Genomic DNA, 545,278 nt, shown 5'->3' on the forward strand with positions numbered 1-545,278 from the left:
TACGGGGTTGGGACAGGGGCACAGAGTATAACTCCCAAACAAGGAGACGTGGGGGTCAGCCTCCAGAGCCTCTGAGTGTGTCCCGGGAGGGTCCCCCAGCCGTGGCAGGGAGGCCCCGCCGCTGACCCGGGCAGTCCGGTGTGACAGGTGTGACAGGTATGACAGGTGTGACGGGTGTGATGGGTGTGACGGGAGGGGTGCTCTGCCGCCTGGCTCCAGGGCAGCCACAGCAGGTCCCAACAGGTCCCCAAGCACACCCTGCTGGCGGCGGCCTGGCCACCCCGGCCTCCCGCTCAGCGCCTCTGCACCCCAGAGCCGGGCGACAGGCGGAGGCCACGATGAGCGGGGGCAGAGGGGGCGAGCCTCAGGAGCCCGTCCTGCCCCTGCTCGGCGCCAGCAGGGCAGGGGCTGACTGGGCCGTGGGGAGGAGCCAGCCAGGCCGGGGTCCCTCAATCCTGCTTGTCCCCTCTCTGCCTCCAGGGGTAGATGAGCTCTCCGAAGAACAGCTTGCGGCACAGAGAGCCCCAGGAGTGCCTGGGGTGGCAGCCACAGCTGGGCAGGCGGTAGGTGTGCACCACGCGGCCGTAGGGCAGGGGGTTGATCTGCAAGCACGAGGGCAGCCGTCAGCCAGGACATGGCCTGCAATCCCTGGGGCTCAGGTCCCCCGGTCCTGGCGGCCCCCCGGCTGCCAGCTGTGGGCAGCTCCAGCTCTGTCCCCCCAGGGGCACCCAGGGGCAGGTGAGCAGCCCAGCGGGGAGCCCTCAGGTCGAGGTCAGCACACTCTCCTCCGGGCGGACGGCAGGGAAGTGAGCCGGGCCAGGCTGCAGGGTGCGGAGCCCGCTGTGCTGCAGGACGGACCTCCCAGAACACGGGCCTGGGAACGTACTGCACCCCTGAGGAAACCGCACGGGCCCCCCGGCCTCAGCGGCCAGCCTGTGTCAGAGACACCGCCCTTGGGTCGACCCCACCAGCACTCAGCGAGTTGCCCGGCAAGGCACCCAGAGGGACAGCTTCAGAGAGAAGAGCCCAAGAGGGAAGGCCTGCATGTCGGGGGAGGGCCAGGAGCCCGGGGTGGGCAGGTGAGGATCTGCCCGTGGGCAGTGGGGTGACAAGGTGCACGATGCCTCACCTGCATCAAGAGGCGGAGGGGCCCGCCGGCCTCGTGCTCCAGAACCCGGAACTTCACACCAGCTGCAAGCAGAGGGAGGTGCCTGTGAGGCACCCGGGGCCGCAGACGGCCTGCAAGGGCCCCAGCCCGCGCGCCAGCCGAGGCGGGCCCCCTCCTCTGCGAGCGGCACTCGGAAGGCTCACTGCCCCCTGGCCCCCATCCGTCTGCCTCTGTGCTGGCTGCTTGGCCTGCATCAAAGCCTCTGCACAGCTTCACTGAAGGAGCTGCAGGTCCAGGAGGCAGGGAAGTCAGCTGGGCATTGGGGGCGCAGGCTGTGCTGCTTCCCACACGGGATGTGGGTTTTCCCACGGGGTGCACAGGGTGGGGTGTGACTGCCCTGCTGGCAACTAAATGTCTTCCAAATGCGTGCGTGGCCAACTCGGGAACCCACCACGCCCCTGACCTATAGTTTGGGCTCCCAAGCCTGGGAATTTCCAAGGCAGAAAGTTCTTGAAAAGAGAAGCGGGAGCTAATTATCAATTGATGAAGAGGCCCCAAGGCAAAGTCAGTGAAAAAGAAAAAAAACGCAGCATCTGTGGACTTTACTGTGAAGTTAACACAGCTCTGCTCTGTGAGCTGTGGGCTGGGGAGGGGGAGATGCTGTGGCGGGGAGACGCTGTGGGGGGGGAAGCGGTGGGCTGGGGAGGGGGAGATGCTGTGGGGGGGAAGCGGTGGGCTGAGGAGGGGGAGATGCCGCAGGGGGGATGTAGTGGGGTGGGGAGGGGGAGATGTGGGGGGATGCTGCGGGGGGCGGGGAGATGCTGGGCCTCGGGCTCCTCACCCGCCCAGCCCTGGCATGTGGACAAGTGGACAGAGGCGGGGGCCGCTGGCGTGGGGCCTGCAGGAGCGAGGGCATCCAGTAGGCAGACGAGGACCAAAGCCCAGGGACGCGCAGGTTCCCTCTGGCTTTCAAGGCCCTGGAGGAGGGGCCTGCCGCCCACTGGGGGGGCTGTACCCAGAGTGCCCCGTGTTCCCCACGTGCTCACAAGCCCTGGGTGGGGACAGGACTACCCACAGGGCCGTGAGCAGCAGGTCACCTAGGCCTGCCGTGGGGATGGCTGCTCCCAGGGGCGCCTGGCCAACCCAGTGACCGGTACCAGCTGCAGACAGGGACGGCGGGGGCAGCCAGGATGCTGGGGGCTGTTCCGGCAGGCAGGGGGCTGTGGGGAGGGGCCAGGAGCAGCTCCTGCCACCCAGATCTGGGCAGCACAGTATCTTTGTCACTGCCCTGTCCCCTCCAGGGCTGAGGGGCACCGCGGGCACCACGGTTTCACACAAGCACACAGGGCCACTTCTCCGAGCCACGGCTGGCACCCCCTGCCCTACTGCACACAGGCCTCGGGGCAAATGTCCACCCTTGTGCCAAAGAGGGTGAGAAAGACGTAGGGCTACATGCACCCTCTGCACCTGAGGGCCGGGGCGCCCTCCTCCCCCCAGCTCAATGCAGGCAGCTGGCGCTGTGGACACCCAGGGGTCCCTGCCCTCCCGCCACCCAGTGCCCTGCACGCCACAGCTCCCAGGCAAGAGGGGCCCCAGGGCAGCTGGAGCCTCTGCAGCACACACCTACCCGCGAGCCTGTAGGGCCGGCACAGCCGGAGGCCGAGCGAGTACAGCGGCAGGGAGTTGACGAGGTCCATGAGCAGATGGATCAGGCCCTGCACGGTGACCACCAGGAGCCGGAGCTGCAGCGACACACGGCGCTCAGAGTCACCTCGCACGGCCCACAGGGTCCCGGGCCACGATGGGGAGTGAGCGGGGGCTCCAGACCCCTGGAGCGGGGGCTCCTCCAGACCCCTCCAGACCCCACCCCCTGGGGAGGACGTGGATCCCATCCTAAGGGGGGCACAGCTGCCACCCTGACCCCGAGGCCTGGCTGTGGGGAGGCAGGGGGCAGAGAAACAGGCTGCTGGCTCCCCAGCCGGGCCCAGCAGGGTGCCAGTACCCCAGGGCCATCCTCTGTGCACCCAGCTGCATGCCCCAGAGCAGTGAGTGGCATCCCCCAGGCCAGGACCCTAGCCCTGCCCGCTGCAGGGCCCAGCACACGGCACCCAGAGTCGGGGTAGCCACACCCTCCACGGGGTAAGGGCAGATGGACTGCCCAGGGCTGCCTGGCTGCAAGTAGTGATCACCCCCAAGCACTGCAGGCCAGGCCCGTTGGCCAGGTCGCCTCGTGCCACACTCAGTCAGCGCCCCTGGGCCGTGCACTCTCAGCTCACCAGGGTGAACACCAGGTAGTACAGGGCGGTGGTGGGCAGTAGGAAGACCAGGATGGTGAAGAGCAAAGTCCCGATGAACAGCTACAAGGACAAAGGACACCGGGGCATCAGCAAGAGCCCTACGCCGGGGACAGCCCCGCGGCATGGGACACACCTCCGCTGCCCATCCCCACCCATCCCTCCCTGTCACCAAGCACAGATGGGTGCCGCCAACAGGGCCCCCGGGCTTCCCGAGACAGCTCTGGGAGCCACATTGACACATGGGGACAGAGAAGCCGCTGCACCGAGTGGGCACATACAGCAGGGGCGGGAGGGCTGTGAATTCAGGTGGGAGAAGCTGCCCTGCAGGCTGCACACGGATCTGAGCACGCTGCGGGGAAAGCCAGAGCCAGGTCCTGCGCGCAGGTCGCCCGCATGCCCTGCCATCCAGGAGCTCTGGGAGAGGGTCTACCTCCCTCCTGGGGCACCGTCCCGCACGGTCTGAGGGCTCCACGTGCCCCTTGCTGCCTCCCCACGGTCCCCGGGGACCATGTTGACCTGCTGGCAGGTGAGCTACACAGGAGTGTGGCCACCCCGTCACGGTGCTGGGCAGCCACACAGACCAGGCTCACATAGAGGGACCACGTGGATGGGAGCTCGGAGGCGATCACCTGTGGGTCCCACTGGCCCCCGGAGCTGGGGTGCCCCCTTCCCTGCAGTCCTGCCCAGTACCTGGTCCAGGTCATAGGAGCAGGAGTCCACCCGCTGGCGCAGAACATTCCACTTCTTTCCCCGGAACAGACGCCACAGTGAGGACAGGCCACAGATCTTCAGGCAGTACAGCCTGCAGGGCATGAGCACCATGGCCAGGCCGCTGTGCCACCCTGGAGGCCACCAGGCCCTAGGAGTGTCCACACACCCAGGGCTTGGAAGGCAGCCCGGGGCCAGCCGGCAAGGATGGGGGCGCATACCCACCTGGCACCGTAAACGTAGAAGCAGTAGATGTGGAAGGTGAGAAGAGCAATGATGTCAGACAGGATGGACAGGGCGACCGTGAGGCCCAGGCAGGCTGAGAGGCCCACATGCCACAGGATGCGCTCGATGAAGGGGGACATGAGGTGGATGTAGCCTGGTGGGAAGGGGGTTCGCCCTGAGGGGGGCCCCAGGAAGGTCTTGGCCCTCCCCAATTCCTCACTAAAGGGGCTCCTGAGGCTTCTGGAAACTGCGAGCAACAGAATTCACTGCTGGCCATAGCCTGGCCGAACATCCAGCCCGGCAGAGCAGGGCTACACACGCACTTGCATGGGGCGCCAAGGGGGCAGAAAGCAGGCACCAAGGGGACGGGGCAGCCTGGCCTCAGCTTCCCGGCTCAGCCAGGGCTCCGTGACCCGGGGGCACAGGCTCCAGGACTCGTGGGGCTCAGTGGGGCCGGTGCAGCGGGCACTCACTGATCCACAGGTGCAGGTGGTACAAGAAGAAGCGGCCCAGCACCTGATCCAGCGCCCGGTTCATCTTCAGCCCAGCGGGAGCACCCATCAGCCACTGCAGCAGATGCTGGAGCTCCTCGGCCACATGCTGTAGACACACAGGGGGCAGGGGTCCAACCCACTGGGCGGGGAAAGGGCAGTCTGGGTGCCCCCTCCAGGTGGCTCCTAGCGCGAGGGGCACTCAAGGTTCCCTGCGTGTCTGGCCAAGGAGCCCCTCTTCACGGCCTGCAAGGCTGACAGGGCTGCAGGGGCCCTGATGGGCACCAGCCGGCCTCGGCCTCACTCCTCTGGCCCCATATGCCCACATGTAGGGCAGACCCCAGCCAGCCAGGAACCTCGGGGGAGCTGATGGGCCTACCCAGCCCCCTCTGCTGAGGATCCCACCCTCCACGTGCCAGGGTACCCCAGAGGCCTGTGTCTGCGTGGGTGACCTCAGGTGACCCTGAGAGTGTCCAGCCCAGCAGGGGCCTGGGGGGCCGGTGGGAAGGCCACGGGTTCCCTAGAGGTCAGGAATGTCCGGTGAGGCCCAGTGATGGCACCAGGACTCTCACCAGCAAGCAGGGAAGCTGAGCGGCGTCCTGGCTGCCCAGAGAGGAAAGCCTGTGTCCACGCCCTGAGCACGGCCCCGGGACCCTCTGCCGCGTCAGCAGTGCGGAGGCCACGGCCGAGGCAGCCCTGCCTCATGATCAGAGGCTGTCGCTCCCCCTACTGCCTACCGTGCGGGCCTGGGAAGCCTCAGCCGATCCGGGGCAGTGAGAAAAAGAACAGAGCATTCTTTATAAATAGAGCTTATCTAATATTTAAAGGATAAGAGCTGGGCGGCAGGAAGAGGCTTTCATTTTTCAATTAAATATTTATATTCCTGTGCAGTTCTGCAGAGGGGATGTCGAAGAGGGAGCTGGCCAAAACCAGAGTGTGGGCGAGTGAGGTGCCACGGCACAGCCCCCGTCCTGACCGCCGGGTGCCCCTTCCCCTCCTCTCGATGGAGCCTCCCAAGAGGCCCCGGGGGCTCCTGTCCACACGCAGGCCCAGGCACATGTGAAGGCCACCCAGCCGGAGCCAGGAGGCCACTGGCAGAGGCCTAGGGGAGCCCAAGGAGCCAGAGGGACCACCCCACACAGGACGACCAGCTCCCAGCAGGGCCTCTGGCTCTGGGGAAGGCGTGGACAGCGGGGGAGGCCATAGTGGGGGAGCACAGAGCCGCGCGGGAGGGGCCAGAGCGCCACAGGCGTGAGGCCCGGGCTGACGGCACGCACGCGGCCCTGGACACATGGAAGGTCTCTGGGGTGCCTACTGCACAGATGGCCTGAAGGGCCAGGAGCCAGGGACATGGGGCTCCCGGTCAGAGCCCCAACCACAAGGTGGACCTGGACATGAGCGCCTTCGGGAAAGGGAAGTAGAGGCCAGGAGCTACGACGTGCCGCGGGGGCAGGTCAGCTGCAGTCTGCAGCCCTGGGGACTCTGTGACATAGTGGCTCCTAGGGGACCTGTCTGGGGTCACAGACGGGGCTGCTCTACTGCCCAACAGAAGGAAAGGGCAGGGCTGCTCGGCCGCCCCCAGAGAGGGGCCCCCCCCGCCCGTCCCCGGGACACAGATGCTCCAGGACCACCAGGCTCCCCGACCAACTCACGTCAGCCACAGGGACGAGGGCCTCGGCCAGCTGCCCGATGCAGTCCTTCCCATGAAGCCAGGACAGCAGCGCGAGGCCAAGGGTCACATCGAGAAGCACGGAGACCAGCACATTGGCCTTCCTGCGAGGGGATCCAATGGGCAGGGGCGGTCAGTGGGGGTGGGCTTGGTGCCCAGAGGGGTGCCGTCGCGAGGGAGACCCAGGCAGGCCCTGCACCTCATGAGCTGGGCGGGGGTCTCGGCCTTCTGGGTGCTGAAGATGAGCGTGAGCTGCTCTAGCCGGTGTCTGAGCTGCTCACACACAGAGAGCTTGCTGCAGATGAAGGACAGAGGCCACAGCTGGAACAGCCTGTGGGGAGAGGTGGACGCTCAGGCCCTGCCAGCTTCTGCTGCCTGCCCAGGAGCAAAGGCCCCCCCAGCTGGCGGCGACACCCTCCCCAGGCTCACCTCAGGCCGGGAGGCCCCGACCTCAGCTGGACAGGGACACCCCGGGGGGGCACGCGCAGGCAGCCCGGCGGGGTCCCGGGGCACCCAGGGCTGCTAATGGGGAGCCCAACGTCCACACAGAGCAGGGACTCGTGCATCTCGCCACCCGGCGCCTTGCCCTGGTGAACGTCAAGGGTGTCCAGGCCCCCCGGGCTGCCCAGTGACACCAACCTCTCACAAGGCAAAGCAAGCGCCTAGAGGAAGCTGCAAGGTGGGTGAGTGCAGAGCCACCAGCTGGCCACGCAGGGACCCTCAGCACTGGAGAGGCACCTCCCCAGGCTCCCCCAGGCGCAGACCGTCCCTGGGCCGCCCCGCAGGAGAGGGGGCTTCTCCCCTGCCCAGTGACTGTTGGTGCACTCCGACCAGAGCCCAGCCCGACAGACTGAGCACGACTTGGGGCACACAAGCAGTTGCTGACTTTCCTCAAGCCCTCAGGGAGGCGATAAAAGCTAAGGACCATGTCTCCCCGTGCGGCACCTTGGGCGACACACTTCCCTGTCATTCATTCCCGGGAACTGTGAGGGTCCAAACCCCCTCTTTCCGTCAGACGCCCTGCGGCCCTCGGCCTGAGGCGTGTCCGCACGGCTGCCAGGGCTCTCTGCCAACCCGGCCGCAGCGCCATGCAGCCCTGGGCGAGCAGGGAGGCCAGCCCCGCCCGACAGCCGCAGGCCTCCAGTCACCCAGCCAGGGCACCCGGTGCCACCCCAATCCCTCGGCTGGGCGTACAGCCTGGGGCGTCCAGGTGACCGTGCAGAAGTGCCACAGCGGGGGACCACCACCCTGCCCCCACGTCCTTCAGTGAGTGGACGCTGCCCCCAGGGCTAGGGAGGTCGGTGGGACCCGATGCCTTCAGGAGAACAACTCACTCGCGCCGGGCCCTCGACGGCAACAGCCTGCCGTCCAAGCTGAGCCACGGGAAGCGCACCCTGAACCACCACCCAGCGGGTCCCACACAACCGCCGAGGCTGCCGAGGGAGCCCGCTCTGCCCAGGGAGCATGACAGCAGGCGGCAACCACCGCCAGGCACCCTGAGCTGCCGGGGGAGGGGGCAGCGGGGGCCTCCGGGCCCCAGACGCTGGGGGGTGGGCCTCGGGCACAGGGCCCTGACCTCCTCCCACCCCGGCCCCAGGGGCACCTACCGGCAGGCGCTGGTGGCCGACACAAGGGACAGCAGGCAGGCCAGCAGCGCGCAGACGGGCCCCGAGGCCCGCTTCGCCAGCTCTGCGAGGATGCTGGCCTCCACGCCCTCCGACTGCCAGTGGCTCAGCCGCACGGGGCCATCGTCGAAGCGGTCACTCCGGAAGAGTGCCTCGCTGCGAGCCACCGTGTCGAAGACGACAGCCAAGCCCTCAGCACCGGCCATGCCATCGCCCGCCTGGTGGTCAGGCAGGGCTGCAGCCGGGTGCAGCTGGGACAGCAGCACCTTGCGCTGGTCGTAGAAGACAAGCATGACCTGGTCCTCGTCCGGGGCGGCAGGGCGAGGGGGCCCCTGGCGGCAGGTGGCCTTGCAGCTCCAGAGCTTGCCGCCCCTCTCCCGGGAGAGCTGGAGCCAGGGCTTGTGGGAGAAGATGGCACCCAGGCCTTCCAGGAAGTGGCCCAGGCCCTCCTCAGCGTCCTGGCGGCGGTGGCACCACGTGCCCAGTACGGTCAGCCCCACCCGGCTGGCCTGATGCACCTGCGCCAGGAGCTCCTTCACCTGCACGGGGATGAAGGGAAAGTGCACCACGGCCAGGACCACAGCGCTGCTCTGCTCCGGGACCCACCGTCCAACCAGCAGGCCGCTGTCGGCCGACATGCAGCACGTGGGGAAGAAGGCCTTGAGCACCATGCCTGCCGGGCACGCTGGAAGAGAGGGCACAGGCTCAATGCAGGCCCTGGCCCGCAGGCCACAGGGCCCGTTGTGGGGCGCCTGGGCCTTGGGCATGGTCCCGGAGGTTTGGGTGACAAGCGAGGCCCTACAGGGCGGGGGCACGACCCCCTGCACCACTCACGAGGGTTGCAGGGCTGACCACGGCGGCTTCGGCTTTGTTTTCAAGGAAACTGAGGAGAGTCTCCTTCACGCGGCACAGGGGAAAACGTACACTCGTTAACAATAAAAGTCACTCGCGTTGAATCTAACGAACCTTGATTTACTGACTAACCTGCAGAGAATAAAGATGAAAATTTAAATGCGTTCCTGCTGGTGGCTGCGGGCCCTGGCGCAGGGGCCACGCTCCAAGCCCACCTCCTCCGGGGAGCCCCCAGAGAAGCCTCGGGGCGTTCGTGGCGCCGTGGCCGCTATGCCGAGCCTCTGGCCCGAGGCTGCGCCCACCCACCGATTCGGGGCCGTCCCCAGGTGGGGGCTATCTTCTCCTGCTGCAGCTGAGCTTGCCAGCGGTCTCAACACAGGGACCTGGAGGACGGCCAGCTCCCCACGGCCTGGTCTCAGGATGAGGGGCACGTGCCCTCCCGGCCCCTCACGCCTCTCCCGGGGCCTCTGGGTGGCAAGACTGGCCCCAAGTGCCTCAACCCTGAGTCTTGACCCCAATCCTCGCCCAGGGCTGAGCTCACGGGGATGCAGGCTTCTTGGCAAGCACTGCCTTCCCCCGCGGAGCCCTGAGGGCTTCACCTTGGAGCTCGCTCTTTCTCAGATGCTGAGGGTCCCCACAAAGCACAGAACAGCCACCCTGGGGTGAGACCCCCTGAGCTGGAGCCCACACCTGGGAGAGGGACGCAGGCCTGGATGGAGCACGGGCCCCGGGGGACCTACGTGTTGGGAGAGCAGGACGTCTTTCCGGAGAGGCCTTATGGGGACACAAACGCCCAGGGCCTGCGAGGTCTGGTGGGCCGCTTTCCTTCCCTGCGGGGACCCTGGGCGGGCGGGAAGGCAGAGGCCTCTCCCAGCAACCCACCCCCCCTGCGGCCCCCGCTGAGCAGCCCACACAGCCCTTCTCACCCAGCCAGTGCCTGCCCGCTGCATCCCCCATCCCAGGGCCGCTTCCTGCCTCTCCTGACAACGCCAGGCTGAGACGGTCCTGACGGTCGGGCTTGCTGGCCATCACAGGGCGGGCATCACCGCCAGGGCCTCTCGTGGAGACACAGGGGCGGCCCCCCCACAGCCGATCACACCCCCTGGGTTCTCCTCTGCAGGAAGTAGGGAAAACCACCCTCGGCTACTGTCGGAGAAGAAAAACAATTGGCCTGACAGTGAACAGATGCTCTGGGGGAAGCCGCATCTGTCGGAGCCACGGTGTTTTTACTCCGGGAGAATTCGGGGAGTTGCACCCGCGCGGTTTGTGCGTTTTCTTTGTGCGTGTTGTGTTTCATCTACAAAGTTTGCCTAAAAACAGAAGAAGAAAGAGCAGCAGCAGCAGCCCCAGCAGCAGCAGCCTCTTCTATGTGGGGAGGAAGCGCAGAGGGCAGAAGCGGATGCTCTCATCTGTGGGGAGCGGGGGGCGACCCAGGGTGCACCTGCGCACCCGCGCCTGGTCGCGGGCCCCGCGGGGCCGGCTCGGATCAGACCGCGGGCGGGCGGGGGCGGGGCCAGGCGAGCGCCGGGGCCTGGGGGGCGGGGCGAGCGCGGGGGCGGGGCCAGACGGGCGCGGGGGCGGGGCCGCCGCCCTTGGGGTGACGCCGACTCCCCGTGCGGCGACCAGCCGTTCCTCCCCGAAGCTACCATTCTATTTGGGTTTTTCTGTTCTGTTTGTTCTGAAGTCACCGGCCCGGCGCCCCCGAGGCCGGGGGGAGGCTGGGGGACCCCGCAGAGCCCCCACCCTACGGGGGACCGGACTCGGGGCCCCGCCCGCCGCCTCGCCTGCGCCCTGGGGGGGGCGCCCCGCGGATGCTCACCGGCTGCTCCCCGGGGCCGCGCCATCGGCTGCGGGGTCGAGATGGGCTGGCGGACGGCGTCGGGCGGCCCGGGCGGACGGCACTCGGCACCCCCAGCCCCGCCGCGGGACACGAGCCCCATTTCCGCCCGCTCCCCGCGTTGCCGCGCGACGGTCCGGTCCCCAAAGGCGCCCGGGCTGCCCGCCGACCCCGCCCGAGCGTTCCGGGCCCAGAACGTTCCTGTGCCCAGAGTCGGCGGCGAGTCGTCCCCATCCCCGTCCCCGTCCCCGTCCCGCCTTCCCACTGTCTCCATCCCCATCCCCCGTCCTTGTTCCCCCGCCGTCCTCGTCCCCCACCCCGTCCCCCATCCCCCACAGTCCTTGTCCTGCCCCATCCCCCACCATCCCCATCCCCCACCATCCCTGTCTTCCCCTGTCCCTGTCCCTCCACCGTCCTCAGCCTCCCCATGCCCCATGGTCCTCGTCCCCCCCCAGTCCCCATCCCCCCCAGAATCCTCGTCCCCACACCATCCCCCCACGGGCCTCGCCCCCCCAGTCCACCTGCAGCGTCACCTACCCCCATCCCCCACCCCCAGTCCCCACCTTCTCACAGCCGCCAAACCTCCCCCACCCCATGTGGTCACCTGAAGGACCCAGTGGACCTGGCTTGAGGGCCGCCATCCTCCCAGGATGAAAGGACCCCCAGCCCTGGGTGGGGTTCTAGGAGGAGCCACCTCCCCAGCTCCGGACTGGCCCCTCCAACCCCAGGCTATGCAAAGGGGCGCATCTGGGTTCCCCCAGGGCCGTGGGCTGGGACATCAGAGGTGTCCCCAGCCCCTCCGCACAGGGCAAGCGTGTCCCCAACACCAGTAGCAACAAGTCACGTTTACTGAGCACGTGTGTCCTCACGCGGACCTCGTCGCCCTGCACCCACAGGGTTGCTGCATGTGACGCGGACCCCATCGGGGGCAAAGTCCCGGTGACAGACTGCACCAGGCCCTGTCCCCTCCACGGAGCCCCTCACTGGGACTTGGGGACCGGCTGCACCCCGCACGCAGCGTCCCACCCTCGTGTCCCCCACTCCCGGGCCTGTTTGGCTACTGCTCTCAGTAACAGAAGTCCTCCTGGGAAGCTCCTGGCGTGACCGCCGCCTGGAACCTTCCAGCATGCCCCACCGTGAGCTTGGAGCCATTTGCTCCTGGTTTGCAGAGGAGAAAATACAGGTTCAGCCTGGGGGAGAGCCCCACATGGGAGAAGCGGAAGGGCAAGACCCCCCCCCCCCCCCCCCCCCGTGCCCCAGGGCCGTCCGCCTTTGTTCCCTTACCTCAGTGAGGCCCAGAGAAGCTGCAAGAGGCTTGGGGCATGGGGGCCTCTGCAGATGGGGACAGGGAAGGTGGCACCCCTGCCCCACCCCGCCCCGCCTGCCCGCCACGCCGCCCTGCCTCCTGCTCTGGCCTGATTAGGAGCTGGGCTGGGGCCCCAGCCCGGCAGCGCCCCTGCCCCCGCCCCCCCCCCCCCCAGCCCAGCCCCGGAGCTCAGGCCGCCGAACCCCGCAGAGCCGGGCCGAGCAGACGCAGGGCCATGAGCATGAGGCTGGGTCAGCTTCGGAGGCTGGGCCCCTGGACCACCTACACAGGAGGCAGCTGGGCCTGGCGCCACCCCACAATGCCCACGGCGGGCTGCCCCGCCCACGCAAGGCTCAGGCCAGCTGGGACCGGTACTCGTACAGCTTGATGGAGCCGTCCCCAGCATCGGCCACCATGAGCTGGCCCTGAGGGGCGCAGACCACCCCTAGGGGCCACCTCAGGCCCTCAGACACCAGGCAGATGGGCGCTCCGGCCCGAGGAAACAGTGTCACGTGGCGCCGGTGCTCGTTGGCCACGATCACGCTGCCCTCGGCGTCAGTGCACAGGCTCGCCGGGGTGCCGAAAGCATGCCGGGTCAGCGCCCCGAGGGAGCCCAGGGGCTGGCAGGCGCTGCCGAACAGCCACACATCCCCAGGCTCCCCGCTCAGGGCCAGGCCTCCATCGGCCCAGGGCCCACCCAGCAGGCGCCGTCCACAGCCTGCAGGCGCGCGGCGCACGGCTCCAGGGCAGGGCCCAGTGCGAGGCAGTGTACGGCCCTGGGCACATGTAGTCTGTCACCAGGAGGCTGCCGGCCGCATCCACAGCCAGCCCCCGCTCAGAAGGGGCCCCCACTGTGGGCTCAGAAGGCGCCCACAGTGACCCAGCGGCCCTGGGGGATGGCAGCAGTGTGCCAAAGCACGCGGACAGCCCCGTGGATGAGGTCGCTGACCACCACGAGCTTGGCAGCAATCACGGCCACATCCTCGGGCACGAAGGCCCCGGCCCCCGGCAGGCGGCAGGACACGCGGCAGACATGTCGGCCCTCGAGGTCCAGCACGTGGACGCAGGACACAGCCCCCGCTGTCAGGAAGAGCAGGCTGTCCGGGGAGCAATGCAGGCCCCGGGGGTCCCCCTCTCGCCCCCGCGGGCACCGGAATCCGCCCAAGCAGCCGGGGCGCCAAGGGCCAGTGAGGGGCTCACACCCTCCCAGAAGGAGGACGCCCAGCAGGGTCTCCGGGTGGGTCCAGCGTGAAGGGCAGACCCTGGGGGGCAGCCTGCCAGCTGGTCAGGGGGCCCGGAGGCCAGGGGACACACGGCCGGGTGGCGACAGATCCCAGTCCCAGGTCCCCTGGGCGAGGTCCTGTGGCCCGACCCGGCGTGCGACTGCAAGAGAAATTATGGGCACTTTGGGGGGAGCACTGGCCCCCTCACCCCCTGGCCCCCCCCCCGGCCTGCTCCCACCCGACGGTGCTCCTGTCCTCTGGCTTCACCAGGAGGCCTCGGTCATGGGGGGGGGGGGGCCTGAGGGCGGGCCCAGCCTGCAAGCCCAGCAAGTAGGGGTGGGGGGCTAGGCCCCATTTCCCAGGCGCGGTCCTGGGAACATTCCTGGGACGTGTAGAGCTGGCTGTGGGTCCCGCTGTGAGGCCTGTGTGGGCTCGGGCCTTGGGAGGTCCCGAGGTGAAGGGTCCAGGGCGGGGCTGGGGGGCCCGGTGACACATGGGCCGCCTTTCTCAGGTTCACCTGCCCAGGGAGCCCTTCCTTCTTCCAGGCAAGGAAATGAGCCTTCCTGGGGGGCAGCCCCAGGCTCCGCCCTTTGCAACTTCCAGCCCCTGAGGGGTTGCATGGGGGGGTTCCTAGGCCCCCTGCCCCCCCCACTCAGAGGCAGGGGGCTGGGGTCTCCTACCTGGGGCTGGCCTCTGCGCTCCAGCAGCTGCAGCCTCTGTTGTTAGAAACCAGAGCCTGGGGGGAGGGGCCGGGACCCGGTGGGAGGGGCGGGTGGCCGGGGACCCTCAGCTGCCCTCCCCGGGGCTGCCCCAGCGCTGCCGCATTCCCGCCTGGGGCCTTTGCACTGGCCTCTGGGACGTGATTCCCATGGCTCCCGCGAGGCCCCCACACCCTCCCAGACCCCAAAGCCCACCCCCAGCGAAGTAACTCCCACGCTGGTGGCCTGATCCCGCAGCTGTGCAACTGGGCCTGGTAGGGGTGCCGCAGAGGCGAGAAGCCGGTCCCTGGGGCCCCACCCCCACCCCCACCCCCAGCACCCCAGTCAGCTGCTGCCCAGCCCCCGCTCGCCCCACCCCAGGGACTTGGCCTGTCACTGCCCCGCGGTGGGGAGCCGCCCGGTGCGATTAATGGGGCGGCCGTGGGTCCTGCTCTGACTGGCCTGGCCCGGCTGCTCCAGGGCGGGGAGCCGCATGCAGGCAGGAGCCGCCTTCCCCGGGGCCACTCCTGGTGGGCACAGAGGTCTGGCCAGCTCCCGGCGACAGACGCGATTAGCAGCAGCACCCCTCCCCATGTGCCCCCGCCTGCGGGGAGGGACGCAGTGAGCTGTGAAGGCCGCCGATGCCTATCGTGGCCGCAGGGGCTGGCGGGGGGCCAGCGAAGGGCACGCTGGGCCCCATCGCAGCAGAGGGAGCCGCCTCCGTGGGGGCACAGGGGGCCGCCCTGGGGTCCCCGTCCACCCCCAGTTCCCCGACCCACACGCCTGCCCGCCCAGCTCTGGCTGCTGCGCTCCCCATTCTGTTCTCAGATCCCGGCCCTCCGGAGGGCCCAGTCCGCACAAGGTGGGGCCCGGTCTGAAGGAGGACGCCCAGCAGGGTAGCCGGGGACACTGCCCATGTCCAGGGCCGTTTCCACGGTGGGGAGCGTCCCAGGGCTGATGCAGGCCCGGCCAGCGAAGAAGGAGGCCCAGATAGGGTGTGTGAACACTGTTTCTATTTTTTTTTTTTTTTCACTGTTTCTATTTTAATGTCCACAACTGTGATCAATAAGTAGCTGGGACCCTCTGTGTCCCTTGTGGCCCAGAGAGAGGCCACACCACGGCGCGGAGGTCCATCCATGGGCATGCTGGACAGGCTCTGGGCCGCGCCCCCGGGGCTGGGGCAGGTGGGGGCCAGGCAGCGGACACGGGCTTAGAGGACCCCGCCGTGTGAGGGCGGATGAGCCAGCAAAGCTGTGTGAGCTCAGACCTTGGCACCAGGGGGGCTCGGGAGGCCAGGGAGTGCATCGGGGGGCCAGGAGCTATGGGCACCCCAGCTGCTGCCAGGAATGATAGGGTCCTCAGGGGCCTGAAGGGACAGCCCTGGGGGCGGGACGCTGGAGTCAGCCTCGCACTTGGTGGTGTGGCCAGGGAAAGGCTCAGCGGCTGTGGGACCCAGCAAGCTGGGGGGCTCAGGGGTCCCTGGGGCCCGCGCAGGGCCCAGCTCCAGCGGCCCCCAGCCCCCCCCAGGCCCCTTGGTGGGCACCCGCTTCACAGAGAGGTCGAGGGGTGCGTCCAGGGGCCGCACAGCCCGCTCCAGTGCCTGGTGGATGGTGAGCAGCTCCTGGCGGATCTTGCCCAGCTGCTCCCGCAGAGGCCGAGGGGCCAGGCCCCCGACGGGCATCAGCTGCCCCAGGCGCCGCTCCACCCTGGCATAGTCGCCCAGGGCCTGGGTCAGGTCCTCACCCACCTGCCCGGGGCCGCCCAGCATCAGGCCCAGGGGCTGCTGGGGCAGGGGTGCCGCGGGGCCCGGGGTCTCAGGGTGGCCTTGCTCCTTGTCCTCGGGCCACAGCATCACGGCCGGGCCGGGCCGCAGGCTGGGGGGCAGAAGCTGGTCAAAAGGCTGCACTGTCCCCCCCACCCCCCAGGCCCCCGCTTTCCCCTCTGCAGCCCGAAGAAGGGGGGCCTGGCCGCCCTGGCCAGCTCGCCTCCCAGCACCCCCCACGCCCCTGGCCGGGACCCCGACACCCACCTGCTCTGGGAGCTGAGCTTCAGTGTGCCGCAGGGGGCCTTCAGGGGCTCCGACCGGCTGCCAGGGGGCAGCTTCCTGTCCAGCTCCCCCTCCTGCCCCGGGGCTCTGGGGGCGCCGCGGGGCCAGGGCCTGCCCAGCCCGGGAACAGGCGTCTTCAGGAGCCCGGGGGCCAGCGTCCTGGGGGGCGCCTTCGGGGGGGCCAGGGGCTTGGCCAGGGCGGCCTTGCCCGTGGGGAGCCCCAGGGCGTGCTCCAGGAGCAGGGGGTAGTAGAGGCGGGGCAGCAGGGCCGGGCGGTCGGGGCTCTGCGGGGACGGGAAGGCAGAAGCGGGGGGCAGCAGAGGGCTGGCCGAGGCCAGGAGGGGCACGTGGGCCGCGGCGGCCAGGGAGGGCCCCAGGTAGGAGAAGAGGCCGGGCCCCAGTGGGCAGTTGACGCCCAGCAGGGACAGGTGGAGGCCCTGGGCCTCGGGCAGCTCCGCAGGGGCGGGCGGCGGGTAGCAGGGGACGCCGCTGTCCGGGGGGCCCGGCTTCCAGGGCTTGGCCCACAGCCCCCCATGGCCCCCGTCCTTCTGGGCTTCCCGGGCCACAGGGGAGGGTGCCCCCGGGGACCCCTCAGCCCCCAGCTTGGGGCCCCCAGCGAGGCGGCGCGGGGCCAGGACGGCGGAGGCCGGGTCAGCTGTGGGGGCCCAGGTCTGGCTGCCTGCAGCGTCAGAGGGGCCAGGGGGCCGGTTGGGGGAGGGCGCGCGGGCCCGGGGTGCGGGGGGGGCGCGGCGGCAGGCCCAGTCAGGGGAGTCGAGCAACAGCGACAGGGAGTCCTTGCAGAGGCTGTACTTCATGTGGTTGTACAGGTGCGACTTCTCCAGGCAGGTGAACGGGCACTGGAAGCACTTGTAGTTGTAGGGCTTGCCCCACGGCCGGGGGATGTAGTGCGGCTTCTTGGGCTTCCGCGCCCGCGCCCGCGCCCCGGGGCCCAGGCGGCAGGAGCCCGTCTCTCGGGACATGGCTGGTGGCTAGCAGGCCCGGCCTGGCCCCATGGCCACCTGCACACAGGGGGCCGGGGTCAGCGCTGCCCCCCGACAGCCTCTGCGCCCCCTCCCCCGGCTCCGGGGGCGCTGGGGCCCGGGCTGAGTCTTGGGCGCCCGGCTGTGCCCCGGGTCCACCCCCCCCCCCCCCCCCCCCGCCGCCCCGGTGCTGCACCAGGCTCAGCCCAGGAAGGTAAGACACGGGCACGTTGTAGCCACTGCTGGGGACCCCAGCAAAGCCTGCTCTTCCGCTGACATCTAAGGTTTCCCCGGCGTCCTGTGCCCTGTGTGGGGCCCCGTGTGTGCCCAGCACGCCCGGCCCCTAGCCCCCAGCAGGCCCGTTCCCTGTCCCCGCGGTGGGCATCTGGGCGGCGACCCCACGCCGGCCACCCTCCGCCGCTTGCCTCCCCTCAGAGCCTGCGCGGTGCCCAGAAACCAGCTCTGTGTCTCTCGGACGCGCGCCTGCGTGTTCTTGCGCAGCGGGGCGCTGGGTGGGCACTGGAGGTCTCGGCGGGGGTCAGCCTCACACGGGGCCAGGCCAGGCTGGGGGGCGTGCATATCACAGCTCGGCCCCCCAGCACAGCCACCTGCTCAGCCTGGCTCCATCTGGGTGGCTCCAGGCAGGTCAGCGGCCGAGCCTGCAGCGGCCGAGCTCAGCCAAGACCCTCCTCTCCCCACACCCCACACGCTCGCTCGGAAGCCTCTCCACACTCCATCTGGGCCGCCACCTGGGCCTCCACCGCCCCAGTGTGCGCCTGAGTGGGGCGCGCCGTCAGCATGTGCACACCGGCTGCGGGTGCGTGCACACCGGCTGCGGGTGCGTGCACACCCACGTTACGAGGCTCCAGATGAGCCCCTACCTGCCCCGGTGCTGCAGGGGCGGCCTCTGCGTGGCTGGGCCGACTCGGTGGGGCTCAGCGCACACACACACACTCACACTCGTACACCACACAGTGGACACACCGGCTCTGCATGTGAAAGCACTCAGCACGGCCGGGGGTGTGGGTAGGCACCTGGGCACCATTGGGGCAGTGTGTACACACACGGGTGGACGCACCTGGAACCTACGTGGTAAAGGGGGGCGCAGGTGGGGTGCACACATGCTTGCCTGTTCCCTGGGGCTCAGGAGTGGCCGGCGGGCTGAGCAAAGCAGGGCTGGGGCAGCTGCCCCACCACGGGCACACGCTGTGCTCCCCATCGGCCTTTGGGCTCTGCCCACGGCCGGCACTCGTGTCTGCTCCCCCAGACACTGGGTGGGCACCCAGCGGGGCCTGTCAGGGGGGCTCAGCAGGGCAAGCACGGGGCCGGAGGCTGCAGCAGAGCATGCAGGGGCTGGCCGGCTTGTGGGTACCCGTGCCTTGGAGGGGACGTGCTGGGAGAAGGCTGCAGGGGCTGGGAGGAGGCGGGGGCCCTGGGGCTCCCCAAGGGGCAGCAGACCCCCTTGGACTCAGTGGTGGGAGCAGAGGTGGGTCCCATCCCTGTCTCCCGAACCCTCCCCGAGATGCAGATGACAAATGGGCATGTGCGCCTGGGAGACGGAGGCGGCTGTACTGGGGCCATCGATCACCCAGCCCTGGGAGCCACGCAGCTGTGCCGCCTGGTGCCACCACCCATCCCACCTCCCAGTCATGCCCCTGGACTCAGGAGCTGGCTGGCTTGTCCTGCACTCACTCTTCAGATCCATCACCTGGGGGCTTGTTCAGGAGTCGACCCTGTGGGGACCCGGAGAACGCCTGGCTCCCCCCCCCCCCCGCTAGCTTGTGCACAAGCAGAAGACACCCCCAGACACCAGCATGCACCCATCGCCCCCCCAAAGCACATTTATTTGCACATGTGTCCCAACGCGCGACTGGGTGCCTGCTGCGGGGCAGCCTGCCCTCCGGTGTGCGGGGCCAGACCCCGGAGCCTGCTCCCCTGTCCCCGCAGAGGCGCTGCTGTCAGGGCGGTAGAGGGAGGCCCCTCCCCACGGTGGGAGAGGGGCCCCCAGCTTGGGCCCAGCACTAGCAGGGGGTGGGCGAGTAGCTCACCCCCCACCCCTGAGACCTGGCCAGCTCCCACGGCTCCGGGAGAGCGGGGTGGGGGGGCCACGGCTTCTCCTTGCCGGTGGAGACCGCAAGTGCCTCCCCCTGCAAGGCCTGCAAGGACCTCACTGCTGCACCCGGGCCCTGCGCAGATGCGGGTGGTGGGGGCTGGGCACGCTGGACACTCCCTGGGCCCCCACTTCCCAGCCCCCTCCCCATGCCCCAAGCCTGGGCACCCCGGCCCCCACTCCCCACCACCCCTCCCCGCCCCACCGCCCCCAGCCCGGACACCCCAGGCAGCCCCTACTCCCCGGCCCCCCCTCCTCGCGCCCCAGCCCAGCCGCCATGGTCCCCACTCCCCACCCCTGGTCCCCGTGCCCCCAGCCCGGCTGCCCCGGCCCCCCTCTCCGCCCTGCCACCCGCCCGCTGGAGCCCAGCCCGCGGCGCCCGCAAAGTCTGCGCGCAAACTTCCCGCTGCAGCCGCGCCCGGTGCCAGCCGCCACCGGGGCCCCGCGGGACAGCGACATGGAGCCCCGCAGGGGAAACTGAGGCCCAGCGCCGGGCGTGCCCCGCCCCCGCACCCCACAGTCACTCACTTGGCTGGAGTCTCCCGGAGCCGCCGCCGCCGCCTGCGGTCCCCCCGACGCCGACTCGCACCTACCGAAGTTGGCAGCCTGACTGCCGCGCGTGCGCCGGGTGGGGGCTGGGGGTGCGGCGACCTCCGACCCGGTCCGGGGGAGGGGCGGGCAGTGGGTGGCGGTGTCCCAGTCCCCCGTCCCTCATCCCCACTCTCCCGTCCCCCGTCTCCCGGCTCCCCGCCCCCGCCCGCCGCCCTCCTCCCCGCGCACTCACCTGTGCGCCCGCACCGCTCGCTCAGCCCTGTTGGCAGTGCCGGCCGCTCTGGGGACACGGTGGCTGGGGACACCGTGGCAGCGCCAAGCCGGCAGGGAGGCCGCCCAGTGCGGGCGCAGGTGTGCGGCCGGAGTGGGGAGCCGGCACCATCCCCGCCCCCGTCGCCTGCAGGCTGCCGCGGGGGTGCACACGGCCGGCCAGGTCTCCCGGGGTCCCCGCAGCGGTGTGACGGGCGTCAGCGGCCGGGGGCGCGGGGACAGGCGCCGTCAGCACTCATCCGTCAGGGCAGGGCTCTGGCCCCTGACAGCCGCGCTCCCGAGCCAAGGCCTGGGGCTGCGCCCTGGGACCAGGAGCTGCGGGTGCCCCGCCAGCTCGGCGGGGGTGCAGTGGGACCACCCCCCGCGGAGCCCGGACCGGGAGGGGGGCCACAGCCTGGGGCACGGGCGGGGGAGCAAGTCTCCTGGCTGTGCCCGCCCTCCCAGCCGAGCCTGGGCTCCTTCCCGAGCCGGTTCCTCTCTGGTGAACAGGAGGCTGCGGGGATCTGCGCACCCTGGGGCCCTGCCCACGGGGGGCCGGGCGCACGGGACTGGGGCTCAGCACCGGCTCACCGCCCCCTTTCCGCCCTGATGGGTGCCCAGGCCCCGCGGCCAAGTACCCGCTATTTGCAGATGGGCCGGGCCATGGCCTCCTGGGGAGGAGCGGGGGGGGGGGTAGCGGGGGGGGGGGGGGGGGTCGCAGGGTCCAGGACCCTCCCTGGAGCACCCTGCAGGCCACCCCCCAGTTCTGCCCAGCTGCACGCTGCCCCCCAAACCTGTGCTGGGATTTGCAGCCACTGCAGGCAGACGCGGTGACGGGGCGCTGCCGCACAGCCAGCCCTGCCCAGGGACAGGCCGGCTGGGGGGGGGGGGCGGCATGGCTGGCCACGGGAGGATGTCCTGGAGCCTCCCCGCAGCCTCAGGTCCGGGCTTATGGGGTACTCTCCTGCAAAGGCCGGGGAGCGCAGGAGCTGGGGGAAGGAGGGAGTGTCCTCTGGGGGCCAGGACTAGTGCTTGCCCCTGGTGGGGCGGCCAGAGGAGGGCACCGCGCCTGCCAGAGCCTCCCTACCCCGAGCCTGGCCTGGGCTTCCCCTGGTGGGCGGGAGGGTGGCGGACGACAGCTCAGAGTGTGGCCGGGCCTCCAGAGGCTCAGGTCACCCCCCGGGGCTCTGGGTACGCCCAGCACACACGCTGCTCTGAGGGCGCCTCCTGTCCGCCCCGCTGGGGCCTCCCCCCGACACGACCTGAGTGCATCCACGTCTCCCTGGCAGGTGCACAGGGTAGGGCCGGGGGCCACGGTGGGGTGGCACGGCCGCCAGCCTCCCCCCTCCGCCAGCCTGGCCTGGCCCAGCTGACCAGCTGACCATGCAGGCTGCCCTAGGCCGGGAGACAGCTTGGGCGGCCGTCACGCCAGCAGCCCTGTGGAGAGTGGAGGCCAGGAGGCCTGTGCCTTCTGCACACGGACCCCTGGACGTGCTTGGCCGTGAGGGGTCCGCGCCGCAGGCCCTGTCCTCAGGGGGGCAAGGGGCGCGGGTCACCTGGAGGCAGTGTGGGTCCCGGGAGTCCTGGTCCCCTGGGCCGGGTGAGCCTGCCCGCACCTCACTGGCTGAGCCCTCAGGGGGCCCGGGAGTGGCTGCGGCTGCCAGCACAGGGTCTGGGCCGCGGGGGGCCGCTCCAGTCCTGCAGAGGAAGGGAGGTCACGGCCGTGGAAGTTCCCACCGCAGGGAGCCCTGCGTCCCGGCACAGGGGAAGCCCAGTGACCAAGGAGCCCAGAGAGGGGGGATGAGGCCAGGACAGCAAGGAGAGCCCCGGGCCCACGCAGGGGAAGCCCAGTGACCAAGGAGCCCAGAGAGGGGGGATGAGGCCAGGACAGCAAGGAGAGCCCCGGGCCCGTGCGCCTGAGCGCTGCCCACAGAGGACACCCCACGCGTGGGCCCTTCCAGAACTTAGAGAAGGACTCCAGGTGGCAGCACCTGCAGGGGGACTCAGCGCTGAGGGACGGGACGTTTATGCGTTTCTGAGCTTCCAGGGGTGTCTGTGCCCGGGGGTGGGGGACTGAGAGCCCAACCAGGCAGCTGCAGCCCAGTGGCCTCTGCGCAGGGGTGTGAGCGAGGCCAGCCCACCAGGTGCACAGCCCCTTGCACCCCACGCTCTCTGCCCCCCCCAGCTGGCACATCTTTGTGTCCGGGGCTCATCCCGCTTTCCACACAGGAGTGGGGTGTGCAGGGGGGTCATGACTCTCCCACTACTGGACCTACTGCATCCACTTGGGCCTGGAGAGGTGGCCCCTGTCCTCCGAAGCAGGGACAGGTATCCCCATGACTTGAGGCTGGGGCACCCACGTGGCTCTGAGCCCTGAGACCCCTGCCTCATTCCCCTCATTGGCAGAGGGGGTGGAGGAGACTCGGCACTGGTGGGGTCCTGGGAGCAGGGACTGTCCCCTGTCCCGGTGCAGGGGGCATGGGGAGCTGTGCTGCCTCCCTCTGCCCCTGCCACAGCCTCGTGTTGGCCTTTAACCTCTGCCACCTGGCTGGCCCACGGCTGTCCGCCTGTCACCTCCATTAGCGCTGGTACCTGCACGCAGGGGCGAGTGCTCAGGACGGATGCAAGGCCAGGGGAGGCAGGAGGCAGGGGGGCAGCGCCCGCAGCAGCCTGTCTCCCTCCCTCAGCGTCCCACACGGGCCTCAGCAGGACAGGTGCAGGGCCAGGGACCCAGAGGACAGGTGTGGGGCCGGGCACCCTCGCCCAGAGGAGAGGTGCAAGGTTGGGTCCCCAGAGGACAGGTGTGGGGCTGGGCACCCAGAGGACAGGTGCGGGGCTGGGCAACCTCGCCCAAAGGACAGGTACGGGGCCAGGGACCCAGAGGACAGGTGCAGGGCCAGGGACCCAGAGGACAGGTGCGGGGCCGGGGACCCTTTCCCAGAGGAGAGGTGCAAGGTTGGGTGCCCAGAGGACAAGTGTGGGGCTGGGCGCCCAGAGGACAGGTGCGGGGCCGGGCGCCCAGAGGACAGGTGCGGGGCTGGGCACCCAGAGGACAGGTGCGGGGCCGGGCGCCCAGAGGACAGGTGCGGGGCCGGGCACACACCAGGAGGGTCTAGGAGCCCCTTGGGCCAGAACGAGCGACATCGTCGGTACTTCTTCCTGTTGCCGACTCTGACGTGGCCTTGGGACTCGTGGCTGGAAGGGGTGCGCTCAGGGCTTGGCCAGCGGGGGCAGGGTCACCCGGGCGTCTGGATGCCAGCCACAGGCTGCTGACCCTGGGAGCAGTGCTGGGGCCCAGGACAGTGATGGAGGGCGTGGGGGGGCGGCAGGGCTGGCCGGAGTGTGGCCCGCGGCCAGGGGCATGTGCACAGCCTGGGGAGCCCTGGGGGGGTTGCGAGGGGACCCGGGAGTGGCCCTGGTGCTGCAGCTCCCCTGGGGTGACGCCTCAGTCCCACTGTCCGCTGCCCCACCACCACCACGCGCGGTCCAACCCGACCTGGGAGGTCATCCCCCGGGGGAGGGAAGGGGTGGGGAGGAGGATTCGGGATGCTCCGCGGGGGCAGGGGCAGCAGGGGGGAGCCCCTGTCACCAAGGCCGGTGGGCGGGGTGAGCGGCCCCCTGTGCCCCCCCCGCGCCCCCTCGCCCGTGGCCGACAGCAGCCATATGCTGGGCGAGGAGCTGCGCGCCCGCCGCGGCCCTGGGGGCCCGGCCTTCCTGGGCCTGTCACAGCCTATTTTCCCTGCCTGAGTGGCAGGCGGCTGCGGCCGCTGCGGGGGTGCAGAGGGGGCGCCCGCCCTGGGTCCCCCCATGGCGTGGGCCGCGGACCCGGGGGAGCTGTGGGCGCTGACCCGTGCCGGCCGCACCCCTGCGCCCCCCCCCCCCACCGCCCCGTCAAGGTCGAGCGGGTGGGAAGCTCGGCGCGTGGGCGGGCGGGGAGCCCCGGAGCCTTGGCCCTGTCTGCCCGGCGCCCGCAGCGCGGAGGGAGGCGAGGCCGCGGCTAATTTGTACACTAAGTGCTTCTGACAGGCCGCCTCCCGGTGCCACACACCAGCGCCGTGCACCGCGTGGCTCCCGACACCGGGACGGGCCTGCCATCGGCCGCTTGGGCAGCAGCCAGGCACTGGGCTTGGCTGGTGTGTCCCTGCCCCGGCCACGGCCCTGGTCCCTAACCCGACCCCAAACACCTGGCCCCGGCCCTTGGCCCCACCCCTGTCCTTCTCCACGCTGCTCCCCAGCCCCTGTGCCCTGCCCCTGTCCCTGTCCCCTGCCACACTGCTCCCCATCCGCCTACCGGGGCCTCCTGACCAGGCCAAGCCCCCACCTCAGCCCCACGAGCATCTCCCGTAAGCCCCCCAGTCATAACAGCACTGGGACGAGGAGCCCCCCTGACTCCTCCGTGAACACCGGGCCCCTTTCCACTACACTCTCCCCGCTCCCCACTGGAACCCCCCGACACCCCTGCTGGCTGGACACAAGGACCTGGGGCACCCGCGGTCCCCCTCTCCCTTCCTGGGCCAGGCCACCGGGACACCCTGGGGGGACAGGGCCAGGTGTGTGCCAACCCCATGCGGCCCCCCCCCCCCCCCCCCCCCCCGGGACAGAGCCCGCGTGGCCAACGCAGCCGCGGAGGTGCAGCGCGCTCGGGAGATGTGCTGTGGCAGCTGCCCCGCTGCCCGAGGCCCGCCCGGAGCGAACACTGCTGGTGTCTTTAATTGGTTTCACATTCGGTAGGCTGGCCTGTGACAGGCCTCTTCCACAGCGCCGGCCCCGCAACCCACCTGCAGCCTCCGTGGGCGGCTGCTGGGGAGCCCGCCACCCAGGACGTGGGGCTGGGGCCTCGTGGGGTGCACGGGAGGGCACGGAGAGGGCACGGGGCGGCTGGCACCTGGGCCTGACACTGCTCCACTGCCCCCCCCCCAACTGGCAGATGCGGACAGGCCCCCCCAACAGCAGATGTCCCATGGGGAAAAGCTACACACGCGGGGACAAGGCTGCCGACCGCCGCAGGGTCTGGCGCAAGCCTCTGCCCTGCCCGGACACTCAGTCCTTCAGAGGTGCCAGCGACAGGATGCCCCTGAGCACCCCCTCCCCGTGGACAGCAGGGTGGCAGCGGGGGGCCCGGGACAGGCAGCACACAGACCGGGAGGCACTCTTAGAAAACAAAACATTTTTATTTGGTCCATTGGAGCCTGAGTGTGGAAACCCCCGTGAAGAACCATCCTACAGGGACGGGGACTGCAAGTGATAAAATAGTCTCTGTTGGAAGAGCTGGCCGTATATACAGGGTTAAAAATATTCACAGCTCAGAGTAAAAGGAAGGGCTATAAAGGAGGCCCCAGGGAGGGCCGTGCTGCCCCAAGTGTCTCCTGGTGTAGGAGGGCCCGGGGCTTCCCACGGCTCACGGGGCCGGGCACCGAGACCAGGGGCCCAGGAAACTGGCCTCAGAGGTCCCTGGCAGACGCTGGACACCGGCCTGACGGCGCTGCGGGGGAGAACGGCGGGGGGCCATGGGCCACTCTGGGGTCTGAGGTGGGGGAGGAGCCGGAGGGGCTGCCGGCCCTGGTCCTCCCGGCAGAGGTCAGGCGGCGCTGCGCGCACCACCTTGCCACGCAGCAGGGCTGGGCCTGGTGGGACCCTGACCCGCAGCCCCTGGGACATGGCTTCTTGGGTCCTGGCAGGGGCTCCAGGAATTGCATAGTGTCGCCAGAGGGGCCACGGGCCCTTCCCCATCCCGGTCCCGAGCCCACGGTCGCCAGGCACCCGCCTCCTGGGACACGCAGCTGGGAGTCCAGGGGCCCCGCTTGCCCTGCGGGGGCCAGGGGCAGGCAATGTGCTCTGGGGGCAAGCTGGGGACAGACGGCTCTTGGTCTCAGGGCCCACAGACAGGGTGGTCCCTGCTCGCCCTGGGGTCCCAGCCTCTGATCTGTCATAGAGGAGATGATCGCTCTTCACCCTGGGTCCCAACCCGACCCCTACAAGGGAGGGACCCCTGCTCTTGCTCTGGGGTCGTGGCCTCCCACCTGCCCCGATGGTTCTAGAAGCAGGGCTTTTGGCTGCCTCGGGGAACGGGAAGCCTCATCGAAGCCTGGCGGTTGAAGCCGGCCTTGAGGCGGCTGGGCAGAGGGTCTGGTGTCCAGGCCCCGCTGCAGGCGGGTTCGAGGTATTGTGCTGGGAGCCCTGGGCAGGAGGGAGAGCAGGGGCAAGGCCGAGGGGAAGCTACTGCAGCTAGTGGCTCCCTGGGCAGGGTCCTGAGATTCTGGTTCAAGCGTCCTCTGTTGGGGTCTCCCTCGTAAAGTGCGCATGGGGGCTGGGAAGGTGGGGTGGTCACAGAGGCCGGGGGCCGTGCAGGCCGGCGACTTCGGGTGTGAGCGGGGGGCTATGGGTGCCCCTGGAGGCTGTCCAGTCACTGAGGAAGGCCTGGGCAGCCTTCCGGTGCGCCAGGCGGTGTGTGATGGAGAAGCCCGCGTTGCCCTCCAGCTGGGACAGGATCACCAGGACCTGCCTGGGGTAGGGGGCCAGTGAGGGCCTGTGGCAGCCTGTGCAGGCTGGGGCCAGGGGGTGTGGGGGCGGGGCGGGGCGCACCTGTGCAGGGGGGGCACGCTGTCCTGGGTGCGCAGGCTGCCCCGGGTGGACACCACGTTGAAGCTGTCGGAGCAGTCGCACTGCACGTGCAGGTAGGACTTGGGATGCCGGTTCTCCACCACCACGATGAGCCCCGCCCAGCCGTGCGTCAGGTAGTAGCAGGTCATGCCCTCGCGGCCCTGGCCAAGGACGGGGCGTCGGTGGGCGGGGGTTCCGGGCGGGGTTCCCGGGCCGCGCCCTCCCGCCCCCCTGCCCAGCCCCCTGCCCACCCGGCCGGCCCACCTCGTGGCGCTCGCCCCGGCTCTCGGTGAGCAGGATGATGGCGTCGGCCAGCGTGGTCGGCTGGGCCTCCACGGGCTCCACCATGACCAGCCTGGAGCTGTACACGGCCAGCACGTGGCCCAGCGGCTGCAGGGAGCAGCGCGGGGCCCCCGCCGAGGGGCTGGAGGCTGCAGGGGGGCGGGAGGGCAAGTGAGCGGGGCTCAGGGGGTGGGGGACCAGGGTCAGGGGGATGGGGGCGGGGCGCGTACCCTGAGCGCTGGCCGGGGGTCCGGGCGCCGCGGGGCTCCAGTGGTTGAAGGCACAGCACACCACGGCGTACTCGCCGGGCTCCAGCATCACGTCGCAGTTGACGAACTTCTTGACCGCACGCTTGCTGTGGGCCAGCAGGCGGCCCAGGCTCAGGCGGCCCCCGCTGCCGAAGGACGCGCGGAACACCAGGACGCACAGGTCCAGGAGGTGGCTGTCCACCGAGTCCGCGCGCCTGTGGCCACCGACCCCGCCGTCAGCGGGCCCACCGCCCCGCGCCCGCGCCGCCCCACCCACAGCACGGGTCGCCCCCACCCCAGCCGCTCCATCCCAGCACATAGCCCCGCCCCCAGCTCGGGGCCCCGCCCACCTGCTGCCCTCCTGGAAGAGCGCGAACTCCAGGGACGCGCGCTCCAGCACTGTGAGAGCAGTCACCCCCACGGGGCCGCTGGCAGAGCTGGGAAAGCAGCCCTGCACACGCGCCTCCTGCCAGTCCGAGTGCACCTTGCAGATGTCCACGGAGTCGAAGTACCTAGACGCGAGGGCAGCCCCACCCAGCAGCTTTCACCCGGGCTCAGGCACAGGAACTTCCCGCCCCCCTCCACCCTCTGCCAAGGGCACCCTTGGCGTCTCCAGGAAGCAGGGTCTGGGAAGCCTGTGGACACCAGCAGGGGGCGCCGGGGAGGGCTGCAGCCCGAGCTGCCCGGCACTCTAGCATTGCCCAGGGCCTGAGATGTTGGGCGGGACACATGGGTGACACAGGAGGTGAGCCCAGGGGAAGGCAGCTGGAGCCTGGGGACTGCCACAGGGGAGGCACGGTCCAGGTACCTGATGAAGTCGCTGTACTCCATCCAGAAGACACCCTCGCTGCTGCCGTGTGGCATGAGCTCGCCACGCAGGTGCCCCGGCCAGTGCGGCCACTCATCTGACCAACTGCCATTCCAGGAGAAGCGGCCCCACGGGTTCCGGAGGCGCAGGAGCCTGTGGACCACAGGGCTGAGGGCCAGGACCACGCCTGCCACTTGCTTCCACCACACATCCACCCGGCCCCTACCTGCAGCCCTGGACGTCGCGGACATCCAGGACGGAGTAGGCATGGCGGGGACGCAGACCCAGGCTCTCATAGGCAGCGTCGTCCACCTTCATGTTGCCCCCCCCACAGGAGGCACCCATGAGGAACCTGTGTGGGCAGAGCAGCCTCAATGACCGGGAGCCCCTTTGTTCCCAGGGGCCTCTGCTGGCCCTGCCCCTGAGCAGGGAGGTGCTGCACAGGGGCAGGGGGATGGGTGGTGAGCACCGGAGGGTGGGGGGGTTCCTTCCTGTCTGTGGGGGCCCAGGGAGCCACAGGAAGCGCCGGCCCAGCCCCCTCCAGTGTTTCCAGAGCTCGGAGGCCTTGGGCTAGGGATTGGGTGGGCCCGGTCCTGCCAGCGCAGGGCTGCGGCTCTCCGATGGTGGCGATACTGCCCCGTACCAGCTGAAAGCACAAGGTCTTGGTACGAGGGAGCCACCTCTCCCAGGCTAAAGGTTCTGGGCCCTTCCCACAGACACGCCGGCCAGCATGTGCCAGCTCTTAGAAGGCAAACCCCGCTCCCACCAGCTGCCTCTGCGGGGCTCCCTCCACGCGGCTCCAAGCAGGTACTGACGGTCATCACAGGCCCAGGTCAGAATGAGGCCTTCCAGGTACAGGCCAGCAGGCAGCATCCTGCCTGCTCCCCACACCAGCCAGGCAGTGGGGGATGTTGGCAACGCTGGAGATGCAGGCTGTGGGTCAGAGGGCACTTGCCCTGCTCATCCCACCGCTCCAGGCCCCGGCCTGGCTGTCCCCTCGTCTCGCCTCTCCTCCCAACGCTGCTGACCACCACAGCGCCCGCCCCTCTTACCCAGCCTCCTTAGAACTCAGCATTTTGGCCCAGATGAGGTCAGTGTCAACGGGCTCCTCTCGGGGGTTAGTGGAGCTGACCTGCAGCGCCAGGCTCTCACAAGGGGCACCGGTGAGCGTGGCCAGGCCTTCGATGGCGCGCCCTGCCTGGAGGGCAAAGTAGGAGCCGTGCAGCTTGGCCAGCGCCTTCTCGATGAGGGCCACCCACAGCTGCTTCCGCTGAGCCTATGGGGAGGAGCTGGAGTCGCGAGGCCTGACGCCTGCCAACACCCGCGACGTCCCTCCCGTGCCCACCCACCCCGCCACCTGGGAGAAGAGGAGGAAGCCGGCCTCGTCACAGGGCAGCATGTCGTCCACAAGCACCGTTGTCCACGTGCCGTCCTTGCAGAGCCGCACCTGGTACGCGCCCTCGGCGCACAGGCTGCGTGTGACCATCACCCGCTCAACCAGGTCAGGCCGCTCGGCCAGCACGGCCAGCGCGCTCAGGAACCTGCACAGAGCCGGGGCCTCACCACGAGCACTGCCACACTGTCCGATGCCCAGCCCCTCTGTGGGCGCCCAGCTCACCAGCAGTTCCCCAGCAGCCCCTGCAGGATGTCCGAGGGCCGGAGAGTGTGGAACACAGACCACGAGGTGCTGTGGTCCCTGGAGACGGAGCAGTTGATCTCGTGGGGCCGCAACCACTGCCGCACGCGCTGCTGGACGCTGTCACCCGCGGGGAAGCCCACAGACTCGGGCCCCGGGGGGAAGCTGTCATCCACGAAGTTCACACTGTTCTGTAGGGGCATGGCCTCACACTCAGACTCCACCTGGTTGAGGCCCACCACCCGGAACACCCTGAAAATGCTCCAGAAGGAAAAGGGTGTGTGTGTGGCCACCCTGACTGATGTGGAGGGTTAGGCCAGGGCTTGAGTGAGCCACACCACCCAGTGTGGGCACGGGGGACTGCAGCCCACCGGGACACTGCACACCCCTGGGGGCTCCAGCCCCCACCCTAGAGGCCACAGGGTGCAGGGAACCTGGGAGGCTCCCCTGCCATGCCGAAGGCCCCAATAAGAGACGTGGGAGCTTGGCTGGGACGTGGAAGCCAGGACACACGCCCCCAGACAGGCTGTCAGGATAGGCGGCTGGCAGTGATGGGGTGGCAACCCGAGGGGAGACAGACAGCCCCTCCCAGTGACTCTGGGGGTCGTGCTGCACTGGCTTCAGGCTTCCCACACCTCCAAGGGCAGAAGAGCACGAGGGAGAGTCCCAATCCTGTTCCAGTAGGGTCTCCACGGCCAGGGGAAGCACGGGGCCCGCCTGCTGGCACAAAGCCTCCCCCTGCATCCCCCCCTCCTGGTGGCTTCACCATGTACGGGAAATCACAACTGAGGAGGGCCAGGAGCACAGGCCATGGAATCACGGACCCTCGTGGGTATAGGGGAAGAAGGGGCACGATGCGGGGACAGGGAGTGGGGTGGAGCTCAGAGCTCGCGGGAGGGGGTGCTGCCAGAGAACAGACAGCAGGGAAGCACAGAGGAGCAATGGCCTTGATCGGGGGTGGGGGAGAGCCAGCCGTCCGAGGGCGCTCACCTCCCGGCAGAAGGCCACGATGTTTTCCCAGAGGGCCTTGGCCTCACCCTCGTCTGTCTGCCGCCGCTTCTCCACGTGCATGCTCTCCCTGCGCCTCAGGGGCGTGACGCCCCGGCGCTGGGCCACCAGGAGCTGGGGCGTGTGACAGGCGGCACAGTGCTTGGCCCGGGGCGCGTTGAGCAGAGTGCAGGCAGGGCAGGCCCACTGGTTCGGGCGCTCGGGCAGCGCCACGGGGAATGGGCAGCTGGCTTTGTGGGCTGAGCAGGGCCCAGGCCTGTCGGCGCCACAGTCTGGGCAGCGGGTGGGGGGCTCACCGTGCTCCTGGAAGCCATGCAGCTTGGAGCAGCCACAGGCCGTACACCGGGGGGCCGCCGTGGGGTTCTTGAGCGTGCACTTGGCGCACGACCAGGTGGTGAAGTCGGGGCTGGAGGGGCTGGCTGGCTTATAGCGCACAGTGTCTCCAGCCAGGTCGATGACATCGCTGCCTGGCGCGGCACCGCAGGCCTCACAGCGTGCAGGGCTCGAGGGCCCGGGCGTGGAGCAGGAGCCGCAGCGGTGCGGTGCCGGGCTGCCCTCAGCCTCCTCCTCCAGCATGCCCAGTCGCTTGCTCGACAACAGCTCTGCCAGGCGGGACGCCCCGGCTGCAGTCCGCCCCGGGCCCTGAGAGGGCCCCTTGGAGCTGGCAGAGGGTGAAGGCTGGGAAGCCTCAGGCACCAGTGGCTGCACCTGCGGGGGCACCTCGCGGCGGCTGCGAGGCACAGGGTTGTTCTGCAGGGTGGGCGAGAAGGGGCTGAAGGATGGCGCCCGGGGCGGCTCCTGGTCGGTGGCAGGGGGAGGGTCAGCCTCGGTGCCTTCCCCGGGCTGGGGTGGGGCTGGAATGATGTGGAAGCCAGCAGGGGCAACGACCTCAGGGACTACCAGGGCCTCGGGGGGTATTCTGGGCAGCGAGAGTTTCCGGGGGCCCCCGCAGGCAGAGCAGGAGCTGGCCACCGGCGTGTTGTGCAGCGTGCAGCGCTGGCAGGCCCAGCCACTCCTGGGCTCCGCCGCCCTTTGCTGCTCCTCCTCCACGGCCTCCTCCTCCTCCTCCTCATCGGGCCGCCCACGAGGTGGCTCTGCAGGCACCAGCCCCCCCGTCCGCACGGGACCCGTGTCCTCCTTGCCCCTGGGCTCTGCCAGGACTCCATTGATGACCGGCAGCAGGGAGGCGCCAGGCACGGGCTCTGGGGCAAAGCCACACACCTCACAAGTCTCCTTGCCCAGGAAGTTTCGGAAGGTGCAGCGGGCGCAGGGCCATTTCTGCTCCTCAACGCTGAGCCTGAGGATGTGGTCGAGGTCGGGCTTGTGCCGGGGGGCCTCGCAGATGGAGCACTGGCGCTGGCCAGCCGGGTTCAGGAAGGTGCAGCGCGCACAGGACCACTCCCCGACCGTGGCCATGGACCCAGGCGAGTGCGTGTGGCTGTAAGGGAAGGTCCCGATCAGTGCAGGCCCAGGGCAACAGTGTCCGCCGGGACAAAGGGGTCAAGCCACAACGGTAGGCCCCAGAGCGCAGCCCATGTGGAGCTCCAGGACTCTGAGGGCTCAGTAGGCCCCAAGGGACCTCACCGGTGTGTCCCGAGATCCCTCTGGAGGGGCGGGCCTGGGGAGATGCCAGGACGGGGCAGAGCCACACCACCCTGGAGGCCACGGAACCTGCTGGGGAGGGCAACTTCGATCAGTTCCAGGAGCGTACAAATGAGCTTCCTCGACAGGCTAGATAGAGGGCCTCCTCAAAAGCAGGCACAAGGCGCACATCCCAGCGGTGACATGCTGCGGGCTGTCCCCCTGAGACCCGGGGCTCAGCACCGTACTGCAGTCCCAACCAGAGCAACGAGGCAGCCAAAGAGCTAAGAGGCATCCAAGTGGGGAGGAAGAGGTAAAGCCACCTGTGCTTACAGAGGGCACGATCCTACACATAGAAACCCCAAGAATCCACCAAAACCACCACTAGGGCTAACGGATGAACCCAGCAACACTGGAGGGCACGAGACTGACACACAGCCATAAGCCATGTTGCTGTGCCAGCCAGAACAGAAGGGAAGGTGGAAGAATGGTCTTATCTAGAATTACACCAACACCTAGGGACACATCTTAAGAAAAAGAACCCTTGTACTCTGAGCACTACAATGCTCTACTGGAAGAAACCACAGAAGACACCAACGAGCAGACACTCACCCTGGGCTCAGAGCGAAGACCATACAGCTGACGTGACGGTCACACCCAAAGTGACCTACAGATTCACAGGCGGAATGCGATCCCCACCAACTTCCCAGTGGCCACCCCCACCCAGGAACGGAAAAAGTAGATTTTGAAATTCATGTCAAACTGCAAGGACTCCCCCAAGGAGCCAAAGCAATCCTCAAAGAGGGAGTATCAGGACGGGCGGCACTACCACAGGGACACACCGCAAGTCCCCACACGGTCCGTGCGGCCAGGACGGCAGGGCTGAAGGACCCGGAGACATGCCCTCGCACGTCTGGTCAAGTCATTCCTTATTTTTCTTTTCTTTTCAGTGGGTACCATGCCCAATGTGGGGCCTGAACTCACAGCCTCGAGATTAAGATTATGAGGCCCTACTGAGCCAACCGGCCGCTTTGGATGAAATCATGTTAGGCAGTGGTGCCGAGACCACTCCGTGGGGAAAGGGCAGTTTTCAACGAATGGTGCTGGGAGGGCAGGATCTAAGCACTAAGGAAGGAAGATGGGCCCTTTCTTCACACCATATTCAAAAATTAACTCAAAATGGATCAATAATTGAAATGTAGGAGTGAAAGTCACAAAATTTGTAGAAAAAAAACCTAAGTAATTTCTGACCTCGAAGGGCAAGTTGCTGGGTCCTTTGGGCTCTGGGCTCAGCAGGGAGTCTGCTTGAGGCTCTCTGCCCCGCCGCTCCTCCCCTGCTCGCACGTGCGCTCTCTCAAAATACATAAAATCTTAAAAATTTTTTTGTGATCTTGATTTTCACAATGGATTATTACACGTGGCACAAAAAGCACAAGCAAATAAAGGAAAAAAATTATACTTCAGGAAGATGAGTAACTTCCGTGCTTCAAAGAGCACAGCCAAGAGAGCGATGAGAACTCATAAAATGAGAGAAAATATTTGCAAATCGTGTCTGAAAAGGGTCTTGTATCCAGGAAACAAAGAGCTCTTACAACTGAACAACAGACAATAAAAACTCTTCAGAAACAGGCCTGGAACCGTCATTTCTCCAGAGGACACACGAGTGGCCACGGCGTGCGTGGAGAGATGCTCACATCACCTGCCTCAGGAAAGAGCAAAGCAAACCCCGGAGATGGTTCAGGGCTCCCGGGGCGTGCAGGGTGGGGACGGCCCAGCGCCCCCGCGGCCTCTGCGACTTGGCACCGGCCCCGCGCGCACTCCCCCGGGCACTGAGGAGCGGAACCCTAGCAAACCCACGGGCAGATCCACTCAAAACAGTCGGGCGGTGGAAACAAACCCCGTCAGGGAACGGAGGACACGTTCGTGTGGTACAGGCTACGACGCGCACGTGCCCGACCAGACGCCGGCGGGGGAAGCCGGACACAAAGGCGACAGGCTGTGGAGTCGTTTGCACCAAAGCTTTGGGCAGGAGATGCAAAGGCGGCCGGAAGCCGGCGGGGGGGGGGGGGGGGGCCTGGGGGGGGGGGAATGGTGACGCTGGGTACCAGTGGGTCACGGCCTCTGAAATGCTTAATGTAAATTTCATCTCAAAAAAAAAAAAAAAAAGAGCTGGGGGGTCAGGGCACGAGTGGGTGATGACCACCCCGACTAGGGCAGCTGCCTCCGGTCTTCCTGGGCCCCTGGGCACGCACCTGACCGTGAGGCCATCCCGCAGCGCTGAGGCCCGCCTGCCAGCACACGGCTGAGCCCGGGCACGCGTGGCTCACGGGAGGGACAGGCCGTAGCCCGAGGGGCAGGCCCGTCCACTCCCCAGCCCACTGCCAACCCAGGCCGCCGCTCGCGCACCCTGCCCAGTCCCGCTGGCACCCAGCAGCCCTGTGGGGCGGTAGCGGAGTGCCGCCCAGCCCCGTGAAGTCACCAGGCAGGTGGGGCACAAGGTGCCCAAGGTCAAAGCGGGACAAACGGAGGAGCCTGTGTGTAGCAGCTGCTCTAGCAGCCTGTCCCCAAGTGCCTCCTCCCCTGGCTGCAGCCCCCGTCCCAGGTCACACCTATGGCTCAGGGGCAAGGCCGAGGCTCGGGCCCCGGCCCCGGAGGAGGGGCCGCAGGGACAGCCAGGCACCCCATGAGGCTGGGCGTGGGCAGTGCCTGGCACAGCCGAGGGCAATGCATGTGGGACGTTCGGGTGCTTTGGCGGGAGCTGGGTCAATGTCCGGGGGCGCGGCTGGCCCCTCGACCTGCTTCTTGAGAGCTAGTCTGGGTGTGAGGGGCATCTACACAGCTTGACCCGGTCCCTACGCTGACTGCAGATGCTCTGCCCGGGAGAAAAATCAATTGTTCTGTTCAAGGCACGAAGCCTAGGCTTCTGACGCTGTGTTTCTGCCAAACCCTTTTGGTTCAGGAAGAAAGAAAACTTGCTTCTTCAAAAAATCGAAAAACCTCCCTGAGCAACAGGATGGTTTCCCAGGGCCTGGGGCCAACTGAGAGGCCACCTTCCAGCCTGCATGCTGTGGCTCACGGGCTCCCACGGCCTTGCAAGGCGGGGCCGTAGGGCAAGCGGGTGCGGCGGTGCCAGGCTGGGCTCAACACAGGGCCCTCGGCACCAGCAGAGCGGGGCAGCTCAGCTTCGCCCTGGCTTCTGTGCTACGAAAGCCTTGGAAACCTTCCTGGAGACCGCCGGGGCCCCCATGCCACTCCCAACTCAGGGAAGGGCCTGCAGTCCAGGTGTGGGTCACAGCTTGTGCCCACGGACACACATACATGTGTTCAGCCCTGGGCCGCCTGCACCCCAGTTCCAGGCTCAGGGGCCGGCCTCTCACCCTGCACCTCACCTGGCTTGGTCCCGGGGGCCAGCAGAGCTAGTCTGACACTTTGCAGACCCTCTGCCCCAGAAGGGGTCTCCAGAGAGAAGACTCAGCCCCTGTCCCCATGTGGGAGCCCCATGCAGGAGGTGGATGAGCCCTGCTAGGACACCTGCCCTCAGCCCCAGGGCTCAGAGAGGTCCCAGATGCAAGGTGAGGACAGCCTGGGAACGGAGGGGGCTCAACTCCTGCTGACCCTCCTAACCCGCTAGCTGGCCAGTCCGTAACCCGGGCCCAGCTGACCACAAGGCCTGGTGTCCGCTGGTCCTGGCCAGCGCCAGGTGGGACACGGCAGGTTTCACAGCCATGGTGGTGGATAAAGCACGTCACAAAGACTGTATCTGGGGTTCAGAGAGCTTTAAATGGAGACAGTGCTTAAAACTTAAGTTTAGCCCTGGGGACCCAGAGGATAAGCAGTGGCACAGGGGCCCCCGCACAGCTGGCGGGGACAGCACTCTGCTCCCTCTCTGACCCCCACGCCCACATCTTGGTGTCACTGGGCAGGCTGAGGCTAAGTGGTTCCGGGGTCAGCGGCTGGGTGCCTGGAGGAGCCCGTGATCGGGCCCCTGCCTTCATGTCCCTGGGCCCCCCTCCTCTGACGCCCCAACCCTGAGATCACCCCAACCTGATGCGGGGCCTGGGCAGGAGCCGAGGGCTCAGGAGACACTGAGAGGCCAGGGCACCCAACCAGGCCGGGAGGAAGCCCGCCATAAGGAGCCCGGATCCACGGCAGACTCCACGGCATCATGTACTCCAGGGCATGGACTGGGTCATGTCTGGGGGGCACCAGCTGCCTTGGAAAGAAAGGCCAAGTCAACTGGAAATTGAGGCAACTGTCCAGAGAACCCCCACCCCAAGTACCTGTGGTGCCCTCCGAATCTGGGGACTGCCAGCACCACATTCCTATCCAAGAGGGGGGAGTGGGGCTGTGCTGGGGCACACAGCAAAGTCCCCCAGTTGGCAGGACACACGTCAGCAGGACGTGGACGCTCCCGGTCCCCACTGGGGGATGCCTCTCCCCCCCAGACACGGCGGCTGACACGTGGCATCCCCACACACAAGGCAACAGCTGTGGCTGCCTGACCTCTGACCCCGAGGCTTGGAGGCGTGCCCGGGCGCCTTCCTCTGGGGTCACCCTCCTGCTCTGCGTCTCCCTGGCGGTAGAGACAGGGACAAGCCCGCACTTGGCTCTCCCGGCCGTAGCAGGGCAATCGGGTGGCTCCGGCCCAGGAGGTAGCGGGCCCAGGCGTTGCAGGTGTTCTGGTTTCCTCAGGGCCCCTTAGTCCCCTGGGGCAGGCCGCGCCTCCACCCGGTGGCAGAGCAGCACACGTGTGCATCCGTGTGTCCACGTGTACAGGGATGTTGGGGGCAGGGCGCCTGTCGGGGTGGTTGTGTGGCCATCTGCCTGCCCCTGCTCCCCAAGCCAGGGCGTCTGTGACTCCCTCGAGGCGGCCCACGGCATTTCCTCCTGCCTGGCCTGCTGCTCCCAGGGGTGCACAGTGACTGCCCTGGGTCTGGCTGGCTATGGTGGGCGGTGGGAAAGAGCCACTGTGCCCCCGGGGGGAGGAGGCCGGCAGGAGGCCAGGGGAACGAGAAGGTTCGACTTGGTGCGGCAGCAGCGCCAGGATCCAAAGTGATGCAGACGCGTGCCCCTCTGCACGCTCAGGCACGGCGCGAGGCTGCTGCCTGGCCAGCCCCACAGGGTCTACCCGGCCTGCTGCTCGTGGGGCCGGCCCTCCAGACCCAGGAATCCTACTCCCAGCAGTTTAGCCTAAGGAAGTAAATGGGAATTTCTAAGAAGCATGTGGACAGATGAAGGGAAGATGCCCCGCGTCCTCAGTCAGGGAGATGCCGATCAAACCATGTGGGGACGGCGCCCCACACCCACCAGCATGTCTAGAACCAGATGGTCACAAGCGTAGGCCAGGCTGGGCCAGAGGGGAACCAGCACCCTCCCCTACACCGCTGGTGGCAAACAGCCTGGTAGTTTCTTAGAGTTAAGCCGAGTCCAGTAACCGTCAGCCGTCACATCCAGGGTCCCCACCCAAGGGAGAACGTGTCGGCGTGGGAGCTGGCACGTGGATGCTCACAGCGGCACGGTTCATAAAAACCAAGTGGAAATACCCAAATGTTCGTTAACTGCAGGCTGGCTACAACGGGATGGGGTCCATCCGTACAATGGGGTATTCATTATTCGGCCAGAAGGAACAAAGCTCTGGCACCTGCTACCATGTGGCCAGACCCCTAGGGTGTCACACTTGGTGAAAAAACCAGGCACAAAAGATATAGGATTCCACTTGTAGAACATCTCCAGAAAAGGCACGTCCATGGGCAGGAGACAGGGTGGCCAAGGGCGGGGTGCCCGGGGGCCATGTGGGTGAGCAACTCCAAACCCTGCAGCCGCACCTTGTGGGTGTGAGGTTAGAGGGCAAGAAGGCTGCCGCAGAAAGACACACGCGTCCGTGAGCGCGTCCCCTATACCGTAACACCCGCACAGCAAGCTCCCGACGATCCGACACTGGCTCTGGTCACCTGAGGGCTGTGCCAGCTGCCCCTCTGGTGGGGGCATGGGCCTCCAGTCTAACAGCACCCCAGAAGGGACACCCATCAGGACGCTGCCTGTCCCACCGACCCCAGCGAGCTGCATCCACGGATGTGATGGCCAAGGCGGCAGGGCAGGCGCCCAAGAGGGAGAGCGCCTTACCACGGCCTCCGCCCGAAGCCGGAGGAGCCTGAGCACCTGCCGAGCAGCGGGTGCCCCTGTCCAGTGGGGCCACGGGGTGGGCTAAAGGCAGGAGGGGGACGTCGGGGCCCAGCAGCCCCAGACCCGAGCAGTGGGCAGTGCCCGTCACCCCAGAACCTCGGAGCCAGGCGCCCCGGGGGGCCGAGGCAGCGTAGGCTGGACCCCGGGTGGAGCGGGGCCGCGGCTACAGGCGGCCCACACGGGAAGGTGTGCAGCACAGCGGCACCGCACGCACGCACCCAGGCCTCCCCTGCACCCCACCCCGAGCAACAGGCTCCCGAGTGGCTTCGGCAGGAGCAGCTGACTGAGCAGCCAGAGCCCCGCGGGCAGGCCACCCCGTCCCTGTCACAGGTGCAGCAGCCAGCCAGGCCCAGAGCCACGCTGCCCAGAGCCCCGGGCTTCCCCTGCAGCTCCGTCTGGGGCCCCATCCCTGCAAACCCTGTCCTCGGGCCACCCGTCCCCACCTTCTTACCTTCGGGCCCGGGGCCTCGGGGGCTGGTGCTGCCGGGTGACCAGGGCACCGCCCCAGACGGGGCCCCCTGGGCCGCTCCTACACCAGCCGGCTGCTGCAGGGGGCCCAGGGTACGGCGCCCCGGGGAAGCCGTGGTCCGACTCGGTCTCGGTGGCCAGCGAGGAGGCAGAGCTCCCCATGGCCCCTGCGGTGGCGGCCGCGCCGAGACCTGGGCCTGGTCACACGCGGCCGGCAGGGGGCGAGATGGAGCATGGAGGGAGGCCGACGCCCACGCGGCAGACAGGGCCCGGCTGCTTGGTCACACAACACAGATACACAGAGAGAATAAAGAGAAACAGGAGAAACAGCATGACTCACAGGAAAGAAGCCCCCCAAAGCCCGGGGCGCCCCAGCACACGAGGGCCTTGGGCACTCGGCCCCACACGGGAACCCCGCGGGGCTGAGGCCCGCCAGCCAGCAGTGCCCTGCTCCACTGGAGCCCACCCCCAACCCCATAGCCGCCCGGGGCGCCCGCATCCATCCGCTCGCTGGTCTTTAAAGGGAGCCTCCCCCTCGTGAGAAACAGACCCCACGGTCACACTTCATCATAGAAAAGAGGATTGAGGGGCATTTGGCCAAGGGAAAAGGAAGACCGAGCAAGTGTGCAAGGCGGGGCGGGGCAGAGGCCCCAAGCGCCCGAGCAGCCGGCGGGGCCTCTGGCAGGGACGGCCTGTACCGGGGACACCGTCCGAGCCCCACAGCTGAGCGCAAGGCCTCGGGGCTTAATCTGAACAAGGCCCGTTGCTGCGAGGCTTGGGGCCCAGGAGGGCGTGCGCTTGGCTCCGGCTGCACAGCACCCGGCAGCCCGGCTTGCCCCCTCCCCAGCCCCCACAGCCCCCCAGGTGCTCGGACAGGGTAGGTGGGCAGGGGGCCAGGCGACACACGGAGGAGCTCTGGGCCCCCAACCCGTTCGAGCTCCAGCCAGACCGGCCGAATCCTCTGTGCAGCAAGAGAATTTGTCAGGTGGCCTTTCCTCGGAGGCACAGGGTGGACAGCAGCGGCCACCCTCACTGCCCGGTGGCCTTGCAAGTCTCCTGGCCCCGAGGCCCCCTCCGGGCTGCCCAGAGGAGGCGAGGCCCCCGGGCCTGCAAAACCCACACCATCCCACCCCCTCTGTGCAGGAACATCCGCTGCGGCCGACCCATGGGAGCCCCAGATGCCCTGTCCAGTCATCCAGCAGCTACGTGAAGGTCAGACAGACAGACAGGAATCTGGAAAACGCCTTACGTAACCCGCACATCCAAGCTATCTCGGTATCAGCATGAAATCTAGGTACAAGCACGCGTGAGCTACAGGACGCTATTCTCAGCCAGGACCCCTGGGTGCTCCTGCAGTCACACTCCCCCCGAGTCAGCAGCCGTGCGTGCCGGGGGCTTGCACATGGGCAGCGCCCAGATCCCCATCTGCCAGGGTCACCGCAGACACCTGCATCTCCCATGGTTATACCAGACCCCACAGCCCCTGGAACCCCTGGGCTCCATCCACGCGGGAGCCTCTCCTACAAAGAGCCTGAGCCTCTCTCATGCTCCTTTCGTAGCAAAATCCTGGGCAGATAGAGGGTGCAGAGGGTGCGGAGGGCCGAGGAGGCCTGAGGTGCAGCCATGCCCGCTGGGGGTGCTTGGCTGCAGGGCTGGGTGGCCCTGACAAGGAGCTCTGCCCGTGTGCCCCGTGAGGGCGGAGGGCAGGGTGGGGCGGCCGGCGCCCAGGGGAAGCAGCCCTGAGGCCGAGTGACGATGCGGCCCAGGCTGCCCAGGGGTCCGGCTCTGCCGGAGGACACAGCACCAAGGTCCTGCCCAGGCTGGGCTGCCCGACGCGCACCAACGGCGCTGATGTGCGGGGTCTGCAGTGGCAGGGAGCGCTCCGCCCGCCACAGAGCCGCCCCTGAGCCCCTCAGCGGCTGCAGCAGCTGCACCGGCTTCCTGGCACCCCCAGTGACCCCTGACCCTGCAGGCCCCGCGGGCAGGTGGGCGGCCTCCAAGGTGGGCTACAGGCTGGCAGCCCGGGTCCATCTCCCTGACGGCTGGAAGGGCTCTCCCCAAGAGCCACTGGCTCAGGAGGGACTGTCTCCGGGTCTTCAGGGATGACGGCGCCCCGACGTCTGGGGGTGGGGAGAGGACCTGGGAGTAGGAGCCCCTGGTGGAGCACCCTGGCTGACCAGCCCCACGCCAGTCCCTGGCTCTCATCTCGTCTCCATGTCGCCGTAATGTGGCACTGGGGGCGTTCACACAGCCTGCTCCCCAGGCCTCAAAACCTGAGACGAAGCTCAGGCGAGGACCTCCCCAAGGGCAGAGGAAACCCCGATTCCAGGTGACAAGTGTCCCACTGCCCTTCCCCCACGGGGCCTGCTGGGCAGGCAAAGCAGCCCGCACCGCCTCCCTCTCCGGGCGGGGGCACGGGCGTGGGCCAGGCCGGCAGGTGCTGGGCGCAGCACCCATCCCCTGCACATCTCCGCCCGCCTGGGAAACAGCCCGGCGTCCAGCGCGCACCAGGTGACCAATGACGTTTGCAGGCTGCCCCTCAGGGTGCCCGTCCGGCTGCTGTGCCTTGAAGGATGAAGCGGAGCGTGTCTCTCTGGGCAGAAGCCGGAGCGCACGCCGCGGAGACGCCAGCCTCCCGCATGCTGCATCATGCGGATGGGCGGGTGCTCCGCGACAGGGCGCCGCACTGGTCCTCCCTGCTCTCGTTCAGGAGTCCCTGCCCTACATTTAAACAGGGCAGTGGCCTAGATCTGGCCTCAGGCAGCCATGGAGGTGGGGCCGCCGTCCTGCCCCCCGCCCTGGGGTGGGGCACGTGCCTAGCACAGCACCCCAAAAGGACAACCCCTCTTTACGACCCCGCGCGGGGAGCACCTGCTTCGGTCACGGCAGAACCTGCCACCCGAGCCCACCTGCTCCCCCCTGCCCCTGCGGGCCCCAGCACGGGGTGGGGGGGGGAGTAGGGGCGGGGTGCCGCGGTGCAGGGACGCAGGCGAGCTGCTTCTGCCCAGCGAGACTTTGCCAGGGCAAGGACCGGGGCAAAGCGATGGCCAGCAGGAATCAGCAGCCTGCGAGCAAGTAAGGCCGTAGAGGGGACCAGGGGCCGAGCAGGGGTGTTTATGTCCCGCTCTTCCCATGCCCTGGGGCCCCAGAGTTCAATGGTCCGAGCTCTGCACCGATGCGTGCTGCTTAGTGATGCCTCTTCCGGGCGACCCCCACAACCACATCCCAGTGCATGCACTCCCCACACCGTGCTATGGCTCCTGGGGGAGGCAATGAACATGGTGTCCCAAGTCCGCGACTTGGGGCCCAGGACAAGCCTCCTTAAATCTCCCCGTCCTCACGAACTGCAGCAACCCCCAGGTCAGCCCCAGGGCAGGGGCACGGGGGAGGGATGGCGGACAGCGGCCTGCTGGGGGGCACCCCAGAACACGGCTGCTCCCTGCACCTGGCGGCCACCCCCCAGAAGGCCAGCCACGAGCCCGAGGACAGGCGGGGCCGGCCAGAGTGAAGCCAGGCTGACCCAGTCTGGGGAGGGCCAGACTTCGACCTCCCTGCCTCCCCCAGCCCCACTTGCCCCCCAGACAGGCAGGGTGCGACGGGGATGGGCCATCAGGCCTGCGCGGGTGCTTCGGGGGAAGAAACACCAAAGGCGCGGCAGACGCACCTGCTCCGCAGCCCGTCCCGCACAGACAGGACCGCAGGCTCGGGCCCCACACTCAAGGGGGCCCGAGGGCACCAGCCGTTGTCGGGGATGCCCACGCTGCGCTCGAGCCCTGCCACCCCACGAGCGGCCTGGTCACACCGCAGCACTTGGGAAGGGGCCCTCCCCTGGCAGAAGGCGACTCGGCGACAGCAGCTTAGCCAAGGGCACACCCACCGGGAGGGCACTCCCCTGCCCAGAAGATTCTGGACTCTGGCCCTGCAGACCCACCCTCAGGCTTATCAGCACGAGCCCAGGGTCCACCGGAGCGTGCTAACCAGGCACTCTAACCACCAGGCACTCGGTCTGGGCTCTGCCTCCACCCCCAGCCCAGGGCCACATGGGTCAACCCACCTCCGGACACGTGGGCCTGGACAAGGGACGACCCTCGGGCACCTGGGAGTGTCCCCGTGGCAGGTGGCCCTTCAGAAGCTGCATCTGTGCCTTACCCAGAGGAGGCTGGTGGCTTCGGAGAAGCCGGGAGGCTGAGCCAGCACCTCGCTGCCTAGTTTGGAACCCCAACCTCCCCAGCCGGGCTGCCGCACAGCAGGGGACTGTTGATGATCTGGGGCCCAGGGGCCGGGGCCTCCGCCAGCCCAGCTCTGCCCACCTTCCCCAGAGGTACCAAGTGGGCCAGGCTCCAGGCAAGCAGCCAGGCTGCTAGTGAGTCACCTGGACTCAGATCCAGGCGTCACTGGCCGCTCCCCTCAAGGAGGCACCGCTGCCCCCAGCCCCACAGCTTTGTCCTCAGCGCACCAGCACCTGGAGGGCACGGGCCCTACGCTCCTTCGGCTCAGAACAGGGCCCTGGGCTCCGCGGCGCAGGGACCGCCTCAACCGGCTCACCGGGGACCTCAGGCAACACCGAGGCCAAAGGCCCCAGCCGCGCGCCCGGAGCCAGCCAGGCCTGGGAGCAAAGCTGCGGGCGCAGACGGGTCACTAGCTCCTCCTGGGAGGAGCTGTGCTCCGTCCACACCCCCGCCCTCCTGATCAGGAGCCGCTGCCCGAGCGCACTGCGGGTGCTGGCCACTCTTCTCAGTATTTCTGGACTCTCCCCCGTGCCAGGGACCGACGTCCTCACAGGTCCGGGCAGCCAGTGCCAGGACAGCAGTTGGGGCTCCTCGCTGTGCAGCTGGGCACCTGGGGGCGCCTCCGGACACCTCCTGATGCAGCTGGGAAACAACCAGCAGGGGATGGGCAGGGTCTGCGGTACATCCCGAGGCACCTGCTTCCCGGGGCGGGGGGGCGGGGGGGGGTACGAGCCCCTGAACCGGATGCACACTAGGGGCCCAGGCTGCCCACATGGAAGGGGGCCGGGTCGCTGCGTGTCCTTAAGTGTCTGCAGAGTCATGTGTCACTTTGTGCACCACACAGAAAATTAATATTCTTCAAAACAGCATTTGAGGAGGAACAGGGACATTCTCTGGATTTCGGTTTCTGACTTCACGAATTTGATACTGTTTAATGTCACATAATATCTTCTACGGAGAAACAATAGGTGCCGGATGCGTTCTCACGTCGAGCACTTCTGTGTTTGCCGGTGGCAGATGCAACCTTGGCCCGGGCAGCCTGGCAACCTCCGGCCTCAGCAGCAGTACAGCCTCAGGGGGGCAGGGGCCTCCGAGCCTTCAGCTCACCCCAAGGGAGGAAGGCGGTGGCTGGGAAGCCGTGCGGCCCGGGCCCTGGGACTCAGGCCTCTGCAGCCACGTCTCCGGGATGGCAGGGCTGCAACACGCGCCACCCCTCCTGTTAAATGGACACAGGGCAGGCGGCCCTGGGCTTCCAAGATGAATCTGATTCCAAAGGGCGACTTGTAGGGGAAGCTGGGATGCCGGGGGCCGCCGGCGTGCGAGGAGGAAGTCCGGCCTCAGGTTTGGGCCACGGTGGCGTGGGAGCAGGAAGCTGCGGCCAACGCCTGGCACACACGCCTCGCAGACACACTCTCCTCCTGCCCTGCAGCGCCGTCCACGCCCGTCCCGTGGCCTGGCCGCCGGGAGGTGCGGACGAAGCCCACTCCATCGCAGGGGAGCTGCCCAAGTGTGACAGCGGGACCGGGACGCAGCACCTGCACGTCCACCCCGGTGCCCAGGCCAGGCCTTGCGGGAGGGATGGTGTCGCCGACGTCCCCGGGGACCCTCCTGGGCGTGTGCGTGGGCCAGGACACTGCTCTGCCCTCCTGCAGCCCCAGGCCCTGCCCCTGCCCCGTCGGCCCTGACCTGGCTGTCTGACCCTTCCCTGGGCTGCTGTCAGGGCGCACGGGCCAGGGTAGGGCCAGGGTAGGGCCGGGCAGGCCGGACCCAGCTGGAGGCAGCCCGGTCTCACCCCCGCGGCCTCCTCCCAGCTCGGTCAGGGGCTGGAAGCCAGCAGGCCCGTGCTCGGCCGACCGGGGCCCAGGCTGCTGGGGAGCCCGCTGGAGCCAGGGGCGCCTGCCGTGACCTGGGGCTCTGACCCGGGCCCTGAGCCTCGCGCGGGCGCCCCCAGGCCCCGCCGCAGCTGCAGCAGCGACCCCGCAGCCCGGGCTGCCCCTCCGCGCCTCTGCCCGCCAGGCGCCCTCCGTGGAGGCAGCAGGCGGCCCCCGTCCCCTCGTCCCCCGGTGCCCCAACGGCCGCAGAGCCGAGGCCCAGCCGGTCGGCGCGGAGGCCGCTCGGGGCTGCACACGCGGCGGGGACGGGGCCCGGGTCCGAGGGGGGGAGTCGGGAGCGCGGCACAGCGGCCGCGGGGCCTGCCGGGGGCTCGGGGCGCCCGGGGCCGGGGTGCCCGCAGCCCGCAGCGCCCCCGCGCAGCCCACCCGCCCAGACTCACCTCCGCGGCCTGGCGGCGCCGCCTCGTCCCCGCGGCCCGGCCCGCTCGCCTGCGCCGGCCCAGCAGCAACTTGTGCCGCCGACCTCCCGCGCCGAGTGGCGGAGCCGCCCCGCTCGCCCCGCCCGCCGCGCGCCCTGCGCCGCCTCCGTAGCGTAGCGCCCGGTCGCGGCCCCGCGGCTACGGCGCGCCCGGGGCGCACTGGGCGCTGTGAATCGCGCGCGCGGACTACCGCTCCCAGAGGGCCGCGCGGCGCCGCCAGGCCGGAAGCTCGGGGCGGTGCCCGGCGCGCGGTGCGAACCGGGAGTCGTAGTCCTCGGCGGCGGGCCGACGGGCGCCCGCCGACTTCTCGGGCCACCCCGCCCGCCAGCACCGCGGGACGTGACCGAGCTCCGCGCTCCGGACGGCACGGCGTGTCCAGTCCCTCTCGGACTGGCGGAAGGGAAGCTCCCGGAAGGGACTGGGACTACGACTCCCAGAATGCCGTGCGCGGGGAAGGGGCGGGGCTCCCGCACGGCCCCGCCCCTGCGCTTCCGGCTGCGCCTTGCCGGCGGCGGGCGGCTGCGGTCGCCTGCACGGGTACCCTCCCGGGTCGCCGACCCCCGCCTCCCCCCGCTAGCGCCCCGGGCTCGGGGGGCGACCTGGGCGGACACCCGGCCTCGGGCCTTGCTGCGTGACTCGGTCACGTGACCCCGTGGCCTCGGCTTCCCGGGAAGGGAGGGGCCGCGACGCGGGGGCGCAGGGGCGGAGCGTCGGCCGCGGCTCGGCGTGACGCCGGGGCCCGCCCCCCCGCCCCCGCCCCCGCCCCCGCCCCCGCCTGTACTCTCCTAGCTCAAATACTTAAGTGAATATTTAAAAGAAAAAAAAAGACACCGAGAGCCCTAGCTCTGTCTTTATTTAAAACATGCTTTTCAAAAAAAAAAAAAAAAAGCCTTTTTTCTTTTTTTAAAACACGAGCGCCGAGCCCGGGGCCCAGCGGGAGGCCACGCCCCGGGCAGCGGCCTTGCCGGGGTGTCTCCTCGCGGCGGCCCCGGAGCCCCCCCAGGCCCTCCAGGTCCGGCCAGTCCCGCCAAGCATCCTCGGGCGGCGCGGGGGCAGAGCCCAGGGCGGGGGAGCGGGGGAGCGGGGGAGCCGGGGCACTGGTCGTGCGGGAGCCCCTGTGCCTGCAGGCCGGGGGTGCCGGAGGTGGGACACGGGGCTGCGGCCGAGGGCCCAGGAAGGCCGCCGCCCGGAGCGCCCCTGGCTGCCTCCCCCTCCCCGCTGCCTGTGGCTGCGGCACCCCACGAGGGCACGGTCGAGGGCCTAACCGGGGGTGCTCAGGGACTGCACTCCCCTTCCCGACACTGGCTGGGGTGGCTGTGTGCACCGGCGCCCACGGGCACGTGGCCCCCCACAGAAGCTGCTGGCCCTGAACCAGGCCTCTCGCAGTGTTTCAGAGACGGGGAGCCCAGCCAGCACGGAGGCGGTCTCCGGCGAGCTGCTCCGCGACCCTGTCCGAGGCCGGGAGCTGGGGGCACAGCCGCGTGGCTGCTGGAAGCATCGGGCGAGTGCCCCTGTGCTAATCCTGTGGGTGCCTGTGCTGCTACAGGCGTTGGCACGCAACGGTGAGCGAGACACCCCAAGGGCCTCACGTAGTGGAGATTCTGGTGGCATCTGGGCACAGGGACCCTCCGCAGTGGGACACGCATGCTGAGCCACGGGAGGCCGGTGCAGGACACTGTGCTGAGGTGCGTGACCTGTTCTCGTGCCAGCTTTCAGGCGACCCCTCAGTGCCCACTCTGCAAAGCGCCCACGGCCAGTGACCAGGAAGGGCCCTTCCCGGGGCCTGCAGCTCCCGGCCTCTGAACTGCCAGCAGGTGGAGGGGCAGTGCTGGGGCAGCCAGGCTGGGAACACGCGAGGCGCCCTCCCTTCGGGGCGCCCTCCCTTCAGCACTAACGGACGGCTGGAGGACCCAGGACGTCAAACACCCACACGCCAAGAGCCAAGACCTGGAAGGTCAAGCGGTTCCCTACCAACAAGGGGTGATCTGAGACAGACCGGGGCACTTCAGGGTTAGGGTAGAGGGCGGGGGGCTTCCTGGCTGGTAGTGGGCACTGCTGTTTGCATTTCCGGTGGAGTTCCACCAAGTGTTCTGCGGCCCCACCCTGTCCCCGGGGTCCGGGGAGGCTGGGAAGCCCAGGGCAGGGGCCAGGCCTGGGCGGCCAGGAGGCCAGAGGCCAGACCGTGCACAGGCCCCTATGGGTTTAAGAGCATAAACAAAACACCTGATGGAGCCAGGCGTCCTCCCCGCTTCCAGCTTCTCCATCTGCGGGCTCCAGACGCACAGGGTAGGCAGAGGGCCGGGGTCACCCAAGGCGTCAGGCTGGGGACAGGGCTCTCCTGGACCCCCACCGACCTGATCCTGGGGTTGGGGCCTGCAGCCAAGGCCTCAACAGTGCCATCTGTCCCCAGCCCCCAGTTCTGCTGGGCCACCTGTGGGCACCAGGGCACAAGTCCCACTGACCGGCTTGGCAATGGGAGCCCATCGCACCGCCTGCATAGGGAACTGTCCGCTCTGGGCACTAGGACCACCGGTGGGACCTGCAGTAGCACTCACCCCAGACCCTGGAAAACTAGCAGGGAAGTGGCTCTGGGCAGGGTCTTGGCCTTGGACGTGTCCACACCCCAACAGCCCCCCAGGTTCCCCCTCACTGCCACCCCACAGAGCATCCAGGTCTCCCAGGCCTGACCTTGGGGACCCTCTGGAGTCCTGGGATCCCTGCTCACCGCCAGCCAGGCTGTGTCTATTCACCACTGCTCTCAGGTCGTTGACCAGCACACCTGGGCTCAAGCCCCTTCAGGGCCCTGCTGGGTTGGGGGTGGGGTCTTCGGCCTCCCCCAGGCCTCCGTTGGTCCATCTGTGTCCAACACACAGGTAGCTCAGCGTGAGCAAGGTGGTAAATGCACGCTGGCCGCTTCTGTGGATGCCTGGGCCTCGGGCTAACAACTCCCACTTCCAATCAGCCTTGCCTACTCACCCCCAGAACCTTCTCATCGTCTTCCCTATGATGACGGTGGTACCTGGGCTCACCTCCCCAGCCTGGCCGCCCAGCCTACCTTCCTGATCCTGGAGCCAAATCCTGTTGGGGTGCATGGTTCTGGTGGGGGTGATCTGCATGACCCACAGGCCCTGATCCCTGGTTACACGTCCCGGCCTGTGATGCGCCCCCACGGCCCCCACACCCCAGGAGGGCCCCTCAGCTGAGCTCTGCCGGTGTGCAGCCTGGAGGTGGCACCCTGGGGCTTCCAGGAGGGCTCTCCTGCAGCCAGAGCGCCTCACACCCCTCCCTGGGGGGCCATCGGACCTCTGTGCACAGGCAGCTCTAATCCTCAGGAGACTATCATGGCCTTGTCCCCGAGCACACAGACCACCACTGCTCTGCCTCAAGAGTCCTTCCCCCCGGGGAAGGAGACAGGGTCACTGTGCAAAGGGAGGCCGGGGCTTCTGTGCGGAACACCTCCCGGCAACTCTGCTTTACGGTTACGGTTACGGTTATGGTTACAGGGCCGCTGAGTGACGGACAGAAACAGACCGGCGTCGGCGTCAGCGGGACAGGGCTGGGCACGGAAAGCAGAGTTCCAGTATTTATTATCATACATATATATATTTTATGTGTATACACAGATAGTTTTCTCTCTTGGAAGTATTAAAAAATTGATCAACCTTCAATCTATAAAAAATACCTACTCTACATGATAGAAAAATCTCTCCTGCAAGTTTACACTGATTTACACCCAAGGCTTTCCCCAAAATGTACAATACGAGGCAACGTCTTAAATCTTAGTGTAGAATGTGGGCCACAGGGAGGATGGAGGATGCAGGGGGCACACACGCCCACACACACGCACACACACGCACACACACGCCTCACACACGCCCTCGCACACAGCATGGCCAGCCTGTGTGCAGGGTCTTGACCCACCCGGGAGCACTCAGGGGCTCTTGGCCCGCGCTCAGGCTCAGGGTGGGGGCAGGCCCAGCAGCCCCCACGGTGGGCAGAGCCTGGCAGGGGTGAACCAGGGCCAGGCAACAGCTTCCTCGAAGGAAGCCCCACGTTGCCGGGGGGCTATTCTCTGCTCCTGACAACTGGTACCGCCCGGCCTCCCACAGAACGTGGCTCGGGGAAGGATGGCCACATCAGTGGCTTCCAACTCCCAGAGGAAGCTGCTTCCAGACACTGGGCCTCTGGCCTGGGGATCGGGACCTCACCCGGGGTGGCCACGGCCACGGCCACGGGGGCGCCGTTTCTCACCAAGACACTCTCCACCCACACCACACCCCGTGTCCCGAGAGCACACTCCACATGGAGCGACTCCCAAGTCCTGACTCAGAGCGGAGGTTCCTGCCCCGGCCCCCAGGGGGGTTAGTGCAGCAGGGGTCTGGGCCGTGGGAACAGCTGCGTGGCCTGGAGGTCCCTGGGTCTGAAGCTGGACCACAGTGCCCCTGGCAGCTCGTGGCCTGAGCAGCTGACGGGTCCTGCGGCTCCTAGCGGACCCTGGTGCGCACTGCCTCACCCGCCTGTACTCCCCACAGCACTGCCTGTGGGGAGAGGGTCCTGGGGCCCCTGTGACGTCCAGGTGAGGCACAGGGCAGCGCACCGCGGGGACGTAGCCTTCCTCTCCTCCCTGATGGGCAGGGCGGCAGGGAGTCTCCACATGGGCGGGAGCTCGCAGAAGGGCTCGCCTGAGCCTGAGATGTGGTGTCTGCATCTCTGCGGACAGTAGGCCCATTCCCCCCCTCTCCTGCGTGGGCCCCGATCCCAGGGCTCCCACTGTTCTCTCTCTGCAGACCTGTCAATGCACCCCAGCCCAGCCGCTGGTCTCAGCTGTGCACACACTGTGGCCATCTCTTGGGTGCGGATGGGGTGCTGGGCCCACCGGCTGGGCCTTCCTGCCTCTATTTAACCTCCAGGATGGATGGGTTGGTCTCCATGATGGCCACGATGATGCGGTCAATGTAGTCCTGCAGGCGGAAGTTTATCTCCTCCTGCTTCTGAATTGCGTCCATGAGCTACGGGAAGAGCAGTGGTCAGTGCCGGGCCGGTGCACAGACTGTGGCGCGTCGGGGTGCTGAGCCTGCACGGGCCTTACCTCATCTCGGGAGACAGAGCTGATCTCCGCAGCCAGGGACTCCGAGAAGGACGTGGAGAAGAGGTTCTTGGCGCCCTGGATGCTCAGGTTGATGATCTGCCCGTTGAGCTCATCATTCTGCTCCTTCAGGTTCCGGTTGTCCTGGGTCAGGGACAGGACAGCAGCGTCATTCCTGGCTGAGCCCGCACAGCACTGGTCCCGGCAGCAGCTTGTGGCTCCAGACCCGCCCCCGCACGCCCCCGCCCCTCCTGCAGGGGTGCAGGGTGAGTCTGCCCACACCTGCTTCAGCCTGCGGACCTCCTGCTCCAGCTCACTCTCACGGGTGCGGCTGTTGTACTCCTGCAGGCCCACGCTGCTGCCCCGGCCCCTCCTCTGCTCGGCCTCCAGCTTGAAAAGCTGCAGGTGCTCCAGCTGCCTGCGTAGGTCCTCAATCAGCTGTGGACAACCACGGGGTGAGCAGGGCTCCCGGCACCCCGCCCTCGGCTTCCAGGCCAGTCCCAAGCAGATGACAAGCCCACCCTCCCTAAACACCTCACGCCCAGCACCCCTGCCCAGCACGACGCAGTTACCAGCCTCAGGTCTCAGGACATGGGCGCACCATGCTCACCTCCTGGGTGGCCTCCTTGTCCCTCTGGAACTGGTGCCTCTCGTGACTCAACCTGTCCCCCAGCTTCCTCCTGTTCTCTTGCTCATCACTGAGCCGCAGGGACAACTCTTCAATCTCATCCAGCAACTTCTGCTTCTCCTGTGAAAGTAGGGTACTGGCTGCCAACATGCCTGCCTGCTGCCCTGTCCACGGAGCTTTCCTGAGCGGGCTCAGGCCATGCAGGGTGCGTGCGAGCCACCCCAGCATGGCTGAGGTGCACACAGCAAGCACACAGGTGGGCCTGGGGAGCTCTTGGTGTAGGGTGGCTGCACAGGCCACAGGGGCAGCTTCTCAGGGGAGGCAGGGCAGGGACGACCCACGCAAGACCAGGATCTGACCCATGGTCACTGCGCAGAAACTGTGCATGTGAGCCAGAGCCCATGTGGTCTTGGATGTCCTGGCAGGGAGGGGAGGCTGGGGGAGCAAGGCCTCTCGAGTGAACACCTGCAGGACAGGGCACGAGGGTCCAGCTAAAGTCGGGCCCTCAAGGCCATCAGCCTGGAATCGGACTGCAGGTTCCTCTCAACTGAATCTCTGCACCCACGGGTCCCGTGTCCGTGGGAAAGATGGGACACCAAGCAGGGACCAACACCTTCCAGCAAAGTGATGGCCAGGCCCAGGCTGTGCCTGTCCCCGCCAGCATCATCAGCTTGCTCTACGGAGCAGCACATCCTCTGGGCCTGTGGTCATAGCCCTGGCTGGGGGGCTGCCCTGCAGCTGGCCCGGCTGACCTCAGGCCGCGTGCTGGGGGCTGGGCCCCATGTGCACAGTGCTCCCAGCTGACTGCTCACCTCCTCCAGGCGCTCGATGTTAGCCTTCAGGCAGGGCGTGCAGGACCTCAGCTCCCCGTTCTCCTCGTCCAGCTGCTGCAACCTGAGACACAACAGTGAGGCTGCGACCTCACACCCAAGAAACGTGTCTCCTTGAGGGTGGGAGCCCACGGTCTCGGCAGCCCTGCTGGGAGCCACTGGGAACACAGACAGGCTCCCCAACACGCCCCAGCCCTTATGCACCACTCGGGCACCCGAGGGCCCAGCTCTTCCGTAAGCCAGGACGGTGATTAAACATACTCTGGGCATGGGGATACTTCTGGGTTTATAAAACCGTAAACACAACCCCAGCCCCTTACAGCTTCCCACATGGCACGTGCTCATCGCCGCAGTGCCCTCGCCATAGCCCTCGGCCACCCCAGGACATACTAGTCACCACACCATAGTCTCCCTTTATTTCCCATCCCAGGGCCCCCCAGGGCCACACTGCCCTCAGCCGCCTGGTCTCCTGCGCCCCCTGGTCGCTGGCGGTCTGCAGGACTCCCCTGGCTTTTCAGGACCCTGACGGTTTGATCAGTTCTGGTCCCGTATTTGGTACGACGCCCCTCACCCCGGGCGTGTCTGGTGTGTCTCGTGACGGGACGGTCACAGAGGGGAGGTGCCCTTGTCACCAGATCGGGCGCCTGGGTCCACACCACTCCACGGGTGATGCCGAGCTGGGTCACCCGGTGAGGTGCGTCTGCAGGTGTCTCCTCCCGGCGGGTCACTGGGCCCAGCGTGCGCCTGGGTCATCATCTGGGATTCCTCTGTAGGGAGACCTTGTGCGCTCCCTCCGCTTCTTCCTCAGTCCTCACCTTTCCTTACACGTCGGGTTATGGTCCAACAGTATTATCATCAGTGTGATACTCCAAGTGTCCCGGCTTTGACCACCAGGAGCCCTGGGAGCAGCCCATCACCGTGTGGTTATGTTTGAGCACTTCCCCTATGTTCTGACGCTAGGACATGCTGCAGGCTCCGCTGGCTTCTCTCCTGCGGCAGCCACAGACTCGGCCTCTCTCCTTTCCAGTCCTCACCATCGTGGTGCCTCCTGCAGCCCCCTGTACTGACCACCGTGGGCTGAGGCCACACCGGAGCTGCCTCTGGGCTGGGCTGATCTCAGGGCCCTGATCTGCCCCCCTCCAGCCCCTAGGAAGTGCAGGAGGCTGACTGGACCCAGGCGCAGAGTAGGCGGCAGGACTGCTCTGAAGCAGTGACACAGAGTCCTGCCTGGTTCCCCCAGGGTGTCAGGACACCTGGTCTACGTCACACCTGGCAGGTGCTATCCTGTGCAGAGCCCCAGGGGAGGAACACTGAACCACACCGCTGAGGCCCAGGAACAAGGTCAGCCAGCTGCCCAGGCCTCGCTGGCCCCGAGCAGCACCCCACTCCGTCTGCACGCACGGAAGGCTGCACGGCTCCACGTGCAGCCCCTTCCACGGCCGCACTCTGCAAAATGCACCGAGCTCTTCTCTGGTAATGACAACGTGCCCCAGCCCCAGGAGCTGGAGAGGGCTGGAGCCACAAGACTTGGAGTCCTCTCACAAGTTCTGAAAGCGGCTCTGGCTCAGCGCACAAGCCCTATGAAATGCCCCCCCCCACCCTGAGGAGCTCTGGGGGGCTCTCAGGTGGGCTCTCAGGAGCCTCTTCACCTGTCTGCCAACACATGCAGGTTCTCTCTCAGCAACACTCTCAGAGCTCTGCTCGCTGGCCCCGCTGTACACAGGTGTCGTCCCTCCAGCCTGGACCCCGTGCGGGGGCTGCCCTTGCTCTCGAGCTTTAACTGATGTCGTGTGCAGGCCTGATGTCTGTGCAGGCCATGCATCCCCCTTCCTGACTTTTCAAAGGCTTAACTCCAGAGGAGCAGGAAGGCACTTCCGTCAAGTCCCAGAAAGGGCTGGTGCTCTGGCCAGGAGGACGGCAGCGCGGGGTCTGAGCACTCGCATCTGGAGTGGTGTGACAGCTTTCCTCAAGGGGCTTTCCCCTCCCCTTTCCCCTAACCCTGCTCCATCCCCCGCAGCCCTCAGCCAGGCCAGCCCCGGGAGAGGGGAGGGGGGAGCGCCCCACCTGGCCTGTAGGCTCTCCACCTCAATGCTCCGCTCCCGTTCCATCTTGCACACCAGTTCTCGGTGCCTCCGCGCCTCCTCGAGCGCCATCTCACAGGCTCGCAGCTCCTGCTCCTTCAGCTGCTCCTCAAGGGCATTGGCTCTGTGAAGGTGAAGGGGGGGTAAGAGGCCTTCTGCTCTGCCTGCCTGTGCCCACCTGGAGGCGGGGCGGCAGAGCCGGGGAGACTCCCACCCACAGCTGTGGTCGGGGATGTTCTGAAACAGAGCGTGTGCCCCCCAGACGGCCCCTGCTTCCCATACCCGCACCCAGGGCCTCAGAACCCTGGCAATGTCCCGACAGCGGGGACGGTCTCCATCGCTCTCAGGCAGTTCACCCCCGTCCCAGTGCGTGGACAGGAGCCCTCCCAGGTGCCCACCCCCGGTAGCACCTTGCACCGACACTGCAGGCTGAGCAGCCAGGTCACCACAGCAGAGGCGAGGGCAGGAGTTTGCAAGAACATGAGGACAGAGGAAATGTTCACACCGGGGCCCTGCCCCTGCCCACCACGCCCAGCTGTGGGACACAAGGGCTGACCATCCCGAAGACAAGGGCTCCAGGCCCTGCCCACGGAGCCCACGCCCTGGCCCCAAGCTGCGCGCGCACATAAGGCTTCCCAACCTCTTTTTGGTGCGTCACACCTGAGAGCGAATGGAGCTCCATGGGAAGCGTGTTGACGCAATGCAGCCAAAGCAAACACAGAGGAGGACCTCGTGGAGGAGAAAGGCCTTGCAATTCACAGCTCAGTGGATACCACTCCAGGCAACAGGAGCAGCACATCAGGAGGACATTTAGAAACTAATTCTTAGAAATTGACAATTTGAGAAGAAAAAAATTTTAAGTTCAGTAGGAGAGTTGAAGGAGAAAACAGAGGATATTATATTTTTAAAAAGAGAAACATGGGGTGCCTGGGCAGCTCCGGGATTCAGCGTCCGACTCTTGAGCTAAGCTCGGATTCTGAGATCAAGCTCCATGACCACCTTAAAGAACGGGGAAGTAATGAAAAGGAGAAGAAAGTCCCAGAAGGTCTAACACATTTGATGAACAAAAGTTCAGACAAATAAGGAAATAAAGCAAAATAAAGTATAGAGAAATCATTCTGAAAACCTTCCCCTGGGCGCCTGGGTGGCCCAGTGTTTGAGCATCTGCCATGGACTCAGGGCATGACCCGGGGTCCCAGGATCGAGTCCTGCATCCGTCCCCTGCACAGAGCCTGCTTCTCCCTCTGCCTGTGTCTCTGCCTCTCCCTGTGTGTCTCTCATGAATAAATAAATAAAACTTAAAATAGATTAACAAAAAATAAAAACCTTCCTGAAGCTGAGGGATATCTTTGAGATGAAAACATTGGAACCCACATGCCAGCACAGGAAACGAGATCCTCCGGCGTTCAGGGGGAGAACTCAGACCCCACAGAGGGCAGCAGAGCCCGGCTGCCAGGTTCCTGGGAGCCCTGCTTCCGGCTATAGTTCCAGACCCGGCCACACGATCACTGCACAACACACCCCAGGCACACAAGGCCTCAAGAGCCTGCTCCTGTGCACCCCCCAACCCCCCGCAACCATCCAGGATGTCCTCTGCAGACAACCAATGAGCACGAGAAGAAGAAAACATGGGATCCAGAAAGCAAGAAACCAAGCATGAGGGAAACCTGGGTGGCTCAGCTGGTTGTGTCCACCCTTAGTTTTGGCTCAGGTCATGATCCCAGCCAGGGTCATGAGATCAGGGCCCATAGTGGGCTCCCTGCTCTGCAAGGAGTCTGCTTGAGATTCTCTCTCTGCCCCCCCCAACTCACACATGTGTACACATGTTCTCTCTCTGAAATAAATTTTTAAAAAGATGTTATTTCTTTATTTGAAAGAGAGTGTGCACGCACGTGCAGAGGGGAGGGTCAAAGGGAAGGGGAGAAGCAGAGCAGGGAGCCTGACTTGCAGCTCAATCCCAGGACCTGGAGATCATGACCTGAGCTGAAGGCAGACACTTAACCTACTGAGCCATTGGGAGCCCCATAAGTAAATCTTAAAAAAAAAAAAAAGCCAAGCACGAGAGCCTGCATGGGATCTGGGGTGCGGGGAGAGGGGCAGCAGCCATGCAGCAGGCTGGCAACAATGTGAAAACCAGGAACTGTCAAGAAGCAGCAGAACCTGCTGTCCTTAGGAGAGCTCAGGACACAGCCTGAGCCGCGCACGCCCTGGGCCGGAGAGCGTGGACTTCCCAGTCCATACATGGATAACTGGTGTGTGCCATCAGACAGACGGTGCCTCCCCAGGCAGCGGGAGAAACGACAGGGCGGCCCATCCAGGTTTCCCTGGATGTGGACACAGAGGGAGAGCGAACGTCTCTGGAGATGTGGCATAGCCTAGGCGCAGCGCCACAGCCCAGCCACAGAGTAGCCAGCCGTGCTGTGAGAGCCCAGATGGGGGCAGCCGGCTGGCCCAGGATCCGGACGGCACAGAGGACCTGCTCCTACCGTGCAAGTGACACCCGGGTGGCACCTCATGACGACTTGTTCTACTCTGCATCCAGAGAGCAGCCTGCCTGCCCCACACTGGAGGCCGGGTCGGGAAGGTCAGTGGCACTCGGGATGCAAGCATCCCCTGCAGGAGCCATGCGAGGGCATCACGGCCTGTGTCCACCTGCCAAGTCAGCGCTGAGCGAGCGCACGGAGGCTGCGGGGGGGCGGGCCTTTCCCTGAGGTCACAGTGTCTGGCGGGGCCTCCTTCATGCCCCTGTGGGCGTCACCACCATCTTGGCCCCAGAAGACTGTCCCCCTGGCACCTAGGCCCCGCCGGGCCCGCCCAGAGAACACGCTCCTGAGCCAGGCTCATAGGCTGCATGGCACAACTGGTTACACAACACAAAGTGCCGGCAGGGGAGGTCACACCACTGCCTCCGTGATGCGCTGTCCACCTCAGTGCGTGCTGCCCCACTGGCCCACACGGTGTGTCCTCTCCGTCAGCGCTTCCCGGTCTCCTCACCTCCGCTAAGTACCTGCGAGAACCTGCCTGCTCCCAGGGGGGTCCAGCCCCCAGTTCACCTGGGCCTCGGTGCCCTCGCCTGCAAGCTGGGGGCAGCAGGGGCATCTGCCTCCCAGGACACATGGGAGGGGATGGGGATGATGCGGGTGACTCGAGCACAGCAGTCGTCCAGAGTAACAAGACTGCCTCCAGCACAGGGTCAGGAAGGCTTCTCAGAATCGGGGACACAAGCAGGCCTCCCCACGTGGCCTCTGCCTCCATCGAAGGCCAGCCTCTACCTGGCGCTTGGTGTGGGTGGCAGGGGTGCTGGCCCCACCGCTCCTGAGAGGGGAGGTAGTGCCTCCCCTCGCGCCTTCCTCCGGGGCCTGACAGGTGCCAGGAGAGAGTGCAACGTGCGGGAACCCTGCTCAGGAGGCCCCGGGCACTGGCCCCTGACCTGGCTCCCAGCAGCTGATGAGGAGACCACTCCAGAGCAGTGGCCGAGGCTGCGAGGTGGGGCCTCACCGACAGGCAACCAGGACCAGAGCCCCCCTCACCTGTGCACCAGCTGCAGGTTCTCCTGCCTCAGGCGGCTGTGCTGCTCCCCGTTGGCAGCTGTGTCCTTCTCCAGCTCCGACACCCGCTTCTCCAGGAACACAACCTTGGGAGTGACACAGGGGTGTCAAAACCAGGAGGCAAGACAGCCTGCATCCCCAGCCAACTGTTCAGGAGGCCGTGTCCACTGCGCTGGAGCAGGCCCATCTCAATCACGGAGGAGGAGCATGTGGGGGGACAGAGGGAAGGAGGAGGAGTGCTGGGGGGACAGGAGGGACGGGAGGGAGCACGTGGGGGGGATGGGAGGGATGGCAGGAGGAGCTTGTGCGGGGAACGAGAGGCAGGAGGAGCACGTGGTGGGGATGAGACGGATGGTAGGAGAAGCATGTGGGGGGAACGGGAGTCAAGAGGAGCATGTGGGGGGGATGAGAGGCAGGAGGAGCACGAGGGGGGGACGGGAGGGATGGGAGGAGGAGCACATGGGGGGACGGGAGGAGGTGGCTGTGTGCTGTCACACCCCTTCCACAGCAAGGCCGCCAGGGGAACCCAGCCCCACTGGCTCTGTGGTCAGCACCCTGAACCCAGAGCACCCTCACATCCTGCCTCCAGGGCCAGGGCACTGATGGGCCCACAGACGAATACGGGGTATGAGCGACCTCTCCCCTTGCACCCCCAGCCCCGGGGCCCTGAGGACACCTGCTGGATGACGTGAGGGCTGGTGAAGAATGTAATCAGCTCCTGGTGGCAGCACCACCCCCGTCAGCCCTGCAGCCAGCCCTGTCCCCCGTCCCCCAGGCCACAGCCCAGGCCCTACCTTGTCAGCAATGTCCTCCTCCATCCCCTCCACGGGGTCTGGGGCAGGGTCCTGCAGGGACTCCATGGTCAGGGCCCCCGAATGGTGCAAGTGCCTGTGGAGAAGACACAACAGGACAGTCCAGACGAGGCCCTTAAGCAGTACACAAAGGGGAAGGGTCAGGGGTTCTGTCAACATGAGCGTTTCCAGTTTGCAGGCTGATGTGAGAACCAGACCCGGGCAGCCCCGGGCCCCAGCCTCCACCAAACGGTCCCGGCAGGACACTGTGACCCAAGTGCCACAGAGAACCCCGCTGCTCTTTGGAACCTGACCCCCTGGACTCCTTCCCTGGCAGTTAATGGGTGAGGGTACTTTGTCCTTGGGTCATAAAACACGACGTCACTCCTTGCTCCGATGTGAAATTATCTCACCTTCCACCATGGGCCCCGGAAACAGGACTTCAGGACCATGACCTGCACACACAGCGTCCCCAAATGTGCTCTTGCTACTTCATTTGTGGCAGCCACAGGGAGGGAGTGGGGGTGTCCCCTGGGGTGGAGCTCGGGGAGCGGCAGAGACAGCACGCTCCCCTGTGGCAGCAGGCTCCAGGGGCAGCGCTGGGGGCCGGGCCAGGGGCTGTGCGGCCCAGGCACCCCGGGGGCCTGTGTGGACCCCCGCACCCTCAGAACTCCTGCCCTCGCTCCTCAGCCACCGGCACCCTGGCAGATGCTCAGCAAACACGTTTGCAGTCACTCTAAGGACAGTCCTGTTGGCTGCTGAGACAGTGTATCAGCTCTAATGTCCCTGCACGTAAACACCTCAGGGCGTTTGCAGAGTGCCTGCGGCGTGTCCCCTGTGCTGACCGGGCCCTGAACTCGGCAGCCTGATGTTCAGAGCTGCGTGGCCTTGAGAAAGCCACCGACCCTCCCTGAGCCTCACTCGCCTATGAAGTGGGGATCACAAGCCACGATGAGCTATAAGCGAGGATGTGTGTGAACAGCTCCCGTCAAGGTCGAAACGCAGGCTAAGAATTCAATGAGATGGGATCCCTGGGTGGCGCAACGGTTTGGCGCCTGCCTTTGGCCCAGGGCGCGATCCTGGAGACCCAGGATCGAATCCCACATCGGGCTCCCGGTGCATGGAGCCTGCTTCTCCCTCTGCCTGTGTCTCTGCCTCTCTCTCTTTCTCTCTGTATGACTATCATAAATAAATAAAATTAAAAAAAAAAAAAAAGAATTCAATGAGATGCTATTAGACGTTATACCGAACGTCTCCATGTTATCACCACACAAGTTCTCTCTCCTTTTCGGTGTTCACTGACGTTGTGTGTTTCGTAAGTTTTTCTGAGAATTGTTTGAAGGGCATCTTTGCCCCTGGGATCCCAAGTCCCCTGACATGTCCTGGGTGCGACAGAGCACCCTCCTGTGGATGTCCTCGGACTCCCTGAGGGACACAGAGCCCAAAGGTCATCCTGTTCTGTCCAGCACTGCTTTTCAACGCCTGTGACTTTGGCCCCAACAAGAGCTCCTGATGTCACTGCTGGGGCAGGAAACGGCCCAGCCCAGCCCCAGAGACCAGCCTGCAGAGAAGCCACAGCCTGGGGTCACCCGTCCTGAGGTCCCAGAAGGCAGATGGCAGCACGTTAGGCACATGCTGGGGAGGTGTTTGTGCAAATCCACCCTGATACACCCCAAGGGGGGCCTCCTGCGCTGTGCCCGGGCAGCTGCCCCGTGGAGGTCCTGCTGGCGCTTCCCTGTCCTGAGGCCGGCTCTGTGCTGGCACCTCCAGGTCCTCACGCGCACACTGACCCCAGAGCCACTTGCACCTGGGTCACGCCCCCAGCCCGGTCGCAGAGGCCAGAGCTGGTGGGTCCAAACCCCACGATGTGGCGACAGGGCTGCAGGCAAAGGTCTGAGACACTGAGCTGGAAGCACCAGCTGTTTTGAGTTTCCCTAGAACTCTAGTGCTGGTTTTAAGGACAAAGAGGCAGCAAACAACTGCGTGCAGAGTGCAGAACAGGCTGTTTGTGGACAGGGACTACAAACACCTGCGGACGGGGCTTTCCTACCAGGTGTCTGCGAAGGGAAGATCACGCTCTCAGAGGGGGTTTCAAAGGAGCGGGCAGGCAGAGCCCGAGCTGAGGCAGCGCAGGCCAGGGGGCGGCGGGAGAGCACTCCCTTCCTTGGTTTCAGCCCCTGTAGCCATCTGGGGTGGAACACGGCAGGCAGAGGGAGGACTGGTGATCTGTGTGTGGTTGAAACAAACGCCCTGTTCCTAGGAGTCTGGGAGCCCCGCTTTCTAGGGGAGGGCGAGGACAAGTGCACAGGGGGGCTGGTGGCCTTCACCTCTGCTTCTGCTGGCTCCTAAGCCCTAGGACTCTATACAGAAAGAGCAACACAGGAGGTCCACACGCCCGCAACAGAGAGGAGGCGTCGGGGAGGGGTGGCAGGGCTGTGGCTGACCCCTGCCTGGGACCACAGAGTGGCTGTGAAAAAGGCAGAGGTCTGGGGGGGGGGTGTATGGCTGGGGGTGACGGCAGGGAGGGATGGCTGGAGAGGGACACCTGGGGGGGACGGCGGAGGAGGGACAGCTGGAGGGGACAGCGGGGGAGGGACAGCTGGGGGAGGATGGCTGGTGGACAGGAGAACAGCAGGGGAGGGACGGCTGGTGGGGGATGGTGTGGGGAGGACGGGCAGTGGATGGGGGGATGGCAGGGGAGGGAAAGCCTGGGGGGGTGACGGCAAGGAGGGATGGCTGGGGGGGATAGCTGGTGGACAGGGGGGATGGCAGGGGAGAGCCAGCCGGGGGGGATGGCCGGCAAGCGGGGGCACAGCCAGGAGGGGAGGGATGGCTGGGGAAAGACAGCCAAGGAGGAACGGCCGGCAGGGGGATAGTTGGCGGGGGCAAGCAGCAGTACTGCAGCCATCTGACTCTAGAAGCGGAGGCCTGAGAAACGAGAGCGCACTGTGTGGCGTCCCATGGGGGGCACTGGCACCGCGGCCCGTGTGACCTGTGCTGAGCCAGCCAGGCAGGGGCAGGGAACGCGGCCATGCCGCCACCTCCCACCGCACGGACGGCCACCAAAGTGTGTCCTTCATGTCTCTGCCATCTTCTCCTTGCTGTGGTGCCGGTGGGGTGGGCAAGCCAGAACCCATATCCGGGCCTCGCCGAGACCCTCGCTCACGCTGCCATGGGCTCATCGACAGCCGCACATGGGGACGCTGCCGTGCCCTCCTGGACCTCGCAGCACAGGCCTGGTGAGCTGGGAGATTCCAGCACAAACCTCCCCGCACGAGGCACGGTCTGCCCACGGCAGCGGTCACTCTTGTCACAACCCACCCCCAAGAATTATTTTCAGTCCCAGAGCACGAGAAGTGACTTGCACAGGTTTACAACAATACCTTGGAGAAGAGTATTTTCCAAACATGTTTCTAAAAAGCTATGATCAGTGACCCGTTTCAGGAGAACGTCTCAAAGCAGCCAGGGGTCTCCTACCTTGCCACCTTCCTGCTGGAGAGCCGCTTCGCTGGACTGTGTAAAATCAAAATAAACAGGAAAATCGTGTCAGAACAGACAGGGAGAAACGGGAGGAAACAGGAAGCAGGCTGGAGAGATACGGGCTGGGGGCTCTCCCAGCAGGCCCAAGGTCGGCTGCGTGAGCTGAGCGCCAGCCCCGGGGCTCCCAGGGCCTTGGCCAGGCCTCTCCCACAGAAGCCCCAGATGGAGCCGCGACCGGATCGCAGCCTGGGCCCAGTGGCTGCCAGGGCCCAACGCCTCCCCGCCATGGCTGGCCATCAGATGCCCCACGGACCAGAGGTACAGGCCTGCTGGCGACGGGAGGTCTCGTCATCAGCCATAACGTAGGCACCGGACCAACAGGGTCCAGGACCCCGCCCCGGCCGTGACTCGGAAGCCCGTTCTGCGGCCACTTTGGCGCAATAAATACGGTCAATCTCATGTCATCCAGCTGATGGAAGCGTCAGGAATGGCAAGAAAGGCCAAACTTACCTTGATTTATTTCTGAACTCAACTGCTAAGCTACGGGCCTCGGCCCGAGAAGACACGAGCCCGTCCAGCACTGGAAGCCGGCCCCTCATGTCCCTTACCGCGACGGGCCTCCACTCCCCCGGCCCGAGCCCGGAGGGCTACCCCGGAGGAACGCGCTGCCTCAGTTACCCATTCAGGTCGCCCCACCTCCAGGCGCATCCCTCCTACTTGTTCCCTGGAATCGGATGTAGGCCCCCTCCCGATCTCGCTTGCGTGCTCTCTGGGTACAAGGGGGCCACAGGGACCCCGTGTCCACGGGCCCTCAGCTACATGTGGGCCCTCTCACTCCAGACCCTCTCCCTCTCCCGCCCCTGCCCAGCGGCAGCAGCGGCGCTCTCAGGGCTCTGCGAGCCTTGGGCTACGGGTGCCTCTGGGACACCCCTCCTGGGGGGCCTCCTGCAGCCAGAGAGCAGACTGCCTCAGGGTCTGGAGGGGAGGCGCCCACCAAGCCCCGCTGGTGGGGTGCCGAGGGGCGTCCGTGGCAGGCCTGCCCTGAGTGCCGGCGGTGGGCTGCTCCCTGAAGCTGCTGTTGTCGCGAGCTCCCTCCACTGAGCGGACCGCGCCTCATCGCTTGGTCCCCGGTTCAAACTGCTGTGTGCTCCCCTCTCCTGGCAGAACCCTGAGTGACACCACACCGTGCATCCTAGCATCCCGGGACTCCTGGCCCTACCAGGACAGGACAGACTCGGGGTGCACGTCGGCCCCGTGCGGACGGCCCGGCCAGGCCACCTCGGGGGCTTATAATTTGAAAACAGACCTATTACTCTTCATTTCTTAATAATCTTGTTAATTTATACAAAACAACTTGTATTCCTGGAGGCTCCCGGGTCCCTGGAAAGCAGGATCCCTACAGGCACGCTCTGAGGTTCACTGGGAGAAGATAGATTTAACATCAAAACTTCCAGATACAGGTGGGACTGAATCACCTTTTGCCATCCACAAATTATGACCCAATACATCTATTCTGTGGCAACTCCAGGGGAACCAACTAGCAAGACCTAGCGTCTGGGACAAATTTCCTGACAGCTGTGTCGTGATTACAGCAAGTGTTAACGGCACAGGAGCCCATGTCGACAGGGTCCTCCTTGGAGCACGGCTGGGGCTGGACTTCCAGCCACACTGAGCTGTGCCCCAGGCTCCCCTCAAAAGGCCCAGCAGAGGTGACTGAGGCCGTCCTGCAGCAGGCTGTCAACACAGCAAAAGATCACTTCTAAAGTGTCCAGGAATGAGGGACCCCTGGGGAGCTCAGCGGTGGAGCATCTGCCTTCAGCTCAGGGTGTGACCCCGGGGTCCTGGGATCGAGTCCCGCGTGGGGCTCCCTGCATGGAACCTGCTTCTCCCTCTGCCTGTGTCTCTGCCTCTCTCTGTGTCTCAGGAATACATAAATAATGAGAGATGAGATACGTGTCTCCGTGCTTACTGTCAAATACAGAGATGGCACTCCTGGCCTGGAACCCACGGAGGCAGGACAGCAGCCTCTGCACGGGGAGCACAGGTGACCCCCAGCCAGGTGGAGGGACCTTCCTGGAGCTCTGGGCACCAGCTACGCACACAGGATGAAAGGCTGGTTTTCCCTGTGACAGAGGCCAGCAGCTGTTGGAAGTCAGTAAAGGCCACATTTCCCCCCAGTCTCCCTAGAAGGCTAGGTTCTCGGCAGAACTGCAGGGACCTACCCCCAGACCCTGCTCTGAAGCGTCCGACTGGCCACAAAGATCCCTCTGCACTCGACCGGGCATTTGCTGGATTCCAGTCTGTGCGGTGGGTGCTGCACAGAACATAAGAAAACGGGTTGGGGGCGCCTGGGGGGCCCTGTCGGTGAAGTGCCTTCAGCTGGGGTCACAGTCTCAGAGTCACGATCAAGCCCCACTGGGCTCCTGCTCCCTCGACCTCTGCCCCCTCCCCTGTTCGTGCTCTTTTGCTTGCTCTCTTACCCTCAAATAAAATCTTAAAAAAAAAAAAAAAGTAAAAAGAGAAAGGTTGAAGATACTGAATGTGATGCGTTGGACCCAGAGGCAGGTGAGCAGTCCAACAGGGCTGCCAGCCATGGGGACCCACTGGGAGGGCCTGGCTTGGCCAGGCAGCAGTTTCTAGAGGACTACTCCTGCAAGCTTGCCGACCAGGATGGCTTCCTTCCCACCATGACTCACGTTACCTCCCAGCAGCAGCAGCCCGAGGCCCCTTCTTTCAAGAGCTCACTGCAGACAGCCGCCCTGGGGCCCACAGCACCCCTTCCCGCCCAGTCCACTGGGCGGGTGCTGCTGTGGGAAACCACCAACGGCCCCCAGGGGCTTACCTGCACTACAAGCTTCATTAACCACGTGCTCAGTGGACATGCCCATAGGCACAAGCTACTCAAGCACGTTTTCTTCAACTGTCAAGTCGTGGGGAGCCAGCAAAAGGGCTGTCTCCTCCCCGAGCTCTGGCCTGAGCAGGCTGGTGCAGGGGACGGAGAGGGAGGCAAACACGGACGCACACAGGAACCGAGGGACAGGACGGGGACCAAGGCCAGGGGTGGCAGGCACATGCTAGGCCCCAGGGTAGTAAAGGTGGGTATCGTGGTAACAGGGTCTGAAGCGGCCTCACAGAACTGGGTGCGGGGACACCTGGCCGGCTCAGTCGGTGGAGCACAGGACTCTTGATCTCGGGGTTATGGATCTGAGCCCCATGTTGGGGACAGAGGATACTTAGAAATAAAAAAAAAATCTTAAAAAAAAAAGGTCCAAGGGAAGGCTCACCTGATTTAAACAGACTCCTGGAAGCTCTTTACAAATGTGTGGGTTTTTTTTGTTTTTTGTTTTTGTTTTTTAGAGCAAGAGATCATGAGGAGGGGGTGTGGAGGGATCCCAAGCAGAGTCCACGCCAAGTGTGGAGCCTGACGTGGGGCTTGATCCCACAACCCTGAGGTTACGACCTGAACCAAAATCAGCAGTCAGAGGCCCAAGGGACAGAGCCACACAGATGCCCCTCCAGATCTGTTTTTAAAGACGAAGCTTACTTTACATTTCACAAAACCCTCTCATGTGACTCCTTTAGTAAAATGAGGAAGGCTGCTCTTTCTAGGCGCAGACTTTGCCTCACATGGACTTCCCCATGCAGGACCCACAGCGTGTGAAGGCTGTTTCCACCCGGGGTTGGCGGCAGTGGCTCAGACGGAGGCATGCACACAGCAGGGGCAGAGGGCACCCGACACAGGCTTGGCGCATGCGGGGCAGGGGGTGAGCGTCCCTCCCGCTGGACGAACAGCAAGGCCAGGCACTAGCCAGTTACCTATTCTTTTCAAGGTCATTCAGACGAGCGGAAAGATCCTCGAGGCGGTTGATTTGTTTGTGGCACTGGCTACAGTAAAACTCAAAAGCCTCATCAGTGAGGATGCTGTGCAGCTTTGCAGCAAGCGGGTCGGTGCTAGAGAGACGAGAAGCGTCAGTTCAGGAGACAGTGAGGACCCACCAGGTGATCTGCGACCCCGTGGATGGGCCCTGGCTACGGGAGACGCTGGCTCTTCCTCTGGACCACTGGGAGCCCACCTCCCTCAGCACCACCTCAGGACTGGCTGGAGCAGTGGGGGACGTGGCCACACACCTGTTCCTTCCTGCTCAGGTGCTCGGAGGAAACAGGTGCAGCCCATCGGCTCCATTCTAAAACAAAACCCCTTCCTTAGCAGGACGTGAGTGACTGGACACGCTGCTTTCCCCTTTGTTGAAAACACGTCAGTGTGGGACAGCAAAGCACTGGCAGGGTTCTACTTGCCGTACTGTAGCTCCGAAAGCCCACCCCTGCTGAACTAAGTGTGCACGAGGAGTCACCAAGAATTAGGCCATCTTGAAGGCCTTCGTTAAAAACTCAGGATTCAGGACACCCAGGTGGCTCAGTGGTTGAGCATCTTGTCTTCAGCTCAGCACCTGATCCTGGGGTCCTGGGATCGAGTCCCACGTCTGGTTCCCCGCATGGCGCCTGCTTCTCCCTCTGCCTCTCCGTGTGTGTCTCTCATGAATAAATAAATAAAATCTTAAAAAAACAAAACAAAACTCAGGATTCTCTTTGCCTCCCTGTGATCTAATCTCAGTGGACTTTCAGGGCACTGGTAGGGCACCTGCTGAGGGAAGATGAAGCAGAGAGGGAGCTGTATCCCTGGGGCATTGGGGCCTGCTGGCTTCTGGAAGCCTGCTTGGAAGTTCCACGTAAAGGTAGGTGGAAGGGAAACATGGGGGGGGGGGGGGGGAGGCATACACCTGAGAGAGGCTACGCAGACAAGAAAGGTTCCCAAGCTGGACAGACACGTATTTAGCAGCGCCCAGTCCTCACCTCGGCGTCAACACCACCACGAGTGTGCGTGAGGAGAGGAAAGCTGCTAAAAGCACCTGCACGCCTCACTCACACCAACTCCCAGGCACTTGCCACAGAGGCCCTTCCCCAGGCCGGTAGGTCCTCTGGGCCAGGGCAACAGCCTGGGCAACACAAGGGCCTTGCTGTTGCGGAGTCAGAGATATGTGGCTTCAGGTGTCAGCAAAGAGAGAGGGTCTCAAGAACTGGCCGTAGAGGGGAGAGGCGATGGACGCGGACCAGTTGTGGGGCCAGGCAGGTCCTCAGAGTGCCAGTCACCAGCCTAAGGCTGCCAGGTCCTCGTCTAGACACAAGTGAGGCCCTAAGAGGAAGGCGAGCCGGGGAGGACCCAGCTCCTGGAGTGAAGGTCCACTGTGTAGACCTAGCACTTCAGCTGACTGAGCAACAACTTCCCACACAGTTGGGGGATGTCTGATAATTATAAGGAAATGAATCCAGAGTCATCCCCGATGTTAAAGCCTCCCGCAGAGGTGGATCAAAGGGTTCAAACTTGCGACTACAAGAGGAATAAGGTCTGAGGACTGAATATAAAACATGGTAACGACACTACTACATAACTGAAATTGCTGAGAGCAGACCTTACATCCTCTCTCCCCCTCCCTGCCCTCTCTCTCTCTCTCTCTCTCACACACACACACACACACACACACACACACACGTCCCAGCAGAGCAGGGCCGTATTACCTGGGGGTAGGGAAAGCGGGATCTCCACAGCCATGCTCCCCACTGCAGAGGGTCTCCAGGGACAGCTCTGCCTCACTGCCCTCGCCATAGTCCTCAAAATGCTCCTCACCACCTATCACGGTGACAACGGACTGGCTGTGCAGGTGGGATCTGCAAAAGCAAAACCAAAGGGACTCGCTGTGACTCGTGGCCCTAGAACCAAAGGGGTGATGGCACCTTCCAGCACAACATGCCCGAGCCACATGTCTGAGTTCCAATGTCCTAGCAACCGTGTTAGAAAGGAGTAAATGAATCGGTGAAAGTGACTTTAACAATATATTTTAACTTATTCCAACGTTCCAAAATATCTTTTCAGAAGCAGTATTTTATATTCTTTATTTTGTAAAACGTCTTTGAGATCTGGGGTTTGCTGTGAACGTCCAGCACACCCCACTTCTCTCAGCAGCTCCACATCAGGCATTCAGCTGCGGACACAGGCCCACGTCTCCTGCAGACAGACCCCGGGCCTCTTCCAGGTGCTGCTGTCTTCATACGACCTCTGGCCAGCATGGGGGCAGACTTCTGCTACAACGTAAAATTCAGAGTAACAGACTCCAACGTGGGAAAATAAAGGGCTTGCTAGCACCTGTCCTCCTCCTAAGGAGAGCACTCCTCCACACCCACCCTCCAGAGTACAAGGTCATGGGGCCGGGTAGGTGCTTGGGCACACCTGGAGGCTGGCAGGGGCTGGGCCAATGCTCGGAAACCCAGGGCTTCACCACGGGCAGAGAACAGCTGTGGAGTCCTCAGAGCCTCCACCACAGCTGGATTTAGCTCATCGCCACTAATCCATGCAAAAACCTGAGAGCTGCCCCTTTCAGTAGAGGAAAGGGAGCCTCCAGGAGCCGTGACTGCCCTGCAGGCAGAGTGAGGGACAGAACTGGGTCCCTGTGCACGTGCCCCAGACCCACGCGGCTGCTCAACATTCAGAACTGGTTCCAACTTCCCACCCACAAATGCACACACCCCTGGAGCAGTCCTGAAGCCACGACAGACAAATCCCATGGTCTTACACCTGCTTTCAGTTACAATGAAATCCAAGTGAACTGAAATGGGGGTGATCTTAGCACTTCATACCATCCTCTGAAGCATATCTGTAAATATGATTACATACATATAAATGAGGGCACCTGGGCGATGGAGTTGGCTAAGTGTCTGACTCCTGGTCTCAGCTCAGGTCATGATCTCAGGGTCATGGGATCGAGTCCCGTGTGGAGCTCTGCGCTCAGTGTGGAGCCCGCTTGAGATTCTCTCTCCCCCTCTCCCCTCCTCCCCCACTCCCTCCCAAATAAATAAATAAATAAATAAATAAATAAATATATAAATAAATAAAACAAATACATGAAGCAAAAATCTTTGTTCAAACACTAGAACACCTGATATTATGAAGATGTTGATTCTCCCCAAATTAATCTGTATCAATACAACCCTAACCATAATCCCTGCAGATGCCTTTCTCCAGAAGCCAACAAGCTGACTCTAAAGCCCACAGTGGGGCAGCCCAGGTGGCTCAATGGGGACACCCCAGGTGGCTCAGTGGTTTAGCACCACCTTTAGCCCCGAGCGTGATTCTGGAGACCTGGGATCCCTGCATGGGGCCTGCTTCTCCCTCTGCCTGTGTCTCTGCCTCTTTCTCTGTGTCTCTCATGAATAAATAAATAAAATCTTAAAAAAAAAAAAAAGCCCACAGTGTGGGATGCCCGGGTGGGTCAGTGGTGGAGCATCTGCCTTTGGCTCAGGTCATGACCCTGAGGTCCCAGGATCGAGTCCCACATCGGGCTCCCTGCATGGAGCCTGCTTCTCCCTCTGCCTGGCCTCTGCCTCTCTCTGTGTCTCTCATGAATAAAAAAATCTTAAAAAATCATAAATATAATTAAAATAATTTAAAAATTAAAAAGCCCACAGGGAAAGGCAAAAGGCCAATGGCACCAACACAGCGTGTCAGGAACCAGGCTAGAGGACTGACAATTCAATCCACAACATGCTCGAGTACAAAGACTGTGCTGATCCGAGAATGGACAGAAAGCACAGCGTGCGTGCTCCCGACCCAGCCACACACACTCAGCCACAGGACCAAGGTGATACCAGACAGCGAAGAAAGGAGGAATCTTTTCAAAACTGAGGCTGAGTCGACTGGATAATCATTTGGGAAATGACCCCTACCTCACACCCCAACAAAAAAATCAGTCACAGAGAAATTGCAGATCTGAATATAGAAATGAAAAAATAAAGCTTTTAAAGGAAAACAAATGTGAACATCATAGTGACGTAAAGTAAGCAAAGATTTCTACAACTATACAAAGGTGATAACCAGAAAAGAAGAATGGCTAAACCAGGCCATAGGAGAATTAAAAGCATCTGTTCCTCAAAGACACCTGCAGGAAAGTGAAAAGGTGACCTATGGAGCAGGAAACACATCCCTGTAATTCACAACCCAGAGAGAAGACCCACATCCAAAATATATAAAAAGCTCCTACAAATCAGTAAGAAAAAGATAACCCAACAGATCAGGAAAAGTCCAATCCCACCGTGGCCTGTTTCTGTAAGGTCAGAGTGGGACACAGCCATGAGCCATACCACTTGCACTTCACCAGGAAAGCCTGCGTAGTAGCCACTGAGACCATACAGCCTGCAAGCCAGAGAAATACTTATTATCTGACATTTTGTAGAAGTCTGGAGACCCCAGCAATAAACAAATGGGTAAAAGACTTGAACACGCGCTTCACAAAAAAGAATCTCGAAATGGGCAATAAATGCAAAAAAAAAGGCACTCAGTCAGGAAATGCAAGTAAGAACCATCCCACAGCAACACCACACTCCACACCCTCCAGAAAAGGAGCTCGAGGGACCCCTGGGTGGCGCAGCAGTTTGGCGCCTGCCTTTGGCCCAGGGCGCGATCCTGGAGACCAGGGATCGAATCCCACGTCGGGCTCCCGGTGCATGGAGCCTGCTTCTCCCTCTGCCTGTATCTCTGCACCCCCCCCTCCGTGACTATCATAAATTTAAAAAAAAAATTTAAAAAAAAAAAGAAAGAAAAGGAACTCAAAAAAGTAGCATAGAGCAGGCGGTTGAGGAAAGGGAGTGACCAGAACCCCACCGGCAGCTGGCAGGTAAGCACCTGCGAGAAGCCGGCCTGTACCTTTCCCACAACCCAACAAGCATGCTGCAGACGCAGCACCACCCCCCTCCCAGGGACAGACAGGCCACCAAGACACGAGGTGCTTGCAGCAGCTTTGTGCAGAAAGCCAGAGTGAACCACCCAGATGGCCACCAGCAATGAATTAAAAAGCTGCAGCCTACCTCATACAACAGAATAATAGTAAAACAAATGATGGACAGCCATGCACAAATACTGGGACAGACCTCAACAGCCACGACATTAAGGGAAAGCAGCCGGGTGTAAAAAGGCTACACAGTGCAGGGGATCCCTGGGCGGCTCAGCGGTTTAGTACCTGCCTTTAGCCCAGGGCGTGATCCTGTTGTCCGGGATCGAGTCCCACGTCGGGCTCCTAGCATGGAGCCTGCTTCTCCCTCTGCCTGTGTCTCTGCCTCTCTCTCTCTCTCTCTCTCTGTCTCTCATGAATAAATAAATAAGATCTTAAAAAAAAACAAAAAACTGGTACACTTGAAATTCCCTAACTCATCAGTGAGGATTGCCTCTTAAGTGATTTATTTATTTTTTTAAAGATTTTATTTATTTATCCATAGACACACAGAGAGAGAGAGAGGCAGAGACACAGGCAGAGGGAGAAGCAGGTTCCACGCGGGGAGCCCGATGTGGGACTCGATCCCAGGTCTCCAGGATCACACCCCAAGCTGCAGGTGGCGCCAAACCGCTGCGCCACCGGGGCTGCCCTCTAAAGTGATTTATTAGGCAAATGCTCAGTGCTGTGTGGTCACTCCACCGGAGGCGCAACCCGGGCCGGGCAGCGCGGTCCTGAGGGGCCAGGGCGCCTGCGAGGCTGCGGGCCTGTCCCACACCGGCTGCACTCACGTGTCACCATGTGATACTGCCGTTAATGAGGAAAAAAACACAAAAACTCTGTGAGGGCCGAACAAGAAAGGAAATCAAATAAAATAAGCAAAACGAAATAAAATCAAACCACTTGCAGGGCTGTGAGGCATGACGGCTTCCCACACAGCACAAGGGAAACTGCCGGCTCTCATCCCAGGGCCACGCAGGCCACCCGGCACCTGTCGGACCCCGCCCTCTCCCTTCGCAGGTGTTCAAACACCCGGGGACCTGGGGAGCAGGGGCAGGAAGAAGACCTGGGGAGGGATGCGGTCCGGATAAGCAGGTTCCAAGATCCTGCTGGGAGACGTGCCCTGAATATGGTGTCCTGCCCTGGTTTCTAAGAACTTCAGTGAGAAACCCAGAACCCAGCTTCTCCCTATAGCCAAGGAAGCTGTGCCATGCGTACAAGCAGGGTATCTGTCGCCAGGAGGAGCACCTCCCAACACAGAGGTCCGCTGTGGCTGAAAGCAGGCTCGGGGCAGTGGGCGTGCGCTCATACCAGCACGACAGGCCACGCCGCAGGGCCTCCATCCTCCCTAGGTCCCCCAGGGACTCTGCACCACTGACTCCAAGCCCTCCACAAACCCAATGTGCCCACGGGACACATCCCCTCAGTGTCTTACGAACAATACCCGTGCCATGCCCACACCCAGCCTACAGACCTGCCCGGGAGCAGCAGCAGAGCACCGTGGCTGGGATCCTCCATGGTGTCCAAGCACTCAGGCTGCAGCTCAGGGTGCACCAGGGTGCTCGTGTCCTCGTCGGTGAAGGTCTCACACTCGCTGTAGGTGCTCTCAGACCCCATGTATGCACTGTCTGTCACCTCATTGGCCTAGGAGAAGAATGCTGAGAGTCAGCACCACGCTCTAAAGTGGCCAGGTGTCAGTAAGCCGCCATGCCCCACACCGTGCCCTACTGCAGGCACCTTAGAGACCACGTGGTGGGGCAGCCTAGGCAGGCTCCCAACCACACCTGGGAGCAGAAACATTAGCCTATAAAAGAATCCAATATGTTTAAATACTGAAACACAGGCACATGTTCCAAAGCAGAAAAGCTACGAGAGCAATTCTGAAAGTTGGTTACGTAGGTTTACCTAAAACAGAGAGAAGACCTGCAACAGCACATGATAAATCCCAGTGAGTCCGCCCATGTTGTCACCACCAGCACCGCAGTTAGTTCTCTCCAAAGACCAGGAGAAGAACATGCTCATTAAAAAGTCACCATCAATATGTGTTATGTATGCTCAGGCTACTGCTTGGAAACTTAATCACGGGGTCTCACCACAACACACTAGCTCATCGATTATTTAGCCAATGCATTTCGTTCACTGGTTAAAGGTCCACCTTCCACAAAACCGATCTTTGTTTTCACTCTCTGGATCCTGTGCCCAGCACAGGGCCAGGCACGCAGCACAGTGCAAATGGCTCAAACCCAAAGAATCAAGCCATTTTCAATTTATTGTCTCAGCTTTAATTACAATGCAGTTGCGCTAGTTATGGAAAGAGGCCAACAGTTCAGGCTCAAAAGTTTGAAGTTGGGATCCCTGGGTGGCTCAGTGGTTTAGCGCCGCCTTCAGCCCAGGGCGCGATCCTGGAGTCTCGGGATGGAGTCCCACGTTGGGCTCCCAGCATGGAGCCTGCTTCTCCCTCTGCCTGTGTCTCTGCCTCTCTCTCTCTCCCTCTCTTTCTCTCTCTGTCTCTCATGATTAAACAAATAAAATCTTAAAAAAAATAAAGTCTGAGGTTAACAACATGAAAACAGGTAAGAGGGACACCTGGGTAGCTCAGCGGTGGAATGTCTGCCTTCAGCCCAGGTCGTGACCCTGGGGTCCTGGATCGAGTCCTGCACCGGGCTCCCTGCATGGAGCCTGCTTCTCCCTCTGCCTGGGTCTCTGCCTCCCTCTGTGTCTCATGAATAAGTAAATAAAACCGAACACACACACAAAAACCCAGGTAAGATTCCAGAAAAGCAGCTGGAGAAGAGTGCATTGTGTCCTGTCATCCTGAGGTAACTGCTCCTCCCCTAACTCTGTGGGCCTCTCCCGGCTGCAGCCCCGTGGCTCCTCGCCTCACCAGGGGGCGTGAAGGCCCAGGCCAGGCTGGTGGGATCCTAGCGTGACAATGACAGCCCAGGGTCCATCCTCCATCCACTGCCAGCCCTGTGACCCCACACTGGGTCCCCACCGCTCCAAGCCCTGTTGCCTCATCTATAAAATGGGAGTGGGATCGAGAGACAGGGAGGTACGGAGAGAAACGTGGAAGACCGTGGGCTCACGGCCCCAGCTGTGTGCAGCCAGGATGAAATGAATGACGAGAGGCGGTGCAGATGTTCAGTGGTGTTACCTGTCTCCACGGGAAGACCCCGTCTTCCTTGGACTCTAAGGCAACTGAGGAACCCCTCAAAACCACTCACTTCAAAATCTGAAGCCAGGAAATCCCTTACAGAGCCTCAACATCACCGAGCAGGTGTCACCTGCTGCCAGGCAGTGTGAGGCAGGCACTGGGATGTCAGGGGCAGGGCCCACAGAAGCAGCACAACAGGACAGGAACTAAACCCCCCCGCCAGTCCCTGATATCTGCTGGGGACGGCTGCTGGTTCGCTGGGCACATCGGGTGCCGCCTTGAATCGCCCAAGGATGGAGAGGACGCCCACCCCACGGCCCACTGCCTGCAGGACAGCCCAGGGCAGCCCTCGCTCCTCAACTGCTCAGCCCCACACCCCCCAATCCTCACCCAGCAGGCCCATCAGGGACCCTGAGATGATTTCCTGGGGAAGAGAACTTAAGTCTTGAGGTCAGCCTCTGAAAGGCTCATCAACCAGTGCCTCGGAAGAGCACAATGCTCCCCCACCCGGCGGTGTGGACCCTGGGCCCGCGACCCGCAGCCCAGGGTGTGAGGCAGGTTAGGCCAACGCAGCCCAGAACCGAGGCCTGGCCCCGGGGCCTTCTGACCTCACGGCAAGGGGCGCACCTGCATCACACAGCTGGGGCCGGGCTGCAGTGCACGCCAGACAGCTCAGGTGCAGTAACTCTCTGCCGAAGGACCAGTGACACAGCCGCAGCACGCGTTCCCTTCTGGGCAACTCACTGGCCTTGGACAGCTGAGCGGGGTGGTGCTCCCCCGCCTCCTCACCCCTGAAGCAAAGCTGCTGCTGCACACAGAGGAGTAGATGAGTGCTGCTCCCGCCTCACCAAGGAGTCAGGTTTGCACTAACCCTTAGTTGGCCTCAAATTACAGAGCGGTCCCCCCCCACACCCCGCGCCACTGCTCCCACACCCGCCCCCCGGGGAGCTGAGCGGTGGGAGCCCGAGGGCGCAGGGTCCGGCTCGGGAGCCGCTGGCGGCACGAGTGCTGCCCCCCTGCCCGGCACTGCTCCACCGACACCGGGCCGCCCTGCACAAACGCCAGCAGCCAGGCAGTTTCGCAGAGCAGCTGGCTAACATCTGCCTTTCAAGAGTGGCCGAGGTGGCCTCGACACCCGGCCCGACGCACCAGCCCGCACCCGCCACCACACAGGACACGGCTCTGCCCTGAAGTCAGTCTGTGCTGTTAACTTTAAAATTATTTACAAATTACATACGTTAGGATGAACTCCCTGGAAAACCAAAGCACACACGGAACACTGCTGCCCCGCGTGAACGTGACCTTCCGGGCTTACCAAGGGCGTGCTGGTGGGCGAGGCGGCGGCCCGGGCCATGGCAGGAGCCCACCCGGCCGGGCCCTTGGGAAGCTCTGCTCCCTGCCCTCGGCGCTGCGCCCCACGCTCCGGCAACTGCTGGGCACGCCGTCCAGCCTGGCCACCAGCCACCACCAGCCACCAGCTTCTGCGGCCAGCCACGCGGCCTATCTGCCAGTTTGCTGGCATTTAGGCAAAACCAGCACGTTCACCTGAAGGCCCATCACAGCCTTGGAGAAAGTTTAACCTGCTCCCAGACACGCTCCATTAAACCTGCTGCACGGACGGGGCCGGGGGGGGGGGGGGGGGGCAAAGTTCAGGAAGTGTCCTCGTCAGCTCCAAAACAGACCTCAGAGCAGGGGCTTACGCTGTGACTGCCAAAGCTCTGCTGTGACAGTCTGCACACAAGACGCAGGCCCCGTCCCCAGGCCCCGTCCCTGCACCGAGGCGGCCCTTTGCTCTGGAGGCCTCGGGTGAGGAGGAGGAGGAGGAGGAGGAGGGGTCGAGAAGGCACAGCGGGACGGTGCTGATCGTCTCTGCCAGTACTATTCTCCGTGACCCTCCCGATGCCCATCAGCAACCCTGAGACGTGGGCTGGGCCCTGCACCTGTCAGTACCTCCCAGGAGGTGTCCCTCCAAGGAGCCACCAGGAAGCAGGAGGACCCAGGAGCCCCCAGCCGCAGAGGGCAAGGGTCCACTGACCCACACTGTTGTGTGTTCTCCCAGGGAGTCAATACGGGCTCACGTAGGTCTGAAGATCCCCGCCGCAGGGTCCCCAGATGGGAGACGTGGGTGTAACGCACATGCTCCCCACCCATATTTTTACTGAACTTTCAAGATAACATGATACGCAAACTTCTCTAAAGGATCCTCTCTCTCTGAGTTTCACAGTACCTGGTTCCAATCCCCTCAAAGTCACAGCTGAAGATCCTAAAAAGCATAAAAAGACAAGGAAGAGGACAGCCCGGGTGGCTCAGCGGTTTAGCGCCGCCTTCAGCCCAGGGCCTGATCCTGGAGACCCGGGATCAAGTCCTGCCATCAGGCTCCCTGCATGGAGCCTGCTTCTCCCTCTGCCTGTGTCCCTGCCTCTCTCTCTCTCTCTCTCTCTCTACCTCATGAATAAATAAATAAAATCTTAAAAAAAAAAAAAAAGACAAGGAAGAGCCTTCAGTGCACATGACAAAGCAACAGAAGCCAATCAGCAAAGGCCGCTCACAGGCTTCCGACTCTGCGACATTCTGGAAGAGGCAAAACTACAGCCAAAGACCAGCCACTGCAGGTGCTGGCAGTGAGGGAGGGATGAGCACAGGAGCAGGTGTCGAATGGAGGCTTCCCTGCGCGACACCACATGATGAACACGTGAGCTTGTACACTCGTTAAAGCCCACGGAATGCATGGGGCACCCAGGTGGCTCGGCCAGTGCAGTGTCCGCCCCCAGCTCCGGTCATGACCTTGGGGTCCTGGGATCGAGCCCCGCGTCAAGCCCCACGTGGGGGCCCTGCTCAGCGGGGAGTCTGCTTCGCCCTCTCCATCTGGCCCCTCCCACCTGTCTGTGTGTGTGCACACTCTTGCTAAAATACATAAAAAATAAAATATTTTTAAAAATTATAATAAAAACCCCCACAGAAAAAAAAAAAAAACCCACAGAATGCACAACACCAAGAGGGAGCCCTAATGTAAACTACAGGCTTGGGGGTCCCTGGATAGCTAGCACCGCCTTCAGCCCAGGTCGTGATCCCGGGGTCCTGGGATCGAGTCCCACGTCAGGCTCCCCGCATGGAGCCTGCTTCTCCCTCTGCCTGTGTCTCTGCCACTCTCCATGTCTCTCATGAATAAATAAATTAATTAAAAACTAAACTACAGGCTTTCGTTAACAACAATGTATCGATCCTGGATCAGCAGTTATAACTAATGCACCACACTAATTAATGCAAGACGCTCATGATGGAGAGAACCGTGATATGTGTGTCAGGGCAGCGAGGAGAGTGAGAACTCTCCATACTGTATGCTCCATTTTCTGAGAAGGTAAAACAGCTCAAATATAAAGTATTAATTATTTTTCAAAAGTAACAACAAAAACTTAGAAAATATTTTCTCCTTTCTGAAAAAGAATAGAAGTATCCCTTTTGCATTCTCTGAAACACTGACTTCCTAGTGTGCTTTCTGGAAGTGGCAGGTGACAAGATCAAGGTGGGAGCTGGCCCCTGGAGGGCACCAGAGGCGGGAGGGCCACAGCCTTGTGGCCTCAGGGCTCAGTCTGCACAGAGGACAGGAGGGGCTAGAGTCTGAATCTCCCTAAATCCGCTGCCCCAAGGTGACCCCAACAGTGGGGACAGTGTGTGCACCCAGGTCCACCCGGTTTCGAAGCCTCAGGGCCCCCATCCCCAGAGACAGTGTCTGGGTCAGGAACTCTGACTGGAGGTCCTGGCATCACACACGCACACACGAGGGCTCTGGAGACAACCCCGTGCCTGCCTCCTCTACGCACCTGCTCTCACACCTGCAGGTTGTTTCATCATCATCGTTAGTGAGTATTTACCGTACGTTTCCCGTGTGCAATGCCAGGGTTTACACGCCGGAGGAAATGGGGCCCGCGGCCAGCCTGGGCTGCTGCCAGGACGCCGCAACGGGGCGTGGGCACCCCTCCTTGCACTAGCACAGACGCTGGCCTGGGCGTCTGCTCCGGGTGTGCACACAGGACCCCCTTTGCCCAAGGCTGGCCACCAGAGCTCCAGGTGGCCGCAGGCATGGTTCCACCGAGGTGCACGCAGCTGCCCCTGCATGCAGGTGGCCGTCAGTGTCGCCGTGGAAGGGATAGGCCCCGAGTCAGTGTCCAGTGCTGCTGCAACGGGGGACGGCAGCTGGGGTTTACGACCATAGAGGTTTATCCTCTCAGAGCTGCTGAGGCCACGAGGCCGAGGCCACAGTGTCGGCAGACCCTTCCAGGGGCCCTCTCCTGCCTGGTGCGGCTGCTGGTGGCCCCGGGCAGCCCTCCGCTGCTCTGTCGCAGGGCTCCCGCGTGTCTCCTCCTCTCTCCTGTCATTGCATTCAGGGCCCAGACTCCTACCAGCATGATCTCGTCCTGACGTCCTTGATGACATTTGCAAGGACCCTTTCTTCAAGTAAGGTCATGTTCACAGGTTCCGAGGGATCCTATCTTTTGGGAGACTACCATTCAGCGACACCCACCTCCACATAACGTGTGAAAAACTGATACAATGCCCTAGCAGAAACCTGAGCAAGGGAGGGAGCGGAAGATGGTGCTGCAGATGCTCAGGCACGGCTCTGCGGGGAAGGGAGACAAAGGTCCAATGCTCACTAAACAAGTGTCTGCACGGAGTGTCTCGACCTCCCAGGTACTCCGATCAAGGAAAGGAGGATTCCCCTGACCTAACTTGCATTCCTGGAAAATGCAAGGTGTGTCACGCTGCACACACTTCCCCACCTTGCCCTCCTCTGCTCAGGGCGGCAGCCTCCCTCCATCAGGGTCTGGCAGTTCATCTCACAGGTGACACACCAGAGTCCTGCACACACCAGCCGCCATCCAGCCACACGTGCCCCGGTCAGCACCGTGCCTCCAACGCCAGGACAGGGCCTGGCACCCTCAGGTCACACACACACAATGAATACACCATCCTCGCTCAACAGGATGCCTTGGGGAGCTGAGGCCTGGCCTGTGCTTTGGGACAAAGCTGTGAGTGCTGAAGGCTCCCCAGCGGCCCCGACATCCGTGCCACCAGAAAGGACAGTCAGAAGGTGAATCCACGTTATCTGAGCTGACCGCTACGTGGAGCAGCCCCCTCAGTGGGGACACTAGACCCTAGAGGGAGGCAGTGAACGGCTGTGGACTTTGAGAAGCTGCTCTAGGCAACCCAACCCTTGTCCCTCCAAGGTGCTAAGGCTCACAGCCACTGTGCCAAGCCCAGCTCTGTTCCCTGGGCAACAGCTTCTGAGGTGCTCCGGAGTTTCTCATGTGTATTTTTTTTTAAGATTTTTATTTATTTATCTATGAGAGACAAACAGAGAGAAAGAGAGAGAGGCAGAGACACAGGAGGAGGGAAAAGCAGGCTCCATGCCGGAAGCCCAACGTGGGACTCCATCCTGGGACTCCAGGATCACGCCCTAGGCCAAAGGCAGGCACTAAACCGCTGAGCCACCCAGGGATCCCCTAATGTGTATTTTTAATAAGTAAAAATTCCAGGTCCACCCACATGGGCTATCTTGGCACCTGCCCACCCCTCCAACTGGTGGGACACAACGGTGTGGTCTGTCCTCATGGCTGTGCTCACAGACCTCCTCCTTGCCGTGCAGACAACAAAAAGCCCACAATTCTAGGTGACACCATGTAGTCATAGCAACTGTGGGGGCAGGTGGCAAAGAAGCATGAGGTGTTAGAAGTCCCTAAACTCAGAAAATGATTTGAAATTTGGTAAAACAAAAACTTCACAGCACGTCCCTAGCTCTGGCTTTGCTTGGCAGAGAAGGTGACAGCAACACCACTGGAGAGCCCTCAGACCCCCGCCCATCCCTGTGCTGACAAGAGGCCTCAGATGGGCAGCAGTGGAGCCCCCAGAGCTCCCAGTGGTATGCACGAGCTGCACAGGGAGCCCTGCCCTGCCCTCCCTGCCACTTCCTGCAGAAACGGCCGGGGCATGACTAAGCGGCCATACAGAAAGATAGTCCCGTCAAACTCCCTTTCGGCCCCTCGGTAAGTACCACTTGCCTCAAAGGTAACGAAGTCGTCGAACTCATCGGGGCAGGCGGGCGGCTCCTCGTCCTGGGCAGGTGCGACCCCGCACAGTTGGCCATCGGACTCTGCAGGAGAGAAGACCCGTACTGAGCAGGGAACCCAGAGCACCCCCAGAGGCCAAGGGGGGAGGCGCCGGGGTGGTAAACGCTAGCGGGGGCTCTGGCCGGCCCCCGAGAAGCCTGGAGGAGGCAGCGGCACAGTTAGGACAGGAGGGCAGGCCCCGCCTCCAGAGCAGGTGTACAGGCCCTATGGTAAAGTGTTTGTTTCTTTAAAAGCCCTGACAGCACTGGGGCGCCCGGGAGGCTCAGTCAGGTAAGCATCCGATGTGGTTTCAGCTCAGGTCATGATCCCAGGGTCCTGGAATCGAGCCCCGTGTCGGGCCCCACTCTCAGCGAGGAGTCTGCTTGGGAGGCTCTCTCCCTCTGCCCCTCCCCCCACCAATCTCTGTAAACTAAATAAATATTTTAAGTAATTAATTAAGTCCCCAACAGCATTGTAAAGAGAGGGAGCAGGATCTCAAATCTGTAACATGTTCATGGACTTTAAAAAGTATTAGGTACCCAGACTTAAATTTTTTAAAACTTTGTGTTTGGGGAGATGTGGGTATTAAACAAACCAACATAGCGTCTCGTCCTGGTGCTGGACTCGCTGGCAGCTTTTACATCCTTTGTTTTTGTTTAACTTTATTTTCTGCGATCAACATTTCATATAAGGAAAGCCCTTCACAACGGGCAGACTTCAAGTGTGACGTGAGCAACACACACATCAGTTCTCGGGCACGATCAGTCCTCAGAGCCGCAGGCCTGTAGGAGAAGCCACTTCCACCATGTTTGGTTGCTGTCCGGGCGCAGCCCGTGCCGGAGAGCAGGGGAGCAACAGACGCTGCCTGTTTCCCGATGTTGTGTCACGGGGCTGCCGCCCCAGGAGGAGAAGTGTTTTTGTGCTCCCTGTCCCGCCTCCTGGGAAGTTCCTGAGGGTCAGGGCTGCCAGGGAGCGGAACAAGCCCCTTGCCGCCTTACCTGGGTTCACACCAACCACGTGACTCTTGGAGCTTGTGGGGTGGTGGCCAGGGGATCCAACGTGGAATCAGAAGGCTGCACACCCCGCCCACCACCAGGGGCCTGGTCAACCACAGGGCCTGCACAGAAGCCCGATGTGCAGGAGTTTGTGAGCCTCTGGCGGGAACACATGGAGGTGCCGGGAGGGTGGTGCAACCTGAACTCCACAGGAGCAGAAGCCCCTGTGTTCCAGACACTTCCAGACCTCACCCAGTGAGACCTCCTCTGGCTATGCATCTGTAACCTTTGTGGGTTTTTTTGTTTGTTTTAATTTTATTTATTTATTAGAGATACAGAGAGAGAAAGAGGCAGAGACACAGGCAGAGGGAGAAGCAGGCTCCATGCAGGGAGCCCGACGTGGGACTCGATCCCAGGTCTCCAGGATCCTGCCCTGGACCAAAGGCGGCGCCAAACCGCTGAGCCACCCGGGCTGCCCTCATCTGTAACCTTTGAAACAAACTGCTAAAGGTAAGTAAAGTGTTTCCCTGAGTTCCATGAGCCATGACAGCAAATGATCAAGCCTAAGGAGGGGCCCTGGGAGCCCTGGATCCACTACCAAGTCGGACAGAAGTGTGGGTGGCCTCAGCACCTGAAGTGGGGTCTTCCCTAACCCCCCACAACTGGGGTCACAGCAGATTACATCATGGGACCCTAACTGGTGTCCCCAGAAAACTGGACAACTGCTTGGTGCTGAAAACCCACACACTGGGTGTCAGTGTTGGCAGCCGAACACAGGCCACGGAGCAACTGCTTTCTCAGAATACACCACTTACTTACCTAACGTACGTCATGTAGCCAACAGTCCCTTGCTTGACTCCTCCTAAGTACGCCCTGTGCCCGCCCCACATCAAGAGCTGCGCCCTGTCCTGACTGAGCCAGAAGACGTTCTTGTCTGGTGGCTGCAGCAGGTGGGAAAACACTGCTGACTGCCCTCAGGAGCCCCACCGGGGTCTCCAGGCACCAAGAGCCGGGAGACTGGGGGAGGGACCTTCGCCACCAAGCAGTGGCAGGACACATGGCTCCTCCGCCTGTTTCTAAAGGACTCAACTTGAACAGAGTACCAACCCTTTCCTTTGACGACTGTGTAAATCCAACCACTGACGTCCTCGGCAACTGTGAGATGCCTCAGCAGCTCCAAACCACGCTGCGGCAGTGACTACAGCCCTTATGCCAAACCCCGATGTGGCCTTTGCTCTAAGAACCACAGGTACTTGTCCCGGTGGAACCGTTCTCCCCAGGAACATGGCTAGGCGCCCGAGTGGGACCCACGCAGCAGGCGAGAAGCAGCCTGCAAGCTGGTGGGCCGCCGTCCCTGCGCCAGAGCTCGGGGCAAGGAGCTGGACCGCCGTCCCTGCGCCAGAGCACGGGGCGAGGAGCTGGAGAGCACCGACTGCGCCGGTGCAGTTCGAGATTGCACGCGTGGCTGCTAAGAAGACCGACAGTCTTTGGCCTATTTTTCCCTCTCGAATGTTAACGGTCTTCCTTGCCCTTCAAAAACCCGAGGCAGAGAATCAAAGGTCTCAAAACACAGCCGACCATGTTCGCCGCGCTGGACGTGTGCTCAGCCTCGAAGGGAACAAGGGGCCGAGGGGTCTTGTCCCACACCGTGAACAGGGGCACGTGGTCATCACAGCAGCTTTGCCCTCCCAGTGGGAACTGAACAGGATTCTCCTGTTAGCTTGCTCTATCTGAACGAAAACAATTCTTGGTGAAGCGGACATTTTTAATGTGCAAGTATCTTATTCTTCCAGAGTGTGGGGGTGGCCAGCTCGCTGGCCTATTTGTAGCAATCCTCCCCCACCAACTTATTCTATTCCTGAAATAAGGCCTGTGGTATGACAGCGAAAATCTCCCCGCGCTTCGCTGCCAACTGGGTCAACACGCCACGGCCCTTGCTGTGTCGCTCCTGGGTGTGGAGCAAGCGTGCCCGCACCGGAGGAGGACCCCAAGCGAGCTCCAGCGGAGCTCCAGTCTCCCAAATGCTATCAAACACCAATTTCAACATCACCATCTGACTTGCTCTTATTTTAGTTTTATTTCCACTCTCCTTTCCTGGCCAAAGTAAATGATGAAATCAAACTACAGAAAAAAAGAAAAACAAAGCCTGAAGCCCCGAGCCCACCTGGCAGCATGTCCAAGACCAGCGGGGAGGCCCCAGCAGCACGGCCTGCCCCACCTGGAGGCCCAGCCCCTCGTGCCCACTCCAGGCTATGGTCCTGAGCCCAGGGGCCACTCACCCACCCTGTGGAGAAACCCAAGTCTTCCCTCGCTGCCCACAGCCTGCTGTGACCCCAGTACCCTCACCTATACCTTCTGACCCCAGAGACCTAACCTGGACACAATGGCCTCCCTGCAGCCCCCAAACATGCCAGGGTGCACGCCCAGGCACCCCCACCGCTGCTTCACCCTCCTCCCAAGCTCCTGTCACCTCCTGTAGGGGGCCCTGCCTCATTGTCTGTGGGCTCTCCTCCACTAGAAAGCCAGCTGCTGAGGGCATGGGATGCCGTGCTGTGTCCCTGGAACACTCTGGCTCTGCAGTATCTGTGCCCACAGTCCTCACGGGCAACATCTGGGCCCTCCCTCTGCTGTGGCCCTCATCCACTCTGCTCCAAGCTCTCAGTACTGCAACCCCTGAGCCGAGCCACTGGACAGAGCCCCCCCTGTCATGCACCCCAGCAGCAGACTGTCACTCAGGGTCCAGGGCCTGCCACCCCACTTCAGGAGCAGGGGTCTGCCCCACACAGACTAAATTCAAGGGAGGGGACACCACCTGCAATGTGGCATCACGAGGAAACCAAACCTCACCCTCCAGGGACATGTCTATTCCAAAATGTTCTTGCCACAGAAAAAAACACAGCATTTCCATCTTGTCATTTTGTCCAGAGAAGAATAGATGAACAAGAAAACAGAGGCACTTGGGGGGCTCCGTGGCTGAGTGTCTGCCTTCGGCTCAGGGTATGATCTGGGGTCCCGGGATTAAGTTCCACCTTGGGCTCCCTGCATGGAGCCTGCTTCTCCCTCTGCCTGTGTCTCTGCCTCTCTGTGTCTCTCATGAATAAATACGTAAAATATTTTTAAAAAACAAACCTTAAAAAAAACAAACAAGAGAACAAAACACTAAAACAGCAAAAACGACTCCAGAGAAATATACACCAAACAAATCAGAAGAGATTATAAACTGGAAAAAAAGGAGAGAGAGAGAATATAACCAGACAGGAGAACAGAACAGAGCAATACACCAGATCCTGGGTGTACTTTTGGTCTATTTGTTACAAGAAACTAGATACCAAAACTGTAAAGAAAGGAAAACTTATATAGATACAAAAATAAAATTAAATAGGGGCACCTGGGGGGGGGATCAGCAGGTGAGCACCTGCCTTCGGCCCAGGGCGTGATCCTTGAGTCCCGGGATCGAGTCCCATATCAGGCTCCCTGCATGGAGCCTGCTTCTCCCTCTGCCTGTGTCTCTGCCTCTCTTTGTGCGTGTCAAGAATAAATAAATAGGGGCAGCCCCAGTGGCGCAGCGGTTTGGCGCCGCCTGCGGCCTGGGGTGTGATCCTGGAGACCCAGGATCGAGTCCCACATCAGGCTACTTGCATGGAGCCTGCTTCTCCCTCTGCCTGTGTCTCTGCTTCTCTCTCTGTGTCTATGAATGAATAAATAAAAAAATCTTAAAAATAAATAAAATCTTTAACAAAAAATAAATAAAATAATAAAATAAAGGGGAGAGCAGGCCAGAGCAAGCTCTGGATGGAGAGAAAGAGCCCTGGGAGCTCCTGTCAGGCACCGCCCAGGACCTCTTCCAGGGCCTTGCCTTGTGGCTCCCCTCTGCCAACCCCTGGAACGGACAGAAGGGGGAATGACCCACACAAGGCAAGGAGGAGGGAGGAGGAGTGGTGGGTGTAAATGGAGGTTGGGGGGGGGTGCCTGGGTGTGGCACCCTGGCAGGTTTGGGGGCTGCAGAGAGGCCCGTGAGTCTCAGTGAGTTAGGGTGAGATGAGGACTCAAGGAGACAGCCTGTCCTCTCACCAGACTGATGTTCCTTAAGTCACTCAACTTCAGGACACATGTGACCCACAAGACAGCCACGCAGAGTGACAGCCAGCAGCCCACAGATAAGAACCAGCCTCAGCAGGCATCCAAGGCCAGAGAGTGTCATACAGCAGCGGGCCCCAAGCCGTCCAGGAGCACCTGCAGACTCCCATGTCATGACCACCTGGGGACCCCACAGTTGAGCTTCAGTGTACATGAACTACGCTACTGTGGAACAGACTTGCCACCAGCCTGCCAATAGGACTGTGGACTTCGGGGGAGAAGGCCTCAGAGCCACATGATGGCACCAGCTGTCTAGCTGGCCACCACCCTGGGCTCTTTCCTGCCCACGCCCCCAGGACCAGCTGCCACTGCTGCTCCCAGCCATGACCCTTCAGAGGAATCTGGATTCCTCAACCCCCTCAACCCGGGGAAGCCCAGTCTCGCCCTCTGGCTCTGTGGTTTCAGACCCAGAGACACAGATGCTGCTGACCTACCGGTAATGCTGTGCACAAGCCACCTGCCTGACAGGCAAGGCCAGGGCTCTGTGGCCAGCAGGTCACTAGTTCTGTTTCTGTGGTCACCCAGGGAAATGGGTTCCTGTTGGTAATGAGCAGTCATGACAAACCCAGGGGGCACCCGTCATCCCTCCCGTAGCTGGAGAGTGAACCAGTGCTGACAGGCTGAGAGCAGCAAGAGGCAGTCCTCGCACCCTTAGCCAGTCGTCCTCGTCCTTCTAAGGACTGTTTCTAAGTAGTTCCCGTTAGTTTCTGGATTCTAGATTTTTCTACTGGCAACCTGGTATAGTACCTGAGATTTCAGCATACCCTTCCCCACTTTCCCTCCCCCAACCTTCCAAAATAGCTAAGTCTAATCTTTGGTTACATAAATATTCAATTTGTTTAATTATAATGCCTACATAAAATAGCACTCCTTACCAGCCACGGCGTATTCTAGAAGGACATTTTCCCTCTTTTTCAGCCTCTTGTTTCTCCTGGCAATAGTAATTGCTTTCTGGTATCTTAGGCTTGGCCTCTATGCATCTGTCACCTTCCCATCCCTAGCCTGTCAAGCAGAGCTGTGAAGGCTTCTCTGATGCCCCCCCCCCCCCAGTTCAGGGGGGTCTCCAGGTTCCATCACCATCGACCTAGAAGCCTCCACCCGGCTGGTCAGTCATGTGAGCATGAAGGTGAAATAAAGCTGTAGAAAAGTAATGATGCCATCGCCTTTGTGGAGACGTGTCTCCCCCGTGACTGAGGTCACACAGACAAATGTGGTGAGGCTCGAGGTGTGCACGTAAGAGCCCGTGTACCGGGGATCCCTGGGTGGCTCAGTGGTTTAGCGCCTGCCTTTGGCCCAGGGCGCAATCCTGGAGTCCCGGGATCGAGTCGGGCTCCTGGCATGGAGCCTGCTTCTCCCTCCTCCTGTGTCTCTGCCTCTCTCTCTCTATGTCTATCATAAATAATAAATAAATAAATATTAAAAGAAAAAAAGAGCCCGTGTACCTCCACTAGCGGGTAGGTAAGCACTGTTAGGCACGCTCACTGCACGTGTAAAATCTGGCCGTGCCGCAGACCACAAAACAAACTCAACAAACACCAGAGAATGAACACAGAGATTCCATTCTCTATCACACACAATGAGGCTTTAAATTAATGACAAAGCTTTAAAAAATATTTAGAAATTAAAAGAACTTGTGAACAACGGAAGAGTCAGAAATCACAATGGATTTTAAAACTAAGAGAAAACAGTGTATGCTGAGTTTCGCACACGTTAACTGACAGAAGTTGCTAGGGAACAAAGCCATCCCAAGGGTCCTGGGCACAGGTGCCATAGCCGAGGGAGGTCCTGAGGATGTGCTCCATTTAGGAAGCCACCAAAGGCACTGGAGATTGAGCAGAGGCCAAAACTTGCATGAAGCCGCCAGGGAAATCTTCTGCAAAAGCATGAAGGCTTAAATAACTTTATAACCTCCGAAAATCACCTAAAGATTACAACGTATCAGCCACAAGGATACAGACACAGGAATGGGACTCTAAGCCTCAAACCTCAGAGGTCATCCAAAGGCTCTCTTCCTCATCCCCATGCCCACATGGCATTACCCACATCACCCATCCCCTGCCAGTACCACCTCCCAGAGGGTCTCCTGCCCCACCCACTCTACAGGTCTCTCCCCAGGCCCCACCTGCCCAGCAGGTGGTGGCGCCCTCACCATAGCCTCTCCATCCTCAGGCTCAGCCATGCTCATCATGCTGGCCTCAGGACAGCTCCACCACTTGGACCAGACCTCAGTCCAGCCCGCCTCACAGGGGGCTCCTCCCTGGAGCTGGTCTACAGGGTTCTATGGCACAGCCCCCACCCGGCACACTGATAGTCCTTCCTTTGATGGGAGCTCTGCACCCACAGGTCCCTCAGGTCGCCGGGCTATGCTGGTACTCACATATGTGTGGGCCCACTGGGTGAAGAACAAAGGGTCACATGGGTCAGGAAACAGAGTGCACCTCAGGCACCTGGGCTCAGTGTTTTAGGAAACCCAGCCCCTCTGGGACACTGCTGGGCAACACAGCAGACAGACAGGGAACAGATGAAATAGGGACTCTACCAACAAGTGCTGATATGACTGCAGATCCAAGAGCATCCCTGACCCGGCCACTGCAGGTCCTGGCCAGGTCCTCCAGCTCTGACAAGGGCAGGAAGAAGGGAAGAGCGTGCAACCAGTGCCTTTCTGCCACTATCAGCCCCAACACCCCGGGCTGGAACTGGAGCATGAGGAAAAGGGGGCTCTCCAGAGCTCCAGAATTCGAAGTGAAGAGGCAGTGGACAGGCACCAGGGAGAGTGTAAGAGTGTAAGATACTAAGCTTACACTCACAAAACCAGCCATCCCAACCTGTGTACAGGCCCCAAAGATATGAAAACATGTGTCCACACAAAGACAGATGTCACCAGCTTTATTCGTAACAGCCCCAAACTGGAAACACATGAGCCCCCAAACAAGAGGCTACCCCCTGGGCAACAGATAAACAAAATGTGGTACAAACATACAATGGAACAGTGCTCTGCGTCAAAAAGCAGACTCTGGTCCATGCAACATGGATGAATCTCAAAAACACCACCCACAGGGAGAAGCTGCGTGTAAGAGCCCATACCAATGACGCCCTTTGTGTGAAAGAAGCCCACGAGAGGCAAAACTGATCTCGGGTGATGAAAATCAGCCAAGATGGTATAGAGTGAAGGGAGGGGCCACGTGAAGGCCGTGAGGGAATGGTCTGTGGTGATGCTGACACTTGGCAGGCATTTCCGTTACTAGGCACTAAGAATTTGACAAAATTCACAGAATGACTTACGATTTACTTAAGATTTGTGCATTTAACATACGTAAATTTTTACTCAAAGTAAAACCACAAATATTAAACTCTAGGTAATGACTGGCACACATGCTAAACCATTTATGGTAAAGTGTATGGGAGTTCATGATTTGAAATGCAAACCATTAAAACCATTAAACCATTAAAACCATTAAAAAAAAAAAGGTCACCTTCCCATCCCTAGCCTGTCAAGCAGAGCTTTGTTGTTCAGGCGGAGTGTGGACAGGTCTGCAAGAACGTAATGCAGCTGCATATGGCCTGCGGAACACCAACAGCAGTGCTCATGCAGGTGCTCATGTGTAACCCTTTCAGTACCCTGGCATGTCCGTCAAAGGGGCAGCAGCTTTCTAACATGGGCAACAGGCTGAGTTAGTTCTGGGAGATAGGGTGTGTGCTTTAGGGGCTTGGAGGTGAAGGGAAGACGTTAAGCCCAACCAAAGGAGCCTGAGGAGGAAGGGGCTTCCTAAGGGTGGCTGAGGGCACAGCGAGGCGAGGGCTCGAACAAAGGATGCCAGGAGAAGGAAGCACACGATGGCGGGACTGACCTCCGTTCCTGATGGCAGCGATCCCTCGGTAGAAGTCCTCAAAACTGATCACACCAAGCCCGCCGGGGTCCAAGTATTTTGTTAAGTCCTTCACCTGCAATTGTCAAGCAAGAATGTTATTCGAGCCTTAAAACATCAGAGGGGGGTGCACTCTGTACTTGACCCTCTTGCCACATCCAGGCGAGCAGCCCACTTGCAAGGTGTAATGCTGAGAATACGAGCCGCCAACAGCTCCAGCCAGACAGGAGGCCTCCCAGTAGAAAGCTGCCAACAGCACCCAGGACCATGAATGACGGAATAAGATCCTGCTCTCAAAGGTCAACGTCATACTTCCTGAGGAAGAAGATCAGAAGCGTGAAGTTTGAGGGATTATTCTAGCTAGTATCTGGACTATTATTAACACAGCATAGACCCGCTCATCCACTCCAACAGGCCTTCCTGGATGTGCAAAATCCTTAGTAAAAATAACTTAGGCAAGTAGACTCTGGATATCAAAAAAATCATAAAAAGTAAGATGATTCACACAAGGATGTTACACAGAATGAAATTCTTCAGAAAGAAGATACATTTATATTTTCAAGTCTAGACTAGGTTTCATCAAAATTTAACATTTTTGTACTTCAAAAGACACCATTAGTAAAAACCAAAAGACAAGATACAGTCTGGAAGAAGATATTCGCAAATCACATATCTCATAAAAGACTTGTATCCAGAATATATAAAGAACACTTATAATTCAACAAGATAAACACCACTATTTTTCTTTAACGGGCAAAACATTTATTTTTTTTTATTATTTTTTTTTAACGGGCAAAACATTTAAACAGACATTTTGCCAAATAAGATAGAAAGTAAGCACATGAAAAGATGCTTGAGATTATGAGTCGTTAGACAAATGCAAATTAAACCATGATATCACTCACTAGGAACAGCTGTATTCAAAACAATGACGACAATAACAAGAGTCGACGAGGATGTGGAGAAGCTAGAACCTCATACTTTGCCAGGAGGAATGTAAAATGGTCAGGCCAATGTGGAAAACCATTTGGCAGTTTCTTAAAAAGTTAAACATAAGCTCAGCAGACAACACAGCAACTCGGCTCTTAGGTACCCACCCCAAGAGGGAGGAGAGGGAGGAAAACACATGTCCAACAAAGGTGTGCATGCGAACGTTCACAGCACAACAGCAAGAGTGGAAGGAACCCAACTGTCCATCAAAGGAGGAATAGGTAGGTACACACAGTGTGGTCTATCCATATGGCAGACTATCCAGCCCTAAAAAGGAATGAAATACTGACACACACAACACAGATGGAACCTCAAACATTCCACTAAATAAAAAAGCCAGACACAAAAGACTACAAATCATATTCTTTCATATATAGAACATTTTCATAAAAGACAATTTACAGAGATGAAAAGTAGATCAGGGGTTGCCTGGAGCTGTGTGGTGCACAGGGACTGACTGCAGACCGTACAAGGGACCCTTCGAGGGGTGGAGATGTTGCATGACTACAACATGTGCAACACGACTGTGGTGGCTGCACAATTCTACAAACTTTTTTTTTTTAAGATTTTATTTATTCATGACAGACACACAGAAAGAGAGGCAGAGACACAGGCAGAGGGAGAAGCAGGCTCCACGCAGGGAGCCCAACGTGGGACTCGATCCTGGGACTCCAGGACCACACCCTGGGCCGAAGGCGGTGCCAAACGCTGAGCCACCCGGGCTGCCCAATTCTACAAACTTATTAAAATTCGTTGAACTGTATACTTACGATGAGTGACTTTTATGGCACATAAATTATACATCAACAAAGTTCTTAAAAATAAATGAATACAGAGGGGCACCTGGGTGGCTCCATTGGTGAAGTGTCTGCCTTCAGCTCAGGTCATGACCTCAGGGTCCTGGGATCGAGTCCCGAGTCGGGCTCCCTGCATGGAGCCTGCTTCTCCCTCTGCCTGTGTCGTTGCTTCTCTCTCTGTTTGTGTCTCTCATGAATAAATAAATAAAATCTTTAAAAACAACAAGTTTTCCATGCGTGTTGAAAAACTACAATGGATACTGAGTACCAACTCTCGACTCCAGAAGACCTATCCAGGACTTGCTCTGGTGAATTTCCTGGACTTTATTTATTTATTTACTTTTAAAGATTTTATTTATTCATGAGAGACAGAGAGAGAGAGAGGCAGAGACACAGGCAGAGGGAGAAGCAGGCTCCATGCAAGTAGCCCGACGTGGGACTCAATCCTTTCCTGGATTTTATTTTTTTTTTTATTTTTTATTTTTTTTTTTTTTATTCATTTATGATAGTCACAGAGAGAGAGAGAGAGGGGCAGAGACACAGGCGGAGGGAGAAGCAGGCTCCATGCACCGGGAGCCCGACGTGGGATTCGATCCCGGGTCTCCAGGATCGCGCCCTGGGCCAAAGGCAGGCGCCAAACCGCTGCGCCACCCAGGGATCCCTTTTCCTGGATTTTAAAAGAAAAAACCCTCTATGCAAACTTCAAGTGACTTTATAAGGGAAAATATGATGATCATTAAACTGTTGAGCAGTAAAACCAAGTAATAAGGAATGTTCGATTCCGTCGTCTGAAGTGTTGTTCAGGACAGGCGCCCTCATGCAATTGAAAAAGAAGAGAAAGATATCAGAGCGAAGGCATGAAGCAAACACGACATAATCCTGAATTTAAGTATCATTATGAGGCATCACTCATGATGTATTAAATAAAACAAAGACTGTCTAACGCTGTCCAACTAACTTAGCATCCAGGCTATGATACTGAAACCCCACTTCTCATGGAAAGAGACACGTGACGAAGTGTGCAAGCAGAGCCTGGACTCCCCTATCCCATCTGAAAGCAAAGACGCCGGCAAAGACTCACTGGGCCGCTCCCCATACCTCAGGAGCCAACATCGGAGGCCTCACAGCCCCACATGGTCACGTGGGCACTGATCAGACTAACTCAGGGACTGAAACACATCAAACATGTTTTAATCCATGAAGGTGTGATTATGGTAAAAAAAAAAAATAATAATAAGGGGATCCCTGGGTGGCTCAGCGGTTTAGCACCACCTGCAGCCCAGGGCATGATCCTGGAGTCCTGGGATCGAGTCCCACGTCAGGCTCCCGGGATGAAGCCTGCTTGTCCCTCCTTCTGTGTCTCTGCCTCTCTCTCTCTCTCTCTCTGTGTGTGTGTCTATCATAAATAAATAAATCTTAAAAAAAAAAAAAGAAAGAAAAATAAGTGGTCATCATTGGAGGACCCTAGGGAACCAGCTGATTCTTGTGAAACTAACAAATGAAGGGAAAGAGTCAAGGCGTTAGCCTGCCTTTCCTCTACAATCAGTCACGGAAGTGACAGCAGATGAAGGCAAGTCTCTCTTTATAGAGCATCCCAGCTAATGAATGGGGGTGCGGGGTGGGGGGCAAAGGTCCAAGTGCCCGGCCTGCAATCCTCCATGAAGTAACGGACAGAATCAACGACCCTCCGCACCTCCGGACGCCACAAAGACTACCAGACACCACGTGTGTCCTGAGGGAAGCTCACAGCACCAATCAAACCTCAATCTAACTACCAATTTAGAAGAAATATGGTGATCAAAGCAATATTTTTCAACAATATCACATGGATGTAACCAGTGAACCCACGGTGAACCCACTGAATGAGGACCCTGAGAGAGAGAAGCGAACTCCTGTTTTCAAGGGAAAAGATGGAGAGGAAGCCCTCGCTCAGAAACACAGAAGACGTACCCATCTGTGACCATGTAAGGGCTTTCTGGATCCTGATTCAAACAAACTTGTTTTAAATCATATTTATAAGATAATAAGAAACTTGAATATGGATCCTACATACTGAATACTATTTGATATTAAGACATCTAATTTTTGTAGGTGTGACAATGATATTTTAGTGATTCTTCAAAGGGCCTTCCTTCTTTGATATACTTATTGAAATATGTAGAGATACTTCAAACATCAGGGGATGAGGCACATACATGGTTACATACATGGAACCAATTGGCCATGACTGACAATTGCTGAGGCTGGGGATAGGGTGCTGGGGAGGCATCACACTACTCTATCTACTTTTATATAGGCTTGGACTTTTTCTTAAGATTTTATTTATTTATTTGAGAGAGAGAGAGAGCATGCACATAAGCAGGGGGAGCAGCAGGCAGAGGCAGAAGGAGCAGCAGACTCCTCGCTGAGCAGGGAGTCTGACATGGGGCTCAATCCCAGGACCACGACCTGAGCCAGAGGCAGACGCTTCACCGACAGAGCCACCCCAGGCATCCCTAGGCTTGGACTTTTCTATAATGAAAACTTTAAAGAGAGAGAGAAAACAAAACTGAGAGAAAAAAAAAAGAGCAAAGAAAGCAAGAGAGGATCGACGTTGGAGAAGGCAGTGAGGAAAAAAGGATGAGGCAGTGGGCCAGGAAGAGACCTCACCTCTGACTACAAAAGGGGGGCAGGGCCAGCCAGGAAGACCAGGGGATAGGAGGGTAGGGACATGTGAATACCTGGCATTGGGATGTAGACAAGGTATTTCAAAGGTAGACAACCAAGGCTAAGGCTGAGGCCAAAACCATTACTCTACACCACCCACAAAGGTTTCGCTGGGCCTCCCTGTGGTGGGCAGGCCGGCAGGCTGCCGTGTTCACCCTCTCCCCACTAGCGGGTAGCATAAAGCCAGACTAGACCAGCTCAAGCTGACTGACCCTAGAGGTCTAGGGCTCCCCGCCAGAGACCACGTCTCCCCCTTTTCCCTCCTCTACGGGGAGAAGGTGGTGGCCACCACCCCTCCATCCCTGGGCCCCGAGTGCTTCTGAGATACTGGGCTTGGAAGTCCATTCATCTGCTGACTTCTTTATTTTTTTTTTAAATTTATTTATTCATGAGAGAGAGAGAGAGAGAGAGGCACAGGAAGAGGGAGAAGCAGGCTCTATGCAGGGAGCCTGACGTGGGACTGGATCCCAGGACCCCAGGATCAGGCCTTGGACCGAAGGTGGCACTAAACCGCTGAGCCACCCGGGCTGCCCCCATCTGCTGACTTCTTGAGATAACTGAATCAGAATTACTTGTAAAACACCTCCTTCCTTATCTTACAAAAGCCTTCATTCCTAAAGCACATGATGTCTAGTGAGATACCTGCACGGCTATATAACCTGGAATCCATACTGGCCAATCTGTTCGTAAGATGTCTAAGAATTTTGAGGCACCCGTCTGGCTCAATCAGTAGAGCATGTGACTCTTGATGTCAGAGTCATGAGTTCAAGCCCCATGTTAGGCATATAGCTTACTTAAAAAAAAAAAAAAAAAAAAAAGAGGATTTCTAAGAATTTCAACAACAAAGCTACTAACCGAACACAAAGTACCAAGTTGTTCATTCTGAAACATTAACCCTATGCCTTTTAAACAAATCATTAACTAGGAGTAGGCCCTTTTACATGTTACCATGTTAGAAGATGAATCAAAGTATACACTTTTTTTTTTTTAATTTTTTTTTAATTTTATTTATTTATGATAGGCACACAGTGAGAGAGAGAGAAGCAGAGACACAGGCAGAGGGAGAAGCAGGCTCCATGCACCGGGAGCCCGACGTGGGATTCGATCCCGGGTCCCCAGGATCGCGCCCCGGGCCAAAGGCAGGCGCCAAACCGCTGCGCCACCCAGGGATCCCAAAGTATACACTTTTTAAAGTCCACTTTAATTACACTTTCTTTGCAGTTTGGAGAATACATCAATTTCCACGTAGCTGATGACTGGGCATGATATTTTAATTCTCTAAGCCCAAAGGACTCCATTTAAAGGTTTTTAGAAAAAACAAGGAGACTGTGAAAAATGAGAACCTGGCTCTTCTTCACAATCCAACAGAGCCAGAAGGACCAAGTCAAGGGACACACACTGGAATGTCAAAGCCAGCTAGTCCCCTCTCCCGGGTGCGGATCCCTTACGTTACAGAAACACCAAACTGCTAGCAGCTGCAGACGGACAGAGCTGGCTCATTTTACTAACAACTTATATTGTTTCTGCTACAGATATGGAGACATGATGTGGAAGAGAAGAAACAAGAGAAAGTTTGCTAACCGTATTTAAGGCCAATTGAAGACGCACTTCTAAAAACCAAGCTGAAAGCGCAGCTCTTCACAAGGAGAAACTAACCCCATTTTGCAATTCCTGTACCTGAACTGTAATATTTTCAGGGGTCATGGTGATACCATCAAGCACCTCAAACTCACATGTAAAGAACACCCCACCCTGGGGATCCCTGGGTGGCGCAGCGGTTTAGCGCCTGCCTTTGGCCCAGGGCGCGATCCTGGAGACCTGGGATCGAATCCCACGTCGGGCTCCTGGTGCATGGAGCCTGCTTCTCCCTCTGCCTGTGTCTCTGTCTCTCTGTGTGTGTGTGTGTGTGTGACTATCATAAATAAATAAATAAATAAATAAATAAATAAACAAATAAATATTCATTATTTAAAAAAAAAAAAAGAACACCCCACCCAACCGAAGTAGGGGACACATTCCTCTCAAGTTGCACACGTGCATTTACTAAGAGACCACATTCTGGATCAGAAAACAAGTTTGGATTCGAGTCAGTATCATCATTAGGGAAACACCAATTAAAGCTTCAACGAAGGGTGTATCTGTTTGAATGGCTGAAGTTAAAAAGCCTGGCCATACCATGTACCCCAGGGGTCTGGAGGGAGACAGGGAATGCAAACTCTCAGGCACTGTTGTTGCGAATGTAAACTTGCACAACCGCTCGGCAGGTTAACCACATACCCACCATATGATCCAGTCACTTCACTCCTACCTGTTTACCCCAAAGAAACGGAAGCATTTGTCCAAAGACTTGTGCTGAATGATCACAGAAGCTGTAACGGCCCAAAGAAATGTCAACCACCTAAACGCCCATCAACATACGAACGCGTGAACAAAGTGCGGTATTTCAGGGGTGGGAGCAGAAAAGAAGCCATGATGATAATAACCAAAATGTTTGGGGGATCCCTGTAGCTATTTACAAACTTCACGTCAGATGTGCAGGTGGGTGCGAGCGGGCAGGCAAAGAAGCAACTCTCAAAAGCCTGATTACAGATCATTTCTGCTGCTTGCCTACAGTATGGCATCTGCACTTCTTTCTACAAAGCATATATAAGTCGAGTTTTTCCTGCTGCTTTGCAGAAGTCCTCTGTCCTGAGATGCACCAGCTGGTGACCCCCCCCCCCAATGGCTGCCACTCAATGGCGCCCCCAAGGGAACGGCCAGTGCCGGAGGGAGGCATCCAGAGCTCATTGGCACAGATGCTTCCACTGGCCTCTGCAGCCAGAGGTGGACACCCCACCAGCACCAGCACTCAAGATGCCATTTCCAACTTTGCTTACTTTGATTTCACAGCTGAGCAAAAACTAAGTTGTTTTGATAAAGTTAGAAAACACTAAATGTCATATAATTTTCAAAGTTTATAAACAGGGAGACAGAAAGGATGTCTATGTTTTGCTTCTTTACTGACATCTCTGGAAATAAGCCTGGCATGTTTTATTTTTTTCAAAGACTTTACCTATTTATTCCATGCGAGGGATCCCTCCTGGCGTGTATAAATAAAGACAGAGCTTGGGATCCCTGGGTGGCTCAGCAGTTGGGCGTCTGCCTTTGGCCCAGGGCGTGATCCTGGAGACCCGGGATCGGGTCCCGCGTCGGGCTCCCTGCATGGAGCCTGCTTCTCCCTCTGTCTGTGTCTCTGCCTCTCTCTCTCATCGTGTCTCTCATGAACATGAGGATTCTCAGTATAAGTTTTTCTTACTTGAGCTAGAAGAGCACAAGCAGGAGGAGGGCAGAGGCAGAGGGAGAAGCAGGCTCCCTGCTGAGCAGGGACCCTGATGCAGGACTTGACTCCAGGACCCCGAGGTCACCACCCGAGCAGAAAGCCAACACTTCACCAGCTTCACCACCCAGGTGCCTCCTCTCAGTGTAAGTTTAAGGCTGTGGCTCTTCTGGGGAGAGAGAGGTGAGGATGGAAAAGAGGTGCACGAGGCTATGGCCACATCTGTAGTGTGCTACTTCTTTAAAAAAAAAAAAAAAAAAACAACGTCGTGAGGTGTTAGCATCTATTGCCTTTGGATGGTGCTGACAAAAGAGCTGGTAACATTAAGGAACTATTTTATATTAACTTTTTACTTTTTTAGGTAAACTCCACCCCCAACATGGGGCTTGAACGCAAGACTCAGATCAAGAGTTGCTTGCTCCACTAACTGAACCAGCCAGGCACCCCAAGGGATTAATTTTTTTTAAGATTTTATTTATTCATTCATTAGAGACAGAGAGAGAGACAGAGACACAGGCAGAGGGAGAAGCAGGCTCCATGCAGGAACCCCGACATGGGACTCGATCCCAGGACTCCAGGATCACGCCCTGGGCTGAAGACGGCGCTAAACCGCTGAGCCATCCGGGCTGCCCTTTCTAATAAATAAATCTTAATAGATACAGCCTTTCGATTATCCTAGAGTTCCAGATCTACGTTACTTTGAGGTCTCCTCTCCCTTCGTGTAAGTGTCAGCTTTTCAGCAGAGTTAAAACGTCATCCAAGGAGGGAAACCACCTCTGATGGGCATAAAAACCTTTTATTGGGCAGCACCGGTGGCCTAGCGGTTTAGCGCCGGCCTTCGGCCTGGGGTGTGATCCTGGAGACCTGGGATCGAGTCCCACATCAGGCTCCCTGCATGGAGTCTGCTTCTCCCTCTGCCTGTGTCTCTGCCTCTCTCTCTCTCTCTGTGCCTGTCATGAATAAATATCTAAAATTAATTAATTAATTAATTAATTAATTAATTCGGGGGGTGGGGCAGCAGTGATGATAGAACTCTGTTCCAGCCTCCAACCAACCCCCACCATCTTGCCAGACTCACCTCACCACGCACCCCGGGCCCTGAGAGAGGTCAGTCGTCAAACGGACGCACAGCACAGCCAGGCCTGGGATGGGCTCACCCCAGCCCTGCTTCCAGAGGCCTGCTGTCTGCCCTCCAGCTTTGGGTGGTTTGGGATGGACCACTACGTCCTGGCCTAACTCATGTGGTCCCGGTGCTGTTTCTGGCTTTTCCAACCTGCATCCTGCATGTGGGCCTCCTCGCGTGGGCCTCCTCGGGGGAAGTAGGCGAAGTGAGCGCTGCCGCTCCCCGCGGCGCCGAGGCCGTCCACAGCGCTTACGCACCAACTACACAACCACATGTAAACCACGGGAACACCTTTCTCACAGAAGTTTCTGGACTTAGCAATTCCCTTGCTTTCTGGCGCCTTTATTTTCTGTGTCCCTGCTGCTCCATGGAGCCCTCAGCAGGATGGCACACCCCCTTCACCACATGAGTCTGAGGCCCCCCCACGGTGGCCCCTCCTGCCTCTGCCGCCCCCACCCTGCATCCTTTCTCAGAGAAGCCAGAGTCCAATCCTGAGAGCCTTCCTGACTGAGACGCCCCCCTCCACGCTGCCCTGACAGGCCCGTCACACCCGTCCCGGAGCTCTGTGGGGCGTGCTCTCTGCCCGCTGCCTGTTTGCTGTGGGTACTCCCCTCACTGCTCCGAGCCCAGGAAGGGGCCTCTCCGCCAGAGACCCTGTGCTCAGGCTCTGCAGGTCTTCCTGAAAGAGCCTTCTACACCACCTCGGGCCCCTCCCTGACACATCCGTCAGGTGCTATGCCTCGCTAAACCTGTACTTGCCTTATCTTTGGTCTCCTAGTCTCGATCTTTTCCATAACTTTCTGGGGAGGAGCACCTGGCTGCTTCAGTCCAAAGAGCCTCTTGATCTTAGGGGTCATGAGTAGGAGCCCCAAGCTGGGGGTAGAGGTTACTTAAATAAATAAACTTTAAGGGGAAAAAAAAAAGAACTCTCTAGGATATATTCTTGACTTGATCTGTCACCCTTTCAACTGGACGCTTTTATTTTTTAACTTGTGAGGGTGCATTTCAGTTCTCTAAATCAAGTTTTATTTCCCAAGGTCTCTCCTGCTCTCTGCAATGACTCTGTGCCCTTCAGATGCCCTCTGCTTTCCTTTTTGTTTTTGGTTATGGTCTCTCCCTTTCTTCTTGGAGGCTTTCCTCAAAGATCTGAGGACCCTGACCGCCCTTCCTATTTAAAAGTGGTCAATATAAAGCTGATTAAAAGCTTAATCTGGTCTGCATGGTGGGCTCGTTGATGGAGGCCTTACCAGGTGATCCTGGCAGCACCCTGGCTCTGGTGTTGTCAGCTGCTCCAGGACTGGACACTCTGGGGGTAGGACCCTGACAGAGCTGTGTAGGCTGCTGGGGTGAGCCAATACTTTGTGCATACATCAGTTGTGGCAGACAGCTGGCCAAGAAGTGGGCGTGGTGGAGTGTGACAGGGCCAGGCACAGGTGGCTGGACCTGAGAGGGTCCACTAGGACTCAAGGGCTGTTGCCTGCCAACGAGCAGCAAGAAAACAGAGATCTCGGCCCCATGACCACAAGGAACGAATTCTGGCAACCACCCGGATGAGTGCGCTGGAGAACCTTAGCTCCAGGTAGAAAAGGGCCGGGAGACAGCCTGGGCACAAGAGGTGTGGGCCGTATCCCAGGCAGAGGGCACGGCCGGGGGGAAGGTGTGAGGAAGAGGGGTGCTGATGGTTTCCAGAGACCAACCCTCAAGGAGTCTGGCTGACTGGAGCAGAACGGGCGTGAGGTCAGCAGTGGGAGGGGGGTCAGAGCACCCCGGGAAAGCCCTGAGTGCAGACGCTCCGGGATTAGCCTTGACGCTGTTGCTCAGCTGCCTGCTAAGAAAAAGCTGGAGGGAGCGCTGGTGGCAGCGAGAGCCTGAGGAGAGAGCAGCCATTAGCAGGGGCTGATGGTGGTTCACATCACGAGTTTACAGGGCAGGCCTGAGAAGCAGAGGGATGCTGGGTGTGTTCTGAGGTAGGGCCAAGAACGGCCCAATGCGTCAGATGGCAGGTGAGAGGAAGAGGCCCTGTCATTGCCTCTGGAGGGCGGGGCCTCTGTTCACTGAGATGGGGAGCCGTGGCGCTCGAAGCCTCAGCCCTGTGAGCCCGGGGGTGGGGGGCAGGCTCTGAGCCTCTGCGACATCCCAGGGTGAGCCCAGAGTTGAGGAGCAGCCCCGGCTAGACGTGGGGAGTCGGGGGCCATGTGCACACAGGACATCTGTGAAGCAAGCCTGGGAGTGAGGACCCAGGACAGAACAGAAGACAAACCCAGGGCCAGTGGGGGACGATTCAGCAGGTCGCAAGCACCATGGTGACACTCCCAAGTTGGATGCACCAGGACAGGTGTGGTGACGGGGTAAAGCCTGCACAGGAGCGAGCCCGCAGCTCTGCACACATCTAAGCTAGAACTCGAGTTCTTCGTTGACAGATGCACTTTCTGAAGATTTTTAATGCCTTGAGCTACCTTATCTTCAGAAAGGCCAGGACAGTGTACCTTTAAGGTTTTGAACTGTGTGGGGCACCTGGCCGGCTCAGTCAGGACGTGGGACTCTTGATTTGGAGGTTCTGGGGTCAAGCCCCACACTGCGTGTACAGATTGCTTAAAAATAAAATCTGAAAAATGTTTTTAAAGTGTTTTAGTTGTGCTGAAAGGCGCATGGGGGGGACCCCTGCCCGTGTGTGGGTGCGTGGCTCAGGGGCATCAGCACCATCCCACTGGGTGGGAGCGGGACCGCCGTGGTCCACGGGGCTCCCCCACGGTCCCGACCTGGAGCTCTGCACCCCCCCGGATCCCCCCACGGCCCTCCTGTCTCCAGGGACCTGTCGGCTCCCAGTCAGGCTGCGCACGAGTCACTGCAGGACGGACTGCGCTTTGTCCTCCCCTACCAGGGGACACTGGGGCTGCTCCAGCTCCTGGCCGCGGGAGCGGCGCTGCTGGGAGCGCGGGGGGCGCTGGGTAAAAGGTATACTTTGACGGAAGAAAGCCACCTACAAGCAGCATGAGTATAACACAGTAGATCTCATCACCCGGCTTCTCAAAGGTGTCTCTGAGCAGTGACAGCGGCTCCCTCCCATCGCCAACCCTGCACACAGCCGGCGGCCCAGCCCTGACCCCGCGGCTCACTCTCCCTACCACAGTTGCAGTCCGGCCTGTAACAAACTATTGCCACCTTAGCAGCCGGAATCGCCAGAAACGTGCCCCCCAGAGCACCAAGGTCAGAGTGCGAAATGAGTCTTAGAGGCGAGAGTGGAGGAGTGGGCAGCACTGCTTCCTTCCACGGCTGCGGGGTCGGCCCAGCCCCCAGCTCCCCGTCCCGCCTGCCGGCACCCCCTCCACTTGCAGCAGGCATATCCCAGTCTCTGTTTCGGTCTCTACATCGCCACCTCCTCTTCTGCACTCAAATCGCCCTCTGCCTCCCTCTCAGAAGGACTACGATCACCGAGAAGGTCCATCAAGAAAACCCGTCTCAAGACCCTTAATTTAACGACACCAGCAAAGTCCCTTTTGTCATATAAGGTCACTCTCACCACTTCCAGGAATTAGAACCTGGATCTCTTTGGGGGGGCGACCATCAACGCACCACACCCATCTTACACTTTTCTTCAAATAACCATGTTTGGGTTTTTAAGATTTTATTTATTGGGACACCTGGGTGGCTCGGTTTAGCATCTCCCTTCACCCCAGGGCATGACCCCGAGCTCCCAGGATCGAGTCCCACGTCGTGCTCCCCACAGGGAGCCTGCTTCTCCTTCTGCCTGTGTCTCTGTCTCTCTCATGAATAGATAAGTAAAATCTTTTAAAAACATAAATAAGGGACGCCTGGGTGGCTCAGCGGTTGGGCGTCCGCCTGTGGCTCAGGGCGGAATTCTAGGATCTGGCATCGAGTGCCACGTTGGGCTCCCTTCATGGAGCCTGCTTCTCCCTCTGCCTGTGTCTCTGCCTCTATTTCTCATGAATAAATAAATAAATAAATTGTAAAAAAATAAAAAATAAAAACATAAATAAATAAATAGAAATGTATACTTTTTCCTGCAGCTAATCTTCACGTAAAGATTTTTTTTCTAGAATGTTTCTGAAAATATAATGGAATAAATGGGGGGAAATGTTCCTTTAGGAACGTATCTGTTGTGTCACTAAACACTTTTGCACTCTATGGATACACTGCATCTAAAACAATGAGGAGGGGATCCCCGGGTGGCTCAGCCATTTAGCACCTGCCTTTGGCCCAGGGCGTGATCCTGGAGTCCCGGAATCGAGTCCCACGTCGGGCTCCCTGCATGGAGCCTGCTTCTCCCTCTGCCTGTGTCTTTCCTCTCTCTCTCTCTTTTTCATAAATAAATAAATCTTTAAATAAATAAATAAATAAACAAATAAATAAATAAATAAATAAAACGAGGAAAATCCCAGGGTTCTGGTCTACTTTGTTCACAGCTGCACCCTAGGGCAAGAGCAGCAGTACCTGGCCTGGCCCACAACAGGTGCCCAATAAACATTCACTCAGGAAAAAGAGGAATCCATTACAGCAACGAGAAGCTGGAAGCAACAGGGGGAAGCTCATCATGGGATCGAGTCAGTTTATCGCCCCTGGAACTGACTGTGTCCAGTACAAAACATGCTCCATAGGAACATCCCTTCCGTCCTGGAGTGGGGGGCTGCCCAGAGTCGACCTTATATCTCCCTTGTATGGCAACAGACACTCACCTCCCCAAGGGAGAGCCCAATGCCACCCTGAGTCCCACGCTCTGCATTAAGGAAAGGCCTCTCTCTCCCTTGGAAGAACAGGAATCCCAGAGCCACCCTGCAGGGCAGCCTGCCTAAGAAAGACGCAAATCACAAAAGTCCGGACACATAACAGTACCTCCCTGGTGCAGAATGTGTGCAACAGGGCCTAACACGTCCCGACTGGTCCACTTACTTCCGAGTAGAAGTAAGCTCTTTTTTTTTCTTTTTAAAGATTTTATGTGGGATCCCTGGGTGGCGCAGCGGTTTGGCGCCTGCCTTTGGCCCAGGGCGCGATCCTGGAGACCCGGGATCGAATCCCACGTCGGGCTCCTGGTGCATGGAGCCTGCTTCTCCCTCTGCCTGTGTCTCTGCCTCTCTCTTTATCTCTCTGTGACTATCATAAATAAATAAAAATTAAAAAAAAAAAATTAGGGATCCCTGGGTGGCGCAGCGGTTCGGTGCCTGCCTTTGGCCCAGGGCGCGATCCTGGAGACCCGGGATCGAATCCCACATCGGGCTCCCGGTGCATGGAGCCTGCTTCTCCCTCTGCCTGTGTCTCTTCCTCTCTCTCTCTGTGACTATCATAAATAAATAATAATAAAAAAAAAATTTAAAAAAAAAATTTAAAAAAAAATTAAAAAAAAAAAAAGATTTTATGTGTTTGTTCATGAGAGACAGAGAGAGAGAGAGAGAGGCAGAGACACAGGCAGAGGGAGAAACAGGCTCCATGCAGGGAGCCTGACATGGGACTTGATCCCGGGACTCCAGGACCACACCCTGGGCCAAGGCAGGTGTCAAACCACTAAGCAACCCGGGCGTCCCGAAGTAAGCTCTTAAACGACTACAATCGGGACATAGTACAAATAATTGCTTTGTTTCCTAGGAAGGTACCTACAACCAGAGAAAAGAACTGGGACAACAGGCACACACCTCAGGGACCCCGGGCACACAGCACAGCCTGCAATGGGAGGATGCTTATTTTACTAGACAAGAACAGACACAGCTACAGGTCATCTGAAACAGGTAAAATCCCTATTTTAAGGCAGCCAACCACCCACAGCCTCAACACTGGCCCCTGTGTGTGTGGCAGGTGTTTACAACCCGAGGTGTCGACGGAAGTGGGTGAGTGCCTAGAAGACAGTCTTTCCCGGGGCTCCCTGGAGGGGCCCAGCACACGAGCCAACAGCTGCCTGGACTCAGGCCCCCACAGTCCAGCCACATGAGTGGGGACAGCACCCCTCAGCTCCCATTCCCAACACCAGACCAGATCAAAGTGATTCCTGTGTAGTTTATGGGTGGTTTCTGTTTTAGGTTTTTTGAGATTTGGTTTAAATCTCAAAGTGACAGTTCCTAGACTGGAATAGTATCTAGGATCCAATCTTGAAAAGAATAAAAAATCTGGGATCCCTGGGTGGCGCAGTGGTTTGGCACCTGCCTTTGGCCCAGGGCACGATCCTGGAGACCCGGGATCGAATCCCACGTCGGGCTCCCGGTGCATGGAGCCTGCTTCTCCCTCTGCCTATGTCTTTGCCTCTCTTTCTTTCTCTGTGTGACTATCATAAATAAATAAATAAAAATTTTAAAAAAAATCTCAGAGGCTCTAAATGCTGAGCGTGAACCCTGGAGTGTCAGACCACCACTGCCAAAGTTAACTGTAGAACAGACCCAACGCCTAGGAAAATGTTTTGTTGTTTATTTTTTTAATTACCAGGAGATACTCGACAGTGGGAAAAACGTTTAAGTGAGTACAAAATGAACGGTCTTTGGGTTCTCATACTGCTCAACATCATGCTGTTTTCCTCTGCCTTCAGCTTCTGCATGCTGCTCTATAAAAGCAAACTGTTAAACCAAAATAAAGTCAATATTTATTCCCTAATGACACAGATCAACGGCCTATTTCTGAAACTTATAAAAAAACAGTAACACAGTAGTAAGGAACTCTACAGAAACTTGTAGTATTTTTTAATTTTTCTCCCTAAGATTTTAGAGGGTGCCTGAGCTGACCCCCATATCACAGGTGAAGAAGTGAAGGCTGCAGGCCAGCCAACACCATACGATGACACAGAAGACACATGTGCACAGAAATACTTGTTCACTAACACTTTAGAGGAACATCAGTTCAAATACAGTCACAAGAGAAATGCAAATTAAAACACTGATACACCATTCCCCGTCATCAGGTTGGCAATACTTTCCTAAAGAGCAGTTTGGTCACAAAAGAAAGAAAACAACTTTTTAAAATCTGTTCCCCCAGCAATTCCATTTTTAAGACTTCAACCTAAGGAGATCATAAAAACTGTGCTAGAAGATTCATCTATGTGAAAGCTTATAATGTAGAAAAGTGAAAATTTAACATACCAAATTTAACAGAATTAATCAAATTCCAGCACATTTGATCATATGATGGAAAACTAGTCACTAAAATCATGTTGTAGATACACGGTTATTAAGAGATGCTGACCATATACTGATTTAGAGTAGGTTAAAACTGTAAGTTAATCAGGACTCTGGTTTCGTTCCTCTCTCATATAAATAATAATTTAAAGGGCGCCTGCGTGGCTCCGTCGGGGAAGCATTTGCCCTCAGCTCAGGTTGTGATCTCCGGATCCTGGGATCGAGCCCCACATCGAGCCCCACATCAGGTTCCCTGCTCAGCGGTGAGTCTGCTTGTCCCTCTCTGCCTGCCCCTCCCCACTGCTTGTACTCCCTTTCAAATAAGTGAATAAAATCTTTAAAAATAGTAATAACAATAACAATTTAGGAGTCTAGAAGTTTGAAGATTTAGTGTTAAGTGAGATTTGTTTTCTCACTTATTTGTATGTTTTTATTTAAATGAACATTATCTACCATATTTTTTCTTTTCAGGTTTCTTATTATTGCTTTAAAGGTAATACCGAGGGATCCCTGGGTGGCGCAGCGGTTTGGCGCCTGCCTTTGGCCCAGGGCGCGATCCTGGAGTCCCGGGATCGAATCCCACGTCAGGCTCCCAGTGCATGGAGCCTGCTTCTCCCTCTGCCTGTGTCTCTGCCTCTCTCTCTCTCTGACTATCATAAATAAATAAAAATTTAAAAAAAATAAATAAATAAAGGTAATACCGAACAGTGAGAACAGGTTCTTTTTTTTTTAAGGTTTTATTTATTTAAGTAATCTCTACACCCAACACAGGGCTCAAACTTAAAACCGTGAGATCAAGAGTTGTGTTCTCTTCCAACTGAGCCAGCGAGGAGCCCACAATGAGAACAACACAAATACTGAGATTCCTCCTACTACAAAGTTCTTTAGTAAAACAGAACGCCAAATGGTCTCTGGGTGTGTAAAGCCTCACTAACTGGTACGTCCTGTGAAATGCATAAGGCAGGCTCCTTGAAGGGGGTTTTTTAAAGTAAAATCACCACAAGTTAAGTGAAGGGTTTTTGTGTTTTTTTTTTTAAGAGTTCATTTATTTATTCTTGAGAGACACACAGAGAGAGAGAGGCAGAGACACAGGCAGAGGAGAAGCAGCCTCCATGCAGGAGCCCGATGCAGGACTCCATCCCGGGACCCCGGGATCACGCCCTGGGCCGAAGGTGGCGCGAAATCGCTGAGCCACCCAGGGATCCCCAGTGAAGCAGTTTTTTGTTATAGTTTTTAAGTTATTCATGAGAGACACAGAGGGTCCCGGGATGGAGTCCCACGTCGGGCTCCTGCACGGAGCCTGCTTCTCCCTCTGCCAAAGTCTCTGCCTCTCTCTGTGTCTGTCATGAATAAATAAAATATTTTTTAAAAATGAATAAATAATCTTTAAAAAAAAAAAAAGGAGGACGGTGAGAACAGGAGGGCACCCCCTTGCACTGCTCACTCTCAGAATCGCAGCCAACAAGACAGACCGTCCACCTGTCCCTTTGTCCAGAGAGCCACCCACCAAGGCAGCCGGGCGGAACCGGCTCTGGTCCATGGCGGGTCACTCACGGAGCTGCCCTTGAAACCCAAGCACAGGTGCAAAACACCTTCTGCCACTCACATGTCTGCTTTCCAGCAGCTCAGCAAAAAGGACTGCTCCAGAAGTAGAAACCACGACAGCATCCAAACACCTCGGGGTGCCAGAGCTGAGCAAAAGGATGGCAGCTCCCGGACACGGGCCAGCCTTGTGGACAATTATCAAAGGCAAAGCACGTGCACCCGCACCCACGCTGTCCCCTACTCCCCCGAGTATCCTTCACACTGACTTGGGCCCAGCGAGGCACCCTCCCCAGAGATGGGTCCAGGTTCAAATCCAGCCTGTCTCACCAACTCCCTCTGGCCTCCTCACAGCCGTCTGGCAAACAAGCCTCCCGGTCTGAGGCTGCAGTCCTCACCCGCGGAGCAGCATTCACCCAGACCCACGAACCAGCGGCACCCACCGTGCTCCAAGCTCAAGTGCTCCCACCTGCTTGGGAAGGACAGGTTGTCCTTCACAGCAAAGTAGTCAGGCTCACAGAGGGGAGGCTCTGAGCTCTCCTCCTGGCCTCGCCCCGAGGCAGCACGTCTGTGGCACAGCGGGACCTCTCAGTCTGTAGCATTGTGGCCACTCTGTGTGCAACAGACGTTGAGAACCTGGAAGTGGCCCAGCGGCACTGCCGGGGGTCCCACCCCACACAGGGCTAGCCGAGAAGGGACTGCTGGCCAGCCCCAGCCCTGGCTTCCACCAGCACTCCGGGGATGCAACGCCTCGGCAGCTCCAGGGCCTCCAATGCAGAGAGGGGCAGAGACCCCGGCCCGGGGGGCCCTGTGGGAGGAGACAGGGCACAGGGCTAAAGAAGCCACACACCTGGTTCACTTTATAACCTCCACTATCGTCCCCACACTGCCCCCCAAGGCACAGGCCGGCAGGAACATAAGCCCACGTCACACACAGAACCTCCGATTCAGACTCTGACCTGGAGCCTGGGTTCTTTCCTCCTTAGCACACAAGTCAAAACCATGTTGCCTGATCACCACACTCCCAGACGGTGTTGGCCATCACAGGAAGAGGGGGTGGGAAGAGGGGGTGGGGCCTGGGTGCAGGGAGACAAGGGCAGGGCATGTCTGCCCAGGGGCAGGGCACAGCGCTCCAGCCTGGCTCCAGCCTGGGTGACAGTCGCAACGACCCTGCACGTCCCAGCTCACATCACAGTTCACGTGTGTGAGATCAATTTGTAGTGGAAGCTACAGTGTCGGGAATAAGGGATTATTTTTATTACTACTACAGGATATTTCACACATGTAATTTATTCTGTCTCCTGTCTACATACGGGCCTTTAATCAGCAGCGCTTGACTGGGCGGTGGACATGTAGAGAGCTAGATCCGTCCCAAGGGAGAACACATCCTCGCTGCCCACTGAGACTGGGGAAGGCGTCCTGTCCTGCGATAAACATTTCTGGAACATTTGTTTTCTTAATAATGGACAAATAAATATGACGTTAGCTATGAGGAGTACTGACCCAAGATAATCTTTCTCTGTTCTAAAGGAGGTTGGGTGAGGAAGAGGCAACGGGTGTGGATAGAGTGCCTGCCTTGCCTTTCACCCTCCAGCTGTGCCACCAAGGAACCCAGGGAGCCTCCTCTCCCATCAACAGACGGCCTCTCCTGATGTGGCTGCTCTCAGGCCCTGACATCCCCAGATTCAGCACTCCACCTTTTTTCAGAAGACAGGCTTTCCTCCCCTAGAAGAAAAAAAAGGTCTCACTGTGTCTTCTGAAAGTCTTTACGAGGAAGGCTCACTTCCATCCCGAGAGACGACAGGCAGGATGCTGGAGGCAGAGCAAGATGCTCTCTTTCAGCAGAAAACATTCTCTGGAATAAAGAGATGGCTGGGCCTACAGAGAAGAGCCACATTATGTGGTCCTCGGGGAGGAAGAAGGGAGGAGGAGGGAGAAAGGAGGGAGGGAGGGAGGGAGGGAGGGAGGAAGGAAGGAAGGAAGGAAGGAAGGAAGGAGAAGGGAGAGAGGAAGGAAGGAGGAAGAGGGCAGAAGGAAGGAGGAGAGGTAGAAGGAAGGAAAGAGGAGGAGGTAGGGAGGAAGAGGGAAGAAGAAGGGAAGAGGAAGGGAGGAGAAGGAAGGGGGAGGTGGCGAAGGGAGGAGAAAGAAGAAGGGAAGGGGAGGACGGAGGGAAAAGGAGGAAGGAGGGAGGAAGGAGAAGGAAACTACAAGCTCACCGTGTCATGTAATATGTACGAGTAACGCAACATAATGATACAACACAACACAAAACAGAGCAAATGCACCATGTTTTACAGCTTGCCTATTTAGGCAATGAGAGGATAACACTGAAAATCCTACTCACACCTACAGAAACAGGTATACGAGATTCCTAGGAGGAAGAATAAATGTTTTTCACACAATAAAAATTAAATAGAAATCAACAAAAGGAAAATGGGGTCTGATCATTTCAGAGGGCCCAGCAGACACGGCAAAAACAAACACGCAGACAAGAAACTACAGACAAGAAACAGAGCCCCCACACACACTTTTAAAACTTAGAAGTTGGGCATCTGGTGGCTCAGCAGTTGAGCATCTGCCTTTAACTCAGGAAATAAATTAATTAATTAAGTCTTTTAAAAATAAAATCTTAAAATCTTAAAAAAAAAAATGCTGGGATCCCTGGGTGGCGCAGCGGTTTGGCGCCTGCCTTTGGTCCAGGGCGCGATCCTGGAGACCCGGGATCGAATCCCACGTCGGGCTCCCGGTGCATGGAGCCTGCTTCTCCCTCTGCCTGTGTCTCTGCCTCTCTCCCTCTCTCTCTGTGTGACTATCATAAATAAAGAAAAATTTAAAAATATATATTAAAAAAAATGTTAGAAAAAAAAAATGTTAGAAGTATTTACTACTCCTATCTCAATTCAAACAGCCTCTAAGCGGGATCCCTGGGTGGCGCAGCGGTTTGGCGCCTGCCTTTGGCCCGGGGCGCAATCCTGGAGACCCGGGATCGAATCCCACGTCGGGCTCCCGGTGCATGGAGCCTGCTTCTCCCTCTGCCTGTGTCTCTGCTTCTCTCTCTCTCACTGTGTGCCTATCATAAATAAATAAAATTAAAAAAAAAAAATTAAAAAAAAAAAACAGCCTCTAAGCCATTAACTCCTAGGAGGTAAGAAATCCATTTTCCTACTTTCTTTTGGCAACTCCCATAAAAAGCCAATGCAGAGCTTAGTACACAGTGGGCCACTGGCAGTACACACGGCTTCAGGTAACCCCACAACACCCTAGGGTCAAGTTCTTGAGTCATGAGCCACAAACATACATGCAGTTTATTCTAAAATTCCCCTCAGATGTCCCAAAGGGAATTAAAGTTCAAAGAACATGGTTTTGCACACTGAGGCCGCATTGACTTATCCTTTTTTTTTTTTTTAAGATTTTACTTTATTCAGGGGAATCCCTGCGTGGCTCAGCAGTTCGGCACCTGGCCTTTGGCTGGGGTGTGATCCTGGAGTCCCAGGATAGAGTTCTGCACTGGGCTCCTTGGGTGGAGCCTGCTTCTTCCTCTGCCTGTGTCTCTGCCTCTCTCTCTCTCTCTCTCTCATGAATAGATAAATCTTAAAAAAAAATTTTTTTTTTATTTTATTCACGAGAGATGCAGAGACACAGGCAGAGGGAGAATCAGGCTCTCTGCAGGAGCACGATGCAGGACTCGATCCCAGGACCCCGGGGTCACACCCTGAGCCCAGGGCAATCAACCACGGAGCCACCCAGGCATCCCATGCTGACTTATTCTTTAAAAAGCACCCCTGAAGGGGTGCCTGGCTGGCCCAGTCGGAAGAGTATAGGACTCTTTTTTTTGTTTCCATTTAATTCTTTTTTTAAAGAATTTTATTTATTTATTCATGAGAGACACAGAGAGAGAGAGAGAGAGAGAGAGAGAGAGGAAGAGACACAGGCAGAGGGAGAAGCAGGCTCCACGCAGGGAGCCCGACGTGGGACTTGATCACGGGATCCCAGGATCACGACCTGAGCTGAAGGCAGCGCCAAACCACTGAGCCACCCGGGCTGCCCCAAGTATAGGACTCCTGATCTTGGGGTTATGACTTCGAGCCCCATGTTGGGTGTAGAGATCTGTAGATATGTGTATGAATACAGTAAGTAAATGCACAGCACTCCCCAGATGTCAGCAAGAGTCTAAAGTGCTCTACCTGCCTGTTCATTGCTCAAAACCTCCTGGGAATTAGGTCTCATTTAGAGAGAGGCCTAGAGCAGCAGAGACCTGCCAGGGCCCTCGCCTACCTTAAAATAACTGGTACCCTCTGTCCCTCAGCCTCCCCCTCGTTCTCCTCCGCACATCCCGCACCTCCCACTGGACACTGTCACTGGTTTTCCCAAGGTCTCCACTGGTGTCCTGCATGGGCAGCACTGGTCACTGCGGGCTGGTTCCCGACACCACTCTCCACTTTTTCCTTGCCAGCAGACCTCAATCCTTCCTTTAATCGTTTAATTCAGCCGACCTCTAGGAGCGCTGCTCAGGCCCGGCCCGCTGGGCGCCTTCATGGCACATGGAAGGAATGGACACAACAGAGATGACAAATAAGAGAGTAAGTACAATACGGAATCTCCTACATGGTGTTAAGTGCTAAGAAAAACAGTAAAATCGAGAAAAGGGAACTGAGAGTGCTGGAATCGAGGGGAGGCTGGCGCAGGGAAGGGCGCCTGTCCTCACCCGCAGGCGAATGCTCATCCTAACAGCCCCTGGGCGATGTTGCTGCAGGTCCAAGGCTGAAGCACGCTCACCCCCGGCCCCCACGCACACACACGGAGGGACCTGCCTGGAGAGTCTCTGTGAACCAACACGGCTACTAATGGGCCTGGGAAACTACAGAGGGGTTTCTTCATCAGAGACACAGGGGAAAGGTCCTGTTTCTGCCTGGGGACACAGCTGCCACCGCCACGACCACGATGATAACGGGCAGCATGCTTAGTGGATCAGACGGGGCCAGACCTGAACGATGCTATCAGGAGCCAGCCCTGGAGCTCGTCCTGTGTGGGATAATACACGTCCTTCATTCCTGGAGCAGGGACTGTCAGCTTTCTGCTCCCTGTCACTGCTGAACTCAGACGGTACCCCGAGCCCCAGGCCCAGAAAGTACTGCCCTTCCCGTGGTCCAGAAACAGGGTTCACACCTGCCCACTGCCTCCTGTCCCCACACACCCCTCCCACACCCACAGACAGCCCAGGAGTCACCCCAGAGCTTGCATCCAAGCAGGGGCCCCTGCCCAAAGCCTGCGCTGGCCCCCGTGCTGGCCTCCTCCTCTCTCTCCCCCATCCGCTCCTGCCCACTCCAAGCTGAGCCTGCTTTCTAAACAACTGATCCTGTCACCTACCCCTCTCTACTTAACCCCTTTAATCCCTTCCAGAGACTCTGGGATTGCAGGCCTGTGCCCTCCAACGTGCCCTCCTTCTTCACTCCAGACTCTTCCCACTGCACCTCCACCTGCCTTCCCTCATCTCCCACCTTCTGCTTCACTAATTCTACTCAGCTTCAGAATGTCAGCCTAAAAGTTACCTTAAAAAAAAAAAAAGGTGACTTCCCCAAGGGAAACTTACTAACTAGGTCGGATTCTCCATTACACAACCTCAAATAATCTCTGCTTTTCTTGCACAGCATTTGCATCAGCTTGCAGTGCTGGCAATTACCTCTTTAATATCTTAAACGGGCAGGAAATGTGTCACTCTTGCTTATCATTCGTCCCCAGCACCTATGACACTGGCCAGTACGGGGAAGATACTCAATAAACGCCGCCACACACATTCGCCGTGGGAATAGAGGGACAAGTGCTGAGCCAGAAATGAAGGCCAGGCACGTCTGACTCCAAGGCTTCCCCTCGGCTGTTTCCTTGGACGTAGGCAGCATCCCGCTGAGGGGTGGCCACAGAGCCCCAACATGACTGACCACGAAGAGCACTGGTGACAGCTAACCCGGCCAGCATGCCCACAGCACCTTGCCCCTCAAAGAGCAGCACCACGCGTGGCCCCTGCAGGTCACAGGAGCAGGACATGCAGGGGGCCCTGCAGCCTCTCAAGTTACTGTCTCAGGAGCTCTATTCTACAGGAGGAGCAGGAAGCCTCTGCTCAAACAGGTGAGGGATCTCCAGAAGCACTGCCTTGTCCTTCTCTCTATTATCTACTTCAGATGCCAGAGAAAAGTTCCAAAATGCTAAGAAAGTCTGACTAAACCCCTTCCAGATACCTACAATTCCAAAGCCCAAGACAATAATCCCAATTTTCCCAGCACAAAAATGAAGTCTCATTTTAAGTCAGGTATGTGAAAAGTAATCTGTATGACTGGAGATGTAGTGGCACTACTCCGAGGAGAGAAAAACAAAAATAAATGCCTAGTCCATCAACATTATGGAATATTCTAGGGTCACAAAAACCTAATTTCATGTATGTGGACTTTGTGAAAATATGAAAACTTACACAGAATGCAAGATAGGGCAAGCTAAACCCAATTGTTTCCCACAGACAACATTCAGGGGAGAAGGGAAGGGGGCACCGGTCTGTGTCCCAGAACTGTCTCCAGCTGTGTGATGCCAACAAGTCCTGCTGTCCTCACAACACAGGACAATGGAGAGGCCAATGAGAGAAGCACTAGGTCTGTTCTGAAGGATGGCAGGCTGTGGAGGACAGAGAGGGGCTTAGCCAGAGTTCAACGGGCTGAAGACAGAAGCTTCTCCCCACACTCTCCTCCAAGTCCATTGGAAAAACACTGCTCTGCTCCAGGAGAGAGGCCCTGAGCTTCCAGAAGATGTACACAGGTGGTCATCTAAGTTCCCATTTAGAAGAACACAGTAATGGAACGGCCACAGACAGAATGCCAGATGATCAAGCAAAGCACAGGAAGTGAAAAGGGCATCAGGGGTCGTCCCTGAAAAGAAAAGCCTGGGTGAGTATCTGACATGGAACCTCATGTAGGAGGCCAAGTCAGGACAGCAGAGCAGAAGTGCTCCAAAAGCAGGACACCAGCCCGGCCGTGGGGAGGTGAGCCTCAGCGTGAGAACAGGGGCCAGGACACCACGGTGGAAGGCCAGGAGCTCATACTCAATGGTGAGATCCCCAGCAGACACCACAGAAGGCTGAACAAGTGAAAATGTATAGTGATTCTAGGAAAAGCCAGAGGTTGCATTAAAGAGGAAAGGTCATCACTGCATCCTCCACGGGTTTGCAATCAAGACAAACATAAAATGCCTACTTAACCCACATCAGGGTTAATTATACCGAAGAACAGAAGAGACGAAAGAAAATTATGTGGGTTTACTTTCCACAAGGGAAGGTCCGTAGAAACCATCTAAAACTGGAGAAAAGAACAGGACAAGGAAAGAGCCAGGGTGCCGGAGGGCCTGCAGACCTCCTGTTCTGCGGCGTGCAGTACACTACTTGACTGTTTCAACTACACACGTGATAAAAAGTTAAGATTAAGCTGAAATATAAAATTAAAATAAGTACCAAAAAACAGGGTAGCACGCTGAGGCTACAGAGTAGCAGGGATGTGTCGGGAGGAAGAGGCCACTGTACGCAGACCCCTCAGGCTGGGTCCTGGCTTCTGGGCTTCTCTACCAGACAACAGCAGTGAGGGCAGAGGGCAGCCCCCGAGGCCACCTGCGGGGCCAGCAGGGGGGCCCCAAGTAAGCCTGTGCGAAGTTAAGGTCAGCATAAATACAGCAGGGGGAGGGAGGGTGATGCAGAGACGTGAGATGCAAACATTTTCAAAACTCTCAAAGAATAGCAGCTCCTCGCCACGACCCCAAGACCAGGAACAGCAGCATCACCAGGAACCGGCTACAAACATACTTCTAAGCAGACCCCACTCAGACAACACACACCCTCTGGGGCGGGTCCCACAATCAGCCTTAGTTAGCAGGGTCTCAGTGACTCTCACGTGTGCAAGCAGCTGAGAGCAGTCAACAACCCAGTCCCCTCGGCAGGTAAGGTAGCTGTCCTCAACCAGTTTTGGTCAGGGGCGCCGGGGACCCTGATGCCCGGGTGCTCTGCGAGACCACGTGAGGTTCATGACGTTCCCAGGATCCTCTGCTTCCCTTCCTTTCACTCTCATGGATGCATGGTGGACTCTGCACAGGCTGCAGGACACCCGTAATAGATGGCTCACAGCGCAGATGTAAGAATCGTTTTCCTCCCTTAAGTCAGACACCTAAGAGACTTGCCTCTCTTCTGTTTCAGAAAGTAGTATTTTTCATTTAAAAATGTCATTAGGAAAAAAATAAATAAATAAAAATGTCATTAGGGATCCCTGGGTGGCGCAGCGGTTTGGCGCCTGCCTTTGGCCCAGGGCGCGATCCTGGGGACCTGGGATCGAATCCCACGTCAGGCTCCTGGTGCATGGAGCCTGCTTCTCCCTCTGCCTGTGTCTCTGCCTCTCTCTCTCTCTCTCTCTGTGTGACTATCATAAAAAAAAAAAAAAAATTAAAAAAAAAGCCTGTTAAAAATGTCATTAATGTCAACATGTAAGGGATTACTTTTTTTTTTTAAGATTTTATTTATTTATTCATAGAGACATAGAGAGGCAGAGGGAGAAGCAGGCTCCATGCAAGGAGCCCAACATGGGACTCGATCCGGGGTCTCCAGGATCACACCCTGGGCTTCAGGGGGCACTAAACCAATGCGCCACGGGGGTTGCCCAAAGGGATTACTTTTTAGTCAATAAAAACATGTTTCAGATTTTTTTAACTTCACTTTCTAAAAGAATCAAGATCGAGGGGATCCCTGGGTGGCGCAGTGGTTTGGCGCCTGCCTTTGGCCCAGGGCGCGATCCTGGAGACCCGGGATCGAATCCCACATCAGGCTCCCGGTGCATGGAGCCTGCTTCTCCCTCCGCCTGTGTCTCTGCCTCTCTCTCTCTCTCTGTGACTATCATAAATAAATAAAAAATTAAAAAAAAAAATTTTAAAAGAATCAAGATCGACAGATAGAACTAACATTAACACAAGCTCTTTATGTGTCCCAAGAACATTTAAGCATGGGTAGCGTCTAAGGCAGAGTTTACGAATCAGTAGTCTGGGGCTTCAACATGCTCAGCGGGGACTGACCTACCACCACTGGAGGGTCACAGTCCATATGTAACCATATGTAAATGCTTCCTACTTCAGTGGCAGTGAAAACAGGCCCAGTCACAGATAGGAAATTAATTTTTAGGCACCCTAAGTATTCCTAAGCTTTACATATTTATTCAACTATTTATCCGTTTGAATACACTCAATAGAGAAGGGAAAAGAGAGTTCTTTCTCAATTTCCTTTTGAGGGAATCTGTACACTGAACAAGACACTTGAATCCCTTGGGGGAGTACCACCCCCTGATAAATAAGATGGTTTCAGCATACAGCTATTCTTTTTTTTTTTTTTTAAGATTTTATTTATTTATTCATGAGAGACAGAGAGAGGCAGAAACACAGGCAGAGGGAGAAGCAGCCTCCACGCAAGGAGCCCGACGTGGGACTCGATCCCGGGTCTCCAGGCTCACACCCTGGGCTGAAAGCGGCACTAAACTGCTGAGCCATCCGGGCTGCCCCCATCTTAGAGCTATTCTTAACTTCACATTTCAACCCCTTTGTCAACAGGAAGGGTAGTTTCATACCCTGTGCAATCTATGAATCAACAAATGCTACCATGGGTGCTGAGATACTAACCAGCACCTGTGTCCATGTGTAACATTCCTTTTACTTAAGAACAAAGGGTTTGGGGTTTTTGTTGGTTATTTTTAAGACCCATAAAAGCCACACAATGTAACATTTAAGACAAAATATAGATTACCATCAATAAACTTCCCATATCATATTATTCCTTTTTATTCTGAAACATGTTAAATGCACTGTAAAGTTTAAATAATACAAAGAACACCTGATAACCCTCCTCTACATCCACCAATTACTAATGTCCTTCAACATTTGCTTCATATCTCTTCCAAATACCTGTACTTTTGTTGTGGAACTATTTAAGCTGCAGAGGGGTACCTGGCTGGCTCAGTCAGTAGAGCATGCAACACTCAATCTCCGGGTCATGAGTTCAAGCCCCACGCTGTGTATAGAGATCACTTAAAAATACAATCTTTAAAAAAAAGAAATCAGTAAGTTTTGGACATCATGATGCCTCCCTAAACTTCCAGCATATATTTATTTCCTAGGAACAAGGACCGTCCTACTACACAATACCATTATGACAACACTGATATCAAGTATTCCTCTGTATTCAATTTTTCCCAATCATCCCAATAATGGCCTTCACAGTTGTTTTGTTTCCTTTTAATCCAGTTTCAAACCCAGAACCAGGCCTTACTTGTCACAGTTCTTTCAGCTCTTCAGTCTGGAAGGGTGCCCAACCCTTTCTACAGCACCTATTTTCAAGTGTCCAGGCAACTGTAGAGTGCCCTACAGTCTAGGCTGTCTGGTTATTTCTCATTATTTCACTCAGGTTAAACATTTTTGGCAAGAATGTTAACCATCCCACGACATCCCATCAAGGGACACATCATCTCCATTGGTGGGAAGTCGGAGCTTTATCACCTATTCAAGGTGGAGTCGGACAGGTTTCTCCAATGTAAAGTTCTCTCTCTCCCTCCGGATCAACCATCTGTGGAATGACACTTCAGGACATGGGGCTCCTGCATCCTCTCCCTCTCAGATGTTTACACCATGGTTTGTTTCTTTTTTTTTTAATATATTTTATTTATTTATTCATGAGAGACACAGAGAGAGAGAGAGGCAGAGACATAGGCAGAGGGAGAAGCAGGCTCCATGTGGGGAGCCCGATGTGGGACTCGATCCCGGGACTCCAGGATCACACCCTGAGCCAAAGGCAGACACTCATCCGCTGAGCCAGCCAGGCATCCCTCATTTCTTTAAAGATTTTATTTATTTATTCATGAGAGACCCAGAGAGAAAGGCAGAGACACAGGCAGAGGGAGAAGCAGGCTCCATGCAGGGAGCCCAACGTGGGACTCGATCCCGGGACCCCAGGAGCACGCCCTGAGTTGAAGGCGGCGCTAAACCGCTCAGCCACATGGGCTGTCCTACACCATGGTTTTTGACAACCACTGATGACCTGACTTGAATCAATTATTACGTTGGTTGTCACAAAACACTGATTCACAAAAAAACGGTAACACAGGGATCTCTCAATCTGTCATTTCTACTTTGAAAGGCATCTGTCTATGAGGAACCCTGCACCTCCTTTGGGGTGTCACTAGGACTGGCTCTTACTCACTGTGTGCCACAGACTTTTTAAATTTAATATACCCTTTATCATCACTACTCTTTTTTGACACTCCAAATGCCCCGATTTGCCCACTGGGAACCCATTCAAGCTGCTCCATTTTTGACTTGTCCTCATCAATTTTTGAACACCTCTTTGCTTTCCAGTCCAAGATAATCCAGGCTCGCAGTGAATTTTCCCCACCTCAAGCCTGAAATAAGGCACTTCTCCAAGGATCCCTGGTTCCTTTACGGGAAATGTGGTTTCCAACCTCGATCTGGGGCCAGGTGTGCTCGCTACTCTTAGACTCTCTCCAAGGACACTGCAAGACATCATTTTTTAAGTCATGTCTTCATACTTCAGTTTGAGTCTCAAGACAACAGGGCTCTCCCTGACCTTCTACCATGGTTTCCTCTCCTTGCTCCCAGAGAAGCCTGGTTCCCAGCACCAGAATTCCCATTTGCTCTGCCCGACATACACCCCAAGTGATCTCAGACCTACCGCGTTGATCGACAACGAACCTACTCTATAGTGAGTTTCTTTGCAGCTCTATTTTTCTTTTGAATATAACCCACTAACGATATGGAGTACTGTATTTATGGTACTTGAATCAATCTCTCCTATGTAGTTATGTTATTAATTCCATACACTTCTAGGTTTATTCATTTCTATTTGAATTCAATTTGGTTTTCTATCATTGCTATTTTGTTTGTACTTATGTAGAATATCTGGATGGCTCAGAAGTCAAAGATATAAAGGCAGGCTCAGGGGATCCCTGGGTGACTCAGCAGTTTAGCGCCTGCCTTTGGCCCAGGGTGCAGTCCTGGAGTCCCGGGATCGAATCCCACATCGGGCTCCCGGCATGGAGCCTGCTTCTCCCTCCTCCTGTGTCTCCACCTCTGTCTATCATAAATAAATAAACAAACAAACAAACAAACAAACAAATAAATAAATAAATAAATAAATCTATCTTTAAAAATAAATAAAAGGCAGGCTCAGGCCACTTTCACTCCCACCCCTATACCTTACACCCTGTCCCCACCCACTTCAGTAAATCATTTTAGCTCCTTGTCTATCCTTCCTGTGTTTCTTTTTGCAAAAAGAGACAAATTATATACATATTATTTCCTCTCCTTTCTTGTTTTGCGTTCTTTCTTTCCTCTCCCAGTAACTCTCACCTCCTTACAGCAGGATCCTACTGGCCCCGGCCTGTTCTGGAGCCCGTGAATATAAAAACCCCAGATGGGCTGAGGATCCTCAATACCAAACCAGGACAAGTAAGGAGAAAAGGCCTGGTTTGGGGGTCATAAGGTGTGGTTTCTTTCTTTTCTTTTTTAAAGTTTATGTATTTTTAGTAATCTTTACATCCAACATGGGACTCAAACACGACCCAGAGATCAAGAGTTGCACACTCTTCTGAACGGAGCCAGCCAGTGTGGTTTCTACTATTTTTTTTTTTTTTTTTAGATTTACTTATTCATGAAACAGAAGCAGAGACATAAGCAGATGGAGAAGCAGGCTCCCCATGGGGAAGCAGGCTCCCCATGGGGAGCCTGATGTGGGACTTAATCCCAGGACCCCAGGATCACCACCTGAGCAGAAGGTAGACACTCAACCACTGAGCCACCCAGGCGCCCCAAGGTGTGGTTTCTTATTACTACCTGTCAATTCCTCTTCCTTTGTCTATCGTTTACGGCTCTGCACCTCACATCCCTCATCTTTTCTCCTCTTTAAAAAAAATTGTGATAAATTAAGAATACAACTGTAGGGGGCACTTGGGTGCTCCATCCTCCCCAACTCAAACTCTCCCCATTAAACACTACTCCCCTCCAGCCTTCCCCTTGCCTCCCTTCTCCTTCCTAACTCTATGGTGGGACTCCTGTAGGAGCCTCCCAGCAAAGGGATCACACAACACCCAGTCTTTCTTAACACAAACTTTACACACTATTTTGTACTTTCTTTCCACTTACTGCATCTTGGAAATCACTCCCCACCAGGGCATATGAATCTTCCGCCTTTATCTCTGATTTTAATTTGCATTTATCTTTCTCATCATGAGTGAGGGTGAGAATATTTTCACACAGTGGCCATTTGTGATCTTCCTGTGGGATGTCTTCCTTTTATCCATTTTTCTACTAGTCTTTTCTACATTATCTTTTTCCCTTTGATTTTTAAGAGTTTTTACATCAGTCTTTTATCTGTGACTTAAGGGTTTGTTTTTTTTTTTTTACAGATATTTATTTGAGAAAGAGAGATCGAGAAAGCATGAGCATGTGGAGGCACAGAGGGAGAGGGAGAAGCAGACTCCTCACTAAGCCAGGGAGCCCGACTCAGGGCTCGAACCCAGGACCCTGAGATCATGACCTGAGCCAAAGGCAGATGCATAACCGACTGAACCACCTGGGCACCCCTTATACGCTTTTTAAAAATCTTACTGAGGAGTGCCTGGGTGGCTCAGTTACGTGTCCAACTCTTGGTTTTGACTGGGGTCACGATCTCAGGGTAGAGAGATTAAGCCCTATGTCAAGCTCTACGCTCAGTGGAGTCTTCTTGAGATTTTCTCTCCCTCTACCTGCTGCTCCCCCTACTTATGCTCTTTTACCCTCAAATAAAATCTTTTAAGTAAATAAACAGTTCATTAGAAAACCTGAGTTTTGGGGATCCCTGGGTGGCTCAGCAGTTTGGTACCTGCCTTCGGTCCAGGATGTGATCCTAGAGTCCCGGGATCGAGTCCCATGTCAGGCTCCCCACATGGAGCCTGCTTTTCCCTCTTCCTGTGTCCCTGCCCGCCAACCACCCCGCCCGCCCCCCCCCCCCCCGCTTCTCAAGAATAAATAAAACCTAAAAAAAAAAAAAAAAAAAAAAAAAGATTTTATTTATTTGAGAGAGAGAGAGAGAGAGAGAGGCAGAGACACAGGCAGAGGGAGAAGCAGGCTCCATGCACCGGGAGCCCGATGTGGGATTCGATCCCGGGTCTCCAGGATCGCGCCCCAGGCCAAAGGCAGGCGCCAAACCGCTGCGCTACCCAGGGATCCCCCAGTATGATCTCAATTGTATACAAAACTGTGTGTATGTGTACAATAAAGTCTGGAAGAAGATGCACTAAAATGCTAATGGTGTTTTTCTCAGCATAGTGGGATTATTGTTTTGTTTTGTTTTTTAATATTTCTTTTATTCATTCATGAGAGACACAGGCAGAGGGAGAAGCAGGCTCCACGCAGGGAGCCTGACGTGGGACTCGATCCTCGGTCTCCAGGATCACGCCCCGGGCCAAAGGCAGCGCTAAACCACTGAGCCACCTGGGCTGCCCTGGTCAGATTTTGTTTTGTTTATATCACTCTGTATTTTCAAAATTTTTAATAAGCATGTGTTACTTTTATAATATGAATAAAGCACTTTTAAGACACTAACAAAGTTGCTTGTGATCCAAGCCCAGAAAGGAACTTCATTGGCCTTTCAGCGATTCACCCAACACAAACACCTAAAGGTGTGTGTGTAGACACCCCACACCAGCTCGCACATGCACCTGCTCACACAGCTGAGTTCATTCTCTCTCACACTCAAATTCAAGGTCAGGAAAGAAGACAGGGAGGACCCTGAAACAAATGAAAGGTGTAGCCACAGGGCTTCCAACTCCTCAGCAGAAGGGATCCCAGATGAGGAGCAGGGAGGCCTGAGCACCAACAGTTCCCTCAGCAGCCTCCTCACACAAGCACTTAAGAGGACAGTGCCTACAAGGTCACTGAAGAGCACTCAGTGTTTCAATGTGCAGGTTTTCTCTGGAAAGGAAACTCTTAAGTGTGTATAATCATAAAATGTGGAGATAATCTTGATAATTATAATGAAAGGCCAAAAAAAACCCAGTCTTTTCTTACAATACTCTTAGAATTTATTTTTGCAAATTCCATTTTAGGATGAGTTGGTAATGGTTACAAAAGCATCAGCCCTGGAGGGAAATGGGTGACGGGCACTGAGGCGGACACTTGACGGGATGAGCACTGGGTGTTTTTCTGTATGTTGGTAAATTGAACACCAATAAAAATTAATTAAAAAAAAAAAAAAGCATCAGCCCTCTCAGTATGAGGAGTCATGTTGATGAAGAATCTTCAGCAGTGGTCAAAGCCTTAAAAATAACCTATTCCAGGGGCAGCCCTGCTGGCTCAGCGGTTTAGTGCCGCCCTCAGCCCAGGGCCTGATCCTGGAGACCTGGGATCGAGTCCCAGGTCGGGCTCCCTGCATGGAGCCTGCTTCTCCCTCTGCCTGTGTCTCTGCCTCTCTCTGTGTGTCTCTCATAAATAAATAATATCTTCAAAATAAAAAAACAAACAAACAAACCTATTCCAACTTGACAAGTAGCACCTGGATGGACAGGACTATCAATTCCTGTTTCAATAATATACAAGCAGAAAACTCCACCGCAGTCCTTTTTCTCCTTCCCTTTGCTGACTGATTACTGCCAGCCCTGTGTTAGCTTACACCACACCTGATCTAGCACCAGATGATGTAAGGAGACCCAAACACACCATGACATTGCTAAAGAAAGAGGGACACAAAAGCCATCTGTATTATAAATAGGAGCTGTTTCCATGAAAAATTCAGATAATCAGCTTAAATAATTTAAAATGCTTCCTTCATAAACAGATTACTCAACATGCTACCTTTGACAACTTGACAATCATTAAGATAATCTAGTTGCTATCATCAAAGACAGCTATGGGACTAGCCTAAGAGTCTCATAAACTCAGTATTTTGAAATCTCAAGGTGGAAAGTACACAAACTTGTGGTCATTATCACTGTTATCTACCTTATCTCTTCCTAGGGCTTTTTAAAAATCACAAATGTTTAAAGAAGAATGCTTATCTTCTAGAGATACATACTGATACATATGATGAGAGGTTACCTCTGCATGCACTTCCTACACAGCATGAAAGGAGGATCTACAGGGCGCCTAGGGGGCTCCATGGGTAAAGCGGCTGCCTTTGGCTCAGGCCATCATCATCCCAGGGTCCTGTGCCTGGGGCTCCTGCTAAGTGAGGAGTCAGCTTCTGCCTTCCTGTGCTCCTCCCCCTCCAATCATGCTCTAGCTCTTGCCTTCTCCCTCTCAAATAAATAAAATATTGAAGAAAAAAAAAAAAAACAGTGGGGATCTACAGACAAACCAAGACTGCTGAAACTGAGCAGCAGTTTGGGAGGTCTCAATAAGCGATTCTCTCTACTTTTGTGTATGTTCGGACTTTTCATCTTAAAAGTTTAAAAATACTCATCATGGGGTGGAATTCCTTGGTTTTCTTTAGACTACTTCCCTATCAGGGTGCCTAGGTGGCTCAGCTGGTTAAGCCTCTAACTTTGGCTCAGGTCATGATCTCAGCAGTCCTGGGACTGAGCCCTGCAGGGAGCCTGTTTCTCCCTCTCCCTCTGCCACTACCCCCCTCGTTATGTTCTCATCTCTCTCTCTCTCAAATAAATAACTAAAATCTTTGAAAATAAACTACTTCACTATCAAAGTATTTTTTCTTTGTTCCTCTATAATGCATTCTGACATCAAACTTGGGAAAAAAACAATCCTGAATCACAATAAAGTCTAGCAAAGTTTATACGGACACAAGTATCAACCTTTCATTAGTCTGTAAATCATCCACTCCAATACAAGAGCTCTCCTCCACCATCCCAGGAAACTTGTCCAAGTCCAGGTACTAAGATGACCACACTCAGCACTGCTTCTTTCCAGTGCAGTCTCGGCCAGCAGACAGAAGGAGCAACGTCACAGTAGATATCACTACACTCGTCTATTCCACCAAACCCAAGTCATCTGGGCTTTGCCCCCAAACTTAAAATTCCATCAGGAGAGGGCACCTGGGTGGCTCAGTTGGTTGAGCATCCAACTCTTGGTTTTCTCTCGGGTCATGATCTCAGGGTCTCGGGATGGAGGGACATTGGGCTCTGCGCCCTCCCTCTGCTTCTCCCCCTCATCGTGTCCGTGCTTGCTCTTGTGCATGCTCTCTCTCTACAAAAAGTTAATAAATAATATCTTAAAATTCCATCAGGAGCTACCAAAGAATTTTTTTAATACTTTATGTATTTATTCATAGAAAGAGAGAGAGGCAGAGACACAGGCAGAGGGAGAAGCAGGCTCCATGCAGGGAGCCTGATGTGGGACTAGATTCTGGGACTCCAGGATCACGCCCTGGGCCAAAGGCAGGTGCTCAACTGCTGAGCCACCCAGGGATCCCCAAAGAATTTTTTTAGAAAAAAGATTTTATTCACTTGACAATGCACAAGTGCACAAGCAGGGGGAGCTGCAGGCAGACTGAGAGGGAGAAGCAGACTCCCCGCTGAGCAAGGAACCCTAAGCAGGGTTGGATCACAGAACCCTGAGATCATGACCTTAACTGAGGGCAGATGCTTCACTGATGGAGCCACCCAAGTGCCCCCAAAGCAAAGAATTTTGGCTCATTTCTACTTTGTGATTACAAGAAAGCTCTGCCCCAAATATCCAAAGTTTTTTCCACTATGATCCATAAGGACAGTTACCAAAGGTGTTTCCCAAGTGAAAAACATTTAATGGAAGTAATAAAATGTTATATTTGTAGAAATATTTTGAGCGACCAAATCTAGTAAGTTGAGAGCCCAAAGACTTGGTGCTCCCCCCTGCTCAAGCACCAACAACTCTGCAAGGTCTCGGGAAAGTTATTCAGCCTTCCCGGCCTTCCAGTTCCTTACCTGTAGAGTGAGAAGGAAAACACCTGCGCACCACTGCCTCAGAAAAAGATGGTCCAGTGAAAGCGTACAAGAGCCTCCCGGGAGGCAGAGCCAGGGCACGATACAGAACCCCCTCGCAGTGTTCCCCTCTGATGGGACCCAGGAAGGGCACGCAGGAGGGGAGACACACGGCATTCATAGAAAACAAGGCGCTCTCCAGCCCAGGGGCATGAAGGAAAAGCAGGAAAAATCGCATCCACACTGCCCACGTAGGACACGGTCAGTCACATATGTCTGTGTGCCTGTTAGACTAGGAGGGGAACCGGGCTGCAGCAGCGCCTTCCTACACTGCTCAGTAAGAGCAGCACGCGGACCCCGACCGTCAGGACAGCCGCAGAGACACCACACCTTCCCGAAAAGCTCCGCACGGGGAGCCCTGATTCAGGAGAACCCAGAGCTTTACATGGACGCTCCAGGGACACGGCGGGTCCTGCAGCCCTTACGAGGCTGTGGATAACCCATGTTATAACCCTAACCCACACCCTAAACAGCAAGGCATCGATTTTACCCCTTTTCTTAAAGGCCTCTAGGCTTAAACACACTGTGCACTTCAATACCCACCTAACAAATGTCTGCACATACCAGAAGCCCGTAAAATACAAAAACCAGGAATTCAGCGTGTTTCAGACTTCCTACCATTTGGTAAGAGGTTGGAGAGCGAACAGCAGGAGCCGGCTGGCCAGTGTCTCTGTCCAGATAAACTTGCCTGAGTGCCAGGTGCAAAGTCAGAAGCCCAGGACAGAGCCCGAGGTACCTTGCGCCGTCACCAGTCTGTCACCCGACTACGCGGAGTGGGCCCTGACAGAGCCCTCCCTCCCTCCGGGCTGCTGCACCACCAGCTCACAGTCTCCCAAACGGCCACACGACCCGAGGCAGAGTGCCCGCCAACCACACACGGAAAGTGCCCGGAACAGGTGTGAGCAGGGCCCTTGGGGGAAGGCCAGGCTGGACTGGCCCCGGGGAGGTGAGGGCCCACAGTGGGAGCGCACAGTGGGGGGTCTGCGGTACACCCCTCCAGGCCGGGAACACGGGAGGGCAGGAGGAAGGAGTCCGATGGACACCCCTCCAGGCCCGAGGGCACGGGGGGGGGGGGGGCGAGCAGTCCCCCGACATCCCTCCAGGCCGGGGACACCGGGGACGGGGGGTGCAGTCCCTGGACACCCCTCCAGGCGGGGACACGGGGCGGGGGACGCAGTCCCCGGACACCCCTCCAGGCCGGGACACGGGGCGGGGGATGCAGTCCCCGGACACCCCTCCAGGCCCGCGGGCTGGGACTCACCTGGTCCGCCCCGTACACCGTGGCGAACTGGACGAAATCCTCGATGCGGACCAAGCCGTCCCCGTCGCCGTCCAGGGCGTCGAACACCGCGCGGAGGCGGGGGCCATCCTCCGGGCACGCGGCGGTCTCGGTCGCGAGCGGGCAGGGGTCGCCGAAGTCCGGGGGCCGCCCCGGGGCCGCGGGGCCCACGTCCAGGGCCAGCTCGCCCCCCGCGGGCGCCGGGAAGCCGGGGAACAGGCCCACGTCGCCGCCCGCGAGCGGACCGTGACCGAGAGCCCGTCCGCGGAGAGGGGCGGCGTCGGGGCAAGGCGGGGGACAGACGCCGTCGGGCTCCGCGGCGCAGGGCGGGCCGGGGCCGGGGCCGGGGTCGGCGGCCCCGCGGGCGTCCGCGCAGGCTCCGGGCTCCGGGGCGCCGAGTGTCCGACGCTGGGCGGGCGCGGCTGCCGGCCGGTGGGGCCCGCCGGGTTCGGGCTCGGGCTCGGGGTCGGGGTCGGGGCCGGGGCGCGCGCCGCCCGCGGGGGAGGCCGGCCGGCCCGGCTCCATCTTCATGGGCGCGCCCCCGGCCGCGGCGCAGGCCCGCGAGGCCAGTGGTGCGGCGGGCGGCGCGGGCGGCAGACAAAGGCGCTCAGGGCGCGGCGGCGGGCGCGGGCATCCCCGCGGCGGCGCGGGCGGGTGCGCGCGGGGCGCCCGGGCTGGTCCGGCTGGCGCTCGGGCCCTGCTCCGCCCTCGCCCATCTTCGCGCGGCGCCTCAGCTGCCCTCGGCCCGGCGGCGCGGCGGGCGCGGGCCCATGGCGGCGGCGCGGCGGCGGCGGCGGCGGCGGCGGCGGCGGCGGCGGCGGCGGGCGGGGGGGCCCGCGGAAGCTCCCGACGGAGGAGGACGAGGGGGCCGCGGCGCGGGAGGCTGAGGAGCCCGCGGCTGCCGAGCCAGCGAACAACGCCGCCGCCGCCACCGCCGCGCGGGCCCCGCCTTCCGTCCTCCGTCGGGCCTGACGTCAGCGCGTCGTGGCGGCGCCGACCGCGCCCCCGCCCGCCCCAGCCAGGCCCCGCCCCCCGCCGGCCTTCCTTAAAAGGCGGGCGCCGCGGGCGCCGAGCGTGGGGGGTGGTCCGTCCGCGTGCGGGCAGCTCGGGCCCGGGAGTTGCGGCCGCTGCCGGGGGCGGGGTGAGCGGCGCCGAGGAGCGTGACATGCCGCTCCGGGACGCGGGTCGCGGAGGGCCGGCCGCCCTCCCGCGGGGACGCCGAGAAGTGCCCGCGCACCGAGGCCCCGGGGACGCGCCCGAGCCTCCCGCACCCGCACGACGGAGGAGAGCTGCTGTCGCCGGAGGGCCCGGCCTCCCCAGCCGTGTGTGCGACACCGACCGCTGGCCCTGCGGTCACCACCGTCACGGGGACACGTGGAGACGGGCTGGCGGGCAGGTGACGCGGGCCCGGGCCGGGTGCGAGATGCAGCGCACAGGGAAAGGGATGGGGGAAAGTCTCAACTGCTGTTCCTACAGGCCGTGGGCACCAGCAACAGATAGGTTTCATAAGCAGCTTTGGCAAGAACCGGGGGAACCTGAAGCTCTGTTTCCAAGTGTACAGTGAGGAGCAGTGTGGGAATTAACTGAGTCATCCGTGTGACAAAACCCCAGGGCGTTGGGAAGAGGGAGGCAAGGGATCCTCCTCCCCAAACCTGTCACTTCCTTATAGGAGCTGTATGCTTTCACGAGGAAGATCTTCTGTTCAAAGAGGAAAAAAAAAAAAAAAAACCTACAGTTTTGGCAAGAATCTGAAACGGAGTCGATGCATCTGGCCAGACGTGATTTTGAGAGGTACTTAGAGTGATGTGTCAACCCCGCTAAATAGGACTGTTCGTGTGGGCACAGTTAAGACAACAGGAGTCCAGAGGTAGCAGGAAAACTCCGCCTCCCCTGGGCGGCTGATGTAGCCAAATGGAACCCCGGCATGGAAAGCGCATCCCCTTCCTGCTTGGAGCCCTTCCAGACTCTGCTCGTGAGACGTTGAAAGTGACAAGTTCCCCGGGTGCCGGGGTGTCCCCCGTCCATAGAGCATCTGAGTCTTGATCTTGAGGACGCAAGTTGGAGCCCCGTGTTGTGTGCAGAGATTACTTAAATGCGCACACACACGCACACACACACAAAACTGGTGAGTCCCTGACCAGTCAGTCCAGTGTCTTCTAGCATCCCCTCTGTGGCCTGTGAACATTTTTGGTGAGTAGCATTCCAGATGAAATGAATTAGCTGGTTAGAAGCAGCCCCTGCTGCCACTTCCATGTGCTCCTCCACACCTACCCTATCCGTATTTTTTAAAGATTTATTTGCTTATCTGATGCGGGGGATGGGGGAGGAGGGGCAGAGGGAGAGAGAATCTTTAAGCAGACTCGGCACTGATCCTGGAGCCCCACACAGGACCCGATCTCACCACCCTGAGATCACAACCTGAGCCAAAGCCAAGAGCCAGATGCTTAACCAACTGCCACCCAGCTGCCTCACTTTACACATTTCAACTTGTTAACAGTTACACAAGAGGAAGGGAGGGTGGGGTTCAGCTCACATCTGTTGGATCTGGGGTCTGGGTGAATGTCTGTGAACACCTCCCCCTGACTCTCCTTTTCTTTCTTTTTTTAAGATTTTATTTATTTATTCATGATAGACATAGAGAAAGAGAGAGAGAGGCAGAGACAGAGGGAGAAGCAGGCTCCATGCCAGGAGCCCGATGCGGGACTCGATCCCAGGACTCCAGGATCACGACCTAGGCCAAAGGCAGGCGCTGAACCACTGAGCCACCCAGGGATCCCCTGACTCTCCTTTTCAAAAGTACTCGAATAACCACGTAACTTTGGAATTCTTCAAGCAGGTGGATTTCATTCACCTGTCTTCCCTGGTGACCTTTGGCTTGTAGGGAGAGATGTGAAGACAAAGACCAGCAAGGTGACTCAGCACAGCCCTGGCATGGCCCTGTTGCACCTGCCAGGGGAGCTGAGGGAAAGGGGTTAAGAAACCTCACGTGGAAGGTAAGCTTGTCTTTCCTGGGGTAAGGTTCCTCCATCATCTGGATGAGATCTGGCCGTTGACATCCAATGTTCAATTTGATCACAAATCTACTTAAAAAAAAAAAAAAAGATTTTATTAAGTAATCTCTACACCCAAAAGGGGGATCGAACTCATGACAAGAGTCACATACTCCTCTGACTGAATCACCTGGGCGCCCCACAAATCTACTTTTTTCATGCATGTTTTTAAAAAAACCTTGAGGAAATACACCAAAATCATAGTGGACAGTACATATGATTTCCCCTATCCATGCTAGTCCTTCGAATTTAAAATGGCATCTTGGATGCCTGGGTGGCTCTGTCAGTTAAGCATCCCACTCTTGATCTTGGCTCAGGTCATGACCTCCACTTAGGTAATGATCTCAGGGTGATGGGATCAAACTCCACATTGGGCTCCACATTCAGTGGCGAGTCTGTTGAGATTCTCTCTCTCCTCTCCCTCTGCTCCCCTACCTGCTCGTGTGCTCACTTGCTCTCTCTTAAATAAATGAATAAAATAGTGTCGTGTCTTGTTTGAATTTAACTGTCATGGCGGTAGAGTGAGGTTTTTTTTTTTTTTTAAGTGTACCTTTTTTTTTTTTTTTTTTAGATTTTAATTATTTATGATAGTCACACAGAGAGAGAGAGAGGCAGAGACATAGGCAGAGGGAGAAGCAGGCTCCATGCACCGGGAGCCCGACGTGGGACTTGATCCCGGGTCCCCAGGATCGCGCCCTGGGCCAAAGGCAGGCGCTAAACCGCTGCGCCACCCAGGGATCCCTAGAGTGAGGTTTTTTAAAGACCTGACTTATTTATTTGAGAGAGAGATAGAGCACAAGCACGGGGAGTGGCCGAGGGAGGGGGAGAAGCAGGCTCCCTAGAACCCTGGGATCATGACCTGAGCTGAAGGCAGATGCTCAACAGAGCCCCCATGTGCCCCTGGTTGAGGGTTTCTTGCTCTGTCTACTGACCAGCTGGGATCCCAAATATGTGAACTGTCCAGTCATAGCACTTGCTTATTTTTCCATTGGATTATCTGACTTGTTCTGTAGACAAAATTAGTTTTTGTTTTATTTTGTTTTGTTTTACAAAATTAGTTTTTAACATTGCAGATATCTTCTCCCCTGCCTGGGGGTGACGGCCTTAAATCAAGAATGGGCCGGGGGCACAGTTTACTCCATAGCAACTTGAAAGAAACACAACAGCTGTAACTGATGGGATTCATTTCCAGAAAACTCCCTAAAAAAACCAGAACAGGGAAGCCCGGTGGCTCAGTGCCTTAGCGCCACCTTCAGCCCAGAGTCTGATCCTGGAGACCTGGGATCGAGTCCCATGTAGGGCTCCCTGCATGGGGTCTGCTTCTCCCTCTGCCTGTGTCTCTGCCTCTCTCTCTCTCTCTCTCTCTGTGTGTGTGTGTGTGTGTGTGTCTCTCTCATGAATAAATAAATAAAATCTTAAAAAAAAAAAAGCCCTGCAACTCAGCTTGTCAGATTTAAAAAAACGACAAAAAAAAAAAAACAAAAAAAAAAACGGAAGAACAGAAACCTAGGAGGAAAGTGAGCAATGAGAGTAAGCGGTTCCAGAAGAAGAAACTCAAAGTAGCCCTATGCACGTACAAAAGATGCTCGGCCCCTTTGGTGATCAAGGGACTGAGTGAAGATACCATTTGACACCACTGGAGTCCATGTCAGGCATGAGGCCAGCAGGACGGGGACTCAGCAGACCACACAGACGGGCCCGCCGAGGCAGGGACGGGGTGTTTGGTGCAGCCCTGCCAGTGCAGGTCCCCGGAGGGACTGCGGAGCGGTGAGGCGCGGTCTCACTATGTGCGCAGCAGGTGCAGCAGAGGCCTGTGACCCCCGCTCGCAAAGGCTGGACACGCGGTCAGTGACCTATGTTGCTTCAACCCCATTCGTGTGTAGTGAAAACAACAAACGAGAGTGGGAATTACATCAAGGGACCAGAAGAGGGAGGGCGGCAGCGAAGCTTAGCTACAGCGCACCACGTGGGTCTCAGCGGGCCGTGCGGCCGAGCCCAGGCAGAGCAGTGTCAGCACCTGGCACGTGTAGGGCGGGCATACCTGCGTGTCTCTGGCTACTTTCCGGGCTTGCCCACGTGTTTTCAGAATTTCATGAACACTTTTAAAATTAAGGAAATAAGTCTTGTACCCAAGGTCTCAAAGATTTCTGCCTCTAGGGGCGGCTGGCCGGCCCAGCTGATAGAGCACGCACCTCCTGATCTCAGGATGACGACTCTGAGCCCTGTAATGGGTGTAGAGATTACTTTAAGGGCAGCCCGGGTGGCTAAAAAAAACAAACAAACAAAACAAAGACTTTTATTTTTTAAAGTCTTTAAAAGATCTTCTTTACTTATTTGAGAGAGAGAGAGAGAGCATGAGCAGAGCAGAGGAAGGGCCGAGGCAGAGGGAGAAGCAGACCCGCCGCGGAGCAGGGAGCCCGCCATTGTCGTGGGGCTCAATCCCAGGACCCTGAGATCACGACCTGAGCCAAAATCAAGAGTCAGATGCTTGGCCCACTGAGCCACCCAGGCGCCCCAGGCCAAACATTTTTAATCTACAATTTGGGAAACGAGATGAACATTCTGTATTTAGGAAGCATACTTAGAGGAAGTCAATTTTAAGGCAGGTCACACTCTCGCCAGCAGCCCCCAGCAGTCGAGAGCACACAGCCAGCCACACTCGTGTTTACTGATACTTTATTCAGTGGGGAAGGATTTTTTGTCACCTTCAAATTTAGTAAAGTACATTTCTTAAGAGTAAAAATAGAGCATGAGTTTGTAAAGCACAATGTAATTCCTGCTGACTCAGCTGAGGTTTGGATGAATTTATTGAAACATTTCACTCTGAGTTGCTGCTGTGTGGACAGGCCTCTCCAGCCCCCAGTGCCTGGAGCATTTTGTGGCCTACAGTCTGCACCCACCCCCGTCTCCCTCGAGGCCGAGATCCTGGCCAGGGAATGGGCGTGAGGAGCCAGCACGGAGAGGTTAGTACGGGATCCGGGATTCGTTGTATTTGTATTTTGGCCTCTGGTCGTGCTTTCCAAAAATGTAAACATCTGATTCCCCTCATGCTGTTCCCATTGCCTAAAAATTGTCCAAGTTATAAATTGTGGTGGAAGAGTTAATTCTGTGTGTTTCTGATGAACGTTTCTCAACCTTCAAAAGACACCTGTCAGGGGGCGTCTGGGTGGCTCAGCTGGTTGAGTCTCCATCTCTTGGTTTCCGCTTAGGTTGTGATCTCAGGGTTCTGGAATCAAGCCCAGTACATTAGGCTCCGCATTCAGTGGGGAGTCCGCTTATCCCTCTCCCTCTATCCCTCCCCTCACTCATGCGTGATCTCTCTCTCTCTCTCAAATAAATAAATAAAATCTTTAAAAAAACCACACACACAAAAGACACCTGTCAGGTCCTGTCTCCTTGAGATGCTCTGAAATAGGGATATGATGAGGTGCCCCTACAACCCCAAGTCAATAAAGTCATCGTCTGAGAGTTTCAGGTAGTGAGGTCCATACTGGTTACATTTGTTACTTGAAGAAATAACACTAGACATAATCAAAATAAGTGAATGAAGAGTTTATAGAATCCTCTCCCAATGGACAGGGTTACGTGGGCCTCCTCCCAGAGACCTGCACCAGAATTCAGGGACCAACATGAAATCCATCAATTCCCTGTGGGTGTAGGACTGTTTCACCAAAGGGCCAAGTCAGAATGAGCAAGAAAAGGGGAGTCCACAGACAGATTGAGTCTCCACCACAGTCCCCAGGACAGAGCCCTGGTCCTGAGATATGAGCGGGGAATGTAGACAGAGCATCAGATTAGGCAGCCTCTGCCATCTTCCAGCTGGCCTTTGGGTTTCACCAAAGAGGGGACCGAAGACTCAGCCGGTCACTGGAAAAGAGTACGTATACACACACACACACGTTACCAGCCTGGTGGGCTACACATTGGACTTTTGTGAGTTTGTTTGCTGTGAGTCGGGATCCACATGCGATGGTCTCCTAACACCCGCTTACTAGAAGCAACTCCTCCTCAAGGCCATGGCTGTAACGGGGGTTGTCATGTTCACAGGATGTGATCAACCCCTGGCCACGATTTACCAAATAAGAGCTGGACTCTGGATCCAGATGGAGTGGACGTGCACCTTTCCTCAGGACTTTGGATGTGAGCTCTGTGCACAGGTGCAGGCCACAGCTGTACACGAGTGGCTGGGACCTGGTCATATGGAGAGCTGCCGTGCAGCAAGGGGAAGGTGGGCTCCCAGGGACAGGGAGAGGTGAGAGAAGGAAGGAATGCTCGGTCCTGGGCCCTGGGCCCCCAAGCTCCAGTGCGCCCTGCCCCCGGCGCATCCTCGTGCATTCCCCACCTTCGGATCTGAACGGCGGGTTGGGTTCTGCTGTGTGCGTCCAACACAAACCGGCCTCGGTGTCCCGAGGGAGAAGCCTGAGGGGGCTGTGAGCCCCTCTGGGAGGCCCTGAGCCCGGCCAGCCCGTGTGCCCACGTGGACGGATGCCAAGGGGAAGACCGGAAGTTCAGGGGGCCGTTGTGCTCACACCTTGGGCCTTGGCCAGTGGCTCGCTGTCCACTTGGTGGTGGGACAGCGTCTGAGCGATGAGGTCGCCCTCGGCCTCTCACAACCTTTGTGCCCCAGGATGGAAAAGGGAGAGGAAGATGGGGGACGAGGCGAACGACCCAGGGCGACCAGAGGTGGACACGGGGAGAGCATGGGCACCCGGGCACCCGGTGAATGGCGCAGCTCGAGCCTGGCACGTGGGAAACCAGGGTTACCTGTGCTCGGGCCTGATGCAGGGGACCGAACGGGCACAGGCCAACCACGGTCCAAGTCTACAGGTTTCCATGGCAACAGGAGGAGTAAGCACAGACAAGCTCCCCCAAACTAGCACCTAAATTAGCACTCTTTATTCCAGACAACTGGGGGCTCCCTTTGCTCTCTGTCTGCAAGGGAAATGCCCGGATGTGCACCGCATCACAGCGACGGCCCAGGAGTGGCCCCGAGGCCCACTAGTGGGGTTCACTCCGCGTTCACTCCCCGGGACCCCGTGGGGATGGGGGTCCCCAGCCACCAGCTCCCCGGGCCCCCGTGGGGATGGGGGTACCCAGCTGCCTGCTCCCCGGGCCCCCGTGGGGATGGGGGTACCCAGCTGCCTGCTCCCTGGGCCCCCGTGGGGATGGGGAGCCCCAGCCGCCTGCCCGCGGCCTTCCGTGCCCGCAGCCCTCTGCTCTGGTGGTCGGACATCTCCCCGTGGCCTGGAAGGGCTGAGAGCAGAGCAGCCTCGGCCGTGGGAGGGGAGCCCAGGGTTGGGCTGCAGATCAGCCTCCACAGCTGGGGGTTCGCGGAACTGACAGGGGGTCACAGGTCGTCGGCCCTTCCAGGGACCCGGCGCTTCCTATGGGAACTCAGAGATGGTTACGGTGAAGGCACCTGATGCACTAGCCCGACCCGGGGCCCGTGAGCCCGTCCAGAGTCGGGGGCCCCCCACGTGCTGTCGCGGAGGAGCCCTCGACAGCTGCCCAGCCCCGAGTCACAGCCTGGGCGCCTCACAGCCCATGGCCCATCATGTGCAGCTGATCAACGACAGACGCCATGTGTCTGGGAGGGACTGGCACGTGACCTGCTAGACCGCGCAAAGGCCACCTGCCATTGCCAATGCGGGCGGCGGCATGGTGCCATCCACCCGGGGCCGCAGGGCAATGCAGGTGGAGGGGACTCTGCTTGGGCCACAGCCTCCCTCCTCTTGCCAGAGCACCCGTACTCACACGGCCACCGGCTTTCCCGGGTCCCCACTTGCCAACGGAGGTCATGGGACTTCTTAGCCTCCACGGTCCTGAGAGCCAGCCCCTATAACCTCCGGTGTCACTGTCTGTACCCCATTGCGGCCAGTTCTCGGGAGAACCGCAGTTGCAGTGACAGGCAACCGTTCCAGAGGCGTCCTGCCAGGTGGGACCCGAGCCCACTCACCACCCTACTGCTGGCCACCTCCAGGGCCTTCCTCAGGGAAAGACGGTGGCCCAGCCTGGTGGTGGCAGAGGGGCCCCAATGACTGCCTCAGCCCGGCTCGGCCAGCCTCCCCCGGAACCCTTCCCCCTGCTTGTTCTCCCACCCAGGAGCATGAGGAGCACCCACGTGTCTGCCTTGCTGCTGGACTCGAGGCCACCAAATCCTGGTCTCTGTGACAACAAGCACCTCTATCTTAATTTTTATTATTTTCAATAGGCTCCAAGCCTAGCACAGAGTCCACGCAGAACTTGAACTCATGACCCTGAGATCAAGACCTGAGCTGAGATCAAGAGTGGGACCCGTCAGTGGCTAAGCCGCCCAGGCGCCCCAAGGAGCACCCTGATATTCCATGTGGAGGGGGTCCCCCTGCCCGGTGGCCTCTCAGCTGGCGCGGCTCCTCCCCCGAACTCTTTTCACATGATGAAGGGACTGGGACACGGTCCCGTCAGGTGGCATCCGCGGCACAGGCTCAAGCTCCGTCCTGTAGCGGCGACCAGGACTGCCCGGGAGCAGGCCCGGGCCTTGCAGGGTAAGGAAGCTCCCTGGGGGCCTGGCTGCGGTGAGCCCCCCCACCCCAGGAAGTGCGCCACCTCCCCCTGCCTCAGGGTGGGCTCCACCTGCCTGAGGACGGCACTGGAGTATGAGGTGTGACACGGTTTCTCGACTCACAGAAAAGAAACAGGAAGGAAACATCCCCATCTCAGAATGACTGGGTCACTGGTGATTCTTTTCCAGTGTCTTCCTTTATCTTCTACAAACACTTGCAAGCTCTATTTTATAGTAAAAAGTGTTTTTTAGGAAAATGCATTTGTTGGCAAAATGATAGGATCCCTGCTTATGCCAACAGGCGGTACAGACAGGAGAGAGCCCGACAGCAGCTCAGGGGCCTCACCTGTAAGGGCAGCTCAGAGTTTCCAACAAACCACACAGAAAACAAGTCCAAGGATCTGAGTGGCTCCCTAGGTCCTGGCATGAATGTCAGGGGAACAGATGAGAGGCCTGTGGGATCGTGCTGGTGGCAGTGATGGCCAGAGGAGGGCCTAGAACGTCCAGCCGTGAGTGGCACAGGACCAAGTCCCCTGGGATGTCCCAGCAAAGGACGACTCCAGGGCAGGTGGGGACAACCCAGCCCATGTCAGCAAAGGCTGAGAGGGGATCCCATCTGTGGCCCAAGACCCTGGTGAGGAGACCCAGGACCCCAGGCCTGGGGGGCAGGGATCAAACACGCTTCTCTTGCCTCCCTGGCCTGGCTTCCCTTTGTGGAGGAAGATCCCCACGTAGGAGAGCAAGGACGGAAGACAGGGCCTGAGATGCCCCGGGGCTGCACTCAGGGACCCCAGGACCCAGCCGGGAAGGGAACCAAGGCCTCCTGGCTGGGCAGGCAGCGCAGGGGAGCAACAGCCGCACAGCCCAGGTCACCCCAGGTCAGCTTCCCAGGGAGCTCCAGAATGCCAAAGTGCCCCCGGCGGACATCCGTGCAGAGCGGGCAGCTGAGCAGGTGGAGATGGATCCGTGGGGAGCACACGTGGACGCGGCACCGTTGCTGGACCAGGCCCGCCTCTGGTTTCGATGCTGCGGACGAGGTGCAGCATGGTGGCGGGTCCTGGAGGAGCACCGCAGGAGGTGTCTGGGCCCTGCGAGCGCCGCCACTGCGTCAGCCATCCAGTGCCCGTCAGCGACGGCCAGATGCCGAGGGCGTGGGGAAGACCGCGGCACCCCAGCTTCGCCGCCCACGGCCTGGGCAGCACCCAAGAGTGGCCAGCCCAGGGTAGAAGCTGCAGGTGCACACCAGCGCCCTAGAGGGTGGCAGGCGGGGTGGGTGGGGCAGGCGGGGGCCGTCTCAGGGCTCCTCATCCCGGGCACTGGGGGCCAGCCTGGGGTGCACGGGCCATGGGTGCTGGGAACGTGTCACCCGAACCAAAGCCCAGAGCGCTTCTCGGCCTCATGGCATCCACCACAAGCCCAGCTTGGGGAGCAGGGGGTGCGGTGCAAGCCTGCCCCCCGAGTTTCCACAGCCCCCCCCCCGCCCAGGGCAGGACGGAGTCAGCAGTGGCCCTACAGTGAGGAGGCGCTCAGAGGGGAATCTGCTCAAGGAGGGTGAGCAGGCCTCCCAGGCCAGGGGCCTCGGGCACTAGGGGGACAGGGGAAGGCAGAGAGCAGTGGGGCTGTCCGTGACCCACACGGCCCCGCGGGCCCTCAGGCCTCCGGGGCGGGCGAGCACCCGGCGGAGCTCCCGGAGAGACGGCTTCCCGCCTGCTGCAGGCCTGACGTCTGTCCTGATCTGCAGGGAGGCGCTGAGGCTTGGCGGGGCCCCCTCCCAGCACCCCCCACCCGTTCAGAACACCCCTCTCAGCCTTGCCCGACGTGGCCTTTTGGGGTAGCCCAACCCCAAACGTACCCAAGAACATGTCTAGAAATACACCCAAGGGACTCGGGAAACTCATCAGGACCATATATGGTGACGTCAGCCCACGGGGCAGGGGTTTCAGGAAGGGGGCCACAGCCAGAGGTGACCCGCGGGAGGCAGGAGCGGCATCACCTAGAGCTTAGCAGAGGCGGCGAAATCTGCCAGCAGCTTGAGGTCATTAGGGAAGGTCAGCCATGCCCCGCCGTCAACCACCAGCACGGCGCCTGTCATATAGGATGCCAAGGGGCTGGCCAGGTATAGCGCGCCATGGGCTACCTCGGTCTTGTTGCCCAGCCTCTGCAGGGGGATGTCCAGAATCTTGGTGCTGACACTGGCCTGGCGGCCACCTGCAAAAACACAAGGCTCAGCCCCATGACGGAGGGGACCCAGGGCCCCCCGCCCCCCACCCTGGGCTTGGAGACGGCCTCTTCCTAGGAGCCCAAGGAACCGGTCCTTCTCCTGGGCGTGTCCCAGCCAGCTGGGAGGGGAACCCACGGAGGCACTGTGGGGCGCGGGGTCCCAAGGGCTTACCCAGCCGCCGGAACCCCTCCGTGCCACTGATAGGGCCAGGGGCGAGGCTATTGACGCGGATGTTCTGGGGACCCCACTCCACGGCCAAGTGCCGTGTCATCGCATCTGCACAGAGGAAGGCAGGCATGAGGGGAGGCAGGGCCCGGGCCGGGCCTCTCCACTGCTGGTTTCCAGGGACAGGCGGGAGAAGGACCCAACGGGAGCCCAGGCCGGCCGACCCGGGGGGTGCCCGTACCCACAGCCGCCTTGGCAGAGCCCGCATGCACTTGAAGCACCTGCCCCCGGGTACCCAGGGTCGCGGTGATGTTCACGATCACCCCTCCGTGGTCCTGTAACACATGGGGGAGGGCAGTGAGTGGGTGGCCGGAAGAGGCGATTCCCAGGAAGAAAGCACACGCACCCTGAAAAACTTTTCGTAGAGCACGCGAGACATGTTGAAGGTGCCCAAGCTGTCGATGTCCATCACAGTCTTAAAGGCGTTGAAGGACAGCGCACTGGCAGGGCACAGGAAGTTTCCCGCTGCACCTGCGAGAAAACCACAGCGTGCTGGAGCCCCGGCAACCAGGACACGGCCCTCGGGGTGCTCCAGGCGCCACAGGGCGGGGCCCGAGCACTTGGGGGCCCCTTTCTTCTTGGGAGACTGGGCAGGACAGATCTCATGGGCTGAATTACGTCCCTCAAAGAGATATGCTGAAGGGGAATCTGGGGCGCTCAGAGATCTTGATTTCAGCTCAGGTCATCATCTCAGGGTGGGGAGAGTGACCCCACATCCTCTGCACTCACTGTGGAGCCTGCTTAAGACTCTTTCTCTCCTGCTCCTCCCCCACATCTAAAAAAATAATAATAATAGGGGTCCCGGGGTGGCTCAGCTGGTTAAGCATCTGCCTTCAGCTCGCCTGCTGCAGGCCTGACATCTGTCCTGATCTGCAGGGAGGCACTGAAGTCCCGTGGGGACTCTGCTCAGCGGGGTCCTGAAGCTCCCTCTCCCTCAGCTCCTCCCCCTGCTGTGCACGCGCTCTCTCTAATAAATAAAATCTTTAAATAATAATAAAAATTTAAAATGTCCACCAAGGTTCTGGACATCCCCCTGCATTGGCTGGGCAACAAGACAGAGGTCGCCCACGGCACGCTGTACCTGGCCAGCCCCTTGGCATATGCTAAAGTCCTAATCCCTGGTATCAGTGAACGTGACCTTATTTGGAAACATAACCTTTGTGGATGCAATCAAGTTAAGCTGAGGTCACCCGGGGCTAGGCAGGCCCAGACCCAGGGACTGCTGTCCTCTGAAGAGGAGGAGAGACACGACACACGTGGGGGAGGCCACGGCCAGCCGGCGGAGACGCGCCGGGGAGCAGCCGGGATCGCCGGCCACCCCAGGGTGGGCAGAAAAGCCTGGAACAGAGCCTCCCTGGGCCTGCGGAGGGCGGCCTACCCACACCTTGGTTTTGGATTTGTGACCTCCACAAGTATGAGAGAACACATTTCTGCTGTTTTGGGCTATTCAGCCCGCGATACCTTGTTAGCTGCAGGAGATTGGGCATGCCATGTTTTTAAAAGGGAATTTCAGGGGATCCCTGGGTGGCGCAGCGGTTTAGCGCCTGCCTTTGGCCCAGGGCGCGATCCTGGAGACCCAGGATTGAATCCCATGTCGGGCTCCCGGTGCATGGAGCCTGCTTCTCCCTCTGCCTGTGTCTCTGCCTCTCTCTCTCTCTCTCTCTCTCTATCATAAATAAATAAAAAATTTTTTTAAAAAAAGGGAATTTCAGCAGAGTGAGTCTTGACGTACCGTGCAGACTCTGGTGAGCAGGACGGGTCATACGGGCTCACCAACTGTAGGAAACGCAGGATGTGAACACCAGGGCTGCAGTGGGTACGCGGGATTCTATCTACGAGCTGCTCAGTTAGTCTGTAAATCTAAACCTCTACTGAAAAAATTATGTCCTTTTTTTTTTTTTTTTAAAGGGAGAGTTTTGGGACATGAGAGTGCCCTGACTCTGTGTGTAGGCCGAGTTCTCAGGATGTCCACTTGAGCCTTGGCCAGGACAGGACCCCTGAGGCCCCTGAACCCACCAGAAGCCCCCGGCCTCACCCATCAGCCACTCACAGTTAACCAGAATGTCGATTTTCCCAAACTCCTTCAGTGCCTGGTCCACGGCAGCTGTGATGGCTGGAAAAGCTCGAACGTCCAGAGATAAGGGGAGGCACCGCTGGCCAGTGGCAGCAGCCAGCTTTCTGGCAGCCTAGGAGCCAGAAGGAAAGAGGTGGGCAGCAGCCCAGTGGCCTCGTGGGGGAGTCTGACGAGGGGGATGTGTCCAGGGGATGCTGGGAGGCTGCCGCTTGCTGCTGGACCCCACTCCCGGAGGCACAGCAGCCAGGCGGCCACTCCATGCAGCCACAACCCCCAGTGGACAGTTCTAAGATATCCCTCTCTCTCCCCGTCTCCCTAGGACCCTCCTTCGACATTGCCCTTCAGGCCACTGGCCACTGGTCATGGGTCAATGGCAGCCCCAGCTGACTTCTAGTTCCTGCCACAGAGACCAGCTGTGGCAGTGGTGACAGTCTCCTCCCAGGTGGATGCAACATGTGAACCACCCTCAAGATCCGAATGAGCTGAGATCTCTCTTGGGGCCACAGTACCACCCAACACGAGAGTCTCCTCAGAAGAGATGTTGTAAAAAACCAGGGGGTACCCTTGGGAGGCCACTCGTACTGAAGGTCCGTGTTTGGGAGAGAAGCAGGATTTGGTGTCGCCATCTTCTGGGCCTCAGGACCCTCCAGGCACAGGCTCTGGGCCCCCACAGCCACCCATGGGTGGGATGGACACAGGAAAGACCCCCTCACCTTAGACACTCTTGGAAAGCTTCTGCTGGCGATAACTGTGTGGCAGCCGTGCCTGCGAAGCCAGAGGGCAGGTGTGAGGGCAGCAAGGCACAGGGGACACACCAGGTGGCCTCCTGCCTGGTGCTCTAGGCACAGCTCCTCTTCCCCAAGGCTCTCTTGGGCTGAAGCACCAGCCCAGGGCCGAAGGCACAGCTTGCAGAAAACACAGGGGCCTGAGCAAAGCCGAGTGGCACCAAAGGTACCCGCCCTGGGGGCCCCAGACTGGGTCTCTCTGGCATGCGGTACACCAGCCACACAGAGATATGGGTTCTCCCCCAAACACCATGTACTCAGCAGTGACACAGCCGGGAGCCTCAGATGCACAGCCCGGCAGCTGCATGGGCCCTGCTGGGTGCCCTGGGCTTCTCCCTCCGAGGCTGGGGTGAAGGACACGGAGGGCCCACGCTGAGGCCAGGGTGCCTGCCCTGCCTCACCGCCTGAAACACTCAGCCTCACAGTAACAGTAATAGCTACACCTGCTAAGCAGCCCCACCTAATCCTCAAAATGACCCTCAGCACAGCTGGCCATGCTCTACTCAGAGAAGCAACATGCACAAGCTGCCAGCTTGGAAAATGGGATTCACCTGCAATGGATGAATCCCCAAATCTCATCCAGTGAGACCCATTCTCTATGAAAAGTGGAGGCTTGGAGAAAACCGGCGAGGGGTCCATAACATATCAACAGGCTTCCTCTTCCCCCCAACCCCAGCCTAACTCTGGCCCTTTCCTCTGGGGCTCACAAGTGGTCAGCCTGGGCCTAAGGTCACAGATCTTGTGTTCCAAGAGACACTGTGCTCCGCACACTGCTGGAGTCAACTCGGCTCACCAACCCTGGGTTGGCAAGGCCCCAGGGAGCTTGGCAGCAGAGTTAGCTCAACCTATTGCACCCTTCCTCTGGTACAAATGGGGGTGCTGGGGCCAGAGCCTTAGTCTCAATGAACCTCTAGGAGGAGACCATAGAGTCCTGCCTCCTCCAGGAAAGCACCTGACCCTTTCAGATGCCCTCTGATGGCTTGTTGTCTAGAGGGGTTCCTACCACCCACCAGCATCTTGCCCAGGGATACAGCAGGGTCCATGCAAGGTGGAGTGAGTTTCGGGGGTGGGAGGGAGTGCAAGAGTGCATAGAGCAGTGCTCACCGCATAAAAATCTCAGCAATCCGGAACCCGATGCCAGAACCACCACCGGTGATGAACGCCACTTTGTCCCTAAGAAAACAGGAGGCATTTTAAGAGATAGATCCCTAATCTTCTTTTCTTTTTTTTGAAGATTTTATTTATTTATTCATGAGAGACACACAGAGAGAGGCAGAGACACAGGCAGAGGGAGAAGTAGGCTCCATGCAGGGAGCCCGACGCAGGACTCGACCCCGGGTCTCCTGGATCACACTGTGGGCTGAAGGCAGGCACTAAACCGCTGAGCCACCCAGGGATCCCCTGATCCTTAGTTTTCTAACAGACCAAAATACAGCATCCAGTGTATCGCTCTGTTCTGCTCACCTGATTATATTCTCTTTCTTAAAAAAAAGCTGGTTTTTTGGTTTATGGTGTCTTCTGATTTGTTTAGTGTATAGTTCCCCGGGATCGTTGTTGCCATTTTAGTATTGTGTTCTCTCATTCATCTGTTCTCTGGACAGAATGGCAAGATGGAAAAACGCACCTCAGAAAAGAGAACAAGAGGCAGTACTGACCAGGGACCTAATCAGTATGGACATAAGTAAGATGTCGGAACTGGAGTTCAGAATAACAATTATAAAGATGCAGGTTGAACTTGGGGAGGAAAAACACATAGAAGACACCAGAAAATCTGTTTCTGGAGAAATAAAAGAACTAAAATCTAATCAAGTTGAAACCAAAAAGGCTATTAATGAGATGCAATAAAAAATGGAAGCTGTAACAGCTAGGATAAATGAGCAGAAGAGAGAATTAGTGATCTAGAAGACACAATAATGGAGACTAGAGAAACTGAGAAAAAGCGAGATAAACAGCTACTCACTGAATCACCAGGGGAGGATTCGAGAGAGAAGTGATGCCATACAGCAAAACAATATTAGAATAATTGGGATCCCAGAAGAAGAGGAAAGGGGGGAGGGACAGAAGGTATATTGGAGCAAACTATAGCTGAGAACTTCCCTAAATCTGGGGAAGGAAACAAGCATCCAAGTCCAGGAGGCGTAGAGAACCCCCCTCAAAATCAATAAAAATAGGCCAACACCCCGACATATAATAGTGAAACTTGCAAATCTCAGAGACAAAGAGAAAATCCTGAAAGCAGCTGGGAATAGGAGGTCTGTAACCTTCAAGGGTAGAAACATTCTCTAGCAGCAGACCTGTCCACAGAAGCCCGGCAGGCCAGAAAGGGCCGGCATGGTACGTTCAGGTGCTAAATGAGGAACGAGAGAGAGGTAGGAATTTAGCAAGGCTTGAGAAGAGATCAGAGACATGTTACAGATGAGCATCAAATCTCAAACTTCAAGAAACATGAGTGGGGCACCTGGGGGACTCAGTTGGTTAAGCATCTGCCTTTGGCTCATGTCACGATCTCAGGTCTTGTGATCAACCCCACATCAGGCTCCCTTGCTCCATGGGGAACCCACTTCTCCCTCTCCCTATGCTGCTGCTCCCCCTGCTTGTGCTCTCTTTCTGTCAAACACATGAGTTTTTTTTCTAAAGCAAGCCCCATCGATATGCTGCCTGCAAGAGACTCTTTATTTTTTTTTAAGATTTTATTTATTTATTCATAGAGAGAGAGAGAGAGAGAGAGAGGCAGAGACACAGGCAGAGGGAGAGGGAGAAGCAGGCTCCATGCAGGGAGCCCGACATGGGACTCGATCCCAGGTCTCCAGGATCACGTCCTGGACTGAAGGCAGCGCCAAACAAAGAAACACCTCAAAAGGTGAGCCACCTGGGCTGCCAAGAGACTCATTTTAGATCCAAAGATACCTCCAGCTCATGAAAAGAAAGCTGGGGTAAGGCAGCCAGGGTGGCTCAGCAGTTCACTTATTTTTTATTTATTTTATTTTTTATTTTTTATTTTTTTGGCTCAGCGGTTTAGCACCTCCTTCAGCCCAGAGTGTGATCCTGGAGACCTTGGATCGGGTCCCACGTCGGGCTCCCTGCATGGAGCCTGCTTCTCCCTATGCCTGTGTCTCTCTCTCTCTCTGTCTCTTATGAATAAATAAAATCTTTAAAAAAAAAAAAGAAAGAAAGAAAGCTGGGTAGTACTCCTTCATTAAACAAATTAAATCAAATTAAATTTTAAATCAAAGGCTGTCATAAGAGATGAGGAAGGACACTATATCATAATTAAACGGTCTATGCAACAAGAAGATCTAAGAATTATAAGTATTTATGGCTCTAACATGGGAGCAGCCAATTGTATAAACCAATCAATAACAAAATTACAGAAACACGTCGATAATACGGCAATAGGAGAGAACTACAGCACCGCTCTCACAGCTACGCACAGGTCATCTAAGCAGATGAACGAAGAAACAAGGGCTCTGAATGACACATGGGACCACACAGATGTCACAGATATATTCAGAGCATTCCACCCTAAAGCAACGGAATGCACCTTCCTCTCAAGTGCACAGGGAACATTCTCCAGAATAGATCACATACTGGGTCACAAATCAGGTCTCAGCTGGTACCAAGAGATCCGGATCACTCCCGGCACATTTTCAGAGCACAATGCTTGAAACTGGAACTCAGTCAGAAGAGGAAATTTGGAAAGAACTCAAATACATGGAGGCTGAAAAGCATCCTAGTACAGAATGAATGGGCCAACCAGGAAATTTTTTTTTTAATTTTTTTAATTTATTATTTATGATGGTCACACAGAGAGAGAGGGGGGAGGGCAGAGACATAGGCAGGCTCCATGCACCGGGAGCCTGATGTGGGATTCGATCCCGGGTCTCCAGGATCGCGCCCTGGGCCAAAGGCAAGCGCCAAACCGCTGCGCCACCCAGGGATCCCCCAACCAGGAAATTAAAGAACAACTAAAATAATTACAGAGGGGCACCTGGCTGGCTCAGTGGGTGGATCTCGGAGTCATGAGTTCAAGCCCCACACTGAGCACAGAGCCTACTTAAAAATAACAATAAAGTTATTAGGTGAGACATGTTTGCAAGACACAGGAGCCTTCCTCCACCCGCCCCTCAGCCCCACCCTCCCGGACCAGGACCCGCACCGGGACACACAGTCTGCTCCCAACAGGACAAAGGTTAGAACACCACCCGGACGAGGGTTAGAACACCACCCAGACCAGGATTAGAACAACACCCCGACGAGGGTTAGAACACCACCCGGACCAGGGTTAGAACACCACCCCGACGAGGGTTAGAACACCACCCGGACGAGGGTTAGAACACCACCCCGACGAGGGTTAGAACACCACCCGGACGAGGGTTAGAACACCACCCGGACCAGGGTTAGAACACCACCCCGACGAGGGTTAGAACACCACCCAGACCAGGGTTAGAAGACCACCCCGACGAGGGTTAGAACACCACCCCGACGAGGGTTAGAACACCACCCAGACCAGGGTTAGAAGACCACCCCGACGAGGGTTAGAACACCACCCGGACGAGGGTTGGAACACCACCCGGACGAGGATTGGAACACCACCCGGACATCTGGATCGCCGGCCGCCAGCACCCGGTCCTCTGCGGTCGCAGTAAAACCACCCGCCCCGAGCCAACTTCGCAGCGCTGCGCCCCGGGGGAGCCCCTGACTCCGCCCTCACCTGAGCAGGTCGGGGCAGAAGAGATGGCGGTACTCGGGGAGACACTCGTCCTCACTGACGTCGGGCGGTGGCTGGGCCATGGCGCGCGGGGCGGCCGGGGTCGCGAGGACGGCAGGGACCGGTCAGGGCGGGCAGCAGCGGGGCCCTCTCCGGGGATCAGCGCCCCGGCCCGGGGGTGCGGGAGCAGACGCAGCGTTGGCCTAACCCGGGCGCCGACCGCGCGCCAGCCCCGCCCACAGCGGCTCCCAGTTCCGCCCCAGACGCCCCGCCCCGGACTCCCCGCCCACGGCGCCGACCGCCGTGCTAGCCCCGCCCACAGCGGCTCCCGGTTCCGCCCAGGACGCCCCGCCCACGGCGCCGACCGCCGTGCTAGCCCCGCCCACAGCGCCGCCCCGCCCACAGCGACCCTCGCGCCTTCCAGGACTCGGTGCTCGGACCCCGCGGCTGCGCGGCCTGCTGGGCCTCGGGCGGTCAGACGCAGTGGGGCGGCGGGCACCGAGGGAGCTGGCTTCGTAACCGCCTCGGCCTTGATGACGGGAGCGGGCGTCAGCGCCCTGGCCCGCGCCAGGGGTCACCGCGGACACTAGGCTCCAGGTCAAGGGTCGCTGCCCCTCCGCGCCTTAACAACCTGTTTGGGGGGGCACTTAGCGTCTGACGGCCCGCCCCCCGAGCCCCTCCCTTCACTGCTGCGGTGGAGCCGCGAGAGCCCAGGACCGCCTCCCCCTCGCATGGGCAGCCCGAGCTGCCCGAGCTGCCCTCGTCCTCACAATGGCCGGTTCGGTGACTGCCTGGGAGAGGTTAGGGCACTGCATGCGAGCCCTGGGGGCGGGGCACGGCAGCCACCAGGGCTGTGGGCCGGGATCAGGGCGTCCTTTATAAAGAAGTCACAGCGCAAGCGAGGCCAAGGCGGCCACAGCAGGTGCGAGGACGTGCAAAGTCCGGTACCATGACAAGTGACCAGGGTCACAGCTGAGGACCAGAGCTGGTGTGATGTGTGCAGCGCCGACACGAGAACGGGGAGCCCTGGCCAGGCTCCGCAGAGGCCGGAACGGAGCTCTGCCCTGGGGGCTTCAGGGGCCCCTACACACCCTTCTCGCCACCCTCCTGCCCTGCCGGAGGCAGGCAGGCCCTGCTGAGCATGACCAGGTGGGGGTGCTGGGCCTAGGCGTGGATCCCCCTACATTTCAGGCTGCGGGCCTTTGCACCTCTGCCTGTCTGATCCAGTTAAAAATGACGGATCCCCGACCGGTGCGTGAGCTTAAGGTAAGCTTTATTTCTACTCTCAAACTCGAACAGCTTTGCATGAAGTCCTCACCCCTAATCTGAGAGATGGCAGGAAATGTACCAAATGACCCACGCCAGCCACAACACAGTGATGTCTCACCCCCCTTGGGGGAAGGGCGCTTACGCTACGTACTTTTGGAGACACCCCAAAGGTTGTCTGGCACTTTGGTATAGAAAGGATTTGGTCCAATTTCTTACTGGCTCAGGATAGTAAAAGGCACATAGAGTTGGTTGCTCAGCTCCTCGGGGTAGCGTGGAGCAGAAGGTAGATGGGGTCTGGGACAAAAGGGCAGACCGCCGGGGTGGGCTCGGGGTCTGCACGACAGAGGTAGTTGATCCTGGATGGCCGCAGGGTGGCTGAGGGCAGCCCGAGTGCTCAGGCTGCGTAGATGCTGCTCTGGTGGTTTTCGTCTGCCCAGTCCACCAGCTCACTGCTCTGAAACCATAGCTGGATCTCCCTCCGGGCCCCCTCCACGGAGTCGCTGGCATGAATGATGTTCCTGCGCCAACGAGAGGCAGCAAAGGTAAGGCACGGACTTCAGTGGGAACCTTGGAGGTCCCGGGAGGCATCTGCTAACCCCCTGCTGTCGAGAGGGGCAAGCCCGGTGCTGGGCGATGTTTCTCTGTTGCAAGAACAGAGCCGGAAAACTGGTTCCAGACTGACCTTGGCCTCTCCCCACAACCTCACGCCCAGCCCCGACCCTTTCTGGGAGCCTCGTGTTCCCACCAGCTGTCCCATGCCACCCCTCCGGGGTGGTAACACTCAGAGTCAGACAACACACAGTGAGTGCTTTATCATCTCCTATGTGCAAAGGGCTTCAAAAAACCTGTTCTGGCAAACATTAGGTGTGTGTGACATCCCAGCATCGAAAATCTCTGGCTTTCCTTTGGCCCCAGCAAGATGCCCAGTTCCCGTGGACCTGCCTTAGGAGCAGACTGCCAACCCACACTCAGGCCCTCCTCAACCCCTAACGAGCTGGCCCGTCACCTCCAGTGGCTTGAGTGTGTCAGAGGCCCCAGACCTGCTGATGTGGACACTGAAGTCCCCCCTGATGGTGCCGGGGGCAGCCTCAGCTGAGTCGGTGTGTCCTATCATGGTCCTCGAGGAGCAGACCACATTGGGGCCTTCCCAGACCTGCAGCACAGAGATAAAGGCGGGCGGGACGGGGTGGGGATCGCCAAGGACTCAGCAGCTCTGGGCTCCGCCCAGGGCCCTCCACCCCTCCCACCACCCCTGCCTGCCCTACCATGGCCACCACGGGGCCGGAGGTCATGTAGCTGATGAGTGCTGGGTAGAAGGGCTTCCTCTGCAGGTCATGGTAGTGCTCAGCAAGGACTCTCTCTGGTGCCTGGGCAGCATTGGGGCAAGGGTGAGGGGAGCCCCTGGGCACTGGGCCAGGGACCGTGGTATCCTGACCTCAGGCGCTTTGCAGATAACACCTACATGGGCTGGCACAGCAGCACGTACCTCCCCACCCCTCCCCTGCTACTGCCAACACCAGGATACTCCTCCTGACCCGGGGCTGAGGTAGCCCCCACCGGTCCCAAGGACACCCATGGGCCAAGGGCCCTGGTACCTGCAGCATCTTCATCCCCACCAGCTTGAAGCCCCTCCTCTCAAAGCGCCGGATCACGTCTCCCACAAGCCGCCGCTGCACCCCATCCGGCTTCACTGCAACCAGGGTCCGCTCTCGAGTCCAGGAGGACCCTCCTTTAGAAGAAGGGGAATCAGGTGCCTCACCCTTTCACATCTGCCTGAACCTGGGTTCTGCTGCCACAGCCCAAGTGTCACCTGGCCGTCAGAGTGCCTGCCTCTACCAGAGCAGCTCTGGACGGGAGAAGGGCAGGGCTCACAGCAACGGATGCCCAGCAGGACTCTGCCTTTCAGAGAGCAACAGGGGGTCCCCTGGTGCTTGCAGCCCGTCAGGAGGGGCTGTGGCTCTGCCCGTGCAGTGGCAGGGGCACCCATGATGGGATCCGGGCTCCCTGAGGAGGCATCTTCGAGAGGTGGGGGGGCAAATCCCAGCTCGGAGGCCACCCAGAGGCCCAGAGATGCCACATGGGAAAGAGGGCATGTTGTTGGCCTTGCTTTTGACTGCGGGGCTCCAGAGTGATGGCACGGTCACTGTCCGAACTCCCCAGCTGCCGCGTGAGGAAGGACCCAAAGCGCATCCTCTGGGTCTGAGGGGGAGGAGTGGCAGGGAACCAGGCAGTAGTGAAGTGTCCCTTCCCCACCAGGTGGGCCACGCACAGGGGACAAAGGGAGCTCGGGCCTGAGGAGGAGGGCAGGGGGCATCCTGTGCAGGGGGAGACTCCGGAGAGCTGTGGACCCGCTGCCCCACGGCCCCCAGCTCTGCGCGGCTGGAGGCTCTGAAGGCCGCCGCTGGGGGACCCAAGCACAGGACCGAGCCCGCCCCAGGGGTCTCTAGTGCTGTGTCACTGCAGCACACAGGGGGCATAGTCGCCCCTTACAAGCCCGGGCCCCAGACTCTCACTGACCCGCAGCCCCGGGTCCAGGCCCAAATGTGCTCCCGAGAGGAGCCTACACCCCGGCGGGGGGCGTCCGGGGAAGTCCTGCAGCCGGTGCCCCTAAGACCCCGCGTGGAGGGGCCCTCTGCGGGGCTGGCCTGCCGCCAGCCGGCCCGGCCCCCTGGGGGGCAGCTCGCTCCGGCGGCGTCGGGAGAGCCCGCGGGCCGCAGTGACCGGGAGAGGCCCAGCAGGCCTCGGGCTGCCCCGGGCTCCGGAGCCCTCGGGTCCCTGCGCCCGGGCGCGGGGAGGGGGTACGGAGGCGGGGAGACGCGCGGGCGCCCCGAGGGCTCGCGCGCCAACAAAGGCCCGGCGCGCCCCCTCCCTTCCCCTCCCCCCTCCCCCTCCGCGGGTCGCCGGCCACTCACCCGAGTTGGAGCGCGCGAGCAGGCAAGGCCCGGGGACCCGCGGGCCACGTAGCAGCCCCGGCAGCGTGGCGCGCCCCAAGACGCCGCCCATGACCCCGGCCCGCGGGCCGCTGGCGAGCACGGGGAGAGCGCGGGCGACGGAGCCCCGAGGGCGAGGGGGGAGGGGCGGAGGGAGAGGGAGGGGCGGAGGGAGAGGGAGGGGAGGGGTGGGCGAGGCCGGGGAGAGGGAAGGGGCGGGGCCACCACGGAGGGGATTGAGATGTGGCGGGGGGCGGGGCCACCGCGAGGGGGAGGGGGGAGGGGCGGGGTCACCGCGGAGGGGCGGGGCGGATGGAGGAGAGGGACCACCGGGGAGGGGAGGGGGAGAAGAGGTGACGGAGGAGGGAAGGAGAGGGCGGGGCAGGCAGGGAGGAGGGGCGGAGGGAGGGGGATGACCCACCGGGGAGGGGAGGGGAGAGGGGCGACCGAGAAGGGGAGGCCGGGGTCAGGAGAGGGCGGGGCGGAGGGAAGAGGAGGGGCCAGAGAGAAGGGGAGGGGAGGAGTGGGGAGGGCAGTGAGGAGGGAGGAAGGGGGAGCGGAGGGGAGGGCGGGGTGAAGAACCCCGTATTCTGTTGCAGTCCTGCTGTGGTGGGTAGGTCGGTGGCCAGCTACTGTTGGCAGGAGATCTAGCGGATCTTAACGGGTTTTTGAAAAATCAAATAAGCTTTTTGATGCTGCTGCGAGTGGAATTGTTTTCTTTAATTTCATTTTTGATTGTTCATTGAAAGTGTACAAATACAATTGACTTTTGTGCGTTGATCTTGCCTATCCTGCAGCTTTGCTGAACTCATTTATTCCAGTAGTTTTTTTAGTGGATTCCTTAGCATTCTCCAGGTATGAAATTATGTCATGTGGACACGGAGATCGATGTTTCTTCCTTCCCAGTGCGGATGTCTTTTATTTCATTTTCTTATTCAATTGTTCTGGCTACAATCTCCAGTAAAATATTGAATACAAGCGGCCTTCTTTTTCCACTGGCTTAATTAAGGTGAGGGGTTAGTTATTGCTGTGAGATTGCTTACCTTAAAAATAAAGTAGTCCTGTGGGGCCTAGGGGGCTCAGTGAGTTAGTGGGACTCTTGGTTTCAGCTCAGGTCATGATCTCAGTCAGGGTGGCGGTATCCAGCCCCTCACTCAGTGTGCAGTCTGCTAGAGTTTCTGTCTGTCACTCTGCCCCTCCTCCTGCATGCTCACGTGTGTTCTCTCTCTCTCAAATAAATAAATCTTTTTTTAAAAATGAAATAGTCCAAAAAAAATGAAATAGTCCATTAATTTATCAGAAAAAAATGGCTTTGTTCAAGAATAACATAGAATTGGGCCACCTGGCTGGCTTAGTTGGTGGAGCGGATGACTCCTGATCTCAGGTCATGAGTTTGAGCCCCACAGTGGGTGTAGAGATTCCTGGAAAAATAAATCAAAATCTGAAAAAGAAAAGAATAACAGAGAATTGGAGTTTGGGGTCTGCAAGGTAAGGCAAAGCCTTGGGCAAATCCAATGAACAGAGAACTTGATTTCATGGGGACAGAGGTGGACATTAGGAGCTGCTGTTTTGGGGTTTTTTTTTAAGATTTTTATTTATTTATTTATTCATGAGACACACAAAGGGAGGCAGAGACACAGGCAGAGGGAGAAGCAGGCTCCACGCAGGGAGCCCAATGTGGGACTCGATACCGGGACCCCGGGGTCACCCCTGGGCTGAAGGCAGGCGCTCAACCCCTGAGCCCCGGGGCGTCCCCGGTGATGGATTTCTTACAGGAGATTCCGCGTACATCTGTCCCTGTTGGGACTTGTGATTCATGACTGTTTGTTGTTGATTCTTCTGTTGAGGTCCGTAAATGACAGTCCTGTTGGCATCTGTAACTGACAACTCCTCCTGTACTTGATGATGAGTCATGGGCTCCCCCTCATTTAACCACCTGGCCCCACTTTAGTGAGGTTTCCCTTTATTAATTTTTTAAGGATTTGAGGGCAGTCCGGGTGGCTCAGCGGTTCAGCGTCTGCCTTTCGCCCAGGGCGTGGTGCTGGAGACCCGGGATCGAGTCCCATGTTGGGCTCCCTGCATGGAGCCTGCTTCTCCATTTGCCTGTGTCTCTGCCTCTCTCTCTCTCTCTCTGTGTGACTATCATAAATAAACAAAAATTAAAAACAAAACACACTAAGATCTTTAAAAAAAATGTTTTTTTTCTTAAAGATTTGAGAAAGAGAGGGAGGGGCAGAGAGAGAGAGATAGAGAGAGAAGCAGATTCCCCGCTGCACGCAGAGCCCCGGGAGAGCCCTGATATCAGGATCGGGGCTGAAACCAAGAATCAGACACTTAGACTGAGCTGCCCAGACACCGCTCCCTTTATTAATTTTTACGAGACTTCTTTTAATTTCTAGTATAAACATTTACAGTTATAAATTTCCCTGGGGGGATCCCTGGGTGGCGCAGCGGTTTGGCGCCTGCCTTTGGCCCAGGGCACGATCCTGGAGACCTGGGATCGAATCCCACGTCGGGCTCCCAGTGCATGGAGCCTGTTTCTCCCTCTGCCTGTGTCTCTGCCTCTCTCTCTCTCTCTGTATGACTATCATAAATAAATTAAAAAATGTTAGGGATCCCTGGGTGGCGCAGTGGTTTGGCGCTTGCCTTTGGCCCAGGGCGCAATCCTGGAGACCTGGGATCGAATCCCACATCAGGCTCCCGGTGCATGAAGCCTGTTTCTCCCTCTGCCTATGTCTCTGCCTCTCTCTCTGTCTCTCTGTGACTATCATAAAAAAAAAAAAAAAAAAAAAAAAAAATTAAATAAATAAATAAATAAATTTCCCTGGGGACAGCTGAGTGGCTCAGCGGTTGAGCGTCTGCCTTCAGCCGAGGGTGTCATCCTGGGATCCTGGGATCAAGTCCAGAGTCCTGCATCGGGCTCCCCTCATGGAGCCTGCTTCTCCCTCTGCCTGTGTCTCTGCCTCTCTCTGTGTCTCTCAGGAATAAATAAATAAAATCTTAAAAAAAAAGAAAGAAAAAAAAAAGAAAGAAAGAAAAGAAAAACCAAACATATGATCCAGCAATCATGCTCCTTGGTGCTTACTCAAATGAGTTGAAAATATATATATACACACAAATCTGCACATAGATATTTATAGCTGCTTTATTCATAATTGCCAAACTTGGAAGCAACCAAGACGTCCTTCAGCAGATTCATGGATAAATAATCTGTGGTGCATCCTTACAGGGGATATTATTCAGTAATTAAAAATATGAGCTATGAAACCACAAAAAAAAACATGGAGGAAAATTAAATGCATATTACTCATTGAAAAGAGCCTATCTGAAAAGGCTAAATGACATTCTGGAAAAGGCAAGGGTAAGGAGACAGTAAAAAAAAAAAAAATTCAGTGATTGTTAGGGGGTGGGGGGAGTAGGTGGGGTGTGAGCAGATTTTTAAGGTAGCAAAACTATTCTGTATGATACTACAATGGCAAATAGACATTGTTACACATTTGTCAAATCCAGAATGTGCAACACCAAGAGTGAACTCTAATGAAAACTGTGGACTTTGGCAAACAATACTGTCAGTGTAGCTTCACTGATTGTAACAAATGTAGCACATGATGCAGCAGCAGTGGGATGCGCATAGGGAATGAAGGCACGTTTGGGGGCAAAGGGTATGTGGGGACAACACACTCCTGCTCAGTTTCCCTGTGAACCTGAAACTCCTCTAAAAACTAAAATCTGTTCAAAAACACACACAAACCATGAAGAAAGAAAAAAGTCGTCACAGAATGGGAAAGAATGTTTCCAGCGCCCTAAACCCATCCATGGCGAGGGTCTTATTATCAGAAATCAATGAGTAGAAGACCGTAAGCCAGTGGCCCAGCAAATGCTTGCAGATTCTCTCCTCCAGAGCAAGTCCAAACAGCCAAGAAGCATACGCAGAAGCGCGCAGCTTCGGGAGTGATCGGGGGAATGCAAGTAAAGCCAGAGGAAAAATCTGAAACTCTGGGGCGCCTGGGTGGCTCAGTCCATGGAGCTTCTGACTCCTGATTTCCATCAGAGATGGAGCCCGCATCCGGCCCTGTGCTCAGCGGGGTCTGCTTGAGGTGCTCCCTCTCCCTCTGCCCCTTCCTCCACTCACGTGCCCTCTCTCTCTCTCTCTCTCTCTCTCTCTAAATAAAACCGTTTTAAAAATCTCAGAGTCGGGGATCCCTGGGTGGCTCAGTAGTTTGGTGCCTGCCTTTGGCCCAGGGCATGATCCTGGAGTCCTGGGATCGAGTATCAAGTCAGGCTCCTGGCATGGAGTCTTCTTCTCCCTCTGCCTGTATCTCTGCCTCTCTCTCTCTATGTCTATTGTGAATAAATAAATAAAATCTTTAAAAAATAAAATAAAAAATAAAAAAAAAAATAAAAAAATCTCAAAGTCTGGGCAGCCCGGGTGGCTCAGTGGTTTAGTGCTGCCTTCAGCCCAAGGGTGTGATCCTGGAGACCCGGGATCACATCCCACGTCGGGCTCCCTGCATGGAGCCTGCTTCTCCCTCTGCCTCAGCAGATGCATGGATAAATAATCTGTGGTGTCTCTGCCTCTCTCTGTGTCTCTCACGAATAAATAAATAAAATCTTAAGAAAAAATTAAAAAACTCAAAGTCTGAAAATTCCAAGTATTAGGAAGATCGTGGCCCATTGGAATTCACATACCGCTAGTTAGAACCTCAACTGACAAAACCCACTTTGGTCAGCAGTTTGGAATTATCAAGAGAGTGAAAAAACCTACAAAATGCGAGGAAATATTGGTCAATCATATACCTCAGAAGGGCCTTCTTTTTTTTTTTTTTTAAGATTTTATTTATTTAGGGCAGCACTTGTGGGGCAGCGCTTTAGCGCTGCCTGCAGCCCAGGGTGTGATCCTGGAGTCCTGGGATCGGGTCCCACGTCAGGCTCCCTGCATGGGGCCTGCTTCTCCCTCTGTCTGTGTCTCTGCCTCCCTCTCTCTCTGTGTGTGTGTCTCTATGAATAAATAAATAAAATATTTTTAAAAAATATTTTATTCATGAGAGAGAGAGAGCGAGCGCACCTGAGCCAGGGTGGGGGTGGGGGTGGGGCCCGCCGAGGGAGAGGCCGGCTCCCCACTGAGCAGGGAGCCCCACGTGGGGTGCAACTCCAGGACCGGGGATCATGACCTGGGCTGAAATCAAGAGTCGGATCCTCAACTGACTGAGCCCCCTGACACCCAGGGGTGTCACTTCCAAGGCCACTTGCAGAAAGCCCTGAACGAGGGCTTCTCCTGCCCTGCTTTGACCCACACTTTCCAGGTGGGCTCTTCTTTCCAGCTCATCTCTTGGCTGGATGAGAGCCTGAGGACAAAGTACCCCTGGTGGCCCCAAAGCCACCTGCCCCACCGTAAGGATGGCCTGGAGCCCGCAAGCCCGTGGGCACCCAGTGACTGACCTCAAGACGATGACTAGCCTGACCTCGCTGCCCCCGCTTGTGCACCCATCGTTGCCCCCGTGTGTCCGGATAACCTGGAAGTGGTTTCCATAGCCTGGACACGGTCTTGGACACGCCAGTCTGGTCCTCACCATGTCTGTGTCGTGGAAATAACTCTGTTCCTTGCTTCACTGCCTGTGGATCTTGTCAGCGGCCAGCGGCTGGGCCTGGGGTGTCTGGGATCCCCAAGTCGGGGACTCTCGTGGCCCACACCCTGGCCGAGGCCCAGCCATCCCGCCTCTCTTCTGTCCGCCAGCCGGGAGCGCTGCGCAGTCCTGCGTCCACGGCCCACGCCCCGGCCCACGGCCACGCGATGAGGAGCGCAGCGCATCCCCCCGAGTCGAGGCTGGAGGTGACTACAGCTGGGCGGACGCCGGGGGCCTCCCGAGCCTGACTCTCCAGTCGAGCCCCAGCCGGGCTCCCAACCCGCAGAAACTGCAAGGTCCCAGGTGCATGTTGCAGCAATAAACCAGTAGATCAAAGACCGAGGAGGGGGCGGTGTGGGTGGTCTCATCACCTGGGACTGGGACCCGGTGTCTAGGACACACGCCGCTATCCTGTCCCTTGGGGGCCAGGGCTGTGACCACCTGGGCCCACTCCCAGCCCTCTGCCCAGCACCTGCTGCCTCTCAAGGCCGGGCCCACGGGGTTCCAGTATTGGGGTGTCAGTGTGGGTGAGGCCCGGGCCCAGGATCGCAGTCGGGGCCAGCACAGCCTTGGATTTCTGGCACATTCCTGTGAATGTGCTGGTGGTCTTCGCCCAATGTACTTGGGGAGACCCGGCCCAACCCCCACGCCAGCCCTACCAGCTGCTTCCGTCAGCCCCGTTTCCCGGCACTACAACAGGCACTGCCCACACTGGAATCTCCCCACCATTCTTGGGGGTTTTGTTTGTTTGTTTGTTTTTTAGATTTTATTTATTTAAAATAAATAAACTTGCGGGTTTTAAACTTGCGCCTCCTTTGGATAAATGGGGACGTCCCTGTGCGTGTCCCTGCGGTGGGCCGGCCCGGAGCTGTCTGTCCCCGCAGTCCCCCAGTCAGCAGCCACAGCTCACTCTCCTCTAGACGCCACTGCCGCAGCTCCTGCTTCGGTCTGGGGCCGGGAGCCTCACTCTGCGCCACGTCCCTCTTCTGCGTTGGTCACACCGTGGGCCGGGCGCCCGGCTCCCTGCGGAACCCGCCAGAAGGTCTGGTCCACAGTCGGTGGACGCGGCCCGCAGCACGTAGGTGGCTCACAGCTGCTGGCAGTCGCTTTAGGATCCCTGTCCCCATTCCTCCATCTAGCAGGTTCCACCAACCGCCGGCAGGCCTCGGGTCTGTGCTGCGGGCAGGCCACCGCCAGTGCTCCCAGTGCGCCCCGTGGGGCCCCTCCCGGGGTGTGTACGCACATTTCTCCCCATGAACTCACCCTGCTGTTACTGTAAAATATTTGTGTTCATTGTGGTCAAACTCTTTCTTCTGAAGTCTACCGACCTGATAAACGTAGGCACGCCGGTTCCTCGTCGTCCATCCATCCGTCCACTGTCACCCGTCTGGGTCGTGTGGACAGTTGGGCTGAGCCACTTCTAGGGATAGTCCAGGCTTGCTTTATCTATCTTTTTAAAATTCAGTTGGAGGGCAACCCTGGTGGCTCAGCGGGTTTAGCGCCACCTCCAGCCCAGGGCCTGATCCCAGGGACTCGGGATCGAGTCCCACGTCGGGCTCCCTGTATGGAGCCTGCTTCTCCCTCTACCTGTGTCTCTGCCTCTCTCTCTGTGTGTGTCTCTGTGAATAAATAAATAAAACGTTTAAAAAAATAAAATAAAAAATAAAATTCAGTTGGACAGACTCTGACTTTTTAAGATGTACTTATTTATGAGAGCGAGCGAGCAGGCAGGTGGGGGAGAGGCAGGGGCTGGGAGAACCTCGAGGCCGGCTCCCCTCTGAGTGCGGAGCCCGACGCAGGGCTCGACCCCAGCACCCCGAGGTTGCCATCTGAGCCAACACAAGGGTCAGCCGGTCACCGACTGAGCCACCCGGGTGCCCCCTGCCTTTTTTTCTTATGTGAAGTATAACGAACACACCTGATAATCGTCTCAGGTGGACACATTGATGTGACAACTGGGTACAAGACACGGCGCTCACCACGACGGTGACGAGTATGGGCACCGTCTGTCCCCATCACTGCGGACGGCGTTACAACTACATCCCGGTGCTGCACTTCTCATTTCCGTGACCTATTTATTGTATGACTTGAAGCGTGTACCTCCTCGTGGCCTTGATCTACCTCACCTGTCGCCCTACTAAGCTGCCCTCTGGCCACTGCTGCTCGGTTCCCAGTACTTAAGAGTGTGCTATTTTGTTTCTTTTTTCTTTGTTCATTTGTTTTGTTTCCTAATTTCGTGGGAGTGGAGTCCTATTGCAGGTGTCTTTTCCTGGCTGATTATTTTCACTTAGCGTTTCATCCTCTCGGTCCATCCATATTGTCGTAAGCGCCAAGACTTCATTCTTTCTTATGGCTGAGAATATTCTGTTCTTTTCAAGAAGGTGTTACTTATTGGGATCCCTGGGTGGCGCAGCGGTTTGGCGCCTGCCTTTGGCCCAGGGCGTGATCCTGGAGGCCCCGGGATCGAATCCCACATCGGGCTCCTGGTGCATGGAGCCTGCTTCTCCCTCTGCCTGTGTCTCTACCCCTCTCTCTGTGTGTGTGTGTGACTATCATAAATAAATAAAAAAAAATTTTTTTTAAATGTTACTTATTGGGATCCCTGGGTGGTGCAGCGGTTTGGCACCTGCCTTTGGCCCAGGGCGTGATCCTGGAGACCCGGGATCGAATCCCACGTCGGGCTCCTGGTGCATGGAGCCTGCTTCTCCCTCTGCCTGTGTCTCTGCCTCTCTCTTTCTCTCTCTCTCTGTGAATATCATAAATAAATAAATAAATAATTTAAAAAAAGTTACTTATTTATCCACGAGAGACACAGAGAGAGGCGGAGACACAGGCAGAGGGAGCAGCAGGCTCCTGCGGGGAGACCTTGATCCCAGGACCCCCGGGGTCACCCCCGAGCTGGAGGCAGATGCTCAACTGCTGAGCCACACGGGCGTCCCAGATTTTGTCTATTCTTTTTTTTTTTTTCTGATTTTGTCTATTCTTAGAGGATGTTTTTGGCAGACATAGAATTGTGAGTTAACAGGAGTATTTTTTTCTAGCATTTTGAAGACAACATTCTGCTGTCTTCTGGCCTCCATTGTTTCTCACTTCTGAGACGTTATAAATCATTCAGACTGTTGTTCCCTTAAACGTCATTTTTCTCCAGCTGCTTTCAATATTTTCCGCTCAAGTTTCATTTCCAATAGTTGAACCTGGTGTGGTTTTCTTTGTATTGATTCTTCTTATGGTCACCGAGCTGTTTGAATCTGTAAATGTGTTTCACTAAATCTGAGAATTTTTGGCTATTAATTTCTCACCCATTCTTTTCTGCCTCCTCTCTTTCCAGTCCTCTTGGGACTCCAACTGTATTCTATTGTGTGGTCTTTATGTATGTATGTATGTATGTATTATGTATTTATTTATTTGAGAGGTAGGATGGGCAAAGGGAGAGGGAGAGGGAAACTCAGACTCTGCACTGAGCGTAGAGTCTGACACGGGGCTTGATCTCACAACCCTGAGGTCACAACCTGATCTGAAACCAAGAGTCAGATGCTAAGCCGACCGAGCCCCCAGGCGCCCGGATATCCGGATATCCGCCTTGAGACCTGTCAGACCTCTGTTTGTCCCTGCTCAGGTTGCTGCTGGTAGGAGCCAGGAAAAATGGGCTCCTTCTCCTAGGACGGCCCCCGAATAGCCTCACCAGCATGTGCTGGCCCAGGCACAGGGCGAGGGGTGCCAATGGGAGCCTCCAAACCAGAGAACAGCTCTCGGTCCTCCTGCCCTGCATGCGCCCCTCACCCACCACCCTCTTCACTTGCCCCTTAGAAAGGGACCAGGAATCTGGTCTGGTCACCATGCTCCAATGCATTTGGACCTCATCCCAGGCTCACTGCAGGCTGAGGGCCTGCAGGCACTGCTTGTACCCTTCACCCTCTCCTTCCCAAGTGCCCAGGACCTGGCACGGGAAGCATTCATTCACCCACATAAAGTCGGGATAGATAAGAACCTCACGCTGAACTTCATGGAAAAAAAAAAAAAGGTTAACTTTTATTTTATGCATAATTTTTTTTTTAAGATTTTATTTATTTATGACAGATAGAGAGAGAGGCAGACACAGGCAGAGGAAGAAGCAGGCTCCATGCAGGGAGCCCGATGCGGGACTGGATCCTGTGACTCTAGGATCACACCCTGAGCCAAAGGCAGGAGCTAAACAGCTGAGCCACCCAGGGATCCCTGGGTGAAGTATTCCTATGAAGCCCAAAGGTCTGGGGACCCCCAGTCCAGTTTATGGTGACAAGGTGGGGCCTAGGACAAGAGTAAGAAGGAGGTCTGCATTGCAGAACTCAGACCGCAGAGGTCATGACCCTGCTCCTTCCTACTGGAGCCTGCAGTGGGGTGTGCGACAGAGGCCCTGAGCACACAGGGTGAGCTCCTTCCCACCTGGGGTCTTCCTAGGGCCTCACACACAAGACACCCTGGGAGGAGGAGCCTGAGTGGATGAAGGAAGACAGGGAGGGTGACCAGGAGCAGCCAAGTTGTCCGAAGGCCTGGAGCCCTCTCAGTGGGTGCAGGCCTCTAGCTGGAATGGAAGCCATGGGGGCTGAGGCCAGATGTCAGCTGGGCCCAGGGTGGCAGCACCACCAGCCTGCAATAGCCAGGAAGGAGGGGAGGAAGGAGGGATGGAGGGGGTAGGGAAGGGAGGAGGAGAGGAAGGGAAGGGAGGGAGGAGGGGAAGGGAGAAGGGGAAGGGAGGGAGGAGGAAGAGGAAGAGGGGAGGGGAGGGGAGGGAGGAGAGGGGACTGGAGCTGCTGAGGGGCAGGTGAGACAGGGGAGGGTGGGGGTGCCGCCGCACCCCCTCCTGCACAGGGTGGGCTTGGAGGCCCTGGAGGTGCCTTGGATCCAGGTGCTGCAGAGACAGCGTCCTCGCAGTTCCCCAGGTGTGAGCATTGCCAGGGGGACCTTGAAATGCTGGAGGCCTGAGGGCACCGGGCTGCTCTGTGCGCCTCACATGGCTCCCAGCTCCCCGGCTCCCCTCGGCTCCCCTTGTTACTTGGCTGGAAACTGCTGCTCCCGGTGCCCCAGCCCAACAGGGGACCTGCACCTTCCCGCACCTTCTCTGGCAACGGCCTGTTTTTCTTCCAGGTTGTCCTGGTCTGGGGGGCAGGGGAGCATCCTTCCTCAGTCCCCCTCCTCTCTGGACTGGATGACCTTTGCCCTACCCTGTACTTTCATAGCTTTCCTACTTACACAACAGTTTTTTTAAAGGAATCTCCTCCCCCTCGCGGGCTTGAACTCGCGACCCCAGGAGTCCCCACCATTCCGCAGAGGGCCCCCCAGGCGCCCCTACTTACAAAGCACTTTTGAGAACAAGGTCAAGTGACCGCCATTGCCTCCGTGACTCCCTGGGTTCCTGGCCCTCTCACTTACTCCTGTACCTGCGGGGTGTGTTCTAAGTCGCCCTCTAACGTTTTAGTCATTTTGTTCTCAACAGTGGCCCAACCTCTCTCATTGGAACTTGCCCTTGTGGCACGTGATGGGGACAAGGGCCGCTGCCATCCCTGGGGGGAGGGGGCAGCCTCGGGGCTCCACTGGAGGCCCCCCAGGGGCGTCCTGGGCTTCTTCCCAGGGCGTGTGCAGTACTTAGCGTGGCCCCCCACCCAGCAGCCCAGGCCACCCGCCCTGGACATAGCCCGGGAGGAGGGGCCCAGGAGCTGCACACTGAGGCGACCCTCTGGAGCAGCAGAGGAGGAAGGTTGGTGGGGACCTGAGCCCAGCCCGGCGGGAGGGGGGGATAGGCTTCCAGTGCTCAGCACTGACCACAGCTGCTGTCCCAGCATCGCCCTGGCTCAGCCTCGCGCCCTAAAATTGCAGCTCAGCAAAATCACAGACATGACCTCTGTCCCTTTAAGTTGAGAATGGCCAGCTGGCCGGGGGTGAGGGGGGCCCAGCCAAGACCCGGGGAACAAAGGGTCTCTTTGCTGGCATCACACCTGGGCCCCCGTGCTCCACCCTTCTGCAATTTTCGGGCCCCTGGGCTGGCTGGGTCAGTGTCCCCCTCCCCCCTCCCTTCCTTCCCCTGCCTTCCCCTCTGTGAGCTCTCAGCCAACACTCCCTACACAATGCCCAAGACACACCCACAGGTAAAGCCGGCCTTCCATCCTGGCTGCCTGCCGGGTTCCCTCCCTCTCTGAGGGACTCTGAGGAACTCTATGAGTCCATCAGCATAACCTGTCCCCAGGTGCTTCCAGCGGGTCTGGGCCTTCCGTGCACGCAAGGTAAAAAAGAAAAAAATCCTACAGGGTGTTCTGGGGACTCCATTGGTGAAGCATCCATCTCTTGATTTTGGCTCAGGTCCTGATCTCAGGGTCGTGAGTCCAAGAGCCTCTTTCCTGCTTACGATTTTCCCTCTCCCTCTGCATCCCCCTAAAAAAAGAAAAGAAAAGAAAAAAAACTAGAAAAAAAAACTTCCTGCAAAATTTTGTAGGTAGCTTTTTGTATACACTGTTCTGCTGTTTGCTTTTCTGAGCCAAAGCGGCATCTGGTGCCGGTTCCCACTCAGTTCGTGCAGCTTGCGGGCTTCTCTTTGACAGCCGCTCTGTGTGGCTGCGTGAATCCCCGTGAACGCCCCTGGCCTAACGACCTCGATGGGGAGTGGGCCCGCCGCAGCACAGAGTGGCCTCTCCCCTCCTGAGCCTCCCTGGATAGGAGCAGAGCGGATCCCACAGCTTCTGGGAGCCCCAACCTCTGCTCCCTAACACCCTTCCAGCGGGATCGAACTTTTTGACCTTGGCAGATTTGTCAGGCAGAAGACAAGACATCTGTGCTTTTCAGCTTGCATTTCTCCAAGGAGGGGAGGTTGGGGTCTGTTCCCCTGCATTTGGGCGTCCGTCCCAGAGTCTCCTCAGGCTTTGCGGGCGAGTGGGCATTGTGCTCTTGATTGGCAGGGCTTCTCCATCCCAGGCTCTTCATTCTCAACTCACTCAGATCGGCCCTTCCCTGTAGGAGCCCTGAGCCTGGCCCGAGTGCAGCAGGTTCTCACCGACCAGAGGCAGCATGCTCCGCAGAGCCTGCATCTCCCCTGGTCAGTTTGTCTCTCCTCTAGACTTCTCAGTTAGGGTCATCTTTAGAAATGCCTTCGTTTCCCCAAGACTCTGAAAAAGTTCCCCCAAGTTTTTTTTTTTTTTTTTTAAGATTTTATTTATTTATTCATGAGAGACTGAGACAGGGAGAAGCAAGCTCCCCACAGCAGCCTGAGGTGGGACTCGATCCGGGACCAGGACCTGAACCAAGGGCAGACGCTCAACCATCCAGGCGGCCCAGTTTTTTTTCTTTAACCCCTAAATCCTTAACCTGTTTGGAATTCAACTCCACGTGAAAGGTGAGGGCAAATTCCACCCACTCAGGCAAATCGGCATCTTATAGAGGACAAGATTCCCACAAGTACATGGAGCTTTTTCATTTTCCCGTGGAAGTGCGTTCTTTACGCTCATGGCGGCTTCGGCTTCGTGGTGTGGAGGACCCGGAGGCCCTGCCTGGGGGGCCGCTGCCGGCCAAGCACTCGGTGGGGGCTCAGCGGATGCTGGGGCGCGGCTCCAGTCCGCCCCCCCCGCCCCAGGGCTCGGTACAGGGCGGCGTCCCGCCCACGGCTCTGGGACCCCGACACTCGCGACCCACGGACACCTGCGACTGCACCTGCACGAGGCACTCGGGACATTCCGCGCATCGCCTCCGCCTCAAACGCGGTGGATTCCACATTCGTGCCTCACCACCTTCCCCTCTGAACCCCTGGTTCCCGCGCCCTCTCGGTCCCACGTCCCCCGCGCGTGCCCCTGGGTCTCCCGCCAGCCCCCGACCCCCGGGGGCCCTCTCCGTCCCACGTGCCTCGTGTGCTCCACTGGGTCTACTGTTCTCAGTGACACCTGCTGTTCTCTCTTGCTCCAGCCCCGCCCCCCCCCCCCCCCCCGTCTCCCTCCGGCTCCCACGCCCCCGCTGGGTCTCGCCCCGCCCCCCGCCCCCTCCCACGCCCCCCGCGGGGTCTCGCCCCGCCCCCGGCCCACGTGCCCCGCGCGCACCGCGTGACCTCCATCCTGTCTCGCCCCGCGTTCCCCCGTTTGCGCGCTGTGTCGGGTCGGCACCCCTAGTCCACGACCTCCCCGTGACCCGTGCGCCTCCCGGTGCCCCAGGTCCGCTTGGCGCCGCCCCCGCGCCCCCTCCCGCCCCCGCCCGCGGGTCCCGCTCGGGCCCTGCCCGCGGCGGGGCGGGGCCCGGAAGGCGGAAGTGCCCGGGGCGCCGGCGGCGGGGACCTGCCGGACGATGGGAGCCCGGGGCAGAGGCGGCGGCGGGGGCCGTAGTGGCGGCGGCTGCCCGGGCGGCGGCGGGCGGCGGGGGACGCGGGCCGGGTAGCGCCGGGCGGAGCGCGGAGCCATGGGCCGGGCCAGGCCGGGGGCCGGGGGCGCGGCGGGGGCGGCGGCGGTGGCGGCGGTGGCGGGGCCGCTGCTGCTGCTGCTCGCTCGGGCCACCCCCGCGGCCGCCGGCGACGGCAGGAGGAGCGGTGAGCCGCGCGGCCCCGCGGGCGCCATGGGGTGCAGCCGGGGGGAGGGGATTGTGACTCGGCGGGGGCGCCTGTGCGCTCACCTGCGGCGGCGGCGGGGCAGGTGGGCTGGGAGGACGCCGGCGCCCCTACCTGCCGCCGCGGCCCACTTCGCCGACGCGCCCTGGAGCGCGCGGCCCCTCGCGGGTCCCTCCCCGGGCGCCCAGGTAGCGGCCGAACCGGCGCGCGGGGCGGTGGAGGGGCGTGGGGGGGGCGTGGAGGGGCGCAGGGCTGGGCTGGGGCAAAGGGCGGTGGAGGGGCATGGGGGGTGTGGGGGGGTGTGGGGCGTGGAGGGGCGCCGGGCTCAGCTGGGGCACAGGGCGGTGGGATTCCGGGCCCCTCTGACCTCAGAGGCGGGCAGAGGCAGGAGAAAGTTGTTGGCTCCCGGAGTGGGCCCCGCGGGCGTCCGTCCTCACCCTCCACAGGGTCACAGCCAAGCCCCGGGTGGTGACCCCCACAGCTGGCCTTGCTTTTTGGCCGCTGGCCTCCAGGTGGACCTGAGGAGAGGGGTATGTCTGGGCGGTTTTGCCCCGAGAGAGTCCCCTCCCTGGACTGAACCCCCAGGAAGTGGCTCCTCAGGGTCCTGCCTGGGAGAGAGACACTTGGGGGTGTCAAGCCCCCTGAGCGTTGCCTTGGTCTCCCGGGGCCCAGAGGCCCTGCGGCTGGCACAGCCTGGGGCGCTCCCCTCCACTCCTGGCTCCCTGCCCCCCCTTCTCTGAAACCCTCCGAGCTCCTGTGTCTTTGAGGGCTGGGCCTCCACTTGGCACAGCTCTACTTGAAAGGTGGTTTCCTGGGAGATTGGTTTCTGGTTCAGCTGCTCCGCTGGATGTTGCCACCTTTGTGTCCAGCCTCCTCTCCATCCTGAGGTCAGGGCTGGGTGAGGGCTCCCGGGAGGGGGGCGCAGGCCTGCAGACAGGGCAGGCCGCTGGTCCTGACATCTGTACCCGGGCAGTGTGTCCTTACCGGGTACCTGCCCTGCTCCGGAGGGTGTGGGAAGCATGCCCTCATGTGGGTTCCCAGTACAGGTTCACGGACTTTCTTCCGACTGATCCTGTGTTCTTTGAGGGGCCCACGGGGCAGGGTGGGGTGCAGGAGGCTGGTGCCCCCTGATACAGGTAATGGGCTTCTGTTCAGCAACATAACTGCGTGGTAGGAGGTTGGGCCGTAGGGCTGGGATGCTGGAGGGGACATGTCGCCCTGGTAAGGGGTTCCCTGGGTCTCAGGGCGACCTTGAGCAGGTCTCTTATCTCCTGTGCACCTGGGGAAATGTCACAGCTACCACCTGTGTTCCAGGTGTCCACAGGCTGGCGCTCCCGCGCTGGTGGCTGCCGGATGTCTTTGCCCCGTTCAGGCCAGGGTGCTGGGTGCCCCGCTGGTGGACGGCTCTAGGACTCAGCCCACAACCGGGGGAATGGGACCCGGTGGCCAGCAGCCACCTGGGAAGTTGGGACTCCGTCCCGCATAGAGCCTACCCCTGAGTTCTCTGCTTTGTGGGCTTCTCTGGACCTCAGACCGGCTGTGCAAGTGGGTTCCTATCATTTCTGCCGTTGCTCCAAGCGGGAGGGCCAGCTCCTTCCCTGCTCACCTGGCTTAACCTGGAGGGGCCCTGGCCTGCTATGGGGGTGATGGCAGGCAGCCTGTCTCCCAGTGGGGAGGAAGAGGCCACACCCTCCTGCGTCCACAGCAGGGTTTCTCCCCCGGAAGCACTTTAACATCCATTAACTTCAGAGGACAGGGTGCCTGAGGGGAGGTGCTGCCTGCCTCAGCCACCTCACGAGGAAGCTGGGACCCAGAGGAAGGAAGGAACACCCAAGGTCACAGGAGGCACAGGGCCTGAGCTAGTGCTGGGGCCAAACTGCCTGCCATCGAGCCCAGGCACCTCACGGCCCGCACCCCTGGCTAGCTGCCCCCGAGAACACAGAGAACATTTAGGGTGTTTCTGTTCTGTGGGAGCCCTGAGAGGGAGGGCTGTGGGTGGGCAGTGCTCGTGGGGCCAGACGCCTGCTCTGGTGTAGGCTGTGCTGGGCACACACTCCCAGGAGGGTCCTAATCGGGGGTGAGGCCTCAGGCCTCAGCTGAGCCCCCGATGACTCAGAGCTGGCCCTAGAAACGTTGGCAAGACAGGGTGAGCATCCGCTGCAAACTCTGAGAGCGGGGAGGGGAGGGGAGCCGGGGAGCTCTGCACACAGGTGGGGACCTGAGAGCTCTATGCCGGGGACGGAGGGGCGCTCCAGGCTGGGGCCGTGGGCACTTTGCTGCCAGGGGCCCCCACCGTGCCTCTGTGCAGTCTGCATGAGCATGAACCCACCAGAGTCCAGGAACCAGCTGGTCCTCTGTCATCACCGTGGGCCAGGCTTCCGGCTGGGGCCCGTCCCCCCAGGTCTCTGCTTGCCTCCCCCCCAGACTCTAGTCTGGCTGTGCCTCAGGTCATCGTGGGCCTGAGCAGGTGGCCGGTCTCCAGGCCTGAATTCCCTCACCCAAGTGGAACCCCAGCAGGGGACAGGGGAGGCTCAGAGGAGGGGGAGCAAGGGTTCAGGGGTCCCGTGCCCAGGGCCAAGGGGAGGTGGGCCGGAGCTCCCATGCGGCACACTTCCTGCGTCCCTCAGCCTCCGTCTCCTGGCCCCAGAGCTGCCCAGGCTACATGACCACGTGTGGGAGGGTGTGTGGGGACGTGCTTCGAAGGTCTCAGGCATTTGGGGTTCCCGACGTCGGGCCTCATTGCGGAAGCTGCCCGATGGGCGCGTTGTCGCTGGTCGGGGGAGAGCTGGCTTCAGGGTCCGAGGCTGTGCTGCCCGGGGATCAACGGTGTGGGGCGGGGGGTTGGAAGGATGCGGCCTGGCCTGGTGGGACAGCAGGCGGAGAAGTTGCCAGGGCGGGAGAGGACGGCGCTGCGTCGGGGTCAGCGAGCCAGGCGCTCGCCGGGGCTCCGCTCACGTCTCCATGGGACCGCGTGGGGAGGCGGGCACCGTGGGTGCCGCGGCCTGGCTCACAGCCCCTTTTACCTGCAGACGTCAGGCTGGTGTCCGAGCAGTTCTCGCAGTCCCCACAGAAGCTGTCTTTCTACAGCTGGTACGGCAGCGCCAGACTCTTCCACTTCCGTGTGCCCCCCGACGCCGTGCTGCTCCGCTGGCTGCTGCAGGTGTCCCGGGCTGGCGGCCCCACCTGCAGCCACGCCGAGGTCACTGTGTAGGTACCGCCGCCCGCTGCCGCTCGCCCCGCGCCCCGGGCCTGCGCCTGACCTGCCGCTCTCCGCCCGCAGGTACTTCCGCTACGGCGCGCCTCCTGTCATCAACCCCCTGGGCACCGACTTCCCCGCCAACACTTCCGTGCAGTCCCCCTTCTTCATCAAGATGCTGCAGAGCAATGCGTCCGTCAACGTCTCCCACCCAGCGCCCGGGGACTGGTTCGTGGCTGCCCACCTGCCCCCCTCATCCCAGAAGATTGAGGTGAAGGTAAAGGGACCGCTTTGAGGGGTGGGGGCAGGGCCCGCAGTGTGGGACCCCCCCTCCCTCCCTCCCCCCGTCATTTATGCCCTTGGGGCAGCTTTTGCTTTAGGATCCACTGCGCTGCTTCCCTGTGCGCTGCTGCAGCTCAGTAGTCAGCCCTGACCTCCTCCGCCACCGGCCTCATGGGCCCCCTGCTCCGGCCCTGACCGCCCCCCCTGCTCCAGCCCTGACCCCTGCCTGGCCTCCTGTTCTGGCCCTGGCCACCCCTCAGGCCCCCTGCTCCGGCCCTGACCCCCCCGCGGGTCCCCTGCTATGGCCCCGACCCCTACACTCCTCTCTCCTAGGGTTTTGTCCCTCCCAGTTGCGTGTACACTTTCCATCCTGACATGCTGGTCGTGCGGGCCGTCGAGGTCTCTATCTTGGAGCCTGATGTTCCCCTTCCACAGACTCTCCGCTCCCATCCCAGCTACCTCAAGTGAGTGGGACCTCGGGGAGGCCCTGCCTCTGGGTGTGGTGGACTGGGCGGTCCCCGTGCCCTCACCGTGGGTCCTGGGTCTCAGGACCCGGCGGCCCCCCCCTTCGGCCAGCACCTTGTGGGAATGATGCAGGAGGTGGTGCAAGTCAGGGAGCCTGAGCGAGAGCGTGTCCCCTTGGCCACAGAATCTTCATCCCCGAGTACACCCAGGAGCTGCGGCTGGAGCTGCAGGGCTGTGTGACCAATGGGAGCCTGGGCTGCCCCGTGCGCCTGACCGTGGGCTCAGCCACCCTGCCCAGAAACTTCCAGAAGGTGCTCACGTGCGTCAGCCTCACCTGGTCCTGCCGCCTGCTGCTGCCCTCACCACCCTGGGAGCGGTGGCTGCAAGTGACGGCTAAGAGCTTGGCAGGACCTCACGTGTTGGTGGCTTTCAGGGCTGTGGCTACCCTCACAGGTGGGCTGTGTGCAGAGGGTGGGTACGCGTGGCTCTGCCCCCGCTGGACCCCCAGCCCCCTGCAGCTGAGCTCCGTCCTCCGACAGCCTGCAGGCCGTGGACCATGAACTTGCAGCACCTCCTGCAGAGCAGCCCAAACCGCAGCTGTAACGCCTCCGCGGCTCTGCTGCCCCCCGGCGCGGGCTCCTGGGTCCCGGGCAGGAGCCGCGGGGTGGGCGGTGGCCCCTTCTGCCTAACGAGCTACCCGGTCATTCGGGAGGACACGGACGTACTGTCTGTGCGCTTCTGGCCCGCGGACCGGGTGTCGGTGCTGGTGCGGTCGGGCACCCCGTCAGTGATGCGGCTGTACCTGCACACGGGCGCGGACAGTGGGGGCTCCCTAGGCATCTCCCTGCAGGCCAACCAGGTACCTCCTGCATGCGTGTCTCGGGCCTGGCTCAGCGCGGGGCGCACCCGCCCCGCACCACGCTCGGCTCCTCCTGCGCTGACAGGCTCGGACACCGGGTCAGCCTTTGGGGGGACGGGGACCGCGCAGGCACCGGGGCGGGGGAGGGCTGTGTTCCTGGGGCCATGCCGAGGGAGATGGGCTGTGGCCGGGGTCAGGCCGGGGGGCCCCAGCCCTGGAGGGGCCACAGAGGACAGTGGCCAGCGCCCGGTAGAGCGGGAACGCAGGCCTGAGCTCAACGCAGCCTGTCCACCCTAGACAGCCGTGACCAACAGCACCAGGGTGGCCGTCTGCATGAACGCTGCCTCGCCCTTCCTCAGCTTCAATGCATCGCTCAACTGCACCACAGGTACGGGCGGGCGACACCGCCAGCTGCCCCCGCCGCCGCGCCCCTGCCGCCTCTGAGCAGGACCCCCACTTGCCCGCAGCCTTCTTCCAGGGCGTCCGCCTGTCTCTGAGCGCCGCGTCCCGCAAGGCTGACCTCGTCGTCCCCTACCCGGAGACGGACAACTGGTACCTCTCCCTGCAGCTGGTGTGCCCTGAGAGTCCCGAGTGAGTACACCTGGAGACCCGGGCACCACCGGGGGCAGGCGGCTGAACCCCGATGGCAGGACCTTGCACGGGGCTGCCCCGCTCGAGGTCTGGAGCCACCAAGCGTCCTGCAAGCCTCGCGCAGTCAGTTGCCTTCTGGGCAAGACGAGGCATTCGTCTCATGCACCTGGTCACCCTTGTTGCTGCAGCCCCAGGGGCAGTGCAGGGAGCCTGGGACCCAGGGCAGGCCGAGGGGAAGGGCACGTTGGCCTCGCAGAGCCTGTAGCTGCTGTCCTCCGACACGTCGAGCCTGGGGGCCTCAAGTGTGGTTCTGTGTGTCCAGGAGGCCGCTGGGAGCCCTGACGAGGGCCCGGCCAGCGCAGCTCAGCAGCTGGCCTTCCTGTGCCCCTTTCCCACAGGGAGTGTGAGCAGGCTTCGGTCCTCGTGGAGACCGCCTTGTACCTGGTACCCTGCCTGAACGACTGCGGACCCTACGGCCAGTGTCTCCTGTTGCGCAGACACAGCTATCTGTACGCAGGCTGCAGCTGCAAGGCTGGTGAGGGCCAGGCCTGGATGCTCCAGACGCTTTTTTGTTTTTTTTTCTTACATTTATGTATTTAAGCAGTCCTCACACCCAGTGTGGAGCTCGAACTCATGACTCCGGGAGCAAGCGTGGCAGGCCTCTCCGGCTGAGCCACAGAAGCCCCATCTCCAAACACTTCTGCCTTTGGCATCTCGGCCCTGTGCCTTCCTTGGAGAGCCCATCTCCGCTCTGTCAAGGCCAGAGTGCGACTCTGCAGAACAAGAGCAGATGCTTCCTCCCCATGCCTACCATGCACCCACAGTCCCCCACCCCTGCACCCCAGGCACAGATGCCACCCCCGGAGGCAGTACTGCTTGCTGACCTTGGCCTCCCCTGCCCCACACCTGCCCCACACCTGCTGGGCCTAATCCACACCTGCTGGGCCTAACCGACACCTGCCCCACACCTGCCCAGGCCTGCCCTACACTTGATCTTGACTTGCCCCACACCTGCCCCACATCTGGCCTATACCTGCCTGGGCTTAACCCACACTTGCCCCACACCTGCCTAGGTCTAACCCACACCTGCCCCACACCTGCCACTGACTAGCCCCACACCTGCCCTACACCTGCCTGGGCCTAACCCACACTTGCCCCACACCTGCCCGGGCCTGCCCCACACCTACCCCACACCTGCCTCACACCTGCCCAGGCCTAACCCACACCTGCCCCACACCTTCCCCGGCTTGTCCCAGTTGCTCCTGGGTGAGGAAGGGGCTTCCCTGCAGGGCTCTAGATGCGGGGTAGGCCCTGACGTTCAGGAGCACCCCGCGGGCCTCAGCCCCCTTACCGTCCCTTGGGCCCGCAGGCTGGCGTGGGTGGAGCTGCACAGACAACAGCACGGCGCAGACCGTGGCCCAGCAGAGGGTGGCCACACTCCTCCTCACCCTCAGTAACCTCGTGTTCCTGGCGCCCATCGCCGTCTCCGTGCACCGCGCGCTGCTGGTGGAGGCCTCGGTCTACGCCTACACCATGTTCTTCTCCACGGTAGGCTGGCCGCGCCTCCTGGGTGCAGGGCAGGGGCGGGCTGCGTGGGCCGCAGCCACTCTCACCACCCCGTGTGCAGTTCTATCACGCGTGTGACCAGCCCGGGGAGGCGGTGCTGTGCATCCTCAGCTATGACACGCTGCAGTTCTGCGACTTCCTGGGCTCGGGGGTGTCCATCTGGGTCACCATCCTCTGCATGGCACGGCTGAAGGCGGCCCAGAAACACGTGAGTGATTCCTGACACAGGGTTAGGCCCCGGCACGTGGCCTGCCGAGGACGAGACCAGAGCGAGAGCTCAGCTCTCGGGGGGCCTCCCACGGCTCGTGGTGCCTCCCACTGCGAGGCAGCCGCCGGGCAGGGACTCGGGTGGGCGGGTTCGGTGAGGCCCCTGGCCGTGCTGCTGCAGTCCCTGGTGCTGAGGACACTCTGGGGGCTTTTCCGCCTCAGGTGGCCCTGGCTGATGGAGACACAGGCCCCGGTGCCCTGCCTGGCCATGCTGGTGCCTCCGACATTCACTGTGGACGGACCCATGGGAGCCACGGGTCCCAGCAGTGCAGGGGCTGAGGTGGTCACCTGCCTCCCAGCCAGCAACCCTAGGAGGTCTGGGCCGTGGGGACAGCAGCATGGTTACCGTCCATCCCCGGGCTGCCTGTGGCTGTTGGACCTCATGTTGCTGTAAACAGCTCTGGTTTGTGACCCTGTGGTCACCCCGTGTCTTGCCCAGGTCCTGTTTCTCCTGGGGACGCTGATCTTCGCCATGTCCTTGCAGCTAGACCGCAGAGGTGCCTGGAACACGTTGGGGCCTTGTCTCTTTGCCTTTGTGGTCATGGTCACCATGTGGGTAAGGAGCTGGGACGGGCCAGGGTTCCTGCCCAGACCCCCTGCACCCCCGGTGGTTGGGCTGAGTCTGGCTCCCCCACACACCCCTACTTGGGACAAGACATCCTGGCCCTTTGTTGGGGCCGGGTTCCTGCTCCTGGGCCTGAGTCCTCACACATGCTGAGGGCCGCCAGGGACCCCCCATGGCCCGGCCCAAGAACGGTCAAATGTCTGTGCGCACAGGCCCTCTCTGCAGCCGCAGGACGGTGCCGCTGCCCGGACCTGGGTGGGTCCTGGGGGACTGTGGCCGCAGCTCCTCAGCAATGCTCACCTGGCGGCTCCCTCAGGTGTACCGCTGCAGGCACCGGCGCCACTGCTACCCCACGTCCTGGCAGCGCTGGGCCTTCTACCTCCTGCCTGGCATCTCCATGGCTGCTGTGGCCGTCGCCATCTACACCTCCATGATGACCAGCGACAACTATTACTACACGCACAGCATCTGGCACATGCTGCTTGCAGGAAGTGCGGCGTTCTTGCTGCCGCCGCGTGAGGAGCACACCAAGCCCTGGACCTGCTCGCAGAAGCTCACTTGCCACTATCAGATCTGTAGGAACCACCGAGAGGAGCTGTACACGGTGACGTGATGTGGCCGGCTCAGGGATGCCTGCAGCTGTGATTTGACTCTCTGGCCAGGGGCAGGACCAAAGGAGAAGGACCCTGTCCAGATTGATTTCCAACAGAATAAAATTGCCCAATGCACTATTTGCTTCCTCCGGAGGAGAGGACCACACCCCCAACTCCCAATTCCCTTGTGCCTGCTGGCTGCGGGCTCCCTGTGCGGGGGCCCCAGGGGCCTGGGCCTGGCTGCTTGGAAACCACAGGTACCACGCAGGGGCACATTCTGCGTTCTGCTGCCTAGAGGTGGTTGGAGGTGGGGAGAAAGATTCCCCATGGTCCTTGTTCCTCTGTGAGGTTCTGGCTTGAGCCCACCCCCTGCAGCCCCTGCCCCGTTGAGCCTGGGAGCTGTGCCTTCCCTGCATCCCTGGCTCCTGATGGGGATGCTCCCTGCTGATGCAGATGTGTGGGGAGAGGGGACCACAGTCCGCAGGCAGGGAGCTGATGGGCCCTGGGGCTCCAGGAGAGGCCGGGACCCCTGGGGAGAGGCTCCTGGGGGGGAGGCGCCCAGCTGCCCAGGAGTGCAGTGCCGCAGCCATCCCATGGGCTCCTGGGCCCTTGTGTGGGGACTTGTTCCCGGAGACGAAGGGACCACTGCTGCCCCGCGGGCCGAGCCACTGTTGGGGAGGAGGCTCCCAGGGACCCGACCCGCGTGCCCCGTCCTCCGCAGGGGAAGCAGGAGGCGGCGGCAGCACCGCAGTGGGCTGCTGTCTGTTCCCCGGGGGGCAGGGCTGGGCACCTGCGGCCCTGGGCGCCCGCAGGCCCCTGCACTTGGGCTCATAAAGGGGAAACATTTCTTTTTTTTTTTTTTTTTTTTTTAAAGATTTCATTTATTCATGAGAGACACAGAGGTGGGGGAGGAGGAGAGAGAAAGAGAGAGAGAGTGAGGCAGACACAGGCAGAGGGAGAAGCAGGCTCCATGCACCGGGAACCTGATGTGGGATTCGATCCCGGGTCTCCAGGATCGCGCCCTGGGCCAAAGGCAGGCGCCAAACCGCTGGGCCACCCAGGGATCCCAGGGGAAACATTTCTATGTGGCGTTTTGGGGGTTAAAAATTGGCAAGACATTTTTACGTAGCTCTGATTTTGCTGTGATGGGTGAGTTTAATATTTTACAGTGATATTTTGAGATACTGCAGTGTTTTATTTTAGACAGGAGAGAGGGGCGGGCGGCCGGGGGGAGGGGAGGGGCGGGCAGGAGGGGGAGAGGGGAGGGAGGCGGCCCGGGTCACAAGCCCCGCCCTCCGCCGCGGGTGAGGATGAGGTCTTGGCGGACCGTGCCTGGGGCTGCCGCCCTCGCCGCAGGGCATTTTCCTTGGTCCCTAAGGACAGGAAGGGGGCGGGGCGAGCGCTAGACTGACGGGCTCCTCGGGCGCCGGCCGAGGCGCGGCGCGTCACTTCCGGTTCCGGCGGGGTGCTGGGGCGGAGCGGGGCCGCCGCGATGCCGCTGCACAAGGTCCCGGTGGGCCTGTGGAGGCGGCTACGTTTGCGGGAGGGCATCTGCTCGCGGCTGCCCCCGCACTACCTGCGCTCCCTGCAGGAGGCGCGCGCGCCCGCGCCGGTGCACCACAGGCCGCGCGGGGCCGGGGCCGGGGCCGCGGCGGGCGGCCGGCGGGAACGCGTGCAGGACGTCCCCATCCCCGTGTACCGGCCGCCGGAGGCGCAGCTGGGGCTCTGGGGCGGGGAGGGCTGGGTCGTCGGCTACAGGTACGTCGGCGACGACAAGGTAGGTGGCGGCGGGCCCCGGCCCCGCTCCCCGCCCCGCCCCGCCCGGCCCCGGGGGAGGCCGCAGCAGCGCGCGTGACGTCTTTGTCCCTCCCTTAGCTCACAAAGAGGGTGAAGAAGGTGTGGAAGCCACAGCTGTTGCAGCGTGAGCTCTACAGCGAGATCCTGGACACGAAGTTCGCTGTCACGGTGACGGCGCGGACCCTGGACCTCATCGACGCGGCCTACGGGTTTGACTTCTACATCCTGAAGGCAAGCCAGGGGCTGTGCGGGCGCAGGGCGGGCTCCCCCGGCGTGTCGTCCGGGGTCCAGGGTCCCCAGCGAGCGTTGCTGCCTCCTTCCCCGCTGTCGGGCCTCCCTTTGCTCTCAGGTGGCTGGAGGGCCCTGCCAGCTGCCCTGCCCCATGCGTGGTCTCCTGCCAGACTCCAGAGGAGGATCTGTGCTCCAAGTTTGGGATGGACCTGAAGCGAGGGATGCTGCTGCGGCTCGCCCGACAGGACCCCCAGCTGCACCGCGACAACCCCCAGAAGAGGGCAGCCATTTACGACAAGTACAAGGTGGGGGCCTCCATTGGTGCGTCGTGCTCCCTGGGGGGTCCTGTTGGCTGGCCGTCCTTCCATTCACTGTGGGCCTGGTTCCCCCCTCCCCCAACCGGGGCAGGAGTTTGTCATCCCGGAGGCAGAAGCCGAGTGGGTCGGCCTGACGCTGGATGAGGCCGTGGAGAAGCAGAGGCTCCTGGAGGAGAAGGTGAGCAAGTGTGAGCACCGGCGGCTGAGCACCAGTGGACAGACGGGGTGGTGTGTGCTGGCCCAGGGAGGACCTGGCCTAGGGCTGCCCCGATGGAGCCACAACCTTGGGTTCCGTGTGCTGTGCCCCCTCCCCTCAACGTGCTGATACTGTCCTGCGCCCCGGCTGACTTCATAAATTCATGGACAGAAGGATTCTTGGGGGCATCTTTGGTCTGCCCACGTAGCACCCCCTGCCTTGGGGTCTTCGCAGTCTCAGAGTTGAGATATTTTTGTATCTACATTTTGGAAAGTCTGGAGTGGATGGTTGCTGCTGGAACTGGGAACCCTCCGTGGCTTAGGACCCCAAGGCAGGAAAAATGGGGATAGATGCCGGAGCCCTGTGTCCCCCTTGGAAGGTGATCCTTGTCTTGCGGACAGGGCTGTCCTCTGGGCTGGTGGCTGTAGGCCAAGCCTGAAGGGCCACATTCCCCCTGATGCTTGGCCAGCAGCAGCTGCGTTCCTGCTTCCCCAGAGCAGCTCACTGTGACTCTGTCTCGCTCCTGCAGGACCCGACTCCTCTGTTCAAGGTCTACGTGGAGGAGCTGATTGGGCAGCTTGAGCAGCAGGCCCTGTCTGAGCCTGTGGTGGTGCAGAAGAGGGCCAGCAGGGAGTGACTATGCGGGGACCTGCCCCCCGCCCCCGCGGGCGCATGAGTCTGGTGGGGGCTGGTGGATGAACCCCATCTTCTGTGCTGGCTCAGTGGCTGCCAGGGCTGGATGGGCTTTGTGGAACTCCAGGGATCTCCTGTCCCAGGGCCCCCACTGGGGTCTGGGGCTGGCTTGCTGCCTCTGTAGCCCCCTCTTCTCCCCTGAGGTGGAGACCCAGCTGGGGAGGTGCCAGTAAAGTGTGAACTTGTCCGTGTGTGTGTGCTGCTTTGCCTGGAAGCCCCGAGCGCTCCCAAATGGTCTTGGACCTCGTCGTGCCCTGCCCCAGAGACCTGGATGTGGCTGACCTGTGGGACCGGGGTTCCTTTTGGTGTCTTGCCATGTTTTGCCTTCCTCTGGAAGGGCCCAGGGTGGTTGGAGGCATCTGGCAACAGATGCTCTCTGTGTCCACATCCTCATCCGTGTGGCATTCTCCTGGGCAGAGGCAGGGAGGCTGTGGGCTGACTCTGGGAGTGAGGGAAGGCTCCGCCGGATTGCCATCCAGGGGGGTGCAGGATGTGGATCCCCTTGGGATGCTGGGCCCAGTGCCCTGAGACTTGGGGTGCCTTGATCCCCTTTCCCGGCCCTGTTCTGGGAGTACTGAGCATCAAGAGCCATTCAGATCACTCTGGGAGGACAGGGAGTGAGTGATACCCCGACCTGTTCCTGGCAGCTGACCCAGGGTTGCCCGGCTCCCCTCAGGGTGCTGTGGATGTGAACATACCTGGGCTGTGCTGATGGAGGTGGAGGCCAGACGGAGCATGGCCGGTGAACCCAGCCACAGGAGGGCCCTGGAGGTTCCACAGCACAGGGAGGTCATTGAGGGGTGGGGCCTGCCCTCAGGGCGGTCCTGAGGTCTTGTGTGCAAGGCTGAAAAATGTTCTCAGTCCCAGACTTCTCTGGGGTGCACTGTGGACTTGTATCTCTCTTTTTTTTTTTATGATTTTTTTTAAAGATTTTATTTTATTTATTCATGAGAGACAGAGAGAGGCAGAGACACAGGCAGAGGGAGAAGCAGGCTCCCTGCAGGGAGCCCGATGTGGGACTGGATCCCGGGATCCTGGGACCCTGGGGTCACACGACCTGAACAGAAGGCAGGCGCTCAACCACTGAGCCCCCCAGGCGCCCCTCTGGATTCATATCTTGATGCACATGATTGTTTCTTCACGGGATGTTCCAACATGGGAAAAACATTGGTTTTTCATTTTTCAATAATTTTACCAAATGTTGCCAGCGCCTGGCCTGCCCCTGCCCTGGTTGCGGCCTGCAAGGCCCGGCTGGGTTACCCGCACCGCCGCGCCTGGCTCCAGCGCCGTGGCTGGCGTCCTGGACTGGCCAGCCCTTCCAGCCCCCGCTTGATGGTTCCCACGCTCAGCCCTGACCCGAATCTAGCAGACCCCTTCCTAGGGCTGTTCTGCTCCTGTCACCTGTCCACCCACCCCCTACCCGCTGTGCACCCCGCGTGCCCCCAGGTCATTGGCTCTGGCTCCCAGCTGCCCTTTGCTGCTCTCACCGAGGCTACAGGTCAAGGTGGGCAGTTCCTACCAGGACCCCTGTGCTCCTGTGTCTGCCGGTGCCCCAGGGGCTTAGGGCTGGCCTGGGGCCTGTGGCGGTGGGGGTGGGTGGGCTCCAGCAGGCGCCTTTCTGTCTGCTGGAGGCCCAGCTGCGTTGCTGCATTTGGGTGTGCAGCCTTGCTCTCCCCAGGGCGTACAGCTTGCCCAAGGAACGGCCCCCACTCGCCTCCAGTGCTGCTGCTCAGTGGAAGGAGCTTGGTGTGGCCTCAGCAGGTCACCTCCCTCCCCAGAACCTACAGTGAGTGGTTCTGGCTGTGGCCCTTTTCGGGCAGAGTCAGAACCTGTTTGATCACATTCTCACAAATACCGTCCGCCCGGGAGAGATTCAGCGGTCAGTGAGGGACGTGCTTGCCGGCCCACCCCAGATAAAGCAGTAGCCCAAGTCTGGGAAGGTTGCCCCTCCAGAAGGTGGGAAGGGGGACACGGGGACCGTGCGTACTCACTGCTGCACCCCTACCGGAGCTGAGCGCTGGGAGCCCACCAGGCCACACGGCCCCCTCCAGGTCCTCTTCCTCTAGTCTGCCGTGTGTGCCCGCAGTCCCTCAGGCCTCTGGATTGGGGTCGGTGGTTGTACTGACCCCCGTCAAGCCTGCAGAAGGCCGAGTTGCCCTGTGCTGGCCCCGGTGCGCAGACAGGCTGCACCCCTGTACCCCCGTCGCCCCTCTAGGAGCCCCTAGGCAAGTTCCCAGGCTCGCCTGTTTCTGTGACGGCCCAACCAGTCAAGGACCACGGACACGAGGGTTGGCCACTAGCTGTAGATGGGGAGGTCCCTTGGGACCTGGGCAGTGGAGCCCTCGCCAGTGCGACCGTCAACACTGTGGGGTCCCGAGGCCCAGGAAGGGCAACTGAGGTCACGAGGGTGCGGCCCAGCCCAGCCCACGGCCCTGTGCCTGACCCCGTACGTGAGGGCTGTTGCAAGGCCCACCGTGTGCACGATGGTTCTCCCCCTGGAGCTGTGCCCCAGATGCCCTCCGAGGGGAGCCCCGGGTCAGTTGAAGAGGCTCAGCAGCAGCGGCCTGGAGCCCTGCCCAAGCTCCGAGAACCCCAGGCTGGGGCCCCACCCCCTGGCTGACCGGGGCCCCTGTTCCCACCCACACCTTGCTCCTAGACAACACCTGTGTGCCCGTGGCATCCCGCATGTGGGGGAGGCCCTGAGGCCCAGGACTCCCCGCTCCCCCCACCGTGACCCAAAGACTCGGGGTGGGAGCCAGTCCCGGGGCTGGCTGTGTAGCCTGGCCCACCCTGAGCCCGTCCCCTTGGTGTGCGAGCCCTGCGGACCCGCGTCCAGATTCCCCGTTTCCCAGGCCCCTCTGGCCTGGGCAGTGGCCGCCTCCGCTGCCCCTGGGCACCCGTGGTCCTGGCCACCTCCCAGGGCCTGGGGCTCATGCTGCTCTTCGCAGGCTTGTGCCAGCGGCTCTCTTCCTCTTTTCTGCAGCAGGTGTGAGCTGGGCCTGGGCCTGGAGGGGGATGTGGCTTCCCGGGGCTCAGGTGGATCCGGGGCCTTGAGGCGTTGGACCCGCACAGGCGGCTCTAGGTGGGCCGGGCGGGGGCCGGTCCCCGCGGCAACGCCGCGTCGGGCCCCTGACGGGAAGCCCTGGTCTGGAGACACCAGGAGGACCGAGCCGTGGGGCTGGAGCTGTGGGCTGGTGCGGCGGGATGCGGGGCCCGGGCGCCCCGAGGAGCAGGTTTGTGTGGGTTGGAGAGAGCTCCCTGTGAAGGCGCAGGGTCTCTGCCGCCGCAGGGCCAGCTGGAGCCTCGGGAGGCTCTTGAGGGGCGAGCGCGGGTCCGTGTGCTCCTGAAAGTGACGCGGGAGGGGTCGGCAGGCAGGAGAGCCGAGGCCCTTGGGGTCTTGGGGGATGCAAGCTGGGCTCTGAGTCCCTGATGTGGGGCTCCGGCCCTTTCTCCCGCCGCCCTCACCCGTTGTTTGCTCACCAGTGGCCTGGTCTCCAGCCCCTGGGGCAAGCCTGACCTGAAATCCTCGCGGAACCAGGGGCTGCCAGGATGTTGTTGCCGCCTCCAGCAGGTGGCCGGCGGGGCACCGACGGCCCGGGGACGCCTCCCGGCGGCGCACGCGAAGCCCACCCGCGAGGCATCAGGAGCTGGTGCGGGGCAAGGGCGCCGCCGGCCTGGCCCTCCGAGGGCACCGCGACCCACGCGCAGCCAACTCCCACCGCGGCATCGGGAGTGGCCTGGGTGGCGGTGTCTGAAGGGGCTGGTTGCCATGGCTACCGTAGGGTTCTGAGGCTGTCATCTGGTCCCCGCCTCAGCCAATCGGCGCTGGGAGCCCGAGCTGCAGCCCGGAGCCCAGTCCTGCCGAGCCACCACGCCAGGAGCAGGGACCGCGGCCCCGGGGCTGCTGCAGCGCCGAGGCCCAGCACAGCATGGCGGAGCGGGGAGGGCGGCGCGGCCGGAGCCAGCCAGGTGAGGTAAGCGGGCGCACCGCCCACTGTCCCCGGCGGCCCTCGCACCCCAACCCGCGCATGCGGCCACCGGGGCTGGAGACAAAGGGGCGCACGAGGCGGGAGCCCCAAAGCCCGGGGCCGATCCGATCACGCCCCGAGGCCGCATCAAAGACCCCCGGCCGGCCGGGCCCTCTCGCCACTGGGCCACAGGCCACGTCACGTCCTTGCCGTGCAGGGCGCATTTTTTAAAAAATTAAAACAGAAAGAGGAAAGCGACAAGGGAGAAAAACATACACCTGTACCCGGCGGCCAGACCGCCCCGATCAGAGGTGCCAAATCCCATTACCCGGGCCGCCTGAGGACGGCGGGGAGGCAGCTGCGGTTAGAGGCTCGCCAGCAGAGATCAAAGGGGGCCATGCTTGTGTGTGTACGTGTGTGAGCGCACGCGGGTGGCCGGAGTGGGCTGCAGCCTGGCGCGTCACCTACCTGCCACCGCTGCCCTCCGAGGCGCCGGCGTCCCTGCTGCACCGGGTGGACGTGCTGGGGGTGGGCCCACCGCGGCCTGCTGCCTGCCCACCTGGCCGGCTCCGCTCCCGACCTCCGCGCCCTGCGCCTTCCCCCAGGACCTGGGCTCGCCCCACATTGGGTGCACGGGCCTGGAGGAGCACAGGCCTGGCCGGGGGGCCGCGCCGGGAGCGGGGACGGGCGGCAGCCACCTGCAGAGGCCGAGAGCCCCCAGATGGCCTGGCCGGCGCATCCCAAGGTTCAAAGCCTCTGTCGGCACGATTGTTGGGTTATTAGGTAAACTCTGGGAAGCAAATCTTTTAATCCACTGTGGCTAATCCAGTGCACTTTTGTTTGCTACGACAGATTCTGCAGCAACAAAGGGCCGAGGGACCCCAGCATGCGTAATCACATACTTAGAGTGTGGCCTCAGCGGCTGCGGGGCTCCTAGGCAGCCGAGAGAGACGTCTCTGGACAGCGCGGTGGGGGGGCAGGTGCACAGAGGCTGGGGGCTGCCCCGAGGGCGTGTGCCTGGGCGGGGGTACAGCCCCTCCCTGCCTGCCCTTCGCCAAGCCCCCCAGCTACCGGCGCAAGGGGTCCACGGGCTGCCCTGGTGCCTGGCCCTGCACGGGCTCGGCGGAGCCAAACGAGGTCTGGCAGGTGGAAGGAGAGGCCGCAGCGGTGGCAGGGGCCTGTGAGCTCCGGCGCTGCGAGGGGCCCCGGGGATGGAGGGCTCGGGTCAGGCAAGGACATCCCAGGTGACGGGACAGCAGGCACAGAGAGGAGGCCTGCCCGGTGTAAGGGGCTGCCGCTACCAGAAAGGGGAGTGACCTGACACCATCCGGGACTCCGGGACTTCAGCCGCTGCTTTTGCAAGTCAGGCTGAGATCCCTCAGACACCACCCATCCTGGGAAAATGGCGCTGGGGTCGCAGAGGCCAGCAGGCCCTCCCTGCCTGCACCTGAGCCCCAGGCTCGGTGACGAGGGGCTGCCCACAGACCTCTGGGGCCAGCGGGGTTGGGTCGGGACCCTCACTGTGCTGAGCACAGCTGCCCGCCTTGCTGTGGGCGGGCGGCGTGCGGGGAGGTGGGAGCTGGGTCAGCGCTGTGTCCCCGAGGCTCCCAAGGCGGCAGGCTGCTCTTCCCCTTCCCCCAGGCGCCTGTGGCTGGCAGGGCCACGCACGCCTCAGTGCAGTACTGTCCTCCTGTCCTCGTGAGGACACGGCCCTGGCGCCAGATCTCTCTGGAGGCGCACTATGGGAAGATGACCCGCGGTGCTCCTCGGCCTGGAGTGACGGGATCCCTGGGGGACCCTGGGGGTGAAGCCCAAGTTGGGGCGGGTGTGGAGGGCACCCTGGGACTACTCACCTGCTGCCGTGCCCCTGCTTCCCTGTCGGCCTTGAGCCCTGGCCCTTGACCCATGGGGGCTGTGTCAGGTCTGCTGGGTGAGTCGTCCAGACAGGGGACATGGGGACGAACGCAGCATCACCAGCCGGGCCTGGCAGGAGCCGAGTGCTGCAGTCCCCTACCTCTGCTGTGGGGCCTCCTCGCCTTGTTCAGGGGAGCCCGTGGCGGCTCTGAGGAGCAGGGACGGCCGGGCTGGGATGACATAGAGCAGTGTGAGAAGGTGACAGTCACCCAGGTACTCCCAACAGCGAGCTGATGCCAGAGCTGGCTCGTTTGACACAGGGCCCTGACCTTACACCCCGGCTGGCTCAGCCCGGCTTTTGGGGGCGAGATCACCTCTGGGGTGTGTGCCCCAGGCAGCTGCAGCTGAAGACACCAAAGAGCAAGACCGATGCAAAGTGCCAGCCTGGATGACACAGCCGCCCCCAGGGCAAGGGGACGGGGATCCCAACAGAGCGGGGACAGGCAGGGGCCAGCCCTGACATGCGGTCCCCCAGGCTGGAGTGTCCATGGGCTGCGCTGGGCACCTTCTCACTGGTCCCGGGACAGTCGGAGCAGCACCATTGTGCCTGGCGTGGGCAGCCGCGTTCTGTTCCAAGGGCCCAGGCATCCAGCTCGCTCCCACGGGGGCCCGCGGGGTGGTGCCCGCTGCATTTTCTCAGGCACAGAGCCTCTTCCTGAATGCGTAAAGGAAGTGCCACAAGCACCCCCGATTCTGCGATTCTGCACTCCGACAATAACCTATTAGTGCCCTGGAATATGGGTGGTCAGCATTCCCACCCTACAGGCACGAGCTCTACACCCACAACAGCGGGCACCGAGCACGGGCCGCCTTGGTGCTCGGGCTCATGATCTTGGTGTGACGGCTGTGCATCCATGCGACACTGGCCCTCAACCCAGCGCTCAGAACTGACAGAGGAAAGACACCCAGGATGAGGGGTGGAGCCCGGGCGGCTGGAGCTGTGCCTCCAAGGGCACACCCGTCACAACTGGCCACAGCCGGATGAGCCCGCCCCCGGGGCCTCGCCTGCCCTCCCACCGCCACCCCCCACACCTGTTGGGGCAGACCCAGAAGGGGATCGGCCTGAGACCCCTCCCTCCCTCCAGATGCCCAAATCCCATGGTCCCTCCCGCCCTCCCCTCCCAGGAAGACAATGGGGATGTGCCCCCAGTGTCCCATGTCTGCAGCCTGTCCTCTGCTCCTGGCTTTCATCATCAGACATCAGGCCATGCTGGACACGCCTCAACATAGTCGGCACATCTTGGCTGATTTCTTTGAATCACTTTTTATGAGTGGTCTTCCTCAGCCAAGTGGACGAACACGTGTAAGGCTTCAAAACTCGCTTTATTTCGAAGTATTCATTTTATGTCTACATTGAAGAAAATTATTTCACGTTTGCTTTTAAGTTTTTCATGTAGTTCCTGGAAAGCCGGAACAAATGTCCTCTACGGTTAATCCAATCAAAGCTTCTAGTGGCAAACCCTGGCACCCCCTTCACTGGGGGGTGTGTGTGTGTGTGAAAAGAGGGCGCTCCATCAAGGAACTCACCTGTTCTGACATGAGGCTCCTGGGGCTCTTTGGTGTCACGTCTGGGTGGCTGACACAGTCCCTGCCAGGTCACCCCTGCAGCACCGCAGGCCCGGTCTGGCCTTCCCTGGGCTCCCTCCTCTGGTCCACGGCCGCTCTCACCCTGCTCAATCGTCCGTCCGAGCCCACAGTTCTAATCCGCGGTAGCTGGGCTGCTGCATTTCCTCCAGGCCTTCTGATTCCCTTCCTGTCCCTGCAGGGCGGGAGCCCCAAGGAGCCAGTGGCCCGAGGGTCCTGTTCTGGTCCTGGGGCCTGGGGACACCTGCCGCCATGGGCCAGGAGGAGGATGGACGTGGACACAACCCTGGAAGCCTGGCCCGGCCACAGCAGCAGCTCTGCAGAACCAAGGCAAGCACTGGGGACCCGGGTCTGGGAGTGGGGAGGCAACATGAGGGCCAGTGTCTGGGAGCTCTTGCTGTTTGTCCAGCCCACCCAGGACTCCCATACCCCACAGAGACCCCGCTGTGCCCAGAAGGCCACCCACTGTGTCTCGTGGCCTCTAAGACTCCTAGGCTGAACGGGGTGGGGGAGGGGCTGCACTGGGGGGCCTGGGACTGTCCCAGCTGGATGCTGGTGAGAGTGACCCCCACTCTGATCACCCTAGTGGGGCCAGTGTGGGCTTGGTCGCATAGCCCTTCATCTATAGCCCCAACTGCCCCTGGGTGGCCTGGGCCTTCGGTAGGCTGGGGATCGTCCCTGATTGTCCTCATCCCTCACTGTCCCCCTTTCCTATGACCCCCTGGGAGATATGCTGTGCTGAGACTTGAGGCAGGCTGGCGTGCCCCTACACCTGCACACCCCAGGGAGGCACCACCCGTGGGCATCTGGGTGGGAGGCTGGCTGTGGCCCGTGGAGCCCCAAGCCAGGACTTGTGCACTGGTATGGAGCCTGAAAGATGAGGACGTGCCGGGAGGGCAAACAGGGTCCAGGAGATGTGGTGGCCTGTTGGACGGGGGCACGGCTGTGCCCTGGAGACTGCGGGGAGCATCTCTTCAGGTGCAGGCCGCGTGGCTCTGTGGGGCACAGGCCCTAGGTGGTCACGGGGGTGCCAGAAGCAATTCCTGAGGGTCAGTGGTAACCTTTCAGTGCCACTTCCTTCTCTTAGGCAAGGGCCCGGGGCGGGTGGACAAGGAGCTGGCCGGCTGGGCTTGCAGGTCGGGCAACAGCTGCTATGGCGACGGTGAAGGGCAGAGGTGGTGGTGCAGGAAGCCCTGCTCCCCAGGCTGCCGCGCCAGTATGACCTAGGGACAGCGTAGGAAGGAAAGCCAAGCGCTCGGCGGCCGGGCAGGGCGGCCCCGCAGCACCCGCAAGGGCTCCCGCCGCGCCGCCGCTCGCCGCCCAGGCCCACCCAGACGCCGGCACCTGGGACCTGGCCCCGCCCACCAGACGGCCCCGCCCCCTCCCCGCGCCCGCCGCTGCCCCGGGCCCCGCCTCCGCGTCGTCCGTCCCTGCAAGTGCTCGGGCCCGGGGCTCTCGGCCCCGCCCCCTCTCCGGGCTACGTCCCCGTCCTTCTCCCGCCCCCACGTTCCGGCCCCGCCCTACACTCTCCGCTGCGCCCTGCGTTCGCGGTCCCTCCCCGACGCTCTGGGCCCCGCCTCCTGCTCCCGGATCCCCTCCTCAAGGCTGCCCCGCCCCGTGCTCCGGCCCCGCCCAAGTCCCCGCCCCGAGCCTTCGCCCCGCCCCCCGCTCCGGCTGGTGCGTCCCCTGCCAGCCCCGCCCCACGTATCCGAAACGCTCGCGTCCTGGCCCCGCCCCGAGCCTTTGGCCCCGCCCTACGCCCCGGGTGACCTCACTTCCGGCCCGGATCACGCTTCGGGGCTCCGCCCCACATCATCGGCCCCGCCCCCACGCTCGGGGCCCCGCCCCATGATCTCGGCCTCGCCTCACGCTCTCGGCCTCGCCCCCACTCTCCGGGCCCCGCCCCACATCCTCGGCCCCGCCCCACGCTCCGGGCCCCGCCCCGACGCCCCGGGCCCCGCCCCACGTTCTCGGCCTCGCCCCTACTCTCCAGGCCCCGCCCCACGTCCTTGGCCCCTCCCCCACGCTCCGGGGTCCCCCCCTCACGTTCTCGGCCACGCTCCGGGCCCGCCCCCGCGCTCCGGGCCCCGCCCCACGTCCTCGGCCTCGCCCGCACGCTCCGGGTCCCGCCCCTCGTCCTCGGCCCCGCCCCCACGCTCGGGGGGGCCCCCCACGTTCTCGGCCACGCTCCGGGCCCCGCCCTACGTCCTCGGCCTCGCCCCCACGCTCCGGGACCCCGCCCCGCGCTCCGGCCCCGCCCCCGCACTTCCGGGCGGCGCCGGCGGGGGCGCTCCGGCCTGGGCTTCGGCGCTCTGCGCTCGGGCTCCCCGCTCGGGGAAGCGATCGCGGCCGCCGCCGCCGCCGCAGGACCGGCCGGAGTCGGGCCGGAGCCGCGTCTCCCGGTGCAGGCGGGTGAGAGCGGGCGGCCGGCCTCGGCGGCGCCCCCGCGGCCTGCCCCGCGCCCGCCTCCTGGCCGCCGCGCCGCCGCTGCGATGGGGGCCGCCCGGGGCCGCGCCCCCGCCCCGTCCCGCCCGCGGCGCCGCCGCTGAGCGCATGGGCCGCGCCGCGCCGCTCCCGGAGCCAGGCCGGGGCGCCGCCGCCGCCGCCGCCGCCGGTGAGTCGTGCGGGCCGGGCGCGGGCCTGTGGGCCGCCCATTGTAGGCCGCGTAGGCCGGGCGGGCCGGGACCCGGAAGAGGGGCCGGCGGGTGCGGGCTCGGGGCGTGCGGGGCGGCGGCGGGGACGCGCTGCGAGGGCCGGGGCCGGGGCGGGGGCGGTGCGCGGGGGGCGGTGCGCGGGGTCCCGGGGGGTGGGCGTGAGCGGGGCCGCCCGCGGGCCCGGCCGGGATGCGCGTGTGCACGGGCGCAGGTCCTGGGGCGGCCCCGTGACCCCGGCCCCGCGCGGGGCTCCGAGGCCCGAACCCCGGGCACCGGCTCCGCTCCCCCAAAGCCCCTAGCGCCTCCCCACAGCTTGGAGCTCGGTGCCCGCGGAGCAGAGCCGCCCGGCCAGGCGGGAAACTTTCTGCTTAGCTCTGAGAACAGAGGGGAAGCCCCAGTTACCGGAGGGCCTCCCCGCACAGGTCTGGGGTGGTTTATGAGGAGCCCCTGCCGCGCATCCCTGGCCCTCCGTTTTGCCCTGCTTCTGCACGGACGCTCTCCGGACACTTGCTTCGAGGCCCTTCTTTGGAGAACACACATGGTCTGAACCTGGGCTCGGGTGCTAGCTCTGAGTTTCAGTTTTGAGAACCTGACATTCAGGCAGGAGAATGGACAGGCGCACAGAGTACGGCATTGCTGTGGCATTTTCAGGAGGTGTGGACGCTTCTTGGGTTTCTAGAGTCAGAAAAGTAAGTGGAGTTCTTTGGGCTACATTGGTCCTTGAGAATTTAGGAGGTGGAGGAGCAGATCACCTTCTGGAACAGCGGCCCTAAGCTTTTCAGGGTTTAGATACCGGACAGGACAGCGTCACAGACATGCTCTATTGCTTCCAGGCTCCTATAAGTTAAAAGTTATGAAGTTAGGTTTGAGTGGGATGAACATGTGTCTGTACGTGTAGCATGGAGCTGGCTGCCGTGGCTCCCCGGGGGTATGGCTCAGCAGTGACTACGGGAGATTTTAAATGCTCTATCAGCCTTGTAGAGCGTTCGTCAGAGCCGTGGAGGACTTTTATGGAATCCTTTTATTGATGGTGGTTCCAGGCTGTTGGCCAGATTCAAGGCTTGTGGGCATTTGCCTCTGACCTGAATTAACGTAACTGCTTTATGTGTGGTATGCACGTGCGTACACCAAAACGCTGGGTGTGCTTCTGCGTGGGAACCCAGAGATGGCGGGAATCAGAGCGTGTTTCCATAATGTCAGTAACTTGGAGAGGTGTCTGTGCTTCTGGGGACACCGAGGATCGTCTGTCAGTTGACAGCCGAAAACAGATGTGAGTTATAAGAGCTATTTCTCTCGGGCAATGAAAAATAGTTTAAAATGATTAGGGTGGGGGGGAGCCTTGTTCACACGTGAATTAAAATGTTAGCTTTTAAAGATAGCCAGTTTTGTGAATAAAGGGGTAGATGTTGAGTTTTGTTGCTGTTTTTGTCCTGCTGTAGTTCAGCATCTCTGGAGGGCTAACGTTTGGCATTTATGACAATTGTCGTATGTGTTCATGCCATTGAATAAGTGTGCTAGGTGTTGTGGGTCCTGCAGAAAACGTTTAATCAGGCTGCTACCAATAATTTACACGGGAGATAGTTGCATCTCCAGAGCAGGCGACGGTGACTTGTAATTAAGCTCCTGTTGAATTGCAGCGACTTGGTTCTTTCTCAGGACTGGCAAACTGGAGTGTGTCTGAGGGTAGGGCTCAGGGCGCCGGGCGCGGGCCCTCCTTCCTAAGAAGGCGTCCTGAACAGGAGGACATCAGGTGTCCATGAGCCGGTGTGGAGCTGAGACACCACAGGTGCCCATTCACGTTGACAGGGCTCAAAGAGAGGGACTTTGCCATTGGAGTGGTCCGTGACAACAGGGTGCCCGGCCCGTGGGCCTTGACCTTAAGAAGCAGGCTGCTCCTGCTGAGATTACAGACTGCCAGGTAGTTTTCATGAGAAGTCATTAGCTGTAGAAATGTCACCTGGGGCACGTTATTGTGACCTGTTCTCTGTCTTTGGGGGCTTTTCGCTTCTAGCCATCAGTATCTGCTGGCACACGCAGTGCTTGCAGTGTGAGGATGCAGCTGTGGGGGCGGATCCCCTGGCAGCCCAGGGTGGGGAGCGGTGGCCGGGGAGGGCTGCCCTTGGTGTTGGTACCAGATTTAAGGTGTTTATTTTTCTCCTTCTGGCTTATTCAGTGCTCTGGGCACTTGGAGCTGACACGCTTCTCTCCAGCCTATTTCTAGCCAGACCACCTTGAGGAGTGCGGGGCTACCAGGTGGGGCGGTACAGCCCAGCTCGTGGGCAGAGCTCCTGTGGGGCATGTCAGGGAGGACCGGAGACCGTGAAAGAGTCCCGACCCGGGAGAGCCTTCCTTCACACCTGAGGGGGGCTTGTCGCAGCAGCCACGCAACCTGTAGTCCCCAACCCCCGAGAGGATGCGTAGTTGCGATTTGAGCTTATGGAGGTGAATCACGTGAGCCGTGTGCTCGCTTAGTTAAAAGCTGTGATTGCATTTGGACTTCATTTTGTTTTTCCGGGTCTCCTCTGTTCTTCAGAATACTAAATTGGCATTTGTTATCAGGAGGGCACTTTCCTTATAGGCGAGGTCAGAGGCAGCTTTGTGGTGGAAGCATGTTTTAAGATTGTCCACACTGTGATGTGGGATGGCCACCATGTGTGTGGGGAGTCCTTGGGTGACTGAGTGGAAGGGGCTGAAGCTGACCCACCACTGTTCGTATGGGTGTGTGTTGAGAGCTCAAGGAACACGTCCTTGCGTGTTTGCCCGCGTTAGGAGGCATATGAGGTGTGCAGCGACGGTGTAGGCAGAAAGCACAGCGGCCGTGGGCCCACAGATGTGGGGAGCAGATGACTACCTGCTGTGTGCTGGGCGGCGAGCCTGCCTTTCCGTACCTGAATATCACAGCGATCCCGCATCACAGGTAGGGCGGTCATCCTCATCTTACGTGTGAGGAACCGGCTCTTGTCCCAGTTTTTGCAGCCCGGAACACTAGAAAGCACATCTCTTTTCTCTGGGTCTGTTGGCTTCCCAGAGCTTGCAGGGAAGGGCTGGTTGTGGCTGAGATGGGAGGTCCCCAGGCTGCTTGTCTCCGTGATGTTCTGGCAGAAAGACACCTGAGGGGAGTGGCACTCTGTGTCCCTGTTCTAGGCGTTCATTTTTGAGATCCAGAGACGTACCTGTGGTTGTAAAAGTTCTCACAAATTTTTTTAATACAGCATAAACCTTGTGACAAAAGACTGAAAATTTATTTATTTATTTTTTTAAAAGGCTTTTTAATTTATTTATTCATGATAGAGAGAGTGAGAGAGAGGCAGAGACACAGGCAGAGGGAGAAGCAGACTCCATGCAGGGAGCCCGACATGGGACTCGATTCCGGGACTCCAGGATAGTGCCCTGGACCGAAGGCAGGCACCAAACCGCTGAGCCACCCAGGGATCCCCAAGACTGAAAATTTAAACTGAATTTCTGGCTTTGAGTTCGAGTGGGAGGGCATCATTACAAGTCTTGTCTTGAGAAAACCTCTGTGGTCATGTTTCCATGGACCCACCTTTCCTAATCCTTGTCCTCTTAATGGTTTCAACAGGACAGATTGATTCACTTTGGAGCTATAAGTACTGATGTATTAGGGTGCAGCGCTCATTGTTCATTGACGCACAGAGTCCCAAAATGAATATCCAAGAGCAGGGTTTCCCTTTGGACCTCGGAGCAAGTTTCACTGAAGATGCCCCGCGCCCCCCAGTGCCTGGTGAGGAGGGTGAACTGGTGTCCACAGACCCCAGGCCCGTCAGCCACAGCTTCTGCTCCGGGAAAGGTGCCGGGGTCAAAGGTGAGACTTCAGCAGCCACTCCGAGGCGCTCCGACCTGGACCTGGGGTACGAGCCTGAGGGCAGCGCCTCCCCCACCCCACCATACTTGAAGTGGGCCGAGTCGCTGCACTCCCTGCTGGACGATCAGGACGGGATAAACCTGTTTAGGACTTTCTTGAAGCAGGAGGACTGTGCTGACCTGCTGGACTTCTGGTTTGCCTGCAGCGGCTTCAGGAAGCTGGAGCCCTGTGACTCGAACGAGGAGAAGAGGCTGAAGCTGGCCAAGGCCATCTACCGCAAGTACATCCTCGATAACAACGGCATCGTGTCCCGCCAGACCAAGCCAGCCACCAAGAGCTTCATAAAGGACTGCATCGTCAAGCAGCTCATCGATCCGGCCATGTTTGACCAGGCGCAGACGGAGATCCAGTCCACCATGGAGGAGAACACCTACCCCTCTTTCCTCAAGTCTGATATTTATTTGGAATACACGAGGACAGGCTCGGAGAGCCCGAAGCTCTGTAGCGACCAGAGCTCTGGGTCAGGGACGGGGAAGGGCATACCCGGCTACCTGCCCACTCTGAACGAAGATGAGGAATGGAAGTGTGACCAAGAGCAGGATGAAGACGGTGGCAGAGACCCTGCTCCCCCCGGCAGGCTCACACAGAAGCTGCTTCTGGAGACGGCCGCCCCGCGGGCCTCCTCAAGTAGACGGTACAGCGAAGGCAGAGAATTCAGGTGAGTTGGATGCAAGGCGGCCGTGTTTGTGCTCACGTCCGAGCCCTGGACAGCTGGCAGGCACAGGTGGCAGCCAGGAGTGGTCTTGTGTCCCAGGCCCCACGTGGGTGTGCTCCTGCTGCTGGGGGTGAGCGTGGTGGTGGTTCTTCCTCTTGCTACTTTGACGCTTGCAGCACGTGGTTTTAATACTTGTGAGTTGAGGGCCCTTTGGCAAGAACAGTCCCAAGTGTACGGCCTTGTATGTCACGAAGAGCCTCAGACGTCCCAGAGGTCGTGGCGTTCAGACTTGGCCTGTGGCGTGCAGGGGGACTTACCCCATACGTGTAATCCTCTTGGCTAAATACAGAGAGGAGTGGATGTGGAAAGCGTCAGTGCGGCCAGAATTCTGGATGGTTGTCTTTCGTGATTGTTTCCCCAGATTCCTCCTGGAGGTTGGGTAGCGCTGGCAGGGAGGCTGCCGCAGCAGGTGGCCACAGCGCTCTGGGGCCTTCTCTGGGGGTCGTGCTGGGGGACCCTGTCCCCTCTGCTCACGAAGTAAGAGCTGTGGTGCGGCCCAGTCCCAGTGGCGCTTGATTTTGTGCTTAGCGCCTGCGCATGTGATGCCTTGCGACGTGGGAGGTGCCCGTGGTGCTGTCGAGAGGCTGTTTGCTGTTGGGAAACCTGGCTCCTCGTTCTTTCCTCGACTGTCCCTTCTGTGCTTACCGGAGACTTCGCTGACGCGGGTTGGAGCCCCTCATCGGTGCTAGCCGCCGTCGGCATGGCGCTCCCGTTGCCCACTCCTCTCCCTGCACTGGGGACACCTGCGTGTGAAACTTTGGGAGCTGGGAACCCGCGTGACCCCTGCTGATTCAGTCAGGAGTCCGAATCCTCTCCCCTCTCGCGCTGCTGTTAAAACCTGCTGGTTTCTTCAGGCTCACGCTGGTACAGAAACTGGCTGAATGTTTATGAGGTTTAAGGGTCACGTAAGTGGTGCGGTTCAACATACGCCATTTAAAGTAATGTTTGTGTGCCTTTTGTTCATTGTCTCGAGCTTAACGTTATTGATATAGCAAGCTTTTTAGGACAAGACTTGCCGTAAATTTATTCTAAATAAGGCCAGTAACTACCGTGGTTCTTAAAACCCAATCTAAAATGATTTAATTAGAATAGTTTTAAGATGGAATCAAATTCGAGGCCTTGGCTCAGGGGAAAATTATTTATTTATTTATTTTTATTTTATTTTATTTTTATTTTTATTTTTTGAAAAATTTTTTAGTTAAATTCTGATTTATTTCTTTGTTTCTTTTTTCTTTTTGAGTGTGTGTGTTTCTCTCGATTTTATTTTATTTATTTTATTTTTTTGATTTTTATTTTTAAATAATCTTACACCTAGTGTGAGGCTCAAACATACAACCCCAAGGTCAGGAGTTGCATGCACCCCTGACTGGGCCGGCCAGGTGCCCCAGGGCTTGGGAATCCTTTAAATCAGAAATCAGAATTGGCTAGCTCAGTTGGTGGGGCGTGCAACTTCTGACCTTGGGGTTATGAGTTTGACCCCCCAGTTTGGATATACAGATTATTTAAAAAAAAAAAACAAAAAAAAACCCAAAGTCTCCTGAGTCTTATTCTGTATGTTTTTCAGTTCTCGGTTTTTTTTTTTTTTTTAATTTTGTTTATTTATTCATGAGAGACAGAGACACAGGCAGAGGGAGAAGCAGGCTCCATGCAGGGAGCCTGACGTGGGACTCTATCCTGGGTCTCCAGGGTCATGCCCCCGGCCAAAGGCAGGCGCTAAACTGCTGAGCCACCAGGGCTGCTCTTCGTTCTTGATTTCTCTCTCTCTTTTTTTTAAAAAATATTTATTTATTCATGAGAAACACATGAGAGAGAGAGAGAGAGGTGCAGAGACACAGGCAGAGGGAGAAGCAGGCTCCATGCAGGAAGCTTGACATAGGACTCGATCCCGGGACCCCAGGATCGCCCCCTGGGCCAAAGGCAGGCGCTAAACCATTGAGCCACCCAGGGATCCCCTTGGTTCTTGATCTTAAGCAGCAACTTTGCTTTTAAATTACTAGAATATGTTGGCTTTACTTGTTTAAGTGCGTTGAGCTGTAAGGACTGTGGCACATTTTAGTTTTGACTTGCCTGTCATGGAGCTGCTGGTGCGGAGGAAGCCAGGAGTTGGGAGTCCCAGCCACAGTTGAACCCCATTCTGCTCGAGGTTGGCTCTGATACTTTAGTGAGTGGAAGATCTCTGATGTCACGGTCATCGTTTACTAGCACTGACAGGTATGAGGTCCAGCACATTCTGCTTTGTCCTGCCGGGGTGTGCAGTTGGGTGCACTAGGCTGGGAATCACAGGAAATCCAGCCTACCCTGCCTTAAACAGGGAAGGGGATTAGGTAACTTAAATCAATGAAAAGGTTAGATGCAGGGCCAGTTTCAGATGTGGTTTGATCTGGACTCCAGCCAGTTTTCTTTTAAAGACTTTATTTTTTAAGAGCAGTTTCAGGTTATCAGCAAAAATGTAGAGAGCTTTCCCGCCCCCCGCAACAGCCTCCCCCACATCAGTACCCATCACAGAGCAGTGTGTCTGTTGCAGCTGATAACCCTACATCAATACCACTGCCACCCAAAGCCTGGAGTCTCCACCGGGGTGCGTGCCTGGTGCCAGGTGCGCTGCGGCCTGGATGGTCGTGTGATGACACGTATCTGCCACCGTCGTGTTGGCTGAGTAGGGTCACCGTCCTGCACATCCCGTGCTTAGCCTGCTCATTCCCCGCACCCCACCCCAGGCAACTGCATTTGTCCCCCCCCCCCCCCCCCCCCCCCCGTCGCTTTTGCCTTTTCCGGAATGTTCTGTGGTTGGAATCACATAGCGTGTGCCTTTTCTCAGTAGCTTCCTTCACATGGTAACAGAAGGTCCCTCCATGTCTCCACGCGGCTTCTGGGTGGTTCCTCGTGAGCGCAGGTGGCGCTCCGTGGTGCGGACGGACTCCGTTCCTTCGTGCGCTCGCCTGCTGAAGGCCATCTTGTTGCCCCAAGTTCTGGGAATCATTAATAAAGCTGCAGTAAACCTGTGGTGCGGTTTTTGGTGTGGACAGAAGTTTTCACCTCCTTTGGGTAAACGCCGTGGAGCACGATTGCCGGGTCCTAAGGTGAGCGCGCGTAGATTGGTAAGGAGCTGCCGCTTCCCTGTCCCTGCCCTCCATGGCCGCTGTGCTTGCAGCTTGGGGGAGGCTGGAGCAGCACCCATGGGCTCGGGCTCCTTGGCTTGGTAGCACACGCTGCCCCCAGCATTCACGGGAGGTCCTGTGCTTGGCTCTGCCGGCCCGGGGGGCGGTGTGTGTGCCTCCGTGTCCCGGCTGTTCCAGCATAATCTTGGTGCAGGGGCCCGGGACTGTGCTGCTAACCTGGAGGGACGTAAAGTGCCCACTGCCCCAGTGGTGGACGTGGTCCCGCAAAGGAATATTGGGGTGGAGAGGACAGGGAAGGGGTGGTGGTGCTGGACTGGAAATCTCCTGACTGGGGGAGGCACTTCCTGTGGGCAGCAGGTGCCTCTCCTAAGCATTGACTCTGCATGGAGGTAGGTGTGTGCGGGGTGATTACTTAGGACAGGATGACCGCAGGGTCTCTTGAACCTGAGCCCCACGGCTCCGTCGGTCCTACCTGTAGCCTGGACTCCTCCGATTGTGCTCTCTGGTGCAGTTCAGCCTTCCTGACTGGCCCTGCTCTTCCCCGTGTCCCCATGGGAGGCCTGAGCGTCAGGCTTCATTTGGCCATGTGTGCGTGCACGTGGCTGTTCTTTATAATACACCCGATCTGTGAAAGGTTAAATGAGCATTATACTTCAGTTTCTGTCAAAGCTCAGAAAATACCAGTGCCCCTGGCTTTTTCTGGATTTATCCTGCTCACCTGGGGTCACTTTGAGCCCCTGGGTCAAGCAATCCTAGAATTCCTGGCTCTCTGCGTCTCCATGCAAATTCTGTTCTGTGGGAGTCTTGATGCAAATTTTCCCAGTCTGTTACCGTAGTCAGTGAACTAGTCAGTGAACTTTGAACATAACTTTGGTTTACACCCACCATTTTAACTGGTTTGAATTGACAAAAGGTCCTCTGATGATGCATGTGATTTGGCATTAGGGCCCAGGGGCTGTGAGAGTTAGCTGGCAGCTCCTGTTTTGCTTTCCTATCAGAAGTGTGGCCTGGGGGTGCCTAGGCCCCCCGCAGCTCCCTGTTCAGCAGGGACTCTGCTCTCTCTCCCTCTGCTCCTCCCCCTGCTTTGTGCTCATTTGCTGTTTCTCTCTCAGATAAATGAATAAAATCTTTTTTTTTTTAAGTGTGCTCTGGCCCCCCAAGTGCAGTCAGGGACTATGTGGGAGGGCCTGTCTCACGTTCTCTTTCTGGGCCTGGTTGGTCACCTGCTCAGGCCTCCACCACCCACACTTAGCAGTGGCTGCTGGGTTCCATGCCGGACATTCGCAAATGCTTTCCATTTCTCTTTACTACCTTTACCTTCCTCACTGGCTGAGAAGTTCCCTAAGGACCGCGTCTCAGCTACTTACTTGTGTCTTCCTGGTGGGCCAGCCCGGTGAGGAGCTCCTGGTCGGGGCTGGTCATCGTGGTCATGACCAGGAGTGGACCATGGGTGCCGTGCATAGTAGGAGCGACTCAGCATGGAAAGGGCTGACAGCCAGGGCACCCGGCTGGGTGGGACTCTTTTTTTTTTTTTTTTTTTTAAATTTGTGATAGTCACACAGAGAGAGAGAGAGGCAGAGACACAGGCAAAGGGAGAAGCAGGCTCCATGCACCGGGAGCCCGACGTGGGATTCGATCTCGGGTCTCCAGAATCGCGCCCTGGGCCAAAGGCAGGCGCTAAACCACTGTGCCACCCAGGGATCCCTGGGTGGGACTCTTGATCTTGCCATGGTACACTTGAGCCCCATGTTGGGTGGAGAGGTTAGTTATCAATAAGAAAAATGCATATATATATATTTTAATTTATTAATTCATAAGAGGCACAGAAAGAGAGAGAGAGAGAGAGAGAGGCAGAGACACAGACACAGGCAGAGGGAGAAGCAGGCTCCATGCAGGGAGCCCGACGTGCGACTCGATCCCGGGTGTCCAGGATCGGTCCCTGGGCTGTAGGCGGCGCTAAACCGCTGAGCCCCCCGGGCTGCCCTGGATATTGAAGTTTGTATCAGAATTACATATGGTTTCAAAGATACGAATGACATGTTTAGATTTTAGTGACGTATTTCCTTCAGGGGAAGCTTATTTATTCCCCACCCCACACCTGTTCGTCTTGTAATCATTCTGACCTCCAGAAGTGGCCCCAGCATCTACCCAAACCATTGGATCCTTGCTTCCTTCACCCCCACATCCAGTAGAGCAGCAGGTTCTGGTTCCCTGAGAGATGTGTGTGGAATCCTGTACTTCTTGCCATCTGCGTGCTGGCTCCCACCTCCTCCTCTTGGGCCGCTGCAAACTTTTTTTTTTTCAAACCTTTTTTTAAGTGGACTCCATGCTGGGCCCAAGTGGGGCTCAAACTCCTGACTCTGAGATCAAGACCTGAGCAGAGATCAAGAGCTGGCACTTACCTGGCTGAGCCGCCCAGGCACCCCACTATAGAACCGCCTACCCAGGCCTCTGTCTTCTCCCCGCAGGGCCAAAGCAGTCTTTCTAAAGTGCAGTTCCGATCAGGTCATCCCTTCTTCCAGCTCTTTTGGGATGTCCCGCTGGATCTGGACTCAACCTCAAGCTCCTCTGTCCCAGCAGCACGAGCGTGCTGTGTGCGTTTCATATACCTGTCGGGGGTAGGGCTGGCCATTAAAATTTTTAAATTAGTTACAGGAGACTCTAAAAGTGTTTGTGTTTTTTTCTCTGCTTCAGTCATACAAAATGCCATGGTCTTCAATAGGTTTTAGCAGAGTCCAGCAAAGTCTCTGCTGTTAGACTAGAAAAATCTGGAATAGAGAGGCCTCTCTGCCTGGGCCTCCGTATCAGTGGATTTGTGAAAGGGAAGTGCTCGCAGAGAGCCGATGAACAACGTTGTTGACCAGGGCCCTTTGCATGGACTGCACTGCCGGTGGCTCTGACGTGTGGCCGCAGCTATTTTAGGAGAGCGTGGGCTTGATGTGCTTGGCCTGGCGTGCAGCTTTTGGAACTGAGCCATACCTATAGGTCAGCCGCCTGGTGTCGCTGCCCATTCTCATATTTGTGCCCCAGTGTCCCAGAGATTTGCATGGACTCGTACTCCTCAGCTCTGTTCATGTTTTCTAGAATTCTGACGTCGTCTATACCAGCTTACCGTGCAGGTATTACAAGCAGGATCTGGGCGAGTAGTGTTCACTTGGGAAGGCAAGGCAGTCTAATCGATCTTTCTCCAGTCCAGCACCAGTGTGACCGTGCGTACGTCCCTGTGTGTGTGGAAGAGAATCTGTGTTGCTTTATTTTCCCGCTGTGTCACATCAGTACAGATGCTCAGTTTTGTGAGTCACTAAGGGTCCTCTTAGAACCTCTTAATTCCAAAATGTGTTTGATCTGAGGAAATAGCTCAGTATATCTTCTCAGTCCCTTCCTGGGACAGAGGCTGGTTGCTTGACTTTGTTAAAGTAAAGCGCTTCAGCATCTTCAGAGAGTCCACAGAAGAGGCCGTGCGTAGGGCCCTCTGGCCTTGCCCACGTCCCCTCTGCAGTTGGACTCCCATTGCTGGGTGGCTTCTGGCATTGGCCCAAGGGCCTTCTCTATGGACCACTGAAACTTCTGGTAGCAACTGGTCTTGACTCTTCTGGTTTTAAGGGACAGGGGTGGCTAGGTGGGTTGGGTGGGTGTCATTTTAGCTTCCCCCCACCCCCAGCAGCAGGGAGCTCTCTGTCTATTCCTGGGCCCTCTGCTCATCCAGCTTTGTGCACTTTGAGCTATTTAAATGCTTTAGTTTTGGTTTTGGTTTTGACATTGACCCTTTCTGGAGCTCTACTAACTCATCTTCAGTCTATAGGGCCAGGGTCGTCTCTTGAACCAATATTAAAAGATTTACTTCTTTATTTGGGAGAGAGAGAAAGAGACAACGTGCACACGTGCATGAGGTGTGGTGCAGAGGGAGAGAATCTCAAGGAGACTGTGCTAAGTGTGGAGCCCCAATGGGCTCGATTCCAGGACCCTGAGATCCACAGCCTGAGCCCAAATCAAGATTTGAGCCAAACTCAAATCAAGAGTCAGACGCTGGGATCCCTGGGTGGCGCAGTGGTTTGGCGCTTGCCTTTGGCCCAGGGCGCGATCCTGGAGACCCGGGATCGAATCCCACATCAGGCTCCCGGTGCATGGAGCCTGCTTCTCCCTCTGCCTATGTCTCTGCCTCTCTCTCTCTCTCTCTCTCTCTCTCTGTGACTATCATAAATAAATTAAAAAATTAAAAAAAAAAAAAAGAATGAAGAGTCAGACGCTTCATTGACTGGTGAGCCACCGAGGTGTCCCTTGAACCAATATTTAAAAATAAACATAAGGGAGACTCCCGTTGGCTGGCTCAGTTGATAGAGCGTGGGACTCTTGATCTCGCGGTGGTGAGTTCAAACCCCAGGTTGGGTGTAGAAAGGACTTAAAAAGACACAAAGAAGAAAAAAAAAAAAAAAGACACAAAGAATGTTGCTTGCATTGTTGTTTGTGGTAGGTAACAGAGTAACTCCAATACCCAGTAGTGGGTTGATTGCACAGGTTTCTTTTTTTTTCTTTTTCTGTATGGTTGGAGAATGTAGGCTTTTTCTTTTCTTTTTATTTTTCTACGTTTTCCAAATGCCTATAAAATATATTTATAGAAATTAGAAAGGACTTATTAAAATATATACAAAAGTGTATTGCAGGGTGGTCTAGATTATATGCAGCTATTCATTTTTTTTGTTTGTTTGTTTTTTTTTTTATATGCAGCTATTCAGAAGCCTAGTTTATCTTTAAGAAGGATGCGTGTTAAGTGTTTTCTTTTAATGTGATCTTGGATCTTCTCCGAGTTTGCACTACTATACCAGTATTTTATTATATTTTAACTTTTATTTTAAAGGTTTTATTTATTTGAGGGAGAGGGCGAGCACGTGGGCGCTGAGCGGGGAGGAGCCAAGGGCAAAGTCGACTCCTCGCCGAACCGCCTGGCGCCCCCGCGCCCCGTACCAGTGTTTTAAATTAATTTTAATTAAAAAAATTAATTTTTATGAAAAAAATGTGGAGATAAGGAAGAACTCCAGTAATGCGGACAGGGTGATAACTAGGCTCTTAGCCCCGCACCGCCCGTGCAGCCCCTCCTGCCGCCAAGTCTTCCCCGTGTGGCTTGGGCGCCCGCGGAGCTTCAAGGGAGCATTGAGGGAGCGTCGTGGGCCCTCGGCCTGTGATGGGCGAGGTTCCGTGCTCCTGGTGGCCCCAGGCTTCTTTGCAGCTGCCTCCCTCGAGGCCTGGGCCGTGCTGGCTTGCTGGCGTGGCTCAGGCTCTGGCCGCCGGGTGTGGGCAGGTCCCAGTGGGGCCTCTGCTGCTGAGGTGGGCCAGCGCGCTCTTTCTTGTACCATTTTTTTGTTTATATTTTTGATTTTTTGTCGCTGCACTATTCCCTTTGGTTATTTGGGCTTTCTGACGTAAATCTTCCCTTGTGCTGGATCCACATAAGAAACGCTGTGGATGTATTTCTCCACCTGTACAGCCTGCCGGCGGAGCGGTTTTCCCCAAGAGACGCGTGTCCTAAAGCCTTACCTGGGCCCACTGCCCTTGACGTGCTGGTTCTTCAGGCGTCTGTGGTGCCCTGTGGTGCCGTGGGGTGCCGTGTGCTCTGTAGCGCCCTGTGGCTGCCGTGTGGCTGTCATGTGGTGCCCTGCGGCCATCCTGCGGTGCCATGTGGCCGTTGTGTGGTGGCCCGCGGCTGCTCTGTGGCCCCTGCGTGAGGCCGTGTGGCACTGTGGGTGGCGGAGGGCTTGAACGGGCTTCTAATTCCAGTTGCCCGGCGTCTGCTTCGGCGGTTGCAGGGCTTGCGGGCCCGTGTCGCATCCCCCCGGTGCGCGGAGAAGGCCAACAGCAGTGCGCTGGGGCCGCGGGGCAGCCTCGGCTGTCCTGTCACGAGCGCGTCTCCTGGGACTGGGCCTTGCTCCGGGACTTTTATTCTCTCTGTGTGAGGAAAGTCGTCCTTAAACTCTGTTAGCTTGTTAAGTGTTGTTTCTTCATTGGTTTCCTATCCCCCATTTTCACTGTTTCCTTGTTTTGGAGTTTCCTATTATTTAGATATTGGACCATCTGAAATGAGCCTTGGGGGCAGCCCGGGTGTCGCGGCGGTTTAGCACTGCCTGCAGCCCGGGGTGTGACCCCGGGGTCCCGGGATTGAGTCCCGCCTTGGGCTCCCCGCATGGAGCCTGCTCCTCCCCCTGCCCGTGTCTCTGCCTCCCTCTCTCTGTGTCTCTATGAATAAATAAATAAAATCTTAAAAAAAAAGAAAAAGAAATGTTGAAATCAGCCTTTGCATTTTAAATCTGTTTTTCTCCTGTTTTCTGTTTCTTTTTGTTGTGTTTCCTGGTCTTCCTGGTGAATGTGTCCTGTGTGTGTTTTCCGAGTGTGCGCGCTGATGAACATACTGCTCATGGGTCAACGTTTTTTTTTTTAAATAATTTATTTATTCATGAGAGACACACAGAGAGACGCAGAGACGCAGGCAGAAGGAGAAGCAGGCTCCATGCAGGGGCCGGATGTGGGATTCGATCCCGGGTCTTTAGGATCACGCCGTAGGCCAACGGTGGTGCTAAACCACTGAGCCACCTGGGCTGCCCCTCATGGGTCAACATCTTAAAGTTGTCCTGCACATGTTACGATCCCTTCCATGCTGCTTGCCCCGCTTTCTGTGTGGTGTAGTCTTTGTCTTCCCGGTTCCTTTATTATGGGTTCGTGCTGGTGTCCGTTGTGCCTGCTGGAAGTTTTACCCAAATGATGGTCCTTGGCTGTCCCTGGCTGTTCCTTCTTGTTTGGAAGTGAGGTGCGTAAGATGTGCGCGGGCAGGTGGTTTGCAGGGGTGGGGGGGGGTTCAGCGGCCGGTGCCTCTCCCTGCCGGAGTCTCTTCTCCCAGCAGTTTGCTGCCCCTGGCGTCGCCCCCTTTTTGTGGGGGAGGCTGTTGGGGCCGGAGCCAGGTAGGTAGGGGAGCTGCAGGTCTCCCGGGTGACCATGCACACTTCCATCTAGTCCCTCAATTTTCTTTCTTTTTTTCCTAATTTTATTTATTCATGTACTTCTGTATCCATGAGACCCAGAGAGAGGCAGGGACCCAGGCAGGGGGAGAAGCAGGCGCCGCGCAGGAGCGTGATGCTGGCCTTGATCCGGGACCTGGGGTCACGCCTGGGCGGAGGCGGGTCAACCACTGAGCCCCCGGGCCCCTCCGTGTTCAGCCGTCATCCCTGTGAGGTCTCGCCCTCTACTTGATTTCCCTAAATAGGAGCCTTTGATTCTCCTCCAGCCGGACGCTGGCCGGGCCGCTGCGCAGGTCGTACGGGGGTTGCGTGCCTGTGAGCGGGGCGGGGCGCCCGGGGTACAGCCTCAGGAGGAGGCGCAAGGCTTCGCGCCAAGAGGCGCCATGTGCGCGTGCTGGTGCGCGTGTGCGCTTGCCGAGGGCGGGCTGCCGGGCCTGCAGCCGCGCCCAATTCGCGGAAGGCAGGCCCCTGTGAGCGGTCGCGGGCCGCCGTGAACGCAGGTGCGCCGCGATGGCCGCAGCGGGACGGGGCCTCCTGCTTTCCTGCCGGGAGCTCCCTGCGGGCCGGGAGCCTGTGCTGTGCCGCCGTGGCTCCTGGGGCTCGCGCCCGGCCGGTGGTCGAGGTCGGAGCGTGGGCGGCGCGCAGGGGGCGGCCCGGGAGACTGAGGCCGGACTCGCCGGCCGTTGCCCCCTCAGCCGCACCGAGACGCTGGCGGTGCGCGGTGAGCCACGCGCACAGGGCCCTCTGCCCACAGAGCTTGCAGCTTATTCCAACAGGAAGACAAGACGTGAAAAGATAAAATCCAGGGCCGCCCGGGCGGCTTGGCCTGTCCAGCGTCCGCCTTGGGCTCAGGGGTGAGCCCGGGCTGCTGAGGTCCAGCCCTGGTGGCCCCACTCGCTGCCGCCGTCTGCCCCCGCCTCCCTGCGTGTGCTCTTTGCTGTTGTCTTTCGCTCTCTAATAAATAAAATCTTTACAACCAATGCAGAATGTTCCCGATGGTGACAAGTGCTGTGCTGGAGTACAGGGCGAGCAAGGGCAGTGAGGAGCGGGACGGGGTGGGGACTTGGTGTGGCCGGAGAGCGCCCCATGTCAGAGGATGGCTTCTGAGCAAGACCTCAAGAAAGTGAGAACACAGCCTGCACCTGCTGTGCACTCCACGGGGAGGGAGAAGGGCAGCAGGGCTGCAACGGACGGCTGGCAGGGACAGCAGTGACACGAGCTCACAGCGCTGCTTTGATGTTTCCGAGAGTCAGTTAACCCACTGCAGCTTCCGCATTGGTCTCCGAGTCGCCGGTGTGTTGGATCCAGAGCCCCGAGCCTGCGTGGCGGGTGAGCTGCGGTAGGTAGACACCAGGTGACACGGGTCTGCTGAGACGGTGGCGAGGGCGGTGTCTTGGAAGCCAAATAAGCAAACCGTGTAGGAAGGAAGGAGGGATCAGTCGTCAGGCGCTGTTCACAGATGAAAGACGTGCAGTGGCAGTCAGCAGCTTAGTGCACAGTCGGTGACCCTGTGTGCTGCCGGCGGTGCTGTGGGAGAGGTAAAAGTATGTTGAAACGACTTTTTTTTTTTTTAAGATTTTATTTATTAATTCATGACAGACACAGAGAGACAGAGGTACAGACACAGGCAGAGGGAGAAGCAGGCCTGATGCAGGGAGCCCGATGAGGGACTCGATCCCAGGACCCCAGGATCATGCCCAGGGCTGAAGGCAGGTGCTAAACCGCTGAGCCACAGGTGCTACCCTCCCCCTTTTTTTAAAAAGATTTGAAACGACTTCTTTTTTTTTTTTTTAAGATTTATTTATGATAGACACAGAGAGAGAGAGGCAGAGACACAGGCAGAGGGAGAAGCAGGCTCCATGCAGGGAGCCTGACATGGGACTTGATCCCTGGTCTCCAGGATCACACCACAGGCTGCAGGCAGTGCTAAACCGCTGCGCCACAGGGGCTGCCCTGTTGTATGATTTTAAAACAGGAGTCAGAAGACTCTGTAAAGAAATGAGTGGTTGGGCAGCCTGGGTGGCTCAGTGGTTTAGCACCACCTTCAGCCCAGGGTGTGATCCTGGAGTCTCGGGATGGAGTCCCACGTCGGGCTCCCCGCATGGAGTCTGCTTGTTCCTCTGACTGTGTCTCTGCCTCTCTCCCTCTCTCTCTCTATGTCTCAAACAAATAAAGAAATAAAATCTTAAAAAAAAAAAGAGAGAAATGAGTGGTTGCTGATAGGTGTCTCTGTTTTTCTGGTTGTGACTTAAAATGGCCTTTGGGCAGAGGCTGGTCTGCCTCATAGTGACCATGTTCTTGTCCTGAGAGCTGTGCTCTTCAGTGGTGTTACTTTTACAGACTGTGTGACAGGCCTGCTGTCGTCAGGCACACGAGCAGAGACTGAAGTCTATGCCCCATAGTTTATAAAACTAAAGTATTGGGGATCCCTGGGTGGCTTAGCTGTTTGGTGCCTGCCTGCAGCCCCAAGCGTGGTCCTGGGGACCTGGGATTGGGTCCCGCGTCGGGCTCCCTGCGTGGAGCCTGCCTCTCCCTCTGCCTGTGTCTCTGCCTCTCTCTCTGTGTCTCTCATAAATAAATAAATAAAATCTTTTAAAAACTAAAAATAATCTCAAGTATTGTTTGAAGGATGAAACACCCCTCTTCCCCATTCTCCCTGTCAACATTGTTGGCTTCCATGTCCGGCCAGAACTCACCACTTATAGGTAAATAATGTGGATAATTTATTGCGTGTCATTCCATGATGTGTTTATGCATATACAGGTTAACATGAACGTATTGTATTTTTAATACTTAATTCATTTTATTTATTTATTTATTTGTTTATCTATTTGAGAGAGAGAGAGTGCATGCGCATGTGAGCTATGGAAGGAGCAGAGGAAGAGGGAGAGAATCTCAAATGGACTCTGCTGAACCCAGAGCCTGACATGGGATTGGATCTCGTGACCTGAGATCACAACCTGAGCCAGGCTTAACCCACTGAGCCACCAAGGCACCACCGTAATATATTTTAAAGTAGGGATTTTCGGGGATCCCTGGGTGGCTCAGCTGTTTAGTGCCTGCCTTTGGCCCAGGGAGTGATCCTGGGGTCCCGGGATCGAGTCCCACATCCGGCTCCCTGCATGGAGCCTGCTTCCTCCTCTGCCTGTGTTTCTGCCTCTCTCTCTGTGTGTCTCTCATGAATGAATAAATAAAATCTTTAAAAAAACAAAATAAAGTAGGGATTTTTTAAGGAGAAACAGATATGATGTAAAATTACTAGGTCAGTCCCACAGAGTATGATTTTTTTTTTTTAAAGATTTATTTATTTATTCATGAGAGACAGAGAGAGAGAGGCAGAGACACAGGCAGAGGGAGAAGCAGGCCCCATGCAGGGAGCCCGACGTGGGACTCCATCCTGGGTCTCCAGTATCATACCCCGGGCTGAAGGTGGCGCTAAACCGCTGAGCCACCCGGGCTGCCCCCACTGAGTATGATTATGATACACGATAAGTGTAAGTTCTGGATGTTTTGCCTAAATGTTAATTTTTCGTTTTTGGAGATGACTTAATTTTTTTTTTTAATTTTATTTATTTATTCATAAGAAACACAGAGAAAGAGAGAGAAGCAGAGACACAGGCAGAGGGAGAAGCAGGCTCCATGCAGGGAGCCTGATGTGGGACTTGATCCCGGGTCTCCAGGATCACGCCCTGGCTGAAGGCGGCGCTAAACGGCTGAGCCACCCCGGCTGCCCTGGAGATGACTTAATTACTGCAAACATTTCTAGGATTTTCTTTGTGTTTTGGATTGCTTCGCTTTTATCCATCATAGTGTTTTGCCCCATTATCCCGTGACGAAGGTGAGTGGACGGACTGGTGGCCCGGTTCGCTGCTAGGGAAGAAGGTGAGCGTGGTGAGGGACAAGCTGGAGCTCGTGGCCGATGCAGCGCTGCCCAGCAAACACGTGCCCCCACCAGAGACGCCGTGCTCAGCTCGGCTGCCTTGAGCAGGCTGGTGTGCAGACACCTAGAACCGCGTCCTTGACACCCTTCCTGGGGGGACGCCGCAAGGCCCGCGGGTGGGCTGCGCCGGAGCCGCCCTCGCCCAGAGCCCTCTGGTTCGCCGGTGTGCAAATAGCAGCGGTGGCGCTGGCGCGGCGTTCTAAGCGGGGCCGGGCTGGGCCGGGCCCAGCGGCACACGTACCTCGTCGAGATCCCAGCAACGGAGCGGGGTCGAAGGAATACCGGGCTTGTGCCTCGGTTCTTTGAAATGTCATTCGCTTTGGAATGTAAAGTTCTGTGGCGATACGTGGAGCTGTGCTGGAGATGCTTTAAAGATAAAAATATTTCCGTGCTGAACAAAGATGGGCAAATAAGAGCATCCCAGGCCCCGGCCTCACTCGCGCAGCTGTCATTATACATTCTCTTACACGTGGGCACATTGGATGGATCCTTTGTAGTTTGGTTTTCTCATTAGGTGGTCTTGTGAAGTTCATTTGGATGAAGTAAAACCCTTTAAAGAGAAAATCCAAAAAAAAAAAAAAAAAAGAGAGAAAATCCTTTTGAAACATTGTGAGAGAAAACTCATAAGCAGAAAAATCAAATAACTCTTATGAAAACAGCTACCTAGAGATTTTTTGTTTCTCCTCTAGGTTTTCAGTTTTTGCACAGAGGCTGCTTCTCTCTGGACAGATGGGCTTCCTGCAGGTGTTAGGGCTGCCAAACAATCTGGTAGCTTAGGGAAGGCCTTGAGAATTACCTGATGACGTTAAGAAATAAAGAGGGTGACCTGAGGTTTGGAATTTGTGGTTGCTGCGTTACTTCAAGGAAACAAATCATATATATATATGTGTGTGTATATATATATATATATATATATATATATATATATATTTTAAATCATATTGTTTTATGGACAGAGTTTTGACTGCGACTAGATTCCTTTTTTTTTTTTTTTTTAATTTATTTATTTACGATAGACACAGAGAGAGAGAGAGAGGCAGAGACACAGGAGGAGGGAGAAGCAGGCTCCATGCAGGGAGCCCAACGCAGGACTTGATCCCGGGACTCCAGGATCGCGCCTTGGGCCAAAGGCAGTCGCCAAACCACTGAGCCACCCAGGGATCCCCCTGTGACTAGATTCCTAAGTGTTTTTGTAGAAACATGTATTTATTTATTAATTTAAAAAGGTTTTTAAAAATTTATATGGCAGAGAGCTTGAACTGAGGGGAGGGGCAGAGTGGGACCGAGAAGCAGGTTTCCTGCTGAGCAGGGAGCCCTATGTGGGGCTCGATCCCAGGACCCTGAGATCATGACCTTGGCCGCAGGCAGAAGCTTCACCGACTGAGCCATCCAGGTGCCCCTTAAAAATTATTTTTAATAAATTACATTTTTCCCAAGTCACTGTTTGGTCTTGTAGCTTCAAAGCTGAGAATGGGTCTTCCCAGCTTTATAGGATTTCTTTGTGGGATTCCATTTGTAAGCCTCTGCATCTCATTTGGGATCATAGACTGGTTCAGGTCTGTATTAAACACGTTCTGTGTAGGGTATCCTGTGGTTCTCTAGCTCGTGTCTGAAAGGCCTCAGACAGGCGGGTACAGGTACAATCATAGTCGATTACTCCCATTGCCTACAGTTTACCGGGAGTTGCTATTTATTTCTCAATGTTGCAACCTGCAATGACCTTGTGAAGTGTGGTTGGCACTTCTTTAGAACTAGTAAGTTCATTGGAGCTGCGGTCTGAGGGATTGAGGCTAGAGTGAGGGGTTGGGGTCTCCAGGAGAGGGCTGACCCCCATCATTGCAATGAGAAGGAGTCTTTAAAAAACTACAGTAGGGGATCTGTAAAATGTTTTTTGTCCCACTTTTAGGTTACTACTGTGTAAGGTTCCTCTTTCCTCTTCGGGGTACCTGGGTGGCTCAGTTGGTAGATAAACTTCCTCTTTGTTGTTTTCTTTTTTTAAATCTTCAACTCTCCAAAGTTTTTTTTTAAGATTTTATTTGAGCGAGAGTGAGCAAGCAGGAGCAGGGGGAGGGGAAGAGCCAGAGGGAGAAGCAGACTCCCCACTGAGCAGGGGCCCATGCAAGGCTCCAACCCAGGACCCCGGGATCATGACCTGAGCCGAAGACAGACGCCTAACTAACTGAGCCACCCAGGCACCCCTAAAATTAGAAAATACAGATGAGCAGACGCTGATGTGATACCCTGTGCGCAGATCCCTCTGGAGCCCTCTTGGCACAAACCATCTTTATGTCCCCCACGAAGACGGGCCCCTATCTACATGCCTCACAGTCATTTTGAAGGGCTGCTGGTTGCAGGAACACAGCTTCATGTAAACGTGTGGCCTAGAGGGAACGATACCCGCGGGTCCTGGCCTGCCTGCCTCCTGTTCTGTGAGCCTGTCCTCCTTGCTTGGGCTCCTGCGAGGGTCTCCTGCGAGATTCTGACTTCAGATCTTTGAGTCTGGTTTGTTAGCCTTTGTATCGACTCTTACAGAAAGCTAGGTGGAATGGTGGGTTTTAACTGAGGGCTGTAGGCTTTCCCACCCAGTCCCCCTGTGTGGATGCAAGGGCCTCGGTGCCAGGACAGCTTGGTTGTGGCCTCTGTGGAGCGCTGTGTGCCTCTCATGCTGGCGCTCGGCAGGTGCGCTGTGTGTGCCGTTCCTTACGGAACCTTTATGAAGGTGGGAGGGGCTTTGTCACCCACTTGGCGGGGGATGAGTGGCAGCTTGAGCAAGGTCAGTAGCTGGCAAGTGGTGGTGAGCGGGCCTTGGCCCGGGGGCCACTCTGGAGTCAGGCTTCTCTTCTGTCCACCACTGGCGGTGGGGGCACCTGGCTCAGTCTTAGCTGGGCCTGTTCCACAGAACACACATCCTCCCATCTTACTGTTTGGTTTTGACCATAAAGGAAAGGGCCTTTGATATGTTGCGCAACTCAGACCCTGTGTTGGGTGGGGTGCCTCAACGGTAGAATAAAAATAAATAAAGAGCCTGCAGGAATCTGTAACCTGGGCAACCCCATGCACGGGGAGCACGGTGGCCGACCATGCAGCTCTTACCTGGTGCCACCAGGTGACTCATTCACCCTCTAATCTCCTCCCATCCCAAATTATCTCTGACCTCTGTCGGGGCGGCACATGTGCTCTATAGTCTCTGTGTCGCTGGCAGGCTGTCTCTTCAGCCTCTGGTAGCACCTGCTTCTGCACCCCGTGGTGACCCCAGGTGTCTGTCATCCAAAGCTCACGATGGATATGTAAGTTGGGTCGCGTAGGGGAGTCAGTGGATAATGCTGTTGGCCTTGCCTGGTAGTTTGTGTAGAGGCCAAATTCCTGATTTTTGCATAGAGCATGTAAGGTAGAGACTTTTTTTTTTTTCTATTAGGTAGAGACTTTTTTTATACCTGACATTGGGCTCATTTCTGTCATTAAATGTAATGACAAACTTGTAAATGTTTTGATATTTAGATACAGAGGTCAGTTATTTGTTTTACCAGTGATAATACCTACACGTGAATGTGGGCAGCGTGCCCTGAAACCATCTCGCTGCTGGAGAAACACAGAGGCACGTCCTCTCTGGGGGCCGGTGCTCTGCACCTTGTAAAGAGGGTAATTTGAAACGGCATGTCCATCCTCACCCTTTGGCCCCTTTGCCTTGGTCACTTTGTGGTGGTGAAGGCTCTGCAGGTGAGAAGACAACTCTTGGAGCAAGTTGCTTTGTTAGGAAGCTGGCCCGTGCTCCTTCCTGAGGGTGCTTGTGTGAGGGGCACCCGGATGCCGGGCAGGACCCCATCCGAAGGCCGGCCATGTCGCTCTGGGTGTGGGTGACGGGCTTCTCGCTCCGTGGGTGGCTCCCTGAGGGCGATGGGAGAGAGCTCTGGCCTGGCGGCCCCGCTCTGATTGGGTCTGGACCCACACTCCCTCCCACTGATGAAGTCCAAGTGTGGGAAGGGTGCTGGTCGGCGCTGTGAGGTGTTGTGCACGTGAGGGGACCCCGTGCGACTGCCGGAACCTCAGGAAGGACCGCGGGCTGTTGCCAGGCGGGTGGAGAAGCAAGCCGCAGGGCCGCTGAAGCCCACGGTGCCACCTGGTGGGCAGGCACGGACTGCTGATGGGAGCGGAGCCTGCACAGATTCAGAGCAGATGTGCCCGGCGAAGGAAGCCAGACAAAAGGGAGCGTGTGGCTCCCCTGTGTGGAGAATTCTAGAAAACGCAGTCTAGCCACTGGTGACTGGTGGAGGAGGGGACTGGGCAGGGGCCTTCTGGAGTGGCACGAGGACACTCGGGGGTGATAGCTGCCTCCGCTGTCTGGTTGCGGCGGTCGGGGCATGGGTGTGGACATGTGTCAGAGGTCCTCACTGTATGTGCTTTAACGAAGTGTGCTGTATGGCGTGTCACACTGGGGTAGGGATGTTTCTAAAAAGGCATTTTACGTGCTTTCCTCTCAGGGAGCTAGGCTTTTAGAACAAGATGCTAAGGCTTGGGCAGAGCCCAGCTGTTTGCTTCCGCAGGGCCGTGACAGGTGTGGGCTCCTGCGTGCGGCCACCGTCACTTGGGCCTCGATGAGGACGGGGCTCTGGGGAAGGGCCGGGGCCCCTGGAAACCGCTTCTGGCAGGAGGTTGCTTGGTAACATGTCAGCGGTGGTGTCGCCTGGCCCGGCTGCTGGCTGCTGGGTCCATGGGGCAGAGGTGATGACCTGTTGGGCCCTGAGCTCAGCCAGGGACCCCTTCCCTTGGCTTTGTGGAGGTGGAGTGACTGACCCTGATGCGTCGCTCTGTTTCTAGTGTAAGGGATTGTCTGACTTGTCAAAATAGTGATCAGGTAAATTGATGTATTTCATAAGCTAGTCCGTAGTTTATGATTCTGTGATCTCACGCGTAAGATTCTAATACTATCAATCCCAGTTGTTTTTTTTTTTTTTTTCCAGTTGTTTTTATTGAGCTTCCGTTCTCCCATAAAATCCGGCCAGATTCCGTGGACAAGTCCACGTGGAAGCTGCTGGTCATGGCCCGCTGCAGTCACGTGGTCCCTGCAGCCCACCCCAGATGAGCCCGAGTCCACTCCTGGGACTGCTTCCTTGTAGCCTCCTCGTTGGGCGTGTGTCCACACCACCGCCTGTCCAGAGGGCCCGGGAAGACTCACGCAGGAAGGTACACCCGGTGTACCTTGGATCCCTGGGGAGGTGGCGGGGAGATGAGCAAGAACTGCCCACTGGGACGGACATCACAGCTGAAGGGGAGGGATGGGACATACAGGCGTCCAGTTGTGGGATGAAAGGCGCCACACAGGGAGTACGGTCAGTGGTTTCATGAGAGCGCCAGATGCGACGGACGGCAGCTGCCCCTTCGGGGGAACCCGGGAGTCGTAAGTGGGGACGGATAACACTGTGTCACCTACACTCAGGTATAAAACAGGGGCCTCTGGGTGGCCCAGCAGTTAAGCATCTGCCTTCAGCCCGGGGTGTGATCCTGGAGACCCCGGATCGAGTCCCACGTCGGGGTCCCTGCGTGGAGCCTGCTTCTCCCTCTGCCTGGGTTTCTGCCTCTCTCTCCCTCCCTCCCTCTCTCTCTCTGTCTCTCCTTTGTGAATAAATAAATAAAATCTTTTATTTTATTTTATTTATTTATTTATTTATTTATTAACTTTTTAAAGATTTTATTTATTCACTCATTAGAGACACACACAGAGAGAGAGAGAGAGAGAGAGAGAGGCAGAGACATTGGCAGAGGGAGAAGCAGGCTCCATGCAGGGAGCCCGATGCGGGACTCGATCCCGGGACCCCCGGATCACACCCCAGGCTGCAGGCGGCGCTAAACCGCTGCACCACCAGGGCTGCCCTAAATAAAATCTTTTAAAAGATAGATTGATCGATCGATCAGCTTAAAAGCCGCTGATGTGGTCAGTGAGTCCACTGAGCTGAGTGACACAGCTTTGCAGTTTGCTGACAGCAAGCACGTAGCAACTTGCCAAGTATTTTTAGGGGTGGAGACTGTTTTCTGTACCTCGGTAGAACGGCACAGGGAGCCAGAGAGCGCTGTCAGAGGCGGCCCGTGTCTCTTGCAGGATGGCCGGGGTGAGCACAGGTGACCCTTGCAGTGGCCCTACACCAGGGCCGCCTGGAGGCTGGGGAGCATGGGCCATCCAGGCCTCTGCAGGGGTGGCCTTGCTGTCGTGTGGACCTGGGCCCCACTGTCTGCATGTTCGCGTCTCAGGTCAGAGCACTGAAGGCCGTCCCGGTGGAGCGCAGGGAGGAGATGAGCCCCGGCAGGTCCCTCCTTCGGTCACTTGTCTCGCGGCAGCCACAGCTCCCCAGGGGAGGCGATGGACGCTGGCCCGGAGCTGTGGGTGGGGCGTTGTGGTGTCCAGCTCAGGGCCCGAACCTGTCGAGCCGGGCGCTGACGGTGTAGTCTGCGCTGCCTCGGTGGACGGACCGACGGCCAATCCTGAGCCACCGGCCGTGGCGGCCTGGACGGCAGGCCTCACTGGGAGCACAGCCCGGCGGCACTCTGGGATGGGCCGCATCCCTCAGCGCTGACAACCAGCCGCCTCCTTGGCCCTTCCTGCCTGCCAGCTTTTCCACTTAATGATAGGAGGTGATGGCTTCCTTCTCTGTCCTCCTGGAGAGAGACAGGGCACGGGAGCGTGTCCACACGCACGCCAGCGGGGGAGGGGGCAGGGTGGGGCGGATTCGGAAGCCGGCTCCGCGCTCAGCTCACAGCCCGCTGCAGGGCTTGGCACGGGGCTGGGGCTCGATCCCGTGACCTGAGATCACGGCCTGAGCGGGAAATGAGAGTTGCTACCCAGGTGCCCCCAAGAGGTGATAACCTTGAAGTGCGAGCACTCAAGTCCGTGACTCCCGTCCCTGGTCCCCCACCTTGGCGGCCTGCTCCCTGGCCAGGCCGCCTTCCCTTGCTCTGCCCTGGCGTTGACCCCCATTCGAGAGGCCACATCAGTCTCCCAAACTCTTCCGTCAGGCCCTCTGCACCGAGAACCAGGGTAGACCCGGGTGGGGGGCCTGGCTGGGTTTTGCCTTCCAACTTTCTGGCCCTCTCACCTGCATTCTTTACTTTTTTTTTAAGATTTTATTTATTTACTCATGAGAGACTCGGAGAGAGACAGAGACACGGGCAGAGAGAGAAGCAGGCTCCCTGCAGGGAGCCCGATGTGAGACTCGATCCCAGGACCCCAGGGTCATGCAGACGCTCAGCTGCCGAGCCCCCAGGCGCCCCTCCCACCCGCACTCTCAGCGTTCCACAGGCCCCAGCATGGGGTACTTGGCTTCTCTCGTGTGCCTCCTCGTCCCGGGATGGGCGTGTGTAGGGCGCACACCCCTCTGTCGTATCTGAAAGTACGCGGGCCTGTCTCGTGCTGGGAGCACCAAGTGAGCGCACTGTTCGGAGTGGAGAGCTGTGCGGTGGCAGCACGGTGCCGGGGCGCACTCCGTCCTCTCCTGCCTGCTGTTCGGTCATCTTGATTGTTCCTTCCCAGACATTCTGTAACTCTTCAGTTCTCTGCAGAATTTTTTGGAACACAGAAGCAGAAACCAGCTCCCACCTCTCTGCAGCCGTGTTCCGGGAGCCGTGGGGGCTCCCGGGCTGAGGCCTGCCCGCCCCCACCTGCCAGTGCGCCTGGTGTCTCTGGTTTGCGGGCAGAGCGCCCAGGCACGGCCGCAGGGCCAGCAGAAGGCGGAGCGGGGCAGGTCCTGCTGCAAATGGGGAGACGTGTGCCGGTTAGGCAGGGTGCTGAGCACGACCCAGGGCCAGGCTGGAGCTGCCCTGGAGCTGTCGTGGAGCTGCCCTCGATGCGTCTTGGTGGGAACAGAGTGCACAGGGGGGAAGCCAGCATTGGCTGCTATTTGCACGATGACCGGGCCTTCTGGCTTTTCTTCTAATTGAAGAATTTGAGGGAAGACGCACGGGAGAAGGTGCTCACAGCCTCCCCTTCCCACCTGTCTGACTGCAGGTGGGGCTCGCCGCTGCTGGGGCCAGGGTCTCCTGACCAGCCCTCTGCTGAAGCAGCCTCGTGCCCGGGGTCGAAGCGACGGCAGAGGCGGACGAGGTGTGCCAGGGCTGGGGAAGGACGCACTGGCCCACACATGCTCGCTGTGGAGGGAGTGACAGGAGCCTTGCGTTCCTACGTTGTTCTTTTCGCTTTTATACAAGTAAACATTTCTTAGGATAAAAACTATGTTCAGGGACGGACCAGACTAAACATACAGAGGAAAATGGCCATGAGCACACTGCCAGGAGGATCTTTAATTCCAGTGTCAAATTTGGGGAAATTTGGGACTTTCCTTTATCAGCTCGCATGGCTGGGGCACAAATCCCAGCCTCGGGCCAACAGTGCTTCTGCACTGGGCTGGGTGGTGGAGGTGTGGACTTAACACAGAGTCACACCAGGAGCACGGGCCTCAAGCTGGGTGCAGGTGATTCTGGCGTCTGGCGGAAGACGCCTCGTCCAAACCCACGTCTGCTCCTGCAGAAAACTTTCCACCATAACGGCCAGTCGGCAGCGATGGGTGGCCAGACACAGAGTGAGAGCCACCGGAAGCAGAGGGCAGAGTAGCCCTTGGCAGAGCTCCAGACGTGGGGGTCTCCACAACCTTTAAAACGTAAGACTGTCAAGTCCAGGAATCCACGGTTGACCTCCAGGACAATAGGAGAGGAAGCGGTGATGTAGCGACTTCAGGGCAGTGCCGTGGACGGTCCACACTGGCTGCCCTGCTCCCCGGGCCCTGGTCGCACTGCTGCAGGAGCGCCTGCGGTGGTGGCCAGTGTGCTTGAGCAGCTGCACTTTTGATTTATATAATTTTGATTACATTTAAATATCCCATGTGGCTAGTGGCTACCATCGTGGATGCTTTGCAAAATTAAGATATACAACAGCTAAGACAAAAAATCCCATGGATGGGGTGCTGGGTGGCTCAGTCAGTACAGCATCTGCCTTCAGCTCCGGTTGTGACCTCGGGGTCCTGGGATCGAGTCCTGCATTGGGACGCCCTGCTTCTCCCCCTGCCTCTGCCCCGCCTCCTGCTTGTGCACGCTTGCTCTCTCTCAAATAAATAAAACCTTTAAAAAACAATCCCATGGATAGATTTAACAATGTGTTGGTTAGAGAATGAGCCAGAAGGAGTTATGCACGGGCCCTCAAGGGGGGAGAGGGGTGGATCCGAAACCTTCTCGTGGACGGGGTGCAGTGAACTCAGAGGAAGAAGTGACCTTGGAGGAGCCGCCGATGGTCCTGCAGTCTGCAAGGACAGTAATGGCCAGAGGGGTTCTGTGCGCGGTTCCGGAGGGGGCTGCACGCAGACGGGGGAAGGCCTAGGTGCTCACACGGTCAGTGGCTGAGGAAGAACTGATAAGTACGCGGGTGACCGCAGGCACGTCTCGGGCTTCAGAACACAGCCACACAGCAAGCTGAGTTATATGCGGGGGTCGCTTGCCGGCGGGGACACACAGGTAGGTGCTGCCACACGGCCGTGAGGTCCTGGAATCACTTGGAAGGAGAGGGCTGGGGCGTCAGGGGACTCTAGGCTCTGCTCACTAAGGTCGCCTACTGTAGTTGCTATGGCAGCGGTTGATATGCCGAGGCGCGGACCCACGCGGTATGGACCTATGTGGTATGGACCTACATGGTATAGACGTGCTGGAGCAGGTAGAGTGTAGGTATTGTGCAAGTCTGGCCCTAGGAGTGACGGGGACAAGTCTGGCCCTAGGAGTGACGTAGCTGGGGGCAGGGCCTGGCCAAGCCCAGCAGGTGTGGTATCGAGCAGAGGGGCTTCAGGCTAAGACCCAAGGGTGCCTAGGTCAGGGTCAGGCAGGGGTGGTCAGGGACAGAGGCTGGTTCACCGTCTGTGCACCGGGCACCCCTGAAGACACAGCCGAAGGAACAGCAGTGATGGGGGGTGGGGGGGAGGTCAGAGCAGGGACTTTAACGAGGATTCATGTCAGATGCAGAGTGTAAACAGACCAGAGGAAGGAGGGAGCCCATGTGGCTTCCGTGACCCCTTAGCCATGAGGCCCGCCTGTCACCTCAGCTGACCACAGCCCTCCTGACCTGCTTAGGGAAGGCAGCGTGGGGACGTAGGTGCCTGGTCCCCGACATACCCTCCAGGCTGACGTGAGTGCAGGGGGCCAGTGGGGCCGGCTCCCCAGGGGTATTCAAGCCTGGCTTGAGCTGGAGCGCTTTTCTGTAGCACTGAGTGGACTTCTGGTAGCCGTGAGACTCATGACCTTGTGTCAGAACAAACGGGGACGTGACGTGGAGCATGATGCAGTGGGCGCCAGAATTCGTGAGGAAAAGATCACGAGGCTCTTCCTCGAGGATGCTCGAGTGAGGCGGTTGAAAGGAGCATCCCTGCGGGCGAGGGCGCGGGTCACGGCTGCAGGTAGCCCGACAGATGGAGGGGCCGACCCACACTCCACCCGCTGGAGTACAGCTTGGGTGTCGTCCTTCATCCTGAGGATTCCTAGGAGGTAAGAGGCCTCATCTCGGGTGGAGAAGCATTGCTTCTGGTATCAGATAATCTGGTGGCCCAGGGCAAACCTGCAGCGGAGAATAGCTAGAAATGTTGAGAACTAGTGTTAATTTTTTATATATATTTAGATGGAGGGGAGCATGGAGGAGTAGAAAGAGAGAATTTCTTTAAAAATCCGATTGAAGGCTGGGCACTTGTATGGCTTGGTCAGTTGAGTGTCCAACTATTGATTTTGGCTCAGGTCAGGATTTTGGGGTCCTGAGAGGGAGCCCCACGTCGAGCTCTGCACACGGCATGGAGTCTGCTTGTCCCTCTCCCTCCCGCTGCTCTGCATGCTCGCGCATGCGCTCTCTCTCTCTCTCAAATGAATGAAATCTTTTGTTTTTTTTAAGATTTTATTTATTTACTCATGAGAGATAGAGAGGCAGACACACAGGCAGAGGGAGAAGCAGGCTCGACGTGGGACTCGATCCCGGGACTCCAGGATCACACCCTGGGCCAAAGGCAGATGCTCAACCGCTGAGCCACCCAGGCATCCCATTTTTTTTTTTTTTTTTTAAGATTTATTCATTCATGAGACACAGAGAGAGAGAGGCAGAGACACAGGCGGGGGGAGAAGCAGCCTCCCTTCAGGGAGCCCGATGCGGGACTCGATCCCAGGACCTCGGGGTCACACGCTGGGCCGAAGGCAGCCGCTGCACCGCTGAGCCCCCCGGGCGTCCAGGAGGATATTCACACACAGTGCCTGGCCCTCCGTCCAGAATAGCCAGATACTGAATGGAAAGTAACCTGGGGGCGGCTAGGGATCTGGGGTCTGGGGATGGAGCCCCGTGTCGGGCTCCTTGCTGGAAAGGGATTCGGCTTCTCCCTCTGCCTCTGCTCCTCCTCCCACATGTGTGCTCTACACGTGCTCACTCTCTCTCTCTGATAAATAAAATATTTTAAAAAGACAGAAAACTAACCGTATGCTCAGGGATATAAAACAATATGATTCTTGAGAAAAATGAGTGTGAAGACAACTGGGATCCAGAGAATGTGGTTAATGGTCACCACCTGGGTGGAGGTCTGGGTAGGGGTCTGGGTGGGGGTCTGGGTGGAGGTCTGGGTGGAGGTCTGGGTGGGGGTCTGGGTGGGGGTCTCCGGCCAGGGCAGGCGGCTGGGGGTGGGGCGCAGCTTGTAGGCCCACAGGGCCGTGGCAGGGCTGAGCAGAGACACAGCTCGTGTGCGGACCGAGCAGGTGGAGCAGGAGCCCGGGCGTCCGCGCAGTCCGCCAAGGCCAGCAGGGCCTGCGGCTGGGAAGGCCAGAGGTCGGGTGGTAGGGGACGGTCACCTGCTCGCAGCTGGCGTCCCCACGAGTCACCTGCCCATGGCAGACGGAGCACCGTAGAGCGGGAGACGGCGGCTGGTGCGTGCTTACTCAGCACGGGGAGCGCGCGAGCTAAACGTGTTGGTGTGATTCAGCATCCCCTGTGGGACAGCCCTGCCGCAAGTGCCCGCCGCGACAGCCACGGTGAGGAGTCCAGGCGCCGTTGTGCGAAGTCCGAGCCCGCAGCCTGGGGTGTTGCGTGGTGAGGGTGGGGCCTGTGGAACCGCCCAGCTCCAATCTTAGAGGGGAAAATCGGCTTGTTGGACAATGAAACGAATCCGGGTCTGTCCTTGGGGTTAGCGGCTGGTGTCTGTGGCCGTCGGGGCTCAGCCCGGAGAGCAGCGGCCCTGGGAGGGTTGGGGCCGAGGCGCACTCTGGCCTGGGTGTGCAGCGGGGGACATGGCCATCGGTCAGCCTGAGAACCGGGGATGGGGCGGCACGGGACGAGGGACAGGCCTCTCTTCCGGACCCTGCTGCCGTCCTGTCTGACGCACACTGTGCCATGGAGCTGCTGGATCCTAGGCCGTCCTGTTTCACTGTTTAGGGACGGCCACGTGGCTCTGGGGTCTGTGGTGCTGGGCCATTTCCTGCTCCCTCCAGACGTGCGCGAGGCTCCTGGAAAATAGATGTCCCACCCGCTGAGCAGGTCTGTGCAGACCGAGGGAGGTGCAGCCGCTCCCGCTGCCAGCAGCCCCCCAGAGGGGACAGGTCAGGGTGCTGTTCAGGCAGAAGGGAGACTCCCGGTGCAAACGTGGGGGTGGCTCTGGGTGACCGTCCATGGGGTAACACCATCCTAACCATGTCCTGTGCGGTGTGGGATGTTTACGGAGTTAAAACACGGGACACCAATGACATTGGTGTGTGAGGGAAGTGAAGGGAATTAATTCTGACCCTGTGTGACCTGGGAGGAGGGAAACGCACTTTTTACTTTGGTACATCAGGGCGCCTGCTGCGACCTTTACGGGAACCACTAACAGCGGAGTAACAGGGTTATTTTGTTCGAGAGAGGAGATGGAAAATAAAAGTCACCCCAAAGGAAGGCGAGAACGAACGAAAGAGTTGGAGCAGAAGGACACACAGAAACCAAGTTGGCGAGGTGGTGGGTGGCCCTGCCCCTTGGTCACGGGCGGTGCAGCAGGACCCGTGGCATAATCCGAGCAGAGGGGTCCTGCTGCACAGTGGGCCCAGCTCCTCCTCCTAGAGACCCACCGGAGTAAAAGAATTTATTCAGTTAAACGTAGAAAATAGGAAGAAAGTTGTGCAGACGGCAGCCAGAGGCGGGCAGCGCGGAGCGGGACACGTTCCTGGGTGGGTCCGTCGGGGTTTTACTCTGCCAACTTTGAAAGGTCCAGCGTGTGGAAGTTTCTTGCGGCTCCTGGGAGGTTGGCTGCGCTGGCCGTGCCCATGCATGTGCACACGCTCCCCGTCCGCGGCTGTCTTGTGGGGACGCAGGTTGCCACCCGTGACCTTCGCCCTCGCGGTCGTGGCCAGCAGCCAAGGCTCCACACTGGCAGCTTCGTCCTGAGGGCCGCCCCGCTGAGCAGACGTCCGAGCGGGTAACGGGTCCTCCATCCTCCTGGCCGCTGTGCTCTGCTGCGCTGGCTCCTGTCATCTGAGCCTGGAGCCCACGCGTGGCGCACTCTGCTCATCCTGCAGTTGCAGGAAACGCAGACACCGTGTTTGTCTTATTTTTTATTTTTATTTTTTAGATTTTATTTATTCATGAGACACACAGAGAGGCAGAGACACAGGCAGAGGCAGAAGCAGGCTCCATGCAGGGAGCCCGACGTGGGACTCGATCCCGGGTCTCCAGGATCAGGCCCTGGGCTGCAGGCAGCACTAAACCACTGCACCACCGGGGCTGCCCATAAATATGATATTTTTTTATCGAGGGCGCCTGCAGGCTCCCTAGGTAGAGCGTGTGGCCCTTGATCTCTGGCTCGTGAGTTCAGGCCCCACTTTGGGCCTAGAGCTTACTTTAAAAAATAAAAGTAAAATTTTGTGATACTTAAAGAATTTTGCTGTGGCCGGCTGCCCTCAGTTTGTCACTTCATGTCAGACATAACCTAGATGAGGAGGTGTAACCACGCGGGGCTGGGGACCAGCTGGCCGTGTCTCTGTCCACGTCCCCGTCCCTTCCTGCGGGCCTCTGGATGGCCCCGTTCCTAAGCCGCTGCCCTTATTCAGCTGGAACTTGCGAGTGTCCCCAGGGAGCCCTCGGCTGCAGGGTGGGTCAGGAGGCCGGGTGTGGGTGGGACAGGACCCCTGTGTGGGTGGGACCGTGGAGCTGGCGGGTGACCGTCCCCTGCTGCGCCTCACTGGCTGGAATGAGGGGTCACCTGGCTGGCACTCGTCGTGCCGCGCTTCCTGAGACCGTGGACGCCAAGACCCCCTGGGGGAGTTGGCCCCTCTCCAGCTGCACTGCCTGGACCACCCCGGCCCTACACGTTCTATGTGATGGGCGTTCAGGATACAGAGGTGTCTGGGCCCGAGTCTTGCTCGAGCACCTTTTCCTCAGTGTGTGCATGGTTTGAATTGGGGCTTCCAGAACGTTCTCTGCATTGGGTCATGGTTGTCTGTTACCTTAGAAGTAACTGGAGTCTGAGTGATGCAGTGACTCTTCCCAGGTCCTCGTGCTTGGCGCAGGCCGTTCACAATGTGACAAGTGTCCGGGTCCTGTTGGCAGCAGTGCTCTCATCACAGGTGAGGCTGGAACCCAGGTGGGTTGTGTCCCGGCCACCAGGAAGGCTTGGCGGGCCCCGTCTTGTCGTAGCCTCAGACAGCCTTGCTGTATCTGTCCCCTTCCCGAACGCCTGTATGTCGCTATGTGAGCACAGTATTTGGGCAGTGGAGGCGTCAGGGCACTCGGCAGGGACACGGCAGGGACACGGCAGGGACACGGCGGTGACGGGCGGGGCGGCGCCCAGACAGCAGCGCAGCCTGCAGAAGTAGAGGCACGTGGACGGAGGACGGGGCCTGGCGTTTAAAGTTGTTCAGGAGTCTTTAAAAAAAAAAAAAAAAAAAGGCAGCTCGGGTGGCTCAGCTGTTTAGCGCCTGCCTTCCGCCCAGGGCGTGACCCCAGGGTCCCCGGATCTAATCCCACATCGGGCTCCGTCCATGGAGTCTGCCTGTGTCTCTGCCTCTCTCTCTCTCTCTGTGTCTCATGAATAAATAAATAAAATCTTTAAAAAAAAAAAAAAAAAAAAGTTGTTCAGGAGGGAAGCCCCGATGGCACAGCGGTTTAGCGCCACCCTCAGCCCAGAGCCTGATCCTGGAGACCCAGGATCGAGTCCCACGTCGGGCTCCCTGCATGGAGCCTGCTTCTCCCTCTGCCTGTGTCTCTGCCTCTCTCTCTCTCTCTCTCTCTCTCTCTCTCTCTGTCTCTCATGAATAAATAAAATCTTTTAAAAAAATAAATAAAAAATAAAGCTGTTCAGGATAAGGTGGATTCATTCAGGATTTGTGCCGACTCTCCATCTTGATGCAAGGAAGTGAGGTGGGTTATATAGCGACCGTTTCAAGTGAAATTCTAAATGAAAAAAAAAAACTATTGGATCATTTGAGGAAAAATAAAAATGTATTTTGAAGGTTATGACGAGGAAGGCCTGCTTTCTAAGATAGCAGAAAATCTGAAGGAAGAGGTTGGTAAGTCTGGTTTCGTAGACGTGAAAACCTTTGTGCGACCAAAACCAACAAAAAGTCGGAAAGAAAAGTGACATTTAGGGAGAAAGTATTTTCCGCCTGTGTCACTGGCCGTTCATAGTAAGACTAGAGGTTTTGATAAACTCTGGCAAAGCCGTGAGCCTCCCAGTGGAAAGTGGACGGAAGGGGTGAGCGGATCCCAGGTGAGGACGGGGTGTAGACGGCCCGGATGCCAGCCTGTGGGCTCCCAGGGGCACGACAAGAACCGGGGCGCGCTGTGGTAAGGCTTGGCGGCGACAGGCGGACCCGTGCCCCCCACCCGCAGGCACGTCCTGCCTGGGTCTCTGTTGGGGCTGCCGCAGGCTGAGCGGCCAGCAGATTGGGGTGTCGCCCACCGCCCGGGTAGACCTCGAAGGTGCGGGATGTGCGCCGTGATCGGGGGGCTCCATGGCTCTGCCTTCGGCCGCCACTGACGTGTGTTCCTCTTGGCAGGTGTGGGTCCTGGCGGGAGCCTGTGCATCCCTACTACGTCAGCTCCGGCTACGCCCTCGCCCCGGCCACCAGCGCCAATGACAGCGAGCAGCAGAGCCTGTCCAGTGATGCCGACAGCCTGTCTCTCACCGACAGCAGCGTGTGAGTCCCCCCTTGGACATGGGCCGTGCCCACCGCGTCGCGTGCCCCCTGCACCCCCACCAGCACAGCCGGGCTGCGTCATTAAGGATCCGGAACTTGCAGCAGCTGCTTGTCTCTGAGGGCACGGCTGCTGGCACCTTGGAACGGGGGGGAGCCGTCAGGGGGCTCACCATACAGATGGGTGGCCGAGCAGGGTGGGCAGGCGGCCCCCGGCCAGGCCCTGCTGTGCACAGGTGCCTTGTGCTCCGTGCCCTTCTGTCGTTTGAAATTTTGTTCCTGTCACATACTCTGTGTAGGACATGGGGAGGCAAGAGCCGAGGGCACTGGTAGGGCCGGTCCTGTGCAGGGATAGCGCAGGGCCGCACGTGCCCAGAGGCCGTGGGAACCATCCAGAGCCACCTGGAGCCTCGTGTCCCCCAGGGGTGACAGTTCACCTAACTCTTCCATCGTCCTCTTGATGGGAAAGTACCTATTTTCTGACACTCTCCTTTGCTTTGACAGGTGGCTTTTGGGGACCCAAACGCACATCACGAGTTTGATGTAAGACACTGTGTCGTTATATCAGGGCCTTACCCAGCCAGCCTGCCAAGGTCATTCGTGGTCCTGGCTGCCCGCGAATGTCACATTCACCCCGTTTTCAGTCTGGGTGCCATTCACCATCTGACTGCCGCTGCCGGGAGGTCCCTGGCCAGGGCCCGAGCAGGTGTGCGGTGTCCCCCACCCCCACTCCGAGACTGGCTGGGGGCCGAGGGCCAGGACTGCGAAGGGGTGGGAGCAGCCGCTGTCAGCTGGCTGCCTGTGGGGCGGGGCGGGGGGGGGTGGCTTTCTTCCCCAGCCAGCTTGCTTCCTCATGGGAAAAACCGTGGACAATCAGGATTTTTTTTTCTTTTTTTAAAATTTTTATTTATTTATGATAGTCACACACAGAGAGAGGCAGAGACATAGGCAGAGGGAGAAGCAGGCTCCATGTACCGGGAGCCTGACGTGGGATTCGATCCTGGGTCTCCAGGATCGCGCCCTAGGCCAAAGGCAGGCGCTAAACTGCTGCACCACCCAGGGATCCTGACAATCAGGATTAAATAAAAAAGGAAGGGTCACTAAACCTTCTGTAGAGAAGACATCATAAAATTGTGGTCCCACTTCCTGTGGGGTTTTCACAGTCGGTGCCTCGTCTCTGCCTGTGTTCCCGTGTTCTTCCCGCCGCCAGACAGGCCCTTTCCCAGCCACAGCAGTACGCCCCCTGTCGCTGCGCATCTGGGGTACCTTCTTTTCCTCTTTGGGCCCAAGCTGGACCCGTCCCTTCAGGTTGAACTTCTTTGTGTGGTTTTTCTCATTCGTTACCCTTTTTTTCAGGTAAAATGTTGACGTGTTTAGCAACTTCTTATTTGAAATGGCTGTGTTTTCAGCAGTACCTGCCACAACCCCCACCAGCAGGTGACAGTTCGGGATTGTGCATTTGTAGCATTGGGTTTTCTCTTCCCTGAAACTGATTACTACAGTGAAAATCCATTTGTCCGCACACTTTTTCTTGAAAAGTCTCTTAATTCTTTCACAGAAAATGACATATGGTTCCTAAATGAAAGATCTGAAATTTTTAAAATATGGGACGCCTGGGTGGCTCAGCCATTGAGTGCCTGCCTTTGGCTTAGGGCGTGACCCCGGGGTCCCGGGATCGAGTCCCACTTCGGGCTCCCCTCAGGGAGCCTGCTTCTCCCTCTGCTTGTGTCTCTGCCTCTCTCTGTGTGTGTCTCATGCATAAATAAATAAAATCTTTAAAAAAACAAAATAAAATAAAATAAAATTTTAAAAATATTTTTTTCCTGGTAACTCTATCTTGGTTTACACTAAGATTCAGAAATACAGGAATAGTTGATTTGGAATGTAAAATATTTAAATATATATCAGGCAAAAAGTAGGATTGTGGGTTTCATCTAAATTATCTTATAGCGGGCACAGCTGCCCTCAGCATGCCAACCACACAGTAGAGACGGTGGCTCACTGCACTTTGTGCACGGGTGTCTAAGGACAGTGTCTAATCCATAGAGGCATGTGGAATGTTTAAATTCCTGGTCAAAGCATATGAGAAACAAAAATTTGGTGGCCCTGGACACTGGAATGGAACTCCAGGGGCATGTAAAGATGTTTTTTTTTTTTTTTTTTTTTTAATTTTTATTTATTTATGATAGTCACAGAGAGATAGAGAGAGAGGCAGAGACACAGGCAGAGGGAGAAGCAGGCTCCATGCTCCGGGAGCCCGACGTGGGATTCGATCCCGGGTCTCCAGGATCGCGCCCTGGGCCAAAGGCAGGCGCCAAACCGCTGCGCCACCCAGGGATCCCATGTAAAGATGTTTTAAATGCATTTGACTCACCTGTTCCTTGACACCTGCCCCCTTGGGTGCCCCTGCCAGGCTGCTGAGCCAGTCACACTGCACACCAGCCGGTGCCCTGACAGCCAGGGACACTGAGGCAGTGACAGGAGAGATGGGCTGTCCTGGATTCTTCCTCCCTCACTCTGACCCAAAGTACACCCTCTCCCCCTGGATGGAACCCCTGAGACATGTGATTTTAGGGGGAGAACATTACTTCCCTGCCTGCCGACACAGCCACTGAGCTGCTGGGTGTGAGGCGGGGCCAGGACATCCTGGGCACCTTGGGCGGCAGGTGGCAGCTTCACTAGGCTGCACAGCAGTTAATGAGGTGAGGTCAGAATTGTGGCTGCGTGGTTGACCCCTGCTGTCAAGTGAGAGCAGCACTGTTGCCCAGCCGCCACCCTGGGGCTGTGCTTGGGAGAGAGGCCGGGTCGCAGATCTTGACTGCAGCCCCTGGGGAACACGGAGGCCGAGGCCTTCCAACAGCCAGACGGCCTAGACGCATCCGTTCCCGCCGTCAGAGCCGGGAGCCCACCTGGGAGTCCTTGGGTGAGGAGGAGACGGGCCTGGGAAAGCCACCGACCAGGCGTCCTCCTCTGGTGGGCGTTGTCCGTCCTGTTGGCTCCTGTGAACCGCTGAGCTTCCAGAGGCCCTTCACGTAGCAGGGGAGCACAAGGAGTTCCAGGGATGGCGCATGTGCAGCAGGGCATTCAGCCCGGAGTGAGTGCACAGTCGTGGTAAAGACAATACAGAACTCGATTCCTGTGTTCGTGATGATCTTCGAAAGGGCTCATCACTGAAACACGTGTCAGGGCAACAGATTTGTGCACAGGGAGGTTATGCTCATTCAGCAGTTCACCGTGGAAGGTAGCAGAGCAAGTCAGAACCTTGGAAATCTCTTCCAACGGGGTCTGTCATTTGGGGGCCCCTGTTCCTGGCCCCCTTGGAGCGCCCCTCCCGGGTAGGCACACGGCAGCCCACCTGGGCAGTAAAGCACAGATCGCTGCACGTTTTCGGCAAAGAACTGGTAGTAAACATTGTCGGTTTCACGCCCATGTACGGTCTCTGTCCTGTATCCCTCCCCCGCCTTAAAAACGGGGGCGTCTGGGGGCTCAGCGGCGAGCATCTGCCTTCAGCTCAGGACGTAATCCCGGGGTCCTGTGGTTGAGCCCCAAGTCGGGTTTTGTGCTCAAGGATTCTGTCTATCCCTCTGCCCCTCCTCCCACTGACGTTAGTGTGACTCGTGTGTGCTCTCTCTCTCTCTCTCTTTCAAATACATCTTTAAAAAATAAATATTTTAAACAAATGGAAAAACCGTTCTTCGCTGTGAAGCTGTAGAAAACAGCCGACTCTACTCCAGGTCGAGCCAGCACAGCGGAGTCGTGTTGAGCTGTTCTGTTTGCACTCACGCCAGGCTCGCTCTCTCCTGGACAGGGATGGAATCCCACCGTACAGGATCCGCAAGCAGCACCGCCGGGAGATGCAGGAGAGTGTCCAGGTCAACGGGCGGGTGCCTCTACCTCACATTCCTGTAAGTTCCGGCTGTGCAGCCCTCCTTCCCATGTGAGCCCTCCAGCCCTCTCACACCAGGCCCATCCCTGCTCCTACTCCGCCTGGCTTCCTGTGAGCTCAGCTCACGTCTAGGCACAGCCTGCGGTCGCGCGGGTGGCCCGTAGGCCCAGCCTGTCCAGTCCCTTCAGGAGCGGGAGGGCCGGCCACGGCACCTGCTGGGCAGTCTGGCCCCATCCTGGTAAGTGAGGAGCTTCTCCTCGAGGCGGGAGAGCGGCTGTGAGCCTGTCGCCAGCCCCTGCCTGGGCCTCCTGACTACGGCTCCATTGATACCCGGCACCCCCGGGCCTGGCCACGTTACTGTGGCACTTTCTGTGGGAGCTGCCTCGGCTTCACCCCTTAGGGTGACAACACCAAGGTGCCAGGGGTGCTCCCGACCGTGGGCGCTGGGGGCTGCCCAGAGCCGGCCGGGCAGCCTGTCTATCTACAGAGTCGCTCTGCTCACGTTGGCACCCTGGCTGGACACGAGGGACTTCTCAGGGCAGAGGAGGAGGGCTCGCTTGCGGCCTCAGGTGGCCGCCTGTTTGCGGTCTGTGCAGGAAGAGCCCGTGCGTGCAGGGTCAGTGCACGCCCATCTTCAGCCAGGATCCCTTGGTTCAAGGGACCTTTGAGCTCCTTCAGATCACTTTAGTTTTGAAGCAAGAAGAGAGGTAGGTGATGGTGAGAACAAAGGATGTGGCTTTGTTCTGACTTTGAGAAGAGGGCCGCCTGGCATTTTGTCGCCTCCCAGCTGACTCGGCACGGCCCAGGCACTGACGTGTCTACTGGGAGAGGAGCGGAAGATGCTGCGGGGAGCGTGGGTGCGCGTGTGTGTTGCACGTGTGTGTGTGCACCAGCGACCTCTGAGGGAGCCCCAGGCAGGTGCCTGCCTCCCTTGGCTCTGCTCCGTGGACATGTAGACTCAGAGCTGGGTCTGGGCAGGGGGAGCAGGAGGGGAGCCAAGTCCCCCAGAGGAAGCGGGTGAGAGGACAAGGAGCCACGTGGAGGCTCCCCTCCCCCCAGGCCCAGGCTGCTGGGCGTCAGAGTCCGTGGCGATGGAGGAGAAATCTGTGCCTGTTATCTGGCGAAACCAAGGTGGAGCGTGCGGAGGAACGGGGCACTGACGCCACCCAGGGTAGCCCCCGGGCAGTACCTGCTCCCGGTGGGAACAAGCGACTTCGTGTGGTCCGTCAGATGGGTGTTGCCTGTGGGGGCCGTGGGGGCTGTGGGGATGTCCCCAGGACAGTAGCCCAGGGTGAGGGCCATCCTACACAGGAACTGGCTTTCAGTTTTCTGGAGTCACCGGGGAGACAGGAGTCAGACAAACAGCCTGGCTCAGTACCTCAGGCCTCAGTGCGAGAGGAGGTCCGGCGGCATGGGGCCTGTGTCAGGAGGACCCCTGGTAGGATGCCTGCCCCCGCTTCTGGGACGGGACATCGAGGAGGCAACTTGCTCTCAATTTGGGAAATGTTCTTGCTGGAGCTCTTGCAACGTTTCTGCAACAACTTCTCTTTTTTTCTATTTACATTTTTTTTCAGGGCAGCCCGGGTGGCTCAGTGGTTTAGTGCCGTCTTTGGCCCGGGGCCTGACCCTGGAGTCCCGGGATCCAGTCCTGAGTCGGGCTCCCTGCATGGAGCCTGCTTCTCCCTCTGCCTGTGTCTCTGTGCCTCTCTCTTTCTCTCTCTCTCTCTGTGTCTCTCATAAATAAAATCTTAAAATTTTTTTTTCACACTTTTATGTCCTATTTTTATTTTCAAGAGAAAGCAGTCACATAATTTATAGTGGTGAAAAGAGAAAACCAGATAATTCCAGAAATGTTTCATATTTAAGAGTAAAAGTAGCAAATTGAACTCCAATTAAAAAAAAAAAGAGTAAAAGAAAACATAAAACTCAGCAAAACCTTAGCATTTTTGGGGGGAACATTCTTTCTGATTTTGTGAGTTACAGAAAGGCACAGAGAGACATCTTATTTTATACACTTAACAAGTTTTTAGAAGGAAATTTCAAAAGATACGCGCAAGATTCCACTCCAGAGGAAGGTGCCTGAGGACCAAGGATGAAGATTTCTTAGAGGAGTCTAGAAGAGATGAGTGTTTCCACTGTCAAACCTCCTCACTCTCTTTCATTAAATAACTGAGTTGATAGAAGGAAAAGGGATCTATGAGATTTTTCTCTGGAGACATGTTGAACACTGAGACACCGGACCCCCATCTCCAACCCCAAAGGGGGTTTAGGGATGCTAATTTGTAATCCTCCTTTTTTAACATACTTTTTTTTTTTTTAATTTAAACTCCATTTACCAACGTATAGTATAACCCCCAGTGCTTATCCTGTCACCCAGTCACCCTACCCCCTGCCCGCCTCCCCTTCTGCAACCCTTTGTGTGTTTCCCAGAGTTAGGAGCCTCTCGTGGTTTATCTCCCTCTAGTTTTTCCCACTCAGTTTCCCTCCTTTCCCCTATAGTCCCTTTCACTATTTCTTATATTCCCCATATGATATGAGTGAGACCATATGATGTTTGTCCTTCTCCGCCTGACTTATTTCACTCAGCATAATACCCTCCAGGTCCATCCACATTGAAGCAAATGGTGGGTTATTTGTTGTTTCTGATGGCTGAGGAATATTCCATTGTATACATAGACCACAGCTTCTTTATCCATCATCTGTCGATGGACACCGAGGCTCCTTCCACAGTGTGGCTATTGTGGACACTGATGCTATAAACATCGGGGTGCTGGCATCCTGGCGTTTCATTCCATCTGTATCTTTGGGGTGAATCCCCAGCAGTGCAATTGCTGGGTCGTAGGGCAGGTCTATTTTTAACTCTTTGAGGAACCTCCACACAGTTTTCCAGAGTGGCTGCACCAGTTCACATTCCCACCAACAGTGTAAGAGGGTTCCCCTTTCTCCACATCCTCTCCAACATTTGTGGTTTCCTGCCTTGTTAATTTTCCCCATTCTCATTGGTGTGAGGTGGGATCTCATTGTGGTTTTGATTTGTATTTCCCTGATGGCCAGTGATGCGGAGCATGTTCTCACGTGCTTGTTGGCCATGTCTAGGTCTTCCTCTGAGAGATTTCTGTTTGTGTCTTTGGCCCACTTTATGATTGGATTGTTTGTTTCTTTGCTGTTGAGTTTAATGCCTTCTTTATAGATCTTGGCTACTAGCCCTGTATCTGATACGTCATTTGCAAATACCTTCTCCCATTCTGTAGGTTGTCTTTGAGTTTTGTTGAGTGTTTCTTTTGCTGTGCAGAAGCTTCTTATCTTGATGAAGCCACAATAGTTCATTTTTGCTTTTGTTTCCCTTGCCCTCATGGGTGTATCTTGCGAGAAGTTGCTGTGGCCAAGTTCAAAAAGGGTGTTGCCTGTGTTCTCCTCTAGGATTTTGATGGATTCTTGTCTCACACTTAGATCTTTCATTCATTTTGAGTTTATCGTTGTGTCTGGTGTAAGAGAATGGTCTAGTTTCATTCTTCTGCACGTGGCTGTCCAATGTTCCCAGCACCATTTATTGACGAGATGGTCCCTTTTCCAGTGGATAGTCTCTCCTGTTTTGGTGAATATTAGTTGACCATAGAGTTGAGGGCCTGTGTCTGGGTTCTCTATTCTGTTCCATTGATCTATGTGTCTATTTTTGTGCCAGGACCACATTACCACATTGTCTTGATTCTCTCCTTAAAAAATTTTGTTTGTTTGTTTGTTTATTTATTTGATTAATTAATTAATTTATTTATTTATTTCAGAGAGGGAGAGAGCACAAGCAGGGGGAGCAGCAGAGGAGGAGGGAGACACAGGCTCCCCACTGAGCAGGGAGCCCAGTGTGAGGCTGGATCCCAGGACCCCAGGATCATACTTGACCCGAAGGCAGATGCTTAACCCACTGAGCCACCCAGGCATCCCTCAAAAACAATTTTTTATTCAATAAGTTAACCAGAGTGAGTGTTCATTAAAACCAGAATAGAAAATGAGAGGTTGGAATACAGACCTGGAAAGGCTTCTCAGAATGTGGCATGGGGAGAATCAGGAAGAGTCAAGAGCAACAAGTGTCAGTGGGGGAATGTTCCAGAATGGAGGAAGGCGAGGAGTCTTCAGGTTCTGGAAGGTCCTGGCCAAGTCAGCATGAAGGTAGAGCCAAGAAAGGCAGTGGCATGGCAGCGAGAGCCTGGCCTTCCTGTGAGGCATGGACGGTGCTGCGGCCCCACAGGCTTCCTGCCTCGGTTGACCAGCCCCTGGAGGGGGGCTAAGAGCTTTGGCAGGCACTGTGCCGAGCGTTGGGCCTGGCCCTCAGTGACCATTCAGTGAGAGCAGGAGGTCCTGTGTGTCCTGAGAGAAGCCAGTGTTGCCTTTGGGGGAAGGTCAAATGAGCCCCTGCTCCGTGCGCCGTTCACGCATCCACAGGATCAGCCCAGGCTGGTCGACGGCCAGGCCAGGGGGGTCAGTGCAGATGGGGAGCCAGAGGTCAGCCAGAGGTCCTCACCCGCCTGGGCTTTGTTTCTGGGGTCCAGTGTGACAAGAAGCTCTCGTGTACTTATCTGGGGTGTGAGGAGCTTCTTGGCCTCTACAGGGACACAGCCGCGTCCGTTGTTTGACGGTCAGCAGAGGGCGGCGGGGGGCAGGATAGAGAGGGTGGGGACCACAGGAGCAGGAGCTCTGGATGCAGCCTCGAGAGAGCAGAGGCCCTTAGAGCAGCACGTTGTTCCAGGCAGTGGTTGGGCAGGTGAAGGGACTCCAGGTGTCCCTTGTGGACTCCCACGGACATTAATCGGGAGACATCTGGCCCAGGCGGAGTCAGGGGCCCAGGCGGGGGAGCTCTGGTGCCCGACGGCAGGAGCCATCACCTGCAGATGCTGCAGGAGCAGCGTCAGCGGCAAGGGTCCCGAGCCACAGGGAAGGATGTGGCTGCGTGTCCTGCCCGTTGGCCATGGAGAAGCCCCCATCACCCCATCACCCTAGACACCCGTGTGCAGGCTTCCATGCACAGTGGCCCCTGCCAACTTTCTCCCGTGCTCCGCAAAATAACGGCTTTTGTTTTTGGGAGTGGTCTGTGACTTTTTTACAGATTGCTTAGCCCATAGATTTGCTTTCCTGAAGAAAGCCATCTTTCCTGGTAAAATAACTGATTTTTATTTTTAAGGGTAATATTTCTTTTTTTTTTTTTTTTTTAAGACTTTATTTATTCATGAGAGACACAGAGAGAGAGAGAGGCAGAGACACAGGCAGAGGGAGAAGCAGGCTCCATGCAGGGAGCCCGACGCGGGACTCAATCCCAGGACCCCAGGATCAGGCCCTGGGCTGAAGGCGGCGGTAAACCGCTGAGCACCCCCGCACTGCCCCAGGGGTAACATTTCTTACCCGGCCAACCAGATGGAGGTGTTCCCCATCGTAGCCGAGGCTGTGGGGTGCTGTGGCTGGCGTGGTCTTCTGTGGTGGGGACGCCGGCCCGCGCCCAGAGCCTGCACACATCCGTTTTGTCATTGGGCAGGGGCAGGGCAGGGGGACGTGGGCTGGCTCCTGGGTTGGGCGAGGGGCTGCGTGTCGGTGGCTGTGCTGGGGCACGTGGGCGCCTGCCCTGGCCCTCGAGCTTCGGATGGCTGCTCCTCGTGGCTGACAGAGGGGCCCTTCCCGTGCCCCAGAAGGTCCATGGCTTTAATGACAGTCTTTTCCTTGGCGACTTTCCTGTTCCTCCACAGCTAGAAGGCATAGGTGTGGTCATTAGCATAACTTCTTGCAATGTGTGACTTTTCCAAGCATAACCTGCAGCCTGGAGGCTCTTCTCCAGAGCACACGGGCTTGGGGGTGCATCCGCCGCAGCCAAGCCCCCGCGTGTCCTCTCGCCAGCATCACCCTGCCTGTGTGCACTTTGGCCTCGTGAGGACTTTTCACTGTGCCCTTGGTCCGCGTGTGCTGTCCTGCAGTCCGGACCTTGGAGCTCCGGCCACCCGGACGCCTGGCCTTTGGCCCTCAGCCCCGTGTGGGCCCTGCCGCTCTGGTCCACGCAGCGCCCGCGGAGGCAGCACTCCATGGCCGGCCCTGTCGGCCTCCGCGCCTCTCGCATCTGACGTCTGTCCAGGAAGACCCTGCCACGGCCTCTCAGCCTCTCGCCATCCCTACCGCCCGGCCTCTTCTGGGGACACTGATCACCCTCAGTCGCCCCGTCCTCGTGGGCCTGGCCTCCTCACATCCAGGATCAACCCCGGGCTGCCTGCACCAGCTTGTCATGCCGTTGACGTGCCGCCCGTGTCCTGGCCTTGCTCTCCTCTGCTTCCCTGTCCAGGGCCCTCTGAGGTCCCTGCAGCTGCCCCTGAGCTCATCGAGGCCAGCGTCGGCCCCACATGGAGTGTTGGTCTCTGTGCCCTGGCCACAACCTTCTCCCCCAGGCTCACGCGTGTCTGAGGTTAGGGACTGTTGTAGACGAGAAAAGTGAACACACTCGGCTCCAACCCCCATGGGAGGCCTCCCCCCTCCCCTCCCTTGGTGGCCCCCCGGGGCCCCCATTGCCCCCCTCACTTAGACCTTGGTGGCTTGGAGGTTTAAATGCTACAGTGCGCATTGTTGGGACAGCTAATGAAATTGGAATGAGATCAGCTCTTAGGTAACAGTTGCCAGGGCGCTCTCCTCGCTTTGTACTAGTTGTGACGAAGTGCAAGGATGTGTTTGCTTGGTAAAATCACGAAGGTGTTCAGGAAGGAGCGGGCTTTGTGTCTTCTCTCGTGACTCAAGGTGCACACGCGCATCTGTGTCAGCGTCTGTGAGAGGGGATGGCAGTGCTGGCAGGTGTCAGCAGTTGGGGAATCGCGGTGGAGGGTGGACAGCAGTTCTTTGGCCTATTACAGTGTTTTTAACTTTGAAGTTATTTTAAAGTAAAGTTACGCCCCAGAAGACTTACAGTGTGTTCCCGAAAGCTGCATTGCTCAGCTGTTTTCCAAAAAGGAAGGTCGTCCCATTTCCCCTGACGCTTGTGCCCTGAGTTTTGTGTCTCCCACCCTTAGAGCAGAGCCACATCCCGAGCAAGGTGTGGGCCCTCGGGGCCTGCTGTCCCATGCTGCGCAGGGCAGTCCTGCAGGCCGTGTCCCCCAGGGCTCCTGGGCTCGGCCCTTCCCTCACACGGTCCCTGGCCCCGTAGGTCTGCCCCAGGCACTGGGCCTCACGGGGTATTGGCCTGGCCAGGCATGTGCGGGGCAGTTCCTGGGGGCGGCTGGCGGCCGAAGGGAAGGACACACCGGGGTTAGCACACCGAACCTACTCCCTGCCTAGGGCCCTAACCCGGCTCCTGCCGGCCCCCGGCCGCCAGTCCTCTGGTCGCAGAGGCCAAGGACGCAGTTGCCAGCCTTGCGTTCCCCTCCCAGGTCAGCGCTGGGTGAGGAGAGTTTTAGTCCCACAGCACAGGGGGCAGTGAGGAGGTTGACACGGAGCGGGAGGGGAAAAAGTGAACAGTTACGTTAAAATGCGGATTTCACGTGCGGTGTCTTGTCGCCCAGAAAGTGCTCGCGTGCCACGCGGTTCAGAGCCACACGTGCCAGCTAATCAGCAGTGTCTCCTCGCAGCGCACTTACCGAATGCCAAAGGAAATCCGTGTGGAGCCCCAGAAGTTTGCCGCGGAGCTCATCCACCGCCTGGAGGCCATCCAGCGGACGCGGGAGGCCGAGGAGAAGCTGGAGGAGCGGCTGAAACGCGTCCGGATGGTGAGTGCGCCCCTCGGGGGAGGGCTACGCATGGGCTCGCGTGGCGAGCCGAGTGGAGGGCGGCTTCAGGCCGCGAGGACTGCGTCCACTCCGGGGCTGGCAGCCTGCCCCTTGGAGCCCCCGCCGCCTGCTCTCCAGGGAGGAGGTGCCCGGGTGGGGGGCAGCCGCGGGCGCTCAGCAGCCGCTCTGGGCCGTGTGGAGCTGGGGGGCAGGCCGAGAGCACGCCCCGCTGTTGTCGCCCATGGGGGCCACGCGGGGGCCACGCGGGCTCAGCTCGGGGAGGAGAGTGGTGGCGTTCGACGTGTGCCCAGAGCGGCCTGGCTGAGCCTGCCCCCCTGCTCTCCTGTTGCTGCGGGCTCTGGGGGCTGGTACGCCCCGTCTGCCCTGCTGGCCCCTCCCATGTCCCGGGGGCCCCCGGGGAGCACTGCCGGGTCCTGCATGCGTATGTGTGAGGACTGGAGCGTGGACTGGGCAGGGAGGGCTGGCGGCCCCCACCTGCCATCGCAGAGCACAGAAAGGCGGGAGGGCGGGATGTGCCCGCCACGTACCTTGTTTCGGGCCTGTGGCCTTGCTGGACGCTCAACACTGTGAAACCTTCATGCAGTTTGTAACTCACTTGCTCTCATGCTTCCTGCCCTAACTGCCAAGGACACGCTTTGCCTCGGTCGTCTCTGTGTGTCGTTCTGTGAGATCGGTTTCCTCACACATGCGGGGGCTCCTGTGCTGGGATTTGGGTGACGAGCTCGTTCCTCGAGTGAGGACTTCCCCGAGCCCCTCACACTCCACGAGGTGGCTTGTGCCCAAGGCCCCTGCACCCTGTCCTCCTGGCCGTGGGCCTTGCTCTGCGCATAGGGATTCCCTGCTGGAGTGGGAAGTGGTCACCGCTGGGGGTGCCCAGCGGGTGGTCAGTGGAGCAGCGACTCTTGATCAGGGTCATGAGTTCAAGCCCCACGTTGAGGTAGAGTTGACTTAAGAAAAGAGGAAAAATGGTCACCACCAAGTTTGCAAATTTGTATTTTCTATTGTTTGCTCAGTATTTATGCGCAGTGCCTGAAATCAAAAACCAGGTCGCGCTTTAAGGAACGACTTCTGTCCGTGACGTTCATGTTTCCGGTGGAGACCCGCGCAGTCCCCAGACTCGGGAAGCTCTCCCAGGAGGGGCCTGCGTGCTCCCTGCCCCGGGGGTCACGTGCACCTCGAGGCCGGGGATGCTGTCGTGAGGCTGCTCCTGGGCCGTGGCACACGGGCACACCTGGCGCTTCCTTGTTGGCCCTGCCGCTGCCCCCCGGCTTCGGGAGCTCCCTCGTGTGACCCTGCTCCCCATTAGCATGTCGGGACCTGGGGTTCGTGGCGGGGACCGGGGCGCGGGTGTGGTCACAGGGGCCGTCGTGCTGACGGCCTGGTGTGGAGGCGTGGCAGCACCATCCCCTTGGCCTGCTGGCTTCGGGCCAGGTGGGCGCACCGCAGAGCCCCCTCCTCGGGCCCCCCGGCAGCCTGGGAGAGCGGTGGGAGGACGGGCAGGCGCCGAACCGGGTGCTGGCCTGTGGGGCGCGGGTACCCGTGCTTCGTGAGGCTGCCCAGGGGGAGTGTGGTTGCCGTGCGCGGGCAGCAGGCATTGGCACGGGTGGCGGGCTATGGTCTCGGCTGGCGGCCCCGAGTCCCGGCCAGCTCCGGCGGCCGCGTGGGCCCAGATGTGGAGCCATTTGTCGGGTCGGCACCGGCGTCGGCTCCTCCAGCGGGGCCGCCCAGGTGCTGCCGGGTCCAGCGGGGGCGCAGAGGCCAGCACCCAGCCCATGAGCCCCACGGGGCATGCCCACCCCGACCTCTAGCACCCCCGCCGCCTCCACTTGGGAGCCCAGCCTGCTGCTCGGGCAGTACCGCGGCCTCCAGAGGGGGGGGGGGCTCTCCGTGGCTGAGTGCAGCCTACGCCGCCCGCCGCAGCTCCTCTGTCCCCATGGGCGCCCCTCAGCCTTCGGGGCACTGGCACTGCCGGCAGCGCAGTCGCATCGCTCACGCTGTGTTTATGCACAAAAACTCTGGAGAAAATCAAATCCAGTAGCCTGTTTACAGGGAATCCACACCCACGTGAGATTCCCCATCTTGTGTGATTTTGCAGCCTGTAAGAATGTGTCATAAATCACTGTTTTTTAAGAAAAATGACTAAATAAGTTAATTTTATTGTGGCGCCTGAGTGGCTCAGTCGGTTAAGCGTATGCCTCTTAGTTTCGGTGCAGGCTGCGACCTCGGGGTCGTAGGACTGAGCCCCGGGTGGGCTCTGCGCTCAGCGGGAGCCCGCCTCCAGGCTCTGGCCCTCAGCCTCCTCCCACTGCCTGCACCCACTCGCTCGCTCTCAAATACATTAACGAATCTTGTTTAAAAACCTTACTTTTATTGTAAAATTTGGAAAATGAGAGTGGAGAAGAAACAAGCTATCTGCTAGGAAACCTCTAACGTTTGAAGACCCTGACATTGAATTTCTGTGATGGCAGAGCCGCTGAGAGAATGTATGTGATCTGGGCCCCCCGGGGTCGAGAGTGTCCCTCTTGCTCCCTGCTGCCCTCGGGGGTCACTGCCAGTGCCCCGGGCAGGCCAAGGCGGAGGGGTGGGGGGCATGGGGGGGCCGTGGGGGGTGCCCATCCCTGGGCCATCCCAGCGCCCAGCGCCTGCGCCCTGAGCAGGCCTGGCGGGCCTGCAGCCGACAGCCCGTGCCAGCGAGGATTCCGTATTTCCCGCTACATGGGACGCTTTGTGCTGCATTTCCGAGGGTCTGGTTACAGCACAGGCCCGGTCGGGTCGCCTCCCGTTCTTCTTGGTTGGTAGCGGGTTCACTCAGCATTATGCAGTTTGTGCAGTTCAGTGAGGCGAGGAAGAAGACTTGAGATGTATCTTTGGAGTTAGACTGACCAGATGTTTACGTTTACAGATGTGGTCCTGTGGACCCAGAGGAAACTCTGCTGGTCCAGTGTGACAATGTACCAAGAAACCCATAACTCGATAATTAAGCAGGAAACAAGAGTTCCTCTGTACAAGGGCAAAATTTCCCTTGAAAAATATAATGGAAACTATGGCAATAAAATTGAGGAATGGGGCCCCCAGGCCAGCTCCGCCAGAGGGGCCTGCGACTCTTGATCTCAGGGTTGTGGGTTCGAGCCCTGTGGTGGGGATAGAGATCACTGAAATGAAAATTTTTTTAAATATTGAGGAATAGGAAAATCATTGACTGAAAAGGTAAAAGTATCTTTATTGAGAAACACGAAAGTCAGTATGGAGGTTTCTCGGCGAGCAGGACTCAGGCTGGCACTGAGACCCCTTGAACCGCAGGTGGGTGGCAGCCACGGGCGTGTCCGCACACTGTGGGTGAGTGTGGCACTTCTTCCTGGGGCCCAGCGCTTGCGGCTGGGTGGGAGCTGGGGCTCTGCAGCTGCAGGGAGGGGCCCTGGAGCCAGCCCAAGCAGCTGGCCCCCCCGCACCTGGGCTCCGGGCTCCTGACCCCTCGGACCACGCTGCAGGCCCACTTCTGTGTGACCTCACCCACGAGGTTTCCATGACACCGCCAGGGAGCTGACACGTGGCCCTTGTCCTGCAGGAGGAAGAAGGAGAGGATGGTGATGTGCCCTCAGGCCCCCTGGGGGCCATTCATAAGCTGCCTTTGGCCCCCGCCTGGCACCACTTTCCCCCCCGCTATGCAGACGTGGGCTGCGTGGGACTGCGGGACGCGCACGAGGAGAACCCCGAGAGCATCCTGGATGAGCACGTGCAGCGGGTCATGAGGACGCCTGGCTGTCAGTCACCAGGGCCTGGCCATCGTTCCCCTGACAATGCCCACGTGCCCAAGATCGTGGGGGTGCTGGGGGGTGTGCCCTCTGGGCACGGTAAGCACGCACCCAAGTCAGGGGCGAAGCTGGACACAGCTGGCCTGCACCTTCACAGGCACAGCCACCACCACAGTTACCACGGTGCCGCCAGGCCCAAGGAGCAGGCCGACGCGGAGGCTGCCCGCCGGGTCCAGGGCAGCTTTGCATGGGGCCTGGAGCTGCATGGCCACACAGCCAAGCCCCGTAGCCACTCGGAGAGCGTGGGTGCCGCCCCCAATGCCAGCGACAGCCTGGCCTACAGGTGAGTGCGTGCGGCAGCCTGAGCCGTGCCCTGGGGTTGGGACCGGGCATCCTTTGTCCCTGAACCTGTGGGTCTTCCCGGCCAGGAAGGGGACTATGAGAAGCTGTGTCCTGCGGCTCTCTTCTGCATTTCTAGGCCACGATTCCCCTTTGAGAGTCCTTCAGCTCTGGGGTGCCTGGGTGGCTGTCAGGTGAGCATCTGACCCTTGGTGTCAGCTCAGGTCATGATCTCGGGGTCGTGAGGTCAGCCTTATATTGGGCTCCCTGTCCAGTGGGGAGTCTGCTGCTCTCCCCACCCACCCACCCACCCACGGTATGTGTGCACACTCGCTCTCTAGCTCTCTCTCAAATCTTTAAAAAAAGAAAAAATGAAAGTGGTGCCAGGCGGGGGCCATAGCTGCAGCGACTGCAGGCATGTGGTGGCCGGAGTCCAGGCGCCAGGCATGGGTGCTGGGCCCGGCCCAGGGGTGCCGAAGTGGAGGCCCTGGTTTCCAAGGGAGGCATCTGGGCGGGGAGTGGCTGGGTCCCCAGGTGGGTGAGGGCAGATGCCCTAGCCTTCCTGCTGCTGCTGCCCGGACCCCTTCCTCCGCATGCTGCCAGATGGCCTTGGGCGGAACCCATGAGGACACGACTGGCGAAGCCACTGGGTCGGGGTGTGGTCCGGCGTCAGGCCAGGTACAGTCAGCAGGTGACTCGCGGCTCTTGCTGTTGCAGCGGGAAGGCCGGCACTGCCTCCAGGAGGAATGCCAAGAAGGCCGAGTCGGGGAAGAACGCTGGCACTGAGGTGCCCGGCCCGTCAGAGGACACAGACAAGAACCAGAAGATCATGCAGTGGATCATCGAGGGGGAGAAGGAGATCAGCAGGCACCGCAAGGCCGGCCATGGGTAAGAGTCGCCCGGCGGCCCGGCTCGAGGGCACGACGCGTGTAGAGTTAGCCGACAGCCTCCAGCACGGCTCCACCAGGGCAGCTGGCAGCTGTGGCCTGGCCACCCCCCATCTCAGCACGTGCGGCGGAAGCAACGAGTCCATGGCAGCAGGGGCCCCGAGGGAGTGGGGGCCCTGACGGAGCCTCAGCATCCTCGGGGCCGTGCCCACCCGCTGCTGAGCTCTATCTCATCACCCTGCCTCTGTGTGAGCTCCTTGTGCTGCGCCCCACCTGCCATCACACGGCTGCTCTCGGGAGGTTATTTCTGGGCTGGTGACGCCTCTTCATGACACTGACCTCGGTTACTGGGGAGGTGAGGCTGGTACCTGCCCGTGTCTGCAGACAGACGCAGGGAGAGCCTCCCGTGCGTGCAGGTGCCCCCCAGCTGTCTGCGGTGTCGGCACCGTCTGAGCAAGGATGCAGGGGCTGCTCCGGGGGAGCTGGGCCTCCAGACAGGCTGTTGCTGCCCCACGTGGGTCCATCCACTGTGGGGAGACTCTGAGGGGTTGGGGGGCTGGTCAGACACCTCCCAGCCTGCAGACACGTCACTCCCAGAGCAGCCACCTGGGCCCTGGGGCTGGTGGGATTGACCCGTGGGTGGGCGGGCCTCCCGTTTCCTCCATCTCAGACGTCCCTGGCCCTCCATCGTGGGGGGCAGTGCACACCTGTCCCGCCCGTCCTGGGTGGTGACACAGGGTGGGGCCCCCCTCTTCTGGGTCCCCGTGTCTGGTCTCCACACAGCCCTGGGCACACGCGTGGTCACAGAGCCCGTCCTGGGCGAGGGGTCTGTGCAGAGCCCCTGGCTTGCTCTGGTTGGGGTGGGGGGTAGATGGAGGCTGCTCTGGATTTCTTCCTTTTTTGGGTTTCTGCAAGGAATGGCTCCGTCCTGGCCACTCCTCCACCCCAAATGGACAGAGTCAAAGGCACATCTGGAGACAGTCTCAGGTTGGAAGGTGCTTGCTGTTAGGACAGGCCATTGGGCGATGGCCCTTCCGTGTCCGCAGCAGGTCCCTCTGGCCTTCGAGCCGGGGGCCATGTGCCTTTGTTCTTACATAAAGCCAGGCAGGCAGGGGGTGGGGACAGGCAGGGAGAGCTATGAGGGGGCTTGAGGCCCAGAGCCAAGGTCTCCCCGGGGCTGGCCTTGCGGCTCCTTAGGGGGCAGAGCCCACCTCCCTCTGGGGTGCCTTCCCTTGAGCTTCTGGGGTTGTGAACCCCCCTTTCTGAGGCTCCAGCCTCAGTTCAAGGACCCTCATGTTTCCGCTCAAATTCATCTAGCGGTTGAGCAAACGCATAGCGCACAGCCGTGAAGCATCTTCTGTGCTGAATTACAAAGGCAAAGCTGTGCTATCGTGCAGAGGGGAAAACCCAGAAAAAAATTACATGTTAAGAGTTACGCCACTTAAGTATTTTTGACAGGGAAGAGGATATACCAGTATAATGGGAGTAGGTATTTTTAAGTATGATATTTTGGATTATTTATATTTTTCTTTGAATTTACTGTGTATTTCGAGTTTCTCACAAGGAACATTTGTTTTGACGTTAAAACATTTTTTGGTTTTATTTTATTTTACTTTATTTGACAGCATGAGAGAGCGAGAGAGGGAGTGTCTCTCTGTGTCTCTCATGAAAAGATAAATACAATCTTTAAAAAACAAAATAAGAAGTTATATAGGATAGGATTTATATATTTTTTTAATTTTTTAAAAATATTTATTTATGGGAGAGACAGAGAGGCAGAGACAGAGGCAGAGGGAGAAGCAGGCTCCACGCAGGGAGCCCACGTGGGACTCAATCCCGAGTCTCCAGGATCACGCCCTGGGCCGAAGGCGGCGCTAAACCGCTGAGCCACCAGGGCTGCCCAGGATTTATATTTCAATAAAGTTATTAAAGCTAAGTTACGAAGGGGGTACCTGATGGCCGGTTGAGCGTCGGCTCAGGCAACGGTCTTGGGGGCGTGTGATCGAGCCCCTTGGTGGGCAGGGAGTCCACGTGATGTTCCCTCCACCCTCCCACACTCCCTCGCTCTACAGTAAATATATTTTTTTTAATTACGAAAGAAAAAAAAAGGAAAGGGGAAAAAATCACAAAAGAAGTATGTGACATAGACACATCTGTGTCATGTACAGGAGGAAACTGCAGCAGCTCACATGCTGGCCAGAGTCAGTGGTGTGTGATCCTGGTCCTGGTCCTAGTCCTGGTCCCTGGCACCTGCCCGTGGCCAGGGCTTCAGGTGCTGCCACGTCCGATTCTTTTGTTCCCAAAGGTCCTCTGGTGCCAAGAAGCAGCAGGTGCATGAGAGCTCCAGGCCCCTGTCTGTCGAGCGTCCCGGGGCTGTGCATCCCTGGGTCAGCGCTCAGCTCCGGAACTCCGTCCAGCCGTCTCACCTATTCATTCAAGACCCCACCATGCCACCCAACCCGGCCCCCAACCCTCTGACCCAGCTGGAGGAGGCCCGCAGGCGTCTGGAGGAGGAAGAGAAGAGAGCCAGCAAGTTACCTTCCAAGCAGAGGTATGGGGGTCGGGGAGGGCAGGCTGCGCTACCTGCCAGGGCCGTGCCAGGCGCTTCGGCACCGCTTTGGGGCCAGAGCTCCCCAAGGCCCGGGGCTCCCCCAGACAGCCCAGCTGCCCACCCCCTGGCAGTCCTGGTCTCTCCTTTCCACTAAGAGCCCCCGTGGGCTGGCAAGGGGCCCTGCTTTGTGAGCAGGGTCTGGTGGGGCAGGTGGTGCTGACCCTGTCCCCGTGGGGATGGAGAGGGAGCCCTCTCTGCTCTGTGAGTGGACACTCACGCTGGCTCTTGCTGGGAGCCTGCAGTGCCCCATCACGTCGTGGAACAGCTAGAGGTTGGCGTCCGGTCACCCCGGTTGCTGGGCAGGCTGAGCTCAGTGGGGGCCCTGGGGGTGCCGTGAACAGTGCCGTCGGCAGCGGGCAGGACGGTCAGCACTGCTCAAGTACATACAGATGTTCAGGTTTTCTCCTGGAGGGACCCCAAGCACAGCGTCCCCCTTGCCGTGCCCTCCTTGGCCTCCGGGACCACAGAGGTGGGCCCATTGGCGATGCAGCCTCCGACAGACCCTCCCCCGGGGGCACCCCTTTGAGGTAGCAGGTGCTCTCTCCAGGCCACAGTGTAGTTTCCCTACCTTTTCAGCTGGGCCTCGAGGTCACTTCTCCCACATGGAGCAGGGTCTCAGGGCAGGTGGCTCCACAGTGACCCTGATCTCCTCAGACTTGGCCGGCATGCCTTCCCCCGTCTTCAGTCACTGGTCATGCTTCCCAGGGGCCTCGCTGCGGGGGCCATCCAGCTCTGGGAGGCTGGCGGCAGGGTGCCCATCTCATTGGGCAGAGCCAGGGGTCTGAGTGTGTCCCCTGGTCTTGAAGGCGCCCACATTTCCGGCCTCTGTCTCACACCGTGACCTTGCCAGCCTGGAAGCAGAGCGCTGGCTGGCATGGGAGGCTGGCCCGGTGCGGGGATGCTACGCAGCCTGACAGGACCTGGGACCTGAGGTGGACGGGGCTGCAGGGCTGGCGTGTAGGAGGTCCTCCCTGCCGCACAGACCCCTCGTGGGGTGCCGTCCTTGCCGCATTCGGGGTGCAGGGCTCGCGTCTGCTCTCCCACCAGCACCAGCAGGCCCCGCGCGCTCGTGCTCCTGCAGCAGAGACACCAAACCGCCCCTCGGGCCTCTCGGGGATGCGTGTCTGGGGCTGTGAGCCTCCTGATGGGTTTTGGCCAGAGGCTCTGGCATCACCACTTGTCGTCGGTCCAGGCGCATGGGCCTCTTGTCAATGGCTGCAGACACGGAGTGAAGGTCCAGGGCAGCAGTAGGGTGCCGGGCCCCCCACGAGGTCCTCAGGGATCCCCCAGGCTGGCAGACGAGCAGTCGCCTCAGGGCCGCCAGCCGGCCCCCAGGATGGAGCAGCGTCTGAGCACCGCCGAGGAGGAGCTGCGTGCACGGAGGCTGCGAGGCCAGCCCTGGCCCAGAGGCCCTCAGGGCGGATGAAGGGACGAGACCCTCGTGCCTCGGATCGGCGCTCCCTGCGGGTGGTCCCAGGAGCTGTGTCGTCCAGTGAGGCACCCGGAACTGTGACTGACCCTGACGGAGCCCTGACCTTCCAGCCCCGCGGCCAGAACGTGTTTCCTCTGCTTCACACAGGCTGAGCCGTGTCTGGCGATGACGCAGCCTCTTGGGGGCCCCTGCCCCACCTGCCAGTCTGTGGCCCCTCGGCCGCGCCGCCGCACCTGCCCCAGCGCCCCCCCAGCACCCGCCCCGGCACCTGCGGCTCACTGACCCGGTTGTTCCCTAGGTATGTACAGGAGGTCATCCAGCGGGGGCGCTCCTGCGTCAGGCCAGCGTGCACACCTGTGCTGAGCGTGGTGCCAGCCGTGTCGGACTTGGAGCTCTCCGAGACAGAGTACGTGCGCCGCCCTGGCGGGCCCCAGTACCGCTTACCCAGACTGCGCGCGGCCAGGTCCTGCAGTGGAGCCACTGTCCCCGGGACCGTACCTGGGGCGCCGCACTGGAAGACACGGGCCAGGCTCAAGCTTCCCGTGTGCATGGAAGGAGATGTAGGTCGTCCTCGTGTGCCCCGTGGCTAGCAGGCCAGAGAGGAAGTTGTGCTCTGCCTCCGCTCCGGCCCATGTCCCCCGCGCGCTGTGACTGGCCGTGGTTCCCCTGGCTCAGCACCTGCACGGTGGCCTGTGCTGTGTGCAGGGGCTGTGTGCACACTGAGCCTGCTCCGTTCTTGTGTGGAAGGCAGGCATGCGTGGACGTGTCTGCTCTCTGGGCTCGCGCAGAGCAGGGTGGGCACTGGGGAGCATATGTGCACAAGACAGAGCAAAGGAGGGCCCCCTCCTCATCCCAGGTGATGCTTTGTCATGTCCAGCCCGATGCCTGAGGGGCTTCACTCCTCAAGGGTGGTCCCTGCGTCCCTCCTGCAAGGACGGACCCCCTGGGGCCCCTGCCCCCCACCGGGAGGGTACAGGATGCAGGCAGGGCAGGCATGCGAGCTTGGCTCAAGCAGTGGAAGGCCGCAGGCCCAAGTAGGCACCTTGTGTGCCCTGGAGCACGAGGGCGAGGGAAGGTCTCCGCCGAGTGCTCAGATGACCTTGTGATGCCGTAGTTCCCTCTGGCAGGGCTCCGGGCTGGGGCCACGGGCTGTGCCGAACCCACCTGGGCCGCCCTGGGGCGGTCACAGGGGTGAGCTGGACGACAGAGGGCACTCGCTGCCTGTGCTCTCGGACGCGGAGCAGCACTCAGCACAGGCAGGATGAGCAGGCAGGTTGGGGATCGTGCGGCCTCCTGCCCTCCCTGGGGAGTCTGGCCGCCCGCTGCCTCTGCTGTCTACACAGGCCGTCCGCGGCGGGCAAGTCCCTCTCCAGATCCGGGCACAGTGCTGTGTGCAGCCACCGGCCATTGATGTTTCCAAAGCGGGAGGGCTCTAGGCCTTTCCGAGGGCATGCGCAGTGTAGACCTGCTGGGGCTGCGCTGGTTCCAGTAGCCTGGGTGTCTTGGAAGCCAGGAGCTGGGATCCGCCGTGGGGCCTGGCCCTGAGAAGCTCATTTGCCATGTTCAGTGGTCTGCGTAGGGGGTGCCACCCTGCTGACTCAGGCCGTGGGTGGAGACCTGAGGCCGCGCAGTGGGTGCGGCGGTGGTGGGCCACTAAGGCAGCTGGGTGTGGGACAGGCACGCGGGCCGTGAGCCGGGTCCGCGCTGCGTACTTGAGTGCGTGGGGTTGGTGCCCGCCGGGGACCCCATGGACTGAGGCCCCCTGGCTGGGCAAGGTGCTGGGGCGAGGGCGTGTCTGCGTTGGGTGAGACTGGCCGCTCCTGCGCACCCTGTGTCCTGGGGCACCCGAGGCCCTGGGACCCGACCCAGCCGTCACTACTGCGCCTCTGCCCCCAGGACAAAGTCACAGAGGAAGGCGGGCAGTGGGAGCGCGCAGCCGTGTGACAGCATCGTGGTGGCCTACTACTTCTGCGGGGAGCCCATCCCCTACCGGACACTGGTGCGGGGCCGCGCAGTCACCCTCGGCCAGTTCAAGGAGCTGCTGACCAAGAAGGGCAACTACAGGTGAGACCCGGGTGGAGCGGGGACCCTGCATAATGCTGGTGCCTGTGCAGCAGGTGTGCACAGCGAGGGAGGAGGGGCTGCAGGGGGTGTCGCGGGGGGCGGGGGGAGGAGCTGCATGGGAGGGACCCCCCCCCCAGGAGCTGCGGGGGCGGGGGTTTGGAGCTGCTGGGGAGTGGCCCGGGGAGGAGCTGCCGGGGGTAGCTGCTGGGGAGTGGCCCGGGGAGGAGCTGCCCGGTTGAGCTGCTTGGGAGGGACCCGGGGAGGAGCTGCGGGGGAGGAGCTGCAGGGGAGGGGCCGGGGAGGAGCTGCCGGGAGATGCTGCTGGGGAGGGACCCGGGGAGGAGCTGCAGGGGGAGGAGCTGCAGGGGGAGGAGCTGCATGGGAGGGGCCTGGGGAGGAGCTGCAGGGGAGGGGCCGGAGAGGAGCTGTGGGGGAGGAGCTGCCGGGAGGCGCCAGAGAGGAGCTGCGGGGGAGAGGCCTGGGGAGGAGCTGCAGGGGAGGAGCTGCGGGGAGGGGCCGGGGAGGAGCCGCGGGAAGGAGCCGCCGGCCAGGCGCACGCCCTTACGCTCACCGCCCCCCCCCCACGCTCCCTGCAGATACTATTTCAAGAAAGTGAGCGACGAGTTTGACTGCGGCGTGGTGTTCGAGGAGGTTCGCGAGGACGAGGCGGTGCTGCCCGTCTTCGAGGAGAAGATCATCGGCAAAGTGGAGAAGGTGGACTGAGCACCGGCCTGGCGTCCGCGCCGCCTCGGGCCCGGGCAGGGACGCAGCGTCAGAGCGGGGCAGGCGCCCGGCGGGCTGGAGGCCCGTCCTGGGGGCCCACGGGCCTCCGACCCTCCACGGTGGTCCTGCGGGCATGGCCGGGCCCTGCTGCTGCTGTTGCTCCTGGCGGACCGTCCCGCTGTGCCCGGTGCTCTTCGCCCCGCGTCACCGCGCAGGCTCCGCCGCTTGCCCCGGGACTCGCCCGCCACCACCTACCCCGGGCAGGCCTGGCCAGGCCTGGGGTGGGTGCCAGGGTCCTGGGCCTCTATAAATTGTACATGTCACCGAGTGCCTTCAACACAGCTTGTCTCTTGCCTGCCACTGTGTGGATCCGGTGATGGAGCCCCGTCGCGCTCGCCCACCCCTCCCGGGCGCTGGCTCAGCGGGTCCGGGCCCCTCCCTCTTAGGGCCCCTGTAAATATGTACATTTCTCAGGCCAGGGCCAGTGGGGGGCTGTCCCAGCCCGTTTTTCATGCGCTGACTTGTACAATTATCTTTTCAAAGGTACTTGGATAATAATGAAATAAAATCATTTTTGAACCTTCTCGGGCTGCGGACACGCACGTCTCCGGTGGTGGCGCCTGGCTGGAGGGCTTGCCGGCCCCAGGGGTCAGGGTGTGCGCAGGGTGTCTCCTGGACAGCGGGGCGTCCCCACACCCAGACCCGAGTCAGGCTTCCACCCAAAAGGGATGGGGGCTACTCAAGACAGGTCGGGGCCTGGGAGGCTCCTGGGGTAATCCCAAGGGCCAGGGGGCCAGTCGTGCTCAGGAACCACACACAGTCCAGGACCAAATCTTTATTCACTGCCCAGCTCCCAGGGCATGGATGTGGGGGCAGCAGAGCGGGACGCGGGGGCAGCAGGTGGTGATGCGGGGGCAGCTACAGCTCCTCCTTGGGCTCCGCGCTGTCATTAGCTGGTGTGTCCTGAAGACAGAGTACCAGCTGGAAGCTGCACCCTTGCTTCACCCTTGCCACCGGCAACCCCAGCGCCACAGGCCCAGAGACAGCGACCTTGGGACGGGCACCCACCGGGAAGGGGGCCATGGGCTCTGTGGGCTCCTCAGCTGGCAGCTCGCCCCCGTTGTCCAGAAACTTGGAGAAGGTTTCCACGTCCCTAGTGCTTTTGTACTCGATCACCTGAGGGACGCCAGGTTCTGCTCAACACGCCCCACCACCGGGGCCTACCCCCCCCCCCCCCCCCCCCCGCCCCAGGCTCCGCGCCCCACGGAGGAGGCCCCGCCCCCGGCCAGGCCCCGCCAGGCCCCGCCCCGACGCCCTGCGTCACCGGAGGCCCCGCCCCGGCCCGCGGGGGGCGCACCCGCCTCACCTTCCGACCCGGGCCCGCCGGGAAGTACTTGAGGGTCGGGAAGCCGTGGACCGGGAAGGCCTCCAGCTCGTTGGCGGTGGCGTCCAGCTCGGCGATGACGATGTCCTCGTGGTCCTTGTACTTCTCGGCCAGGGCCTCCCAGGCTGCGGCCATCGCCTTGCAGTGCGTGCACCACGGGGCGTCTAGGGCAGCGGGGCGTTGGCAGGGCCGCAGGGCCGTCCTCCCTCCCCCGCCCTCCCCCCGCCCCCCTCCTTCCTTCCCCCCCACGCCTCTCTCCCTCCCCCCTCTCTCCCTCCCCCCTCTCTCCCTCCCCCCTCTCTCCCTCCCCCCTCTCTCCCTCCCCCCTCCCCCCGCCGCCAGCGCCCTCTACACTCACAGAACTTGACAAACACGTTCTTGGTTTCATCGAAAGCCACCTGCTCGAAATTCTGGCCCACGAGGGTCTTGACCGGCCGCCTGTCCCAGTCGGGGGGCACGTCCTGGCTCAGGAGGTAGGGCTGCAGGACGGGCCAGGGCTTCACGGGGGCCGCGGCCTGGCGCCCACGTCCCCCCCCCGCGGGCAGCGGCAGCGCACCTTGACCTGGCCGCTGAGCACGGCGTGGCAGAAGGTGGCGACCGCGGCCGCGGTGAGTGGGCCGCCGCCCGCAGGCGCGTACTTCTTGGTGGTCTCCATGTTGATGAAGCGCAGGGCGGGGGCCTCCTCGGCCTTCAGGCCGAAGTACTGCAGCACGTGGGCATTGCTGGCGCCCACGTCCACGACCACGAAGAGCACCTGCCGACGGCAAGTCCGCGCTGGCCGCCCGGCCCGACCCCGACCCGACCCGGCCCCCAACCAGGCCCCCGCCCGGCAGGTACCTGTCCCCGGAACGGGGGAGCTGCCTCCCCAAAGCCCTCCAGCAGCTCCCGGTGCTCAGCCAGCGTCTGGTTCACGAACAATAGCAGGTGGTTGAGGATCCTGGCCGAAAAGATCTTCGGGGACGTCTGCAGGGGCAGGCTGAGTTGGCAGGGTGGCTGCCATGGACACCCCCGCCCTGCACCGCCCACCTCTGCAAGCACAACTATAGCCCAGCTTGCCTGGCTGTTGAACTCTGTGACCAGGTGCATGCTGTGCGTGAGCAGGAAGCGTGACAGGTCCCCCTGGTCCAGGCCCAGCTCCTCATCCACTGGGAAATCTGCCCGCCCCTCGTCAAACTGGACAGCACCAGACAGGTCAGCAGGAGTCCCGGCCCTGACCCCTACCCCCGCCTTGGCCCTGACCCACCTTCTTGAAAAGGACCACGGTGTCCTTGGTGACACGGAACTTCTCAAAGAGCTTCGGCTGGTCAGTAAGCCCGAAGGTCATGTCTAGAGCATCCTGGGCCAGGGCCAGGAAGGTGGCCACATCCTCGTCCTGCAGGTCCTGCAGAGCCCAAACCTGTGAGGTCAGCGGGCGCCACGGGCGCCGCTCCCGTGGCCCGGACCCCAAGGGCAGCAGCTCACCCGGAAGAAGCCGATGACCACTACGTCCCGGCTATCTATCAGCGCCTGGGCTCCCTCTGCATCCGCCAGCTGCATGGCGCTGGGCCCCACCCGCCGCCTCAGCCACTCGGCCATGCCATCGGCCTCCTTAGGGCCTGCGGAGGAGAGTCCCTTCAGCCCAGGCCCAGCCGCCAGCCCCCAGCCCCCGGGCCCACGCCCCGCACCGGTGTACTCCTCTGGGTGTGTGCGGTTCCCGTCACGGAAGAACTTGAGCGTGGGGTACTCGGTCACGGCGAACTCCTTGGTCAGCTCCGCCTCCGCGGGCCCATCCACCTTGGCCAGCCTGGCTTCGGCTGACTCGGCCGCCAGCAGGGCAGCTGCCTTGCTGTACTCGGGGGCCAGCGCCTTGCAGTGCCCACACCAGGGGGCATCTGGGGGACAGGGTCATGAGCGGCCCCGGCCCCTGCCGCCCCCACCGTGCCACAACTGGCCGACCTCGGGTCAGTCAGATCTGGCCGGGAGCATCCCATCCACACCTCCCTCCTTCGGGGCCCATCTGAGTATCTGACCCAGAGCCAGGCTGCTCAGGGTGCCTGCTTGGGCACAGGGCGGCCCGTCCTGACAGCGGGTTTGAGACGAGCCGTCCAGCTGCTGCCCAAGGCCTGCGCCTGGCCACCTGTGTCTGCTTGCGGGAGGTGCCAACCTAGGAACAGCTCTCCCTTGTGTAAAAGCCTGCAAAGATCTAGCGGGCGAGCAAGACCCGAGTGCTGTCTGGCTGCCACAGTTTGCGGATGGAGACGATCAAGGGTCTTCCCTGCACCTGCCGCCCCCCCTCTTGCTCAAGCTGGACACCCCCCTCCAGGCCCAGCTCAGTCCCAGGGCTGGGCTTCTGACGCCATTGGGCAAAGCCCCGGGAGCCCCATGGGGGCCGAGTACCCATGGGGCAGCCCGGATCTGCAGGGTGGGGAGCTGAACCCCGGGGTGGCCCCTGGGGCTCCTCCAGCCCGCCGGCCTGGTGCACTCACAGAACTGCACCAGCAGGGTGCGGTGGGCCCGCAGGGCCAGGCCCAGGTTGTGCTGGTTCAGCACCAAGATCCCATCCTCCTCAGGGACCTCCTCCTCCTCGGGGGGCTCCTCCTCGGGCCCCCCCGGCCCCTGTCCCCGCAGGCCTGAGGCCCCCAGCAGCAGCAACAGCAGCACAAGCAGGAGCTGGCCGTCCATGGCAGTGCTGGCCCACGAGGCAGGGGGCAGATAAGGGGGCCGGGGGCCAAGCGGTAGCCGCCACGTGGCAACAGGGCCCAGTCCCAGGAGATAAGGCCACCGCCCCACCCCCCCAGGGCAGGGAGGCAGACAGAAGCAACACCCAGGGCAGTGAGACAAGGCGACTTTAATAGGGCCGTTCAGGGCACAGGGGCAGCCCAGGGAGGGGGGCGTCCCAGGACGGGGCAGGGGAGGGGATCACTGAGCGAGGGGGAGCCAGGACCCCGTGGGAGGACGGCCCCCTGGGTGCAGGCATTCAGCTCTTCCAGTCCTGGCAGATGTGGAGGCCCCACTCCCAGGACAGGTGGTCCGTCCTGTCGTCATCGGTGAAGAAGGATGTGACCACGTAGGCCCCCCGCACCAGGGCTCCTCGGGGTGCCTCCTCCACCGGCGTCACAAACTCATACTCCTGGGCGCGTGGGCCGTAGCTGCCCACCATGTACACGGCCTTGTCCACTGCGGGAGGGGGGCTGTGAGGGGCCACCCCAGGTCCCGCCCGCCCGCCCCACCCATCCCCGCGCCCCCTCACCACGCAGGCCCTGGCGGTAGGTGTGGTGCACACACTTGAGGCCGCTGACGATCTCCCTGTTGACCTGAGGGACACAGACGGTTAGGGGCGCCTCCAGGCGCTGTGCTGCTGCCTCTGGTGCCCCGCGACCTGGCCTCACCTTGAAGGTGATCTTCACTTTGTAGTCCACTCCCTCCTTCAGGACAAACACCTGGCTTTGGAGCGCAGCCAGCTCCCCTGCCGGGGAAAGCGCAGTTGAGGCCAGTTTGCCTCAGAGCCCCTGGCCGCCCACCCCCACCCGCCCGGGAGCCCCGGCCGGTACCCGTGAGGTCCATGGTGATGGGCCCTGGAGCCTGCTCGGACATCAGTGTCAGCCGGGTCACCTGCACGTTGGGCAGGCTCTCGTCTGAGGAAACACCAGACGTGACCATGGTGCCCCCCGCCCGTGCCCCTCCCCGCAGGCCCGGGCCGTGCGTACCCACGACGGGGGGCAGCGGCCCCAGCAGCGCCTGCTTGTACTTGGCCAGGCTCTCGTCCTCGGGGTCCAGCTGCTGGAGCTCCTGCAGGCTCTTCCTCCCCGGGGCCCGGTACTCGGGCACGGCCTCATCCAGGGCCTCGTCCGGGGGCAGCTGTCTCCCCTCCTTGTCCGTCAGGAGGACTGGGGGGTGCGGAGGGGCATGAGCCGCTGCCACCGGCTGGCCCTGGCATCCGCTCATCGAGCCAGAGGCCCCCCTCTGGCCAGCCGTGCCCCGCGGTGCCCGGAGGAACTGGGGTGGCTGGGGAGGCTCGGGGTGAGGGGCTGGGGACCTGCAGCAGCACCCACCCTGGCCCTGGGGTTGGAGAAGCCCCTGGGAGATGCAGCCGAGTGACATCGCAGAGGCACCAGCTGCCACCCGTCTGGGGCTCCTCCCTGACTCCGAGGCTAAACACCAGGGTGGGGGGAGGAGAACCCTAATGGACACCCCACGGTCTGCAGGCCCCGCTAGGAGGGGTGACCTGGAGGGCTTCCCCAGCGCGGGGGCTGTGCCCCCCACACCTGTCAGACCCCTGTGCCTTGCAGCTCCCTAGACGCTCTGGCTCTCGTGCCCCTGGGGGACGGGTGGCGACTGTGGGCTCTGCGCCCCCCACCCTGGGGTGCCTGGGGGTCCGGGTCGCCTAGACCTCTCGCCACCGGCCGGGGGTCTCTCTAGGTGCCTCCCGCAGTCTCTCCCGACAGGGTGTCTCCCCCTGCACCCCAGCCTCCGTGATGGCCACAGCCCTAGAGAGGCCCAGCCCCACCCAAGGGAGGGGGGGCTCGGCACAGTCCCCAGGGGAGAGGGTCTCCCGCCGGCTTCCCCAGCAGACCCGCCCACTCTAGGCTCTCTCGCCCCCAGTGTCTGGCCCCAAAGAAGCCCCCCACCCCCGCCAGGGCCCGGCCGGGCCGCGTCACAGTTTCCCCACGCGAGCCCCCCCAAAGTTTCCGTGGGGGAGGCCGCCGCGGCCCGCGCCCCCGCCCCGCCGAGCCCCCCGCCCACGTGGCTGCCCTGGCCCCGGCCCAGCCGGCTCACCTCGGGCGCACAGCGCCAGCCGGAGCAGCTCCAGCAGCTGCGCTCCCAGCTCGCACGCGTCCAGGCCCAGCATGGTGGCCCGCGGCCCGGCCCCGCCGCGGAGGAGCCGCCGCCCGCCCCGCCGCCGCCCGGCTCGGCGCTCAGCCCCGGCGCGACTGCGGTGAGCTCATCCCGGCCGGGAGCGCCCCCCGCGCCCAGCGCCGCGCCCGCGCCGCGCGCCCCCAGCCGCTCCGCGGACCCCGCGCAGCCCCGCAGAGACGCGCGTGTCGCCCGCACGGCCGCCGCGGTCACGGGCCCGGCCCAGCCCGCACCCCGCTCGGGCTGCCCAGCCGCCCCACCCCGCGGCGCCGAGGGGGCCCGGGGGACCGTCCGGGGCAGCCCTCCGGGAGGGGCCGCCGGGGGCGGGGGGGGGGGCAGGTGCCGCCTCCTCCCCTGGCCCCCAGGCTCTCATTACCTGCAGCCGCCGTGCAGGCCGCACCTGCGGCCCGCGGCTCCCCTCCCACCCCACCCCCACCACATCCCAGGGGCTCGCAGTCACAGGCGACGGCGACTTGTCCGCACCCCGAGAGGAGGGTCCTCCCACGTAGGCAGAGGCATCATGGCGTTCCACAGCCCTTCCTCCCGGGTTTCGGCAGGGCGGCGACCCCGAGCAGGAGAGGACACTGACCCAAAGCAGAATCCTGGGGGTGGAGCCCTGAGGGGGTCTCTGGCCTCAACGCCAGGGAAACCTTGGGGTGGGCAGATGGGGGCCCCAGTGCAGGGAGCAGGCCCCGGGCCTCAGGCTGGGACAGCGAGAGGAGGGTCTGCGTGGAGGACGGAGAACTCCAGCCCAAGGCCCTCTTCTTCCTCATTCCCCTCTGCCCGCCCTCCAAGGCTGAGGACACCCAGGATTCATTCCCACCTTCAGCGAAGACAAGAGGGAGAAGGGCCCCCTGCTGTCCTGGCTTCACAGGCAGACATGTCCCCCTTGGTTCCTTTGCCCCTGAGCGTCTACCCTGCACAAACAGCTTCTCCACCCCCAGCAGAGCCCAGCGGGGGGACCATGCCATGACTCCCCTACCTGCACCCCAGAGGAGGGCCATGGATGCGAGGGGACCCGTGGGCTTGGGTGGGGATTACCCGTTGCAGTTCTGTCCACAATTTTTCCAAGACAGGATTCCCCCAGCTGCAGGCCCCATTTCTGCTGCCCTTTCCCTGGGGGTACAGGTGGGGTTACTTGATTAGAGAAGCCACTTGTCCCCAGGTAGGGGCAGCTATGGCCTCTGTGGCCTTCAGCATCAGTGGATACACCCCCCGCCCCCCCCCCCCAGAAAGGACAGTCAGGCCTGGGACCAGCCTGATGCCACTGGTGCGGGTGGGGATGGTTGGGAGTTCACTGGGATCTCAGGGAGGATGGTGCCCCAGCGGAGGTAGGACCCCCCCCAGTCCTCCTGCCCAGCTCACCCTGGACCTGGCCTGTGAGCATCGGAAAGGGATCAGTGCCCGCTGTCGGCCCTCCTGTCCTGTCCCCAGCACCTCCGAGGGGAGGAGGGCACCCTATCTCTCAAACAGAAATAGACCCACTCGAACTTCTTAAAAAAGTCCAGCATGAGGGCTCCGGGGTGGAAGTAGCCAAGCTGATGGCGAGGGAGAGAAAGGCCAGGACGCGATCCTGAGTGTAGAGGCCGCGGGTGAACCCTGAGTGTGGATGGGAAGCGGGGGCATGTGCGCCGGCCCCTCCCTGTCCACGGCTCCTCTCCCTCGGGCTCCGATACCCGGTGTCTGCCGAGCGGGGGAAAGGGAGCCGTCTGTGCTCTCGGCCTGGCCTCGCCGGACCCCGCCCGGCTCCCCTGCCGGCCCACCAGGGTCCACGCCCGCGCCCGCTCCTGGGGCGACCCCTCCGGGGGCCTCCGGGCCGCAGTCGGGGCAGGTGCGCAACAGGCCTTCAGCTGGGTCCCGCGCCCCCCACCCTCCCTGGAGACCCTCCTCTCGGAGCGCCCCCGCCTGTCCCCGAGGAGCTCGTCCCACGGGCACGGGCCTCAGTTTCTCCTGCCGTGGGGGGGGGGCCCTGTGAGCACCGAGGTTAACGGGGCCGGGGGCTGGCGGGGCGGGCGCTGCCCGGGGGCGGGGCCGCGGGCAGGGGCGGGGCCGCGGGCAGGGGCGGGGCCGACACCCACCGCCATCTGGCCTCGCGGGCGCCATGGCCGGGGGACGCGCGGGTGCGCAGCTGCCGCATCTCAGCAAGGTGGGTGCCGGCCCGGAGTCCCTCGCCACCCCCCCCCCGGGATTTCGGGCATCCGAGGCGGGAGAGGGGAGGGGGCGTGCGCACGAGAGCGGCCGCGGGCAGGGGGGCGGCGGGGAGGGGCCCGCGCCTCGCCCCCTCCCCCCGCCCCTCCGCGGCCCCAAATCCACCGTCCTGCGCGCTAATCCTCTGCGAGCTCGCTGATCCGGGGCGTCCCGGCCCGCGCGGGGAGTCAGGACCCGGGGTGGGGGCTCCCCCCGCAGCGGCCCCTAAGGCCCCCAAGGCCCCCCTCGCGCAGATGGAGCGAGTGGTTGTGAGCATGCAGGACCCCGACCAGGGCGTGAAGATGCGGAGTCAGCGCCTGCTCATCACCGTCATTCCGCACACGGTAGCTGGTGAGGCCCCGCGGGGACGGGGAGCGGGGGCGGGGGTCCGCGGTGGCGGAGGCCCTGCCTCGGTCTACCCGACCCCACACCCCCTCTGCTGTGCAGGCGGCGACATCGCGGAGTGGCTGATCCAGAAATACTGCCTCTCGGAGGAGGGTAAGGGGGTCAGCCCCTCGCTCCTCCCGCGCCCCGCCCCCTGCCCGGGTTCGTTGCGGGGGTACCCTGGGCAGGGAGCTCGGGCCTGGTTCTCGGAGGCTGAGCCCCCACCCGCACCCCCAGAGGCCCTGCACCTGGGCACCCTCCTGGTGCAGCACGGCTACCTGTACCCTCTCCGCGACCCCCGCAGCCTTGTGCTCCGGCCCGACGACACACCCTACAGGTTTCAGGTCAGGTGCAGCTGGGAGCCCTTGGGAACCCCAAACCCCGCAGCCCAGCGGGAGGGTACTGGGGGAAACGGTGGAAGTGGTGATGTCCCCACCGGCCTGGGGCCACCACCCCTCCCCAAAGTGCTAGACGCAGTGTCCTGTGTAGAAGGACCAAATTAAGGGGAGAGACCGTTAGCAGGGACTCCTTAGAGGGTGTGGGGGATTCTCCCAGGATCCTCAAGCTGCCACTCATGAAGAAGGGTGCGTGGGGCCTGAGACAGGACCCCAGTCCTGATAGAGCCCCCTTCCTGGCTTCCCTGGCCACAACAGGGACCCAGGCAGTCCCAGCCGGATGGTCAGCACAGGCTGAGGGCAGGCCCCACTGCACCCCACCAGGTAGTAGGGCCTCAGGGAGCCCAGTCCACGAGGTAGTGGCTGCCCCAGGCCCCAGGAGGGCATGGAGCTGGGTTCCAGGGCTTCCGGGTGGGGAGGAGGGCCAGTCGTCTGTGAGTCTGCAGGCTGTGGACAGACAGGCAGGTGCGGAGGCACCACTTGGCTAGCCCAGCGTCTTCCCAAGGGAGCGGGGAAGGTGGACCACTCCTGGGGTGGGGAGGGCCCAGGAGGTCCCGGACACCCTGCCCCTGCACCACACCAGACGCCCTATTTCTGGATGAGCACCCTGGGGCCAGCCACGGAGCTGGACTACGGTGAGTGAGGAGGAGCGGGCCGGCCTGGGATCACTCTCTGCGCTGCTATGCTCCCAAGCGGAGCACCAGGGAGGCGGCGCAGAGCCTGCTCTAGCCCGGCCCCCCGTCTTTCCAGCCATCTACTTGGCCAAGAAGAACATCCGAAAGCAGGGGGCCCTGGTTGGCCACGAGAAGGTGGGCCCCCCCCCCGCAGGCTAGCCCAGCCAGAGGGCTCTGGTCCCAGCGCTCACCGACTGCCCTGGAGCACACAGCCAGGCCCCCCGAGAGTACAGCTCCCCAGACACATCATCCCCGCTGTCTCCGTGGGGCGGTGGGTGGTCCGTGAGGGGAGACCTCGGTGTCCCCCAGGAGCACTATGACCAGTTGCACAGGAAGATGAGCCACGCATGGGACCTGGTGGTGGTGCAGGCCAGGGAGCAGCTACGGTAAGCTCTCACCCCTGCTCGCGCCGGGTGGGCGCCGTGGGCAGCCCCGGGAGGCCCCGTCCTGCCCAGGCCGGTCGCTGACTCAGGCTGTGGCCTGAGGCGGGCACGGGCAGGTGCTACTGTGGGCTCCACGTGCCCCCCAACTCCGCCTACCCCCGCAGGGCAGCTAAGCAGTGCAGGAAGGGGGACAGGCTGGTCATTGCGTGCCAGGAGCGGACGTACTGGCTGGTGAACAGGCCCCCGGTAAGCCCGGGTGCGGGGGGCACGTCCTCGTACCGCAGCGGGGTCTGCCAGGAGTTGCGTGTTCCCTAGGCTGTGGCTTTGGCGTCTTGGTTCTGTGACCCGTGAGCACGCAGAGTCACGGGGCCGGGCCTGAGGCTGCGGCCATCCACACAGGGGTGTAAGGGAGTGGGCGCAGCGGGGCCCGGCTTATGGGCGGCGGTGGCATCGAGGAAGCGAGGTCGCAGGCCAAGAGCAGCTGGGCGCGGGTGACCGGTCTGCGTGCGCCTGCAGCGGGGGCTGTGCGGGCCACGGGTGGAGGGATCTGCGGGCACCTCATCGGGGGGTTCCAGGGGCGGGTGTCTGGGCAAGTGTGCCCTCGTGCTCTGTGCTCTGCCTGAGGGCCCCGGGCAGGTAGACGGGCCCCAGGACTGGCAGGTGCGTTCCCGTGGGGGGCCCTGCCGCTGCACCTGGAGCTGCCGCTGGGGGTGGGGGTGGGGAGGCAACCCTGGGCCTCAGGGAGGTGGCGCCAGGCCGCCAGGTGTGTGGGGACAGGTGACCATCGCCCCGGGTGGTTAGAGGGGCGCCTGGCCCCACAGCCGTTGGCAGCACAGCTCTAGGGCCCCAGGGGGTGAGTCCAAGGCCCAGCGCCCGCGGCCTACTTTCAAAAGAACAGAGAAAGAAAAAAAAAAAAAGAGAGAAAGAAGGACGCGTGGTCTGCGGCGGGAGCATTCGGGAACTCTGAGCATTCGGGAGCTCTGGAGCGGGGAGGTGAGGTCCTGCGGGTGGCGGGGGGGAGACGGGCAGAGGCTCAGGGCCTCATGTCTCAGATCCGGGAGTTCCCCCGGGGCCCTTGGATGACAGGCGGGTCAGAGCCTCGGCTTAGGGCGGCAAGCGGGGGGCAGGAACCCTCCCACCCACCTGGGCCTTCCTCTGCAGCCGGGCGTCCCCAGCGTCCTGGAGCAGGGTCCAGAGCGCCGCTCCTGCGCCGCCGGGCGAGCACAGCTGGTGAGGACCCCGCCTGCAGACCCGGGGCTCCCCCATGTGCCCTTGACCCTGCCACCAAGAGGCCCCCTGCGCCCCCACGCCCAGGCCTCTGCTCTCACCTCTTGCTTCCCCCACCTGCTGCCCCGGGTGCGAGTAAGCGTGGCAGGGCTCTGGGGGGCCGGGGCTCTCCTTCGGGCTGGGCCAGCCTCACGGTGCAGGGCCACGGAGCGCGGGCCCGTCACCCCCTCCCAGGCCTCCCGTGGCCGCTGGACCCAGAGGGAGCCGCATGTTCAGACCTGGTGACAGCTGAGCCCTTTGTTCCCACAAAACCCCAAATAGCTTCCCGGGTAAAGCTCTCTCCTGGCTGGGAAACCGTAGGTCCTGGACTGTACGCGGCTCCCTGTAGGGTCGCCTGGAGGCCCCAGCCCCCGCGGGGTGTGCAGGCTCTGCCCAGCACCCGGCTCTGAGCCCCCGGCGCTCCGCAGAACCCGGGCTCCAGGGAGCGCAGGGCCGCAGGCTGGAGCCCCAGCGTGGCCCCGTGGCCGTGCCTCTCCCTTAACTGCCGCCTTTAAAACCATGACCCAGATACACTTGAAAACATGAACTGGGGACAGTTGGGGACGTGAAAGGGGACTCTGTGCCCTTGTGGGCTCCGTGGACAAGCTGCAAAGCTCCGGACTAGAGGCCCCCACGTGGTGCTTGGAAAGCTGGACGCGCCCCTTTCACAGCGGAGGGGGCCTCAAGGGCCAAGCGGGGGGTGTGGGCGTAGCTGCAGCAGCCCCAGGAGGTCCCCCCCCCCCCCCCGCAGGGCCTGCCCCTAACCGCAGCCGCTCGTCCCCCTGCAGACCCAGAGCCCGGAGTTCTACAGGCAGGAGGTGGGTCCCGGGGCCGGAGGGGTTGGGGGGGGTCGGCGGGGCGGGCGCTGACGCCCCTCACGGCTGCACCCAGGTGGAGCGCTGCAGGAAGGCGCTGGCCAGGGCCCGGGTCAAGTCCTCCGTCTGCCTCGAGGCGTGAGTTCGCTGCGGGGCCAAGCCCAGACCCTCCCTCGGGCGCGTCCCCACCGCCGTGCCCCGGCCCCGCCCTGGTCCCTGGCACGCCCCCCCCCCCCAGGTATCTGAACTTCAGCAGCCAGCGTGGCCCGCACGACCCCCTCCTGTCGGGCTGCCTGCCCAGCAACCCCTGGGTCACGGACGAGGACACCTACTGGACGGTGAACGCGCCCAGGTGAGCCCGGGGCGGGATCCGTGCCCCCCCCCCCCCCGCCTCCCCCGTGCTCCTGACCCGCCCCTCCCGTCCCCGCAGCGTGGCGGTGCCCACGAAGCTCCGCGTGGAGCGGTGGGGCTTCAGCTTCCAAGAGCTCCTGGGAGACCCCGTGGGACGGGCCCATTTCTTGGCTTTCCTGGGGACTGAGTTCAGCGGTGAGCAGCCCCTGCCCTGCGTGGCCCGGGGCGGGGGGCCTCCCCGGGGTGCTCCCCGGGCCTCACCGGCCGTGCACCTGCAGCCGAGAACCTCAGCTTCTGGGAGGCGTGCGAGGAGCTGCGCTACGGAGGGCAGGCCCAGGTCCCCGCGCTGGTGGACTCGGTGTACCAGTGAGCGCGGGGGGGGGGGGGGGGCGGTGCGTGGGTGCCAGGGCGGCGTGCGGGGGCGGCGGGCGTGCTGGGGCGGGGTGCGTGCGTGTGGGAGCGGCGTGCGTGCCTGGCGGGGAGTGCGTGCGGGGGCGGCGTCCGTGCGGGGCTGCGTGCCGGGGGCTGCGTGCCGGGGGCTGCGTGCCGGGACGTGAGTGCGTGCGGGGCGGCGTGCGGCGCCCACAGCATCTGGGCCGGCCGTGACGCAGGCAGTTCCTGGCCCCCGGCGCCGCCCGCTGGGTGAACGTGGACAGCCGCACGATGGAGCGCACGCTGGCGGGACTGCGGCGGCCACACCGCTACGTGCTGGACGACGCGCAGCTGCACATCTACATGCTGATGAAAAAGGTGGGTGTGTGGCGTGACCTGCGCTCCTGCCGGAGGCGCCGCGGGCCGCTCCCAGCACGGGTCTTAACGCGCGTTCCTGGCTGAGCCGCGCCCTCGTGCCTCCTGCGTGGCCGTGGCGTCGCTGGCCGCTCGGGGCTGTCCGGGCTGTCGTCCACCCCCAGGGCCCCGGGCCCCTCCCTCCGCAGCACAACCCCGGGGCCGCCCGGCGCAGACACGGTGGGGGCTCGGTGTCCCCGCGGAGCTGGCCGAGCTGAGCCCGTCCGTCAGTGGGAGCTTGTGCGCTGCGGCGGCCGCGGGCTCCGGGCTCTGGTGGGGGTGAGGCAGCGCGGGCCCTGGCCTGGAGCCTGCGGGGACGCCGCCCCGCTCGCAGCCGTGCAGCGTCGGCCTGTGTGTTTCGTCGTCCCGCAGCGCCTCCCTGATGCACGAGGCCGTGGGGCCAAGACGCGCCGCACCGCACCGCGGGGTCGTTGGCCCCGTCGCATGCAGAGCTCTTGGCGGGGCGGGGGGCGCGGTCACAGGTCTCTGGGACCCTCTCCGCGTCCCACGGCCTGCAAGTGCTTAATTTCTTTTCCGTTGGCTTGAATTTGGGTATAAGCGGGTACCCGTGCTAGGATTGGGTGCGAAGCCTTTAAGCCTTTTCCCCAACTAGGCCGCTCGGGGCGCGGCGCGGGGCCCAACCTCCTGCCCCGGGTCCAGCGGGGCCGACCTCCCGCCCAGGGCGCAGAGCTGCGGGGCGCAGAGCTGAGCGAGATCCGAGGCGGGCGCCGGCCTGCGCCTGCGTTGGGGTCGGGCTCCTTCCTGGCTCGGGGGCCCCCACGGCCTGGGTCTGCTCTGCCTGCCCTGCAGGGTCTCTCGTGGGTCTCCTGTTCCCTGCGACTCCGTGCATCGGTGGTAGTTTCACTGTTTGTGTATTGGTTGGGTTGCGCCGAGAGGTTGCCCTGCGGGGACGGCGTTTGCTGTGCAGTCCCTCCAGAGAGCAGGCCCGGGTCTCCTGGGGCAGGCCCGCGCGGGCGGCCTCCCGGTGTCTGCCATGGGCGCTCGGCGACGGCCGGTGATCTTCAGGCCTTGCCCGCCCCGGGTCTCACCCGCTTTGGCTCGCAGTGTCCCGCGGTGTGGACGGCCCGGCTCCTCCCACCCGGAGCGAGGCTGTTCACGAACCGAGCTGCGCGTGTCGCCGTCGCCTGGTTCGTGTCGGGGCCGGACCCTGAGCACAAGCGCACTCCTGGGCGGAGTCGGAGACCCTGCCGCTGCTCTCGGTCTTTGCCTGGCTCCTGGCCAAGCCCCGGCCGCCCCCCCCCCCCCGTCTCCTCGCTGCTCCTCTGTGCGCGTCCTACCTGAGGACCACGGCCTCTCTGCACTGCTCAGGGCGACGGGCCCTGGACACCCCACTGCCTTGGGGCGTGTTTGGGAATTATTGTTTTAGAATTATTGTTTTAGAATTATTGTTTTAGAAATCCTGGGTTTCGGGGAAGCCCAGTCCTGTCTGGATTCTTGCATGGTCTTCTCATGTTTTCACCAAAATTAATGACAAAACTTGTGCTTATTTTTTTTTGAATATAAAGGATTAGGTTCTTAGGTTTCTGTTCTTTGTCGTATGCTCTACTTTTTCTCGAGCTTGCCTGTTACCCCACCATGTCTTGCCCTCCCACTGGGGGTCCGTGGAGGACCCGGTGCGGTGGGCCTGGGGGCACCCAGGGGGTCGTTGCAGGTGCCCTGGTTCGCCTCGCCGAGCCCACGGTTCCAGGGGTAACAGGCCCGCTGGCCGGGAGCCGGGGGACCGCATCCGCGTGACTTGGGGGGGCAGGTGGGGGGGGCGGCGCGGGAGGCTGGCCAGTGCCGTCTCTTGCAGGACTCGTACCCGCGGTTCCTGAAGTCGGCGGCGTACAGGGACCTGCTGGCTGATGCCGTGGTCCCTGCGGAGGCCAGGAGACGGTGAGGCGGCAGCGGGCAGCAGGCGCCCCGGGAGGCGGGCAGCCCCACTGGGCCCGCTGCTCAGCACCCTCTCGCCCGCAGGGCTTTTCCATTCCTGCGGAAGCTGCTGCACCCGAGCCCCAGCCCTGCGCTCCTTCCCGCCTCCACATCTGTGGAGCCTGTGGCCGCTGCAAGTGACCCTGCGTGCGGGGACAGAGGCACCTAGGTGGGCACCAGTGGGGGGCGGCCTGGCGGCTTCTGAGACCCGCGCCCGGTGTCCCCCTCTGCCCAAGGGCACATGGGCCTCGTGGGCTCCCTTTGCCCTGGTCGAGCCCTCCCCTCCCCAGACGCACCGGCCCAGACGGTGCTTCCCGGGGTGGTGTCCGCACGTGAGCTGGGTGGCCTGGAGCCTCGGGGACGACGCGGGCCCAGCTGGGTGGGCCCCATGAACCCCACGAGCCCCGGCGGCATCTTGCACTCCTGTGGATGGGTCGGCTGGTGAATGACAGGGCGTCTCCAGCAGGTGGCTCTTCGGGAGGAAGTGCGGGCTCTGGGGCAGATGCACCCTCCGCGCTGTGCTGCATGGCCTCGAGGACCCTCTTGCCATGCCCCCAGTTCCTGCCCTTCAGCGAGCCCAGAGCCAGCCTCCCGTCACCCACCCACTCTGTGGGTGTCACTGCGAGTCCCACCTCAGCTGCAGGGACACATCTAGCAGGTGTCCTCGAGGCTGTGGCTCCTGGCTCGGGGCAGGGGAGGCCCCTGGGGAAGGGAGTGGGTGCCTGAGCTGGAGTGAAGTACCCCTGCCACCCCTCCCGGTTCTGCCCAGTCCTGGCCTGGAAATAAAATACCCTTGGTCCTCACTCTGAGCCCACCTCGTGGTCCTGAATCGTGGGCTGAACGTATGGCATATGCGGGAGGCGCGCGGTGCCCGCGACACAAGGTGCCCGCGACGCAAGGTGTAAGGCGCACGTGAGCTGGGCGGTGGCGGAAGATGGTGCAGGGAGCTCAGCCATGAAAGGTGTTGGCCAAGAACGGTTCCGTGGTGGGGGGGTCCCCAGCAGACGAGGAACGCAGGCCAGACTCAGGCTGCAGACTCGGTGGCCTTGGCAGGACACGCTGGGGCGTGCCATCCCTACTCTGGCAGGACCAGCGTGCCTGAGTGCCCCAGGCGGTGGGGAAACTGAGTTCTGGGAGGTTGTGGGGAGAGTGGCCCTGTAGCATCTCCTGGCCAGCTGTGCCCTAAGTCAGAGCCCCAGAGGGACGGGGCCGCGGCTGCGTACACCAAGCTCCTGGTACAGGACGGCCGCCAGCACGGTGCCTCCTGAGCTGTGCCCCCAGCTCCTTGCTCGCTGTGCTGGGCCTGCAGGGGTGCTGTCTGGCATGCTCCTCCTAGCCCCCCGCACCCGGGGATTTCCATTTGTGCACCTGTCACCGCGGAACCCTTGTGCCTCAGGTTGCGTGTGTGGGGCGGCAGCTTCTCACGGCGACAAGGGTCTTGCCCCTGGCAGAGAGCGGCCCCCGCTGCCCCTGGGCAGCCGCCTGGGGACTACAAGGGGTGCTCAAGGACCCCCTGCAGGCCCTGATGGGAGCACACCCGCCACGTCCCCAGGCTGCGTTCCCGACTTGAACCATGGTGACCAGCGAGGGCTCTTCACACCTGAGCTGCACTTAGAGGCCGTGCAGGAAAAGTCCCCGGGTCCCTACCTGCGACTGGGTGGGAGGGGGCCCCCCTCTCCAGCAGCCTGGCCGGCGCCACGGGAGCCCTGGGAGCAGACACAGGCACACACCTGCGCTCTCAGTGCAAACCATTTATTCCGCTGTCTCCCGTGGGGCCCAGGTCATCGGGGCACCGAGAGCCCCACAGTGCCACGGCAGGCCTGGGGCACGGCAAGGCACGAAGGTGAGTCTGGTGTCGGCGGTACCAACCGCAGGGGGCATCCAAGCACCAGGAGGTGGCCAGGCACCGGCCGGGGGTGTGGGGACCCCCGAGGGATAAGCAGCTCCAGTGTGTACTGAGGGGCAGACCGACCCCCACGTGCCCCCGGTGGCCAGTTCCTTGGGACATTCGCAGCACGTGCAGCCGACGCAAGGATGGAAGCACCCCTGGGGGCGCCTCACAGCCCCATCCCTCGGGGCTTGTCTCCACCAACCATGCCTGAGTCCTCCCCTACTTGCTCCAGGAAAGGTTGGGACCAGGAACTGCCTCAAGGGCCCAGCTGGCGCCCCGAGGCCACCCGGAGCCAGCCACCCTCCCAGGCCCCGGGGGATCTGCAGACAGGGACCCGGTGTGGGCGAGCGGGGTGGTGCTGTGGGGCCCCGCTCTACCCAAGGAGACACGATGATGGCAGCGGCTTTGAGTGTGACTCCAGGGGGCAGGGTGAGGACTGGGGGGCACATGGCTGCACAGGTGATGGGAGCGGCCCGAGCACCCCTGGGTAGGACGGGGATCCTGGGCAAGGAGTACAGGGGTTGGAGTGCACACCCAGGGAAGGACGGACTTCCTGTGGGGTTTAATGGCAGCAGCTGGAGTGTGTCCCGCATGTGCTGGCCACCACGTGTCTATGCCTCACTCCGGTACCGCAGGCGGGAGAACCGGTCCCGGACAGCCTGGTCACTGTCAGGCCCGCTCTCCGCCAGGCGAACCACCCTACTGCCTGGGACAAGGTCCTGCACCTTGTGCTTGGCCACGGAGACTGTACCAGGTGTGTCAGGGCCAGCCGGGCCCATCAGGAGGACGCAGGCAGCGTGGCGGCTCGGCTCAAACAGGACCGCTGTGGGAGACACGAGCCGAGCCGTCAGGGCCTGGGGAGCAGTGGGCGGGACTGGCTGCAGCAGAGCCCCGCCCCGGGGAGGCCGCACGCACCTTGGAAGGCGACAACGTTGGCGGAGATGTTGGCCAGCTCCAGCAGGATGCCTGGCAGCGTGGGGTGGAACATGTACAGGCTGTGCTGTGCGTCCTGGGGCCTCTAGGGCGAGAACCAGCAGTGGACGCCAGGTGGACCCACATCTGGAGCAGGCGGACCGAGGGTCCTGTGCCCCACGCCTGGGCCATGTGGCGTCCATCCTCACAGGATGCTCTGCCCCGAGTGTGTCCATAGGCTGCCACCGTGCCACCACCTCTGCTCCCCGACCTGGCCTTGACCCTCCTGCGGCATACTCTTGCTGGGACTGCACCCCTGCCGTCCCATGCGGGGCCCGTTGTGTGCCCCAGGCCGACCACAGCCCCAGCCTCCCCACCTCTGCTGGCTGTCTGAGCCCACCTACTATCCACAGCTTCCATTATGTGCACGCCCAGGCTCCCAGTTAGCTCCCCGCCGTTTCCAGGCATGACCTCAGTCTGGCTGTGGCCTCTGCCCTGCCAGGGGGTGGGTCCCCTTAGCACCTGCCCCACCCATACCGTCTGGTTGGTGCCGGAGAGCTCGGAGAGCTCGTGGAGGCCCCAGAAGAAGAAGGCCGAGCGGTGGTCTGCGGTTGGCAGGCTGGCAGACTGCGGGTCCCCAGGGAGGCCCGGGAGGGCCTGGCTCCACAGGACGGCCCCGCTGCCCAGGTCCAGGAGCAGGATCTGGGGGTGGGAGGGCACGCGGGTCACAGGTGGGGCTGCCCAGGCCTCGGAGCCCCAGCAGAGCTGCACCCCGAGGGCAAGCAGGAGGGCGCGGCTAGTGTGGGTAGGGTGCCGGTGCGGCAAAAGTCCCTCGGCCTCACTCACGGGCACGGCCTCAGGAGGTGCAGCCTACCTGTCTGTCGGTGCCGGTTCCGTTTTCGATGACCACGGCAGGGGTGTCAGGTTTGTAGTGGCCGAGGATGGGTTTTCTGCAAGGGGCGGGGGGGCTGAGAGCGCTCGCAGGCCCCCCCACCCCCGCAGGGAGGCGGTGGGAGCACTCACAGGGGCCCTGGGGGAGGGGGCCTTAGGGGAGGGGGGCAGGGGTGGGAGCGCTTGCAGGGGGCCCAGGGGAGGGGGCCAGAGTGCTGGAAGGCGCCTGCCCATCTGCACCCCCCCGCCAGAGCCCCACGGGGAGCTGAGGCCGGATGGAGGGGCAGCACCGGGGCCAGGCAGGAGCCCCCGACCACAGGCCTCTGCCCAGGGCCACCAGGGGCCAGGCCACGGTGCCTCCCGCAGCCACCGCACGGTTCCTGGGGGGAGGCTGTACCTGAAGACCTGGGCAGTGCGGAAGGTCCACTGGGGTGTCAGGTCTTGGCCGTCGAGCAGCACACAGGCCTCCGAAGTCACGAGGAGGAGGTCCTTGCCTGCCTTCCCCGGCACGTGCGTCAGGTGGCGGAGGGCTCCCGGGCTGCGGGGACGGGAGGGGACAGCCAGTGTGGCAGGCAGGCTCGCCCCGTGCTCTCCCCGCCGGCTCCCCATGGCTGCTCTCCCCCCGACCCCGCTGCCCGTGGAGATGAGGTACACCCGGCGCCCTGGGATGGCCCCCGCGCCTTCCACACAGACCAACCTGCGCCCAAGCGGCCCGTGGGGGGTGGCGTTGAGCATGCGTTCCCACAGCAGGTCTCTGCGCAGGGGGCTCGCTCCCCCGGTCACTGCTTCGTGCAGGCCCTTCACGGAGCAGCCACACAGGGAGCTTGCTGTCGGAAACGTAGGGGCCTCAGGACAAGGCGGCCAGCCCTGCTTCCGGGACTCCGGTGCCCCCCACCCACCTCCCCTGCGGAGCCTGCAGGCCACCCCTGTCCCTCCGGCACAAGCACCCTCCCTGGGCTCCCAGGCTTCCCCCACTCTGCGCCCTCGGGCATGTGGCTTCCACGCGAGGGACGGTCCTGCAGGCGGAGGCACAACGTACGGCAAGGGAAGAGGATGTAGTGAGCGCCCGCTCTGGTGACGTGCAGGAGGGAGCCAGCGGTCCCGCCCACGCCAAGGCTGCCGCGGTGGCCGATCTGGCGTCCGGTGCTGCCGGAGTAGAGGTAGCCACTGACCTGCAACACGCACGATGGCGCAGAACATCCCGGTTTGAGAAAAGGCCCTGAGTCAGGTGTGTGGTTCCAGGCACCTGCCCACCCGGGGACCCAGACAGCCCCGCTGCCGCGACACACACAGCCGAATGCACGGTCTACTGTCCTTGGGGGCCCACAGCCGCCACCCGCGTGCTGGTCAGAGGTGCCAGGAGCACAGGGCCCTGGGCAAGTCCCTGACACGTGGTCAGACCTGAGTGCTGCCCAAGAAGTAGAAGCGGACCAGGGGCCGGGGAGTGGGCCACAGCGACCTGGGGGAGCGTACCTCCTTGTCCTCCTGGGTGAGAAGCAGCAGGTCTGGGGCCCCGTCGGCATCGACATCGGGCAGTTGGAGTAACGAGCTCAGGTCGGAGGTGTTCCTCTCAAAGCCATGGGGCTGGCTCCACAGGGTCTCCCCTGAAACCAAGGACGACGTCACCAAGTGCTGCCCCCACACCCCCTTGCGCTGCGGGCTGGTGGTGCGCAGCGCCCAAGATGGAATGCCCGCCAGCAGGAAGCCAGCCGACTTGCGGTGCGCGACCAGTGGGCAGTCAGTCACTGACGCAGCAGAGTGCTCAAGTGTTGCCTCTGCAACCAGAAAGCTCTCCCTTCCTGCTGGCCTCTCATGTCCACCACCCTCCCCCCCCCGTGGTGCTAGGACATCACAGGGCCAACGCTGACCCTCCCACCGGGATGGGTGCCACCTGACCTTGACACTTCCCAGGACCCTGGGCCCCCACGAAGGCCCTGGCGGAGTCCTGCTCCCAGAAGGCACATGAGGACGCTGTGCGTTTATGGCCGGACCCACAGACCGCGCCAGCATGACAGCTTTCCTACCCGGATGCTGTTTTGTCCACACCCTCTTTCATACTAATTCCTCTCTTTTTAAAATATTTCCAGCCTGCTCTTTTTTCCTTCTATTCCTTTAAAACCACCACTGGTGGGGGAAATGCTCTTGCCTGGTCCCCCTGGTGTCCTGAGGCCCAGGCCTCACCCCAGCCGGTGACCCTGAGGCCCAGGGACCAGTGCCTGTGCACACGGAGCCCTGACAGGCCCAGATGGTCCCCGAGGGCTCGAGCAGACGCCAGCCCTACGAGGACGGCTGGAGTGGGAGGTGACAAGGCAGGCCGGCAGCGCGCATGACTGCTCAGAGGCAGCCTCCCTATGGGGCTCCTTCCCCATCGTGCCCACAGGTCCCCAGGAGGAGGGCTGAACCACCTCAGAGCTGCCAGGCGTGGAACACCTGTGTGGAGCCGCCCACCTGTGAACAAGTCCACGGCAACGAAGGAGCTGGGTCTGCCCACGAGGATGCAGGCGGAGGACGTCCTGCTGCCCTGTGTCTGTGGGACGGAGCACCGCACGAGGGCGCCGTCCTGGGCCGCGGGCCTCTCCCAGAGCACGCTGCCACTGGCCCCCGACACGGCAGCCACAAAGGTGCAGGGGGAGGAAAAGCCTGTAGGAGACACCAGCTCGGTGGGGGACTCAGCCCTGGTTGGTGCCGCCCCCCCCCCCCCCCGCCGGCTCGTGGGGTCAGGGGTGTGCGGGGGCCAGAGGGGGCCCAGTCCTCCCGGGAAGCAAGGGCTGTGTGCTGGTTCCCAGAAATACGCAAGCTGCTTCCCCAGAAGAGGCAGAGGGCGCGGATCCCGCTGCCTACCACAAGTTTGTCCTTTTACAGATAAAAGCAAATCACCTTCGTCGGTGCAGGATAGGTTGAAGTTGTTGCTGCCGTTGGCATTTTTATAAAGAAAGAGAACATCCTGGATCCTGTCCCTGTTGATGTCTTCTGTAGCCAGGAAGTCATAGGTGACTGAAAAAGGAAATCAAAGGCCACTCCTCAGGCCACGGCTGCGTCTGACCCCATCCGCTTGTGCACTCCCCCAGGTGGGCACGCGTTAGCGCCTCCAGCGCGAGGCTGCCCTAGGAGCAGCGGCGACCTCGGCACCTCGCATCCCTTGTGGACACGACGCACGAACGCTCAGGTGTCGGCCGCCCAGGAAGGAACAAGCAGGGCACCCGGCTGTACGCGTGCGGGCTCTGCACACCTTCTCGTCAGGAAGAGATCCTTCCCGACCTGCGCCCGGGGCCCGGAGGCCGCACTCTTGCACACGGAAGGCTCTCCTCCTTCCATCGAAGGACTCAAATGATAAACTACAAGGGTTAAAATCAAACACCAAAAGAAAGAAGCTGGGCTGACACCACATCCAAAACTGAACGAAAGGGCGCCTGGGTGGGTAGTCGGTCAAGCATCCGACTCTTGATTTCTGCGCAAGTCATGATCTCAGGGTCCTGAGATGGAGCCTCGCCTGGGGCTCTGTGCTCAGCACGGAATCTGCTTGCCCCTCTCCCTCTGCTCCTTCTCTCTCTCTCTCTCTCAAATAAGTAAAATCTTTAAAAAAGGAAAACAAAAATAAAGAATTCAAAATTGGTCAGAGGCCTAAGCTTAAGAGCCTCCTAAAAGAAACATAGAGAAAAATCTTCACGACATTGGATTTGGTAATGATTCCTTGGATGTGACACCAAAGGCAAGGCAACCAAAGAAAAAACAGACAAAGTGGAGTCCATCAAAGTGTAAAGCCTTTGTGCGTCAAAGGACACTGTTGTGAGTGAAGAGACAACTCACAGAGTGGGAGGAAATACTTGCAAATCTAGCATCTGACAAGGGACCCGAGTCAAAAATGGGCAAAGGAGTGAGAGGCCTTTCTTGCACGAATATAGATAAATAGTCCTGGCACGTGAGAAGATGCTCAGCATCACCAGCAATTAAGGAAATGCAAATCGGAGCAGTAACGAGACACTACCTCATACTTTTACCCAAAATAACTGGGAAAAGGAACTCCATTCCCGTACAACCAGTTCGCTGCGTCATTCATGGCAGCCAAAAAGTGGAAAGAAGCCAAACGTCCGTGGACAGAGGAATGGATGAGCAGTGCAGTCCACACCCAACACACATTATTCCCCCATAAAAAGGAAGGAGAACCCGATGCCTGCTCCAACACGGGTGAGCTCTGAGGCCAATACGCCCAGTGCAGTCAGCAGGCGCAAGAGGGCAGATGTTATGTGATTCCACTTCTATAGAGGTCCCTGCAAGAGGCAGACTCGCAGGTACACAGAGAGGCCAAGAGGCTCTGGAGGAGGGAGGAGGAGGGAGAGAAGTCCGTGTTTGCCGCGCGCGGTGCTGTTGAGATGATGAACAGACCGCAGGGATGGCTGCACAGCACTGCGAGTGCAGTGACGACAACCGATGATGCTCTTTACATGTATGGGATGTATATTTCACCACAATTTAAAAATAGAAATCAAACACCAGACTCCAGGCTTGGATGGTGCCAGTCTTGCCCTCCACAGCTGGGCACCAGACTGAGGTCAGGACCAAAGGCAGCAGCTTCCCTGGCAGAGGGGAATGGCAGGATTCACAGCCAGGGGCCCAGGGGTATTGTGAACTCCCAGGCCAACGGGGGAGGCCAGCTCTGGAGCCAGCCACAGGCTGGGATACAGGGCAGAGCAGACAACAGGTAGGGGGACTAGTCAAAAAGTGAACAGAGAGATCTGGAAAAACGAGAGGGTGACAGCTCTTCCTCGAAAGCCCCCACATATCCCAGCAGCCCAAGGCGGCAGGAACCATCAGGTAAGAGGCCATAGAGACAAGGCCCCAGCTACGTACACACCTATGAGAACAGAGTCACCCTAACAGGGATCCCTGCGTGGCGCAGCGGTTTGGCGCCTGCCTTTGGCCCAGGGCGCGATCCTGGAGACCCGGGATCGAATCCCACATCAGGCTCCCGGTGCATGGAGCCTGCTTCTCCCTCCGCCTGTGTCTCTGCCTCTCTCTCTCTCTCTCTGTGACTATCATAAATAAATTAAAAAAAAATTAAAAAAAAAAATCAGAGTCACCCTAACAGTGAACCAGGCGAGGACACCACAAGAAGAGAAAGCGAAGTTCAGCGTCCCTCACTGATACAGACACCAGTGCTCAACACAAAGCAGCAAAATGAATCCAGCAACCAAGGAAAAGGAAAAGGGCTATATGCCATGATCTAGTGGGGTCTGCCTCAACAATTCAAGGCTGATTTAACATCTGAAAATCAATATAAATTCCATATTAATAGGAATAAAGGGCAAAAACCACTCAGTTGTCTCACAACCATAAAAAAGCATCTGACAATATCCAACACCCTTTCATGATAAAAACAAACTGTTAAAGGGTGTCTACGAAAAAACCTACAGCTATCATCGTACTTAATGCTGAAAGAAGCAGTTTCCTTCCTAAGCTCGAGGAGATCTTTGTTCTTACCTGTCCAACGTCACCTGTTCTGTTGGCTGGAGGTTTTAGCCAGTGAACTCCAGCAAGAAGAAGAAAGAAAAAGGAATCAGATTGGAAAGGAAGAAGCAGGGCAGCCCAGGTGGCTCAGTGGTTTAGCGCCGCCTTCAGTCCAGGGCATGATTCTGGAGTCCTGGGATCGGGTCCCGCGTTAGGCTCCCTCCATGGAGCCTGCTTCTCCCTCTGCCTGTGTCTCTGCTTCTCTCTCTTTCTCTCTCTCATGAATAAATAAAATCTTAAAAAAAAAAAAAACCAACCTGTCTGCTTTGCAATATTACATGCTTATGTAGGAAACTGCAGAGAACATACACACACACCTCCTAGTCTAATTAATGAGGTCAACAAGGTCACAAGACAAAAGATCAATGTAGTATCAGTAGTGTTTCTGGGGCACCTGGGTGGCTCAGTAGGTTGAGTGTCCAACTCTTGGTTTCAGCTCAGGTCAGGGTCTCGGAGTCATGAGATGGAGCCCATCAGGCTGCACTGAGGGCTTTGTACTCCGGGGAAGTCGGCTGGGGGTTCTTTCTCGCCTCTCTCTCTCCCCCTCCCTGCTGCCCCTCCAGGTGCTCGAGCTCTCTCCAAAGAAAAGAAAAGAACCTTACGAAGATGCAAAGATAAGCCACTGGCTGCAAATATTTGCAAATCATGTATTTCATAAAAGACTTGTATCTGCAATACATAAAGAACTTTTATAATTCCATAATTAAAAAATCATATTTTTGGAGGCTCAGTCATTCAAGCGTCCAACTTGTGATCTTGGCTCAAGTTTCGATCTTAGGGTTGTGAATTTAAGCCCCACACTGGGTTCCGTGCTTAAAACAATAAATAACATAAAATATATGATTTTATTTTTTTAAAGATTTTATTGAGAGCGAGAAAGATCATGAGCAGGGGCCATAGACAGAGGAAGAAGCAGATGCCCCGCTGAGCAGGGAGCCCAAAGCGGGACTCAATCCCAGAACCCTGAGATCACCTGAGATGAAGGCAGATGTGTCACCAAATGAGGCACCTAGTTGCCCCTCATATTTTTCAAATGAGCAAGAATTTGAAGAGACATTTACCAAAGAAGATTTGAGAATGGCCAGTACCCCATGAAGAGATGCCCATCAGCATCCTGAGTCATTAGAGAAATTCAAAGTCAAATCACAACGTGATGGCTTTCTATGGTCTGGGATGCGGAGAACGCAGAATCGCTGGGGTCGGGGGAGCCGGGAACGGTGCCGCCCGACGGAGGCAGCTGGGCTGTGACTCAGCTACAAATCAACTTACCACGAGTTTCAACATCTTCACTCCTAGCAATCTACCTGAGACCGAAAAACATGCGTCCATGCAAAGACCATTGTATAGTGTTCCTCGCAGTATCAGTCATAAAGGTAAGACACTGAGCCACCCAGATGTGCACCAACAGGTGAACCTGTCGTGAGGTGTCATGTGCACAGGAAGCCTGTTCAGCCCCAGAGAGAAGCGGGGGACACGCTGTAACCGACAGATGGGCCTCAGTGAGAGAAGCTGGACCAGGACACAGGTCACGTGATCCTGTTCATGGGCCAAGTCCACAGAAGGCAAGACTGAAGGCAGGAGGCAACTGGTGGCAGCCTGGGCTAGGGGACGGGGCTGCTGGAATCTTCGGAAATGGGACCGTGCTGACAGTTGCACAGCTGCTCCGTGAATAGACTAAAAGTCATGGAGGCGCATACATAAAACAAGTGACTGATCTGTCATACAGATTATGCTTCAATAAAAGCTGCAGAAAACCAACATACTTTATTCCTCCCTCTCAAAATTAAGCTTCAGACTCTGAGGCCTAACTGAGAAAGTCCCTTGGCTGCAGGAGACACCCAGCAGTGCGGCACGACAGGCCCAGGCTGCGGCATTTACACCTGCCGCTGCTCCCAATCGCGACCAAGCCGGGAGTCCAGAGAAAGGCTGACTCGGGGCTTTTCACGAAGGCTGGTTCTGCGGGAGACACGGGGCGCGTGGCGTCGGTGCTGCCGGCCACAGTTGGTAGAGCCCGTCACAAACCCGGCCCCGAGATCTGCGGTTTCTTTAAATTCCAAAACGTGGCCAAACGGGCGCCTCCCTTGGTGCACAGAGCCCGGGGCCTGCCGGTGCCCCCCGCACCCCACCCCAGGACCGGGCCCCGGGGCACACCTGCCGTGCTGTAGTCTATCCGCCACATCCCCTGCGACACGGGCCGTTCCGGGCACGGGATGATGAACGAAACCACGAACACTACGAACAGGCAGACAAACAGTGAAAGAAAAAACACGATGGTGCGGCACCGGGAGAGGCGGGGCTGCCGGGGTGAGCTTTTCAACTTCTCGTCTGCATGGCCCAGGTTTCCCGGGGTCTCGGGCAGCCTCTTGTCTTCGTTCCTCAGGGGGTGGATTTCGGCTTCTAGGTCCTTGCTGTCCATCGTCATATGCACATCCCAGAGCTCCGCTCCTGGTCGCTGCGTCAATAGAACAGAGACAGTCACACAGCTGCCGCCCCCCAGGCCTCCCGGGGCCCTGCCCTGCGCTGCCTCCCCGCATGGGTGCGGCCGTCACTGGACCATCAGCCCGAGAAGCAAAAGCTAAATGTTGACGATGTCGCGGACGCCACCCACGACAGTCTAACTGGCAGACTGGTTGTGCAGAGCCAGCGGGTGGGGGTATTTTCATCCCGAACCCCACCCCACCCCACCCCCGGTGTCGCCTCTGGTGCTGGGGACGCGGTAGGTCATACACCCACCGCAAGGTGTTAAGTAAGCCCCGTGGGCCCACAGACCACACTGTGGCCAGCACCCCCACGGGGCCACCCCGGAGGGCTGAGCCCCGAGGAGAGCAGGCGACAGCGAAGGTGGCTCTGCTCGCCAGCCGGCCTGCGCTCACTGTGCTAAATGGGCAAACGACTTGACGTGACCACGCCCCGTTTCCTTGTTTATTTTTAAGATTGTATTTATTTATTCATGAGAGACACAGAGAGGGAGAGACACAGGCAGAGGGAGAAGCAGGCTTCCTGCAGGGAGCCCGACTCGGGACTCGATCCCAGGCCCAGGGGTCATGACCTGAACCAAAGGCAGCGGTTCAACCACTGAGCTCCCCCCGCCCCCCCGGCATCCCGCCCCATGTCCTTACTTGTAAAAGGAATCCAGCGTCTGTTTTGAGGGCTGCTGGAAGGATGTAGGTCGCAGATTCATATAAAGCACTCCTCACAGCGCCTGACATTAAGCACTCAAACACTAGCTGATTGTTACTAATAATGACGCACGACGTGCTGGACGTCCATGGAGGAGGCAGTGGATAGCAGGTGACGGGTTTGGGGGCCCTGCCTGTGGCAGGGTGGACATTGGTGACCGTGCGGGGCCGGCCTGCAGGCACCCTGGGAAATGGGGCAGGGACGCTTCTGGGGACGGCCAGGCGACAGCACAGAGTGTGCGTGGGGCCCTGCAGCTGGAAACCAGCATCCATCCCTGGATTCCTTACAGAGAAAGGCAGGTTTGTCTGCCTGGTGTGAGGCAAGGTATCTGCTGTTCGGGTCTTTTTTAAACCGCCAAACCAGTGTCCTAACAAATGCATTGTGTCGAGAGAACGAAAGGGCCTATGGGTCTGAGTTGTCAGCCTTGTGGACCCAAGAAGGTAGACGGTACAGGCCTCTAAGGGAGGATGAGACCAGCGGCCGGCGACCAATGGAGGCTGGTAGCTCAGAGTGGCCCCCCAAAGACAGCTTACGGAAGATGGGAGGAGACCAGAGATGGCTGGTTTTTCTGATAAACTTTTTACTTTCTGACTTTAACTGGTTTTCTCTATATAATTAAAACAATTCATTTAAACACCTGTGTGTAGCCACCTGGGTGGTCCAACTCTTGGTTTTGGCTCAGGTCATGCTCTCAAGGTCGGGGGATCGAGCCCAGCGTCGAGAGCCCCTCTCGGCTCCACCCCACAACCTGTATACACCCCCATAAGGGTAGCTTTAAACACAAAAAAGTGAAAGATGACGAGTGCTATTGAGCCTGCGGAGCAGGTGGGCCCCTGTGTGCTGCTGGTGGGAATGTAACCCGGTGCCAGCTGCTGGGGAAACCACCTGACAGATCCTCAAAGTTTAAGCAGAGGTACCGGTGATCCAGCGATTCCACTTTTGGGGGTACACCCAAGAGAGCCGGAAATGGACTCACACAAAAACTTACAAAGGTTCAAGGCTTCGTTCTCTGTAACAACCCAGATCATCCCTCACCAGACGGATAAACACAACACAGCAAATCCACACAATGGAATAGTACTTGCCATAAAAGGAATGGAGCGTGACACCTACAGCAGGGATGGAAGCCTCTCTGCCCCGCGAGATGCCCGGACAGAGAGAGGGCATGGGCTAGGGCTCCATGTACGTGAAATGTCCAGGACAGGCAAATCTACAGCGGCAGAAAGTAGGTGGCTCTGGGGCTGAGGGCACCGCGAGCCGCTGCTAATGTGCAGGGTTCCCGGGTGATGAGAGTGGTGGCCATGACTACAAACACTGTGACTGCACTCACGTCACTAATGGTAGTTTTTTTTTTAATTTTTATTTATTTATGATAGTCATACAGAGAGAGAGAGAGGGGCAGAGACTACCACTAATGGTAGATTTTATGTTAGGTGCGTTTACCACGATTTAAAGAGAGACCCAAGCTAATCTGTGTGCATTCTCCTTCACGCTGAGACAGGAGGGCTAAGGTCTTGGAAGTCAGAAGAGGTGTGGCCGACTAAGGCAGTGAGCTGCACACGGGGGAATCAAACAATGACTCATGACCAGGGACCTCATTAAACCCAAGCACCTGACATGGGTGCGGAGGTGGGACAGGGGTTTCTGGAGGAGTAACCAGAGAGAGAGCCTGTAGTCAGGCTCAGCCCACAGAGAAGCTGCTTATTCAGCAGATCTAGATGCTGTGCCCCAAGGAGAGGGCGTCTGACGTATCTACCTTGGGAAAAGGAAAGAAATCACAATGCTGAAATTCTTGATCTTTAGGGGTGCCCGGTAGCTCAGTCCGTCGGGTGTCCCGACTCTCAGTTTCAGCTCAGGCCGTGGGATCAAGCCATGCATCAGGCTCTGTACTCAGCAGGGCCTCTGCTCTAGGTTCTCTCCCCCTCTCCCTCTGCCCCTCCTTGCACATGCACTTGCGCTCTCTCTCTCAAATAATACTTAAAATCTTAAAAAAAAAAAAAAAAAAAGGCTCTGTCTTTAAAGAGCACACTGTCCACCGGGGCACAGTGGGAAGGCACCCTAAGACTCTCCATCCAAGAACAAGGGGCTCCCTTCAAAGGGATGCGAGTACCCACACCTACCTGGTGGAGGAGCAAGAGGGGACGTGCTCAGCATCAGCTCCTGGACTGGGACGGCCGCCGGCACACCTGGTGACTGGGTCTGGACGGGGAATCTGCTTTCATCAGCCCAGGCAGACCTAAGGGTGGTGAAGCCATTGGTGAAGTACGCTGGCTGAGGGACATGGGTCCTCAGCAGTGGCTTCACATCGGAGTCCCCTTCACGGCCCTGAGGCCACAGCCCAACCACACCTGGACGGGGCCAAGCAGCCCGAGTGATTCCAGGAACAGCCAAGTGGAGCAGCACGGCTGGGAAGCCTGCTTTCTGTGGCTCTGGCCACCCCCTCATCCCAGTCTCCTGGGCCCTGGCCGAGACCCTGCCCCCACGCAGAACCTGCTGAGACCTCTGCAACCCTGTTGCCAGAGGCTATTTTCTGGGTGTTCTTCTCCTTGGAGCTCTTGGCAAGTTTAGGCAGTGAAGTCAGATGCAGATCCCAACCCATGAGGGCAGACCGCTCCTTCCCTGAGCAGTCTCTGAATCCCTAAGCAACGTGGGACCCGAAAGCTGAGCACAGAGGACAGTGCATTACAAGTATTACTGATGTTGAGTTTCAGGTCAGCATACATGTGAGACATCTGAAAGGTGTACAGGTGGAAGTCTCCCTCCTGGGCCCAAGACGGATGCGTGTTACTGGTTTCTTACACGTCCCTCCAGAAATCATTCATTCATTCCTTTATTCATTTAGAGAGAGGAGAGAGAGAGAGAGAGAATCTCAAGCAGACTTCCACTGAGTGTGGAGCTGGACATGGGGCTCAATCTCACACCCTGAGATGGTGACCTGAGGCGTAATCAAAAGTCAGATGCTTAACTGACTATACCACTCAGGTACCACCCCACACACAAATTATTTTTATGTAGTAAAAGTGATTTTTGCGTGTTAGCTATATTTAATTTTATATAGTACATTGTTTTTTAGGCCTTCATTTATTGGGTAGAAAACATAGAAAGAAAAGCATTCCCAACTAATATTCTCATTAGAGTTATATGAGTCAAACTACAAATAAAATACTAAGGTACGATTGAGGTGGGATCACTGATAATCTTTTTTTTTTTTATTTAATTTTATTTATTTATGATAGGCACACAGTGAGAGAGAGAGAGAGGCAGAGACATAGGCAGAGGGAGAAGCAGGCTCCATGCACCGGGAGCCCGACATGGGATTCGATACCGGGTCTCCAGGATCGCGCCCTGGGCCAAAGGCAGGCGCCAAACCGCCGCGCCACCCAGGGATCCCGGATCACTGATAATCTTAAACTAGTTTCTCACAAATTCGTTTTGATTTCAGATCAGTTTATGACCTTCTATAAATGTCTTAATGGCTGGATCACAGTTTTTGTTTTGGTTTTTTTTTTAAGATTTTATTTATTTATTCATGAGAGACCCAGAGAGAGAGAGGCAGAGACGCAGGCAGAGGGAGAAGCAGGCTCCCTGCCGGAAGCCTGACATGGGACTCCATCTAGGGACCCCAGGGTCACGCCCTGGGCTGAAGGGAGAAACCTAATTGCTGAGCCCCCAAGGCGTCCCTATTTTCTCTATTTTTTTTTTTATTTTCTCTATTTTTAAAGTAATCTCTGTGCCCAACGTGGGGCTCAAATGCAGGACCCCGAGACCAAGAATGGCATACTTCACCCACTGAGCCAGGCAGGAGCCCCAGACCATTTTCACTTTTCAAACACAGGACAGGGTAGCCCCGGTGGCGCAGCGGTTTAGCGCCGTCTGCAGCCCAGGGTGTGATCCTGGAGACCCCGGATAGAGTCCCACATCGGGCTCCCTGCATGGGGCCTGCTTCTCCCTCTGCCTGTGTCTCTGTCTCTCTCTCTGTCTCTCATGAATAAATAAATAAAATATTAACAAACACAGGACATCTTTTCGTTTTAGGGGAGGTAGGTGGGGGTAGAGGCAGAGGGACAGGGAGACAGAATCTCAAACAGGCTCCACACTCAGCGGGGAGCCCAACGCAGGGCGCAGGGCCACACCCTGAGATCATGACCTGAGCCAAAACCGAGAGTCGGATGCTTAACGGACGGATCCCCCCCCAGTGCCCCAAAACACGGCACCTTTAAGCAAGTGCATGGAAAGGTCTATTACTGGCAGAACTGGTTCAATGACCACTTGTGATCGATTACAAGACATTTGATGGAGATAAGCACTGTGAATAGCGTGTGTTGTGAGTCACAAAATCACAGAACATTCCGTCAAGCTCTGGAACCTGTATATACTTTGGGGCCATAGGAGCTGATAGTTTTATTTATAACCTTGTAAACTGCTATTTATGTATGAAACAAAGAGGAAAACATATGGGGAAGGGGTTGTGTTGGCAGAGGGATTCTTTACTGTGTGACTGTTCTTCAATGTAAATATTTTTAGTACAAACTTAAGGGCATCGAGTAAAGTAATACAATCCCACGGTGTGTCCGCTGCCAAAGACAAAAATAAAACCAATCTCGTTTAAAAAAAGAGAAAGATTATTAGCACCCAAATTAAAGAACCCTGAATATGCATCCAAATGGTCTAAAATACGAAAAACTGTTGATTTTGAAGCTGGGTCTGGTAGGCAGCTCTACCTCGTTTGTGCCTTGCGGCTTTCGGCAGACGTGGTAACGAAGGCGGGATCTCCTCGTCCAGCTACGGGTTTCTCGCTGGGAAGGTGAGGAGATGTCTGCAGAGAGCCCACTCCATGCCCCTGGCCACTGTCACCACGTTCCTCGAGCTGTTTATCCTGCGTGTCTACTTTCTCCAGACGCCGGGACACCGGACCTGGCTCGCTCGCTGCCTCCCTCCTGTGAAACGTACTGCCTCGCGTCTGGAGCTGCCCAGGGCCCAGCAGGCCACGCGTGACCTTCCGAGAGCCTGAGCTTCTGGAAGCAGCACAGGCTCTGTGTGAAGTTCACCAAAGCCTTCCAGTGAGGTCTGGTGAGCTGTCACCCTCAGGAACGGCCTCTGTCAGGGTCCTTGACGAAGCGTGTCCCCCTCCCACTGGTGGTTTACGGGTGATTCAGGTGGCCTGGAAATGAACGCTTTCACTCAACAGTCACATACACATTTATGTTTTAAAGATTTATTTGAGAGAAAGAGAGAGAGAGACTGCAAGTAGGGGAGAGACACAGGGACAGAAAGAATCTCAAGCAGACTCCCTGCCGAGCGTGGAGCCCGACGTGGTCACACGACCCTGACATCACGACTGAGCTGAAACCAAGGGTCAGAAGCTTAACGCACTGCACCGTCCGGGCGTCCCTGCCACATCCGTGGTTTTCACAGGTGACTTTCCACATATGGTTAAGTCCTTGTGGTCTTAGGTATCTGGTAGCTGATCCACTTTCCTTTGCTGTTTATTTTGAGATTACTGGTATAGAGGAGGTTGCAAAGATCACCCTGACAGGTCTGGTCTCACCCTCCAGCCAGTGTCCCCTGTCGTCACAGCACAACTACAGCATCAAAACCAGAAAACGGTTTTTCTAAATGGCGGGTGCCATTTTATTGTGTGCATGCACTCGTGCGTGTCAGCATACAGAACCATTCCAACATAAGTCTCCCTGGTGTGAGCTCTTTAGAGTCATACCCACCAAGGCCTCCCTGCCATCTCTAACCTCTGGCCATCACAGATCTGTTCTCCACTTCAAAAATTTTGTCATTTTGAGAATGTTATGTAAACAGTCACAGTGCCTGAACTTCAAAACTGGCTTTCTAAAAAAAAAAAAAAAAAAGAAAGAAAAGAAAATAAAAAAAAAAGAAACTGGCTTTCTTCACTCATCATGATGCCCCTGAGGTCTACCTACGTTGTCCATTACTTTTTTTTTTTCCAAAGATTTTATTTATCCATGAGAGACACAGAAAGAGGCAGAGACACAGGTAGACAGAGAAGCTGGCTCCATGCAGGGAGCCGATGCAGGACTCGATCCCGGAACTCCAGGATCACGCCCTGGGCTGAAGGCAGGTGCCAAACCGCTGAGCCACCCAGGGATCCCCTGATCCTTTTTCCATTATACAGTGTTCCACTCTGTCCGTGGTTATTTTATTTTTAAATTATTTATTTATGTGAGAGGGAGAGGGTGCACATGCATGAGTTGGGGGAAGCTACAGAGAGAGAGAGAAAGAGAAGCAGGCTCCCTGCCCCCCTCCATCAGGGAACCCAATGCAGGGCAGGATCCCAGGACCCTGAGATCATGACCCAAGCCAAAGGCAGCCGCCCAGCCGACCAAGCCACCTAGGTGCCCCCAGGTCCCTAGTTATTTTCTTAGTTATTCCTCTTTTTTTTTTTCCTAAGGTTTTATCTATTTATTCATGAGAGACACAGAGAGATAGCGAGAGAGGCAGAGACACAGGCAGAGGGAGGAGCAGGCTCCATGCAGAGAGCCTGACGCAGGACTCGATCCTGGGACTCCAGGATCAGGCCCTGGGCCGAAGGCAGGTGCCAAACCCACTGAGCCACTCAGGGATCCCGAGTTACTCCTCTTTTGATTAAAGTTTGCATGGTTTATCTTTTCCTATCCTTTCACTTTCAATCCACCTGTATCATTAAATATATACGAAATATTATTTATCCAAGTAATCTCTAAACACAACATGGGGCCTGAACTCATGACTCTCAGATCAAGAGTCATATGCTGTTCTGAGCCAACCAGGGCACCCCACAAACCATTATATCTGAAGTAGGTTTCTTTCAGACAGCATATGGGTCAACTTTTTTTCTATAAATACACTCTAACAATCTTTTATTTTCAGACATTTTCCTTTTTTTTTTTTTTTTTAAGATTTATTTATTCATGATGGAGAGAGGCAGAGACACAGGAGGAGGGAGAAGTAGGCTCCATGCTGGGAGCCCGACATGGACTCGATCCCGGGACTCCAGGATCGCGCCCTGAGAAAGGCAGGCGTTAAACCGCTCAGCCACCCAGGGATCCCCCAGACATTTTCTTTTAAGGAAATCATTGATATGTTAGGCCTTTAATCTGCCTTTTTGTTTTGTTGGCTCCCTGTCTTTTGTGTCTTGTTTTTCTCCTTCCTGACTTCCTATGGCTGCTTAACGTCATGTAGAATTCTAGTTGCTTTGGCACTCACGGTTTGCTTAGATTGAGTGGCTACTCTGGGTATCACATTAGACACACTTAACTTATCACAATGACTGGCGTCAGCATTTTACTAACTCAGACAGAAGCAGGAAAACCTTACATCCCTGTGTCCTCCGACCTCCTCCTGGACAGCCCCTTCCTCCACAGACACTGAGAACCACAGGAGTGTAACACATCCTGCTTCAACCACCAAACATGACTCAGGAAAGCTTACTGGATTTACTCATAGTTTTGCTTTTTCTATTTTTTTCTTCCCAACACTCCAAGACCCCTTCTACCATTTCCTTTCTTTCAAGAATTTATTTGGGATCCCCAGGTGGCTCAGCGGTTTAGTGCCGCCTTCAGCCCAGGGCGTGATCCTGAGGTCCCGGGATTGAGTCCCACATCAGGCTCCTCGCATGTTGCCTGCTTCTCCCTCTGCCTGCATCTCTGCCTCTCTCTGTGTGTCTCTCATGTATAAATAAAAAAAAATCTTTTTTAAAAAATAAAATAAAGTGTATTTAACAGAAGAAATGAGGAGCATCCAGGTGGCTCAGTCGGTTGAGAGGCCGACTCTTGATTTTGGCTCAGGTCACGATCTCTAGGTCATGGGTTTGAGCCCCGCATCAGGCTCTGTGCTGGGTGTGGAGTCTCCTTGGGACTCTCTCTCCCCCTGTCCCCCGTCTCCCTGCTCACACGCACTCTCTCAAAATAAATAAATAAATCCAAAAAAAAAAGAAAGAAAGAAAGAAAGAAAGAAAGAAAGAAAGAAAGACAGAAAGAAAGAAAGATTCTCTCTCCCTTTCCCTCTGCCCCTCCACCCCACTTGTGCTCTCTCTCCCCCTCTCAAATAAATAAATAGAAGTGAGTTGATTAAAGAAAAGTACTACATGAAATGACTCTATAGGTAAGCTGCAAGTATGGCAGAGGTCCTGAGAGTGGTTGGTGAGTGAAGTCTGGAGGAATGCAGAAGCTGGAACCCTCCGCCGTTGCCCTGTCCCAGCTGAGATCTGCTCTCCCGAAACCAGCCCCTGATCCAAATGCTGTGGAGTCTTTCAAGTGTCTAAAGAGCACCAGTGAAGAAGCCATATCAGGTGATTTTCACGTGCTGCTCACAGGCCTGGACGGGCCCTTCAGTGGCCCCGAAGAGCCTAACCCTAATGCCTTCCTGTTGCTAAGTCTGCCTGGAATATCCTTCCCTTTCAGGTCGCATCCATCCCTTAAGGCCCACTGCAAATGCATCTTATTTAATGAAGGCTTTTCTGATTTTTCTAACCAAATGTGACCCAAAGGCCGTCAATGTTTCTGGCTATTTGTGGGGAGTGGGGACGTCAGTCACAATTTAGGAACACTGATTTCCCACATAATCTAAGTCACAAGGAAGGGCACAATCCAGGGGAGTGGCTGGGCCTGGAGGTCCACCCCCTGTCTGGGGCACCTTGGCCATATTACCTACCCAGTCTCTCTGTCTGCAAAGTCCTTGCTTGCCCAAGAGATTTTACCAAACTAGGTAGAAAGGGATTTTGTTGGCAAGATATTAGACAGTATCCAGATTCATGGGAAGGCTAGAGCACCATACTCAGGACACAGGTGGATGACTAGAGACGCCAGGTGGCCAAGATCACAGTGAGACCATGGTCTGAGCCCCCCTCAGACAGGGCTCCCTGGCCCCTGCCTCGCCTCCCACCGCCCCTCCCAGGGCAGGCGGGGCCCCCCTTCAAATTGTGGGCTTTGCAAGAACCCTGTACTCTCAGGTGGAGTGTTCCAGGTGCAGCCAGTACCCCACACCTTCACCCGTGCTCCAGAGAAGTCTGGAGACAGCAGCCGACACATAGCACAGAGTCCTATAGAAAAAGACAGCCAGGGGACCCTTGGGTGGCTCAGCAGTTGAGCATCTGTCTTCAGCCCAGGGCATGATCCTGGAGTCCCGGGATCGAGTCCCACGTCGGGCTCCCCGCAGGAAGCCTGCTTCTCTCTCTCTCTCCCTGTGTCTCTCATGGATAAATAAATAAAATCTTTAAAAGAAAGAAAAAAGAAAAAGAGAGCCAACACTATGCTAAAGGAAGAACTTCTTTTAAATGTAGAGAAATAACATGAAAATGTTACATCCAGGTTTCCTAGTCCTGCGGGCTGACCACCTAGCTGCCCGAAGACATCATGTTACACTGTGAGCAACGCCAAAGGCCAGAGACCTCATCTTGGGAAAAGTCTGACCTCAGAGGGTTATTTTTATATTGGGGTCAATAATAAAAAAATTCTGAAAAATAAGATAAAACTCTGCCTTGTAACATCTTTGACAATTCAAAAGTCTTTGTATCGCGGGGTGGCAGGAGGACCAGGCCACGCAGAGGAGACACAAGCAGCTACCATGACCACATGAAGAAATGTGCCCCTGGGGGAGGGCAAGACCCTCTTAGACGGAGGGTTCGGGTGCAGGGTGTCCCAGGACACTGCAACCCTGGGGCCTGATGGCTAGAGGCTGGCAGGCAGCTCAGACCCCATCTCTGTGAAGAGCAAGTTGTCCCTGCATGTTTCTGTAGGAGTCACCGGCTCACTTCAATTACTTGTAACAATTTCTTTTTCTGTTTTTAATCATTAATTGAGTTCCAAGACAGTCCCAGTGAAATTACAGATACTTTATAACAAACAGATAAAGGATACTGTGATCCTTCCCCAGAGGTTTCCTGTCTTTGAGAGGAAACACACCGGAGTCCTATAACTTCATCTACCTCAAAACCAACAGAGGTGGGCAGATGGAGAGAGGTCAGCCCACTGCTGTGGGCCCCTCAGGAGCTCACAGCAGCCGCACCCAGGAGCTCTTCGGGGAGTGGCGCTGTGCTGGGGCACTGGGGCTCTGGGGCAAGGCCAGGGCGTGGGGGGCCGCGCCGGCCCCTCTGTCTGACGGTCAGCTCCGCACCTGACCGAACCGCGGCTGCACAAATCCAGTTGCCACACAGACGCACATGTGAGCAGCACAGCTGAGCACGTACAGGCCGGCGAGGCAGGAGCGCGGGGCTGCAGCCCATCGAGCGCGCCAATGGCCGTTTCCTGCCTCCGATAAGGAGCGTACTTCCGTAAGACACTTGAAGGGCACGAGGACAGCTCCACACAATTTTTGTGACATCTTAAGAGTCTATACTTAGTTCAAAATAAAGTTAAAAAAAAGAAAATGAAAAAAAGAAAGCTTCTGGCAGGAGGCCGGGTCAGAGCTTCTTCCAAGAGAAGAGGGAGAACCAGCCTCCCCCGCGGGCAGCCCTGGGCGGCGCCGAGGAGACCTTAGTAGAAGCTCTTTTGTTCCGGAGGCAGGGAACTCTGTGTGCTTTGTTTTGTTTGTTTTTGGCAGAATGTCAACAACCTCGGGGTTCTGTGGTAACTGGAAGGCATCTCAGAGAACAGCCAAACCCCGGATAGGCTACAATTCTCTTTGGACAGGCTACAATTCTCTTTTTCACAATAATGACCGGCCTCCTGAAAGCCGCCCTAGCAATCATTTCCCTTCCCACTGTGGAAAAGACAGACACTCGCTGTTCATCAGCATAACTCGCTTGCAATCACAGCCCCAGGCACGGGAGCACAAAGCAAATGCCAGAGTTTACTGGGGTCACGGAAGTCTAAGGGCTCCCTGATGCCTAGGCGCCCGATGGGCTGGGAGTCTGCTCTGCTAAACAGCCTCTATGCCCTGCCTTCGAGGGCTTGCTTCAGAAAATGTGTGCCCTCCCAAGACGCAGCTTTGACCAGAAACGCCCAGTGTGGGCCCAGGTAAGACTTTCCTGGAATGACAATCACCAGCCACCATGGAAACCCAGTTACAGCAGAGGCTTTCTGTTAAAACACAGGACCAGAAACAGGCCAACCACCAGAAGTTGCCTCCAACCTATGGTTAACCTATTATGACTTACGAGTGGATGCCCAGACCCAGAACTTTCACTTTCCCATGCTTACCTGGGGTTCTCGGGGCTCTTTCTGGTGCAGAACGAGAAAACTTTCAAAGGAAAGAACACGAAGAATGTCTTTCCAGATGAAGTCTACCCCGACTGGACTCCCCACCTGGGTTTTTCAGCCTCGGCTTCATACATACCCAAACACACCGTAGGGTGTGTTCTTTACCCTTTTGTCTAAAACCACAACTTCTGTTAAGTTCCCCATAAAGAGGGAATAAGAGAAATTCAAAAGGTATTTTCCCTCTGATAACACAATGAAACCTCTAGAATCAAGAGCCTGGAACATCCCTGACACTGTGTGCATGTTTATGCATCAGTCCTCATCTGCCAGTGGAGGACAGACCCACAGCCACAGGTCTGTGGCTTGAAATAGGCACACCCACCTAACAGAGGCTTCTGCAAGTCGCCCCAGGACATGATGTGCACCTGTGCCTTAGAGACATTAGATGTGAGAAGAGAGCCTAGGGGACTGGTACCATGTTAACCCCATGTCAGTTAAGTCCAAAAGGGGAAAAGTCCATATCTATGAAATTAAATGAACACTTTCCAGCTACCAAAATGGAAGGAAGAGCTTTTCATCTAACATAAAAGCTGTTACGATATAAAAGGTGAAGAAAAGACAATACAGGAAAAAGGTCTTGACGTAAAGAGACACGCACCCAGTACCTGTTTGGATCCGCTCTGGCCTGGACCAGAAAATAAGCCAACACGATTTGGAGGCAGGCACTGACTGGGATTTTCTCCCATCAATTCTGAGTTGTTAATGGGAAAACTAAAAGTCCACTTTTTAACTTAATGTCAAATAAAGAGAAATGAGAAATGTTAACAGATAAGAAAATGTATGAAAAGATGTGACTCTTAAGGACAGGTGGAGCAACAGAGGCACACGGCCCATGCCCATGGCTTCCCTGCACAGGACTGACCTGCTCCAGGGAGCTGCAGGAACCCGACACCCAGGCACCCAGCTTCCCCGGGCGTGCCCGCCAAGGCCACCAAAGCTGCCACCTTTGCCACACTGGCCACACCTGTGGCGCCGGGTGCAAGCTCCAATCATGGGTGAGGATAAAACCAAACAGTTCACGTGGATCATCAACATATCAAGGGGGCAGGAATACCACCACCCGTTTGCAGAAGACGCAATCACAGCCCCAGACACCGGAGCACACCGGACCCAGGAGCTCTTTGGGGAGCCCCAGACACCAGAGCACACCGGACCCAGGAGCTTTCAGAGAAACAGCTCCGAAAGCTCTTTCCCAACAGTTTGCTAAGTCAGAACAGAAAAATTAGAAAAGTCTCACTTTAATTGTTAATGGATTAAGAAAGTATAAAAATTGTAGCAAGGGCAGAAAGAAACCCATTAGGACGAGTAACCGGCAATTCTACAGACATGGAAGTTGGGGGAAGGGTCCAGTTTTTTAAAGTAAACTTTGATCCTTTTTTAAGAAAAAAATTTTTTTTAAGATTTTACTTATTTATTCATGAGAGACAGAGAGAGAGGCAGAGACACAGGCAGAGGGAGAAGCAGGCTCCCTGCAGGGAGCCCAACTCGGAACTTGATCCGGAACTCCAGGATCACGCCCTGGGCTGAAGGCGACGCGAAACTGCTAAGCCACCCAGGCTGCCCTAAAAAAATTATTCTTATTAAGATTTTACTTATTTATTCATGAGAGACACACAGAGAGAGGCAGAGACACAGGCAGAGGGAGAAGCAGGCTCCATGCAGGGAGCCCAATGTGGGACTTGATCCCAGGACTCCGGGGTCATGCCAGGTGAGCTCAACCGCTGAGGCGTCCCATAAGTTTGGTTTTATAGGACAATTTTGAGAATAACTTGGTAAGATTTATCTCTGTGAGGGACAACGTCCACTTCCCTTGGCCCAGAAGCTACAGCATAGAGAAAGGAAGGCTTCCCAGCACCCAGAGGAGATCTACTTGCATTACCCAACCTACTAGAGTGACAGTTTTACAAAGGAGGACATTAATCAAGGGTATCTGCAAACTTAAATAAACAAGAGAAAGAAAGTGTACCTCATGTTAGACATGAGAGAGTGGGAGGGCGGTGCAATTCAGTAGGCAGAGGAGAGGAGAGGAGGGAGCAGATGAGCTTTGGGGTGGGGTACGGGGGGAGCTTTGGAGCTTTGGAGCTTTGGGGTGGGGTACGGGGGGAGGCAGAGATCAAATCTGAAGCAGCTCCGAGCTCATGACCCTGAGCCAAAATCAAGAGTAGGACACTTAACCGAATGAGCCACCCAGGGGCCTCCAGATGAGCTTTTTATTTTTTTATTTTATTTTATTTTTTTAATTTATTTATGATAGTCACAGAGAGAGAGAGAGAGAGAGAGAGAGAGAGAGAGAGGCAGAGACACAGGCAGAGGGAGAAGCAGGCTCCATGCACCGGGAGCCCGACATGGGATTTGATTCTGGGTCTCCAGGATCACGCCCTGGGCCAAAGGCAGGCGCCAAACCGCTGCGCCACCCAGGGATCCCAGATGAGTTTTTTAAATGAAGAAAATAGGGACGCCTGCAGGTTTCAGCGGTGGAGCACCTGCCTTTGGCTCAGGGCATGACCACGGAATCCCGGGATCGAATCCCACATTGGGCTCCTTGCAGGGAGCCTGCTTCTCCCTCTGCCTGTCTCTGCCTCTCTCTGTGTTTCTCTCATGAATAAATAAAAAAATCTTTAAAAAACAAATAAATAAAGAAAATATGTAGGGAAAACTTTGGGAAAATCTTGGATTATATATGGAGTTTAACATCTAACTTCACCAGTCACGGAAACTGAAGGGACCTGTCATTAGATGGCTTAAAAAAATGAAAGGTCACCTGCTCTTGGCACAGTATTCTTAAAGTCTGGGTGGGAGTAGAGTAGACTTACCTCTTTCTGCTGGGGAAGTCTTGCCCTATTCACACTCCATTGGATTATCTTTCCAAAAGGTAAGATTTATATAAAATAGAATATGCAGGTGCCTGGGGGGCTCAGTTGGTGAAGCATCAGCCTTTGGTTCAGGTCATGGTCCCAGGGCCCTGGGATGGAGAGCCCCCAACCCCCATCGGGCTCCCTGCTCAGCGGGCAGTCTGCCTCTCTCTCTTTGCCCTGGCTCCTGCTTGTGCTCTCTCCCTCTGTCAAATAAATAACATTTAAAACACACACACACACACACACACACACACACACACACACACTGAATATGCTGCATCTTGTCACATATTCACTAGGCATTTGTGTTGTCTGACCTGTGAACTACCTTTTCCACTTGGCTTGTGCTGTGACTGGACCACACACTGGTCCTCCTGCCACAGCTGGCCCAGCAGCAAGCCTTAGGAAGTTCTGGGTGAGCACTGCTGACCTGGGTCAGCCACCTTCCACACCAGAGCACTCGGATACCCCCAGGGCAGATGGAGAGCTGTCATAGGGCAGGAGGACTCTGCTGTTTTCACTGGGCAAACACAAATGTTAGTTCAACGGGGTGAGAGTGGTCTGTGGGCACTTACCTGGACCAGAAGGCAAGACGACACACAATCGTCCTCTGTACTTCAGGGTCTCTGGTCACTAATCAATCTTAAAGCAAGTGGGCTCAACTGCTGGTCCCTCAAGCTGGCTGTTATGCACACAAATGGGTATGAATGTCTTCCACCTGAGGAGGAACTGCATCTGTCATGGCCAAGAGCAGCCCAAGTATTCGAACAGCAGCTCAACATGGGGTATTTGAGAGGCATCCACGTATCCTAGTAGGCAGCAGTGAATTTTTGGCTGAGCAGAGCAGAAGCCATGCCAGGGCAGCTATGTGTTCTGCTGCTTAGGGATGAACAACTATTTCCTCTCTTCACCAAGAAAATAATCTACAAAGAACAGGCCCTTAATTATCTTTTATATCAGAACAAATGTTAAGGTCACAGTTCCTGGATAAAGGCAAGTGTATCACAGTGCACAGCCGGCGCTCATGAACCTCAGCACAAAGGTCACTTCCTTTACACAAGTGTAAAGCGTAAAGTGACCGAGGAGTAAAGTACCTCCTAAGCATAAGTCAAGGATGAACATCTATCTGCCTTTTGGACAAGTAACTACTACATAGAATAACTTTTATAGTTGGTCCAGAAAATAGCACAGAGTAGCCTTTTTCCTGAATTCTAAGGCAGATTTTATTTCCTTTGTCCACTACACCACTGTTACTTCTTGTCCTTACACTAAGGGAAGGGGGTGGAGGGGGGAGCAAAAGCCCTTGAAAAGATAATGCATAACTCTTACTCCATCACTTTGGCCAACTCTGCAAGACCAGTAGGTCTTAACTTTAATTTACTTAATTTTTATCATTGTTTATTTTTTAAAACCTTTTGTCACGTAAATGTTCAAATGTTCGTTAAGCGTAGAGCCCCCCAGCCCCACGTACCCGTCACCCAGGTTCAACAATTACCCACACATGGCTGACGTTTGCCCCTACAGGCCCGCGTACCTCTCCTCCACACCCCACCTCCAATCTTTTAGAACTGTGGCTGGATCTGTCAGAGTCTGTGCTGTTCACTTAAGAATCAGCACTCTTCTCTTTTTTTTGACATCACATCCAAACGAGCTAAGCTCCATTATAAACTATACAAAGAGGGACGCCTGGGTGGCTCAGTGGTTGAGCATCTGCCTTTGGCTCAGGGTGTGACCCGGGGTTCGGGATCGAGTCCTGTATCGGGTTCCCTGCATAGAGCCTGCTTCTCCCTCTGCCTGTGTCTCTGTCTCTGTCTCTCTCTCTGTCTCATGAATACATAAATAAAATCTTTAAAAAAATAAAGCTTAGAAAGAATGGGAACAAAATTCATGCAGTTCATAAAGACCAGTTTTGAGTGAGATTAGAGTGTTTTCAAACATCCAACAAACCCTATGGATTCCAGCGATTGTCCCTGTTAACTTAGCTCCACCCTCCAACTGCCACTGCTTTAGGTGGTGTTCTTACGACTTCCCACTTGGGTTTCTGGAGTCCAATTTTCTTTCCTCAATGCTGCAAGAGACATCTTTCTAAAATATCTTTTGAAAATGTCATTCCCCTGCTTAGAACTCCCGAACTTAAACCCTTCAGGACTTTAGAACAAAGCTCAGACACACCTCCTGCCCACCACCTCTAGTGTTGCGTCTCCCCAATCCTGCGTCCAACACATGCTCCCCGGTCACACTGTGGACCCTGTCCTCTGCCCTCCTTCCAGTAACCCCGTGTGGCTTCAGAGCCTGCGCTGCCTGACCCCTGCGTACACAGCTCAGGACTCACTGAGCCACTGCTGAGACCTACCCTCAGACTGTGAGGAACCTCCAGCTACACTAGTTTTTATTGCCTTTGTTTTCCCAGGACAAAGCGTAGCGCCTGGCATAAAATAAACACGTCCACATGTCTGAATAAATGTCCGAATCTTGCTCTGCTCATGTTTTCTTGGAAGAGTAATTTATTAATGAATTTATTAACCATTTGCTTGAAATCGACATCTTGCAAAAAGCAGTTGACTTTTAAAACCTGATTATAAATAACGGTATAAATCACTTGTGGGGGTCACTTTGACTCCGTGACATGCATTCTCTCTAGTAATAGCACCTCAACTTCATGCATGTTCACTGTAGTTCTGGTGGGACTGATTCATCCTCACTTTGGGGAGGGCCCCTTACCCAGGTCTAGCTAACTAATTAGAGCCCAAACGAGAATTAGGTCCAGAATTCAGCTGGAATGATGAGGAATAGGCACTCTTTTCCCACAGGAGTGTTAAGTGCAACAGTGGTTTTAAAATATGTTCACAAACTCTTTGATGTACCTCCCTTCAAAGGTGAAGTCTTTTATACTTAATGCTGACAAGTAGAACATGGCAGGTGTCAGAGAATCAGAATTCCAAAGCTAGGCCACAGAAAGCACTGTGGCTTCCATCTTCCTCTCTGCGGGAACACCACTACCGTGTGAGGACATGGGCTCCACGGAAAGGCCCACCAGGCAAGGGAATAAGGACTCTTGCCAACAGCCAGCTAGGACCCGAGGCCTCCAGTCATCGGTCATGTGAGTGTATCCTCTCGAATCAAACCCAACAGTCCCAGGCCAGACTTCAGATGACCAGTCCCAGCCAATGTTTTGGTTGCGACCAGATGAATCTCTCAACCAGTCACGTCACTAAGCTACTTTTGAATTTCTGACTGACAGAAATGGAGATAATAGATGTTGGACATTTGGGGCCTGAGTGGCTCAGTCGGTTAAGTGTCCGACTTGATTTCCGCACAGGTCATGATTTCTGGGTCGTGGGATCAAGCTCTGAGTTGGGCTAGTGCTGGGCATGGAGCCTGCTTGGGACTCTCTCCCTTCCCACTTCTAAATAAATAATAAATGTAGGATATTTTAATCCATTAAATTTTGTGTTGATTTTTACGCAGCAGCAAAGTAAATAAGTAGGTAGGATGGAGGCAGGAACCTAAGAAAAATCGCAATACAGCAATAGGGCAAAGAGGTGGTATGTGAGGGGATGGGGGTCTGAGAAGACGCCCCCTCCATCACCAAGTCCTGATGATCTCATTAAGCCACTGGCCTCTCTATTATTCTTGGTCCTCTGAACTTTCCCACAAGAAAGCCAGTGGAGCTCCTCCATAGGTTGAGTTAGTTTTAATGGAATCTTGACACTTGAAGCCAAAAGCACTCCAATCGGTGCAACAAGGTCCAGAGAGCTGGTAAAATGCACAAATAAATGTCCACTTGATATTTGGGTGATTTCCATCTCATCCCTCCCTGCTCTGTATTCTGTTTATTATCTGTATCCTTCCACAGAAATGGAACCCCTTGAGGACAGGGATTCTGTTTTGTGGAGTGCTACACTCTCAGCACCCAACGCCATGCCTGGCACCCCACAGTCACTCTGTGTGTGGTGTTAATGCAAAGTGCACTAAGTGCGTGCTCCCTGTGAGGTTGTTGCAACCAAGGAAGTGGTGCAATCTGGCAGTGGCACCAGAGACACCACCAGCCAGTACCTGCAGAGGAGTACCTCACACGGGCTCCTTGGCTGCAATCCCACGGCTGCCGAGAACCCCAAAGTACCTGCAAAGGCCTCCTCTGGGATCTCCCCACCCGCCCGATGACCATCAATTCGCGGGGAGCAAGAGGCTCTGAGGGCAACCCTACGTTCCCTTGCCCTTGCTCAGTGAGCCAGGATAGGTGTATGTGAGGGGTGGCCCCCAGGTGTATGTGAGGCCCCCGGTGTCTGTGAGGCCCTCAGGTGTCTGTGAGGCCCTCAGGTGCCTCTGAGGCCCTGCAGGTGTCTCTGAGGCCCTGCCGGTGTCTGTGAGGCCCCCCGGTGTCTCTGAGGCCCTGCAGGTGTCTGTGAGGCCCCCCGTGTCTGTGAGGCCCCCGGTGTCTCTGAGGCCCCCCCCCCCGTGTCTGTGAGGCCCTGCAGGTGTCTGTGAGGCCCCCAGGTGTCTGTGAGGCCCCTGGTGTCTGTGAGGCCGCCCCGTGTCTGTGAGGCCCCCGGTGTCTCTGAGGCCCCCAGGTGTCTCTGAGGCCCCCCCGTGTCTGTGAGGCCCTGCAGGTGTCTGTGAGGCCCCCAGGTGTCTGTGAGGCCCTGCAGGTGTCTGTGAGGCCCCCCGGTGTCTGTGTGGCCCCCCCAGGTGTCCGTGAGCCGGCGCCCAGTGCGAGCGAACCTCAACTCTGCCGTCCACCGTCCCGATGAGTGGCCGCGGGGAAGTGTCCAGGGGGGCCTGCGGGAGAGGGCTCTCAGGCGCCTTCAGCTAATTGCAGCGGCCAGCAGTGCGGCACCGTCAGAAGCACGAACAGTGAAAGTTGGCTTACCTACGGCGCGGCCAACGTTTCCTGCCCGGAGTCCTGTCTCTGGGGAAACGGAGGCTGGAGCTGGCTGTCACCGGAGCCCGTGCTACGGGAGTCGGACCTGCTGGCCTGCCGGCCCCTACCCCTGCGGTCGCCTCTCCACCCGCCCGCTGCGGAGGGGGGCGGCAGCGTGGGCGGGGTCCCTCTGGGGTGCAGTCTCCCCGCGGCGGGTCGCCCGGGCGGAGAGGAGTGGCAGCCGGGGAAGGGGTGGGGCCCCGCGCGAGCCCCGCCGCGCGCACGCGCAAGGAGGACGGGACCGCGCTCACTCACCTGCGCCGCGCGCTCCGGCCCCGCCTCTAGCGTCACTTCCGGCCGGCGGGCGCGGCGGCGGAAGCGGGCGCAGAGGTAGGGCTCCCGCCCGCCGCCTGGGCTGCGGAGTTAGAGGGGGGCGGGCCTGGGGTTTCGCGGAGCCGGCTGGAGGGGGACGGCGGCCGCTGGCCTCCAGGTGGGCCCTCCTGCCGCCCTCTCTCGGCTTGCTGGGCTTGGCGTATTTTTTTTTTTTTTAAGATTTTATTTATTTATCCATGAGAGACTGAGATACCAAGGGAGAGGGAGAGGCAGCTCCCTGCGGGGGGCCCGATGGGCACTCGATCCCGGGACCCCGGGGTCACGCCCTGGCCCAAGGCAGACGCTCCACCGCTGAGCCACCCGGGCGCCCAACATTTCGGGTCTTTTTTTTTTTTTTTTTTTTTTTTAAAGATTATATTTACTTGAAAGAGAGCGCGCACACAAGCAGGGGGAGGTAGTGAGGGCGATGCAGGCCGCCCGCAGAGCTGGAGTCCCGACCTGGGGCTCCACCCGGCGCCCCGGGACCAGGCCCTGAGCCATCCAGGGGCCCCCTTAAGGTTTTGTTTTTAACTGGGTTTAGGACAGATTTAGTGTGGTCAGGAAAAGAAAAGGCAACGTGGTTTCTTCACCATGTGGATGACCTAGTGCCATTTATTGAGTTACTCTTTTCCCCAGCAGTGTACAAGGGCACCTGCCACATTTAAAAAAATCTGGATATGCGGGAGGGGGGGAGGCTTAAAAAAAATCTGGGTAGGGGATCCCTGGGGGGCCCAGGACGTGACCCCGGAGTCCCATGTTGGGCTCCCTGCACGGAGCCTGCTTCTCCCTCTGCCTGTGTCTCTGCCTCTGTGTCTCTCATGAATTACTAAATAAAATTTAAAAAATAAAAGGGTCTCCCCTCCACTATGGTCCTTTGGTATATTAGTGTTTCTTTAGGGGCCTGACTGCCCCCAAGATCTCCTGGCCAGACTTTAGGACCTAGGGATGTCTCCAAATTCTGGGCCTCATTCCTTTAGTGCAAATACAGGGGAAGAGAGCACTATTCTCCCCAGTACCTAGGCAGCTAATCCAAGGCCGTAATCACTTGGCCCTCTCAGAGAAAAAAGGTAAGTTTTACTTCTGGATCAGACCACAAATAAATGGCTACGGGTCTAATACTCATAGTAAGCGAAGGGTCTAAGGAGAAGAGGACTTTTTTGCAGGAGCATGGGGAAATTGAGGGAATTTCCCAACAGATTCTCTCTGGGATCTTTATTTTCTGTCATTATTTCATTGCTATCTCCATTTTTGTGCTGGTGCCACACAATCTCAATTACAATATCCTTAAAATAACTCCATGATATTTAGTTGGACAGATACCTCCACCTTTTTGTTATGTTGAAAAGCTTTAGCCATTCTTTCTTCAGTAAAACTTTACAACCGGGACAAGTTTCACCAAAACAAACCCATAGGAGTTTTGTGTGTCTGTGTCTTTTTTTTTTTTTTTTAAGGCTTTATTTATTCATGAGACACACAGAGAGAGAGGCAGAGACACAGGCAGAGCGAGAAGCAGGCCCCATGCAGGGGGCCTGATGTGGGACTCCGATCCCCCTGACTCCAGGATCACACCCTGGGCCAAAGGCAGGTGCTAAACCGCTGAGCCACCCAGGAATCTCCTACACTGTTGAGTTTTTTTTTTTTTTTTTTCCACTGTTGAGTTTTATAAGTGGCTTGCTGCACAGAGAGAAAGGACCGGTCTGCTTTACTATATGATGTCTCTGTTGATACGACATGTGTCAGTGACCCCGGCATCCTGTAAGCCTTTGGAGGGGCGTGCTGGTGTGGAGGCATGCCGTCAGGAAGAAGACACAACTGTGTGCCGACAGCCCCATAAGGCGGTTTGCTGTCCCCACGGTAAAAATGGTCCACCGTGGGGATCCCCAGGTGGCTCAGCGGTTTGGCGCCCACCTGCAGCCCAGGGCCTAATCCTGGAGACCCAGGATGGAGTCCCACCTCGGGATCCCTGCATGGAGCCTGCTTCTCACTCTGCCTGTGTCTCTGCGTCTCTCTCTCTCTCTCTCTGTGTCTATCATGAATAAATAAATAAATAAATCTTAAAAAAAAAAAAAAAAGGTCCACCGCCCGGGGGCTGGGGCTCTACACGAGGGTACACAGCCAGCTTCCGAAGTGGCCAGCGCCAGAAGAGCGCTGGGGGATGGCGGGCTGTGAGCTCACAGACGGACCCCTACAGAGGGCAGAGCGGCCTAGATGTGACTCACAAGTCCTATGAGCCGCAGCCTCAGAACCCCCGTTTGACAGTAGAGAGGAAACTGAGTCTGAGAGTAAATGGCTCCATGGAAAGCAACACAGAAGACTTACTCATTTTGCACAGTCTATATCTTATCCTATTTCGGTTTATTTTTTATTTATTTTTTTCATATTTCAGTTTAGTCTCAGTAGAACATCTAGGTCTTGGGCCCAAGAACAGGATCAGGGTTGGGGGACGCCTGGGCGGCTCAGCGGTTGAGCTTCTGCCTTTGACCCAGGCCGTGATCCTGGGGTTCTAGAATCGAGTCTCACGTCGGGCTCCCTGCGTGGAGCCTGCTTCTCCCTCTGCCTGTGTCTCTGCCTGTCTCTCTGTGTGTCTGATGAATAAATAAATAAAATCTATAAAAAAAAAAAAAAAGGATCAGGGTTGGGACTTTTCTGGGGACAACTCACTGGGACCAATCCTGCCCGCGGAGTTTCGAGCCCTAGACCGCCCCCCCCACCGCAGAAACTACATTTCCCAGCAGGCTCAACGCCGCCCCTTACGCATTTCCTCCCGGCGTCCCCCGCGGCGGGAAGGAGCCGAGCGGGCTCGAGGCCGACGCGACCAACCTTCGTCGCTGCTGCCGCCGCCGCGCCGAGAGGAGCCGTCGCGGCCGTCCCTGCCGCCCTCACCCCGGCCATCATGTCCGCCCAGGCGCAGATGCGGGCCCTGCTGGACCAGCTCATGGGCACGGCCCGGGACGGTGAGTCGGGGCGGCCGGCCGGCGACGGGTTGGGGCGGGAGTGAGGCGAGGCCGCCGGGCGGCCTAAGGCGGGGGCCGCGACCGTCTGCGCCTGCGCCGGACGCCCCTCCCCCGCGCGCCGACCGCAGGCGCCGGGCCTTTGTCTGAGCCGCCGGTTTCTCCGTCGCCGGCGGCGCGTCCCCGGCGGGCTGCTCCCTCGGACCCCGAGCCGTCGGCGGGGCTCCAGCCCCTCCCCTCGCGGGGCTGCGACTTTCTGCTTCTGGGCCGCAGACCGCGGGCAGCCGGGGGGCGGAGCTCTTCCGAGGCTGCTCGGGGAGGAAGCTTCGTGCCGCCCGAGGCAGCCGGACGGGCCTCTGCAGCAAGGGCAGCTGCGCACCGAGCTGCTCTAACGTGGGCTCCTGCCGGGTGCCTCCCAGCCCTCTCCCCTCCCGCCACACAGGACAGCCTCTGTCTAGCTAGTACTTGGCAGCGTTAGGGATGTCGTGCCACGACGGTTGTAGGGATGCTGGTTGTCTCAGGAGAACGCGGTTGCGCCTTTGCAAACTGTAACCTGCTGTGGTTTGTGTTCCTCTTTCCGATCCAAGCGATGAAGTTGTAAGTTCACACTGGCACATTCGCAGGGCTGTGCAGATCCTTCGCACTCTATTTCATAGGCGAATAAGTGCTTTTTTAGCTTTCTTTGTATATTGAGTTGCTTTTGAATTGCTTCCCATATTTTTATTTCATACAAACTGAACAATTGTGGCCCCTCTATTTTATTTATAAAGGTTCAGTGTATCTTTGCCTGCCTACATCAATCTGCAAGGGAGTTGCAGAAAAGCCTCATGTTCATCGAGCCGTGAGTCACAACCAATTTCTAAGCTGTTATAACAAAAAAGTGTTTGCTTTTTTTTTTTCACAAATAACTTTTAAAAGTGTAGTTTAGAAAGAAAACATTTTCAATAAAGAGACACGACATTAATCCTGGATGCTTGCGAATCCTAAAATATATTCCTCCTCTAGTATTACACAGCTCTGTGTATACACAGATTAGCTTTAAAAATTGTCACATTCCACTTTGCCTTTACTTTTATGTATCATTCCCCTGACTTCCTTACTGCAGGTTGGGCAAGAAAACTTTTCCTTTAAAACTTTTCAACAGCGGGCATAAAATTCTGCAGCTGAGGTCTTGAAGAATGCAGATGGGTACAGTATGTGTTGGAACTCACAGTGTGTATTGACTAACCTAGTTCCTTTTTTTTTTTTTTTTTTTGGTATTGTCTTGTTAAAAGTGACTCCCAGGTGCCAACTCTTTTTTAAGGGTGGGGGTGAAGGGGAGAGGAAGACTAGGTTTAGATTATTTATCAGTCAGTGGTAGAGTTTGAAAGCTTTCTTCTTCATGTGATTTTGGGCAAAACACTGCCTATGCATTTGTCCATAGCAAACGATTAGATTAATATAGCTTCTCTTGGTGGACACTACCCTCTCTAAGTCATACGTGGTGATTCATGGCCCTCTGATTAGCATGGGTTTTGGTATCATTGCCCACATGTATGTGTGGGGTTAATGGCCTTTGGTGCTCAGCCTCTTCAGATTCCTTGACTTCTTTGGCACAATGACGGAGTCAGATCTCATTAAGTGTGATTCTTCATGATATATTTAGCATCAGACAACATCCGTATTCCGCTCCAGTCGTAAATATCTCTAGATCAGCTTTTCATTGTATTTGGTAGTCTGCCAATCATCCAGGTGAATTGTTGTACCAGATATGCTTTGGTGTTTAACGTGATAATATTGTCTTATTTAAAACCACAAATAAATTTCAGGAGACGAAACCAGACAGAGAGTCAAGTTTACAGATGACCGTGTCTGCAAGAGTCACCTTCTGGACTGCTGCCCCCATGATATCCTGGCTGGGACGGTAGGTGTATTCAATGTTGGGGGAACATCATAGAACAGACATGGGCGCTGTGTAAGCAGTGACAGTTGCATTCTATTTTCCTTTACCAGACAGAAATTACCTACTGCCTTTCAAATGACAGATTGTTGGTTTGGTGAAATTTTATGTTACTTAACTGCTATAAAAATTCTTTCTGTAAGTTGTCAGATTTTTGTAGAATCATTTATATGAAGGTATTCACAACTTAGGTTGTATGAGTAGTGTCATTTGGCCAAACCAGATCAGCCTATCGTTGCTTGAAAATTCTGGGTTGGTTAGTTGGTTTTCACCTTGAACGTATGCTAATGCTAGACTTTTGATCTAACAAAGTACGTTTCTTCCCCCAATTCTTAGATTTTTATTTTTTTTTTTAAATTTTTATTTATTTATGATAGTCACAGAGAGAGAGAGAGAGGCAGAGACACAGGCAGAGGGAGAAGCAGGCTCCATGCACCGGGAACCCGATGTGGGATTCGATCCTGGGTCTCCAGGATCGCGCCCTGGGCCAAAGGCAGGCACCAAACCGCTGCGCCACCCAGGGATCCCCTAGATTTTTTTTTTTTTTTTAACTTTTTTTTTTTAAATTTATTTATGATAGTCACAGAGAGAGAGAAACAGGCAGAAACACAGGCAGAGGGAGAAGCAGGCTCCATGCACCGGGAGCCTGATGTGGGATTCGATCCCAGGTCTCCAGGATCGCGCCCTGGGCCAAAGGCAGGCGCCAAACCGCTGCGCCACCCAGGGATCCCGATCCCCTAGATTTTTAATAAATCACTTGCGTATAATGCTGAGTTTTAAGTGTTGTGTTACGCTCCTCTTTTTTTTTTTTTTAACAACTTAATTTTTTAAAATTTATTTATGATAGGCACACAGTGAGAGAGAGAGGCAGAGACATAGGCAGAGGGAGAAGCAGGCTCCATGCACCGGGAGCCCGATGTGGGATTCGATCCCGGGTCTCCAGGATCGCGCCCTGGGCCAAAGGCAGGCGCTAAACCGCTGCGCCACCCAGGGATCCCCGTGTTATGCTCCTCTTTCGAGGAATCAACACATGATCCAATGAATATAGGCCCTTAGAATTTCATGTTCACTTGAGATGAACCAAACAGATAAATGTTAGTTTTATGGAATGTGCATTTATTCAAAATCAGATAGGACTAAAGAAGACTAAAGGGTGGAGAATTATCTACAGTGATTCAGCCACTTATAGAAAAGGAGTCCTGTAAAGACCACCACCGGGGTACCTGATTGACTCAGTTGGTTGAGCGTATGCCTTTGGCTCAGGTAGTGATCCCCTGAAGTCCTGGGATTGAGGCCCACCTCAGGGCTTCCTGCTCATCGAGGAGTCTGCTTCTCCCTTTCCTTCTGCCTGCTGCTCCCCCTTGCTTGTGTGTGCTTGAGCTCTCTGTCAAATGAGTAAATTAAGAAAAAAAATCTTGGGGCATCTGGGTGGCTCAGTGGTTGAGCGTTTGTCTTCGGTTCAGGTCGTGATCCTGGGGTCCTGGGATCGAGTCCCACATCGGGCTCCCTGTATGGAGCCTGCTTCTCTCTCTGCCTGTGTCTCTGCCTTTCTCCGTGTCTCTCATGAATAAGTAAAAGCAATCTTAAAAATTAAATTTTAAAAAATTAAAAAAAAAAGAAGACCACCACCATTTTCAGATGGTACAGCCACCTCATGGAATATAAAAATTGTATGCTCATTTTAAGACTCAAATGTGCATCCACTAGGAAATATTTTCTTCATGACTAATTGTTTTTTTTGTTTTGTTTTGTTTTGTGTTTTGGTTTTTTTTTTACTGTTGTGTGTGGAGTGGCTTGTGGAAAGATTAGAGCTTCTCAAGCTGATCCTATAGAGAACAAATAGGAAGTGAATGGCAGACCCTATACCTTTGTTACCTGAGGTTTTATCTGTAGTTTGACCTGGTGTGGAGATAGGTTTTGCTGGATTGTTGTGGGTACCATCAGTGTAGATTAATAGCTTCCACTATTTTTTTTTTAAGATTTTAATTATATGTTCATGAGACACACATACACAGAGGCAGAGACTATTAAAAAGTAATTCTGGGGCAGCCCGGGTGGCTCCCCTGCAGGGAGCCTGCTTCTCCCTCTGCCTGTGTCTCTGCCTCTCTCTCTCTCTGTAATACTGTTGAAGGAAGACCCTCTGTGTGTGTGTCGGGGCGGGGGGCATGCATCATAACCTGGAATTGTTGATCAGTCTTAGTGGGAGGAGCCAAAAGAAGCAGAGGGGGAGCAGAGGGATGAATGTGCATGAAAGTGAAGTATTTTAGTTTTTTGAGAGGGGGAGGTCAGATCCCTGGATAGTGTTGTTGCAGAATGCTGATGAGAAAAATAACTATAATGAAGGCATTTCCTATAATTATTTGTAGTGTTAGGTACAGATTAACTCATCAAATGTTTATTGAATAGCTGCTGTGTGCCCAGCACTAAGGATATGGTGCCAATAAGATAAAATGTTTACTTTTTCCAATGGAGAAAGAGGACATGGAATAAATAAATAGATAACGGGTTATTTTAGGTAGAGTGATAAAAGGTTTCTCAGGGGCAATGGAGCAGAGACTTGAACGGTGAGAAATAACACATGTGCACAGGTTAGGGTTATGCCCTAGGTGAAAGATGGAGCCGAGGGACAGCAGGCATGCTGCTGCCGTGTCTGAAGTGGTGAGAGGGAGAGGCAGGCAGAGGCTGTGGAATGAGATGAGTTTTGAGAGGCCATGAACTGAGCAGCATCACTCTGGTGTGGGGTTGGTGGGGGATGGCTCAGCAAGGGGAGTCTAACAAGAAGCAGACTGAGGAGGAGAAGGAAAAGGAAACCCAGGGGAGTCCATGTACTCGTGAAGATGCAGATGAACATGTCTGGCTGCTGAGGGTCGATTAGGGTGAGGATTGGAAAATTGGGTGGGGGTGCTTGTAAAAGATGAGCCTCACTGGTGTGGGCTCCATGGAAGTGGCAAGTGAGGAGTAGAGTTGAATGATGGGTCTTCTGAGGAGTTTGTGTTTTGTGTAAAATTGAAAATGAAATGAATGTGATTAAATTTTTAGAGCATAGTGGCTAAATGAAGGTGGTTGTAACTTTCAGTCTTATAAGGACTGCTCCAGGACTAAGTTGTTGCTCAGAACCATCTCTTGTCATTATAGAAGTAGGGCAAGAAGAAATGGAAGTTCTAGTTTTATTGAGGCTTAATGGGAAAATACAGTATTGGTTAAGTGTGTTTGGGAAAGTAAGAAAGCTGGAGGGAGGGTAGTGTAACTTGTCTCAGTGGAAGAAGTTTGGTTTTCCAAACATGCTGGAAAGGTTTTAGTACCCTTCCCTGTCAGCAGTGTGAGACCACCAGAGGGGAGAGAACACAGGTGTTTGTTCAGTAAAACAGATCTGACACACCAGACTTACCCTATTAAAATCTTGTGGAAGAGGACTTCTGTGGTATTTCAGCTCTGTTTGGTGTTCAGCTGCCAGGGGGAAATTGGCCAGTACTTCCCTGCCTCCTTAGCAAAGCTGAAGATCTACAGCCAGAGAGTAACCATGGCACCTAGGCCTGTCCTCAGCGTGAATTAACAGTGGCTGCTTGAGAGTTCTCACCCAAATGAACACAGTGAATTTTTGCTTCAGGGGTGGTTCACTAATGTCAAAAATATTCTTGACAGTTGGAGTTTCTAGAATGGAATTTGATTTATACTTTTTTTAATTAATTAATTAATTAATTAATTATTTATTTATGATAGTCACAGAGAGAGAGAGAGGCAGAGGGAGAAGCAGGCTCCATGCACCGGGAGCCCGATGTGGGATTCGATCCCGGGTCTCCTGGATCGCGCCCTGGGCCAAAGGCAGGCGCCAAACCGCTGCGCCACCCAGGGATCCCTATACTTTTTTTTTTTTTTAAGATTTTATTTATCTATTTATGATAGAGAGAGGCACAGAGACACAGGAGGAGGGAGATGTAGGCTCCATGCCAGGAGCCCAACGTGGGACTCAATCCCGGGACTCCAGGATCATGCCCTAGGCCAAAGGCAGGCGCTAAACCACTGAGCCACCCAGGGATCCCCTGATTTATACTTAAGATGCTTAGTAGTAGAAGGTTTGTTTTAGTGCTTACTTCTTCTGGTGGTAGGTTTTCTTTGAGATACAGAGCTTTTATTAGCTTTTAAGCATTTCTGGTATCTGCCAGTTATCTTGTAGCTATAGGGCTTGCTTTTCATTTGTGGAGACTTATTTTATTTTGTTTTTTTTTTTTTTAATATTTTATTTATTCATGAGAGACACAGAGACACACACAGGCAGATGGAGAAGAGAAGCAGGCTCCCTGCAGGGAGCCTGTTGCGGGACTTGGTCCCAGGACCCCTGGATCACGCCCTAACCTGAAGGCAGATGCTCAACCACTGAGCCACCCAGGCGTGGCTTCCATGAAGTTTTTGAACTCATTTTGGACATAGTTGTAGTTTGAACTTAAAGGAGGTCCTAGACTTCATAATTTTTGTTTACTAGTTAGTTAAATAGACACAAAGTGGGATCCCTGGGTGGCGCAGCGGTTTGGCGCCTGCCTTTGGCCCAGGGCGCGATCCTGGAGACCCGGGATCGAATCCCACGTCAGGCTCCCAGTGCATGGAGCCTGCTTCTCCCTCTACCTATGTCTCTGCCTCTCTCTCTCTTTCTCTGTATGACTCTCATAAATAAAAAAAAAAAAAAAAAAAAGACACAAAGTGTGTGGACTTCACAGGTGTCTCCTCATTGTGATGCTGGTTTTGTTAACTTGCACTATGTGACTTGATACTGTGATCCTTAGCCTACAAACTTTCCTTTTGCTCTCTTGATGGCCATAGGTGGAGGGTGCCATTACAGAGGTCTACACTCAGAGTTTAGTTAAGAAATATACTTTTGTCTAATTGTTGTACATGTGCTTACAACATGTTGCACATTAGGCTACTCTTAGTGGTAACAACCTTTTGTTTCTCAAACAGGGCAACTGAATGACCCGATTCTATGTCTCCAGTTCTATCCAGGGTCATTTGCTAGGTTAGGACAATGTTAGGGGGAATTTTTGGCTCTAAATTGGCCAATTCTGTTGCCTTCTGCCTTCTGGTACAAAGAGATACACAAAGCCAAGCATTAGGTTGTGTTGTAATTGCCAAAACCTGATTGCTCTCTGCTCTTTCCTTCTCCTTGCCTCTACACCTTAAGCATTGAGCAACTTGCATAGTGAAGATTACAAGAAGGAATGCCTAGAAGTTCGTTCTGTTGATAATACTCTTGTTTTCTGGCTCTTTCCTTATAATCTCTCCCCTCCTCCATGCTGCTGTTTGCTGAGTAGATGCTGCTGCCTTGCTGCTGCTCTTTTTTTTTTTTTTTTAAGATTTATTTATTTACTTAACTTAGAGCTTGAGTGGGGAGAGGGGCAGAGTAGGAGAGAATCCCAGGCTGGCTGGCAGGGATCCTGATGTGGGGCCACATTGAGATCATGACCTGAAAGAGTTGGATATTCAACTGTCTGAGCCACCCAGGTGCCCCACTGAATAGGCTTTTCTTCTATGACTGATGCAAAAATACAACTAGCAAAAGCTAATTAATATGGTTTTCATTAATAGTCCAATTATCTCTAGGTCTAAAAGAGACAGAAACTTTCACAGTTAAAGTCATAATCATGATGGTAAAAGAGAAATAAGGTTTCTTGGGTATATACTGTTTCTTAATATTTTTATTATAGTTTAGTATTCAAAAAGGTATTTATTTTGGTGACAGTTGAAACACCAGATCATATGCTTTTTACGATGCGTAGATGTTCATGTGTAAATTTTTGTTTCTTACAGCGCATGGATTTAGGAGAATGTACCAAAATCCACGACTTGGCCCTCCGAGCAGATTATGAGATTGCAAGTAAAGAAAGGGACCTGTTTTTTGAATTAGATGTAAGTTTTATTTTGTGTTAATTTCTCCCTACTGTGAAGAGCCAAATATCAACTAACAAGAATAACATAACATTTGTAAGTTATAAAGCAAAATAACAAAAGAGATAACTTACTACTCTACCACTCAGGCTGGGAGCTAGGACATGGCCAGTACTATCTGGTGTCTACCTGTAAGTCCACTACTCCAACGCTGTTGTGCATTTTGTACATATTGTTTCCTTTTAATGTGTTATTACATATTTCTCTGATTCCTTAAACTCTGTGTTTTTGTTTTTATGCCTTACGATATATAATTTCATAGCATATTCTTTAATAACTTTATTGTTTCGTTCAGTGTTCTGTTTCTGTTGACCCATTTTGTTGGCTATGGTTTATTTTCATTGTTGCTTGAGTATTCCCCAAGCTCTATTCATTATTTATAGATTAATTGGGTTGATTCAAAGATTTGTTTTTCCTATTACAAACAGTATTATGAATGTTTTTAAATATATTCTTGGCGTACACATAGTAGGATTTATCCAGGTCTTTTCCGAGGAGAGGAATTGCTGGCTTGTACAGGATACGTGTGTGCATCTTTACAAGATAGTTCTGCAATGGTGTTCTTTTTGTCTTTTGTTTCTGTTGTTGATAAAGATATAGTATCAATTTATAACCCAATAGTAATGTTAAATTCTTGGAGTTTAGTGTTTTGTTTTTTTTTAAAAAAGATTTTATTTATTGATTCATAGACACAGAGAGAGAGGGGCAGAGACACAGGCAGAGGGAGAAGCAGGCTCCATGCAGGGAGACCGATGTGGGACTCGATCCTAGATCTCCAGGATCACACCCCGGGCTGCAGGTGGCGCCAAACCGCTGCGCCACCGGGGCTGCCCAGTTTAGTGGTTTTAAAATGGAATTTCACAACTTTTTAAAAAATTGTTGCCTCCCAAAGGAATCTTTTTTAAGACCTTTTTTGTAATCTGTCCCCTACCCCTCTGAGATTTTTGTTCCCACAGAACCCTGTATAGTAAGTAGCTTATGTGCTGTGGTCCTTTCAGGCCACAAACCATTGTGGACCTAAGTTTTTTTTTTCACCCTTTAATAGCAGGGTTCATCCTTTCCCATTGAGAGTGCAGAATTTAGAGTCACTCCATTTATGTTCTCTTTTTTTCCTAATCCTCCATCACTAGTATGACCAGAGGTCAGTGAAGGGGTTTGGTGGCATTCAGATTCCTAAGTGATGGGGAAGGCACAGAGCTTGGTGTGAGGAAGCCAAGGAAAGATGTCTTCTCCTCACCAGAAGACACTTTAAAGGAGAGGCTCTGTTTAAATCAGTAGTCTTGTGATTAAAATTAATGATTCTTTCCCAGATTCATTCTTTAACCACAGTGTGCTGTCAATGTTGAATCTTTAACTAAAAATGCCTTTAGCAACAGCTCGACTAAGAGTAGAGGGTTGGAAAGGAAATTTATCTATACTGTGAATTATCATTCTTCAATAAGCTGGAGATGCTTATGCAAAGAAGCCATTACTTGGGACATCAAGGTTTCAGAGATTGATAAGTGCATAGGTACATATTTTGAAATCTCAGTTATAGTCATGTTTTCTGGACTACAAGTCTTAGCGTTTCTACTAACTCAGAATGTCAGTATTTTTTTTGTTTTAAGATTTTATTTATCTGTTAGAAGATACGCACATGCACAGAGGGGAGGTTCCACATGGGAGCCTGACATGGGACTCTGACCCATGAGATCATAACCTGAGCCGAAGACAGCCACCCAGGCTCCCTCAGTGCATTTTTAAAAATTTATTTATTTATTTAATTTAATTTAATTTAATTTAATTTAATTTTTATTTTTTGCATTTTAATGACCTGATGAATTTAAAGTTAGAAAATAGATTAATAGAAAAAATGGAGTCACTGAAATGCACAGAGTCGTTTAGTATATTTTGAAGGAGGCGTATTTTGCCAGTGTGAAGAAAGTAGGGTGTTTTTAATGAATATTAATGAAAACTATGCATTAGCCAGTAGGAAAATACCCAGTTGTATCCCCAGGAAATGAATTTTGTTGTTTTGATGCTTTGACATATAGAAGCTATAAGAGAAAGATGAGATTATTCATCTGTATAAAATTTAAAATTTAGCATATTAAAAATACCTGTACATGGGACACCTGCTTGGCTCATTCCTAAGGGCACGTGACTATTGATCTTGGGATCACAAGTTTGACCTTATGTTGGGTGTGGAGATTATTGGGGGAAAAAAGTTCCCATATATAATGAGAATAAACTGGGACAATATTTGTAGTGTGTGTGATGATGGGCTAGTTATCTTTATATGTAAAATTCATCACGATTGACATGAATGGTATAAATGGTTCAATAGGAAATGGGCAAAAGATAGAAAAGGACGTTTCCTAGTTGGCAAATAATCCTATGTCAGGTGCTCATCCTTACTCAGAACTGAAGAAATGGAGGAGTTCTTTTTTTTTTTTTTTTTTTAAGATTTTATTTATTTATTCATGAGAGACACAGAGGCAGAGACATAGGCAGAGGGAGATGTAGGCTCCCCGTGGGGAGCCTGATGCGGGACTCAATCCCAGGACCCCAGGATCACCACCTGAGCTGAAAGCAGAGGCTTAACCACTGAGCCACCCAGGTGCCCCAGAAATGGAGGATTAAATAATCCTGGTACACCTCCTGGGCAACTCAACATCTTCAGATGTGAAAGCACTTGTTAGCATGGTCAGTTCTAAGATTCTATCTTAGTGATAGACTTGCACATAAAGCTAAATTTGTTCTAGAATATTTCTATAGCATTTATAACTGCAAAAAAACAGGAACCAAGTAGCTGTCCTCAGTAAGGGACTGCCTAAATCACAGTTGCTCTTTAGGACGAAATGATGTATAGCTGTGAAAAGAGAATTGAGCAAGTTCACTGTATTGTTGATGTGAAATTATCTACATGATGGGTTAAGTGGATATGCAATGTCTGATATGATGCTTCCATAGTGTTTATTTAACTTATTCTTTTAGAAGATTTTATTTGAGAGAGAGCACACAGGTGTGCACGAAGTGTGGGGGAGGTGGGGAGCAGGATAGAGGAGCAGAGGAAGAGGAAGACTCCACGCAGAGCAAAAGCCAGATACAGGATTCAGTCTCATAACCTCTGAGATCATGACCTGAGCCGAAATCAAGAGTTGGACCCTTAACTGACTGAGCCACCTGGGTGCCTCTTAGTGTGTGCGCGTTTTTTTAAGATACTAATTTTTTTTTCTTTTTTTTTTTTTTAAGGTCTATTTATTTTAGAGAAAGAGAGGGTGGGCGTGCACACAGGTGGTAGGAGGGGCGGGGGTGAGGGAGCATCTTCCCCACTAAGTGCAGAGCTGGACATGGGCCTCAATCCCATGACCTTGTTGTTGTTGTGGTGGTTTATTTTTTCATGAGAGACACAGAGAGAGGCAGAGACATAGGCAGAGAGAGAAGGCTCCCTGTGGGGAGCCGGATGGGAACTGGATCCCAGGACCCTGGGGTCATGCCCTGAGCCAAAGGCAGCCTCTCAATGGCTGAGGCACCCAGGCATTTCTTGTTGTTTTTTTTTTTTTTTAATTTTTTAAATTTTTATTTATTTATGATAGTCACAGAGAGAGAGAGAGAGAAGAGACAGGCAGAGACATAGGCAGAGGGAGAAGCAGAAGCAGGCTCCATGCACTGGGAGCCCGACGTGGGATTCGATCCCGGGTCTCCAGGATCGCGCCCTGGGCCAAAGGCAGGCGCTAAACCGCTGCGCCACCCAGGGATCCCCTCTTGTCTTGTTTTTTAAACAATGTTTTAAATTGTGTACATCTTTATTTTTACTTATTTTTATGTGAGCTCTGTGCACTTCACGACCCTGTGATCAGGAGTTACATGCTCTACCCACTGAGCCAGCCAAGTGCCCCTCCACAGTTTGTGTGTTTTTTTTTAACAAGGCTGTTGTACACCTATTAATATTTTCAGATGAGGAGAGAGATGTTCTTATATATAGGAATTAGGTTTTCATTTTAAAAGGTAACCACCCCTCCCCTCTACCCCTTAAAAATCATTTTTGATCTTATAGATGGTTCATATTAAAATGTTTGATAAGAAGTGCTGTAAACACGTGGAAAAGGTCCTCCTACCCTGAGGAATGAAGGTCAGCTTGGAGTAGCTGTATTTGAAGGAGGGTAGTCAGGGCATAGTCCGCATGTGAAAGCATATATGTACTTCTTGCAGAACTCTGCTGTTGGGAACATATCTTAGGGATATGTGCAAAAGAGTACATAGAAAAGATGCTCATTGCAACCGTTTTTTATTTTATTTTATTTTATTTTTTATTTTTTCCGTTTTTTATTTTATTTTGAATATTTTATTCATGAGAAGCAGAGAGAGAGGTAGGTAGGGAGCCTGATGCGGGACTTGATCCTGAGATCCCAGGATCCCAACCTGAGCCAAAGGCAGATGCTCAACCACGGTGCCACCCAGGCGTCCCTGCAACCTTTTTTTAAAGGGAGAAAAAGAAGCTATAATGAAGCTTATTGGAGAACGAGTTATGTAAATTGTCTTGTCACACAGTGGAATGTTGCTTTGTAAAGCCAGAAGATATCTCTGGGTGTTAGGGAGGGAGATTTTTAAAAAGTTTCTCCATTGGCTTTTGATATAATTCACATGCCATAAAATTTACCCAAGGTTCTCTTTTGTTTCTTTAAAGTGAGCACCATACCCAGCATGGAGCCCTTAAGTTTTGTGTTTTTGTTTTTTTTTTATTAAAGATTTTATTTATTTATTTATTCATGAGACACACACACACAGAAAGAGAGAGGCAGACACACAGGCAGAGGGAGAAGCAGGCTCCACACAGGGAGCCCGAGGCGGGTCCCAGGATCATGCCCTGGGCCGAAGGCAGGCGCCAAACTGCTGAGCCACCCAGGGATCCCTGGAGCCCTTAAGTTTTTAATTTATATATATCAGTAGTGTTTGCATGTACATGGGTTACTCTTAACTACAGTGATTAAAAGTGGCCTGGCTGTAAAATACCAGGCTAAGACAGCTTTTTATCTCCTTAGTTTTGCAGAATAAACTTTTATGGAAAAATAAAGCTTTTCTCAAAATACAGATTTATTAAGTTAATTTGATGAAAATTGGTTTTTAAATCTTTTCATAGGTAGTGCACGTTCACTTTGGGAGATTCCAGAGGTCTAAAAGGCTCTGGCAAAAAGTCTCCCCTTTCCATGTGACCAACCATGAAGTCAGTTTCATCTTTTAAAGATAGCTGATTCAGGATGAACAGATACGTTTATCAGAAAGGCTAGTTGTGGTTTTTCTTGTCGAAATTGCAGTTTTAAGAAGCAGAATCCTTCAGAAACATTTTAGCCAGCTGTGATCAGTGGGCCGGCTGTTGCTAATCCTGACCTACAGACTATAGACTATTGTAGTCAGGTCTGTGCGAAAGCTTTGCATACCAATGGTCCTGCTAAGACAGCCATGCCTTTTATTAATTCTTTCATGAAAGAAAACCTTTTTTAAAACTTGGGTTTTTAATTGATTTGCTAATTCTTGGTACATTAGTTTAAAATTCTGTCTTTAGGGGCTCCTGGGTGGCTTACCTCAGGGCTCGATCCCCAGTCTTGGGATCAAGTTCCCTGGCAGGCCCCCCACGGGGAACCCGTTTCTCAGTCTGCCTATGTCTCTGCCCCTCTCTCCTGTGTTGCTTATGAATAAATAAATCTTAAAATAAAATTCTGTGTTTATAGAAGGCATTATTTACAGAGGGCATTAAGATCTATTTTCATAATTAGTTGCTGAATTTATAGATTGACATTTGACTTTCAGTAGGTCTTTTTTAAGAGCTCAGCCCTTTTTGGGATCCCTGGGTGGCTCAGCGGTTTAGCATCTGCCTTCAGCCCAGGGCATGATCCTGGAGACCCGGGATCGAGTCCCACGTCAGGCTCCCTGTGTGAAGCCTGCTTCTCCCTCTGCCTGTGTCTCTCATGAATAAATAAGTAAGTAAATCTTAAAAAAAAAAATAAATAAATAAAACTCAGCTCTTTTTACAAATTTAAAATATTTAAGCAATTTTTAAGAAGCTATCCTGCAAGGACATTTGCTAATGTATGAGAAGACATAAAATGTTCATTGGATCATTTTGAAATAGTGAAAATACCCAGATAGGTTTGGTTTTGAAGGGGCTAAAGTAGTTGCCTTACAGTGAAATGAAATACTGCATTAGCTGTGGATGGCAGAAGAAGGCGTATCTGTTGATGTGAAGAAGAAAAATGGAAAGTTGCCACTCTGGTGGAATGAGAATTGTGTATTTAGGTTTGCATCCTAATGCAATTTAAAAAAGAATGTACCAAATGTTCTTATACCAACAAGAACAACTTGCTTCTTACCTTCCACAAGCTGATCTTGGTTGGTTAGATTTGTAGCAGTGTTTCAGAGCAGTCTCTGGAGGCCTGTGTCACATGGCCAGTTCAAGGATTGGCTCTGGGTCAGAATTCTGAGGCTCTGCTGGCTCAAAGGAAGTAGGGAGTTGTGCTCATAGAACTGTTAACAATTTAAAGCTATGCTTACACAGATTATTTTTCTGTAGAAAAAGACTAAGGTTGATTTACCAGGGCTTCCTTGACTGATTTGAGAAAGCGAGAGATCTCACCCATGCGTCATGCGTAAGGGTGGGAGAGGCGGAGGGAAAGAGAACCTGAAGTGGATCTGCTGAGTGCAGAACCCTTCACGGGGCTCAATCCCATTACCCTGAGATAGGACCCTGGCTTCTCACGGATCTCCAGACCGCACACCTCAGTCATTTCATCTGTGAACACATCAGCTTTTCCATTGCCATGGGTATGGAGACTTGGTATCATCCTTGATGGTGACAATCTACTTGACGTGTCTTGAAGAATGTGTTACTGAGAAACTTTAAAGGTACAGAAGTGGGCAGGATAATGAAATTTCCGGGGTTTGTCTCCCAGTTTTCAGTGACTTTTGATGTGGAGACTCTTGTTTCATCTTTATCATTGTATTTCCCCACTGGATTTTTTTTTTTTTTTAAGGGGTGGGTGAGTGACTCAGTCGATTAAGTGCTTGCCTTCAGCCCAGGCCACCGTCCCAGGGTTTTGGGATCAAGCCCCACGTTGGGCCCCTGCTCAGCCGGCCTGCTTTTCCCTCTCCGCACCGCTCCCCCAGCTCATGCTTGATTTTTCTCTCTTTCTCTCAAGTCTTTTTTTAAAAAGAGATTAGGTTTTTGTAAGTAATCCCTACATTCAACATGGGGGCAAACCCACAACCCTGAGATGAAGTCACACGCTCCACCGCCTGAGTGCTAGGCACCCCATGCCCCACTGTCGGTTCGGATTACTTTGTACTAGCTGCTAGACAGAACTGCACTGCTAAACACTGTAAATACTACATCTAGAGGGAGGACTGTGTTAAAACCAGTCATTTTAAAAATAATTTCTTAGTATGTGATAATGTTTAAATTTCCGAGATTGCTTCAAAAGGGATTCTTTTATAAAAGTTTTATTTCTTTGACTCAGGATTCAAAATAAGGGCTACACATTAGAATGCTTTGTAAGTCTTTTTAAATCTATTTGTTTGAAAAAATTTTTTAAAAGTCTCCCTGGATTTTGCTGATTATAACCTCATGATGTCTTTTTAACATGTTTCCCCTAATCTGTACAACTTCTGTACTCTAGGAGTTAGATTTGGAGGCTTTAACATCATGTTCTTTTGTGACTGAAGTATTTCAGAGGCAGAGCTTTGCACTTGCTGTTGCATCACCTCACCTGGCACAGTGATCAGTTAGTTTGTTGCAGGCAGCCTTAACCTATTGATTGTCAAGGTCCCCTTCAGCTTCAGGTTTTGGCCTGATCCTTTAAGCAGCAATCGAGAATTATTGCCTAATTGCAAGATGAGTTATTTCACTAAGGTTGCAGCATTTCTTACTAATGTAAAAACATGTGAAACCTCTCCACTCTTGTTTTTCAGTCACCTGGGTGCCTCCAGAAGTAACCGATGTCTTCTGTTTCCTTTGGGGTTTATGTGGATACCTGAGGCAGACAGTGTCTATATTCTCTTTTATTTTTTATATAGATGGTAATCTGTACACCTTGTTCTACACCTGCCACTTCGTGTTTTTTTTTTTTTTTTTAACTTTTTATATAGAGTTCCTTATTCCTTTTTTGGCTATGTAGTATTTCAAAGGATGGGTGTCTAGTTTATATGACCAGTCCCCTGTTGATGGTTGTGGTGCTGCATTACATGTTGCCATCATATGCACGTATCCAGGGGAGATTCCTAGATGCAGAACTGTTGGATCAGAAGGATATCTGGGGTTTTGATGGTACCATAGTGTTACCCAGTGGTGTGAATGCTCCCACTAGCAGTGTAGAAGAGTTCTCCCATCTTCACATCTTTGCTAACAGTGAGTAACCGTATTTGGGCATATTAAGAGGTATAGAAAGGTATTTCTTTGCGTAGGTATTGCCTGCCTGGACCCTCGACTTGAGCTTGGTGGGTGGAACCACTGGTGTTTTATCTGGGAGAAGGTGTCTCCCTATCTTTACCATTGGCTCCCTCTAGGTCAACACAGTCTCATCCTGACTGTGCCAGGGGCAGGCCTGATTTCTCGAAAGTACTTTGTCCAGAAATTCCTTAGGAAAGGGTGTAAAATGTTTTGCTACTAGGCAATCTGTATAAAGAACATTTTAAGGTGCACCGGGGTGGCTTGGTTGGTTTAACATCGGTCTTTGGCTCAGGTTGTGATCTAAGGGTCCTGGGACCAAGCCTTGCATCGAGGCTCCTTGCTCAGCGGGGAGCCCGCTTCTCCCTCTCCACCCTGCTTGTGCTCTCTCTTACTTTCTGTCTCTCTCTCTCTCAAATAAATAAAATCTTTTTTAAAAAAACAAAATGACATTTAAAGTTTCTCAACTCGAAAACTGGCAAGCAGCAATGTTAACACATTAATTTACCTTGTGAAAACGAGCATTTCTTTAGTGTCAATATATTGAAAATATAAAGATTTTGATTCTTCTTAATTTAATAAAAAAAAGATAGTTAATTTTTTCCCCTAAATTGTCTTGCTTTGTGATGTTTTATTTGACAGGTTCTGAAACTACACATCCTAAATAATTTTCAGACTATCTTTAATATACCAAATGAGACCAGTTCTAATTATACCTACTTTTTCTATGTACAGATACAAAAATAATAGTTCCATTTACTAAGTCGGATATCCTGGGTTAGAATCCCTTTATGACCTTGGGCAAGTTGTTTTAACTTTTTCTATTCATCCATGAACCAGGCTGGTGGTGACTACCTCAGAGTTGTGCACATTGAGCGTAGGGACTTTGGAGTCCTCATATCCTGGTGCCATCATTTAGTAGTTTGGAAACTACCTTAATTTCTTCATCTGGGAAATGGAGACCTTCACAGTTTCTAGGTGGCCATTTTAAGACATGTGGGCATGCAACATAGCACAAGGGCACGTATTCCCTGTGACCAGCCTCAGGCTCCCTGATGTCTGGCCAGTGTCATTTCTACTGGGCTGGCAACAGCTGGGAACAGCACCACACAGTCCTGAGTGTGGAGGAATAGCCTCCAGCCACAGTGAGACTTCTCTGCCTACTTTGTGCCAGCACTGTGCTCAGGCATCCATACCACTCTTCAGTTGTAGAGATTGGGTGACTTTGTAGTAAATGGTAGGTTGTGATAAGGTCTTAATTTGTAGACTTGAATACTTTTTTTTTTTTAAGCTTTTATTTGAGAGAGAACATGAGTAAGGCAGGAAGGGGCAGAGGGAGGAGTAGAAGCAGGCCATCCGGTGAGCAGGGAGCCACCATGTCAGCCTCAATTCCAGGACCCCAAGATCATGACCTGAGCCAAAGGCAGATGCATAACCAATGGAGCCACCCAGGCCACTGACATGAATTCCTTTTTTTTTTTTTTTTTAAATTATTTAAGTCATATATTTTAGGACTCAATTTGTAGTTGACAAACACATTAAAGAAAAGAAGGGGCAGTCGATCAGTGCCATCTTTTAAAGGATGTGGCAGTTAAAAGATGTCTCTCTGTTGTGGCTATTCTATGTGTGAAGTTTGCCGTTTAATTTTTAGCTTATCAGATGCCTGAGTCTGTAGCTAATTTGGGTTCTGCTGAAGCTGCAGCTGATTGCTTTAATTGGTCGGCGCTGGCAGGATTGTCTCGTGGTCTGTTCCCCACTGGACCCCTGATGAGGGGATTTATGGGTCTGGTGCAGGTGTGAGATGGCTCTGTTTGGGTAGATAATAAGAGACTCTGCACCACAGACTCAGCACCTCTGTGTGGGTGTGGACCTGGGGCATTTGAGGTTAGTCTACTAGGCTCCTTTGTCCTATATGAGCACAGGTGGCATGTGACCTGTATCGGCTTGCTGGCAACTTGATCCTGGAGAGTTATCACCCTGTCAGCAGAGTTGGCAACCCTGTATCTTTCTGGGAAGTATAATACTTGCAGATAAACACTGATCATTTGCTTACCTGATTGTTTGATTTGAACATAGTGAAATGTTTATCAGGGAATGTTTGGATGACCAACAACAGGAAAGAGATCCTGAACTCCAAAATTGAAGTAAAATTGGGAGTTGACCTTAGTGGACAATGATGCTTTGCTTTAGCCTTTCTCCAAGCACCGTTGGGGGGCTTGGCACCATCACAGAGCCTCTTTGTCTTGACCTATGTCCAAGTATGCATTTACTTGAAACAAGCGATTTCTGGAGGAGACTATAACTCTCTAGTCCATTCTAGTGTCACACTAATCCTCGGGGAGTACGTTCTCTTGCCCATCTTTGGGCGGAGGGTCATAGATTATCACCATTTGGTCTGTTGGCCTTTCATTGGCTTTATATCACCTCCACCCAGAGGTTTTTCTTCTGTATTTTTTTGGTGATAGATCCTGGTGCAGTCCTGTCCTCCTGTGCTACACTCCTTGCTGTCATACTTAACACAGTGCCACCATCTGCAAGTGGACAAGTGGGTGTAAATTATGAGGTGCTGCTTGCTCATCACTGGTCCGAGCCTGACAGATATCCTATTTGTATGTTTTATATGGAGTTATGCTGGGACCTTTGACTGGTCCCAAAATGGCAAAATAACTGTCTAACACGTGGAGCAGCTTATTGGTGTTTCCCCACAAGTCTTTTCAGAGTGAGCAATTAGATTTCTAGAGTTTCTATTCCATTATCTCTTTGGGTAAGTAGTAACCAGTTTTCCTGCTACTTTAGACAGGCAATAACTAATTATGCTCACAGCTCTCAGTAATATTTGTTCTATTGTTTTGTTTTGAGGTGGAAGGGGGAACTCTACCCTCAGAACATGAGGGAATAATATTTACGTGGCTCACACAGACCAGTGAGTACATCATCCGCACCCCCAACAGCTCACCAGAAGAGGGCCTCTGATACTAGTCCAGGCTTTCCTACCCCTCAGAGAACGCTATTAATTATGACCAAAAAAATTCTGGGAAATGTTATTGAGGGATGGGGGTCCTTTTACAAATTTTAGAAGTAAACAGATCAGATGAGAAGATAATGCTTCTAAATGATCACTTGGTTTAACAAAGCCCCTTGGTTTAATGTGATTATGGATGTGCTAGCTGTAGTGTAGCTTAAGATCTTCCCACTGAAGTTACAGGCTTTAAAAAAACCAACCCAGGAGTATATGTCCTATTGAACTGATGGGTTCTAAGACCTTACTTGTAACTGATCATAGCTCTCTGCTTCTCCTGAGTTAGGCAATGGATCACTTGGAATCCTTTATTGCCGAGTGCGATCGGAGGACTGAGCTTGCCAAGAAGCGGCTAGCAGAGACGCAAGAGGAGATCAGTGCAGAAGTTTCTGCGAAGGTATGCTTGGGAGACTTTCTCCTTGAGTTGTGTGTACAGATCTGTGTCTTCTAAAAACCATTCTGCCAACAGGCTAGTAGCTTGCCATTACCACTGACAGTGCGCCTTTGAGGTGGACAGTCCTTGCTGCCTTGCTGCTTTTCAGTAAGAAGAGAAGGCTGCCCGTGAGCTCGCAGTCCCCAGGAGCTGCTTGCTGCCCTGTCTCTGCCTCTACTGTACAGGCTTTTTTTTTTTTTCCTTTTTTTTTAACTGTGATGCCACAATTTTATTTTTTTATTATTATTTTTTTAAGATTTTATTTATTCATGAGAGACACAGAGAGAGAGGTAGAGACTCAGCCAGAGGGAGAAGCAGGCTCCATGCAGGGAGCCCAATGTGGGACTCGATCCCGAGTCTCCAGGATCAGGCCCTGGGCTGAAGGCAGCGCTAAACCGCTGAGCCACCCGGGCTGCCCTGTACAAGCTTATTAAAGTTTGCTTTTTTAACACCTCCACATAAAACAGGAAAGGGGGGACAGTTATTTGGGAAATGGTTAGACTGTGGGGCAGTTGTCCTGCACAGTAAAGAAGGTAGATCTGTATGTCATGGGCCTGTCAGCACACCCCTCTACCCTTCCCCTCTTTGAGTGCAGCTGATGAGTCTCTTCGGTGTCTTTGCCTCTCAATTTTGTAAAAGTGTTGCTTAGAATATATGTAGTTGCAGAGGACGCCTGGCTGGCTCAGTGGTTGAGCATCTACCTTCAGCTCAGAGCGTGATCCCGGATTGAGTCCCACATCAGGCTCCCTGCATGGAGCCTGCTTCTCCCTCTGCCTGTGTCTCTACCTCTCTCTCTATCTCTCATGAATAAATAAATAAAATCTTTTTTTTTTTGAATAAATAAAATCTTAAAATATGTGTAGTTGCTAACTGGACCATAGGTGCTACCTTATTTCTAAAATTAAATCCCAAATGATTAGACATTTTGGATATGTTACAAGTTTACGCATTTAAACCTGGACGTTTTGTGGCCCTTACCAGGTTGAGGCGTGGTAGAAGATGTGAGAAGAGACAGCCTAGAAAGTGACCACCATGATGACTTTGGCAACCATTTTGGAAGTGACAGGGATGCTGCTGCTCTTACTGGAATGCAGCACACAGGTTTAGTTTAAGGTCACAGACACAAAGGGGCCAGTTATGTCAAAATTGTTATAGTTTGCTTGTGATCCAGCAAAGATCTTGGCTATTTCATTTCATTTAATTTTGGTGGAACAGATTAGAAAGTACAGCAGGAAAAACACTCATTGTCTCTCTGTTAAGATCTTTTGGTTTTAGGGACACCCAGGTAACTGTGGTTGAGCATCTGCTTTTGGCTCAGGTGGTGATCCTGGGGTCCTGGGATTGAGGCCCACCTCAGGACTTCCTGCTCAGCGGGGACTCTGCTTCTCCTCCTTCTGCCTGCTGCTCCCCCTTTCTTGTGTGTACTTCAGCTCTGTCTGTCAAGTGAATGAATAAAAAAAAGAAATCTTGGGGCACCTGGGTCCCTCAGCGATTGAGCGTCTGCTTTCAGCTCAGGGCATGACCCCAGGGTCCTGGGATCGAGTCCCACATCGGGCTCCCCACAGGGAGCCTGCTTCTCCCTCTGCCCGAGTCTCTGCCTCTCTCTCTCTCTCTCTGTTTCTCATGAATAAATACGATATTAAAAAAATTCTTTGGTTTAGATGTTTGCTGACCTGCTTGTTTCTGTTTTCCCTCAGGCAGAAAAAGTACATGAGTTGAATGAAGAAATAGGAAAACTACTTGCTAAAGCTGAGCAACTGGGAGCTGAAGGAAATGTGGATGAATCCCAGAAGATTCTTATGGAAGTGGAGAAAGTCCGTGCAAAGAAGAAAGAAGCTGAGGTTGGTGGTAAAATGTCTTTGAGATAGAGGAAACATAGTAACCCCAGAATGTTGACCTTTTGGGCTAAAATGAAATTATTCCATTTTTTTTAATATTGGGAAAAAGTTGGAAATAGGGTGTTATGTGGATAGGATTGTAGGGTTTAGAGTCAGCATGTTTGGGTTTGTGCTTTTGCTCTGCCTCCTGTGACCTATGTGTGACATTGGACCTGGAACTTGCCAACCATGAGCATAACACCCACATGCAGGCTGCAGTTTCAAGAGCTGAAGAGTCACTGGAGTGGTGTCTGTCATTTTACTCTCTCATCCTCTGGCTCTGTAGGGGTTTGCTGGGCCATGGTGGTTACTCAGCTGGTGTGAGTGGGCCAGAGTTGTAGTGCAGATTGATGTAAAGAACAAAATCTGGGTGTTCTTGGTGACACTGCATCTCTGGTAGAGAGAACCTGTGCAGATTGAGGGTAGCGTCCAAACGAAGTCAGCCTGGGTGCCAGGCCAGGATAAACTGGAAGGGTGGTGGAGAAACTTAGGGGCTCAGTGTTTGTATCATTGACAGCTGTTGTCTTCCTAGATTATTTTATCCATTGGATATGCTCTGACTCACAAGTCTTTACCACTGGAACTGGAAATGGTTCACACGGGCTTTGAGAATAGTGGGAATGGGAGAATCAGAGGGGGACGGGGATGATTGTGTTTCTGTAGTAAATGCTTGTTAAGCTCCAGCTGTGTGCCACATAGTTTTTAGTTGTGAGGAGGCACTCCTCGTGGAGACACCACTGGAGGTGGGAGGAGATGCAGGTAGAAGGGTATGTGTACAGATGGATAAGATTGATTCAGATGAAGATAGGTGCTCAAAAGAAATGAGGTCTGAGTTTGAGAGTGGCTTTGTGTTTCCAGGGGTCTCCAGGTAGGGTAGGGTGATCCAGGAAGTGCCCTTAGCTGAGACGCACAGACTGAGAAGGTTATTAAGAGTGGTGGGGTAGGGAAGCCAAATAGATATGAGGAGATGGCATGTAGGTGCCCTGGTGCAGGTCTCTCTCTGCTTATCTCCCTCCCTACCCCTGGCACAGCATGATGCTTAACCCACAGTAGGAGCTCAGTAATGATTAACTGAATGCATGAGTAATGCCAAGGGCCTGTGGGTGCTAGAGTGTGATACCCACATTGGTAAATGCAGAGAGCAGAAGGGTTACTCAAGATGGGGCCATGTGAGGGTTGGGGTCAGCCGCATATGTCTATTGGATGCTGATGCTGAGATGATGCTTCATGTCCCTGGCAGCACCCCCTTGAGGGACATTCGTAGCTAATATGCTCCATCATTGAACATGAGAAGGAAAAGAATTCACAATACAGATGTTTTCTCTATAAAATGTATTCACATCAAAAGACAGATGGGGTCATGAATGTGACAGTTGCAGGTGATGTTCTAATCAAATACTTTGAGTGGCATTGCCATGGAGATGTGTGACTTGGTAAATTTCTGAACAGTGTTCCCTGGCTTACAGAGTAGTTCCATTTCTGGGGAATTTGGTGTATATTCAAATTCTGCATTTTGCACAGTATTAAATCCTTGAGTGTTTATTATAAATGTAAGTCACGTATATAAATTCTTACATATAGGATCTACATTATCTGTATGCTGAAGTGAGAAACTTGTGTTTACATGTAGAACACAGTAAGGCTCCTTGGGTTGCTGACAGCTCTACTAGAAAGGCCAGAGAGTCAAGAGGGAAGCTCTGTGGATTCTTGGGGCACCCTGAGGTCCAGACCTTCATGCTTCCAGGAGCAGAGCCGTCACCAGAAATCTGTGGGATGGCTCAGAGATTTGTATGTAAATGATTGTCGATGAGGGGCTCATCATGCGGAGATGTGCAGACATCCCAGACCAGACCAGGATGTGGGATGCGTGGCTGTTCATGCCCAGGACTCGGAGTATCCTTGCCACAGCCACTGTCCTCCGTCCCCATGGCTGACAGTACCCTGGGAGGCAGCACCACTTCCTTAAAACCACTGGCAAGACAGGATGGTGCTGGGGAGGCCTCCAGTGTGCTCATCTCTGGCACCTGTGGGTTCCTTTCTGCTCAGCGCTCAAGGTTGTTGAATAGTCTGAAGGAAAAATACAGAGAGATCCTGTGTACCCTTTATCCAGTTTCCCCCAGTGATGACGTCTTGGGAAACCATAGCACAATATCACAGAAAGGATGTTGATAGTCACCATACAGAATATCCATCACCACTAAGATCCCTCCCATGACCCTTATGTAGCCTCACCCACTCCTCTGACCCCTGGCAACTATGAGCCTGTCCTCCATCTCTATATTCTTGTCGTTTCAAGAATGTTGTGAGACTGATTTTCTTTTTCACTCAGCATAATTAGAATTTATTTTGAAAGAAATTAGAGGGGTAGTAGTTAGTTTAGAAATTACAGAAAGGGATAGAGTATCACAAATACTTGTGTGCCCACCATATTTATCATTTTTGCCTAAGATTTTTGGTTTTTCCTTCTTTTTTTTTTTTTTTTTTAAATCCATGAGAGAGAGAGACAGAGAGGCAGAGACATAGGCAGAGAGAGAAGCAGACTTCACATGGGAAGCCCGATGTGGAACTTGATCTTGGGATTCCAGGATCACACCCTGGGTCAAAGGCAGGCAGGTGCTCAACTGCTGAGCCACCCAGGTGTCCCTTGTTTTTTCCTTTGAATAAAAGCTGTAGCACATCATGATGGAATTGCAGGTTCTCGGTGCTTCCCTCTCCAGTCCCATACTTTCCCTCCCAGAGGCAGGCATTAGTGTGCATTCGATTCTGTCTTCATCCTTTACTACACATGTGTGCTTTCCATAAACTCTGTGTGTGTGTGTGTGTTGTAGGTTTAAAAGCTTTGTGCTTTTAAAATATCCCACATCAGGGATCCCTGGGTGGCGCAGCGGTTTGGCGCCTGCCTTTGGCCCGGGGCGCGATCCTGGAGACCCGGGATCGAATCCCACGTCGGGCTCCCGGTGCATGGAGACTGCTTCTCCCTCTGCCTGTGTCTCTGCCTCTCTCTCTCTCTCACTGTGTGCCTATCATAAATAAATAAAAATTAAAAAAAAAAAATACCCCACATCAATGCTGCCAACTGTGTATTTTTTTCTCTCGCATTATTCTCAGCACTGTTTATGAGGTCTCTGCCTGTTGCTCCATACAACTTCCTTCAGTTTATTGCTGTAGGGTTCCGTTTCATGAACATGTGGCTGTCCATTGGCAGTTTTCTGGTTTCTTTCTTTTTTTTTTTTTTTAGTTTTCTGGTTTCTTATCTTCAAAGACAGTTCACAGCAAGTATCCTTGCGCTTGTTTGTTGGCACACGTATGAGCATGTTCTAGGACATATGCCCAGAAGGGTTCCTGGTAATGGCTTGCACCTGTGTTGCTTTCGCAGCTAATTCAGTTGCATTGTTAGTTGCCCCAACATCATCGCCTGCCAGCAAGGTATGAGAGTACCTTATTTTTTGTCTTTGCCAGTTTAGTGAGTGACCTTGTGTCTCATTGTAATCTGCATTTGCCAGGGAAGTTAGAGCATATGAACTAATGGAAGATCCCTTTAAGAATCAGTGGCTGTGGGGGATCCCTGGGTGGCTCAGAGGTTTAGCACCTGGCCTTCAGCCCAGGTCGTGAACCTGGAGTCCCGGGATCGAGTCCCACGTCAGACTCCCCGCAGGAAGCCTGCTTCTCCCTCTGCCTGTGTCTCTGCTTCTCTCTGTGTCTCAGGAATAAATAAATAAAATCTAAAAAAAAAAAAAAAAAACCTGATGAGAGTTCATTAGAATGCAGTTGAGTAGAAAATTTGGTTATTTAGGGACACCTGTGTGGCTTGGCGGTTGAGCACCTGCCTGTGGCTCAGGGCGTGATCCCGGAGTTCCTGGATCGAGTTCCGCATCAAGCTTCCTGTGTGGGGCCTGCTTCTCCTTCTGCCTGTGTCTCTGCCTGTCTCTCTTTTTCTGTGTCTCTCATGAACAAATGGATAGAATCTTTAAAAAAAAAAATCAGTAGCTGTTGGAATGCATTTCTTAAAACCTGGGTTTTGGTGGAGTGTTTTTTTGTTTTTGTTTTTGTGTTTTAATTGATGTGTTTTTGTTTTTTAATTCATGAGAGACAGAGAAGTAGGCTCCATGCAGGGAGCCCGATGCAGGACTCGATCTCGGGACCCCAGGACCACGCCCTGAGCTGAAGGCAAGGGCCAAACCTCTGGGCCACCCTGGCATCCCCAAAACCTGGGTTTTGAAGGCATGCTCTGACTTTGGCACCAGCACCAGGAGCCATGTCCTGCTTCATTTGTTCTGCATTTTATCTGTTCTGACGAGTGGCTGCCAGAGGGGGTGCATTTTGGTCTGCTCTGTTGGACATGTTCTTTATTGAAGAGAGTGTCTAACTTATTTGTCCATTAGTATTTTAGCTTTTAGGGCAGCATTTCTGGACTTTGGGACGTAGTCTTCGATGAGGAGCTTTTGTATGTTGCTTGTTTGGTTTGGTTTTTGTGCTTTGTTTTATGAAGGCCCCCTTTGAAGAGTCTCCCTTCTTGATTCTGTGGTCCTCCTAGCGCTCTCCACACACATAACTGAGACCTGCCTTCCCTGCTGGCCTCTGAGAACACCGCATCCTGCTTGTCTGAGAGTTTTTGAATGAATGTTCCTTATTGCTTTGAAATCATGATTCTTAGTTCATTTCATAAATGATGAAATTTGAATCAGTTAAAAATATCTAAAGCTTGTAAATGATTCGATTTCTGTTATTTAAAAGTCACCTCTGTAGTCCCTTCCAGTATTTCCATTTTGGGGGTTGAATATTTGCTTGCATTTCTGTGTACCTCACTTTGATTTACTCTGTTCTCGTCCAGGAAGAATACAGAAATTCCATGCCTGCATCCAGTTTCCAACAGCAGAAGCTGCGTGTCTGTGAGGTCTGTTCAGCCTACCTTGGGCTCCACGACAATGACCGTCGTCTTGCAGACCACTTCGGGGGCAAATTACACTTGGGGTTCATTCAGATCCGAGAGAAGCTTGATCAGTTGAGGGTACGTTTATGTATTGTGTTTCTGGAGAAACCCAAGAAGTCTTGTGATTGTCTCCATATTTTTTGACTTTTAGAAAAACTCGTGTTTTGATATTTTCTAAGAACATGCCTTGAGTTTTAGAGTGAAATACTCAGATTTCATCACTTCATTCACACAAGAGAACTAAGGTCTTAATCCAAAAGGACCTTGGATATTTGTTTAGTCTGTACTTCTTGTGTAGGAAAAAATGCAGAATCCAGTCTTCTGGTATAGAGAGCTCTTGCACAGCTCTGAAATAACTTGTATTTGAAGATGGGAAGAGCCAGTAGTCTCATTTTTATCCTTAGGCAAAGGCGGATCTGTGGTTAGGTTAGACAGGGAAGGTGGAAGGTTGGGCAGGGGCGGATGCTTGGAGAGTGGTTAGGCTGGACAAAGATCACACTTCTGGCCCTTGCCTTTGAGCCGCCTTGGGAGGTTGAGAATGTGGTGGGGCTTTTAGTATAGTGCTGCTCCACCCCTGCCTACCTTTATTTCTTCCTCAAGGCTCCTTATTTTCCTGGGTTAGACTGTAAAACTTACTTTGGATACAGAACACTAAGAAGGAAGGGTGAACATGTTTCAGATAGTTTGGATTATTTTTCAGACTGGTGGAGTCTTCCCTGCTGCCTACAGGGACCACTAGGATGTTGCACTGGGAACTGTGCAGCCCTTCCCTCCAGACACATGACATTTGGTGGAAGGACAGACACATGGCACGTGACTGGGACACTATGACAAGGCGGAGGGCCTTGTGTGCCCCTAGAGGGAGCAGGGGACAGAGCCCTGCACTTGAGGGGTTGCCAGTAGGTGAGGTGTGAGTCTGGCACAGGGACTGGAGTTGGGGGGACAGCCACTGGACTGAAAATCACATTTTGCTCCTATACTCCCTATAGAATATTGAAAAGTGATAGACTTTGTAATTTTTTTTTATCTTTTTTTTTTTTTTTTTTTTTAAAGATTTTATTTATTCATGATAGAGGCAGAGACACAAGCAGGCTCCATGCTGGGAGCCTGACGCGGGACTTGATCCCGGGTCTCCAGGATCATGCCCTGGGCCAAAGGCAGGCGCTGAACCACTGAGCCACCCAGGGATCCCTACTTTTTTTTTTTTTAATTATTTTTTTGACAGTGTGTGTGTGTGTGTGTGTGTGTGTGTGTGTGTGTGTGAGAGAGAGAGAGAGAGAGAATGCAGAAGGGAAGGGCAGAGGGGGAAAGAGAATCACAAAAAGAATCCCAGGGAGAGGGAGAAGCAGATTCCCACTGAGCAGAGAGCTTGATGTGGAGCTCGATCTCAGGACCCTGAAATCATGACCTGAGCCAGAGTCAGAGGCTTAATGGACTGAACCACCGAGCTGCCCCTTCCATTTCTCCTTTAAACTGTATTTCCATTTCATATCACCCCATAATTTTCTCCTGATACTTTTTTTTTCCTGATACTTTTTTATACGTGAAAGCCTTTTACTTCTTTCTTAAGACATACTTCTCCAACAGAGATGAAACTACATTGAAATTTTTCCCCTGAAGCCTTAAAAACTTAAGTTTTTGTTTTTTAAAGATTTTATTTTTAAGTAATCTCTGTATGCAACCTGGGGCTGAAACTTAAAACCCTGAGATCAAGAGCAGCTGAGCCAGCCAGGCATCCCCTTAAGATCTTAAGTATTACCTAGATCTAGAAAGCATGTTTTGTCATTGCAGTTACAACTTGTACAAAGTTGACCAGAACAACACAAATATATTAATAGATTTTGATTATAGCTATTACACTAAGAGCAAAAAATGTGTCAGGAAGTGCACCTCTAAACAATAAGAAGCAGAGAAGCAGGAGTGTTCTGGGCCCTAATCTGAGATGGCTTCACTTAATAGTGGTCCCAGAGGTACTCACACCTCCAGGCCACACGCCCAGGTAATAGGCAAGGCCTTCTTTGTTACTGGTGGAAGGACAGTGTCTTGGAAGTAGGGAGGTTTGTAAAGGTCTTAATGCCAGACCATAGCCCTGTGCTTGGTCACATCTCCTTTAGGGAGTGTGTGTGGAAGTTGAGGGGCTGAAACTCCCCATCTTTTTTTTTTTTTTTAGGATTATTTATTTATTTAATAAAAGATTATTCATGAGAGGCACAGAGAGAGGAGAGAGGCAGAGACACAGGCAGAGGAAGAAGCAGGCTCCATGCAGGGAGCCCGACGTGGGACTCGATCCCAGGACCCCAGGCTCATGCCCTGAGTCGATGGCAGGCACTAAACCGCTGAGCCACCCAGGGGTCCCTGAAACTTTCCATCTTTAACTTTAGCCATCTTTTTGTGCCTGCTCAGATTCAGGACAAGTGAAGCCAGGGGTGGAGAGCCGGAGCTGCCAAATAGGAAGGCTCTCTCGCATCTTGTGAGTGCTTTGAGGAGGATAGCTGGCCCCTCTCCTGTGGTCCTTGCTATACCCCATTGTTCAAGGACCTGGCTCCAGACTGTACTGAGATGTAGGATCATCCTTCATGAGCATGAGAAGACTGGTGACTCTTTGTCTCCCTGGCCTTATTTTACTCCCCCTTAGGGCTTCATTCCATCAGTGGAGGGGTGGGGGGATCAAAAGGATTTGGGTTGGTATTGGGGGTGGGGGGTGGGGAGGCTGGACCTAGTACTTTCTCTGAGCTTTGTCTATTTCATTCCCGTAGTTTCTCTGGGCCTCCTCTTTTCTGTTGGATTGGATTGTCTTCTCTATTGTGTTCACAATCCATCTTGATGAGCGGAGTATTGAGCTTAATGTTGAAAGCCAGTTCTGGGCGCTCCTGGCTGGCTCAGTCAGTAGACTACATGACTCTTGATCATGGGGTTGTAAGTTTGAACTCCATGTTGGATGTTAGAGATTGCTTAAAATGGGGATCCCTGGGTGGCGCAGCGGTTTGGCGCCTGCCTTTGGCCCAGGGCGCGATCCTGGAGACCCGGGATCAAATCCCACATCGGGTTCCCGGTGCATGGAGCCTGCTTCTCCCTCTGCCTATGTCTCTGCCTCTCTCTCTCTCTCTCTCTCTCTCTGTGACTATCGTAAATAAATAAAAATTAAAAAAAAAAAAAGAGAGAGATTGCTTAAAATATTAAAGCAAACAAGAAAGCCAGCCAGTTGTGGAGTGTTCACAGACCACCTCCCCTGGCCTGCTGTCCCCATGAGGCCGGGTCTAAAGCCAGTGTAGTGATGTAGCCCTCAGCACTCCCAAGGACAGGCTGCTCCTGGGCAGCAGGATATATTTGGTCAGACACGTGTTCTTTTTTACTGTAAAGTTTGTGGAGTCTCCTTTGTAAAAAACGAACTTTCTGGATTGGTGTGAAGTGAAAGATCAGTTTCTATGACTTTGAGCTATAGCACCTCTTAGAGTATGCAGCTTGTCCCTGAATATATGAGGTGAATTTATAAAAGCATTATTTTTGTGGTGCCTGGGTGGCTCAGTCAGTTAAGCATCTGCTTTCTGCTCTCAGGGTCCTGGGGTCTATCCCCACATGGGGCTCTCTGCTTAGTGGAGCATCTGCTTCTCCCTCTCCCTCTGCTGCTCCTCCTGCTTGGTGTTCTTGTTCTTTTTGTCTCTAATAAAATCTTTTAAAAATTAAGTAAAAGCATTATTTTCATGTATTTTCCATTAAGAAGTCTTAAAGGTGGTTATGTCCATTTCCTAATAGTTTCTTTTAGATTTTTAAATTACTGATACTGAAATCATAAAAAAGCGCTTTAACATTCATTTACTAGTTGGTATAACTTGTTCTTCTTTCATTTTCCAACTTTTATTTAGAAAACTGTGGCTGAAAAGCAGGAGAAGAGAAATCAGGATCGTCTGAGGAGGAGAGAGGAGAGAGAGCGGGAGGAGCGGCTGAGCAGGAGGTGAATCCACAGCACACACATGTCCAAGAAGACCCTGTTCCTTCCTCGCAGTCTGGCTTGTGCTACCGACCCACATGGCCCTTAAAAAGAAGCAAACACGTAGCATGTTCAGAGGAGTGGGGTTTTGGTTGGCCTCAGAGGAGCTGTGCGATGCAGAGCGAGCCATCTGGAGCTGCACAGGCAGCTGTGGCGACCTAACTCGTCCCTGGGAAGGTGTAGGGGAGGGCTGAGCAGTAGAAGTGGGAGAGGAACCTGCTGTGCCCTGACCTGCCTTGTTGGGAACACAGCACTCAGCAGACAAGTTGGGCAGGAGCTGAGACTCGAGCTGGAGCGTGCTCCGCACACAGCTGTACTTGCTGTCGGGGAAAATCCTCCAGGGCTGAGTACACTGGAGCTGACTGAGGGTTGTGGGGCCCTGCTGAGAACACGTGTAGATGGTAAGGGTGGAAGCGGCAAGGACTGAGGAGCTGACTAGGAGAGTGCTGGTGAAGGAGGTACCTGTGACAGGTGTGGGTGAGAAGGATCTGGGTGTGTTGGGGTAGAGCCGATAAGATTTGCTGGTAGGAGGTTGTGAGGCAGGCAAAGGGGGAATAGAGCTGGCTTCATGGTTTCTGGCCTGGAGTTGCCACTTAGGGGGATGGAGAAACTGGGAGTGGTATATTGGGGTCAGGAGGAGGTGGTGGGGAGAATTTGGCTCTAGCTGTATTCTGTTTGAGATGCTTAGGAGACATCTGGTCAGAGTTCAGGGAAGAGGCTGGAACCAAGACCACACTGTCATGGGACATGCTCAGTGTCCTCTAAAGGCCCAGAGCTAGGCTTTCGTGGGGGAATTCCTTAGCGTGTAATTCGGGAAAGACCAAGAAATGTTTGTTGCATTTTTAGTCTTCTCATTACTTTAACAGATTCTGATTGTAAAGAGACTAAAACAAAATACTTTCAAATGGCATAAAAATGTATTAAGCATAACACGTAAGTCCATTTTTACACACAAGTGACCACTGCTGTGGCAGGGTGTGTCTGTTTGCACGGGTACATGCAGGATCTTTGCTTCATCTCTCAGACCTTCCCCAGTAGGAGTGCCCTTGGCAGACGGGTACACATGCCCGTGCAGTGACAGCACAACCACGCCCACCTCCATATATTTGCCCATCTCCAACCCTGCCTCCAGCCGCCACCAGCCGGCTCTCTGTGAGTTTGGTTTTGTTTTTTAGATTCCACACATAATGGAGATCATACGTTATTTGCTTTTCTATGTCTGACTGATTTTATTTTATTTTTAAGATTTTATTTATTTATTTATTCCCGAGAGAGGCAGAGACACAGGCAGAGGGAGGAGCAGGCTCCATGCAGGGAGCCCAATGCAGGACTCGATCCCAGGACCCTGGGGTCACACGCTGAGCCAAAGGCAGACATCCAACCTCTGAGCCACCAGGCGTGCCTCTGACTGATTTTTACACAGCATAATGCCTTAATGATCCATCCGTGCTGTCAGAGATGGCAGGATTTCTTACTATTTTATGGCCAAGTAGCGTTCTATTATGTATACACCTCACATCTTTTATCCATTTATCTGTTAGTTGACACTTAGGTTGTTTCCATGTCTTGGCCCTTGTAAATAAGGATGTGATGAATGGAGGGGTGTGGAGGTCTTTCTCAAGATGGTAATTTCATTTTCTTTGAATAAATACTCTTTGAATAAATAATACCTACAGAAGTAGGTTTGTGGGACCATATGGTAGTTTTATTTTTAATTTTTTGAGGACCCTCCTTAACTGTTTTCCACAGTGGCTCCACAGGTTTAGTTGTCCGCCAACAGTGCACGAGGGTTCCCTTTTGTCCATGTCCTTGCCAGCACTTATTATTATTTTTTTAAGATTTTTTTTTTTTTTATCCACGAGAGATAGAGAGGCAGAGACACAGGCAGATGGAGAAGCAGGCTTCCTGCAGGGAGCCCGACGTGGGACTCGATCCAGGGACCCTGGGGTCACACCCTGAGCCGAAGGCAGATGCTCAACACTGAACCACCCAAGCACCCCAGCACTTACTATTTCTTACCTTGTCTTTGACTTTTTATTTAGTTTTATTTATGATTTCTTAAGTTTTGGATGGCTATTGCTTTTCTAACAGGTGTGAGGCGATATCTCATGGTGGTTTTTATTTGCATTTCTCATGAGTGATGTTGGCTACCTCTGTGTTGTCTTTGAAGATATGTTTGGATCCTTTATCCGCTTTTTAAAATTTATCTTTCTTTTAAGATTTTATTTGAGAGAGAGCAAGAGAGAAACACAAGCTGGGGGAAATGGCAGAGGCAGAAGGAGAAGCAGACTACCTGCTAAGCAGGGAGCCTGATCTGGGGCTCTGATCCCAGGACCCCAGGATCATGACCTGAACTGAAGGCAGATGCTTCACTGACTGAGCCACCCAGCTGGGCATCCCAAGATCTTCCTGCTTTTATTTATTTATTTATTTATTTATTTATTTATTTATTTATTTATTTATTTATGTCTATCTGTTTTTTTTTTTTCTTTGGAGTTGCAGGCGTTCTTTATATATTTGGATATTAACCCCTTGTCAGATACTTGGTCCACACGTGTTTTTCCCACTTCCGGGTGGCCTTTCATCTTGTTGATGGGTTCCAGTGCCATACAGAGGCTTCTTAGTTTGATGCAGCCTCATTCCGTATTTGTTTTTGTTTCTCACCTTCACTTTTTGATAACAGTTTCTATATAAAGCTATTTTTGTGTTTTGTTTTGTTTTTTAAAGATTTATTTATTATTTGGGATGCCTGGGTGACTCAGCAGTTGAGTGTCTGGCTTCGGCTTTGGACATGATCCCAGAAGTATGGGATCGAGTCCCACATCGGGCTCCCTGCATGGAGCCTGCTTCTCCCTCTGCCTGTGTCTCTGCCTCTTTCTCTGTGTGTGTCTCATGAATGAGGATTTATTTATTTATTTGAGAGCCACAAGGGAGCTCTGGGGGGGTGGGACAGGGCAAAGGGAGAGAAGTCCTGGAGTGGAGCTCAATGACGGGGTTGGTCCCAGGACCCTGAGACTGACCTGAAACAAAATCAAGAGTTGGAAGCTGAACCGACTGAGCCACCCAGGTGCCCCTATAAAACTTTTTAAATGAGTGCTCTAATGATCATCCTTATAGATGTGCTTGAGTGCTTTATAAAATTCCTTAGAATTCCTAGGACAAATATCAGTAGGTGTTGGAAAAATTGCTTTCCAGGAAGCTGTCAGGTCATCCTCTGAATGCATGTTGTATGAGCATCTCCTCTCACATCCCCCTCAGCACTTTGTGGTGGTGCTCTTGTTATTTTTTGCTGTAGAACAGGATGTAAAACGAGAGCTCATTGTATAATGTGTGTTTCTTGGATTGCTGGTTGGTTGTGTAGTATTTCTCAAGGAGGTCATATGACCCTCAACTAGCAATGAGCCTGTGTCTGGAACTTGAGGCTTTAACTTTGGCGTCCTTTGGTGACTGTAGATCCTGCCCAGCCCTGCATCTGCTGTGTGACACTCTGCATAGCTGTGTGAGTGTCCACTGCCGAGACATTGCAGAGCCAGTTGTTGAACTTGAGCATAGCATTTGACCCCTGGGGACTGAGGGTTGGCCTGGTATTGTGAACGTTGACCAATGGAGCCATAGGCCTGAGCATGAGTGAGCCGTTAGAAATTAACAGGTTTCTGTGGGAAGCTGACACTCCTTCAGTTGTGGACTGAGGGGCAGGGCTGTTTGGGGGAAATTGTTCATCTTTTTGGTTTTTTTTCTTCTTAATCATTTTAGGTCTGGATCAAGAACCAGAGATCGAAGGAGGTAGGTTTCCAAATCCATTAACATGTTCTCAGTGAAATGTCCTTTTTTTCTACATATTTGTCCTTTTTAAAATATATTTGAGAGGGAGAGAGAGTCCTAAGCAGATGCTGTCCTGTGCACATAGCCTAATGGGGGGCTTGATCTCATGACCCTGAGATAACCTGAGCTGAGACCAGGAGTCAGCCACTTAACCAACTGAGCCACACACGCATGCCCTCTCTGTACATTTTTTTCTTAATAGTTGACTTCTAAAGCTTCACCTGGTAGGCAAGGGCTGGTGAGGGGCCAGGTTTGGGCCATGTCTGTCTGTTGTCAGGTTGATTGGGGCTTAGTGTAGCAGAAGGACGTACTGTAAATGAGAGAAGTCAGAAGGTGCTGCTGAGGCCTGTGGGTTGGCAGGGATTTCCTGGCAAGGTGTTTTTAGAAGCACCTGGGAGGGTTGGGCCTTAATTCTCTTTGACCAGAGGTTAGTTGGTGGGACTATTGTGAACCCCAGTAGGAGGGAAGGGGAGATGGCAGCGAAGCACCCAGCAGAACCTGCTGCAAAAATGGGCAAGTTGGCCTTCAGATCCTTGTTGTCTGCTGCAGGTCACGCTCCCGGGACCGGCGTCGGAGGAGGTCCAGATCTACCTCCAGGGAGCGACGAAAGTCATCCCGATCCCGGTCCCGAGACAGACACCGGCGCCACCGCAGCCGTTCCCGGAGCCACAGCCGGGGCCACCGCCGGGCTTCCAGGGACCGGAGTGCGAAATACAAGTAACTACTCTGAGTCCTTCAGTAGCTGCAACCAGGAGTGAGCCCCTTCTCTTTGTGTTCCCAGGGTCTTCTGGGGGTCTGTCAGTGGGGCCTCTTGGCCATACCTGGCAGGGATGGGTCTGGAGATTTTGTTCAGGAGCCTGGCTGGGCATCTGTGGAACTGTTTTGGAGCCTTAAGGACTCGTGAACAGGGCCCAGGGTATGGGGAGCTGTAAGTTCAGAGCCACAGGTGGATGCAGGGCTGGCGCAGTTGAGAGGCTGTGGGGGTGGTTACATGGGCACAGCTCCCTTGTGACCTGCACACTCGGTGTCCCCTTGATGCACAGAGCCGCTGAGATTTGTGTCCTGACCAGGCCCTGCTTACCTCTGTTGTGGTTTTCTTAAGGGAAAACAAAAAACATTGATACACTCTGAGGTAAGCCCTGTGAGCATCTTTGTGTTGATTGTAGCCTTTTCTCCACTGTGTTTACATAATGGGTCATACTCCACATGTGCACTTTTGTTGTCCTTTGCTCCATTCATGTTACAGCAAAAGCTTGCCCTGTTAGGAGAAATCTTTACAAATGTCTTTTTAGTGGCTGCCTGAACACTCCCTTGTAGTGGTGTGGGCACTAGACAGCTGCCCTCTGGCCTGCCAAGGCCTTCCCCAGGTGTGCTGGGTCTTGGCCTTTCCTGACCTGGTGGTGAGGGTCAGAGCTGCCGGTGCTCCAGGAGCCAGCCAGAAGGGGGATGCCGGCCTCCTCTGAGCCTCTGGTTCTCGTTTCCCAGGTTCTCCAGAGAGCGGACATCGAGAGAGGAGTCCTGGGAGCACGGGCGCAGTGAGCGAGGGGCCGCTGATTGGAGGCTGGAGAGCTCCAACGGGAAGATGGCTTCGCGGAGGTCGGAGGAGAAGGAGGCTGGCGAGATCTGATCCTACACCTGGGCCTGTAAATAATCTGATAAACATTCAACACAGCCTAAAGTTACCCTTTATATTTGCTGAATACAACTCATCTTTTGTAGTTTACGATTTCTATTGTTTTGGAGCTAGCTGTGAGTTTCTAGAGATGTACAGAGTTGCTCCTGTGTTCTGGGGTTATGTTGAGTAGGAATAAATAAATCTGACAGACAGCCTCCTTACTGCTGTGGTGGGGTCTCTGCTGTCCTTCTGTGCTCTAGAGACTTCACCGTGGCCTTCCGCAGGTGGTCACACACTGGATGTTCTCCACGAGCTTTGCTCACCCTCAGAAATTGTGACTTACTGTTAGACGACCCTTTGACTTTTGGCATCTGACATGCCCAGTGCCCTGCCCTGACCGTCTGGAGTGCAGCGTGCAGGGCTGTTGGCTTGTGGGCTGTACAGCTCCGCCCTGCAGTGCAGACTGCGGCAGGCTGCCCTGGAGGGGACGGAGGTGTACCCCATTCCACATCCACTTCTTTAGGAAGGGCTGCCTGTCTAGTGTGCTATTAGCGCAGCCTCAGCCTGGCTCCGTGAACCACACTGCAGCTTGCCCTTTGGGAGTCATCTAAGGCCAGAGGCCTTTGGACAACATCCACATGACAGCCACAGGGTCCTCGGGGGCTGGCTGATCTGTTCAGGTCATAGTTTGACTCACTGGAGAGCCTGTGGTGGTAGCCATGCTCTCCGCTGTTTGCCACATTTACTCAAAAAACAAAAAGCCCTTTTGCGGGGCAGGGGTTCGTTTATTCTAGGAGAGAGGTCCTGATGGCCACGTTATGGAAACAGTCATCCCTACTCCCTCTGTGCAGAGACTGGCTCAGTGGTCACTGGGTCTGGATCATGTGGCCACCAGCACCGTGATGTGGCTGGTGGTCCTGCTTTGGGCTCTGCTCCCACAATCTGTCCTCTTCTCAGAAGATATGCGGGCAGGTGGGTGCTCCGGCGTAGGTTCTCCCCGGCCTGGTATCAGCAATGTCCTTGCACTGCCCTTGTCTGAGGCCCAGGCTGAGTCAGGAAGAAGGGGCCTTGCTGGTATATATGTTGCTTGCAGTGGGAAGGGGGGCTGCCAGAAAGCAAGAGGTGGTGTAGACCTCAAGCTAGGTCGGTAGACGCATGTCCTCTATGGTTTGGGAAGTAGACACAGGTTGGTGCAAAGCCATGAGTGCGTTAAGGGCGGTCCTAGGAGAGAAGGGGCAAAGGGAATGAGGCCGGGGGTTGTGAGCGATGGACTCTGCCTGTGGCATGCAGAGGACACCCAGGTCAGGCACCATGAGGTGCGTGGCTAGGAGCCAGGATGACAGAAGGTCCTCCTGCCTCCATCCCTCATCTGGAGGGGTGGGCTTAAAAAAATATTAGTAAAACATGTAAAAGTTATTTCAACCACTATTAAGTATGTTCACAGGTTGTGCAGCCATCACCACCATTCATGAAGGAATGGTTTTGAAAAGGTAGAATGAAGACCTCCCTGGACTTAGGAGTAGCCACAAAGATGAGGCTGAGACAGACCACTGGAGGGTGCCTGGAAGCTGCAGCTACTCCCCGTCACCTGAGTGTTCCCCAGTCTGTTCAGGAGCAGATGTTTTTGGCTCTTCCAACCTTGTTACTAGAGGCACCCACTTGTCCCTGGTGCACCCCAGGCCCCTGTGTGTAGGAGTGCAGTGGACATATGGTCCTGTGCTCTGGGTGGGCCCAGAAGAGGTCAGATTGACGGAGGCCATGCACAGCACTCCCAGGACCCGCCAGCTCACCCTAGTTGGGTTCCAGCAGAGGAGTGCTCACAGACGGGGATGTGGGGATGTACTTCTAGGTACCCCTCTAGATGTACCTAGAGGAAGTCACCATAAATCATAAGGGGTTGGGCTAGATGTCATCACCCCACCCTGAGTCCTCTCAAGGAATACAAAAACATGGGAAACATTTGTTTATAGAGAGAAGCAGAGATGTCAGGACACAGTTGTGATCCCTGAGGAGGTTGGGTGGGCCAGACTGACAGGTACGGATCCTCCAGGGGTCCAAGCTCTTGAGGTCCACCCAGAGCTGTATGGGGCCCTCAGCCCCTCCTGCCACTGTTCCTGAGGATTCACCCCCACACACACCGTGCTTCTGTCCAGTGGAGGGGACACAGTGGCCACCTGGTGTGGGCTGTGGCATCTAACTGCGTAGGGGTCGAGGAGTGGGGCCTTGCAGCATGGCAGGGGGGACTTGGGGTCCGCCCTCCAGATGGATCTCTCTCCAGGCCCAGAACCACAGTCTGGTGAAGGGAGGCTTGGAGTGACCATCAGGCCCTGCAGCCTGTGTGGGAGACTGTAAGATCAGCAGGGCCCCAGCCTTGGGGAGCACCCACCCTGGGGTCCACAGTATCCTCGCTGGGAGCTTCCCGTGCGAGGTGGTGCCCAGCTGTGTTTAGAGCAAGTGGGAGAGGGGATGTGCACCATAGTGCCTTGGAAGGGGACACGCGCCCCCCCCCCCCCCCCGCCCGAGGAATGGGATGGTGGCTACTTGGGGATCGGGCCCAGCATATGGTCCTGCTCAGGCAAGACTGGGACAGTTGAGTGGCTCTTGAGTTTGATCAGGCATCAGAAAAACTTGGAAGACTTAAAACAGGTTACTGCCCTGCCTTCCCATCCCGATTTTCTGGGGAGGGGCCCAAGAATGTACTTCCATTATTTTGTAGGTAGAGTTTTTTAATTGAGTTATAAAATTCAACACATTAACGGCATTAAAGTGTACAGTTTAGTGGTTTTTAATGTACAATGTTCTGCTTTCTGGTTTACCACTGTGTAGTTTTAGAACATTTCATTGCCCCCAAAAGGAAACCTCGTTACCCATTACCAGTCCCTCCCCCTGACCAGCCCTGTAAACAACCACTAACCTTGCTCTGTTGATTTGCCTGTTCTGGACACTAGGTAAGTGGAAGCACGCTGTGAGGGGCCCATGACGGCTTCTGTGCTGAGCAGCGTTTGCAGGATTTACCTGCACAGGAGCCTGTGTCAGTAGCACAGGTGTGTGTCTCCTGGGCTGCGGATGCTGTGGGTCTGAAGGACACCAAGAGCTGGAATGGGGGGCTGCAGGGGTGGGGGTGGCGGGAGTTGGGGCACCAGCTTCAAACCCTAGATGGCCTTTCTCTGGGATGTGAAGTGAGATGCCCTCGGTGTCCCTAAAGCAGGGGCCCCCGGCTCTCGACATCAGGGCACACGCCACAGGCAGTGCCTGGGGCTGAGGGAGGGGGACGAGGGGGGATTGAGGTGTCCTGTCCTCAGTTGTGGGCACAGTTAGTTCCTTTTGTGTCCACTGCATGGTCCCTATACCAGCCCCAGATAGCCCCTCCGCTACTTACCTCACATCCCCACAGGCATTGAATCCCAGCATCTTCTGGTGCCTGAGTCTGTGGTGCCGCGTCGCCCTGCATGCTGCATCACAGGGGACAGCTAGTGGCTGCTTAGGGATGGGCACAAGGTCTGCCATATGTCCATGGTCCTTAGCCCAGCCCATGCAGAAGGACTGAGCATCCCTGCAGGAGTGCCAGCCCAGGGTGCCCAGTCCCCCGAGTGACACGGGGGTCACAGGGAAGGCTGAGGTCCCCTGGGGGGATTTCCTGAGCAACAGAAGTTCTCCAGTGCTTTCTGGCTCCTCGTTCTACCTTCTGTTTTCCTTGCTGGGTCTCATCCTGCTGAGCTTTGTGGGCTGCCCCTAGGGAGGTTGTGCAAGAGACACCCCATCCTCCCATCTAGGGGAGGAGCAGTGGCAGGGCCCCCTTCACCAGACCCATGTGCTTTCTTTTTATGGAGATATAATGGCCAAAGGTGGTGTGTTAGCTTCAGGTGCGCGGTGTAATGATTGAGCACGTGTGTATGTTGCAAAATAACAGCATCGGAAGTTGTCTTACCGTGTCATCAAAAAATGTTTCCTGGGATGAGAACTTCTAAGCTGTATTCTGAGCAGCTTTCATTTTTTTTTTTTTTTTTTTTATTTACGATAGTCACAGAGAGGGAGAGAGAGAGAGAGAGGCAGAGACATAGGCAGAGGGAGAAGCAGGCTCCATGCACCAGGAGCCCGACGTGGGATTCGATCCCGGGTCTCCAGGATCGCGCCCTGGGCCAAAGGCAGGCGCCAAACCGCTGCGCCACCCAGGGATCCCTCTGAGCAGCTTTCAAATATACACTGTGCTGTTATTGTATGTGTACTAATGTGACAGGTATGGTGTTGCATATGTGATACAGTGCCGTGTGCATACTGTGCAACACCTGGCACGGCATTATATGATGCTGTGCATGTGGTTATGTAGTAGAACGTGCAGTATTCTATAATACCATATATGTAATTATGCAATAATATATAACCTGCAGTATTTTTTCTAAAGATGTTAAATATTTGAGAGACGGCACAAGCTGGGGGAGGGGCAGAGGGAGCCAGAGAAGCAGGCTGCCCGCTGAGCAGGCTTCTCCATCTCAGGATCCTGGGACCATGATCCAAGCTGAAGGCAGATGCATCACCGACAGAGCCGCCCTGGCACCCCTGCGGTAATTTTTTTTTTTTTTTTTTTTTTAGGGATTTATTATTTATTTGAGAGCACGAGTGGGAGGGGCAGAGGAAGAGAGAATCTCAAGCAGACTCCTTCTGGGTTTGGAGCCGGACACGGGGCTTGATCTCACGACCCTGAGATCACGACGCAGGTAGAGGCTTAGACACTTAAGCATACTGTACATGTAACGATATGTAATATAGTACCATGTGGTATACATAGCGCTGAACTATGGTGTGGTGCCACCATATGTGAGATACTGTATAATTATGTAATATGTGGTACAGTATTTATATGAAATAAATGCATATAAGAAATACAAATATAGGGACGCCTGGGGGCTCAAGGGTTGAGTGTCTGCCTTCGGCTCAGGGCATGATCCCCGGGGTCCTGGGATCGAGTCCCACATCGGGCTATCTGCAGGGAGCCTACTTCTCCCTCTGCCTCTCTCTCTGTGTCTCTCATGAATAAGTAAATAAAACCTAAAAAAATAAGACAAATATATATAAAATGTAACACTGAATATGTAATATACAGTACATGTATTCTATGTGGAATAGTCTAAGAAAATGCAATATAGTATGTGATACTGCATAATTAATGTAATATTATATAATACGTACAGAATTATATGTTCCTAGGCCTTTTCCTGAGGCTGCCAGGACCTCCTTTGGACCTCTCCCAAGGTCCAGCATGCCTGGGACTCGAGACCAGTCACCTCCTGGCTGGGCCCAGCCTTTGTCCCTACGGAAGAGAACACACGAGAGTTCAGAAAATAAGCAAGCCCTGTGTGCGCACTTGGGTCAGGAAGTGGAAAAATGTCAGCTCCTGGGAAACCCCTGTCTTCCCTTAACAGCCCCTTTTGTCTTCCCAGAGCTTATGGCATATTCATTATCTCCTGGTGGTTTCTGAGAACCAGGAGTCAAGCCATAGCTCGGCCTTGTTCCCCCCCTGAGGTTGCAATCAAGGGGTCTCATCTGGGGCTATTCTGGAGAAGGGTCTTTCAACGCTCACATGGTTGTTGGCAGTATTTAGCTATTTTTTGGATGTCAATAAGAGGCCCACTCTGTGGGCAGCCACAACATGGTACCTTTGAAAGGGGAAGGGTCTCCAAGCAAGAGAGACATTATTTTAAGATTTTACTTATTTGACAGCAAGTGTGTGCATACGCAGATGGGCAGAGGGAGAGAAGGAGAGAGACTCAAGCAGACTCCATGACAAACATGGATCCCAACTCTGGCCTGTCACATTCCTGAGATAATGATCTGAGCCAAAATCGAGCCAGACACCTAACTGACTGAGCCACCCAGGTGCCCTGCAAGAGAGGCATTATTAATCATGGAGGTGACATGCCATCCCCTAACAGAATTCTGTGGGTTAAAAGCAAGGCATAGCATCCACTAGTGTGGCCATAATTCTAGAAAGAAGAGAGAGGGGAAGAAAAAAAAATATGCTGATGAGGGTGTGGAGAACTTGGATCCCTCATACTGCTAGTGGGATTTGGAAACAGCAGATGCTGGGGAAAGCTGTCTGGCAGTTCCTCAAAAAAGTTAAACAGGAATGTCTAACCCAGCAACTGCACTCCTAGGCATATACCCAAGAGAATTGCAAGCAGGGACTTCAGTACTTGTACACACATGGGTATAACCACATTATTATAGCCAGAGGGACGCTCGGGTGGCTCAGTGGTTGATCGTCTGCCTTCAGCTCAGGGCTTGCTCCTGGGGTCCTGGGTGGAGTCCCGCATCGGGCTACCCAGAGGGAGCCTGCTTCTGCCTCTGCCTCTGCCTCTGCCTCTGCCTCTGCCTCTGTCTCTGCCTCGAATGAATGAATGAAAGAAAGAAAGAAAGAAAGAAAGAAAGAAAGAAAGAAAGAAAGAAAGAAAGAAAGAAAAGAAAAGAAAAGAAAGAAATATTAAAAAAATTAAAATAGCCAGAAGGTGGAAACAACACAAATATGCATCAATGGCTGAATGGATAAACAGAAAACAAAGTGGATGGGCAGCCCAGGTGGCTCAGTGGTTTAGTGCCGCCTGCAGCCCAGAACATGATCCTGGAGACCGGGATCAAGTCCCGCGTCGGGCTGCCTGTATGGAGCCTGCTTTCCCCTCTGTGTCTCTGCCTCTCTCTCCTGTGTCTCTCATGAATAAATAAATAAAAAATCTTAGAAAAAGAAAAAAAAAGTGGAAAACACTGTGGAGGTTCCTCAGAAAGTTAAATATACCACATGATCCAATGATTACTGTATATTTGCCCAGAGAAAGTGAAAACACTGATTTGAAGAGATCCATGCACCCCGTGTTTTTTGCAGCATTATACACAAAAGCCAAAATGTGGTCCCTTCGTATGATGGAACAGTATTCAGCCATAAAAGGACTGATCCTGATGCACAGCACGGATGAGGCTTGAAAACTATGCTAAGTGGAAAAGAAGCCAGACCCAAAAGACCGCATATCATACAATTGCATTTATAAGAAATATCTAGGATCGATCAATCCATGCAGACAGAACATCGATTAGTGATCGTTCAGAGGTTCTGGGGGAGGAATGGGAGAGACTGGAAATGGGCACAGGGCTTCCTTCTGGGGCGATGGAAAGTTTTGGAACTAGATAGTGGCGATGAATGTATGAGATGCCACTCTGAAGCAGTCTCCAGGAGGTGGGGGCTCTGGTGGGGGCTCCCTGCCGGGAACCTGATGCAGGACTCGATCCCGGATCCCAAGATCACGACCTGAGCCGAAGGCAGACGCTCAACTGCTGAGGCCTCCAGGCATCCCTGGGGTATTTTTTTATTAGTGACACTTTGAGTCTATGCATTTTGTCTTAGCCTACGTGTCTGATCTTTATCCTTTATTTGGATCAAATAAGTCACATAATATAGTTAACATTTTGGTTTTGCCGGTAGCATTTTATCTTGGGCTTTCTATTTGTCACACTCATTCTGTTTCCACTTTTGCTTCTTTTTTGAAGGGATTGTTTTAAAATAACATCCTACTGGGATCCCTGGGTGGTGCAGCGGTTTGGCGCCTGCCTTTGACCCAGGGCGCGATCCTGGAGACCCGGGATCGAATCCCACGTCGGGCTCCCAGTGCATGGAGCCTGCTTCTCCCTCTGCCTATGTCTCTGCCTCTCTCTCTCTCTCTCTCTCTCTCTCTCTCTCTGTGTGACTATAATAAATAATTAAAAAAAAAAAAAGATTTAAAAAAAAATAAAATAACATCCTACTTTTTCTTCTCGATTACTTTGGAAGTCATACACTCTATACTACGGTTGCCCATGAGGTTACAGCAAGTATGCTTAATATGTGGTGGTGGTAGGCTGAATGATCGCCCCCAGAGAGGTCCAGGTCCAAATCCCTAGAGCCTGTGAGTGTGATCTCATATGGCAAAAGGGTTTTGAAAATGATTAAGATTTTTGAGCTGGGGTTGTCCTGGTGGGCCTAATGCAATCACACAGGTCCTTACTGGAGAGAGGCAGGGGGAGATTGGCCTGCAGAAGGCAGCAAGATGCTACTAGCTTTACACATGGAGGACGAGGCCAAGAACCAAGGAATGTAATTCTAGGACCTGAAAGAGCAAGGAAATAGATTTCCCCCCAGAGCCTCCTGAGGGAGGAGCACAGTCCAGACAACATGTTGATTCCAGCATAGTGAAAACTGACTTTGCCCTCCCAAACTATTAGAGAATAAGTTTGTGTTAAATCACTAAGTTTCTGCTACGCCAGCAGTAAGAAACTAATACACCTACCAAAATCTAAAACTAATAACTTTAGATTGCCTCCCGGGTAATACAAAGACTTAAGAGCACTCCAGGGGGATCCCTGGGTGGCTCAGCGGTTTAGCACCTGCCTTTGGCCCGGGGCGCGGTCCTGGAGTCCCGGGATCGAGTCCCACGTTGGGCTCCCAGCATGGAGTCTGCTTCTCCCTCCTCCTGTGTCTCTGCCTCTCTCTCTCTCTCTCTCTCTCTCTCTCTCTCTCTCTCTCTCTGTCTATCATAAATAAATAAATAAATCTTAAAAAAAAAAAAGCACTCGACTGCCATTGAGTCATCATGACTCAGTTATTAGTTTCATGTCTATCAAGGTTTTTTTCTTTCTAACCCCATAGACACTATTTTATATGTAATCAATGTTTGCATTTACCACTTTGTTGTTCATCCCTCCTTACATCTCCTGCTTGTCCCCAGGCTCCCTTTCCTTCTGCTTGAAGTATAACCTTCACTAGAGTCAGGAGACGGTGAGGCACCAGGGTACAGAATTTCAGGAGGAGCTCCTGCTCAGGGTGGGCTGGGGCTGTCGTCTGGAGAATTATTCTAATTTATTTTATTTATTTTTTAAAGATTTTATTTGTTCACGAGAGACACACAGAGAGAAAGGCAGAGACACAGGCAGAGGGAGAAGCAGGGTCCATGTAGGGAGCCTGACACAGGACTCGATCCCGGGTCCCCAGGATCACGCCCCAGGCCGAAGGCAGCGCTAAACCGCTAAGCCACCCAGGCTGCCCAATTCTAATCTATTTTAAATTGCCTACTTCTCTCTATGACTGTGCTTTGTCTGTTGAACTTACCCATGGATTTTTATTTTTGATGACTATGGCTTTTCTTCATATGTATATAGGTTTAATGCAATTCATATGAAAATTCCAGCTTTTCATATGTGCTATGTCACTTTTTATATTTTATGATTTCCTGCAGGTATTTAAAATCTTGCCTTTAATTTTTTTTTTAACATAGTAGGCACACCTATAATTGAATCTGACATCTTCAACGCCTGACCCTCGTGGGTCTGTTGTGCTGACTCACGTGTCTGCTGGCTCTCAGACATGGTTTCTCATTCCTTGTGTGCTTGGTGAGTGTGCTGCTCTTTGCCCTCTGCGGCCTATAATGAAGTGCCTTTGTCTAGGGAGGATTTATTTGCTTTGCCAGGTGCTTGGGGCCTATGAAGGAATCCAGATAATTATTATTTTTTAATTTTAAGATTTTTATTTGGTTAGTTCAACTTTGGTTGAATTTTTATTTGGTTCTCTCAACTTCCTTTTTGGTGTTTTACTATTTTTGATATATACAACTGCTTCTGCTTGCTGTCGTTTGCCTGGTCTATGGTGAGGGCAGCTGGGGGGCATCTCTGATGAGCCTAGCACCTTCTGAAACCTGGTGGTGGCCATCCAAGATTGGCTGGTGTTGGCTTTCCCAGGCTGGCTACCCAGGCTGCTTCCTCAAGGTCACAGGTGACTGTGCCACTGGAGGCCTGGGGAAATTCCGAGTGTTCTGAGGACTCTGTAGCCATGACCAGGAGAGTGGACTTCCCAAAAAAGAAGCTTGCCCACCAGTGACTCAGGTTGGCCGTGGGGAGACTCCAGTGGTGAGGAATGGCTTCCCCAGGATGCTCCACTTGTGCAGGAGCCATTACTGGAAGAGGAACCCAGGTGGCACTGGTCATGGTCATGGGTGGCCACCAGCCAGCTGCTGGAGGAGATGGCTGCCATGCTGTCACTTGTGGGCTGGTGGAAATCTTGGCAGTAACCTCCTGAGGGCCTCGACGTGTGATCACAGGTGGCAGGGGACAGGGACACTGGGCCACAGAGCCTATTTGGAGGTGAGACCGCCAAAGGCCGCTCCACAACCAAAGCATGCCTGGGGTGCATTTTTTGGATTTAAAGGATATAGCTATTGGTGTGTGGAGACTGGCCGTATTACTCATGCTAACTTTTCAGGAATTCTGAGAGCTCCACTATTAAACTATATCAATTCACAAATAAATAGTTCATGTTAAAAAAAAGTAATACTGAAAACTCATTACTTTTAATTAAGTTACAACTTACTACTATTCATGTTTTTATTATCTGTGTTCACCTCTATTTTGTATCTGGGCAGTGGATATAGAACACACTGGCAGATACTATGCATCTTTTCCTAATTTTCCGTGAAAATTAGGACTTGAGATCAACGATGATGACAGCATGGAAATTGGAAACTGCTACAAATCAGCCCCCTTCCCCACCTTCCAGAGTGCCAGGCATCATTCACCAGCTCACAACGGGATACAACTGAACTACCTTCCCAAAAGGCTATTCCAAGTTACACCTCCACCAGAAGTGTATTAGGTTTGCCTTTTTAATACTTTTTCATGCCAAGTGTCTTGTTAAGGAGCATTTTAACACGCATGTTGTTGAGGATCACTGCAAACGCCTGTCAGCCGTCGGTACACTGTGAGGTGCCTAGCTATCCTTTGGATTATGTTTCTTTTGGGTTGACTGTCTTTCAAAAAAGGTGGGACAGGGCAGCCCGGGTGGCCCAGCGGTTTATTGCCGCCTTCAGCCTAGGGCGTGATCCTGGAGACCTGGGATAGAGTCCTGCGTCAGGCTCCCTGTGTGGAGCCTGCTTCTCCCTCTGCTCCCGCCTCCCCTCCCCCCGGGGAGAAGCAGGTTCCATGCAGGGAGCTCGATGTGGGACTCGATCCCGGCACCCTGGGTCATGCTCTGAGTTGGAGGCAGACGCTCAACCGCTGAGCCCCCAGGGCCCACTGTGCTGCTTTTGGTGTGCGCTTTTTCCCTCCTCATACTGAGGTTTGTTTCTCTTTATATAGTACAATGTGCCCACTTTTTCCAGTGTCACTCTGAGGACACAGTTTCAGAAAAGTGTCTCTAAATGTTCCTGGAAGGACCTGGAAGGCTGTGCATTGATGTTAGCTCGATGCAGGTTGGGGTGGGGTTGCTACCGTGTGTGTCACATGCACGCCCTTGAGTCTGACCTCGCATCCTGCCCGTTTCTTCACACACAGTTTTGCCACGTGTCAGGTGCCAGTTGCCCTAGTCATGGTTGTGCCCACACACTGGCGTGCGGAGGAAGGTTCCCTAACTGGGCCATTTTCTGAAGTGTCTGCAATGACTAGGATTGCTCTTGTGAGGGAAAATCTAAGAAAATCCAAGCTCCTTGGAAGTGTGGGATGTAGGTGGGGCTCCGCGGCCCCCCCTTGTCTGCGGCAGGAGCCCCCTCACCCCCGGGCCTGGATGGGGACAATCGCACCCCCGGGACCCTCCAGGGTCGGGGCCTGCGCAGGACCCCGGCCGCGCCAGCAGGGGGCGCCCCTCCCTCAGCCCCCCCCCCCCCCCCCCCCCCCCCCCCCCCCCGCCCTGGGTCAGACGACGGTGCGGCGCGACTCTGCGGCTCCGAAACCCCCCGCCCCGGCCCCGGCCCCGGCCCCGAAGAGAACAAGCGCGCGCCGGCGGCTTCCCTGCGTGGACTTTACTCCGAGTCCGAGCTCGCGGGGGGTGGGGGCTGGGGGTCCCGTACCCCCCAGTTCAGCCGCAGCGGGAGGCCAGCGCCGAGGTCACGTGGCTCAGAAACTTGTGCAGCGACGCGTGCATGGCGGGCCCGAGGTCTCCGGGGTAGTGGCGGGCGAGGGTCACCAGCAGGCAGTGGCTCAGGAGCTGAGGGCACAGGCAGCCGTCGCGCGCGCCCCCCCACGCCCCCCGCCCGGCCGCGGCGGGTCCCGCGGGCTCACCTGGAAGTGCGCGGGGTCCACGCGTAGCCTGTGGGCGTGCAGGGCGCCGAGGGCGGACAGGGCGCCGGGCAGGTCGTCCAGGTGGGCCACGGCGGCGGTCAGCGCGTCGGCCACCTTCTGGCCGTGGGCCTTGACCTGGGCGGAGCCGGGGCTCAGGTCGAAGTGCGGGAAGTAGTCCTTGGTGGCAGGGAAGGAGCAGAAGGTCCTGCGGGAGGAAGGGCAGGTGAGCCGCGGGGGAGGGGGCTGCGGGGGGAGAACGAAGGCCGCGGGGGAGGACGACAGGGGCCGCGGGGGGGGAGGGGGCTGCGGGGGGGGACGAGGGCCGCGGGGGGGGACGAGGGCTGCGGGGGGAGGACGAGGGCCGCGGGGGGGGCTGCGGGGGGAGGACGAGGGCCGCGGGGGGCGACGACAGGGGCGGGGGGGGGGCTGCGGGGAGAGGACGAGGGCCGCGGGGGGGGGGGACGAGTGCCGCGGGGGGGGACAAGGGCTGCGGGGCGGGGGGGCACCTCTCCAGGGCCTCGGTCGCGTAGATCCCGACGTTGCCGCCCAGCTTCCTCCACAGGGCGCGCACCGCCGCCCTGTCCTCGCCCGACAGCGCCATCGCGCCCCTGCTCCGCGCCCGGGTCCCCGCGACCTCCAGGGGGCGCCACGCCGCGTCTGCTGCGGAGCCAGGCGCTCAGGGGCCCGGGGGGCGGGGACCAAGCCCACTCTGTACTGTTTACTATGTGGAAACGAAGAATGTATTATCAGCCTTAGAATTAGGGGACCCTGGAGTGTAGCAGGGACTTTGACATTGAACGTCAGCTTATTCTCCCTCCCTTCCTCCAGAGGCTTTTAGAACACTCTATTTTCACATTTATTGTGTAAAATGAACATAAAGATGTCGTCTTCCCAAAGTTGTGAGAATTAAGCGGATAAGATGTCAAGCGCCTGGCTCATGGCACATGTTCTTTCAGGATAACCAGCATTTATTAAGTGCCTTGCACGTATCTCCATAGCAATGCCAATACCTATGGGGCGCTCACTCCTTGCCAGGCATCACTCTACACAAACTTGGTGGGGGGCACCTAGTGGTTTAGTCCATTAGGTGACTCACTTTTTTTTTTTTTTAAGATTTTATTTATTTATTCATGAGAGACACAGAGAGAGGCAGAGACACAGGCAGAGGGAGCCCGATGTGGGAGGGCTCCATGCAGGGAGCCCAATGTGGGACTCGATCCCAGGACCCCAGGATCATACCCCAGGCTGAAGGCAGGCACTAAACGACTGAGCCACCTGGTCTGCCCTTATTTTACTTTTTATTTATTTTTGGAATGGGAGAGAGAATCTTTTTTTTTTTTTTTTTAAAAACATTTTTTTTAATTTTTATTTATTTATGATAGTCATCAGAGAGAGAGAGAGAGAGGCAGAGACAGAGGGAGAAGCAGGCTCCATGCACCGGGAGCCTGACGTGGGATTCGATCCCGGGTCTCCAGGATCACGCCCTGGGCCAAAGGCAGGCGCTAAACCACTGCGCCACCCAGGGATCCCTGGGAGAGAGAATCTTAAGCTGGGTGTGGAGCCGGATGCTGGGCAGGATCTCACAACCTTGGGATCATGACCAGAGCTGAAATCAATTCTGAGTCTTAACCAACTGAGCCACCCACGTGCCCATCCCCCGCCATGTTGGCCATTTTGAAGTTGTAGAATCCAGTGTCTTTAACCACGTTCACATCTGTGCAGCCACCACTACCACCATCCCAAGTGGAAACTTTGTCCCCATTAACAGTCACTCTGTAACCCCTCTCCTCCAGGCCCACAAGTCAGCTGTCTCTGTGGATTTGCTTATTCTGGATATTTCATATAAGAGGAACCATACATTTTTGTGTCTGGCTTCTTTCATTTAGCACACTTTCCAGTTCCTTGACACTGTGGCCTTTGTCAGGGCTTCAGAGCTCTTAATGGCTGAATAATATTCCACTGTATGGATAGACTACATTTTCTTTATTCATTCATCCCCTGCCAGAGATCTGGGTTGTTCCCACCTGTAGCCCAGGTCCTCATTTTTCCCAACAATAAGTAAAGGCAGGCCACCTCTTACTGAGAGCTCATGCTGTGTCACCAGCTGTGCTAAAGGTATCACAGAGACCTGCCACGTCATTTTCCAAGGATGACTTTCAGGACCAGACACCTAAGGCGCTAGGGGCTTACTCTGAGAGGAGGAAGCATTTGGGAGCGCTGGCTCCCAGGACTTGGCTCTTCTCTGTTGCAGTGTGTGTTTGTGTGTGGTGGGGTGGGAGGGGGGGTGTTGGTGGACCTCAGGGGTGCTGCCGGTCTCTGGGCTATGCAGTAAATGCTGATCTAGCCTCAAAAACCAGGCCTCCAGATCCATGGTGCCCCAGGATGTCATCATGTTCAGAGCTAGTGTCCTGGAAGTGACACCAAGTGAAAGAGGTGCTGCCGGGAAAGGTCTGGCATCTACGATTGCACTGCTTACCCTGATTTCATCTAGATTGTGTGGTATTTGGGAAGTTTGATGGATGGGGGCATTTGGTGCCACTCCCGGGAGCCTGACCTCTTGTCTCTTCCCACCACCCAGAAGCATGAGAGCTCAGAGGTCCAGGCTAGAGGTGCATCAACTCTCAGACCAAGTGTGTGTCTTCAAATGTAAAGATGGAAACCAGGGCAGCCCCAGTGGCACAGCGGTTTAGCGCCGCCTGCAGCCCGGGGTGTGATCCTGGAAACCCGGGATCAAGTCCCACATCGGGCTTCCTGCATGGAGCCTGCTTCTCCCTCTGCCCGTGTCTCTGCCTCTCTCTTGCTCTCTCTGAATGAATAAATAAATAAATCTTTAGAAAAAAAGATAAAGATGGAAACCAGTTCATCATTTGAGCAAATCCCAGCTGAATCTACAAAGCTCTTAAGTGAAATGCAGGACATCAAATAAAGGGAGCAGAGGACTCCTGGGTGTGGCCAGGGGGCAGGCCTGCGATTCCCAGGTAGTGGCAGTCCCCAGGGGAGGCCAGTCACACTCCCCTCAGCTGCCCTATGCTTCCTACCCCCCCACCCCCCCCACCCCCACTCCTGCGGGGAGGAGACCACCTGCACCACTCGCAGACAAAGACAACGGAGGCCTTCAGAGGCTGCAGCCCACTCAGACTTTATTCAAACATCAGGAAGTGCAGGGTGCGGGTGCAGGAGGCCGCCCAGGGGCCCAGGGCAGGGGCTCCCGCTGCCGCGGCTGCAGCTTAACGGTACTTGGAGGTCAGCACGGTGCTCACAGCAGTGAAGAACTTGTCCAGGGAGGCGTGGACGGCAGGGGTGAATTCGGTGGGGTGGTGGCAGGCCAGGGTCACCAGCAGGCAGTGGCTCAGGAGCTGCGGAGGGAGGGGCCGTCAGGCGGGGGGCGGGCTGCACCGCCGGGAGCCCTGGGGTCTCTGTGCACCCCTCCAGGTGTGTCCTGGCCCGGCCCGCAGCTCACCTTGAAGTTGACGGGGTCCACCCGCAGCTTGTAGGCATGCAGGTCGCTGAGGGCGGACAGGGCGCCAGGCAGGTCGTCCAGGTGGGCCACGGCGGTGGTCAGCGCGTCGGCCACCTTCTTGCCATGGGCCTTGACCTGGGCGGAGCCGGGGCTCAGGTCGAAGTGCGGGAAGTAGGTCTTGGTGGTGGGGAAGGACTGGAAGGTCCTGCGGGAGGAAGGGCCGGTGAGCCGCGGGGGGCCGGGGGGCAGGGGGGAGGGGGGAGGACAAGGGCCTCAGGAGAGGGACTGGGTGGGGGTGGGGGTGGACGGGCCGGGGGAAGGACAGGGGCCGTAGGGGAAGTACAGGGGCCACAGGGGGGAGGACAGGGGCCGCGGGGGGAGGATAAGGGCCGCAGGAGGAGGGACGGGTGGGGGGAGGGACAGGGGCTGCGGGAGTGGGGACAGGGGCCCCGGGGGAAGGACAGGGGCTGTAGGGGAAGTACAGGGGCCACGGGGGGGGGGTGGGGAGGACAAGAGGCCGCGGGGGAAGGACAGGGGTCTCTGGGGGGGAGGACAGGGGCCCAGGGAGGCGGACACGGAGCGTGGGGGGCGGCCGAACCCCAGCGCCAGGGAGAGCTGGGTGCTCACCTGTCCAGCGCCTCTCCGCCGTAGTCACCGGCATGGCCACCAATCTTATCCCAAGTGGACTTGATGTTGGTCTTGTCGGCGGGAGACAGCACCATGGTGGGTTCTTTCTGAGTCTGAGGAGAACCAGAAATGTGTGGGGCGGGGAGGCCGCAGAGGCTTTATGCCCGGAGTGCGGCCCCCCCGCCCGTGGGGGCCACGCTCATTGGCTGGCGGGGGTGGGTGTGGGGGGGCTCGCTGGGGCCGGCCCACTGGAGGTTCCCTCCCGCCCACCTCTCCAGCCCCGCTAGCACCGCCAGGGCCCCGGCTGGTGGGGGTCGGTGCAGGGGGGCTCAGGGACACCGCGGAGGGTCCCCGAGCGCCCCTAGCCCCCCGCTGTGCGCTCCTGAGGATCCTAAGGGACACCTGCCCTGTTGTAGGCTTGGCGCTCGCAGCCCATCTGGGTTAACTCGAGTGGAATCGGTGAAAGACTGAGCGGTTGAGGGCGGACAAAAGGCCTGCCTGGTCTGGGGCGGAGAGAGGTGCACACAGGGGGGCCTCCCTCCCGCCAACTCCGGAATTGGCGCCTGGAACCCCTCCTGCTCCCCTCAGACAGGCTCCTCCTAACCCCTCCTCCCCACGAATTCTCATTGAGCCATCGCCCTGCAGATAAACCCCCAGCGGCCCAGGGGGCAGGGCTGGGGCAGGCAGGCTCCAGGCTCCAGGTCCTCCGTCCAGGGTGGTGGGTCTGCGAGACTCAGAGGCGGCGCTCTCCTGTTAGGGACCTTGTGTGAGCCACTGTCCCCACCGCTGTGCTCACAATGACACACCCAGTTCTACAAATCGTGCTTGACACTTGACTCACTGGGCCAGTAGTGGTTAAGTTGATAAATAAAGCGACTTTCTGGACAGGACCTCAGCTTTCAGTTGGGGACAGTCATCCGATCGCCACGCAAGGGCACAGAGAGTGGAAAGCCTTGTTAAAAGACTCAGGAAACGTGGGCAGCCCTGGTGGCTCAGTGGTTTAGTGCCGCCTGCAGCCCAGGGCATGATCCTGGAGACTCAGGATCAAGTCCCACATCAGGCTCCCTGCATGGAGCCTGCTTCTCGCTCTGCCTCTCTCTCTCTCTCTCTCTCTCTCTCTCTCTCTCTCTCTGTGTCTCTCGTGAATAAATAAATAAAAATCTTAAAAAAGTAAAATCTTTTAAAAAAGAAAAGAAAAATTAAAAAAAAGACTCAGGAAATGTGGAGGGAGTGGGTGAGGCATTGGAGGGCATCAGGGTTAGTCTGAAGGTCACGGGTGGCTTCCCTAGGGGAGTGAGGCTGGGGGATGAGTGTGCATTAGACAAAATAGGGTGGACAGGGAAGCTGACTTGAGGGTGGGGAGGGGGATAAAAGGCCTCTATGGCTGAAGAGTGGGGGTGGGGAGCTGTGGGGATGATGACCAGGTGCTGGGCAGACACTGCAGTTTGGGGGAAGGGTAGGACCCCCAGCTGGTACCGTTCCCTTACTGGTACCAAGTCCCCTGGGCTAGTTGGTGGTAGGAGGGTACTGAGGACACAACAGAACAGGGAGTGAGAAGCTGTTGACATGTCCTCTCCTGGGAAGAAGACTGAGCTCTGGGGAGGGGCTGGGTGGGCACCCTCCCTCGGGATCTCCCCGTTGTGTCCAGGAAGAAGTATCTGTCAAACTGCCTGGGACGCAGAAGAAAGAAGCTCCAGACAAGCCTCAGCAATTCTCTCCTGCTCTGCCCCTTGAGTCTGTTCTTATTTTGTACATGCTGGGCCTCCCTCCGGCTGCTTCCACTCTCCCTTCCCACCCTCCACTCTCCACTCTTTTCCTGATTCTGTTACAGCCAAAGGCCCAATCCTGGCCTCCCGAAAAGGATAGGACACTGCGGGCTTAGAGGGCTCAAAGACCTGCCCCCAGGCCTGGGACAACCCCTCTTCTGCATCTGGTTCCAGTCCTCCTGCCACTGGGTCCTTTTTACTTTTTTTATTTTTTTATTTTTATTTTTTAAAGGATTTTTTATTTATTTATTCATGAGAGAGAGAGAGAGAGAGAGAGGCAGAGAGAGAAGCAGGCTCCATGCCGGGAGCCTGATGTGGGACTCGATCACGGGACTCCAGGATCCCGCCCTGGGCCAAAGGCAGGCTTGAAACCGCTGAGCCACCCAGGGATCCCCTACTGGGTCCTTTTTAGATGAGACTTGGGGAACATATCTCAGCCAATGGCTTAGATTCCTACTATGTGAAGAACTCCCACATATATATAAGAGGGAAAAACAAAGACTTACGGGAACAGTTGACAAAGGTTATTAAGAGGAAATTAACAGAAAATTAACAGAAATACGAAATGACCATTAATGAGGCCCCTGTGTTAGCCCAGTCAGTCAGGCAGGCATCCTACTCTTGGTTTCTGCTCGGATCGTGGCCTCAGGGTCATGAGATGGAGCCCCACCACAGCTCGGAGCTCAGTGCTCAGTGGGCTTGTCCCTGTCTCTCTTCCTCCCCACCCTCTCTCTCTCTCTCTAATAAATAAATAAATAGATAAATCTTTAAAAAAAAAAAAAAAAAGGGTGGCAGTCTTAGCCTCCCCTGCTTGTCACTCCAGAGAGGAACCCTGGAAGCCTGGCACCTCCTGGGACTGGAGCAGGACTCGCTCATTCCAGGAAGCCTCAGCTTTAGTTCCAAGAGCCACTGAGGCCGGCAGAGGTCCCCTGCAGGGAGGAGACCACCTGCACCACTCGCAGACAAAGACAACGGAGGCCTTCAGAGGCTGCAGCCCACTCAGACTTTATTCAAACATCAGGAAGTGCAGGGTGCGGGTGCAGGAGGCCGCCCAGGGGCCCAGGGCAGGGGCTCCCGCTGCCGCGGCTGCAGCTTAACGGTACTTGGAGGTCAGCACGGTGCTCACAGCAGTGAAGAACTTGTCCAGGGAGGCGTGGACGGCAGGGGTGAATTCGGTGGGGTGGTGGCAGGCCAGGGTCACCAGCAGGCAGTGGCTCAGGAGCTGCGGAGGGAGGGGCCGTCAGGCGGGGGGCGGGCTGCACCGCCGGGAGCCCTGGGGTCTCTGTGCACCCCTCCAGGTGTGTCCTGGCCCGGCCCGCAGCTCACCTTGAAGTTGACGGGGTCCACCCGCAGCTTGTAGGCATGCAGGTCGCTGAGGGCGGACAGGGCGCCAGGCAGGTCGTCCAGGTGGGCCACGGCGGTGGTCAGCGCGTCGGCCACCTTCTTGCCATGGGCCTTGACCTGGGCGGAGCCGGGGCTCAGGTCGAAGTGCGGGAAGTAGGTCTTGGTGGTGGGGAAGGACTGGAAGGTCCTGCGGGAGGAAGGGCCGGTGAGCCGCGGGGGGCCGGGGGGCAGGGGGGAGGGGTGGAGGGGGGAGGACAAGGGCCTCAGGAGAGGGACTGGGCGGGGGTGGGGATGGACACGGGCTGGGGCAAGGACAGGGGCCGCAGGGGAAGTACAGGGGCCACAGGGGGGAGGACAGGGGCCGCGGGGGGAGGACAAGGGCCGCAGGAGGAGGAACGGGCGGGGGGAGGGACAGGGGCTGCGGGAGTGGGGACAGGGGCCCCGGGGGAAGGACAGGGGCTGTAGGGGAAGTACAGGGGCCACGGGGGGGGGGGGGTGGGGAGGACAAGAGGCCGCGGGGGAAGGACAGGGGTCTCGGGGGGAGGACAGGGGCCCAGGGAGGCGGACACGGAGCGTGGGGGGCGGCCGAACCCCAGCGCCAGGGAGAGCTGGGTGCTCACCTGTCCAGCGCCTCTCCGCCGTAGTCACCGGCATGGCCACCAATCTTATCCCAAGTGGACTTGATGTTGGTCTTGTCGGCGGGAGACAGCACCATGGTGGGTTCTTTCTGAGTCTGAGGAGAACCAGAAATGTGTGGGGCGGGGAGGCCTCAGAGGCTTTATGCCAGGGCCGCGGAGGGGGCACACCCGTGGGGGCCACGCTCATTGGCTGGCCGAGTGCCCCGAGGTCCCGGAGCAGGTGGGGGGGTCCCAAGGCCGCCCTCACTCTCTGTCCTGTGTCCTGCGCAGACTGAGCTCAGCTCCCCGTGGCACCCTCCCTTCTGGCTCCTGTGGTTCCCGGGAGCCCACACAAGGTCCCGAACCGCCCCCCGCCCCCCCCCCCGCCCTGCTTTTGGCTCTGAAACTAGGGTATTTGCCGACTGGGGAGGGGAGCACAATATTTTCTGATGTGAACAAGCTGCTTTCACCCCAAACATCCACCAGGATGGAGAGCTGTCGATTGTCCATGTAAAGAGCAGTGGTGAGGGAGATTATGTGGTCCTTCAAGCCCTCTTTCCCCCATGCTGGGCAGGCGCTCCTGGGCAGCGCCAGGTGACCAGTGCAGGCGTGGACTGAGGAGTGCGGTGGGTAGCTGGGCAGGGCCACAGGCAGGGCCTATCTCGTGGCATCCTTCGGATTGGGCACCAACAGCCAGGTCAGCACAGTGCTCCCAGCACTGACCAAGATTGTCAACTGGGAACCTTCATTGTTCAGTCTGGAGAACTCCCTGAATCCCACTCCCTGCCTCGCTCCCTTGTCCGAGAAGGTTCTGAGTAGTAGATGGCTAAGATTCCTGCCCTGATGCTGCGGAGAGGGGAGAGACTGACCCTGGGGACCGTGGTGGGATGGGATTGAGGGGACCAAGCCTTGGTTGGGGGAATCATGGAAATTGAAAGGAGCCCCTTGAGCTGGAGTGGGAGTTGGGTGGCCCTGGATCTGCCAGGCACTGATCCTGCTTTATCATCTTTTTTTTTTTTTTTTTAAGATTTTATTTATTCTCAGGAGACACACAGAGAGAGGCAGAGACGCAGACAGAGGGAGAAGCAGGCTCCACGCAGGGAGCCCGATGTGGGACTCAATCCTGGGTCTCCAGGATCACGTCCTGGGTGGAAGGCAGACGCTGAACCGCGGAGCCCCCCGGGCGTTCCTCTGCTTTATGATCTTATAAATTATGTCAAAAACCCAGTGAGGAGTCAGGTTTTTTTGTTTGTTTCCACACGCTCTGCATTAGGCTCACGTTGCTCCAGGACAGGTCCTGTATCAGCCAGCGGCTGTGTGAACAGGGTTAGAAACCTACTCTGTCTGCCAGAGGGTGGTGGTGGGAGTTCCTACCCCAGTGCCCTGCCCCAGGACCTTCAGAGGAACGGGCTAGCATGGCTAGGGCAAAGTTTGCTGTGGACTGAGTGTCAGGGGAATGGGGGGAAGCAAAGGCCTTGAGGAGTCCCAACCCATTTGACCTGAGCCCAGGAACTTGGCTGTTGGGGGTGGGCGGTGCTGGTATTTGTCAGCAAAAGACGTGAGAATTCAAGCTGGTAGCGCCCAGCGGGAAGGATGGAGGCAGGTTCCAGGAGGGAGTGAACACACAGGTGCTTTGTGAATGGTGTCGCTGTGTGAGAGCACCAGACCAGGGCCCCCTCATGTCAGCGCCCCGGTGCCCCCCTCATTGCCCCAAAGCCCCTCGGCAACGGTTCTGTCCAAGGCTTTGGGGATCCACACTCTGCACGGACCCGGGACTATAACCAAGGAATTGTCCCCATTTCAGAGTCCCGGGCCCCTGTCCCCGGTGCGCGAGGGTTGGGGTGGCGCTCTAAGGTGCCCGGAGGTACCCGCCCGCAGCCCACAGAGCACACAGGCGCCGGCGCCGCTTGACCCGTGTTTATTGACACGCGGGGATGTGGCGGGGGCGCGGGCTCAGCGGTACTTCTCCGTCAGCACCACCGCCACGCCCGTCAGGAACTTGTCCCACGCCGCCTGCATCTCCACGGTGAACTCGTCCTGCAGGTGGGAGGCCAGCACCACCTGGAAACACTGGATCAGCAGCTGCGGGGGCACAGGTGCGGGTGAGGGCGCTGCCTCCGCGGGCCCTGCTGCCCCCCGTCCCCTCCCCCCGAGGCCGCGGCGCGCTCACCGGGAAGTTAGAGGGGTCCACGCGCAGCACCTGGGCGTGCAGGTCGGCCAGCGGCCTCAGCGCAGCGCGCAGGTTGTCCAGGTGCTGCACGGCCACGCCCACCGCCTCCAGCATGCGCCGCCCGTGGCTCAGCAGCTGCGCCTCGTCGGCGCAGGGGCCCAGGTGCGGGAAGTAGGTCTTGGTGCTGGGGTACACGGTGAAGAGCCTGCGCGCCGGGCGCCGGTGAGGACGGCCGCCCCCCACCCCGGGCACCCCTGGCACCCCGGGTACCCCCCGGACCCCGCCCCCCAGCGCCCCCAGGCACCCCGGCCCGCGGCCCCGCCCCGCCGCAGCCCACCTGAGCAGCAGCTCCGCCCCAAAGGCCGCCTCGTGGCCGGCGATCAGGTCCCAGACCTGCGCTACCTGGGCGCGCTCCTGGGCGCTGAGCATGGCGCCTCCGGGCTGCTTTGCGCCCTCCCGCCCCGCCCGCCTCCTTATAGCGGCCCCCCCGCGCCCAGGCGCCGCCCGCGCTTATCTGCCGGGCCCAAGGTGGGGGGCGGCCCAGCGCAGGCCGCAGCGGGTGCGGAACCGCAGGCAGAGCCCGGGCGCGGGGGCGCGGGGGGCCGCACACTCGGGGAGCAAAGGTTCTCGCCCCTGCGCCCCCCTGTCCCTCCCCTGCTTCCTGGCAACACGCAGAACGCGGGAGCCGCTCGGTCCTCAGCCTTTTATTGGGGACACGCGGGAGGGACGCAGGGGAGGGCGCGCAGGGGCGCAGCCGGAGGCGCTCAGCGGTACTTCTCAGTCAGGACGCAGGACACGAGCGACAGGAACTTGTCCCACGCGACGTGGGCGTCGGCCGTGAGGTCGGCGGGGAAGTGCGAGGCCAGGGTGACCAGCAGACAGTGGGACAGCAGCTGCGCCGGAGGGAGGGCCTGGGTGAGCGCGGGCGGCGCCTGGGGACCCTGGGGACCCTGGGGACCCCCCCCCCCCCGCCCACCTTGAAGTTGACCGGGTCCACGCGCAGGATGTAGGCGTGCAGCTCGCTCAGCCTGGACAGGGCGCCCGCCACGTCGTCGAGGCTGCGCACCGCGTCGCCCAGCGCGGCCACCACCTTGGCGCCGTGCGCCCGCAGGTGCGCTGAGCCCGCGCGCAGCTCGAAGTGCGGGAAGTAGGTCTTGGTCTGCGGGAAGCTGGCGAAGAGCCTGCGGGCCACGGTGGCGCCACTGACGCGTAGGAAGCCCCGTCCTCCCCCCACGACACGTTGTAATGGATGTTTTAGAACAGAAACAGGGACGCGAACCTCCCCGTGGACCCGCACGCCCCGGTGTGGCACAAGGGCAGGCCCGCCTGGCCAACTCTCCCCGGTCCCGGGCCCCCACCCCGGGGCGCGGCACAAGCCCACCCCAGCGGCCCATGGCTCAGCAGTTCCTTCCTTCCTTCCTTCACTCACTGCATGGAGGTGGGGGAGACCTGGGTGCCAAGCCCCTTCCCCATGCACCTTCCCTTCCTGCCCACTGACCCCGTGCCCCCCACCCATTGCCCCCGGGCCTCACTAACCCGCACTGTCACCTCCTGGCCCCAGTGCAGCCCATCAGGCACTGACCTCTCCAGGGCCTCGGTGCCAATAGCATCCGCCTGCGTGGAGATCTTGCCCCACATGGACAGGATGATGGTCCTCTCGGCCTTGGTCAGAGACATGGTGGAGCTGAGTGGGAGCTGGGCGTGCTCAGGACCGGCCTGTGGGGTGCTCAGCCCCCAGCATCCCTTTATATACGCGGAGCCAGGGTGGGGGCCAGGCTGTGGCCACTGGCCTGGAGAGGGAGAGGGCCGTGGGGGTGGGGTGTCTTATCAGACCCAGGGAGGACGGCTGGTCAGGGCCTGGTGGGACGCTGGGCCGAGGGGCTCTCACTCAGGCCTCCCCACTGCTGGGCCACAGGTCAGTCCAAGTTCCTGGGAGATAGGGGCCCAGGCCCAGGTGGAGAGTCACCATGTCAGCCCAGCCCCGTGACTGGCCTCCACGCTCACTGTCCTTGTGATGGGTGACCTGGAGTGTGTCAGGCTCTCACAGAAGCACTCTCTCCTCCTCCCTCTGCTTCTGCTCTGTGGGGCCACCTTAGGAAGCACTTTACAGATGAGTGAACACAGGGTCACAGAGGGAGACTGAGACCAGCTGTCACAGAGCATGACAGTCTTCACACACAGCCTGGATGACACGAGCTTATAGTCCCAACGGCCATGTTCCCACTACAGCCTCTACTCCTTATTTCCGTCTCTTTACCCTCCTAGCTTACACCCTTTCCCTAACCCCCATAAGGTGCTTAACATGTTCCTTTAGTTACTATGTGTTCTTGCAAAGGGTCCGTTTTTAGTCATGTATTTTAAGTTAAATTATAGCTTGATTTTTAAAATTTAACGTAATGAACATTTCTTCGTAAGCACACCTTTTTTGAAAGATAGGAAGTTTTAGGGGCTCCCTGTTTAGTGGAGAGTCTGCTTCTGCCTCTCTCTCTGCTCCTCCCCCTGATTGTGCTCTCTCTCTATCAGAAAAATAAATCTTTTTTTGTTACATTTTATTTATTCATGAGAGACACAGAGAGAGGCAGAGACACAGGCAGAGGGAGAAGCAGGCTCCACCCAGGGAGCCCAGCGCGGGACTCGATCCTGGGACTCCAGGATCACGCCCTGGGCGGAAAGGAGATGCTCAGCCACTGAGTCACCCAGGTGTCCCTGCATTGTGCAGATATTTAAGGTTTTTATTTTACTTTTAAAAATATTTTGTTTATTTAAGAGAGAGAGAGAGAGAGAGTGTGTGTGTGTGTGTGTAATCACGGAGACTATGCCTGAGAGCTCACATGGGGTGACTTATTGTTCCCATTCCAAGGGGGCCTCAGCTCTGGAGGGGGCCAGTTAGCACTATGTCTTCAAAGGCTTCCTAAAAGCCACCGTCATTGCTCATAAAAACAATGCATAGGGGATCCCTGGGTGGCTCAGCGGTTCAGCACCTGCCTTAGGCCCAGGGAGTGATCCTGGAGACCTGGGATCCGAGTCCGAGTCCGGCGTCGGGTTCCCTGCATGGAGCCTGCTCTCTCTCTGTCATGAATAAGTAAATAAAAATCTTAAAAAAAAAAAAAAAAAAAAAGAAAGAAAGAAAAAAACAATGCATGGTTCTTTAGAGCCCTCGAGGGAGTCTGCAGACGGTGGGTCCATAGAAATCCCTTATATCTCACACACTAGCATTTTAGTGCTGTTCTCTTCATTTAGCTGAATTATCTCGAAAAGCATCTTTGTGTCGTGCAGTTGCGCCCGCGTGCACCCATCACAAGTGCCCCCAGGTCAGCTACAAGCAGCCCTCCGCGGCTTCTGTGGGCCCTCGCTGGCTCGGTGCTCCTGTCCCTGGGAGCAGGCCTGTGGTTTAGCAGGAGCTACTCCCACGCCCAGGTCTTCACACACATGAGGACGACATCCAGGCCCCAAGCTGTGGAGAGGGCCCACAGGACACTGCCAAGCCCCAATCTTGGAAGCTCCTCCCAGGAAGGGTCTCTTCCCTACTCAGCGTGAGCTCGGCCCGGCAGTCACTGTGGAGTAGGAATTGTTCTCGGGGTTCCAGCCCTGAGCTCCCTCCTTCCAGCCTTGAATCCCCAGAGGCTCGGGCAGAGGCAGGGGCTGCAGATGAGCCCAACCTTCAGCTCCCGGGTGCTTGGTGCTTTGGTGGGAGGAGCTGGGGAGAAGGAGGGACTAGGGCGCCCACAGTATCCCCCCTCCTACAGCTGGGGTCTTGTTTTGTCCCCTAGCCGAGCCCGGAGCCCGTCCCAGGCTCACCTCCCAGCCTTTGCCTGAGTGCTTAGCACAGCTAAGAGCACCCTTTGCTCCCCAGATTTTCCATCCTTCCTCTCTCCTCCTTGATAGGCTTGGGTCCTGACCCCCTAAACTTGTGCTGAGGTAGTTCCTCAGTCCCATGACTTTCACCTCCCTCTGTGACCGGCCTGGGCTGACACCCACATAGACACCATCCCGAGCTCACACTCTCTCCAGGGAGCGTTTCACCTCCTCACCTGTACATCTTGAATCAAGCCTGATCTGGCCCTCAAAGCCTGCTCTTCCGTCCTTCCATCCTTCTGCCTGTCCCCTGGCCATGGTGGTGGCAGCACCATCTCTTCCCAAGGCCCAGGTCAGAGACCCCAGCCCTCCCGGACCTTCCTGCTCCCGGCGGCGGCGTGGTTTCTGGTCTCTCCCGCTCCCTGTGCTCCGCAGCCTCCGTGGGGCCTCCTGCCTGGAAGACTCTTCCCCAACATTGTCACTCACTCAAGTGCCACTGTGTTTATAGGCTCACAGTGACCACCGCATTTAAAATGGCAACTCGCTACCCCTGCCTGTGCAATCTCCCACCCGCTCTATTTTTTTTCCACTCAGAAAATAAATGTTTTTGTTTGTTTTCCACTAGAATGTGAACTCAGAAAAGCAGAGAATTTTTCTTTCGGCATAGTTTCCTGGTCTATTCCAAGCATCCCAAAGAATCAGGACTTCCCAGAGCAAGCTCCCCAAAAGTTCTTGTTGAGTGAATTAGAAGTCCTCAACCCCAAGGCTGCCCTTCCGGAGCCGGAGCCGGTGGCCCTGCCTGCCCGGCTGCCCAGACGCTGGGCCCCAGGTGGGAGCACCAGTAGTGCTCGGTCACTGCCCGCCCAATGGTAGGGAAGTGGGCTGTTCCTGCCTTTGTGGGGCTGACAACATATTCAAATCTTCAGATCCACCACCACAAACAGGCACTTGTTTTTTGGAACGTGAAGGTTCCCTGGGGTCATCTGGGGTCTGGGGTCAACTGAGGCCCAGAGTGGAGAGGTTTTGCATAGTCACAGAGCCCCTGGGAGGCAGGGCCATGGCCTCCGGAGACTCACACTCAGGTCACTCCCTGGCCTCTCCCATGCTGATGCCAAAGGCCGGGCTGCTGGCTGGCAGCTCTAGGACACACCTCACACCCCACCCCCATGCTCCTGGGCAGGGGTCCTTCTGGGTCAGAGTCCTCCCTGGGAAGGGGGTCCCACCTGGGCACCTCCCCTCAGGACAGAGTCTCTCTGCAGCACTGAGAATCCCAGACCCTAATGTCGGACCAGTAGCAGGAATAATCTCCGGAACGCTCCCGAAACCCCCAGAAGCTCCATGCATCCTTCATGGATTACCTTTGAGCCCCTAGCCGACACCAGGCCGGCTCCAGCAGCTGGGGACACACAGACAGAAACACCCACTCTCTGGAGAGGAAGTGTGCAATGCAGAGTGAGTACAGTAGGTAAGCCCCAAAGTGAGAGAATAAAGCAGCCCCTGACACCGGGGGCGTGGCCACAAAGCCCGTGTTCTCCTGTGACTACTGATGCTCCAGACAGAGGTGCAAACGCTGTGTGAACGCACAGGAACCACAGGCGGGCACAGCACGCCCACATGGCTGGCAAGCAGGACTGCTGCCTTGCCCATTGCGACTCCGGCCTCCCTTGGCTCTTCCCACCCTTCTAAAGATTTTATTTATTCGTGAGAGACACGGAGAGAGGCAGAGACACAGGCAGAGGGATGAGCAGGCTCCCTGGGGGGAGCCCGATGCGGGGACTCGATCCCAGGGCCCCGGGGTCATGACCTGAGCTGAAAGCAAGCATCATTGATTGATGCCACCCAGACGTCCCTAATCTTTTTTTTTTTTTTTTAAGTAAGCTCTATGTAAAAAAAATAAAATAAATAAAAAAATAAAATAAAATAAATAAATAAATAAATAAAGTAAGTTCTATGGCCAAGCTGGGGCTTGAACTCATGAGAGTGAGTTGCATGCTCTACAGGCTGAGCCACCCAGGCACCCCAAAATTTCATTGTTTATATATTTGCATCTATTTTTACTTACCCTGAAAATAGTAGTTCCTAATGGCATAATATTTTTACTTACTTGCTTTTACCCTGCAAAATAAATAACATAGTTTGAAAATTATGATATCAAGCCCCGGGGCTAGTTGGTATGAGCTGACGCAGTTGGGTTATTCGTAACATACAGGGAGTCGAGCACAGAAGTAAATATGTTGGGATCCCCGGGTGGCGCAGCGGTTTGGCGCCTGCCTTTGGCCCAGGGCGCGATCCTGGAGATCCGGGATCGAATCCCACGTCGGGCTCCCGGTGCATGGAGCCTGCTTCTCCCTCTGCCTGTATGTCTCTGCCTCTCTCTCACTGTGTTCCTATCATAAATAAATAAAAATTAAAAAAAAAAATAAAAAGAATGATAATGAAAGAAGGCTCATGGTGGAGCACCTGGGGTAGAATTCATGTTCAAAAGAGCATAGCTCCTGTCATGTGTTATTAAAAAAAAAAAAAAAAAAAAAAAAAAAAAAAAAAAAAAAAAGAAGTAAATATGTTGAGGGCAACGAGAGCCTCACTGTTGTGGGCAGGAGACACAAATATGGAAAGGGAGAGGACAAGAATGAGCCACGTGGTTCTGCACTATAACTAGAGACCTCAGTATAAGGTTAGGGCTTCTAATGTCCTCAGACATAGAACAGATGCAGGTGTGCGTGTGGAGTTGTTCGTGACTGTGTGTGTATATGGATATAAATACGTCTCTTGGTTCTTTCCATTGAGAAAGACTGGAAGCAGTGACACCCGAGTAGCACATCAGCCCCCAGATCCTGCTTTCCAAATACCATTCTCCACTAGGAGGAAACAGAACTGTGTGGGGAAACGGCTGATTTTAGGCTGGTGCAGGGAAAGTACAAGATGGATCTGGAACTTCTCATGGCAGAAATAAGGAAAGTACTCCAAGGATGAGGAGGACACATGAGTCAGTTTGTCCAAACCTGGGACAGGTTAGGGATCAAAATAAATATGATTGGCAGTAGAGCATAACCCACTGAAGAAAATGGGAATTAGTGAGTTAATATGATATAAATTTAAAAAGATAATGGGAAGTCAGAGCTTTTCCTCACAGTAGAGCGGCTGCCAAGCATAGAGGGAACAATGGAAAATTGCCATCGCAGTAACAGTTGATGTAGGAAGGATCCCCAATGGATGCCAAGAGCGGTGGATGAAATCATATAAAGAGCGGGACATTTTCATAGTCTCAAAGTATCACTTTGTTAAAAAATTTATTAATTAATTAATTATTTTTTTTTTATGATAGTCACAGAGAGAGAGAGAGAGAGAGAGAGGCAGAGACACAGGCAGAGGGAGAAGCAGGCTCCATGTACCGGGAGCCCGACGTGGGATTCGATCCCTGGTCTCCAGGATCGCGCCCTGGGCCAAAGGCAGGCGCCAAACCGCTGCGCCACCCAGGGATCCCAAAAATTTATTAATTATTAATGAAAAAGCATAAAACACTAATTAACTTTGTAGTGGAGAAACTTATAGACACCATTTCAACTACGTGATCAACATGAACATCACCAGTAAAGGAACAATTATGTGTGTATGGGATGCATTAAGTAGACACAGCGCCACTTCTGCAATGTTCCTGCTGGAAATGAATAACCTAAATGTCATCATGAGGAGATATGAGACGAACCCAAACAGAGGAACACTGCTCAAGCAACTGGCAAGTGTTCCTCAAAATTAAGGTCATGGGGATCCCTGGGTGGTGTAGCAGTTTAGCGCCTGCCTTTGGCCCATGGCGCAATCCTGGAGACCCGGGATCAAATCCCACATTGGGCTCCCGGTGCATGGAGCCTGCTTCTCCCTCTGCCCATGTCTCTGCCTCTCTCTCTCTCTCTGTGACTATCATAAAAAAAAAAATTAAACTAAGGTCATGCAAGGAAAGACTGAAGAGCAGATTGAAGGAGACTAATGCAAAGTTGTTTTTTAAATTTTTAATTTAAATTCCAGTTAGTTAGCTCCAAGAGTTGACCCTGGACCAGTAAAGAGCATTACTGGAAAGGACGACATATGTGTGAGATCTTGTGTGAACGGATTTGGATTCCTGTTAATTTCCTCCTTTGCTGGTTATTCTCTGGCTATGCAGTCACGTGTTCTTGTCGACTTGAAGAAATGCACAAAGTATTTAGGGATTTTTTTAAAAAAAGATTTTATTTATTTGAGAGTGAGCAAGAGAGAGAGGGGGGGAATGAGCCGAAGGAGAGGAAGAAGCATGTGCGGCTCGATCCCAGGACCCCAGGATCATGACGTGAGCTGATATCAAGAGTCATTCTTAACCAACTGAACTACCCAGACACCCTGATGGTTTGAAATTTTTAATTTTAAAAATTTTTTAAAAAGGATTTTATTTATTTTGAGAGAGGGAGAGAGGAGGAGGAAGAGGAGGAGGAGGGAGAAGGGGAGAGAGAGAAGGGACAGACTCTCTAGCAGGCTCCACACTAAGTGGAACTTGATCTCATGACCCTGAGATCATGACCTGAGCCAAAACCAAGAATCAGTTGCTCGATGCACTGAGCCACCCAGATGTCCCTTGAAAATCCTTAAGCTAAGGGGCACCTGGGGGCTCAGTTGGTTAAGCATCTGCCTCCGGCTCAGGTCATGACCTCAGGGCCCTGGGATGGATTCCCGCATCCAGTTCCCTGCTCAGCAGGAAATCTGCTTCTACTTCCTGCTCTGCCCCTACCCTCTTATGCTCTCTATCTCTCTCTCAAATAAGTAAAAAATAATTCTTTTAAAAAAGGTAATTTTTAAGTTAAAAGGTTATGAACATTTAACATCTGTTATTATGACCAATAAACTACTGAGTGATTATTAGGATTTCTTTGCTGTTTTTTTTGGTCTCAGCCAAGTGGTTATACTATTACATTCTTGCACAGGTTCATTTAAGTTGGCTTTCAATTTCATGTTTTCACTTTTTGATTCTATTTTTGGTTAAAGATTTACATGATTGAGGGCAGCCCGGGGGGCTTAGTGGTTTAGCACCGCCTTCAGCCCAAGCTGTGATCCTGGAAACCGGGGATCGAGTCCCATGTCGGGCTCTCTGCACGGAGCCTGCTTCTCCCTCTGCCTGTGTCTCTCCCTCTCTCTCTCTCTGTCTCTGATGAATGAATAAATAAAATCTTAAAAAAAAAGATTTACATGATTGAAAGGTCAAAACCACGGGGAGAGCTAGACTGCGGGGAGCTCCCTCCACCCCTCCTCTTCATCCCCAGCCCACATTATTATTTGTAAACATTTCCAGTTTATCCTTGCGTAGTTTCTCTTTGCAAAAATAAGCAAACACAAGGGGGGCCTGGCTAGCTGAGTTGGTAGAGAATGTGACTCTTAATCTCAGGGTCTTGAGTTCAAGCCTCACATAGGGCATAGATCTTTTTTTTTTTTTTTAAGATTTATTTTAAAAATAAAATTTTTTTATTTTATCCGGGATCGTGCCCTGGGCCAAAGGCAGGCGCTAAACTGCTGAGCCACCCAGGGATCCCCATAGGGCATAGCTCTTACTTAAAAAAATATAAGGAAACAATACTTATGAACACGCACAAGTGCACACACAGGGCTAGGAACAAACATGTGTGCCAAAATGCACACACACAGCACACGTTCACACATGCGTGTGCACATACACATTGGTATCTCTCGTCCCTTTTTTTTTTTTTTTTACTAAACTCTGCCTAATGGAGGGCTTGAACTCACCACCCAGAGATCTAGAGCCACATATTTTACTGGCTAAGCTAACCACGTATTCCTCTTCTCTCCTTCCTTACAGAGAAGATACCATGATATATATATATATATATATATATAGGCAGAGGGAGACGCAGGCTCCAGGATCACACCCTGGGCTGAAGGCAGATGCTCAACTGCTGAGCCACCTGGGCTGCCCTTCTTTCTTTTTTCTTTTACTTTTTACTTGATAAATCCCAGACATCACTTCACAGCCACTATTAGAAATTGTCCTCATTTGTTTTTCAGGTGACAGTTCTCCACTGTGTGGGTTGTCATGGTTCGGATCAACCATTCAACGCCTGAAGCTGGGCTGGTGTTTCTGGTGGTGGGAAGGCGAAGCTCCTATCCAGTATAGAAAGCACCACTAGCAGAGTGTGGTCAAAGCCTTGGATGTTTGTCCACCGGGTAGGTGAGAAGTGGGTCTAGGTAAGGTTTCATTTTTAGTAGTGTTAAAATGCGTTTTTCTAATTATAAGTAAGATTGACCCTCTTTTCCGTTTTTATTTCTGTGAACTGCAATCTGACTCTATCACGTGTGTATCTGCTACTAGATCGTGAGCTCCGGGGGCAAGTGGCTGTTGTATTAGAGTCTGGACACATGCGTGGCTGTGTTAGGGACCCATAGAAGTTCTGGAGTGGAGGAAGGGAGGAGTGCAACGGCCCAGATGCACCCCCCCCACTCCTTCCTTCCCGCATGGAGGAGGGACCAGGAGGCAGTACAAACTCCAGAGGAAGGAGAGAGCGCCATGGGGGCCCCAGGGACAGCCCAAGGGGTGGGGGCTCCACCCGGGGGGATTCCCCGCTGCCCTCGCAGAGACCCTGGGGTCCGAGGGAGGATTCCAGCAGCCCCCCCAAGCCCGCCCCACCTGCAGCCACCCCACCCACCCACCCCCCACCCCCCGCCCCGGCAGTCCGCTGCTGCCTGCAGCCCATCGACCCTCCCTGCAGCCCGTCTCCCTACCACCTGCAGCCTGCCACTCGCCCCCGGGAGCCCCTACCCGCCCCTGCAGCCCATCGCCCCCTCCTGCAGCCTGCCGCCCCTCCCCTGCAGCTCCCACCCCCCCTGCAGCCCTGTCGCCCCCACCCCCTGCAGCCCCCTCCACGGCGCCAGCGACCAGGGAGGCGAGGTGGACTTGCACTGGTTTATTGGTGCGTCAACGAGGGGCGGGGGGGGGGGGTGGGGGTGGGGGTGGGGTGGGGGGGGGGGGTCGCAGTGAGGTGCGGGAGCTGCGCAGGGGCGCAGCCGGAGGCGCTCAGCGGTACTTCTCAGTCAGGACGCAGGACACGAGCGACAGGAACTTGTCCCACGCGACGTGGGCGTCGGCCGTGAGGTCGGCGGGGAAGTGCGAGGCCAGGGTGACCAGCAGACAGTGGGACAGCAGCTGCGCCGGAGGGAGGGCCTGGGTGAGCGCGGGCGGCGCCTGGGGACCCTGGGGACCCTGGGGACCCCCCCCCGCCCACCTTGAAGTTGACCGGGTCCACGCGCAGGATGTAGGCGTGCAGCTCGCTCAGCCTGGACAGGGCGCCCGCCACGTCGTCGAGGCTGCGCACCGCGTCGCCCAGCGCGGCCACCACCTTGGCGCCGTGCGCCCGCAGGTGCGCTGAGCCCGCGCGCAGCTCGAAGTGCGGGAAGTAGGTCTTGGTCTGCGGGAAGCTGGCGAAGAGCCTGCGGGCCACGGTGGCGCCACTGACGCGTAGGAAGCCCCGTCCTCCCCCCACGACACGTTGTAATGGATGTTTTAGAACAGAAACAGGGACGCGAACCTCCCCGTGGACCCGCACGCCCCGGTGTGGCACAAGGGCAGGCCCGCCTGGCCAACTCTCCCCGGTCCCGGGCCCCCACCCCGGGGCGCGGCACAAGCCCACCCCAGCGGCCCATGGCTCAGCAGTTCCTTCCTTCCTTCCTTCACTCACTGCACGGAGGTGGGGGAGACCTGGGTGCCAAGCCCCTTCCCCATGCACCTTCCCTTCCTGCCCACTGACCCCGTGCCCCCCACCCATTGCCCCCGGGCCTCACTAACCCGCACTGTCACCTCCTGGCCCCAGTGCAGCCCATCAGGCACTGACCTCTCCAGGGCCTCGGTGCCAATAGCATCCGCCTGCGTGGAGATCTTGCCCCACATGGACAGGATGATGGTCCTCTCGGCCTTGGTCAGAGACATGGTGGAGCTGAGTGGGAGCTGGGCGTGCTCAGGACCGGCCTGTGGGGTGCTCAGTCCCCAGCATCCCTTTATATACGCGGAGCCAGGGTGGGGGCCAGGCTGTGGCCACTGGCCTAGAGAGGGGAGAGGGCCGTGGGGGTGGGGTGTCTTATCAGACCCAGGGAGGACGGCTGGTCAGGGCCTGGTGGGACGCTGGGCCGAGGGGCTCTCACTCCACCACGCCCCCCCCCACCTGGGGCCTTAGAGAGGGTGTTGGCCACAGCCTGACCAGAGTCCTGGAGAGATAGGGCCCAGCCAGCCTAGGAGGCCATGCCCGTATGTGTAGCCCAGCTCTGACCACGCTCTTGTATTGGGAGTCACAGAATGGGGGAAGCCAGAGGATTAGCCCTCCATGCGCTGTCCTTGGGCTGGAACCTGCCATTCTGCTGGCCGCACTCCTTGGGGCCCCGCAGCCCGTGCAGCCAGGCCCTTCCCTCAGGTGCTATGATCCCTGGGGGTCCTCTGAAGAAGCAACAGCTTTGCTCAGCTTCGCTGGGGAGAGATGCACCGACTGTTCTCTGAGAAGCTGGCTGGGTGTCAGATTAATAAGAGTTCTAGGATCGTGCTATTAGGGATCGCAGTACTGCTCACCATATTATCACGGTAACTAAATGAGGCAAAATATTCCTTTACAGTTTATCACAAAACAACATTGAAATTTGCGGTGTACTGCTCTGTGAATTTTGACACATGTATAAATTCACCCACCCCACCCCCACCCCAGTTAGGGCACACGGCAGCTCTATGACCCCCAGAACTCCCACGCGCTGTCTCAGCCTCCTCCATGCCTAAACTCTGACGACCACCATAATTTTGTCTTTTTTCAAGAGTATCACATAAATGGAATCCGCAGCGTGTGATCTTTCAGGACTGGTCTCTCTCACTCGGCGTGACACCCGTGTCGTTACAAGTGCCAATGGTTCTATCTATCGCTGACTCAGGCTCCACGGTAGGAACGTGCCACAGTCTGTTTTTTATTTGCTCACTCAGACGTTGAGGCTTTTTCCACTTTGGGGCTATTACTAATAAAGCTGCTATGAAAATTCTTTTTTTTTAAAGGTTTTATTTATTCATTTGAGAGAGAGGGAGAGACAGAGAGCACAGGCAGGGTGAGAAGCAGAGAGAGAGGGAGACACAGACTCCGTGCTGACCTAGAAGCCCAACATGGGGCTCAGCCCCAGAACCTAGAGATCATGACCTGAGCCACTTAGGCACCCCATGCCTTTATTTTTTTTTAAGATTTTATTTTATTTTTAAAAAGATTTTATTTTTTTGAGGAAGCATGAGAGAGAGAAAGAGAGGGGAGAGAAGGGGCAAAGGGAGAAGAGGTAGCAGGAGGGGGAGAAGCAAAGTCCCTGCCGAGCAGAGAGCACAATGTGGGGCTCGATCCCAAGACCCCAAGATCATGACCTGAACCCAAAGCAGATACTTAACTGACTGAGCCACCCAGGTGCTCCTTAAAGATTTTATTTTTGAGTAATTTCTACACCCAATGGCTTAAACTCACAATCCCAGGACCAAGAGTTGCACATTCCACCAACCCAGCCAGGCAGGTGCCCCGGAACTGCCTTCTCCTACTCTGTTATAAGAAATAAATTGACCAGGGGTGCCTGGCAGTGGAACACGGACTTCCCGTGTGGCCCAGCCGTCCCCCTCCTAGCTGTAGACCCGAGACCAATGAAAACATCAGCTCACACAGAAACTGCTATGTTCACAGAGCATCATCAGAGCAGCCGAAATCAGCTGATGGGTTGATGATAGAACACGGTATAAGCCAAACAATGAAATAGTATTCAGCCATAAAAGGGAACGAAGTACGTGGGAGCGAAGGAACACTGGAAGCACACACGCGTGTGGTTCCACACATCTGAAATGTCCAGAGCAGGTTTAGCTACAGAGAAAGAAAGTAGAGTAGGTTTTGGGTCGGGGGTTGGAGTGTGTGGCTGCTGGGGCACGCAGCGTCTCTCGACGTGATGAAAATGTTCTAAGATTGATCGTGGTGGTGGTTGCACAGCCCTCTGTACGAAAACCCACTGAACTGCACACTTTATTGACTTATTTATTTGCACGCTTTATTTTTTAAGGATTTTGTATATTTTATTCATTTGAGAGCAAGACAGAGAGAGCGCTTGCACACATGCATAAGCAGGGGGAGGGGCAGAGGGGGATGGAGACAGGGAGACAGAGGGACAAGCCGACTTCACACTGAGTGCAGAGCCTATCTTGGGACTCGACCTCACAACCCTGAGATCATGACCTGAGCTGAAATCAAGAGTCAGTTAATTTGCCCAACTGACTGAGCCCCCCCAGGCCCCCGAACTGCACTTTAAATGAGTGCAGTGCGTGCTCTGTGAGTTATAGCTCATTGCGAGTGTGAAGGATTGTGTAATAATCCCCCCACCTTGTTCTTCATTTCTAAAATGGTTTTTGTTATTCTAGTTCCTTTGCCTTTCCATATGGATTTTGGAGTCAGGCAAGGAGGTATCTGCACAAAACCCTGCTGGACTTTTTATAGAATCAGAAGCAAATGTCTCCTTTACAAGGAGTTTTTGATCACAGATATTTTGCTGAACCATTTCTTAGAGAAAATTTGGCTTAGACAAGGCCTGTGATATGGAAAGCACGTATAAGCCAGTATTGAGCACCCTCCGTGCGCCGCACACGGTGCTGGCATGTTACTCATTTCTTCTGTGCCTGAGATGTGAGATGGTGGTATCATCAGGTGTCGAGGGCAGGAGTAGCATCTCATGGATGCCTCCTCTTAGCTCCACAGACCAGGTAGGGGTCTCTCCGGGGCTGCAGGTGCTGCGTGTCCTGGAGGCGGAGTGGGCCTCCCCAGAAGCCGCCTGTCTCCCAGCAGGAGTAATGGGGGTGCCTTCCTGCCTCACCCCCAGCGGGCCTCGGGGCCTCCTCTCCCCTGGCAGAGCCTCCAGCCCGTCCTTAGCCTCAGCCGCAAAGCCCCACAGACCACTGTTGTGGGCAAACGTCCCATCCTTTTTTTCTTTTCTGTCTTTTCTCTTTCTTTTCTTTCTTTCTTTTTTTTTTTTTTGTGAAATATAATCCAGGCACCTCATGTGGAGCTTAATGAATTGATGTAAAGTGGATGCTCAGCACCCCATCCTCCCCCAACGTGATCCCTACCCTGACTTACTTTCTTGCTTTTTGGTCACATTTTACCGTCCAAACATGCATTCTTAAGCTTCAGTTGTTTGAGCCTGCTTCCGACCTTCAGGTACATGAAACAATACCATGGGCCTCTTCTGCGTCTGCCTTCTTTCACCCGTGTCCGTGACATCCCAGCCATGTTGTGGGGTGTTAATTTTCATTGCTGTGCTGTATTTCCTTTTTTTTAAAAAAAATATTTTATTTATTCATTCATGAGAGACAGAGAGAGAGAGGCAGAGGCACAGGCAGAGGGAGAAGCAGGTTCCATGCACGGAGGACGTTGGACTTGACCTTGGGACCCTGGGGTCATGCCCCGGGCTGAAGTTGGCGCTAAACCGCGGAGCCCCCCTGGGGTCCCCTGCTGTATTTCCTCGTAAGAACAGACCGCAGTTCATCCACTGCGCTGGGGATGGATATTGGCTGTTCAGGTCTTGGCTATTAGCAACAATGCAATGAACATTCTGGTATGTGCCTCTTGGTGGCCACAGGCCTGCAGTTCTACTGGGCCTATTTCCAGGAGTGGGGTTACTGTTTCCAAGGCTGCTTCTAGCTGTATTTTCAACTACAGTGGATAGTGCCAGACCGCCTGTCAGCCCCACTGCTGTTGTGTAGGAACATCCTTCCAGACATTTCTTCAAGTCGGCCTCCTGCTCTCCTTAGGTTTTAGCTTTTCTGGTGGGTGTCTAGTGCTTCTGCAGTGCTCATAACTTGCATTTTTTTGATGACTAATGAGGTTGGGTCCCTTTTCCCATATTTGCTGTTCAACTGGATTTCCTCTTTTAAAATTTTATTCGATTATAGTTGACACCCAATATAGTTTCAGCTGTAACATTTCCTCTTTTTTGTAGTATCCAGCTCATGCCTGTTTTTCTGCTGTGTTGCCAGCCTTATTGTTTATAGAAATTTAAAGTACAGTCTGGGTCTAAATTCCTGGTCAGGGACGCCTGGATGGCTCAGTGATTGAGCATCTACCTTCAGCCCAGGGCATGACCCCGGGGTCCCAGGATCGAGTACCACGTCAGGCTCCTGCATGGAGCCTGCTTCTCCCTCTGCCTGTGTCTCTGCCTCTCTCCGTGTGTCTCTCATGAGTGAATAAATAAATAAATCTTAAAAAAAATTCCTGGTCAGATTTCTGTCATATCTCCCTCAATTCGGTTGTTTAACTCTGCTCTTTTTTTTTTTTTTTTTAAGATTTTATTTATTTATTTGAAAGAGAGAACAAGCGAGAGAGAGACAGAAGGAGTGGGGTGGGGGACAGTTAGGGTTGAGAGATGGAGGGGGAAAGAGAAACAGACTCGCTACTGAGCAGGGACCCTGACATGCGGGGCTCAATCCCAGAACCCAGGGATCATGACCTGAGACGAAGGCAGACCCTTACCCGACAGAGCCACCCAGGTGCCCCTAAGTCTACTCTTAATACTCTTTTTGGTTGAACAGAAGTTTATCATTTTATTTTATTTTTTAAAGGTTTTATGTATTTATTCATGAGACACACACACAGAGAGAGGCAGAGACACAGGCAGAGGGAGAAAGCAGGCTCCACGCAGGGAGCCCGATGTGGGGCTCGATCCCTGGACCCTAGGGTCATGTCGTGAGCTGAAGGCAGACGCTCAACCCCTGAGCCACCAGGCGTCCCAAAGTTTATCATTTTAATACAGTAAAATTTAGTTATTTTTTTTGGTCCTATTTAAAAATGTTGTACCTTCCTTTTTTTTTGTTTGTTTTTTTTTGTTTTTTGTTGTACCTTTCTATTTACAAAAGCCAAATGTCTATCAGTCGAGTGAATGAACAAATTACAGTATTTCCATTCAGTGAGACATTATCCACTTTATTCGCTTTATTTCTATGAAGCGAATAAAGTAAATATTTTCTATAGAATATTTCTATGAAGTGCTTTCTATGAAGCACTGACACCTGCTACAATGTAGATGAACCCTGAAACATTCCACCAAGTGAAAGATGTCACACACCAAAGACCACATGGTGTATGATTCCATTCATAGGAAATGTTAGACGGGCAAATCCATTCCGACAGAAAGCAGATGAGTGGGTGCCAGGGGCTGTGGGGAGGGGAAGGGACAGCGATTGCATAATGGGTACTGAGTTTCCTTTTGGGATAATGAAAATACTCTGGTTATGGTTGCACAGCACTGTGAATATACAAAATGCCACTGAATTGTTCACTTTGGAATGATTAGTTTTGCATTATGCGAAATTGAACTCAATTTCCTAAAAAGTGATGTAATTGTTGTGGTGGACACGGAGGTGAAGAGAACCTTCCATGTTACCTTATAAGAACTTTATTTATTTATTTTTTCCTTATAAGAACTTTACTGTTTGGTCTTTGAAGTTGGGCAACAGCCCGCCTGGATTGGTCTTGCACACGGTGTGAGGTGAGGTGTGCTGTGGCTTTAGTAACATCTGTCCTGTGTGCTGTCTGAATTCCGGGTACAGCACCAAACACTCCCCATGTTGGGTGTTTGGTCCTCACAGCTCTCTGTGGGAGCAGTTTTTTTTTATTATCATTACATGCTTTAAGATAAGGAAATCGAGGCTCAGGAGGGTTATGAAATGTTCAAAGTTTCGGTGAAGGAGGGAACCAGCCCCGTAGGTAGAGGAGACGTAGGTTTGGAGTGGGCCACATTGCTGGCTCTTTGGGGCTCAGGCAAGTCTCTTCTGTCTCTCGGCCTGGGTTTTCCCACCTGGGACACAAGGAGCCCGAGCTGGGCAGTGCTCCAGGACACTGGGACTTGCTGAACTCCAAGCTCTGGGCTCACACAGAGCTGGTGTAGTTGGGGCTGAGCTCAGAGGGCCCCTGGTGCCTTAGCAGAAGGCTGTGATGGGGTCAAGAGACCCTTTCCTGAGAGCAGCTCCTGGGTGGCCCTGGTCAGGCTAATTAACCTTGTAAACCCCGGTTCAACATCACCAACCTGTCAGGTGGGGTTTAAAATAGCTCCCGCTTCACTGCTAGGAGGGATGATCTGTTGCCACAGGACCTCAAGACACAGCAGGGTGAATTCGAGATTAAAATATTTTTTAAAAAGATTTTATTTATTCATGAGAGACACAGAAAGAGAGAGGCTGAGACACAAGCAGGGGGAGAAGCAGGCTCCATGCGGGGAGCCGATATGGGACTCGGTCCTGGGACCCTGGGGTCAAGCCCTGGGCTGAAGGCAGATGCTCAACCACCGAGCCACCCAGGTGTCCTGAATTCAAGATTATTGTAGTTTCTATGGTGAGTGGGTAATGCTTTCTGGGCAGGAGCAGTGCAGCGGAGAAGGTGCAGAGGTTGAGGGGTCTGAGATAGGGAATGTGAGCCCGCCTGGCCCTCTGACAGGCAGTGGCAGCTCTATTGGGCCCAGAACAAGTGGCAGGACTGAAAGGCCTGACCCATCAAGTGGCCTCCTAGCCCTGCCCAGGGGGGGACCCAGGGTGAGTGGAAGGGTCGGGAATTTTGGTTTCCAAGAATCCAGTTATCTTCAAAAAAGTAGGCTACTAAACAGACTTATTTAAATTTAAAATGAGGATGTAGAGGCATGGGGTGTTAGCAGGGAAGTCTGAGGCTGTGAGCTAAGGTTGGCCCTGGGCACATCATTGTCCAGGAGACTGTGAGGGCTTTGAGCTAGGACCACATTTAGAAGCCACCTGCTCCAACTGTGTCACAGATGGGGAGGCCCAAAGCAGGGCTAGCCTCCTCTGGGTCCCTCCAGCTGCCAGCACCAGACTGGACTGGCCAGGGAATGACAACATACTCTGACTGCTGTAATAGCCCAGTGAGGCAGACCGGCGTGGACCCTGAGATGCTGCCAGGGAGGGTGGTGTGGGAGTCAGATCTCCGCTCCTTCCAGTCCAGCCCTGGAGAGCCTCACACCTGAGCCCTGCTAGGGCAGCCTAGGAAGGGATGCATTCGGGACCTCTGTGGCCTGGGTCCTGGTGGTCTCCCTTTACGTTTCATGGGTTCCAATCTCTTGATAAAATATTAACCATATAGCCAGAAAAATAAACAGCAGATGCTCTTGTGCAGGTTACTAGCAGAAAGCGGGCCCTGAGTCAGCAACTGGAGAATGCTGGGTTCCTCCAAGTCTGGGCCCTCCCCCAGGTCAGGGACAGCCACTGGACATCAGGCTTCCTCTCCCAAGTTCTGGAGTCATGAAACTGCCCAAAGGGGCAGCAGCATGGTCAGGGAACTCAGAGAAAGGAGGCCTGCACCAGAGTCCTGGACCCCATGTGCAGGTCCTCGCAGATTCCCAGTGTCCCTGTAGAGAGGCCGCCCTGATTGCAGCTGGCTGTCCCCCAGATGACAGTTTCCTCTTCCCCATCGCCCCAGCTCCTGGGGCGTCACCACCTCCTCCTGTGCCCACATTTCCATCCTAGGGACTTTCCTGGTAACTGAAGAACTCAGAAACCTGTGGATTTTCCATAAAACCAAAACTTTATGACACTAGTAAAAAGGCCTGCAGAATCTGTGATAATAAATAAATAAATAATCTTAAGGAAAAAAAAAGGGGGGGCAGCTCGGGTGGCTCAGTGGTTTTATTTATTTACTCGTGAGATACACAGAGAGAGGCATGTGTGCAAGTGCTTTCAAATGAATAAAATATACAAAATCTTAAAAAAAATAAAGCGTGCAGTTCAGTGGGTTTTCGTACAGAGGGCTGTGCAACCATCACCACGATCAATCTTAGAACATTTTCATCACGCGGAGAGACGCTGCGTGCCCCAGCAGCCACACACTCCAACCCCCAGCCCAAAACCTACTCTACTTTCTTTCTCTGTAGCTAACCCTGCTCTGGACATTTCAAATGCGTGGAACCACACGCGTGTGTGCTTCCAGGGTTCCGTCGCACCCGCGTACTTCGTTCCCTTTTATGGCTGAATACTATTTCATTGTTTGGCTTATACCGTATTGTATCGTCGACCCATCAGCTGATTTCAGCTGCTCTGAACGATGCTCTGTGAACATAGCAGTTTCTGTGTGAGCTGATGTTTTCATTGGTCTCGGGTCTACAGCTAGGAGGGGGACGGCTGGGCCACACGGGAAGTCCGTGTTCAACCTCCTTCAGGATCGCCTGTTTTCAAAGGTGGCTGCACCATTTCGGGTTCTCAGCAGCAGCAGGTGAGGGCCGTGACTCCCCCCGCAGCAGGTAAGGGCCGTGACTCCCCCCGCACCAGGTAAGGGCTGTGACTCCCCCTGCAGCAGGTGAGGCCCGTGACTCCCGCCGCAGGTGACCCCGGGGTCGCCAACCCCTGTTCTTTGGGCTCAGGTCACCGCGCCTGCGGGTGTGACGTGTATCTGCAGGGATGTGGGGCACCTTTTCATGAGCTTGCTGGGTATTTGTCTGCATTCTTTGGAGAAATGGCCTTTCACATCCTTTGCCCACTTTTTTTAAGCTTCTGTGTATGATTTTTGAATGCCTGCACCCCGGCGTGGCTCAGACACCTCCTGCCCCGGCCGCCAGCGCCCCGGGCGCCCAGCTGTCCGTCGTCGGTTCTGCTCTCTGCTGAGCCCTTAGGTCCGCTGTGTCGTCCGCGAGCTCCGGACACGACTCCCTCGCGGGACGCGCACGTGTTCCCTCCTCCGCGGACTTTCCGGGCGCCCGGGGGACGGAGATCTCTAAGTGCCACCTGACTTCTGCAGGCGGCGTGTCACCCACGCGCCCCAGCCCTGTGGGGTCAGGGGCCTCCTGGAAGCTGTCACCTGGGCCTCTGGCCCCCTGAGGAGGTGTTTACACTTCTTTAACTTCCGTTCCTTACCGACCTGGAGTTCGAGCCGCGGGCTCGCGGAACGCGCTCCGCCCCGTCCACGCCGGGGGGTGGGTCCCTTCCTCCCGGGCAGGCAGGCGGCCCCGCGCATGCGCCCCGCCTTCTGACCGGCCCCGCGCGTGCGCGCAGCTCGCCTGCTCACTGGTCTCCTGCGCCTGCGCGGACGCTCCCCCCCACCCCCCTGCGCAGGCGTGTTCTGCGGGGCTGCTTGGCCTCGTCGCGCGGGCCTCGGCGGACGCTGGGGGGCGGGCGTGGGTGTGGAGGCTCGCGGCGTCCCCGTCCCGCGGCCCTGGGCGCGACCTCGTCAGGCCCCTTCCGCCCCGCCCGGGGCCTCCCGCCCCGCGGCCCGGCCTCCTCCGGGCCCCCGCCGGCCCGGCCGCCCCCACCGGCTTCTGGGCACTAGGCCCCGCCCCCGCCCCGGCACAAGCCCCGCCCCCAGGGCCCGGCCCCGCCCCCCCGCCGTGGCACGATGGGCGACAACACCAGCCCCATCAGCGTGATTCTGGTGAGCTCGGGCAGCAGGGGCAATAAGCTGCTGTTCAGGTACCCCTTCCAGAGGAGCCAGGAGCACCCCGCGTCCCAGACAAGTAAGTGAGCGCGGGCGCGGGGCCCGGCGCTCCCCTCCCCTGCCCCCCTCCCCCTGCCCCTTTCCCTCTGCTCCTCCCCTCCCCCCTCCCTGCCCTCCCCCTCCCTGCCCTCCCCCTGCTCCTCCCCCCTCCCTGCTCCTCCCCTCTCCCCACCCTACCCCCCTCCCCTACTCCTCTCCTCTCCCTTGCGTCCCCCGTCCCCCTCCCCTTCCCTCTCCCCCTTCCCCCTCCCCTTCTCTCTCCCCTTCTCTCTCCCCTCCCCCTCCCCCCCCTGCCGCCTTCTCTGTACCGCCCCCCCCCCCCCACCCCGCGCGCCGACTGGCGCGCCGTGGACCTTGAGGCCAATGCCTGCTCCATGCGTTCGGAAAAGCACAGTCAGAAGCATCACGGTAATCCCACCCGCCGACGCCCAGCAGTGCCTCCAGTCGTTAAGTGTGTATCTAAGCATCGTATGAACGTTGTCAGCTTGAGTAACACAAACCTGCAGGTAGAGGCCCTAGAGGCCCTGCGTTCCCGGACCCCCGCCCCGCCTTCGCGGGCGAGCACCTGCCCTCGGGCACCTGCCCCTGCTGTAGGGCCGCGCGCGGTCCTGCCACGGTCCCCTCTCTCCGTGGAGCCCTTCCCAGGGTGTAGAAAGCTCCCCCCCCCACCTTCCCCTGTGGATACACATTGAGGTCACTTGCGGTCTGTCACTATCACGAATGTGCAGTTCTTCATCTACATTTTGTCTTAAAATTACATTTAAATTCGCTAACATGGTACAGGTTTTAAAGGTACAAAAGGTATAGATGACGAAAGGGACGTGGACGATCTTTCCCACACTGAAGCCCAGCCACTCCTTTTCCCTCGTAGGGGCAGCTGCTGCTACTGTTTTCTTGTGCGTTTTCCCTGAATCTTCCGTGTAAACACAAGCATGTGTACACTTTTTAAAAAATCCTATGTTTTTCAAATTTTTATTTTGAGTAATCTCTACACACCATGTCCGGCTTCCACTCGAAACCCTTAGCTCAGGAGTTGCATGTGCTTCTGACAGAGCCAGCCAGGCGCCCCCATGTTTTATTTTCTAAGCAGAAGTGAACACACTACACACACTTTTGCCCTGTTGTTTTCTTATTCACTTTACATCTTGAATATACATTTGGGATTATGGCCAGAGTCATGGGATGAACATACTATGATTTATTTATTTAGTCCTCTGTTGATGGGCATTTGAGCTGTTTCCATGGGCGCCTGGATGTCTCAGTGGTTTAAATATCCACCCTGGGCTCAGGTCATGATCTCGGGGTCCTGGAATCGAGCCCCAGGTTGGGCTCTCTGCTCGGTGGGAAGCCTGCTTCTCCCTCTGCCTCACCTCCAGCTCCTTACCTTTCTCTCACTTTCTCAAAATATTTAAAAAAAAAAGTTGTCTCCAAACTTTGGCTAATATAAACAGTATCAATGTATTTTTCTGTAAACATTATCATTTTTCCGAATAGAGGATCAGTTCCCCAAAGTAGGATGGTTGGATCTAGGGGATAATGAACATATCCTTTTTTTTTTTTTTTAATTCTTTTTTTTTGTATTTATTTATGATAGTCACACACAGAGAGAGAGAGAGAGAGAGAGAGAGAGAGAGAGACAAGCAGAGGGAGAAGCAGGTTCCATGCACCGGGAGCCCGACGTGGGACTCGATCCCGGGTCTCCAGGATCGCGCCCTGGGCCAAAGGCAGGCGCTAAACTGCTGCACCACCCAGGGATCCCTAATGAACATATCCTAAGCAGGCTCCGTGCTCAGCGTGGAGCCCCATGGGGGGGGGGGGGGTCAGTCTCACCACCCTGAGAGCATGACCTGAGCTGAAATGGGAGTCCCACCTGAGTCATCCAGGTGTCCTGATAGTGGTTTTGATGTACATTTGTCTTATGACTGAGTGAACATATTTTCCTTTTTTTTTAAAGATCTTATTTATTTATTTATTCCTGAGAGACACGGAGAGAGGCAGAGACACAAGCAGAGGGAGAAGCAGGCTCCCTGTGGGGAGCCTGATGCGGGACTCGATCCCAGGACCCCGGGGTCACGCCCTGAGCCAAAGGCAGATGCTCAGCCACTGAGCCACCCAGGCGTCCGGAAAATATAACTTTTTTTTAAAAAAGATTTATTTATTTAAGAGAGAGCATGTGTATATGTGAGCACATGTAGTGGGGGGAGGCGCGGAGGGAGAGGATCTTCCAGTGGATTCCTCTCGCTGAGTGAGGGGCCATCTCTGTATGGAGCCTGCTTCTCCCTCTGCCTGTGTCTCTGCTTCTCTGTCTCTCATGAATAAATAAAATCTTAACAACAAAAAAAAATAAACGCAGTATTTGTCCTTCAGTGTCTGGTTCCCTTCACTGAGTTTAATGTTTTCCAGTTCTCCGTGTTGTAGCATGTATCAGGAACTCTTCTTCTTCTTTTTTTTTTTTTTTAAATATTTTATTTATTTATTCTTGAGAGATAGAAGGAGAGACAGAGCCAGAGACACAAGCAGAGACAGAGCCAGAGACACAGGCAGAGGGAGAAGCAGGCTCCATGCACCGGGAGCCCGACGTGGGATTCGATCCCAGGTCTCCAGGATCGCGCCCTGGGCCAAAGGCAGGCGCCAAACCACTGCGCCACCCAGGGATCCCAGGAACTCTTCTTTTTATGGCCATTGTGTATATACACCACGTTTTATTTTTTACTTTTTTTTTTTTTTTAATTCATGAGAGACACAGAGAGAGGCAGAGACACAGGCAGAGGGAGAAGCAGGGTCTCTGCCGGGAGCCCGATGCGGGAGTCGATCCCAGGGCCTGGGATCACACCCTGAGCCGAAGGCAGACGCTCAGCTGCTGAGCCCCCCAGGCGCCCCTAAACCACGTTTTAGAAGCTGTCACCATCCTCCTGGATGTGGATGGATCCTGTTTTCTAGCTGCTCTCCCCTTTTTGCCCTCACTCAGATAAGCCTCGTAGCAGATATGCCGTCAACAACACTGGAGACCACGCTGACGACCAGGACGGTGATTCCAGGTAAGAGCCTGCAGTCACTGTGATGGGGCTTGTCCTGCCCCCAGGCCTGGGACCCAGAGGTGGTCTCCCGTGAGAAACCTGCTGTCCTTTTCCTGTTGGGTGGGTATTTCAAGTTGTACAGAGCTGAGGGGGTGCCACCAATGTCTGACTTGCTGCATAGTTTGGTCACACGTTCCAGCCGTGGAACTAGTTCTGGGTGAAGCCGACTGGAGAACAGATGAGACCAGAGAGAACATTTTTCTTTTGTGAGAGAGAGGAACAGGGAGAGAAGCAGACCCCGGTGCTGTCTTCAGACCTGACTCTTCAAGTGTGCGCCCAGAAGTCACATGTGGGTGCTTGTTCAGGTGGTGAGGAGGGCTGAGAGCCAGGGCTGCTGTGACCCTTGCTCCTTTAGGGCAGAGGTGAAAGGTCTTTTCCTTCCTTTTTAAAATTTTTTTTAAAGAATTTATTTATTCATGAGAGACACAGAGAGAGGCAGAGACACAGGCAGAGGGAGAAGCCAGCTCCCTGCAGGAGCCCGATGCGGGACTCGATCCGGGAACCCCGGAGTCGAAGGCAGACCTCAACCACTGAGCTGCCCAGGCGTCCCAGGTCTTTTCCTTCCTGTGTGTCCTCCCCCTGCTTTTCCTGGGAAGTGCTGTCAGGTGGCAAGCATCAGAAATGACCACTGTGGTCATTGTCTTATGTTCGTTGTAAAGCTTAGTACGTGGTAACAGGCCCAGTTGAAGGAGGAAGGATTTTAGGTAGCCAGTCCTGGTGCCTCTGTACACAGCTGGGACATGCATGAGGGGAAGACAGCCTGCACCGTGCCATGGCGGAGTAGCCGAGGCCCCCACCCGGCCTCTGCCGTGGAGTGGACGAGCATAGTCTCCTCAGTTCCTCAGTTCTCGTGACGAGGCACCACACCTGCCATGGTATTGTGCAGTTCCACAGGTCTGGTTTTTAGCCTTTTTTGTGAGGATATTGGGGGCCTCTGGCATGACCAGTGACCGCCTCTGAGGGCAGCAAGCTTTGAAGGAGAGGGCAGGGGGTGTGGGGAACTGACCGTTGGAAATCCATGGGTGGTCCTGCTTGATGTAGAAGCCGTGCTCACCGTGTCCTCTGACGTGGGCCACTTGGAACAAACTCCACTTGGCTACAGGTGCACAGAAAGCTTTTTGCCCTGCCCCGTGGGGTGGGTGCATTTTGTCCTCCACCTGTGGCATAGATTTGTTTAGAGGAGGGCTGGCCACCTGCTTGCCCTTCCGGAGCTCCGCAGATGTCAGGCTCAGGCTGCAGAAGATGCAGAAAGTGCTCTGGGAAAGGTCTCTGTGGGATTCCTGGGAGGCTGGCAGTGCCTGACCCCTGCTGTTAACTCTCAAGGCTTGTAACAAAAGACTAAGAGAAAGTTTCTAGAGAATTATTTCAATATTTAGCATAAAGAAGAGGAGAAACCATGGGAAGGGAGCAAGACATTGTGGGCCTATCGGGATCACAGATACCCTGTTCAATAAGAGCTGGTTCTCTGTACTCTCTCCTTAAGTTTAAGAATTACCTCCTTTGGTAATTGTAGCACATCATAGCATCTGATGATCCCACTCCCCACCCGCCCTTGTTTTCAGAGATACGGGTAATACCTCTGAGCGCCCAGCTGTATTTCGTCACATTGGCTTGCCAAGCCTCTGGTGCCTGGGGAGCCGTGTCATGGCTCAGACATCTTCCTGGAGCAGTACAGTGTTCTCAGGGGTCTAAGGTGCTTTTTTTCTGGAACCAGTAGAATGTCCCTGCTTGTTGTTTTGTCAGACAGAAGCCATGTTAATAGGCCACTCGTGCAGCATCTTGAGTGTGCTGAGAGATGGGCCCTGCCCTGGAGGGATGAGGATGCGGGCTGTGCTGCCCAGGCGTGAAGTCACCATTTAAATAGAAATGGAAAAAAAAAAAAAAATCAGTTCCTCCATCGCATTTCAGGTGCTTGGGGGCTGCAGGTGACTACTGGCTACTATCTGAGTAGTTCAGATTTAGAGTATTTCCACCACTGTAGAAAGTTCTGTTGGACAACAGTGGCTTAGCGCGTGTGCTGGTTCAGGGTATAAGAATTAACTGTCAGGTTTAAAAAAAAAACACAGTAAACTCTTTTATTAAAAAAAAAAAAAAGCCTCATAGAATTCAGTAGGAGAGAAGAAAATGGATACTGTCCGTTGTCTTTAAGGTTTGAAATTCAAATGTAGGAAAGTTGTAGCACTCCTGTTGGATGAGTATTGGGGACCAGGGAGCTCATACTTTGCTTTGTTTTTTTAAGGTTTTTATTTATTTGAGAAGGAGTGAGTGAGACATAGAGCACACCCTGGGGCAGAGGGAGAGGAAGAAGCAGGCTCCCTGACGAGCAGGGAGCCTGACATGGGGCTCGATCCTGGGACCCTGGGATCATGACCTGAGCCCAAGGCTGATGCTTCACTGACTGAGCCACCCAGGTGCCCCTGGGGAGGTCATGCTTAATAGCATTTTGCATCCACCACACTTGCAGGGGCAAAAACCATTAGGAGAGGTCCTGGAGAAAGCCTGCTGTCAGTCACAAAGGGTGTCACTGGCACCATCCCTCCCAGTCAGATTGTTCTGGGTACTGTCTCAGAGAAGGGGAAGGTGGTAGCTTGGAGAAGAGTCGACTTCATTTTGAAACACTCAGAAATCATTTTACTTGGGATATCATCCAGGAGACCTTGGAAGCATGAAAGATTTCTGGCCATACCTTTTAATTCTCTGTTGGTGTTGTGGGGGCGGTGGAATCAGGTGGCAGTGCTGCCCACCCCTCTCTAAGTAGTGGGTCAGCTTTGGGGCACATCCACACCCTCCGCTGGATGGGAGGGTTTGCACACTGACACGCCGCTGGTCCTCTATACCAGGTGCACAGGGGGCCCCAGCAGGCCTCTCCTGATAGCTTTGCTCCTACTAGTGTGTGTGTGGACACGTGATAGGAAGTGGTCCCTGCTTCCTAGACCTGAAGTCAATGCACAGAAGACAGATAAGTAGTGTTGTCCTCAAGCTTGGGCATTCCCCAGCCCTTTCCTGGCCCAGCCAGTAGGTCTACGCTGGCGCATCCACACGGGCTCATGCCTGCAGGCCGTGTGCTGGGACAAGTAGTGGTTTGGGTTCTGGGTGTGACTCTCATTGTGCACCTGCATTGTGTGATCTTGGGCCCCTTCCTCGTACCACAGCCTCAGTTTACCACCACCCTCAGTCTTCTTAAGTTGCCTGAGGGTGGCAAGGCACCTTGGCCTCCCCCTCCCAGGTCTGCTATTGTGGGAACATCTGGGTCTTGGTGAGAGTACTGGCTGGTGCCTCTGCCTCCCTCAGAGGGGCGGACACAGGTTCATGGAACATGCTGTGGGGGGTGGGGGGCTTAACATGTCTCCTCCACAGCGTTAGAAAAGACGGCTGCTGATACTTGGAAGCCCCACATGCTTCTTCCCTTTTGAAAGTAGAGGGGTTTTGTTGTGACCTGTCTGCTTGCCGAAGATGAAAGTTGTAGGAGTTGGACTTGGGCTTCTAGGGGATTCTGACCAGGGTGATCTTGGGAAGGCCCACAAAACGTCTTACCCCTTCCATACTGTGCACACTGATGAACTGACCTTTGGGAGCTGTTGAAAACAGGAGCTCCCTGTTGTGTGTTTCTCTCACGTGGGTCTGTGGCTTGTGTGCCTTGGTGAGAGCTGTGGGAGCAGCAGGCCCCGCGGGGCGGCCCCGCAATCGTGGCACGGCGGCACGGCCGGCTCTTGTCCCTCCAGTGCTGTCTCTAGTCTGGGGTCTGGCCTCCTTTCTGTGTCCTGGATACTGGGAAAGCAGCCTGTCCCAGAACACGGTCCGCTGCACAGTAACGTGACTCTTTTAAACATAGTCTCTAAAAAACTAATGTTGCGCAGCGCGGAGGTCCCATACATCATGTACAGACTCGCCACAGCGTCCTTGCTGCCAGAGGGCCCGTGGTTCTGTGCTGAGCAGAGGCTCAGTGAGCGCGGGTGCGTAGGCAGTCACAGTATCTCAAGAGTTGGGGCTGAGTGTTCAGTGGCATCCTGCGGTCCTCATAAGGCTTTTCTGGACGGGAATCTCCGCGGACCTTCCCGAGATGCAGTGCTTGTGCGTGGGTGTCCGGCTAGTGTGTGTGGTGCTGGGCTCCGACGCAGATCTTCTAGCCTCGCTCTTGCTTCTGAAAATGGGCTCTCACTTGTGCCCAGGCTCTGTTTACCTGTGGGAGTCTGAGCTTTTGTGAGAAAACCGTGGTAAGTCTTCCCCTTGGCAAGCGTCTGTCTCTTCTTTCTTGTCCGGTAAGTTGCTCAGCCTTGCTCTCCGCAGTTAACGTTTACGGTGGTGCTTCTGCTAGACGTTAATACCGTTTTAATGAAACAGCCTTGTAATGATTCATGATTTTTAAAATCGGTGTGTTTGTTTGGTCTTGATGGTCCTGTTCCCATTCCAGCGAGCCATGTCCTCCAACCGATGAGCGATTGGTTGCAGGGTAAGAGCAAGACTTCTCCACCACCTGCCTGTCTTGATTCCTGCTGCCTTCTCTTGTAATTGTGCTTAACTCCTGATCGCCCTCAGTGTTGAAGAATGACTAACGAGGCACACAGGCTCTGGCTCGGACCTCACTGCCCAATCCCCCACGAGCACGCAGGCTTCCCACGGCCCCTGCCCTTTCTCCACCTGGAGTTATTCAGCTTTTCCACATTACCTGGGAGGCCAAGACAACGTTGGCCAGGGCCAGGGAGACTTTTGGGACCAGGTGTGCACACAGACCTCCCCTCCTCCAGGAAGGCCCCAGTGGCCCCAGGAAGGTGGTAGGCAAGCAAGAACAGGGCTCCTTACCTCTCTAGCAGCCTCCCCCTACAGAGACCCTTGGTCATTGCTTCTTGCCTTCATTTCTCAGAGGGGTTGTAGGAGGCCTCTTCTGAGGACCAGGTGTTGAATGTGATGCTTGGACTTAGATGTATGTGTGCTCGTGAGAGGCAGACATGTTCCCGTGGAGCTTATATGGCCCTTCTCCCCTGTGCCCCTGATGGGGCATCCCCCCGGTTATTGGGGGTGCCTGGAGCATCTGTGAGCCACCCCTCTCCCCTTAAACGGCTGGAGGCAGAGGGGAGTTCCTTTCCACACTGTCTCTCTCTCTCTTTTTTTTTTTTTTTTTGTCAAGCCAGAGGAAAAGCCCCTCCTGAGTATCCCAGCAGCAGTGGAAGGCCCTGCCTGTTTTCCAGATGGGCTGGTTCATCTCAAAAGCTTTTATGTTTTTTGAACTTTGAAGTTCTTTCGGGAATGTTAGTTTTTATAACAGTTGTTTTATTCTTTTTTTTTTTTTTTTTTAAAGATTTTATTTATTTATTCATGAGAGAGAGAGAGAGAGAGAGAGAGAGGCAGGGACACAGGCAGAGGGAGAAGCAGGCTCCATGCAGGGAGCCAGACGTGGGACTCGATCCCAGGTCTCCAGGATCGCGCCCTGGGCCGAAGGCAGGCGCCAAACCACTGCGCCACCCAGGGATCCCCCAGTTGTTTTATTCTGTTGTAACATATTTCCCAGGCTGTTCCTCCTCAAAGCAAGGGGAAAGGATTTTTGTAAATTCTGAAAACAAATATTGTCAGTTATTTTTGTTTCACTTTGCTGTTTCCATCAGTTATGTCCCCTCCCCCAAATCTCACGATAGAACTCTGAGTTGGTGAGTGCTACGTCGGCAGACGCAGAACGTGAAGTATAATCCACTCAAGTATTTTTTTTTTTTTTAATCGTAAATGTGTGATATTAGTGTCCTGTGAGCGGGTTCCTGTGTGGGTCACACTAGCTCAGACACGCAGAGCAGCTGAGTGCCGTCCTGCTGGCCACCCCGGAGAGGCCTCCCTGATGGGCCATGTAGGGCAGCGTGGCTTTTCACTTCAGCAGTACACGGCTCTCAAGTTGGCCTCCTCTGTTCTGTCCTTTCTGGACTCAGACGGGGAAGTGCTTTTTATTTGGCTCTTGGAAGGGTACCTCTTGGGTTTGGATATTTATAAAGGTGAGCTGGGCCACCACCGTCTGCCTCTGAATCTCACAGCCAGACTTGGGTTCCTGGACTGGTGGCTAATGGCCAGGGCCGAGGCCCATCTATGGCTCTTTGTGATGGAGCAGAGGTTTTTAGTGGAGATTTTTGGATATCACAAGAAATAGTGAACCCTCTGGAATGGTAGGAAGTTGTTCTTCTGTCTGTTATCTCTGTATCCCTTGTATCACTGGGTGGCAGAGTGGAGGGGTAGTGTGTGTTTAGATAGCGTATGAAATATTAGCACTGGATCAGCTACTAGAGCAGATGTGTTTATTAGGGTCTTGCCATCCTGAGCCCTCTCCACCGTCACTGTGTCCCTTAGGTGGGAGTTACAGGACAGAGTGAGCCAGGGAGTTTTTGAAGAAAGCATGTAATGCCTCCTGCCTGAGACTCTGGAATCTTCCATCTCTGGTTTATTCACTCCCAGAGAGCGGTATTCCTGGGAAGGAATGACCCACATTGGGCAGCCGAGGGCTTGAGCTGTGGGTCTCAAGGTTCCCAGAATGTCTCTGACAACATTGGTATCAGGAGGTCCAACTGCAGTCCTGACCGTGCAGGAGGCAGGGCAGCCCGTTCTGACCCAACCCCCTGCATCCGGTTTGCTTGGGGACCACAGAGCGACCAAGGGCACCTAGAGGACCACGTAGGTCCTGGGGGAAGGCTGGAGGGCAGTGTGACCAGCCCCCCTTGGCTTCCGTCCTGCCTGCGGGGGAGAGGCCTGGAAAGAGTCCCACAGCGGCCTGCCTTGCTTTAGTGTAGGTGCTGGTGACACAGCGAGGCCCTTGCTCCAGGCTGGTTTCAAGTGTGTTGGACAGTGAGCCCCGCCGAGTATGGGAGCCCAGAGCACTGACCCCCCTCCTAGCTCACTTCATGTCAGAGCCATTCATTAGCTATTTCAGAGTTGCCCTGTGGCCGCAGTCTGCCGCAGAGCTTCCCTTTGGGGTTTAGTTGCCGCCGTCCTGTAGCAAGCTCCTCTAGGAGAGAAGCATCTGGTCCCTCATTGACTGTAGCTCCTCAGTGAAGGCCCAGGACGCACACTGGAGCATCTGTCCTCATTGGCCTCTTCAGGACGGTAGGGGTCTCGTTGCCCAGGGGCAGAGCATGGCCTTGGAGGAGCTGGAGCCACCTTCCCCAGCACAGTGTGCCCATCTGACCTGGATTTTAGAGATGCTTTCCCAGGTGGAGAAATGAGCACAGGACTTGTCTCCCTTCTGGCTCCTGATCAGACACAGCACATGGGTGTTTCTAGAGTGGAGGTCCCTGGAGCCTGGGCTCTGAGATAAGAGTCTGCACAGCACCCCCAGCACTCTCTTTCCTCTGGTGACTCTCCCTTATCTGCATCCCCTTGGGCAGGAAGGCACAGGGTTGCTAGTGGGGAGACATAAGTGTACAGAGGCATCTTGAGAAGGGATGAGCTCTGTAGTTTGCAGAGATCGTAGCCAAACCTGCTGTCACACTACAGCCATTCCCACTTTACCACGGCATCCGGTCCTGTGCATCCTCAAGTTCTTATCACATCATCGGTCCTACAGATTTTGCACATCTTAAAAGTTTCTTCCCTAGTTAAAAAGTAGAAGGTTGAAATGTTCAGGAGGGAACGACTGGGCAGCCGTGCTGTGAGGAAGGTAATTAGCACACTGCAGTTAGTGTTGTCCTTTACACACCTGGGGGTGGGAGGTCCTGGGGGTTGAGGGGTCAGCCCAGCAAACCTGGGCCATTTGGGAGCCCCCCAATCCTCGTGTGCCTTAATGAGTGGCTACTTAGGGCAGTGCCGGCTCCAGCTGTTGTCCTCCCTTTAAAAGCAAACTGCAACTTGTTTTCTCTCTTGAATTTCATAGAGCATGCCAAGAAATGACAGCATGTGCCTTCAGTCTATGCTTTTCATGCCTTTTGCCTTGTAATTCTGGTGATTTTATGTCCCTAATCTTGGGGATCGCTTCCAAAGGGCAACTGATAGAAGCTTCCAGGTCAGCAGTGGGGGTAGAGCACTCCACGCACGAAGCTGCCATGTCCTGAGGCCTTTCCCCTCTGAGGGCAGGTGGGCATGGTACTGTGGCACTTTGTTTACTTATTTCTACTCTGCCCTTTTTTAATTTTAAGGTTTTCAGATGTCATTCTGGCAACAATTTTGGCAACCAAGTCTGAAATGTGTGGCCAAAAATTTGAACTGAAGATTGATAACGTACGGTTTGTTGGGCACCCAACACTGCTGCAGCATGCTTTGGGGCAGGTATGGCCCTCTGGGGGCGGGTGAGGTTCTCCCTGGGGCAGGTGAGGTCTCCCTGGGGCAGGTGAGGTTCTCCCTGGGGTAAGTATGGCTCTCCTTGGGGCAGATATGGCCCTTCCTGGGCAGGCACAGCTCTCCCTGAGCAGGCATGGTCCATCCTGGCTCTGGAGCCCTTGGGGGGCTGTGGCTCACACTGGTTCTGGTGAGGGCAGCCATCGTGTCCTGCCATGCATGCAGTTGGCTGCATACCCTCACAGGCCTCTATGGTTTTAGTCTCTGCTCCTGGCTTTGGCTCTGTAATCTGGGTCTTTCCTGACTGCTGCCTTCCCCTGATATCTAGGACACCTGTTTCTAAAGTGGTGCAAGCTTTTTTGTTATTTATTCAATGATGCCATAGCAAATCTGATTATTTCCTACATTTGTGCTAAACCCTGTATGTGCATTCTGTGATGAAGATGTTCCAGTACTGAGAGGTTTTAGCAAGATTGAATGCATTATTACCCAAGGGAATTTTTTTTTTTTAGATATTATTTATTTATTGCTGAGTCACACAGAGAGAGGCAGAGACACAGGCAGAGGGAGAAGCAGGCTCCCTGTGGGGAGCCCAACGCGGGACTCGATCCTGGGACCCAGGATTACACCCTGGACCGGAGGTGGCGCTAAACCGCTGAGCCGCTGAACGGGCTGCCCACCAAGGGAATTTGACACCAGAACCTGCTAGTCAGTCCTTTGCACGCAGGCTGAATCAGGGCTTTCATAAGACAGGATGAGATTTCACTCCATTTATATGATCCAGAATGCAGTTCTCAAATCTTATCCATGAATAAGCCCAAGGAAGGAGCTTCTGAGGCAGTGGAGGTGTGAGGACATAGGGCCATGGCTGGGTGCACTGGGCCCCACGGTGGCACCTTCCTCCTTCCCCAGAGCCCTGCAGACAGGGCGCAGTCCCCATTGCTGACTCCTGGGTTCTGGGGGAGATTTGACGTCCTGCCAGGAGTTGCACCTGACCAAACTGGGGTGACAAGCACGATGGTTAAAGAGCTAGTTGGGATGGCCCAGTGAGATGTGACCCCCCCAACCCCCCGGCAACACGTGTATTCTGTTTGATGTTTGTGACTTGGGGTGGTTGGATCCAGGCATCCCTTTGGTCTCTGCTCGCTCTGAGCGTTTTCTTGTCTCTTAATTGTCCTGAGTGGTTGCCATACCTGGCCAAGACGGATAACCCAGGTGGATGCTGAAAACAGCAATGGGGGAGGGAGAGTCCCAGCAGAGAACATCCCATCTGCTTAAGCCTCTCCCCGTCTTGTCAGGAGTGGGCACCTTAGCTGACTTCCGTTGACTGGGGTAGTGTCATCACTCAGGATCATAGCATTGACCTTCCCGCTCTTGTCTCAGCTGTGTCTCCTTCTGTATCTGCTGCCTTTGCTTGCCCATACCAAGGCGCTGAGCACTTCTCAAAGACCCAAGAGCTCTTTTTTCCTCTGGGTCAGCTCTATTCTGGAACCTTTCCCCATGCCTGAAGAATAGCACTAAACAGGATTTCTTGGGATGTGGTGGCTCTTACTCATTACAATTCCATTCCTTTTACAGATTTCAAAAACAGATCCATCTCCGAAGAGGGAAGCTCCCACCATGATTCTCTTTAATGTGGTGTTTGCACTGAGGGTGAGTGAGTACAAGTGGCTGAAGAGCATGGGTGGGTCAGGGAGGAGAGTCCAGGGAGAGTGACAGTAGCTCGTTTCTGGTGAGTGTGTCATTGGCTCAGACTGCTGAGCTGGCTCAGCTGCTGCCCGGCTAGGGTCCTGGAGGAGTCTGCCCGTGTTGTTTTTTCTAAATAAAATGTAAATCACGTAACATTTACTATTTCAACCATTTTAAAGTGTGCAGTTTGGTGGCATCCCGTAGCCACATTGTGTAACCATCACCTGTATCAGTTCCAGAACGTTTTCATTGCCCCCCAAGGAGACCACGTACTCCCCCTCTTCTCTCCTCTCCCAGCCCCTGGAAACCAGAATTTGCTTTGTTTATGGATTTGCCTACTCTGCAATCTCATGGAAATTGGATCCTGCAATATGCAACTTTTGGTGTCTTGTCTTCTTTCACTTAGTTCCTCCATGTGGTAACACGTTTCAGGACTTAATTCCTTTTTGTGGCTGAATTCTATTCCATTGTTTGGATGGACCACAGTTTATGCATTCATTCATCTGTTGACGAGCGTTTGTGTTACCTCTGCCTTTCGGCCATTACGGACGATACATGTTCATCAGTGTTATACTGTGACCAGCGCTATTACTGACATTTGGGTCCAAATGTTTGTGTGGACACCTGTTCTCTTTTCCTTTGGGCATATATCTAGGAGTGCAATTCCAGGGTCATGTGATAACCTGTTGAGGAACTGTACCAGACCTCTGCACCATTTTACATCCCGATCAGCAGTGTGTGTGTGGTCCAGTGTCTCTACCTTCACACCAACATTGTTATTTTCTATTTTATTTTATTTTATTTTATTTTATTTTATTTTATTTTATTTTATTTTATTTTATTTTATTTTATTTTATTTTATTTTATTTTATTTTATTTTATTTTATTTTATTTTATTTTATTTTATTTATTTATGATAGGCACACAGTGAGAGAGAGAGAGAAGCAGAGACACAGGCAGAGGGAGAAGCAGGCTCCATGCACCGGGAGCCCGACGTGGGATTCGATCCCGGGTCTCCAGGATCGCGCCCCGGGCCAAAGGCAGGCGCCAAACCGCTGCGCCACCCAGGGATCCCGTTATTTTCTTTTTTAAAAATATTTATTTATTTATTTATTTATTTATTAGAAATATTTTATTTATTTATTCGTGAGAGACACAGAGAGAGAGAGAGAGGCAGAGACACAGGCAGAGGGAGAAGCAGGCTCCATGCAGGGGGCCCGACGTGGGACTCAATCCCGGGACTCCAGGATCACGCCCTGAGCCAAAGGCAGATGCTCAGCTGCTGAGCCACCCTGGCATCCCATGAAAGGATGCCCATTAAATTGCCTAGGAAATTTATATTGGGTGGCTGTTACATAACGGAATTCCTTTGAAATATCACACTATCTGTTTGCAATAAAATACTCAGTAGTTCTTTCTGGCTGGGCACATGTGATCTCATGATGGCGTTTCATAGAAATGTCTCAGACAAAGTGACTGAGTCTCCGTGACAAGGAATAATGTGGGCTTTGAAAGTCTTCAGGGTGGCAGAAATGACACTACGCAGGGCACCTGTAAAATTGGGTATCATTTTAAGTTTCAGGGTGCTTCTCTCTTTTGAGGGCTCTGTGTGTGGAGACCACACCACATTCACTGTGAATGGCTTAAAACCAAAATAATGCCAGAGAAAAGGTCCTTTGGAATGGAGTTTAGTTTTTAAAACTAGACGACCTTGCCGATAAATAAGGAACTGTATATTAAGACAGAATGATTGGTTAAGGGGCGCCTGGGTGGCTCACCAGTTTAGTGCCGCCTTCAGGGGTGATCCAGGAGTCCCAGGATCGAGTCCCCCATTGGGCTCCCCTCAAGGAGCCTGCTTCTCCCTCTGCCTGTGTCTTTGCGTCTCTCTGTGTGTGTCTCTCATGAATGAATAAATAAAATCTTAAAAAAAAAAAAGACAAAATGATTGGTTAGCAAACACTGGCTGTCCCTAGGGTGTGTGGTTCCAAGAGGGACCTTTGCCCTTGTAGTTTTGGCATTTTCACAGGGTGAATAATATAGGGCATGATATGTGAAATTGCCTAATGCAGACACCCCCAAAGAGAACTCCAGGAAGAAACAAAAGACCAAAAATCATGACGAATGCGGTCTGTGAGCACTGATAGGCCCTGTGGGATGGGCAGTGAGAAGCAGCCACGGCCCCACCCTGCAGGCAGGCCCTCGGCTTCGGGGAAACAGCATGTGATAGCAGAATGGGAGACACCCTGGCTGTAGCAATCAGGAAAACAACCAGATTCTAAAGTTGTATGAAGACTTTAAAAATAATCATTAGGGGGCACCTGGGTGGCTCAGTCATGAAACGTCTGCCTTCGGCTCAGGTCATGATCTCAGGTCCCGGGATCGAGTCCCACATCAGGCTCCCTGCTTAACGGGGAGTCTGCTTCTCCCTCTGCCTCTGCTGCTGCTCCCCCTGCTTGCATGCGTTCTCTCTCTCTCTGTCAAATAAATAAAATCTTTTAAAAATATATTAGAAAATAAATACTTAGGTTGGAAATAATCCTGGTATCCAGTAGCTGGGGAATGGTTAGGCAAGGTGGTAGTTATTACACTGGCACATCTGTGGCTGTTAAAGTGAGGAGTGAGGATGAGGCCAGAGCCGGGAAGAGTATAGATGCGTCGGCGCCAGATGAAACCAGCCTGCAACCAGGTACTGGAGGACCTCGTGCAGCACTGGCCTCACTGCTGAAGAGTGGGAGGAATTTTAGATAATGTAGTGTTGATATTGTAAGGTAGGACGTTCTTTTAATGGCCATGTAAAGATGTATACTTACTTTTTACTTTGAAGGCTTTTAAACAAACCCCAAACCAATGACAGTAGGTGGTGAAACTCTGATGCCCCATGATGTCGTCAGGCCCCCGGCCCTGCCCGTTGCTCCCGTGTTTCAAGGCAAGCCCAAGGCCTCGTGTCTGTTCCTTGTATGTACTTCAGGTGCCAGCTCTATGAAACGGGAACATTTATGTTACACCATGATGCCCTTTCACACCTGATACAGCTGGTGGTCATGGGGTATCAGCTAGTGCCTGCTCTGTTGAAACTTCCCTCAGTTGCCATGGTTTTTGCCGTTGGCCTGTCTGGACCAGGATGAAAACCTGGCCCTCCCAAGGGTATGGGCTGTGTCTTAGGTCTTGCTGCTTTGGTCCCACTGAATGGCCCATTTTTGGATTCATCTCCTAGTACTTGCTCTTGTTCATGTATTGCCTGCAAATTGGACATTTGCTCTGAAGCCCTCATTACATTTTTGGTACATGTTTTTTTTTTTTTTTTTTTTAAGATTTTATTTATTATTTATAAAAGACCCAGTGAGAGGCAGACACACAGGCAAGGGAGAAGCAGGCTCCACGCAGGGAGCCCAACATGCGACTCGATCCCGGGTCTCCAGGATCAGGCCCTGAGTCAAAGACAGACTTTCAACCGCTGAGCCACCCAGGTGTCCCTTTGGTACATGTTTTGAGAGCAAGAGTCACACAGGTCATACCCTAAATTTCCTGCTGTTTTGTATCACCTGTGGGGGCAAATGTGTTTCTAAGAGTTCCCACTTGGGGCTGGCCCGTCTTAGGTGGTACCTCTCTCACTGTGGCCAGATGGAACCTTGTGTTCTGCAGGCACCTTGAGTGGTGCCTGGCCTGTGAAGCCAAACAGGACACCCCCCCACACCCCACCAGTGCAGGTCATCGGGCCTTGCCTGGGTAACCCCCCCCTCGCGTGCCTGGGAATGTGGGACAGGTAGGCTCGGGCTTCTGACTTAAAACACTGTCCTGTCCCAGACAATGGGACCTTGAGCATAGGGTCAGGCTCTCAGGTGTGACTTGATTGTTTCTTTAAGGGGTAACATCTGCATAGGATCATTCTCTTTCCTCTGCTTTGCTGCTGAGACTATTTTGACACAGATTCTTTTTTTGTTGTTTTTGTTTTTTTAAAAATATTTTATTTGTTTATTCATGAGAGAGAGAGAGAGGCAGACAGACAGACAGACAGGCAGAGGGAGAAGCAGGCTCCACGCAGGGAGCCCAACGTGGGACTCGATCCTGGGACCCCGGGTTACACCCTGAGCCAAAGACAGGCGCTCAACTGCTGAGCTACCCGGGCGTCCCAAGACAGATTCTTCTAAAAGTGTATTTTAAGGCAGTTGTACATACTTTATAATGTAGGTCCTCCAGTTCCACAATCTTGGGGACATTTTGAGGGGCCATCCTTGACGTGAAGGGCGGGCACGGCACGAGGGCAGTGTTTACTCCTCTCCCAGCACAGAGATGCTGCTGCCAGGTGTGAATTCTGTTTGTGAACACGAGATCTGCTAGGAGTTCAGGAAATCTCTCCAATTGCAGGTATGAAAGTGTTTACTGAGTCTGGGTTTTGGTCCAGAAGGCTGGCTGTGGACACCCTGCTGATAGGGCCTGGCCTGCCAGATAAACAGGAGGGGAGGCAGCCCAGGTTTTAATCAGTAGCACCATGTGTGCCTCTCACTCCTCCCACCTCCACCCTGGGTGACTCAGCAGCCCTGTTGGCCTCCTGCAATGCTGAGTCATGGTCGGCCAGTTATCTGCTGTGTGGAGCATCTTGAGAGACCCTACAGCTGCCTGCCCCACCCCTGGCCTGGGCGGGTGTGCCCACCTGGCATCCCTGCGGCGTCTGATAGGTTCTGGAGTTAGCGTTGGGGTGCCAAGGGAGCTTGTGGGGAGAAGAGTGGCCTGGAGCCTGCTGTCTTTGTTGTTAGCCAGGCTTGTTTCTGTTGGAAGAGCCTCTTCTGAGGACCGCGTGTCTGACCAACAGTCGGCCTGGGGCCTGCGTTTCCGATGCTCCATGCCCCCGTTGTAACGGGGTCTGTGTGGTTGAGTTCTCACGAAGCCTGGTCCTGCCCACCAGCAGTAGCAGGACACTGGTGACCGTAAACACTGCCAGGGCTTGTGGTCTGCACAGGGTCTGTCAGACTCCTTGGGGAGGGAGGTGCCGCTGTTACACATTCCCAGATGGAATCCTGTGATCACACAGTAGGTGGGTAGTGGGACCAGTGTCTTCAGCCACCCCATAGCCCCAGTGGGCTACCTCTTGTCAGGCCTGGTAGATGCTGGATCTGAACCCCATCCTGGATGGCCCTGCTGGGGTGCCCTGCAGCATGCTTGTGGGATGCCTTTGTCCCCTCACCAGCTGGGGGACCCCACAGACCCTTCTCTGTGTTGCCATCCAGGCATCTGTTCCTAAGATAGGATACTGAACACACTGGTGTTAGTGGATGGACCTTGGAGGGGACATAGGAAACGAGACAGCAGTGGCCCCTGGAGTGGGCCATATGGAAAAGGAGGAGAGGGTTCCTCCATGGTTTGAGGCATCTAGGCACGCGTGCTCCCTGTATGTACGCTGCGTTTGACTCACAAGTGGCCTCTCCCGCAGGCCAATGCGGACCCATCAGTGATAAACTGTCTGCACAATCTTTCCCGACGCATCGCCACAGTGCTGCAGCATGAGGAGCGCCGCTGCCAGTACCTCACCAGAGAGGCCAAGCTGATCCTGGCGCTGCAGGACGAGGTGTCTGCAGTGGCTGATGGTGAGTGCGGCAGGAATCTCTCCTACCCCACCCCACAGCACAGCAGGCAGCCTTTGGAGGCAGGACCCTGGTCCAGGTTTGCAGAGGCGGAACCTGAGCACCGAGAGGTTATGTGATCTTGTGACCTTCCCTGGGCACGTAGGAGGACGCCCAAGGGACACAGTTGGAGAGCAGTTCTCCTGAACTGATGCCGGAATTGATCCCGCAGCCTGAACGGCGCCCCACGCCCCAGCTGCAGGATGGCTGTCCGGGGCAGGTCAGGCATTGCCCAGTCAGCCCTACTCCTGCTGGCTGTGGTTCCCTGCGGCAGGAGGACACGTGAGGGGCCAGCGGGAACATTGAGCTGCCAAGGTGAATTGAAGGCAGACCCAACTGAGTTATCACCTGATTATTAAAGATACTTTTTGCCAGTAGCTCACTGTGTGGATTTAAGCATTCCATGAATACCTCCAGCCACAGAGAAACACCTGCCTGTGACGCACACTCCACCTCCATCTCGGGTCAGTGCCTCTGTACAAAAGAGAGAACTAGAAACAGACTTGAGGGTGAACCCAGTCTAATTTTAGCAATAAGGGGATCCCTGAGTGGCTCAACGGTTTAGCGCCTGCCATTGGCTCAGGGCATCATCCTGGAGACCTGGGATCGAGTCCCGCGTTGGGCTCCTGGCATGGAGCCTGCTTCTCCCTCTGCCTGTGCCTCTGCCTCTCTCTCTCTCTCTCTGTGTCTCTATGAATAAATAACTAAGATCTTAAAAAAAATAAAAAAATAAAAAAATTTCTCTGTGGGGCACCTAATATTTTCTTAAATACATCTGGATCTAGTAACTAACATTTTAGAAAGATATCTTTCCGGCAGCCCCGGTGGCACAGCGGTTTGGCGCCACCTGCAGCCTGGGGACCCGGAATTGAGTTCCACATCGGGCTCCCTGCATGGAGCCTGCTTCTCCCTCTGCCTGTGTCTCTGTCTCTCTCTCTCTCTCTGTGTCTGTGAATAAATAAATAAAATCTGGATCCCTGGGTGGCGCAGCGGTTTGGCGCCTGCCTTTGGCCCAGGGCGCGATCCTGGAGACCCGGGATCGAATCCCATATCGGGCTCCCGGTGCATGGAGCCTGCTTCTCCCTCCGCCTGTGTCTCTGCCTCTCTCTCTCTCTATGACTATCATAAATAAATAAAAATTTAAAAAAAAATAAAAAAATAAAATTAAAAAAAATAAATAAAATCTTAAAAAAAATAGAATGATATCTTTCCTTTTTTTTTTTTTTTTTTTTTTTTTTTAGGATTCTGGGGTCCCGGGATCGAGTCCCACGTCGGGCTCCCTGCATGGAGCCTGCTTCTCCCTCTACCTGTGTCTCTGCCTCTCTCTCTGTGTCTCTCATGAATAAATAAATACAATATTAAAAAAATAAAATAAAATAAAATAAGAATTACCTTTAGAGTAAGAGAAAGCTGCTGTAGAGAAAAATATTGTTTAAGATTTTATTTGCGAGAGGGGAGGGGAGGGCTGAGCACAAGCAGGGAGAGGGACAGAGGGAGAAGCAGGCTCCCCGCTGAGCAGGGAGTCCCATGTGGGGCTTGACCCCAGGACCCTAAGCTGAAGGCAGATGCTCAACCCCCTGAGCCACTCAGGTACCCCATCACAGAAAATTTTTAAAAATTCAATTTAACTACATATTTTTTAAAAATATTTTTTATTTATTTATTTATGATAGTCACACACACAGAGAGAGAGGCAGAGACACAGGCAGAGGGAGAAGCAGGCTCCATGCACCAGGAGCCCGACGTGGGATTCGATCCCGGGTCTCCAGGATCGCGCCCTGGGCCAAAGGCAGGCGCCAAACCGCTGCGCCACCCAGGGATCCCCTAACTACATATTTTTAAGGCATTAATGAGAAAAGATTAATGAAAACATTTTGATCATAAAAATGAATTGAGTTAGTATGAATGAATGGGTGGAGACGTGATGGTGGCTGTGGTGGTCTGTGCTCCGGGGCCACCAGTGACCTCGATTGTCCCCGTGCTGCCTGTGGCTGCAGGGTCAGGGAAGCCACGGGTGAAGTTGCCACAGAAATGTCCTGTATAAAGACAAACAAATCAGCCAAAGTCTTGTCTCCAGTGGTTGCACAGATTTTATAGGATGCAGTGGGGGAATAAATAGCCTAATGTTTGGTTTAAAATGACTTAAAATTTATTTTCAGCTAAACTTTTTTTTTAAAGATTTATTTATTTTAGAGCGAGAGAGAGCGTGTGCATGAGTGTGGGAGGGTGGGGAGGGTGGGGAAGGGCAGCGGGAGAGAGAGAATCTTGAGCAGACTCGTTGCTGAGTGTGGAGCCCAACACAGGGCTCGATCTCATGACTGAGCCAAAACCAAGAGAGTCTGATGCTCAACTGCTGAGCCACCCGGGCACCCCAGTTATTCTCATTTTAAAAGATATTTTCCAGGAATGCCCAGGTGGCTCAGCGGTTGAGCGCCTGCCTTTGTTTGGCTCAGGGCGTGACCCCGGGGTCCTGGGATTGAGTCCTGCATCAGGCTCCCCACATGGAGCCTGCTTCTCCTTCTGCCTGTGTCTCTGCCTCTCTCTCTGTCTCTCATGAATAAATAAAATAAAATAAAAATAAAAGGTATTTTTCCATTCTAGCCTTTGCAAGTTTCCTTGCTTTGGAGATTGTAAATTCTCTGTTGTGATTCTTGCAGCAAATGATGGTCCTCAGTCCCCATTTCATCACATTCTGCCCAAGTGCAAGCTGGCCAGGGACCTCAAGGAAGCTTATGACAGGTAAGACAGGTGAGCGGAGTGGTCAATGCACCTGCCTGTGGGCCTCATTGCCTGAGCTGTTCTCCTGTCGTGCCCCTGAGATGGGGGTGAGTGAGGACTGGGAGTGCCGGCCCCTCTGCTCCAGAACTGAACCTGAGGTCATGTGTGAGAGCCTGAAGTTCCTGTGAGTCATCAGCTGCAAGGTCAGCATGACATAGTGCCACGTTCCGGGTCTGAGGGTGCCCCCCGCTCTGCAGGACCTGGGGTTTGGGCCCGAGTGTAGGACGCACAGGCATCGCAGACACAGCAGAGCCTCCCGGTTGTTTCAGTTATTTTGGCGTTTCTAGTTTTCTCTGTGGAGAAGCAAAGAACTTCTTTTCTTTTTAAGAGTGTCTACCGCTCTCAGACCCTGGGTCTGCAGTGTGGATGGGAGGTGGAGGGGAGCCTGGGCAGGTGCCCAAGTGACCTGTTGCCCTGAAAGCGTGGCCTTTCCACCATGCTCTAGGACTGTTGGTTCATGACGGGCCACAACTCACTGCTGAGGGGACCGCATGGCACCAGGCACGTTGCTGCACAGGTGGCACAGAGGTGCGGCTTCTGCTGCTGCCTGGCATGCGGCCCAACGCCCTCTCCTGGCCTTCCCGGGGCTTCACTCCATCGGTGGACTCCGCACCGCCCGCGGATCTAAGAGCTGTGGCTGGCGATGCCCCGTGTCATCCAGGCCCAGAAAGGGTGGCTTGTCAGGGGGTCCTCTCCTTTTTTGGCGTTAATAATTTCCCCGATCGCACCAACGGTACGTACTTGTTATAGGTATTTAGGAAATCTAGGAAAGTAGAGAGAAAACAAAGCCCGTCTATAGTCCCGGACCCACTCATAATCATTACGAGCATTTTGGAAGTTTTCATTCTTTTTTGCTGTTTTAACTGAAGCTTTTGAGAAGGTCCCCTCTCCGTCAAGTCTGCAGGCCAGAGGTGGAGTGTCTTCCCTGCTGTACCACCAGCAGGCCCCATCCTGGTGGCAGGATGCGTTTCTGTGGGCAATGTGTCGTGTGCCATCCTGCGCAGACAGGCTGAGGGCCCGGGCGAACACGGACCCTTTGTCCCTTTCCGCTGCACATGCCGACCACCCCTCGTCATCTCGGTTGAACAGTGTCGCTTGGACCCTGTCTATACTGGTACATAAGGACTTCTTCTGTTTTCTTTTTTTGTTGCATAATCAGCCAGCCCTTGGACATTTCGTTGGTGCCAGCCTCTGGTGCCGTAAGAGCTGCTGCTCAGTGTCATGCAGGGGTTGCTGTTGATTAGTAAGATGCATTCCTGAGAATGGGATTGCCAGGTCCACAGGTGAGATGCACTTGTAATTTGGTGCGTGTCCCTGCGGGCCTTGCGCCTCAGGCTGCACCCCCACTAGCAACACAGGAGATGCCTCTTCCTCTGGCTGTGCTGGCGCCGGTCTTGGGGAGCTCTCGGATCTGAGCACCACGATGGATCACAACGGCATCTGCACAGCCGTGTCGATGCGCCTGTGCGTGTCTCCTTCCCTGTCTAGCTCTACTCAGACCCCCGTGCGTCTGTCTGTCGGGAGGAAAGGTGCCTTCGTTCAGGAGGCAGAGCTGTCTGTGGCAGAAGCTGTGGCTAGTGTACCTTTGTCCTGATTTGGCGGCTGCTGGGTGTCCGGGCACAGAACTCTTGTGCTGCTGTCCCCCCGCCTCTTTGTCCCGTGACATCACCCATGACCACGTCGAGGTCTCTGCGGGCAGAGGCATGCTGCCCTCTGGTCTGGGGTTGGCTGGTGTCTGCAATCGCTCCTTGGAAGAGGCTGCCTTGCTCTGAGTGGTCCTCTGCCTGCCTCAGCTCCGGTCGGACCACACGCGATTAAGGCTAAGCAGCAGGTGAACCCCAAGCCAGAGCCATACTCTCTATGTCTAAGAAAGACTGGACTGTGATTTCTTGGGTTTGAACTGCAAGTTGGAGGCAGTGGGTTCTGGGGAGTTGACTGCCCGCAGCCACTCCGAGCCTGAGGCAGCCCAGCGCCCCCCAGTGGTCATTATTTCAGCGCCCGACATGGCTCCGTCTCCTGGAAGACTCACCTGTTCAGTGCTTGGTGCCCTCCTTCCTCTGGCGCAGGCATCCTGGTGTGTGAGGTTCGGGATCCCTTTCCTCGGGTGAAACCCCCCCAGTTCCCAGACCCCACCTTGATGAGTCCTGGGTCCTGGGGCCGCCTCAGGTGCGCCAGCCACCGTTGCCTTCTGGGGAGGTCCCAGGGCCAGTGGCGTCCTCCTCTGTACCTTGTCCCAGCCCACCGGTAGCAGAGGCTCTCAAGTCATAGGACCCCGTCCAGCCTGTGGCCCTGCCTGGCCTGCTGCTGCAGGGTGGGCTCACTCTGAAGCCAAGGAAGGGAGACCTGAGTTGACATGACTGATCCAGTAGCACAGGATGCAGAGCTTTCTTCTCCCATTGGCAATTTTCCAGCAGATCCTGGGGAGGGTTTTCTCCGAGCAGAAGTGAGAGACATGGAGGTTGGAGATGGGGGTGAGACTCCTCAAAGGAGTTGTTCTGGCTTTGCTGTTTTAAGGGAAATCCGGGACTGTGGTGTGGCCGACTGGCCTGGTGCCCTCGTGGCCCAGAACCCAAGTCCTGTGCTTGTAGGCGGGCAGCACGAACCTCGCGGAAGCCCACCCTGACTGTTCCAGCATCTGTCTCTCCCTGTGGAGCTTGGGGACCTCAGCGACCGTGTCCACTCATCTGTGTGACTGTCAGCTTGTGTCCCCCATGGAGGCCCCTTCTGTAACACGGACTTCGTGGTTGGCCTGCGGGGAGCACGGCTTGCCTGCTGGTAGTTGAAGGAATGAGTAAGCAGGGGTCGTGTTGTTGTGGAGTGCGTGGTTTGACCAAGTGATTGTTGGATGGTTTTCAGAGCTAAGGGGCCTGTGTGGGGACCAGGAGGCTCAGAGCCTGGGGGACTGCCCAGGGCCCAGCCGGGCCGGTGTGCTGGGGACTCTGCGCTGGTTCGTTGCTGCCTGTTCAGAGCAGAGATGGGCCCATGGACACCTCCTTTCATATCCTGGGAATTTTAGTTGTTTGTTCCCTAAAAATGCACTTATATAAGCCTTTCGTGTGAAATTTGAAGGTGGCCCTCTTGGAGCTCACCTGGACCTCTTGGACTGCGTACAGCGTCCCACTCCATGTAGTAGGAAGCCTGGCCGCGTGTGGGACCAGAGTGATCCACAGGTGCTGGGCTGGCAGCAAGAAAGGTGATGGGGAGACCAAACAGGGGGCTCTCGGCTCGGCTGAACGTCAGGAGCTGAAGGTCCTTCTCAGGCGGTGAAATGCAAGGGTGATGGAGTGAGCTTGGAGGCATCGTGTTCTCTCTGGGATGGGAAAGATAAGGGCTTGTCTGAAAGGCCCGTATGGTGCCCCATGCACAGTCATCGCCTTGGGGCTCAGGGCTCTGCTGGGAGCACCTATCTCGGGTGGCAGATAGGGCTGGGCGACTGTGTGACTGGCTGGATAAGCCTCCTGTGGGGGCAGCGCCTTTTGTCCAGTGTACCCAGATCGAATGCGACTGCCCACAGACAGAAGTACAGACATAGCAGGAACCTTCCAGGCCCCGAAGCCCTGCTCTGCTAGAGTCTTGTCTTGTTTTTTTTTTTTTTAAAGTTTCCTTTTATTAACCATCTATAACACTTCCATCCAGATCACTACAGCTTAAAATAGATCACTACCCTTTTGCAGCTATTTAGTAGTCAAGAGCAATGGATAAGATCCATACAACAGTTCTGAAAAGTTCGCACTGTCAGTTCAGAACATCTGCTTCACTGAACCTGATTATTTGAAAAGAATGATAAGAAATTAAACATCACAAATATGTTTTTATTTGTCACCATTAAATGTCTGAATTTTAAACAGATTCTTGGACTGGTGGTTCATATCTATCAGCTCGTTCAACTTTAGCACCGGTCTCATCCCCCATAGCTTTTCTAGAACTACTACCTTCACCATGAAGCTCCATGAGTTTTCCCGATTCAAACTTGGGCTTTGTCAGCATTTTTACTTTTCTAACAAAAACATCATGGAGTGGATAAATAGACTGATAAGCTTTTTCTATATCTTTTCCGATGCTGTCTGGAATCAATTTGTTTTTTTTTTTTTTTTTTTTTTAATTTTTATTTATTTATGATAGTCACAGAGAGATAGAGAGAGGCAGAGATAAAGGCAGAGGGAGAAGCAGGCTCCATGCACCGGGAGCCCGACGTGGGATTCGATCCCAGGTCTCCAGGATCGCGCCCTGGGCCAAAGGCAGGCGCCAAACCGCTGCGCCACCCAGGGATCCCTGGAATCAATTTATTGACTACTTCTTTCAAGTCATTTGTCTGCATCTCTCGGGTCATGATTTCCATCATCTTTTTCCGGATTTGGCGGACCTGTTGGTGCTGAGTGTGAGAGGTCTTCCGAATCTGATTATTGCATTTTTTAGTAAAGCCAACACAAAATAGACGAAGCAAATAACCATCGGTAGTCTTTACATCAACATGAGCTTCAATCATGGTCTGCCATTTTTTGACCATGGAGCACATTTTGTCACGGGTAAGATCCATGCCATGGAAATTAGTCAGGCAGTTTTTACCCTGCACATCCTCAGTGATTAGCTTGAATTTCCTAAATGCAACTTTATCATTCTGCAGATCAGCAAGGCTAACTTCAAAAATGCGACCGTTGAGACCATCAGATGCAATTTTGGTTCCTTGAGTTCTTGTGACTAGTGTTTTTCCAATATTTCTTATATTGAACATAGCTGGCGCTTTCACATCATACCAATCTTTCTTAGAAAATGGATCAACCACTTTCTTCTTGGATCCCTTTTTGCCGCCTTTTGTAAGGCGCTTGTTCTTGCTGACCGCCATGGCGCTGCTCTCTAGAGTCTTGTCTTAAAGTGCACTTTATACGGCCCAGGGCATATGCTCCGTGACACTGTGATGATGTTATTTGGTGACAGGCGGTGAGCCCCGGGGACCGTGCAGGCCCACCAGAAACCCGAGGCGTAGCTCACTGTGTGTCAGCTGTGCTGCCGTAAGGATAATAAAAACAGGGAGAGTCTCGGAGGGGGCTCCCTCCACCTGGACGCTCCCCTCCTCTTGGCGGATTCCACAGGGCTCCTGGCTCCTCTCGCTGCAGGGGTACGACAGGGCTTCCCTGGGGGCTCCTGTGGGGGGTGTGGTCACGGTTCTCCTCATGGCATCTCAGCACAAAGTACCCAGTAGGTGGAGGGTGTGGAGGGTGTGAGGGAGTGAGCAAATGCCTGGCAAAGGGAAGTAAAATCCACCTGCAAACCAGGGAACCAACACGGGAGTGTCTCCCACTCTAGGAGAGGACCACGCGCCACTGTGTGCGTGCACAGGGCATCCCCGAACTCCCAGGGGAGCAAAAGCCACTCCATGGGACGTAATAGGAGCCTCAGTGTTTAACTGGTTCTGTGCTGACCCGCCGCTACTTGGAACCGTACCCTAAAGAGGACAGCTCAAAGGCAGACTTTTGTTTTCAATCTTCCAGCTTTTCTGTCCACGTATACAGTGAAACAGAGGAGGAGCTCGTGTTGCCCTTCTCAGCTCATTCTCCCTGCAGCCCTGCTGTTCCTCAGTCTTCTCTTCCCTCTTTTGTACGTGGAAGCTGAGAATCTCATCTTCTGTGCAGCCCTCACCAGGTGAGCTTGGATCTGTGAGAGGCTGTTTCTCGGGGTTTGATGGGAGCTGTCCATCTGCAAAGACTCTTGCCCAAAGCTTGCTGAGGCTCTGGGAACCTCCCGCTGAGGCTCTGGGAACCTCCCTCTGCACCCTGTTCTGGAAGAGGCCCTCCTCTGGGGCCTTGGGGAGGGATCTGGGGTCTCTTCCCTAGATCGTGACACTCATCAGACCCACTCATGGGCTTCCCCTTGAGGGACTGTGGCATCGGCAGTGACCAAACGTTTGCCTTCCAGCCTCAGCCACAGCTGCAGCCCACACCCCTGCAGCCCTGGGTGCTCTGACCCTCCCTTTGGGGGACCACTCAGGGGACAGACGTCCTGGGAGTGCGGTATGGGTTTTCCTGATGCCTCCGGGCAGGGCAGGCAGAAGGTGTTCGCTGAGCGTGGGGCAGTTGGCAGTGAGCAGATGGTGGCGCTGGCCGGCGTCCCAGGGGGTCGTGGAGGTCAGGGATGTGTTCTCTGCTCTTCACCCTGGGTTTTCTCCTCATTACACACTTCCTGCGTGAGAAAACTGCTGACCACAGATTCTTCTGGCCCTTTGGGTGAACCCGTGGGGAAACCTGTGGTACTTGGTCTGCCGCTTGAGGCTTCAGGGAAGAGATGGTAGTAACAGCCTGTGGGTTTGGGCTGTGAGGGCCGTAGGGCCGCCTGCCAGCACCGTGGATTTGTGTGTCCCCACGGGAGGTGTGAGACAGCTCCCTGAGCCATGGTCCGGCCCACAAGTGGCCAGATGTGGACGTCTTGGCCTCTCTGGCCACTTGGGAATGGTAGCGTGGGTTGGGATGTGATGGGAAGAACTGGACCAGGACAGGACAGGACAGGCCTTGGCAGTGGGCACACAGCCCTTTCTTGTCCGCCTGCCAGGGGTGTGGTGAGGACCAGCCACAGGGGTTTTGCCCAAGCAGCCACGTCTCTTCTGTGTCGGGTACCAAGTGCTCTTGGCTCTTAGCACAACAGGGGCCATGCACCAGGCTTCGGGTACCGTCAGGCTGCTTCTCACTGGAGGGTTCAGAAGCCCCCCCCCGCTGGAAACAGCTCCTTGTGTGTGGTTCTCCGGTGCAGGGCAGACGGTGCCACCTGTCTACAGGGAGCCACCAGCAACCTGTGCTGTGGGCAGAGGCCTCCTGAGGGATCGTGCAGTCTGTAGCGTAGTCCTTGGACCCCTTTCCTTCCTCCATCCATGAGGTTCTCAGTGCCCCCCACGTACCCAACACCTGACCAGCTGTGTGGGGAGCAGCTATGAGACATAAGGCCACAGCTGGTGACGGAATTCTATTTGGGGAAGCTGCATCAACTAGCAGACAAGTGGGTGCGTCCTGTGGCCTTGACCCAGATACACGTGGTCACACAGCAGCCAGAGTGCCTGTGGGGCTGCATCCGGGCTCACCTCATGGAAGGTGGTGCTTGGAAAGAGATGGGAAACAGGGAAGGAACCTGGGGCACCTGGGCCAGTGCAGGTGGAGCCGTGGTCTGGGGTAGGAGGCGAGGTCAGAGAAAAGTGGGCAGGTCATGTGTGGCTCCTGGCATTTGGGGGCCGTGGCTGAGAGACTGCCAGGGTGGGAACTGGGGGGCCTGAGTAGGGAGGCAGGCAGGGGGGCTGGTGCGGAGGTCTGGACTTGGTACCTCCCTGCAGGTAGAGCTGATGGGACTTACAGATGGTCAAGGTGGGATGTGGGAGAAACGAGGATTCCGGGACCGGGCGGCTGTATGTGGCCTAAGCAGTGTTTGGCCCTAAAAGAGGCAAATTGCCGTCCCCACGGAGGGGTGGGGCGTGGAAGGGTTGCAGCGGAGGCTGGCTTGGGCAGTTGCCGTGGTGCACTGGGGTACTGCTGTCCTCTTTTGGGGTGGGTGCCGTGGGCTCTTCCCCAGCAGGATGTTTTGGGGGGCTTGGAGCCCGGCCCCTCACCCTTCCTGCCCAGCCCCCCTTTGTGCCAGGGCCTGCCTCTCATCCCTCAGCTTCGCCCTGGCACACCAAGCCTCTGGGACAGATGTCGGAGAGGCTTCCTTCAAGTCCTGGGACCCGACTGGATTCCATATTCCGGGGCTACAGAGAAACACGTGTGTGTGTGTGTGTGTGTGTGTGTGTGTGTGTGTGTGTGTGTTCCTAATGCGGCTTCTTGACTTGAACATCCCAAGATCTGGGAAGGTGCTGTCCTGCCCAAGGGCTTCACTTGCACTTGCAGCAGCAGGAGTAGTGTGCTGGGAGGCAGCACCCTCAGCTGGGGTTTTGTGTGCTCAGCGTGTGGTTGAAGCGGCTGTGGACCAGCGATGGCACCTGATGGGGGTGGGGTCTGCTCTCTGCAGCCTGTGTACGTCTGGCGTGGTACGACTCCACATCAACAGCTGGCTGGAGGTGAGCTTCTGCTTGCCCCACAAGATCCACTACGCTGCTTCCAGCCTCATCCCCCCCGAGGCCATCGAGCGGAGCCTGAAAGCCATCCGGTGAGTGCCGGCCCGGCCTGCACGCACGCACGCAGGCACGCACGCACACGCACAGGGTCTGCGGGGCCTTCTCTGTAGCATCTGCCTGAGGCCTCAGTGACGTCCCTCAAGAGTTGGCTTTCCCTCTTCCTGCCACAGGTACTGGCAGGTAAGGCTCTGTTTATAGAAGTAAAAATGGATATTTTGGGGTCTGTTTTTTTCAGAAAAGACTGACCGCAGGTCTCCTCTGGGCTGTCTTGGCACTGCCGGGGCAATGGCGCTCTGTGGGGGGGTCTGTGCGGGGCTGTTGGGGCCGAGCACCCTGATGAGAAGCCAGAGGGTGGGAGGGATCTCGGCCTCCCGCTGCTACTCACCGGGCCTCCTGCGCCTGAGTCAGAGCTTGTGGGACCTGTTCCTTCATCTCACTGATTTTCTGCAAGGAAAGAGCTAAGCTCAGGTTTTACAACCCCCTCACCCCCATTAAAGTTCTCTGTCTCCTTAGATATTTTTATTTATAACTAAAAAAAGAAATCTAGGCACGTTACAGAAAATTTGTAAATGAGAGAGAGCAAGGCACCGCCTAGCTTTCTGTGCTCCAAGTCCGTGTCCTTCCTCCTGGGCTTCCTTGCTGAGTATATTTTTATGTACTTCTATTCATAGCCTGTGGCGGAGATTTTGTTTTTCCATATTTGGGACTCTTTCCTTGGAAAAGATTCATGAATTTTTTCCAGTCAACAAATGTTTGCTGGGCAATCCCAGAAGTGGGAGGTGGAATTGGATTGTCAGGCCTTTTTCAGTTTTGCTCAGTTGGGTTTTTTGAGGGTTGTAGTAATCCTTGTGGCTTTTTATTTTTATTTATTTTTTAAAAGATTTTATTTATTTATTCATGAGACACACAGAGAGGCAGAGACACAGGCCGAGGGAGAAGCAGGCTCCATGCAGGGAGCCTGATGCGGGACTTGATCCCGGGACCCCAGGATCACGCCCTGGGCCGAAGGCAGATGCTCAACCACTGAGCCACCCAGATGTCCCTCCTTGCGGCTTTTTAAAGGCCCCTGGACATACCTCTGCCCCTCTGTCTAACCCTTCCAGTGACCTCCCAGGTTCGGTGTGTGCTCCAGTGATGTGCCCAGTCAGGGGGCCTGTAGCTTGCATGTCCCACTGACCTGTGACTCTGCTCTGCAGCCCGTACCACGCTCTGCTGCTGCTCAGTGATGAGAAGTCCCTGCTGGCTGAGCTCCCGCTCGACTGCTCCCCGGCCCTGGTGCGTGTGATCAAGACCACCTCTGCTGTGAAGAACCTGCAGCAGCTGGCCCAGGATGCAGACCTGGCCTTGCTGCAGGTAACCCCCGGGGGCCTGGGCACACCCTAAATGGGGGGGAAAGGGCAGGGTGGGGGAGGGCACACCAGAGCAGGTGGTCTTGGGTGAAGGTAGGAGGTCAGGGCATCAGGAGAGCAGGCTGCCTGTGTGCCGTGTCCCCAGGACCCCTGTCCAGCCGAGAGCCACTGCGTGGCCTGTGGTGGGATGGCTTGGAGTTGTGCAGTCTGAGTCGGGCCTGGCTTCAGGGCAGGCTTGTGCGCTGCTTGTAGGACTGGAGTTGTCCTGTGTCCAGGAGTTGTGAGGCGTGAGGCCCTCCAGGGGCTGGATGACCGGGCTGTGGAGGATGTGGTGCCAGGGCTGGGGGCACGCAGGGTGTCGCCATGGAGAAGCCAGTGTGGGAGGTGAGGGCAGGAAGTTCAGATGAGGGCCCAGCTGTGTGCAGAACCAGACCTCACCCGGTGGCCCTGATGCCTCCCTCATGTGCACAGGCTGGCCTGCGTTCTGGGTGACATCCCTCTCTCTTCCTGAGCCATGTGCCCCTGGACTGCAGTTTCTTTCTCTCTCTCTCTTTTTAAAGATTTATTTTATTATTTTTAAAAATATTTTATTTATTCGTGAAAGAAAGAGAGAGAGAGGCAGAGACACAGGCAGAGGGAGAAGCAGGCTCCACGCAGGGAGCCCGACAAGGGACTCGATCCCGGGACCCAGGATCACACCCTGGTGCTAAGCTGCTGAGCCACCGGGGCTGCCCTATTTATTTTAGAGAGAGTGCAGGAGCCGCATGAGCTGGAGGAGGGGCAGAGGGAAGGGCAAAGGGGAGAATCCCAAGCAGACCCCCAGCCGAGCACGGAGCCCAGCTCGGGGTTCAGTCTCTACCCCGAGATCATGACCTGAGCTGAAAACAAGAGCCAGAAGCCCCAGCACCTGACCCGTCCAGGCGTCCCCACAGTTCCTGATCGGAGGGAGGGCCCCTCAGTCCTTCTGTGATCCCCTTGGAGCCATGTGGGGACCAGGGCGTGAGCAGAAGCACAGGGAGATGCTAAGGGTCCCCAGGCAGGGGTGCCTCCAAGTGAGGCTGAGGGTGGGAGCGGGGTCTGGGACCGGTGGGCACCGTGTGGCCGCCAGGGGGCAGCAGGACCCGGCGGGGAGCCGTGGCTCTGAGGCCGGGAGGCCGGAGCCTGGGCCACCTGAGCCGCCCGCCTTTGGCCTTGGTCCTTAGCACGTTGGGCGGGCTTCACTCAGGCCTCTGTGCTGATTGTCCTCATCTGTGCCCCATGACCTTTGCCCCCCATCCCCCGGGATTGTTTCTTGGACACTGCCTTCCTGGGTCCTCACACAGGCTCCTGAGCTGGGCGGGAGCCGAGAGGGCCATGTCCTGCCGGCCTTCGTAGCCTCCACTGGACAGTACCTCCGTGGCCGCTCTGTCCACACCGCAGGCTGGTGCTCTGACCGCTGCAGGCCACACACGCGGCCAAAGCTTTCAAGTTGCTCGGTCTCTTTGGACGAAGACAGAGCTGTGTCCCCTGGTCCTCGGGAGACCGTTTCCTGCTGGTGTGGTGGCGGGTCTCCCCGGACTGTGCTGCTGCCGGTGGCCGGTGGCCCAGTGGCCCCGAGGACAGCCAAGCTGTCCCCGTTGGAGCCCAAGCACTGATGGCCTCCCGGGGAGGAAGTGTCAGCTTCAGGTGTGGCTGTCACCACATGGTTTTGTTTTTTAAGATTTTCTGTACTTGAGATAGTGAGAGAGCACAGCAGGGGGCAGAGGGGAGGGAGAGGCAGGCTCCCCCTAGGCGGGGAGCCCCACGTAGAGCTGGGCCCCAGGACCCGGGGTCACGGCCTGAGCCGAAGGGCCACTTGGGGGCCTCTCATCAGAAGATTTAAAACAACATCCATTCCCAGGGCGCCTGGTGGGCTCAACCAGCGAATGTGTGACTCCCGATCTCGGGGTCGTGAGTCGGAGCCCCACGTTGGGTACAGAGGTTCCTTAAGAAAAAATAAAATCTGGGATGCCTGGGTGACTCAGCGGTTGAGTTTGTTCAGCTGCCGCAGAGGCAGAAACGTCCAGTGCCCTGCCCTGAAGTTCTGCAGTGCGGCATTCGCAGACCCAGGCCCCCCTTTGCATGTCTGTGGCCCATCCTGTCAGCATCCGGGGATGCTGGGCCGCACGGGACGCGTGGAGGAGGTGCAGGACAGGTTCACTGACCCACACCCGCTGCCACGAGGAAACCCATCCCCGAGCGGGGCTCCTGGTGGGGGTAGGGTGCTGGCCAACCAAGGCCTTTGCTCAGCTGCTGACCCCGGGTCCTGGGCACCTCAGAAGTCCCCGTGCTCAGGAGGCCTTCCCTCAGTGCTAGCCTGGTCGGGGTCCTATGGGAAATGACCGTTGGGGAGCACAGCAGGGACCAATGCTCTGCCACGGGCCCAGCTGGGGAGCCAAAGAGTTGGGGAGCAGCCTCCCAGCTTCCGCTGCCTGCAGGTTTTCCAGCTGGCGGCCCACCTGGTGTACTGGGGCAAGGCCATCATCATCTACCCGCTGTGCGAGAACAACGTCTACATGCTTTCTCCCAATGCCAGCGTGTGTCTGTAAGTACCTCTGGCTGCCCCTTGCTAAGCCGGGCCCTTGCTTGGGCTCAATTGCTGGCCTCTACTGCATCCATGTTCTAATCCTGGCCTGGTCAGTGCCATGTGCGGGGTCTGTCTCCCTTATACCTGCTGGCCAGTGGGCTCTGGATGGGGGCCTGGTGGGAGTTGGGGGCCTTGACCTTGACTTGGGGGCTCAGAGGGGCTTTGGCCTCTGCCCATGGCCCCTGCTGCCCATTGAGGGAATCGCACCCATGCTGGGCTGCCTGCTATGCTGTGTCTCCCTGCTGTCCACCCTGGGCTCATGCCGAGGGCACAGAGGTCACGGAGCGATGCAGAGGCCTGCTGAGCTCATGGGCACGTGCACCTCACCTGTCCCCAGGTACTCCCCGTTGGCTGAACAGTTTTCCCGTCAGTTTCCGGCTCACGACCTGCCGTCTGTCCTCGCTAAGTTCTCCTTGCCAGTTTCCTTGTCAGAATTCAGGAACCCCCTCGCTCCCCCTGTGCAGGAGGTAAGTCGCTGGAGTCCAGGGAGTCTGGAGACCACCCAGCCGGTGTCAGTCCCTTGTCTCAGAGCCTCAGTGCTGCTGCACCTGGGTTTTGAGGGCGTGGGCTTGCTGTGTAGGTGCTTCATGTCATGCTGGGGTGACCAAAGGCTGGCTCCCCAGCCAGGCCAGGCCCCCTGCAGACATTCGGGCATTCCCAAGGCTTCCTGCCCACCCCCCGCCCTGGGGAGCCCACCCTGGCTGCAGTGAGCTGTTCTGGGGGTTAGAACGGAGTGAAGAGGCCCAGGTGGCAAGAGAGTGGTAACCTTTCCTGTTGGATGCAATCACCTTCTTTTCACTGAGCTTGGGCCCAGCTCTCCTGCTCCGTGGTCCAGGAGGCCACAGGGTATGCGGGTCTCGTCCTGGGCTCACTGGTCCCCAGAATCTCCTCCAAGAGGATCTGGAGAGGACAGGCCTGGGTGAAGGCGAGGGTCAGGGATGTTGCTGGATGTGGCAAGGGCTCATCCAGGGAGGTGTGAGGCATATGTGATGAACAGGTGAGTTCTGGGTCGGGTGCAGGCTGGACCCAAGAACGAGGCTCTGCCGTGTCCCCTGTGCTGATGCCTGGGGCTCTGGGGCTCTGGGCAGGGACCCAGCACAGAGCCGACGGCGCAGGTGTTAGAGGGGGCTGGATGTTCTTAAGTCTTTGTCTTCAAAAGGAAAATTTTGTGTTGTTTTTTTTTAATTTATTTTTATTTTTTATAAGTGTTAGGAAAAACCAGTCTTTAAGCTCTTTCCCTTCTCAAGTTGTGAATGAGGAGGAGATCCTGGTACTTGAGTTCATTGAGATGCTGAGTGCGACGGAGTTCTAAAGGCTGTCCTTCATGGGGGCTTTGGCTTCCAGGAACCATGCCAGGCCGTGCCAGCTGAATAAAAGATGCACTGTGCATCCGGAACCCCGCTTCCCCAGCAGAAGCTTCCTAATGGTCCAGACGGCGGGTGGATTTTCCAGGTCGTGCCTGGTCGAGGGGCCCAGATGGGCCTTGGGTTTGGTTCTGAGCAGTCCTGGGGTGAGGTACCTGCTTGTCATGCCTCCTGCTCCGGGGTCTGGAACGTGCTCATGAGCACTTATGAAGCCTCTTTGTTTTCATTCTTAAGTTTATTTTTTGACCAGGTCATAACCTGCCCACGTTCCATCCCTACTCCCTGGCTGGCCAGCTGTCCCCTCCCGGGAGGGGCCTCCCAAAGCCGAGCCAGCAGCCGTGTGACCGTCCCACTCCCCCATGCCCCTCACTGGCCCTGGTCAGGGGCAGCCCCATGAGAGGGGAGGACTCCTCATGCCGGGACCACACACTATCAGGGCTCCCTGTCCTTGGGCCAGCATCCAGGTCGACCTGAGGAGAGGACTCCTGCTCTCAGGGCAGCTGTCTGCAGCCTGTTGGTGAACAGTGCTGAGGTCCCGGCAGGCCGAGCCCTGTGTGGTAGGGGGTCCGAGCGGGCTGGTGGACACGGGGCAGCGCAGGGGCCTCTGTGAGTGGGTGCTGCTCCCCAGCTCTGGGTGCGGAAGCCCAGACATGGGGCGGCCCGGTGTGTACGGGGAAGCGCAGGTGCGGCCCTAGTGCCCTTGCGGCCCTGCTGCCCTCCCTGGAGCAGAAAGTTGGTCTTGCAGCCTGGCCGGCAGCTGAGGTCTTTCTCCGAGGGGGGAGCCTTGTGCCCCAGGGACAGGCTCCTGGAGCTCATGGACCCCTTACCTCTGGGATGACCCCCGGGGGTCGTGTCTTAGGTCTCCTTGATTGCCCCTGGAGGGGAACAGGGCCAGCCTTCCCCCACTAACCCCCGCCCCGGGCCTCCTGCGTGCTCTCCTGCAGACCCAGCTCATTCAGATGGTGGTGTGGATGTTGCAGCACAGACTCCTCGTCCAGCTGCACACCTACGTGTGCCTGATGGCCTCACCCAGTGAGGAGGAGCCCCACCCTCGAGAAGACGACGTCCCCTTCACCGCCCGGGTCAGCGGCCGCAGCCTCAGCACACCCAATGCCCTCAGCTTTGGTTCCCCAAGTAGGAGCCCCCTGCCCAGGGTGTCTGTCTGGTGGGTGGGGGTAGCATTTGGGGGGGTACTTGGGAGCGGCAGCCAGGACCCCGACATGGGCTCTGCTGAGCGTGACCAAGGCCGCCTCCCGTGGCCACGTGCAGAGCAGTGCTCCCTTGAAGGCTGGCAAGAGACCCCTTTCCCTCGCTCCCCTCCCCCACCCCTACCTCACATCTCCGGGCTCTGGGCTCCTGGGCAGGGGCTGGCTCGAGTCCAGGGCAGCCAGGGAGCAGAGCGGATGTCCCACATCCCTGGCAGGACAGTTGAGCCCGCTGGGCCGGGGCCTGGGAGGAGACCCTGATGATCATTCCCTCTTTGAAAGAGTCACTGCGGCCACGGCAGGTGCCCAGAGGACACAGCCTGAGCCCCAGGCTCGGGGGAAACGAAGGGCTGGGGTGCTCCCGGGACTGAGGACTGACCTTGGCGTCTAGCTTCAGTGCAGGGCCGAGCCTTGCTCAGGGCCCTGCCTTGTCCGCGTGGGGGCGGGGGAGCGAGCGGGCCTGGGGTGTGGCCGCGATGCCCGGTGCAACAGATGGCACGGCTGGGGCACCAGGGTGTGCGTGGAGTCAGACTGCTCCCTGACCCGTGCTGCCCACAGCCAGCAGTGACGACATGACCCTCACCAGCCCCAGTATGGATAACTCCAGCGCAGAGCTGCTGCCCAGTGGGGACTCGCCACTCAACAAGAGGATGACGGAGAACCTGCTGGCCAGCCTGTCGGAGCACGAGCGGGCGGCCATCCTCAGCGTGCCTGCGGCCCAGAACCCCGAGGACCTCCGCATGTTTGCCAGGTGGGGTCCGAACACAAAGTGGATGGGGACTTACCCACCATGGCCCCAGCTCAGTCCACTGGTGACCGGTGGCAGTCGCTGGTTGAGGTGGCACCTCAAGCCCTGCGGGTGCCCCCAATACTGGGTGTTGTTACTTCTTCGGGAGCAGCAACGGGTTCTCATCCTCACGGGGCTTAGTAGGAATCTTTCCCCACCAGGAACACAGCCCAGGGCCCCCACGTGGTGACAGATGTGAAACCCACCTGTGACTTGGGGGGCTCTGCAGGCGTTTCCGTGTGGGGTTTCCGTGTGGGGGGAGGCCCCCCGTTTAGAACCTCATGCCAGGCACCTCTTTGAAGCCGCTGGTGTGCCAGCCCCAGCCGCAAACAGCCCCTGGAACATGAGGGCCTCACTCCACAGCAGGAGAATGAGGAGCCCTGGCAGCCCCCAGCCCCGCACGTCAGGGTGCTGAGGGCAGATGGGCCACTCCGGGGACCAGGACACTCACCTGCCCCCCCGCCCCCCCCAGGCTCCTGCACTACTTCCGCGGCCGCCACCACCTGGAGGAGATCATGTACAACGAGAACACTCGGCGCTCCCAGCTGCTGATGCTGTTTGACAAGTTCCGCAGCGTGCTGGTGGTGACCACCCACGAGGACCCGGTCATCGCTGTCTTCCAGGCGCTGCTTCCGTGAGGCCAGGCCTCGGGAGCCTGAGCAGTGTCCAGCAGCACAGCCCAGGGGCCGCGGCGCCCACACTGGGGCAGCCTCAGGGCCTGAGCTGAGGGATGGACAGACTGGCCAGGACTCCGGCCTGGAGGGGAGACCTGCTGGCTTCTCAGACTCGGGCCACCTCCTTCCAACCCGCCCTCCCCATGGCCGCCCAAGGGGATCCACAGAAACGCGTCACCACCACCCCTGCCTGAGCCGAGCGCGGGTGGGTGCCTGGCCTGTGCCCCGAGGCCCAGCACTGCCCTGGCCTGCGTGCACTCTGCTCCTCCCAGCGTGTCCAGTGCCCTTCCCCGTTAGCCAGCAGGAGGCTTGCGACCGAGCCATCACCCAGCCACTCTGACACCTGACGCACGAGGGCCTGGGTGAGTCGGCACGGGTGCCCCCCACCCTCCCTCCCAGGCCTGAGGAGCAATGCGTCCCACCTGCACACACAGGCCCCCGGCGTCCCGTCTAGGGGGAGGGTGGGCCCCAAGCACAAGTCGGCCGCTGAGTGGGCTGCTGAGGAGATACAAGCAATACCGTGTTCTAGACATAAAGTGTTTATTTGGTTGTTAAAAAATTAAAAAGCCTGGTTGGAGGAGGCCGTCGCTCAGGCCTATGCGTTCTGCTCCGCGGCTCTGTCTACCACGCTGACCCAGGGGCTGCCCCGTAGGTAAAAGCGCAGGGGCTTCTGGGCCCACTCTCCTGCGTGGCCGATGCCCACTCTGGCTGCTGCCACCACGGCTGGCTCGCTGGGCCCCGGCGGGCTGCGCTCCAGCCACACCGCTCGGTCCTCGGCCAGGTCCCGCTGGTCAAAGCTCTTGTCGATGGCCAGGGCCTGGCACAGCTTGGAGGGACCACTGCACAGCTCGCGGTCCTTGAGGGCTCGGCCCGTGGTGCCCTTGCGGAGAGTGCTGCGGAGCTGCCGCATGGTCTCCAGGCCCCCCAGGGGCTCCAGCGCTCGCAGGAGGACGCACGCCCCATCCCCTGTGGGACAGATACCTCGCCTGGAAAGCCAGGCCTCCAGCTGCCTCCCCAAGCACCCCTGCACGCGCTGCCCCCACCTCCTGCACACTTGCATCTGCAAGGTGCCCGTGCCACTGGACGGGTGGGTTTTCCCCGTGAAGCCTCAGTGCCTGACCGCCACCCAGGGAGAACCTTATTTTTTAAAAAGCGTGGTGGGTGCTTGTAGGTGGCCGCCTCCCCAGCCGCCTGTGATGCGGTGATGGGCGGGAACTGTGAGGCTGGCAGGGGGTGTCCCAGCGGCCAGTCGTCCCTGAGCACGGTCATCCCACCGGGAAGCCTCGGGCCTGGGCTGCATCTGACCTCTGTGCCTTGTCCTTCTGGAATCTGTTGGGCCAGCTGGAAGGCTGAGGCTGGGCAGCCCTGCCCTGTGAGCCAGCGAGGAGACATGCGGGGGACGCCAACGCAGCCCCGCCCCGGCGGGCCCTCCACCCCTGGCCCTTTGCCTACCACACCAACTACTTTAAGATTTTTTGTCTTTTTAAAGTAATCCCTTCCCCTCGACATGGGATTCAAACTCCCAACCCTGAGATCAAGAGGTACACGGTCCACTGACGGAGCCATCCAGGCGCCCCCGTCCAAGCGACTCTTAGAGACCAGAGGTTGCAGTCACATACCCTGGGCCCAGGGGCTCAAGGGGCTCAGCCAGGAAGACGCCTCTGCCCAGATGCTGTCTGGGCTGCACGGCTGGAGACGACCCGGACCCTCCAGCAAGGCTGCTCCCCTGGGATGACCAACACTTCTGGACACCGCCTCACGACACCCTGGTGGCTAAGTCCTCCCCAGCTGAGAGTGACCGATTCAGACCCCATTAAGTGACCACCAGCAGAGGCTCCAGCCGGAGCCCAACTCAACCCAAACTGATGTTGCCCTCGTTGCCCCACAACCAGCTCCTCCCAGGTCTAGCCTGGGTCATGGTTGACCCCACCTTTGAGCTCGGTGACCATCGGTATCCTCGTGGAGCCTCTCAGCTGTGTGTGCAGGTCAACCTACGACCCCTACCCAGTGGGGGCCCTTGGCACCTATGTCCCTGACGCCAGAATCCCTAAACCCCAACCTAGCTTAGCAGTGATCCCTGTTTGCTCAGACACCTGCCCCGTCTAGGCATCCTGGGGATGTCCCAGCTGCCAGCTGAGGCACTGTGGTCCCACCTGGCACCGCGGCCCTGCTCACCTTGGCTGGAGACGTTCAAGCAGAAGTACATGCCATAGATGATGTACACATACAGAGTTCCTGGCTTCATGAACATGCCACGGTTGCGGGGGGTCTGCCGGCCACCCCTAGAGTGGGCAGCTTCATCCTCTGGCCCCAGATATGCCTCTGTCTCCACAATGCGGCCACGGAGCTCTGTGCCATCGTCAAGTCGCCGGACTAGGACCTGTGGGCAGTCCGTTTGCTTCTAGGGCCAGAGGGGCAGGCATGCACTCAACCCCGACAGTCCATAGCCTAGGCCTCATCTCCCCAGTTCAGGAAGCACCGGGTACCTGGCCCAGCCAGGGCCCCACTGTCCCCTCTGTCTTGCCCACCAGCCCCGGGAACAGAGTCCCGATGGTCACCGAGTGTACCGTCCACAGAGAGCTGCTATCTCAAGCTCCGGCCAGGACCAGGCTGGAGAACCAGCACCAGGGAATCACACAGGCCCCGTCTCCTTGGTGGGGCCCCCCACCTTCCCGCCACCTCCTCCCCGAGTCCACTAGGTTTAAATGCTTAGCCTGGGGCAGGGCAGCAAGGAAGGCACGGGCCCCAAAGCTGCCCCTGCCCACTGCCCCAGACACCCAGAGCCTGGACTGAGCGGGACTGACCGCAGAGGACTGGCCCCTCAGCTCCCACCCACCCGGCTGTGAAAGGCCTTCCTGAGCAGCGGGACCAGCTGCCCCGCAGTGCCCCCGGCCTGGACCGCAGCCGGTGTGCAAGGAGTGGTCAGCGGGGCAGAGCGCCGGGGAGGAGCGGGCCGCAGCTGGCAGGGGTGGGGCAGCACGGCCCGCTGAGGACGGGCTCTCGGGCCAATGGAGCACCCAGGACGCAGCCCGGGCCGCAGAGGAGCCAGGCGCCAGGGGGCTGAGTCTTCCTCGGCCTCAAGATCTTGCACCTGGTCCGTGGCCACGTTAGGTTACCTGTCCCAGAAACGCCCGTGCCAGGGCGACGGCAGGCTGGTCAAAGAAGTCCGAGCCCAGCTGCGCAGAGTGCCTCTTTGGGCCAGAGAAATAGATGCTGCGCCGAGGGCCCAGGGTTGCCGGCGGCCCCAAGCAGGGCTCCCCAGGGGATGGCGTCTGGGCCCTGCCCTGCGGGCTCTCACGGTCTGCCTCCAACACTCGCTGCCTTTTTTGGCCCGTCCTGCAGGAAAGCTGTAATGGGAACAGACGAGACAAACCTTGTGAACAGCTTCAGTGCGGAGGTCAGACCGCGCGTGACTCCTGCCGCATCGGCCAGACGGAGCAGCCACCTGGCAGGCTGTCCCAAGGTGCAAACGGAGCGCCACACCTGCAGTCCTCGGCCCCACGCCGGGCCCTGCGAGGCCTTGGGAAAGGACTGCACGGAGGACAGGCCGTGGGAGGCAGCACGGCGCAGCCACTCCGACCCACACACCCTCCACCCGTGTGAGATGCGCAGGGTGATGGCAAAGGGCTGCCGGGCCCAAGGAAGGGACAGCGGGCACCTGGGCCCAGGAAAGGAGGGCTGGTATCCGATTCCCACTCATTACACGGACTCCAAACAAACCCCCGACCTTGTCTGCACCGACCCTAACCAGGAATTAATTTTTTACATTTTTTGCTCTTCTGACGCGTCAGCCAGGTGCCCCTCTAACCAGAAGTATAAAGCACGGCCGAGATGCTGATGGGGCTCAGCCAAGAACGCTGGTGACCGTGGTGTCCTCCGCAGTCCCTCCCACCCGGCTGACATGCGGGCAGGGCTCCCACCGTGCCATCCCCTCCTCAGAATGGCCAGGGAGGCCTGACACACAGGAGAGTGAGCACCAGGCGCTCTTTGCTCCAACTCATGTGCTGAGGGCATGACACCTGCGGAGTCCCCAGCTACCTTCCTTCATGACCCAGGAGGTCATAATGACAAGGAGCAAGTGGGGCAAAGCCGAGGTCTCCTAAGGGACCCAACCTCCCACCTGCTGCCTAGAGACCTGACCACACCCGCCCAACTGTTCTAGGGCCAGTGGCTCTACAGCCAGTGGGAGTAGACGAAGCGCAGCTGAGCCCTGGGCCTGGCGACAGCATCCCCAAGGGCTTGTCTGCAGAGTCCGCCTCCCTGGCATGTGACCGACCCGTTATTTTTACTGTAAGTGCAACGAGACGGCTGGTCCACTGAGAGTGGGTGCTGACGTGACCGTCTCTGCGGCCCAGCCCATCTGCCAATACCCACCATGGGCTCGGACGCTGGGACGCTGCCGCCTGGAGTCCGGTCCCTGCCTGCCTTGCGGCGCTCAGGTCATTCTGGGTCGGCCCTGGCCCACCCTGGGTGCTGAGGAACTCCTGAAACTGCCCGGGGACTGAGGCTCAGACAGGCCTCAGTTTCCGTATCACGGACCTAGAATCTGAACCTTCCTCACAGGCCTTTGTGATGACGGTTTGGCCCCAGGACTGGGTACGGCAGGGTGACCATGCTATCGTGCTCAGGTGAGCCCTGCCTGGCACCTCACAGGTATCCCTGGCCCCAGTCACAACCGGCGGCTCTCAGAACAAGGGGCCCCAGAAAGTGACCCGAAGTGTCTGTGCCTCTGTTTCCTCATCGGCCAAAAAGGAACCAATCTGTGACAAGATGGTCATGAGGATACGCAGTAGAAGCCAGGTGGGCACGAGGTGGGTACACAGCAGGGGCTCGGGGTCAGGAAGAGGCACCCTGCAGCCACCTGTCCCTGGGGGGCAACCTGGGCCGGAGTGGGTCTGGGCAGCGGGCGGTGGGAAGCGGTGTGGCTGTGTGTGGGCCCACCACGGCCGGGCTGCCCTCCATGCAGACCAGGGCACGCAAAGGAGCACCGACCAGAGCAGCACCACCTGGAGGAGCACCAGCTGTAGGAGCACCGGCTGGAGAAGCACCAGCTGGAGGAGCACTGATCAGAGGAGCACGGGCCGGGCCTGAAGAACATCGGCCGGAGGAGCACCGACCTGAGCAGCACCACCTGGAGGAGCACCTGGCGGAGCAGCACCGACCGGCCGTCCGGACGCGGGGGGGGGGGGGGGGGGGGACACGGCAGGGCGGCGCGCGGGCTGCGGGGGCTCGAGGGCACAGCCCTTACCGGGGCTTCACGGGCAGCCGGGTCGGGCCCCTCCGGGAACCGCACTCACCTGGGCCGCGCCGCGCGCCGTCATCCCGCGCCTCGGGCGGGCTCCGAGGGGACGGGGTCCGGGTGCGCGGGGTCCGGATGCGCACCGCCCGCCCCGGGGCGCCCCGGAAGTGCCGGCGCCTGCGCCGAGGAGGACGGAAGGCGGGCTGCGGGCTGCGGGCGGGGCTCCACCCCGGGGGCGGGGCTCATCCGGGGCGGAGGCCCGGGGCTGCGGTTGCCGCGGCGGGCCGGGGAGGGGCGGGCGCCCGCGCGGAGGACTGGCCGGTGCCGGGTGGGGCGCCGCGGTGGCCCGGGGGCGCGTGGGGAGGTGGCGGAGCCCGGGCACTCGGGGGCGGCCCTGAGCTGCGGGGGGTCAGGGGCGAGGAGGCTGCCGGGCAGGGTCCGGCCCGCCCGAGCCCCCCGGACCCCCGAGGCTCCCTGGCCAGGACGGTGAGCGCGGCCCCGCGCCCAGCACACTCGCCCCTGCAGGCCCCCGCGGTGGCCCCCGCCCCGCGCGTCTCCCGGCCTGGCCCAGGCCCCGCCGCGCGCCTCCCCCGGGGCCCCCGCCGGGACTTCCTGGGCAGGGAAGGGCGCAGCCTTCCAGCCGCCGGCGGTGTGTGGCTCTCGGGCGGCTTCCTGGCTTCCGGGCTGGGCCCCGAGCATCCGTCCCAGCCTGCGGGGCTGGCCTCCCTGCGACTCCCACCCCTTCTTTCCTTCTCACCCCTGCAGCCACCCTGCCCGAACAATGAGTCCTGCTTCCTGCCTTCGTGTCCAGTCCCTCTTCCTTTCTCTAGGGGGGAAGCAGGCCCCAGCTGGGCCCCCTCTTCCCGGTGGTGCTTGGGGCAGGCTGGGTGCCATTTGTACAAACTCTTACTCCCGTTTCGCAACTGGCACATGGCCCTTGTGGAAACCGTGAGGAGTCTACTCGCTTCCGAAGGGGTGTTTGATCCCCACCTTGAGAATGAGGAAACAGAGGCTCAGAGCACAGCCCCGGCCTCTAGGAGGAGGACGCAGAGCCTTTGCCAGCAATGCACTCTCTCCAGATGTTCCAGCCTGAGTGCAGGGGTTGAGAAACCTCTCCAGGGTGGGCCCTGGTCCGCCCCGCCCCACTTCCTGGTTGGTGGTCTGAGGTTCCACCGCAGGCTGGAAGTGGTGGGCCGAGCATTCCCACTGTGGCCTGTTGGGTAGGCCGAGGGGGGCGGTGGGAGGAGGGGCCCAGGGCCTTCTCTGTCCCGGGTGTGCCCCGCTGCGTGCCCCGCTGCTGGGCTGGGAGACATGTGTTGGAGGATGTCAGTGCAAGATGGATGGATGCAACCCCACATGCTTTGAAAGGGATCGCTGCTGGGGTGGGCTGCCCTGGGCCCTGCTGGAGGGCCAGTGACTGAAGGCTTGAGACAAAGGATAGCACGGAGGCCACAGTGCCACCACCAGCACTGTCCCAGGGCACCTGGCACGCTGGCTCAGTGTCCTTTTCCCTAACGGAGGGATGCCGACTCTCGGAACGGAGAGTTGGGTCAGAGGCCGGCGGGCCGCGTCTCCGACGGCAGAAGGCCCTCTGGCAGCTTCTCGGGTTCTGGCATCCCAACTGTCCTCCAGGGCTCCCTGGATCTGACAGGCTCTGTGGGGGTCAGAGCCTCCAAGCCTCCTCGGGCAGAGAGGGCAGCCAGAGGAGGCATGTGAGGGCTGCATCCTCCCTTGCTAAGCTTGGATGCAGGTACTTAGGCGACCCCTTGCCCCTTGCCTGGTACTGAGACGCGGGGAGGGGCAGCTGCCTCGGAAATAGTCAGTGACTTCAGGCCCCTGGCTGGCCTGGCCCACTTTTGTCTCCTCCCCAAATAGCCCAGGGCTGGTGCTGGGCCCACCCAGGCTCCCCAAGGCCCAGGAACTGGCCTGCTGAGCTGAGGATTACAGGGGAGCTGATGGGGACTCCTCCTACTGGTTGGGAACTTAACGTCTCAGGTCCTGAGGTGAAGTCCACAGTCATGGGGGTGGCCCAGATATCCACTCACCCTCAGTGACCTGTGCACATGCTGGGCAGATGCCGTTGGTTCCCATTTCTCTGGGGCTGGAGGGAGAGCAAGGCAAGGGACTGGGAGCTGGCCTTCCGGGTCAGGGCTCCACCAGAGCACAGGGCTGTGGGGCAGACCTGAGGCGGAGCACACATACCCAAATACGTGTGTCCGTGGGGACTAGGTTCAGCCTCGAGCACTCGTGTCCAGGCCTCTGCTCCCACCACGCCTTGATTCCAAGGTCCTTGTTCAGGTGCCAGGGTATGTTGAGAACCTGGAGATTTTGGGGTTTGCCTGCCAGGGTATACTGGGGTATACCTTGGGAGCATCACCTGTGAGAGGCATGGGTTTGTAACAGAGGCTGCGGGGGATCCTACTCAAGCTTAGGAACCAGGAGGGCCCTTCAGAGGTGACTTGAATGAACATGGGAGAGGCCATTTAGCTGTCACTGAATGCGTAGACCACCCTTGGGGAGGGGCATGACTTTTGGCAAGACCGCTCTTGTCCACTGAAGGTGACTCCTTGGAGGGGGCTTTCAGCTGTGAGCCAGTGATGGCTGATGCTCCTGGCAGCTGGGAATGAGTGTCTGGGTCATGGAGCGGGTCTGGGTGGCACCCTGCAGCATCCGGTGCAGGAGGGGACCTGCCAACACTGGATGCTCAGCCATGGCATGCTCTGGAGGCGAGCCCGGGCCCTGGACTCCAGAGATGACACCACCGCCGGCCCTGCCAGCTTAGTCTGGGCATCCAGGTGGGCGGGGCCTGTTTATCCCTGGCAGGGGTCGAGAATGCCTGAGAATGCCTGGTATGGAGAGACTGTCCTGTCTGGCTGAGAGCCTGGCAAGGGAGGAATGGCACGTGTAGGCTGCAGGAGCCATGAGCATCAGCATTGGGTAGCCTCCCTCTTGCCTTGTGTCCCCCATCCGCTGGTAGTCACTGTCCCTACCACCAGTGAAGGAGTCCTCCTGTGGCTCCTCCAAAGCTTTGCTTTTCCTCCTCTACCTAAGAATTGTGTTGATATGCCCGTGTTCAAATAGGATCCAGTGTGTGTAGGCGGCGCTCTGTCCCCTGGTACCGGTGAGGATATGATCAAAGGTCCCTTGCCCAGGTTCCAGGGCCAGCTGGTAAGGTGGCTGCCACTGCTACCTGTCAGCTTTATTCTCTGTGTAGTCAGGAACCAGGTCTTGTCTGCAGTCAGGCCTGGCATGACTTGCTGACGGTGGCAGTGGCTCTGTTCAGAGAGGGCCAGTGCCACCTGGTCACAGGACAGCAAAGGGCCTGAGGACATCTTTGTAGGCACCGGGAGGCTTGAGGTGCTGTGCCACAGGTGCCCTAGGATGTTCTGGCATCTAGTGAAAGGGTCCTTCGGAGACCTGTGGTTCCAGTTCTGTTTTCTCAATAAAAGAGACCCCCGTGAGGAAGCCCCTCCAGCACTCACAGCACCTCCAGCACTCACAGCACCTGGTCAGCCCTCCTGCATTCCCTGGTCTTCCTCTGGGTTCTGGGTGATTCAGGCACACAGACTTTTTTTTTTTTTTTTTTTTAATGATAGTCACAGAGAGAGAGAGAGAGAGAGAGAGAGAGAGAGAGGCAGAGATACAGGCAGAGGGAGAAGCAGGCTCCATGCACTGGGAGCCTGATGTGGGATTTGATCCCAGGTCTCCAGGGTCGCGCCCTGGGCCAAAGGCAGGCGCCAAACCGCTGCGCCACCCAGGGATCCCAGGCCCACAGACTCTTGCAGTGTCAAGAGGGAGGGATCGCTGGGAAATTCCCACCAGCATCTCAGCCTCAAGGAAATGGGTCATATTGTGTCTAGCCTTGAGAATGCAGGGATGAGCGTACCGGGGGGGCAGTGAGTAGGGTCTGAAAGTTGGAGTGTGTGCCCCACACAGCACTGCCTCTGCTCTGAAGGTTTCAGGGTGTAAGGCCCGCCTGGCCTGGGGGTGCCTGCTGGGGAGCAGCGGGGACTACAGACGGGGTACCCGCTCTGATCCTGCCTCTGCTGTGAGTGCAAGTGTGTCCTGGGATGTATGTACATGAGTGGGAGTGTCCGGTTGTGGTCGTGTGCACGTGTACAAGTGGATGGAGGTGGATATGAAGGTGTGCACAGTAGTTATGTGTGCGTTTGAGCCTGTAAACAAGTGTGTGTGAGCGTCAGTGGGAGTGGCCGGAGCCTGTGGGTGTGTGTGTGCATGAACGCATGGGCACGTGCGTGTGTAAACGTGGCCCGGGTGAGTGTGGGGTGAGGAGTGTGGGGTGAGTGTGGGCCTCCGGAGGTGGTGAGGGGCAGTTTGCAGGGGATCCAGGGATGCCCCGCCACAGCCTCCTCCCTCTGGAGCCCGAGTCGAGGCCCAGTGAGGTCAGCCGGGCCTAGCTGTAGAGCGAGCGGAGCCCCGCGGCCTTCCCGGAGGAGGCGGCTCCGGCCGGGCGGGCCGCGCGCATTCCTGAGCCCTGAGTCAGCGCGGCCGCCCCCTCCGGCCGGGCCCGCCCCCGGCGCGCACGCCCCTCGCTCCATGGCATTCCCGGGCGGGCGGGGATCGGCGCGGGCGCCCTCCCGGCGGCGGCGGCGGCCCCTCCCCGGAGCCGTGCGGACCCCGAGGAGCCCCCGGCGGCGGCGGCGGTGAGCAGGGCGCCGGGGCCGGGGCCGGGGCCGGGGCGCGGGGGTCGCGGCCGGGGCGGGCCGGGGCGGGCCGGGGCGGCCTCACTCCCGTGCCCGGAGGCGCCCGAGCCCCGCGGGGCGGCCCAGCCCGGGATTCCTCGCCCGACGCGCCGCAAAAATAGCCCCGCGGGCGGATTAGCAGGTCCCGCGGCGGAGCGGGCCGGACAGCGCGGCTCCACCCGCCGACAGCTGCGGCTCCGGTTCCCCCCCCCCCCCCCCCCGGCTGTCCCTCCCCGGCCGCCGCCGGGACTCGGGAGGGCGGGAGGGCCCGGGAGCCGCCGACTCCGCGCCGCCCCCGCTCCGCGACCCCGGTGCCCGGCCCCGGGCTCCCCAGGGTAGCGGGGGCGCAGCGGGGGGCGCAGCGGGGCAGCGGGCCTGGCCGGCCTGTCTGCGCGTCCGTCTGTCGCCGGGCACTGGGCGGGGACCCCGGGAGCGCGGAGGCCCGGCCGGGTCCCCAGAGCTCGCTCCGGGCGCCGGGCTGCGCGACTCCAGGTCCGGCGGGCGGGCGGGGCTGCGTCGGGAGGCCCGGCCCGCTGCTGGGGAACCCCCTCCCCCCCCACCCCAGGACTTCCTGGCTGCGAAGATTCATGGATGAAACTGGCTTTTCAGGTTTGGCCCAGCTGGATGCTGGGTTTTCCCCACCCCCTCGGAGCCCGGCCCCCTGGAGAGCCCCCAGAAATTAGGAGGACGGTGAGGACCCCACAGCGGGGCTGCGGTCCAGGGGGTCCCCAGGCTGAGCCGCCTGCCACCAGCGGCCATCCCGGGCGAGCTGGGTCCCCTTCCCCCTTCCCTGAGATCTGGGCAGCGGGCTAGTAGGTAGGCACAGGAGCAAGTGGCCCCAAATGGAAGGTGCTGGGCCCCCCAGGCCCCATCCCAACCCTTCCAAGCAGCCAGCCAGCCTCCCATTGCACAGACAGGCCAACTGACGGCAGCAGAGTTGGAGAATTGCTATGACCAACGTCCCTCATGCAGCATTACTGTCCAGGAGAGCTCATACTCTAGGTTGGTTCAGAGGGGATCACCCAGGTCTCCCCTGCCTTTTCGGGCACCCCCTCAGGGTCTTTTCAGCTCCCAGCTACTGCTCAGGGCGCAGCCTGCTGCTCTTTTCCCTGGATGCTCTGGGCCAGGACGGTGTGCAGTCGGGGCCCCGCTGGGCTTGGCAGCCCTCCCCAAGCTGAGGACCCAGAAGGTCTGCCCCTGCCCCTGGGTGGCAGGTAGGCAGGCACACAGGCCTCTTGCACCCCAGCTCCTGGGCAGGCATGTCCAAAGCTTTGAACCCCCTCGGAGGCTCGGTGACCTCAGGTAGACGACTGTCTTCTCTGAGCCTCAGGTTTTGTATCTGTGGGATGGGTAGGGAGGCCCCTTCCCAGGGGCCTCGTGATAGGTCAGCAGGGTCAGGTGGAGCCAGATTTCAGGCAAGTGTGCCAGGCTTCTGAGGACAAGCCGTTTGTTCTTCTAACAGCCTTTGGGACTTGGCTTCCCCTCCTGGGGCCTCTCTGTACTGTCCAGCGGCTGGCCCGTGCGGGAGGAGGTCACTAAGCCTGAGGGTGTCAGGGAACCAGGAAGCGTGTGTCATGTCAGTGGGGGAACTTGTGAAGGCTCGCCTGGCACTCGGGCTGCTCCCCTGCCCCGAGCCGGGCGTGTTGGTAGGATGTGGGCCTTTCCCCTCGGCGGCCCGAGGCGGCCTTTCACCGAACTCCTGAGGTCAGCTGGGCCTCGGATGGTCACAGCCAGGATCCACTGTAGCTAAGTTGGCTCCCTGTGGCCTTGCTGACTGGCCGTGTGGCATAGACCTGCCACCTCTCGGAGTCTTGGGGCTCCCCACCCTGGGGCCAGAGCTCGTGTGGGCAGGGGCTTTGCTTCGGGTCGTCGGTGACTCCCGGGTTCACACGTGCCCATGGAGCACCCTCTGCACCACTCTCCGCGCGCAGGTCCCCAGTGTAATTACCACCAGGGATTCCTGTGCCTTCGGGGCCTTCTGTAGCGGGGAGCCTCTTGGTCTGTTACAGGCCTTCTGCACACTCCTCTGGGGTGATGTATGTCATGTGATGGGTGACGAGGGAATGTAGGGATTGGTGTGTCCTCCTGGGGATGGGCAGAGGACACTGTGCAGGCTATCAGCTAGATCTCAGGCTGCCCTGCTCCTTTCTGACCCCTTTTCCTTCACAGAAAACGCCTGGAGGCGTTACCTGGGAGGCTCGAGGCGGGTTGAGGACCTGGCCATTACCATGTGTAGCACGGGGCCGTACACACACGGGATAGAGGCCCGGAGAGGCCAGGTGACTGGCTCTGCTACACAGTAGCCTGCGGTGTGAAGGACTGGACTGTGGGACACCAGACAGCTAGTGCTCCCCACTGCCAGGGGATTTCTGGGGTTGGGCCTCAGATTAGGGTCAAATGGAAGAGTGAGGGTCAGAGGTCAGGGCTCTAGTGTGGAGGCTGGAGGATTTGGCCCCTCCTGGGATCATGCTCAGGTGAGCTGGGGACACGTCTGGGCAGGTGTCCTGGGGTGGGACCCACTGCTCCAGCTGACCTGGGCAGTGGGCGGTCCCCTGGGCAGGGTGGGGCCAGGGCCTGGTGGGTCTTGTCCTGGGGCTGGGGCACCCCTGCTATCCGCTCAGCCTCCAGCAGCCCCTCCTGGCACCATCCTGCCAGCTGGCAGAGCGGGCCTGAGTGCTCTGGTGGCTGCTGCTCACACCTGAGGATCTGGCCTCGCAGTGGCTCTGGCCAGTGTTTAGGCTGCGGCAGGCCAGAACTGCCTGCCATCTCCTCCTGCCTCTTGGTTACAGCCACCCTGGGCATCTCTGAAGGCTCCCGTGTCCAGGTGCCGCTGGTGGCTTATGCTCTGGTCATAGATGCTCGTGGGCCCTCCTGCTCCCCTTCCCTGCTCCTCCTTTGGCTGCCCTTAGGGAGCCCCCAGACCAGCAGGCGTTTGGCAGCCTGGGCCTCTGGTTCAGCTGCTGCTTCGCCAGCATCTACGGTGTGCCAGGCACTGCTGTGCTCCCTCATTTTCAGATAAAAAAAATGAGGCTTGCAGAGGGTTGCCGGTAGAGAAGGTGAACAGGGTCTGTCCAGTGGCTCAGGCCAGGCTCTCCCCAGTGGCTTCCTTCCACTGGCTTCCTGGCCCTTTTATTTTTAAAATATATTTTATTTATTTATTCTTGAGAGACGCAGAGAGAGAGGCAGAGACCCAGGCAGAGGGAGAAGCAGGCTCCATGCAGGGAGCCCGACGTGGGACTTGATCCCGGGACCCCCAGGTCACATGCTGGGCCCAAGGCAGACGCTCCACTGCTGAGCCACCCAGGCGGCCCTGGCCCCCTTTATACCTGTGCGCCGTGCCAGCCCGGGGGGTCCCCACTCATCCCCAAAGCAGGGACAGGATTCGGTAGGATCTGCCCCTGTTCCCCACCTCGCCCTCTGTCCTGAGGCTGTAGCTACTCCCACCTCGCTCCCTCCAGTTGAAGCAGCCCTAGTGGTCCTGTGAGCTTGCGGGACCCTCGTCCCTCAGCCCCATCTCGGGCCCTCATGAGCCGGCGCACTTGTCGTGTGCTGCCCGGAGTGCCTGGGTGTAGTGTGCCCCTGTTTCGTGCCCCCTTGCTTGGTCCCCACCCAGTTGTCAGCAGTTTCTTCTTCACTTCTAGATGCCCATTTAGATCTCCTGATGGGGCTGGGGCCTGGGTGGGCAGTGTTGAGCGTTGCCAGAGTGACTCAGAATGTGTGACCCCGAGTAGCCAGGCCCTCCCTGGGCTGTGGTTTCCTCCTGCCCTGAGGGGGTCAGCAGAGCAGAGATGCTGTTGGGATTCCCCCCTGACGGGCTCTCTGGGAACAAGAGCCCAGTGTGTGCCTGGGGGAGGCCTGGACACTGAGCCACTGTCTCCTCTGGGTGGGCACTGTGTCCCTCCCCAGCCCAGACTCTTTGTCCTCCAGGCCTGCCCCTCCCTCGCCCCTGGGGCCCACTGTGGAGCACCCCCCTTGTGAATCCCAACCACTTGAGGCCCCGATGGGGAATCATGCACAGAGGGGTGGGGCCGACCCGGAACCCGCAGCACTGGGGGCAGGGTGGGGATCCCAGAGCACCCTCCTGCCTCCGCCCCGAATACTGGAGGGATTTGGGTGGAGGTGAGGGACCCCGGGAGATCGGGGCACACGGGCGGGGATCTGGTGGCTCCCCTTAGAGCTCAGCTGGCTCTTGTGTTCCTGGGACCAGCTGTAGGCAGGCTGGCAGGTCCCCGTGGGCCTCACCACCCTTTTTCCGCTTCTTTGCTTATCTGTCCCTGCTGGACCTCATCTGTGCTCAGCTCCTCCTCCCGGACCCAAGTGAAGGGTCTTTCTCAGGGACCCTGCACGCTCTGGATCTTGCGGACGACTGTGCACGGAGCGGCTCTGGGCCCGGCCTGCCCTGGCTCTGTGCGCCCGCGGGGACAGGGCCGGCGCATCTGTCGGGGCAGGCAGGGGTGGGTGTGAGGAGAGGCCGGGGCGGCGGGAGCCGGAGGGTCGCTGATGCGAGGGTCGCCGATGCGAGTGTCGCCATGGGCCGCAGAGGCCCGTGCGCTGCTGGACGGGGCACCAAGTGGCTGAGGCGCCCAGACGTGGGCCGCGGGGGGCTCCTGGGGAGGCCACGGGGCCCTCCTGGGGAGGCCACGGGGCCAGGGGAGCTGCATGGGGCGGGGCTGGGGGAGAGGGCTGACGTTGCCGCGTCCTGGTACCGACCCGCTGGCCGCCCTTCCCCAGGGCTCAGTTTGCCTGTTCGCAAAATGGGCGTGGGTTTTTCTCTCCATCTGTTCCTGGCAGCTGTGGGGCTGTTTCCAGAGGTGTTCGTGAGTGGGTTCCCAAACCAGATTTTTTTTTTTAAGATTTTATTTGAGAGAGAGTACAGGCTGGGAGTGCGGGGGTGGGGGTGGTGGTAGGGGCAGAGGGGCGAGCAGACTCCGTGGCGGGGCCCCATCCCAGGGCCCTGAGGTCGGGCCTGAGCCCGAGTCAGGCTTCACCGACGGCCCCCCGGCAACCCCCGAAACCTGAACATCACAATCTGTCTGGGTCCCAAGCTCTTTGATGTAGTCGCGGAAATTTGGGGTGTCTGCCCTCCGAGTATTGCGTGGCCGCTCCCCTGCTATGCCGGCGCCCCAGTGTGTGCGGGGAGCCCGGGTCTCCTGTTTGCCGACATCCTGCGGCCCGTCTCTGCGGAGGGGCAACCAGCGCTGCCTGGAAAGTGCCCTTTTCGAGGGAGGGGGGGATAGAGTCCCAGGGGGCCGTGGTCACATGCTCATTGCCTCACCAGCCCTGGGCCAGGCGCGGGGAGATCCAGGGCAAAGCCTGGCCTCTGCTCTGGGTCCCGGGTCTCAGGTGCTGAGGGGGTGCTTGGTGCCCGGTGGGGGTGGGGCGCCCCAGGGGTCCCCTGACCCTGTAGCCGCGGCTGCTCCTTGAGACGGAGGGATCGCGGCCCTGGCCGAGGTGCCCTGGGTCTTCTGTGCTTGGGGCAGGTGCACGCGGTGAAAGGGCCAGGTCTGGGTCGGGCAAACTTGGGGTGTGTGCCGCGTGCGGAGGCCCTCGGGCCGCCTCTGTCCTCCCGTAGCTCCCGTAGACCGGCGGGCTGATCCTGTGGGGAGCGGCTCTGCCCCATGCAACGGCCTGCTTCACTGTTTGGCCACCTCAGGTCATTGCTAGATGTCACCTCGTAGGGAGGCATCACTGCCCCAGCAGCTGTCATGTGCTGCATTTTCCTTTTATTTTTTAAAGATTTAATTTATTTATTCATGAGAGACACACACAGAGAGAGGGAGAGAGAGACGCAGGCAGAGGGAGAAGCAGACCCCAGCTGAGCCCACGAGGGGCTCGATTCCATGACCCTGAGACCATGACCTCAGCTGAAAGCCAGCGTCGACGCTTAACCGACGGAGCCAGCCAGGTGCCCATCGGTACCTGTAGGGTCAGGGTTTGGCTGCACCGTAAGCTCCAGGAAGGCAGGGGTTTTGTCTGGTTCCGTTTCCGTGTGTCTCCAGCAACATATCCCTAAGCTCCAGGAGTGGCTCATAGTGGGTGCTCACGTGTTTATCACGCACCTGTCTCCCGACATGAATGAGTTTGTACTATCTGGGGACCTCGCTCGGGCCCCGCATGTCTCTTGGGATCAGTGCTAAGCACAGAGCAGGAGCTCGGCCTCACGGCAGGGCCGTCCTCGGCCCAGGGAGCCTCGGGCGGTGGCTCAGCACGGCTCTTGAGTGACTCCACGCCGTGTCCCCAGGCCCGCCCTGCCCCGCGCGGAACCATGAGTGAGCCCCGCAGGGACAGCGCGAGCAGCCTGCAGCGCAAGAAGCCGCCCTGGCTGAAGCTGGACATCCCGTCTGCAGCGCCCCCGGCCCCAGAGGAGCCCAGCTGCTTGCAGGTAGGCCCGGCCGGGGAGGGGGGGGCTGCGGGGGGGCCCCCTCCAGCTTCCTCACTCTGACCCCGTCGCCCAGCCCCTGAGACGCCAGGCCTTCCTGCGGAGTGTGAGTATGCCGGCGGAGACTGCACCCGTGCCCTCATCCCACCCGGAGCTCCGGCGGCCAGGGCTGCAGCGCCAGACGTCCATCACGCAGACCATCCGCAGGTACCGGTCGGCCTCGGCTGCTCTGCTGGTGGGGCTGGGGGGACAGAGGGCATACGGGGTCCCCTCCGGGTCCTGGGGCTGGGAAGGGGGCCAGGGTCCCCCCGTCTCAGCTCCCTCCTCCATCTCGTGCCCCATATCGCCCTGTCCTTCTGCTCTGGGGACACACTGCTCTCACCTGCCGCCTTCTCTGCTCCCCTCCAGCACTCGCTCTCTCCTTCTCTGTCTCTCCCATCCCAATGCTCTGGCCCCTGAACAGCCGACAGGTGCGCTTTGGGCGTGTCCACACTCTGCCCCTCTTGGGACCCCCTGCTGCCCGTAGGGCTCTCCCCCAGCGCCGGTCTCTCTCTCGGTCCCTGCTCAGGTATCGGGGCAGGGCATGAGTGTGTGGACAGCAGGCGGCGGGTGCATGGCTTGCGGTCTCTGGGGAGCTGCCACTGTCCTTGGTGTTCCTGGGCGCTCCTAACAGCAGGTGCTGGTGGTGTTTCTCCGTGCATGTTCAAGAGCTGGGGGCTTGCAAGTGGCCGCCGCCCGAGTTCTGTGGTGTCGCAGGTCAAGCTGCTGCCCAGGGCCTAGCTCTCTGGCCAAGGGCTGAGCTCTGAATGCCGTCTGTGGACTCGGTGCCTCCCCCTGAGCACCCGTCTCTGTGGTGTGTGGAGGGTCTGTGTAGGATACTCACTTGGGCAAGGCCTGCCATGCGCGGTTCTAGTGGGAATGTGCAGTTGGCTAATTGTGTAGGGGGTGGCCAGAGCCAGAACCTATTCATCCTCTTAATTAGGCCCAGCCCACCTGGAGCCTGGGCCCCGCAGTGATTGGAGGCTTGGGTTGGGGCATGTTGTCCAAGAAGAGGGCCTCTGAGCCCCTGCTGGGGCCGGGGGAAGATCTGCCTTCCCCTTGCTGAGACCATCCCATCGCAGGGGCACAGCTGACTGGTTCGGAGTGAGCAAGGACAGTGACAGCACCCAGAAGTGGCAGCGCAAGAGCATCCGCCACTGCAGCCAGCGCTATGGAAAGCTGAAGCCTCAGGTCATCCGGGAGCTAGACCTGCCTAGCCAGGACAACGTGTCCCTGACCAGCACCGAGACCCCCCCTCCACTGTATGTGGGGCCGTGCCAGCTGGGGATGCAGAAGGTATGCCCATCCCCTGCTGCCTCCTGCCAGCTTCTCACTCTGCTCCCCGGGCCAGGCCTGGGGCCACAGCCACCTTGGACAGAGGAGATTCCTTGGAGCTCATGGTGTGGGAGGGTGGTCAGATAGCCCCATAAAGGCACCTAAGATACTCTCCAGGGACCAGGAGAGGGGACAGGTCTTGGGATTGTACCGTGGGTCCAGTCTCTGGATGAGAGACCCTCCCAGGATGAAGAGCAGTGCAAAGGCCCTGGGTGAGGATGGGGGGACCCTTTTAGGTACCTACACAGCTGTCCAGGGACCCACTGGGGAGTGGGAGGGGCAGCGGCTCTAGGGGGGGAAGGAGCCCCCAGAGCGATGACCAGACCTTGACTCGTAACGTCTCCTTCCCTCTACCAGATCATAGACCCCCTGGCCCGGGGCCGGGCCTTCCGCGTGGCGGATGACACGGCCGATGGCCTGAGTACCCCGCACACACCTGTCACGCCTGGTGCCGCTTCCCTCTGCTCCTTCTCCAGCTCCCGCTCGGGCTTCAACCGGTTCCCGCGGCGACGCAAGCGTGAATCGGTGGCCAAGATGAGCTTCCGGGCAGCCGCGGCCCTAGTGAAGGTGGGTGCCGGGGCTGGGGTGGGGTGGAGACTGTGCCAGCCGCCTCGCAGCATGCTCACCTCCTTGCTGGCAGGGCCGCTCTGTTAGGGATGGCACGTTGCGCCGGGTGCAGCGCCGAAGCTTCACTCCCGCCAGCTTCCTGGAGGAGGACACAGCTGACTTCCCCGACGAGCTAGACACGTCCTTCTTCGCCCGGGTAAGAGCACAGGGCCATCCCCCATGGCCCCTCTGCCTGCCTGCCCCACCCTGACCACGTGTGTTTGCTCAGGAAGGAGTCCTCCATGAAGAGCTGTCCACGTACCCAGACGAGGTGTTTGAGTCCCCCTCGGAGGCAGCGCTCAAGGACTGGGAGAAAGCCACGGAGCAGGGCGACCTCACGGGGGGTGCCCTGGACCGCAGTGAGCTTGAGCGCAGCCACCTGATGCTGTGAGTGCCGCTGCCCTGTGCGCAGTCGAGGGGCTGGGGGCCGGGCTCGGGCTGGCAGGAGCAGCTGGGCCCTGGGGTGCTGACGCCCTGGCGGACCAGGGAAGGAGGTGGCTTGTGGATCATGAGCCCGGCTTGTGCACTGTGCTGGTGAGACCCGAGGCGGGGCGCCGTTCAAGGCTCAGCTGCCCACCTGGGTGACAGGAACATAATCCCAGAACCCCTGGGCTGGGCGGAATCCAGAGGGGAGGAGGAGGGTGCTGTAATGCATGTTTGTAGGTGCTCCAGGGACCCTCGTAAGGGTCAGGTCCCCCGCTTCCGTCCCCACAGGGGCTCGGGACGGATTGTGCTGCTAAGCTGGAGGCTGAATGGCTGCATAGGGCCCTCACTGCATGGAGCAGGTCAGGGTGGGAAGGTCACCCTGGTGCTGCTGAGGGCTTGCAGCAGGCGGGGGGTGACTGTGCCCCTCCCCCCAGGCCCCTGGAACGAGGCTGGAGGAAGCAGAAGGAGGGTGGAGCAGCTGCCCCGCAGCCTAAGGTGCGGCTGCGGCAGGAGGTCGTGAGCACGGCGGGTCAGCGGCGCGGCCAGCGCATCGCCATGCCGGTGCGCAAGTTCTTTGCCAGGGAGAAGCGGCCGTATGGGCTAGGCATGGTGGGCCGGCTGACCAACCGCACGTACCGCAAGCGCATTGACAGCTACGTCAAACGCCAGATCGAGGACATGGATGACCACAGGTAGGCACGCAGTGGGAGTGTGGGGTGGGGCGCAGCTCAAAGCCAGCCAGCTCCAGGTTGGGGCCGGATCTCTGGGTGGGGGTGCTGCCTCTGCTGACGCCCCGCCCCGCAGGCCGTTCTTCACCTACTGGCTCACCTTCGTGCACTCGCTCGTCACCATTCTGGCCGTGTGCATCTACGGCATCGCACCTGTGGGCTTCTCGCAGCACGAGACCGTGGACTCGGTGAGCCCAGGCACCCTCCCCAGCCCAGACCCGTGGAGTCTGGAGTCTAGGCTCTGAACTCCCTCCTGCTTCACTCTGGGAGGAGAGGGCCCGAGTGGGTTCTGTGATCTCTCTCCCCAACCTTGCAGGTGCTGCGGAACCGTGGGGTCTATGAGAATGTCAAGTATGTGCAGCAGGAGAACTTCTGGATCGGGCCCAGCTCGGTCAGGACAGGGCCTTGTGGGCGTTGGGGGTGCGGGGGAAGGGGGGGACCCTGGGCTGGTAGGGGCCAGGGCCGCAGCATATCCCATTTGTCCCCAGGAGGCTCTCATTCACCTGGGTGCCAAGTTCTCGCCCTGCATGCGTCAGGACCCGCAGGTGCACAGTTTCATCCGTGCTGCGCGGGAGCGTGAGAAGCACTCAGCCTGCTGCGTGCGCAATGACCGGTCGGGCTGTGTGCAGACATCGGAGGAGGAGTGCTCGGTGCGTGCCCCGCCACCGTGCGTTTGTGCTTAGTTTGGGACTTAAAGCAGAGACTCTCCGCTCACGTTTACTCCTTGCCTCCCTCATCTCCTGCCTCTTCATGTCAGATGACAGCCGTAGCCAGTCTTTGGTTTGGGTGTGTTCTTTCTGCACGTGTCTCAATTTTGTGCACATGTCTTAAGTTTATGCAAGTGGTATTCCTTATTCTTTCCACCGAGCCATTAAAAGAAACCCAAAAAACAAAGAAGATTCATCCAAAATTTTTTTTCTTAATTGCTTTGAGAAGTATTTATTGAGAGAAGTATTTATTGAGATAATTAGGGGTGGGGGTGGCAGAGGGAGAAGGAGACTCCCTGTTGAGGGCAGAGCCGGGTGCAGGGCTCAATCTCATGACCTTGAGATCAAAACTTGAGCTGAGAGACGCTCGGGGGGCTCAGTGGTTGGGCGGCTGCCTTTGGCTCAGGTCATGATCCCGGGATCCAGGGTCGAGTCCCACGTTGGGCTCCCTGCATGGAGCCTGCTTCTCCCTCTGCCTGTGTCTCTGCTTCTGTGTGTCTCTCTCGCAAGTAAATAATCTCAAAACAAACAAACTGAGCTAAAACAGAGTCGGATTCTGACTGAGCCCCCCAGGCTCCTCTCATCCAAGTTTTTACTGCATCATCTTATGTGGAGCTGCTATAGTTTATACCAGTTCCCTGATTTTGGTTGTATTTTTAAGCTGATATGAATTCTGCTGTTGAGATCCTTTTAAAAGTTTCCTAACATGCCTGTACATTCTGGAATGTAATTTTTTTTTTTTTTTTTTGAGATTTTACTTATTCGTTCATGAGAGGCAGAGAGGCAGAGGGAGAAGCAGGCTACACGCAAGGAGCCCATTGCAGGACTTGATCCCAGGAACCCGGGATCATGCCCTGAGCCAAAGGCAGATGCTCAACCAGTGAGCCACCCAGGCGTCTTTTCTTTATTTTTTTAAGATTCTATTAATTATTATTTTATTTATTCATGAGAGAGACAGAGAGGGAGAGAGAGAGGGAGAGAGAGTGTGCACAGAGGGAGAAGCAGGGTCCATGCAGGGAACCCGACGTGGGACCCGATCCTGGGTCTTCAGGATCAAGCCCTTGGCTGAAGGTGGCGCTAAACCGCTGAGCTCCCCCAGGCTGCCCAGATTGTATTTATTTAGTTGAGACAGAGAGAGAGAGACAGAGCACAAGTAGGGGGTGTTGGGAGGGGCAGAGGAAGAATTAGACTCCCCATCAAGCAAGGAGCCTGATTCGGGAATTGATCCCAGGACTCTGGGATCATGACCTGAGCCGAAGGCAGACGCTTCACTGAGCCCCCCCAGGCGTCCTTGGAGTGTTGTTTCATGGAGATTGGGTTGTGGGTAAGGGTGAGAGTCTCAGTGGCTTTGCTTTTAATTCCTGCCTCCTGAGACTGCACTGGTCAAGGGGTGGGCTCTGACCAGGGGTTGACCCTGTGTCCTCCTACAGTCCACGCTGGCTGTGTGGGTGAAGTGGCCCTTGCACCCCAGTGCCCCAGACCTTGCTGGCCACAAGAGGCAGTTTGGCTCTGTCTGCCACCAGGACCCCAGGTCAGTCTTGCTGGGGGGAGGACCGCCTTTGTCCATGGCTTCATGGGGTGTGGGGTGGGGGGAGAGGGCACAGCCCCCCTTGTTGTCAAGTTGGACAGGTGTGGATGCCAAGGAGACAAAGCGAGGTCTGACCACATACTGGCCTCATGCAGGGTGTGTGATGAGCCCTCCTCAGAGGACCCCCACGAGTGGCCAGATGACATCACCAAGTGGCCGGTGAGCTACAGTGGAAGGGTTGTTTGGGAGTCACCCTTGTCACGTGGGGTAGGAATCCACACTTCACCAGTTAATGATGCCAGAGCGATCCCCATCATGGGACCACCCTGTATATTCAGATGCATGTTCCTGGCCTTTGCCCAACCTGTCTGCCTACCAACACCCAAGCAGGTAGCCAGAACAGGGTAACCAGGGGGAAGCTTGGGAGGTCAAGTGTCATTATTCCAACCTGACAGATGGCTCATTGGTCTCAGGGTGTGGCAACATGCCTGCAATCAAGAGGGGGCTGGTTCCCCACCCTAGGAACCTGTCCATCTTTGCCCCAATCCCCAGGCATGGTGTGGGGCCCAGGGTTGGGAGAGGCCCTAACCCAACTCACCTGTTTGTAACCCAGATCTGCACCAAAAACAGCGCCGGGAACCACACCAACCACCCGCACATGGACTGTGTCCTCACAGGCCGGCCCTGCTGCATCGGCACCAAGGGCAGGTAGATGTGTGTTGCGCTGGGGCTGTGCCCTTCTCCCTCAGCAACTTCTGAAATAACCCAAGATTCCAAGGGACCTGGGTGGCAGTCGGTGCCTCTGCCCTTGGGGTGCAGCAGTCCCCTCTCCAGGTCCTCTCAACCCTGGCCTGACCTTCCAGGTGTGAGATCACCTCCCGGGAGTACTGTGACTTCATGAGGGGCTACTTCCACGAGGAGGCCACGCTGTGCTCCCAGGTAGGCCTCCAGGGTGAGTGTCCCTCCCTGCTCCCTCCCAGCCACAGTGGGTGCTGATGGGCCACTCTGCACAGGTGCACTGCATGGATGACGTGTGTGGGCTCCTGCCCTTCCTGAACCCTGAGGTGCCTGACCAGTTCTACCGCCTGTGGCTGTCCCTCTTCTTGCACGCTGGGCAAGTGATACCACGTGGGCTGGGCGGAGGCAGGTGGGGTGGGTGGTCCCAGGGACCCAGAGGGGCTGGCCAGAGATGGGGAAGGGGTAGTCCCTCTGCTGAGTGCTCGCCCCGCCCCCACCCATAGAATCTTGCACTGCCTGGTGTCCGTCTGCTTCCAGATGACCGTCCTGCGGGACCTGGAGAAGTTGGCAGGCTGGCACCGCATAGCCATCATCTACCTGTTGAGTGGTGTCACTGGTAACCTGGCCAGTGCCATTTTCCTGCCATACCGGGCAGAGGTAAAGCTGTCCCCCCGGGTGGGGACCATCCCATGGGCACCCATCATAAACTGGGTCCATATCCGGCATCAAGTTTGAGTCCCTGGAGAGCCCAGCCTGGGAGCATCTCCTTTGGGCCCCTCAATCGTGATGTGCCCTGGGTCTTGGGAGGTGGGATGGGGAGACGGGGGCCCAGGCTGGGGTGGCCTGCTGGGCTCCAGCAGCTCACAGCCACCCACGCTGTTGCCAGGTGGGCCCAGCCGGCTCGCAGTTTGGCATCCTGGCTTGCCTGTTCGTGGAGCTTTTCCAGAGCTGGCAGGTCCTGGCACGGCCCTGGCGTGCCTTCTTCAAGCTGTCGGCTGTGGTCCTCTTCCTGTTCACCTTTGGGCTGCTGCCCTGGATCGACAACTTCGCTCACATCTCGGGCTTCATCAGCGGCCTCTTCCTGTCCTTCGCCTTCCTGCCCTACATCAGCTTCGGCAAGTTTGACCTGTACCGCAAGCGCTGCCAGATCATCGTCTTCCAGGTGGTCTTCCTGGGCCTCCTGGCCGGCCTGGTGGTCCTCTTCTACTTCTACCCCGTGCGCTGCGAGTGGTGCGAGTTCCTCACCTGCATCCCCTTCACCGACAAGTTCTGCGAGAAGTACGAGCTGGATGCCCAGCTCCACTGAGTCGGCGGGCATCGCAAGTCGGCAGGCTTGTGACCTGCCTGCTGCTGGGCCCTGACCTCTCGTGCCTTGTTCACCCTGGTGAACTTATCGTGCTTCAGGGCATTTATTACACTAATTCCCACGATTACTTTCTAACTAGTTTCTTGACGACCACCTCAGGTGGCCAATAAATGGACTGGGAGCGTTTTAGCTGCCACTAACTTACCGGAGCTGCCTCGTCTTTCTGATTTCTGGCTAGGGCCGTGGAGGGAGAGGTTCTTCAGGCCTCTGCGCAACCCCCCCAACCCACCCACCTTACAGTTCCCCAGAACAGGGAAGTAAGTGTGAGATATACCTCCCCATGAAGTCCCTCAGCCGGGTGGACGGCTATCTCCTGCCCCCTTCCCCAGGGTGACCGACAGCTGACAATGAGAGAAGAACCCACGGCTGTGCTGTCTCATTCCGCCCCCCACCCCCACCCCCACCACCTGGCACACAGAGAGGCACTCTGACCCCAGCCCTTCCTCTCCAGCCAGCAGCTCCAAGTTCAGCCCCAGGCCACCTCCCTTTCCAGGAGCCAAAGGGTGAAGTGTGTCACTGTCACTATAGGTGAACCCTGTGAGCCACGGCTAGAGACCTCAGCCACATGCTGGTGGGTACACAGCCCCCGTTTCTGCAGAAGCACACACAGAAAGCTGGCCATCTGTTTTTATTTCCCCTTGCTGTAGAAATCACAGTAAAAAGATCTTATCGCGAGGGGATGGTTTGGCCACAGGGCTCAAGTGGAAGCATTCTGGACCTTAGGACTCACCTGCACCATCCTCTGCCCTTGCCTTCCCTCTGTGCCTGGGCAGCAGCGGTCCCTCCTGCTCCAGGAACTGTGGCTTTTTGACTTTTCAAACTAAGAAGCAAACGATTTATTTTGTATACAGGGCCAGACCCATCTGCCATGAGATTAGAATGTTTGGATCTAGGGCTTAGCTCTGTTCCAGCTGGGTGCAGGCCACCAGCACCTAGTTGTCTTTCTGGAGGTTCATTTCTGCCTCAGCTTTTTGATGAAGGACACCTCATCCCGGTTCCGGATACCGTAACTGGAAAAGAAGAAGAGCTCTAGTGTGTGATCTGCAGAAGGTATGTGTGGAGCCTCACCTGAGACTTGGGAGGGTATTTAAAAAAAAAAAAAAGGTAGGAACAGCTTATGTCTGGGAAGGTGAGGAGTGGCAGTGGCCATCATCTCACAGACCTAGGTCGTGCCAGCAGGCAGCCTCTCACCTTCCCACACACTGCCCTCCTCTGGCTCTAGGAAGTCCCGCTCTACCACTGGTGAGCAGTACTCACACTGCCCCCACGCCTCCCATTCCAGTAGGGAGAGCCCTCAGGAACCTCCCTGCAGGAGGGTGTCAGTTGAGCCAGGGACTCTCTTGGTCTCGCAAATTCTCCAGTGACTGATTTAAGACTCCTCCTCCCTCGGAAGAGGCCCCAGTCTTCTGGCAGAGCCTGGGTACTAGAGGACAACAGACCAGGTGCCTCTCTGCAGCTCAAAATGTGGCGTGAACTTACTCTCGAAGCTTCTTCCTGTCCTCTGTGAGCTTCTCTCCTGCAGAGGTCAGGTAGTAGGTCCTCCACACATAGGACCTGTAAAATCCAGATGAGGATCCGGGTAAACCACAAGCAGGGTGACTGGGCAGCAGGGACGCAGCAGCTGTGTGCGAGATGGGCTTGGGATGCTCAGCTCTGGGGGGCCCAGGGCAGGCGGCTTCTTCTTGGCTTGTCCTGTACCCTGTACACACCAGGCCCAAGATAGCTTGAAGGAGGCACCTCTCTGAAAGAGCTGTGTGGGGTGGCTGGGAGCCAAACATACCTTCCTAATGAAATAGGCTACAGCATGGAGACAGAGACGACCCATGCTGTAGGAGAGAGGAGACCACCTGGGGGAAGATGGGGTAGGGCCCGCTGGCAGCTGCACCGTCTGTAACCAAGGAGACCACTTACGCTGGAAATGCTCCAAGGTGCCCCCATTTAAGAAACCCAGTTGCCTCGGTGAGGTGATGTAGATGAAAGAGAACTGAGGCAGGACTCCCAGGCACCGTGGCACCCACCGCGCCGGGACGCTCAGGACAGGGAACTCCTTGGTGCTCTGTGGCACAGGTGCGACAGCGGCTCCACTTACCAGCTGATGTGCTGAATGCCCCCTTCACGCTCCTGCCTGAGCTGCACGTATCTCTGAATGGCCTTCTTCAGGTCCAGGACTGTGGCGTTCTGCACCACAACCACAGCTGCGGGAGAAGAGCCATGTTAGGATCCACAGCCACAGCCTCGGACGGCAGGAAAGGAACCAGAAGCTCTGTCCAGACTGTTTTGGATGGAGGCTCAAATTCAGGTGGAGTAGGCTCGTGGTTGCCCCGATGCCCTTCGACATACATGGCTCCTGAGTTTCCCCTGAGCAGCCATGGCAGCGTCTTGTCTGCGTGTGACAGCTTGGACCGCAAGGTCCGCAGGGAGAGGGAGAGCACTTACGCATTATCTCTCCATCCATCTTGCACACGCGGACTGTCATCGCTTGGCCATATTCTAGTGCTATCTGGGAATTGACTTCTTCCAAAGTAACCTGCAGAAAGACCAAGGGTCGAGGTGGGAGCCTTGGCTGCCTTTGCTATCCCAAACCGCAAGAGAAGACAAGCGGATAGCATCCGAAAAGCAGTGTCGTATCTTACGAGGGACGAGAGACAAGATTTCTTACTTCTATGCTAGGGTTTCCCGGTTGCACCTACATTTTAAGAGTGTTTAACGTGTAAAGTGTATTAACGCTCAGGAAAAGAGGAGCGCTGAAACAGGAGAGGGTGAGCGCCGGATCTGGGCTCTGGGGCTGGGAATGAGGAGGCGCGGTCAGTCCGAGATCCAGGGCGACACCGGGCGGGGGTGAGGAGGGGAGGCCGGTGTGCGAGGGTGACAGGGGCGCCCAACCCAGGATTGAACGTCCTCGGGCGGGGCGCGGGGGCGCGGGCCTGGATGCGGAGTCCCGGGGTGGAGCCGCTCTCCCCGCTTGAGCTTCAACTACAGAAACGACCTTAGAACCAGCACCTGCACCTGCAGCGCAGCCGCGCCCGGGGCTCCGTCGGGGTCCGCCTTGGGACCGAACGACCGTCCGCCTGTCCCTGTCCCCTGCTGCCCCCGCTCGTGCTCGGGTCGGTGAGGTCCTTAAAGGACACGGGAGAATTGAGGCCCGCCGCATCTTCACCTCTGGCGCCCACAGGGGGAGGTCGGGCGCCGAGGCCCGGCCGCGCACCTGGATCGGGAGGTCGCAGAGCAGCGGGTCCTGCACCACCATGGCGAGCCCCTCCTGGAACACGTCCACCGCCTCGGAGTGCGGCAGCGCCTCCTCTTCGTCCTCCTCGGCCTCGGGGGCCTCGGGCCGCGCCGCCGCCGCCTCCGCCTCGGCCTCGGCCTCCGCCGGCTCCAGGGCGCCCGCTCGGCCTCGTGCTCCGCCCGCGCCGTCGCCGCTTCCGGCGCGAGGGGCGGGGCTGCCACGGGGACCAATGGGAGGCTCGGGGCGGCCTGCCGCAGGGGCTGCTGGGAGCGCCAACCCGGCCCGACCATTGGGACGGCGGCGGCCCGGGCCAATGGGAGCTCGCGACGGGCCCGACGCCGGCGCTCCGCGGTCGCAGGGGCTGCCGGGAGCGCGCGGGGCCGCCATGCTGCTCTTCTGTCCGGGCTGCGGGAACGGGCTGATCGTGGAGGAGGGACAGCGCTGCCACCGCTTCGCCTGCAACACCTGCCCCTACGTGCACAACATCACGCGCAAGGTGATCACCCGCCGCCCCCCGCCCAGCAGCCGGCGCCTGCCCCGCCGGGGTGCTCCAGCGGCCCCGCCCCCGCCCCCCGCCGTATCGGGAGCGGCCTGGCCTCACCCGGCTCCCGTGGCGGCGTCCCCGACGGCGGCCCGGGCGGCCTCGTTGGAGCCGTGGCCGGATCAGGCCCGCCCCGTGCGCTGGCGCGGCTGACGGCGGGTCCGGGCCGACGCCGCCAGCCCCCGGGGAGCAGCCCGCGCCGCGCACCGATACGGCCGCCGGGCCTTTGCACGTGCTCCCGCTGCCCTCCCCTCCCCGCCCGCAGCCCCGCCGTGCTCGGGTCGTGCCGCGCAGCGTGGCTCCGGCGGACTCGGGTCACCTGCGGAGACGCCTCTACGGGATCTGCGCGCCTGGGGTCGGTGCTGCGGCCCCAACCCGGGCCCTGGACGGAGCCGGGGCGCACCGCCCGCCCCGATCTGCCCGCGGGAGTTGGGGCCGCCGCCGCGACGCCCGGGACGGAGCCGGGGGCCTGCGCGGAGGGCCCGGGCCGAGCGTGGACGGGGGCGGGGGGTGGGTCCCGGCTGCGCCCGCCTCTTGGGCCGGCCCGTCGCTGGAGCCGCTGGAGCCCCTGGACCCGGGCCGAGCCCTGCGCCGCGGGTGTAGAGACGCGGCTGCCCAGGACCGTGCAGCCCGCGGGGAGGAGGGCAGTCGGCGGCCGGGTCAGCACCGCGCCCCTCCCCGCGGCCTGAACACCTGCCGCCGTTCGCCAGGTCACCAACCGGAAGTACCCGAAGCTGAAAGAAGTGGACGATGTGCTCGGCGGCGCGGCGGCCTGGGAGAACGTGGACTCCACCGCAGGTGAGAACTGAGGCCGCGCTGGCTTTGAGAAAGGAAGCTCCTAAAAATAGCGTGTTTATTTTCTCCTTTAGTGATTTATTTCTTACACAGGCAATATTGGCATAAACCCCAGAGACGTAGAGGTGTGGGTTAGTCTCAAAGCCACAGCCTTTTAACATCGCATGACCTTGGTGGCCTCTCTCCGTCGTCAGAGCGTGAAGGGAGCACTTGGCCTCTAGCGTGGTCCGCAAGTGGCGGCTGTGCGGGGAGCAACCGACGGCAGTAATGAACGTCGGAGCCTAAGGAAGAGTATATGGTCCATTTGTTCAGCTGTGGATCTTTTTTAAAATTAGTTATCTCTAAAAAATATTTTATTTATTCATGAGAGAGACAGAGATATAGGCAGAGGGAGAAGCAGGCCGTATACAGTGAGCCCGATGTGGGACTCGATCCCGGGACCCCTGGGGTCACACCCTGAGCGGAAGGCAGATGCTCAACCACTGAGCCACCCAGGGATTCCTGGTGTAGATTTTTATTTTTAATTAATTCATTCATTCATTTATGGTTTATTTATTTGTTTTTCTTCCTGGTGTAGATTTTTAAAAGCTGATGGCAGAGAGCATTCAAATGTTTATTTCAAGTCTTGTTTCCTGTCTGATAGAGGTAGATGTGACCAGGGAAGTAAAGAGGAGAGCCCTAAACACATCTGTGTTGAGCGGAGGAAGACCCAACTCCTGTTTAGTATTATCTTTTCTCCCCCGTAGAAGAATATCTAAATCTGATACGGTAAAATTAGCATTGGCAGAATTTGCCAAAAAGCAAAGAAGATGATTTTGGTACCTAATGTTCAAAGTGCTGTATGTGAGTGAAGGTATTATCAAGCACAGGGTCAGTTTCCCGAACTGAGGTCACTTTGCCTTGAGGTATTTGGCAAAGGTGTGGGTTGTATGGTGAGGTCTTCATAAGAATGGCCTGTGGAACTGCTGCCGAGATGGATCCCTAAATTTAATGGGAAGTGGATTTGTCATTCCCTGGGGTCTCCTCCGGGAAGTTGAGAGGGCCTAGGTGATGGAGATGCACTTGGAAGAATCTGCCCAGAGTGGACCCCATCATGCACATGGTAGCCATAAGCCACATTTCATGTCACATTTCCAGCTAGTCTTCAACCAGATTTGAGAAGAAAAATGGGACTCAGGGAGGGGAGCAGGAGTGTTTTCCAGGGTCACCATTGTCCCCTCAGTGTGAGAGTGTAGTGGGACTGATGCCACTAATTACAGCCTTTCAGTCATGGTGCAAGGTGCCCTAGGCAGGGGATGCCAGATGATTGGGGTCGGGGAGGGATTTGGTGCGTTAATGCCTACTTCTAGCAGGTGTGTTTGGTCAAGAGTATCTTTTTTTTTTTTTTAAATAACGTGGGTCACTTGTTTTTCTCGTTGCCAGAGTCATGTCCTAAATGCGAACATCCTCGTGCCTATTTCATGCAGCTTCAGACTCGCTCTGCAGACGAGCCGATGACCACCTTCTACAAGTGCTGCAATGCTCAGTGTGGACACCGCTGGAGGGACTAGGGTCAGGATCCAGCTGTGTCATCTGCCTACCTTGTTCCCTAGGGTGGATTCACAGCCAGGAGTGTGAACTGTTTGTTCTGAACTGTCTCTGCTTGATGTGGCCAAAAGCTAACCCTTTCACGGGAGCTGGTCAGGGTACCAGCCCATCTGGCAGTCAGCGGATGAGCTCATTTATATCCAGGGGGATTGTGTGTGCAGGGAAGGGTATCCATAAGTAAGTGTGTTCTTTTTAATATCCTGCTTGTGGATCTTGTAGGTATATTGGCTAATTGACATCTTTTCACCATTGTTCTTCTTAAATATGCACTCCGATTGCACAACTAATAAAGTAAAATGTTATAATGTAGGACATTAGATGTATCTAAGTATGTAACTTAATTGTAAACTTATCACTATTCTGAATATTTAATTAAAATGGAAAGTCTAATACTGCTTTCCTAGTGTTTATTTTTTTTTTTAATTTTTTGCCAAGAAGTATATTTTATTTTCGTTAATCATACAAATAATTTGCTATAATATCCCAGGGCAAACTGCAGAGTTTGGCAGTCTGACTGGGGTGGGGTGGGGGCTGGGGGGCGGCCCTCAGAGACCTGCAGGCTGGCAGCCTTCAGCATGGAGTGCCTGGGTTCACAGCACAGCTTGTCACTCGTGGCCATCTCGCAGGTGGCTCTTCCTCTACATCACGACACGGGTGTCTCGAAGATGTTGTGGGTGGGGAACTCTTTAGATGCTTAGGAAATTTTATTCCGTTTCTGCTGCTCGATGGTCTCTGGTTGGTAGGGTGTTCTCCAGCGTCTCCATTTTCTTTAGCTTGGCCTTATCGAAGCTGGCGATTTCCCCCGTGTCCAGTTTCTGCCATTTTCTTAAAGCGATCTGTGGAGTTCCACCCCGAGTCCAGTGCTGGGTCCTCCCACTCGTGTTGCTGTAGCAAGAGACCGCTTTCTCATTGTTTTGAGTACTTTGACAAGCAGACATCAAACAACTGCCATGCTTAGGGCTCTCCTGGTAGAATACTGATAACATGCTTTTCAATTTATCATTTCTGTTCTTGTTTCCTAGGATTGCAATAAATTTATTAGGTAGACTATATTTATGCTTCCTTCATTTTTTTAAAACAAATATTTATTTATTTATTCATGAGAGAGAGAGGCAGAGACACAGGCAGAGGGAGAAACTGGCTCCATGCCGGGAGCCTGATGTGGGTCTCGATCCCTGGTGTCCAGGATCAGGCCCTGGGGCGAAGGCGGTGCTAAACCGCTGAAACACCTGGGTTGCCCTTCATCTTTTTATTTGTAAAAGGAAAAGGACATCCTGGACTGGAGGGGGGTAGGATGTTAGTTTGTGGATGGTTTCGTTTCTTGCTCAGGACCTCAGACCTAATTACTTTTCTAAATCTCTTAATAATGAAGTCTCACTTGTGAAATCATGGGATGCAAATATATACCTCTGATAGAAATTTTTACGTTTTTGAGACGGTATCTTTTCCAGACATGAATAATCTTTAAGTTTGGCACGATGGTGATGGCTTGTTTGTTTTTAAATAGGCTCCACATTGGAGCCCAATGCAGGGCTTGAACTCATGACCCTGAGATTAAGAACTGAGCTGAGATCAAAAGTCAGGTGCTGAACAGACAGCCACCTAGGTGCCCCAACAGGATGGCTTTTGCTGTAACATGTAGATCAGGTTCTGAGCCCATCATTTCTTGGTTTGGTTATTTTCCAAAACAGTTTGTTGTGGTGATGATGCAATTTTATAATGTGGGTGTTTCCTTTAGTATGTTCTGTTTATGCCATCAATTGGTTGGTGTGTGTGTGTGTGTGCACTGTCAGTTTTATTTCCTCAGATTTTCTTTTCTTTTTTTTTTTTTAAGATTTTATTTATTTATTCATGAAATATACAGAGAGAGGGAGAGAGAGGCAGAGACACAGGCAGAGGGAGAAGCAGGCTCCCTGCAGGGAGCCCGACATGGGACTCGATCCCAGGACTCCAGGATGATGCTCTGAGCCAATGGCAGGCGCTAAACCGCTGAGCCACCCAGGGATCCCCTCCTCAGATTTTCTGTGTTTGCTGTTGGTCAGTGGTGAAGATCATGCACTCTGAAGTTAGCCTACACGTCTGCTTCTCAGCTGGGAGACCTCAGTCAAATTGCCAAACCTCTGCCTTCATTTCCTCACATATAAAGTGGTGATAACAATTTCAGGGGTCTACAAACTTTCTTAAAAGGGCCAAATGGTAAATATTTTATTTATTTATTTTTTAAATTATTTATTTATTCATGAGAGAGAGAGAGAGGCAGAGACACAGGCAGAGGGAGAAGCAGGCTCCATGCAGGGACCCCGATGTGGGACTCGATCCCGGGACTCTGGGATCTCTGAAGGCAGATACTCAACCACTGAGCAACCCAGGCATCCCAGATGGTAAATACTTTAGACTTAGTGGGTCAAGACTCAAAATCTAGGAGAACAAACTTTCACAACTTTTTTTTTTTTTTTTTTTCACAACTTTTTGATAGACAAAATTCAGAATGTAATCACAGTAATTGAGTACAACATTTTGTAATGCGGGGTCTGTTGAAAATAATGGATATCGGGGTGCCTGGGTGGCTCAGTTGGGTGTCTGCCTTCAGCTCAGTGTGTGATCCCAGAGTCCTGGGATCAAGCCCCATGTTGGGCTCCCTGCTCCCCATCCCCCCACCTAGCTATCTCTCTCAAATAAACAAATCTTAAAAAAAAAAAAGAATGGATATCATTTTGCTTAACTGGGGTTCAAAGTTAGCATTTCTTATCAAACTAGATTGCAAATATGCATCTGTTAACGCTGCTTAAGTGCAAGAGAGCAAATGAAGTTAACTGTTGCCATTACCAATAGATTGAATGGAGCCAACACTGATGACAGATGCAAATAATTTCCACAAAGAATTTCCTGTAACCTGTATCAGCAGATTCCAATCCATGGTCTACTGAAATAGTGTTTTCTCAGCTTTGAAAATATTCTTGCCTTGCTTGTTCTACGCACACCATGCATACAGGCTAATTCTTCAGTCACTTCCCAGCTCAGTGCTGAGGCACTGACTTTTCAGAGAAACAGTTGAACAGTATCAGTAACATTGGTGGATTCATCCAGATTCAAGGAAAATCACTTCAAATCATTCGCCTCATTTTTAACTATTGATGTTGCTCCCAGTGTCCTTAGCTTTTAGAACCGTTCTCTAAAAGGCATAGTCATATTTATTTTCTCTGGACACACTTCTTCAGCTGCTCTAATTAAGCACAAGTCATCATCATAAGTGGCTTTCCTGGCTTGTTTAACCAATGAGCCACCTGGAAATTTAATTTAATTGCTTCATTTTCATATTTAAGTTTTTTGAAGAAATTCTGTGGTGTGTTGAGAATAGTGCCAGTGGCTTTGTGCGTGTTTGGATAACGGTCTGCTGCAGTGTCATTCCATAGTCCACAGTCCTTTGCCATCCAATTTGATGATGCAGTAATCTACGCTGTGCAGTAAAAAATGTTACATTCAGGGTCCACTTTTCTTGTTTTGTCACGATGGGTATGCACTGGTAATAGGTTAAGGGAAAAAAAAAACCCACATACATATGTGTGTATACGGCTGCTTCATATTTAGAACTGACTAGTCATAGTGATTTTCCAGGACTCTCCCTGGCTCCCTCCCATCACCCAGGAAGGGCACTGGGTTAACTTCCACAGATGTCCTCTTAGGCGTTTTTCTTGTTTTCTGCATTATTACGATGTATCCTTTTTTTTAAGATGCTGTGTTTTTCTCATATATTTTCCTTTTAGTTCTTTTTTATAGTGTCTATCTCTTCTCCCATATTTCCCATTTCATCCTTGGGGACATATTTTCCTTTACATCTTTGAACATAGTTAGAGTAGTTACTTAAAAACCTGTGCTGTTTCCAACCTCTTAGTCCTGGGAGTCTTGTCTATCGATTACCTTTCCTCTTAAGTGTGGGTCACCTAGTTCTGTTTATTCACATGTCTAATATTCTTCGATTTATCTTGGCAATTGTGAATGATACAGATTGTAGATACTAGATCCTGTTAGGTTTCTCTGGAGAGTGTTGAATTTTTATTTGTATTTAAAGCAGGCTGTAAACTCTGTCTCTGATATAGGCAGCAGCCCAAACTTCTGTTCAGGTGGTTTAACTTTAGCTGGGTTGCTTGGAGTTGGCCTATACACATGTAGTTCAGAAGTCATCCAGAGACTTTGGTAAAGTTTGTTTGTGTTTATTTGTTTGTTTATTTTAGGAAGTAGAGTTTAGATGTAGAATTTGGTGCGCTCCACCCCTTTGGGATTTCCTCCCTTTCCAGCCTTTGTGGTCGTGGTGTGGGTTGTGTGGTCTGGGGGACTTAAGGTAGTAAATTCTAGTTTCAGCCTCGGGTGCTCTTCACTGGACATGGAGCCTGCTTAAGGTTCTTGCTCTCCCTCTGCCCCCTCCCCCTCTCAAAAAATAGATGTGTGATTTATGTTTCTGGCCATTCCTAAGTTGTTTCATGGGCTTGAACTTTTGATTTCATCCCTCTGTGGGTCCTGGTTGTTCTCAGACTCCAGAGCTGTAGCTCTGGGGTATCCAAACTTTACCCCAGATGTTTTGATGCACAGAACACACACATGCACCCTGAAATGTGACCTTATTTGGTACCCTAAAGAACACACAGCCAATAAGTAAATGAAAAGATGCATATCTTCACTAATAACCAGTGAAGTGTAAATGAAAGCAACACTGAAATATCTTTGCTTATCAGATAGGCAAAGATTAAAAAGACTGATAAGGTACACTGTTGGTGACTTCTGGTGTAGACGGTGGCATGTTCTTGGAGTGCCACTTGGTAGTACCTGTATTTTAAAATGCTGAACTTTGGATCCCACAGTTCCATCCCTAAAATTCTTTGTGCAGAGATACTCATTCTGCTGATTAAAGATCCATGACCAGAACTGTTCACTAAGTTGCATATATGCACCGGAAATTAACATAATGTTATATGTCATATCTCAAAAAATAAAAATAGCATATAGAGGCAGCAATACAAATGTTCATCCGTAGGTTTATTGAACCGTGGCACATACTACCATTAAAGGCAAAAAACAGGTTTTAATGTGCTGACCTAAAGGATGTTGAAAATAGCCAGAGGAACAAGGAGTCTGCAACGCTCAGCACAGTGTGAGTCCATCAAAAATGTGCATTTGTTTGCACATCTTTGGAAGGATTTGGCCCAACTTCTCACAGAAGAGGACTCAATTTATATTTTTCCTGTATCATTTGTTTTCTTTAAGAGTGCATCACTTTGGTGCCTAGCACTCTCTCCAGGGGAGAGGACATTCCATTTGTCGGAATGAATATAACAGACAATCTGCCAATCAATGGACAGGTCATCAATGTCCATGTTTGGCAACCTTGGGTGTTATGGGGAATGAAGGGTCATCCCACCTCCTAATTCCCAGGTTTATGATTACTGGTGGCAGTCGTCTGTCAGCCCCACTTGGGACAGCTGCTCTGCTCTGCATCGTGGTTTCAGATGTGGGCGGCCTGTGTAAGCCCGCCGTGGGAGGCTCACGTCACTGCTCACTGCACTTATATCCTGAATCAGGCTGAGAGGCTTCCCGCTGCAAACACAGGAACGGTCACCTCCAGGTCTGGAGGGTTGGGTTCCCTTCAGACTTGCCATGGGACCCAGCAGACGCATCTGGGAAGGTGAGTCTGGCAGTCAAGTCAGCATGAGCCGATGGCAGAGAGGGGCAGGCAGCCCGGGCCCTGGGAAGAGCCTGTGGATGAACCTTGGAAGCAGTGGGGAGCGTCACCCTAGTCTTACCTCCTCCAGTGTCCTGATCTTGGGTGCCTCCCAGAGACAGCATTTTGGCAATATTTGCTAAAGAATGACAGGCTGTCACTTCCAGTCCTGAGTATTGCTGGGCAGAGGGAAGAGTACTGAGTTTGTTAGGTAGAGTTTTTAGGTGTGGAAGAGACTTTTCTTCCTCAATAGCTGAGCTAGGGGTTGTTCTGGGGCCAGATGGTCTGAGCTGTAAGGACCATGAGTGGAGATGAGGTCCCGGTCTTGGGGTTGGCAAAACACCTTAAAACCCTATGTCCTGGGAGGGGGGGGCCTTCAGGCAGAAGAGGAGCCAGAGTCTGGGGATCTCCCCTTGGAGCTGTGGGCGGGCAGCGGGTGAGGGTGGGATCCCAGAAGGAAGGTCAACTTGGCCAAGCAGATGAAGGGGAGGTGAGGGTTCGTGCTTAAGTCATGTCCCAGAGCGCTCTTCCCAGGGGTCTGAAGCATTAACACCATCGAGAGGCAAGGTCAGCATTTCTTACCCTGTTGGGGCACAACATGAATCAGACAGGTCTCCCCCTGGAAGAGCCTGGTGTAAAGAGGCAGCATAGCTACGAGCTTTGCTGACTTGCTTACAAAGGAGCTATGAGGACATTTCGGGGCAGAGAAGGTCAGTGTTAACTGTGGGAAGAGCAGGTGCATCATTTTCCTCCCTTTGCCCCCAGGTCCCCCATAACTGTGTCAACACCCTTACTCTAGACCTTTCCCCCAGCACTACCTGCTTCCCTGCTCCTGCCATGAGCTGACTGGCCTCGCCTGGGGGTGTCTTGTCTGGCCAGAGAGAGCTTCGTGAAGGAATAGGCACACGATGCTAAAGGAAGTCAGACAGGGGGGATAGTGTGAGGTGGTTTAGGCCAGCAGGGGACCCAGAGTGAGCTCCCCTGGCCCCAGTCCGCCTGTGCCCCTCAGACTTCCATCCTCATCTCCCTTCTTCTTTCTGCCCTGGGTCCCTCCCCCTGTCCATGTCCACCTGAGGCCGGCCTGGGCCCAGCTCGTCTGTCTCCACAGCTCCGGCCTGGTGTTGCCACGGCTCCCAGACATGCACCTCCCAAGACCCAGATACGTGAGGGTTTCAATTGCTTCTTCTTTCCCCAGAAGAGGGAAGAAAGTGCTAGATAAATGTCCACTGAAATAGCAACCTCCGTTCCTCTATGTCTGCCAGCTTTCTGAGTGGGTACGCAGAATGACAGGGATAGCACTCCGTTAAAAATGAAGAGTCTGTGTGAGAGAGGACAGTAAGTGGACCGGGTGGAGCCAACTTGGGAGGGCGTGTCTCAAGGCACCGGGCCCTGGCGGGATTCCCCTGGGGGCCGGGGTGGGTGAGGGGCTGTGTCTGTCTGGAGACCTGCCCCTGGGTCTGACAGTGTGTGTGGATTCTGAGGCAGGGGGCCTGGCTTCATGGTGGGCCAGGAGAGCAGGGTAGGAAAGCTGTGAGGCCCCAGCAGTCAGACCTCACGGGCTGTACCTTGGCCCTGAGGTCATGGAGGAGATGGGTCCTGTGAAGGGAACAGAGTGCTCATGGGCTGGAGGCAGTGTCCTCAGACCTGGTGGGACAAGGGCAGCGCCGGGTGGTGGCATCAGCTGTGCTGCGAGATGGTCTAGTGTTGTCTGAGCTGTGACCAGATCTCCCGGTGTCCTCCCACTGCCTGTTCCAGGACCGGGGAGCGTGCGGGTGGGGGTTTCTATGACGCCTGGCCCAGTGTCTGTAGTCAGAGGCGTGGGTAGCCCCGAGGGGAGACAGAGCAGTGGTGCGTGCGCTGGGCACGTTGGGCAGCTCCCAGGCTGTGTGGACCCTGGCTGAACATGTGCCAAGCAGAGAGGTACCAGGTGCCAGGCGTTGGGGAAGAGCTGCTGCTGTCCCTGGTCTTGGCTTCTGCTCCTCTCGGAGGGTGGTGGCCCCGCCCCGGCCAGCTCGCTGTGTAGACAGAAGCATTCTCTGTGGAAAGAGTTCTCAGGGGATGAGCAGGGACCATCCCCCCATGTAGGTCTCTGCTGCTCACCCAGAGTGGGTCCTGGCACTGGCAGCTCTCAGCTGTCCCTGCCCTGGGGTCTGCGGAGCTTGGAGCGCCCCCACACCATGCTCCCGAACCATCTGCTCCTGGGTTGGCCTGTGGCAGGGCTGGCCCACTTCTGCACAGACGGAGGGGTGCCTCCACCCAGGGACCCCTCAACTGGGCAGTGGCTGCTGTGCCTCAGACCCCGCAGATCTCGGTGCTCAATCTGATCCTGTCATCACCATCCTGACCGTGGGCTGTTGTAGGCTGCTCCCCCATCTCCACCCTGTCACTGCGCAGGAGGGGACAGATGCTGTTGGGGTAAGCTTGCTACGGCCTCCTGTGCTGTGGCTGCTGGTGCCCGGGGATGGCGGTGCAGTCTTCCTGAGCATGGATCTTAACAGGGGTCTGTCCTGTGGCCACCGGGACGTCTCCTGGGCCGTTGGCATGGCGTCTGCTGCCTGAGCGCGTGCAGGCTCCTGGAGGGCTTACGTGCTGTGGTCTGTGAGCGCATCTGCTGCTCTTTGCCTCCTTATCAGCCATCGGGCTTGCATAACCAGGCTGGCCCTGCTTCCTGCTTAGGAACTATCAGTGCACCATCTGGAGCTACAAATGGGGTGACAGGACGTCAGCAGCCTCCCCGCACCCAGGCGCTTCCTAGCAGAGCCCCTGTCCCCAGCTAAGCTCCCATCCCCCCAGGGATTCTGTTGCCCAGGTGGGCCCCCGCACGAGGGCCCTGCTCTCCTGAGGCGCTTCCTTTGCAGGACGGGTAGCTCAGAACAGGGGCGCGGCCGGCCCAGCTGGCGGAGGGGCAGCGCACAGCCTCCGCAAGTGGGTCTTTATTTGTGGGTCCAGCAGGGGAGGGCATGGGCAGATGTTGGCTGCGTGACCTGGGGCAAGGCTTTCCCCGCCCTGAGACTCACCTGTCGGTAAGTAGGGACAGTGAGTCTACCCCACGGGGCTGCTGGGGGGACTCAAGTGTTCCACTCGTGCTGCGCCGGGCCCGAGGTCGCCCTGCCCCAGCTGCCCTGTGCGATAGGGATGGGAGCCATGCCGGCAAGGGGTGCCTGAGCCGGAGAGGAAGCTTCTAGGCACACTCAGCCACGCAGCGGCTCAGAGTCCGGAACATTTCAGGAGGAGCCGTGGGCTGGAGGGCAGGGTAGCCATGAGTCTGTGCTGTGCCCAGCAGTGTCTCGCAGCGCCAGTGTCTCCGGAGCACAGCTGGGGCGGTGGTGCCCCATCTCTGTATGGCCTGTGGTGATGGTGCAGGCGGTGACCCGCTCAGAGCTCGTGGCCAGGAGCATGCCCCACGGGGGACAGCCCTCGGGGTCTCATGGGGAGCATCCCGTGGGGAGTGCTCTCAGCCCAGTCCTTTGCAGGCTGGTCCCTGGAGAGTGAGGCCCTGCTGCCAGAGTGGAGCACCTGGCTTCTGATCTGTACCTGCGTCGGCACCTGGGTTGGGCCCGGAGCCTCCGTCCACGGGGAAGGAGGAGGTGAGGGCTGGCACCTGTCTCTGTGTGAGGTGGGTTGGTGGAGAGTTTGGTGGGCAGGGCTGCCATCTCTCTCACCCCACAGGGAAGGGTTTGGCGGGAAGGGTGCTGGGCGTGTCCTCAGGGACCTGCCTGGACTTCATTCCGCCCATGTGCCGGGGCTCAGAGCCCATCACCTCCCAGCCGTGCCCGTGATGCCTTCTTTTGGCATCATTCTCGGGGGACTGCCTTGTCAGAGTGTCAGCTGCCAGGCCCTAACCCTGCCCAGAGGCAGCCACGGGGGGCTCCAAGCCATCACTGTTCCCAGGGCTTGAGGCTGGATCTTTCACCTGCCTCAACAACAACGTCCTAAGGATCGACTGCCACTGGTCTGCCCCAGAGCTGGGTCAAGGCCCCAGTCCCTGGCTCCTCTTTACCAGGTGAGTCTGGAGGGCCAGGCTCCGTGAGGGCCATGATGGTGAGATCCCCTCGGTAGCAGCAGGCCTGGGTGGGTGCGGTGGGCCCTTGGTACCGACCACCTCCCTTTCCAGCAACCACGTGCTGGGCAGCAAGCATAGATGCGTCTTCCGGGCCAGGGAGTGCACTGTGGTGCTGCCACCCGAGGAGGTGCTTGTGCCTTCCGACAACTTCACCATCACTTTCCACCGTTACGTGTCTGGGAAGGAGCAGGTCAGCCTGGTGGACCCACAGTACCTGCCCCGGAGACACGGTGAGGCCTGGGCTGGGTGCCTGGACAGGGAATATCCTGGCTTCAAGGGGATTGGGAGACAAGATCCCATTGCCCTTAACCTCCATGGCCCAGCGAATGTTCTCCGTCCCTGCTAAGAGAGGCCCAGGGCTGGGAGCAGGCTGGGCCCCTGGGAGGGCAAGAGCCCACTGCTTACCGGAGAGGCAGGGCTTTGGAGGAGGATGAAGATGTAGTGCTTCAGGTTGGGGTACAACTTGAGTCACCTGAAATGCACTTCAGTCATAGCAGGAGGGACTCCAGTAAGACACCGGCCGGCACTTCCGGCAGCAGCTTGTGAAGGAAGATGCGGGCAAGATTTGAAATCACCTTGTCTGGCTGCGGGGGCTGGAGGAACGCACTGTCCTCGTGTTGCACCTGGGCCCTCCCTGGGGGACCTGCCTCCCAGTGAGGCCGGTGATCTGGGAGGGGAGGGCTTCGACCATGTCCCCACCCCCCCCCCCAGCATCTTTCAGACCCCCCAGTCCTGGGCATCACGATAGACATGCCCTCATGTAGCCTCACTGTGTTTCAGTGAAGTTGGACCCTCCCTCGGACTTACAGAGCAATGTCAGCTCTGGGTCCTGTGTCCTGACCTGGGGCGTCAGTCTTGCCTTGGAGCCTCTGGCTGCCATCCTCAGCTACGAGCTGGCCTTCAAGAAACAGGAGGAGTCCTGGGAGGTAATGCTGGGCTGACGCTCTCTCCTGGGAGCAGCAGCTCAGTGCACCTGCATTTAGTGCTTGTAGGCCTGTGTGCTGTGCATGTGTACCTGTGCCCATGTGCGTGTGCACGGTCACGTATATGTGTGCGTGTGGGTTCTTGAGGGTCAGTGGATCCTGTCTCACCCTCAGCACCTGCTAACTGTCCTCTGCCCCACAGCAGGCCCGGCACAGGGATCACATTGTCGGGGTGACCCGCCTCACCCTTGAAGCTGTCGAACTGGACCCTGGCTCCAGCTATGAGGCCAGGCTGCGTGTCCAGATGGCCACACTGAAGGAGGAGATGGGGCAGGAGCAGCACTATGAGGGCCAGTGGAGCGAATGGAGCCAGTCTGTGTGCTTCCCATCTCCTCAGAGCCCTGCCCAAGGTGGGGTCTCCCTCCCAGAGGGCCTCCCCTCACTCGTGCATCGCACCGTCCCACCCTCTCACCCTCCTGGAACTCCCTCCCTGAGGCAGTCATGCCCCAGCTGACCACCCTCCCCTGGAGACAGGAGAGTTTTAAGGAGGAAACAATCACCTGCCAAACGATGGGCCTCTCGGAACCTGTGGTTGTTGTCTGTCATTGGTGTGAGTGTGGCCCCGGGTGGCACTCACGGGCCTGTGCTTCTGTCTCTGGAGCCTGGACATTGTCTCCTGTCCCAAGGGAGGGCAGGGCTGACCCCTGTGAACTGGTGGGAAGGGGTCTGACCCCGATGACCTTGTAGACGGAGGAGGTGAGGGCCAGGGGCGGGCGATTCATTAGCAGGTGCGACACAATCCCTGTGGCCTATGAGCAAATTTCCAGTGTGGCCCAGGGCACTCCTAGGGGTGCTTTGTCATGTGGAATTAGGGAAACGTCCTGGTGCCAGAGAGGCGCACAGCCCTGGGCCCTTCCTTCCCGTAGGTTCTCACCTGTTCTTGCTTCGGGGACAGCCCGACAGCAGCACCCTTGTTGCTGTGCCCGTCTTTCTGCTGCTGACCAGCCTGACCTACTTCATCGTGTTCAAGCTTTCACCCAGGTTGGTAGCCAGGGTGTGTGTGTCTGTGTGCACACGTGCTATTGTGCTAGCATGTCTCTGTGTGAGTTTCTGTGTGCGTGTCCATGTGTGTGGATGTGAGTCAGTGTGTGCATGTGTAGGTGTGTGGTAGGTGGGGCATCTCGGGCCAGACTGGTCATCCCTCCCCACCGTCTGGTCTTGGATGGGGCGGGGGTTTTGAAGCCTCTGCCCTGGACCCATGGAGAGCTCCCCAGTTGCCGGGTGTGTTGGGGGCCCTATGGCTCCAAAGAGGCTCAGAAGGATCCAAATTTATCGGGCCCAAGCCACTCAAGAGCCTCATCTCCGGCCTTTGGAGGTGCTCTGTGGTTTGCTCATGTTTAAATGCATTCTACGAAAATGCAGTCTTGGGAATCTGCTGTGCTCGGAGCCCTGGTGAATGCCCCAGAGAACAAAACAGGCACGGCCCTGTTGACAACCATCACCCTTGTCAGGTCATGGGAGGGGGCCCGTAGGAGATGGACCGGGTGTGGACTGGCAGCAGGAAGGATGTGAGGAAGTGGGAACAAGAGAGTGGGGTGTTGCGGGGGAGGGGGTCGGGGAGGAGATGCTGGGTGGGCCATGAAGGCCAGACTTGACCTGGGAGCACAGGAAAGCTCTTGAACCACGTGAAACTACACGACAAGGCCTGGTTTGTATTTTGAGAATAGATTTGAGTGGGGCGGGGAAGGACCCACTTGGAGGCCTTGGTGGTGTCCAGAGGGTGGCGATTTGCTTGGAGCTGGCAGGAGAAGCAGAGAGGGAACCATGTGGAGGGAACTGGCAGGCCTTAGGAAGAGAAGCCGAGGGGGCGGATGAGCTGTGACCGTGGGCCCCTGAGGTGGGGACTTGCTGTGTCCTGAGCCACATCTTTGTGGGGGGCCAGTGGGCCTGTTGCTCAGGGAGGAGTCAGGTGGGGCAGCGGGCTGCCTCCTGGCTGCTGGGGGCACACATGTGGCTCCCTCTGGGAGGAGGACGCCAGGGCTCTCCCTGTGGCCTTAAACCCACCTCGCAGCTCACCCTGTAAGGACACGTGTCTTGGTGTAAGGAGCCCTACAGGGTCATGGGCCTGGGAGGCCGCACAGGCACGTGCTGGGTCTTGCCCCAAGAGCAGGTCTGCGCTCGGCTAGAGGCGAGAGAGGCAGCAGCGCAGATGACGCAGGGCTGCCTCTGCTGCAAGGGAGTGGAGCTCCCACGGGACCTCAGGCCTCCTGAGCTGGGGCCTCTGAGGACCCCCTCCCCCAACCCCTTGGGTGTGCGTAGGCCTCTAGCTGTCCTCTCCCGGCTTCAGGATGAAGAGAAGCTTCTACCGGGAAGTACCCTCTCCGGCGCCCTTCTTCCAGGCCCTCTACAGCGTGCACTGCGGGGACTTCCAGGTGCATGTGGGCCCGCAGCAGGGGTGGGGGTGGGGCTGGGGTCACCCACGGGCCTGGCCTGCCCAGGATGTGGGCTTCGGTGAGAGTGGGGGCTAGTGTGGGGGCCTTGTCAATGCTTTGAGCTTTTTTTGTATACGTAGTGGGTTTAAATTTACACTCTGTGTCTCAAATGCATCAAAACAATTAGCTGTATTCTCTATTGCGGGTTTTTTTTTCTTTTGCGGGGAGCAGCCCCTGGGAGGTAGATGGTCATTCTGTGGTGCAGACTATGGTGGTGTCTTGCAGCTGCCACGTGTCTTGTGCCTGCTTCTTCTCTGAAGGTGTCTGCGGGGAGGGCCTGGTGCTTGTGCCGTTCTTGGGGCCCTCGGTGGTCTGCGGGCTACTGCTCTGGTGGTCGCTGGGGAGCGCCTGGCCCTTCCTTGTTCCCCTGGGTAGCGTGCTGGCACCTTGGCCACTGAGCGCACTCCACATCCCCCCCTTTGTAGTGCCCCGGTGAGCGCCACCAGCGGGGTCTTCGCATCAGACCCCTTCAGTTCCCTCTGGCCTGGGAGCTCTTGCCCTCTGGGCTCCAGCAGGTGGTTTCAAGTTCCCCACTGTGGGTGGAGGATGGCATGTGATGCTTCCTGGGGTTCTTGGGCCTGCTCTTCCCCGATCCCCCTGCCATTGCTGGGCTTCCCTCTGCCTCATCATTGTGTCTCTAGAAAGGGAGCCCAGAAAACAAAATTTAGAAAGGGAGTCCAGTTTTCAGTTTCGGATTGTTGTCCAAGAGTATAACTCGAGGCTTAAAGCGGAGCATCTTGTCTTTGGTGGAGGCCACCTCCTTCTCTCGGGTAGTGGCCATCTCTGTCCAGACCCCTGAGGTCATGTGGGCTGCACGCACCCAGCCCTCCTCTGGAGACCCATGTCACCTGCCAAGTTATTTAGACCCCTCGGGGGTGGGGTGGGTGTGGGGGTGGTCTGGAGCCATGGGTGGGCTCTCCAGGGAGAAGGGCGGTAACAGAGGGCAAGGTATGTGTGGTCCATTTGGTGGTGGCTCCTGGTCTCACCTAGGACATACTTCCCTTTGGGAGGTGAGGGGCCTCTTGTGGCCCCACGGAGGGGTCCAGGTCTGCTGCCCTCAGCCCAAAGGTGCCGTTCGACAGCGTCTCTGTGTGAATGTGTGAGTGTGTGGGTGGGGAGTCCAGGAGAGGGGCGCAGTCTCTGTAGCCCATGGAAGTGCCTGGAGCAGCAGCCAGGGACTTTCTCTGTCCTTGGCACCTGTCACTACCTGTACCCTCTTTCGGGCTGCTGTGAGCACCGTGCGGTGAGGTGGGGGATTACTGAGGGTCCTGGGCTACGGATACGCTGGCACGTGGAGGTAAGATGGAATGTTCTGAGCACAGGCATTGTTTGGACTCTGGGCGAGGATTTCAGGAGAGCTTCTTGGAGAAGGAGGGAAGGCTGCTTCCAGGGAGAGTCCTGAACATGTAGCCTGAGCCCTTCCCCTACCCACACCCCATGCTCTCTGTTCTAGACCTGGATCAGGGCCCACAGAACTGGCCTGCTGCCGAACCCGGACCCTGTCCGTCCTCCACAAGGAGCCTCGGAGTCCAGCGACCAGGAAGCCATTGCGTGGCTGACCTATGACCCAGTGGATCCCTGGCAGTCAGTGGTCCCAGAGGACGAGGAGGAGGGCCCTGGCGCAGGCCTCCCAGAGGCTGTGCTGAGAGCAGGGCATGTGCTACAGGGAGGGCAGCTGCCTGCCTACCTGCCGCAGGAGGACTGGGTCCCTGCAAGCGCCCCCAGGCCAGCTCCCCCACAGTCAGAGGGCAGCAGTGGTGACTACTGTGCCCTGGGCTGCTCTGGGGGCTGCCACCCCTGTACCTTCCCAGGAAGCACACGGAGCTCTGGGCCCAGCCTGGTTTTGGCCCACGGCCTTTCTGGTGACCAGCAGAGCCTGGATGCCTGGCGAGGAAGTACCTGTGTGGGAGTCGGTCACGGTGAGAGGCAAGACTCTACTGAACGGGTTGCATGAGGACCTCAGGGTGTTGGCCTCGCTCCCACGCTCTGCAGTCACCGGGGTTGATCTAGAGCCCGGACTTGGCCAGCTGCATGATGTCCATTTTGCGGAAAATGGACCAAAGTCTCTATGAGAACGGAGCCCCTGCACAGACATCCTGTCCAGACAGAGGCCAGCGGGTGACCCCCTCCTCTCTCCCCTCCCCTCTCCTCTCCTCCCCTCAGCATCCTGCCACTCAGCACCCCCTCCCCGGCCACCACTTCCCTCCCTGCTATCTGGCTTCACTGGGACCCCTCAGAAAAGAAGGGTGTGGGCCCACAGCCTGTTCTGCCCTCACCTCTTTAAAGGGTCCACCTGCACCCAGCAGACACAGAGGAGGCGCTATGACTTCTTTCTGTGCCTTCCTGAGGTCCCTCTCCTCCTGAGATTAGAAGGGGTCCAGTGGGTCTTTCAAACCGCTGCTGGCTGGGAGGGGGGCCAGAGGAGTGTTGAGGGGATGGGGTCAGTCTATTCTCGGGCTCTCTGGGGTTGGAGGTGCTGAGGTTTTACGGGTAGGGTCAAGTGGAGGAGGAGGTGCCAGTCCCTGGGACTCTGGTGACCCCTGTGGTCCACGCAGGAGAAAGCACTTGCAGCCCCAGGCTCCCAAAGGCACAGGCCCTCCTGCCTCAGACAGGCTTCCCCCTCCCCTCTGCATGCCACTGGTGCCCCTGGGGTTTGTGGGGAGCCTCAGAGGAGCCAGATTGTGGTCAGCAGCGGGAAAGCAGGACCCAGAATGTATTTTTAGCTTGTAGAGAGCGGGAAGGGTGTGGACGGAAGTGAGGTGCAGGCATCTTTAGTTCTAACCAAGGATAAAAAAAAATAGCTTGAATCCACTTCCTGGAGCCGACCCCTGGGGAGCGCTGGGCTGGTATCAGAGCAGCATCTGTGTGGCCCCCTGTGGCTTCCCAGGGAACCTGCATGTGACGAGTGACCCCCACAGCTGGGACGCCTCCTCTGCGCGGCCAGAGACACTGTTTCTGTGGATCACATTTTCTCTCAGTGACACACAGAGACCCAGCTTTGGGCTGGAGTTTGAGCATGCAGCCCCTTGGAGGCTGCGTGACCTGCCCCTTAGGCCACGTTGCTCTGAATTCCCCTGAGCGAGTCGCCTGCACACCTCTGTGCCCAGAAAACTCTGGCTTCCCCCTTTGGAGATGAGATGACCCTTGGACACTGTGGCCCCGAGGTCCAGTTCGCAGCAGAGCCAGGTTGGGAGACCTTGGGAGGAGGAAGTCGCTGAGCACCGGGTTCTGAAGGAGTCCGAGGGCCAGCGACCGGAGCCCCAGTCCTCGATGCGGCTGCTGATTCCAGGGGGTTGGGTGCGTGGCGCCGCTGGAGCTCGAGGGCCCCACACGGGGCTGGCTGGACCGTGGAAGGCCCGGAAGGCCAGACTGAGGGCAGCGAGGGCAGGGGACTCTCCCTGACGCGAGAGGATGTGCAACGGTTTCTCTTGGTTTGTTTGTTTTTACGATTTTTTTTTGTTTGAATTTTTAAGCCATCTCTACACCCAATGTGGGGGCTGAACCCACATCCCTAAGATCAAGACTTGCATGCTCCACCGACAGCCAGTTGGGCGCCCCGCTTTCTTGGTTTCCAGTGTGGTGAAATCCACGTAGTCCAACCCTCTTTCAACATGTGCAGTTTGGTGACATTCAGTACATGCTGATGTCTGACGTCGTCACTCCCACAGGAAATCCCCTGCCTTGGAAGCAGTCGCTCCCCCCCGGGCCCTCCGGAGCCCCTTGCCTGCTCCCCGTCTCCATGAATCGCCTCTTCTGGGCATTTTGTAGAAATGGAGTTATAGGGTGCGTGACTTGCCCCACGGCCTTATTCCTCAGTGTAGTGTTTTCGAGGTTCGCCCACTTCATGGCATCAGTGGCCTCACCCTTACTGTGACCCTTGCGCTGTTACCAGGTTTTCCCTGTTGCAAGCAGCACTGCTGTGAATATTCATGGAAAAGTTTTTTTTGGTACCTGTTTTCTCTGTTTCTGTGTGTATTCCTAGGAACGGAATTGCTAGATCACATGGTATGATCATATCTATGTTTAGAATTTTTGAGGAACTGCCAAACTGTTCTCCACAGTGACTTCAGCATTTTACATCAATGGTGTACTCGGGTTACAATTTCTCCACATCCTCACCAACTGTTGTTAGTGTCCTTAAAAAATATATATATTTTTAAAGCTTCTTAATTTAAATAATCTCTGCATCCAATGTGGGACTTGACTCACGACCCTGAGATTGAGAGTCCCATGCTTGGGGTGCTTGGGTGGCACATTCGATTTTAAGTGTCCGACTCTTGGTTTTTGTTCAGGTCATGATCTCGGGGTCACGCGATTGAGCCCCGTGTAGGACTCAGCACTCGGTATGGCATCTGTTTGGGATTCTCTCTCCCTCTCCCTCTGCTCCTCTCGGTCATTCTAACTCACTCTAAAATAAATAACTAAATCCTAAAAAAAAAAAAAAAAAAAAAAGAGAGAGTCACATGCCAGCCAGGCATCCCTTAAATCACTGTTCTAGGTATAAAGTGGTACCTCAGTGTGATTTTGATTTACATTTTCCTGATGGTTGGTGATGTTGAACATCTTTTCATGTGCTTCTTGTGTGTCTTCTTTGGAGAAAATCCTGTTCAACTCCTTTGCCTATTTTTAAATTGGGTTGCTTGTCCTTGTGGTGTTGAGCTGTAGGAGCTCTTTATATATTCTTATACCAAAGTCATATCAGATATTCCATTTTCAAACATTTTCTTAAATTCTGCATGTTATTTGGTGCCATATACAATAAGCCATGGCCTAATCCAAACCCAACGAACACATGAAAAGATGCTTAACATCCTTAGACATCAGGGAAATGAAAATGAAAACCACAGTGAGATGCCACTTCACACTCAGGGGATGGCTGTCATCTAAAAAATGGAAGTTAGTTTTAGCAAGGATGTGAAGAAATTGAAATTCTCATGCTCTGTGGATGGAGTTGAGAAACAATACTGGTGAGGGGTACATATCAATGTGAATATTCACTTAAAAATGTTGAAAATGGGATGCCTGGGTGGCTCAGTTGTTGAGCGGCTGTCTGCCTTTGGCTCAGGGTGTGACCCCAGGTTCCTGGGATTGAGCCCCATATGGGGCTCCCTGCAGGGAGCCTGCTCCTTCCTCTGCCTCTGTCTCTGCCTCTCTCTCTGTGTCTCTGTTGAATAAATAAATAAAAATTTTAAAAATATGTTGAAAATGGTAAATTTTGTTATGTATATTTTACCATAATTAAAAATGAAAATTAAGGAGAGAAAAATTTTATGTTATACATGTTATCACACCCTCAAAAAAAATTTCTGTAAGGATTGGTCCTGCAGGACACCTGGGTGGTTCAGCGATTGAGCATCTGCCTTCAGCTCAGGGCGTGACCCCGGGGTCCTGGGATCGAGTCCCACGTCAGGCTCCCTGCATGGAGCCTGCTTCTCCCTCTGCCTGTGTCTCTGCCTCTTTCTCTCTCTTTCCATCTATATGTGTGTCTCTCATGAATAAATAAATAAAATCTTAAAAAAAAAGAAAGAATTGCCATCCTAACAATATTGAGTATAGGGCACCTGGGTGGCTCAGTTGGTTAAGTGTCTGCCTTCAGCTCAGGTCATGATCCTGGTGTCCCAGGATCAAGTTCCAGGATCCAGCCCTGCATTGAATCCTGCCTTGGGCTCCCAGCTCAGTGGAGAGTCTGTTTCTCCCTCTGACCCTCCCCCCTCTCATGCTCTCTTTCTCTCTCCGATAAATAAATAAAATCTTAGAAAAAAAAAAAGCAATATCAAGTGCTTTGCTCCTGGACAAGGAATTTATTTGCAGTTATCTATGTTTTTTTTTTTTTCATAATTGAAGTATTTTTATTTTATGTACAGTGAGTCGACATTAAGGGGATATCCTGGGGACACCAGCGTAGCTCAGCAGTTGAGTGTCTGCCTTCGGCTCAGGGTGTGATCCTGGAGTCCCAAGACCGAGTCCTGCCTCGGGCACCCTGCAGGGAGCCTGCTTCTCCCTCTGCCAGTGTCTCTGCCTCTCTGTCTCTGTGTCTCTCATGAATAAATGAATAAAATCTTTTAAAAAAGAGGGGGTTATCTTGGATATCTGCATTGAGGCAGAAGGATGGGGATCTTGAATGGGATGATCCATTCAAAGACTCATTTAATCCAATTTACTGAAGCTGGTAACCCTCACGGACCGGACCGACAGAAACTGGCAGCACCTGTTGAGGCAGTATTTCCGGGTCAGACTGCATGGGTTTGAGCAGAGGTGGAAGAAAGGAACCCTGACCCAAGTTCCTCGGATGGCTCCAGTGCAGCTGCTGGTGAGCCATCCTGCTCTCTCTTGGATGCACGAGGCAAAAGGCGCATTTATTTATATGTTATTTGATTTCTCTCATCTGTGTTTTAATGTTTTATGAATATTTTTATGTACATTGTTAGATTTATACCTAAGAACCTTAATTTTTGTGCTGTAATTTTTTTTTCATTTCACGTCCATTTGTTCTGTATATCATTGCTGATCATCTCAGTTAATTTAGGCTGCTATCAAAATATCACAGACCAGGTGGCTTATAAACAATAGACATTTATTTCTTACAGTTCTTGAGGGTGCATGTCTGAGATTAGGGTATCTCTGGCAGCAGACTTGTTTTTTTTTTTTTTAAGATTTTATTTATTTATTCATGAGAGACACACAGAAAGAGAGAGGCAGAGACACAGGCAGAGGGAGAAGCAGACCCCATGCAGGGAGCCCGATACAGGAACTCAATTCTGGGACCCCAGGGCCACGCCCCTGAGCCAAAGGCAGGCGCCAAACCGCTGAGCCACCCAGGGATCCCCCAGCAGCAGACTTGTTGTATCCTCACTTGGAGGGAAGGTGCTGGGGTCTCTTTTACGAGGAGACCACACCCTTATGACCTAATAACCTGTTCTAACACCATCACACCTTTCATTTGGATTCTAACACTGAATTTGGAGGGAACACAAACACTCACACCATAGTCCTCATGTCAATTGACTGGTACATTGACCTTGTAGTTTGTTTTCAGTTGGAATTTCCAAGTTATGACACTGAATACACAGAACTCTAAGTTTCAGAGATTCCCCAGGCTTTTCCTAAGTGGGTGAACTGGCCACAGCTAAACTGTGAGCTGGTGGTGGGGATGTCCAGACAGTTTGGTGTTGTGAGGACAAAATAGGGAGACGGTCCTCAGGGCGGCTTCCCCAGTGATGTGTCATCAGTAGGCGAGCACAGAAACCTCTGTTTCTGACTTTCTCATGGGTTTATTTGTACTTTCTCCTGTAGCATTTCAGCAGGACATATCTTACAGACGTGTCCCTTCATCAGGGCTTTGGCCTTTCATAGCCATGGAACACCATAGTACTTTTCAGATTCTGCTTCTTGGAGAGGAGAACCTCTGAGAGCATCTGGCTGCAAGTGTGAGTGGGGCCTGAGTGGGTATGAGTGGGGTGGCTGCCTGGCTACCCTGGGCCTCACATGAGATCCTCTCTCTTCCGATGTTGACAGTTTGACAATTGTCAATATGACAGTTGGATGCACATTGAAAAGTTGCTGTGTTGGGACACCTGGGTGGCTCAGTGGTTGAGCATCTGCCTTCGACTCAGGGCGTGATCTTGGGGTCTGGGTTTGAGTTCCGCATCTAGTCCCACATGGGGCTCCTTGTGGGGAGACTGCTTCACCCTCTGCCTGTTGTCTCTCTGCCTCTCTGTGTCTCTCATAAATAAATAAATAAAAACTTAAAACAAAAAAAAAGTAGATGTGTTACAAACTGCAACCTTATTTAAGGTTAAATGTATTATTTATTCCAAAACTGAATTTTTAAAAAATTAACTTTTCTGGTTTTAATGGAAGTAAATTCATTGATCAGTTTTTTTTTTCTTTTATTGAGAAAGTCACAGTCAAATTGGCAGCACCTTTGTCATGGTACATAAAATAGTGTTTACTTTGGAATCACTGGGCTCCTACATTAGATGAACTATATACATATATCAAGCTTTGATACTATAACCAGAACACTTGGGTATTTACTATGAATTTACTTGTTCCTGGGAACTTTTCCAATGGGAGATTTCCAAGCCTTACTGTGACCTTTTCCTGTTCATTGGTCTGTTTCTGTTTTCATCATGTCAGGGCCCATTTTGTTACTGTGTGTTTTTACTTGGAAGTTACCCATTTTCTCTAGGTTTCCAGTGTTCTCTTATTAGATTTTAAAAATATTTTAAATTTTTAAAAAAGATTTTACTGATTTATTCACGAGAGATACACTGAGAGAGGCAGAGACATAGGCAGAGGGAGAAGCACCCTCCGTGCAGGGAACCGGATGTGGGACTTGATCCTAGGACTCCAGGGTCATGCCCTGAGCCAAAGGCAGACACTCAACCACTAAGCCACTCAGGCATCCCAACTTTAAAGATTTTGTAAAAATTGAATAAAGGAAACCTTGCTTAAATTGGAGCCAGGAAGCCTGAAGGGGGAGCTCTCACACACGTGCCACGGGTTGAACCACAACCAGCAGAAAGAACTTGGTCTAAGTGCTGCCATTTTTCTTTTTTAAATTTACGATAGTCACACACACACACACACACACAGAGAGAGAGAGAGAGAGAGAGAGAGAGAGAGAAAGGCAGAGACACAGGCAGAGGGAGAAGCAGGCTCCATGCACCGGGAGCCCGACGTGGGACTCGATCCACGGTCTCCAGGATCGCGCCCTGAGCCAAAGGCAGGCGCTAAACTGCTGCGCCACCCAGGGATCCCCCTAAGTGCTGCCATTTTTTAACGGTGCGCAACAATACTCCCTAATTTCCTATTTAAACCCAACACAAACTGACCTTTCCTTTGTCTTTTGTTTGTTGTCCTGAATTGCAGTTCTTCAGCTATTCCCAAAGCAACTCATTTTGCTGGTAAAATAACTGGCAATTCTATCTTTGAGGTTGACAGTTTCTCTGTCGATTGTATCCACATTAAACTAAGGATGAGCTTATATTGATGTCTCCAACTGCATCCACCATCTCATGGATGTTGTAACCTTTTCTTCTTATCTGTGACTCTAAGGGTGATAAACCTGTTGTTAAGAAACTAAATCCAGGGCAGCCCGGGTGGCTCAGTGATTTAGCGCCACCTTCGGCCCAGGGCCTGATCCTGGAGACCCGGGCTCCAGTCCCACATCTGGATCCCTGCATGGAGGCTTCTTCTCCCTCTGCCTGTGTCTCTGCCTCTCTCTCTGTCTCATGAATAAATACATAAAATCTTTAAAAGGAAACAAAATCCACCTGAGTAAATTGAAAGATCCAGGTGGCTTTATTCAATGATTCATGAGTCTGGCAGCATCGTATCTAGCAAATAGATGGCATCTCCATGGAGTTGTAGAAAAGGGAAGGCTCTTTAAGGCAGAGAGAGAATGGAAAAGAAGATATTATTAGCAACGAATATGTCATTTTAGGCATCTGTATAACTTCTTTGTGCAGATGTGTGTTCAGATATACCTATTGTCAGGTTATTTGTTTTCTTATTGTTGAGTTCTGAGAGTTTTTTGTATAGTTTGAATACAAATCCTTTATCAGGTATGTGTTTTGCAAATATTTCCTTGCAATCTGTGGGTTGTCTTTTAGTTCTCTGAGCAAGGTCACTCACATAGTAGGAGTGTTAATTTTATGAAGTTCACATTAACAATTCTTTTTTACTTTTGTAAAATTTGCCTGTGTCTCTGCCTCTCTCTGTGTCGCTCATGATTTTATTTATGAGAGAGAGAGAGATAGAGGGAGAAACAGACTCCGCACTGAGCAGGGAGCCCCACGCCAGGCTGGGTCTCAGGACCCAGGGATCATGATCCCAGAGACAGGCAGACGGTTAACCGACTGAGCCAGGTGCCCCATACTTGTGTATTTTAAATTTATGTGTAATAATTTCACTGTAAGTTATAAAGTTTTTGTCTACATTTTATTCTATATCCTTTCCTTTTTTATTATTTTTTTTTAATTTTTATTTATTTATGATAGTCACAGAGAGAGAGAGAGGCAGAGACACAGGCAGAGGGAGAAGCAGGCTCCATGCACCGGGAGCCCGACGTGGGATTCGATCCCGGGTCTCCAGGATCGCGCCCTGGGCCAACGGCAGGCGCCAAACCGCTGCGCCACCCAGGGATCCCTATCCTTTCCTTTTTTAAAGAAGACTTTATTTATTCATCTGACACAGAGAAAGACAGAGCACCAGCAGGCAGAGCAGCAGACAGAGGCAGAGGGAGAAGCAGACTCCCCGCTGAGCAAGTAGCCCCGTGTGGGGGACCCCAGGGCCCCGGGGTCAAGGCCGGAGCCGAAGGCAGACGCTTAACCGACTGAGCCACCCAGCGGCCCGCATTCTATATGCTTTTCAGGTAATTGTTCCTTAGGTATTTCTGGAGAAGCTGGGATATTGTACTCCATTTCACTGAGAAAGTTCTAGCATTTATTGAATTCAGCTGGGCCCTGGGAGGGGCGGGCGCTTCCCCTGAACTGAGTGCCCTCGAGTCCTGCAGCGCCCCCCCCTCCCCCCCAGTGCCCTGGCCCAGCTCCCGACCAGACCAGCGCAGGGCAGCGGGCAAGCTCCAGAGGCCTAGTCTCTGCCTGCTGTGGCAGGAGCCGGGCCTTCTCCGCCTCCGCCGCGGAGGTGGGGCCGCGTCCACGCTGACAGGAGCCTTCTCAGGACCCGCCGCGGAGGAGGTGGGTGCGCGTCTACACTGACAGGAGCCCCCTCAGGACCCGCCGCGGAGGTGGGTGCGCGTCTACGCTGACAGGAGCCTCCTCAGGACCCGCTGCGAAGGAGGTGGGTGCGCGTCCGCGCTGACAGGAGCCCCCTCAGGAACCGCGGCGGGAGGAGCAGGTGAGGAGACGCCGCCGAGCGGGGCTGCAGGGGGCCGTGCTCACAGGACCCGCGGAGGATGGCGCGCTGCACCGACGCTGGGGTTTCCGGGCGGTGTTTGCGGTGACCTGGGGTCCCGCGCGGGGCCGTGCCCGGGGCTGGGGCGTCCCCCCTTTCTGGGCTCGGGATCCCCTGGGCGGCTGCGCTCGGCGGTGTTAGGCGCCACACGGATTCGGGTCCTGCGGCCCCTCAGGCCGTCCGCAGCCCGGGAGCTCCCGCCGCCTCCGCCTGCAGGGTCATCCCGCGTCTACACCGCTTCGGGGCTGTTGGCTCCGTGCCCCTGACCACGCCGCTGGGAGGGCGGAAGGACTGCGCTGTGTAGACGGCCTCGGGGAGCGGTATTTTCACAGCATCAGGTCTTCCGGTCGCCGAGCACGGAGAGTCCCCATGGCCGTGTGTCGCCCTGGGTGTCTCCGGGGGTGCCGGGTCGGGGAGCAGGCCTGTCACCTGTTCATTATTCCCTGGGGAGGGAGGCAGCTGGGCGGCTGTGTTGGAGGAGCGTCCTGGGAGCAGCAGGTTCCTCAGGGCCGGGCTGCGGGGGGTCAGGGTCTCGTGGGGGACCCCGGCTTCCCCTGCTGGGGCCTGTCGCGGCGTCTCTCCTTCGGGGTCCTCCTGCTGGGGCCTGTCCTGGACACGGGGCGGGCTCCCCTCCAGCCTCCCCTCCAGCCCCCCCCAGGCCCCCCTCCAGCCTCCCCTCCAGTCTCCCTGCCTAGACACCCCAGTGCACTTACTGCGGGTTCCCCTCATTCACTGTCACACTTGTCACCAGGTTTTGCTGGAGGGCTGTGGAGAATTGGAAATCCGAGTCCCCTGCCTCTTCTGCGCCACAGACACAGGGGCCTCTGGGGTGACCTCCCGCGGGCCTCTGGGTGACAGGCAGCCTCCCGCTAAGGCTGAGCTGGGTGCAGGTGGCACTTGGCCTCCGTCACAGAGCTGGATGTCCTCTGCTCCTGCGGGGTGCTGACGTGGGTGCGGAGTCACCCACTCTGCCGAGATTTCAGACCTGCAGGAAACCTGTCTCCGCAGCACAGACACTCTGTACCCCAGCCCCCAGACGCCCCGGCCGCCGTCCCCTCACCTTGGCTGCCCCTTCTCAGCCAAACCCGGGACGCCCTCCCCAGGACGCAGCACACAGCCCTGTTGGAGGAGATGCCACAGATGACGCATCCTAACCCGAGCACAGCTCCCACCTGTGTCCATCTGCCCACTGTCTAAAATGTCTTTACCATTCGGATCCAATTTTCTTACTGTAGTTAGGATTATGTTTAGGTTTAGGAATTGGGGATTAGGATTACGGTATAGGGCAAGATTTGGTGAGGGTTAGAGTGAGGATCAGGCTCACAGTTTGTACTCCAGGGGCATTAAACGAGCGCGTGGGCTTAGGTTTCCTCCAGATTTCTTCTGCTCTGCTCCTTGCCAATCTCCAAAAGTCACATTTCCTACTGTGTTGGAGGCCAAGTCTTCCGGTGTCATTCAGGTGTCTGAAATCTCTTGGGGATCAGAGCCAGGCTCTGGGACTGGGTCAGATCAGAACCCAGTCTAGGGTTAGGGTTAGGGCCCAGGAGCTTTGGAGGGCCCTAGGTGGGGGTAGTTTCGAGATCTGCCTTGAGAGCTGAGTAGAGGGCGAAGGTGAAGATGAGGCTCAGGCTCAGGGTTTGTGTTCAGGGGGACGCTGAACTTGGGGCTTGGCTCAGGGTTAGGGGTTAAGGTTTGGATTACAGTTAGGGGTTAGATTACTGGTAGGGTTAGTGTTACTGTTTAGGGTTAGGGTTATAGGTTATAGTTATGAGTTAGGGTTAGGGTTACAGATTATGGTTTAGGTTACTGGTTAGAATTAGGGTTACTGGTTATAGTTAGGGTTAGGGTTATAGTTGGAATCAGGGTTAGGTATATGGATTAGGGACTAGGGGTTAGCATTTGGTTTTTGATTACTGATAGGTCTAGTGTTAGGCTAGGTTAAAATTGGGGTTAGTGGGGATCCCTGGGTGGCTCAGGGGTTTGGCGCCTGCCTTTGGCCCAGAATGCGATCCTGAAGTCCTGGGATCCAGTCCTGCATCGGGCTCCTGGCATGGAGCCTGCTTCTCTCTCTGCCTGTGTCTCTTCCTCTCTCTCTCTCTCTTTATCATGAATAAATAAATAAATCTTAAAAAAAATAAAATTAGGCTTAGGGTTATTGTCCGTATACAAGTAGAGATTGTATCTGGTCATGTGCTTGACACTGGGACTCCCAGTATCTTCAGTGGGTTAGTTTTAAGCGTTAGTTTTAGTTATGTTTTGGGTTAGCGTATGTGCCTGGCACCCATCCATTCAGAGACCTCTGTAGAGAATCAAACTCCAGGCCTCTGCTGAGGTGACGATAGCCATGGCAGGCATCTCCTGAGCTGGGATCAGGAGGGGATTTGTGGCTCTAAATACTCTTTATTTGGTTTTTTTTTTTTTAATACTCTTTATTTGGATTTTCAATTTCCTTTTTGTTTTTATCTCTTGTGCGCATCCGTTCTATCAATGCTAACAATTGTTATTTTAAAGTTTTAATTGAATTCCCATTTGTTAACACAGTATAATATAGTTTCAGGTATACCACATAGTGATTCAACTGTTGGCTACAATGCCTGGTACTCGTCACAGGTGCCCTCTGTCATCCCCATCCTCCGATTCCCCGTCCCCCCCCCCACTTCCTCTGGTATTTATTAGTTTATTCTCTATGGTTAAGAGTGTGTTTCTTGGTTTTCTTCCCTCATTCCCCCCACCTCGCCCCTTTGCGAAGAACCCCCCCCACCCCCCCACCCCCCCGTGAGTGGGCCCAGGCCTAACCCTGAGGCAGCCCATCCAGGCGCCTCCCATGAATTCAAGCAACGAAAACATTCTGTTTTTCCGAGATAAAAAAAACTATCCCCCGCCTCGCCCTGACTGGAAAAGTCCCTGAACATGGTCATGTTGACCTTCAAAGAAATCAATCACGTCATAACCCAAATGCTATGCTACTCCCGCGGTTTCTTTGCCTTTAAAAGATGCCTGTAATTGCTAATCGGCGCTCTGCCACCTCTGAGGCAGAGAGCCCGTTTGCGCAAACGTCCAATAAACCCTCTTGCTTGTTGCATCTGCCTGTCTGGGGTCTGAGTCTCTGGGGCGTCCACCGGGACATGTTGGCACCCGTGAGCAAGGGTCCAACATTTGGGGGCTCGTCCGGGATCCGAGACGCCCCCAGGCTCAATCCTAAAACAGGTAGGAGGTAAGATCGAGCTCACTAAATGTCATATCTGTCTCGTCCGTCTGTCTGACTGGCCGGGTCTGTATTGTGCCGGGTCTGTATTGTGCCTGCAGGACTCTGTACTCTGTATTCTGTATTTGGACCAGTGGGGGAGGCAGACGTGCCCTGAGACCCCTGGTCCCCCTCCAGAGTCTGACTCCAGAGTGGTCTGGAAGAGGAACGGAACCCGGCACTCCCTCCTCTTCGGGGACGGTCGTTGTTCGCGACCGCTCCCATCTGAATCTGCCGCGCCAGTCCTGTCATCTGTGTGCGTCTGTTTGTTCTGTGTCTTTCTCTCTGTCCTCTTCCTCACCGCTCACCTCTTTTCTACACCCATGGGACAGACTGTAACCACCCCTCTAAGCCTCACTCTAGATCACTGGAAAGAAGTCGCCGGCCGGGCACACAATCTTTCGGTCGAAGTCAGAAGACGAAGATGGGTCACCTTCTGCTCCTCAGAATGGCCGACTCTCAATGTCGGGTGGCCCAGGAATGGAACTTTTAATATTGGTGTTATCTTGCAGGTGAAAGCCCTGGTCTTTCAGCCAGGACCCAATGGGCACCTTGATCAGGTGCCGTACATCATAGTTTGGGAGGATCTCGCTAAAAACCCACCCCCCTGGATAAAATGCTTCACCCCTTCTCAGGGGGGACCAGGCCGAGACCCCCACCCCCTCCCTGCGTCACTCCCCTTATTCCCCCGCCCTACCTCTCCCTCCGCTCCCTCAGCTCCCTCCCCCGACTCTACTGGGGTAGAGAGGCGACCCCTCGCTTCACCCCCGCTCGCCAGTCGCCTCCGCTTTTGACCAGAGCTCGGGGGAAGTCGGAAGACGTCCGGACCTCCGGGGCACTTCCCCTCCGATCAGTAGGTGGCCAGATGCAATACTGGCCGTTCTCTGCCTCTGACCTTTAGAATTGGAACACTCATAACCCCACTTTCTCCCAAGACCCCCTGGCACTAACCGGGTTAATTGAGTCAATTCTGTTGACCCACCAGCCGACCTGGGATGACTGCCAACAGCTCCTGCAGAGTCTCCTCACCACGGAGGAGACAGCGCTTCTACCTCGAAGCACGGAAAAGCGTCCCGGGGGCGGATGGGAGGCCGACCCAGCTGCCTAATGAAATTGAGGATGTTTTCCCCTTGGTTCCCCCGACCTGGGACTGTGACACTGCTGCCGGTAGGGAGCGGCTCCGTCTCTATCACCAGGTACTCCTAGCGGGTCTCAGAGGGGCAGGGCGATGCCCCACCAATTTGGCAAAGGTACGTGCTATAGTGCAGGGAAAAGATGAGACGCCGGCAGGTTTTCTGAAAAAATTAATGGAAGGCTACCGTATGAATACTTAAAGAGAGAGAGAGAAAGTGAAAAAGAAAGAGAAAGAGAAAGTGAAAAAGAAAGAGAAAGAAAAAGTGAAAAAAAAGAAAGAGAGAGAGGAAAGAGAAATAGAGAGACAGAGAGAGAGAGAGAAAGAAAAAGAGAAAGAAAAAAAAGAGAGAGAGAGACACCCCAGAGGAAAGGGAGGAAAGGATCCGTAAAGAGCAAGAGGAACGAGGGAATAAAAAAGATAAAAGAAACGCAATAAAGAACTGACTAAGATACTGGCCACCATAGTACAGGGCTCAGGGCAGAGTAAGTCCGGACAGAGTAAGGACCTGGGAGACAAAAGAAAACCACGGGTTGAACGAGACCAGTGTGCCTACTGCAAGGAAAAAGAACATTGGGTTAAAGATTGTCCAAAGAAGGGCCAAACACAGGGACCTAAGAAGAAGCCCTTTGCCGTTCTGTCCCTAAAAAATAAAGATTAGGGGTGTCAGGGCCAGGAGCCCCCCCCCCCGAGCCTTGGATAACCCTTAAAGTGGGGGGCCAGCCAGTGACCTTCTTGGTTGATACGGGAGCTCAACATTCAGTTTTAACTGAGGCAAAAGGACCCTTGAGCTCTAAAACGTCTTGGGTTCAGGGAGCAACTGGAGGCAAGTTATATCGATGACAACTGAACGGAAGGTCCACCTGAGCACTGGGCAAGTAACACATTCCTTCCTACTGGTCCCAGACTGCCCCTACTCCCTCCTAGGCAGAGACCTTCTTTCAAAAGTAGGGGCTCAGATCTATTTTCATCAGAAAGGGGCCACCATTACTGGCGCAGAAGGGCAGCCCCTCCAGGTATTGACCTTGCGCCTAGAGGATGAACACTGGCTACATGAGGACTCTCCACCGTCCGTGCAGCCCCTAAATTCTGAATGGCTCACTAACTACCCTCAGGCCTGGGTGAAAACAGCCAGAATGGGACTAGCTGTTAACCAGCCACCCATAATTATAAACCTAAAATCCTCGGCCACCCCTATATCGATCTGGCAATATTCAATGAGCAAAGAGGCCAAAGAGGGCATTCGGCCACATATACAGAGACTATTACAATTGGGCATCTTAATACCTTGTCAGTCGCCCTGGAACACTCCTCTGTTGCCCGTAAAAAAAAAAAAAAAAAAAAAAAAAAACCGGCACAGGAGATTACCGGCCGGTACAAGACTTACGGGAAGTTAACGGAAGGGCAGAGGACATACACCCCACCGTGCCGAATCCCTACAACTTACTCAGCACCTTGCCCCCGAGCCATGTCTGGTATACGGTTTTAGATCTAAAAGATGCATTCTTTTGCATAAGGTTAAGCTCTCAAAGCCAGCCTATTTTTGCCTTTGAATGAAAAGATCCTGAGACGGGATTCTCAGGACAACTCACTTGGACAAGGCTGCCACAGGGATTCAAAAACTCCCCCACCTTGTCGACGAAGCCTTGCATCAGGACTTGGCAGACTTCCGAGTTGGCCATCCGGACCTCATCCTCCTGCAGTACGTGAATAATTTGCTCCTAGCGGCTAAGACAGAACAGGATTGTGTAAAAGGTACGGGGGCCCTGCTCGAGAGACTGGGAGGACTGGGGTATAGGGCCTCCGCCAAAAAGGCCCAAATAGGCCAGAGACGAGTGACCTATCTGGAATATCTCCTGGAAGGAGGCCAGAGGTGGCTGACGGAGGGCCGCAAAAAGGCTGTAGCCCTGATCCCAGCACCAACTAATGCCAGAGGGCTACGAGAGTTCCTCAGCAGTGCCGGGTTCTGCCACCTCTGGGTACCCGGGTTTGCAGAGCTGGCGGCTCCCCTATATCCTCTCACGAAATCCAACACCCCCTACCACTGGGGAAAGGAGCAACAATTGGCTTTTGACAAAATAAAAAGGGCCTTATTGACCGCCCCCCCCTGAGCCTCCCAGATGTAACCAAGCCATTTGCGCTATATGCTGATGAACGCCGAGGAATAGCCAAAGGGATCCTAACTCAGAAACTGGGACCCTGAAAAAGGCCTGCGGCATACTTTTCAAAAAAAATTAGACAGCGTGACTGCAGGATGGCCCCCATGTCTCCGAATAATAGCGGCTGTGGCAGTCCTGGTAAAAGACTCAGATAAGTTGGCCTTCAGCCAACCCCTCACTGTGGTGGCCCCCCCCCCAAGCCATAGAGACAGTCATCTGCCAGCCCCCTGATCAATGGCTCTCAAACGCTTGGGTCACCCATTATTAGGCCATGTTACTGAATTCCGAGTGGATACAGTCTGGAACGGCTACATCCCTAAACCCGGCCACCTTGCTTCCAGAAACCGAGTCCCCCTCCCTGATAATGCATGATTGCCACCAGATCCTAGCCGAGGTCCATGGCACCAGAGGGGACTTGATGGACCAGCCTATGCCAGATGCTGAAGCAACCTGGTACACAGATGGGAGTAGCTTTCTATGAAATGGTGAACGTAAAGCCGGGGCTGCCGTCGTAAATAAAAAAAACTGTCATCTGGGCCAGTGCCCTAGAGCCTGGAACTTCAGCTCAAAGGACGGAGCTTATAGCCCTAACTCAGGCCCTAAAAAAGGCTAAGGACAAAAAGGTCAACATTTATACTGACAGCAAAAAATTGAGTATAATTCACTGTCCTGGACATCAGCACGGCAACGACCCAGTAGCAGAGGGGAACAGGATGGCCGATGAAACAGCACGAGCCACTGCACTAGGCCCACAGGAAGATGGACAGAAGCATCCCCCACCAGACGAAAAACTGCCCAGGTGGTTGTCAAGAAAATCCTAAAAAAAATTTTCCCCCGGTTTGGACTGCCCAAGGTAATAGGGTCGAACAACGGCCCTGCCTTCGTCTCCCAGGTAAGTCAGTTGGTGGCCAGATTACCGGGAATAAATTAAAAATTACATTGTGCATACAGACCCCAGAGCTCAGGGCAGGTAAAAAAAATAAATAGAACAATTAAAGAGACCCTAACCAAATTGACATTGGAGACTGGCACTAGAGACTGGGTCCAACTCCTCCCCATGATCCTGTTCCGAGTCCAGAACACTCCCGCGCACCATGGACTAACTCCTTAGGAGATTCTCTATGGAGGTCCCCCACCAGTGATGGACTTACTAGATTCTGCTATTGACCCTCTTGCTAAAAAGTTCCCTAAGATTTTAAGATTAAAATCAGTCCAAACAGGGATCCCTGGGTGGCGCAGCGGTTTGGCGCCTGCCTTTGGCCCAGGGCGCGATCCTGGAGACCTGGGATCGAATCCCATATCGGGCTCCCGGTGCATGGAGCCTGCTTCTCCCTCTGCCTGTGTCTCTGACTCTCTCTCTCTCTGTGACTATCATTAAAATAAATAAAAAATTAAAAAAAAAAATTAAAAAAAAAAAAATAAAATCAGTCCAAACAAAGAGGAGGGAATGAAGAACCCCCCCCAACCCCCCCCCGCCCCCCCCCCCCCCCCCCTGTGAGTGGGCCCAGGCCTAACCCTGAGGCAGCCCATCCAGGCGCCTCCCATGAATTCAAGCAACGAAAACATTCTGTTTTTCCGAGATAAAAAAACTATCCCCCGCCTCGCCCTGACTGGAAAAGTCCCTGAACATGGTCATGTTGACCTTCAAAGAAATCAATCACGTCATAACCCAAATGCTATGCTACTCCCGCGGTTTCTTTGCCTTTAAAAGATGCCTGCAATTGCTAATCGGCGCTCTGCCACCTCTGAGGCGGAGAGCCCGTTTGCGCAAACGTCCAATAAACCCTCTTGCTTGTTGCATCTGCCTGTCTGGGGTCTGAGTCTCTGGGGCGTCCACCGGGACACGTTGGCACCCATGAGCCAGGGTCCAACAGCCCCTTTGCCAGTTTGGTTGGTTTCTTAAAATCCACATGTGAATGCAATCGTGTGGTATTTGTCTTTCTCTAACTTATTTCATTTAGCAAAAGTCCTTTCCGCTTCTCCCACGTCATTGTAAATGGCTTCATTTCATCCCTTCTGATGACCGAGTGATGTCGCAGTGTGTATATTTATCCCATCTTCTGTGCCCATTCATCTGTCGGTGGACACCTGGGCTGTGTCCCCAGTTTGGCTGTTGTTGATAACGCTGCTACGAACATTGGGCTGCGTGTCCCCCTTCGAATCTGTACTTTTGTATCCTCGGGGTAAATACCTCGCTGTGCAATTTCTGAATCATAGGCTAGCTCTATTTTGAACTTTATGAGGACCCTCCACACTGTTTTCCACAGCGGCTGCACCTGTTCGCATTCCCACCAGGAGTGTAAGGGGGCTCCCCCTTCTGCCCAGCCTCACCAATACCTGTTGATTCTTGTGTTGTTGTTTTTTTTTTTTTTAATTTTTTTTTTAAATTTATTTATGATAGTCACAGAGAGAGAGAGAGGGGCAGAGACACAGGCAGAGGGAGAAGCAGGCTCCATGCACCGGGAGCCTGATGTGGGATTCGATCCCGGGTCTCCAGGATCGCGCCCTGGCCAAAGGCAGGCGCCAAACCGCTGCGCCACCCAGGGATCCCTTGTGTTGTTAATTTTAGCCATTCTGACGGCTGTCAGGTGACATCTCATTGTGGTTTGGCTTTGCATTTCCCTGATGATGGGTAATGCTGAGTGTCTTTCCATGTGTCTGGTGGCCATCTGGATGTCTTGTCAGAGACAATATCCATTCATATTTTCTGCCCATTTTCAGTTGGATAATTTGTGGTTAGGATGCTGAGATTTATATTTGCTTTATATATTTTGGACACTAACTCTTTATTGGCTATATCTTCTCTTATTTTTATGTTGCCTTTTAGTTACGGTTGTTTCCTTCACTGTGTGGAACCTTTTCAGCTTGCTGAAGTCCCAACAGTTTATTCTTGCTTTTGTTTCCCTCACCTCAGAGGCATATCTAGAAAGAAGATCCAATGGCCAATGTCAAAGACATTGCTGCTTATCTTTTCTTCATTTTATGGTTTCAGGTCTCACATTTAGGTCTTTAATCCATTTTGAATTTATTTTTTATATATATGGTGTAAGAAAGTGGTCCTGTTTCATTCTTCTGCATGTGGCTGCCTAGTTTTCCCAATACCGTTTGTTGAAGAGACTGTCTTTTTGCTGTTGGATATTCTTTCCTGCTTTGTTGAAGATTAATTGATCATAGAGTTACAGGTTTGTATCTTGTTTCGGTTTTCCATTCTGTTCTATTGATCTAAGGGTCTACTTCTTGTGCCTGCACCATGCTCTTTGGATCACATTAGAGCTCTGTAATATAACTTGAGGTCCAAAACGCCAGTTTTAGTTTTCTTTTTCAACACTGCTTTGGCGATTTTCAATCTTTCACGGTTCTATACAAATTTTAGGATTTGTTCCAGCTCTGTGAAAAATGCCATTGCTATGTTGATGGGGATCACATTAAATGTGTAGATTGCTTTGAGTAGTATATAGCCTTTTAAAGAATAGGGCAGCCTGGGTGGCTCAGTGGTTTAGTGCCAGCTTCCGCCCAGGGCATGATCTTGGAGTCCTGGGATCAAGTCCCACGTCTGGCTCCCTGCATGGAGCCTGCTTCTCCCTCTACCTGTGTCTCTACCTCTCTGTCTCTCTGTTTCTCATGAATAAATACATCTTTAAAAAAGATAAACAATCTTTGTTCTTCCAATCCATGAGCATGAAATGCCTTTCTATTGGTTTGTGTCATCTTCAATTTCTTTCATCAGTGTTTTATAGGATTTACAGTGCAGGGCATTCACTTCTTTGGTTAGGCTTAATCCTACGTATCTTATTGTTTTTGGTGCTAGTCTACATGGGATTGAGCCCTCAATTTCTCTTCCTGCTGCCTCATTATTGGTGCATAGAAATGCAACAGATTTCTGCAAGTTCACTTTGTATCCTTTACTGAATTTATCAGTTTTAGCAGTTTTTGATAGAGATTTTTGGGTTTTCTATACAGAAAATCATTCATCATCAGGTAGTGAAAACTTGACATTTTCCTAGCTGATTTGGATGCCTTTTATTTCTTTTCGTTGTCTGATTGCTGTGGCTAGGACTTCGGGACTGTGTTGAATAACAGTGATGAGAGTGCACATCCCTGTCTTGGTCCTGACTGTAGAGGAAAAGTTCTTGGTTTTTCCCTGTTGAGCATGATATTCTGGGTTTCTCATCTAAGGTTTCTATTATGTTGAGGTACATCCCCTCTAAACTTAATCTGTTGAGGGTTTTCATCATGACTGAATGTTATGTTTTATCAATGCTTTTACTGCATCTGTTGAAATGATCACTTGGTGGGACACCCGGGTGGCTCAGTGGTTGAGCATCTGCCTTTGGCTCAGGGTGTGATCCCAGAGTCCCAGGATCGAGTCCCGCATCGGGCTTCCTGCATGGAGCCTGCTTCTCCCTATGTCTTTGCCTCTCTCTCGTGAATAAATAAATAAAAAATCTTAAAAAAAAAAAAAAGAAACGATCACTTGGTTCTTATTCTTTCTTTTAATATTGTGGTGTATCACAATGATTGATCTGTTAATATTGAAACATCTTGGCAACCCAGGAATAACTCCCACTTGATCATGGTGAATAATTTATTTAATGTATTGTTGGATTCACTGTGCTAGTTTTTTATTGAGAGTTTTTGATCTCTGTTAGTCAGGGATATTGGCCTTTAGTTCTCTCTCTCTCTTTTTTTGTAGTGGGGTCTTCATCTAGTTTTGGTATCAGGGCAATGCTGGCTTTATAGAATGAATTTGAAAGTTTTCCTTTCTTTTCTTTTTTTTTGGGGGGGGGGATACTTTGAGAAGAATATATATTAATTCTTTTTTAAGGGTCTGGTAGAAAGGACCTGGGAAGGCCATCTGGTCCTGGACTTTGTTTGTTGGGAGATTTTTTATTGCTGACTCAATTTCTTTGTTGGTTATCTGTCTGTTCAAGTTTCTTACTTCTTACTTTTTCATTTTGACTATGTTATGTATTTCTAGGAATTTATCTATTCTTCCAGGTTTTCCCAAGTTGTTGGCATATAATTTTTCATAATGTTCTCTTATGATAGTTTGTATTATAAGATGGTGGTGTTGTTTGTTATTTCTCTTCTCTCATTTGTGATTTTATTTTATTTTTATTTATTTTTTTTTAAATTTTTTATTATTATTTATTTATGAGAGTCATACAGAGAGAGAGGCAGAGACATAGGGAGAGGGAGAAGCAGGCTCCATGCACCGGGAGCCTGATGTGGGATTCGATCCCGGGTCTCCAGGATCGCGCCCTGGGCCAAAGGCAGATGCCAAAGCGCTGCGCCACCCAGGGATCCCTCATTTGTGATTTTATTTGGGTCCTTTCTCATCTTTTTCCTTTTTAAAAAATATTTTATTTATATATGAGAGACATGGAGAGAGAGGCAGAGACACAAGGCAGAGGGAGAAGCAGCCTCCATGCAGGGAGGCCAATGTGAGACTTGATCCCAGGACTCCAGGATCATGACTTGAGCCAAAGCAGTTGCTCAACCAGAGGCACCCAGGTGCCTTGCTGATTCACTTCCTTTGCCTGTTATGGGTCTATTCCCATTTTCTATTTCTTCCTATTTCTGTTTTGGTAGTTTGTACATTTCTAGGGATTTGTCCATTTCTTCTAGGTCTCCCAGTTTGTTGGCATATAATTTTTTAAAAAAGATTTTATTTATTTGTGAGAGACAGAGAGAGAGAGAGAGAGAGAGGCAGGCAGAGGGAGAAGCAGGTTCCATTCAGGAAGCCTGATGTGGGATTTGATCTTGGGACTCCAAGATCATGCCCTGGGCGGAAGACAGGCACTAAACCACTGAGCCACCCTGGGATCCCCTATTGGCATATAATTTTTCATAGTATTCTCTTATAATTGTCTTATTTTTCTGGTGTCGATTGTGATCTCTCCTCTCTCATTTGTGATTTTATTAGGTCCTTTCTCTTTTCTTGTTGATAAGTCTGGCTAGGGCTAGATCCATTTTATTAATTATTTTGAAGAACCAGCTCTTAGTTTCATTATTCCATTCTACTGTTTTGTTGTTGTTTCTGTATCATTTATTTCTGCTCTCATCTTTATTATTTCTCTTCTTCCGCAGGCTTTAGGCTTTGTTTGCTGTCCTTTTCCAGCTCCCTTAGGTGTAGGGTTAGGTTGTGTATTGCAGACTTTTTTTTTTTTTTTTTGTATTGCAGACTTCTTGTTTCTTGAGGTAGGCCTGTATTGCTATGTACTTCCCTCTTAGGACTGCCTTTGCTGCATCCCAGAGGTTTGAAGAAACATGTTTTCATTTTCATTTGTTTCTATATATTTTCTAAATTTCCTCTTTAGTTTCCTGGTTGCACCATTCATTCTCTAGTAGGATGTTCATAATCTCCACGTATTTTTGGTCTGTCCAAATTTTTTCTTGCTCTTGACTTTGAGTTTCATAGTGTCGTGGTCTGAAAATGTACATGGTATGATCTCAATCTTCTTGAACCTGTTGAGGGCTGATTTGTGGCCCATGATGTGATCCGTTCTGAAGAGTGTCTCATGTGCACTTGAAAGGAATGTGTATTCTGCTGCTTTAGGATGAAATGTTCTGACTATATCTGTTGAGTCCCTCTGGTCCAGAGAGTCAAGGCCATTGTTCCTCTGTTGATTTTTGCATAGATGATCGAATGTGGGTGTTAAAATCCCCTGTCGTTGTATTATTATCAGTGAATTTCTGTATGTTTGTTGTTAATTGGTTTCTATATTTAGGTACTCCCATGTTGGTGGCATAAATATTTACAGTTGTTTGATTTGATAATCAGATAGAGATTGATAGAGAGTCTTCTTAATTATGGAATAATGCCCTTCTTCATCTCTTCTTACAGTATTTGTTCTTTTTTAAAAGATTTTATTTATTTATTCATGAGAGATATACAGAGAGAAGCAGAGGCAGAAACATAGGCAGAGGGAGAGGCAGGCTCCCCAAGGGAAGGCCGATGTGGGACTCGATCCTGGGACCCCGGAATCACACCCTGAGCTGAAGGCAGATGCTCAACCACTGAGCCACCAGGTGTCCCCAGTGTTTGGTTTCAAATCTAGTTTGTCTGATATAAGTATGGGTCCTCCAGCTTTCTTTTTATGTCCATTAACGTGATAGATGATTTTCCATCCCCTGACTTTCAATCTGCTGGTGTCTATAGGTCTAAGGTGAGCATCTGTAGGTAGCATATACATGGATCTTGGTTTTATTTTTTAAAGATTGTATTTATTCATGAAAGAGAGATAGAGAGATAGAGAGAGAGAGAGAGAGAGAGGCAGAAACCTAGGCAGAGAGAGAAGCAGGTCCCCACCAGGAGCCTGATGTGGGACTTGATCCCAGACTCCAGGATCACACCCTGAGCCACAGGCAGAGGCTCAACCCCTGAGCCACCCAGGCATCCCGGATCTTGTTTTTTTTTTTTTAAGAATTTTCTTTTTTTTTTAAATTTTTATTTATTTATGATAGAGAGAGAGAGAGAGAGAGAGGCAGAGACACAGGCAGAGGGAGAAGCAGGCTCCATGCAGCGGGAGCCCGATGTGGGATTCGATCCCCGGTCTCCAGGATCGCGCCCTGGGCCAAAGGCAGGCGCTAAACTGCTGCGCCACCCAGGGATCCCGGATCTTGTTTTTTTAATCCACTCTGATATCCTATATCTTTTGATTGGAGCATTTATTCCATCTGCATTCAGAGTGATTATCGAAAGATATGAATTTAGTGCCTTTGTGTTACCGGTAGAGTTGGTGTTTCTGGCGATGTTCTCTGGTCCTTTCTAGTCTTTGTTGGTTTTGGTCTCTTTTTTTCCCCCACTAGAAGAGTCCCCCTTAAAATTCCTTGCCGGACTGGTTTAGAGGTCATGAACTCCTTTATTTTTTGCCTGTCTGGGAAACTCTTTATCTCTCCTTCCATCCTGAATGACAGGCTTGCTGAAGAAAGAATTCTTGGTTGCATACTTTTCCCATTCAGTATATTGAATATTTCCTTCCACTCCTTTCTGGGCTGCCAAGTCTGTGGACAGATCTGCTGCAAACTTGATTCATCCTCCCTTGTAGGTTAAGGACTCCCTCCCCCCACAAACCCCACCTCTGCCGCTTTCAGGATTCTTTCCTTGTTTGTGTATTTTGTGAATTTGACTACAATGTGCCTTGGCGATGGTCGGTTTCTGTTGAATTTAGTGGGAGTTCTCTGTGCTCTCGTTTTCAGTGTCTGTGTCCTTCCTCAGGTTTAGAGAAGTTCACATAACTTGTTCAAATAAAACGTCTGCCCCTTTTTCTCTCTCTTCATCTTTTGAGTCTCCTATGATATGAATGTTATTGTTTTAATAAGTGGCTGAGTTCCCTACGTCTGCCTCTGTGGTCCATAACCTTTCTTGTTTTTAAGGCTTCCACTTGGGACTGCATCTCAGTTATAGCATTTTTAACATTGGCCTGACTAGATTTTAGTTCTTTTATTTCTACAGTAAGGGATTCTCGAGTTTTCTTCTGTGTTCTTTTCCCAGCCCAGCTGCTATCTTTATAATCATTGTTTTAAACTCTAGTCAGACATCATATATGTGTATTGATGAACTTCCTAGCTGTGAGTACCAGGAGGTTTTTTTGGAGGTGAATTTCTCAATCTCATTATTTTATCCAAAAATAAGGAAGAAAAAGAAAAAAACAAGAAAAACAACAATAACAACAACAGCAACCGCTCCCTCCCAAAAAACCCCACTAGATCCTGTGAGTGTTTTGGCCTGCTTGTTAAAAGAATCTAAATTCCAAAATAAGAAAGAAAATCAAAGTACAATGAAAGTAAACAAAAATAAGTAATATATAAGGTATATACATAAAAATTAAAATAAAGCAATTAATAAAAAAGAATCAAAGAAAAGAAATGAAAATAAAGCAAGCACAAAGTACAAAGGAGGCTCGACCCTGTGCTCCCCGCGGAGCTGGAGCTCTGCGGCCTCTGTGGTCCACCTGGCCGCAGCGAGGGGTCGGGGCGGGGCCTGGGGGTGGGGCCGCGGCGCTGACGTCAGGTGCCCACCTGCCTCAGGGGAGATGCACCTGCGGGTCAGAGGCGGGGTTTGGCCTCCCGCAGGCAGCGCCGTGCTGCCCCGCCTCAGCGCTGAGGGCGGGATGTGGGCGAGGGCGCCGGGTCCCCTGGGCCTGGGACTGAGCATCCCGCCCCCCGGTCTTCAGGGGCCTCCGCAGAGGAGCCCCCGGGGCCCCCGGCGCCCCCGGCCTCCGCCGCTTCTACAGACCCTGCGTTCACCCTGCCTGCGTCCCAGCTTCTGTTTGTTTTTTGATCTCGGACCAGTGACTGAGCTTCAAACCTCCAAGTTTTAGGGGCTGCCCTGGGGGAGACCCGTGCTCCTCCTGCCCGGAGGGTCTCCTCCCACTTCTGGCCTTTGCTGGCCCGGCCCAGGGACGCGGCCCCGTGACTGCACATGGGGTTTGCAGTTTATGGCCACACAGGGCAGACAGCTGGCCCTAGTCCCGCGGCTATCGGCCGGGGTCCCCGTTCCTGGGCCTAGGAACCGTTGGCACCACCATCCTTGGGACCCCGGGGACCCTGAGCCCACCCTGTTGCTCCAGGGGCCACCCCCCACTTCGCCTCCCGAGCACCGTCAAGGCTGGCATGTCCCCCACTCTAGCAGACTTATGAAAGTTCTGACTTTGTACTCTGCTGCTTCTGATACTGTGCGTAGACCTGTCAGCTGGTTCCCTGCCCCTGTGGGATCCGGGGCTGTGTCTCCTCCAGACCGACTGATTGATTATTTGTTAAAGATTTTATTTTTCTGTCATCTCTACACCGACATGGAGCTTGAACTCTCCACCCCAAGAACAAGAGTCGCATGTTCTTACGAACCTCACTGAGCGGCCAGGCTCCCTTTGATTGATTGATAGGTATTAATTGAAGCCTATGTGCTGCCTGTGTCAGGGCAGAAACAGCCCCCGCGTCGAAGTGCGGTGGAGTCATTGGGACCTTGATCGATGTTAAAGAAATCAGAGCTTCCCCGAGAGCCCAGGGAGCGGGGCCCACACACGTGAGAAGTTGGCCATTTCCTTTAACAGGAGTCATTTGACTGCAGATTTATTTAAATTGCTATTCAATGGCGAAGGTCGTTCTAGGATGGGGATACAGCGAGAACGTTCTAGGTTCGGAGGTAGCTAAAGCTCCCCCATCATGGACTCGATGTCCCAGTTGGATGCAGAGATAGGCGAGCCAGAAAAGAGATGAGAAACATGGCCCTGGGGTGCCTGGCCGGCCTGGTCGGGGGACCTTGATCTCAGGATTGTGAGTTTGAACTCCATGTTGGGTGTAGAGAGGACATAAAAATAAAATCTTTAACAAATAATAAATGGATGAACTAATAAAGCATGACATCGAAGGTAAGTGCTTGCTTCAGGAAAAACCTCAAAGCGGACTATGTCTAGCCTGCGACCTGTTCTTGATCTCCCCGCTTGCACTCCTTGGCCCAGATGATGTCCTCCACTAGGGACGGTCCCACCTGAGTGGGAGTGGGCTTCCTTCCCTGTAAGGACTGTGCTTCCCCTTGTTCTGCAGGACAGAAGAGCCGTGAAGGCACGAGCTCGGGGGGATCAGCATAAACCTCAGCGAGGATCCTTCCTGATCCTGGAGCCAGATCTCAGCCTCCTTTTGGGACCTGACGTTGTAAAGAAGCCCGTGTGGTCAGTGGCTTGGATGCAGGGTAGAGGCCGGAGGAGAATCAGGAAGAACAAAATAGGAGGGAAACCAGAAGCTGAAGGAGAGGAGGACAGATGTCAGCATCTGGAGCCTTCGCGGGGACCTGGCATCCTTTCCCAGGAGGGGCCCCCCTCTGTGCTTCCCGCTGCCCCGTGCTCCTCGTCGGCACCCACAGGCACATCCCCAGGCCTCCAGTGCCTCTGCAGCTGTGGTCTGTAGCATCCTCCGTGTGTCCTACCGGGGACCCTAGCGTCGTGTCTGTAACCATCTGTCTGCTGTCTGACCACAATCGGGGGATTCCGACGTTTGTTGGGTTTGGTGTGTGTGTGTGTGTGTCTGTCGCCGTGCAGCGATCTGATCCTCGGGCCGCGTCATCCTGACGCCGAAATGATTGAAACACCATCATTTCTGGTGCTGGCGCTGGGCAGCTAGCTGGGTTCTCCTGGCCGACCCGGGCTCCCTTGTGCTGTGTTGTCCCACCGGAGGGTCAGCTGAGCTGGAAGGTCTGGCTCAGCCACATTCTCGTAGGTGGCAGTGGGTCGCCACCGAGTGCTGGCTGCTTCTCTTCTCCCCGATGCCTCTCCAGTGGGGAGTCAGACCTTGGGGCCACCCTGGGGGGAGCTCCTGAGGAGCCGGCTACCCATGGGGGGAGCCCTGGGGCTGCCTGTGTGTGGGAGTTGGGGTGGGGACGGGGCTGGGGTCCCTTGGTCCCCTGCGCTGCCTGCCCCCAGGCCGAGCCCCACGCTCACCCAGCCCCTACTCTCTAGGGCGTGCAGGGTGCCCTCCACACTTTGGTGCGAGAGATCCAGCAGCACCAGGTGTGTACGCTGAGCCCACCCGGTGAGGGTGGCCCAGGTGTGAGAGCTGCAAGGGCCTGCTGTCCTGACGTCCCCTCCAGGGCCACGCTGACCACCCCGTGGGCCCTCTGTGCCCCATGTGCACAGGCACGGGGCGGGGAGGGGAGGAGAGGAAGTGCCCCGGAGCCCAGGCAGCCCAGGCCCCCTGAACAGAGGGAGCACAGACCTCCCAGGGCACTTTGCACAGACCCTGGTGACCTGAGGCTCCCGGGCTGTCACTCTGTCCCAGGCCCGTCCTGGCCCCAGGCACAGGTTGAGTCGCAGTAGAGTCTGTGGGGTCCTGACCCTTTTGTCTGGCCGCCCCTGGAAGGCACGTGGGGACGTCAGCTGTGTGTGCCTGGCAGCGCCCCTACAGGGGCTGGTCGGGGCCTGGGCGGTGCCCCCTCCTCCTCTCTGGGGGTCTCTCCACACCCCGTGCACAGAGCTCTGGGAGACGCAGAAAGGAGCCAGCCGTGCATTTTCATACAACAACACTTTATTGAACTTGCAACAGCAAACAGGGGCTCAGAGCCGAGGGTGTGCACCTTCCCCTGGGAGACCTTCCTGTCCTTAGAGGAAAGCGGGAATCCCACAGGGGTGTGGGTGCTGGAGTCCCCCACCTGGGAGCCTGTGCAGACTCTGGGTGGGGGCGTGTGTCCTGAGGTTGGGGTGTTGAGAGGCAGTTCTGGGGACAGCAGGGCTGACCTGGACCTGCGGCCCATGGGCTCCTGTGCTGGGTCCCCGCAGGGCAGCTGGACCCCGGCCTCAGGCCCCCTGGGGCCGGGTGACTGACTGCTGGAGCCCCAGCACGTGGAGGAGCCTGCCTCCTGGTTTGGTTGCGGGTGGGGCCCATGGGCCTGCCCCTGCTGCCCTGCCCTGGGGTGTCCCGGGATCCCCAGGGCTGCCCTAGGTCAGCGACCTGGATCTTTGGGGCACGCCCAGGGCCCAGGAGGCCACATCAGGCTGTGAGAGGGCTCGCTCAGCCCGGGGCCAGAATGCAGGACTGGCCAGGGCCCCGGGGCGCTGGATCCCGTTAGTCTTTGTGATGGGCCTGGGGAGGGCTCGAGTTGCCCCTGCCCCCACAGAGCCTGGGGCCAGGCTAGCCCAGGTCCCTCTGGGTCAGGGGCTGGTGTCCTGTGCAGGGGGTGCCGCCCTCCGGGAGGGACAGCAAGACGAGGCAGGGCACAGTGACGGCGGGCCAGAGCCTCCGGGCCCCCGCACTCACCGTCACGCTCTGCCCCCGAGGCCCACGAGCATCGAGCTGCCCCGTGGACGCGGAGGGCAGAGGGTCCCCGGCCTGTGTGGGGCCTCGGGGCAGCACGCTCAGGGCCTCCCTGGCTCTGCCCTGGCTGTGCCCATCACTGCCCAGTGAGGGGCACGAGCTGCAGTGGCCAAGGGGCAGGAAGGGTGTCCTGGGCCCGACAGCGTCGTCCCTAGGGGGCTGGGGGGACCCCGTGATGGGAGTCCCGGGGGTGCTCCAGGGCCTGGTCCGTTGCAGGGCCTCTGGGGTGGCCCAGGCAGGTGCTGAAGGGAAGGGGACCCCGTTTTTTGTTTTCATGCCCATGTCTGGGGGCCGCCTGCCTGCACCGTCTTGTTGCACTGGGAGGATGGGGAGGGAGTTCCATCGCTGGGGGGAAATTGGACGATGGCCTGGCCGGGAGGAGGTCTGGGCGGCTCAGGCTGGGTGGCTGGGCCCAGTGAGGCCTGCTCCTCCACTCTGGGCAGTGTCTCAGAGGCCGGAGAAGGGAGGAGAGGCCCGGGCACCGGGGACACTCGCTCCAGGCCCAGGGGCCTCGTGGGGAACTCCTCAGGTCCCGCTGGAAAGAGGCCGATGGGGTCAGCATCTCCAGCAGGCTGTGTGTCCCCCGTTGGGGGCCCCGGGGGTCCTCACAGCTCCCACGTGGCCCCCCGGCCTGACCCTGTGCTCAGCTCCCCACACTGGTGCCCAGGCCCTGCAGTGGGTGCCTGCACGCCCAGCCTTGGCCTGGGGTCCCCCAGGCTAGAGCAGAAGAGGAGACCCCAGAGATGAGGACGGGGGCCCCGGTGGCTCTGTCCCCTGTGGGCAGCCCCAGCAGGCCGAGTTGGGAGGGGCCGGGGCCCTGAGCCCACCTGGGGGCGGGGCAGGTCGCACTGTATCTTCCGGAGCTGGGTCATGGAGGCCCAAAGCTGTCTGAGCAACTCCTCGTCCTCCAGGGCCCAGGGCTGGGCCAGAGAGTCCTGGAGAACTCCCAGAGCCCTTCCAGGGGCAGCTTCAGGAGGCGTTCTGGGCGGTGGGCGAGAGTCAGACCCAGAGGGCCCCGCCCTGTGGCCCCCGGTGCCCCCAGGCAAGCGGCTGGGGTCCCGCTGTGCCCAGGAGTGCCGTGGGCAGTGCGCTGGCCAGGGTGGCCCCTGCCTGCTGCTCCTCTCAGGGAGCCCCGCTGCACCTGCCTGCCCCACTGTCCCCCCGCCCCAGGTCCGGGTGCTGCTCAGAGCATAGGGTCACCGCCCCTGCCACCACCCCCCGCCCCCCGTACACCTGGGCTCCCAGGGGCTCACTTACTCCTGTGCACCTTGAGGATGGTGTAGGCCATGGCCGTGAGCACCCGCTCTCCATCCGGTATATACGCATCCCACAGCTTCAGGGTGAGCGAGAAGGGGGTCTAGGGGACAGCAGGGTGGGAGGAGCGGCCTGAGCAGGGCCCCTGGGGGGCTCGGCTGGGGCTAGGCTAGGCCTCCCATCTGCCCACAGTCCCTGCTGCCCCCCGGCTGCCTCCAACGAGGCCCCACAGCCTGTGCGTGCCCTCCTTCCAGGGAGATCAGGGCTCCCGGCCGCTCCGGGTTCTGGCCCCGGCCAGCAGCCCCCGCACCCCTGGGGGCACAGACTCTGCCCCCACTTGATGACACCACGCCTCGAGAGGACCCCAGGGTGGCCGTCCAATGGGCCGAGGGCCCGTCCACACCCCCGGCTGACCCGGCCTCCCCTGGGGGAGCTGAGGCAGAGATGGCCCGCTCCCCGGAACCTCCTCCAGGGACCCTCTGGGCTTCTCCAGGACGGGCTGGGCTGCGAGCCTCAGCCTCAGGGCCCTGGGGTCGGGCCTGGCTCATCTGGAGGGTGGGGCTGAGCTGGGCCCTCCCTGGGGGCAGGGGGCGGTCCGGGAGCGGGGGGGGGTGTCCCGGGGGGGGCCTCACCCCGCTGAGGAAGCACTGCAGGAACCACTTCGGGGTGTAGATGCTGGTGGACATCTGCTCCTCGTCCTGGCGGGAGGGCAGGAGGTGCTCAGGCCCCATGCCGCAGCCCCTGGAGCCAGGTGGACGCGCTCCCCATGGCCCAGCCCAGCCCCGAGGGTGCCCCCAGGCCCCAGAGGGAGGAACGTGACCCCAACTCTGGGCAGCTCGGAGGGCCGTGCCCCCCACCCCCTGCCCCGGGCCCCGGGGACGGAGCCTCAGGAGCTCCCACTTGCCATGTGCTTCCTCAGGTCGGGGAGAGCTCTTTCGAGGACGGGCTCATGATGAGCCTGGAACCTGAGGAGCTTCTGGAAGCCTGGGACGAAGAAGCCTGAGAAGGCCCTGGGCCCCCATGATCAGGACCTCCTCCTGCACTAGGCGGGGTGGGGGGTGTCGGGGCAGGGGCCTCCCCCCACGCCCTGACCCCCGTGTGCCCACCACCCCTGGAGCCCTGACCGGACCCGCTCTTCCCAGAGGGCAGGGCTGCCTCCCAGGCCGGGGGTGTGGGGCCCGGGGACCCTCGTCCTCACAGAGATCCCTCGGGGTGTGGGCTGGGGGCTGAGGACCAGGCCCAGTTGACCCAGCAACCTCTCTCCTGCAGGGGCCGCCGCGGGGACAGGGGCAGCTCTGAGGGGCAGCGGGTGCAAGCAACGGGGAGGGTGATGGGCGTGCACGGCCCTCTGTGAGGCTTGGGAGTGAGGCTGGGGGCCCCTGGGAGGGGGAGACGCTGCCCCCTGGGCTCCGTGTGGCTGTGAGCTGACAGGGGGAACTGGGGGGCAAGCAGGCAGCCGGGCGGGAGGCTGGGGGAGCAGCAGGAGTGTGAGCCTGGCCTGCAGACGGTGGGGCGGGTGGCCATGGCTCCGGGACCCCAAGGGCACTGGGGAGGCGGGGCCCTTGCCCGTGGGGGGGCGGGCTGGGGGGTCCCTGCCTGCCCCCTGGTGCAGCAGCCTGCAGGGAGGCCCTCCTGAGCTCCCCTCCCGCCCGGCGGCCCAGTGGGCCCCTACCGTGCATGGCGTGCCTGTCGTCTGTCATCAGCTGGGCCAGCGCCCAGAAGGCATCCTCGGGCAGGAACATGAGGAGGATGGCCGCGATCTCGCTCATGCCCTGGCAGTAGCCCACCTCCTGCAAGAGCCAGAGCCCCACGGAGGGCGTGTGCCCTGAGGCCCCCTCTGAGCCCTCCCCGCTGGCGTCAGGCTCCCCCAGCTCCTTCACAGTCCGGGCTCCCGGAGGGGGCTCCCAGAGGGCAGGGGGGCAGGTGAGGGCCACCCAGACCAGCTCAGGCGCCAGCACCCCGGGCCCCACTACTGAGCCCTGCAGCCGCCGTGCCAGGGCCCCCGTCCTCAGACCAGCAGGAGGAGACACCTCTGTGAGCTGTGCCAGGCTGCAGGGGACCCGCCAGGTCTGGAGATCCCCCGGAGGGCAGGTTGGGAGGCCTGACTGTGGCCCCTGGTAGGTCCCACGAGGGGAGCTGGGCCAGGACACCCCGCAGGGCCAGGGAGCGTGTGAGCTGGGGTCCTCGGGGACCCTTCTGGAATGTGCCGTGGAAGAGGGCGGTCTCCTGGGCGCCTCAGCCTTGTGCCTTTCAGGGGAGTGGGAGCCTTCCCTGCCCGGGTTCTCATCAGTAGTCCCGTCTGTCAGGGTCCAGACCTGAGCTCTAGGACGGCCGTGGTGCACGCAGGGGCCCTGGGCAGCCCCGGCCCTTGGGCATGCAGGCCCTCCCTCCCCTGGGAGGTCTGCACCCCACCCCCTGCCCGTCCCGGAGGAGAGAGACCCTCCCCGGCATCTTGGGGCCGTGGAGCTGGGGCCCTAACTGTGAGTCCCGCTGGTCACCAGCACTCAGGACAAGGCTGCCCGTGGGGCAGGAGGCGGGGGCAGGGACACTCATGGTGTTGTACACCGAGTAGGTCGCCAGCACGTGGAAAAGGGCTCGCTGCCTAGGAGGGGGGACAGCGGGGGGCTCTGCTCAGTCAGCCGCCACCCAGCGAGGCCGCCGAGGTGCCAACACCCGCCCCGCAGGCCCCGCGGCCCTCAGGGCCCCTCCGCGGGGGCGATCTCTGGGGTCAGGTCTGCGCACGGGGACAGGTGGCGACCTCACACATGCAGCGTGCTGGGGGTTATGTGCACCCTGGGGTGTCCGACGCCTCTGTGCAGCTCCCACCATGGGGTGTGCAGCTCCAGGCTCCCCCAGCGCCGCCAGCGCCCCCTCCAGCCCTGGAGCGGCACCCCTGCACACCCCCTGGGAGCCAGAGCTCCCCCTGCCCCGGTCCCCACAGCCCCTGACGCTTCTCCTCCTCTGCCCTGGCCTGGCCCCGTGTCCCGGGAACACCACCAGCCCCATATGGCCCCTGCCCCGAGCCCACGCAGCCGGTGCGTCCGTGGCCCTGAGTGGACCCCCAGGCCTTCCCAGGTGTCCCTGGGCTGGACTCTGGGGGGGGGGACCCCAGGCCTGCCCATCCCAGAGCATCTCGGGGCTCCAGGTCTGAGCCACCATGAGGAGAGCTGGGAACGTCGTGCAGGTGTGACCCCGATACAGGCTGCGAACCCTTGGGGTCACTGAGCACGGGGAGGGGTACGGGGTGCAGCCCCCTCAGCGCTGCCAGGAGCTGCCCTCGCACGGTGGCCTGAGTCTGCACCCCGGCTCCGTGGCCCCCAGGCCAGGGCTGCTGGAGCCCAGTTCCCCCTGGGCCGGGGGTGACAGGTCAGCCTGACCTGGCCGCGCTCTGAGGGCCGCAGGGGCCCCGGGGGGGCAGCAGGTTCCCTGCAGGGAGGAGCACCGAGCTCTCGTGGGGAGACGGTCTGAGCGGCCCCCCGGGAAGCCCAGCCACCCTTGCCTGGCTGCTCCCCAGCCCCACCCCTGGCACCCCTGCAGATCACCCCTGGGGTCCCGGGCTCCCACACACCCCGCTCGCTGCACACAGAGGGAGCTGCACCTCTGCTCCACCCACCTTCACCCCCCCTGTCGGGGGCTCCTTGCCTTTCCCCCTCCCCATGGCCCCTGGGGACTCTCCGGGACACCTGGGCTTCTGACAGGAGCAGGCCGTCCAGAGAACCCCAAGGTGGCCGGGGAGGCTGAGCATGTCCCACAGGGGGCAGCTGCACTGAGTCCTTGTGTGTGTGTGTGGGGGCGGGACCAATAGTGTAGGGGTGGGGGGTGTGGGGGATGGTGTGGGGGGTGATGTAGGGGGATGGCGTGGGGGCGGTGGTTGAGGGGGATGGCGTGGGGGGCCTGTGGACACAGGGCACCCCCTTATCTAAGGTGCACACGGAGACGTCTACAGATAAAGGCAACCCCAGTCTGGGGTTGCTGTGACCCCTGCCCCTGGGGCCCCGTGTGCTCAGGTCAGGGCCTGCCTGGACCCGGGGCGGCATCTGGGGGTCGTCATACTATGTGTGCTCACCAACTGCAAACTGTCTAAAATAAAATGCACAGAATTCTGAAGTACATAAAACACTGAGGGTGGGTGTCACCCTGACCTGTCCAACCCTCGTCGGGTCCATGTGTCCCGGTCCAGCCGTGGCCATGCACCCTGGCCCCCAGATCCCCTTACTGCCCCCCCACGCCCCCACCCCAGGCCCCTGCTCTTCACGGAGCCGCCCCACACCCCCTTGGGGTTCAGCTCAGACGGTGACCCCTGGAGGCCCCGTCCTGGGGCCTCCCCATCCCCGAGACCCCAGGGGTGGGGGCATGGCGTCATCCCCAGCACCTACCATGTGGCAGTGTGTTGTTTGTTGCCATCGCTCCCCCCGGCCTCAGAGATCCCGTGTCCCCTGCACAGAAGCCCCGGGCCTCTCCCGGGCCCTGGAACCCCGCTGGCCCAGCAGCCTCACCCGACCCCGTAGCGGTCCCAGAACATGGTGTGACTGTGGAACGTCCGGTTGATGTCCAGGTCGATCTGCATGATGTCCCGGGAGGAGACCAGGGCCGCCTCCTTCATTTCCTGTGGGGAGACCCCGGGAGGAGGAGCCGGCGTCAGGGACACAGACCCCAACCTGTCAGCAGCTGCCGTCCTGGGCAGGGAGCCCTGGGGCCACCATGGGAGTGTGTCCTGCTGAAACCTCCTTCCTTCCCCTGGGAGTCCGGGGATGGCAGGAGTGCCCACCGTGCCTGCGGGACCTGCGTGAGGGCCTGTGTCCAGCTGTCTGTGCGGGGAGGGGACTGAGGGTCAGCCCTGGACAGGGAGGAGACATGGAGGATCAGCCTGGGTGGGGAGGGGACATGGAGGGTCAGCCCTGGGCAGGGAGGGGACTGAGGGTTAGCCTTGGGCGGGGAGGGGACATGGAGGATCAGCCCTGGTGGGGAGGGGACAGGGGGTCAGCCCTGGTGGGGAGGGGACTGAGGGTCCACGGGGAGTGGAAGGGCCCCACCTGGTATTTCCCGGCATTCCTGGCCTTAACCTGGTCTACGTTCAGCAATCGCAGCCACACCTGTCCCCGCACCTGGGGCGGGACCCCCTTGTAGACCCAGCGCCTGCGGTGGCAAGGAAGGCAGTGCTGGTGAGAGGGGCCCAGGGCGGCCCCTTGGAGCCCAGGGAGCGCGAGGCATCTAGAAGTTTCCGGCTTCAGCTCCACAGGTGTCTGCAGAGAGGCTGGGTCTCCCTGGAGCAGGGCCCTGTCCCCCACGAGGAGCAGGGACCATGGCCCCGACCTGGCGCTCCCCCACCACCGTCCAGGCTCCCAGCAGACTCTCCCCAGGCAGGGGGCTCCCTCGAGGATGGGGCAGGAGGACACTGAGGGCTGCCGCCCAGCTCCTTCAGGACAGAGAGACCTTGGGGGCACCCAGCACCCCACCTTCTTGCTGGGGAGGTAGTGGTCCCATCGCTTGAGCATTTTTATCTATTTGTTGGCGTGCCGGGTCTCCTGGTGGAGTTTCTGGAAGAGGACAAGCAGGGGCCACAGATGAGGCTCCAGCTGCGGGAGGTGGGCGCTCAGGCTGCGTCCAGTCCCCCGTGGGACCCAGAGGAGCCAGGAAGGCACAGGGCCCCCCGCGGACTGTGTCTCCGGGTCTGGGGTGCGTTCCAGGCAGCCCATGCTGCACTGGGACAGGGGACTGGGGAGATGCCTGGGGATGTCCTGGGGGATGCGGTGCAGACAGCTGGCCCCAGCCCCCCCCCCATGTCCTGCCCTGGGCCCAGGACGGGCTCTCACCTTAGCCTTGCGGGGGCTGGGGCTGGGCAGCTCCTTGAAACTGGAAGGCAAGAGACAGAAGAGCCCTGAGGCCCTGGCCCCACAGCCATCCCCTCCCCCACCCCCATCTGCACCCAGGGGCTTGGGGAGGGCAGGGCTCCTCCAGGGAGGGCAGGGGCTGGCAGCAGCCTGAGGGCGGGCGGGGGCAGCATCTGGGGGGTCTGAGAAGGGTGTTTGCTGGTGGTGGGCTGGGCGGGGACCCCTTGGTGCCCCCAGGGGGTGACCTGCTCCCCTCCTCGATGGACCAGCCCGAGAGCTGTCAGCGTGGCCCCCGGTGCCCCGTGACTGTCCCGCTGAGGTCCCCCCACCTCCCCAGGGCCTGACTGCCCAGCATCCAGCCAGCTTCGCCCTGCCCCCTGGCCGTCCCCCTGCTGTCCCCTGACTCCCCTCTCTGCTGTCCCCTCTGCCTCTGGCCCGTTTCACCTCCTGTCCTGTCGGAGCCCCTGAGCACGACCACCCCTGAGCCATCCCAGCAGCCACTGGGCCATGAGCAGGGCTGAGGGGGCCCCGCCTGGGGTCTCCAGCCTCCGTCAGGTTCTCATGGGGCTGTTGACCCATCAGCCTCCTCCCCTGCGACCTAGGCCACTGGGCTGTTCCCTCCCTCATTCCTGCCCAGGGCAGCCCCCTCCTCTTCCCTCCTCCTGCCTGGTAGGGCCCTCCCTCTGCGGCGCCCCCCCCCCTGCCCTGGCCTGGTCCCGGGCATCTACCTGCAGCCCCACAGAAGACTTCGGGACTGTGGGGGCCCTGGCTGGGGGGTGTGGGTGAGAGCACCCCTGTGGACTCGCCCCAGACCAGGCCATCCCCCAACGGAGAGCACGCCCCAGCCCCAGAGCCCCTCACCCGCAGGAGCCCCTGCTGAAGGGACTGGACACCCCCTGGATGCAGGAGGCAGACACCTGGGCCTGCCCGAAGCAGGCATGGAGGCCCCTCCTCTGAGTGTCCAGGGGCCTCCCCTGGGCCCAGCTCCCTTCCTGCCCACATCCCGGGTCGTCCTCTGGGGTGTCTCAGCTGCAGCCCAGTGCAGACATGGCCCTCAGAGGGCTCCAAGGGACATGGTCCCGACCTGCGGGGGGGTCAGCCTCCAGAGAGGTGTTCCTGCAAATGCCACCCCCCCTGAGATGGATGAGGGGTGTCCAGGGGACTCACTGCAGAAAGACCTGGTGGTCGGTGACCTTCCACAGTGACAGGTACTGCGGAGACCCTGCTTGGTGCGCTTGCAACAGAGGGGGCTCTGTGGGGGACCGATCAGACCAGTGAAATGGGGACAGGAGGGAGCAGAAGGGGTCCTCCCTCCTCTGAATCCTGAGGGAGTGCCGACCCTCTGAGATTGGCCGGGCACCATAGGAAGGGCCTGTCTGCCCGGTGGGAGCAGCCTGACAGCCTCACCTGCTTCTATCTATCAGTGATGATCCCCACCTGGGCCTGACCTGACCTGGTGACTGTGGTCCCCACCTGGGCCTCACCTGGACCCGGTGACTGTGGTCCCCCACTGAGCTTCACCCGGACCTGGTGACTCTGATCCCTACCTGGGCCTCACCCGGACCTGGTGACTGTGGTCCCCACCTGGGCCTCACCCAGACCTGGTGACTGTGGTCCCCACCTGGGCCTCAGCTGGACCTGGTGTCTCTGATCCCCACCTGGGTCTCACCTGACCTGGTGACTGTGGTCCTCACCTGGGCCTCATCCGGACCTGGTGACTGTGGTCCCCACCTGGGCCTCACCCAGACCTGGTGACTGATCCCTACCTGGGCTCCCCTGACCTGGTGACTCTGATCCCTACCTGGCCCTCAACTGGACCCGGTGACGGTGGTCCCCACATGGGCCTCACCTGGAACCGGTGACTCTGGTCTCCACCTGGCTCTCACCTGGACCTGGTGACTGTGGTCCCCACCTGGGCCTCACCTGGACCTGGTGACTATGGTCCCCACCTGGGACTCACCTGGACCTGGTGACTGTGGTCCCCACCTGGGCCTCACCTGGACCCAGTAGACTGTGGTTCACAGATGGACCTCACCTGTAGCTGGTGACTCTGGTCCCTGCCTGGACCTCACTTGGAACTGGTGACTGTGATCCCCACCATGGCCTCACCTGGACCCGGTGACTGTGGTCCCCCACTGGGCTTCACCCGGACCTGGTGACTCTGATCCCTACCTGGGCCTCACCCGGACCTGGTGACTCTGGTCCCCAACAGCGCCTCACCTGGGCCTAGTGACTCTGGTCCCCACCTGGGTCTCATGTGGATCTGCGACTGTGGTCCCCACCTTGGCCTCACCTGAACCTGGTAACTCTGGTCCCCACCTTGGCCTCCCCGGGACCTGGTGACTCTGGTCCCCACCTGGACCTCACCTGGAACTGGTGACTATGATTCCCACTGTGGCCTCACCTGGACCCAGTGACTGTGGTCCCCCACTGGGCTTCACCTGGACCTGGTGACTGTGGTCCTCACCTGGGCCTTACCCAGACCCAGTAGACTGTGGTTCACAGATGGACCTCACCTGAACCTGGTGACTCTGGTCCCCACCTTGGCCTCACCGGGACCTGGTGACTCTGGTCCCCACCTGGGCTCACCTGGACCTGGTGACTGGGCTCCTCAGCTACCAATGACTAGGATCCAGGATGGACCCTTAGTTGCTACTGACACTGGGACCATCCCCAGGGTCTCACTTGTTCCTGGTGACTATGGTCCTTGTCTGGGCTGACCTGGCTCGTCCTTGGCTCTGATCCCCTCTTGAGCCTCACCTGCTCTTGCAGGTATGGTTCCCCCCTGTCGTGGGTGTGTAGCGTCTATGGTCCCTTTTGGGCCTCACCTGATGGTACTGGGCCACGATATTGGCCCTTTGCAAGGCCAGCAGGGTCTCCAGGTCCTCCTGCATCGTGCTGCAATCCAAACACATCCAAGAATGACGGCGCGTGAGAACCTTCCAAGGACATATGGGTCCGGGTGCTCCCCGTGGGCAGGTGCCCCTCTGTCTGACCGGAGCCGGAGACAACCCCGTAGCCCGGAGGGGCACAGGCTGGGCTGGAGCATCACACACGGGCCCTCGCTGCCTGTCTGTCCCTCGCCCACCTACAGTCCACCCTCCCAGCCACTGTCCCAGGACACGCCGTCACACTGGGGTCACAGAGCGCTCCCACCCCGGTATCAGGAGCACACGGGCGGGGGACCCAGGGGCTCCGGGGAACTGCCCACCTGATGCTCGGGGGTGACGTCTCCCAGCCCGGGGCCTGCACAGAGATGGTGGTGGGTGGGCAGGCCAGAGAGTGTCCCTGCAGGCTTGGGGGTGGGGGGATCAAAGGTTTCTCTTAGATTCCACAAGCACACGACCAAGGGGAGAAAGCGACGACCAAGGGGAGAAAGCGATGGACTGGACTTCATCAAAATTAAAACCTGATGCCAGCTATAGTGTGACCAAACTCCCCACCCTGAGGGCAGCAATGTGTGAATAGCCTGAAGGGAGCCTGGGGGAGCACGAGGGACTCCACGTTCCAGTGCGTGAAGAGCAAGCCTGCTCACGGGCCAGGGGGACCCAGGGGGCACAGGGCGGGATGGGGGGGATGTCAGCCACCCCTGTCGGGGTCCATGCGTCGAGGACAGGCTGGAAAGGTCATGGCTTGGGTCCCTGCACAGCACAGGGCTTACAGGGGAGCGGGGGTCCCGGGGGAGCTGCCTGAGTTCTGACTGCAGCCTCCTTCGGTGGCCGCTCTCACCCCGTGGGGCTGTGGAAGGGCTGTAGGAGCTGCTCACGGTCATCGCATGGGGGGTCGGGGTGTTGTGGACCCCAGCCCGGGAGGCCTGTGCCCCCACCCAGACCCACAGGCCCCACTGTGGCCCGCGGGGAGCAGGGATCAGCTGCCACTCACCTGTGACCTGTCGCTGTGTGAGCACCTCCTCTTTATGCACTGGGGTACTGGGGAGAGTGGGAGGGTTGGGGTACTGAGGAGAGAGGAGTACTGGGCTACTGGGGAGAGAAGAGTCGGGTCGCTGCAAGCCAAATCCGGAGCATGAGTGCCTCCGAAGGTCTGCGGAGGCAGAGTGGGCACCAGGCAGCAGTGGAGCCCGGGGGCACCACAGTTCCGCCCACAGTGGGGTCCCGCATCATAATTGTGGGCAGGCGGGGTCCAATCAGCACTTAGCCCTTCACCCTGAAGGCCGAGGGTCTCGGGGGAGGGTCCTGTCCCCACGCCGGGCCGGAAGGGGATGCAGGCACCTTCCCACATCCTCAGTTCCCATCTTTGGGCCCTGCAGGCCTCCGGCTCTTCAAGGCAGACTGGGGGTCACAGATGTCCCCACCTACAGTCACCTGGGAGGCGTGATCTCGGGGTCGTGAGTTCTAGCCCTGGGTTGGGCCGTGGACCAGGGGTGGCACCTACTTAAACAAACCAGACCTATGGGGGGTGGTTCCGGCATCAGCTGAAGGAGAACAGAGAGCCCAGAAGGACATGTGCTCTGATACAAGGGATTTTTTTTTAAATTAAGATGAACTTGGGATCCCTGGGTGGCGCAGCGGTTTGGCACCTGCCTTTGGCCCAGGGCGCGATCCTGGAGACCCGGGATCGAATCCCACATCAGGCTCCCGGTGCATGGAGCCTGCTTCTCCCTCCGCCTGTGTCTCTGCCTCTCTCTCTCTCTCTGTGACTATCATAAATAAATAAAAAAATTAAAAAAAAATAATTAAGATGAACTTAATTTAAACCCAATTAGTTAACAGTGTAGTGTATTATACTTTCAGAGGTAGAATTCAGGGATTCACCAGTTGGAGAGAACAGCAGTGCTCGTGACATCCTGTGCCCTCCTTCATGCCCGTCCCCGTTACCCCCCCTCCCCTCCCCTCCAGCGACCTGCAGTGTGTTTTCTAGGATTGAGTCTATTTTTCCTCCGTCTCTGTTTCCATCTTATTTGTCTTTCCTTCCCTTCACAGACGTTCATCTGCTTTGCTTCTTTAATTCCACCTGTGAATGACACCACACGGTCATTTTCTTCCCCGACTGACTTATTTCACTTAACATGATCCCTCTAGTTCTGTCCGTGTCACTGCAAACGGCAAGATGTCCTTCTCTTCGATAGCTGAGTGACATCCCGATCTCTCTCTCTCTCTCTTTCGCCACCATCCGTCTCCATCCTCTTTATCCATCCTCTGCCCGAGGGCACCGAGCATCTGGCTGCTGTGGACCCGGCTGCCGTGCACATCGGGGCGCAGGTGTCCGACGTCTCCCCGCGTCTCTATCTCCCAGCGAGCTCCAGGCCGGGCACCTGTCGGTGCAGGGCGGCTCTAGCAGGAACTCCCCGAGGAGCCTCCGCGCTGTCTCCAGGGCGGCCGCACTGGCCCGCGGCCCGGCCTGCAGCGGAGGAGGGTGGAGTGGGTTTTGCGGGACGTGGTGAGAGTTTGGTCCACATGTCACGTCGCGTCCCATGGGCTCCAGGTCACCGTCCGTCAGTCTTCCTGGGGAAGCCGGGGTTGGGCTCCATGTCAGGGAGACGTTTCCGCCCCTCACAGACCTCGGCTGGAGTCTAGACGGAGGCGGGGGCGGCCCTGGGCGCGGGGACGCCGCCTCCCGCACGGCCTCCTGCAGCGCCCGCGTGTCCCGCAGGGGGCGCCCGAGCCCAGGCCCCGCCCGGGGGCGCGTGCGCAGTAACCTCGTCCGCCTGCTGACGGGAACCTGGGTGCGCTGGGGAGGCTCGGGGAGGACGTGGGGCCGCGTCCACGCTGGCAGGGACTCGGCCTCAACAGGGGCCGCGGGGAGGCTTCTGGGGATGAGGGTAAGCGTCCACGCTGAAAGGGAACCCGGCCTACTTAGAACCCGTGGGAAGGCTTCAGGAGGACGTAGGGTTAGGGTTACGGTTAGAGTTAAGGTTAGGGTTAGGGGTGGGGTTAGAGGTTAGGGTTAGGGATAGGGTTAGGGGTTAGGGTTAGAGGTTAGGGTTAGAGGTTAAGGTCAGGGTCAGGGTTAGGGGTTAGGGTCAGGGTTAGCGTTAGGGTTAGGGTCATGGTCAAGGTCAGGGTCAGGGGGTAGGCTTAGGGAGAGGGTCAGGGTCAGAGGTTAGGGTTACTGGTTAGGGGTTAGGGTTAGGGTTATGGTTAGGGGTTAGGCGTTAGAGTTAGGGTTTGGGGGTTAGGGTTAGGGCTAGGGCTAGGGTTGGTGTTGGGGTTGAGTTAGGACTGGGGTTGGGGTTAGGGGTTAGGATTAGGGTTAGGGGTTAGGAGTTAGGGTTAGGGGTGAGGGTTAGGGGTTAGGATTAGGGTTAGAGAGTTAGGGTTAGGGGTTAGGGGTTAGGGTTAGCTTTAGGGTTAGGATTAGGGTTAGGGGTTAGGGTTATTTTTTAATTTTTTTTAGGGGTTAGGGTTATGTTTAGGGGATAGGGGTTAGGGGTTAGGATTAGGGTTATGGGATAGGGTTTAGGGGTTAGGATTAGGGTTAGGGGTTAGTGGTTAGGTGTTAGGGATTAGGGTTAGGGCTTAGGTGTTATAGGTTAGGGTTAGGGGTTAGGGTTAGGGTTCAGGTTAGCGTTAGGTTTCGGGTTCGGGATAAGCTTTGTTTAGGGTCAGGGTTCGGGTCCAGGTTAAGGACCCACATGCCGCTCCCTTTGACTCATTTGTCTCTTCAAAAGAGCACCCCGACATGAAGCCCTCCCATTGGAAATCAAGAGATCTATGTGATCCTGGTCTGACAGTCACTCCCCAGTGACAACCCCTGTAGTCTCCCAACCTGCTCTGTGGAGGCATCAAAGTTCTCCTTCTGGATCCAAAGACCAATCCGAAGTTTACTTGATATTTTACAAACACTTTTAAGGAAGTTTTTTAAATTCTTGGAGAGAGGGAAAGAGAATAAGCAGGGTGAGCTGCAGGGGGAGAGGGCGAAGCAGTCTCCTCACTGAGCAGGGAGCCCAATGGAGGTCTCAAAGCCAGGTCCCTGGGATCATGGCCTGACCTGAAAGCAGGGGCCTCACTGACTGAGCCACCCAGTGCCCTTCCTTAATCTGATCATCCATCCGAGTGTTCGAAATGTGGGTGGATCCATTCATCCCATGTGGCGGCCATGAAGACGTCACATCTAACCAACTGTGGACATGCGTGCCTACGACAGGTCGAGTGATTGACTGTCTGACATTCTGATTAGATTTGAGACCGAGACAGTGTATCTACAGGATTCTTTCAATGATCTTAGTGCTTCGAAAGGTGTCTGCAATCCTAGGCGCCTTATCTCTATTCTTGCAGAAAAGAATCCCAACCAGCACTTTCCGTCTACTGAGTGGACCATGAGCTGCTCTGCCTTCCCCAGTGACCTCTGCTCTGGGCACATGAAGGACAAGGATCAGCGCCAGCTAGATGGAATCCCAGAAGTCTTTTGCAAACAGGAAAACGGCCTGCTTTCCATGTGCTTCTGTACGCCCAGGGTGCCACAGGCCCATGAGGCTTGATGGGGAGAGCTTCTTCGCTGGGGAGAGACAGCTGCTCCACAGGAAGATGCCCAGCAGCCCTTTGGACAGGGCCAGGCAGCAGAGAAGTCAAGGCCATATTTTCTGCCAGGATTGCCCACAGTAGCCCCATGAGGTTCATCCTCTTCCACAGCCCTTCTCAGAGGAGGGAAAGGAAACTCAGAGAGGTGCAGTGACATCCCAAAACATGCCGGTAGTAGAGGCGAGCCTCAGGCCCTGTGCTGTGTATGGGGTAGTCACTCACCTGTGGAGCTGCTGGCCCAGGACCCTTTGGGCTGTGCAAAACACCTGGCAGACACGGAAAACAACCGCGTTTTCTGAGAGGCTCCTCTCCTGGAAGGATCGCAGCAGGGACTGTACAAAAGTATGCATTCTGCCTTCACGGAGCGTCCGCGTGGTCCAGGCCTCGCCCGGGGTCAGGGTGGATGATTCCTTTCCACACCAGAGACACAAGGAGGGGCACTGTAGTCAGCTTCCAAACCATGGGCCACTGGGAAGAACAGGGTCTGGCGCTCAGCCCAGAGACACCCATCCCCTCGGGAAGTTGTGCAGGACAAAGGACTTCAGGGCCCACACAGAAAAAGGTTCTAGGCTTCAAAATACCATTGGTTGGTTGGGACGCAGGGCAGAGCATTGGCAACTTCAACACATTCCAGTAGCTGAGCAACACCCGCATTTCTCTCAACTCAGAGGTTTTACAAAGACCAGTATGCCATGGAGTCACCCGTAAACATCCCACTGCAGATAGAACACAGAGGGTTAGCACCTCAAATGCTGCTCAAGATCCCACAGATGGGGCCTGAGAAGAGACCAAAGCATGGGCTGCGTGGCATTTTCCCTAAGCTGATGTACCTTGGTCTGTTCCTGACCTAGGGAGGAAGGATCAGGGGAGAGCACCTTCTTCGGCAGGCCCCAGGGGAGCCAGTTGTTTCTAGTCTGGGCTCTTGGCTTGCCCTGATCATCTGTGGGTCCTGACTTTCAGCATGAATGGGACTTGTTCTCAGCCCAGACCGGCCATGCTTGTAGTCGGTGGCCTGATGCACTTGTGCTTCTCGGGGGGGGGGGGGGGGGGAGATGGAGTAGGTGAACCCTTGGAGCAACTCATCCAAGATTTCCTGTGTGGATCTCTACAAAAAAGACAGAGCCAGCCACTTGGGTCAGGAGACATCAGAGGACTTCCACCCAAACTTGGCTTCCAGGTTATGGCATATCAGGCAACTTAAACAGTCTGTGGGGACACACAAGGTGCTCCTTGCAGCATGGCAGACATGGCAAGAGAAAGGCATCATCTCAAGTGCCAAGGGCCTTGAATGGCTGAATCACTGTGGCAGATGGCCCCATTGATGGAGTACTACGAGGACCTCTAAGGACACAGCTCATGACCCATTGGGCCTACAATGATCTGATGTGTTCTGGCACATAATACCTTAGAGATAAACATAGAGAATGGCTTCATCCCACCCTTTGTTTTGTCATAAATCACCCTCTTTAGTGTGATCTTCTGTGAGGCCTGCAGACGTCGTGCAACGACAGTGGAGCCGCGTTCTACACAGGATACCTGGGGCGCCTGGGTGAAATAAGGAAAATGGTAGTGAAACGTAAAGACACTCATTGCTCTGAGGGAAAAAAACAAACCACCCCCACTCCTCAAAAGCATGAAATCTATTCTGCATCATTCCAACCAAGGGGAACAGTGTCTTATCACCTCAGATGTAGCCGGAGGTTAGGAGTGGAGGATCAGGTCTCTTTGCGTTTGGGCCTGTGCGGCACTCGTGTGGAAACACTACAGGAGGGCCCCAGGTTTCTCTCCATGTTTGTGTGGGGGCCATCTCTCTGTGCAGAACCCTCTTCCCATTCTCACCTCAGAACAGCACTGCTCCTTGTTTGCCTGGTGCACCGGATCACTGTCTAGGGAGTTAGAAGAGTTGAAGCCACAGAACATCTACTCCAAGATCTCCTGGGTGCAGCTCTGCAAATACAGTGCCCTGTATGTACAGGGCCCAGGACATTAGGGTACTCCCTACACAACACAACAAGGGGACATCCCCTTTAGAAATCGTGTTCTCCGCTTCACATCACAGGGGTAGCTGAAGGGACATCTGGCAAGGAGAAGCCAGATGAAAGAGACTCTTCCGCTCATGACTTACATACTTGAAGTTGAGCTTGGCCCTCAGCACTCACCTTCTCATCTTGCCTGCTATGACCTGGTGTCTGATCAACAAAGATGTGTCAGGCTTCCAAACCGTGGCAGCTGGTTTCTGTCCAGGAAGGGCATGTTCCTCTCCTCTGTCCCCTCTACACTCACACACACACACACACACAAACACACACGCAGTCTCACACTAACACACCCTCTTACACATACACAAACGGACACACACCCAATGAGGGTGAAAGAGGTGCGAGCCCCCTCAACTGAGATTACAGTGTGGCCTGCTCTCCAGTGGCTTCCCCCAGGTGCCTTGCGGTACCTGTTGAGGTCTCCCGCACATAACCAGAAGCTTCGGTGAACAGGGCTGAGCTGACGTCCATAGCGACATGAACATCTCTCTGTCGGGACTCTCTTAAGCCCAGAGCAACTGAAAGAAGGACAACAGCAACAGAACATCTTGTTCTCTTGACCGGCTCCAGTTAAGTGAGCTGGAAAGAGGGACATTGTTCAATGCAGCTTCCTGGTTACCAGAGTTCTAAATCCATTAAACGCTTGTCCCCAAGGAAGTGATGTCACTTTTTCAAGATTCCAGCCTTTGGGCCCCTCCCTTCAGTCAGACCTATCCAGAGCCCCTTCTTGGCAGATGACTGCTTACCCCATGCCATCTCCTTCACTGTACATCAGGAGCCAAAAATGCCATAGCCACAACTCTCTGAAAATGCAAGGAAGGTCCTACTTTTCTGGAGATGGAGCTGATTTCAGACCTTTCTTTCTGTGCTTGCTTTCCCAGATCTGTGACCTATCTAACCCACTGTGTCTCTCACATAGTCCCCAGGTTCCCTCCCTGCACAGTGATAGAAGAGGCAGAATCTCCTTCCTAGGGACATCATCAGGGGTCTGTGGATGATATTTGTAATGCACGTGAGCTGGTGCCCTGTGTATCTGAGGCGCAATTTTAAGGATGGTGCATTGACATGAAGGGGTGAGATGTGGCATGGGGTACCACTTGAAAGTGGCCTGGGTACCAGCAACGTAATATCACAATGGTCACTTTACCTCTGGCCTCATTTTAATGGGGCAGCATGACGGGGTGGGAATACTACAAGATGCAGCCATGGTCATCTTCTGTAGTCAAACCGTCCAATTGTGTCCTGTTCTATTTTGAATGAGACCGAGGTGCCTCCTTCTGGGAACTGGGGGTCGCAGCCTTCACAATGGCTCCCAGCGATAATGACTTGTGGCATAAATATCCCTGTGTCACCACGAGGTGTTTCGTGATGGGTTTTGACCAACACGATACATCCAACACAATGGAATGTCACACCTAAGTTCCAAATGGAACTATGCTTAATGTTAGTGTTAGGCTTTGGGTTGGGGTTAGGGTTAGATTTGCGGTGTAGTGTTAAGGTTAGGGTTAGGGTTAGGGTTAGGGTTAGGATTAGGGTTTAGTGTGAGTGTAAGGGTCACTGTTAAGCTTACGGATTAGGGTTATGGTTTAGAGGTATGGTTAGGGTTCAGTTTTGGGTTCAGGTTTGGGAAAGTTAGGGTTGGGTGAGGGAAACCCTTGTGAGCAGCCGTTACTAATTAATTATGGCCTGTTGTGGCCCAATCAAGTCCAGTATTTCTAGATCTTTGAATTTTTGAGCTAGAAAATGGATTTTATGTGAAATCTCCAGATCTTGCAGATGTTTGCTCATTTTAATACACTAAAAACTGAACAAATTACACCTATGGGTTAAACTTGGTTCTTCTGCAACAAGTTTGCAATCTTTGTTATAGAGTAGTGGTTCTCCAGGTGGTCCCTGGATCAGTAGCATCAGCATCATGTGCAACCTTAATAGAAATGCAAGTTCCCAGGCCTCACTTCATCTCTCCTGAATCAGAATCTCTAGGGCTGAGGCCCAGGAATCATGTTTTAATAAATCCCCTGGGTGGTACTGATGTGTGCTGAAGTTTGAGAACTATTCTTTTGGAGCCTGGAAGTTGATAGCACAGTTTTTATCTGGGGATAGTTGTAAAGACAAAAGTTCATTGAATACCCTCCTGTAGATTTATCAAGTGTGTGTATCAAAAATAGCAGATGTATATTGTTGCAGATACAGATGACTGTTTATGTATATATAGATTTTTGCCAGCATCAGAATATACAATGATTAAATCACATTTTGTTCTTTTTTTCCTTCTTCTTCTCCTTCCTTGCCCCTCTGCTCCTCCATCACAAATGAACTTAATAGTAACTCTGCCACATTTTGACTTTACTAGAACACATCTTAGATTTTATTTACTGGTGATTAAAAGATGTTTGTTGCTTAATTGAGTTCTATTTGTTAGAACTTCCATCTCTAGTTATCTTTTAATTTGAGAGTGAAGTTTAACTTATATGGTTTTCTGTAAACCTGGCCTCCTAATAGCTGACCAGGTTGTTCACATTTTAAAGGCAACGTATACCAATATTTTTCTCCATTCTCAAGTGTTGAGATGATTGCTATCCTGATGATGGTTCTGGAAATGCTCCTTTTTGTGTTACCCATAAGCACAATTTATTCATTTAAAAGTCCTGAATATCTGGCTAATCAAATTAATCATGCATTACATATAGATAATTTCCTTACATTTTAAAATACACAGAAAACTTTTTATAAAAAGTAAAGCTTTTTATGATAGGAAAACTTCATGTATGTCTTGTATAATGAAGTGCTAAAAGTGTCCTTTCGAGTATTTATAATGCTGAGATTGAAAAGTTTGGTATAATATGACTTAAAGTAATGGATAATGCTATTTCTCTGACTTATTTCACTTAGCACAATAACCTCTAGCTCCTCTATGTGATTTTGCTCATACGTGGAATTTAAGAAACAAAACAGAGGTGTCTGCCTGGCTCAGAGGAGCATGTGACTCTTGATCTCATGGTCATGAGTTCGAGTCCCACATGGGATGTAGAGATTATTTAAATAGGTAAACTTAAAAATCAAAGGGGAAAAAAAGAGACAAACCAAGAAACAACTCTTTAGTTATAGAGAACTGATGGACACCAGAGGGGAGGGGGTTCGGGCATGGGTTAAATAGATGATGGGGATGAAGCAGTGCACTAGTGATGAGCACTGGGTAATATATGGAAGTATTGAATCACTGTGTTGCACACCTGAAACTAATACTACACTGTATGTAAACTAACTGGAATTTATTTATTTATTTTTTTTAATTTTTATTTATCCATGATAGTCACACAGAGAGAGAGAGAGAGAGAGAGAGGCAGAGGGAGAAGCGGGCTCCATGCACCGGGAGCCCGATGTGGGATTTGATCCGGGGTCTCCAGGATCACGCCCTGGGCCAAAGGCAGGCGCTAAACCGCTGCGCCACCCAGGGATCCCACTAACTGGAATTTAAATAAAAACTTAAAAGTAATGGATAATGAATTAATAAAAAATGGACCAAATTATATTTATACATAATATTTTTTAATGAAAACATGCTTATATCCACCGGGTAAACCAGACTTGAATGCAACATTGCCAATTAGACAAACCGCATCAATTTTCAAACAACCAGTAACCAAAGTCACAACTCACCCTAGTAATAAAGTGAAATCAGACCCACAACGAATGAATGAGCAGCCACGTCAGGTAAGGATCTAATTGGTTCTCCAATCCTATTTGTCAGAAAATTCTGTTATTTTTACCAGACATAGTTCAAGTAAACTCGTTAAAATGGAAGATATTTGGAAAGAAAATTGTTTTATGTTCTAAGCTATTACATGAATGCTGGAGAATAACTGTAATATATTTAGGTAAAATATTTTAAGAAAAAAGTTACTAAATTGAATCTAAATATTATGGACTACATTTTTATGCTTTTGTGTGGTAATGTACATCAGATTTGCTTTTGCTAATATTAGTTTTTTTTAAGATTATCTTTCCAGAGGATAATATTTCCTAAGGGGATGAAGCATGCAGTTTGTTTTGCTTAGTTTAAAAATATTTTCTATTACATAAAAACTACTTTTGTTCTGATTTCTTATTATATGAAAGCTGTACCTCCCCTTTTGAAACCGAATTAAATAAACTTTGTCAATATGGTATATTGTCCTGTGACTTCTTTTTGCATAAATTGAGTTCATATTTCTCTTTCTTATTGCTTCAAGCTGTATTACACCAGAATCTGTTCTTAGAAAAAAAGTATTATCTGAGAGGCCTCCCTGCAGCTTAATAATGTCACCTAGCCAGGGGAGGGAGACTTGACAAAATGTTTACCTTTCCAATTAACCTTGCTTATTCACTCCCTAGTTGTGGTCCAAAAGTTTAGGCACTTTGGAAATTTTTAGTAGCAATTGGGGTGAGGGAGTGGAGGGATAAACATCTGTGCCTATTTTTTTTCTCTCCTTTCTCTGCCTCCTCCCACTTACAGATTAGAAATGTTGATTTACCTATGATGGTCGGTTATCTTTTGCTCTCGTATTCCCCATTTAGATGCCTCACTCCACCTTTTAATTTGAATTTTGTTTTCCACTAGTCCCTCAAGTGTCTCATCTCTAGTCTTCATAAAGGATTGGGCCAAAACTTTCAGACAGTTGCTCTAGAAGAAACTACATAAAGAAATTCAGTTCCCACATCCTCTGTAGTGTTTTTTCCTCTTCAGGTGAGCCAGGAAAACAGAAGATATTTGGAACCACATCGGATCAGCATCTTGCTAGAGATGTCTCAAGATATGAAGTTATAAACTTGCTTTACTGTTGGTCCCCAAGAGATTCAACAGGGGCCATGTAAGTAGATCACATCCAGTATAAAATATGCGTACCTGTATGTGCCTTTAGGCTCTTGTCACCACTTAGGTTTTCTCTGAGGCAGTCAGCTTTCTGTACCAGAAAGCTTTCTGTTTTACTACTGTAACCAGTGATAGTCACCAAACCGCTGGTGGTTTTTATATATTCATTACAACAGGGAAGGAATTCCGCCATTCTGACCTCTGCCCACCTGATTGTAGCCATTCTCTGATTGTATTCTCTCTTAGATACTGTCTAAAGTCTTGAACATCTCGTCCTTTGGCGTTTTGGTGATTTTTAAATCGTTTCCTTGTACAGATTTTTATCAGTTGAAAATTTTCAAAGCATGTAATTGGGTAAGACAGTTTGCCTCAAAAACGCCCAAAAGATAAAGAAAGTGGAATAACTACTAATAACAGTTCCAAACTGGAAACTGGAGTTCTTATTGAGAATAAGTAGTAGATGGATTTTATCCTCAACTTTTCTTTGCCAAATCATTCTCAATATAGTCTATCTATAAACGCACGTATTTTACAGGCCAATTGAGTAGCAAATTATGGCTATTTAAACAGTAACTTAATTGTTTTCTGTACCTAAGTTCAGTCATAGATTTTAACAACTGTACTAACTGTATTTGCCGGGTATTTACCTGGCTCTAGAGAACGCTGGTAACAGAGAGTTTAAAGCTGAAGTAACCAGTCAGTTGTTCCTTATTCACTGATACATTGAGTCGTTTTGTATTTTCCTTCTTTTATTAAAGTTTGTGGCATTGTGCTCAGATGAAAAGAGTATTTCAGAAAAGCTAAATCCCTCCCCTCCCCACCTGCACCCAATCTTATGTCATTTTAACCCAGATCTTTTGAGGATTTTATCTTCCTTTTAGCTTGCATAGGCAGGAAGTGTTAAAAATATTTAGGAGGTCAGCTCTCCAAATGATCTGACAGTTTTGGCTGTTTTTGATTATAACAAGGCATTAGTTATCTTTCCCCTGTCTTTACCTTCAACATAAGAATTGAGGTAATATTTGGCTACTGTCCCACTAATAGGATTTCAAAATAAAGGACGGGCATTGGGCAACTGTAGGAAAATAGCAGAGACAACTTTTATATTAATGTTTAAAAAAAACAATCTGTCATTCTGATTATTGCAGTATAGATTCAGGTTTTTTAAGTAAAGGAAAGGTGTTGATTCAAAGTATATTTTGACAGATATGTGCTAATCAACTGTTGTTGCTGAGGAGATAGTTGACCAAAAAAATTGACAAATATAATTCTTGCAACTGTGCTTTTACACAGCCTCGTTGAACTAGATTGGCAGTATAAATTGCCAGATATTCCATTTGGAGAAGTTATTTTGATCATTCAGAAAAAAAAAAATACACAAAGAGGTTTTTATTTTTGAGACTCCTGTAGATACAAATGTTTTTATTCCTTCATGCCACAGTCTTTTAAGAAGGCATTCAAGCTAGTGGTATTATAATTGTTTTTAGAGGGTTGAATTTTGAGACCTAGAACTAGGATTAGATTTTTGGATTTTAACTAGGTCCAACCTTGAATAGGATAGGTTGAAGTGATTAACTTAGATGTGAAGCTATCATAGAAATTAATAATTCTGTCTTATATAACAAACATCTTATGCTTGCATCATAATATGGCAGTTTGATTTGAAGTCTATAAATTAGATGACGTATAAATTTCTAATGTATTGGGATCCCTGGGTGGCGCAGCGGTTTGGCGCCTGCCTTTGGCCCAGGGCGCGATCCTGGAGACCCAGGATCGAATCCCACGTCGGGCTCCCGGTGCATGGAGCCTGCTTCTCCCTCTGCCTCTCTCTCTCTCTCTCTCTCTCTGTGTGTGTGTGTGTGACTATCATAAATAAATAAAAATTTAAAAAAATTTTCTAATGTATTGATTACTTGAAAAATGCCTTAGCTTTAAAATTGCAAATTAGGGGAGAGGGGGAGGGGCAAGATGGCAGAAGAGTAGGGTCCCCAAATCACCTGTCCCCACCAAGTTACCTAGATAACTTTCAAATCATCCTTAAAATCTACGAATTTGGCCTGAGATTTAAAGAGAGAACAGCTGGAATGCTACAGTGAGAAGAGTTTGAGCTTCTATCAAGGTAGAAAGACAGGGGAAAAAAGAATTAAAGAAACAAAAGGCATCTGAGGAGGAGGGGCCCCACGAGGAGCCGGGCTAAGGCCAGGGCGAGTGCCCCCAGGACAGGAAAGCCCCTTCCCGGAGAAGCAGGAGCTTCACCAATCTTACCAGGTGGAAAGGCGCTTGCAGGGAGTTAGAGCACAACCCCAGGAAGGGCGGGAATGCCCTCAGGCTCCCATTTAAAGCTCTCGTTTCTTTGGAGATACTGGTTTAGAAGACCTATGAGGCTAGAAAGCGCTAGATTGAAGTCACCAAGTATAAGTGTATTATTATCTAAGTATATCTTAACATTGGTTATTAAATGATTGATATATTTGGCAGCTCCCACATTTGGGGCATATATATTGAGGATTGTTAAGTCCTCTTGTTGGATAGATCCTTTAAGTATGATATAGTGTCCCTCTTCATCTCTCACTACAGTTGACAGGGTAAATTTTAGTTGATCTGATATAAGGATGGCTACCCCTGCTTTCTTTTGAGGACCATTTGAATTGTAAATGGTTCTCCAACCTTTTATTTTCAGGCTGTAGGTGTCCTTCTGTCTAAAATGAGTCTCTTGTAGACAGCAAATAGATGGGTCCTGCTTTTTTATCCAGTCTGAAGCCCTGCGCCTTTTGATGGGGTCATTAAGCCCATTCACGTTCAGAGTTACTATTGACAGATATGAGTTTAGTGTCATCATGATATCTATTCAGTCCTTGTTTTTGTGGATTGTTCCACTGGACTTCTTCTTAAAGGGGAATTTTAAGAGTCCCCCTTAAAATTTCTTGCAGAGCTGGTTTGGAGGTCACATATTCTTTCAGTTCCTGCCTGTCTTGGAAGCTCTTTATCTCTCCTTCCATTCTGAATGAGAGCCTTGCTGGATAAAGTATTCTTGACTGTATGTTTTTCTCATTTAGGATCCTGAATATATCCTGCCAGCCTTTTCTGGCCTGCCAGGTCTCTGTGGAGAGGTCTGCTCTTACCCTAATACTCCTCCCCATAAAAGTCAGGGATTTCTTGTCTCTTGCTGCTTTAAGGATCTTCTCTTTATCTTTGGAATTTGCAAGCTTAACTATTAAATGTCGAGGTGTTGAACGGTTTTTATTGATTTTAGGGGGGGATCTCTCTATTTCCTGGATCTGAATGCCTGTTTCCCTTCCCAGATTAGGAAACTTTTCAGCTATGATTTGTTCAAATACATATTCTGGCCCTCTGTCCCTTTCAGCCCCCTCAGGAAACCCAATTAAATGTAAGTTTTTCTTCCTCAGGCTGTCGTTTATTTCCCTTAATCTATCTTCATGGTGTTTTAATTTTTTTGTCTCTTTTTCCCTCAGTTTCCCTCTTTGCCATCAACTTGTCTTCTATGTCACTCATTCATTCTTCCACCTCGTTAACCCTCGTCATTAGGACTTCTAGTTTGGATTGTACTACATTCAATTGATTTTTAACTTCTGCCTGATTAGATCTAAATTCTGCAGTCATGAAGTCTCTTGAGTCCTTTATGCTTTCTTTCTAGAGCCACCAGTAGCTGTATAATAGTGCTTCTGAATTGGCTTTCTGACACTGAATTGTAATCCAAATTTTGTAACTCTGTGGGAGAGAGGACTGTTTCTGATTCTTTCTTTTGAGGTGAGGCTTTCCTTCTAGTCATTTTGCTCAGTGCAGAGTGGCCAAAAATAAGTTGTATTGGGAAAAGGAGAAAAAGAGAGGAGAGAAAGAAGGAAAGAAAAGAGAAAAAGAAAAAAGGAAGGAAAAAAAGAAGAAAAAGAGAAAGAAAAAGAAAGAAACAAAAAAAGGAAAAAAAACACAAAAAAACAAAAAAAGGGTGGGGGAAGCAAACAGCAATCAAAAAGCAAACAACAACAACAACAACAACACGGGGGAATATCTTCTGATTTTGTATACTTTAAGTCCCTTGACTTCCGTCTAGCTGGTCTGGGGGAGGGGCCTGTTGTGCTGATATTCAGGTGTTAGCACTTGGGGGAGCTGCTCTGCCTCCTGCCTGGTGCAGGGCTCAGTGGGGGTTGTTTACCCCGTGAGGCCCCAGGAGGAACAACCGCAGTGGCCGGGGCCAGCTCTGGAAACCTGGATTCAGCTCCCACAGTAACTACAGAGCTCTCTGTCTGCAGGGGCCTGGATGCTCCGGGGGCGGGGCCGCTGATCTGCTCAGCTCGGGGCAGGGGCGTCCTTGCTGTCCTGGGCTCTCCTGGCCCCTGCCTGGCCTCTGCCTGCCTCGGGGGAGGTCGGATATTGGCCTGTGTCCCCAGCGCCCTGTGCTCCCGGCCCTGCGCTTTTGGATTCACGCTCCCGGCCGCGCAGCCGCCTCTCCGTGGAGCCGCCCCGAGCCCCTCGGAGCTGCTCCCGGGTCAAGCCGTGTGTGCGCTGCAGCCCTTCAGGGAGCTCGGTGCACTCTCCCCGGGGCGCAGGTGTCTATTAGTGTCCCAGGGAGCCTGAGGGCATCCCCGCCCTCCTGAGGTCTTGCTCTAACTCCCTGCAAGCCCCTTTCCGCCCGGGAAGGTTGGTGCAGCTCCTGCTTCTCCAGGCGGTGCTTTCCTGTCCTGGGGGCACTTGCCCCAGCCTCAGCCTGGGTCCTCGCGGGGCCCCACCCCCTTGGATGCCTTTTGTTTCTTTATTCCCCCCCCCACCCCCCCCCCCGTTTTCCTACTTTGATAGAAGCGCGAACTCTTCTCACTGCAGCATTCCAGCTGTTCTCTCTTAAACTCTTAGGCCAAATTCGTAGATTTTCAGGGTGATTTGAAGGTTATCTAGGGAATTTGGTGGGGACAGGTGACTTGGGGACCCTACTCTTCCGCCTTCATGCCCCAAGATTTCATTATTTTTGACGGCTAGGTAATATTCCATTGTATATACATACCACATATGTTTACCCTTCATCCCTTGATGGACATCTGGGCTCTACAGTTTGGCTATTATGGATATTGCTGCTATAAACATATAAACATTGAGGGGCAAGTGTTTGCATCCCTTGGATAAATACCTAGTAGTGCAATTGCTGGGTCCTAGAGTAGTTCTATTCTTAACTTTTTGAGACACCTCCATGCTGTTTTCCAAAATGGCTGTACCAGGGATCCCTGGGTGGCGCAGCGGTTTGGCGCCTGCCTTTGGCCCAGGGCGTGATCCTGGGGACCCGGGATCGAATCCCACATCGGGCTCCCGGTGCATGGAGCCTGCTTCTCCCTCTGCCTGTGTCTCTGCCTCTCTCTCTCTCTGTGTGACTATCATAAAAAAAAATAATAATAATAATTAAAAAAAACAAAAACAAAAAAAACCAAAATGGCTGTACCAGTTTGCATTCCCAGTTGTTTTTTAGGTCCATGGAGAACGCATTGTTATACACCAAGGAGTCAAGGAAGTATATGTCAATATCCCTGCCTATTGTGACTTACCAATGTATTGAGGTGACAAAATCTGTGCTTGAATACAGCAATGTACAATGTGCCATAAACTTAATGGTAGGGGGATCCCTGGGTGGCTCAGCGGTTTAGCGCCTGCCTTTGGCCCAGGGCGCGATCCTGGAGTCCCGGGATCGAATCCCATGTCGGGCTCCCGGCATGGGGCCTGCTTCTCCCTCCTCCTTTGTCTCTGCCTCTCTCTCTCTCTCTCTGTCTATGATAAATAAATAAATAAATAAATCTTTAAAAAAAAAAAACTTAATGGTAAATGAGATTCACTCTTACTATGGGGCTTATGGATGGAAGGAGATTAATAAGAAAAGATGTTTTTGTTTTTGTTTTTTTAAAAAAGATGGATCCAAAGCTAAGCATTGAAAAATGCTTAGGAAGCAGAGTAAGGCATTTTACGTAAGATAAACACTGTGAAAGGTGTTTAAGAATGAAAACTCATAAATTAACAAAAATTTTTCAGAGAGAATATAATAATGGTTTTCTCAGGGATTTTTGAAGGTTCTAGAGATCCTGGTTATTAGTGCCAAAGTATAATAGCATCTTCCTAGTAGTAACACACATTCTCCCAAACCTAAGGAACAATTCCTGAGGCAACTAATTGTATTACAATGGCTACAGTCATTTGAGTCAAAAACAGATCCATCACCCCCACAAGTAATAATTTTATCAAACCAGACCTAGTTTTACTCCTGCTCCCCAGTTCCCTAGATATACTGGAACAGTGTACTATAATGTTTAGCAAGCCTATTACTTTTATTTATGTTTACATTTAAAACTGAAAGAAAATTTTCCCTAACTATAAAATCATGAACACTTTTAGTCAAAAATGGTGTCATTTAACAAATCCATTTCAGATCCTCTACAATTAAATGAATTAGAATAAAAAATTATTAATATAAATTAAGTACTCAGAGTTTTAGATTTGTTTTCAGTATGTGAATTATAAATCAGTCTACAAAACACTAAAACTTACAAACTGTTATTCTTAAAGCCATAGAAACAGAATTATTCAGGCAAAGGTTTTCGTTTGGTGATGTTCATACTTTTTATATTTCCATCGCAGGATAAGGCACTTAGGTTTACTTTTTTTCCTTCTTCCCAGAGATCACACTGAAATGTGTAATTCTTAAAATAAGTTTTAACACTTATAGACATTTCATGATTACCTATTAAGCTAATACAATACAGTACTAAAATTAAACAACTATTTATCCTATCAAATGATTACGGTTTATTCCCAGGGGATGCTGTAAACTGTGTGCATATTTCTCCAAGGAATTCAGATTCAGAAGCAATATTTCCCTGAGGATCTTTGGCTTGTTTACTACACAAGAGATGCCAAAATACACAGACTCCTTCCTATCTCCTTCCACTATGTTTTCAGGAGATGCTGTACAAAATATACTATAGTAAAGCACCATGTACCCCCTTTACCTTCATTAATTTATTAATCAATTTATTCCTTCCTAAAATACCTATTCATTTTGTGTTTGAAATGTAACAAGCACTTCTGTATATCTAAGGCATATGTCCTGAGAGATCCCCTACCCCTTCTTCCTATGAGAACCTGGTGACAAGTCTATGAAATCTATGAAGGGAGATCTTACAGATACCTCATCTTTCAGCATGATAAAATGCCTATACACATCATCATCAAACTGATAAACACCAAAGAAATGAGAAAATCTTAAGTGTAGCTAGAGAAAGAGGCTACATTACATACCATGAATATTAGAGAACAATGGCTCAAACAATCTAACTTCTTTTCAGAAGCTATGGAGGCCAAAAAACAGGGGAATCTTTAGAGTGCTGAAAAAAAGCTAATTTAGAATTCTATACAGTGAAACTATCCTTCAAACATGAAATGGAAATAATATGGTCTCATTCATTTGGGGAATATAAATAATAGTGAAAGGGAATAGAAGGGAAGGGAGCAGGACTGGGTAGGAAATATCAGAAAGGGAGACAGAACATGAGGACTCCTAACTCTGGGAAACTAACTAGGGGTGGTGGAAGGGGAGGAGGGCGGGGAGTGGGGGTGAATGGGTGATGGACACTGAGGGGGGCACTTGACGGGATGAGCACTGGGTGTTATTCTGTATGTTGGCAAATTGAACACCAATAAAAAAATAAATAATGGTGAAAGGGAATATAAGGGAAGGGAGAAGAAATGTGTGGGAAATATCAGAAAGGGAGACAGAACATAAAGACTCCTAACTCGGGGAAATGAACTAGGGGTGGTGGAAGGGGAGGGGGGGTGGGGGTGAATGGGTGATGGGCACTGAGGGGGGCACTTGAGGGGATGAGCACTGGGTGTTATTCTGTATGTTGGCAAATTGAACACCAATAAAAAATAAAAAAATAAATTTTATTATTTAAAAAAAAGACATTTTCAGATAATCAAACTAAGAGCATTTTTCAGTAACACATTTGTACTACAAGAAATGCTGCAGGAAGTTCTTTAGCTGAGGAAAACAGAATCCAGCTGGAAAACTGGAATTTCATGGAGGAATTAAAAATACCAAACATTGTAAATATGGGGGTAAATGTCAAAGACTAAATTGTTTTCAATGAAAAATTTTTTTCAATGAAAATTGAAATAAATAAGAATTCTTCACAAAAATTTAAATATATGCACATTAAAATAAATTTTTAAATACTATAACAAAAATGCTCTGTAGAATAAAAGAAAAGTGGATGGGCTGAACAGCAGAAAGGTGATTATGAAACAAAAGAGTCAGTGAACCTAATGATTAATAGAGACCACTCATTTTGAAAAACAAAAAAAGGGGATCCCTGGGTGGTGCTGCGGTTTGGCGCCTGCCTTTGGCCTGGGGCGCGATCCTGGAGACCCAGGATCGAATCCCACGTCGGGCTCCCAGTGCATGGAGCCTGCTTCTCCCTCTGCCTGTGTCTCTGCCTCTCTCTCTCTCTGTGACTATCATGAATAAATAAATAAAATCTTTTAAAAAAAAAGAAAAACAAAAAAGTAAATTATATTTATTTAATAAACAGAGTTTATATGACCTAGGAGCAATATCAAAGGGTCTAACATATATGTTAGACCTTTAACACACATACAGATACATAATGTGAATTTAAAAAAGCAGAGGATATAAATCAGCATTGTTCGATAGAAATATAATGCAAAATACAAACGTAAGACACATTTGTAACTTCAAATTTTCTAGTAGCCTTATTTTTTAAAAGTGAAAGAAAACATGTGAAATTAATTCTAATAAGATAGTTTAACCCAATACATCCAAATTATTCTAATTTCAACATCTAATACATATTTAAAAATTAATGAGACCTTTTACTATTTTGTACTGTCTTTGAAATATGATGTGTGTTTATATTTACAGCACATCTCAGTGTCGACTAACCACATTTCAATTTTTTAGTGGCTACCAAGTTGAGTAATGTAAACATAGTTAGACAATATAAACTATTTGCGGTTTACTTCTTCATTTTGCCTTCTCAGTGGCTTTGGACCAAATTCATTGTATGTATGAAAAAACATGTGGTAGTTAAAAACACACCCATAAACAACTAATGGGTCAAAGAATAAATCACAAAGAAAATTAGAGAACACTGGGGACAAATGAAAACAGACACATAAGATACCAAAACCTATGAAATACAGTGAAATCAGTGTTCAAAAGGAAATTTATAGCTTTAAATACTGCTTTAACAAAAAAGATAGATCTCATATGAATAATATAACTTCAAACCTACAGATACAGAGAAAAAGAGCAAAAGAAACCCAAAGCCAGCAGAAAGAAAGTAAATAATAAATACTAGTGAAGATAAATTAAATAGAGGAAAAGGGAAAAAATAGAGAAAATCAATAAAACCCAAAGTTGGTTCTTTTGAAAGGTCAACAAAAGTTGACAAACCCTTAGCTAGATTAACCAAGAAAAAAGGAGAGAGGGCTCAAATTGCAAAATCAGGAATCAGAGTTCGTTCATGACTATTGACCTTTTAGAAATAGAAATGGATACCAAAATAAATTATGAGAAATTGTGTATCAACAAATTAGATGACCACAAATTACCACTTACTTGGTGAAATAGAATATCTAATAGACCTATGGTTATTAAAGAAATTGAATCAGTAATCCAAAATCTCTGAATAAGACTAAGGCCAGATGAATTTTCCCAAAGCTTTAAAGAGTTAAGACTAATCCCTTTCAAACTCTTCTAAATATGGAAATTATGATACCCTTCCTATTTATGAGGACAGCATTACTCTGATACTAAAGCCAGCTAAACACATCACAAAAAAAAGAATAATACAGATCTATATCCCTTATGAATATAGATGCAAAAATCCTCAAAAAATACTAGGAAAGCAAATTTAGCTGCATTTAAAAGTAAGATTCCATGATAAAGTGGGATAGAATGTAAGGTGATCCAACATAAAAAAATCAATTTACATAATACATCAAAGATGGAAGATGAAATAAAAGGGGAAAAACTTGATTATTGCAATCGATGCAGGAAAAGTCAACCTTTGACAAAATTCAAAACCCTTTCATGATAAAATACAGCAAACTCAGAGTAGAAAGGAACTTCCTAACTGCTAACAAATGTTCATGAGAACCCCACAGCTAATGTCACTCTCCCCTAAACATTAGGAACATGACAAGGATGTCCAGTTTCCCAACTGCTATTCTTCATTGTTCTTGAAGTTCTAGCCAGAAGGGTTAGACAAAAATAAATAAATAAAAGACACTTGAATTGAAAAGAACTCTCAGTTCTTTATGGAAAAAAATGCATGGAATTGTTAAGTCTAGAATAATCCCATACATCTATGGCCAATTAATTTTCAAATAAGTTATAATGACTACAGAGAAAATCTGGAAAAAATATTTCCAAATCACATATCTGGTAAGATTCTAGTATCCAGACTATATAAAGACTGTTACAAATCAGCCACAACAAAAACATGAAAACAATCACAAATAACCCAATTTTTAAATGTGCAAAGGGTTTGAACAGACATTTCTCCAAATGGCCAACTAGGACATGCAATGATGTTACACATCATTAGTTATCATAAAAATGCATATTAAAACCATAGTGAATTACACTTCAATTATGGCAGATGTGGCTATAGAGAAATTGGAAACCCAGTACATTATTAGGGGGAATCTAAAATGACCCAGCCACTGTGGAAAGTTCCAGAGATCCATTAAAAAAAAAGTTAGGGGATCCCTGGGTGGCGCAGTGGTTTGGCGCTGCCTTTGGCCCAGGCCTTGATCCTGGGGACCCGGGATCGAATCCCACATCGGGCTCCTGGTACATGGAGCCTGCTTCTCCCTCCGCCTGTGTCTCTGCCTCTCTCTCTCTCTCTATGACTATCATAAAAAAAAAAAAAAAAAATTAAAAAAAAAGTTAAACATAAAATTGCCATTATTTGATAACACCATTTCTAGGTATTGACCCAAATAACTGAAAGGAGGTTTGCAAATGCTTGTATAATATTGTTTATAACATCATTATTTGCAATAGCCAAAAAATAAAGTGGGACAACTCAAATGTCCATTGACAGATGGATACAGAAAATGTGGTATATATTCATAATGGAATATTATCCAACCAATGAAGTATTAATACATGCTTCAATATGGATGAACCCTGATATCACGATCCTAAGCAAAAGAAGCCAAACATAAGAGGTCACACATGGTATGATTTCACTTACATGAAATTTCCAAAATTGGTAAATCCACAGGGATAAAAACAGATTGGTATTTGTCAGGGTCTCAGGAAAGAAGAGATGGGAAATGACTGCTAAATGGGTAGAGTTTTCTTTTGAGTGAGCAATGTTTGGAACTTAATATGAGTGGTGGTTGTAGAACAGTGTGGATGGACTAAACACCACTAAACTGTACACTTTAAAATGGTCTACTAAAAAAACCCTATGACAACATCATCAAAAATACAATTAAGATTTTTAAAGAAAGACAGTATTAGAGAATTGTATCACATAGTTAATGCAAATTTTATTTTCTGGACTTTATGATTTTAATAGCTTAATTAAATGTGTGACTGGTTATCATTGTCTTCATCCTAAACAAATCTCATGTTTGTTCCTAATTCTATGTTTATACATGTGCATTCATAATTTGGGGATTGTTTTCTTAATAAAGAGCACTGCAATGTGAAGAAACTTAAATATCCTCAAACTATCCACACTTGGGAATAGGAGAAAGGTAAAATGAATCTCCATGTTGCCATATTGGAAACAAGCATTTCAATCAATACAGTAAGTTGTGCATCAGGCCTTGAAAGCAATGAATTCCAATAAGGCTGGAAGAAAAAAAAAATCAGAAACTGTTAGAGCTGAGAAAAAAGAGAACAAAAAAGGGAGAGTTTGCCAAATGTATTTGAGTCTACTGAGGGCATAGCTGAACTTTGGGAGGTTACCTGAACAAAGAATATTGAATTTTTACATTATGCAATTTTTAACAATTGAGGTATAGTTGACATACAATATTATATTAGTTTTAGGTGCCCAACATAGTAATGTGACACTTAGGTGTATTACTAAATGCTTGCAACAATAAGTGTAGTTACCATCTGCTATGCATTTATGTTAATGAGAAATGAAACCCAGTGGAAACAGAACATTGTTTAAAAAAAGACAGAGTACAGGCCAACATGTGGCTCAGATGGAAGAAAATTTCCGCTGTCAAGATAATGTAAATTAGTATAAAAATCCAACTGATAATTACAATAACAATTATTTTCAAAATCATAAAAAAGCTAAAAAAGAGATGTGTATAGGAGGGATGGGAAATATAAGAATTTCAAATGCTTATCTTTCATATTTAGGCCAGTAAGTAATTTCTAACTCAACATATTAAGAAGTAGTAATGTATAGAATAGAGGAAGCAAAACTGTTAACACCTGAGGGCTGTGGAGAAAAGAAGTTGGGGTGGATGAGGGCTGGAGCAAGGGACTACTAATTTCCATTAATAGGATTCTTAGATTCTTGACTTTTTGAACTTTGAAGATGTATACCTTTAATAAAAACAGAATCATAAATTTACTGAATTAATATTCTGAGAAAGAGGAATAACAACACAATAATGATGTCATTTCGTACACACACAATTCCTTAGAGTCATAAAGAGCAGTTTTGGGGGTAATTTGTATTGGTTTCTTTAAGGTAAGACAAGGAACTAAAGAGGAATTGAAGTTCATTTATTCAATTGGTAGTGACCCTAGTTTTGTGATATAAAACTTACATTTTTCTCTCATTTTTCTTTCTTTTTTTAAGTTAAGACTTTTACTATTATTACTAATACTACTTTAGAGCAGATTTAGGTTCACAGCAAACTTGAAAGTCCAGGGATTTTCCATAACCTTTCACCCACAAGTGATATTGGAGCCTCCTCCAATATCAACAGCCCCCGTCAGAGTGATACATTTGTTACAACTGATGAACTTTAACTGACTCATCATAATCACCCAGAGTTCATAGTTTACAGTACAGTTCACTCCCACGTAGAGTCTTCGGGTTTGGACAAATGTATGACACGTATCCATCATTATGTTATCATATAGAGAATTTTCATTGCCCCCCAAATCCTGTCTATATCTATTCATCCCTAACCCCTTTTCCCAGCCCATGGCAACTACTGATCTTTTTCTATTTCCATAATTTTGCTATTTAATATACCATAGAGTTACAATCATATGGTATGTACGTTTCCGATTGGCTTCTTTCACATAGTAATATGCATTTAAAATCCCCCATGTCTTTTCATGGCTTGATAACATTGTTTTTTAACAGATATTTTCCTCATTTTAAAATATTTTGTATTAAAGTTATTTTCAAATGTTTCCAGAATTGCATGAGTTTGAATTATTAGTTTTCAGAGCTGCTTATTTTATTTAAAAATTGGGAGGAACTACACCAGAAGGTTTTTATACAGATGACACCTCGAATTGAATATTTTTAAAAAATAGCTCATCATTATTCCTCTCTTCTCCAAATTTCTTCCATGCTCATTTCCCAGGATTTTGCTTATTATGCTACGATTTACTTAATGACATTGTCTATTTCTTATTTCATCACGCTCAAAACTTCAGAATAACCACCAATTGATCTCATGTAAAAAAAAAAAAACCACTCATTTTTTAAATTCTTCAACACATTCAGTCGCTAGTTTGAAGGATACCCCAGAGACCCCAGATCCTAAGTATACAGGGATGAAAAAATATAGCAGACAACTTTCTGCCCTGAAATGATTTAGAGTTATCTAAGAGTTATCTAGAACAGAAGGATAAAAGAGACCGTGAGAGAGAGCAGAAAGACATGTAGAAATTAATATTAATGGTGTCATAAAGAACAAAAGACTGAGATAAAGTCTATAAAGAAGGGAAAGTTCTCCTCACATATCGTCTTTTTTGAGAATGACTCTTTTGTGGAGAATACATTTAATTAGAGGCCTGGAATTTGGAGGTAGAGTAGGAGCAAAGGTAAGGATAGAGGTGAAAGAGAACTTGAGGAATGGAAAGAGCGTCAGCGTTACAACTGGTAACAGTAAATAAGAGTGAAAGAGGATGAAGATGAGCAGTGAGGAGCTGTGCCAAGGATTCTTACCGGCTACTCATTGTCTGCAATTCAATTAGGTTTTAGGACATAATTTTAGCAAAGAAGTAGCAAAAATGAGTTAAATTTTAGAGAACATACTTTTATCTTCTCTACATAAAATAGATTGGGTGAGGGAAGGAAGCAAAGATTCTTCAGAAGGTTATTACAGACTACTAGTTAGACCAGGTGGAAGGCAATGGTAGACTGGATTTGAATGTTAACAGCTGGAGAAGACACTGAGTCTAATCACAAATGTTTCCTGCTGGACACACATTGAGACTGGACATCCTGGACTTTTGCATTTTGGTGTGCTCTATAATTGGATTCTTATGAATGGAGATTATGAAAACGACCTCCAGGCTTACCAATAAAAACCTCCCATGTGACACCACTCTCTCTTCCTCCATCTGCTGGCTGACTGTAGATACCTGTTGAAGATGGAAGAACCTTCAAAGTCAATTTCTGAATGATTGGTAGAGTAGGGTAGGCACATCCCACCCTACAAACAAAATCTCTGCCATCCATGCTGCATGTTTGACTTTAAATTTTCAGGAAATAGTTTTCCATTGTATTAAATCTTTTCAAAACATGAACTGATTCCTTGAAAGTAAGCACAGTGGCTAAGCCTTGAGAGGGATAATGACCAGAAGAGAAAAAAGGGAGGATTCCGTCGTATTGGTAACATTGTTTCTTTATCTGAGGGCTACTTATGTGGGTATGTTAAATTTGTGAAAAGTGACCAAGTTATATAGTATAATAGTACATTCTGTACATATATTTTTACTTCATTGAAATATCTTTAAATATCTAATATGTAGCATTGCAATGATTTTAAAGTTTATTTGTTACAACAGTAGTATTTGTTTTAGGTACTTAGCAGTAGAAATAAAGAAGGTAAAATGAATTGAAATAAAATTTTCTGTAGAATCAGCCAAATTTCCGACAGATCAGATGTAGACAGATAACAGCTGCAAACATTAGACTCCTAAACTCATCTCCTTTCAATCTAGATCTCATGAGTTTGACCCTTCCATGGTATGTCACACATTTAATTATTTCCTTTGTCAATGATGACATGTCTTGGTTTTCAAATCCTGAAACTAATTAAGTCCCTATAACTCCCACTCTAGAGGATGCCTTGAGAGGTTTAATTTAGGTAAATGTAATATAAGCCCCTTATTGAATCAGGATTCAAACTTTTAGCAATAATCCCCTTAAAGTCTTTCACAATATGGGTTGGGGGATTTCATATTTCCCGTGTGGAATGTATACTTGTCATGGTTATGTAAGCTGTAACCTCCAAAAACTCCTTCTGGCTTACAATATATAGCTGCTTTAAAAAGAAGATTTTGTCTTGGTTTTAAACTTGAGTTTATAGATTTTAGAGTTTCCTCACTTAATAAATAATTCACATATTTTTAACATATTTGTACAATGATCTCCAGGGAAATCTTTCCTTCTTTTAAAAATTGTTTCATCAGTTAATCCTCTTGAGATCAGTGGGAGAGTATGCAAGAATGATGATAGTTCTTGCAATCTGAAAAACTACAAAAGAAGCAATTGCGCTTCTCATGCAGGCTAGAAACATCACAAAATAAACAATGAGACTGAAATCTTTTTTTACCACTCCTTCTAAATATTTAAAAAAAATAAATATATTTACTTTAAATGTGATGCAAAAAATGTTCTCCAAATTTAATATAATCTAAATTGGAGGTATGGCTTTAAAAAATAAGAAATGAGGGATCCCTGGGTGGCGCAGCGGTTTGGCGCCTGCCTTTGGCCCAGGGTGCGATCCTGGAGACCCGGGATCGAATCCCACGTCAGGCTCCCGGTGCATGGAGCCTGCTTCTCCCTCCGCCTGTGTCTCTGCCTCTCTTTCTCTCTCTCTCTCTATGTATGACTATCATAAATAAATTAAAAAAAATAAAAAAAATAAAAAATAAGAAATGAAATTAGGTTTCTGTCCTGATAAAATCTTTAAGCTAACACATCTTTTTAAAATAAATTTATTTTTGGGATCCCTGGGTGGCGCAGTGGTTTGGCGCTTGCCTTTGGCCCAGGGCGCGATCCTGGAGACCCGGGATCGAATCCCACATCAGGCTCCCGGTGCATGGAGCCTGCTTCTCCCTCTGCCTGTGTCTCTGCCTCTCTCTCTCTCTCTCTCTGTGTCTATCATAAATAAATAAAAATTAAAAAAAAATTAAAATAAATTTATTTTTTATTGGTCTTCAATTTGTCAACATATAGAATAACACCCAGTGCTCATCCCGTCATGTGCCCACCTCAGTGCCCATCACCCGGTCACCCCCACCCCCCGCCCTCCTCCCCTTCCACCACCCCTAGTTCATTTCCCAGAGTTAGGAGTCTTTATGTTCTGTCTCCCTTTCTGATATTTCCCACACATTTCTTCTCCCTTCCCTTATATTCCCTTTCACTATTATTTATATTCCCCAAATGAATGAGAACATATAGTGTTTGTCCTTCTCCGATTGACGTACTTCACTCAGCATAATACTCTCCAGTTCCATCCACGTTGAAGCAAATGGTGGGTATTTGTCGTTTCTAATGGCTGAGTAATATTCCATTGTATACATAAACCACATCTTCTTTATCCATTCATCTTTCGATGGACACCGAGGCTCCTTCCACAGTTTGGCTATTGTGGACATTGCTGCTAGAAACATCGGGGTGCAGGTGTCCGGGCATTTCATTGCATCTGTATCTCTGGGGTAAATCCCCAGCTGTGCAATTGCCGGGTCGTGGGGCAGATCTATTTTTTAACTCTTTGAGGAACCTCCACACAGTTTTCCAAAGTGGCTGCGCCAGTTCACATTCTCACCAACAGTGCAAGAGGGTTCCCCTTTCTCCACATCCTCTCCAACATTTGTTGTTTCCTGCCTTGTTAATTTTCCCCATTCTCACTGGTGTGAGGTGGTATCTCATTGTGGTTTTGATTTGTATTTCCCTGATGGCAAGTGATGCAGAGCATTTTCTCATGTGCATGTTGGCCATGTCCATGTCTTCCTCTGTGAGATTTCTCTTCATGTCTTTTGCCCATTTCATGATTGGATTGTTTGTTTCTTTGGTGTTGAGTTTAATAAGTTCTTTATAGATCTTGGAAACTTAAGCTAACACATCTTGAGTGTAAGATGTTGGGGTTAATGTATTTTGGATGAGAATGCAAGATAAAAGCAGGTTAAAGGAATATAAAAAATATGATGGATATGCAGTATTCAGAAATTGCCTCTGTTTCGAGACTTGAATCAAAAGAAGACAGTTGAGAATGAAATTGCTACTAAGGACAATAACAAGGTTTGGGAAAATTTTTATTTTCGTCATACTAACCTAATTTCATGAAGCTGGACAAAAAAGTTGATTCCTTTGTAAGCCATTGAGATATATGACATGAAGTTAGAACTATCTTTTTTACTCAAATGAGTTATCTTATAAAGAAATCTCTGAACTTTCATTTTGTAGGAATCAAGCTTTGAATAGATATCCTTCACAGCATTCAACAGAATCTCAGAAATTTATTTTATTAAATAAATATATTGTTTTCCTGAGATAATTATAATTATATATGCCTTTAATATACAGGGTCAGTGTGAATATTATAAAATATGACACTGGAATATAAAATATGACATAATAGGAAAAAATAATTAGTCATAAATTTGAGAAATGTCCTCTTATTGAATTCAATAGAATTTAAACATTTCATGAAATATCCAGTTTTCATATCCCAAAGGAATCACTTCTCTCTTACCTATAAATTGCCAAAGTAATTACAGAAGTCCCTGCATTTATAAAAATGGTCAGAAACAATGACTATTTTACCAACATTTACCAAGTATTTTATTCGGAATTCAAGCAAAATAACGATGTCAAGCAGTTTACAATAGTTTTTTGTTTTGTTTTGTTTTGTTTTATTTGGGTGATTTTTGTTTTGTTTTGTTTTGTTTTTGTTTGCAATTTTGTAATTTAAATTTAGCCTGGGAGTATTCATGTATGAATTCTCACTTCTAACTTTATAATTTGGCACCCTATGAAATTCATCCTTTGCTGATTGACATTTCCCTATGCTTTTGACCTTAAAAAATAGACCAACCTTGAAAAAAGAAAATAGATCAAATTTGGATTTCAAAAACCTGATTACTGAGCATAAATTGTGCTTTAGTGGCCAGAATGTAGACATTTTCAATGTGATGACCAAAAAAATAATACAGTTTTCCAGAGTGGCTGCACCATTTCACATTCCCACCAACACCTGCCCTACGACCCAGCAATTGCACTGTTGGGGATTTACCCCAAAGATACAGATGCAATGAAAGGCCGGGACACCTGCACCCCGATGTTTCTAGCAGCAATGTCCACAATAGCCAAACTGTCGAAGGACCTCGGTGTCCATCGAAAGATGAATGGAGGGCAGATCCGGTGGTGCAGCGGTTTAGCGCCGCCTGCAGCCCAGGGCCTGATCCTGTAGACCGGGATCCAGTCCCACGTTGGGCTTCCTGCATGGAGCTTGCTTCTCCCTCTGCCCCCCTCTCTCTCTCTTGCTCTGTATCTCTCATGAGTAAATAAAATAAAATCTTAAAAAAAAGAAAGATGAATGGATAAAGAAAATGTGGTTTATGTATACAATGGAATATTACTCAGCCATTCAGCCATTAGAAATGACAAATACCCACCATTTGCTTGGACGTGGATGGAACTGGAGGGTATTATGCTGAGTGAAATGAGTCAATCGGAGAAGGACAAACATTATATGTTCTCATTCATTTGGGGAATATAAATAATAGTGAAAGGGAATAGAAGGGAAGGGGGAAGAAATGGGTAGGAAATATCAGAAAGGAACACAGAGCATAAAGACTCCTAACTCTGGGAAATGAACTAGGGGTGGTGGAAGGGAAGGAGGGCGGGGGTGGGGGTGGGGGTGAATGGGTGATGGGCACTGAGGTGGGCACTTGATGGGATGAGCACTGAGTGTTATTCTGTATGTTGGCAAATTGAACACCAATAAAAAGTAAATTTATTATTAAAAATAAATAAATAAAAAAACAAAAAAAATAATACAGTGAAGGGTCTGGGGGAAAGAAAGGAAAATAGGTAAGTAAAGAATGAAATAAAGGGAGAAAGAGAGGGGAAATCTTAGTTGTATTGTAATTACTTATAACCACTGGAGATATCTGTATATTTTTAACAGCCGAACTGGACTATATGAAATGTTATGTTTAAAATGCAATGTAAGATATGACATGATATTCTTCTTAAGGAAAATACGGTCATGATATCATCACACTTTAGAAAGAATTGGTGATAGACATTTAAGGTGATAAACATGCGAGTGTAGGCATGGTATGGAAAAAGATGGAAGATGAGAAAAAAATGAAAAGGTTAACACAATTCTGAATTTTAAGAGGCTAAGCAAAACACAAGAGAATAAGAGAAAAGAGGGAGGACAGGACTAAGAGGGAAGAGGCCACTATGGCAACAGAGCAACACAATGACATGGAAACAAATTACCAGGTATGAGTAGATAACATTTTTTAAGTGTCTTGTTTTCTAGAACTCTCCTGCAAAAACTAAATAAAGCATGCTATATAATATAGTCATCACGCATGAGGATATACTTCCTATCTGCTTGGGTCCATAGCAGTGAAAAGAGAATAACACGTGAGTGAGACAAAAGTAAACGCAAGTCTTCAGGAAAAAGGGAAAAGCAGACCTACAGGTGGTCATGAGGATTTCAATCTTGAAGAGTTTTCAGAGGTTTGGTGAAAGCACTGAATCCCTCTTGTATGGGCGTCAGATGTTTAGGTCAAGTTCATTTTATTTATTTATTTATTTATTTATTTATTTATTTATTTATTATAAATTAATTTTTATTGGTGTTCAATTTACCAACATACAGAAAAACACCCAGTGCTCATCCCGTCAAGTGTCCCCCTCAGTGCCCGTCACCCGGTCAACCCCACCCCCCGCCCTCCTCCCCTTCCACCACCCCTATTCGTTTCCCAGAGTTAGGAGTCTTTATGTTCTGTCTCCCTGATATTTCCCACACATTTCTTTTCCCTTCCTTTATATTCCCTTTCACTATTATTTATATTCCCCAAATGAATGAGAACATACACTGTTTTTCCTTCTCCGATTGACTTACTTCGCTCAGCATAATACCCTCCAGTTCCATCCACGTCGAAGCAAATGGTGGGTATTTCTAATGGCTGAGGAATATTCCATTGTATACATAAACCACATCTTCTTTATCCATTCATCTTTCGATGGACACCGAGGCTCCTTCCACAGTTTGCCTATTGTGGACATTGCTGCTAGAAACATGGGGGTGCAGGTGTCCCGGCGTTTCATTGCATCTGAATCTTTGGGGTAAATCCCCAACAGTGCAATTGCTGGGTCATAGGGCAGGTCTATTTTTAACTCTTTGAGGAACCTCCACACAGTTTTCCAGAGTGGCTGCGCCAGTTCACATTCCCACCAACAGTGGAAGAGGGTTCCCTTTTCTCCGCATGGGGGGGGGGGGGGGGGAAGAAATAAAGAAACAAAAGGCATCCAAAGGGGAGGGGCCCCGCGCGGAGCCCGGCTGAAGCGGGGGCGAGAAGTTCAAGTTTTTTAAAAGGCCAAGAGTCCTCAGCTGAAATCTGACTTGCAGAATACTATCGTAAGGAGCAATAAACAGAAAGGAGATGCATTTAACAAGAAGAATGAGTCACTTGATGTTATAAGATATTAATGTAAACTAACTAGACTGCAAAAAATGCAACTATAGAAGATGTAAGTCAAAATATTATGACATTTTTTCTATTTCTTTGTTTCTATTTTTTTTTAAGATTTTATTTATTTATTCATGAGAACACAGAGAGAGAGGCAGAGACACAGGCAGAGGGAGGAGCAGGCTCCATGCAGAGTATCTTTAAATAAAGGGATAGCCCTGCTCAATACCTCTGTTGCCCCCATGTTGAATCCCTTCATGTATACACTGAGAAACAAACAAGTGAAAGACGCTTTTATGCACATGACCAAAAAGATGGAGATTTTCTCAGTGAAGTGAACCATTTTAGTGATATTACTGAGATCATGAGTAAAATAAAGCAAGAAATGTGGGGTGCTTCAATGCTTGTATTCAAAATAATATTGACTATTCTTCCTGACATAATTTTCATGTGGCCTGACTAATCTCCAAAGCCTCATTCTCTCCCCTATCTCTCCCTTATTTGGGCCAAAATCATTTGTGTCTTTATTTGGTGTTTTATCTATTTCCTCTTAAAATTCTCTCAGAGGAAGACAAAGTTAGACTTTAAATTTTCCATGTTCCTTTCCACTGTTGTGGAATTCAGAGATTCAATTTTACACATATTCTATATAGAGTTAATGCACCACCTAGATTTTTAAAACTTAGCTGAAAAGCATATATTTCTAGGAACCCACAAACTGTCACTGACTCAAGGCAAAATAAAAAATGATAATAGATCTATAACTATGAGGGAAATTGAATCACTATGTCCTTAAATAATATGGAATTTTTTTTGTTTCTGTAAATAGAGATCATGGCAATCATTTCAAACAATCAGTTTCTAAATTTCTTTACCTTGTTATTATTATTCTTTCACACATTCTACCAGTAAAAAAACAAAACTCAAACAAAACACTTCAATTTCATACTATATGTATATTTGTTCATAAATTATATATTTACTATAGTATAGAATATTTAAACATGTTAATAGAAAAATAGAAATTGAGCAAGGAAATTAGGCAAAAGAATCAATATATTTTATAGTATAACTGTGATATAAATTAATTTTAATGTTAATGGTACTATTAGATTCAATTTGTTAAAACATATATTATTATATTTGCAAATAGCTTAATTTTTTTAATACCTTAATTTTGTGATAAATTATGTGAAAGTCTTATTCTAAGCCTATTTGATCTTTATACTTGGAAGGGCCTTCATAGCTCAAAATGGACGCTTCACAATGCATGCCAGTCACATCAGAAGTGAAAATGACAATAATTTTTCTTCTGTCCTATTTGAATTTTTTGATATTAAATTACTACATTTCTGTCTTCTCTAATGTAAATCTTCTGCTTAAATTTTAATTTCTATATAAATAGTTTTAAAGTGGACAGAAAGTCTTTATTTGGAATATTTTAATAGAGATTAAAATATTTCCAGGTTTTCCAAATGGGTGGATGAGCGTTTTCATACTCAATGAACTTATGTAATCTTCAGTAACAATAACCATGGCAATAATTTCAAGCAAACAATTTTGAAATTTCTTCAGCTTAACACATTTCTTTTGAAAACTTGTTACTTTTTTATATACTATTAAAATTCATGCATTTTGGGACAGAGTGGGGGAAATGTCTTGATGAAAGCATACTATTGATGGGTTTTGTTATCATAGAAAAGAGAAATTTGGAATCTGTCTACTTGTAATGTATATTTAATGTGTATTTAAAAATGTGTATTTAAAAAATACTTTGTGTGAGAAATTCTGATTCTCTGATACATTTTTTGAAAATATACCATTAAATGCTTCCTCCATTGCCCTATTCTCCCTACTTCCTCTTCTGACCCCTTGAATCTAAAAACCATCCCTAGAGATAAGGCTGTACAAAAACAGCCTGTGGGCTTGTCCTGAAGGTTGTGGTTTGCTTGTCAATGGTCTAAATTATATCAAAAGGCCAGAGATGACCCTAAAGCCAGGATGAAGGTCTGCTATCTTGTCTACTTTACTATATTAAGGTGATGCAATCTACCTATTATGTTCTATTAGTCCATAAAAATAGGTTCAGAATTCAATAACTTAGTATTTAGTCCCAAGACTGTTTTGGATTTAAACTAACAAATGGGCCATAATTTAAAACACAGTTGCAATTGGTGTTACCAACTAATTCGGTATATGAATCTACTGTCATGCTTTAAGATGCATCTGGGGTAGAGCAGGTAAATATTTTAATTAAATCGTTATGTGGAATGGATCACCATTCCTACATCATTTTTAAAAGTATTTGATGGTGGTACCAAATACTGCAGTTTTGCCGAGGAAAGATGCTTTGATGTATTATTTGTTAATGAGGGTGAACTCCATGGTTTGCTACTTGGCTCTGAGCATATCCGTGTTAATGTATTTAGGATGACTTTTCAGATGCAGTAGAATCACTATAAATATCCCACTTTCATTTCAGACCAGCAATTACGATTCCTTTCAATGTTGTTCATACCTCCTTGTGAATCAATACCTTGTACAAATAATTTTCTTCTGGATCTTCAACAGTTACACAGTTAAGGGATATATAAGTGGATTGCATATTATAAATTATTAGAGTAGGAAAGCGATTGCATATGATACTACAGTGGTCATGGTTATATCACACTACAGTTGCCAAAACAAGTAGAAAGAACATTACAACACAAAGAATAACTCTAATGTGTGCAAATTTAAAAAATAGATCCAGGATCTTAAAATATAATGCAGAAGTATTTAATAGTATTATGAATGTATGAAACAACCTCACTGAATGGAGAAGGGGAAGAAAAGATGCTAACCTATGTGTAGAAATGAGTGAATTAGTAAGACTCAAGTCAAAATTCCCATATTCTGGTTGATGAAGTTGCTTCCTATAATACATTTCTATTGTAATGTAATAATTGAGTCATTGGCAGATGGTAGGAGCCATTGTTTCACTGCTGGAGTGATACATATGAGCAAGAGGACAAATGTAGAATGATTCATGTGATATTGGGTTAAAGTGGAATATATTAGTATGAATTCATGAGTAGCTTAACATAGATACAGAAGAATACGTATGCAAACACATATTTGTGTGTATAGATCTGGTTAGGTATAAACATATATTCCCTTGCTCGTCACCTGAGAGTATCCAGAACAGACAAATTCCAATAAAGTGAGATTCTAGAAGTTGCTTGACAAGTACTTCTCAAAATTGTCTTGGTTATCAAAATAAGAATGTCTAAGAAACTGTCATAATCTATAGGAACCTAAGGGTACAAGTCCAATAAATTTAATGATATCACCCAAAACGTTGTTATCTTATTGCTTTAACAAACTCAAATTAGTTTGTTTGATACACATTCTAGGTGATAACATGGCCACAAGGAGTCTAATAGATTTAAGCTTAATTCTGGATAAGTTTTATAAAAATGTCCTTGTCCCTCATGCACCTGACCCTTCTAGATGAAAGGTCTGAGTATCAGTAGGGGATAACTGGAAACCAGTGAAATTACAGCCCTGGAATGGACTACTCAGATTTTGTGGAAGTGGAGACAGAGAAAAACCCAGCATCAGGCAGGAGGACACCTTAGACCTCAGAAAACTGTTAATGATCTTTGTCATTAAGAACTGTTCCTAGAGCCTACCTGCAGAAGACAAATACTCCAGTGCAAAAGCCTTAAAAATACTTGCCTGTCAGGTAAGCCATCCTCCACCAGATGGTTCTGTGAATGTAACAGAGACAATAGGGGGCCATTCTAGCACTTCCTTGTCACTTCTCTCACTTCTCTTTTAATTCCAATAAAATTAACATTTCAATATTCACTTCAAATGTACAACATAGTGAACAACAATTGTATACATTACTCAGTCGTCATCATATTAGGTGTGTTATTAATCCCCTTCATCTATTTTACCCATCACTCCACCTGCCTTCCCTCTAGTTTGTTTGTTCTCAATAGTTAAGAATCTACTTTTTGGTTGCCTTTTTTTCTTTGTTTTGTTTCTTAAATTTCACTTATGAGTGAAATTCTATGGTATTTGTCTTTCTCTGACTTATTTCACTTAGCATTATATCCTTTAGATTCATCCATGTTGTTGCAAATGACAAGATTTCATTCTTTTTTATGGCTGAGTACTATTCAATTGTATATATATATATATGTATATATATGTATATATAATATACATAATATGTATAATATTATGTATTACACACATACAATATTATATACATATTATTATACATAATAATGTACATAAAAGATTACTATATTACATAATAATACATAATATCACATAATATTAATATACATAATATGCATAATATATAATTTTACATTATATTTATATTTTATATAAGTATAATATTATAATTGAAGATAGATATCATATCTTTATCCATTCATCAGTCAGTAGTTGCTTCAATTTGACTATTGTAAAAAGTGCTGCAGTAAACATAGGGGTTCAAATATCCTTTCAAATTAGTGTTTTCAGGGATCCCTGGGTGGCGCAGCGGTTTGGCGCCTGCCTTTGGCCCAGGGCGCGATCCTGGAGACCCGGGATCGAATCCCACGTCGGGCTCCCGGTGCATGGAGCCTGTTTCTCCCTCTGCCTGTGTCTCTGCCTCTCTCTCTCTCTCTCTCTGTGACTATCATAAGTAAATAAAAATTAAAAAAAAAAACAAATTAGTGTTTTCATATTCTTTGGGTAAGTACCCAGTAGTGGAATTGCTGGATCATATGGTAGTTCTATTTTTAATTTTTTGAAGAACCTCCACAGTGTTTTCCACAGTGGCTGCACCAGTTTGCATTCCCACCAAGAGTGTACAAGGTTTCCTTTGTCTCCACATCTTCACCAATATGTGTTCTTTCTTAGGTTTTTTTACTTTAGTCAGGCAAAACACTTCCAAATATCTTCCTCACTCCTATTTTGTCATATACTGTAGCAGACAAATGTCACATGGTTGATGGCTTGAACAAAAAAGACAGACTGGATTAAATATACCTGCAGTCCCTCCAAGAACAAGTTATTGAATTGGGAGGCCACAGTCTTACTAACCAGCTGAAAGCTATGTTGGAGGCACTGCTAGCCTGTAATATAAATGAGGCATGTTTAACTTGGCTGCCAACGTCCAAAATTGTAAATTCTTTCTAAAAGACTTCGGGTACTCTTGGGTTTCTACTTGTGTGAGGCTGGTCACTGGTTTGCATCGTTTTGGAGAACACTGTCAGTGCATCTTGGGAGTGATAAAAGAGATCAGCAGATTAATCAGAGAGGTCAACAGAGGAGCATACCTTGGTGAATTTGCAGCAGAAGCTGAGGTTTAGAAATGAGGGGTGGATTTGGTGGGAGGACATTCTGAAACATTTCCACATATTTTGATAGTTTTTGTTCTGGACTCTCTATTCAAGAATGTTTGTAACAGATTTAGGAGATTATTTCCCCTTAGCAGAATATTAAAGATACTGTCTTCTAGTAGGGCAAAATCAGACATATTTTTCTCTTTAAAAGACTGATAATTGCTAGCTTAGAGGATCCTCAGGCTTAGATGTAGGTGCCTTGTGTAAACCACAATATCCATTAGGGTCCTTCCCTGCAGAGAATTTAGGGGTAAAGGGAGCTGATGAGAACATGAAGCTCCTGCTTCCTGCTATATAATAAATAATAAAGTTTTCTGTCATTGACTCAGTAGGGTATATCTGTCAGTATCTATGAAATGATGGTGGGTCAACCTGTTAGACTCAAGGTAAAAGTTCAGACCCTACTCAGGTTTTGATTAATACCATGGATTTGGTAGAGTATGAGAAAGACAAATATCACAGCACTTTAAACAATAGTGACTTTATTTTTATCTTGTTTAAATGTTAAGGCTGGTATGTTGAAGCTCCTCCATGAAGTCACTGTGTTTCTAAGTGGGTAGGAGCTGCAATTGTGTCAGGAACCTGGGTGTGCTCTCTCTTGTTGAGTAGTCAGTGTATTCCTAGTATCATTACCCATACTCATGGCTCCAAATGGCTTGGCATCCCATGTGCTGATATCATCACAACAATGAGAGTAGGTAGAGAGGAAGAAGAGGGCAAACCCTTTTTATCAAAGGATAATACTTGGAAATTGCACAACATCTCCTCTTAGATCCTTTGCTCATAATTTAGTCACATGGTCACAAGTTGCAAGGAAGGTTAGCTTACATAGATAAATATTCCATTAATACAGAGGAAGTGGAGAATGCTTGAGTGTCATGAAATATCAGCTTAAGATCTACTAGATCATTTTGTAAAGACTATTTGGAGGGATCCCTGGGTGGCGCAGCGGTTTGGCACCTGCCTTTGGCCCAGGGCGCGATCTTGGAGACCCAGGATCAAATCCCACGTTGGGCTCCTGGTGCATGGAGCCTGCTTCTCCCTCTGCCTGTGTCTCTGCCTCTCTCTCTCTCTCTCTCTCTCTCTCTGTGACTATCATAAATAAATAAAAATTTATATAAAAAAGACTATTTGGAGGAAAGACTGAATTCAGAATAGAAAAAAAGTAGTACATAGGATATAAAATGTCAGGTATTTCAAGTACAATTGACAGGCTATGACAGGCTAATAAATTCTCCAACTAATATTGTCACTTGTTATTACCAATTAAAATAATCTTTTCTTTTTCAACTTCCAATTTCTTGTATTTCTCTGTACTTGGGATATCAAAATACATCTGTGTGGAAAGCCAAACACAGATTAAGGAAATCTATACTGAAAGTTTTAGAGACACAATTAAAAGTAGTTTTGAAAAAATATATATATAAATTTCTTCTTTTAAGTATTTAGTGCCTGGGGAGAACTCACGTATAATGCATAAATTTGTGACCCTTTGGGAATTGTGTTCTTGGATCTCATATCTTCTGGGAACTCTTCCTAATCTTTAGATATTTTCCTTCAGGGCACAGAAAGCATAAATATTCAATGGGATTAAGTGTTGATGAATTTTATACAGCATTGTGAATAATACTAAGAAAAACATTCAATATATAAAAAAAGTAAATTGTAGTAATGGGGAAATTTAATATACTAGTCTAAAAATCTGGGGAAAAAAAAGCCCTAAAACCATTTACAAAGTTGCTGTGAGTAGATAAGAAAAACAATCATAGATTGTGGGATAGAGGGATTCATTCAGAGAGGATCTGAATGCTAGTGTTGTTTGTTCAGCATGATAATAAAAGAGTTAAATATTGAAATAGAGCTACTTTGAATAAATTTGTTTAACATCTTCAAGAAAAAAGTGTGATGTTTAAGTGTATGGTAGACTGATTTAGGACTCAAAACGATGAAAGTAATTGGTATGTCTCAAATTTAAAGGCCATATTTGGGCAGCCCAGGTGGCACAGCTCTTTAGCACTGCTTGCAGCTCAGGGTATGATCCTGGAGACCGAGGATCGAGTCTTACGTTGGGTTCCCTGCATGGAGCCTGCTTCTCCCTCTGCCTGTGTCTCTCCCTCTATCACTCATGAAAAAATCAATTTAAAAAATTTAAAAATAATAAAAAAATAAAGGCCATATTTCCATTAGATATATTTTAACCCATTTTCTCCTATTTTTACAATTATGGTATTAAACTTATTTTTTTAACCTTTAAATTTTGATTTAAGGGAAATCAAGAAAACAATACAATGAAAATTTAGTATTGAAAAATTACCTTTTAAAAGCTTCATTAGTATTCACAAGATCTAACCTAGGCCTAACTTCTAATGGTTTTGTAACATGACCTTGCTAATGTTTGTACAGTGCATGTTGGGGGGATGGTTAGTGTGTGTATCTGTGAAAGGTGGACAAAGAAATAATCTGACATAGTAAAAGTATGATGTAGGTGTTTTAGATATAAGCATTCCTACAGTTGTTGCCATTGGAGTAATTTTTGTAAATGTATAAAAATGTGTGATTCATTGTTTCACAATGACGAGAATGTAAAAGAAATGTGAAGGAAAAACAGCAGTCCTCTCTTTTATTCACTCAATTAGTAACATGACTTTGACAACAGATCTTATTTTTTATCTTAGAATCCTCCTATAAATTCCTCTAGGTATAACTAGTAACAAATTTTATTTGTACTTGTATGTTTATTTTTACTTATATGTCTTTGAAATAATAATGTATGTTTTTGAGATTGGAAATAATTATATTTATATTCTCAGAGCAGAAAACATAGTCTTATCTGGGGCCCATTATTAAATTTTAATCATTTTATGTATTTGATGTGAAGACACCGAGGAAAGAATTCTCCATTAGAATCAATTTTTTTAAAAGCACTATAAACTGACCTATAATCATTGGTAGAAATTGTACTTTTCAGAGGACAACTAAGAAAAAAAAAACACTCTTTCAAAGTGATCTCTAATTTGATAGCTGTGCAAACCAAAATAATCTGATTATCTCATTTTATATATGCCATGTATTGTAATAACTATACTTATGTATAGTTTATATTTATTTAATTATGTGTTAGCTTGGGCAGCCCGAGTGGCTCAGTGGTTTAGCACTGCTTTTGGCCCAGGGAGTGATCCTGGAGACCTGGGATCCAGTCCCACGTCGGGCTCCCTGCGTGGAGCCTGCTTCTCCCTCTGCCTGTATCTCTGCCTCTCTGTGTGTCTCTCATGAATAAATAAATAAAATATTAAATGTTAATTTTCCCCATTCTCGCTGGTGTGAGGTGGTATCTCATTGTGGTTTTGATTTGTATTTCCCTGATGGCCAGTGATGCGGAGCATTTTCTCATGTGCTTGTTGGCCATGTCTATGTCTTCCTCTGTGAGATTTCTGTTCATGCCTTTTGCCCGTTTCATGATTGGATTGTCTGTTTTTTTGCTGTTGAGGTTAATAAGTTCTTTGTAGATCTTGGATACTAGCCCTTTATCTAATAGGTGATTTGCAAATATCTTCTCCCATCCTGTAGGTTGATTGTTGACTGTTTCTTTTGCTGTGCAGAAGCTTTTTATCTTGATGAAGTCCCTTTAATTCATTTTTGCTTTTGTTTCCCTGGCCTTAATAGATTTATCTTGCAAGAAGTTGTTGTGGCCAAGTTCAAAAGGGGTGTTGCCTGTATTCTTCTCTAGGATTTTGATGGATTCTTGTGTCACATTTACATCTTTCATCCATTTTGAGTGTATCTTTGTGAATGGTGTAAGAGAATGGTCTACTTTCATTCTTCTGCATGTGGATGCCCAATTTTCCCAGCACCGTTTATTGAAGAGACTGTCCTTTTTCCAGGAGATAGTCTTTGCTGCTTTGTCGAATATTATGACCATAAAGTTGAGGGTCCACTTCTGGATTCTCTATTCTGTTCCATTGATCTCTGTATCTGTTTTTGTGCCAGTACCACACTGTCTTGATGACCACAGCTTTGTAGTACAGCCTGAAATCTGGCATTGTGATGCCCCCAGCTCTGGTTTTCTTTTTTAATATTCCCCTGGCTATTCGGGGTCTTTTCTGATTCCACACAAATCTTAAGATTATTTGTTTCAACTCTCTGAAGAGAGTCCATGGTATTTGGATAGGGATTGCATTGAATCTGAAAATTGCCCTGGGTAGCATGGACATTTTCACAATATTAATTCTGCCAATCCATGAACATGGAATATTTTTCCATCTCTTTGTGTTTTCCTCAAATTCTTTCAGAAGTGTTCTATAGTTTTTAGGGTATAGATCCTTTACCTCCTTGGTTAGGTTTATTCCTAAGTATATTATGCTTTTGGGTGCAATTGTAAATGGGATTGACCCCTTAATTTCTCTTTCTTCAGTCTCATTGTTGGTGTATAGAAATGCCACTGATTTCTGGGCACTGATTTTGTATCCTGCCACACTGCCGAATTGCTGCATGAGTTCTAGCAATCTTGGGGTGGAGTCTTTTGGGTTTTCTATGTACAGTATCATGTCATCTGCAAGGAGGGAGAGTTTGACTTCTTCTTTGTCACTTTGTTTCTTTTTATAAATTTATTTTTTGTTGGTGTTCAATTTGCCAGCATATGGAATAACACCTGTTGCTCATCCTGTCAAGTGCGCACCTCAGTGCCCGTCACCCAATCACCACCACGCACTGCCCACCTCCCCTTCCACCACCCCTAGTTCATTTCCCAGATTTAGGAGTCTTTCATGTTCTGTCTCCTTTTCTGATATTTCCCACTCATTTTTTCTCCTTTCCCCTTTATTCCCTTTCACTATTTTATACTGGCTTGAGTGCAATTGAATTTTTTTCTTGTGGTTCTTCAAGCAAATGTTTATCTTTGGACTAGTACTTCACAGACTCTTTGCAGATGTCCTTAAGGATTTCTGTAGTTATACATTAACTATTTGAATATTGCAACCCTTATTAGTGAATAAAAGGGTTCAAATAAATTTACTCTTTTAATATAAGCAATAATCGTGTTTTCCAAGGACTTGAAATTCCTAATTATGAAGCTTTCAGAAGAAATGGAAATTAGAATTATGAGATTAGAGTATTGGAAAAATGTTTTTAATAGTTTTAGAAGATTCTCAGAATCATTGAATGAAAGTAAGAGTAATCATATTTTGGGGATCCCTGGGTGGCGCAGCTGTTTGGCGCCTGCCTTTGGCCCAGGGCGCGATCCTGGAGACCCGGGATCGAGTCCCACGTCAGGCTCCCGGTGCATGGAGCCTGCTTCTCCCTCTGCCTGAGTCTCTGCCTCTCTCTCTCTCTGTGACTATCATAAATAAATAAATTAATTTAAAAAAAAGAGTAATCATATTTTTAGTAATAAATTTAAAAATTGCTTGCAAATTTGTAAGTCAAATGAGAATTCCCTTTTGACCAAAATTTCTATAAAAATACCAAAGTCAGGGATCCCTGGGTGGCGCAGCGGTTTAGCGCCTGCCTTTGGCCCAGGGCACGATCCTGGAGATCCGGGATCGAATCCCACGTGGGGCTTCTGGTGCATGGAGCCTGCTTCTCCCTCTGCCTGTATCTCTGCCTCTCTCTCTCTCTGTGTGACTATCATAAATAAATAAAAATTAAAAAAAAAAACCAAAGTCAGTTTTTTTGTTTGTCAAATTCTAAAAACAGTGGCAAGCAATTGAGGTCAGATGCATTTACATAGGGTTTCTAAACAGATTGAACTATTAATCTAATTACCACGAACAAAAAGAAATGAGGTAGATGAAAGATATGGTTCTATCACTTCCCTAAACCAAAATTGAGGGTGGAATATCTACACAGGAAATAAATCTTTCCTGGCTGGAAGTTTGCTGAATTTTTTAATATGGGGGCTTACACCATTGTTTCCAAAGGAAAAGAATCTGTGCACTTTTTCTTCAGGTCAGAATTACTTAACATAATTTTGCTAGGTAGAAAACAACCTGGAATTGAGAGAAAGATTTTGGCAAATAAACCTTATATCAGGTAATGATTTGACACTATGCTGCTATGGAAAACATTGCATTTATTTTACAATTTTAGAAAACAGATTAGTAACATAGATTATATTGGTTATATTCCAGACATAGGAATGAAAGAAGTAGGAATAATATAATCTACATTTGTAAGACTACCAAGGTGAGTCTTACACAAAACCTTTCAACATTACTAAAATACTAAGTTTAAGTCCAAAATACAGTTGTGGTATACAAATCCCTTCAATTTCTCTAGGCTTGTTTTCTCTATCTGTATAACAGCATATGAAGTACTAATTGAACCACATTTTTGAGCATTCAAAATAAGTGATATCTTTTACTGAGTGCTAAACAGTTTTAATAGCATATATTTAATGAACTATGAGATGTGGATTAAATTTCTTCTACTTTAGGAGTCCCCAGATGCTCAACTGTTAAGCATCCAACTCTTGGTTTTGGCTCAGATCCTGATCTCAGTGTCCTGAGATCAAGCCCCTCATGGGCTCCAGGCTCAGTGTGGAGTCCACTTCCTTTTCCCCCTGCTCACCCCTACCCCCTCCCACACACTTTCTCTAAAATAAATAAAATAAAAACTTTAAAAGAATTTTTCTCAAAAAAAAAAAAAAAGAATTCTTCTCCTACTTTATATTTGGAAAATCTGAGGCACAAAAATTTTATATATTCTGTGCAGTATTCCATTTTGTATTTGTAAGAAAACCTTTAGTGGATTCAGGCTGAATATCTCGAAAACCCTTTTTTAAAACATTAGATATATGAATTCTCCAAATGTGTGTCATTATCTAACACCTCTGTGCTATTTGCATACATTTATAACTCAGTCTTCTTTCCTTATGTATATTTTTAGCCTCAATATAATTATTACCTTCTTCTAAAAGTCCTCCCAGAACTCCAAAATTACTTAGAAGCTATACGGTATGCCCTATCGTATTTTTTTTTTAAGATTTATTTATTTATTTATGATAGACAGAGAGAGAGAGAGAGAGAGAGAGAGAGGCAGAGACACAGGAGGAGGGAGAAGCAGGCTCCATGCCGGGAGCCTGACGTGGGACTCGATCCCGGGACTCCAGGATCGCGCCCTGGGCCAAAGGCAGGCGCTAAACCGCTGAGCCACCCAGGGATCCCTGCCCTATCGTATTTTAATATCCCTTTATGACAACACTAATTATACACTATATATCAATCTTAGAGTTAGGTGTTTGTCTCCTTACTTAGGGACAAGCTTCTCAAGCATAAGGATTGAGAGCCTTGCAACATCTGAAATAAGAGAGATACACAATATATGTTTAATCAATTAACAAATTACATATAGCAAATTATACTTATAAAAGGCATATTTTATTTAAAGTTATGGTTTCTAGTAGCTAATATACAATAAAAATGCTATTTAAATTGAACACCAATAAAAAATAAATTTACTATTTAAAAAATGCTATTTAGGGATCCCTGGGTGGCGCAGCGGTTTAGCGCCTGCCTTTGGCCCAGGGCCCGATCCTGGAGACCCGGGATTGAATCCCACGTCGGGCTCCCGGTGCATGGAGCCTGCTTCTCCCTCTGCCTGTGTCTCTGCCTCTCTCTCTCTCTCACTGTGTGCCTATCATAAATAAATAAAAAAATTAAAAAAAAAGCTATTTAAAGCTTGCATTACCGACTTGAGAGAGTAAGTTATTGTAGCAGGGTGTTTTCTTTAGGAAGAATACAATGTGAGGGTGAGACTGAGCAGGATTCTTCAAGAGAATGTCCTACATGAGATAAGTAATGAAATAGAAAAACATGATCAGGAATCCCTGGGTGGCGCAGCGGTTTGGCGCCTGCCTTTGGCCCAGGGCGCGATCCTGGAGACCCGGGATCGAATCCCACATCAGGCTCCCGGTGCATGGAGCCTGCTTCTCCCTCCGCCTGTGTCTCTGCCTCTCTCTCTCTCTCTCTGTGACTATCATAAACAAAAAAAAAAAAAAAAAAAAAAAAAAAAAAAACACATGATCAGAAGAAATGAATAAGGGCACCTGGTGGCTCAGTTCGTTGAGTGTCTGCCTTTGGCCCAGGTCATGATCCCAGAGTCCTGGGATCAAGCCCAGCATGGGACTCCTTGCTCAGCAGGGAGCCTGCTTCTCCCTCTCCCTCTGGCCCCCACTCTGTTCCCACTCTCTATCTCAAATAAATAAAATCTTTTTTAAAAAAGAAATGAATGAAAGATTTTTTGTTTTTATGGCAATGTTGTGATTTGTAGCAATTATTACAATTGTTTTTTTTTGAAAAACACAACCTTTTTTGTAACATATCCCAAAAGATTTCTTTCACCTGCTGGTTCCTTAGGGTATAAGTGAAGGGATTTAGTAAAGGGGCAATTGAGGTATACAGCAAAGCTACATCTTTGGATACAGTTACCCTTTCTTTGGCAGATGGCTTAATATACATAAAGTTGCAGCTCCCATATGTCATGGAGACAACAATCATATGGGAAGTACAGGGGGAAAAAGCTTTGGTCCTTTGCTGAGCAGAAGGGAATTTCATAATGGTCTTCATGATGCAAGTGTAGGAGAGAACCACTAACACCAATGTGACCACAAGTGTCATCACAGCGAATGTGAAAGACATCAATTCTAGGACATGTGTGTCTGTGCAGGATATCTGCAGGATGGGGGAAGTTTCACACATAAAGTGATCAATCATTTTGGAAGCACAGAAATCCAGCTTGAGTCCCATGAGCAATAGGGGAAAGATGATTAGGAATCCAGTCAGCCAGGAAGAAAGTACAAGCCAATAGCACACTCTGCTGTTCATAATGATTGGGTAATGCAAGGGTTTAGAGATGGCAACATAGCGGTCATAGGACATAGCAGCCAGAAGGTAAAACTCTGCAACTCCCAGTAAAAGAATAAAAAATAATTGAGCCACACAGTTATTATATGAAATGTTTTTTTCTTTAGTCACTATGGTTTTCAAGTATCTGGGAATACATACCGTTGTGAATATGATTTCTAAAAATGAGAAATTATGGAGAAAGAAATACATTGGCATCTTGAGGTGAGGATCCAGCAGAGTGAGGAGGATAATGGTTAAGTTCCCCATCAGGCTCAATGTGTAATTAAGAAATAAAAACACAAAAATCACAACTTGCAATTGTGGGTCATCCATCAGTCTTATGAGAATAAACACTATTTCCGTTGAATGGTTTTTCATCTCTCTTTTATAAGCCTTATCAAATACACATAAGAAAAGAGGACAAAGTCAAACATATACATGAATATAATATACTGTAGCGTAATGTAAATTAACCTATATATACACACATTAACATATATATAACTATATAAAACCTAAATATATATAAATAGGCCTAAATGTATATAAATTGAATATATAGAAATTAACCTAAATACATATAAATTAAATGAATAGGTGCAGCCTGGGTGCCTCAGCGGTTTAGCGCCGCCTTCGGCCAGAGTGTGATCCTGGGGTCCCAGGATCGAGTCCCACATCGGGCTCCCTGCATGGAGCCTGCTTCTCCCTCTGCCTGTGTCTCTGCCCCTCTCTCTCTCTCTCTCTGTGTCTCTCATGAATAAAATAAAATAAAATAAAAACCTAAATGAATATATATACTAATTACATATTTTAACTAAATATATATATTAACCTAAATATTTATATATTTACCTAAAGTGGAAAAGGACATATATTCTCTAATTTATCTATTTGTAAATTATTTTTCCATCTGAAATTTACAATGATACATAATTACATGCTAAAGATAATTCTAAATTCTTTCCTAACCATTTGTTCTCTTTATTGTAATATTTCTCACAATTTTTTCTTTTGAACTTGAATATTTTCTTTGACTAATATGCATTTTTACCCATTCTTCCTGAGTCGACTCAAGTCTACATGCATAATTTAAATAAAAAAATATGAATCATTTTTAGTGTAGTTTTCCATCATTTTTATTCCACCTGAGCAAAAGACACAAAGTTGTTCTATGTTTTAAAAATTGTATCCGAGTGATTTTCAAAACCAGGATTTAGAGTTATATATAATTCCTATGATAGTCAATGACTAATCAGGATTGACTTCCATTAATTAGATAGGTGAATCTTTTTCTGTACTAAGAATACACAATTATTATCAACTTTCTTGACTGGCTATGCTATGGCATTCAAATGGTTGGTTGTCTTTTATGAAATATAATAAATACAACAAAGGAAAACATGACAAAAACAAACAACATATTTTAATAAAAATATTCTGTATTTTTTCAATTAACCTTTTTGAGGTGTATTCCTAATGTGTCTACATAATTTGGGTCACTGCTTTTTAATATTCCTCAATATTTTTGTAAAACTATTGATTACTTCAGAAATTATTGTAGGAAAGTAAAATCTGCCACCCCAAAATGTGTCTCTTTGACATGACGATTAATTTAGCTGATTATTTTTAAGAAATGGAGGTCTCAGAATGTTTTCCTTTTTACCTCCTCAAATGTCTAAAAGAATTTAGACAAAAGACTTGCTTCAAAAAAGGGAGATATTATCCTTTGCTAGTAACCTATTGCCCTGTCTTTCTTCCTATAAAAACCTTCTTTTTGTACAACACTTGGGAACATCTCTACTTGCTGGATGGGATGCTGCACAATTCATGAATTGCTTAATAAATCAATTAGATCTTCAAAAAAAAAAAGGGAGATATTACCACAAATAATTATGGTTGTTTGTATGCTAATATGAATTGGCAAGATCTAAAATGTGGTCGAGAGGGAGGGCCTTAGCAAAGTCTGGTTCTTAAAATTCTTCTTTATGTTCATTCTTTCTGTGTGGCCCAGCAAAAATTTGTTTCCCACTTACTCTTTTTCATTTTCCTTTGAAATCTCTTCCTTGTCTTTGAAGTCCCAGACCCCTACATCCTTTGTAGCTCAAAATGGTAGCCTCAAATGCCTGACTGCCCATAATTCTCATAATCTTACAAAGCTCCCTTCCCATATATATGCTATTAATTTGATATTTTCCTGTTAATGTCTCATGTCAATTTAATTCTTAAACCAGCAAAAAGAATCTGAATAGTAGAGTAAAATGTTTCCTCCCAAACATTATATTACTGTCTGTCCTTTCTAAGTGTAAAAATTCTGTTTATTTCCATGTTATAGTATTCCATTTTATGTGAAACATTCTAGCCTATTTCATTATATGCATTACCTGCAAACTTTTAAAGGAAATAAATTATTAAAGCACTCTGTTATTTTTATTCTTTTGCTTTTGTCTTATTAATATTGCTATCTGTTTCTTAATTTTTTTGTTGGGAAAAGAACAAAACTAAGATGCTCCATGCTTAACATGGTTTTCTGAAACAGATTTTAGGGAACAGCTTATATTTTATTAATGGCAATTGAAGACGCAGTCTTCAGCTGAGTGGTCACAAACTTTTTTTTTTTTTTTAATAAAAATGTATATTTATGTTCTTCTTAAAACTCCCAACTTTGCTCTATTTCTGACTTGAAAAAGTATGCTCTAGGAGTTACTCATACAATTTTGGTTACCGCGTGGGTCTATCAGACTGTTCTAGAACTATATTATTACATTTGAGAGAACAGTTGCTCAGCATTTTTTCCCTATCACTTAACCAAGGGCAATACTTAATTCATACAGAGAATCAGAGAAAAATGAAATTTAGATGCAACTGTATTTGAATAAAACAGATTACAATATCTGTTAATACACAGCTAACAAATGACTGTACCATTAAAAACATTTGTAGACCTTAAAAATTGAGAACTCAGGGGATCCCTGGGTGGTGCAGCGGTTTGGCGCCTGCCTTTGGCCCAGGGCGTGATCCTGGAGACCCGGGATCGAATCCCACATCAGGCTCCCGGTGCATGGAGCCCGCTTCTCCCTCTGCCTGTGTCTCTGCCTTTCTCTCTTTCTCTGTGACTATCATAAATAAAAAAAAAAAATTGAGAACTCAAATTTAACTCCCTGAATTGGACTTGTGCCTTTGATATAACTTCTGATTTTGAAGTCAAGTTAAAATTATAGTTGCCTTACCTCCTTGAACCTATTGTATCTAAGTGTTCCCTTAAGTGTGCATGGCAGAGATGTATGTTGACATAATTAATTATGATTTTAGTCTTTTATCATCATATTTTATTTTCTGAGCTGGATACTTACTATGAATGATTTTTGTGGGAAGGACCATGTATATACAGTCCTTCTGTAAAGAATTCCAAATTCCCTCAGATTCATACTCACTTTGAAGTTCAGAACTCAAGTATTAATAATTTTAATGGACATCCATCTTCTATTCCAGATAAGTTGCATTTTGTGAAAGCTTGTTGTTATAATTGCTGTCATTCAAAACCTCAAAATGAGTAGTTATACTTTAAAATAAAATGAAATACGGCAACTGAAAAAGACTCGGGGCATCATCTGATGAAAGATAAGCAGCTTTTCCAAGAGAAATTCCATATTCATCCCTGTACACTTATGAAATACTGCAGTTTTATCACTTTCTACTTACTACAGACGCAGAGGTTCTACTGAAATAAAACAAAGGAAAAGAAAACCTAATCTTTGGGGATCAAAGGTCCAAAAGTACTAATGACTGGCAATAAGAGACACCGCTGTAATCCACTTTAAATAAAAGCTGAAGTAAAAGTATCCCAGAGGAGTATCATAAGTGACTTAGAATAATTGATGAACTATTTAACAGGATCATCATCAGTTCACTGTCCTGGGGCAACACTGAAAAATCCCAAACTGGTTTATACAAGCCCAAGACACTACCTTGCTTCCAATTAGCAAAGAAGCAATTTCAGACATTAATGTAAACCATCTTACACTCTGACACCTGGTAGTGAGTTATATTTACAAGTAACAAGCATAATATTTTATCAGATTAATAAGTTGAGGCTTTAGATGGATGTCTGATGAAATTATTTTGATCCTTCAAGTAAACTGATTTTACCTGTAAAATACATTTTATGTTAATACCCAAAACTAGAAGTGATCCAATATCCAGCATCTTGTAAATAGTTTAACAAATTACGGCATATGTATGTAATGCAATGAATTAGATATAAAAAAAATGATTGAGGGGATCCATGGGTGGCTCAGCAATTTAGCCCCTGCCTTCAGTCCAGGGCATGATCCTGGAGTCCTGGGATCGAGTCCCACATCGGGCCCCTTGCATTGGGCCTGCTTCTCCCTCTGCCTGTGTCTCTGCCTCTCTCTCTCTCTCTCTCTCTCTCTGTCTCTGTCTCTCATGAATAAATAAAACAATGTTTAAAAATGATTGAATCTTAGAAATATTATCCTAAGTGAAAGCCAAATGAAATATCTATATACTCTATGATTGTATTTCTATAATTCAGAGAAACACTGAACTATAAGGGTAGAAATCTAATCAAAAGTTTTAGAGGCTAATAGTGAGAAGTGAATGACCATAAAAGTGTCATGAGAAAACATTTTACAATGGATATATTTTATATCTTGATTGCAGTGGTGGTTGCATGACTATATATTTTTCAGAGTTCATCAAAATATATCCCCCCCAAAAGGTGATCTTTTTTGTAGTTAAATTCTATCTCAATAATCTAGCAAATATATTTGGATGTGACCTA

General features: G+C 55.3%; 32 protein-coding genes and 1 long non-coding RNA gene across 85 annotated transcripts; 11 read left to right on the top strand and 22 right to left on the bottom strand.

Moving 5' to 3' along the window:
• Window positions 1-290: 290 nt before the first annotated feature.
• Window positions 291-10,884, bottom strand: PIGQ (phosphatidylinositol glycan anchor biosynthesis class Q). 6 transcript variants are annotated; one of them, XM_041750282.1, is made up of 11 exons: window positions 8,958-9,097; window positions 8,106-8,808; window positions 6,698-6,829; window positions 6,482-6,602; window positions 4,812-4,938; window positions 4,339-4,492; window positions 4,096-4,207; window positions 3,385-3,465; window positions 2,736-2,850; window positions 1,130-1,191; window positions 291-602 (listed from the first exon to the last, which is right to left on the bottom strand). In XM_041750282.1, exons 2-11 carry the CDS (start codon window positions 8,792-8,794, stop codon window positions 450-452), a joined length of 1,746 nt encoding a protein of 581 aa, XP_041606216.1. In that variant the 5' UTR covers window positions 8,795-8,808; window positions 8,958-9,097; the 3' UTR covers window positions 291-449. The 6 variants fall into 6 exon arrangements, with proteins under 6 accessions (XP_041606216.1, XP_041606217.1, XP_041606215.1 ...); XM_041750281.1 differs by lacking the exons at window positions 291-602; window positions 1,130-1,191 and adding exons at window positions 1,867-2,523; window positions 10,795-10,884 and having other exon boundaries at window positions 8,958-9,020; XM_041750278.1 differs by lacking the exons at window positions 291-602; window positions 1,130-1,191 and adding exons at window positions 1,867-2,523; window positions 9,666-9,895 and having other exon boundaries at window positions 8,958-9,020.
• Window positions 10,885-12,328: 1,444 nt separating this feature from the next.
• NHLRC4 (NHL repeat containing 4) lies at window positions 12,329-13,153 on the bottom strand. The gene is given in 3 exon segments (XM_041748559.1): window positions 12,329-12,800; window positions 12,803-12,894; window positions 13,110-13,153. Coding segments are annotated over 3 exon segments (465 nt in total). The 3' UTR covers window positions 12,329-12,471.
• LOC121487117 (translation initiation factor IF-2-like) lies at window positions 12,683-15,183 on the bottom strand. Its single transcript, XM_041748560.1, has 3 exons — window positions 15,156-15,183; window positions 14,022-14,862; window positions 12,683-13,501 (listed from the first exon to the last, which is right to left on the bottom strand). The coding sequence occupies exons 1-3, from the start codon at window positions 15,181-15,183 to the stop codon at window positions 13,315-13,317; spliced, it is 1,056 nt and encodes a 351-aa protein (XP_041604494.1). The 3' UTR covers window positions 12,683-13,314.
• PRR35 (proline rich 35) lies at window positions 15,040-20,570 on the bottom strand. Of its 2 annotated transcripts, XM_041746963.1 has the most exons (4): window positions 19,961-20,570; window positions 19,705-19,765; window positions 16,069-17,105; window positions 15,040-15,913 (listed from the first exon to the last, which is right to left on the bottom strand). In XM_041746963.1, exons 3-4 carry the CDS (start codon window positions 17,064-17,066, stop codon window positions 15,301-15,303), a joined length of 1,611 nt encoding a protein of 536 aa, XP_041602897.1. In that variant the 5' UTR covers window positions 17,067-17,105; window positions 19,705-19,765; window positions 19,961-20,570; the 3' UTR covers window positions 15,040-15,300. The 2 variants fall into 2 exon arrangements, with proteins under 2 accessions (XP_041602897.1, XP_041602898.1); XM_041746964.1 differs by lacking the exon at window positions 19,705-19,765.
• Window positions 20,571-25,129: 4,559 nt separating this feature from the next.
• CAPN15 (calpain 15) lies at window positions 25,130-45,486 on the bottom strand. 5 transcript variants are annotated; one of them, XM_041749235.1, is made up of 14 exons: window positions 45,293-45,479; window positions 38,775-39,064; window positions 32,144-32,233; window positions 30,542-31,997; window positions 29,534-29,742; window positions 29,273-29,456; window positions 28,968-29,191; window positions 28,142-28,267; window positions 27,916-28,068; window positions 27,458-27,619; window positions 27,090-27,322; window positions 26,842-27,008; window positions 26,560-26,738; window positions 25,130-26,479 (listed from the first exon to the last, which is right to left on the bottom strand). In XM_041749235.1, exons 2-14 carry the CDS (start codon window positions 38,951-38,953, stop codon window positions 26,302-26,304), a joined length of 3,540 nt encoding a protein of 1,179 aa, XP_041605169.1. In that variant the 5' UTR covers window positions 38,954-39,064; window positions 45,293-45,479; the 3' UTR covers window positions 25,130-26,301. The 5 variants fall into 5 exon arrangements, with proteins under 5 accessions (XP_041605169.1, XP_041605170.1, XP_041605171.1 ...); XM_041749236.1 differs by having other exon boundaries at window positions 38,775-39,067; XM_041749238.1 differs by having other exon boundaries at window positions 26,333-26,475; window positions 45,293-45,486.
• A 3,415-nt stretch (window positions 45,487-48,901) lies between these two features.
• On the bottom strand, window positions 48,902-126,391 carry RAB11FIP3 (RAB11 family interacting protein 3). Its single transcript, XM_041747903.1, has 14 exons — window positions 125,715-126,391; window positions 88,830-88,923; window positions 79,802-79,893; window positions 72,066-72,235; window positions 67,350-67,499; window positions 61,773-61,808; window positions 58,299-58,392; window positions 57,487-57,590; window positions 53,940-54,080; window positions 51,858-51,939; window positions 51,028-51,165; window positions 50,700-50,855; window positions 50,421-50,561; window positions 48,902-50,340 (listed from the first exon to the last, which is right to left on the bottom strand). The coding sequence occupies exons 1-14, from the start codon at window positions 126,261-126,263 to the stop codon at window positions 50,227-50,229; spliced, it is 2,061 nt and encodes a 686-aa protein (XP_041603837.1). The 5' UTR covers window positions 126,264-126,391; the 3' UTR covers window positions 48,902-50,226.
• A 7,265-nt stretch (window positions 126,392-133,656) lies between these two features.
• Window positions 133,657-145,574, bottom strand: DECR2 (2,4-dienoyl-CoA reductase 2). 3 transcript variants are annotated; one of them, XM_041748366.1, is made up of 9 exons: window positions 145,340-145,476; window positions 142,093-142,221; window positions 141,733-141,801; window positions 140,557-140,608; window positions 139,820-139,955; window positions 138,116-138,240; window positions 137,951-138,044; window positions 137,716-137,820; window positions 133,657-137,531 (listed from the first exon to the last, which is right to left on the bottom strand). In XM_041748366.1, exons 3-9 carry the CDS (start codon window positions 141,735-141,737, stop codon window positions 137,317-137,319), a joined length of 732 nt encoding a protein of 243 aa, XP_041604300.1. In that variant the 5' UTR covers window positions 141,738-141,801; window positions 142,093-142,221; window positions 145,340-145,476; the 3' UTR covers window positions 133,657-137,316. The 3 variants fall into 3 exon arrangements, 2 of the variants coding, with proteins under 2 accessions (XP_041604300.1, XP_041604299.1); XR_005986774.1 differs by lacking the exon at window positions 142,093-142,221 and having other exon boundaries at window positions 135,478-135,547; window positions 135,670-137,531; window positions 145,340-145,574; XM_041748365.1 differs by lacking the exon at window positions 142,093-142,221 and having other exon boundaries at window positions 145,340-145,574.
• Window positions 145,575-146,592: 1,018 nt separating this feature from the next.
• Window positions 146,593-149,726, bottom strand: NME4 (NME/NM23 nucleoside diphosphate kinase 4). Of its 3 annotated transcripts, none has more exons than XM_041748368.1 (5): window positions 149,518-149,726; window positions 148,201-148,334; window positions 147,871-147,972; window positions 147,612-147,758; window positions 146,593-147,123 (listed from the first exon to the last, which is right to left on the bottom strand). In XM_041748368.1, the coding sequence occupies exons 1-5, from the start codon at window positions 149,606-149,608 to the stop codon at window positions 147,052-147,054; spliced, it is 546 nt and encodes a 181-aa protein (XP_041604302.1). In that variant the 5' UTR covers window positions 149,609-149,726; the 3' UTR covers window positions 146,593-147,051. The 3 variants fall into 3 exon arrangements, with proteins under 3 accessions (XP_041604302.1, XP_041604301.1, XP_041604303.1); XM_041748367.1 differs by having other exon boundaries at window positions 147,646-147,758; window positions 149,518-149,721; XM_041748369.1 differs by lacking the exon at window positions 147,871-147,972 and having other exon boundaries at window positions 147,646-147,758; window positions 149,518-149,725.
• Window positions 149,727-163,441: 13,715 nt separating this feature from the next.
• Window positions 163,442-172,229, top strand: PGAP6 (post-glycosylphosphatidylinositol attachment to proteins 6). 2 transcript variants are annotated; one of them, XM_041749695.1, is made up of 13 exons: window positions 163,442-163,692; window positions 166,740-166,917; window positions 166,991-167,183; window positions 167,522-167,652; window positions 167,838-168,106; window positions 168,193-168,512; window positions 168,810-168,900; window positions 168,980-169,103; window positions 169,502-169,638; window positions 170,473-170,651; window positions 170,731-170,877; window positions 171,099-171,251; window positions 171,376-171,492. In XM_041749695.1, exons 1-12 carry the CDS (start codon window positions 163,566-163,568, stop codon window positions 171,213-171,215), a joined length of 2,013 nt encoding a protein of 670 aa, XP_041605629.1. In that variant the 5' UTR covers window positions 163,442-163,565; the 3' UTR covers window positions 171,216-171,251; window positions 171,376-171,492. The 2 variants fall into 2 exon arrangements, with proteins under 2 accessions (XP_041605629.1, XP_041605628.1); XM_041749694.1 differs by lacking the exon at window positions 171,099-171,251 and adding an exon at window positions 171,818-172,229 and having other exon boundaries at window positions 163,444-163,692.
• Window positions 172,230-173,369: 1,140 nt separating this feature from the next.
• MRPL28 (mitochondrial ribosomal protein L28) lies at window positions 173,370-175,515 on the top strand. Of its 2 annotated transcripts, none has more exons than XM_041749698.1 (5): window positions 173,370-173,871; window positions 173,970-174,122; window positions 174,241-174,427; window positions 174,531-174,617; window positions 175,165-175,515. In XM_041749698.1, the coding sequence occupies exons 1-4, from the start codon at window positions 173,587-173,589 to the stop codon at window positions 174,581-174,583; spliced, it is 678 nt and encodes a 225-aa protein (XP_041605632.1). In that variant the 5' UTR covers window positions 173,370-173,586; the 3' UTR covers window positions 174,584-174,617; window positions 175,165-175,515. The 2 variants fall into 2 exon arrangements, with proteins under 2 accessions (XP_041605632.1, XP_041605631.1); XM_041749697.1 differs by having other exon boundaries at window positions 173,399-173,871; window positions 174,293-174,427.
• Window positions 175,516-178,354: 2,839 nt separating this feature from the next.
• Window positions 178,355-184,170, top strand: LOC121486754 (spidroin-2-like). Its single transcript, XM_041747970.1, has 2 exons — window positions 178,355-179,302; window positions 182,976-184,170. The coding sequence occupies exons 1-2, from the start codon at window positions 178,878-178,880 to the stop codon at window positions 183,166-183,168; spliced, it is 618 nt and encodes a 205-aa protein (XP_041603904.1). The 5' UTR covers window positions 178,355-178,877; the 3' UTR covers window positions 183,169-184,170.
• On the top strand, window positions 183,948-185,995 carry LOC121487118 (basic proline-rich protein-like). Its single transcript, XM_041748561.1, has 2 exons — window positions 183,948-183,956; window positions 184,022-185,995. Exons 1-2 carry the CDS (start codon window positions 183,948-183,950, stop codon window positions 185,993-185,995), a joined length of 1,983 nt encoding a protein of 660 aa, XP_041604495.1.
• AXIN1 (axin 1) lies at window positions 185,080-244,274 on the top strand. 9 transcript variants are annotated; one of them, XM_041747940.1, is made up of 12 exons: window positions 185,080-185,206; window positions 189,029-189,989; window positions 220,118-220,258; window positions 220,760-220,798; window positions 224,064-224,160; window positions 231,659-231,862; window positions 235,449-235,978; window positions 236,692-236,862; window positions 239,167-239,412; window positions 241,203-241,310; window positions 242,801-242,968; window positions 243,565-244,274. In XM_041747940.1, the coding sequence occupies exons 2-12, from the start codon at window positions 189,112-189,114 to the stop codon at window positions 243,689-243,691; spliced, it is 2,709 nt and encodes a 902-aa protein (XP_041603874.1). In that variant the 5' UTR covers window positions 185,080-185,206; window positions 189,029-189,111; the 3' UTR covers window positions 243,692-244,274. The 9 variants fall into 9 exon arrangements, with proteins under 9 accessions (XP_041603874.1, XP_041603873.1, XP_041603872.1 ...); XM_041747939.1 differs by lacking the exon at window positions 185,080-185,206 and adding an exon at window positions 185,356-185,408; XM_041747938.1 differs by lacking the exon at window positions 185,080-185,206 and adding an exon at window positions 185,586-186,137.
• Window positions 244,275-244,511: 237 nt separating this feature from the next.
• PDIA2 (protein disulfide isomerase family A member 2) lies at window positions 244,512-247,866 on the bottom strand. Of its 2 annotated transcripts, XM_041747950.1 has the most exons (11): window positions 247,541-247,866; window positions 246,740-246,946; window positions 246,537-246,670; window positions 246,319-246,456; window positions 246,132-246,248; window positions 245,913-246,038; window positions 245,632-245,829; window positions 245,434-245,554; window positions 245,058-245,239; window positions 244,760-244,867; window positions 244,512-244,654 (listed from the first exon to the last, which is right to left on the bottom strand). In XM_041747950.1, exons 1-11 carry the CDS (start codon window positions 247,734-247,736, stop codon window positions 244,610-244,612), a joined length of 1,572 nt encoding a protein of 523 aa, XP_041603884.1. In that variant the 5' UTR covers window positions 247,737-247,866; the 3' UTR covers window positions 244,512-244,609. The 2 variants fall into 2 exon arrangements, with proteins under 2 accessions (XP_041603884.1, XP_041603883.1); XM_041747949.1 differs by having other exon boundaries at window positions 244,512-244,867.
• Window positions 247,867-247,883: 17 nt separating this feature from the next.
• Window positions 247,884-251,310, bottom strand: ARHGDIG (Rho GDP dissociation inhibitor gamma). 2 transcript variants are annotated; one of them, XM_041747968.1, is made up of 8 exons: window positions 251,274-251,310; window positions 250,891-251,024; window positions 250,392-250,524; window positions 248,762-248,941; window positions 248,606-248,689; window positions 248,444-248,520; window positions 248,305-248,368; window positions 247,884-248,231 (listed from the first exon to the last, which is right to left on the bottom strand). In XM_041747968.1, exons 1-8 carry the CDS (start codon window positions 251,293-251,295, stop codon window positions 248,032-248,034), a joined length of 894 nt encoding a protein of 297 aa, XP_041603902.1. In that variant the 5' UTR covers window positions 251,296-251,310; the 3' UTR covers window positions 247,884-248,031. The 2 variants fall into 2 exon arrangements, with proteins under 2 accessions (XP_041603902.1, XP_041603903.1); XM_041747969.1 differs by lacking the exons at window positions 250,392-250,524; window positions 250,891-251,024; window positions 251,274-251,310 and adding an exon at window positions 249,831-250,041.
• Window positions 251,311-251,455: 145 nt separating this feature from the next.
• Window positions 251,456-259,884, top strand: RGS11 (regulator of G protein signaling 11). Of its 9 annotated transcripts, none has more exons than XM_041747958.1 (18): window positions 251,456-252,054; window positions 252,326-252,446; window positions 252,543-252,593; window positions 252,717-252,823; window positions 253,458-253,509; window positions 253,625-253,683; window positions 253,858-253,934; window positions 254,096-254,177; window positions 255,093-255,161; window positions 255,986-256,015; window positions 256,089-256,150; window positions 256,251-256,364; window positions 256,443-256,558; window positions 256,642-256,729; window positions 256,975-257,113; window positions 258,963-259,045; window positions 259,127-259,250; window positions 259,545-259,884. In XM_041747958.1, exons 1-17 carry the CDS (start codon window positions 252,010-252,012, stop codon window positions 259,248-259,250), a joined length of 1,419 nt encoding a protein of 472 aa, XP_041603892.1. In that variant the 5' UTR covers window positions 251,456-252,009; the 3' UTR covers window positions 259,545-259,884. The 9 variants fall into 9 exon arrangements, with proteins under 9 accessions (XP_041603892.1, XP_041603891.1, XP_041603894.1 ...); XM_041747957.1 differs by having other exon boundaries at window positions 259,548-259,884; XM_041747960.1 differs by having other exon boundaries at window positions 252,350-252,446; window positions 259,548-259,884.
• Window positions 259,885-260,817: 933 nt separating this feature from the next.
• FAM234A (family with sequence similarity 234 member A) lies at window positions 260,818-290,715 on the bottom strand. Of its 3 annotated transcripts, none has more exons than XM_041747951.1 (13): window positions 290,393-290,714; window positions 273,581-273,696; window positions 270,432-270,732; window positions 265,653-265,769; window positions 265,224-265,415; window positions 264,249-264,379; window positions 263,815-263,947; window positions 263,473-263,602; window positions 263,173-263,313; window positions 262,759-262,834; window positions 262,422-262,586; window positions 261,888-261,990; window positions 260,818-261,795 (listed from the first exon to the last, which is right to left on the bottom strand). In XM_041747951.1, the coding sequence occupies exons 3-13, from the start codon at window positions 270,700-270,702 to the stop codon at window positions 261,584-261,586; spliced, it is 1,671 nt and encodes a 556-aa protein (XP_041603885.1). In that variant the 5' UTR covers window positions 270,703-270,732; window positions 273,581-273,696; window positions 290,393-290,714; the 3' UTR covers window positions 260,818-261,583. The 3 variants fall into 3 exon arrangements, with proteins under 3 accessions (XP_041603885.1, XP_041603886.1, XP_041603887.1); XM_041747952.1 differs by lacking the exon at window positions 290,393-290,714 and adding an exon at window positions 276,182-276,577; XM_041747953.1 differs by lacking the exon at window positions 273,581-273,696 and having other exon boundaries at window positions 290,393-290,715.
• A 2,359-nt stretch (window positions 290,716-293,074) lies between these two features.
• Window positions 293,075-294,089, bottom strand: LOC121486756. The gene is made up of 2 exons (XR_005986735.1): window positions 293,576-294,089; window positions 293,075-293,362 (listed from the first exon to the last, which is right to left on the bottom strand). It is a non-coding gene; the product is annotated as an uncharacterized LOC121486756 (long non-coding RNA).
• LUC7L (LUC7 like) lies at window positions 293,517-329,906 on the top strand. Of its 4 annotated transcripts, none has more exons than XM_041747967.1 (11): window positions 293,517-293,709; window positions 294,477-294,547; window positions 295,515-295,609; window positions 301,445-301,543; window positions 313,307-313,417; window positions 315,151-315,294; window positions 320,162-320,338; window positions 324,124-324,212; window positions 328,002-328,031; window positions 328,620-328,787; window positions 329,556-329,906. In XM_041747967.1, the coding sequence occupies exons 4-11, from the start codon at window positions 301,448-301,450 to the stop codon at window positions 329,695-329,697; spliced, it is 957 nt and encodes a 318-aa protein (XP_041603901.1). In that variant the 5' UTR covers window positions 293,517-293,709; window positions 294,477-294,547; window positions 295,515-295,609; window positions 301,445-301,447; the 3' UTR covers window positions 329,698-329,906. The 4 variants fall into 4 exon arrangements, with proteins under 4 accessions (XP_041603901.1, XP_041603900.1, XP_041603898.1 ...); XM_041747965.1 differs by having other exon boundaries at window positions 293,632-293,709; window positions 294,477-294,894; XM_041747966.1 differs by lacking the exon at window positions 294,477-294,547 and having other exon boundaries at window positions 293,520-293,709; window positions 328,620-328,824; window positions 329,556-329,694.
• Window positions 329,907-341,406: 11,500 nt separating this feature from the next.
• HBQ1 (hemoglobin subunit theta 1) lies at window positions 341,407-342,776 on the bottom strand. Its single transcript, XM_041747306.1, has 3 exons — window positions 342,255-342,776; window positions 341,749-341,953; window positions 341,407-341,674 (listed from the first exon to the last, which is right to left on the bottom strand). Exons 1-3 carry the CDS (start codon window positions 342,347-342,349, stop codon window positions 341,546-341,548), a joined length of 429 nt encoding a protein of 142 aa, XP_041603240.1. The 5' UTR covers window positions 342,350-342,776; the 3' UTR covers window positions 341,407-341,545.
• On the top strand, window positions 341,926-411,075 carry NPRL3 (NPR3 like, GATOR1 complex subunit). 6 transcript variants are annotated; one of them, XM_041747295.1, is made up of 17 exons: window positions 341,926-341,971; window positions 361,570-361,728; window positions 364,352-364,472; window positions 371,699-373,038; window positions 375,988-376,057; window positions 380,508-380,546; window positions 384,199-384,328; window positions 385,916-385,990; window positions 391,455-391,608; window positions 394,302-394,383; window positions 402,406-402,543; window positions 403,708-403,864; window positions 406,317-406,423; window positions 406,803-406,932; window positions 408,774-408,963; window positions 409,593-409,785; window positions 410,294-411,075. In XM_041747295.1, exons 4-17 carry the CDS (start codon window positions 372,921-372,923, stop codon window positions 410,457-410,459), a joined length of 1,749 nt encoding a protein of 582 aa, XP_041603229.1. In that variant the 5' UTR covers window positions 341,926-341,971; window positions 361,570-361,728; window positions 364,352-364,472; window positions 371,699-372,920; the 3' UTR covers window positions 410,460-411,075. The 6 variants fall into 6 exon arrangements, with proteins under 6 accessions (XP_041603229.1, XP_041603228.1, XP_041603230.1 ...); XM_041747294.1 differs by having other exon boundaries at window positions 371,770-373,038; XM_041747296.1 differs by lacking the exons at window positions 341,926-341,971; window positions 361,570-361,728; window positions 364,352-364,472; window positions 391,455-391,608 and adding an exon at window positions 399,912-400,062 and having other exon boundaries at window positions 371,480-373,038.
• HBA1 (hemoglobin subunit alpha 1) lies at window positions 344,872-345,992 on the bottom strand. Its single transcript, XM_041747304.1, has 3 exons — window positions 345,836-345,992; window positions 345,209-345,413; window positions 344,872-345,104 (listed from the first exon to the last, which is right to left on the bottom strand). The coding sequence occupies exons 1-3, from the start codon at window positions 345,928-345,930 to the stop codon at window positions 344,976-344,978; spliced, it is 429 nt and encodes a 142-aa protein (XP_041603238.1). The 5' UTR covers window positions 345,931-345,992; the 3' UTR covers window positions 344,872-344,975.
• LOC121486431 (hemoglobin subunit alpha) lies at window positions 348,591-349,722 on the bottom strand. The gene is made up of 3 exons (XM_041747305.1): window positions 349,566-349,722; window positions 348,928-349,132; window positions 348,591-348,823 (listed from the first exon to the last, which is right to left on the bottom strand). The coding sequence occupies exons 1-3, from the start codon at window positions 349,658-349,660 to the stop codon at window positions 348,695-348,697; spliced, it is 429 nt and encodes a 142-aa protein (XP_041603239.1). The 5' UTR covers window positions 349,661-349,722; the 3' UTR covers window positions 348,591-348,694.
• Window positions 351,465-352,226, bottom strand: HBM (hemoglobin subunit mu). The gene is made up of 3 exons (XM_041747309.1): window positions 352,070-352,226; window positions 351,733-351,937; window positions 351,465-351,644 (listed from the first exon to the last, which is right to left on the bottom strand). Exons 1-3 carry the CDS (start codon window positions 352,159-352,161, stop codon window positions 351,516-351,518), a joined length of 426 nt encoding a protein of 141 aa, XP_041603243.1. The 5' UTR covers window positions 352,162-352,226; the 3' UTR covers window positions 351,465-351,515.
• LOC121486434 (hemoglobin subunit zeta-like) lies at window positions 352,246-353,786 on the bottom strand. 2 transcript variants are annotated; one of them, XM_041747308.1, is made up of 3 exons: window positions 353,315-353,786; window positions 352,709-352,956; window positions 352,246-352,625 (listed from the first exon to the last, which is right to left on the bottom strand). In XM_041747308.1, the coding sequence occupies exons 1-3, from the start codon at window positions 353,340-353,342 to the stop codon at window positions 352,497-352,499; spliced, it is 405 nt and encodes a 134-aa protein (XP_041603242.1). In that variant the 5' UTR covers window positions 353,343-353,786; the 3' UTR covers window positions 352,246-352,496. The 2 variants fall into 2 exon arrangements, with proteins under 2 accessions (XP_041603242.1, XP_041603241.1); XM_041747307.1 differs by having other exon boundaries at window positions 352,709-352,913; window positions 353,315-353,784.
• On the bottom strand, window positions 362,515-363,515 carry LOC121486429 (hemoglobin subunit zeta-like). Of its 2 annotated transcripts, XM_041747303.1 has the most exons (3): window positions 363,390-363,515; window positions 362,784-362,988; window positions 362,515-362,704 (listed from the first exon to the last, which is right to left on the bottom strand). In XM_041747303.1, the coding sequence occupies exons 1-3, from the start codon at window positions 363,482-363,484 to the stop codon at window positions 362,576-362,578; spliced, it is 429 nt and encodes a 142-aa protein (XP_041603237.1). In that variant the 5' UTR covers window positions 363,485-363,515; the 3' UTR covers window positions 362,515-362,575. The 2 variants fall into 2 exon arrangements, with proteins under 2 accessions (XP_041603237.1, XP_041603236.1); XM_041747302.1 differs by having other exon boundaries at window positions 362,562-363,031; window positions 363,390-363,511.
• On the bottom strand, window positions 397,068-399,905 carry LOC121486436 (40S ribosomal protein S3a-like). The gene is made up of 2 exons (XM_041747311.1): window positions 398,674-399,905; window positions 397,068-398,486 (listed from the first exon to the last, which is right to left on the bottom strand). Exons 1-2 carry the CDS (start codon window positions 399,263-399,265, stop codon window positions 398,263-398,265), a joined length of 816 nt encoding a protein of 271 aa, XP_041603245.1. The 5' UTR covers window positions 399,266-399,905; the 3' UTR covers window positions 397,068-398,262.
• MPG (N-methylpurine DNA glycosylase) lies at window positions 411,019-415,923 on the bottom strand. Of its 2 annotated transcripts, none has more exons than XM_041747300.1 (4): window positions 415,793-415,923; window positions 413,612-413,842; window positions 412,671-412,875; window positions 411,019-411,461 (listed from the first exon to the last, which is right to left on the bottom strand). In XM_041747300.1, the coding sequence occupies exons 1-4, from the start codon at window positions 415,814-415,816 to the stop codon at window positions 411,091-411,093; spliced, it is 831 nt and encodes a 276-aa protein (XP_041603234.1). In that variant the 5' UTR covers window positions 415,817-415,923; the 3' UTR covers window positions 411,019-411,090. The 2 variants fall into 2 exon arrangements, with proteins under 2 accessions (XP_041603234.1, XP_041603233.1); XM_041747299.1 differs by having other exon boundaries at window positions 412,671-412,896.
• Window positions 415,924-419,949: 4,026 nt separating this feature from the next.
• Window positions 419,950-434,433, top strand: RHBDF1 (rhomboid 5 homolog 1). 5 transcript variants are annotated; one of them, XM_041749183.1, is made up of 19 exons: window positions 419,950-420,398; window positions 426,679-426,819; window positions 426,893-427,023; window positions 427,280-427,384; window positions 427,938-428,151; window positions 428,548-428,757; window positions 428,831-428,953; window positions 429,026-429,183; window positions 429,657-429,914; window positions 430,027-430,138; window positions 430,267-430,341; window positions 430,439-430,600; window positions 432,088-432,188; window positions 432,341-432,404; window positions 432,799-432,893; window positions 433,049-433,124; window positions 433,199-433,299; window positions 433,427-433,580; window positions 433,810-434,433. In XM_041749183.1, the coding sequence occupies exons 2-19, from the start codon at window positions 426,703-426,705 to the stop codon at window positions 434,227-434,229; spliced, it is 2,676 nt and encodes an 891-aa protein (XP_041605117.1). In that variant the 5' UTR covers window positions 419,950-420,398; window positions 426,679-426,702; the 3' UTR covers window positions 434,230-434,433. The 5 variants fall into 5 exon arrangements, with proteins under 5 accessions (XP_041605117.1, XP_041605115.1, XP_041605114.1 ...); XM_041749181.1 differs by lacking the exon at window positions 419,950-420,398 and adding an exon at window positions 420,701-421,046; XM_041749180.1 differs by lacking the exon at window positions 419,950-420,398 and adding an exon at window positions 421,057-421,127.
• A 469-nt stretch (window positions 434,434-434,902) lies between these two features.
• On the bottom strand, window positions 434,903-437,718 carry SNRNP25 (small nuclear ribonucleoprotein U11/U12 subunit 25). The gene is made up of 5 exons (XM_041749185.1): window positions 437,495-437,718; window positions 436,726-436,816; window positions 436,379-436,484; window positions 435,769-435,843; window positions 434,903-435,299 (listed from the first exon to the last, which is right to left on the bottom strand). Exons 1-5 carry the CDS (start codon window positions 437,534-437,536, stop codon window positions 435,242-435,244), a joined length of 372 nt encoding a protein of 123 aa, XP_041605119.1. The 5' UTR covers window positions 437,537-437,718; the 3' UTR covers window positions 434,903-435,241.
• Window positions 437,719-437,852: 134 nt separating this feature from the next.
• POLR3K (RNA polymerase III subunit K) lies at window positions 437,853-440,828 on the top strand. The gene is made up of 3 exons (XM_041749186.1): window positions 437,853-438,011; window positions 438,767-438,854; window positions 440,274-440,828. Exons 1-3 carry the CDS (start codon window positions 437,901-437,903, stop codon window positions 440,399-440,401), a joined length of 327 nt encoding a protein of 108 aa, XP_041605120.1. The 5' UTR covers window positions 437,853-437,900; the 3' UTR covers window positions 440,402-440,828.
• Window positions 440,829-446,021: 5,193 nt separating this feature from the next.
• LOC121486441 (interleukin-9 receptor-like) lies at window positions 446,022-457,761 on the top strand. Of its 2 annotated transcripts, none has more exons than XM_041747315.1 (9): window positions 446,022-446,115; window positions 449,625-449,738; window positions 450,043-450,154; window positions 450,266-450,444; window positions 450,995-451,140; window positions 451,340-451,547; window positions 452,064-452,178; window positions 453,485-453,569; window positions 455,083-457,761. In XM_041747315.1, exons 1-9 carry the CDS (start codon window positions 446,088-446,090, stop codon window positions 455,581-455,583), a joined length of 1,488 nt encoding a protein of 495 aa, XP_041603249.1. In that variant the 5' UTR covers window positions 446,022-446,087; the 3' UTR covers window positions 455,584-457,761. The 2 variants fall into 2 exon arrangements, with proteins under 2 accessions (XP_041603249.1, XP_041603250.1); XM_041747316.1 differs by having other exon boundaries at window positions 451,343-451,547.
• Window positions 457,762-494,953: 37,192 nt separating this feature from the next.
• Window positions 494,954-540,855, bottom strand: LOC121487119 (olfactory receptor 6C6-like). The gene is made up of 4 exons (XM_041748562.1): window positions 539,913-540,855; window positions 496,491-496,768; window positions 496,249-496,334; window positions 494,954-495,017 (listed from the first exon to the last, which is right to left on the bottom strand). The coding sequence occupies exons 1-4, from the start codon at window positions 540,853-540,855 to the stop codon at window positions 494,954-494,956; spliced, it is 1,371 nt and encodes a 456-aa protein (XP_041604496.1).
• Window positions 540,856-545,278: the final 4,423 nt, after the last annotated feature.

Source organism: Vulpes lagopus, chromosome 3 (genome assembly GCF_018345385.1).
Source record: "Vulpes lagopus strain Blue_001 chromosome 3, ASM1834538v1, whole genome shotgun sequence".
NCBI lineage: Eukaryota > Metazoa > Chordata > Mammalia > Carnivora > Canidae > Vulpes > Vulpes lagopus.

What these genes read in the sequence shown, in the direction of transcription:
- PIGQ (XM_041750281.1), bottom strand. Translation starts at nt 8,794, where the DNA reads ATGGTGCTCAAGGCCTTCTTCCCCACGTGCTGCATGTCGGCCGACAGC. An exon ending in TCGGCCACCAGCGCCTGCCG is followed by an intron (nt 6,830 to 8,105) that starts GTAGGTGCCCCT and finishes CTCTCCCCACAG; the next exon opens with GCTGTTCCAGCTGTGGCCTC. An exon ending in CCACCTGCACCTGTGGATCA is followed by an intron (nt 4,493 to 4,811) that starts GTGAGTGCCCGC and finishes CCTTCCCACCAG; the next exon opens with GCTACATCCACCTCATGTCC.
- LOC121487117 (XM_041748560.1), bottom strand. Translation starts at nt 15,183, where the DNA reads ATGCCCATGGATGGACCTCCGCGCCGTG. An exon ending in GGATGGACCTCCGCGCCGTG is followed by an intron (nt 14,863 to 15,155) that starts GTGTGGCCTCTC and finishes CCGGGATCTGAG; the next exon opens with AACAGAATGGGGAGCGCAGC. An exon ending in AGCGCAGAGGCCAGCCCCAG is followed by an intron (nt 13,502 to 14,021) that starts GTAGGAGACCCC and finishes TTTCTCTTGCAG; the next exon opens with TCGCACGCCGGGTCGGGCCA.
- PRR35 (XM_041746964.1), bottom strand. Translation starts at nt 17,066, where the DNA reads ATGTCCCGAGAGACGGGCTCCTGCCGCCTGGGCCCCGGGGCGCGGGCG. An exon ending in AAGCTCAGCTCCCAGAGCAG is followed by an intron (nt 15,914 to 16,068) that starts GTGGGTGTCGGG and finishes TCTGCCCCCCAG; the next exon opens with CCTGCGGCCCGGCCCGGCCG.
- CAPN15 (XM_041749235.1), bottom strand. Translation starts at nt 38,953, where the DNA reads ATGGGGAGCTCTGCCTCCTCGCTGGCCACCGAGACCGAGTCGGACCAC. An exon ending in CTCTTCCAGGAGGGCAGCAG is followed by an intron (nt 27,323 to 27,457) that starts GTGGGCGGGGCC and finishes CGGTGGCCACAG; the next exon opens with GCGCGCGGACTCGGTGGACA. An exon ending in GCCGGGGCGAGCGCCACGAG is followed by an intron (nt 26,739 to 26,841) that starts GTGGGCCGGCCG and finishes GTCCTTGGCCAG; the next exon opens with GGCCGCGAGGGCATGACCTG.
- RAB11FIP3 (XM_041747903.1), bottom strand. Translation starts at nt 126,263, where the DNA reads ATGAAGATGGAGCCGGGCCGGCCGGCCTCCCCCGCGGGCGGCGCGCGC. An exon ending in CGCTGCCATCAGGAACGGAG is followed by an intron (nt 79,894 to 88,829) that starts GTCAGTCCCGCC and finishes TCTCTCCTGCAG; the next exon opens with AGTCCGATGGCCAACTGTGC. An exon ending in ACAAGGAGGCCACCCAGGAG is followed by an intron (nt 50,856 to 51,027) that starts GTGAGCATGGTG and finishes GGTTGTCCACAG; the next exon opens with CTGATTGAGGACCTACGCAG.
- DECR2 (XM_041748365.1), bottom strand. Translation starts at nt 145,419, where the DNA reads ATGGCCCAGCCACCGCCCGACGTCAGTGAGGACGAGTGTCTCCCCGAG. An exon ending in AATCGACATTCTGGTTAACT is followed by an intron (nt 138,241 to 139,819) that starts GTGAGTGGCTGA and finishes GTTTTCTCGCAG; the next exon opens with GTGCAGCGGGAAACTTCCTG. An exon ending in GGAGGGGTTCCGGCGGCTGG is followed by an intron (nt 137,532 to 137,715) that starts GTAAGCCCTTGG and finishes GTGTTTTTGCAG; the next exon opens with GTGGCCGCCAGGCCAGTGTC.
- NME4 (XM_041748367.1), bottom strand. Translation starts at nt 149,608, where the DNA reads ATGGGCGGCGTCTTGGGGCGCGCCACGCTGCCGGGGCTGCTACGTGGC. An exon ending in TGGGGATGAAGATGCTGCAG is followed by an intron (nt 147,973 to 148,200) that starts GTACCAGGGCCC and finishes AATGCTGCCCAG; the next exon opens with GCACCAGAGAGAGTCCTTGC. An exon ending in CCGGCCCCGTGGTGGCCATG is followed by an intron (nt 147,759 to 147,870) that starts GTAGGGCAGGCA and finishes TCTGTGCTGCAG; the next exon opens with GTCTGGGAAGGCCCCAATGT.
- PGAP6 (XM_041749694.1), top strand. Translation starts at nt 163,566, where the DNA reads ATGGGCCGGGCCAGGCCGGGGGCCGGGGGCGCGGCGGGGGCGGCGGCG. An exon ending in ATCGCTCAACTGCACCACAG is followed by an intron (nt 168,901 to 168,979) that starts GTACGGGCGGGC and finishes ACTTGCCCGCAG; the next exon opens with CCTTCTTCCAGGGCGTCCGC. An exon ending in AGGCTGCAGCTGCAAGGCTG is followed by an intron (nt 169,639 to 170,472) that starts GTGAGGGCCAGG and finishes TTGGGCCCGCAG; the next exon opens with GCTGGCGTGGGTGGAGCTGC.
- MRPL28 (XM_041749697.1), top strand. Translation starts at nt 173,587, where the DNA reads ATGCCGCTGCACAAGGTCCCGGTGGGCCTGTGGAGGCGGCTACGTTTG. An exon ending in GGTACGTCGGCGACGACAAG is followed by an intron (nt 173,872 to 173,969) that starts GTAGGTGGCGGC and finishes TCCCTCCCTTAG; the next exon opens with CTCACAAAGAGGGTGAAGAA. An exon ending in AGAGGCTCCTGGAGGAGAAG is followed by an intron (nt 174,618 to 175,164) that starts GTGAGCAAGTGT and finishes TCGCTCCTGCAG; the next exon opens with GACCCGACTCCTCTGTTCAA.
- LOC121486754 (XM_041747970.1), top strand. Translation starts at nt 178,878, where the DNA reads ATGTTGTTGCCGCCTCCAGCAGGTGGCCGGCGGGGCACCGACGGCCCG. An exon ending in GCCGGAGCCAGCCAGGTGAG is followed by an intron (nt 179,303 to 182,975) that starts GTAAGCGGGCGC and finishes CTGTCCCTGCAG; the next exon opens with GGCGGGAGCCCCAAGGAGCC.
- AXIN1 (XM_041747940.1), top strand. Translation starts at nt 189,112, where the DNA reads ATGAATATCCAAGAGCAGGGTTTCCCTTTGGACCTCGGAGCAAGTTTC. An exon ending in AAGTTACCTTCCAAGCAGAG is followed by an intron (nt 239,413 to 241,202) that starts GTATGGGGGTCG and finishes GTTGTTCCCTAG; the next exon opens with GTATGTACAGGAGGTCATCC. An exon ending in ACCAAGAAGGGCAACTACAG is followed by an intron (nt 242,969 to 243,564) that starts GTGAGACCCGGG and finishes CGCTCCCTGCAG; the next exon opens with ATACTATTTCAAGAAAGTGA.
- PDIA2 (XM_041747949.1), bottom strand. Translation starts at nt 247,736, where the DNA reads ATGGACGGCCAGCTCCTGCTTGTGCTGCTGTTGCTGCTGCTGGGGGCC. An exon ending in CCGTGGTCCTTTTCAAGAAG is followed by an intron (nt 246,249 to 246,318) that starts GTGGGTCAGGGC and finishes GGTGCTGTCCAG; the next exon opens with TTTGACGAGGGGCGGGCAGA. An exon ending in TCACAGAGTTCAACAGCCAG is followed by an intron (nt 246,039 to 246,131) that starts GCAAGCTGGGCT and finishes CTGCCCCTGCAG; the next exon opens with ACGTCCCCGAAGATCTTTTC.
- ARHGDIG (XM_041747968.1), bottom strand. Translation starts at nt 251,295, where the DNA reads ATGCTCACAGGCCAGGTCCAGG. An exon ending in GGCCCTCCTCTGGGGTGCAG is followed by an intron (nt 250,525 to 250,890) that starts GTAGGGGAGTCA and finishes AGACCCCCTCAG; the next exon opens with GGCTCCACCCCCAGGATTCT. An exon ending in GCCGCTGCCCCCCGTCGTGG is followed by an intron (nt 248,690 to 248,761) that starts GTACGCACGGCC and finishes GTGTTTCCTCAG; the next exon opens with ACGAGAGCCTGCCCAACGTG.
- RGS11 (XM_041747954.1), top strand. Translation starts at nt 252,010, where the DNA reads ATGGCCGGGGGACGCGCGGGTGCGCAGCTGCCGCATCTCAGCAAG. An exon ending in CGGAGTTCTACAGGCAGGAG is followed by an intron (nt 256,016 to 256,088) that starts GTGGGTCCCGGG and finishes GGCTGCACCCAG; the next exon opens with GTGGAGCGCTGCAGGAAGGC. An exon ending in TCCTCCGTCTGCCTCGAGGC is followed by an intron (nt 256,151 to 256,250) that starts GTGAGTTCGCTG and finishes CCCCCCCCCCAG; the next exon opens with GTATCTGAACTTCAGCAGCC.
- FAM234A (XM_041747953.1), bottom strand. Translation starts at nt 270,702, where the DNA reads ATGACGATGGACAGCAAGGACCTAGAAGCCGAAATCCACCCCCTGAGG. An exon ending in CTACATCCTCTTCCCTTGCC is followed by an intron (nt 263,603 to 263,814) that starts GTACGTTGTGCC and finishes CGTTTCCGACAG; the next exon opens with CAAGCTCCCTGTGTGGCTGC. An exon ending in CACGGGCCGCTTGGGCGCAG is followed by an intron (nt 263,314 to 263,472) that starts GTTGGTCTGTGT and finishes CCGTCCCCGCAG; the next exon opens with CCCGGGAGCCCTCCGCCACC.
- LUC7L (XM_041747964.1), top strand. Translation starts at nt 293,649, where the DNA reads ATGTCCGCCCAGGCGCAGATGCGGGCCCTGCTGGACCAGCTCATGGGC. An exon ending in CAAAGAAGAAAGAAGCTGAG is followed by an intron (nt 315,295 to 320,161) that starts GTTGGTGGTAAA and finishes GTTCTCGTCCAG; the next exon opens with GAAGAATACAGAAATTCCAT. An exon ending in AGAACCAGAGATCGAAGGAG is followed by an intron (nt 328,032 to 328,619) that starts GTAGGTTTCCAA and finishes TGTCTGCTGCAG; the next exon opens with GTCACGCTCCCGGGACCGGC.
- HBQ1 (XM_041747306.1), bottom strand. Translation starts at nt 342,349, where the DNA reads ATGGCGCTGTCGGGCGAGGACAGGGCGGCGGTGCGCGCCCTGTGGAGG. An exon ending in GCGACCGAGGCCCTGGAGAG is followed by an intron (nt 341,954 to 342,254) that starts GTGCCCCCCCGC and finishes TTCCTCCCGCAG; the next exon opens with GACCTTCTGCTCCTTCCCTG. An exon ending in TGGACCCCGCGCACTTCCAG is followed by an intron (nt 341,675 to 341,748) that starts GTGAGCCCGCGG and finishes CTGTGCCCTCAG; the next exon opens with CTCCTGAGCCACTGCCTGCT.
- HBA1 (XM_041747304.1), bottom strand. Translation starts at nt 345,930, where the DNA reads ATGGTGCTGTCTCCCGCCGACAAGACCAACATCAAGTCCACTTGGGAT. An exon ending in GGCGGAGAGGCGCTGGACAG is followed by an intron (nt 345,414 to 345,835) that starts GTGAGCACCCAG and finishes TTCCTCCCGCAG; the next exon opens with GACCTTCCAGTCCTTCCCCA. An exon ending in TGGACCCCGTCAACTTCAAG is followed by an intron (nt 345,105 to 345,208) that starts GTGAGCTGCGGG and finishes CTCCCTCCGCAG; the next exon opens with CTCCTGAGCCACTGCCTGCT.
- LOC121486431 (XM_041747305.1), bottom strand. Translation starts at nt 349,660, where the DNA reads ATGGTGCTGTCTCCCGCCGACAAGACCAACATCAAGTCCACTTGGGAT. An exon ending in GGCGGAGAGGCGCTGGACAG is followed by an intron (nt 349,133 to 349,565) that starts GTGAGCACCCAG and finishes TTCCTCCCGCAG; the next exon opens with GACCTTCCAGTCCTTCCCCA. An exon ending in TGGACCCCGTCAACTTCAAG is followed by an intron (nt 348,824 to 348,927) that starts GTGAGCTGCGGG and finishes CTCCCTCCGCAG; the next exon opens with CTCCTGAGCCACTGCCTGCT.
- HBM (XM_041747309.1), bottom strand. Translation starts at nt 352,161, where the DNA reads ATGCTCAGCGCCCAGGAGCGCGCCCAGGTAGCGCAGGTCTGGGACCTG. An exon ending in GGGGCGGAGCTGCTGCTCAG is followed by an intron (nt 351,938 to 352,069) that starts GTGGGCTGCGGC and finishes CCCGGCGCGCAG; the next exon opens with GCTCTTCACCGTGTACCCCA. An exon ending in TGGACCCCTCTAACTTCCCG is followed by an intron (nt 351,645 to 351,732) that starts GTGAGCGCGCCG and finishes GTGCCCCCGCAG; the next exon opens with CTGCTGATCCAGTGTTTCCA.
- LOC121486434 (XM_041747307.1), bottom strand. Translation starts at nt 353,409, where the DNA reads ATGTCTCTGACCAAGGCCGAGAGGACCATCATCCTGTCCATGTGGGGC. An exon ending in GGCACCGAGGCCCTGGAGAG is followed by an intron (nt 352,914 to 353,314) that starts GTCAGTGCCTGA and finishes CGTGGCCCGCAG; the next exon opens with GCTCTTCGCCAGCTTCCCGC. An exon ending in TGGACCCGGTCAACTTCAAG is followed by an intron (nt 352,626 to 352,708) that starts GTGGGCGGGGGG and finishes CCTCCGGCGCAG; the next exon opens with CTGCTGTCCCACTGTCTGCT.
- LOC121486429 (XM_041747302.1), bottom strand. Translation starts at nt 363,417, where the DNA reads ATGCTATTGGCACCGAGGCCCTGGAGAG. An exon ending in GGCACCGAGGCCCTGGAGAG is followed by an intron (nt 363,032 to 363,389) that starts GTCAGTGCCTGA and finishes TCGTGGGGGGAG; the next exon opens with GACGGGGCTTCCTACGCGTC.
- NPRL3 (XM_041747295.1), top strand. Translation starts at nt 372,921, where the DNA reads ATGGGCGACAACACCAGCCCCATCAGCGTGATTCTGGTGAGCTCGGGC. An exon ending in GCACCCCGCGTCCCAGACAA is followed by an intron (nt 373,039 to 375,987) that starts GTAAGTGAGCGC and finishes GCCCTCACTCAG; the next exon opens with ATAAGCCTCGTAGCAGATAT. An exon ending in CCTCAGCTTTGGTTCCCCAA is followed by an intron (nt 408,964 to 409,592) that starts GTAGGAGCCCCC and finishes TGCTGCCCACAG; the next exon opens with CCAGCAGTGACGACATGACC.
- LOC121486436 (XM_041747311.1), bottom strand. Translation starts at nt 399,265, where the DNA reads ATGGCGGTCAGCAAGAACAAGCGCCTTACAAAAGGCGGCAAAAAGGGA. An exon ending in GATCCCTGGGTGGCGCAGCG is followed by an intron (nt 398,487 to 398,673) that starts GTTTGGCGCCTG and finishes AATTGATTCCAG; the next exon opens with ACAGCATCGGAAAAGATATA.
- MPG (XM_041747299.1), bottom strand. Translation starts at nt 415,816, where the DNA reads ATGACGGCGCGCGGCGCGGCCCAG. An exon ending in CGGCGCGCGGCGCGGCCCAG is followed by an intron (nt 413,843 to 415,792) that starts GTGAGTGCGGTT and finishes TTCCCATTACAG; the next exon opens with CTTTCCTGCAGGACGGGCCA. An exon ending in CTTGAACGTCTCCAGCCAAG is followed by an intron (nt 411,462 to 412,670) that starts GTGAGCAGGGCC and finishes TCTGTCCCACAG; the next exon opens with GGGATGGGGCGTGCGTCCTC.
- RHBDF1 (XM_041749180.1), top strand. Translation starts at nt 421,062, where the DNA reads ATGCTGGGTTTTCCCCACCCCCTCGGAGCCCGGCCCCCTGGAGAGCCC. An exon ending in CTCTCTCGGTCCCTGCTCAG is followed by an intron (nt 427,385 to 427,937) that starts GTATCGGGGCAG and finishes ATCCCATCGCAG; the next exon opens with GGGCACAGCTGACTGGTTCG. An exon ending in TGCATCGGCACCAAGGGCAG is followed by an intron (nt 432,894 to 433,048) that starts GTAGATGTGTGT and finishes CTGACCTTCCAG; the next exon opens with GTGTGAGATCACCTCCCGGG.
- SNRNP25 (XM_041749185.1), bottom strand. Translation starts at nt 437,536, where the DNA reads ATGGTGGTGCAGGACCCGCTGCTCTGCGACCTCCCGATCCAG. An exon ending in TCTGCGACCTCCCGATCCAG is followed by an intron (nt 436,817 to 437,494) that starts GTGCGCGGCCGG and finishes GTCTTTCTGCAG; the next exon opens with GTTACTTTGGAAGAAGTCAA. An exon ending in GACAGGAAGAAGCTTCGAGA is followed by an intron (nt 435,300 to 435,768) that starts GTAAGTTCACGC and finishes CTTCTTTTCCAG; the next exon opens with TTACGGTATCCGGAACCGGG.
- POLR3K (XM_041749186.1), top strand. Translation starts at nt 437,901, where the DNA reads ATGCTGCTCTTCTGTCCGGGCTGCGGGAACGGGCTGATCGTGGAGGAG. An exon ending in TGCACAACATCACGCGCAAG is followed by an intron (nt 438,012 to 438,766) that starts GTGATCACCCGC and finishes GCCGTTCGCCAG; the next exon opens with GTCACCAACCGGAAGTACCC. An exon ending in GAACGTGGACTCCACCGCAG is followed by an intron (nt 438,855 to 440,273) that starts GTGAGAACTGAG and finishes TCTCGTTGCCAG; the next exon opens with AGTCATGTCCTAAATGCGAA.
- LOC121486441 (XM_041747315.1), top strand. Translation starts at nt 446,088, where the DNA reads ATGGGACCCAGCAGACGCATCTGGGAAG. An exon ending in CGTCCACGGGGAAGGAGGAG is followed by an intron (nt 449,739 to 450,042) that starts GTGAGGGCTGGC and finishes CACTGTTCCCAG; the next exon opens with GGCTTGAGGCTGGATCTTTC. An exon ending in TGCACTGCGGGGACTTCCAG is followed by an intron (nt 453,570 to 455,082) that starts GTGCATGTGGGC and finishes TCTCTGTTCTAG; the next exon opens with ACCTGGATCAGGGCCCACAG.
- LOC121487119 (XM_041748562.1), bottom strand. Translation starts at nt 540,855, where the DNA reads ATGAAAAACCATTCAACGGAAATAGTGTTTATTCTCATAAGACTGATG. An exon ending in TTTTTCAAAAAAAAACAATT is followed by an intron (nt 496,769 to 539,912) that starts GTAATAATTGCT and finishes GTTCCCTTTCAG; the next exon opens with CGTGGACGCTTACCCTCATC. An exon ending in CTAGACTCCAGCCGAGGTCT is followed by an intron (nt 496,335 to 496,490) that starts GTGAGGGGCGGA and finishes CCTCCGCTGCAG; the next exon opens with GCCGGGCCGCGGGCCAGTGC.